Raw genomic sequence first — 455,180 nt, 5'->3', positions numbered from 1 at the left:
TTGGCAAAAAAAAAGCTCAAAGTTTTTTCAGCAATGAGAGAGAATAGTAAAGAGAAACCCAAACATGACTGATTATATGAAATGGAAAATGAGGTGTTGTTTTCATTTTAATCTGAGCACAACTGCATATATCCAGAAATCTAAAGTCAGGTAGTAAGGATGTGATAAGATCCTCCTGAGTGCAAAGCTAAACACTTTCAGATGGGAATTCATTTATCCCACCAAACACAAACACGGGGTCAGTACTCCTGCCAGCACAACCAAGTTTCTTTCCATTGCTTTACTTAGTCTTTGTCTTTGAATATCTGAATGTTCTAGCTCTCCATCAAATTCTTTAAATCACACTAAGGATTTTTGTTTTACATGGACTACATTCAACTTTGATATTGAAAGCTGTTACAAATGATGAAAAGTTTGCAGTGAAAAATAAACTCACAGATTAAGAAAATATATGTTCACTAAAATTATAAGATTTTTAATGCAGAAAATGGTAAAGAATTTGGAGACCGAGCTGCCTATTTCTAGGGAGCACTTCTCTTCACCTGTTAAATCTTCATAGTTTTTCCAGTGGCCGTAATTATGGAATTGGTGAACAATGTCTTATATTATCAAGGAAGCCTTAGATTCACTATGATCCAAGAAATTATTGAAATTGACCCTTTTATACAATACACAAATGTCTTTACAAAATGACTCTCATTTCTGAAAGTCCACAGTGCATGCGTTTTCTAAAACCCCGGTAGGACCAGGCTTAAAAGTCCTTTTTTTCTGGTACATGTCATTAAGCCTATTTTTGAAAACAATAATAATTAATTTTGTATTACATTATTTTTCCCTCAAGCCTTTCAGTATTTAGGCTCTCAAAGCATGCACCAGTTCAATTATTTTCCTGATCAGGAGAATAAGTTCCATGTTCTCGGTTAGTTACACCTATCTTGAACCCCATTATGAGCTCGCCACATGCCCTCCTCTCATGTTCACTGTGTGTACCCCATTAAGAACATGTTGAGCTGATAATGAGGATACCTATTTTATAAGTCATCACAAAAGTTTGATACAATTAAAAAATATGGGCTCAGTAAATTTTAAAAGGTAACATGTGATACTGGCTTTCGAGGTTCTTTTGTCATCTAGTGAAGCTTTCAGAACTTTCAGTTTAGACATTTAAAAGAGCTGTATCCATTAAGCACTTTAATAATCATATAACCTGCCATTACTGAATACTTTGTTAGAACATGGAAGAACATTTTCCAGCAAACAAAAATATATTTATTACATGTACAGCACATATTTGCATGAGAAAGAAAACATTAGCCAAAACATTTTTCTATATGCTTTACTGGTTTCTTGTTCGTGCGCATTAAAGTATTTAATTGCAAAGAGTGCACCAAGGTGTATACATTTAAACTAGACAACCTTTCAGCCTTTTCTGTAGTAGTGTTAACAATTTGGTCATTTAACTACTTTAAGATATTTACATTTTATGGCAGGTAGCTGTAACAGTATTTACATATATTTCCTAATCAACAAGATTACCATCTTCTTTCAACTTTTTAAAAGTTACTTGTTTAAAGGCCTCTCAAAACCTTGTTTCTAGTCTTCCGTGTCATGCTGATAAAGAAAGAGGCCCATTCAATGTCTGTGCACCAAACCAATCTACCGTTTACCATCAAATGTCCATGCCTGTTTTGCTTTGCATTCTTATTCAAAAGCTAACAATCTTGGAAAGGGTATAATGTATATTTTCTTGATGGATATATTGAAATGTTTACTTTAATTTGGCATATTGTTTCTCCTTCCTTTTGTAATAAGTTTATCTTCTCCAAATGAATAATAGATATGCATCTTTCTTTTTTTAAAGCTTTAGAATTTATTGTATAAATGATACTAAAATCCAGATATATACTAAGTGAAAAGTTTTATTTTTGCCAAGCACACCAAGCACCTTTGGAAAGTACATATTCCACAAATACTTTGTTTTTAATTAATTTCATTTACAAATAGCAAATTATTATAAGCAGGAGAAATAAGTCTTAAACTGTTTCAAAGCTGTTTTAACTAGTAGTATAAATCATGTCTTAGAATCATGTAATGTCAGTCAGCAAGCATGTAAAAATGTAGACTCATGTGACAATGTGGAAATGTAGTCCAGGAAAAAAAAGAATGCAGTTTGTCAAACCTGATGTTAATTCTCAAGGCTATAATGTGACTCCAACATTTAATCAAAAATGTTATCTTGTTTACTCCAGTATTTAAAACAACACTTAGAAATGTTTATAAATGACTGATGGTTCTCTTATCTTTATACAGTTCTATTGGAAAGAAGATTGAAATTGTTAACAATTTAAACTGATAGTCTTTCCTAATAAGAGAGTCTTAATTTTGTGACAATATAAGTCATTACATTTAGTCCTGAATGAAGTGATTTTTTTAAATGTGAAACAAATTTTGAGATAATTATTTGTTCCCTTTAAATAATTTATTTACTTCAAATATTATTGTTCTTGTTTGCAAAATATATTTTTGGAATGTTAACCTCTTTTCATACCTGCATACTTGAACTTGTCTTTTATGTGGGGGCCTTAAAATTCATAATAGGAAAGGGTGGCAGTGAAAGGGAGAGAGAAAAGGAAATTATGCCAAAAGATTGTTTGCAAATTTAAACTCTTTTTAATGAACATATCACAAAATGTTATTGAGACCCAGGATGTCAGTTAAGGAAGTTTGTAGGCAACCTTAATTTGCATGCCGGTGTATTTTCCTAGTTTACAATTTTATTTTGGTATTTGCTAAAAAATAAAACAATGTAATACTAGTACCACTATAGAAATTGCCCTATATATTGATATTTATACTACCTCTTCTCTAGAGAAGACAATCTGTCTTTAAAGGGAAAAACACTTGTCAATAAGTAGTGATCAAATGTATCACTATTACTGCTAACCTTGCTGCAAACTAAATGCATAAAGTGTTAAAATATGCCTTCTCTTTAGATTTTAAACTGTTTCCAAATGCTCTTGTCACCCTTTCATTTCTTCCTTGTTAGTGAAGTTTTCTTTGAGTGGAGTCAGTTTATCACGAGGAAAGTTATTTTAACAATAAGTCATCATAGGGAACAAAACAAACTGCAAGGGGATTGCCTTTGTGTGTGACTTGTTATAACATCTAGCTCTAAGTATAAAAGATAGTGGGTCCAAAACTTGATGTTTAAGTATAGCTGGTTTGCAAATTCAAATTTTGTTGATCGTTGACTTCTGCTATCGACACCCAGAGTATGACTTAGCTGTTTACTGGGTAAGGATATACATTATCTTGGAAACCCATGTAATTGGAACAAACTTCATATTGATGTTTCAAATAAATGCTTATGTACTCCTTTTTCCTTTCATATTTTTTGCCTTTGTCTTTCATGGACAATGTTGCATGTTGTTTTTTTAAATAATATAAATCTCATCCTTGAATGACTATATGAATGAAAACTTTACAGGAAATTATGTAATAAAATCTGTTTCATTAATTTCTCATACCTTTTAATACTGTTACTAAGTTACTCAAGCTGTGTCTGTGGGGCAGAGAATAGTTCTCTTTTAATGATCCTCATGATCGAACCAGTCAATACAAATAGCTGTTTAACAAACAGTAAAGATAACTTTTTCCTTGTTGACTTATGCAGTCAAGTCAGTCAAATTAATAAAATTGGTTTATATGAGCAGACAGAGCTACAGCATTCAAAAATTATTTTTTAAAGGTTTCTTCTTTTATTAAAATGGTCTTTCTCAAATGAAGTACATCCTCTGATAGCAACTATCTCTACTTGTGGATGATTTAATCCCAAATGCTTCATGTTATTGGGGTATATTATGAGAAGACTAGAATGTATCTCATCAGATAATCTTAACTAAGGGCTGTAACTCCCACTTGTTATGAAAAACATATGAATAAGAGTGAATATCGATGAGTTCTGGGGAGTCGTAGTTACATATAAAACTTTTTTTGATGTATAAAATATTTGCAGAAAGATGGTAGGAAATGTTGCTAATGTATTTAGGGTGATTTGGGTAATACACTGATACTTCCTCATTTGAAAATTATAAGGAGTTAAAATGAGAACTAAGAACCAAAAGTAGCTGGCCTCTCGCTTTTCAATATTCTGTAAGTGTTCTTGGTTATGTGTTGAACACAAGTTTTTCAACAAATCACTATGTCTATGTTTATGTAGGGGCCCCTCTTGCCCTACCTGCATGCCACTTTCACACACTTTTAACTGAAATCAGTGTGAATTCTGTATGCATAAGGTATGTATTAAAGATATGGGATCATTAATGCTATATTGTTGCTACTATTTTTCATATGCCTTACAATATTTTCTGGGATGTTATTAAAATGAAAGCATTTTATTGCCAAAATAAATCTATGTTGTTACTTCTAATCTGCATTAGCAGTAGAAAAATAATGTAGCAAAAACATATATTGTACAGTACAAAATTATAAAATATATATATATTTTGCCAATAATATGAAATTAGATTGAGGAGAAAGAAGCACATTTGTTATAGCACAAACTTACAACAAAATCCACTGTTAAATTTGGCAGTCATATTTTTTAAAAGTGTATAGACTTAGTTCTAAGTTTTATCAGATTTATTTCATCTACCATCTTTTCAACTTGCTGCTTGATACTTTTCCAGCAATTTATTTCATAGCCTTGCAATCTGTGGGTGTAATTTTTAAAATTTTATTTTGTTATAAGTCTCATACTATACTTTCTGTCCTTATTTCTTCTCCTTCAGTAGCAACTACAAAAAGTTACAGTAAGTGAGCTTGTAGGGCTCCTCTGAATTTTGGACATATTCAAAATTTTTTATATTTTTCACAGCCTCAAGTCAGAGTGATCAATAAAGATGTCCCAACCAAAAAATATTAGTTAGGGATTCTTTAACTGGCTTTGTAGTGACTATTATTTTGAAACATTATTTAAAGCCATTAGCTATGTTTTTGAAGGGAATGGCTGGAGGGAATAAAAAATATATAAACTTATTAATATAAAACATACTAAAAATAAATATGGCAAAATGACGTAAAAATATTTTTCCTATTCTTCAGAGGGCTGTCAATATCCCAGGCTATTGCTATATCTCCAGTGACAAAGTGGGGAAAAAATTGCCTTTATCAGATATTTTTTTTCTTTCCTTAAATTTGAGTTATTTAAAAAATTTATCCCTTTTTATTTTTCTTAAATATGGGTATGTGTAGCATTTTACAAGGCATGCTGGGTAAAATATACTATGCAAATGTGTACAGTGTTGCATGTTTTGTTCTTCCTCTGCTTTAGTGGCTTTAAAGAAAAAAATGTGTTGTTATTTTTGTGAACAGAAACATTTAACAAAGAAAATGCAGAGTGCATGCATATAGTATCCTAATTTCTATGGATTTGTTTTATGGAATTTAAATGTGTATAAAACAACTGCATTAATTTTTTCTTTTGTATAATAAATGAGAAAACACTGAAACCAGCGTTACACCTCTCCTTTATATTATTCTAGAGAGATATTGAAGAAATACTAGAAATCAATGGTATATTCTTGTATCTCTTAGAGTAAAAAAAAAGAAGTCTAAATATTTACCCTTAAAAAATTCAGTTAATGACTTCTGAATATTCTAAGTGTTAGGAGTGATCACAGAAGTACTGTATTAGAGTTTGTAAATTAATCACCCACATGAAATAGAATATATTAATATAAATGTGTGAAGTAGGATTGAATACAATATAAAAATATTAGATAAACCTTATTGTTCTCAAGATACCCCTAAGTGATTACTTTAGTGTAGCACTTAGAAGTTTCCAAAGCTATTTTGTACCTGTAAGAATTCTGTGGATGGGATATAGCTCATGACTTGACATTTTGTGTACTCAGAATTAGGTGTCGATGCTATGAGTTAACTGGAATTTCACTTATCTCTCACTGCACTGTACAAGAAGTTCAAAAGAAATAATGTACTATGTTGATTATTATCATTGCATTAGAATGATAGTGATTTATTAGAACCAAATTATTTCACAAACATTTTCACACTTAATCCATCTGACTGCCCTGGAAAGTAGGCAGGGCATGGATTATTAGAACCAACTACAAATGGGGAAACCAAAGCTCATGGGAACTTTTCTCTCTAAAGTACTTTTCTTTAAAAATACATATATTAAATGTTTTAAAGCTAGCTAGTCATCTGAAGCATAGACAACAATACCTGGAATACAATAAATGTTCACTGAATGAATGGTGCCTCCGTTACTGGAAAGGTATATAAGGCTGCCCCAAATATCAAAGCAATTCAATCAACAACTTGAAACTCTCAGCTGGAAGAATTACAGTAGCTCACTATCACTGCATCCACCGGCCATATGCCTGAAGCCATCTCTTGTCATCAGCACATTTCCATTAATATAGCAGATTGTGAAGAGAAACATATTGTTTGTCCCTTAATATAAGATGCAGATGATCTTAGTGGTTAGAGGACTGACTAAACCTTGCCTGGGTTCAAAGCCCATATCCAGCAATAACTAACTATGAGCTTGAAGCAATCACTTAACATCCCCATGCCTGAATCTGTTCCTGTAGAGTGATTTGTCTTTCGGTTATAGGTCACATATCCTGTTTCCTTGCATGTCTGTAATTTTTTTATTGGATTTAGGACATTGTAAATTTTACATGGTTGATGACTTGATCTTGTGTTCCTTTAAAGAATGTTGGACTTGTTTTGGCAGGCAATTGTGGATTTGTTTGGCACTTTCAAGGTTTGTTTTTAAGCTCCTTTGGGACTGAGCTTATTCTAGGGTAGGGCTTATTCTTAGGCTTAGTTAGCTCCTCTTCTGAAGTCTCTGGATGTCTATGAGTTCTCATCACTCTTGCTGAAGGGAACTCAAATGATTCCTGGCCCTTTGTAACCTCTGGGAATTACTTATTTTACAGCTCCCTGATACTTGTTTTTTCCTCAGAAATTGTTCTTGGCCAGCCTCCTGGGGTTTCCAACTACACAAATACAGGTTGATAGGCAGCCAAAGGCTCAACGGCTCCTTGTGCAGGTTTCTAGAGCTTTTCTCTGTATAGCTTCTTCCTTTCAGTTACTCTGCTTCACAAATTCTAGCCACCTTGGTCTCTGGGAATGCTGATCTATATCTCCAACTCTAGAAGAATGTCAGATTCTTATTTGGGTTCCCACTCTCTCTGTAGGTGGCTGGGCATTGCTTCCAGGCAGAAAGTCCAAGCAATAGTAAGACACATCTGGTTTGTTTCTCGTTTGTAAGGGAGCATAGTCCTGTGCTATGTGTTTTCCAGTATTTGAAAACAACTGTTTCCTATATTTTGTCCAGTTTTCTATTTGTTAATGTTAGGAAAGTAAATCCAGACCATCCTACTCTCTCATGCCTGCAAGCAGAAATCTCTCCAATGATATTTTGCACATCACTATAATTATGAACAAATTAGTCTTTAAAAGGTCTCAGAAAGAGTCTGTTTTCACAAATAGTTTCACACTATTCAACAAAGATTCCTAATTACTTCTATAATAGTTCCAAATTTGTATTTCACCTATGCATCACATAGTTGGACAAGATTATAAAATTCACTTTTTCTTTTTTTGAGAGACTTTTGGAAAATAATCTGGGAGAACATCTTCTTAATGTAGACTATAAAATATGATGTCCTAACTTCACAAGTTAATATGGCTATGAGATCCATTTAATAAGTTGACAGATGTGTGGGAGTTTGCAAAATGTCTCAGAGTTCCATTACCTACAGTGTGTGAGAATGGAAATATTAGAGTTAACGCAACTTGGTTATGCAAACAATATAGTTTTTCTTAACAGCCTACAGAGTACTTTTTTAAGTAAATCCAGATGTAATAATCCACAAACTAATATGAATTACTACAATGATTTTCTTTCTCTTCTCTTATGACTTTTCTAAACTGGTTTTTTGCCATAGCACGGTGGCACCTGCCTGTAGTCCAAGTTACTTAGGAGGCTGGGGCTGGAGGACCTCTTGAGCCCAAGATTCTGGGCTGTAGTGCGCTATGCCAATCGGGTGTCCTCACTAAGTTCGGCATCAATAGGGTGACCTCCTGGGAGCAGGGGACTACCAGGTTGTCTACGGAGGAGTGAACTGGCCCAGGGCGAAAACAGACAGGATCAAAATTCTGGTGCTGATCAGTAGCGGGATCTGGCCTGTGAATAGCCACTGCAATCCAGCCTGGGCAACATAGTGAGACCCCATCTCTTAAAAATACAAAATTAAAAAAAATAAAAATTAAAAAATAAAAATAAACTTTGGCTTTTTAACCATAAGTCCCAAGAGAAGTCAAAGAAATTACTTTTCTGTATATTGAGATAAGATGGTGTATGGCTAGAAGTGTGGTGAAAAGGTGTAGTTTATCGTCGATATTACAACTCCCTCACTTCTTTCTCTCTTCCTTTTTACCAAAGTTAAGGAAGATAGACGGGGATGGAGCTGTTTCTGGTTTCTTTGTGGAGGAAAAGTAAACAACTCCTCCAGTTTCTTTTCCCACATCTTGCCTCTAATAAGAGTCAGAACTAATTATCATAGTCATCAGATGACCGAGAATCAAAGGCCTCAGAGATCAATCCTCTGCTTTCATGTATGTGAAAATTGAGGCCTGGAGAGGTTAGAGGACTTGCTCAGCTAAAAAATAACACATGGAACAAGAACCCTGATATCAAATTACCTAATGATTCACTTATACTGTAGTTTTCAACCAGATAGCCCACAGTACAGGGTTGACTAAACACAATGGAACACTTTTATAGCATGGGCCACAGCTGTTCAAGGTAAGAAGACTGGAAGAGCAGAAAGAATATTTGACCAGCTATTTCACATGAACTAGACTCTTGGAGTAATGGGAGTTAGACGTGGGACCATATTGCAGAGAACAATGAGCTCTGCCAAAGGTATCTGGACTCTCCTGCTCAGACAGCTTTAGTGGCCACTAACAGGGGAATTACCTGATCAAAATCATTGCTTTGGGCAAGATTGATCTGCAAGTGGAAGGAGACTGTAGAGAGAAGAGCTGTGAGGTACAAAGAGAGCCATAAACTCGTGAATGCCTATGTAAGGTCATTGAATCAGCACCTGGGTGTTAGGGGGCAAGAGGCTTAAATGAGAAAGATCTTAAGCTTCCCTCAAAGACCCTTCTGGAACATCATGTCGTCGAGGGTCAGGACGTGGGACTTTTGGTGTACTGCCTGTGAAGGGTTGGGGATGGGCACTGGGCACTCAACTAATTACATGTATGGCTCTATGGAGGAAATTCAAGGAAAAAGTAAAAACTCGGTGGGGGGGAGGACAGTTTTTCTTAACCTTGGGGTCCTTGCAACAGCAAGCAGTCAAGAGCCATCTGCTCCAACTCAGCCCGCAAAGCCTCAAACCCGGTGTATAGAATGGCCGCCTTCAGGTCTCTCCATTGGGCAGATAGACGAGAGCCAGCAAGGAGCCCTTTCCCAGGCTCCGCCCCTCCGGTCGCGCGCCTGCGCACTCCGTCACGTCCGCCCCACCCCTTCACCTCCCCCTCCCGCGTGGTCGCCGCCACCGCAGCTGCCGGAGAGGAGCTGGGGGAGGACGGTGGCCCGCGAGGCTCGTCGCAGACTACGCGGCGGCGATGTCCGCGAGCCAGGCGAGTGCCGCGGCGGCAGCGGCGGGGCCTCGCGCGCGGCAGGGCGGCCTGGGCTTCGGCCTCCCTCCGGTTCCCTGGAAGCGGGCCGGCAGCCAGCGCGGGAGCAGCAGCAGCAGAGGCGGAGGCTCCGGCGCGTCTCTCTCCCCTTCAGCCTGAGCCAGGGGAGGCCAGGCGGCCCGGCTGACTGGAGAGGGGTCCGCTGCCCGAGAATGGGAATTCTCTTCACCAGGATATGGAGACTGTTCAATCACCAGGGTGAGGGGCTCGGGCCGCGGGCGTACGGGTGGGGGAGCGGGCCAGCCCTGGCCGGGGGGGGGGGGGGGGGGGGGGTGTCTCGGAATACTTCCGGAATGTGGGCGGCGCGGTCTCGGCGCGGGGCGCGGGCCCGGGACCGTTCAGTCCCCAGTCCCGAGCTTGGGGATGGTTCCCGACTCGCAGCACTTTGCCTTAGGGGACCTTACTAAGAAGCCTGTTCCTCAGTACACCCATTGCTCTGATTTCGATTGGGAGTGGAGAAGGTTTCTTGCCCCGAGTCCGACGTCCCTGAGATGCGCGGCCTGGCCTATGTTTCAGCCCTTTTTTCCGCCACCAGTTGGGTTTGGACACCACAGAGAAATGCTGGGGTCTTCTGAGATGAAGGTTGTAGGTGATGGCCTTAGCTGCACTACCGAGCGACCAAGGGGTGCAGAATGTGGAAAACGTGAGGAATCGCCCTTGAGTTGTCCAGCACACCTCTGGTTTATGAGCCTTCCTTACATCCCCACCCCTCTAGGGGAGTGGTGGGGGATTCTGCCTCCTGAATAGTGTTGGGCTTCTCTCCATTTGCCTTATTTTATCTGTGTTTAAGGTTAAGCTTAAGGTAGTTTTCCTAATTGTGTGGATTAATTAGAGTGGTTTTTTTTGCTTTTTTTTTTTCCTCTCTGAGTTAAAAATGTTAAAGTGGTTCATTTAAAAACCATACCATATGAAAAATTTGTTAACCGTAGGAAACTAGCAATTACTAAGTATGGAGTGTATTATCATATAGGGACGCTTAAGCTCATCTAATCTCAAACATTGCTTTGAAATGCATATCGGATTTGTTAAAATTGGATACAGAATGAGTGTGTAAAACTGGGGAAAGGATACAATTTTAACAAAAGACGCTGTAGTTATTAAGATACAATGTGGTGGTGTATTTTTGTTTCTTTTTAACTCAAGTTGGGTGATTCATCATTCCTGCTGTCAATAACTTAGTTTGTGAGTTTGTGTTTTTCTCCTGTGTAAGCAGGTGGTGGTGTTACGTTCCAAAGGTTTCCAGTAAAGACAAATGAATGGTGGCCTCTATTATGTACACCCAGTACCCCCACCTCCTCCTTCATGATCAAGCTGCTCTTGTAAGAAGGTAATGAGAAGGGAGCAGAACTGGAACTTGTTAAGAGCAGTATATTACAAATGATTTTTCATAAAGTGGAGAAAACCAGTTCTAATCAATACTGTTTGACTGGCAGTTTGTGTTGGGAGAGAGAAAATGAGAACCAGTCACTTAACCTTTCTGGGTCTAGGTGTTCTTAATGAGAACACCAAAGATCTGTAGAGCTGACACAGCTTCAAACTTAATCTTTAGGTTTCAAGTATTAAAACTTACATTGCTGTAAGACTGGTGGTGCTTATAGTAGACAAAATCTATTCTAGTTTTAACATCCATAATTTTGTATTATTTTTAGCAAAGCTAGTGTTTCAACTCTGCTATGAGGTTTAGAAAGACTTTGCTTGTTTTTTGTTTGTTTGTTTGTTTTGTTTTTTTGTGACCGGTAAGGGGATTGTAACCCTTGGCGTGGTGTCGCCCGCACAGCACTCAGCCAGTGAGCTCACCGGCCATCCCTATACAGGATCCGAACCTGTGGCCTTGGCGCTCCCAGCACCGCACACTCCCGAGTGAGCCACGGGATCGGCCCAGACTTTGCTTGTTAATTGAGCTCAAGTACTGCCAGAAAAGTAGATATCTCCACTTTCTATTTTGAGTCAATGATAAAATTATTTGTTTCTGTAAGTTAAGAATGAATTAGAGCTTTGCCAACATCTGCTTGCCAGTAGTAAATGATAAGGACATGGGCATTGATGGCACTACAAAATGCTAATTAGTAGTGTTCTTCAATTTTTGTTCTCTGGTAATTTTTGACTGGACATTTATTTCAGTGTTGGGAAATTAATAAGAGGAATTAAGTCAGATTCTAGAAAGTTAGATGTCAGTGTTGTGAAAATGTCAATAAAGTATTTCTGTTCTGCTAAGTGATGTGATTGTCTTATCTGTGGGGTCACTTTTCAAAATATTCAATCTAATGCCAGGTACTTGTTGGTCTTCTTGGTTAACTTGGATATATTTTGGATGCTTTATTTTAACTACACAAGATTCAGAACACAATTCCTATATTCTTTTCACGGAAACTCTTGGAAAAAAGGTATGGGAGGATTACAGAATTTGCTAGCTGATCAAACTTAAACTATGCCATCTCTCTTTTCTGAAACTCCTTTAGAACAGCCTTTTCATTTAAAACTTAGATTGAGAGCACAGTGAAAGCTAATTGCATACTGCTCAAACTAGAAAAACCAGGGGTGAGATTGAATAGAGTACAAACTTTATCCTAGATACTGTCATTTATATCATCTTTAAAAAAAACATGTTTCAACAGTCCTTTGAAGTAGTAATTTCCCCTGAACAGAGGAAACTGAGACTCAAATGAGTGATTTTACCAGGCCATACTGGTATATGTCAGAGCCAGGCAGGTTAAAACACGGGAAGAATCTACTTATTATTGATATTCTTAAGAGATTGACATCATTTTTTTCTTAGGATTTTTCTACCTGTTAACTTTTTCTAAGTAACTAAATTGTAAGTCTTTATAACTTTGTGACCTTGAAGAGTTGCCATTAGTGACTTTTTGCATAGAAGGGTTTGTGATCATTGGTTTATTTGTTTATTAAATACTTGTTGAGCACCTCTTTGGGCCAGGAACTGTTCCAGGTGATGGGAATAAGGCAGGGAACAAAACAGACAAGTCCCCCTGCCTTCTTGGAGCTTTCATTGTAATGTAGGGAGACAAAGTAAACTCGCTCCATCTCTACAGAAGTTAACATTTACTGCTTGTGCAAGTTTAAGTTGTAGATATTTCGCACAGGTTGATATACTTTTCACAACAACCCTTCAAGATAGATGTTATTCTCTGCATTTTAGAGGGGCAAAGATATTAGGTAGCTCGCTTAAATGCAATTAAAAGTGATAGACCCAGAATTTTAACCAAGATTGTCTAGTGTCATAGTTGGTGCTCTTAAACAACAACAACAATTTTCTTTGTATAAGAAGGATTCATGTTAAAGGAGGAACTGTCTAATACTGAGGAGAATTGTGAAAAAGCTGTGGAATTTCCCCATTGATAGCCTTTTATTGCTCTTCTGATTGATTAGACATGGAATTATAAGTTATGAATGAATGCTGGGGAAGCTGCCCATGATGTAGGAAACTGGCACCAAGGGAGCTACTTCTGCTTCTGTTTTTGTTTTGTTTTTTATTGTAAGGGAGTTCAAACATGTGTAGAAGTATACATATGAAAGCTGAGTAACCAAGGGGTGGACTGTGCCAGCTATTAAAGTATTGCCGGGCCGACCCCATGGCTCACTCGGGAGAGTGTGGCGCTGAGAGCGCAGCGGTGCTCCTGCCGTGGGTTCGGATCCTATATAGGGATGGCCGGTTCGCTCACTGGCTGAGCACGGTCACCAAAAAAAAAAAAAAAATAGTATTGCCTCCCAGCTTCAAATAAACCTTTTTGCATGCTCTGGAAATGGAGCTGGATTCTTTAAGTATTTTTCTTTTGCCAGGTAGCACAATGTTAAGCTTTGTTAATAAGACAGTACTGGAGGGACACCACAGGAGGAAAGGATTTTTCTTGGTACTGTGTACCCTCTTGACAGGCTCTCCTTGCAGCACAAGCACCTCCAGTGCCTGGCTTTTGCACTGCATAGTGATCAGCAGCAGCTTCCTCTAGATCGCCTCTCAGTCGGTTTCATAATGGAGAGCCTCCACTGAAATCTTTGCAATGAAGAGTTTTCCACAGCAGCCTAGAGGGAGAATTTCTAGCAAGTCACACTGGCACCTCACCTCAGCTACTTCTCCGCCTTTCAGTGTGCCTTCTGAAAAGGTCTGCATCTCAGTCCCAAGGTGGTGGGAGGAGCTCTATCTTGGCCCTAGGGGTAGTGGAAGCTCCTTATATTTGTCATTCCTATAATCTTTTAAGTTCTTTCATTTCTTATTAGCCAATCTCTCATTATTCTAATCCCCTGTAATAGTTATTTTCTTTATATTAAACTTTCTATGTTCAAGTTAGTCTATGGTTTCTGTCTCCTGAATGTATTTCTAATTTTGCCATGTGTAGTCATTGCTTTTTCTTGAACAACCTCGTAGTACAAAAGAAAAGTTTGGTTTTGTGATATTTTGAAATATAGTATATGTTTGTTTTTTGTTTCTATTCCTTTCCTGGCATACAACTCCTAAAATCCTTAGAATCTCCAAGGTGCTGTCTTTCTGTATGCTAATGAGTTGACTGATGGCTGGCAGCTACTAGGTAGCTTCAAGATGGGAGCTGGTAACTGGAACCAGCAAGGCAGAATTAGAGAGTTGGGGACTTTCAGCCCAAACAGCAGTCTGAAGGTTAAGTTGATCCCCAATGGCCAATGACTTAATTATCATGCCTGTGTAGTAAAGCTTCCATAAAAAGCTAAAAATTGGGTTCGGGAAGCTTCTGGAGAGCTGAACACATCAAGTTCCTGAAGGGTGATTTGCCTAGGGAGGGCATGGAAACTCCATGCACCTTCTTCCACACCTCGTCCTATCCATCTTTTCATCTGTATCCTTTGTAATAAACCGGTAATCGCAAGTGTTTCTTTGAGCCACTCAAGCAAATTAATTGAGCCTAAAGAGGGAGGAGGGGGTTGTGGGAACCTTGATTTATATAGCTGATTGGTCAGAAGTTTCAGAGGCCTGGGCTTGTGACTGGCATCTGAAGTGGGGGGACAGTCATGGAAACTGAGCTCTCAATCTGTGGGATCTGACAACTGTCTCCACGTAGATTGCATCAGTATTGAATTGAGTTGAAGGACACCCAGCTGGTGTTTGCTGAAGATTTGCTTGCTTGCTGGTGTGACATTGGTCACAGAAATCTGTCTTCTGTGTTGTTTGTTTTGTGAGAGTGCTGTGGGAAAAATTGAGAATATTTTTCCCTCAGGTTTTTTTCCTGAAAGTTTATTACTATTGCTATGAAAAGCAAGTTTATTTTGAAACTTTGTTTTTTATTGATGATACTTTTAAGTTTTGAAAATTGAATTTTTAATAATATAAGTAACTTGATCAGATATCTCCCTCAACCTTTTTGTCTTCCAGATCTGACTTATTTATTCATTTATTGAAAAATACTTCATTAAACACATGCTTTGTTTCAGGCTGTGTTATGAACTGAGAGGACTTTAGTGAACATGATACATAGATTTTTTTGCTCTGAGAGACACAGAATTGATAGGGCATAGTGATAGTTTGGATATAAGGTGAGAATGAAGAATCAGGATGACTCCCAATTTATTAGCCTTGGTGTTTGTGTTTTCTGACTTTGTATGATTCACAGAGTGAGAAAGTCTCCAGAACTTCAATTCCTTTTTTTTTTTTTTGCGTGTTTTGCTGACTGGTAGTTGGAGGGATATATATTAACTTTCAGAAACTGGCAGTGAGTGGAACTGGTAGGCTGCCTGAGTTATGTCAAAAGGAAATGAAGGAGAAGGGAAACAAAAACAGTAAGTATTTTCATGACAGAACCATGAAGTATTGATTGGTAAACTAAAGCCTAAATGATAACTCAGTATTCCATCAAAGCATTATAACAGACTTTCTGAGTAAGTGCAGGAATGCTGTGACATAGATATTCTAAAACAAGAATTATACTAAGTAGTAAACTTGTGATGATTCACATGTATCAAAGAACTGTAGTAGCTGAAAGTTGTTTAATTACATTTTTCCTCAATAACATTATCTCTTAGTATGCATATTATATTTTTGGTTCTGTGGAGTATTTGTTTTGATGTACATTGTAACAGTTTTTGGCTACAGATTTATATGTATAGAACGCTGTTCTACCTTGTTAATGAGAAGGAACAGACTAAGGTGGTGAAAGAGGCTAAGGATGTTCAAAGGAAATTGATTTAGTATTGTAAAGTGTTTGTGAATAATCTAACCCTATCATTGGTAATAAATAGTTTGTCACCATCGAGTTGGACCTTTACCTTTGAGCCCATTACACAGTCATCTTAATCTTATAGTTCTGTTGTGAACTACATGCTATATCTTAGATTTAGGAAGCTGTTACAAACGGTCATTGGTGCTTTATTGTAAAAACACAACAAAACTCAAATAGAGACAAGTCTTGGGAGGGAGCAAGATAGGAGTTGGTGATTAGTGTGGCTCATAAGTGTTAGGACATGGTAAGGAGGTGAAGATCCTCTGGATCATAGTTTCTTCATTGCAATGGCCCTCTTAAGACATTCCAGACTGCTCCACAGAGCATGTGGCTTTTGGAGATTTTCCAGGTCTTGCATGCGTTTGATTGCAGTTTCTTTCTTCCTTTTTTAAAAATGTATTTTAACCATTTAGGGGAAAAAAAAAATCACCTCATGTTCAAATATATTAGCTTGCGTTCTTTCTATTGATTGACTTTAGAAATCTGCTTTATGTCTTAAGAGTTTGGATATGTTTTCATATTTATGCATTTGTAGGTGACATAGGAATTCATTGAATTTGTAAAATTAGATAGGCAGAAGAGAGAGGTTGTCTCCAGTATAGAGAATGGTGCAAGCAAAGTTAAATGATTGGAAAGTCCATGACACATTCTGGAGACTGAGTATAGACTAGTGTGTCTAAATTTTAGTAGACAGTTCAAGAAAGGAATTGGGGGTAGGGGTGGGATTTGGCTTAAGACTTTAACCATTCTTTGCCATATTCATTCTTTTTCATTGTGTTTTATCTAATCATCTTACCTCCATTCATTTATCTACTTATCTTTCAACAGAGGCAGAAGGATATGGGGCCTCCAAGGTTTCAGACTTTGGGTATTTTCCCTCCTCTTGTCCTTTGATCTTTCCTGTTCTACCCTATCAACTAACTCTAACCTTAGACATGCTAGGACTTCCAGTCATTTGTAGGGCAACACTGGGTTTCTTTCCCTGCCTAGATTCCATGGCTAGCTGCTTTATTATTTTCTTATCACCATCTCTGACTCTTTTCTCCGTTATTTTCTGCCATGCCAGACATATGGATTCTCACCCTGTATCATCCACCATACCTTTTCTCCCCAGTGTGCTTTATTTCTAGGCACTACTGAAGAAAGGTTTAGAATAGTTTAAGTCTTTATCCATCACAGGTTATGTTATCTAATTTTAGCTTATTGATTCTCTAGTTTATTCTGTACGGTGGCTGTAAAAGATGTGTCTTAAAGCTTTTAACCCCATCATTTACTAAGCAGGCACTAACTTTTGTTATGGGAAGATGAAGTAGATGCTGGTGTACTCAGTCCTCCTGGTATGAACCTCTTCAGCCATCTGCTTTATCTCAGTGTATGTCTGCATGTTAGTGTACAGAAGTTTTGTTCACAGCAGTTTTACCTTGCTTATAGCATGTTCAGCTTGTGGCCAGGTATTTCTTTAGTATTTTTTGCCTAATTAGTTCTTTCTAATAAAAGTGTCCGAAAAGCACTAGGTTTGGAATCAGGAAATGAATCATAGAGGCATAGCTAAAGTAAGGAGACCACTTTAAAAAAACACCTTAACCAAAACCATATTATGGTTTTTACCTTTGGAAGCTATCATTTTAGGAGGCAGGGGAGTTTTTCCACTGATATGTGCTATTAGTACTCAACATATCTTTTGAAACTCCTTTTAGGATTTCTTTGTACATCAATTTTTAAATCATTCTATTTAGGGATCATAATCTCATTTAACAACAAAAAGATAGCACTCATTTTATACACCTTACCTATGACCAAGATGATACCAAGTGACTCCCCTCCTTCTTTAAAATCAAGTTCATCTACAGAGGTTAAGATTTGCCACCATTCGGGATGTTCAAAATGGTGTACATCAGGGTCTGAAAGCAGTTACCAAAGAAGAGTAGCAAAATACTTTGAAAAATGGTAGCATCGTTAGAGTAAGTGTTTAACTTTAAGTGATTAAGGACCTTGTAAGAAAATAAGAGACAGTATTTGGTAGTCTCCTGTATTTGGTAGTCTTTTTATACAGTATTTATATGCACACATATTTTTAGTCATTTTTTATCGTTATTATAGATTTTTGTATACATTTTTATTATTTACTTTTCAACTTGTACTATTATTAGGGTACCATTTCTTTTATTGGTCAGAGCAATTGTATTTTCTTCATCAGTATTGGCATGTCTGTCTAAATTTTGTCCTGTAGCTAATACATAGAGAGGGCTACAAAATGTATTCCTGGAACTTAGAAATAAGCTGACATTTTGAGAATACTGTGACTAAAAATTGGTATGTAAGTGAGAAGCTAAAAATTTTCATCCAAGTCACAGATCATTTGGTTGTATTAAAGTGTTTATAGGTGATTATATTAACATATCCATTCTCCAGTTCTATTATCAAAAGGGGAATGTTTAATTTTAAGATATAGAAAAATGTAGAGTTAGAGAGACAGAATTACTATGCTTTTTTAAAACTTCCCAGGTGGAAAGTTACCCTGTCCCAAGGACTCAGTTGTCTGGCCCTGATGCAGGCATGGCCCTACTGTAAAGACGGATCCATTGGTCATCACAGCCTATAACACTTCCTTTGTTGGGATTCCGTGTTCCCCAAGTAATCTGATTTTAATTCAGTCACCTTATATACTTTTCCTCAAGCCCTTGTGAGGCAGTTTTAAACATTTGGTCTTGTATGGTGCTCATTTGGCATTCTTGTTTATATGTTAATCACTTTGGTGAGTTGCCCTCTTTGAGTCCTGTCTTCTCTGGGATAGTAGCAGGATTTGAGAATGTGGACCTAGGAGACTATGGGCCATAAATTGTAATTACCAAAGGAGTGTCAACTGTTGAGGCATTGTCATGGTCATTCAACTGACTTTCCCTTAACATGCCCTCTACATATTAGTAACCCTTCACTTTCAATAGGTATCATCTTTGTTTTTCAGCATTTTCTCAGTTCCTTCATCTCTAAATGAAATAGACTGGGCCCTGAGTCTTAAAAATGATTCTTAAGAACCTGAATGAGGGGAAGGTGGTCATATCACTTTGGGACCCTAGTAGTTTGAAGCTGCCTGCTCTTCAGATAAATAGTTGACTGGATAAAATGGATTGGATTAAAAATTTCTTTTTACTTGATCTTTCTATTTTTCTGTTATAGGAGGTACTTATACTACATTAGGAATGCCCCTCTATGGTAAATGGCAACTATTTAGAAAACATATACCATTTGAATTGTAAAGATCTCTTTACTCTGAGGTGTTATAATCTTCAACATTTATTATTAATATAATGAATATTAATTCATTCAACATTTATTGAGTATCTACCTTATGCGAGGAAGAGTTGTAGTAACTAGGACTATAAACATGCTTAATATGTGTTCTATACAATCAAAGGTGCCTTATTAAGCTGAGATTAGTATATGTGGAAATAATTAGGATAAGTGTTGTATTAGAGGTTTTGGGTTAAAGCAAGAGAAAATGATTCTTCATGGAAAACTAGACCTTAAAAGACTAGTAGGACTTCCTTAAATGGAGAATTAGAGAGGATAATTCCAGCATAAAGAGAAACCGTGAATAGAGGTAGAGAAATGTTTGCTGTGAACATATGTGAAGTTTATATAGGGAGAGTGGCTGGAATAAGTCAAGATGCTTCTTGACTTAACAATGGTGTTATGTCCTGATAAACCCATCGTAAGTTGAAAATATCATAAGTTGAACGTGCATTTAATACACCTAACCTACCAACCATTATAGCTTAGCCTAGCCTACCTAAAACATGCTCAAAATACTTACATTAGCCTGCAGTTGGGCTGTATCATCTGGCAACACAGTATGCTGTGGAATATCAGTTATTTACCCTTGTGATTGCATGGTTGACTGGGAGCTGCAGCTCACTGCTACTGCCCAGCATTTCGAGAACGTATTGTACCACTTTCTACCGGATGTGTATCATTTACACATCACCATAGTAAGGTTGAAAAATTGTAGGCCACACCAGGGACCATCTGTAGATATCTGGTGATAGTGAGAGATAAAGCTGAAGCCTAGTCAGTTGTGACTGGCTTAATTTACAAAGCCGAGAACTTGTACCTTGTCTTCCTGTCAAAATGGAGAGACATAATTTAAATAAGAGAGTGGCATTATCAGCTCTGTAGTGCAGAAAAATTACTCTGGAACCAGTGGGAAGATGGATTAGAGATAGACCACTTAGGGAAGTTTTTAAAGTAAGAGATGAGGAGGACTTCAACTAGGACAGTGGGGAGGAGGCAGGTTCAGGATATAATTTGAGATGGAATCAACAGAACTTGGTAACAAAGTAGGTGTTAGGGTTGAGGGAAAGACTTACTAAATGTAGAAACTGACTAATGTAAAAAAAGACTGAATTAATGGTAGGATTAATATGCTAATTAGATAACAGAAGTTGAAATAGGTTTGAATATTGGATTTTGGCTATGGTAAATGGCACTGTGTCTATCCACTAGATTGGTGCTTAGGAGAGATTTGGGAACATAGATTAGGAACTGTCTCTCTTGATGCTAGGCACTAGTGTGTGCTATCTTAATTGTTTACACAACTGTGAAAGATAGGTAGTATTTAACACTGGAGAAACTTAGTGTCAGAGAAGTAAGTCTTTTGCCCAAAGTCACATAATCCCATAAATTTTCCCACACTGTTTCCATTATCTATTGCTGTTTAACAAATCATTCCTTAATTTTGTGTCTTAAAGCAGTGATTTATTATTACTTTTCATGGTTCTGTGAGTTGCTTGAGCTCAGTTGGAAAGTTCTAGCTTGAGTACTCTCATGTGGTTGCAGTCAGATGGCTGCTGGAACTAGAGTCATCTGCAGATTCAGCCATGCTGCATATCTAAGATGGTTTCTTTATTTGTGTCTTGGCATCTCAGTTGGAATGGCTGGAAGAGCTGGGATGGCTGGTCTTCTCTGTCCACGGAGTCTCACTACATGATCAGCCCGGCCTTTCTCACTCAGCTACACAGCAGTTTTGGACTTGTTACACAGCATCTGGCTTAGCCCACGGGAAGTTGTCCAAGACAGCCAGGCAGCAACTGCACAGTTTTTAATGATCTCCTTTCAAAAATCATGCCCCATCACTTCTGCTGCATTCCGTTGGTTAAAAGTGAGTCACAGGGCCAGCCGAGATTCAAGAGAAGGGAACTGCACAAAGGCATGACTATCCAGAAGACATCTTTGGAGGCTAGCTTCTTCCACACACTGTGCTGTCTTTGGGAATTGTTTTTAGACAGCCTGGAAATGGATGGGTGCCAAGGGTACCTTGCTAAAATTGAAGATGGCACGAGAAGACATCCTGGGGAACATGAATGTTTGAAGGAAAGTCCAAGGAGGAGGAGTCAGTGAAAAAAAATGAACATCAAGAGACAGAAAGAAAATGTGGAGAAAATGATGCCACAAAAGCCCAGGGAGGAGGGAGTCACTGCCATGATAGGCATAGGTCCTTAGATTTGTCTGTCATGTTACAATGGCCCTATGATTTAAATGTATTCATATAGCTTATAATTACCCATTTAAAACACTGTCCTTTGTTTTTCTTTCCTATTTCCCCACTCCACATATGCATACCCAGTTGATGCCTAAAATTCCAGTTAGAACTTCCAAAACTTAATCCATTGTGAAGCTTTTATATCTTAAGTCATTTGTAAATTGTTACGATTACGTTGGAGATACTTTACTGAGAGTAGGCTTCCGCTGGAGTAAAAAGAATGTAGTGCTTCTGGCTTCCTAGTAAGGAGGTTAGAAAGATAAGAGGTCTCTTTAGAATCAGGGGTGGAGAAGGTGAGCTGAATGGCATACTTCCGCTGGTCTTGCTAGAACGTTCTTTTGAGTTCCAAGAAGGTATAAAGTGCCATGCATTGAATTATACCATCGATAGGGAGAAGGGTTAATGGAGTTTGGATGTGTTGTACCTGCCAAAACTCATATGGAAATTTGATCCCCAATGTGGCAGTGTTGGAAACTGATTGAGTCATGGGGGCGGATCCCTCATGAATGGATTAATGCTCTCCCTGGGGGAGGAGGGGTAATGAGTGAGTACTCGCTCTATTAGTTCTCGCGAGAGCTGATTGTTTAAAAAGACCCTGGCACCTCTCTCTTTCTCTTGCTTCCTCTCTCTTGCTTCCTCTCTCGCCCTGTGATCTGCTTGTAACCGCCAGCTGCCTGCCGCTTTCCGCCATGAGTAGAAGCAGCCTGAGGCCCGTGCCAGATGCAGCTATCCCAGAATCGTAAGCCAAATAAACCTCTTTCCTTTATAAATCACTCAGTCTCAGGTATTTCTGTTATAGCAACACAAAACAGACTAAAACAGAAAATTGGTACCGAGGAGTGGGATGTTGTATACAGATACTTGAAAATGTGGATGCAGCTTTGGTACTGGGTAATGGGCAAAGGTTGGAGGAGTTTGGAGAACTTAGAAGAAGAGAAAAAGACGAGGGAAAGTTTGGAATGTCTTAGAGACTTATGTGGTGGCGAGCAGAATGCTGATAGAAATGTGGACAGTAAAGGCCATGTGGATAATGAGGTCTCAGATAGGAATGAGGAACTTATTGGGAACTGGACCAAAGATAACCCTTGCTACACCATAGCAAGGAACCTGGCTGCATTGTGTCCATGCCCTTGGACTTTATGGAAGTTGGAACTTAAGAATTGTGAACCAGAGCATTTGGCCAAAGAAATTTCTAAGCAGCAAAGCATTAAGGAAGCTGCATGGTTGCTTTTAAGAACCTACTCTGAGTTATGGCGGCAAAATCATGATGTAAAGCCAGAATTTAAAAGGGAATCAGAGCGTAGAGACTTGGAAAATTTGCAGCCTGGCCATGCAGTAAAGGCGAACAATGCAAGGGTGAAGCAGATAAACTGGTTGCTAAAGACATTATCTTGACAGTGAGGCAGCCAGATACTAATAGTGGAAAAAATGAGAGGAAAACCCTGCAGGCATTTCAGAAGTCTGGAAGGATGCCCCACCCATCACAGACCCTGAGGCCTAGAAGGACTGAGTTATCCTGGAGGACATACCTGGGACGCAGCTGCCCTCGGGATCCTGCTCCCTGCATCCCAGCTGCTCTGGCTGGAGTGGCCCCAAGTGTGGTTCATGCAGTAGCCCTTGAGAGTAGAGGCCCGAAACCTCAGTGGCAGCCATGTTGCGTTAAGTCTGCAGGCAGGCAGGACGTGAGAGCAGTGGAGGTGTGGCAGCCTCCACCCAGAGTCCAGAGGATGTATGGAAAAGCCTGGGGGCCCAGGCAGAGACCTGCTGCAGGGGCGGAGCCACTGCAGAGGCCATCTACAGACCAATGCCAAGCAGGAAAGTGGGGTCAGAGCCCCCACAGAGAGCCCCCACAGGGAAATGTCTAGTAGAGCCAATGCAGCAGGGCTGCCGCCAGGACCCCAGAACTTCGGGGCCACTGGTAACGTGCAATGCAGGCCTGGAAAAGTCACAGGCACCAGCGTGGCCTACTGGGCTGCGCCTGGCAGAGCTTTGGGAACAAGGCTGCCTGATGCTTTGGGGGCCCAGATGCCCAGTTGTGCCCAGGATGCAGGACTTGGAGTCAAAGAACATTATTTTGGAGCTTTAAGATGTAATGTCTACCCTGCTAGGTTTCGGGCTTGTTTGGGGCATGTTTTTCCTTTCTTCGGGCCTATTCCTCCCTTTTGGAATGGAAACGTGTACCCAGTGTCTGTTCCACCATTGTATCTTGGCAGTAGATAAATTTGGTTTTCGCAGGTTCACAGCTGGAGGGACTTTTTCTTTTGGTCTCAGAGGAGACTTTGGACTTTTAAGTTGGTGCTGGAACAAGCTTAGACTTTTGGAACTGTTGGGATGGAATGATTGTATTTTGTATGTAAGAGGAACATGAGTTTGGGGGGGCCAGGGGTGGAATGATGGAGTTTGGATGTGTTGTCCCCTCCAAAACTCATGCGGAAATTTGATCCCCAATGTGGCAGTGTTGGAAACTGATTGAGTCATGGGGGCAGATCCCTTATGAATGAATTACTGCTTTCCCTGGGGGAGGGGGAGTAATGAGTGAGTTCTCACTCTATTAGTTCTCACGAGAGCTGATTGTTTAAAAAGACCCTGGCACCTTCTCCCTCTCTCTTGCTCCCTCTCTTGCCATGTGATCTGCTTGTACCTGCCCAGCTGAGGGAACAACAGTGAGAGCAGACAGCGGCCGCTGCCTGGAGTGAATGCTTCCTCTCTGAAAACTTTATTCATTCTGCAACAGGGTGTGGCTCCAAAGACACTGGCATTGTTTCACCGTAATCTATTCACTTGGGGTTTGTTTTAATCAGGTAGGGTAAGACACGCAGACACAGAAATGACCATCATGAAGGAAGTCTGTAGTGAAGGGCTTCCATTGGGGTGTGTCTCTGGGGGCACATCTGCCATTCCCCAGAGCAGGGAACTAGGTGGAGACTTGGTTGGGCAAAGGAGCCGTAGATGGCACTTGGAGGACTGCGGAAAGCAGCTCTGGTGGAGGAGTGACGGCATGGAGGACTTTCCGCCATGAGTAGAAGCAGCCTGAGGCCCTTGCCAGGTGCAGCTGTCCCAGAATTGTAAGCCAAATAAACCTCTTTCCTTTATAAATTACCCAGTCTCAGGTATTTCTATTATAGCAACACAAAACGGACTAAAACAAGGGTGCAATAGGAAATCTTTTTTTTTTTTTGTCTGTAATTAATAGACCACTGGTGTTTTCTTTCTTTCAGAGCACAAAGTTATCATTGTTGGGCTGGACAATGCAGGGAAAACTACCATTCTTTACCAATTGTAAGTATTAACTACCTTAAAAAATTTACTTTTTTGTAGAAAATTTACTTTTTTGTTGTTTCTAGTTACTTTTTCTTCCTGTGTGGATACTTGATCAATGAAAGCAATGAAAAATTATATAGAACCTAATTTACTGTGTAAGGAAGCAGGTTGACAATAAACCAGGAGCCAAATTTAAGCAACTGTTTGTAGAGAGTAGAAATTTATATGAGATTGAGCATGTTGCTCACTTGTTTTGCATTAAAGCTCTTTTGCTTGTAGTAAGTAGGAAAAAATATATTTGTATAGTTTCCTGGAACGATCTGGAATATTCCAGACAATCTACTACCTAGTTCCAGCTCTGTTTAAACCTCAGCTTGTTTATGTTATGAGCTACTGGAAAGAGAATATTTGGATATCAAATATAAATAAGGCCATGATGATTTGTCCCTTGATTGAAAATTGTTCAATCAGACGACTTAGATTTCTTGATAATTATAATATATGTGAATTTTTTCCCCCCAGTTCTATGAATGAAGTTGTACATACATCCCCTACAATAGGAAGTAATGTCGAAGAGATAGTGATAAACAATACACGTTTCCTAATGTGGGATATTGGTGGCCAAGAATCTCTTCGTTCTTCCTGGAACACTTACTATACTAACACAGAGGTAATGTTTCTTAATATACTAAAATGTCTGTGAACAGGATGCTTGGGGAATACCTAAATTTGAACCCTTATAGTTAATCTTTTTGAAATATCACAGTATGTTAATATATGTAGAGTTTAAGCATAGTAGAAATTTTAATTCCCTGTTTCAGTGTCATTGTTCTGTATATCTACTATCATTGAACCTCTGTGGGGAGAATTGGTGGTTGATTAGTCTGATTGTATATTGATCCCAGAACTTAAGTAGTTGTTTTTATGACTTCCATCTCACAGTATGCACTTTCATTTCTCTGTTACTATTTATGTTCGGATGAGCAAGAGAAATCCTAGTTATATGAGAGGGCTCTGGTGGTTTAAATCCAAACCAAAGTTTTACTGTGAATTTTCTTTTATGCAACATAATTGCGCATTAAAGAGTTTTTTTTTTTTAATTATGAAGCATTTTAGACAAAATCATGTTTTTGTTTACACATTACTTTCCAAGAAATAATTTAAGACCTGTTGCATTTGAGCACTTTATGGTATAGACCTGCAAACTGGAAGGCTGTGACAATTGTTTTTGTAGTGTTGATTATATGTTAATAAAACATACTCTAAATGTATGTAAAACTGACTTATAAGTAATTAACACACTAGTAAGTGTCTCTAATGACCTGATTCCCCAGCATTCCATTGAGCATTTAATGATGTTTTTTGGAAAAGAAATGGTATATATAGTTATAAATGTATAAAGGTATATAGGGTACCCTTGGTATAAAATACATGCCAACAACATGGAAATTAGCAGCTTTATTAAAATACTTTGGAATAGAACATGTATTACAGTAACAAAGCCACCTATCAGTAAACTATCAGGTGAAAGAAAAGGTAAAGTAGCAATTCTTTTATCCATCTTCCTTATGGTTGATGAAATCAGAAGACTAGAAAAGACCCTGAAAATCACAGTGGTTTATTTGTAAATTAAAATCCAGTTCTAAAAAATAGTGTGTGTTAACAGTAGGCAGTCAGAATTAACTTGGGCATCATAAATGCCGTCATAAAGTAAGTTAAATCTGCATTTGCTCCAGTTTCCCATTTGCTTTTTGGTACTCGTGGTGTTGAGGAGGAGGTGCAGTGGAGCCTATTCCCATTCAGAGTCTTTGCAAGTGCTTCCTTGCATCTTCTTCTTTTTTTTTTTCCCCACTAAACAAATACATTTTTATTATTGCTACAGTTTACATATTTAATTCTAGAAAAGCCACATTGGAAGAGTCAGGCTTTCCAAAATCTTCCAAAGCCCCCTCTCCACCAGGTCAAATGGATGTGATCTCCTCTTCCCTTGAACTCTTACAGTACATAATAAGTATTTTGTTAGGTATTTATACACTCAGGAAGCACTAACTGAGTGTCGAGCACAGGCCAGGCACTGTTGTAGGCCCTTTCATATATCTCCCTGTTTGAAGTAGATGCTTCCTTACATTTTCTGATACCAGTCTCTTCATCAGTTGAGGAAAGTTGTGCTTGCAGGAAGCAGATGCTGTTTGTATAAGAAAGAGTGCTTGTTTTTAGATGTAGATTCATTCTTTCAATTTGTTGATTTTTAAAGAAATTGATTTCTTTAGCTGTCACATTATTCTCACACACATGCCCTTTTAGTCAAATTGATGTTAATAAATAATACCTGTCTGGAAGTAACTTAAATTTAGGACCATAATGTATTTTTTTCTTATTGATTTATAGTGCAGATGGATGTAGACCCATTAGCTTTCGAGATACTAATTTAGAAAACAAATGTGTTATATATTGGTTCGAATGTTAGTATCATATTCTCTTTTCTCTTAAAAATTAGTAAATACATTTCAGTTAGAAATGGATCTAACTCACATGTCTTGAGGCTTCACAATGTATAGTAGGTATCTTTGGTTTTCCAACAATACCATAAAATTCTAATTTCTTGATATTAGTAGCGTGTAAATCAAATAAGCTCTTTAGAAATTTTGCAGAATCAAATTATGTAATCACTAATAATTTTTTTGGTAATTATTTTAGTTTGTAATAGTTGTGGTGGACAGTACAGACAGAGAGAGGATTTCTGTAACTAGAGAAGAACTCTATAAAATGTTAGCGCATGAGGTAAGTAGTCTTTTTTACATTAGACATGGAGGGTGGGTATTACATTTGTTCTTTCTAGTTTCTCATGAGCAAAGATTTTAGGAAGCCTAAAATCTTCAAAGCAAGATTTTACAAAGCAAAGTGGTTTTGTAAACTGATGTTCCTCATTTTCATTGTGGTGATCAGGGCCAACAAAGTGCACCTTTCCCTGTTTTGAATTCTAATTCTGGCAGCTGTGTTAAACCTCCTGGGATTTAAAAAAGTACATCTTGCCATTGGGCATTCATTTACCAAGTTCGTTTCTAGTTTGGAATACATAAAAGAGGCAGAAGACTAAAGACTTTTTTTCTTTTTATCTTTGTATTTTGTAAAAATGGAGCATTCTTCAGTTTATTCCAAAGGGTTGTTTTATGAAGATTTTGGAAAAAGTAAAATAGATACAAATGTTATTTGTCTCTTGGCTCTATTTTTTCACTCTATTGGTAAAGGTAGCTTCCTTATTTGATTTTTACTCTAATTGGCTAATATATGAAATACATGAAGAGCCCAGTAGAAGGGTTCAGTCTTTAAATAAGTAGCTGGGGATGTTAACTTGGGCAGGTCACCTAACCATATCTGTTATTGATGAGTACACTGAGACCTAGCAAGGTTATGTGACTTGACCAGCTTTTTAAGAGCCAGGATTTGAACTTAGGTATTCCCATTTAGATTCTTTGGTAGGGGAAGGAAAAAAGACATAAACAAGATCTAGCTGGAAAGAGAAAGGAGACTGAGTGCAGAGATTACCAGAGAAGAAAAAGTATAGATGAAGTTGGGAGCTAGAGTAAGCCACTCAATAGGGTCAAGAAGAGCCAAATAGGCAGAGTTCTGGAGAGAGACAAATAGATCAAAGACTAAGAATGTGTAAATGAGAAATAAATTTAGATATAATGTTAGTTGGATGTTTCATATATACTACATTAACCAGCAAAATCTCATCATTATCATCAGTGATAATGATTCTTTATACGTATAACAAAATACAAAATTATGAAAAGTTTTATAATAATTCTCAAAGCTTTATCTTAAATGAATTGTAAAACTTTGAAGCTCATTAATTTAAAAATAGTTACAAACACCAAAATATGAAATTTTATTCAGAGTGATTCAATTTCTAGAAATTATCTTCACAGATGAAGTTTTGAGAAACAAATTGACAACTATATGTGGTATGTAGAAGATGGTAAATGTCTTGCATTTGCTGTTATTCATTTCCTTGACTAAACTAAAATACATTTTAGGCTCTTTCAGAACAGAAAACTGTAATATGTAGCATAAAATATTTCAAAGTTTTTAAAATTGCTTATGTACACAAAAGATCAGCATTGTCCACCTTATACTTTAACCTCTTAAGTCAAGTTGATGAATAACCTTAATCCAATGTATCTATTTTCTGGTGTTATGATAATGCATAATTGGTTTTTGAGGTTATATAATAAAAAACAAAGTAAGATTTTCTTTCCTCTCTTCCTAAATATTTTAAAATAGGTAAAACAGCTGTTTTTAAAAAAAATCAATAGCCCCCCCTAAAAAGTTTCAGCCTTTGAGATCTAGAAATTGTTTTCAATTTTTTTTTTTCTGGGACCTTTCAGTAAATGGCTTTGTTTCTTGTATTTTCCAGTTTTCAGTCCAGGGTTTTCTCCAAAAAGTTTCATCACTAAGAGTGATGAATACAAATTAATTATAAATAAAAAGCGTGTCCTAATTTGTGCCAAGTATTTATGTTAGAAATTGATTCTTTGAACATGCCAGCATTAGCAATCTTGACCTATATAAAAGACTTTAACACACAGGAGCAAAAGATTGAAACCTAGAAGATAGGAAGATGGGAATTAAATCCCATCGAAAGTCTATCTACTCAGTGACTTAGCCACATATCAGCTATTGATAATAGTTCCATTTTCTGTTTAGGATAAGAGAAAAAAATACCTATATCCTTTATAATGAGTGTATATATATATATATATACAAGCTATAGTCTATTTCTTCAATTCTTTTGCCTTTGGCAGGTGAACCGAACTATAGTTGAAACTAGTTGAACATGAAATGTTAAAACTGTTAACATTCTAGCAGTATTCTTCTCTGACCATGCTATTCAGGTAACTGTATTTTTAACTGGTAACATTAATAGCTGCCACCCTGCAGAGGGCACTGTAACTAAAAGTCAGTCTTGATTGTTATATAAAACATTTTGCATAATTCCTTCCAACCAAATAAGAAATTTACTTTTTATATTTTTTGTTTATATCAGGAAGAATTAAAGAAGTCATCAAAACTATATTCTAGCAAGAGTAAAATAATACAGAGCAATGTCAGTTTGTACCTACTGAAGACTTTATTTCTTCAAATACATATACACATTATTGACCAAAATATCCCACTAAAATCCCTAAGAAGAAGAAAGATGGCATTCAACACAGTTGAGAAAACTTGTAAGCATAGCACCAAAACCTTAGTTTTGTTAGCATCTCTTAATATATATAGGCAGAATTTGATGAGAATTTAATTCACTAATTGAGTGCATCCTTTATGAATTCTTGGCTGAGGATCTATGAATGGACTTTAGGGTATCTATCAACACCCTAAAATTGTACATAAACTTAAAAAAATTTTTTTGGTGTATGTACATATGTGCATTTTTTATGGGGAAAAGATTAGTAACTTTGAATAGATTATCAAGGAAGTCTCTGTTTTTAAAAAGTTGGGGTAGTGGTTTGTGGAGAGGGGCAGAAAGAGACCAAGAACCTTTTGCCTGTTTTGTGAGTAAAACATTATACCAGTCATTTGGGGTATGCACAATTATTATATTTGGAAAAAGGTTAGTATAGTGGGTGTCTTGCTCAGATTAGATACTCAATAAATGTTAGTTATGAGGAACAAATTGAGAGAGTTTAAAGAACTTGCCTCAGAGCCATAGCATGGAAGTGGCAGAACTTAACTACCCAGTTGGAGAAATTTGTTAAGTTTAATGCCAATCCAGGATGGCCTTATTATATATTCAAATCTAAGAAATCTTCATGGACAAAGATAGAGGAATTAGGTCTCAGAGGATAAATAGGATTGGTTTAGGACAGCGTCTCTCAACTGAGAATTAAGCCCTAAGGCCTTAAGGCATACATTGTATATAATGAATTCATTTATTTCCTGTGCAACTAGAAGGTACTAGCTATGTATGTTGTTGGGAGACTTGCAGTGTACTTACTCAAATCATTTTCTGTAGAGCTTAATTCTCTCGTGGAACCCTGCTTGTGAAAGGCTTGTTTAGGAAGTTGAAAATAATGGAATGTATGAAGGAGAAATGACTTGAACAACATAGAAATGGGAATGCCCAAAACTATTTAGAGAGCAGTAAATACCTTGCTTATTAAAGCAGAGTATTTATATAGCGAATGATGTAAGGCAGAAAAGTATAGGTAGGGTAGAATTTTGGAGAGCTCTTGAGAGCCAGGCTAAAGGGTAGTTCTTAGCAGCCATTTAAACCTGCTTTTAGAATAGAGGTGTGGTGCATATATATTATATTTGAAGATGTCACTGGTAAATATAACCATAGGACCATTAAAAAAAACCCCATGGAAATCCATACAAGTAGATAATTATTTAAAATGTGCTCAGTGTTAAGTTTAGCCTGTGAGCTGTGAGATGCTTTTATGTCAAATCATTGAGAAATTCTAGGTTACTAAAATTATGAAAAATATTCTAAGTGGGAAAATATATGGAAAAATCTACTCATATTTAGTTTTGTTTGCTTTCATAGGACCTAAGGAAAGCTGGATTGTTGATTTTTGCTAATAAACAAGATGTTAAAGAATGCATGACTGTAGCAGAAATCTCCCAGTTTCTGAAACTCACATCTATTAAAGATCACCAGTGGCATATCCAGGCATGCTGTGCTCTTACTGGCGAGGGGTAAGAAGTCTTCCTCTTGGATAACATGTATTTAGCCTAGAAACATGTGTCTCTTCTTAAGATTTTAAGGCTTCTTCAATATTTAAGGCTACCATGTACAAAACATTGTAAGGGAGAAATGTAGGACATAATTCATGTCTACAATCAGAGACTTTTTAGGATGGTTCTGTAAATAGTAAAACATACAACATGAACATAATACACATAAACCTGCTAAACTAATACGTATACACATATAGATGATACAGTTGGTTTAGGAGTTCAGAGAAATGGGGAGTCATTGAGAGCTGGAGATGTCAGGAAGTACTTTTTACAATGGTGATAGGACTTAAGAACTAATACTTGCCAAGCATGTTCTGTGTCTGGAGTGCTTTCCATGCAGTGTCTCATTTAATCCTCATAACAATCCTACAGTGTCTCATTTAATCCTCATAACAATCCTACAGACTGATGGTTTCTAACTTACATTTACACATAAAGAAGCTGAAATAAAAGGGGATCTATCTGCATGTGATACTAGTTTGGGGATACCTTCTGTTGCCACCAGGGTTGTCAAGAGGGTGTTATTACACTTAAAAAAAAAAAAAAAAAAAGTTAAAATTGGTAGAACTGGAGAGAGTATGGCTTGAGGATCATTGGTTCTGTAATGAGAGATGTTGGAAGAGAGGTGGGGGCCCACAGTAGAATTTTGCCCTGGTTTAGTGCCCAGAGATGAAAGGATTTGAAGAATGAGATGGTGGTCAGCATTGTCAAATGTAAGGTCAAGGACTAGGAGGATGGAGAGGGTGTCATTGAATTTAACAATAAATGAATAAGTTCAATCAAGCAGTTGGTCAGAGCAGATTCTGTGTATTGGGAAAGTGGGCATGGGGTAAATGTAGTTCAAAGAGGAAGTGGATTTTAGGAAACGAAGATAGCAGCTATAAACTCTTGAGTGTGGCAAGAAAAGGAACAAGAGATAAAATATGTTGGAAATAGGAATAAAAAGCAAAAAGGAGGAGCAAGCTAAAGTAAAGTTTCTGTTGTTTTTTCTAAAATATAGTAGATCTGCATATATTTAAAAGCAGAGCAAAAAGAATTAAATTAGAGATGAAGGATTCTAAATAGAGGTCCTAAATTTGGGGTTGAGGTTCTTGAGATTTTTAGGAAAGAGTACAAGCTTGGGGTATAGATAGATGAATCAGCTGAAGTGGGAGAAATTCTTTTTCCTTCAAGACCTTGATGTAGGGTGAACCAGCGTAATGAAATTGAATCTTCAGTTATTGAAACTGAATCTTAGTGAAATGGAAGACACTGTTAAAAGACATTTGGAAAAGCATACTTAGAACCTTAAAAAAAAAATTCGCTCACTAAAAAAATCACAGATAATACCAATTGTTCATATATATTAATTTAAATAAAATATGTTATATATTTTTTGTCAAATACTTTAATACTATATAAATCTCTATCAGGCAAAAACACTGATTATAATTAAATCTGGCAATAAAGACAAGTCATCTAGGATTGAAATAAGATTTAATTTGTATACTTTGGCAATTGAGTAATTGTTTAAAAATGTATTATTATTTATTATAGATATGAACTCATTTTTATTTTAAAAAGGGAAAAAGTAGTTTCTTTTTTTTTTAATTTGGGTACAAAGCTGACCGTCACCCCTCGTGCCCTGCCCAGTTTCATTTTTAAAAGAGGAAAGCAATAGATAATGGTGTCTTCAAATTTTGGTTCATGTGGTCTTTCCTCTGTAACATGGGAAGAATTCTGTTGTGTTGTGAAGATTAATTAGGATAATGGATGTTAAGTGCTTAGTATAGTTTCTAGTTTGCTATTAGATAACTACTGTCCATTTAGCAGTTCAAAGTTAAATCATCTGTTCTCTTATTTTTAAAAAGTATTTTGTACTATTTCCTATCAGTCATTTTAAAGTAAGGAATCTAGCTACAGGAGAAAAGTATGGGCCAGCACCCCAAAACAACCATTTACTTACCTCATTGCCATCTTTTTTTCTATTTTTGTCATCCTTTACATTAGACTCATACTTAACACAAAAATCTGAGTTCTGTTTTTTTTTTTCTTTACTTAATATTGTAGTATAGTTTTTCATATCTAAAAAAACTCAATGTAGATACTTCATAAGAGCCCTTCATTTTGTTATAAAGTGATATGTACAACCATTTTCTTCTTGCTAAATATTTAGTCTTACTGCAATGAACATTTCTTTCTATATATTGGATTCATCGATTACTGGTGTTAGTGATGTGAGATTTTTATTGCCTTCAAATTCTTTTATGGATGGATATAACGTACATATTATGTATATACTTTAAAAACTCAACTATATATTAGTTTAATACCTTGCTATTATTACTTTATTATATCATGAGCATTTTATCATATCATAAAATAGTTTTTGAAAGTTTTTAATATTTTATCATAATTTTTTAATTTATCCATAATTTGTTAATTTATCTCTAGAAATTTAAATTATACTTTTTTCTATTAAAAGTGCTTTAATGAACAGTCTTATGTAAATCTGCTTATCTCTTTAGGGTACATTTCTAGAAATAACATAAAAAATACAGAATATTGATATTTTAAATATTTTTGATATATAGTGCCATATTATTTTCTGTGGACATTCATTGTATAATTATTGAGCTCTTTTTATGTGTCAGGCAGTATTTTAGGCACTAGAGATATAACCAAACCCAAACAGCATGGATATACTATGTTTGAATGTGGCTTCACTGCCTCAGCTACAGCATTGAATATTATTGATTTTTTAATCTTTGTTTAGGTAAATGAAAAATACTGTCTTTTTAAAATGGCTAGTAATAGCTGTTTAGTTCAGAATTTAATCAAATGATTTTGTTTTCTTCATAGATTGTGCCAGGGACTTGAATGGATGATGTCACGACTTAAGATTAGATGATCTCTACTGACCTCTTCTTGTAGACTGTATAAACGAAGTGCTGGACTTTACCTGAAAGCTGCAAAAATTCATGGTTCAGATATATTTATAATAAACTGATTTAAACTTTTTCTATAAGAAGAAAAATTAAGACCACTTATTTGAAAACAAAGATGAAGTCTCACCTTCCAATTTGCTTTCTCATTAGTTTCCTCCAAAGTAAGTTATTAAAGCTGTGATTGACATTTTTCTCATAATTAATCCTCTCAGGACATTGTGTAGCCTGTGCTAAGTACAAAGGAAGAGGAAGACATCTTGAACTTTAAGAGCTTTATTATCAGTATACCCCCTCCCTAATTGAATGTTGTTCTTTTGTTTAGTCAAAACACCAGTCAGCACAGATGCTCGGTTTCCAACATTTTAAAATGTAATGTTACTTATGAAAAGTATTTTGCATAAGGTTATGTATGTATTGTGTATATACCTCAATTTCAAGTTAATGGCGTTGATTTGTGTTCTAAAGAAAAGCAAATAACACAAAAATTAATAATATCCTGGTTATAACCATAATGAGATATATACTGGCTTTGGTGTTAAGTGCCATTTTGTACTTTTCCTTTATGTTCTCTATGGTACTAACCGACCCCCAAAATCATTGAGCTCCTCTTAAAAAAAAAAGAAAAGAAAAAGGAAAAACTTTATATTGTGTACCTATTTTTTTGTTGATCAGTCACACACAAAAACATGTAATTCAACTGAGTGGAATATCTGTCAGATTCTTAGCTTAATATTACTAATGGACAGAATTGCACAGTAAGCTATTATCAGATTATACCTTTTGTTGGTCCTTAGGCCATCTAAATTACTGAATAAATTGTTAATCCATTAATCAGTCATAAATTGTGATTAAAATTATCAAGCATGAATTGAAAACTGTTGTGTGAAACATGTCTACCCAGAGAAGTAACACTCTATAAATACTATTAAATAATTTAGCTACAGTCTTTTTAAGTATTAAATCATATGTCAAGCAGTTAAAGTAAATTTGAGAGTAAAAGTAAGGCATATTTTCCAAGCAACATCGATAATTTCTTAATTTGCAAATTTCTTGTTTTAGTGGGAATTGGAATAGTTTGACATTTTTTGTTTCTGTAAATTTTCTTGTATCTTCTTCCACTACATAAATGCATTGTTTGATAACTATAAAGTACAAATGCTTTTGAATGCTTTTAAGAATTGGGTTTAAAAATTTATTGACATGATATATTATTTGTACTGAGAATTAACTTTACCCAAAATACCTTTTATGTTTGCTTAGGGTATTTTTTTTCCTTATCTGAAAGTTGAAGGTATTTCTGTTATAACTGTAAACAGACATTCTAAATGTGTTAAAACGTATTCTTGCGTACTCTATTTGTATATTTTTCATGCCCTGAAAATCTGAAGGTTAATCCAAATTGGCATGTATTAGAATGTTCAAGAAAAAAAAAGCTATCTTCAATACCAGCCTTTTAAATTTCATGAAGATTTTGGCGAGGAATAATAGTACAAGTTATAATCATTGATAGCACTTTGAAAGTTCTTTTCTATAAAATATAAAACACTAAATATCTAAATCCAGGTCAGGCATTGGAGATCAGTGTTTATCATTAGATGTTTTGTGTTTTATACTTACATTGTTCAAAATGCAATTATAACATTTAATATTTGTCAACATGCTTTTCCAAAAGTAAATCCTAACTAAGTTTTGTTCGTATGTTCTCATACTTTTTCAGATCACTATAAGGAATTACTTATTGTATATCAAAAATTCCCTTAAAAACCCAAATCTATTTTGTAACTTCATCAGAGACAAATATTCTTTAAAGCATCTCAGCAAATTCACACGATTTGTGCTTTTTATTTTTTGACTTGAATAATCACGTGCTTAGTCCTTTGGACTGCTGCCATATCAGTTCAACATACCAGCAAATTTCCTTGTCATCAAGGTGTTGGCTAAAATTTATTCTTAATTGAATGTTTAAAGCATGCACTGCATTGTTAAACTTGGTTTAGTGTAGTAGGTTATTGACATGACATCATGAGAATGCATGAAATCTTATACTGTATTTACAAAACATGATTTTGTTGTTTTTTACCCTTCTAGGCTAAGCATTAAAAATAAGGCAGTACCTGTTCTTGTAAATAAAAACAAAATTACAACTGGGGAAAAAAGATTTAAATTCACGTATGAAAATATCAAAATCATTTTAACAGTATTACTTCCAAATAAGATGGAAAGCCTCATGAATCGTCATATTGGCAATTTATATGTAGTTTAAGTGGAATTGAGCAAAGTGCAATGCTTTTGGATTTTTAATATTGCTACTTTTGGGTGTATACAAACATCTCATTTAGGGTCATTGTGCTTAGTTTTGAAAAGAACAAAGTTTCATACCTCCATACATGTGGCTGGATTGAAACATTCTGTTTTTAATACTAATTTTGAAAGTCATATAACTTCTCTTGATATCTTGGTAAAAGTAACCATGTGCTATAAGCATTTAAATATGTGTTTAATTTTGTCATAAAAGCATTTATAAAGTATATCTTACACATTATGTTGAGGGTTCTTGTTTGAAATTTACAGTTCTTTTTATCTTCCCAGCACATCTTGGCCCTTGTGATGGGCAAAGAATACAGTGAAGGCAGATGGGTTTGGGGTAATGGAGAGAGAGGGTAGGGAATTCATTTTCTTACATGACATTTTGCCTTAAGAATAAAAAAATGCTTTAGCACTGCTGGATGGCATTTTTCATGCACGTAGTGAAAGTGATTTCAGAACTGTAGCATGAAAGAGGAAAGAAGAGTTTCTGCTTTCTGGCCTTTAAGAAGTGCCTAGTAAGTAGTTACAGTGAGTCAGAGAAATGCAGGAAGTTGAGGAAAGGCATGAAGTCCCTGAGATGTTGTTTTCCTTTTTGTCTGAGTATGTAGGATTAAGATGCCTAGAAATGGAACTCTATTGTCCCTTCTCTTACAGGCACTTTACATTTCTTGCTGTGACTACAGCAACCACATACAGTACAGACAACCTCAAAATCTGTTTATATTAGTGTAAATAGAAAAACTTTAGACAACTTTCCAGTTTTCTCTGCAGGTATTTTTGGGAATGGGTCTGTCGTATACTTTGTATATAGGGGGTAGCAGCACACCATAGACTATCCACAAACACTGTGGTTGTCTTCTCTCAATTACCCAGTTGTATCTTGCCATCAGTCCCTTTTTCAAGGCTGAGTAGAGACAAGGTTTCTTCACATGACTTAACATTGACCCCTCCTACTCTCCAAATATAACCTGTAACTTGCTTTAGGGCTGACTTTCTCATAACTCAGCTATCCCATGCTCTCATGTATCTTCATTCACCATCAGTGAAGATACGTTTATCTCGGTCCTGGAAGTATTCTAAACTTTACATATAACCATTGTTCCCCAAACCACTAGTTTTCTGAGTAGCTTCTTTAGTTCCTTGCTATTCTCCTGCCACTGGCTTGATTCACTGATTTGAACTTTACTCATTTGAGTGCATTGTCAGAGTTGTTAAGTCCAGCGAAAGACTGGCAGTGTATACAGCATATAGATGCCAGTAGTAGAATTATTTAAATTATGCTGAATTTAGCATTTTAGTTAGTTTAACTTCATATGCTGAGAAGTAAATTCAGAAAGATAATAGAAATATCTAGACTCTTCCAGTTCCTTGAGCTACTACTTAGGCATGGAGGGGATTAAGTTATATGTGTATTATCTTCCTATTACTCAGAATAGTTACATTTTGGAGAATACCAGTTAAAACAGTTTGAGTTGGAAAAAGATGCCAAATCACAGCTATATGTAGTGTTTAACCTAAAGGCATCCTTAAAACCATTCCTCAAATTCCATTTTTTTCCTCATGTTTACTTAAAGAACAAAGATAAACATTACATGTTGTTTTAGTCCGTTTTGTGTTGCTATAACAGAACACCCGACACTGGGTAATTTATAAAGAACAGAGGTTTATTTGGCTTACAGTTCTGGGACAGCTGCATCTGGCGTGGGACTCAAGCTGCTGCTATTCAAGGCAGAAATGGCAGACAGCCAGCGGGTGCAAGCAGATCACATGGTGAGAGGAAGCAAGAGAGAGAGAGAGGGGAGGTGCCAGGGTCTTTTGAACAACCAGCTCTTGCGGAAACTAATAGAGCAAGAACCCTCTTCTCCCCAACCCCCAGGAGAGCATTAATCCATTCGTGAGGGATCCTCCCTTGTGACTCAGTTTCCAACACTGCAACATTAGGTATCAAATTTCTACATGAGTTCTGGGAGGACAATACATCCAAACTCCATCAGATGTCTAAAGGAATTAATAGAGGCCTACTGTACAAAATAAACCTGTTGAAATGGTCTTTAAAAGACATCAAAAATAATCATTATGTGTTGACTATAGATCCAAATACAACACACAAAATATGTCTTTAAAGCTTCCCTTATAAGTCAGGTACAGAAAGAGAAATACCACGTTCTCACTTATTTGTGGGAGCTAATAATAAATACACAAGCAAATGGGGGGGCAGGAAGAAGACAACAATCACAGCTTCTTGAAGTTGTTAAGACAAGCAAACAGATATGATGTTGATGGTGGGGGTAGGGAAAATTCAGTAAAAGGACACAAAAATCAACCACATTGTATATTGATAAAATTAAATTTTTTAAAAAAAATCCACTTATGCAAAAGTAAAACTTCTATATCATGCGCCATCAAAGACTATACGATAGATTATTTTAAGACCGTGATAGTGGAGTAAAGGAAAGGAAAGCCAGAATTTAGAACTTCAGATGCTAAAAAGTGACTGCTTCTATTTAACTCTGAAATCATGTGGAATTGTGAAGAAATGTGACAGGATACAGTTGGATTAGTTATGCAATATTTATTACCAATTGTCTACTCCATGTGTATTGTTCTAAAAACTAAAATTTAAATCTTTATGGTATTGCCTGCTAGATATGCTGTTCTTTGGTAGAAAATTCCTATAGTCTGTACTCAAGAAGTGCCTAAAATTGATTTGTGTTGATTTTTAAGTCCATCTAATAAATTATATGTGTTTTCTATGGTATTGTATGTGCTTGTCTTACTGATGACACAGCCCTGAGGGTTTCTAAGACAAAATTTGTGTATTATTTGAATACACAGCCTTGAAATTGAATACCAACCTAACCCTCAGCAAACCATAGGGTAAAGAAGCATGAGCAAAACCATTCTTTCTTTTTCGTAATACAAATATTTCATGGCCCTGCATAATGCAGACACTAGAAAATTGAGCTCTATTCCTGTTTTTTAAAACAGTTTTAATAGAAAATTATACTGTATATTTGAAAACCGTAGTAAAAGTGTTGCTTGCATAAGAGTAGCCTTTTAAATTCTCATAGTTAGTGGTTAGTAATTTTCAATGTCCTGTCATTTAGATCTTGAGTTATTTAATTTGTGTGTATGTATGTGCCCAAATCCCTCCTTTTTGTTTAGATTCTATCAAAATATTTGATAGAATCTTATCACATTTCCCATATATTGTTACACTTTTAATTGACCATAGAGTGTGACTATAAATTCTCAAGGCAAAATTCTTGACTGTATTTTCAGTGGTGTACAGTTACATTGTGTTCATAATATAAATCATCTTGCATAGGAAGTGAGATGTGTATATGATTTTAAATTATTCTAAAGTATACTATCCCTTTCCCCCAAACTTCTTACATTGATGATATATACAGAATCCTCTAATTATTTTTGCTTGAAACAAATCCTTTAGGAGTAGCCTTTTACTATATTATGTCCCTCTATGGTTCAATGAGACAAGATGATACCTGCAAAGCACTTTTAAAGATATTTCTTAGGTTAATGTTCATGATACAGCATTGAGGAGGCAGCTATGTCTAATGAGGGCTCTTTTGATTGCTAGAGATGAGAAAATGTATACTAATCATTTTAATTTGCATAAAGTGATTTTACTAATCATGTTAATTTTAAATATGACAAATTCTTCTTGTAGGTATTAATCTTTCTTGTTTATCATATTTTCCTAGAGAAGCCTAGATAAAAATGTGTTCCAACTGGTCTTTTTGTATAAAACCCCCCCTCCCAAAATGAGGAGCTCTATGCATATTGGCAAGCAAATTAGAAAACCTTTGGAAAATTTTTGGGATTGTTGTATTGGAATTTCCAATATGATAAAATGTTTTTCACTCAAACTTTGCATGCAGAAAGGGGCAGAAATTTTGTCTTTTCTCTTTATGAACTTGTGTTTCTCTGTATGATAGGAAAATTTCACACACAAGGAATATTCTAAGTGAGGATCTTAGAGCACTTAGGTGCTTTCTTATTTCATCAGTGCAGCTATGTTAGGCATCTAGGGAAATAATGCTCCAGGGACTTCTTGATAGGACAGCTTCATGGATGGCTAGGGGATATTTATGTTTGTGCTGAGGAAGCAGGGAGTAGACAGATTGAAGTGGGGACCCTTCCATTGATAAAGCAGTGCAATTAGCTGATTAACAGATGTGCTACTTCATTATATCTGTAACAGTGTTCTTGTGTCCATAATTGACTGAATGTCAAGCATCAGAAATACATGGCATTGGTCAGGTAACCAGTAGTAGGATCTTGTTGACTGTGAAGTGGGAGAATAATGTCAAGATAGTTTGGAGGAAAATGACAAATAAGATTTTGCTGGTGAATTTCCATGTTTAATATGTACATTTACCTTTTTAAAACAAGTTGCATGTTAACTTGGTATAAAGTATTGTCTCTGCTTTATGCTTTAAGTAAAATGGAAAGAAAAAAAAGACGAGTTAAATTGTTACTCTATTATGTACTATTACATATGCCTTTTCTTTTAGAAAAGGTTAATTATAATTATTATTTACACCTCTATGTTGTCAGTGTTTTTATTCTGGTTTGTTCTCTAAATGCGTGCAGTTTCATTGGTTGTAGGACTGGGATCTACCATGGCAATTGGAAAGATATGATGGCATTCTTTAAAGAACAGAAAGATTGTCCTACTCCTCTCTAGGAACCTTTTCTGGAACTTAGTTAATGAATAGAGAGCGTTTCATCTTTTACTTTTGAATGTTAGAATTGGAAATGAGCCTGATAAGTAGTGACCAGTTTGCATGATTGATTTTTTTCAAAATGTGAGGGAAGTCCAGTCAGTCCAGGCAGCTTCATGAATGGCTGGGGGATATTTATGTTTGTGCTGAGGAAGGCAGGAACAACTGTAATAATGTATGTACTATTAAACACTATTAAAGTGAACATTCATGAGTATAGTTGATAGTAAACAGAAGAAAAAAGGAAAAAGTGGGGAGAGAGGAGTCACCCCCAGGCACATGCTTACTTGAATATTATCTTTCTCCTCTCCACTAGAATGTAAGCTTCAGGAGGGCAGCAACCATGGGTGTTGTGTTTACCAATTTATCTCTCTCAGTGCTGAACTCAGTGCTCAGTTTGTAACAAGTCTTTAATTTATGTGTTGATGAATGAATGAACTATCAATATTTTTGAGGATTTTTTCTAGTTCTTTTGCCCCCATAAGTAGGTTTTTTTTTAAACCTATGCAGTTGTAACATAGTGCATCATTTAATCTTATTTAATTTGTATCTCCATTCTTACTTAATTCTGCCTGATATCAAAAGGATTCAAGATGACTATATCTTTTTTTCTTTAGTTCTTGTACTAGATACAGGACTTATTTCCTTAAAAAATGGCCTAAATGCATCATGCAGTGGCAAATAAATACATACAAATTTTATTTATTTGAAATCTGTGTGGCCCTACACCTAGGAATGTCAGTAACATACCAGTGTTTGCTGTAAGCATCTGTAGACATTAAAATACTAAATGGTACAACAACTGTTTTGGAAAAAAAGCTGTGTCATCTTATTGATCTTTTATGCCCTTTTTTTTTTTTTTTCCAGTTTTCACATCTGGGAATATCCCCTTTTTGCTAGTAAATAGCTTTTGTCCCATGAAATGAATGAGATTTTCACAATGTTAAAATAGCATCTCACAGTCCTTGTGAATGTGTTCATTATGTTAAGTACCACCATTTTGGGATTCCATGAGTTGGGATACATAGGTGACCATTTATTCGCCTCAATACATCTTACATTTTAGCAGATTATTCTGTATCAAAGTGTGTGTTCACTTAAAATTCTTTTTGAAACAGTTCCAATGTATTTAGATCTCCAAATAATATTCTACTATATTTACTAGATTGTCTTGTTAGAAGGGCCATTGCAATGTACATCTACCACATAAGGTTTTTTTTTAAAAAATGTTCTCATAGTTTGGATTATTTCCTTTGGCTAGAATCCCAGAAGTGAAGCTATTGGATTAAATGATAGGATAGGATTTGAGAGTTCCTATTATTTCATATTTTCATTCACAGCTTTTTTAAAAAAATCCTTTTCAATTTAATAGAAGGACAAGCATGTTGTCTTATTTTGCACTTATTTGGTTATTGAGACAATTTTTACATGTATTAATTTCCTTTTAATTATTCTTTTGCTTTGTTTATCTGGTGTTTTTCTTGTGAATAAATTGTTTTTAAAATAGTGAATATATTAGCCCTTTGTCATGTTTTTGCAGATTTCTTCCTAGTATGCCCCTTAGATTTTTATAATTATCTTTTAGCATATAAAATATTTATTAACATAAAAGGGTAAGAAATATATGATTTCTTTGAGTGAAATCCAGAAAAGAGACACAGTAAGCCAAAATTAAAATCGTCCATTGTCCCACCATTCTACGAAAACCAGTGATCAACACTTTGTTTGGAGCAAAGCAAAAGAGCAATTTTAGGTTTTTTTGGTTGGTTGTATCTTATCTCTTGAGTTTATGTTTTTTTAAAATCTCTGTAGTTTTTCCACAATATGCTATAAACATCTTTTACTTATAAAACATTTTAATGGATGTATTATATTTGCTATTTAGATATGTGATAATTTATTTAACCAGTCTTTTGGTTATGTACATTAAATTGCTTCTTATTTCTCACCATCAACAGTACTGCAATTAACATTTGAATTTTTTTAAATTATAGAATGAATTCTTACAAGTCAAATAACTTTGTCAAAGTGTATGAATTTTTAAAGGGCTTTGGTAGCCTGTCGCCGAATCGTCTTTCCCCAAATTTTCCCCACATCCTGGTCAATTTGTCACTCATATGCATGACCATCTTTATATTAAGACACTTTATTAAGATTTGTTCACAGGTCACCACCACGCTATCCAAACATTTTCAGGTCGTGCTGCAAGTTCACCAGTCCCCCCAGCGCAGGGCAGTGCAGAGCTTTGCTCTACCCACATGGTTTCTGTGATCTTTAGCCTTTCATCTCTTGTGTAAGGTTTACTTGTTAATCCACTTGTAATATGTACAGACTATGCTAATCATTAACTTCTTTTTGGAAGGATAGAAGGGAAAAACCCCAAAAAGAATCTCAGCTGACTTTTTTTTAATGTTGGGGAAGAATAATCTCCAGTACCTTTTGTCTTCTAATGTACATGATCAGTCTTCTGCCTCTGGTGCTTTCCTGCCAGTGTGTCAGCCTACAGATGTCAGCCCTAAATGCCAGTCCTTTTACTTTTCTATTGAAGCCTTTTTGTTTGATAGGAAGTTTCCATCTGTTTTAATAGTATAAATTATATTTTTTCCCAAGGGTGACTGAAATTCTCATTTCATTATTTATTGTAAGAAAATTGCACTGGACAAACAAGTTTTTTAGTTGCAGGAGCATATCTTTTTTTATTTCAAGCAATAGCTGTTTCATTCTTCTAAATCTTAGTCAATCTTTGGGTGAAAAGTGATACCTCACTTTTATGTTTACATTTCTTTGGTTACTACTTGAGTTTGAACATCTTTGTAGATTTTTGATCATTTTTATTACTTGTTTAAATTTTCTATTTCCTTTGCATTTTTTCTACTGGCTTTGTAAAAGGTTCTTTTAAAGAATATTAATTTTTTGCCATTCATCATTAATCTTTTGACTTTTCTTACGGTATCTTTTCAGTTAATCTCAGAAATACGTAAAGTTTTAGTTAGTTGGGCATATCAGTCGTTGGACGTATCAGTCAGTCTCTATGGTTTGTGCCTCTTGTTCAAAATTGTTGTGATGGAGAAGTTGGAAAGTAACGTAGTTAATGGTTATAAGTTATTTTTTCTGTATCTTTAGTGGATGACAGTGACTTTGTTTCTTTTTCCCCAATGAACTTTTTTTTTTTTTTTTTTGGTGGCTGGTCGGTAAGGGGATCCAAACCCTTGATTGACGTTGGTGTTATGAACACCATGCTCTAATCAAGCGAGCTAACCGGCCAGCCCATTGAGCTAAATGGCCAGCTCCCTATAAATTTTTTTAGAGCTAATATGGTAGGATCAATAATGAGGATATGATTGAATTTTCAACCTTTTAAGTGTTTAAGGTTTTGCCTTTTTTTCAGGGCTCTAGTTAAGCCATACCTTGAATACAGTTCAAAGGTAAAAGTAAGTGTTGGAAGTCCTGTGTTCATTCATTCAAAAAATGTATTCAGTAATTTATCCATCCATTAATGTTCAGCATATTAAGGTAATAGTTAAATTATACAATGAAATATATTGCCATTAATTTTTTTTTCACAAGAAATTTTAATAACATGGGGAAATGATTGACGATTGTGACACATTAAATGGGAAAAAAAAGGGCATGGACTTGTACATCTAGTATGATCTCAATTATGTTTGAAAGAAAAAGCATAGAAAAAAGATAGGAAATCTTCCCATCTTTTAAAATCATAATTTCATTAGGGGTTATTGTAGGCAACAGCATTATGGTTAATATATTAATGATTCTTTATGCTTTTGTGTATCCCAAATATTCTATATTGAGTGCATTACAGTGATAATTAGAAAACATTGCTGGATCATGTTTGTTTATTTTTAAAGAATCATATTAATGGAGATGGGAAGGGAAAGAATACAAAAAATTGTTGATTTATAAGAAATGAGATGCTACTCTCAGTTTAGAGATCAAAACAATCAGTAAAAATTAATTCACTGGTGCAATGCCATTTGCAACTTCCAGAGCAAGGTTGAATGATTTTGACAGGATTCTCAATAATTATATCTCAATTATTGCAGATATAAAGAGATTAAATACCTTTTAGCTTATTACTTGACATTTTACTGCTTTTGAAGGATTCTTGAGCATAGGTAATCTCCATTTAGATGATTATTTTTAAAAGATACAAGCAAAATGTAGTGAGAGGGAAAAAGAAGTATTATTTTCAGTGGAGGATTCAAACAGCCAAGCAGGATGGTATAGTAAACCAAACACTGGACTGGAAGACAACCTGGGTTATAACCTTAGGTTTACCAGTAGTGTATCCATAGCTTTGTGTGAATTTTCAATGTTTTAAGACCTCAGCTTCATCATTTTTCAAAACCTTTTTAGTAATGGAATCTTTTTTTCATAAGTGGTATATATTTACTTGGTGAGAACAAGGGCATTCTGATGAATACAAAATTTTTATAATTAGATATGAACATACATCTACAGTCATATCAATCTCTGTACCTGATTTTATGTGTTTTATTTTAGGTGGTTTGCTGGGGTTTTTTTGTGGGTTTTTTTGGTGAGGTAGGTTCTTTTTGTCTATGTAGTATTGACATAAAAAGCTCACAGATAAGTAGCTGCAAAGGACAACAGCCTTTTAAAAATGTTTTAACTGCTGTTTTCAGGATACTCTTCAGCTAACCTGATCTTTTGTCTTATAAGTGTAGTACATAGATGCTAATAATATCTAACATTTGGTTGCACTTGTTATAAATACCAAAGTTAGACAAAAAGCACCAACAATTTAAGATGAAGTAGATCAGGTGTACTGGAGGCTGTATAAAGGGAGACAGTGATAAAGCAAGATTCAAAAAGGCTTTAAAAGCTAAATTGATTTAGTGATAGTGGTAGTAGTCATTGGAGAGCCCTTGAAGGTTTGGGGGCTGAGGAGGGATGGTTTTAAAGCAAGCCTCTTAAAATGAAGGTTTAGGTGGCAACTATTTAAAGATGGCTTGAAAAGAGAAGAGCCTGGAGATGATATCATATAGAGACTATGATAATAGCCCTGATGAAAGAAAAAATGAAGGCCTGAAACAGGTCGGGGCAGTGAGAGCAGAAGGAAATGAATACAAGATCATTATGTGGGTAAAATGACAGAATTTGGCATCCAATGAAATGTGGGTCAGGTGACCTTATATTACCCCAAATGGGATACATTTAAGAGTCGAAGAGAGCACTATTAATAATTACTTCAGCATATCAAAACATTGCATTGTGCCCCATAAATGTATGCAACTATAATTTATCAATTAGAAATAAAAAAAATGTTTTTAAAACAACCTGCTAAAAAGAAAAGGATAAGAAGAAAAAAATTACTCTGGATCCGGTCTGTGGATTAGTTGTGGTAACTAGATAGGAGGAGCAAGAGAGAGAAAGGAGGTGCAAAGCAGTTTTAAGCTTGCTACCTGGAAGAATGATGGCAAGATGAAAATAAATAACAGAGAAGGAGCAGGTTTAAGAGGCAGGCTGATGTGAAATAATTTATATTGTTAATTATGAAGTGTGTTTTGAATGACCGCAGTGTTATCCAGAAATGGCACTAAGCAAGATATCATCTTTAGATAGGTGACAACAGTTTGCAGTGACGGCAATGGAGGAAAAAGGTTGTCATCTCAAGGAACAGTTGTTAATTCTGTCACCATCAAATGAGCTTAGCAACAAAATGTGACCAGCATTTGTGAATAAGGAAGCTTTTCTTGCTGATTGACAATATTTAAATTGGACCATTGTTTTAATGTTATTAATGACCTTTATAGTTAAATTAACTCATAGTCATGTGAATGAATTTAGTGAAGATTATGTATTGCTAATAGAAAAAAAAAAAAAAAAAAAAAAGCAAGGCATCTTTAAGTTACCACATTGGTATAATGATCAATACTTCTGCCTACTTTTTGTCTCAGTTACACAAATCTTTTGAAAATGATACTGTTATGTAAATCCAATTAAGAAACTAAACTGGTTCTGTAATCTATAACAACATGCTCTTGAACAACCAATGGGACAATGAAGAAATTAAAAGGGAAATTTAAAAATATCTTAAAACAAATAAAAATGGAAACACAACACACCCAAAGTAGAGGGATACAGCAAAAACAGGTCTAAGAGGAAAGTTTATAGCAATAAATGCCTACATCAAAAAAAGAAGAAATGTCTCAAATAAACAACCTAATGTTACACCTCAAGGAACCAGAAAAAGAAGAAACTAAGCCCAAAGTTAGCAGAAGGAAGGAAGTAATAAAGAGCAGAGCAGAAATAGAGAATAGAAAAACAATACCAAAGATCAATGAAAGTAAAAGTTGTTTTTTTGAAAAAATAAACAAAATTGATAAAACCTTTAGCTAAGCTCAGAAAAAGAGGAGACCAAATAAATCAGAAATGGAAGAGGAGACATTACAACGAATACCACAGAAATACTAAGGAATGTAAGAGACTATTATAAATATACACCAATGAATTAGATAACCTAGAAGAAATGGATAAATTCCTAGACACATACAACCTACCAAGACTGAATCAAGAAGAAACAGAAAATCTGAACAGACCAATAATGAGTAAGGAGATCGAACCAGTAATAGAAAGTCTCCCATCAAAGAAAAGCTCAGGACATGATGGCTTCACAGCTGAATTCTACCAAACGGTTAAAGAATTAATACCAGTACTTTCAAACTCTTTAGAAAACCAACATTATCCTGATACCAAAGCCAGACAAGGACATTACAAGAAAAGAAAATTACAGGCCAATATCCTTGATGAACATAGATGCAAAAATCCTCAACAAAATACTAACAAACTGAATTCAACACATTAAAAGGATCATCCACCATGATCAAGGGGGATTTATCCCTAGGATGCAAAGATGGTTCAACATACACAGATCAGTAAATCTGATACATCACATTAACAGAATGAAGGACAAAAAATAGACGACCATCTCATTAGATGCAGAAAAAGCATTTGACAAAATTTGGCATCCTTTTATAAAAACTTACACCAAATTAGGTATAGAAAGAATGTACCTCAACACATTAAAGGCCATATATGAGAAGCCCACAGCTAACATTATACTCAGTTAGAAACTGAAAGCCTTTCTTTAAGATCTGGAGCAAGACAGGGATGCCCACTCTTGCCACTCTCATTCAACATATTATTGGAAATCCCTGCCAGAGTAATTAGGCAAGAGAAAGAAATAAAAGACATTCAAACAGGGAAGGAAGAAGTGAAATTGTCTATGTCTGTTGATAACAAGATCTTATCATTCAGAAAACTACAGACTCCACCAAAAAACTGTTAGAACTGATAAATGAATACAATAAAGTTGCAAGGATACAAAATCAACACACACAAAAATCAATAGCATTTTTATGCACTAACAATAAACTATTTGAAAAAGAAATCAAGAGAACAACTTCATTTATGATAGCTACAAAAAATTAAATAATTAGGAAAAAAGTTAACCAAGGAGATGAAAGATCTGGACACTGAAAACTACAAAATGTCTATGAAAGAAATTGAAGATGACACAAACAAATGGGAAGATATCCTGTATTCATGGATAGCAAGAATTAATATTGTTAAAATGTCTATACTACTCAAAGTGATCTACATTCAATACAATCTTATCAAAATTCTAATGTCATTTTTTATAGAAATAGAAAAAACAATCCTAAAATTCACATGGAACCACAAAAAACCCTGAATAACCAAGGCAATCATAAGCACACTACCTGATGCCAAACTATGCTACAAAGCTATAGTAATTAAAACAGCACAGAACCAGCAAAAAAAAAAAAAAAAAAAAAAAAAAAAAAGATCAACCAATGGAACACAATAGAGAGCCCAGGAATGAACCCACACATGTATGGTCAATTTATTTTTGACCAATGTGCCAAGAATATGCAATGGGAAAAGGATAGTCTCTTCAATAAGTGGTGTTGGGAAAACTGGATATCCACATGCAGAGGAATAAAATTGCACCTTTATGGCACACCCTATAAAAAAAACAACTCAAAATGGATTAAAGACTTAAATGTAAGACCAGAGACTGTAAAGCTACTAGAAGAGAACATTGGGGAAGGCTAACATGACATTGGCCTGGGCAATGATTCTTTTGCTTTTGACCCAAAAAGAACAGATAAATAGACAAATGAGACTACATCAAACTAAAATGCAAAAAATAGACAAGACTACATCAAGCTAAGAAACTTCCACACAGCAAAGTAAAGAACAATATACAGAGACAACCTACAGATTGGAAGAAAACATTTGCAAGCCATACATCCAACAAGGGGTTAATATAAAGAAGCTCAAACAACTCAATAGAAAATGATGACAACAAAACAATTAAAAAACGTGCATGGAACCTGAATAGACATTTCTCAAAAGAAGACATACAAATGATGAACAGATATGTGAAAAAATACTCAACATTGCTAATCATTAAGGAAATACAAATTAAAACCATAATGTGTTATCATCTCATACCCGTAAAAATGTTATCAAAAAGATGAAAGAGAAGTGCTGGCGAGGATGTGGAGAAAAGGGACACCTTGCACACTCTTGCTGGGAATGTAGATTAGTACAGTCATTATGGAAAACTGTAGGGAAGTTCCTCAAAAAATTAAAAATAGAATTTTATATGATCCAGCAATCTCACTACTGGATAGTTACCCAAAAGATTTGAAATCAGTTTGTTAGAGAGATGTCTGCACTCCCATGTTCATTGCAGCATGATAGTCAAGTTATGGAATCAACTTGTGTCCATCAACAGATGAATGGATAAAGAAAATGTGGTTTATATGCATAGCAGACTACTATTCAGTCTTTAAAATGAAAGAAATTCATTTGTGACATGGATGGAACTGGAGAACATTATGCTAAGTAAAATAAGCCAGGTGCAGAAAGACAAATACCACATGATCTCACTTATATGTAGTATCTAAAACAATTGAACTCACAGAAGAGGAGAGTAGAATGGTGGTTACTCACTTATAAACAATTGCACTCATAGAAGGAGAGAGTAGGCTGGGGGTTGGGTGGAATGGGGAGATGATGCTCTAAGGGTACAAAATCTCAAGACAGGAGGAATGTCTTTTTAGTTCTATTGCACCACCAGTGAATATAGTTAATAATAGAGTATTGTGCATTTCAAAATAGAAAATTTCTCATGTTCTCACCACAAAAAATGTTAAATATTTGAGCAAGATGGTAGAATAGACAGTCCCCAGTGTCACTCTCTCCCACAAATCAACCAATTTACAACTGTAAAAGAGCAACAACAGCCAAGCCGGGTTCGCTAGAGCTCAGGGGAAGAGGAGGAGAGACCTACGAAGTGTATGAAGTTGGGAGAAGCCACAATGAGAGAAAAAACCATTCCAACCATTTCGTGCCACGGCTGCTTTAACGCTGGAGCTGCTGAGCACACAGAGCAGGAGCCAGCAAAAGTTGCAGCCGTGCCCTTTGGTTGAAGTTGCTTGGAGGCGGCAGGAGAGAAGAGGGCCTTGGTGACCCCCAGGCCAGCAAGACCACTAATAGGGTTCCCGTGGACCCACATAGGAACAAGGAGCCACAACAACTGAAAAGAAGCCACTCAGAGGCCAGTGAGACATTGCAAGGAACCGATGCATGGCCCATCCCATGGGAAGTGTTTACAGCACGGGCAGTAGGGGAACACTGGGGCACAGCAAGAGCAGCTGACTAGCACCCCAATCGGTGAAGGACCACTCAGAGGAGACTGGTCAGGAATATAGAATTGCATGGGGTGCAGATTGATGAAAAGACTCAGACCTACATAACACAGGTACACTAGATTTCGCTATACCCGGAAGTACTTATAAGGTCAACCATTAAAACCTGAGCTGCACAAAAAGCCTTCCCTACGGAATCATCAGCAAAGCAGCAATTTAGCTAAACCACACAGCTCAAGTACTGGTCCCCACAAGAAGTTCTCCCATTTTAGAAGTAAGCAACAGACAAAAATTATTTCCAGCCCAGGCACACCGCCAGCGCCTCAAGGCCCACCTGGGGACCCGAGGTATGGAGCGGGGGACTGGGCCCCCCCTACCACAACAAGGCACACCACCAGCACCAAGGAGCATGCCAAAACTGTCACCTCCATGTGGGTGGCCCAACACAGCCACCACAATAACCACAGCTGCTGTGAAAGCAGCTAGATGCCACAACCACCACACAGATGGTCCACCAGCCACTGGAGTGCATTCACACAGGGAGAATCACCAGCAGAGACCAAAGAAAAGACAAGGATGTCTCTCGCCACAAAGCTCATTCCCAAGTGACAGAAGAAGCATCTGCTCTATAATAATATTGGGGGACCTGAACACACCTCTCAGCATTGGACAGATCATCTAGACAACAAATCAACAGAGTAACCATTACTCTTTCAGGAGAAAAGAAATCTCGGGTAATTAGAGGGAGGATGGGGGAGGGAGAGGGGGGATAGGGAGAGATTGGTCAAGGGACATAAAGAATAAGTATAGTCTGTAACAATAAATATGCTAGAAATACCGATTGGGTCGACATATGTCAATGTTGAACCCCCAAAATATCTGTAATCAATTATGTTTCAATAAAAATTTTAAAAACAAAACAAACAAAAAATGTTGAGAATTTGAGATGATGGATATGTTAACTACCTTGACCTAATTATTCCACATTGTATTTGTAAATCATAACATCACTTCATATCCCATAAATTTATACAATTATAAATTGTCAACTTACAATGAAAAAGAATTTAGAGGTCTTTGGAAGAGTATGTAGAAGTTTAAAGTTTAGATACCATTACTCAGTGCTACCAAGATTATAGCATATTGAAAAGTATTTAATTTTTTTAAAAGTCTTCCTCCAAAAAAAAAAAAAAAGTTATTTTAATCCCATTAAGAAATTAAACTGGTTCTATAATCGAAGCATATAATTGTGACTCTATTCATTTTTAATTTTTATCGTGAAATAATATTGTAAAATAAGGGCTTTGCCTTAGTTTTGTTTTGTTACTTGGTTACATTTGATGTAATAATACCAAAGCAAGTGGTGGGGAAGAATGATTAGCAGTAAAGCTTTCTAAGTTCCTCAGAAATGGCAGGAATTGGTTGAGTCAAATTGACCTATAATGGAGTGACTATTCCCAGGAATTTACTAATCCTTATTCCTTCCTCTGGAAGGAATTTTAACGATCTTTATGCCATAAAGAATGCTTTACATAAAGAATGCTTCTGTTTTAAATATATTACAAAGATATGCCTACAGATAGGAAACTGAAGAATTATAAAATGTGTTTACCTGATACTTCTTAAGGAAGCTAACTGTAAATAGTACCAAGAAAAGTCATAAGCCTGAAATTATTTCAGTCATAAGCCTGAAACTGTTTAAATCCAGTGATGCATAATACCATAAAAAAGACACCATATGAATACCCAAGACACTTTCTTTCAGCAAGCTACTTAATATCCTTGGACCTTACTTTCTTTATATAACTAGATATATATATATATCAGAGCTCTTAACACAAGCCTGATGTAGTTTGGACTCACAATAAATAGTAGTTTTGCTAATTGTCTTTTTAAGAATTCCTGGAAAATTGAATATTGGTCGTTAAATAATATTTAATAATAATTATAATAATGTATAATATAATAATATAATATATAATATTATAATATATATTATATTATAATATATATTATAATAATTAATAATACTTAATTTAATAATAATTAAATGTGTCCTAAGCACATTCTCTTTCTCAGTCCCATGTCTTGATCCAGTCTGTTCCCTCCACCTAGAATGCTTTTTCCTTACTTTTTTCTCATGGCGATCTTTGATATGTCCTTGAAGACTTTAGGAGTCTTCCGTCACTTTGGGAGGCCTGGCCTGATAATTCAGCACATCCTTCTCTGTTGCCATATTGCAGGATTTTTGTTTGTTTTTCAGTAGGTTGTTCTAGACTGCACACCTCTGGAGGACCGCAGTTCTGTTCAGTTCTGTATCCCCACTACTTGTATTGCACACATTTGGTGTCTCAATGAATACATTTGTGGAATGTAAGCTTTCAGGGTTTTGCCATTTTTGCTTATATTTAGCATAAAATTATTATGAAGTGATATAAGTACTTTGGGCCTGGAATTTTCTTGTTACTACATATACTTTTTTGCTCAAAATTTTATTTATTTATTTATTTATTTATTTATTTTTAATTTTATTTTGTCAATATACATTGTGGCTGATTATTGCTCCCCATCACCAAAACCTCCCTCCCTTCTCCCTCCCCCCTCCCCCCCAACAATGTCCTTTCTGTTTGCTTGTCGTATCAACTTCAAATAATTGTGGTTGTTATATCTTCTCCCCCCCCCCAGGTTTTTGTGTGTGTGTGTGTGTGTGAATTTATATATTAATTTTTAGCTCCCACCAATAAGTGAGAACATGTGGTATTTCTCTTTCTGTGCCGACTTGTTTCACTTAATATAATTCTCTCAAGGTCCATCCATGTTGTTGCAAATGGCAGTATTTCATTCGTTTTTATAGCTGAGTAGTATTCCATTGTGTAGATGTACCACATTTTCCGTATCCACTCATCTGATGATGGGCATTTGGGCTGGTTCCAACTCTTGGCTATTGTAAAGAGTGCTGCGATGAACATTGGGGAACAGGTATACCTTCGACTTGATGATTTCCATTCCTCTGGGTATATTCCCAGCAGTGGGATAGCTGGGTCGTATGGTAGATCTATCTGCAATTGTTTGAGGAACCTCCATACCATTTTCCATAGAGGCTGCACCATTTTGCAGTTCCACCAACAATGTATGAGAGTTCCTTTTTCTCCGCAACCTCGCCAGCATTTATCGTTCATAGTCTTTTGGATTTTAGCCATCCTAACTGGGGTTAGATGGTATCTCAGTGTGGTTTTGATTTGCATTTCCCGGATGCTGAGTGATGTTGAGCCTTTTTTCATATGTCTGTTGGCCATTTGTATATCTTCCTTAGAGAAATGCCCACTTAGTTCTTTTGCCCATTTTTTAATTGGGTTGCTTGTTTTCTTCTTGTAAAGTTGTTTGAGTTCCTTATATATTCTGGATATTAATCCTTTGTCATTTGCAAATATTTTCTCCCACTCTGTTGGTTGTCTTTTAACTCTTTTAATTGTTTCTTTTGCTGTGCAGAAGCTTTTTAGTTTGATATAATCCCATTTGTTTATTTTTCCTTTGGTTGCCCGTGCTTTTGGGGTCGTATTCATGAAGTCTGTGTCCAGTCCTATTTCCTGAAGTGTTTCTCCTATGTTTTCTTTAAGAAGTTTTATTGTTTCAGGGTGTATATTTAAATCCTTAATCCATTTTGAGTTGATTTTAGTATACGGTGAGAGGTATGGATCTAGTTTCATTCTCCTGCATATGGATATCCAGTTATCCCAGCACCATTTGCTGAAGAGGCAGTCCCTTCGCCAGTGAATAGGCTTGGTGCCTTTGTCAAAGATCAGATGGCAGTAAGTGTGTGGGTTGATTTCTGGATTCTCTATTCTATTCCATTGGTCAGTGTGTCTGTTTTTATGCCAGTACCATACTGTTTTGGTTATTATAGCTTTGTAGTATAGCTTAAAGTCAGGTAGTGTTATGCCTCCAGCTTTATTTTTTTTGCTCAGCATTGCTTTGGCTATGCGTGGTCTTTTATTGTTCCATATAAATGTCTGAATAGTTTTTTCCATTTCTGAGAAAAATGTCTTTGGAATTTTGATGGGGATTGCATTGAATTTGTATATCACTTTGGGTAGTATGGACATTTTCACTATGTTGATTCTTCCAATCCAAGTTGCTCAAATATTTTTGAAATTACTTGGTTCTTGGTTAGGAAATGGGTCTGCGTGTCTGCTGAAGTGTTTCCCATTTGTTGCCATCTCTATAATAGAGCCATAAGTTTCAAATTGATTTTCCTGTATCATCTTCAGTCTCACAGTTCTGGGAGGTATGCAGAGTAAGAATTAAGTTCTACATTTAATAAAAGAAAAAAATTAAGACACAGAAATTGACATGTACTCAGCTGTATAGCTAACCAGTGACAAACTGGACCCCCTAGTTCAATGCTCTGTATGCTATATTTATGCTGTTTTTTAAAAATTAATTTTAATTAAAGTCAATTAACTTAATTTTTAAAAATCTAACCGGTTCTAAATCTATCTTAAATTGATCAACATTACAAGTGTTAGTTTTTCTTGTATGCAGTTTCTATTTTAGAAGAAACAATTTGACTAGTGGCAAAAACAATTGAGTTATGAGGGTGCTCTACCTTAGATTAAAGTAGATGTCAACTTTAAGCTCAACAGTTTAATTAAAATTAAATTTAACCAATTGAAATGAACTGGATTTAATTAAATTTTTACATTTAAAAAATTTATTAATGTGTCTACACAGTTTTTGAAAGTAGAAAAAATGACAAAGATGGGAAAAATTGATTTGCTAAAGATAAAAAGAAATAAATTTTAAATGTTTAATGGTCTTATTGTACATTTAATGGTGTTAATGTTTTGTCTTCATCTTAACAAAACTTTTATTAAATGGTATCTCTGAGAAACTGGTGGGGTTTTTTTAGGAAAATGAAAAATCTTTTTTCAAATCATAACCTCACTTTCTTGATTTTTTACATGGTAAATGAGAGCCAAATTAAAATTATTTATACTTTAATGAACTTCTTTGCTAATATTTACCAGATGAGGACCTCACTTTAATAAAAGATGTGACATAAATTTATACAGCATTTTTCATGGTGGGGACATGGATCTCAAGTATTTTATTTTTATATTATTACATCATTATTTCACAAAGTTATTTGATTCACACAAATCATTTTCTATCCCTTAAAATGAATTTGAGCCCATCCACGTAAAAGAAAAATTCGTATGTGAATAAAGGTCAGAAAGAAATAACACCAAATGGTTAACAGTGGCCTTCTCTAGGGAATGGGATTGTGGGGCTGCAAAGACTAACTTTTATACCAGGTATAAAAATTACTTATTTATAACTATTAAATTATTTTATTTTTATTTAATAATTATTAGACTACATTATTACAGTTAGCATCAAATTAATAATAATTAAAGAGTATATTCTAATTTTGTTATTAAAGTTGGAACAGAAAAGTACAAGAAATATAAATATGTATAATGAATACAAACATAAATAATAAATATATTTATTTTAGATTTCCACTTAGTATCAAAATTGATTATAATTAATATGCTCTTTGAATACTAGAAATCAAGTGAATAATTAAACACTAGTAATAAATGTATTAAAATTAAAACAACTTTTACTTTAAAAGCAGATTCAAGTATTTCATGCTAAACTTTCTTTTGATTTTAAGTTGCCAACCGATAGAGTGCAAAAGCAATAACTTTCTGAACACTATTGCTATAATTTGGTTCCTCCTATGTGAAAAGGAGCCAAATGTTATGATTGTGGTCTTACTCAAGGACAGTGCTGATGATATCATTTCCATAGACAGTACAATTCTGCAGCTGGCTCTGTCAGTCTAAGAAGAGAGCTCACTTAAAAAAGGCTATGAAGTAATTTGAAATTCGGGGGCAGCATTTAAAAGGAAATGAGCTGGAAGTCTACTCATTAAAGTCAAAGGAATAATGATTTTTTTTTTCCTTTTAATATTTTTGTTTCTTCAAAGTGTAACTCTACCAGCTTGCATGCCCAAATTGGAAACTGAGGAAAAGGTGAGTGTGTTAAAATTTTACTTTTTGGAAAAGTTCTTTGGAGGTTGATCTCTTAGGGAAAAAATTATCTAGGTGTCTGGAATTTAAACCTACGCTGCTAATTTATTTAAGACATTTTTTAAAAAATGTATTTCCAAGGTGTTAGTTGTCTGTTTCATCACAGTGTAAGGCTGTCAAGCATATAGGTGCTTGAACTCCCATGGCATTAAAGCAAAGAGTCAGAATTCCCAAATTCCCACCCTCCTCCTTGGCTCAAAAGAAACACGAATGAAATGTGGAGCATTCAGTGGACCAATAACTTGGGCAAAAATCAGTAAGCGCATAACCACTTTTCTTAGGACAATATTTTAGCTACTAGTGATTTTTTGATACTGTATATATCTCCTCACCCGCCCACCTTTTCTGGTGTCTGGAAATGTGTCCTTTGGCTGCCTATACACATTAACAAAATTTTATTTACGGCAAAATAAAATTCAACAGATACCTGAGTACCTACTAGGTCTTAGAAACTGTGCTAGGGATCAGGGATGTAGAGAATGAAACCTCCTGTGTTCCCAGGTTGCTTAATCCAGTGGGGCAGATCTACGAACAAATAGTTCATATGATGTTAGAAACATAACAGATGTAAGTATTTCTGCTTCTAGTAATAAAATTTCTGACCTGAGTACTTGTGGAATGGCCCAAAGACTGTAAGAAATCAATGAATACCATGGCATCTCTCCCTTTTACTAGGTATCAGAAGCAAGCTTGGTTCTTTTATTGGGATTTTTTTTTTTTTTTCTTATTTGTGCTGACTGACCCCTGTATTGTGGGCATTCCTTGTGGCATGCCACCACTCTTTGCTACTCCAAGTCATTCAGTCTTGATCTTTCGGTCTTTATTTAGGCCCATGTAACCTAGAGACTCAGGCTGCCCGTGTGATTGTTCAGATGATGTCTGAAATGTGATGTGTATGTCAGAAAGTGCATTCATCTCCCCGACTGTCCCCCCACCTTCTGCCTCCTTTTTTCAGTTTCTCAGATTTTAGTAGCACTGATCTTCTCCTGGTCCTGCAAAATAAAAATCCCCTCAAATAGAATGCCCTCTCCATTTTTTAATTTCCCTCCCTCTCTCCTTTCTTTCCACCTTTCTTTCAAACTTCAAACAAACTTTTGGAATGTTCTCCTGGTTTAAACTCATGAAACTCCAAGCAGAAGATTCTGGGAGGAGTTCAAGAGAAGTTTGAGAGAATTATAAGGTAGAAAACTCTTGCTTCTAAATAAGAATCTGGGCCACGATAATCTGAAACTGCACTTTTCAAAAGTTCCTTCATTAGACCCAAGGGATAGTTTTAGGAAAGGGAAAAATCTCAAAGTTAGAGAGCAAACTTTGACACAGTTGCTTATAGGATGTGATATGAGGAGCATCTCTGAGAGGATTTTCTCTGCAAAGTGCCTCCCCACAGCCCCTCACCAACCCCAGGAACTTTCCAAAGTGCTTGTTATTAAGTTGTCATTCTTTTGGTTAGAGTACAATAGAAATGTCCTTGCTACGATGTGGTGGATGCACTGATAACTGAATAACAGACAGGAATCTCATCTCTCTCTTTTGTGTGTGTATTTTTTAATCGACAAAAATTGTATATATTTATGGTGAATAACATGAAGTTTTGAAATATGTATATACTGTGGAATAGCTAAATTGAGCTAATTAACATAGGCGTTACCTCACATAGTTATAATTTTTTTGTGATAAGAACACAAAATCTACTGTCGGTGATTTTCAGCTGTACAACGCATTATTAACTATAGTCACTGTGTTGTGTTCTAGATCTTTCGAACTTATTTCTCCTAAATGAAAGTTGGTACGCTTTGACCGACATCTCTCCAACCCTCCCCACCCCAGTCCCTAGTAGCCACCATCCTACTATCTGCTCCTATGAGTTCAACTTTTTAAGAGTCTACACATAAGTGAGATCATGCGGTATTAGTTTTTCTGTATGTCTCTTATTTCAGTTAGCATAATGTCCTCCAGGTTCATCCATGTTGTGGCAAATGACAGGATTTCCTTCTTTTTTAGCTGAATAGTAGGGAATCCCATCTTATGCAGTGTCTCCCGAAGCACCTAACTCAGCACACAGTAGGTGCTTCTCCTCACTTACATGGGGCTATTGTAACACTTAAATGGACTCCTCAGGTCTCCTGCACATTCCTGTCGCCATCCCCAGCAGACAACTTTGTTTCATAATTTAAAGAAACAACAAAGGCTATGGGGTATGAACTCCTTGATTTTCCTGCCCTTTTATCTTTCTCTGCCATTTTCTGGGAATTTGTTCTCTCTTGTCACTGAGGCTGATTCAAGTCTCCTTCGCAACTGTACTCTTGGTTCCATTTCTTCTTGCATTAACTCCTTAATTATTTGCTTCCTTCTTTCCAAAACATTTTATTGAGCACCTACTATGTGTGTGCCACTGTGCTTGATGCTGGGAATGTATTCATCACCGTTAAGATGGACAAGGTGGAGCTTCCATTCTAATGAAAAGAATCCTTACTGGTGTTTCTATCTTTTTCCTCTAAAGTGGCTTCATCTCTACAATCTAAAACCACATCTGATTCTCTCCCCTATTAAAAAAAAAGAAAAAAAATTTAGAGTCTCTTGACCTTGTCCCCCTTTCTTTATTCACTTCCCTTCGCTTGTCAGCCATACTCGATGAGAAAACATTACAATGTCTTTGAAACTTGAGCTAACACCAACTATTTTTAAAGAAACTTGATCCATACCTTGCACCCTATACAAAAATAAACTTAAAATGGAATATCGACCTAACTATAAAACTTTTAAGAAATCATAGAAGAAAATCTTTGACCTTGGTATAGGCAAAGGTTTGTTAGATACTGTATTAGTCTGTTTTTGTTGCTTACAACAACAGAAAAAATACACTGAACTGGATGATTTATAAAGAAAAATGAAATTTGTTGCTTACAGTTCTGAGGCTTAGAAGTCCAAAGTCCATCTGGTGGTGGCGACAGTGACCCAGGGGTCTCACATTGCAAGATGGTGGAAGCAGAGAGAGCAGAAAGAGCAAAAGGCAGACTCTCCTCTTTTAAAGCCCTCAGAACCACACCCCTGACCACCATTTTTAATCCATTCACTACTGCATGGTCTTACAGTCCAATCATCTTTTCAAGGCTCCACCTTTCAAGTACCATAAGAGGATTTCCCATCCTCTTAACAGTCACAATAGGGGCCAAGTTTCTAATACATAAAACTTGAGGGACACAATTCAAGCTTCAGGGAGTTTTGGGGGACATAATTCAATCCACTACAGATATATTACCAAAATACAAGCCATTTTGATAAATTGGACTTCATCAAAATTAAGTCCTTTTTCTCTTTGAAAGATACTGATTTGAAAATGAAAAGATTAGCCATACATTGGGACAAATGATATTTGCAGATGTTATAAAGAATTTGTATCCAGAATAATAAGAACTCAAAACTCAACAAAAAAATAAATAACTCAATTAAAAAATAGGCAAAAGATCTGAACAGACATTTTACCAAAGTAGACATACAGATGACAAGTGAGCATGTGAAAAGATGCTCAGCAGCACTAGTCATTAGGGAAATGCATTTAGAACCACAAGGAGATAACCACTATAGATTCACTAGAATTGCTAAAATTAAAAAGACTGACTAAAACAAGTTTTGTGAGGATGAGGAGAAATTAGACTCTCATACACTGCTGGTGCGTATGTAAAATAGTAAAACAACTTTGGGGAAAAGTTTAGCAGCTTCTAAAAAAGGTCCACCGATGCCTATCATACGACTCAGCTGTTTTACTACTAGATACTTACCCAAGTGAAAAAAATTAGCCAACACAAAGCCTTGGACACAAGTGTTTCTAGCAGCTTTATTTGTAATAGTCCAAAATTGGAAAAATCCAAATGTCCCTTAGCAGATGCATGCATAAACCAATTGTGTTATATTAATGCAATGGAATACTACTCAGCCATAAAAAGGAAAAAACTATTGATACACACAACATGCATGGATATCAAACTTATGATGCTGAATGTAAGCCAGGCAAAAAATAATTGCATACTGAATTATTCCATTTATATAAAACTCTAGAAAATGCCAAGTAATCTATAGTGACAGAAAGCAGATTAGTGGTTGCCTGGGGATAGGGGACTGGGGAGGTATGGGAGGTGAAATTACAAAGGGGCGTGAGAAAACGTTTTTGGATAATGGATATGTTCATTATTTTTATTGTGATGACAGTTTCATGACTGTATGCATATGTCAAAATGTACCAAATGATATCCTTAAATATGTGCAATTTATTTTATGTTATTTATGCCTCAACAAAGATATTTGTTTTTTAGAAGGCTACATAATGTTCGATTCCATTAATATGACATTCTTGCAAAGAAAAAACTATAGGGACAGGAACCATATCAGTAACTGTCAGGATATAGGGGTAATAGGAGGGGATTACCACAGTGTGACATGGGAAACATTTTGGGGATGATGGAACTGTTCTACATTTTGACTGTAGTGGCTACGTGACTATGTTTGTCAAAATTAATAGGACTGTACACTAAAGAGGATAAATTTCATTGTATATAAGATATAGCCCAATTTTAAAAATAGAAAAAATAATCAAATAATCCTATGAAAGCCAGAGGTGTTTTTATTTGTTTTTATTAAATTTCCACACAACAGTACATATATAATATCAAATATGCTTTTATTTATAAATCAGATTTATTACTTATATATTTAAAACCAAAATACATTTACAAACCAAATTTTAAAAGCTGCAAATTTAACACCATTCAAATAAGCAACCTTCATTTAATAAGATGGACAATATTATTTTGCTGAAAATAAAACGTGGGTGGTTACAGAGCCTTTCTCCAACACATTCCACCTTTCCATCCCCAATTCCTAGCACAGAGTGCAACTCTCTCTCAAGTCCTATATCCCCTCCTGGATGGTCCTTCTCTTCTTCTAACTCTTCCCCTTCTCCTTGATCCTCAGTGCCACCCTCTAACCTCCAAGTTTCCAGCTCCAATTGTGTCTCAGCCTCAGACGTCAGTCTCCAGTCATTTTCTGCTACACATAGGTCTCCTGCTAGATAAGGAGAAAAGGGGAGCTTCTGATCCTAAAACTGGAAAAGGAGGAAAAGAGAGGATAGTGGACACAAATCCTTCTCCTCATGCTGAGAATGTGTCTCTGTCACAGCACAGAACGACTCCTTCTGTTACTTTAGCCTTGGAGGTGCCAGGCTGGAGAGGGATGGGAGGGGAAGAAAGTGCCTCCCTGCCAAGCCTATTGTCCCTTTCTAGGCTCTGAACCACGTGAAGACAGGGGCAGTTTCACTGTATCCTCAGTGACTCGCAGTACCTGGCATATGTCAGCTAATCAATGAATGAATAAAAGAGTAAATGAGCAAATCAATCAAATTCATTCAATTATGATGAACTGAATAAATACTCAAGATTAAATGGTGCAACCAAATACAACTTAATGTTTTTCTTAATGAATTTATCAGTAGGTGTGACAGTAGCCTCTGGTTCATGCACCTACTCTCTATAACATCCAATTGATTTTTGTCTTTTCTAGATGTCCTGTTTTCTGGAAGAGGCTTTGGGGACCAATTTTCACACAGATTTCTGTCCAGCTTATCTTAGTAAAATGCTTTAGAAGTTCATATGTTTTTAAAATAAAACATTATAGGCTCTATAATCCAGGGCAAATTGGGAAATTTCTGAGACTCGATTTCTTCAGCAATAAAGTGGGGATACTAATAGCAACAACTTCACAGAGTTGATGTGAGGATTGAATGTCAGGACATGTGAGGATTGAATGTACAGGGTGTGACACAAAGTCATGGTGAATGCAGCCTCTTCTTCCTCCTCCTCTGTCTCCTTTTTCTGCTCCTCATTCTTACTACTACTGTCACCATCACAGCCTTGGCTGTATTCTTGCTTTCTATTTCCCCTCTAGATGCTGGTATATAGCCTTGCCTAGCTGGGGGAAGTATTCTGAATAAATTTGAGAGACTTACCAGCTTCCACCAAACAGAGAATTGTCTTTAAAGAAAACAACAATAACAACCTTATTTTCAAGAGGAAAAGTGGCACTATATTAGAATGCATTTTTGGCCATACAATTTCTACAGAATTTATTCCTGAATCTCTAGTCTAGGGGAAAAGTGACTTTCTAAAAGGAAGAGGGGTAGGCTGTGGTGCTGTGAGGAGATAACAATGACCTTGCCCTTGGGCCCGGCTCTGCAGGGGAGGTGGTGTAGGCTGGTGGCACGAGTCCAGGGTTTTAGCTGGGTTAGGTTTTTATCCTTCTGTTGATGTTCTTGTTGTATGATTTGGAGTCCATTCTGCCACCTCTCTTAGCTCCACATTTCTTCTTCACAAGTGGGAATAATGACACTGACTTCATATGAGGATTAAATGAGGTCATACAGGTATAGAGGAAAGAAAAATGCTATTTAGAAACCTCATGTCAGATGATTCCTCATGAAAGGGCCTCCACAAATGAAAATGTATCCTTGTGTTGATGGGCCATCTACTTCTGGAAGGCAAAGCCACAGCCCCATCTGGACGGGAGAGGCCGAGATGTAGTGGGGCAGTTCAACTAACTTGCTCTGAGTAATAAGTATGGTGACTTTTTGAGATTCTCCTTGAAACTCAAGAAAAGGAATTTGGGCCCTGGAACTAGAGGAAAAGAAAAAATGAGGGAACAAGGCTAGAGTGATCTTTTTTTTTTTTTTTTTTTTTTTTGTCGTTTTTTCGTGACCGGCACTCAGCCAGTGAGTGCACGGGTCATTCCTATATAGGATCCGAACCCGCGGCGGGAGCGGCACTGCGCTCCCAGCGCAGCACTCTACCGAGTGCGCCACGGGCTCGGCCCTAGAGTGATCTTTAACAACAGTCATATCAGATAATAAAGTAGAGGTGGTTTTGTCTTTGATGCTCTGGTTTAGTGCCTGGACGCTAGTGGACACTCAATAGATATTTGAAGGATCAGTGAACCAACACGTGTCCAGAGCAATGCTGTCCAATGGAAATATGATGTGAGCCATGTATACAGTTTTAAATTGTCTAGTACCTACATTAAAATGTGTACAAAGAAAACAGTAAAACTAAATTTAATAATTTATTTTATTTACCCAGCATAGCTAAGATGTTATCACTGGGACATATAACCAATACAAAAATTATTGAGATATTTTACATTTTTTGTACTGTCTTCAAAATCGTTGTGTATTTTACATTTAGAGCACATCTCAGTTTGAATTAGCCACATTTCAAGTGTTTAATAGCCACATGTGGTTAATGTCTCCTGCACTGGACAGTGCAGGTCTGGAGTATACTGGTGTTCAATATATGGTACCTGTTAGAAATAACAATGCAGAACTTCAGAGGAAGAAAGTTTTATTTTGAGAGCTGTGGGGAAGAGCTGCAGCCAGTGGTCAAGTCGGCAGGGTAACTATGAGGCTTCATTCACCTGCTGACATCTGGAATATCAGGGAGACCTCAAGTGCCCCCAGTAAATGAGTAAGGTCACTGGGCTGGGAGTAGGGTGGACATATATGCAAAAGCCCATGCCATTCAGACACCACAGAGAGAGTGGAGAGCAGAGGACACCAAGGGAGCAACAGGCTTGTTGCATGGGTGGGAGGTGACAGTGGGCAGCCGGCTTTGCAGGAAGGCCTGTGCTCACAGAGGTTCTCAAAATGGAATCCAGCCAACACCACCGGAGATCTCACAGAAACGTAGTGTTCCTGGGATTTGTTGGTGGCACAGTATGTCTTAGTCTGTTTGTGCTGCTATAACAAAACACCACAGACTGGGTAATTTATGAACAATAGAAATGTATTTCTCACAGTCCTGGAGGGTGGGTAGTCCAAGATCATGGTGCTGCAGGTTTGGTGTCTGGGTGAGGGCCTGGTCCCTTAATGGGCTCTAGTAAGAGCCCTAATCCCACCCATGAGGGCTCTACCCTCACGACCAAATGACCTCCTAAAGCCCCATCTCTCAACACTATCACATTGGTAATTAAGTTTCAACATATGAATTTTGGGGGACACATTCAGACCATTGCAGTATGTAATGCAGATTCTTCTTTCTTCCTGTAAAGTTTCCTTCAGCTAACTTATGGCCATTGGGGATGTTGGAACTAGCTAACTAGACTGTCTACTAAAATGAGTTTGCCCCAGGTTTCTGGGTAGGAAATTGTCTCCTAAGAATTGACTTTTAGAAGTGAGCCACTCACTAGATAATATTCACCATCAAATCCAGGCTCAGTGCTTGGGAGAAGAATCCATGATGCATATTTAAAACTTAATTTTAATGCCACAAGAATGAAATTGTCATACAAGGAAATAAGCTACTTACTCTGGTATCCAAAGCAAGAGCTGCCTCCTGCCCACATTTGACTAATGTTATGTTTCATCACTCTGTGCCATTATCTCTTGTCACAAAGAGTTCCTGAATCAGAGGGACAAAAGGGCAATTAGTGCCAAGTCATCAAGACCTCTTCTTTGCTCTTACAGATCAATCTGAGTGGTGGATTCTGATTCATTCTGCACAGAGTTCCCAAAGGTGTCAGTGGGGATTTGAATGCAGGAAAGAGTTTCAAACATTTAAGGGAGGATTCTGCACTGTAGATCTGAGAACCCAGCCCACAGTTCAGAGTGAACAATCTTAACATTTTGACTTCTCCAGAAAATGAAGGAACCCCTGCTCCAAGATTCAAAGAATATCTGCCAGTAATATTTTCTTGGACACCCATGATTTACAAAAGATCTTGTCATATTGGTGAGAGATTTCCAAGGTGGGTGAGGGAGGTCAGACTTTCACGGGGCTGTTTGCCCAGCACTAAGAACACTGCTAACTTACTAAAATATCAGCTGCTGTTTGACAACACACAGAGGCACACCATGAAAGCACAACTGTTCCTTTCAGACTGTATTAATAGAAAAATCTAGTAAACAAAAAAGATTAGTACAAGAATGTTCCATCGAGTAGATCCAATTTCTCTAAGGAAATGTTAATCCCTACTCACTACAGGCTTTCACATTAAAAAAGTGAGTCATCACTGTATCACTGATTATTTTAAGAGATTTTGTAGAGGTTAATGGATGTTAGAGAAAAATGCATCTGCCTTTTTCGTTTCATTTCCCCCTTTCATATATTTGTAAAGATTATTACAGATATATTCTTGATGAGATAAAACTTTAAAATATATTTAAAGATGCTTATGCGCCCCTCTCCGATTTCATTCTGCTCTTTCTTCTCTAAAATTAAACTACATTATTATGTTTCAGTTTCATGCATGTTTTCTACTTGCTGTGTATGTATGTATCCATAGATAAAGTATACGGCATTGACTTTGCATATTTTAAATTTTAAATGAATGATAATGAGGGCTAATAGTTTGTGTTCCTGAAGAAATTTCTATGAATATATAAGCATACATATATATTTTACATTAATAAGCTCTTATTATATACACTTTTCCATACCTTGTGTTTTTCATTTATTATATCCTAGACATCTTTTTATCTTCACCCATGTAGATCTACCTTACCCATTTTAACAGCCGTACATATTCCATGTCAGATGTATATTAATCCCCAACTTCTTATTGATGGGCATTTAAGTGGCTTACTTTCCTCTGTGGCAATCATTCCTCTATTACAAATATTGCTGAAGATATGTCAGTGCACTCATAAAAGTATATCTAGGAACTAAACTGCTAGAAATGGTGTTGTTAGGTCAAAGGGTGTGTTCAATGTATATTATGGAAGGCATAATTATATCGTGTGTTATGGTTAAAAAGTGTGACTATCCGTTTCTCCATATTCTGAGTATGATCAAATGACTTAACATTGGCCAAGCCTTGATGGAAAATGGCATTGTACTGTTTGAATTTGCATTTCTTTAATTATGTCTGAGATAAAAACCCTTTTCATTTGTTTATTGGCACTCTCTTTTTTTTTCCCCCTTTGAATTGTCTATTCATAGTCTTTTCTCTCTTTTTTTTTGTATAGAGTTTCTTTTCCAAATTGCTATATAATTGTTTTTGTATATGAGGGAAGTTAACCACATTCTCATATGTGTTGCAAATTTTTCATTAAAAAAAAATTTTTTTTTTATTTTTGGCCACAAAACAAGTCTTAATATATTTAAAAAGACTAAGATCATAGAAAATATGTTCTCTGGCCAAAATAACAGAAGGATATTTAGAAAATTCACAAATGTGTAGAAATTAAACAATACTCTCCTAAATAAACAATGGGTAAAAAGAAATATGACACGGAAATTAGAGAGCACTTTGAGATAAAAATCAAAGCACAACCTATCAAAATGTATAGCATGCAGGGCCCATGCAGTGCTTAGAGGAAAATTTATACTTGTACACACCTATACTAAAAATAAGAAAAATCAGTAATGTAAACTCCTAAGTTAAGAAAATAGAAAAAGAAGAGCAAACTAAACCAAAAGCAAATATAAGTAGGAAATAACAAACATTACAACAGAAATATGTGAAATAGGGAATTAAAAAACAATAGAGAAAATCAACAAAATCAAAAGTTGATTCTTTAAAAAGATCAACAAAATTTATAAACCTTTATCTAGACTGACAAGTAAAAAAGAGAGAAGCCTGAAATTACTAAAGTCAGACATAAAGCAGGGGCACGGTAGAGCAGTTGCTTCGTCTACTATGCTGAGTAGGCTTTAAGAGAGAGACGTCCTCTTCTTTTTCTGGTCTCTGCTGGTGACTGTCCTCATGTCACTTCAGTAGGGTGTCTGCTGGGCTGCCTGCATGGCTGCTGTGGCTACTGTTGTGGCATTGGGCTGCTTTTGCCACAGCCATGGCTGTGGCGGTGGCAGTAGTGCGACACCCACGTGGAAGCGGTGTTTTTGGTGTGCTCCTTGCCTGCTTCTGGGTGGGGGATATTGCTCTTGGCTCCAGCCTAGGACCCTGGGTGTGCCCAGATTGGCAACATTTAGAAGTAGTTTCAGAAGCTGGGAAGTCCACAGTCCAAGGGGAGCATCTGGTGAGAGGCTTGTTGGTGGTAGCTCTACAGCAACGCAGGGTATCACATGGTGTAGGGATTAAGTGAGAGCTGTATTCGAATTTTTCTACCAGTTTATTTTCTATTGACTTTGTTTACAGTATTTTTAATGCAAAATTTATGTAGTAAATTCAACAGTCTTTATGATTTCTGGGTTGTATCTTATGTAAGAAGGTATTGCTTCTCTCAAGAATATCTCCTAATATCTTTAAAGTTTCATTATGCTGCACTCACATCTTTGCTTCATCTGGAATTAATTTTCATGTAAGAAACAAGATAGAAATCTAACTTACTTTTTCCCCAGTAGCACCATTTATTGAATAATCCATCCTTCTTGCCCTGATGAGAAATGCTGCTTTTATCATTTCTGTTTTATCTTCTATTCTGATCCAATTATCTTCTGAGTCATCCTACAGTATTACAAACTTAAATTTCTTTAGTTTAGTAGTATGGTTTAATGTCTCATATGGCTAGTTTCTTCAGATTTGTATTTTTTTAGAGAGTAGCTAAAACTTTCAAATAGTGGTAGAGTTCAAAGGAGGACTGACTCTCACTGGAGCCAGCACTAGCCAGCCCCGGTGTACCGCAGAATAGAGTATTGTTGTGCTGTGAAAGACGTCCATAGACCACGCAGGGAATACAAAGGAAAGGATAGTCACTTCCATCTGGGGAAGGAAGGTGGTAGAAGTTTCATGAAAAGAATTTCTGGTGTCTGAAGGTTTTCTAGAAAGACCTGGGATGTAACCCTCTTTTATAGCAAATAGGGCTTTCAAATTTTGCCTATTCTTGGACAAGACAGTCGAGAAGTCTGTATTTAGAAGTATAGGCCTCACGTCCTCAATAACGAGATGACTAACAGTTCCCCAGGTGATCCTGAGGTGCTGCTGGGGACTGAACTGTGGAAACTCTTCTGCTGTGAAAGCCTTAGAGGGCTCCTCATAAGTTCCAAGACTGCAGAATTTGATTCTTATGTTTCTTCCTTCCTCTAGCCTGAGTCCTTACCACTAAACAATTATGGAACTGAACCAGGGCATTGCTAATAAATCTGCCTCACAAAATTGGGGAATGTCAGATCCTGGAATGGTTCGAGCAGGCCCTAAAAAATTATCTACCAGGAATGTTGTGTGGAGGACAGGGAGATTGGTCTGGAAGATAGTAGAGTTTCTTCCGCTTTCCAATAAACTCCGTGGTACTATGAAGAGTCAGGATGGAGTCATTTTTTAGAGGTTTTTAGAATGAACATTTTTGAGTCCCCGCAGTATCCTGTAGTTAATTGTATTTGTTGTAGGGGAGTTTCTGACTTGGCTGAGATTTAAGCCCGTGTGGCCCTGTGGAAACAAAAGAGGTTGGAGACACAGCTCAGGGGCTGTGGCCAACGCTACCTCCTTCACGCCCCCTCTGCCTCTTCAAGGTACCAGTACCCTCCCTGGTCTAGATGGGGAACAAGGAATAAGTTTGTGTGGCATCCCCCAAGGGCTATCATGGGGTCACCTGTTGATCAGCCAGAATGAAGTGTGTCCCTCTTCCCAGCACACCTCGTGCAGTGTCTTTTCTAGCTTACTCTTGAAGATGGACACATTCTCTTTTCTGTTTACACCATAAGCACTCAATAAATAGTATACATTTGTAGTCGTAATAATCCACGGTTGCCTCAAGACACAAGCAAACCCTTGAGTAAAACCAGCAATCGTGGACTCCAAACAACTGTCACATCTCAGGCACCTCAGAGCAAGGCTGCTGTTTGGTAGCCCGTGACCTTTCGGAGCAAGCCGGCTCCTTGGTGTGACTGGGGGCGGGGGGGGGACCAACAGCTTTCCCAGAGTGCACAGGGGCAGCAGTGGACAGCTGTGTTTGCTGAACTGTTTGATGTCACCTCTCTATTTAGTCCCTGGACTAGAACTGAGAAGACAAAACACAAAACAATGTCAAGTTTAAATGTAAACACGATAAGCTTGTTGGCTTAGGTACTGGGAATGCTCCACAGTGTCCAGGCTGTAGGCAGGGAAGGCAGGCTAAGCCAAGATTTGGGGTCCCCATTTCTCAGTCAAGGCCTTCAGAGTCTGGATTAGTTCAACATGTAATTTCCTCAGGCCTAGCCTTGCTCAGTTGCAGAGTTTGTGTCTGCAGAGAAGAATGTAACAGAATGTTTTAATAGAGTGATTAGTTGTCTCAGATATCTTCAGAGAAGGAAAAAAAGATCATTTAATACCGTGATGTGGTGTAAAGGTGAGGAACCTGGTACATATCTGGAGTTCTGGTTCTACCTTGGCCAAGATATTTTATCTCTAGGCCCAGTTTATCTCAGTTTGCCCATCTGTGTAAAGGAGGGATAAGACTTCATTACATGGTCCCTAAAGCCTTTTCCAGCCTCTGATTCTAAGAGCTTCAGTAATCTTTGCAAAGTTAAACACAGACCAAAAACGACCCAGGAGACCCTGACTTCATCCACAAATAGGGCATATAAACATTTTTTAATGTCCTCTGTGAAGTTTATATAAATTTTGTCACTCCCTAAATCTCTGCATTCCTTTGAGATTAGCTAACAGAACCTTGGACTGTTTGACTTTGGAAGAGGGTTAGGGAGATGGTGCAGTTTCATGATTCTACTCACAGGAGCAGAGGGAGTTTGACAAGCTGAAAAAATTACTCAAAGTAATTTTTAAACTTTTAAACTCTGAGTCCAGCTCTTGTCTATCACTGTCATTGATAACAAAACGAAATATACTCATATGTAGAGTATCCACAATAAGTGAGGAATTTACTGTGCCAGAAACTTGGTTAAAAACAAAATCGGTCCTAGCTTGACAGGCTCATGCTGTCATTTTGGAGGTAAATTTTCAACAAGGTAAACATAGAAGGAGTGGCATTTCCTGGAAAATGAGATCATGATGCTCTGTGGAGGCAGAGAGCCCCGCCAGCCTCCAAGGAGGCCTCCGAGTAGTGAAGGGAGCTGGATGTGTTGCAAGCCTGGACCATGATTAGCAAGGCCACAGAAGTGCCACGTCGGGAGACAATGAGCAGATGAGTCTCTCTGTAGGACAGGGCAGAAGAAAGTGAGTGGACAGTAGATTCAACCGAGAGGGGGTTTGAAGTTTTGGCAGACTCTGCTGGTTGCCTACCCCGAGATTGTTTCATCTCTTCTTCATTAGTAACTCAACCCTGATTTTTAGCTGAGCTTCTTACTGCTCAGAATTAAACATGACATTTCCTAACCTCCCTTGCAGGTAAATGTGACTAACTGGCCAAATTCTAGCCAGTGAGATGTAGGCAGATGTTCTGGGGACTCTGGGAAGGTGCACGTCTATGTTCCCCTTTTCTTCCTGCTACTTGGAATGCAGATGGGGTGGCTGGAGTTCTAGCAGCCGTCTTGGACTGGGAGGTGATTTGAGAATGGGTACCACATGTTGAAGTTTATAGAGAAGAAAAGGAGGAGCCTGGGTCATTAATAATGCTTAGAAGTAGCTTGAGGCTGCTTGTCTCCAGACTTGTTTTACATGAGAGAGAATTTTAAGACAAAGTAATTTAGTATATTTCTGTTATATGAGTCCTATCTGAAGAAGAACCAGATTGTGATAGGTCTGGAATTCCAGGATAAATGGTTTGTATCGACTCCTTTAGAGACTAGGAAACCCTACAACTTTTAAATTAACATATCAATTATATTTGGGGCATCTATTGTATGTCAGACACTGTGATAAGATGCTGGAGAGACATTAAGCTAACTTTCTGAAGCCCACAATATAGAGATGCTTTTGTGACTCCTCTAAATAAGTACAAGCCCCCTCTATGTAGTAAGATATCCATTTTACTTTGGCTCATCATATACCATTAGAAAAACAGCCTTGATTTTGTATTCACTGCTCAAGAGCACCTAGAATATACCTAGTTCATGAGAGTGTTTGGCTGAGGGCGGGGTGGGGTAAGGGCTGGAACATTTTAAGGAGGAACTTAATATCTCTAATGCTAACTTAAAAAACAGACTGGGAGCAAATATAACAACACTCCTCATATTCCTCCCACCCTACATACCCTAAGCTCCAAATCGTAGGTAGGCCTGCTGCCCCAAAGTGCTAGAAAGCAGGCTCTCAGGGGAGGCCAATGCTGCTAGTCTATCAGCCACACTCTTGAGTAGCAAGAACAGGAAATGTTACCTATCTGAGGAAGTGTTTTTACTCAGCTTCTCATGAACCCTATGCCAGCAAGGATGACATCTCAGGCATGAGGAAAACATCAATGATCATGAAATGTTTGTGCTAGAATACTAAGAATGTGGTGATCTCCTTATATTCAGAAGAACTCTCTTTACAGTAGTAATTTCTAGTAAAGATCATAAAAAAGATAATTCTGATGACATTAATAATAATAATGGTAACTAACTTTTTTGCTGAGTATTTACCACGTGTCAGGCATCTTGAGAAGTACATTAGAGGCATTATTCAATTCAATGCTAACTAACTCTGTGCAGTAGGTACTAGTCTAATCTCCATATCTCACATGAGGGAATTGAGGCTCAGAGAAGCTAAGCAGCTTTCCCAAGGTCACACAGCAGGCTCACAATAGCAACGGCAAATATTTCCCTGCTCCCTGAAGAAGGTTAGCAAGTCTTCCCTTTTACCTCCAGACAGGTGCAAGCTGAGTCAAGGTATGAGCAGGGAGTTTGAGGCCAATGAAAGGATTTATCTGGCTATTTCAGAAAGCAGGAGATGAATTTTAACTCCTGGATGTGGGGGACATTTTGAGAGTACCCTACAAGCATACTACCTGCAGTGATGTGCTTTTTAAATATATCACCAGGAGAGAGATAAAATATGAGAAATATATGTAAGTTATCTTCAGAAGACAAATGTGAACTCCCTGTTTACAAGTTTATCTTCTTTCTTAAAAATTCAAAGTGAGTACCTTTGGAATATGGAGATAAAAGTTGTCCTCAGGAACCATGAGTCATAGTGACTTTAGGAAATGATGATTCAGCAAAATGATTCAATGCCAGATGATAATAAGTGAGCTATTTCAAGATGCCTTAGAGTTTTAGAGTTGCAAGGACCATGGGGGAGGCCGAGGTCACCCAGCATTCCTAATCAGAGGCTGTGCAGGCATCTGTGGACCCTGTGAGCTTCAGAACCACTGCTTCACCAAGCAGCCGCCCCTTTTCAGGCCGCCCTATTTCATTAGCAAGTCTCTATTTTGACATCTCTGTAACTCCCCTTGCCCTCCTTGAGCCTCATTTTGCCCTTTGGAGCTGCTCAGATTTTGTCTAATCCGTCCTCTATGTAACACTAACATATGACCCTGTTTCCAAGTTCCGACTTCGAGTTTGCCTACTTCCCACCAAAAAATAAAACTCTGTGCGTGTGTGAATGTGTGCGTGAACGTGTGTGTGTCTGTGCACATGCGCTAGAGAAAGGAAGGGGAAGAGACAGAGTAGACAACTACTCAAGGACTAGCTCATTACTTCTGGTGCCTGAACATGCATGCTAAGGGCTAGCAGGGCTTGTCAATTTTAAAGGTGGTTTTGCCCAGTCATCTCTAGCTGGGAGCACCTGACTGTTCTGGCTCATGCCTGTGAGTTAATGCACGAGGCAAGGTTAGACGTACTTCTGGGAAGGTGAGTGCCTTTGGGTTTATCTTGGTCCATGGAAGACTGAGAGAGGATGAGTGTGCAGATGAGCTATCCTTCCAGAAAGTACCCCCGACGCCCACATGCTCCTCTCAATCCTAAACTCTGAATCAAAGGTAGGGCTGCTGCCCCCAAAATGATGAGGAACAATGGACTGGCTCGTTAAGAATCCCAGAGGCATCCACCTGTGACGGGGACCCCCACAGGGAGACCTGGAGCCTGGTGCAGCAGTCTAATGCAGGGGCCTAGTGGTGCATTTAGGTGAAAGGCCTCTGGTGTCAGCACCGTGGCTAACGGGTTGAGCTACTTTGCGAAAGTTTCTTCCCTTCTCTGCTTCTCTGATGCCCAGTGTCTTCATCTGTCAAGTGTGGGTGGAAACCCTTGCCTTGCGGGCTTAAGCACTTGACCTTTACTCAGTAGCTCTTAACTTCCTTTCTTTCTTGCCTCAAACTTTGAATGTTGAGGCAGGAAACTCCCTACTGAATATAATTTACTTGAGATTTCCTTTGTGGTTCATTAGAAGCAAAAGAAGGTAAGAGGGAGAGAGGGAAAGAGAGAGAGAGAACCAGAAGAGGGTGGGGCAGTAGGGTGAACACGAGTCTGGGAGAGTCAGGAGCCCTGGACCTGCAGCCCTCGCTTCTGCTGCTAACTGGCCGTGTGGCCTTGGGGAAGCCAAGGCCCCATCTCTGGGCCTCATTTTCCTCATTTCTAAAATGAACACTATAAATAGGAAATAATTTCAAGTATATTATGCTACTCAAAACTTCTGATGCTTGTTCTCACTCATTCAAGTTCATTGCATACCTTAAGGACATGAGGAAGGGAGCCCAGGGAGTGTTTGGGGGAAGAACGTTCTGGGCAGGAGGCATAGCAAGAAGACCATGGTCATTGGAGGAGTGGGAGTCTGGAGGGGCAGGAAGATGGTGGGGGGGTTGAGATTTCATTCCAAGTGTGAGGGCTTTGTTTTTGTTTCAGTTTTCAGAGCTTTGTTTCAGCCTGTGTAGAAATCGCTTCTGCCATCTCCGCCCCCACTCTAGGGGTATGATGGCTTTACCACTGGAAGGTGGGAGACAGGAGGGTGAGGTGGAGAGGAGGCAGGAGGCGGGGTGTGAGCCGCGTGGTCAGACTCCTTGCAGAACATTGAAGTCGATGACAGAAGAAAGGGAACTGGAAAGGGAGCGCATTCCAGTTTATCTTGAATTTTCAAACTCTGAATTCACTATTTAGAATGAGGAGATCAACCTCTTTCCTCCCACCTTTCTTTTTTTCCCTTGTGTTTTCTCCTGGAGTTAGAACACAGAGAACTAATGTCAATGCCTATGATTTGTCTCTCAGCTTACTCTTAAAATATTTGCAAAGCTGCATAATTGTGTTGTTCAGAAATTGTTCCCGTATTATCTTCCAAAGCCATTGTTTCATTACAAGCTTTTGAAAGCAAAGAAGAAAAAGCTATTCTCTGCTGGTCCAAGTTTCTCCCAAGGTGGTGGTGGTGTGGTGTGGGCAGCTTGGGCTGGTGCAAGTGGATGTCTGCTTTCCAGAAGGGGCATGGGCTGGTTCCAGTGCCCAAAACAAATAAAAGGAGTAATAAAATAAAATAATAAGGAAATAAAGAGCAAGGCTGGGGCTGGAGTAATGAATCTAAAGCAAAGGGCAAACATGAGTGATCAGCATTGCTCAGTTACTTCCCAGACCCTGGATCAGCTGTCAGTCAGCCTTTCTTTACCTAAACTTGGACCAAGTTGAAAGCCTCGAATTGGCTGGCTTGAATTATGTCTCTTCTCTCTGCTCACCTCCCCTGGAAGCCTAGAGAGGAGGGATAGCCCCAGAGGGTGGGGAGCAGGAGGGAGGAGAAAGACATGGGTGGAGTGATGCTCATTCCCAAATTAGCCCCCTTGTATTCTAGACTTGGACTTGAATTTACTCTCTGCAAGTAATGGTGGCCCTCTGGCCATTCTGCCAAGGCCAGTGCCCCATCCTCTGAAGTAATACCTTTTTCAAGATTCATCACTGTGGACCATACTGCACGTGATGCCACTCCCTGACCCCAAACTTTCCAAAAGCATAATAAGGACCGGCAGGATTTGACCCCGATGGTATCCCTAGCTGTCTCCTGCTGATCTCTTATCTCTTGCTGGAAAAATGCTTTGATGTGTGGCAGAGTCATTCACACTGGTCTACCCATTGTCTCCAGCACAAGCTTGATTCACATGCCTGTGGATATCACCAGCATTGATGATATCTCCTGGTTGTGTGTGTATGAGAGTATGTGTGCACATGTGTGCGTTTGCATGCTAATAATAGCTTAATAATAGCACTGCTTTTATTTGATTTTTGAAAATTGCAAAATAGTCATGACTGCAAGGTCAGGAACCCACCCAGCCAGCAAGGAGAGGGAATCTTGAGAACTTCAGCCCTGCAGATTTCCCTGGTGCTCAGGGAGGTGGCTGCCATGGTGCCCTGCAGTTTCAGCCTGACTAGCACAGAGAGGAGATGCTGCCCAGGACGTGCTGGGAATGGGTCTCAAAGGGGGACTTCACTTGAGCTGGTGGTGATGGCAACTGCAACATGTGGACCCGGATCTCATAACTCCCACACAGCCCCAGGGCCCTCTGTGGCTTTAGCCACATGCAGTGGAAGAGGTGTTTGATCGCTTGTGTGTTCGGTTTGCCTGTTTACACAAGGCAGCTAAAGGTCATGGGGAGACCTCAAGACCTCTGACTTCTCTTCACCTGGTTTCCCGTTTCTTCCCCAGGAGGCATAGCATAGCCCATGCTGTGTGAAATACTCATGAGGCAGTGTCAAGCGGAAGGTCACCACCTGTAGGCCATTCCCACAGCTTTTGTTGACTAGGTCTTTTTGGTCTGACCTGCATCCATAAGCAGTGACATCATTTAGCATCTGTTAATCCAAAATTCACCAAACCATATTTATTCTGAATCTTTTGGATCATTGGATCATTTAATACCTATTTAATGAGTGCCTGCTCAGTAAAAAAAAAAAAAAAAAAAAATCAAATTCCTCCTTGCTGTTCAAGGGAAAAAACCCAGCATGTAAAAAGGGGATTGGGGGCCAGGGGATGGAAGAGTTCTGCAGTGAGCTTCCACTGGGTAATAACCCCAAAGAAGTCCTTACAACCACCAGGGCCTCAAAGACCATGAACAGAAAACCTCTGGGTAAAAGTATTTTTAAATGTAAAAAAAAAAAAAAGTGTTAATCTCAGGTCAGTATCAAAAGCTGATTTTAAGTAATATGCCCTCAATTTAAACCATAGTCTGGTTACTCTTTTGGCAAGCTACTGAAATTCACACTGCTTGGCCAGACTGTCCTTCAGAGAAAGGAAGGACCCAGAGTAATCAAGTGTTGAATCTAAAACACTTGTGTCTGCAAGTGTGTACATCTGGATGGGTCAGAGTTCACTAGATTTTTTGGCATCATATTATTCAAACCATACCAGGTAGTAGCGACTCTGTCCCTTGAACTTGAGGCATCTCTACTATAATGTGGTGAGTTTAGAAGTGGCAGGAAGCATTTTTCTTTCTGATGACAGATTTGAGGACTAGCTGCCCCGAGAACTTGGATTTTCTGCATCTTTTCTTGGGCAATATGGGAAACAGATGGTGAGCACAGTCAGTCTCGTTCCCATCTGATCCTCTGGGCAACTGTCTGCAGTTGACTAGATGATTCCAACGTTCAAGTCACGATGGTTCTCTGTTAGAAATAACTCAATTTGCATCTAAGGATAAATAAGAAAATACAACTTTTTCTAGTGACCATAAGTTGGGTATCTTTGAAGTTACGCATTTTGAAGAATTTTAAATGTCCAATACTTCTGAAAACACATAAACTCTGAATAGGTTTTTGTTTTACCCTTCCTTATCCTTTTGTTATTTATGTCACCTTTCTATAACTGGCATGTTTAATGATTACATGATAATTTTCAGTCAAAAGTTTTCATATACAGTAATTATTACATTAGCCTGATTGTAAAGGTCATAACATATCAAATAGATGGTGTTGAAACCAATATCAGAAATTTGTACACATACCCTCACTCACATGGATATATGTGTGTATGTGTGCGTGCATGTGTTTGTAGTGTATAGAGAGCGAGAAACAGTGAATTACAACTTTTATCACATAAGTGTGCACGTAACATTGCAGTGATACTCATTTTTAATTCCAAGCAGTTGTTCCCCAGGCAAATCAGTAAGGCAAGTCAATTGTCTATAACCTACCTTTAAAAAGACCCAAAAGGCCAAGTGTGTAGCCCAAGGCTACTCAGAGGTAAGGGGGAGAGGCCGGGGCTGTGTGGCTAGCTCAGTGTCCAGGTCCCATGATGTCCTCTAGGTCCCTTTGCTGCTGGCCTTGTTTCTCACACTGGCACCTCTGCATCCCTATTAGTTTGGAAAGTAGTTCAATATTCAAGGGCTAAAGGCTGGAGGTGGACAAGCAGCCAAGGTGAGTCCCAGAGGCTGAGATCCATTCATTTGTGCAAACGTGCATTTATTGAGCAGCTACTGCACGCTGAGTTACATAATACGATGCAGAGGACCCTGTTCTAACAGATGCCTGGACCATCTAACACAGGCTGTGAAAATAAAGGGAAAATGTAGCCCTGTTTATTAGTTCCTAGGGCTGCTGTAACAAAGTACCACAAACTGGGTGGCTTTCAACAACAGAAATTTGTTGTCTCGCAGTTCTGAAGGCCAGAAGTCTGAAATCAAGGAGTTGGCAGAGCCAGGCTCCCTCTGAAACCCGTAGGGGAGAATGTTCTCTTGTCTCTTCCAGTTTCTGGTGTTTGCTGGCAACCCTTGGCATTCCTGGGTTTGTAGATGTGTCACTCTGAGCTCTGCCTCTGTTGTCACATGGCTGTCTTCCCCTGTGTGTCTCTGTCTCTTCATGTGACATTCTCCTCTGTGTCTCTCCTCTTTTTACAAGGACACCAGTCATGTTGGACTAAGGGCCCGCCCTACTCCAGTGTGACCTCATCTTAACGAATTACATCTTCAAGGACCCTATTTCCAAATGAGGTCACATTCTGAGATCCTGGGGGTTAAGACTTCAACATATCTTTTTGGCTGACACAAGTCAACCCAAAACACCCTGAGGTCCAATTTGTAAAACTAACAAAGTTTCAGGAGACTCAGTTCCTGACCTGCTCCCTTTCTTCTTTGAAGTTTCCTGATCTACTAAAAAACAAATTATTAAAAAATACTGTAGTGGCATTATAAACGTTGTGGGACACTTTAAATCAACAAATTAATTTATAACACAAAAATAGAGTGCAATACAATTATGTTATTCACAAGGTAATTACAGAATTTACTTTAAAAATATTGATTTAGAATGTAATCTTGGAAGTGGGATCCATGTTTTACATTACCAGATGAACGGTGATTTGTTTTAATCCCATCTGTTTATCTGGGTCAGAGATTGTGTACCTCATTAGTTATAACTTCACTCACCTACACTTGAAGCCCTTTGTGACAATGCAGCTGGGCCGAGGGACCCGGGCTCCCCAAGGATGGCCCTGGCCCCAATTGGAAAGAAGCCATTTTTTATTGAAATGTGCCCAGTTCCTTCCCTTCGACCAGCTGAGCCAACACACGCTGCCTTTACTCTGGCTGAGCTCCTGCTCTCTCCTCTGCATCCTGCCTGCTCTTTGCCTGAGGGTGGACATGCCACTGTTCAGCCCGCAGGTGGCTGCTATTTGCAGTGGTGAGCTCCGCAGACAACACTGTGCTTACCCCAGGCCTTAAGCCTGTTTGCTCTTGTCCAGTGACCCAAAGAGGGCTCAGGGCTCAGAACAATTTTCTCAGTGCTGCGAGTGTTCTCTCGAGGCACTGAGATGGCTCCTATGATACATACTCCACAGTTTGGTGGAGAGGGATTGCTTTGCCTGACCCCATTGCTACTGCCTCAGAGAAATGATGATAATGACCAACATTGATTGGGCACTTACTGTATATAAGGCACTGTTCTAAGATTTTTATATGAGTTCTCTCATTTAATCTGCACAAAACTTTATGAGGCAAGTAGAATCATCATCCTCACTTTACAGAACTCAAGGAAGCAGGCGGTTTATTTGCCCACAGTCACATTGCTAGTGTCTGTGCACAGTCAGGCACTCTGACCTCAAGGACAAGAGCCTTCACCACTCTGGCCCTGTCTTAGTCTGTTTGAGCTGCTATGACAAAATACCATGGACTGGGTGGCTTATAAACAACAGAAACATTTCTCATGGTTCTGGAGGCTAGGATGTCCAAGATCAAGGCATAGGCAGATTTGATGTCAGCTGAGGGCCTTCTTCCTGGCTCACAGAAAGCCATATTTTCAATTAACCTCACATGGTGGAAGGGGCAAGGGACCTCTCTCAGGCCTCTTTTATAAGGGCATTAACCCCATTCCTAAATAACCTCCCAGAGGCCACGGGGGACATAAACGTTCAGATCATAGCAGGCCCCTATGGAGAACCATTTCTGGAGGACAATGACTGGGCAGATGGATGAGCAGACAACAGAGCAGTAGATTGATCCCTGTGCAGTGAGCTTAACTGGCCTGCTCAAGGATATGTCAGGCCCTTTGGATAGTGTCACATACACATAGTCACAGACATGCTTGGGAGGCAGTAGCACACAGGGGCTGAGTTTGGACTCCTGAGTGACACTATCTGAGTCTGAACCCCAGCTCCATCCCTTCCAAGTTGTAAGCCTTGGGCAAGTTTTTTCCACCTCTGTGTGCTTCAGTTTTTTTCTTATGGAAAAAATGAGAATGATCATATCTTACTTTTGGGATGTTAAGAGGATTAAATAAAATGCATGTTAAGCTCTTAGATTAGTGCCTCACCAAAAAAAAAAAAAAAAAAAAAATAGTGCTCTTTAAATGTTGGCTAGTATAATTATTACAATTATTTAACAACAGTACTTTACTTTTGTCTTATCTGCCAAAGCATTCAAAGCTTGTTGTAAAAGTTTTGTGATTTGAGCCTTAACCAGTCTGACAGCAAATAATTATCTCTAATTTACATAGGAAAAATTCATCTCAAGGAATTTAGGCACATAAGAAATCTCAGAGCCAGGAATGGTCAGTGCAGAAGGAGCTGGAATCCAGCTGGCCTTAGGCTCGAAGGGTAAGACGTACCCCGAGGAATACTGTTAAAAAAAGAGGATAATTTACCTTCGGCCCCTCTCTTCTTCCCTGCAGCAGCCTGAATGGCTTTTGGCTATGATCCCCTCCAAGATTTGACCCAAGGGTTGTTCTTCACATGCCTATTTCCTGTTTAAGGAGGGGCACTGGAGGGGCCTTAAGACCCTAAGGCATGAACTTGTGATAGAGATATTTCAGGCACTCCTTGAAGCACTAGAGGGACTTAACACATTTGCATTTTAGAGAGATAACTCCAGCAGCTGATGGGGAATAGATTGGAGGCCTGGATTCAGGGAGACCAGTTGGGAGGCTGTGCTGATAATTCAAGTGAGAACTCTTGACTGGTCTGAATTAAAACAGTGGCAGTGGAGGAGAAGAAAAGAGGCTGCTGTGAGAGATTTACGAAGTAGCCAAACAGCGCTGAGAGTTTATATTGACTGAATAATTGGAAGATGATGGGGAGCTGGGGTTGGGGATTTTTACAGACAGATTGGGGGTGATGGGAAATACTTCTTAGAGCAGTGGTTCTCAAACTTCGGCCTGCATCAGAATCACTTGTTAATATAGTGATTGCTGGGCCCCTAACCAAGAGTACTGATTCAACAGGGTGGGGCGGGGCCTGAGAATTTGCATTTCTAACAAGTTCCCAGGTGATCCTGGGACCACACTTTGAGAACCACTATCATAGAGAATAGTGTAGTTATATTTTGATGTAGCTTCAAGGAAGGATTTAGACATGGATTGGCTGAGAAGATGGAGGAAGGCATTTTAGGTGGGCCGAACGGCACAGATAAGGCATCCATAAGAGATGTGACCTTCCCATTTAAGTGGCCTCTTGAGGGCTGGAGAGTGGTGGAGATGAGGCTCTTCCAGTCATGTCCTTTCGGGTTATTATCTGTTTCTGAGAACTTCCCTTGCTCCTGTAGTCTTAGTGTGGGCTCTTCCAGATGCAGACACTGAGAGGATTCAAGTGAAAATACTTTATTTAAGAGGTGCAGGCCACTCCAGGAAAGAAAGGCTAAACAGGAAAGAGAAGGTTGATTATTAAGCCACAGGGAAACTGGGATCAGTGCAAAGCACACACCTTGTAATTATCCTAACCGAGGTTGGGGTATTTATACATTAACTCTTGAGAGTCATTATTGAGTACCATATCTGGTGATAGAAGTGTGTTAATTTTTTGACACTTCTGGTCTGCAGCTTGACCAGCAATATAGCTTCCCTTACTCCTGGGGAAAGAGCCGCAGGCACAGAGACGCAGATGGTGGCTTTAGAAATGGTGGGAATATAGTCAAAGGTCCAAAGGAGAGACTGTATGTAAGTAAAGCACCATCCAGGGTAACCTCTGGCTAAAAGCCAGTAGTGGTCCCTGGAAAGGCTCCTGGTTTGGCCCTTTAGGTGGCCATCAGCAAAGCAACAACAGGCCTTGTTCGTTCCCATTTTGTGCACCTAGAGAAAGAGAAAGCCAATAAGGTGAGTTTAGGTGGGGTAGGGAGGATTCCTTCTAGTATTCTAAGGATGCCTGGCATTTAGCCTCTGGAAATAGTGCATTTCAGAGTTAATCTTCCTTACATGGGGGACTATTTTTTGCCTAATCCAAGAAGCAGAAGTAAGTTCCAAATTGCTAATGGGGTCCTGGATTTTGATTGGGATTTTCACTTGAGAGCACATTCCTAGTTTATTCTCTCATAGTTCCTCACTATTACTCCTCACTGTAAATACCATGACTTGGGTTTTTCTTTAAATACTCTTCGTCAGTTTGGGCTGCTATACCAAGACACTGTAGACCAGGTGGCTTAAACAACAGAAATGTATTTCTCACAGTTCTAGAGGCTGCGAAGTCCAAGATGAAGTTGCTGACAGATTTGGTGTCTGGTGAGGACCAACTTCCTGGTTTCCTTCTCCTATCCTCACATGGCAGAGAAAACAAGCTTTAGTCTTTTTCTTCTTATAAAAAGACTAACCCATCATGGAGGCTCCACCCTCATAAACTCATCTAAACCTGATTACCTTTCAAAGGCCCCACCTCCTTATATCATCCCATTGGGGGCTAGAGTTTCAATATATAAATTTGTGGGTGGGGGTGGGGGGTGGAAGGGGACATGTGCAGTCCATAACAAATTGTCTTCCCTGAAAGTCATATTTTCCTGGGCATCTAAATTAGATTTGCATTTTACTTTTGGTTTCCCCTATTCTCTGCAGCCCCGGATTCATTTTTAGGTCAGTTGGAATGATATTCCTTTTGCCACTAGTTAGAGTTAAGCAAAATGACAGAGGAACCAAATGTTTCTGCTACTTGTTAAGCTCCTGGGATGATTGAATGAGGCACACCTGCAACTAATCGAGAGCTGTACTAATCACATTAAAAGGTCTTTTACTGCTTTTCATAAAAAGCAAAAGGAAACAGAAATAGGAACTTTTTAGGTAAAAAGTCATTATTAGCCCCAGTGGCTCCTGGTATAGCTCTAAGGTTCCCTGAAATTCCTCTTGGATATGTCCTGTCTGGAGAAATTGACCCATGAGTACTGGTCAGCTTTAAACATGTTTTTAAAAATAAAAATTAGGACCATTATTCATATTTGTTAAATACAGTAAAATCTATGGCATGGCTTTGTGACGTAATATAATATAATGTAATGGTTTTAAAATAGTGTAAAAAGTTTTTTTTCTTGGTGGTCAAATTGGTCTTGTTTGGAAGTTACTAAGTGTCAATCTTCAGCCGTAAATTCATCCTGAGACCCAAGATATGGAACATCTATTTATGGAGGATTAGCTGTGGTGTCTGTCACTCAGCAGCCCAAGGGGCACTGGAGAGGTCAAGTTCTAAAGTGAACCTCACCCATGGGAAGATATTTCATGAAATGGCAGAGCTGAAACGGTTATACAGTGCACTCATTTTACAGATGAGGAAAATGAGTCCCAAAGCAGAGGAATGATTTCCAGGAGGAACACATTTAGTTGTAAATTAATTGGCATGTAGGTCACACATGGGGAGGTAGGTAATCTGAGCCTCTCTTCCCAGCCCTGGGTGCCAGTTCTGTTCAGCACCAGCACCAAGGATTTGGGTTTAGACCAGGGCAGCTCTGCAGTTACCACTCTGGACAAGTGTTAAGGTAGGGAGTCACAAAGCATATGCCACAGGACAGAATGAACTGTTGTTACTTAAAGATACTGTTCTGTAGTCATGTACTTTTCAGACATGCAATGTGAAACAAAGCCAGTAGGGTTCTCATACTTTGAGGCTCTGCTTTTGGAGCCATTACAATTGAATGTACCTGGAAATCTCACAGAAGAGTTAAAACGTGCAGCCTTTCCCACACTTGCTAGCAATGGAACCCTTTTCTCATGGACCAACTTGTGGGGCTAATGATTCTCAACAACTCATACTGGGAAAGGCCAGTCCCAATTCCCTTGTCTACTTATGAGGAAAGGAAGCAAAAGAGAAGTGTTATGCAACCAGGCTTCCATTTTGGAAAAAGCTATTCACAAGTCCCAGATCATGCCCGCTCTGGGCAGCTGTCTATCGAAATGATATTTCCAGGGATGGACCAAGTGAGGCTTCGGTTTGGGTCTGAGATGACCTGTACCATCTTTGCCCTCCTTTAAGTATATCTTAGGTCACTGGGGATGATAGAACTGACCCAGTTTCTCAGTGACCTCCAAACTACTTATATTCGATGGGTCAGCCAGACTGCATAGTTCATGATGAACTGGATTTCAGGAATAGACCAGCACTCCAGAGATTTTTCCAAGACTAAAATAGATCTGGGAATCAATGGGACAATTGGTGCTCACTGTTTACCTGCCCATATTTGTTGTTGGCAAACTCTCAACTTCAGATGCCATATGATTGATCATGAAAAGTTATTGTTGACAAACTTTCTTCTCTTCACTTTCTTTCTTGGAAAACAACCTGTTCTGGTCCCAGATACTTTCAGTAACAGTAACGGAAAGATGAGGTAGATATTAGTTCGAACTCTGACAAGTGAGTTAGGCATTTCTGGACTGCTCTCATTACCTCACAAAGAGCAATAAGAAATATTTAACCAATTTTTTTAAAAAAGAAAAAAAATTTAATAAATTATTGTTCAAGGATGGCTTAGGTTGACTAGTCTAACATATAAATGATCTCATAAAATGCCACCTCTTCCACACAGCCTTTTCCTACTAACTAGAAGTAATGTGACAGCTTCCTCCTCCAAGACCAGCTCAGATGAAAACTAATGAACATGAAAATATATATTCAATTTAAAAAATTATCATCTGAGGGCTGGCCTGTGGCTCACTTGGGAGAGTGTGGTGCTGATAACACCAAGGCCACGGGTTCGGATCCTATAGAGGGATGGCCGGTTAGCTCACTGGCTGAGCGTGATGCTGACAACAGCAAGCCAAGGGTTAAGATCCCCTTACTGGTCATCTTTAAAAAAAAAAAAAATTATCATCTGACCTAGAGGCACCTCTTATGTTGCAAATTCTGCCTCTATGTTCATATTTGTATATACATGTATACCTAGACATATATAATATGTAATTTTCAAACACTAGGACTTATTTTGAACAACAGCATAAGGACTTATATTTTCTTTTCTTTTCTTTTCTTTTTTTTTTTTTTGTCTTTTTCGTGACCGGCACTCAGCCAGTGAGTGCACCGGCCATTCCTATATAGGATCCAAACCTGCGGCGGGAGTGTCGCCGTGCTCCCAGCGCCGCACTCTCCCGAGTGCGCCACGGGCTCGGCCCAAAACTTATATTTTTCAAACTCATATTTGGGAAGTAATTTTCCTGGAAATAAAATATACACACATATGCACACACATATAATTTGTGTGCGAGGGGCAAGGGTTGGAGGTACTGCCTATGCAGTTAGTTCACAAGCCACACCAGAGAATGGGCTTTGCTATTTTGTCTTTATGTCTCATATTGGAAACTCCTTAGAAGTCAGAATTTAAGACTGATATTTTAAAAATATCCATCTTTTGCAAAGTCTTGTTGGAGATAGGCAGTAAGCTGTCATAAATTCTGATAATTTACTCTGTGGTAACTGAATGACTATGGATAATGGGAGCAATTTTGGGCTTGGCTGTGGAGAGGGGGAAGAGTAGAAGTAAAACAGAGAGCACTTGACTGCTTTGATTTCAATGCAAAGATCAAGACGTACTACTTCAAAGTCAGAACTCTCCAAACAATAAACTTGATAAAAGAGCTCACTTGAAAGGTAAACCTATGTTCAAGTCTCATAAGAAATCAGGGACAGAGAAAAGGAACCTAGACATGGGTCAGAAGGTAATTTATTATTTTTAAACCTCTCCTTTCTCTTCCACTTATATGTATTTTTCGTGGGGCCTGATTGTAGGGAACATCAGTAGGAGGAGGTAGGAGCATTCAGATGGATGAGTAGGCAACATTGGTGAAACTCACTGTGTTCAGCATGGATTTTGAAAAGCAGATAACACTTTGGGTTTGATAACTTGAGAAAGCTCTTTTTAATGTTAATATAAATTTGCATTTATACCTATGTTCCTGTTATGTTATTGAATCTGCATATTTCACAATTGAATGTTTAATTACATACTGTATAATATGTTTTTGATGTATTTAGACTTTGCTAATACTTTATTGACATTGTGTAGAAGAGAATAGCAATATGACAATGTCAGAACATAACATTTTCCACTGCTCAGCTGGGCATTCAGGGTCCTTCATGGTCTTTCATTGCTTCTGGTATACCTTGTACTTAATCTAAAACAGCCTAATCTTCATTCCACAGTGTGCCACACACCTCCCCACCTCTATGCTATTGCTCATACTGTCCACTGGTGTTGGAATGCTCCTCCCCCTGTCATTTCTAGTTCTCAACATCCTACCCAAAATTCGCTTAAAATGCTAGCTCTGTGCTTTTGATTCAAGATGGCTGACATTCATAAAAATGTTTGACATTTATTAAATGTTTGACCTTTCTCAAAATCCATATGAACTTTACAAAAAAGTTAATAACAGTAAATGAAAAATCAAAAATCTTGATAAATAGTATCTACTAGAAAATCTACACAAAATCTCATTCACAATGAAATAAACACTTTAAAATTCCTAGGAATACACTTACACTATTTAACCTGTAGTATCTATATAAAGAAAACTATAAAACTTTGCTGATGGGAAGATTACATTGTAAAAGTATCAATTCTTGCAAATCAAATTTATAAATTCAATGCAGTTATTTTTAAAATCCAAAGATAATTTTTTGGAACTTGATAAGCTAAGTACTTCTGAAAGAACAAAATATAAAAATAGGCACACGAATTTTAGAAGAAAGAGGGCTGCTTTCACTACAGATATCAAAGCATACTGAAAACTTACAGTCACTAAAACAGTGTGATAATGACTTAAGAACAGTAAAGCAGATTAACTGAGGAAAGAGACTATATTATTTAGAGAAATTGATAAGATGGTTCTAAAATTTATATGCAATATCCAAGACAGGAATAGCCAAAACTTTCTTGAAGATAAAGAATAAGAGGGGAGCACTTGCTCTTCTAGAAATCAAGACATACCATAAAGCTACGGAATTAAAACAGTGCAGCATTGGTGCAGGGATAGACAAACAAACCAGTGGATAGGATAGGGAGCCCAGAAAGAACTCATGCATATGCAAACAAGACTGATAGTGGAGGAGGATTTTCATCCAGTAGAGAAACAAGGGAATTCTTAATAAAAGGTGCTGGGACAATTTGCTATCCATATGCAAAAAATAAAATAAAATAAAAAATAAAAAAATAAATCTCTTCTTTATACCATATAAGAAATAATTTCCAGGGAGATTAAGGACTTAAATGTAAAAGGGAAATTCTAAAGCTTTTAGAAGAGTATATAGGAAACATAGTTTCATTACCTAGGGGCACAAAGGATTTTTTTTTATTGAAAGCACTAGTCACAAGGGAGAAGACTGATGAAATTGACTATGTGAAAATTAAGAACTCCTATTCTTCAAATGTCAGTATGAAAATAATGAAAAGAAAAGCCAATGAGAGGGAAAAGATATTTGCAACACAGATGATCATCAAAGGATTAGTATCCAGAATAAGGAAGGCCTATATGATCAAAAAGTCAACAGCTCAGAAAATGGACAAGAGACATGAACAGACACTTCTCAAACACCACCACCAACAACAATATACCCAAATGGCTAATAAAGATGGGAGAAGGAGTTTGAACTCACTAGTAGTCATGGAAATGCAAATTAAAACCACAAGATTATACTATCACACACCCATCAGACAGACAAACTTTGGAAAGTCTAATCTTAAGTGGTGGCCAGGTAAGAAGCATGCATAACTGATTAGAATGTAAATCAATAGGAACACTGAAAAATAGGTGACATTATTTAGTAAAATTGAAGATAAGCGTACTCTATAACCTGTAATTTCTACTTTTACTTGCATACCCTGGGGATTTGTCTATGAATACCTGAAGGGGATCAGAGCATGCCACCCCCAAATATATGACTTTGGCATATTGACTATTTTGAAGTGAAGGTAGTTGAGAAGAAGCAGATGCAGAAAGAGCTCTCCAACCAACCCTTTTCTGCCTAAAGGCAGAGCACAAATTTATCATAAAAAAGATGTCCTCCCTGTACCAGGAAGAGAACATTTTTATCACCAGAGATGAAAGAGTCAATGCTAAGACAAATCTGTATAAACAAACATACTAAAATAATTTTTATCTTCCATTAGTTTCCCCCATATGTTTCCTAGTGAATTCCTCACAATTTACCACCCCTAGCCCAAACCCCTCCTTCCTTTGTCTTGTCATATTTTCACATTTATTGTTCTTTGTTAAGATGATACCTAAGCTGTCAGGCCTATCTGCTACTTTGGTTTTCATTTCTTACATATGAAGTCCTTCATGCACATGTAAGAATATTGACATTAAATATAATTTCTATATTTTTCTCCTGTTAATCCATTTGTTTTCAGTTTAATTCTCAAGCCAAGCCACAGAACCTAAGGTAAGGGAGAAGATTTTCCTCTCCTCCACACCAGAATATTTGTCCAAGAATGTTCAGTGCATCTTCGTTCTTGACAACAGTTGGAAATACTCAATTTTCTTTCAATAGCAGAATGGGTGAATAGAAGTATAGTCATACAGTAGAATATTGTAAAAATCAACAAACATGATAAAAGTAAAAAATTAAATTACAAAAACTGTGTGTAGCATGATTCCATTATATGAAACTTAAAAACAGAAAAACTAAACCACATTGTTTAGGAATGCATACATATGTGGTAAAAATTAAAGCAAGGAAATTATTACTATGAAGGTTGGGATAGAGATGGCCTTTCCATGTTTGGTTGTTGGTTACATGGGTGCTCACTTTACCACCACTGGCTAAACTGTACATCTAAATTTTATATACTTTGCTGTGTGTTACATTTCACAATAAAAGCGAAATTAAATAAAGTCAAAGATAAAAACAAACAAAAAAAATCCCCGAAAGTAAAAGGAAAACAAAACAAACAAGAAACACAGCAGAGAATCCAGAAACAGACGTGCTCATACATATTAATTCATGTTAATGTGATAAAAGTGGCATTTCAAATTAAATTCTCTTAATAAATGGTGTTGAAAGCAAAAGAAGGAGATTGACAGACTTGACTCCTAATAAATTTTAAACATCTCTATGGTCACAGACACCACAAAAAACTTAGGTAACATATTCACAGCACACACAAGAGACAAATGGTTATATCCCTAGTATACAAGTATTAAGATTGCCTAGAAATCATTGTAAGGGTGGAGATACGGTCAGGCAGCGCACAAAATAAAAAACACAAATGGTCAATAAATGTAAGAGAAAATAACCAACTTTATTAGTAATCGCTGAGTAAAAATAGAAAAAATATGTAGGAAAATTAAAATGATTACAATATAATTATTTGTATAATTATATATTAAAATTACTAAATTATAAAATAATTTAAAAATGTAAAAATTAAGGAAATCAGTAAAAGCTAAGCTCCTTCTAGCTTTACCATGCTTAGTGTATGACTTATGTCCTCATAGTCTCAAGAGGGCTCCTCTGCCCCACACATTACATCTGTATTCCAGGAATAGAGAAGGGAAGAATGGCAAAAGCACAATAGTCCAGGCCAGCTGAGTCTGACCCTGCTCATCAGTAAAATAATAGCTATCCCAGAAGCCTTATTCCCTAGAATTACACTTAAATCTTATTGGCAAAACCATGTCATAGGTTACTCCTAACTCTTAGAGAATCTGAAGAGTATAGTTTTTAAATGGGCATATTTCTGTGCCACACTAAATTGTGGTTCTGTTAATAGGAAGGGGGACATATATATTGCTTACACAACTAGTAATGCCTGCTGCATGAGGGAAGCACCTAGAACATTGCCTTTTACCTTGCATATACTCGATAAATATTAGTTAAATGAATGGGACTTTTCATATAATAATCTACATAACTTTTTTTGCTTGCAATTTTTATAATGAGCATGTATTGCCTTTATATTTAAATTGAATGCATATTTATATTTGGAATCCTGAAGCATTTTGTAGTGCCAGAAAGTAAAGAAGTGCTTACACACACACACACACACACACACACACACACACACACACACACACACACACACACACACACACACACACACACACACACACACACACACACACACACACACACACACACACACACACACAGTGATGGGGGTATGTCAAAGGAGCCCAGGAGCCAACTGAAAGAGCTTCCACTGGTCAAAGCTGGAACTATTTGAGTAACAAAATAAATAAGTAATGGTTTATAACCTAAAGTATAAAATAAATATCCGTTAGTCCATACTGATATAAATAAATGATTAAATAAATTAACAAATTATGGAGAAGGGAAAAATTCCCCATGCTGAAGAATTCCAAATAATTTATGTAGTTACTCCACCCTCAAGGAGGGGGAGCACAACTCCCCACTCTAGGTTTGGGCTGTGCATAGTGACTTTCTTCCAGTGTCTGGTATGGAAAGGAGGGAAAAGAGTTACTTTACAGAAACCTGAGAAACACTACAGCCAGGTGGTCAAGGCCAAAAACAATCATACATCATGGTGATAGCATGTACACTTGATATGTTGTGAAGAAAATGTCACTTTACCTCTGTGGTCTTCCTCCCAATAACTCATAAGCCCAGTCTTTTCACAAGGAAAAACGTAAGACAGATTCCAATAATGTGGCATTCTACAAAATACTTGACTAGTACTCCTCAAAAATGACAAGGTCATCAAAAAATAAGCAAAGGCTGAGAAATGGCCACAGCTAAGGAGACATGACAACTTAATGTCAGGTTTTATCCTGGGCGAGATCTTAGGACAGAGGAAGGATGTTAAGCAAAATCTAAGCTCTAAACAATCTATGCACATTGGTTAATAACAATGTGTCAATACTAGCTCGTTAGTTATAACAAATGTATCCTACTAACCTAAGGTGCAATGACGGGGAAAACAGAGTGCAAAGTTTATGAGAACTTTCTGTACTGTCTTCTCCATTTTCTCTGTAAATCTAAAGCTGTCCTAAAAAGTAAAGTTTATTAAAATAAACCCCAAATTCTTGTAAATACTTTTAATCTCTTTCCCACTGAGGACTGAACAAAGAATATATTAGTTATCAATTGCTACATAACCAATTACCACAAACTTAGCAGTTTAAAACAACACACATTTATTGTCTCACAGTTTCTGAGTAACAGGAGTTTGGGTGTGCCTTAGCCCAGCCCCCTTTAGGGTCTCACAAAGCTACAATGAAGTTGTTGATGAGGCTGTGTTCTCATATGGAGGCTTGACTGGGGACGAATCTCCTTCCCAGCTTATTCTAGTTGTCAGCAGGACCATTTCCTTGCGGCTGTAGGACTGAGGGCTCAGCTTCTTGCTGGCTTCTTCCAGAGGCTGCCCTCAGCTCCTAGAGACCTACAGCAGTTCCTTGCCATCTGGGCTTTCTGCCATGGCCATTTACTTCATCAAGCCAGCAAGGAGAGTCTTAGAACAAGTCTGCCAGCCAGACAGAGTCTTGTATCATGAAATGTAATCACAGGTAGGTCAAATCAACAAGTTTGTCGTATTCTACTGGTTAGAAGCACCTCACAGGTCCCACCCACACTCAAGGGGAGGGGATTGCACAAAAGTGTGATCACCAAGAGGCAGGGCTCATCATGAGACCACCTTACAGTCTTTCTGCCACAAATGGTTTATTTATCTAATTCACACCTGTAATCACATAATGCACCAGAAGGAGAAGGGAACAATGTATTGCTGGCCACATCCAGCTCCCTGGCTCACAAGTACCAGGTCCCACACTCCAGCATCCACTGAGAGCTCGAAAATAACCAGGGTGTCTTTGGGTGAGGATCTGGCCCCAGTACCAGAGACCTAGGTCTGTGTATATGTCCTACTTTGGTGGAAAAAAAAGTTGGAAAAAAAAAACAAAAAACTGAGGCTAATCATAATAGCCCCAAACTGGAATCTACCTCAACAGACACTATGCAGCTATGAGAACGATTGGACTAAAACTATACGGAGTAATGAGGATGAATCTCACAAGCATTGCTGAGTGAAAGAAGAGCAGGAAAAGTACATAAAATATAGTTAAACTTACATCAATTTCAATAACAGACAACATTAGCCTATGGTATTAAAAGTCAGGTCATCTTTACTCTTAGTGGAAATAGAGACTGGGAAGGAACACAGGTAGGCCTTCTAGGAAGCTGTCAATGTTCAGTTTACTGATCTGGGTGCTGGTTACATAGGTATGATACTTGTGAAAATTCAATGAAACATAGACTTAGAATTGGCTCACTCTGTTCTACGTGTAACTTTTCAATGCAAAATTTTAAAAGATCCACTTCACTAAGTAAAGACGACAAGTTTGACATATGTATTTACTTTACCTTTTTCCTTAAAACCCCTCTAAAACGTCAACAATTGGACTTTTTGGCAAAAATCAAAAGACCAAAAGAACAGGAAGAAAGACCACAGCCATAATATTTTGGAAGGTGAAACACAGAATGATGAGCATAACCTGATTTGGCAGAGCTGAGAAAATCGAGTCCTAATCTGATACTGAGAAGCAAACTGAGTTACTCCACAGATCACCAAAAGATGAAGCCGTGTAGCATCAGGTACATCTGGAAGTGGGAGAGTGGGGGGTGGACCCAAAACAGGAGGATTGGTTAAAAGGCTGTTTCAGATGTAGCTAGATTCCCAGGTCCCCTTTGCACTCTGCAGAGCCAGTGAATGTCTGCTCCTCCATATAGCAGAAGATGGCAGGTGTATTAGCTGGGTAAGGTGAGAGGGAAGGTCTGTGAACTGGGAGATTTCAGGCACAGTTGAGGCCACCATCTCTGCACAGAAAATGAGAGGGTAAATGGCATGTTTACATACTGGATGCTGGCACCCCTGCAACCTCCGCCAGCCCTTTTTCTCTACTATTGGCAACAAGTTCTCTTCAGACCGGGCCGGGAGTCTTTCTCTGGGAGAATCCAAGTAGCCCAAGAGAAAACACCTAGACATTCTGATACAAGGAATCCTCTGGGGAAGCAGCCCGGGCTGATTATACTATGATGAATCTCAGCTTCAAGAAGCCCCACTCAGACTCAGAGCACCTGGTCCAATGAGCTTTTCACTGAACATGACTCCACTGAGAACACAGTACCAGGGATCATCAGATGACTGAGTGGGTCTAATGTACTAGAAAACACAAACGGAGTGGGGGGAACATACTGGAAGCAGGGAACGTGTAATGAGAAGAACACTTTAAAAACACCCCATCATTAATATCCTCAAAGACATTAGAGAAGATGTTGGATATAAGAAAAGGATCCTTCAAAAAAGGAACATTCAGATAACACAAACAGTGCAGAAGTGTGATAGCAGAAAAGAACACTCAAAAGAAGGGTTGGAGGATAAAGTTGAGACACTCTTCTAGGAAGAACAAAAATCCAAAGAGATTTTAAAATGAGAGGAAACATGAGGAATATCAGAGAACTGATCCTGAAGAAAAATAAGAATTTCAGAAAGAACAGAAGAGAGGAGATCACGAAAATAATTCAAGACAACTTCCCAGGCTGATGCATATGAATTTCCAGATTGAAACGGACCACCGGGTGCCATGAGCAGCGGGTGAAAATAGAGCCACCCCGAGTTCCGGAGATGGAGAGAGCTGACAGGCGTGCAATGAGGTGGGACGGCCACTCACACGTGAAGCAGCTGGTGGCCTTCAGACTTCTCACTAGCAGCACGGAGGTTAGACAGTGATGGGACAGTGAAGTGACTTCAAAATCATCACGGAACGTGAATCTACATCCAGCCAAATGTCAATCAAGTGTGAAGATAAAGGCGTTCTCAGACATATCAGATGTTACAATTTTCCCTCTTACGTACCTTTTCTCAGGAAACTGCTGGAGGGTGTTTTCCATCAAAACAAGAAAGTTAATCCAGCAAGAGGCAGACACAGGATCCAGGAAACCCAAGGTCTTATTCAGAAGAGAGAAGAGGGGGATCCCCAGAATGCAGTGAAGGAGGATCAAGATGAGAGCAGAGCACCAGCGACAGAGGGAACTAGTCCAGATGGAACAAAAGCTCCCTGAGGGATTTAAGAAGATGAAAGAGGTGGAATTATAGAACGCTACCTGATGCTGCTGCAAATACGGAGAGCGGGTGTACACAGCAAGTCTGAGGTCGCGATGAGTGTCTAGAACTGCACTACTCAACACCACGGCCACCAGCCACATATGGATATTTAAGTTTAAATTAAATAAAAAATTTAAAAATTCAGTTCTGCAGTCACAGGAACCACATCTTGAATGTTTATAGCCACATGAGGCTAGTGGCTGCCTTGCTGGACGGTGCTGGTATAGAACATTTCCACCATTTCAGACAAGTTCTCTTGGACGCTGCATGTCTAGAAAAGTTAAGCCAAGTGAGAAAATAAAAGAGATAGAGAAAAATAACAACTCCCAGAAAAACAAACCCTTACGCAGGAAAAGAAAAATAATTATAATGTATAGGGTTCAGCTGTGAATAGCACTTTGCTAATCACAAACATGTAAACATTCCACTCTGAATTACATATATACAATTTTATTGGGAGGGTACTGGGTGGAAGGTGAGGCTTGTGTCTGGTGAGGGTGGGGGTTTTTATGAAAGAGCATGTAAGCCTCATTTTCCTGGGTGGGAACTTAATAGATGATGCCTACATGACTGAAAAATCAGGAAAGAGCAACCTGATTGCATTTTGTTAAATGTATAGAGGTACATAACAAAAGATTCAGCTGAAAGAGTCAAAGTGATGTCTCTGGGGAAGGGAAAAAGGAACAGTGGAAACGGGTACTGATTTAATACGAAGCCCTGTAAAACTACTTGCTTCTTAAACTATGTGCATATATAATTTGATCAAAATAATTACTGAAATTAAAGAAATTACAACAAAAACTCTGTTAGAATACCATCTCTTCTGGTCCCCAGTCCCAATACTCTATATTTTTTGATATTTAGGAAAGCATCATCTGAAGTTCTGCTATTGGCACCTAACTCTATCCTGCTTTGTTCTGTAGTCAGTTATAAGGACTTCTTAGTCAAATACTTATTTATTCATAAATTCCTAGACAAACTACTGTCTGATTTCAGAATCTTTATGATATTTTGGTATTTCAGTTTAATACAGAGTAAAGAGTGAAGACTTCAATATAATGTAAAAAATGGTAATAATAATAAAAAATAATAATAGCTAACATTTGTTAAGCACTTACTATGTATAAGAAATATGATAAGAACTTACCAATAATCCAGACCATAGGTAGACCAGGGAAATAGAGCTGCCTAATTACAGATTAGCATCTGCAGAGTTTAGTAAGGAGGTGACAGTGTTTTCTTTAGAGTGATTAGGGGGGAAATGTAAGCTGCTCATATGTGCACTTGCCCTCATGTAACTGTGATTGGAACACGACCAGCTCTCTGGTGACCCTCTCACTTCTGGTGCGCTTTGCAAATTATTAGGGCAAACTTCAGCAGGCCTATTTAGCTGGGCTTTGGGGCTTTCTCTTAGGATGGATTGATCTCAAGAGGTCTAATCCAAGGTGTTTTCATCTGGACTCATCCCTGGCCCCTCACTTTTTAGACCTTGTTCCTGGGATACACACTTTACTATAAGTGGATTTGGGGATTCCGCTCATCTGGAGTCCCTCTTTCTACTGCCAGTGTTTTCAAAAGTAACATATGAAGAGTGTCTTAGTCCATTGGGTCTGTTATAACAGAAATACCATAAACTGGGTGGCTTATAAAAAACAAAAATTTACTTTTCGCAGTTCTGAAGACTGGAAGTCCAAGATCAGAGTGCCAGTATAGTTGGGTTCTGGTGAGTACCCTCTTCTGGGTTGCAGATCACCACCTTCTCCTTGTAACCTCACATGGTGGAAAGAGGGCAAGGCAGCTCCCTGGGGCCTTTTTTATAAGGGCACTGATGCCATTCATGAGGGCTCCACTATTATGACCTAATCACCTTCCAAAGGCCCTACCTCCTAATACATCACATTGGGGAACAGGATTTCAACATATGAATTTTGGAAGAACACAAGCATTCAGACCACAACAGAAGAGTGACTATTTTCCCATCAGATTGTACAGATTTTACAAGGCTGATAACCCCTAAAGCTATCGAGATGTGTGCACACAGGAATTTATTCTCTGTTGGTGAAATGTAAATTAGTGCAACTATTTTGGATGGCAACCTAATAATATCTAGCAATTTTAAAAATGTGCATATGAATAGATCCTGTGCCTCAGTAACTCTACTTCTAGAAATTTACCTTACAAGTATATTTCATGCAAGTATGCAAAGATAATGCATACAGAAACTTACTGTGTGATTTGTTTTGTGTTGTTTTGTTCTATTTTGCAATAGCAAAAAACTTGAAACAACCTAAATGTCCATGAATAAAGTAATCGTTAAACAAATTACAGTAGTCTTCCCTCTTCCATGGTAGATATTTTCCAGTGGATGCCTGAAATCAAGGATAGTACCAAATCCTATGTGTACTGTTTTTTCTATAAATCATTAGGCACAATTAAAAAATTAGGCACAATACTAATAAAATAGAACAATTGCAATAATATGCCAGTATCGCTATTCTTGCTCTTTGGGACCACTATTAAATAGAATAAGGAACACAAACTCTGTGATACCATGACAATGGATCTGATGACTGAGAGGGCTGCTAACTGACCACTGAGCAGGTAGCACCTACAGTGTGTACATGTTGGACAAAGGAATGATTCACTCACTGGATGGAACAGAGCCGGATGTTTTGAGATTTCATCTTGCTACTCAAAACAGCCCACATTTAAAACCTATGAATTATTTCTGGAATTTTCTATCTAACATTTTCAGACTGAGGGTAACTGAAACCACAGAAAGAGAAACTTCAGATAAAGGGGGACTACTGTATACTATATACATTCAATAGAATTATTTGTAGAAATTAGAGTAGGATGTATCTATGTGAAGTTTCATAAAAGATACCCATTACATATTGTCAAATACACAAATTTACGTCAATATCTGAAACCTGATACTGACTACCTTTAAGAAGGTCTACCTTTAAGAAGGTCTACGTTTATTTTATCTTTACATAGTTTTGTGCTATATGTTTTTTTTAATGGGCCTCTATTATTGTTTAATAACTTTTAAAGCATGTAATGAATAGTCAGTCACAATTCTTCTAGTTTGCAACTACCAAATGAATGACCTCATATTACACACATATCCCTTGGTCATAAGACCTGTGAGAACATACAAGATGAACAAGTATAATTAGTTAAGATGATACAACGATGTTAAATTTTATTTACCACCATATGAGTCATGGAAAGGGGAGAGGTACATATGTTTAAAATATGAAAGTACTTCCTAACATTTGATTTTAAAAGAACTATTACAATACGTTTAGTCTCAAATCCATATCAAGATGTGAGTGGTCTACAGGGCTTTTGCCTCAATACAAATCAATTCTCTACCCTGCAAGAGCTTGTGATTTCTGTCACTGTGTGTAAGGACATAGAGACATACGGACAGAATCAGATTTTGAATTAAAAATAATAGTTCAGGAGCAAAGGAAGTGCAAGCATGAGGGATATCTGGCAAGTTTTTAGAAAATTGTTAGATAATTTTGACAAAGAAAATGTCTTATGCTCTGACTTGCCTAATAACTGTTTTCTCCCAGTTATTAACTGATTTCCATTTTATCTGTTCTTGCTGTTCAGAAATTGAGTCTTTCTGTGCCTGCATTCACACTTTACTTGCAGGAGCCAGGAGTCATCTGAGTTAATAGGAAGTCAGTAACCCAGTTACATATGAGAGAGGTGCTGTATCCCCTGCAGCTAGCCTTACCTAGGGAGGGAGAAGATAATGCATATGGTGTTGGCATGCACCCCCACCCCCATGCTCCCCTGCTGAACACTCCCCCCTCCCGGTTAGTAACAGAAATAGGATGGGGCCTAATCTCTCTAATTATACCCTATAGATATCTTATCTAGTATCACCATCAAACATTTTCACCTATAACTTCATTCATCACATTTTTAAAAGTTGCTTTTGCCAACTTGATGTTTTCTGCATGTTATTCCTCAGTTTCTCTACATGAACGCCAGTAACTTACCTGTAGCTCACCTGCTGAGCCTTATGAGGGTGGGTATGTTTACATCCATGTAGCCTGGACAAATGACGTGAAGAAAGCAGCTATGGAAATGTCAAAGCCTCTCAAAGTCATGCTTACGTTTTCCTAAATTTTTTTGGCATGAATATGGTATTGAATGAGGCTACAGTAAATGAGAAATTAAACCTAAATTTGAACCCCAAAGGCTGGAAGTTAGGTAAAATTCCATTACATTGGAATAGTTCTAAGCAAGCAATTTGTTACCCTTTATCCTTTAGTGGAATTGATGAACAGGTGGTTTTCAGAAGATCACTCAGTATATTTAGCTTCTGAAATTTGAGCAACCCAAGATCTGATTGGCTGTTCTTGCCACATGATAATTCGGAGCCCAGGCACCACGCTGGCTCTTGCCTGGGGTTCTCAGGAGGGGAGAGTTGAGAGAGGCTTTGCTGCTGACGAAATTTATTTGATAAATTGAAGGTAAGGCCAGTTTATAGTTTTTTCTGTAATATTCTTTCAGGAGATGTTCCACAGCTTTCCTTGAAGTGTTTTTCAAAGTTTTGGGTCATAACTGGGGAAATTAGTGACAGAAATGTGGCTAGGACAGTCTGTAACCCTATTGCCCTGCTAAGGCCCTGCTAATGCCTGACATGTAGAGTGTGCAATTAGAGTCACGTCCTGTACTAACCAGTGTATTGCTTGATTGAGTTGGAGCTCTTGTCTAACAATTCTTTTTTTCATTCTTTCCCTTCAATTTTTTCCCTAAATATATTGGTATGAAAAAGGATCTATGTTCTCCGTTCCTATATTTATCCTGTTTTACTGGGCTTCATTCGCTCAGAAGGAGTGGCAGTTTCGCTAGCTTAACAAAACCAGCCACTGCGGGGTATTGGTTTACATGGCAAACATCTTTGGGCAAAGGGACAGCTGCTCCAAGTCATCATCAACTTGCATCAAGAGTCGCACTCTCTGGCATCAAAGTGAAAGGGCCCGAGAGATACTTTCATTTGTTCCTGAATTAGAAGCTTAGTCCAAGGACCTACAATCGTATATGTGCTTCAACCAATGCTTTCAAACGTTGTTATTTTTCAGGTTTGAAAGAGAGCTACAGAAACGACAGGAAAAACCCGTAACAGCCAATGGTGTTCGGGAAGAAAATAACCCCATTGCCTTGAGGTATCTATTTTTCTTTTAAAATCTATACACAGATTTCTTTTTATGTGTTCTAATTTGAAGCATAAGATGTACTCATACAGCATGTTTAGAGCAGTAAAGAGAACTAAGTCAGCCCTCTTAGAATTTTGGTGCTGTGGGGAAAATTCCAACTTCTTCTGAAAGCCAAGCTGGCCTTCCTTTCACTAAAATTTTTGCTTGAAAATGTTTTTTTTTTCTCCAAATGTTTGGAAATTTAAATTCTCTGTTCCTTGAGTCCGAACTCCCTCACTCCCCTAACCTTAATTTACTTTTACAACTTTAACTAAATTGATCATGTGGATGTAGCAATAGCCAACCCATTGCTGAGTGAATAAGGAAAAAGAAATTTAAAGTTCCACTGCTTAGACCTGTACTTTAAATGTCTTCTCTTCCTTAGCCTGCAAAAATACATGAATATGTAGAATACATTAGTTTTAAATTCCGTTTTTGTAATAAGATGATTTCTGTCCTGGGGATACAGTCTAACGTATTTTTATTTGTATGGAATATGAAAAGTTTGTAGGTGCCACTACTACTCTGGGAAAATGGCAGATGACGAAGAATATGAGGAAGTGGTGGAGGTAAGATTTAAAAAAAAACAAACCTCTGACAGCAAAGTATTTTATGTAGTGACAATCAAAGCCGTGTAGGTGAATTAATCATTCGAAAAATACAATGTCTATTATAACCTCACAAAGAGTCATCATTAAAGCACAAGAAAGGGATATTTTATGTTCAGTTTCACTATAATTATGTGGGATTGAAAACTGAAAGAAAATATCACTGTTTCCCACTTTTTCTTTTCTTTAAACTCTCAAAAACACAAAGTGTGGGGTGAAGGAGGGTTTGAATTTGTCTTCTGAAACTATTTTCTTCCCCAAACTTGGTGATCAAAGGAACAGGGGCCATGAGGAGAAAGTTCTGAAAACTGAACTCTGTTTCTTGGTGTCTACATAGCAATAGAGCAGTAGAACAGTCTCCTTACTCTTTGCTTCAACTAGTCTATTATCTGAAGGGCAATGTGGGCTAAATATTCAGAATATCAGAATAATCATAAATTTGAGATTATACACATATATGAGATTTTACATGTATGTGTATGTGCATGCATTCACACAGACACACACACACATATAAATAAACTAATGAAGGTCAAGAGCCACAGTTGGAGCCACTTTCCCATCAACTCCATTATATTTATGAAGTGAACAAGACTAGCTTTTGCTTTTGAATTTTGAATTAGAACAAGGACCGTAGTGTGTATCTTAAAAAATTTCCTCCTGATTATTGGTGGGCATCTGACACATTTTACAAAGTTGTTAATTGCTTGTTTTATATTTATTTTACATCACTTTGTTTTTATCATATTATGGTTTTTTCTCACCAGCTCTTGCCTTTACCTTCACATCCTAGAAATAAAATCTAAAGGTTTGGGATATAATCCATATAAATGCAGCTCCATGAATCTGAAAGTGCTTAATAATTACCAATGAATGATGATGATCTAAACGTATGAAAACCTCCAGGTGTCTGAGGCTTTGAAAAATCTGTGCTTTTTACTAAGACTGAAATTAACTATAAGACCTACCCAGAACCAAATTTAGCTGAAATTGCCAAAATTTGTCTTTGGAAAATTATTTTAGTAACCAGTCTATATTTAGATGAAGAAAATTCTATTTTATTCTACAAATAAAATTGCTTTATTACTGAAGGACATGGAACAAAACAATGAATCTCATACAATATAACATTCAACCTCTTTGGCTTAAATGCCAATGGCCATATCTTCAGTGTTCCACGTTATCACTTGTGTGCATTTTACTTATGTTCCTCAGAGTCAGAATCATCACTATCAAACTCTAACATAATTATAAATTTAATTGTCTTCCCTATGATAATACTAGGAACACTTTTTAGCCTCCAACTTAAATATCCTTTGTCTTTCTTAAGATAATAGCATTCATTTGTCCCAGAAATTGTCCGTGGTGCTAGAGCTGATTGATTTAACTAGATGTCATAAAAATACAGGAGGCTATTTTTAGGCATCCCATCCTTGCCATTTTGTTCCCATTACTGCTCCGGGTCTGACTAGCAAGGGCTAAGCTAATAGACCGCTTGCCACGGAGTATTGAACCAAGGTCTCTTTGACCTCAAAAAAGATCATGAGAATGGGATGGTGGCAGATCCAAGAAAATGGTCAGGGAAGAGTTCAGAAAACAGAGAGGAAGTAGCTTTAAAAATATATCTCCTAGGAATCTTGGACATCTGAAATAAGACTTTACTGTCACTCTCTACTCAAACTTAAACTTGGAAAGAAAGAGAAAGCAGCAAGGATGTACTATCTAATTAGTGGTACAGCTCTAAAAAAAAGTGAGACTTGGCATACAAGTTAATGCCAACCATTTGGATAATGTTGCCTTTTTTATAAGTCTATTTTTAAGATATATTTACCAATGGTGAGAGCCCAGCAAAGGTAAAATGGGATGGTTTCCAAAGAGCTGCTTTTACTTGGGTGCTAAGAAGATCCGAAGTAGTTGTTAATCATTCATTTCAGCTTAATACTTCTTTTCAAGTCACTGATGCTTTGTGTGACCAGAGAAAGGCTCCATGTGGCATCAGCAGCAAACAATATTTCCTCAAATGTCCAAGTGGTATTTCTCATGTGTTGAAATCACAAGAGTGAAAGAGCAGTCTGTCCTGCAAGGGTTTGTGATTTCTGTTTTTATGTGTAAGGACATTCAGACTGAATTAGATTTTAAATTTCGACAATAGCACAAGAGCAAAGAAGACACAGGAGTGAGGGACGTTAGGCAAGTTTTATCCACTTGTTACTGCGGGTGAAATAGAGCAGGTGGTCTATTGATGAAGGTTAAATGATTTGAAGGGAGGCCTCGGCACCAAGGACAGAAGAAAGGCTATGGAGCGAATTTTGCATACCAGCGTTCTTCTTTTCCCCCCTTGTATATATTTTGTTGTCAGAGATAAGAAAAATGAAGCATAAAATGTTGTACATTTTGGTGATGGAGAAATGAGCCAAATGTTTTGTTTTTACCCCTTTCCTTGTGTGCCTTGGCCTAAAGAAGCCTTTCCTTCTGCTCACCCAGCGCTGGGGGAGGCCAGGGCAGGATTCCACTCTCCTTACGCAGCTGAAACAAAATGTCAGCCAGTTCCTATCTGCGTCTATTTATTGCTGGTGAGGTCAGAAGTAGCACAAAAGTAGACTCGGCTTCAGATCCAAGCTGCAGTCACCTTGGAGCCATCAGTGGCAAACTGCAGCCTCACTTTTCCACATTTGGTGATGAGGGATTTCCTTCTTTTTCCTTCCTCCATTGGCATTTACGAGGGTTCATCTCAGCGCCCTGTTTAGGACCATCGCGCTACTGTAAAGGACTCCCCCGTCCCTCCAGAAAACACTGACCACTTACTAATCAGGGCCCTTAAGAATAACTGAGATGTGAATGTGCTTCTGGATCTTATTATTTCCATAATACAATCCATTTTTAAAAATGGGGTTTCTGTTGTGTTTTATTGTTAGTAAACAGTGGGTTTTATCACAGTCCTCCCTGCCCAACCCACACACTCAGGATCTCGTTATTGTATTCTTTTCTCAGCAAATTCTATCTTGGGTGCCAGAAGAAAAACATTTGACTTGTCTCAGTAAAATAGCTGCCCGTGATAAAAAACCAGCCTCAGACACCCTTCTCGTCTTGCTGCATCTCTCTGTCCAGTCTGATGGCATCACATCAGCTCTGGCTTTCCTGAAGTTTCACAAGGGAAAAAATGGGTCCCCAAATATGAACAGGCTTCCTCACCTAGTCCCTTCCCACAGACGTTCCAAACCAGCTGAGCCAGTGAGGTAACCTAAGCGGTTCAGCTAGGGCAGAGGAGACGTCATGTCTGCTTCTGTTCTCATGAGGATGCCTTTGTGTTCTATTTCTAGTACTACACGGAGGAGACGATTTATGAAGAGGTGCCAGGAGAGGTAAGGCCTAGCCCACAACTGCATGAACAGCATTCTCACTAGCTCAGGAAGGGCCTTCTCCTCTGTCAGCTCCCAGGGCCACAAAGATGGCTAAAGGGATTATCTGAGGGAGGATCACTCCCCTACATGTGCCCTGAGCTGGTGGTAAAAGAATAAACATTACCTGTCTGACAGATCATTTCACTGTTATTGCTATTCAACATATTCAAGATGGTAGGAGATGGTTTCCCCCACTGCTCACGTGGTGTTTTTGTGTAGATGACGCTACACAAATTAGAGTGATGTTGGTGGCTATCATTGTTCTCTGACTACAGCAAGAGGGATGGCCTTGTCTTGTGATTGGAACTGGATCAGCAGTTTCATTATGCAGAATTGTGAAGTGTAGGATACTATCTCTGCCACCATGGGTGGGGCCTCCAAGGCTTTGTTGCTTGATGATGCAATAAAATGCTGCTCAGATTTTAGCACATTAGGAATTCTGAGAAAGTCATTCCCATAAATATTCCAAGTTAGAACTTTTTTTTTTTTTCACAGTGAAATACCTCTGTCATGCTTCATTTTCTGCATGGAGCTGCTTCTCTTTGAGCATGACAAACAGTGATATAGATGGCTAACCCCGAAGCCTGCTCAGAGAGCCTGTGACTGCATGAAAACTAACATCTGTCGATGCTGTCAACTGGTTAATTTCTCATGGTCCACCATGCGTTAGTAATAAGTACAGAAAGCAACCTGTTAGCAATGATCTGACAACACTAAGGGGAGTTTTCATAGATATACAATTTCCTTATTAAATTTCTCTTTTCATAATTATTGCTGGAACTCTTCCTTTGGTTGAGGAAATGATACTGTGAGATGGATTGAAGACTTGGCTACTTATCTTTTTTTCTTACATACTATATTTTTAACCTTGGTTTAGACCCAAACTTTGAGTCTTATTTTCTTCCACTACTGCCTATTGTAAGAAATGGTAATTTCCCACCTACTAGATAGATAAGACAGTTGTGAGGATAATTACCCCATTATGTTGTCATCATTAGTCTTGTCCACCTAAGCATCTATTAGTGTGAATGGCATTCCAGTTCACATTAATTAACTGACTAAGCCAAGAGAATGTTAATCACTTATAATATTGATGTGATTCATTTTTTAAGTTTCTTTTTAAAAGTTTATTCTTTTTCTCACACTAGGGTAGAAAATGCCTAAATGCCTGCAGATCAGGCAACTGATTTTTTCTTAGTCACTCGAGAGTTAATATTAAAGTCATGCATTTGAGTTTTCATTGTCTTAGCCTTTCATTCTACAATCTCAAGTTTGCTTTTGCCTTACCCAGACAATGTAAGAAGATTTTCAAATGTCTGAGAGTATTTTATATTTGATTTTTATCCTAGCTCGAAGTATTTGAGTGTCTTTCGGCAAATGCAATTGTAAGGCAATGTTGCAAATTCATAAGAAGTAGCGTTTTTACTCCACACGATCTCTTAACAATCAGCATTCAGATTTATTTATGTAACATAATGTGCCTTCCTATGGATATAGCATTGGTTTCTTGCTTTGGCCTGTTTCAGGTATGAAGAAATAACACCAGGAATGTAAATCTGACTTGAAATTAGAATACTATGTAACAACATCATGGGACCACAGTTTTCACTTTCATAACAATGTTGAACTGCATGTCTAATTTTCAGACAATAACAGAAATCTATGAAACTACGACAACAAGGACAACATCTGACTATGAGCAACCAGAAACTTACAAACCAGCATTGGCACAGCCAGTACTGGAAAAGCCAGTGGAGAGGAAGAAGGTCATTCGGAAAAAAGTGGACTCTTCAAAGTTCATGACCCCCTACATTGAACACAGTCAGAAAATGCAGAATATTTTTAGCCCTGTAAGTTTCAAACAACTTTTGCTAGCCTGCTTTTATCCTTGAGAAATTACTGATCTCAACCAACTCTGTTTTGTATGCTGGCTGAATTTTGTTTTCCAACCTTGTATGAAACAAAAACTTATTTGCAGAAATATAAGCTCTCCTCTTGTGACTCTTGAATTTTCCTTTCATGTAATTTATTTGCACCATTGTAGCATCATGAAAAGTATCCTTATTGAAATTATTTCAATAAGGCCAATTATAAAGCACTTATTGATATTTAATCACTCTTAGTTAGCTAAGCTAGAATAATGAAATCATAAATACAGAATTGAGGTCAGTTCGTGGAACTAAATAACATATATTTAAACTATGAGTAGAATAGCCTCTTAAGTAGACTAGCTAACAGTATGTAAAAACATCTCTAAGAGGTGAAGAACATGTAGTTTAGAAAACCAAGGTCCGACTGAGAACTCATTTGAAATCAAGTATCAGAATGTTCTACTGTACGCCAGAACAGTGGTTTTTAACCATGGCTGCACACTGGAATCCCCTGGAAGCTTTAAAACTACTGATGCTCTGGCCACTCTAGTTTATTTGGTCTGGGGTTGCAGTCTGTGCATGATTTTTAAAGGCTGCCCAGGTGATTCCAATGTGTAGCCCAGCTTGAGAGTCACTGCTCCCAATAGTCGCTGGTCCTTAAGTTACCATGGACAGTTCTCTAAGTTACACTAATTAGCAGCAGATTTAGCCCCATTTCAGTGGATCTAATTTGTTGATTGTCCCTGATGGGCTGAGATTTCATGAGATGGCTTGATTGCACATCCTCTGGAGGCTTGAAAAAATGAAATATAACTCAGGGGTACATTGGATTATATAGGACTAAAGTCTGTCAAAAGCATCTGTGTGGTGAACCAATAAATAATCACTTTTGGTTAAATGTTAACTCCTGGAGACTATTTGGTAAATTTCTAGTTCAGATCCTTGAATGATTCAAGACTTAGTTTTCTGAAAACAGGATTCTCTTGCCTCTTTTATCACTGCAGTATTAAGCAAAGATAAAATTTTTTGGTCAATTTATTGCCATAAAATCTCATTAATTCAGAAGCTATGAACCTAGAATTTCTGATATTCTGAGTAGAATGTTGGCAAAGGTCTATAATATTTTTAAAGTGGTTAGTAACTAAATCAATAGCATAATTTAGATTGTTGACTACTCTCCTCAAAAGTACTTTTGAAGCATTAATAATGATAAATTATGCACATTATTATTAATGTAAGAATTCATTGTGTATTTAGCAGAAATAATAAAATTACATTTCTTTACAAAATACTCCATAATTCAGACTTCCCATTAATTCAGCTGATGTTTCAGCTATCCAAACCACTGAGGTTTAGTTGCAACTCCTGAATTGAATGTTTTTGCATTATATTAGCAATCAAATCTTTTCAAACTTATCTCAATTTCTATGTTTATTTTCCAAAATTATCGAGGCTCAGTCTTTTTATTCCTGTATTCATACAGAAAAAAAAAAATTTGAAAGAATCATTTTAGGGCATTTCTAAAACAATAGTCTGTAATAAATTTCTACCGTCTCCAGGATTTGACTATGTTTAGGAAGAGCAATTAACAAATCTATTTTAGTTTTTGCTGAGAGTCAGGGTAGAGGACAAAAAGAAAGTGCTTATAATTGATAATTATTATAACTTTGAGGATTTTTTTTTTCAATCAGATGGAGTTGAGTGCATTGCCTGAAATTTCTGTTGCTGTCTTGTTAGGTTTCAGGCTAATATCTGATATTCTTTCCAGAATAAATACAAGGAGAAGTTTGAGAAAGCAAAAGGAAAGCCATACGCCAGCACAACCGATACCCCAGAACTTCGCAGAATTAAGAAAGTACAAGATCAACTCAGTGAGGTGGGCTGCATTGCTAAAATAAAGGAGAGAGACATTTCAAAAATATGCTTTACCACTGGGGATTGAGGGCCCTGAATATGTATAGAGAGAATAAGAAGTCCAATTACTGTGAGCTAGTCCAGAAATCTAGAGAAAGCATTGGCCATAGGTTATGTTGGTGTAAATGTGAACCCAAAGACTTCTAAAAACTTGATTTAGCAATTTAGCTACAGAAGAGACTATGAGATGGAAGCTCCAACTCACTGTGGTCCTCTACATTGCAGCACAGTGAGCCCAAGAAGCAGAAGGTTAGAAATTCAGCCAGGACAGCAGACAAGCAGTAAATGCAGGTGCTCTGTGGATCTTTGAAGATCAAGGTTTTCTAGCTAAAATGCAGAAACTGTACTTTGTGGTGCAGACATGGAGTCATTGGGTTAACGTTCTTTGGTTATAAGATATTCTTTAATAAGCTTGCATGTTCTTGCCTGTCATGAACTCTAATTGTGCGTTATTTCTTCAGGTGAAGTATCGAATGGATGGCGATGTTGCTAAAACTATCTGTCACGTAGATGAAAAAGCAAAGGATATTGAACATGCAAAGAAAGTGTCACAGCAAGTCAGCAAGGTAGGGCCATGGCATGGATGGCCGAGAGACTAAACAGCATCTGCATGACCTCTGGCTTGTCTTAGAGGAGAAAACTGGACAGGCCCGATCCTACTCTTGTATCCCCTGGACAGTGTGTACTCAATGCCCACATGCATCAGGAAGGTTGCACAGATTACTGCAGTGGCCCATAGGAACTATGGGTGGATTGGGGAGCCCATGATCTGCCCAAAGAGAAAGCTGCAACTCAGGTCCAGATGGTTGCTGCACAGAATGTAGTCCCAGTGCCACCAGAGTCTCTTATTTTTTTTTTAAAGAAGTTGGGGAGCTGAATTTTTGTGAGAAATTTCCAAATTTCAAATGTAGGCAACTAATTAAAAACATTTTAAAATACCATGCTAGTCAAAAGAAACATGTCTGCCAGCCAAATTGAGTCAATGACTGATAGGTTGTGACCTTTGAAATGAATCTATAGAAAATTAAAATCATGATTTAGTTCAAAAATTAGAATTTTCAAGCAAAAGCTTACTAATGTAGGAAAAGTATTATAGGATATGGACATAGTCAATGTTTTCCTAGTAACACACCGTCCACCTTTGTGAGATGACACCTCCCCCAACTCTCCCTTTATTATTTAAATCCTCATGCCCTGTGGTGAGACAACAAACCATAGGTCCTCTGCTTTTTCTGTCTAGGTTTTGTACAAGCAGAACTGGGAAGACACCAAGGATAAGTACCTGCTTCCTCCTGATGCCCCTGAGCTTGTCCAAGCCATTAAGAACACAGCCATGTTCAGTAAGGTAAGGCCTCTGCTCCATCGCCACTTCTATCTTCCTGCCACATACTTTAGAACAACACCTGGCAAGCTCTTAATTATCAAGAATACAGTTCCCCAATCTTTTTGTGAGTAGTCTTGAGACATGCGGGACTACAAGGGTGGGGCTCGGCAAGAAGGAACAGAGAGGAAAGCTGTTGGGCAGCGTGGAGGAGAGAGTCCCTTGGGACCCTGAACAACCTGGGGGGAATGCATATCGGAAGACTGAAGATCCCCGTAAGAACCAGTTGAGAGATCCACAAAGTAGTATTTCAAATTTTTTCTGTAGACCTGTGCTACACTTTGGATATCCCTGGATATCACTCTTACTAGAGGTTCATTGACAGAAAATATGGGAAATGTTTCCTGGTTCCTTACACTTGTGTTAGCACTTGCTGCAGGGGCAGGTAAAGCCACAGAGAGGAAAAGCAACAAAATCAGGCACGTTGGTCCCTCTGAAAATAAGACTTATCAGGAGAAGCAGGACGAGCTGTTAATGAAAATGACTTGGGTTGGATGGAAAGGGGGAGGTCATCTGTGAATTTCTTTTACCTTTGCTCTCAACTTGACCTTGGTTGTGTATGCCATTGGTGGATGAATTCAAAATTATGTATTTTATGTAAATGCGGTTTCCCTTTCTCATTACTATTCACTCTTTTCTGATTTAGAAACTGTACACTGAAGACTGGGATGCAGACAAAAGTTTGTTTTACCCATATCACGATAGCCCGGAACTGAGGAGGGTTGCCCAAGCTCAGAAAGCTCTCAGCGATGTAAGTGAAGTGCAGTCAGCACCACCTGGCAGTGCAGAGTCAGGGGACCTTGAACTAAGCCTCTGTCCACATGTTTATTGCAAGTCTTCTTTAAAAAAGACTAACTGCCATTATTACAGAGAAGTACAGCTAGAACAATGATAATTTATGATGTCTAATTTAAATTAAATATCGTTTATACTTCATATTAGATATAATTTAGTTCAATCCCTTCTTAAAGGTGATGAACCTGAGTCTAAGGTCACATAGGCAGCTGGTGATAGAGCCCAGACTTGTGATCTTAGCACAGTGTTCTTCCCACTAGAGTGTGAATCCTTCTTTCCCCTTGGCTCTGGCTGAAGTTGTTCTGTGACAAGGGAGTGTCATTTAAAAAACATCTATTGGAGTCACAGCCACCTTCCCAAATCTATTAAGTAAACAATATTATTCAAGGGCTTTGCTTTGCCATCCTAATCCTCAAGTCTGAATTGTGGCATCTTCCTTTTTCTGCACGGGGGAGTTGACTGGTGTACTTGTTGAAACATGCTCTGATACCGCAAAAGCTCTTGCCATGGGTGTACATAGAGGATATTTCAGAGTTTTCAAGAATCAACAATCTCACTGGCCAGAATTTTAGTGTCCTAGACCTTGAGAACTGTATAGTAGAGGAACCTAAAAGGCCTAATGGAGTCCTTAGGGTTGAAGCCAGCAGCAGCAGCAGAGAGCCCCATTTAGGCCTAGCTCTTCCCCTTGCTTTGAGGTACTTTATTTCTTTCTCCCCTTGATTTGCTGGAGGCCATATTGAAAATCCAAAGACTACTGTTCCAGTTTTCAGCAAAGCACTGTATTATAAAATGACAAGTTATTTGACTTTTAATTGACAGCTATACCCCTGGAACCTCTTATACTCGTAGGGACTTAACAAGCCAGTTGAGACTTACTGGGATTTATTTCCAGTGGATCCTAGGGTCCCATCTTGCTCTGAACTGAAATTATGCATACTCTTGATGGTGTCTTCAACTTTCGAGGTCTAATTTTTATTCCCTCTCACTTAACATCCCCTGCAAGTTTAGTGGACATATGAGGTTACTTCAAAAAGTTCATGGAAAGATTTGTATTATCTTTTAATTATATTTTTCCATAAACTTTTTGAAGTAGCCTTATATTTTTATCTTACTTTCCATGTAATTGGTTAAAATATTGCACAGATATAATCTTTTCTTTCTATAGGGGTGGTTAGAAAATAAAGAAGGCATAAGAAATTTTGAAGCCTTCTGGTACATGGTACTGATTTTAGTGTATAGGTAACTCCTACTTGTCTTTCAAGATTTTTGGTTCTATGTCTAATGGATTCATAATATTGTTGTGTGGCCTCTATCAAGTGATCAATAGTTTTTATGAAAAGTTCATCACGCATGCATACCTGGCAGGATAGAAAAGTACTACAAGAAGTTTTTATCCTTCCCCCTGAGGATTTGTCACCATGTTGGTAAGATGAAAGTGCTATATATGACGCAATAAGATAAAATTTAAAAATGAAACAAAACAAGACACAACCCAACAGTGTAATACTTGCTATGAGAAAGACAGGACACACGTGGGTATTCAGAGAAAGCTGTGTGAAGGCAGTGATCCCGAGGGGGTGGGTCATGATGAAGAAGAAGGCATTTCAAGTTGAGGGAGCACTTGAATGCAGGGACAGAGGTGAAATGAGTCTAGAGTGTTAGGGGACAAAGCAAGTGAATGATATGGGTGTCTAGTCCATGAGAATGCTGGCAGCAGGACATTGAAAACCAGACAAAATACCTTTGACATGATACAACAGGCAGTAAGAGACACTGTCAGATTCTGGAGAGGAAAATAGTATAAAATAGAATTTGGAGGAATTTTGATAGCAATATGGTGGATTGGGACTAGAAAAAACTGGAAATCATAAGTTGTAGAAAACAATTTTAGTAAAATAGGTGGATGAGAGGGATGATTAGGGCAAAGGAGAGGAAGAAAGAAGTCTGAAGGTAATATGTATTAATAAGTGTTAATGACATTGGGTGTTGGAGAGCAAGGAGCCATAGATGAGTTTGTAACCATAGACGGGTCGTCTGGTTGAATAGGGTGCAGTTGGTAAAGCTGTATTAATGGAGACAGAAATAGAGTTGTGATAATGGAAGGAACATTCAGATCAAGGCATCCTATGGATAAATTAGAAATATAGTACCATTGCATAGTGTGATATCAGTATAGTGCTGATGTGAGAATAGTTCTGCTGTCTGAATACTGCTGATATCAGAACAGTTCCTATGTCAGTAGAGGGTGTGAAATTAGTTTCACTAATTAAGAAATTAGTAGAAATTAGTATTCGAGAGTCATCAGAGCACAAGTGATAGCTGAAGACATGAAAATGTATGAACCAGACAAAGGAGTGCACCGCCAAGGGCAGCATTTTGAAGGACACCACACAGAGCATCTGGAAAGAAGCCAGCGAAAGGATGAGGGAACAAACAGAGAAGTTGAAGGGGAACCAGGAAATTCCGTGACACGTAAGCCTAGGGAGAGGTTTCCAAGAAGACACTTAATCTCCCAATGTCTCTCTTTACCCATAAAATGGAGAGATGAGGATTACTGCCACACCACTCTAGTGCTATAGATTTTGAACAGTTAAAGCTTGCCACAGTTTTTGAGATATCACAGTAGAAGATGTAATGGAGGAGAATATACAATAATGAAGTAAAATCTTCCCCTTCTTCCTCAAAAAGACTTGGCAGTTAAGGCATAGCTTTTATTTTTACTGAAGACCAAGTATGCACTAAGTATCAGATTACTGACATGCCTATTAATACTGCTGTCGGCACCGTGGACTTCTACAGCTATTGGGCACGGAGCCCTGAGCAAGCTGCTAGTCACAGAACATACTACTGGATAGGCATGTAGATTTCTAGCTAAGGTCTTTCATCTAGAGGCTCCTTGTCCCTCTCCTGTACCCTCTTTCTGTGTCCCTCTTAACCCTACGTATCATGTTTTCCTTATTAACTAAGACAAAATACTTTGCAAACACTGAGAGTCTTTAAGCTGATCCAGAGTTCAGAGTTCTAACTAGACAGAGTTCTGAACAAGGTTCCTGACAATTTAGGATTTCTAGATCTGATTTCTCTGAAACTTCTTGACAGGGTGTCATACTTAATAAGCATTTCTCTTGTTTGCATGTTGCTTTCACCCTAGGGACTTAGCCAGCCATTGAAAATTCTCATTGCCCTATTCCTAAAATAAAGTCTGCATTTACTTAAAAACATTAAGTAGTAGAATTTATATAAATATATTTTTAAATCTGCTTTTTGTATTCCAATTGATTTAATGCTCATGAAAGCTTTCGTTATGGGCGCTATGTAGAAATTATTAGAATAAGACACAGTTAGGCTTGGTTAAAGCATGAAGATGATGGCGACCTTGGAATTATCCAACTCTTTTACTTTATAAATAAGAATACTGCCATGTGGAAGGAAAAACAATCTAGAGACATCTCACAGTTGTGTAGTGGAAGAGTTGGGAGGATGACTCTCCTCTTCAGATCTCCATGGCCTCAGTGTATAAAGCACACACTCAGAAATCAGTCATTGAACCTTTGCTCTGGTCAGGTACTATGCAGCCCACAAGGGTTCCCAGTGAAAGGACATGTCTTCTGCCATCCCAGAGATCACAGTCCACGGAGGGGCAGACATGTAAACAACCTGTTACAGTGTCATCTGATAACTCTTTTATAGGAGATAAGGGCCACGTCAAGTGAGGTCCCAGGAGAAGGTCATCACATCTGCCTCAGGAGTCAGGGAGGGCTCAGGAGGGGAAGTCACACTTGTCCCAAGACATGGAGAAGGAGCAGCAGTTTGCAGGCATGCACAGAGGGTGGAGTTGGGGCATTTCAGGAAAGGGGAACAGCATGAGGTCCTGAGGTATTTGATGGCTTTGTGTGTCTGGGGACCCATGAATAGTTCTACATTGTTGGAGGCAGAGTCAAGATTGGTAGGAGAAAAAGCCGGAAGAGTCAGTAATCAAGAAAGAAAGGAGAGCTAGAGTGCATGATTCATGGACATCATACCTATTTCATGGTAGTAGAAGATATATATGGGCTGAAAGAAAGGAGCTAAGGAAGAGGGAGATATTGAAGCTGTGGGAAAAAGCAGGGATGACCAATAGAGCCAGGTACAAAGGGCGACTGCAGGGAACAGCGCCCTGGGTGCAGGAGTCATGCAGTGCAAGGGATGTGCCTCCTCTGGGCCAGGGAAGGGGTGGGAGAGGCAAGGATGAGTACGGAGAAAGATAAAGGTGGCCTGTCCTTACTCTATAAAAGAGGAAGCTGAGAGTAAGATGGAGTTTACTGGAGACTTAAGCACAGTGTTGGGGTGTTGGACCAGCCACTGGGAGTAGGGACTGACCAGAGACACATAATGGGAAGATCAAGCTTCATTGAAGGCAAAGTGGTGATTGGATACCATAAAGTGACAGAGCATGGGCACAGAGCCCCAAGCAAGCTGTTGTTCACAGAACATACAACTGGGTAGGCCCGTAGCTTTCAAGCTAAGTATTTGTGTTCATAGGCTCCCTCTCCTGTATTTCCTTCCTGTGTCTTTCTCAACCCTGCTTACCATGTTATCATTGCCCAGTCCATAGAGGTGTGTGATTTTCTTCAGCACACTCGGCATCCTGGGTATAAGATCAGAGGCAGTATGTAGTGTAGTTGATCCAAAGCCGGGGGTTTGTTAAGTGGGTGTGATGACAAGAGGTTGGTAGTTGAGGATGCTGGTGAGAAGAATAATTGCAATTGCAAATCATGGCATGGAAATGACTGGAAGGAAACAGATCTAGAAACAAGAGTCTTGGAGAAGAGGGAAGACTCAAAGAAACAGAAATCACTAGCAATACTAAGAACAAAGGCATGTAACATCTAGAAGAATAAATTATGGTACCATGGTACACTAAAACTTAAGACTTCAAAGATAAAAACAATCTTTTTAAAAATGCCAACAAATGTAACATAGAAAACAGGATAATTTTCTATGGCTCATGAGCATCCTTGTCTTTTATTTTGTTAGATTGCCTACAAAAAGGGTTCTGCTGAACAGCATGCTCAGTTCACCACTCTGCCGGATCCTCCAGAGATAGAATTTGCCAAGAAAGTATCCAATCAAGTGAGCAAAGTAAGTAAACAGACCTGGGACACTGTCTCCCTTGAAAACTCTGATGAATAATTTCAGCCCTCAGAGAAAGTAACCAAAGGTGAACCTAAAGGCAAAACACAAACATTAAGAATTTTTTGCATGTGACCCCCAAAAACTCTACAGCAAAAGCAGTACATCCAGGACCATCATGAACTTTGTTAATAAACCTTTAGCCAGCTTGATGACTCAGTGATTAATAAATGTGAAAGTCACCTTTTGAGAACAGAATCCATGTTCTAATGTCACTTGATATTTTTTACCTATGGGAGTAATACTAATTAGAGTAACCAAGAACCAGTACCTTCCATGAGGATCTGGTTTAATTCAGTTTAGTTTTATGCCATCTGTCAGACTTGGAAACATAAGAAAGGATGATGGGTTTTGAGACATAGTCTGGTTGACAGCAGTGGGCAGTGTACCCCATAACTGTTAAGGCCTTAGCAGACAGCTCAGTCAGTCTATGTTTAGGCTAGCAAACTATCTCTGAGGAATGCAGCCCCAACAAGGAATGCAGAGAGACAGATGTTTAACTGATGAACAGGCTCATGCTAAATTCCTACTTTAAATCAGTTCCAATCAGGCCACTTTCTCCTGGGATACTGTTGCTTTTAATGGGTACTGCTGCTTTTAAATGCCTTTCTTTGCCCTCTGTGGAGCTGTGTCTCAGTTTGGTCCTCTGCTTGAATCTTGATTGAACCTCAAGATTTCTATATTGCTTATGTATTTTGGGGGGAAAATATTTCTCTAGTAGAGGAGAAGGAAAAAAGATATGAATATCAATGATGTTTTCTTACTGTCTGTTGTTGCAGGTAGAATCAGGGACTATTTAGATAACAGATCTAGTGAGTATAGTAAAATTTTACTAATAGGAATACCACCAATCTGAAATTTTGCCCAGGGCCAAGCAGAAATTAATTTTGGAACAGTGTAATAAAGATACAGCCTATTGAAAGTATTGATGTTGTAAATAAGATTGGAGAGAAAGACAATTTACTTTTTTGGAAGAAAAAGAAAAGGTGTTTTTAAGTAGTCATTTAGAAAGAAAAAGGAATCTATTTTGTTTTATTTTTAAATTTATTATCAGCATATTCATTCTTACAAATCATGATGTTTCTTTATGCATTTTGCCCGACCTATCACTTCCCAAGCCCGCCCGCCCCGCATCCCTCTCCAGCATCCTTAGGTTTGTTCTCTCCTTCTGAACGTTCAACGTATTGTTGTGGTCTTTTCTTTCTTTCTTTTCTTCTCCCTCCCTCTCTCTCTCCCTCCCTCCCTCCCTCCCTCCCTCCTTTCCTTCCTAGCAACCTGTTATGAGTGAGAACATGCTTTACTTTATTTGAGTAGGCAGTGTGGGTATTTGAAAGTGGCTTCTAAAAAGTAATTTGCAAACTCCTCTATAATCACTCGCCACCACTTAGGCTTGCTGGTTAGTTTAGAGCTGTGCTCTTCAGTAGTAGCCACTAGATAATGTGACTGCTGAGCATTTGAAAAGTGACTAGGACAAACTGAGTATATTATTCAGCTTGGGCTTCTATACCAAAATACTATACACTGGTATTTCCTGGCTAAACAACAGACATTTATTTCTCACAGTTCTGGAGGCTGGAAGTCCATGACCAAGGATTCATTTCTTGGTGAGGGCCCCTTCCTGGCATTCAGACAGCCACCTTCTCATTGTGTGCTCACACAGTGGAGACAGAGAGAGGGCTCTGTCTTTCCTCCTTTTCTTATAAGGACCATAATCCCATTATGGGGGTCCTACCTCATAACCTCATTTAAACCTAATTACTTCCCAAAGGCTCCACCTCCAAATAGCATCGCATTGGGGGGAAGGGCTTCAACATATGGATTTGGGGAGACACAAACATTATCCATAACATTGAGAGTCCTATATGGGAGAAACATGAACTGGATCTTGAGTACTTTCTATGAGAAAAAGAATGTAAAATAGCTCATTTATTATTTTTATATTGATTACATGTTGGAATGAAACTATTTTGGATCTACCGGGTTAAGTAAAATATATTATTAATTTTCCACCAGTTCCTTTTTTACATTTAAAAATATGGCTACTACAGTGGCTTGCATTTTATGTCTATTGGACTGCACCACTCAGTTGGATAGAGTGACAGTGTTGGGTACATTTAAAGTACTGCCAGACCTGGGTTTGCCTTAAAAGGAAAGGGAAGTGTGGCTGTGGATGAAGGTCACCCGATTTGGCTATGATGACATTATTCATCCTAGTCTTACCCAGATTTCCAAGTTCTTACTGACTATTGTGCATCCAAAATAATAATCATGCTGGGGGAAAATGCTTGTGATTGGTCCATCTAACAACAAACCATCCTACAAGAGAAGCATGGGGCTGTCAAGGGTGACTCATTGGTGGAACTCTCTTCCATTCTCTCTAAATCTTCCCCATTATTGAGCTGCTCTGACCCACGTCACAGTATCATCACACTCTCTTTTTCTCTGAAATAGGCAAAAACCTCTTCTATCTACTCACTCTTGTGCATTCAAACTCTTAGCATTTCCCTGTCAAATTATCTGTCCTAGATCTACCCTCTGTCTTAAACAGCTTCTAGTTCGGATGGTAACGCTCGTGCATCTGCACGGATTATATTAATGTTATGTTCCCTTCAGCAGCCTTCCTTACTGTACCTGTCAGAATCCATGCTCTCACTTTTGTCTTTTGCCAATGCTGTCAGCTACGTGCCAGCACCTCCTTCTGGCTCGGCTGCATTCTGTAACTCTAGCTGATGACAGGTAAACAGAGTCGCTCGTGTGAGCAGCATTCCAGGTGAGGAAACTGTGCACACGAGGACTAGCCGCAAGCGGGGTTCTGAATGCAACACTGGGAAGTCCATTTAGTTTTTTCTGTGCCTGACTTTCTGCTTCCTTCTGGATACAGAATAGAAAAAATACGAAATATCAGATTGAAATTTCTAGTTGACACCAGCTGGTACCTAGAATGTTTTTTTAAAAAACCCATTCAGTGACATATCGTTATACAGCATGAGGACGTCGGGCTCTGATCTTCTGAAACTGTGGAAAGTCTTCTATTATCTGGAATTAGGAAGGCTTCCATTGACTTCACCAGGAAAGATTTGATTGAGTCATGAAGGCATCCCTGGGCCTGCTGTGGGCAATAAAAATACCAGTTGAGACCCATTCCACCCCCTCTGAAAGGATCACTTTTCTTTGAATAGTGCCATCAGGAGTCCCTGTGTTTCGCTACTCTCTGTTTAGCTACTCACTGTAGTTTTCTTTTTTGTTGTATCTTTGTCTGGCTTTGGTTTCAGGGTGATACTGGCCTCATAGAATGAGTTTGGGAGAATGGCCCGTTTCTGTTTTCCTGAATAGTCTGAAGAGAATTGGTATTAAATCCTCTTTAAAGGTTTGGTAGAACTCAGCAGTAAAGCCATCCAGCCCTGGGCTTCCCTTTGTTGGGAGACTGCTGATTACTACTTCAATCTTGTTGCCTGTTATTGGTCTATTCAGGTTTTCTATTTCTTCTGGGTTCAGTCTTGGTAGTTTGTGTGTGTCCAGAAACGTATCCATTTCCTCCAGGTTTTTAAAAGTATTGGCATATTGTTGTTTATAATAGTCTCTAATGATTCTTTGTATTTCTGTGGTATCAGTTGTAATGTCTCCTTTTTCATTTCTGATTTTTGTTATTTGGGTCTTCTCTCTCTTTTTTTTTTTAGTCAGCCTAGCTAATGGTTTGTCAATTTTGATTATCTTTTCAAAAAACTGACTTTTTGATTCGTTGATCTTTTGTATTATTTTTTGGGTCTCTGTCTAATTTAGTTCTGCTCTGGTCTTAATTATTTCTTTCCATCTACTAATTTAGGGATTGGATTGTTTTTGTTTTTCTAGTTCTTTGAGGTGTAACATTAGGTCCTTTATTTGAAATATTTCTGTTCTTTTGATGTAAACGTTTATTGCAATAAACTTCCCTGTCAGTACTGCTTTTGCAGTATCCCATAGGTTTTGGTATGATGTATCTATTTTCATTAGTTTCAAGGAATTTTTTGATTTCCTATTTAATTTCTTCTTGGACTCATAGGTTTTAGGAGCATGTTGTTTAATTTCTATGTATTTGCATAGTTTCCAGAGTTTCACTTGTTATTAATTTGTAGTTTTAATCTGTTGTGGTCTGAAAAGATACTTGAAATGATTTCAATTTTTTAAATTTGTTGAGACTTGATTTGTGACCTAATATGTGGTCTATTCTGGAGAATGTTACATGCCTACACTCTTGTTTTGCATCTTGTTTTAATTATAACAAGACAAAACAACAGACATCTGTCTCTCACTGTGAGAATTAACCTACTATTCAATTTTCCTTAACAAACCTACATATATGATACCTATTTCTCAAAAACAGCCCAATGTTTAGATGTCATTAAGAATATCTGCTGCCTTCTCAACTTCAAGTTATATAACAAAGTTCTCTATATCTCAGTTTTGGGATGCATCAAACCCAATTATCCCTTCCCAATTTTAGAGTTTTCCTCCTTTTACAGCAAGCAGGGGGAAGGGCAGTATCTTACAAAAAAAATTATAGTCTGCGTAATCTTAACCTGAAGTATGTATTCATCAAGATCCTCTGAAGTTGTAAGTATAACAGGCATTTTATAGCTTTTTCAGATTCTTGGAAAGGTCTATTCCTGGAAAAGATAATAATTCTATAATCAGTCTTAGCAAATCCCAAACCAATTCTACTGACTTCAATTCTTTAAAATTTTAAGAGAGGAGGGTAGGTAAATTAATTGGTGGTATAATACAAATCTTATCTCAGCAAAGATTTCCGTTGAAGCATTGTTAAACACACACACATGCAATTTTCTTTTCTCCAGAGTTTCTTACTGTCGTTTATAATGATAATGATAATAATAGTGATTATTGCAATTATCAAACTCTACATTTCTTTAGTACTATGGAGTTTACAAAGCACTCTTTAATGTATAAAAGGTCTTCAACCAGTTCATGGAAGGATTCATGTTTTCTTTTAATTCAATCTTTCCATGAATTTTTTTGAAGTACCCTCATGTGATCTTATTTAATCTTCCCAGCAGCTCCTAGTGTAAATATTGTTGCCAGCACTTGTGGTTGAGAACTCTGAAGCTTGGAGAGGCTAAGTCTTACCTTTGGTAATGATGAAGTCAAGTCGTGGGCACCAAGTTTCTGAACCCTGGTCAAGGGTTCTAAAATCTACAGCTACGAAAACTGCTTTGCTATTGATTAGCATATGAACCTTTTGAGGAGAGAGGAAATAGGACATTTGAGAGAGGGCTGGGCTTCCTTTAACTAGATCTCATTGGCTCTGCATGTCACTCACCCTTACTACTTGTTCCATTGAAGGTATACCAGAAAGCCGCATTCTTTTTCCTTGAAGCACCCTACTCTAGAGAAGTTTAGGTGTGTGAACATCCTGAGACTCATTGGTTATGTCTGTTAACACATTTATATGAGCCATGGTGGAGAAATTCGTCTCACCCAGCTCTGGCCCATGTCTGGGGTTGGCTAGGTTAATTCTGATCCAAGAACACTTAGGCCAAGGTAGTTCAAAACCATGTATAATGGTTTCAGTTTAGTTTAGTGTAGTCAAACACACACTTATGAGGTAACTTCTGTGTAGTGCATTTTGTGTTAGATACTGAGGATATGAAAATGGAGAAGACACAATACCTCTTTTCAAGGAGCTCACAGCCTTGAATTCAGTTGAAGTGATGTTTGAGAGTAAGATGGGGCAGCAGTTCAATTTTTTAATTACTTTCTAGTTTTTATTACATTTCTTTAAGTCTAAACTAGGAGGTCTTATTCATTAGCCTGCAAGCTGAATTTTATTGTGATTGTTGCTTTCTGGATTACTAGGGGTTTGGGGAAATCTTAGAAATTAGCAGTTAAGTTCATTTAGCATGGTGATCTCGGGTTAATAGGTTTTATTGTAACTCTAACATATACATAGAGGATTACTCCTGACTTTCTCTGTTCTCAAACATCAGGGAACATCTGCAAGTTCTCATGAACTAAGTCCCAAACTCAGCAAGGGGAGGGAGAGTTAGTACCCCCTTTCTGTGTTCTCTCTCTATCCCCCCTCACCCAACTTTCTTGTTAGAAAAATGGACACTACACTGGAAGATTTCTCAAAGACATCTGTTAGGAACCTAAGAACAGCTCAGTCAAGAGATTTTTTAAAGTTAATCATTATTACTTAATTTGTTATCCTATTTGTCAATTCCTGGATTTTGCTTGTCTCATTTTCTTTTCTTTTTTCCTAGAAAAAATACAAAGAAGACTATGAAAAGAAAATCAAAGGCAAATGGAGTGAGACGCCTTGCTTTGAAATTGCAAATGCCAGAATGAACGCTAATAACATCAGCACAGTAAGCAGGGAGAGATGGCCCATGTCCTTGGTGGGGGGACCCTTTCCTTTATGACTTCTAGACACTTGCTGCATCTGAGGTGGTGCTGGAACATGTGAGGCCCCTTTTCTCAGGGACAGGACCTGGTGCAGAGTTCCTGTTAAGAAAGAAATTCTGACAAACTCTCTTTCCTTTTGAGAAATATTATTTTGGCCAAATTCCATTATTTATACCTCAGTTTTCTCAGGAAAAACATGGCAAGATCCTCTTACTGACCACAAAGTTCAGTTAGTACAAGTTAAAGGGACTCTTTTGAATTTATTCTTTGCCTGGGAAACCAAACTGTTTATTTATAAAATGGATTAATCTAGTTCTTCTCACTGGAAAACTTAAGTCTAATTATTCTTTTTCTTTTCTCTTAAGTTTTCTGCTCCTGGATTTTGAGAACTCTTTCTTGGTAGCCAAGAAAGGCCTTTCTAATTATTCTTTCAGCCTATTCTGATTGTTCCAAATCTGTTAAGTTGCTAATCATTTTCGCGATGGCGCCATGTTCTCTAAATATAATCTGACCTGCCTTAAGCAAGAGAAGTGTCGCTTTGGGTAACTTCTTAACATTCCAGGTGTCTTCCCATGTGAACCCATGCACAGTTTGTTTCCACAGCAGTACTCCAGCATGTTTAATGTCTTACAGAGGAAATACCAGGAAGATTTCGAGAACATGAAAGACCAGATCTACTTCATGCAGACTGAAACACCAGAGTATAAAGTGAATAAACAAGCTGGGGTGGCAGCTAGCAAGGTACAAAGGACTTGTCCCATTTATCTTGATGGTTTTAGTGTGGGTGAATTTCTTATAACTCTGGCTCTTGTAAATAATGAAAAACAAAGGGGTGAGGTACTTTGTGGAACTACCAGGGTTGAGACCAGTGGATCCAGGCATTTAAAGAAGAGTAGAATTGAAACATAAGAACAACAAAAGTACTTTGGAATTATAATAGGTGCTACTCAAAATTTTTAAAGATTTAGCCATGTACAAGCATTAACAACACCTAATTATCATCTTCAACATTTCATAAAGTAAAGGGCTTTTTGCTGTGCAGAAATAGAAAGACCGTAATATCAGATACAATTAGCACCTTACATGAAAATAGACATCCCACACTCAACATTATCATTATTTTTCTTATTTTCCCACTGACTGGTGAAAAGTCTGGTTACAGACAAGATACACAAATCTATGCATATCTTCATACGCTCTATAGAGTGACCTTCCTAAATAGTCTGACTCTTTGGCATTCTAAAGCAGGATGGTTACTAGAAAAATCATAAGCTTTGAAGCCATGCACACTTGGTTTTAATCCTGGCCTTTGCTCTGCCATCACTTAGAAGGTCATTAGAGTACCAGGTGCAAGACGCTGGTGTGTTGGACCATGAGGGAAGCAGCGCAGGTGATAAGTATGTTGAAAGTAGAGCCAACCTGATCTGCTGATGAATTGGATATAAGAGTGAGGTATGACAGAAAGGTTTTGGTCTAAACAGCTAGATGGGTAAGGTTTCCTTTTACCAAGATGGGGAAGACTGTGGAAGTAGCAGATAAATTTTTTTTTTTTTTGGAGGAGACACCAGAGCTCATCTTCAGACATTTAGATTTGACATGCCTTTTGGATATCCAAGTGGAAATGTCAAGTAGTCCGTTGATTATATGAGTCTGGACTTTCAGGGAAGAGATATGGGAAGGTTATATAACTTTAAGAGTCACCAAAATATAGAGGTATTTAATATTATGAGACTGAAGAGCATCAATGTAGTGAGTGTAGAAGAAAACCCAAGGACTCTGTGCTGAGGCCCTCCATGTGAACACATCAGCCAGATGAGGTAGGAGCAAAGTCAGGAGAGAGCAGTATCTTTGGGAGCAAGTGAAGGGGAAAGGGAGTGTCAACTGTGTCAAATGTTTCTGAAACGGATTTACCAGTGTGTGGTCTCTGGTGACTTCAACAAGAACAATTTGGTTGAATCTCCTTGGAGAAGGTTTGTGAGTGGATGAGAAGAGAGAAATTGAAGATATGAGTTTATTCAACTCTTTCAAAGGATTTTCCCAAAAAGAAAGGAAGAAATATGGGGGTAGTCGCTGATAAATAAGTGGCTGAGGAGGGATTTTTTAAGATAGAAGACAAAACCACCATGTTTCTATGCTGATGAAAAAAATCCAGTAGAGAGGGAAAATTTGTTGATGTTGGACAGGCGAACAACGGCTGGAGTGAGTTCCTTAACTGCGCGAAAGGGGAAGAGATCTGGTGCTTAAGAGGAGGAGATGGCTTTGCCACGAGCCCTGATAGTTCATCTGGGTAACAGGGGAGGAGGCTGCATACCCCAGATGCAGGTGGGGGGATAATAGGGTTCATGAATTCCCCTTCTGCTCACTTTCATTTTCAAGGAAATACATAGTTCTATAAGGTAGAGAGGTTATCTGGATCTTTCATTCCTGTCAGGTATCCCCTGTGATACTTACTCTGTGTAGGCTGTAGGATCGGTACATCTGTGTTCCAGTTGTGCATCTCCTGCCTCGGAACACCAAGCTGATTGGCTGTGTTTTCTGAGATTCTTAAATGTTGGTAAATTATCTAGGATTCCTTGAACTTCTATGGTTATATCATCTGAATAAATGGCTTACACTGGAGATCATGGTCAGAACCAGGATCAGTTTCTTGTTCTACTCTCTGTGGACATGCTTTTGGACCTTCTCCTGCCCCAGCAAACTTACTACTTCTGCCATAGCTGGAATTAAAGGTGAAAGTGGGAAGGGCAGAAGGAGAAGGTGAGGTTGCCATGATTCATCTCACCCCAGCTCCTTTCTCCCCTCCTACTCATACGTTAAAAGTGTGCCTGCTCAACACACAGCCACAGGTGAGGCATAAAAGGGTAGGTTGGGATGCTTCTAGCTTCCCTTCTTTAAAAATGTGTTGGCAGATAGGCAGCTGGGGGTGAAGAGCTGAGTGAAGGCTCTACAGCAGCCGGTGTCTGGGACATGATGTGCTGTCATTATTTGTGTATCTCTCTCTTTGAGGGCAGGAACCAGGTGTTATTTTTTCTTGTATTTGTCCCAGAGTCAGGCACATAATCAACATCCTATGGATATTTTTGAATGAATAAATGAATGGGAAGAAAAAGCATGCTGGAAATTTATGCAGTTTCTCTGCTGCTGTTATGGGTTACTATGAGTATTCTGTTTATAAAATGTCAAGCTGTCATTTTTCTAAAGAGAAAATTGCTTTGTAGAACTATGTCATAATATCCATAATAGAGATGAAGGCAAAAATAACCCGTAGAGTTTTTTTATCACTTTATTTCACTCTTACAGGTAAAATACAAAGAAGACTATGAAAAGAATAAAGGGAAAGCAGATTATAATGTACTTCCTGCATCCGAGAACCCACTGCTCAGGCAGCTGAAGGCAGCAGGAGATGCCCTGAGTGATGTAAGCATATTCTTGTCAAAAAGTGGTTTTCAAACCTTAGCTGCGAGAGAGATGAAATTTTTCCTCTTCTCTAACGACTAAATGCATATATAACTTTGCAAAGACTTTAAGGTCATAGAGTAGCAGTTTCATTGGGACTACCTCGCCACAGGAAGACACACATGCCTCTGAGCATGACATGGCTTTATTTTTGTAACTTGCGGATTTAGTTCAATGGGCAGGAAAATCCTCATTTGCTTAGAATCTCTAGGTACCTGGGCCTCCATATGGACAAAGAGGACATTGCAGATGTGTTTTGACTTTGATGGAGGCAAGAGGAGACTTTCAAAGCTAGATCTTGGCCCCAGAAACCATTACTTGAAGAAAACAGAACTTAAAAAATGGCTCCCTAAGCCTTCATAGGAATTTCTACTTTTGGGATTGCTAAGGGCCTGACTAAGCCATTAGATTTAAAATAGATTAGATAAATCAGACTGGGCTGGCATTAAAGGACTAACAGCCCAAGATCATTTGAACTACATATATGTAAGGAGAGAGAGAGTGGGAGAATAAGTATGTGATCATTTGAGTTTTCCCCTTGTGGTTAGGTTTGTATTAAGCTTTACCAGTACTTAAGGATTTGATGTAGCTCTCTGTGTGGGTTAGTTATCTTTTCTTTGTCCCTGGAATTAAGTCATTCAGTAGGAAGCGTCTGCATGTGATTGGGGAAGGGGTGGGATGAAGTGGCAGGTGACAGAGTGTCAACAGATCTGTCTAAATAACTCTGCTGGAAGATCAGTGCAAAGCACTTCTGCTTCCTAACATCTTTATCAAATATGTAAAGTCTCAGGTTCAAACCCACTTTGTTGATAAAGACAGGGATATAAAAACATTAGAAACGAATAGCATCAGTTACATTTTTAATACTCCAAATGTAAAAGTGACAGTAATCAGTTTTGTCAGTTGTGAATTTAAAACCAATAAATGTTTGTTGTTTTCATTCAAGCCAAAGATAAATCCTAGCAGAGGAGAGGCGATAGTAATAACTGATAGTATGAGTTCTCATACACACCTTGCTTTTAAGGCTAATTTTATGTATAATAAGAGATTTTTCCTTGGTTTGAGGAGAAAGAGAGATTGTATATTTCTCAACCTATATTAACTTTTTCATGAAGGTTTGTTTTAAAAAAAAAAAAAATCTTACTGTTGCTCAAAACTTTCATGTTGCACCATCAGTGAAGAGAGTGTATGTGAGTAGAGAGACAGACAGGGCAGCAATTCAGAGACATACAAGAATCTCACAAGTACGGGCTTGGTCAGAGGCAGCATACTGGTTTCTTAAATTTTTGAAAATGTTAAAAACTTAGGCTTTACAGTAATTGCTAATAGAAAAGGCTTATGATTCATTACATCCCACATTTGATCGTCAGTTTTTAAGACAGTTGACAGGTGATATCTTTTCTTCTTCTTTTGTTTAGTTTTGGAAAATACGAGTGTTATAATCAGTGTGGGAGTGACAGGAATCTATTTTAACTTTTTTTCTTCTCTGGCAGAAACTGTACAAGGAAAACTATGAAAAGACAAAGGCAAAGAGCGTAAATTACTGTGAAACCCCCAAATTTAAGCTTGATACGGTTCTGCAGAACTTCAGTAGTGATGTAAGCAATCCTACCATCACTCCCTCTGTTAAAAAAACCCCAAAACCTATTGTTTTGCCAGTTAATAAATGAAATGTGTTCTGTCTTTCAGACTAAATATAAAGATTCCTACTTAAAGAATATTTTGGGACATTATGTAGGCAGCTTTGAGGATCCATATCATACACACTGCATGAAAGTCGCAGCTGAAAACAGTGATGTAAGTTCTGAGACAATTGTTTGACTTTCCAAATAACACATTTTTGAGGCATGAATAAAATGGTTGCATCCTTATGTCTGATTTCTTCTTCTCATAGAAAAACTACAAAGCAGAATATGAAGAAGACAGAGGCAAAGGCTTCTTCCCCCAGACCATAACTCAAGAATATGAAGCAATCAAGAAACTAAATCAGTGTAAAGATGTAAGCCTGTAGTATAAACTTTGAATGTTACAAGAATGGTCAAGACATATTTAATATTTTGCACTTTCATAAATAAATGCAAGGAAGGAAACAGTAAGAAAAAATATATTTTGTAGTAGATATAGTATTTTTCCCTGTTGGCATCCTCGCATTTCAAGAGATAATTCTTGTTCATTTTCCCAAAAAAGTTATCAGGAGTCTGAAGATGGGAGAGTTTAGTTATAAAAGCAATAAATGTTTTATTAATTACAAATTTTTTTCTTTGGGGGCAATGAGGTTCTACTGGATTTGACAGGTGATAATGTTGAAACCAAATTCTTTTGCTCTCCTGCAGCACACCTACAAAGTCCATCCGGAAAAGACAAAATTCACTCAAGTTACCGACTCTCCTGTTCTGTTGCAAGCCCAAGTCAATTCCAAACAACTGAGCGATGTAAGTTCCTCTACATATCCAAGAAATCCAATTATGAGAGATTTCATAACACTGTGCATAAAATCCAATGACGCGTCACATTTATAAAAAAGGCTATGTAGGTTTTTTAGCAAGTTTAACTTGTATATATTTGTAATCACCTAAAATATCTTCTGATTTGGTTGCCTTGCATCTTCTTGGGCAGAAGACACTTAAAGTGAAATGACTTTGTGAAGCAAACTAAAGTAGCTAAAAGCACTAGAAAGAACATGAGTTCTAGAGTCAGAACCTGGTAACTGCGCAACCTTTCTATGCCTCACATTTCTCTTGGATAACTTGTGGCTGTTTTGAAGATTTAATGAAGGGAAATATGTGTGTAGCACACACCCTCGCCCAGAGCAGGGATGCAGCACACGGGTTTCTCTCTCCTAGTTAAGTTTCTGGAAAATGGAGTCTTTGAGACAAGTTTTATCATATGAGCTTTAAGTATGGATTTCCAAACTTGTGTTGAACTAAAAAATAAAAATAAAAGTAACTTCAGTAGATTTATGGCTATAAATGAAGGCTTCGATGAGAATATCAACAGCCATGATGTATGTGAGGGGACACATAAGCAGATTTGCTAAAAAAGGTTCTACAAGGAGTGAGCATTGACAATGAGAAGGAAAGGCTGGGTTCCTCTCAGAAGCCAAAGGGCCATTTGTGATATGCATGGAGGGGAATGTATATGAAAGAGCCGCCTCATTCCGTTAGAGTCCTCCCATGGTGGCCGATGTGATAACAGCTGTCAAGTGACCAGCACATAGGTTCAATAAAGCAGGGTGACCTACCCAAGCTCTAGATGTCTCTTTTGATCTTGACAATGTTGCCAGTTACTTTACAAAGTGTACCACATAAAAGTGTTTGTAGTTTGGAACAATTCTTCTTGAGTACTAATTGGTTCTCTCTCTCTCTCATTCTCTCTTTCTCAGCTAAATTACAAAGCAAAACATGAAAGTGAAAAGTTCAAGTGCCATATACCCCCTGATACTCCTGCCTTTATCCAGCACAAAGTCAATGCCTACAACCTGAGTGATGTGAGTTCCTTACACACTATGCCATGTGATATACTGACAACCTGTGCTTTTATTTTTTAATTGCTTCATTGCAATTCAATGAATATTTTGATGCTAAAGATGGGGAAAACAGTTAACATTTATATCATGTTCCTGTGTCTCTGCCAATGTAACTTCGAATTTACCTTATAAAATGTGTGTAGCAATCTTGCAAGTAGCTTTGTACAATGAGACAATCTTAACATATTTTAACCAACCTTCAAAATGCCACCACTCATGTGGCTTAATTGCAAATCTTAATGTTAGACCTTTTAGCCATATATTCATTTATATTGTACTATAATTCATTTTCTTTCAGGACATGATTTTTTTAGATACAATTTTATATCAATGATTTTCCATGCTTATAATGTCCATATTTCACACAAATGATACTTATTTCTATATGTAAAATAGCTTGCACTAATGAAGATACAGAGTATTAAAGGGCAGAAGGTCAAGTATAGATTGCTCTCTTTCATTTTACAAACAATTTTAAAGAAGGGGGGATCTTGGTTCATTCAACAATTCTATAAATGAGTACTAAGATTATCCAAGATCAATAAGCATTGTAATGATTCATGAAAGAACTTTGCAGAAGACTTATAGATTAAATGAAAACAATGCCTTTATATCAGAAAAAGTAAGTTAGCTGTAGGATATTTGTGCCATTCTATAAAATATTCATTGTTAAGAATCAAATATTAGTATGATAACTAGAATTGAGTTAATTTGATGGAGGATTCTAATAGAGAGTATAGAAGCCTGATCTTGGAGAATTAGAAGCTCCAGTTTGAAGACAATTATCTAAGATATGCATGATTTCCTGTACAACAAAAAGAATTTGTTTATTGTATATTAGAACAAGGCATTTGGTTACCCTTTAGACTTTAAATGTAATGACATACATGTCACTTTTGCATTTTCTTTGCTGACACTTTCCCATGCAGAATGCTTATAAGCAAGACTGGGAGAAGAGCAAAGCTAAGAAGTTTAACATCAAAGTGGACGCCATTCCCCTGCTGGCAGCCAAAGCCAACAGCAAGAACACTAGTGACGTGAGTACAGCCTGGGGGCCGCACAGGGCAGCCTCAGGGATGCTTCCTGGTGAGTGGGGTCTGGCATGTGTGATGTTTTTTGCAGGTGATATACAAGAAAGACTATGAAAAGAGCAAAGGGAAAATGATTGGAGCCCTCAGCATTAATGACGATCCCAAGATGCTGCACTCCTTGAAGACGGCCAAAAACCAGAGTGACGTGAGTGTCATTGTAAATCACCCTCATTTTCAGATGTGGCCACAGTTACTATTTAATACAACCTTGGATGGGATGTTAGCCTAACTGAACTCCTAGATTCAGGATGGCGAATCAAACACAAAAGCCCATTTGGTAAAGGAAGATGAACTTCCTCATTCCTGCTGATGTCTCTGTACTTTGAGATGCCAGTGAATATTGTCATTTCCTTAATCTCCTTAATGCCCTCTGTTTTATTAAGAGAAAATGCACTAACAATATCTTTTTTTGTTTTTCCTAGAAGTATGTATAAATATATGTATATATGCATGTATGTATGAATTTAATGCTCTGAACTAATTAAGGAAGTTTACAAAAATACAGAGAAAAATAAAAAGCAAGAAAAAACTCCATTTAAAGACAAATAAAGTAGGAAAAACAAGATGAAGCATATACTATAAAGCAAAATATTTTAAGAATTTTATAAATATTCATCTCATTTTTAAGGACATTAAGAAACTTATTAAAAATAAAATAAAACTCTCTACAAAAATTGCTTTTCTAATTCCTAGCAAAAATGAAATACACCTTCTCACTCCATATAATTTACAAGTATTTATTGAGTATATTTTTGGATTTCTATATGAGAGAATTAAAAGAGAATGTGAAGAAATCTATGAAACATGCAATAAAACAGAAAAACCATCTTTTCATGTATTATTGCTATAAAGAAAATGTTAGGACTTAATCATAAAAGGCAACTTCTGCAGATGCTATGAAATGTGTTTTCACCAAATGTTGAACTGAATACTTTTCTAGGACTGTACCTAAGTATCGAAGGTCCACCTTATACATTCTTTTGCACCAACTCTTTGAAAAATTCGTTTTTCTTCAAACAACATTCAAATGGAAAGAATTATTTTAAGACAAAAACCTGCTTAAATAGCAGCATTGGTGTGCTCTAATTTAAGAGTTTAAGAAATGTTAGGACAAGTAATGGAAACATATTTATGGTTATTAGCAGATGATATTATACAAGACTTGAACCTCTACCATATTTATTCTGCTTTTCTGCTTTGTGAAAAATAGATGCTGAGAAAATACAAATTTTGCCCCTCTGGTTAAAGTATAGCAACGAGAAATAAATGGCTTTTATTCCATGAGATATATTTGTCTGTTTTCTTTGTTTTATTTTCTTTTTCCTTTGACAGAGATTATATAAAGAAAACTATGAAAAGACAAAGGCAAAAAGCATGAATTACTGCGAGACCCCTAAATATCAACTTGATACTCAGCTGAAGAACTTCAGCGAGGTTCGAAAGGCCACGGTTACCTCTGGGTTTGGAGGGCTTTTGTACTGTTGGACAAATAACTGCTAACTTGAATTACATATGTTTTCTTTTTCAGGCTAAATATAAAGACTTATATGTAAAGAACATCTTGGGACATTATGTAGGCAGCTTTGAGGACCCATATCATACACACTGCATGAAAGTCACAGCTCAAAACAGTGACGTAAGTTTGAAGACAGTGTTCATGCCTCACAGTGACCTTGTTGGAAAGCAACAATAATGATCTATTTTTGTTCTTTCTCATTATAGAAAAGTTACAAAGCAGAATATGAAGAAGATAAAGGGAAATGCTATTTCCCTCAGACAATAACGCAAGAATATGAAGCAATCAAGAAGCTAGACCAGTGTAAAGATGTAAGTCAGCTGCCCTGAATTCTCAAAATTGGGTTTGGAATTCTTGTGACATCTAGTGGTAAATTCAGGAGTTTAAATGCTAACATCTAGTGGTTAGCAGGAGATATTAAATTTTAAATTTGGTTTTGGGGTAGAATTGTAGAACACAAAAATTAGAATGAAGAGGTCTATAAATACAAAATAATTTCAGGTTTTATTAATCTTCATTTCCATTAGTTTATATATACATCAATTCAGGGCAAAAGGAGGACATGCAGGTTTGTGAGACATAGTTGTTCATCATTCAACCAATTTACATGAGGGGCTAGCATGTGCCAGGTGCTGTCTTTGGTGTGGAAAGAACAGGGAGCCAAGTGGACTGCCTGTCGAGGATCTTCCATTGGAGTGGAAGAGACAGACAATAAACAAAGGAAGAGAGGACAGAAACAAGAAAGACATCCGGAAATGATAAGAAATCTTATACAGGAAGACAATACAGAATTAAAATAGAATGATATGAGAGAGAGGGACTGGATGGGCACCTTAGGTTGGGTTGTCAAGGAAGGTCTAAGAGAGAAATGTCCAGCCATGCCAAGATCAGGGGCGGAGCAGCAGGAAGAGCAGCCTAAGGAGGGATCAAGCTCGGCATTTAAGGAATTGAAAGGATGAGGTAGATGAAATGTCCTGGGGAAGGGAACAGTAGTAAGAGGTGAAATGGTAGGAGATTAAGAAGGGCTCATAAGCCAAGGCACAGTTTAAATTGAATACCACTGTAAACCTTTAGCAGGGAAGATTAATCTGGTTTCTGAGTTGCAGCAGGCAGACCAGAGGCAACCTCAGGGGAACAGAAGAGAAAGGAGGTGGGGAAGGAAGGTCGGGGGGTGAAGAGAGAGAGATGGGGGTCAGGGGAGGAGAGAGAGAGAGAGAATATATCAGTCAAATTTTCAGGAACAAAACAAACTCTGTATTTGGATGGAAACTTTTTACATGTTAGTGTGTATATAAATAAACAAGAATGTAAAGATACATTATGAAATTTCATCTTCTTTCCTAGCATACCTACAAAGTTCATCCAGATAAGACCAAATTCACAGCAGTTACTGATACTCCTGTACTATTGCAAGCCCAGCTCAACACAAAACACCTTAGTGATGTAAGTGCCTTATTTATGCAAGTGTAGGTGACCCAGAGTGCTTTGTTTATTTAAAATGTCAACACTTACCTGTTTAATTCTCATGGACTTGTCTACCATCCTAATAATGTCATTTTCAAGATTTGTTTAATAAAATGCAAATGAAACTGCTAGATTGAATTGTAGCCTGGAGAAAATAGTGTTAGACAATAATAAAAATAACAAATATTTCTTTAATAATTTACTGATTTTTATTGGGAAAATCTTGCTTATTCTTAAGAATCTGTCACATTCACACTAAAACTTCATTCCAACTTAAATAAGCAATGACAACAAAAGCATCCATTTGGGTAGGTAACAAGGCAAGCATTTCCTATTCTTGAGTTTGCTAGTAAAGACTTTATAAAAAGGAAGAGCTCACCCTAACAAGAAAGAAATCAAACCATGATAAGAAAGCTAATATAGAATGATGCTACAGAATTAAAATGAGATGACATCAGAGAGAGTGATGGGATGGGCACTTCGGATTGGGTGGTCTAGGAAAGTGTAAGGCAGGGATGGTTTGACCATGCCAAGATCAGGGGAAGAGCAGCAGTGCTTCTCAAACATTCCTGTTCATGCGATCACCTGGTGATTCTGTTAAATGGAGATTCTGATTTAGCAGATCTGGGGGGATCCAACATTCTGACTTTCTAATAAGCTCCTAGGTGATACCCATGTTGTGACTAGTAGATCACACTTTGAGTAGCAAAGTGCTAACTAACACAGCTAAGTCCTAAAGAGTAGCACATCTTTCTCAAGATAGAAAAATGAAAGACAGTTTGTCCTACTAAAAAATGTGTTTTAGGGGCCGAGCCCGTGGCGCACTTGGTAGAGTGCTGCGCTGGCAGCGCGGCGACGCTCCCACCGCGGGTTCGGATCCTATATAGGACTGACCGGTGCACTCACTGGCTGAGTGCCGGTCACAAAAAAACGACAAAAAAAAAAAAAAAATGTGTTTTAGTAATACCAGTGAGCTCATATGCAGCTCATAGTAGAGAGTAATGGCATCTGTATAACCAAAAAGTCACATCAGTTCATATGTAACTTTTCCCAATATTTTAATATTTTGTGTCACATATGGGGAACAACTGCAACTTGAGGTGGTGGGCATGGTGATAGCATTGATCTGATCATCACCCCTTGGGCACAGGTGCTGATGGTCAGCTCTGTGCCCCATGAATATATATAACAAATAAAATTTAAAAAGTGTCATGTTCCAATACAGAACAGTTGAACATTAACAACACTGACCCAGCTGAACTCGACAAACTGTTGAGGAATGCAGTGCTGTACGCGGTGTCCAGTCACCAATGCTCTTCTTGTTGGCCCAGTTAGGCCATGGTTTCTGTCTTAGAGATGCTTATTACACAGTCCTCAATCTTGTGCATTTTGCCTTTAGCTCCAAAATTCAACAGCCTCATTCCTTCTTTATGCTCCTTTCCTTCCACCTAACATCACCTTTTAAAATTTTTAAATAAATTCCTACGCTTAATATTTTTAATAAGAATTTACGTACTTTTTAATTGTACCAGTATTTTATTTAGAATTATTATTGTTTTTGTTAGTGCTCTGATTACAGCATTTTATAAGTTTGGGGTTTTCATGCCCTCCAGGCACAGCCTAGCAGTGTAGATCACATAAATACAGTATAATAACATTTACAATATGGCAACCCAAAGTCTGGTTATACTACAGTCCCTAAAACAGGGAGTGAGAGTTCAGATCTTTTTTTTTTTTTTTTTTTTTTTTGTCTTTTTCGTGACCGGCACTCAGCCAGTGAGTGCACCGGCCAGTCCTATACAGGATACGAACCCGCGGCCGTAGCGTCGCCACGCTCTCTGGGGTGCGCCACGCTCTCTGGGGTGCGCCACGCTCTCTGGAGTGCGCCACGGGCTTGGCCCGAGAGTTCAGATCTTGTGCTAGACTTTGACTGGATTATCTTTTTGAGGTATTTTTCTAAAAAGGGCACTAAATGCCTTAGCTACATATACTGTCCTACATCAGTTCAAGGAATTTTCTACTCTGAACTTTTTGTATATCCTCTATTGTCTTTCAGTTGAATTACAAAGCAAAACATGAAGGTGAGAAGTTCAAGTGCAATGTACCAGCAGATGCTCCACAGTTTATCCAACACAGAGTCAATGCCTATAATCTGAGTGATGTAAGTACAAAGCCACAGAAACCTATGTTGGGTATGCATGGAAAGAGGAATGTTGTAAGTATTTATAAAGATGGGATTAAGAGTTATGCAAGCAAACAACTACTGAAGTTGTTACCAGAGTGTATGTGGAGCTTCTAAGGCCCACATGCTCTTAAGATTTTTATTTAGCCTGTCAGGTGTCAGTTTTCACAGTTTCTGTTACTGTCAGAGCATTCTCTCAATTACCTCTCTGCTAAACCCTAGAATTTTACAATATATCTCCTGTGTAAATGTCACATTTTATCTTCTACAAGTGGATGTCATTTTATGTTATCTTTTATACCTCAGGATTGCAAAGTCTTTAGAGAGTTCACAGAACATTAAAGAGTATATTATACTTATTTAGTGGGAGGGAGAAAAAAACTGAATGATAGGTAAATTAATAGTTATACAACCATTTGGTAAATATAGTATTTATCAATGAAATGTCTATATATACATATTCTCAATCTGCTTTTTAGCTTTCCTCTATTAATCTATTGTATGTTCTCTATTCAATGTTGTTCTTATAATTCCTTTGCTGACACTTTCCTGTTCAGAATGCTTATAAGCAAGATTGGGAGAAGAGCAAAGCTAAGAAGTTTAACATCAAAGTGGACGCCATTCCTCTGCTGGCAGCCAAAGCCAACAGCAAGAACACTAGTGATGTGAGTACGGCCTGGGGGCTGCACAGGGCAGTCTCAGGGATGCTTCCTGGTGAGTGCAGTCTGGCATGTATGATGTTTTTTGCAGGTGATGTACAAGAAAGACTATGAAAAGAGCAAAGGGAAAATGATTGGAGCCCTCAGCATTAATGACGATCCCAAGATGCTGCACTCCTTGAAGACGGCCAAAAACCAGAGTGACGTGAGTGTCATAAATGTCTTGTTTTCAAGATGGCTTCCATATTAACATACCCAAGGATAGTAGCCCATAAAAGGATTTTATACCCATGATATTCACATTCGCATTCTCACATTCACAACAAACTCTGGGGAGATCTTTAGAAGTAGAATGATTCCCCAGATTCTTGCACCTCTCATGTTTGAAGAGAGAAATTACTAATTTGTACTTCATGTCCATTTCCCTTTGAAAAATGTTTGTGTTAATATTTAATAGACTATCAATAGCAGTTATCAAAACCTTTTAGAAAGATCACTAAGTGTTTTGTATTTTCTTCTAATTGAAAAATAACTTTTTTTGGAAGAAAACATGAGTCACAAATAAAAAATCTTAGTATATCTATCATTGCTCTTTATTGGCTTTAGTAATTAGTATTAGCCTAGGTCCAAGAAAAATACTCCATTGATTATAGGCTGCTTTGAGAATCCAATAAAATATTTGGAAACCTTTATCTAGAAAAAGAAACTTTTTAAAAATACTTTTTGCCTGAATTTCAGGGAACTCATGGATTCCCTAAGTCTTGTCTACGGCCCATATATTATTTTACAGTTAAAATTTTTGCTGTAGAGAGACAAACATCTACTATTGCAAATTAGAGTATATACTGTGTTTTAAAATTATTTAGAGAATCTCTTCAGAGTTATCAGAATGTTCAACATAACTTGCAAATATTAATTTTTCATGATGAAAGAGAAAGGTGTTTGTATCACTTAACTTAATTTTAACCATGTGCTCATATAATGATCTATGCATACCTTCTTTAACTCATTTTACACTTACTGTATAATCACAGAGCACTTTAAAACATCCAATTCAGTAATTTTCTTATAACTTCACACTGAATTGTGTCAGTATACAGTGCTCATGTATATAATACTATCTTGTTCACTAGTTTCTTATCTCTTCTCAACTCAAGAAGGTTCTAGGTCCTGGTTAATAGCACATGTATCTATCTCTTTTGTTTTTCCTTCCATCACAGAACCCATGAGAACACTAGGCACATAATAAGTGTTCAATATTTGTTCATTGATTGATCTGGCTGATCAAAAGAGATAGTGAATGAGTCATGCTCACAAAATATCCAGGCAAAATGCTAACCCGCAGGTACAGAACATGTGTAGCTTTTTAAAAAGAATCTTTAAAGCCATTTGGATCTTTGACAACATTTTATATGTGCTGGTATGTGTGAGCTGGTGAGAACATGAACAAGAGTTAAAACAATATAGTAAAAAGCAATTCCACACACCAACTGCTGTTCCAACATTGCTTTATCAGTTTATTCCTAATAAAGACAAATCATATTTTTCAATGTCCTTTCATACCATCAGAAAGCTTCCACATTTTATTGGCATACACCAGGTCTAGATTTTATAATTCAGTGAGAGACTTGTTCAGTGAAAGTGACGACCCACAAAATACGAGAAGAAAGATCAAGTTCCCTAAGAAAGCTAAAGGTCAGATCATTTGTGAAATTAATTGCTGCAGAAGATTTATTATGCACGTCTGTACTTGCTAACTTGGGTCACTGTCTTTAGCATGTATGTGATTATTGAAAGATACAATGAGTTTAGAATTTTCCTAAAGGCAGTGGGTCAGAATTTTTCTGTCAAGGTAATTGGTGAGTGGATATGACGAAGCTGGGGATTTGACCTAATTAGCATCCTGGCTAACCACTCCAGAAAATCAGCCAATGAAGCTGCCTCCTGAGGCCCATCCAGGACATTTGGTTTATGAGCACACTGTACATAAGGGCCAAGGTTACTTTAACGGCTCAGTTTTACAAAATTTTCTCCTTTGGGTTCTCCTAACTGCTGCAATCTGAAGCTCCTCTTAAATTGTTATGAGAATTAAACTTGGTATGAGAAAAACCTTTGGGATTCTCAGTGGGACTTATCTACTGTCAAGAGAAGAATAAAGTAGAAAAACTTGTAACTATCCATTTAAAAATGGCTATAAAGCCAAGACATTAAGTCTACAGCTCTATTTATAAAGTAGTCATTTTATAAAATCAGAGGTATAAAATGATTGTCATGTGATTTTCATTAATTAAAAAATGCTTCTTCATTGGAAAACTCTTCAAAGGTTAGATTACACTAATAAAAATAACACTCGCCGGTGGTCCTTGAGGAACCCTGCCTTAAGATAAAATAATTCCTGACTGAAGCAGAAGCTGTGGCCTCTTCCCACTACCTGCTGCAGCTCTTTGACAGCTGCTCTTTGATCCAAAAAGAAATTTGAGAAGATCTGTCCACGTGTGATTTTCTGGGGGGTTTCAGCGATGTGTAACATAAGAATAAATTTGGGGGCAAAAGAACTACTCATGTTTGGATCTGTTTCTCTAACTTGCATTTATTGTTTAGGAGAGATCTCTGGGCTTTTCTGGAAATCCATTGAGGATTTGTGGTAATCTGGAATTTTCTATTCATAGCGTGAATATCGAAAAGACTATGAAAAGTCAAAAACGATCTATACAGCACCTCTTGATATGCTCCAAGTCACTCAAGCTAAGAAATCTCAGGCCATTGCCAGTGACGTGGACTATAAGCACCTCTTACATGATTATAGCTACCCACCCGATAGCGTCAATGTGGACCTTGCCAAGAAGGCTTATGCACTACAGAGTGATGTGAGTAACCAGGTTTTCTCTGTTCCCTATTTGGAAGGTGGAAACTGAAAAGGAATTCTAAATTGAGTAATGTTTTTGGCACTTGTCAGAGGTATCTGCATTGTCCTCTGTATGTAAGCAAGTATATAGTGGGAAAATACCTCTGTGGTTTTGTGAGAGCACACCCTTCAGGGTCAGGGAGACCCGGGTCTGGCATGCACTCCCTCACTGTTTCCCTTTGGGAAAGTCATCAACCTTGTGGAATCTACAATCCTCCTCTGTAAAGTTGTAATAAAACAAAAAATTTGTTTTGAGGATTTAAGTGCATGCAAAATACTTAGCGTGGTGTCAGGCCCTGGCAAATTCTCAATAAACATTCGCTGTTGTTATCATCACCATTACCATAATCATCACATTCATCATTATCAATAATTTTTTACATAGATTGCTATTTTGTCTGAAAAACAAATATCTTAAATTATTTGCAGCATTAAGTATTAAAATAACTGGGTTTTTTTCTGCAGATCAAAACTTCTTTGGGGCTGGCTGGTTCCCTCAGTTGGTTAGAGCGTGGTGCTGATAATACCAAGTTCCAGGATTCAATCCCTGTACCAACCAGCTGCCAAAATACAAAAAAAAAACAAAACCAAAAAAACCCCAAACTTCTTTAGGCAAATTAATTTGTCTGAGCTACACAATTGAATACTTTATCCTAACAATTATATATTTTTAAATGTGGTAAAAATACACATAATGTAAAATTTACCATCTTTACCATTTTTAAGTGAACAGTTCAGTAGGGTTAAGTATATTCACATCGTTGTGTGACCAATTTCCAGAACTTTGTCATCTTGCAGAACTGAAACTCTGTATTCATTAAATAATAACTTCCCGTGTCCTTCTTTCCCTCACCTATGGCACCCACCATTTTACTTTCTGTTTCTATGAGTTTGACTACTCTTGATATCTCGCATATGTAGAATCAGTATTTGTTTTTTTGTGAATGGCTTATTTGATTTAGCCTAATGTCCTCAAAGCTCATCCACATTTTGGCTCATGTCAGAATTTCCTTCCCTGTTAAGATTAAATAATATTTCACTGTACTCATATACCACATTTTGTTTACCCACTCATCTGCTGGTAGACATTTATATTGCTTCCACTTTTTAGCCATTGTGATTAATGCTGCTATGAACATGGGTATGTGAATGTCTCTTCAAGATCCTGCTTTCAATTCTTTTGGGTATACACTCAGAAGTTGAATTGTTGGGTCACTCAATCATTTTTAATTTTTTGAGGAACTGACATCACATTTCCATACTGGCTGCACAATTTTACCTTCCCACCACTAACAATTCTATTGTATGCATTGTTATGTTTTTATTTGTTTAATTTTGCTATGTTTCTTTATCCCAAATAGATTGTAAGTCTCTCAAGGGCAGGAACCAAATGATTTCTTGATTTTTCATTCCAGTTAAAAGGCCCACACTAAAAAAACAACAACTTGAATTTTATATCTAGAATGTAAGTTTCAGGTGCTATACCACCTAAGGCCAGACAGCAAGGGTAAAGTAACTGTTCCCAAAATAAGACCAATTTCAAATAATAACTGCTCCCTTAAGCAAATTATTTTAAAATGTTTTATTAGCCAACATAGAAACACTTTTAAGTTGACCAGTACACATGGAGGGCAATGTGTGCAAACACAAGTAACTACTACCAAGTCTCATCTAACTAGAACACAAGCAAAATTATTCACCTGCCATGTGGCCTTCAGTCCTAATTTGGCCACGGAAACATAATACTTATCGGGTTCCAGGGAGCAAACATCTCACATTTGATTATCTAAATTTAACAATTTTATTTATTCTTTGAAATATAGCTTTGAATTGAGCATTTTCCAGATTGGAATTAGAGTTCCACATATTCCCATTCATTTGGAAATGAGGAGAAAATGGAATATATGCCAGTTAGAAGAAAACAAAAACCCAAGGGCTATTAAAATCTCTCACCGAAGAAACGTTTAAAATAACCTTAATGTATGGAGTAAGAAAGCTGGTCAGAAATCTTACAGATATCATTTTGGGTAAAACATTAATGATTTTATGTAATAAGGACGACACTGAGCAAAGAAATATAATCTTTCTCTTGGCATTTTAGGTCGAATACAAAGCTGACTACAACAGCTGGATGAAAGGTTGTGGCTGGGTGCCTTTTGGGTCCTTAGAAATGGAGAAGGCGAAGCGAGCTTCAGACATCCTTAACGAGGTAAATCCATCGGGCTTGGCCAAGAGAGATTTGTGAATGTGTTGTGTTAAAATTCTCAGAACCATGGGAAGGGTTTCCTTTACTGCTTTATTCTCTAGTCACTATGGCTGAGGAAAAAAATGTTACAACATGCACGAATTATCCATGTAGACAAGCATAAACCTTTTTATTACCAAAATCATTTATGTTAGCCATTCATGATGGAAATGATTTTTAACAACTTATCAAGATATAATTTGCATACCATGAAATTCACCCGAGTGGACACATTGAAAAGTCTTAATAAATTTATATCATTGTGCAGTCATCACCACAATTATATTTTTAAATGCTGCTAGCACCCTAAAAATTTCCTTAAAAGTATACTTGCTCCCATCTTCAGCCCCAGGCATCCACTGATCTGCTTTCTGTCTCTAAAGTTTTACCTTTCCTAGAAATTTCTTTTGTGTCCAGCTTCTTTCACTTCACATGTTTTGGAAGTTCATCCATGTTTCTGCATGTGCTTGTAATTCATTTCTTTTTATTGAGTAGTACTCCGTTTTATAGACATACCACATTTTGATGATCTCTTACCGGTTGGTGGACATGTGGATTATTTCCAATTTTTGGTGATTATGAATAATGCAGCTATTATAGAAATCGTCTTTGAAGAATTATATTCCCTGTCATATTCTGGATGACTTTGAAGTAGTATATAAATTATTCAGTCTAAGAAAAAACGGTGATGCTCCTGAGGCTGGTAAAGCAGCAAAGTTATCTGTCCCTCCTCTGTCAACAGCTTAAAATTCTCACACTTGTCAGGTGAATATATCGTCAAGGAGGGTAGACTATATAAAGGACAGAGGTGCTGAGGATGGGTTGTCTCCCACACTCAAGTTTTTGTTCTTCTTGTTGTTTAGTGCTTCAGTTTGTTTTTGGTAAAAACTATTTTGTCTACTCAGAGATGTTTCAGAAAAAGTCCTGGGTTGATCATTTTCAGAAGTCTGAAGTTGAAAGAGTAATGTTACTATACACGCAAAAATAGGATGTATAATATGCACAAAAGAAGAGGACTGGGACAATAAATAGAGAAAAGTGTAGAAAGAAGGGTAGCTAGAAGTTGCCAACTCCCAACTGGGACACCCTCCCAGTGTCCCCTCTCCTGTGCTTCTTCAGCACTTTAGCGATAACCTATGTACTAACCACATTAAGGCCTGCAAAGCAAAAGATCTATCTCTCATTAATAGTCCCTTGCTGTTGCTCTCGTTCCTCAATTCCTCCTCCCTCAAATGGAGTAAAGGGAATTTCTTTACTCCAGTTGCTGATAAAGGGACAGAAAAAAATGAGATTCCTGAGAACTTGTTAGTGTCATGCAAAGACATTCCAAATATCCTTGCTTGCTTTTCTGTTCATCCTTTAGAAAACTCTTCAATGTTTCTTGATTCTGCTTAGCTGAGAACATCTTCTTTCACATCATAAGCAAGAAATGAACAGGGTAGTGTGTCTGGTTCCTGAGAGTGGTATTGGTCTGTCTTGTTCTGAGCCATCCAAAATTCAACTGATTTTTTAAACATTGACTTTTGTATTGTATTTATTTTTTCTCCAAGCCAATAAAAAATCTAGTATTTTTGCATTTTAAAATTAGGAAAAATCTTACTTGTCCCTCCAAAATAAGTTTCAAAGATTTTGATATATTAACCTTCTTTAAAAAAATATAATTGTTTTTCTCATTTTGATTTGACAAACAGAAAAAATATCGCCAACATCCAGACACACTCAAGTTTACTTCAATCGAAGATGCTCCGATTATAGTACAGTCTAAAATTAACCAGGCCCAGAGGAGTGATGTAAGTGTTAACCCTATCTGTATTTTAATAAATGTTAACTAATAAGAATATATTTGTATTTCAAATGTACTAGTTATTATGAAATCTAAAGACCCTCAGTTACACGAACAATTGTATAATTCCCCAGCTGTTATTAATAAAGCATACCTAATTCATATCTTTGCAGTAATGTATGTTGTGCCAACTGTCCATTTAGCCATTTGATATCTCTTTCTAAGGAAAAGACAAGAGAGATTTCTCTTAATGACAAGAAAAACTACAATCCTATTTCTAGGAAAGACCAGAAAGAATGAATATAGGCACTACCTCAAATGGAAAATTTAAGTCAGAGCTAAGATAAAAATCATATATAGTTAAAATCACCCCTAAGTACCTTAATTACCCACGAAGTATAATACAGGTGGTCGGTGTATTCCATCCTATTAGCCTTTCCTGTGCTCAAGAAAGTGTTTGCAGGTTAACATTTTCATTGGGACACCTCCCTGGGCTGATTTCCGCAAAATGCCCCTACCTAGGTCCAGAGGTTCCTAGTGCATGCTGAGGGATCTTTGCCCAGACAACCAGCACCAGCACAAGACTCTGTGCAACTGCATATGTGACCATGAAGACCTACAGATATTTGCAGTCAAATATGGGGACGGCACAGAGAGTGTCTTTCCCAAAACCACCTCTGTGAAATATGATCCACCTGAAATTATTTTCCTGTGCCTTTAAACATTTGTCTCCACTTTATTTATATTTGTTTATGCATTTTTTTTTCTCTTCCAGATTGCTTACAAAGCCAAAGGAGAGGAAATTCTTCACAAGTACAACCTGCCCGCGGACCTGCCCCAGTTCCTGCAGGCTAAAGTGAATGCCTACAATATCAGTGAGGTGCGTGTAGGGGACTCAGAGGCTGATGTGCATGTCCAGCCTTTTCTAATGTGGCCTCTGAATTATATTCAAATGACATTTCTTTTTCAGAATATGTACAAAGCGGACTTGAAAGACTTGAGCAAGAAGGGATATGACCTGAGAACTGATGCGATTCCCATCAAAGCTGCCAAAGCCGCCAGGCAGGCAGCCAGTGATGTAAGTCCAGCCGAGGACGCATGTGTGCAACTAGAAAATGTGGGCAGGTGGACTTGGGGTCTGACAGCTACCCAAAAGTCACCAGGTCTGCTGTCCCCGAATGGGAGCAAGTCTGGTTGGAAACTATGCAGAAAAGAAAGTTCCCTAAACAAATCTGAATTTTCTGGAGGGGGAAAGGTTTGTATAACCTTCTACTGATCAGCTACAATCAAGTCCCCTAATTTAAAATTCTCATCTGTATTTCTGCACAAATTCTGGTTACTTCTCGTTTGGAAATAAAGAAGTGACTTCCCATTTAAGTTATAATCGCCTCCTAATGGTGAAATTTATCTCAAAACTTTCTTAATTTATGTGATTTCCCTCTTTCCCTTTCTTCTCTCTTTTTCCTTTATTACTTCTACAGACTGGTGACTTGGTCTTGAGTTTCACAGCCTCTAATAATCAGTCATTAAGTTCCATTAAAGTTAAGAATTTTATTTCTTATCCTACTCTACTTTAGCCCAGATGTGAATGAAGTCACTTTGCTCTTTGAGATTTAAATAAAATTATCTCACCCGCCCCCCACCCCCTGCAATTGTCCTATAGGAACAGGAATCTCCTCCCTGGGATTTCCGCAAACACTCTGAGGTTTCTCTTTTTCTGACCACCTCTGGATTCGGGTTTGGTGTGGCTGAGCTCACCTGGGCTCCGTTCCAGGATCTACTTCTCTTTCTTCTCTGCACGACCCTGAGATGGAACACAGCCTTTTCCTGTTGGTTTTCCTGAAAATCCCAAGCACAATTTTATGGATTGTTTGAAATGAGGTTTCCATTACACCTATGTAAATGTTATGATTGAATAACAAATATCTGTCCTAAAAAGCCCTTCCGCTCAGAGTTTCTCACTGACCCCCTTCTCTATGCATGCTCTCCTGCAGACACCCCCCTTACCACAAACCTTCCCTCACATCTCTGCTTCTCAGTTTCCCCAAATCCTCTGCAGGTCTCCCCATGGAAGCTCAACCCTCTCACCTTATTATTCAGAGCCAGTTAGTGTTTACCCACTACCGGCTCTGGATCTCCCTCTGAATACACAAGGACTCATTAAAATTCTGCTACTACTACTTAAATTCTACAACTAATCAAATAGCCAGCTGCCTGGGGCTCTAGCAGCACAATATAATTGGTAGAGATTGTGAAATATTTATCTTTTCACTTTTCTCTATCCATGTCTAAGTGGAAAGAACAATGTAGAGATTTAGTTTGTTATATGAGTTACAAAAATGCTCCCACCCCAACCTCTCTCAGGTGGGAAGAAGAAGCTACAGACAATCAAATGGGCTCTAGATAACATTTTTATTTTGCCAGGCTACATTTCCAAGTATATTCACATGAATAGCTAATTGTTTGGGTATTGATGTACAGTAATTTCTGGGAAGCTCGATTACTTCAAATTACGGCTTCATTGTTCAGTGAAATTTTCAGAACTACATTTAAAGTATGGCCACTTTTGTTTCCAATAGGTTAATTACAAAAAAGATTATGAAAAAGCTAAAGGGAAAATGGTTGGCTTCCAAAGTCTCCAAGATGATCCTAAACTAGTTCATTATATGCATGTGGCCAAGATGCAGTCGGACCGGGAGTATAAAAAAGACTATGAGAAGGCAAAGACCAAATACAATACACCCCATGACATGTTCAATGTCGTGGCAGCCAAGAAAGCTCAGGATGTTGTCAGCAATGTCAACTATAAGCATCCTCTCCATCACTACACCTACCTGCCTGATGCCATGGACCTGGAGTTGTCTAAAAACATGATGCACATACGGAGTGATGTAAGTGATGTTGACTCCACAAGAAAACCCCCCTTTAGGTTCAGAGCCTGTCATCAGAGAAACCACCACCTGGGACCTCACTCCTCTTTTCTCCCATCGCTGTAGAATGCTTACAAGGAAGACTACAACACCTGGATGAAAGGCATTGGCTGGATACCTATCGGTAGCCTTGAAGTAGAAAAAGTTAAAAAGGCGGGAGATGCCCTGAATGAAAAGAAATACAGGCAACATCCAGACACACTCAAATTTACCAGCATCGTGGACTCCCCGGTTATGGTCCAGGCAAAACAGAACACGAAGCAAATCAGTGATGTGAGTACAGCAAAAGAGAGAGGGCAGAGGATAGGGAGGGAAGATTTTTTAAAAAATAAACATCAGCTCGACATTTTTATTCTTTTGGGCCAATATCTTTTCATTTTTAATTTATTATTTTGTTTATTTAATATAAAAATAAAATTATAACTATCTTTAGTTTGGGCACTAACATTTTCTTTTTCTTCTATCTTGCTTTTTGCCTGCTTTTAAAAAATGTTTCGTTTTGAACTGCCTTTGAAATACTGTGCTATTGGATAAATTTGATGAGGTGCAAAAAATTCTATTCTAGTACCACACCCACACCCACCCACCCAACTACCCCCCCACAGAATTTAAATTTCATTCTCAGACGCTTTATTGTGGCAAATTCATTGTATCCAATTCTATGTTAAATTGCTCATAGTTGCTCCCCATATGTAAAACAATACAGGAAAATAATGCATGTGAATATAAGTTTTTGCTTCTCAGAATTCAGCATACACAATTATTATAGAGACTTTCTAACTTATGTCTTGGTGAAGATTAGTATTGTTTGCCTACCTGTCCATGAGCAGGGTAGATGCTCTGGCTAAAGTCAAAATTTCTAAAGGAAAGTTTGGTGTATAGAACAGTTAAGGAGACATCAAAAGTATTTGCTTGTTAATTCATTTAATGAATGTTTTTGAACACTTGCCATGTGCTAGGCACTGTATTACATGCTGATGGATAAAGATGAAATAGATGGGGATTGGTGGGATGTAGGGATTAATAAGAATATAGAACAAGAGCATAAGACAAAGACATGGATACAAACAGAGCATAGTCATACAGAGAGATGAACACTGCAGGACAGGAATGTTAAGTACGAGGGAAGTGGGTAACTGCCTACCAGAGTTGCCCTGGCAAATTAGGGAAGGGTGCATTCCTGGCAAAAGGAACAATATAAAAGTGGTCAAGAAGGGATGAAGGAAAGGACAGTGAAGGGCTCAGGGTTGTAACCCGTCATTGAGGATCATGTATGCTAGTTTGTAGAGTCTGGACAATATGGGGTAGGTAACAAGAGATGTTGAAAATTTTTAATCCATAGAGTTGCAGTACCCGGTCTGTTTTAAAAGATAACTGCCAAAAAGTGCCGAGACTTTGGAGAGGGGAGAAACTGTGGGCAAAAAGATGAAGTAGAAGTCTGTTACGGAAACCCAGGAGAGGCTTAGTTAGACTTCAACTAAGGCAGTAGCAATGGGAAAGAAGATGTTTGTAAGGTAGAACTCATGAGATCCTGTGACTACTAAGATACTGTTCCCAAAGGCAGTGAGAAACTGAAGATAACTCTTGGGTTCCTAGAAAAAATTATTTAGTATTTGGGGATTAATTTAGACATCAGCTGTTTCAGAGTTTACTTGTGGTACATACACACCAGTGTACAAATGATATTCTACATAGACATGTCTGGGAAACGGGGGTATATATGACCAACGACAGTAAAGAGATTAGAAATCTACTTGTGATTCTGGTTTTATTTTAGTTTTAGGAATATGCAATTTATTTCTTTTTTATTACCCAGAGGAGGATACAATAAGATGTATGCATCATATACTTTGATGTCTTTCAGTGAAAATTGTATATAATAACTTTAAAATAACAATATGAAGTCGTAAGCCTTTTGAGTATACGGGATTTGTGTGTAAGCATATTCATATTATGAGGAAATTATTATGTGCTTTTACTGATACAATTGTAATTGGAAAGATTTTTAGCAGAAATGGAAGATTCATTCTAGCTACTATTTTCTCTCTAAGGATAAAAAACCAAAAACTAAACCCCCCGAAAACTAAGCAAACTTTAAGAGCTACTAACTGCACTGGCAGAGTAAACTTACCTGGCTTTGGTGAATCCTATTATTCATGTTAGCGTTTCACATTTGAATTTACTTTCCATTCCTCTCTGGCAGTCAAAGATTTTTGTATCCTTAAGGATTTTTTTCTCCATATGTGTTAATAGACAGAGTTGTTGGGTCTTCCTAAAGATAACATGATGCTTAGTTTAAAAAAAAAAAATAGTAAAACACCTCTGATGATTTTTAATAATAGAAATAGTGCGGGGAGGGGGAAGTGCTAGGAATAACTCCTTTAAGCATGCAATTAATGGATTTTTCTTTTTGCGCTATAAGTGATGCATTTTATTTTTGTGACTGTGTTTTGAAGATCTTATACAAAGCGAAAGGAGAAGATGTGAAACATAAGTACACTATGAGTCCTGACCTTCCTCAGTTTCTCCAAGCCAAGTGCAATGCTTACAATATAAGTGATGTAAGTAGGGTCTTTGAAGGGGTGTGAAATTCAGACCTGACAATAAATAACATAATTTTGGGGGTAGGATGGTGCCTTGACAATTATTTAGGTCAATTTCCCACATAGGCCCCACATAGCATCCCATGATGACGCTCTTCACCCCCTGAGTTGGCCCTTTCAAATGTAGGACAACACTAAAGCTTGCAACATTCTTCTTTATATAGGGCCCACAATCTATTCCCCTAAAACTTCTACTTAGTTTTCCTAGTTTTGCACATGGGAGAGGTTATTATCCTCCGTAAAAATAAATGAAATCTTTAGTTTTCCTAGTTTTGCACATGGGAGAGGTTATTATCCTCCGTAAAAATAAATGAAATCTTTTTTTTTTTTTTTTTTTTTTTTTTTACAAAACCCCTAAAATTTCTAAAGCTGACCATCAGGGCTTCTCTTGGCCTTCTTTTCATAAGACTGAATAACTTCATTTTCTATACTTGGTCCTCACATACCATGGTTTCCAGAACCTTATTATTGTCCTCTGGATCCACTCCAGTTTTTTGATAACCTTCTTCAATATATGCCAAAACCGGAGATGGGTGAATAATTAGTGAAGAATCCAATGGTTTCACTCTACACACAAAGTGTGACCCTTTGCTAATGTGACTTCCTAAAACAGTATGTGCTATGGGGGATTCCTTTGACTTATATCTGGAAAAGAATAAAACAATCCTGGCACTGAGGAATCACTTTAGCTGATTAACACACGCTGTGCTGACATCCTTTTTGCTTTGGCATCCAGGTCTGTTATAAACGGGATTGGCATGATTTAATAGCCAAGGGCAACAATGTGCTGGCCGACGCTATTCCCATCACTGCGGCCAAGTCATCGAGAAACATTGCCAGCGACGTAAGTACAAATTTTAGGTGAAATTTGAGTGATTTGCCTTTTAAGAAAGTAATCAGATGTGTGCTTGGTTAAATTGATGCCTTATTAAAAATAATATGTTGCATTAATGACATTCAAATTCTCCCCAAAATATTGTTTTGAAAACCTGTCACTTTTTCAACATTTTTGTGATTCTTTTCAGTTGACCCCACTTGGAGCTGTCATAACCTGACAGCAGCGTTCTCCCCTGCTTCATAGCCCAAATTACCTTCACTGAAAAAAAAAAAAAAAAAAGAACAAATTACCTTCACTGACACATTTCCCTGACAGCCCCATTTGTTTTCAGTGGGAACACCCTGACTGATGCTAACGTGTTAAATTCAAGTGACTGCCTGAATTACAAATGTATTAAGAAGATTGAAAAGATGTTATATAAAACATACGGATTTTATAAACCAAATGGAAAAAAGCCCACTTTTTTAGGATGCAATTTTGATCTGTGTAGATCAATGCCCCTTTCACATGTAATAGAAAAAGTATATGCTTACACTTCTTCCCATCTTTGAAATATAAAATTTTTAAAAAGCGCACATACGCTGCAGAATTCAGTGTCACACACTATCCCAGGGGATACAATCTTGGTTTGAGAAAAGAGAAGAAAGATACCAATCAGGTGTGCAGATTTCTTTGTAGGATGGTACTGAAAATGTCTTCCTCAAAGGTTTGTACACAGTGCACATCACCATGAAATGCATTTTTAGTTTAAGTAAAAGTGAAAGTCTAAAGTATAACTTTATCCTTTTTTTTTTTTAGCATTTGCACAGTACTTTTTCTAACGTGCTTAAAAGTTACTTGATAATCCTTTCACCTGCTAGCCTTTATTTATGAATGCTTAAACTGCAGGAGACAAGTGCCTGCAGCATTTAGGTGGATTTGAATTCTCTTATATAAAAACTGAGGTTTTGACCTATTACACGGTAGCTCAATCTATATCCCAATTGTTGATCCCAGCAGTGATAGACTTTGGATAGCAGGACTTTTTTGATTAGGTTTTTACTGATGGGGAAAACCCCTAGCAGTTCCTGCTCTTACTGTAGCTCCTTAATTCATCTGCAGCTGCCTCAACAGTAAACTTGGAGAGTAGCTGCTAAGAAATGGGAGTGGTGAAAACCCAGCTACCTGCATAGCTATTACTCACATCCATGATGTGAAATAACATTGGATTAGGAAAATTCACATCTTTGTGAAACCAGGAGATATTGATCTTGTATTTGGAATGTGTCATGTTTATATTAAGTGTGAAAATTCAGTTGGTTTTAAATAAAGTTCACATGCAAATTATCTGTACAGTCGTAGCAAAGAAAAGAAACTGGTCTTGAATTCATCATGACACTCCCCGAAACCCCAGCAGTGTTTGAAATAAATGTTTTCACTCTGAGCTTTCTGGAAGGGGTGTGTGGTTTGAATTTCTTATACACCCTTCCAGAAAGTCACAATATTCTGAGCACGTTTACATGCATCTAATACTATGAGTGCCTAGGACTTTATTAACCAAATTCTGTCTCCACAGTATAAATACAAGGAAGCTTATGAGAAGTCAAAGGGAAAGCACGTGGGTTTCCGAAGCCTCCAGGATGATCCCAAGCTGGTGCACTATATGAACGTGGCAAAGCTGCAGTCAGATCGTGAATACAAAAAGAACTATGAGAACACCAAAACCAGCTACCATACCCCGGGGGATATGGTTAGCATTACAGCTGCAAAGATGGCTCAGGATGTTGCCACCAATGTCAACTACAAACAGCCTTTACATCATTACACATACCTGCCTGACGCTATGAGTCTCGAGCATACGAGGAATGTGAATCAAATTCAAAGTGATGTAAGTATGCATAGCATAACAGACCCAGAGATGTCTATACTTAAAGGATGATCATTTCTCTCTATTTTTTAGACTTTAGGCCACAGGAAGATACTTGAAAAATACATTTTAGAATAAACAAGCATTATTGAAGGACTACTGAAGGTGTGGTAGACATGCTATGTTTTTGCTGGCTTTCTGTACTTCTATTAGAATCATTGACATCCTTATTCACTATGGATGAAAGACAAAACCATATTCCACTAACTGTGTAGGCCACTTTGATTCTCAGCCAGAGGAAACAGGTGCTCCTGGTGGGGCTGCTTCAGTGGTGATAGATGCATAATGTGAAATAGAAGGATTCTCTATTCTTTTTGAATTTAGAGCAAAGTTTTTTTCTTCTTTTTTTTTTTAACTCAATGTCGTACTGTCATCCATGCAATCTATGTAATGAGTCATCTAAAATGAACCAGGAAGGCTTTGTGTTTGCAGCATGATTCATGGAGAGCTAGTTGCAAGGGAAGGTCTTTAACATTCAGGGCATTTCCTTCTGCAGGAGCCAGATTTCTGTAAGAATTGTCCTCTGCAAAGAGAAGAAATGGTATTCATTTATTGTTGCTCTATGAAAATATCTCTCCCTAACTGAGATCAGGAATAGCCTAGGTGGACAGTGCGGGTGAAATTCAAAGTTTTGGAGTCTTCGATGAAATTAAAAGGAAAGCCCAATTTATTGTCAAAAGAGACAAAAAAAAATTTTTAGCAGTACCCATGAAAGTATGTGACCTAGATTCTCTTCTGTATTGTATAATGCAGCCTAACAACAGAGCTGTGTTTTCTTATTACCAAATTCCAGGTAATAAGCTTTGTGACAGACAGAAATGAACGTGCTGAAAAGAGTTGCATAGAATTGCAGATCCTAGAAACATCCCTTGAGTATTTCCTGGGAAACCTCCTCATATGAGCTTCCTCTTTCACAGAATGTATATAAAGATGAGTATAACAGCTTCCTCAAGGGCATTGGTTGGATCCCTATTGGTTCTTTGGATGCTGAGAAGGCCAAGAAAGCAGGCGAAGCATTAAATGAGAGGAAGTATCGACAACACCCAGATACCATCAAGTTCACAAGCGTGCCTGATTCCATGGGCATGGTCTTGGCTCAGCACAACACGAAGCAGCTAAGTGATGTAAGTGGTTTCCCTTCCAAAGGGTCCGTCCATGAATAACCCCCGGTGACCAAACCACCCCACCATCCTTCTTAATTCAATACATGAGGGTGCATCTTTGTTAGCAAATAAACTGCTTTCAGAGGTGTAAGAGGAAAAGGTTTTACTTTTAAGCAACTTTGAACTTGAACATAGAGCAAACAGGAGGGGGAACGGGAATATTACAAATTTGCTTTATTTTCCAAATGCAGAGAGTTTGCGCTACTCATAAGCAGACCCCTATCCATTATACGTACGGAATGACGTTATTACTCTTATCACTGTGACTCTGAGTTGCAAGGATTCAGCCTAGCTCCACAGGGAAAGGCATAATCCTCTCACATGATAGCTCCATGTTCTGAGAGGCAGCCATAGAATAAGGTCTCTGGGGAGGAGGTGAGCAGTTTATTTGCAGAGTCATCCGGGGTCTCATTTCTGAGCCCAGGTCTATGTGGACTCTCATTTTTCCAGTCAGAGGCTAATTACGTGCTCAGTGCCTCAGAGCGTTTGGTCATTCCACAGTTCTGTTGTGGGTTTTATTTCTCAAGGTAGTCCCTGCCCCCATATTACTACAGATGTTTATTTTTTTAATTAATTAATTTTTTTTTTGTCATTTTTTCGTGACCGGCACTCAGTCAGTGAGGGCACCCGTCATTCCTATATAGGATCCGAACCCGCGGCGGGAGCGTCGCCGCGCTCCCAGCGCAGATGTTTAAGGTTTAATTCTATTTTAGTGGTAGTAACTGGTGTAGATTCTTTTGATTTCTTTTGTACTAAGCGAGGTGTCGCTTCTCATTGCATTTCTCCAATCATCTAGGAAAACCCTCGCCATATCAGTCTTTTCCCTCCTCATAAACACCATCAACATCTGCCTGGCTGCTCAAGCCAGAAACGTGGCAGTCACCATTTATACTTCCCTGGGTGGACCCCACATCCAGGATGTCTGCTGAGTCAGCTTCCTAGATGTCTCTCAGCCAGCAACTGCCACCAGCCCTAGTTCTGGCTTCCATATCTCTTCTTGGACAGCTGCCATCACCTGCTATCTAGACTCCCTGCCTGTGGTCACAAACAACCACCAGAGAGACTGCCTTACATCGAATCCCGTCTTTCTTATAGGGAAAACCTCTTAGGAACATCTCCTTGAACTTAAAATCTAAACTCATTAACTTGGCTGAAAAGACCCTCCACTCTATGGTCCTGCTCCCCGCTCTGTCCAATCCTCTTGCCCTCCTTCCCCGGGCACATTCCAGCCAGTGACTTGGGCTGCTTTCAGTACCTCAGGGTGGCCATTGCCATTTCTTGCCTCAGAGTCTTTACTGACCCCCCTTGCTTCTCTGCTACAGTATTCTGTTTACAACACATCACAGATTCTAGCTATAGTTTGTAGTTTACGTGTTTAACATCTGTCTCCTCTACTGGACTCCAAGCTCCAAGAGGACAGGTCCGTGTTTTTCACCACTTTAAACACAGACCCTACCGTCCTGCCTGGTGCGCAGTGCTGTCCAATAACTACTGGCTGAATGAGGACGTGAATATGTCCACCAGAGCGCCCTCCTTGTGGACTGTAGGCATTTGCCTTACATATGGAAACTGCAAATGCTAGCCTTACTTTTGAAAGGAGCGAGGGCTTGATACTCACATCACGGCAACTACTAACATTTGCACGCTGCCTCTTTTGTTTCCAGTTGAACTACAAGGTGGAGGGGGAGAAACTGAAGCACAAGTACACTATAGACCCCGAACTGCCTCAGTTTATTCAAGCCAAGGTCAACGCCTTCAACCTGAGTGACGTAAGTATCTGGCCTGGTGACAGCCTAACTGCTCATGTGGGCCTCTCCTTTCCAGTTCTGTGTACCTCCTGCACTGAGAATTTTAAGCGGACCAAACTGAGTGTGGGCCTTTCGAGTCCCAGGATTGGACCCTTATCATACAACGTGAGACTTGAGGCCACCATAAAATTTTGTGTAATGCAGACTTTTCCAAACTATGGGCTGTGACTGATTAGTGGGTTGTAAAATCAGTCTAGTAAGTTTTGTCTCAGTTTTTAAAAAACAGAACAAAATGAGATAGACAAGACTGGAAAAAAATATAGGAGTGCATATTCTGTAGTGAGGATAAGTATTGCTTTCTGCAACTTTTCTTTCAATTCTTTATTAAAACTTCCCAAAAAGTTTAATTCTCTTAAGAAACTCTGTTGTTGTTTTTTTTTTAAATATGTAACTAGCTCCTCTCTTGGGTGGCCTAGAAGTTTAAATCCACTACTATGAATTATTTCCTTTTTTTAATATGTTGGTAAATTCTAACTTAAAAAACATAATTAAACCTGAATAAAATTGTTCATTTCTTTTTTTTAAAATGAAGCATATTTAATTATACACATTTGTGGTATACAGAATTGAATATCAATCCTGATAATCAAATCAGGATAATTAGTTTACTCATCTTTACAAAATGTAATCATTCTTTGTGACCCTTAATCAATTTCTCACTACTTATTTGTTTCTCAAAAGATGGCTTAGTCATTCTTCCCAATGTTTTTAAGCTCTGTTTTGTCTCCAAGTATGCATTTTTTCATCATCATTTTATGCTTTGGTTCATTAAAATTTTTTTCCCTAATTTCATAAGTAATATTTAAGCAGTCACAGTAATTAAAGTTGAGTGGTTCTACATCCAAATTTTATATTTCAGTATCCATACCTTTCTATAATGAAATGCTTCATTACAAAATACTTTTTTCAAAAGTATTACATGCTTATTATAAAAAAAGAAAAATATAGAAAATTATTTAAAAAAACCAAAAATGTGTTAGCCCCATTCAAAGCATTATCTTTCCATTGCTTTGTTATGCAAACATACATATTTTTTAACCAGTTGAGATTATACTGTGTTACAATTTACTGATGTTTTTTAAAAGAATCTCATAGGTACATAAAATATGAACTAATAGCCCTAACCCTGTGAATTCTTTTAATAGAAATGGGTATATTATGAAATGTTTTATCAGAGGCCTTTGGCCTCCTGTTTCATTTTTCTTTTAATAAATAATAAAATAATTTTTCCTTCTTTGAAGGCTCATTATAAAGCAGACTGGAAGAAAACCCTTGCTAAGGGCTATGATTTGAGACCAGATGCCATTCCCATTGTTGCCGCAAAGAGTTCAAGGAATATTGCTAGTGATGTAAGTCTAATATGAAAGTAGTAAACTCTCTCTCTGTATATTTTAAAAATCTGTACATGATATATGAGACTATATGAACTATATGAGTAAGCAAATAAAGAAATTATAAAGTAAAAATATTTCCTAAAATCCTATGTCCCAGTGATTTTTTAATATTTAACGCAATACCATTGTTACAAAGAAGAAAAAAAATTTTTTTTAAACTATAAAATATTTGGGACTCTCTTTAGTATCATTGTTATAAACTTAAAAACCCCTTCTTATTTGGACTTTGTCAAGAAAAAGTGTCTTGGTATACTAAAATATCACTAAATCAAAAAAGTCTCTAAGTATTTTTTTAAAATATAGTGTTTTGGGGTTTTTTCTTGTTTATTTATTTATTTATTTATTTACATTCTAAAATGTTGTGGAGCAGTTGGGGGGAGGGGGAGAAAATAAGAGGGAAGGAAATTGGGTGGGAGGAGGAGGAAGGAGGAGGAGTGGGGTTGAGGCCTGTGGCACCCCCCTCATTCCTTCAGGGGAAACCAGGGGCTTCCAGCCATAGCTTGGTCATTGCTGGGCTGGGTGCAGATGTCAGGGGGGTGTGGCTGAAGCCCTCGGCCCCCCCTAAAAAATGCAATGTTTTAATTTTATAATTTCCACAAAGAAAATATCTAGTGAAATATGGAAAACCAGGAAGAATTATAGATTAAATAACAGAATTCTATGAATTCACTACTTTTTACAAATTAAGTTATATTTTCTATATAAATTGATATAATAAATGCCTTGATAGAGTAAAAACTCATTAACTTCAAGTTCAATACACAAATTTGTATTAGGCCTTTGCTGAAATATGCTCATGATTATGCAAAATCTTTATAAGGTAATGGAAATGAAAATACGATAACAAACTGTACATCAGTTGCTTAATAAACTTCTCAGGAACCTTTGAGCATATTCAAAGAATCTACTTACGAACAATCTAGATATAAACTACAAATGATTCCATTCTTAATTATCCCAGAGGAGGTCTCAAGACCACCCATTAAAACTATTTTCTTAGCTTTTATTTAAAACTACTCAGAAAAAAACCTTAGCTGTTACCTAGATTCAGAGGGAATTTGACCTTTGGTTAATTTGTTACATAAATTTGGTTTATATCAAACTTCTACCCTATCAAACTTGTGTCTGACCTTCTTTTTCAAATAGTGCAAATATAAGGAGGGTTATGAGAAAGCCAGAGGCAAGCAAATTGGATTTCTCAGTCTTCAAGATGATCCTAAACTGGTGCACTATATGAATGTGGCCAAAATGCAGTCTGATCGTGAGTACAAAAAGGGCTACGAAGCCAGCAAGACCAGGTACCACACACCTTTAGATATGTTCAGTGTGACCGCTGCAAAGAAATCGCAGGAGGCTGCTACCAATACCAACTACAGACAGCCCTACCACCACTACACTCTCCTGCCCGACGCCTTGAACGTGGAGCACTCCAGGAACGCCATGCAGATTCAGAGCGATGTACGTGCCCGTCGCAGGTGGTCACATAGTTATCCATTTCTAGTGGGTGGGAGCAAAGAACGGGAACTGCTCACTCCATCCTAAGCCTGAACTGGGAGTTTTAGGATTTCACTCATTTGAACTGTGTGTAGCTTTATTTTTCTTATTACATACATTTTTTAAAACTTTGAATGTTGGACCCAACATACAATGTATTAAGAGGCTCAAATGGGTGATATGTAATATGCCTTTCAGTGCAAAATCCTGTTAACTTTTTATTTCTTTTCCTCAAGAAAGATAATTTCTTCCAAAAGACCATAGAGAGTAAAAAGTGGGTTATTCTCCCCACCTGCACTTGTTTTTGAAAATGAGCAAATCATGTCGCCAAAGAAACCCATGCTGTGACTCTTTCTGAAATGTAAATTTCCTTTTCTGTTGTAAAGAATCTATACAAATCTGACTTCACCAACTGGATGAAAGGGATCGGCTGGGTCCCAATAGAATCCCTGGAGGTGGAGAAGGCAAAGAAAGCAGGGGAGATTCTCAGTGAGAAGAAGTATCGCCAGCACCCCGAGAAGCTGAAGTTCACATACGCCATGGACACAATGGAACAGGCACTTAACAAAAGTAACAAACTGAATATGGATAAGGTAAGAGCTCACCTGCTAACCTCAGCCAGAGAACCCTCATAGCATTCATGAGCCTGGAAGTGCCCTATAATCTTCAATGTTTTTATCTTTCCAATGTTCGTAGTGGTTGGGGGGGGGAGGAAGGTGGGGGACTCTATAGCTTTCATCACATCTAGAGAGCTCTCTCTTATATGGACCCTCAGGTCTTCTCTCAAGACCGTGTTAAGGATGCGACAGAACCACAAAACTCCACATAGTTATGAGGTCAGGGCAAGATGGCATTTGCTGCTTCAGTGGAAGGAGGTTCCCTTATTTGATGATATTTTTTTCTCATTGTGTATCCAGCTTCCTCAGCCCATCTTCTTGCTATTTCATCCATTTTCCAATATCGGATTTGATCTCTTTTACCGTGGAGATGTGTATCTCTTCCTCTTGCTAGCCTTATTGCAGACTCATCCTGCTGTAAAATCATGTACCTGACTTTCTTCTTGCAGAGGCTCTACACTGAAAAATGGAACAAAGACAAGACCACCATTCACGTCATGCCTGATACTCCAGATATTTTACTCTCCAGAGTAAACCAAATCACCATGAGTGATGTAAGTAGATTAATGACAGCAAAAGTGGGGGAAAGGTCGAAGGGAATTAATACTTATGGAATGTTTGTCTTCTTCACTCCAAACACTTTGAAATCAAGATCCCCATTCTAAACCAAATCACAAGATTCTCTTGTTTTCCTATTTCCTTGTTTAGAAACTGTACAAAGCTGGCTGGGAAGAAGAAAAGAAGAAAGGATATGACCTGCGGTCTGATGCCATCCCAATAAAGGCTGCAAAAGCCTCTAGAGACATTGCCAGCGATGTAAGTGCTTCTGCTGGGCCTTCTGAAGGCTGAGCAAGTAATAGTGGATGCGCCTAGCTTGTGTGTATTCGGCAGCTGTGGTCAGCTCCATTCAGTGTGGGTGGGAACGCCATCCCGTGTATCACACCACACATCTTTCATCGCCCAGTCCAAGTACCCTCTAATCATTATTTAATGTAAAAAGTGACCAAGTCTTGTTAAAATAAGTTGCTTTTAGAGTGCTCAAGTCATTTATAGACAATTCTAAATAAATGGAAGGATGCAATCTACATATTTTACCCTGGAGACCCATGGCCGGGCTCTTTCCTGAATGTAAGGATACACCATGAGAAATCATGCCTTCAGCCTTTCCTGTTGCTTAGACCGCTGAGTGGGAAAAGCTGATTTCTAAATCACCCTAAACCAACTTAGTTGCACATCTCTTTAATTCTGAGATCATTTGCTTTCCATGGACTCAAGTCTGAGAAGAAATTTGAAGTAAAAAGACCTTGCTACCTGCTTCTCATGAGCTCCTACCTGTCTAATTTTAGAATAGCTCTAAAACCTTTCACCTGCCACAAAGCTAATGGCACCTAGTGAATGCTGTTTTGTCCTCTTTCCTTCACCATTTCATCATGCCTTCTCTTCTGTCCACAGTACAAATACAAGCAAGGCTATGAACGAGCCAAAGGGAAACACATTGGCTTCCGGAGCCTGGAGGATGACCCCAAGTTGGTGCACTTCATGCAGGTGGCCAAGATGCAGTCAGACCGGGAATACAAGAAGGGATATGAGAAATCCAAGACATACTTCCACACCCCAGTGGACATGTTGAGTGTGGTGGCAGCCAAGAAGTCTCAGGAAGTGGCCACCAACACCAATTACAGGAATGTGATCCACTCCTACAACATGCTTCCTGATGCCATGAGCTTTGAATTGGCCAAAAATATGATGCAGATTCAAAGTGATGTATGTGAAAGCCGCAACATTTGCAGAGCATTTACTCTGGAAAATAAGCAAATCATGAATGACCATAAGTAATGAATGACATTTTGAAAATCCTGAAAGTCACGGGCAGTTTTCTAATGGGGTGTTTTGTTTGTTACCTTAGCTTGAATTTCTTTCTTTTAACAAAAGGGTATCAAGTCTAGAAACTAAAGTCTTATTTTCTACTATTGTTGCTGTGAGGATTACTGGATTCTGCACTTGATCTTAGCCAAAAGGCCGAGAAGCGATGGGGTTACTGGATTCTGAATTCAGCAATAGCAAATGAAATTTGGTTTTGTAAGAAATATATTGAAGGAAATATGCCTCAAAAAGAGGGTCAAAAATGGTTCCTGGTAGAGGAATAAGAGGGAAAGCGAGAAACCAGATAACTTGATAGCTCCAGCCCCTCTGTCCCAGCCAGCTTTTATTTCACTATGTCTAATTTTGCAATTGCCTGTCTTACTAACTTATGAAACACGGATGACATGATGGCTGAGGTAGCTTTTGGAATGATTATAGAAAATACAGAGAGGGTATAGAGTCAAGAATTTAGAATAGGCCATTTGCTGGCCAGAGGAAGTGAATTTAATTTACAAACCAAAAGCAGACCTCACCAAGCCTCTTGAGGAATGTAAAAGCTGAGCTATTAATTGCCAAGGGGGTACGTAAGTGCCCAGATGAAAGCAACTATGGTACATTCCTAGAGAGAAATGTCAGAGGAAGGAAAGAAAATGACATTTGCACAAAGTAGGTTCTGGCATACCTGAAGGAACTGTAACAGTGGTGGGTAATCAAAGACTTATAGTGAAGGAGAGAAATGGGGTTTCCATATGTCTGTCATCTATTAACCAAGATAACTTGGGGATTTCTTTAAGAAAAGTCAGCATAGTCACCTTTCTCACGTGGCAGATAATAGTCACAAGGCAGGTTAATCTATTTGGCATTTCTTTGTGCTTTTTCTTTATGAAAGCATCAAGAAAAACAAATCACAAAGATATTCCTGTTTGTTTTTAATTTCTCATGAAAGGAAATGTAAAAAAGGTAAAAGTTTAGGGATAAAAATGGTTGAATTTCAGTGTACTATATTGGTTGAACACTGAGGTGGGAGTTATGGAATATTAAACGCACATTCATGGTTCTTGGGAAGTTTTGATTTCTTCCCGTTTTTGAGTTTTTCTTCTTTTGCAGAATCAGTACAAAGCTGACTATGCTGACTTCATGAAGGGCATTGGATGGCTCCCTCTGGGCTCCCTGGAAGCTGAGAAAAACAAGAAAGCCATGGAGATTATTAGCGAAAAGAAGTACCGCCAGCACCCAGACACTTTGAAGTATTCCACACTGATGGACTCTATGAACATGGTTTTGGCCCAGAATAATGCCAAAATTCTGAATGAAGTAAGTGATTTAATAATGTAGTGTTTCATGTGCATCAGAGAAAATTCGGGTATATCTTACATTTATTCTACAGCTTTTGCTAACACAGTTATAGAGCATCATACTTGAGCTCTACTTTACCTTGAAAAAGGGTCTTGTAGTTAAAAAAATATATGTATTAAAATTATTCATAATTAGTGGCCCCCCAAATGTTTAACGAACCATCCTATCACACTGACATAAAATAGAGTCCCTTTTTTCAAATACACATTTTCAAAATGAGTTCCATTTACCTAAGATGAGGTTGAATAGAAGTTCACGATGCTGAATCAGCAGATTGCCTGATAACAGCTGGCTGTTGTAGCCTACCCTGGCTACTTCCCAGCTGCTTTGATGCGATCAAGGACAACTCCTAGATTATATAGCTGTAGCAGCATTCCAAACCAGGACCTTCTCTGAGCAATCATGAGAGCAATTGTTCTTCACCAGTATTTCCTGGCATCATTAATTATTCTAATCTTTAGAAAAGCCTTACTGTATTTTCACATATATTTACCATAAGTTGATATCAAGACCAATAAGAACATCAACCTTGGATACATGTTTTTAAAGTTAGAAATAAAATAAGTGCAACTGCACTGGTTATATCGTGTGGATCACAATTTTAAAAATGCCTTTGATTAACAAAAAAGGAAAAAATTATGTAGACTTTAACATTAAGCAGTTACAGAAAGTAATAACTAGGAAGCTGGAGCTGTGTTACGCCAAGCCCCAGAGTAAATCTCCTGGAGTCTTCAGAAAATGCACTGATTTGTGCTGAAGACCAACCTCCTTGAAAAGGACTTGCCTAAAAGACAAGGCACAAATCTCAGTGCCCCTTTTAAGATTTAGAATCAAAACTATCATGAAGATATATTTATTTTTAAAATATTAAATTAGTTAGATACTTCCTTTTTTTTTCAATGTTAGTGATTAATATTCAGGATAATGACGTAAAGATGAGAATCATAGAAATTGCAAATGTTGATACTGAGAGGTATCTTGGTGATCATCAAGTTGAATCCCCTCACTGCAGAGTTAAGGGAAGTGTGGTTCAGAGAGGCAAAGTACCTTCCCTAAGGACACATGACTGGGTCTGGGTCAACGTCTAGGTCTGGCAGAACAGAGATTCTGAGGACTAGCTATTGCTCTTTCCACTAGAATCATGCTGTCCAATAATATAGCTACTAGCCATATGTGGTGATTTGTATTTAAATTAATTAAATTAAATAATATTAATAATTTAGTTTCTCATTCACATTAGCCATATTTCAAGTACCCAATAGCCCTATGTGGCTAGGGGCTGCCATATTGGATTGTGCAGAACATTTCCATCATTGCCCATAAGCGAAATTTCTGCCCATTGCATAAATTTCTATTGGATAGTGCTGGTCTAAAACAGGGGTCAGACAACTACTGTCTTTGTAAATAAAGTTTTATTGTAACACAGCCACAGCCATTTATTTGCATATTGTCTGTGGCTGCTTTTGTACTACAACAGCAGAGTTGAGTAGTTAATGACAGAGATTGTGTGGCCCACAAAACCTAAAATATTTAATATCTGGTCCTTTAGGGAAAACTCCTGGTCTAGAAGAAAGTTAATTTGTTTTAATTAAGCCCAATTAAAACAAACAAAAAAATACTTTCACCTATCGGATTTGCGAAGATTGAAAAGTTGCATTACACATGGTATCAGCAAGGGAGTTTATGTTAATGCAAACTTCTAACCAGCCGTTGTTAATATTTGTTAAAATTTAAAATCTAGGTGTTTATTATTCTATAGGAATCCTTATATATGTACACAAAGGTATACATACATACAGATATACAATAATATTTTTTGCAGGTTAGGGTTTCTGAAAGGAGCTGAGATGGAATTTGAGGAATAGGGTATTTTTTAGGTATCCATGGAGGGAGGACTGGACAGAAGGAGAAGTTGAATTGTGATGCAGGCCTGACATAGCCTCAAACAGTCCTATGTTGCTGCAAATGGGAGAATTTCATTCATTTTTATGGCAGAGTAGTACTCCATGGTGTATATATACCACATTTTCCTGACCACAATGGTGTGGTGGACTTGCAGAGGGAGAGAACATACCTAGGGATACAAAGTGGAGTGGGGAAAGGGGGATGGGGATAATTGGGGGGATAATTGGGTGGGGGACACGGGGTATAATCACAATTTGTGGTAATAGGCATGCTACCAGTATGGATCTGGCCGTCACATCTTAGGCATGAGTGGTGACAATTTGCTTTGTACCTCATGAATATTCATAACCAATATGAATAAATAAATAAATAAGATAAAAAACACTGGGAAAAACTGAACTTCAATCTTTTCTTCTCACCATACACAAACATTTGCTTAAAATGGATCATAGACAAAAACATAAAAGCTAAAGATAAAAAAATTCTAGAGGAAGACTTTGAAGAAAAATCTTTGTGACCTTGGGGTAGGCCTAAATTCCTTAAAAAAAAAACAAACAAAAAAACCCCCCAGTCCTATGGAGGGCTCTCCTGTGTCACCTGTCACAAGTGTCCTGTACTGGGCTGAAATGCACAGGCCTTTGTACCCGCACTTTGATGAGTCATTAGATGTGACCATCTGGGAAGGGCTTGCTGTTGGGTGAGACAGCTGACCACTGGAGGCTCTCCGCCAAAAGTTGGGGCAACAGGTCCTTCCTTGAATGGGTATCTGGATGGCACATCTCCATGACAACCACAAATATCATGGCAATATTGCTTGTAATAGAAAAAGACTAGAAACTACAAATTAAATATCCATCAATAGAGAATTGTTAAATCGCTTGAATCACTTCCTCATGCAATACCATGCAGCTCCTTAAATGAAGTAAATTATTTTAAAAAGGTTTCAGGATGGTTAACTTATATTATTAAGTAAAAAAACAAGATGTCAAACATGGTGTATCACATGACCTCATTTATATTTTTAAAAAGAAATGTACATGAATTTTAGTATGCATAGAAAGTTTTAGGAAAGAGATGCTATCTCCAGCTGTAAGATAGGGGGATAGGGCACTTTTACTTCCCATCTTATATTCTCTCCACTGTATTATTTAAATGAGCACCTTTCCCATTAAAAAAAATTTTTTTAAAGCCTACCTAATAAGAACACATAAAATATTGATATATATATATATATGTACACACACAAAGATACATATGTACTATGTGAACTCCTTTTAAGATTTTAAGCACTAAGTTACACTTTTTTCCCCCAGCACCTCTACAAACAAGCATGGGAGGCTGACAAGACCAAAGTCCACATCATGCCTGACATCCCTGAGATTATCTTGGCAAAGGCAAATGCGATTAATATGAGTGACGTAAGTATAATTCTCCCTGTTACCATCTTTTTTCTAGCCAATTTGAACCAGTAAAAATTTAACGTCTGTCCCATCTAGGAGAGGGAATGTTTTAAAAATAATAGTGGAAATCTGCAAATGAGAATCTTTCTCTTTCTAATCTTACTTTGCTAAGAGTTGGAGTAGGCTTATTGACGGGAGATGGGCCAGGTAGTTAGGAATTTGAAGGATGATGGGATTTTGTTCTAGGACAGGCACCTCTTATCAAACTAAGAGTTTTGGCAGGAAGAGAAGGGCTTGGGGGCCAGGAGAAGAGAAAAAGGAAGCAAGAGTCCCAGGACCACATTCTTAGAGAGCCTCTCCACCAGCTCCTGAGATGCTCCTCAAGAAGGGGTTAAATGGGAAGGGAGATGAGTATTTTTAAGAATTAGGGGCAAGCCTCATAACAGGGAATGCGCAACACTTGTTAGAAAATGCACTGATGTTTTATTTTATTTTTGTCCTTATCCTAACCATATGTGCTGGGAAATCTCTAACTCTACCAGTTTTTTCTTTTCTTTGTGTGAATTCCACAGAGATTTGGAATTGCTGACTTTTTTTGAATTGGAGAATCCACATATTTATATAAATAAAAGTCAATTGTAAAACAGCACTAAGTTTTCTTTGGATGTAAGAATATGGCTGTTTTGTAGTTTTCCTTTAACTCTTGTTTGATAAAATGCATCCGTAAGAGTCTACCGGATTTCACGTCTTTAAAGAATATTTGCAACCTAATAGAGACCAGTAACTTTTAGTTGTTCTGGTGGCTTCTTGGAAATGTTTGAGTTTGTAATAGATTTTTTTTTTCAGACACAGTTATGTTACTTGTGAGAACATTCAGCCACTGAACCACCAATGAAGCATTCTGCTCAAAAATAAAAACGATGCCACTGTGTCAGTCTTCTCAAATAAATCCAGGCTTTCCTATTTAGAAAGAAAAACAAACATACTATTCCCTTTGCCTCTCTTTACAGAAACTCTACAAACTTTCTCTGGAAGAGTCTAAAAAGAAAGGCTATGATCTCAGAACTGATGCCATTCCCATACAAGCTGCCAAGGCTTCAAGAGACATTGCAAGTGATGTAAGTCCCAAGGGAAGCACTCACCTGGCTGGGGGTTTCTGATCAACCAGATAATAAGGGCTGAGTTCTGGACACACTGAGTGGATAAGATATGAAAAAAAAGTGTGCCTGCTAACAATAGTCTCACTCTGTTCTGTGGATGCTTCTGAGCCTTGCTTTTGTGTTCTGTCTGGTACTTCTGAAAAAACAGAATGCAAACTGCATTATGACTCTCATAGACATGAGCTCCCTGATTCATGAGATCTAGGTGAACTTACTTTGAATTCTGTCACCAAGGCTGTGGCCTGTAGAAAGCCAGGTTTCCTTGGTGAAAGGCTGGTGTTACCCTTGCCTCCTACTTCTGAGGATCTGCCTTCCCAACAAATGTCTCATGTGGTGGTATGCTGGGATGCTGATCGTTTGGGCTCAGGACAGCTGATTATTAAGTAATCAGGAATTTTTCAGACCAGTTGTTAAATGATTAATAGCTTGACATCAGCCAGGGATGGAGTATTGACACCACAGATACTGGCGAAGACTACAAATGAGGGCTCTTCCTCCCCCTGACCCCGCCGAGAGCTGGTGTACCAGCACACCACTGTCATAACACACCACCTACATGAAACTCAGTTCTTTCATTTGGTTGTTTCCACAAGAAACCCCCTCACAGGGAGCATGGAATGACTGAGGGTAGTGGGAGAAGCACATTCCAGAGCACTCTTTCCTTGGCCACCCCCAGCTGTACGTTCTGTCTCCTCTTCCATCTCTGTTCTCATCTCCCCACCCATGCACCTTCTCCCACGCCCTCTTATTGTCCTGAGAACTCCAGATTCTTCTTCCTCTATTACACGGCAGTAACCTGGCTCTCCCGGCTCCTACTCACGAATGTGCACACTCAGCCACACAAGGGGACAAGCAGAAGAAGTAGTTTTCCATGTATCAGGGTCCCCCCTCTTCAGAAGTTGGGGGGGTGTAAAATTTTTTCCCCATGAGGCCAGTTTAGAGAGTCTTAAAAGAAAAGGAGCTCTAGAATTATAAAGTTACTCTGAAATTATGCTGTGTACCTAACAACTGAACCTATCCTCATCAGTAAATGACTGGTTGGCTGATTTCTCAAGTGGCATTACCCTGCTTGAGCCATTCTGCATTTTTCTCTCAGTTTCTGTGTTCTTATTACCTACTCAAGGCCTCTTTCACACTCACAGTAGAGTATGTGCTTAAGTAGGTGTGGTGCATCATCACAAGATCTGGGTTCTAATCCGTAGTGACCTTAGCAAGTCACTCACCTCTCTGAGTCTCAGTTTACTCATCTATAAAATGGGGCAGTAATAAGACATTTGCTCTCTACCTCACAAGATTTAGTCATGAGTATCAAGTTACACAGATAAAGGTGGAAAACATGTTTTGTGAACTGTAGGGCTCTCTACAAGTATCGTTTTTATGACAAACAGAATATTGACACTAGAATGATTTTTAGTCAAGGGAATTACTCTGTAAACATATTAATATTTTCTCCACAGTATAAATACAAGTACAATTATGAAAAGCAGAAGGGAAGAATGGTTGGTTTCCGCAGTCTTGAGGATGATCCCAAGTTAGTTCATTCCATGCAAGTGGCTAAGATGCAATCTGATCGGGAGTACAAGAAAAACTATGAGAAGACAAAGACCAGCTACCACACCCCTGCCGACATGCTCAGTGTCACAGCCGCCAAGGATGCCCAAGCCAACATCACCAACACTAACTACAAACACCTGATTCACAAGTACATCCTCCTTCCAGATGCAATGAACATTGAGCTGAGCAGGAACATGGGACACATACAGAGCGATGTAAGCCTCTCCTCTTTCTGGGTGATGGTCAGGCTCCTAGCATGGGAAGGGAGGTCACAGTCTTATGTGCCATGCTTTTGTGTCTAAATTGATAAGGTAAAGTAGAATTTGCTTCTTCTCTGTATAGAACGAATATAAGCAGGACTACAATGAATGGTACAAAGGGCTTGGCTGGAGTCCAGCTGGTTCCCTGGAAGTTGAAAAGGCCAAGAAAGCAACTGAGTATGCCAGTGATCAGAAATACCGCCAGCACCCTAGCAACTTCCAGTTTAAGAAGCTGACTGATTCCATGGACATGGTGCTTGCCAAGCAGAATGCTCTTACCATGAACAAGGTAGAGAGAACACTTGCCCTTCCACACAGCTCCCAAGAGAGGAAAGGCTAGCAGGCCCGGGTTCTTGCCTGGGAAATTTAATTCAGGTTTACCACTCCTAGGCAGTGGTAAATGTTTCCAGAGCATTCTTCTATGCCATTTCCTTCTGCCACCTCTTATTTGTTCTTCCTTCACCCTTCTAGTTGAGTTAGAAATTACTTATATTTTTAATTGTTATGTCTTACATACTTCCAATCCGTTATAGAAGACACAAAATATTTTAAAGATTATTTTTTTGAAATCTGAGTTTGTTTTTAGGGTTTTTTTCTGAATCACATGCTACTTTTGTTACTATTTACTGCTTCAAAATGAATGCATTCAAGTACTCTGCGTCTATATTTTCTTTCCTATTTGTCTTAAACAGTTGTTCAAATTTCAAATGTCTTTTTTCCCCATTTCCTAGCATTTATACACCATTGATTGGAATAAAGATAAGACCAAGGTTCATGTGATGCCTGATACACCAGATATTTTACAAGCCAAGCAGAATCAAACACTATATAGTCAGGTAAAGTTGCATAAAATTTGCTTTTAAGTTTAGTCTTGAAAGATATTAAACTTATAAAATGGTATAATAAATAACTGATGTAAATGCTGAAGCAATGGAAGTGAATGACTCAGACAGGTTAGTCTAGGGATGTCCCAAAATGTAGTGGTAAAGCAACAGCTTCAACTACAACTGTCCACTCCAACAGAACTGCATCTGTTTTGTTTATCTCTGTGCTCATTGTGCCTGGTACAAAGTAAGAAATCATTAAACAATTGTTGAAAGAAAAAATTTTATAAAACAAAAAGAATTGCTTCCGACTGGTATGAGTTTTTAATTTTCCATTTATAAGTTATATGAGATTGGGCAAATCACCTACCTGTCAAAACCTCAGTTTCCTCATTTCCAAAATTTGGGCCATATGATATTGAATTGCCTTTGATGTTGAATTGCCATGAAGACCAATTCCATGTAAGGCTCTCAGCACCATGCCTGGCATGTAGAAAGTACTGGATGACTCAGCTATTCTTACTATTACCCAGCTTTAACACACATAGATTCATTCAATGAATTTGACTCAGAAAGGTTAATTCACTTACTGCAATTTACAAAAGGCATTTTATCATCTATTACTTTTATTAGATAATTAAAATTCTGTGACCTGATTTTTTGTTACCAATTATGTTAATATCTGTATTCAAAATAGTGAGACCAGACTGTACTTAACAGCAGAGAGAAAGGTATCTGATATACCTGATATGATCATATTGATTCTAAACAGTAAAGGTCATGCTCAAATATACCACCAGGGAATCTCAGAGACAGAAAAAATGAAGCCAGATCATGTGACATTATCAGTGCCTTTTCTACTCCAATAAACATCCTGTTTGGGCTTTATGCATATCTTTAAAGATAAGGTAGACGATGTTAGAATCTCATATTCACTCTCAAGATAATCTTTTACTTAATAATTTGTTGAGATTTTTAATATAGAGAGAGCAATGCTAAAGGATTTCTTTAATTTTCAGAAATTCTATAAACTTGGTTGGGAAGAAGCTTTGAAGAAAGGCTATGATCTCCCAGTTGATGCAATTTCTGTACAGCAGGCCAAAGCCTCAACAGAGATTGCCAGTGATGTAAGTACTAGTCTGACTTCCGTAAGGATAAATTTTTATCTGAACCAGGTAACTTAATGTGGGTAACTATTTTTATAGATAAGCTTTACCTTTCAAAAGGTAATGTTGTACCCTTTATCCTCTCCTACTCTTCGTTGATCCAGAACTTACTCTTCTTTCTTATTGTTCAAATGGTTGAAAGGGGCTTTCTGAATAAAGGTTGGACCAGAGGGACCTCTCAGATCCATTGCACTAAGGTGCTCTGTTTTGAGATGTTACAAACAAACTAGAGATTTCAGTTTTTCCCTACTTTGCCTGAAAATAATTTTCCTGTTTTCCACTTGTCTATTTTAGACAAATTCAAAGGGCTAGATAATAAATCAACCTCAACAACCTTATGTTGATAGGTTTTACATGCACATACTTAAAAATTAGCTGGCACTTATTTTTATTTAGCCCATCCTTACACTCACATAATTATAATAAATCAGCTTGAGGCATAGAAAATCCTGGAAGGCTCAGGAATTTAGGTTTAAAATCCAGAGGGTTTAAGTCCACTTTCTGCTGAGTATCAGGTCCAAAGTTCATAGAAAAAGGATACTTGCTTTCCAAAAGATAGCTTTTACTTATGATCAGAAAGGGTAGTAAATCTGAGGAACAAACTAGATATAGTCCCCATTGGTTGATTAAATCTTTACAAATATTTTACTTAACTTTCTGCATATAGACGAACATGTAATTTTGCTAATCCCCAAAATTAACCACCAAAAAATCCAGAGAATCTTGGTTATAGAGAATCAATTACCAGAATTTCACAGGGAAGCACAACCTCTTAATCAAAATCTTTAAAACAAAACAAAGATTTGGTTCAAAATGCAGGTTGTAGTACAAAGTGAAGAAAAAAAAGAATAAAGACAGACTCTAAATAAATAAATTCTATTATAAGGGAAGATTCTATCCAATTCAATTAGTTTGTGGCACTCCAGATAATGCTATAAAATTAATTAGATGATTATTATTACTCACTTTCCAGCTTAGAGGTCAATACTTCATTAAAATGAATTGATGTGATATTGAACCTAAAGCAATAATGATGCTTGAATGTTCCCCAGAGAGTAAACTCTTTTTTCGTTTAATGTCATATGGTAAAGATATTTAAGAATTGTAGAAATAGCATCAATAATTTGCTAACAGCCCAACACTTAATAGTACCTAGTTTCTTTTCATGTGAACTTATTAGTTAGAACCTTTAGAAATCTTACTCTAAAATTAAATGTAAGTGGACTTTCCCATCATTGTAGAGATTGTATCTCTTCTCAGTTTCAAGTGGTTGTTTCTATAAAATTTCAGAAAATTAGAGCTATATTTTATGAGTACTTAATTTAGTAAATTAGAATCATAGACTTTAGAGTTAGAAGATAACATAAAGTTTATTTAATCCAGTCTCCTGCTCGACTTCCTACCTTCTATCTCCAACATTCTGTGGATACTTACACATGTAAGAATTTTGGTGTCCTTCAGGGCAGTTCATTTCCCTGCTGGAGCATCTCCAATTGTCATTACATACTTCTTTATTTCAATCTGATTATTTTACCAGCCAGCTCTAGGTTTCTGTTCTAGAACACCACAAAGTAGCTTATTTACTCTTCCACTTCATATCTCTTCAAACATTTCAAGTTTCTTATTTGTTCTCCTCTGAATTTAGTTTCATAAATTCTTCAGTCTTCTGATCATTCTGTTGTGATTTATCCTGTTTTTTCAAAACTCCTCTCAGAACAGAGTACCTTGAAATTTAATGGTTTTGTTTTTTTTTTCTTGATACAGGAAGTCAGGCCAGAGTAAATAAGCTTTTGACTTGTCTTTATCTGTGCCCCAAACAGAATATATGCCACTATTTTTTATAAGCAATTTTGTAGAACGCTCTGTTGAGGTTCCAATCAACTTAAACCCCTGAGTGTTTTTGTATACTTAACCATGGAGCTGGGTATCCCGAGAGAGTAAAATCTACTTCTGTGAGGTGTAATAAGTATTCAGCATCTAATATCAAGTAATTTATATTGTTACATTCATCATTATTATCACTGTTATTGTCACCACATACTAATTTAATTCTTCCTAATTAAATCTAAATACTAGGTTCTACTTTTACTCTTTTAAATTTATATAGTTCATTTTGATACATTTGGTGATATGTTGAGCTGTTGTGGAATTTTCTTTTTAATCTAACATAGTTAGCTGTTTTTAGCCACCTGCACATGCAAGAATGTGGATCCCACACAGGACAAAGTTATGTGACACAACCATACGGCAAACCCCTGAAAATCCTGCTATTTAATATATTAATCTACACTGTTGAGTTTGTTCACCAAGTCATATATCTGCCTATTTTTTCTTCCATTCAGCTCATATTTTTTTCATGAGGATATCACAGTAGCTTTATTAAATGCTACCCTAAAGTTAGCATGCACAATGTCTAGCACAACCAAGCATATATTTTTGCCTCTAGTTGGAATTAATTTCTCATAATCTCTCTTGATACTCAACTATATCTCTATGGAAGCCTCCACTTAAACAAAGCAAACTGAGCTCAACTTGGCCTTTGTTTATGTTAGTAAAAGAACTGTGCTTCTTCTGATTTCAGTTTAAATACAAACAAGGCTACCAAAAGCAACTTGGCCACCATATTGGATTCCGGAGTGTACAAGATGACCCAAAGCTTGTGTTGTCCATGAATGTAGCCAAAATGCAGAGTGAAAGAGAATATAAGAAGGACTTCGAGAAGTGGAAAACCAAGTTCAGCAGCCCAGTGGACATGTTGGGAGTGGTACTGGCTAAGAAATGTCAGGCTTTGGTTAGTGATGTGGACTACAAGAACTATTTACATCAATGGACATGTCTGCCTGATCAGAATGATGTTATTCATGCCAAAAAAGCTTATGAACTACAAAGTGAGGTCAGTTTCTATTAAATCCAATAGTTTATATATTACTTCATGTTTTTGGTTCTGTTTTGTTTTCAGCAGCTGGTCGGTACAGGGATCTGAACCCTTGACCTTGGTATTATAACTCCACGCTCTGAAGAATGGAGCTAACTAGCCAGCCCTACTACTGCATATTTCATATGAGTAGCCATTTAGTTTCAAAGAAGCAGAAACTAGAAAGTTGAATTAGTATTGAAAATCTAAAACACATCTATTTGCAATGCATAGAATCACTTGAGTCAAGGGTCCCAGTGAAGATGGAATTTTGATGGTTTGTATTGTCTTTTTGCAGAATATTTATAAGTCTGACCTTGAGTGGCTGAAAGGGATAGGATGGAGTCCTCTTGGTTCTTTGGAGGCAGAAAAGAACAAGCGGTCTTCAGAAATCATCAGTGAGAAGAAATATCGTCAGCCTCCAGACAAAAACAAGTTCACCAGCATTCCCGATGCCATGGACATAGTTCTGGCAAAGACAAATGCCAAAAATAGGAGTGATGTGAGTAACTCTTTGAAAATAAATAAAATGATTATAGTGCCTGCTACCTGGTAGTTGCTTTATAGCATTTGCTTAATAAATGAGTAGTATTGCAAAACATTGCATCACACAGCACAACATAATGTTTTGTATTGGGTTTCTTTCTTTAATTAGCAACCACCCTACAATGAATCCTGTAAAAATGGGTTAGTATTGATTTTTGTCACCCGAAGGTTATTATTTATCTTAGTTAACCAGAATGTAATGTGAAAATAAGTGAACATACTTTTTTTTTTTCTTTGAAACTTGAGTGCATTGAAGGCCAGATTTTTTGTTGGGGTAGAGTGTATGAGGGGGAAGGATTCTGAGTACCTTACACAGGCATAGTGAGCATGTTACAGAGAGTATATTTTCTGCCAAATGATTACAATGCATTTAGTTTTGTTGAATCAAGATAAATTAATAATTCTATGTCATAGTAAATAAGTATATATTCCATCTTGAATTTATTTTCTCCTCCAGCACTGACACTAGTGTCTGACACATAATAGGTGCTCCATAAATATTTATTGAATAAAACAAATGAAAGAGATCAGAGTAGAGCAGAGAAGATAAAGATTAATCATTATTACTCAGCTAAAAGCCTAACCCTGAACATTATAGAAAGTTTAAGTATGTGCACTGAAATTCTGGAAGGGGTAAGATAGTTTAAATAGATAATAATAACCATCTGAGTCTTAGGAGGATCTAAATATATATACATATATACATACACTCAATATATAATCTGCTATATATTTCACACATATAGTATATGTTTTTATGTAATATGTACATAAGTTCATAATCAGATTAGAATAGCATTCATAAATTGTAGCTCCTCTTTCTGGCCAACACCTCATAGACTTTTTGCAATTTTGATTTCCAAAACTTATAGTAAATGCTGACCTGTCAGCTTTATTATGAATGTATAAATACTCATTTATTCCTTTTTTGTTTTTATGATGGCAGTTTGAATCCAACAAACTGATGAATAAAGCAACAAATTTATGCAAAATATTTTCCCCTTTTTGGAATCCAAGTTTCTTTTCTCTCCATAAAACAGGAGAGAAAAAGCTCTGAACTCATAAGGCAACCAAGAGAGAATGCCGGATCATAAAATTTATCAACATAAATGTTCCAGGACAGAACTCCCCAGCGATGTGCCCGAGTTACAGAAAGGCTGAAATACTGATCCTCTCAGTCCTCAGGACAGCCAGGCAGAGCCTGGGCCAGCTGGGGTCCTTGAGCTGCTGTCTCACCTCTTGAATAGACCTTTGCATCTATCTCAGTATTAACTATATTAGCATTTTCTTTGTGTTCCATGGGATGAAAGTGGCACACGCCATTGAAAAAATGGTCTAGCTTAGTGCTTCTTAACCAGGGACAGTTTTGTCCCACAGGGAATATTTGGCAACATCTAGAAACATTTTTGGTTGGCACAACTTGGGGGTGGCTTGCTACTGGCATCTAGTGGGTAGAAGCCCGGGATGCTACTAAACATCTCACAATGCACAGGACAGCTCCCCACAGCAAAGAATCATCCAGTATGTGTTGCCAACAGTGCGGAGTTTGAGAAACTCTGATCTTACTTAATCAGAAAGGTTAGTACAGAACTGGGATAAATGTGCGTGGAAATTAACAAACCTTGCTTTGTTTTGGCCCTGATGGTCTTAATTGGCATCTCTGGGTTATGTACACTTCAGTAAGCATGTTCAGGAAGCAGAAAAGTGCAGCCCCACAACTCCACATACCTCACATTCTATGCCTTAAGGGAAATTGACAAATTCCAAGAAGCTAATGAGACTTTAAAATTTTTTATGTTGAAATAATTTCAGACATACAGAAAAGTTGCAAAAATACTAAAAATTTTATATATGTGTAGTGTATATAAATAGATGTGTGTGTGTGTATGGATATGTGTGTGTATATATATATATATATATACATATGTCTTCACCCAGTTTTCCCAAATGTTAACATCTTACCACATTTGCTTTCTTTCTCTCTTTCATCTCCCTCTCTTTTTTTCTCATATATGTAAGTTGCTTCATTATGCCCCTCTACCCCTAAATATTTCAGTATACATTTCCTAAAAATAAAAACATTACCTTACATAACCACAGTGCAACTACCAAAATCATGAAATTAATGTTGACACAATACTAATCTACAGAATTTATTCAGTTTTACCACCAGTATCCTTCATAGCAAAAGAAAAAATTTCCCTGCTCCTGGATCCACACTAAGACCACACATTGCATTTACTTCCCATGTCTTTAGTCTCCTTTATTCTGAACTGGTTTCTGACTATTTCTTTGTCTTCCAAGTCCTTGACACTTGTGAAGAGTCTAGGCCAGTTATTTTGCAGAATCTCCCTCAATTTGGGTTTTCTGGTGTGTCCTCATGATTAGATGCAGGTTTTGTCTTTTCAGCAAGAGATCATACATTGTGTCCTTCTCCATACCTTGTATCAGGAGGCACAAGATATCAATTTGTCCCATTACTGATCATTTTAACTTTGATCACTTGATTAAAGTGGTATTGCCGCCATGTTCCTCCAATGTCAAGTTACCACTGTATCCTTTGTAGTTGATAAGCAACATGTGGGGAGATTTTTTGACAGTGTGTAAATATCTTGTTTTTCATCAGACTTTTACACCCTACTTTTAGTAAATCAATAATATTTTTGTTTGGGTCCCCTTGTCTTCTGTTGGTGACAGACATAAGGTTGTCTCTGGGACATCCAAGAGAATTTGACAAATTCACAAACAAAATCCTTTTGGGAATCTAGTCCTCTAATATAATTATGAAGAATAACTACAAATAATAACCTACATAGGAAATGAGACTCCCTAATTTCTAGGCATACTTTGAATAAGTCATGTTTTGGGAAGGTGAAGCCTACCTCCCAGTTAAATACTAAGGGGGAATTTTACACCCCAGAAGATGGAGAACTCTGTTCCATTTGATAGTACTGGCAAAGGTTCTAATTATTGAAAGAATGATCTGTAACTATGAAAAGGTGATGCTGGGCTGGCCAGTTAGCTCAGTTGGTTAGAGTGCAGTGTAATCCCAAGGTCACAGGTTTGGATCCCCTTACCAGCCAGCCGTCAAAGGAAAAAAAAAAAAGTTAAAAAGGGTGATACACAGTCCATATTTTGAAAGGCAATTATGTCCTAGATAAGTCAAGAAATACTGCGTCTATTTTTTGCTTATGTTGTCTGCTTATGTTATCACTTATCATGTTTAATTCAGATGAATTCAGTAATTCTGTTTGAAGTCAACTATGTCATTCACTAATATAACAATACCACTGAAAAAAAATCCTATTTCTCATTTTAGAGACTTTATAGAGAAGCTTGGGACAAGGACAAGACTCAAATCCATATCATGCCTGATACACCTGACATTATTCTGGCTAAAGCAAACTTAATCAATATAAGTGATGTAAGTTTCCAAATATAGCATGTGTCTTCAGAAAGCTCATTTTTATTGCTTCTAAGTCAGTGAAGATGTTTGAAAATTCTTTTGAATCTCTGAATCATTTTAATTAATAAACTACATGTGATTTAGATACTTTATTTAGAGGCTTTTGGATTAGACATCAAAATGTTGGCCCTCCCTATCTCAGGCAGAATTGGGAGTCTGTATTCTCTGTTCCATATGGTCCATTATTACACATATCATCATAATGTAATGGTTTATTTCACTCTTTCCTATGTGAACAGGTGCTTCTTGAAGCAGAGAATTCTTATTGGATCTGCAGTTCTTACCTAGTATCATGCCTGACACACTGTAAATACTCAATGAAATTTTGAATGAGTGAGCATAAGAAATCTATGTGGGAGAATTTCATTTTATTTTTTTTTGTCATTATAGCATAATCTACTGAAATTTATGGATGTAAAAATTAATATTTTAAAAACAAATTCTAAACTCTAATAGAATAACTTTAACAATAAAGAATGTATTAGAGTAATGCCACAAAGGTCTAAAATATAAACACAAGTCCAAGATCAACAGGAGTGTTAAACAAGCAGGTTTCTGGATAAAAGTGCACTTAATCATATTCTCAATTATTTAATTATGCCACAAATCTAAACAAATTATTTCACTTAAGCTTTTTAAATTCAACATTTAAACTTTCTTCAAAAATTCTTAAATTTTTTAAATTATGAGGGACTCTGTATCTTACCTACTGATGTGGATTCTACTTTGGACATCCTATGTTGTGAGAAAGACGCTATCTCACAATGCATTAGCTGCATGGAAGAGATATCCTCTTAAGCATGATTTTCCTCCTCTAGAGTAGTAGATGGAAAGGCATTGCTCTTTTCTAACAAAAACTTCTAATGAAACCCTCAGCATTAATTGGAAAATAGCACTTAAATAATTTTTCATTTTATTTCCCTATTGACACTCCTGCCTGATTCTCGTAAGTATTTAGAAAGAGCTGACATTCAATTTTGTTGATCTAAGTAATTAAAGAGCTTTAAAGTTCATTAGCAATCAATGGGCATAATTTCCAATTACAGTTGAGTATGCTAGAGCATAGAAACTACTCTCATGGACTCAAAATATTTAGCACATTGGATTCATTATTCTTCAGCTGTTTAAAAAGAGCAGTTTTTCTCAAAGTGATCTTCGTTTCTTAACAGAAACTCTACCGAATGGGTTATGAGGAGCTGAAGAAAAAAGGTTACGATCTTCCTGTTGATGCCATACCAATTAAAGCAGCAAAAGCCTCCAGGGAAATAGCCAGTGAGGTGAGACTTCATCCCCTGTTGATACTAATTTGATTGCAGTTTACCTCTTCAAAGCAGTCTCAATTTAATCTAAAATTGCATGATATCTTCCGAGGGGTAACAAACTGAAACAGAGTGAAACGACCCCAGACATGGGGTGTAGGATGAGGATGAGATCAAGGATGCATTTATTATGTATCGAATTTGTAGCCAAATTTAGCCTTTAATCTTTTCTATCAAAAAATTGAGATCTGTGACTTTCTAGGCTTGGTAAAATATTTAGAGTTAATGTTCTTTCTAATTTGCCACAAAGATGGCAACATAAGTGAATTTTTAAAAGAATGATACACATTTTTTTTCTTTAGTACAAGTACAAAGAAGGCTTTCGCAAGCAACTTGGCCACCACATTGGAGCCCGGGACATTAAGGACGACCCCAAGATGATGTGGTCCATGCATGTGGCCAAGATCCAGAGTGACAGAGAATACAAGAAGGACTTTGAGAAATGGAAGACCAAGTTCAGCAGCCCAGTGGACATGCTGGGGGTGGTGCTGGCCAAGAAGTGCCAGACCTTAGTCAGTGACATAGACTACAAGAACTACCTGCACCAGTGGACGTGTCTGCCCGACCAGAGTGACGTCATCCACGCTCGGCAGGCCTATGACCTCCAGAGCGACGTGAGTCTAAGGTTTTCCTTTGGCCAACAAAATACTGTATCTGCTTTCCTAAGTATCAAAGTTCCCCTAAAGTGAGGGGAATTGAGTTTACACAACTGAGTTTTCCTTCCCTGGATTAAGGCCAAGCTCTATCCAGTCACCCACACATCTGGAGGCACCATTATTCCACAAAGACAGAACCAGCAAAGCCCCCATTGCTTTGGTGGAAGCCTCTAGACTGTTGATCTAGGCAATTGAAGAATTGATCCATTTTCTATAAGCTTCTGTTTAAAATGTTTTTGAAAATATGCTTCTGCTCCACGTATTGTTGATTTATAATCTATACAAAATTTTAAAATTAACCAAGAATTCAAACATTAAAATATATAACATATATTATTATAAACTTCCATTTCTTCAGAGGTATATGCTTACATTTAGGGATTTGTCACTTGCAATTTCAGAATTTGTACAAGGCTGATCTTCAGTGGCTAAGAGGCATTGGCTGGATGCCCAGTGGGTCTCTTGAGGACGAGAAGAACAAAAGAGCAACCCAGATTTTGAGTGACCACATTTACCGTCAGCACCCAGATAATTTCAAGTTTTCCAGCCTTATGGACTCCATACCAATGGTTCTGGCAAAAAACAATGCTATTACCATGAACCATGTAAGTCTTTTCTTTGCTTCAGGGAGGTATTAATTTTTTTTTTTGTTTGAGCAAACACTGAGATCTTTTTCTATAAAAGAAATTTCATGTTCTGTTCTTTTACTTGATATTAAGGTAATTTTTAAGTAAGAGTTAAGCTTCTTACTGACATGAGACGTGTAGACTTGAAAGTGTCACAAATACCAACTCATAGAGTCTCTTTATTCTCATTAAGAATCAGGCTATTTGCATGTTTATTCATTACTGGTCTGTTCTAGCCATGTCTTTTTGTTTGTTTTAGCGCCTCTATACAGAAGCTTGGGATAAAGATAAAACCAGTGTCCACATTATGCCAGACACCCCTGAGGTTTTACTAGCTAAACAAAACAAAATAAATTACAGTGAGGTAAGCATTATACTCATAGTGCATGATATATTTTCCCGACAACGTATTTTATAAATCAAATTTATGATTGTTGATGTCTCTTTCAGAAACTATATAAACTTGGTCTAGAAGAAGCCAAGAAGAAAGGCTATGATATGCGGTTAGATGCTATTCCTATCCAGGCAGCCAAGGCCTCCAGAGATATTGCAAGTGAAGTAAGTCCAGCTGAAATGTTCTTGGCTTTGGCTCTGGCTCAAAGATTTCTTTCTCCCTCCTGGATTTATAGTAAAGCAAGTAAACTATGAAGTTGAAGCTGTTGCTAACAGTTTATTTTTTCCGTAAATAATTTAAAATAATGGGAATACAATTCTCAACACAAAGGTTAAATTCTAGCTATGCTTGTGTCAGTAGCAACATGTATTTCAAAATATGTTTATTTTCTGCTGAATAAAAGCCCTGGATGTGTGTCTATACCTGAGATAACATTTTTTTGGCTTTTTTACATGACATATTTCTTATACACAATTCAGTTCATTGTAAGATTCCTTCAAAACCCAACCAACAGACTGAGTGAATAGGATACATTATTCAAAGTCCAACTATCCATGTGGACCATATATTTGTCTCCGCATCCAGTGATTGGCTGCAGATATTTATTTTCTTTAAAAGGTGGATTTGCTCACATTTCTGTACATCTTTACCCTTCTATTTATTTTATCCATGAAGTCAAAAAATATATTTTTTCCTTTATTTCCAAAATATGGGAAGTAATAATCATAATTTAAAACAAATGCCCAACAACCAGAAAAGGCTTAAATGTATTAATATATACCCATATAATGAAATACCTGCTGCCATTAAAAATCATGTTTACATGATTACATTGTATGATGTTGAATATACTAATTATTCTGATTTGAGCATCGTGTATTGCACACAGGTATTGATATTCAACTCTGTACCCCACAGATATGTTCAATCAACTATGTTACAATTAAAAAAATCATGTTTATAAAGAATATTTAATGACACAAAAAAATGCTCACATGATAACTGAGTGAGCAGGCATAAACCCTTATGCAGTATAACTCCTATTCTAGTTTTATTCTCTCTCTTTCACACACATATGTACTACAAAAAGTTATCTCTGAGTGGTAGAATCATGTGTTAATATTTGCTACCTTTTTTTGATATATATACATTTCATTTATTTTCTAAATGGTTTACAAGATGCAGGTATTATGTATTATTTATATATTCAGAGGGAAATCATTATTTTTTAATGAATAGGAAAATTTAGGTGTAGTAAATTGCTTTTTACTAAAAGTTAAAACAGCTGATTAACAGTCTTTTTCTTCTTCTAGTTCAAGTATAAAGAAGGCTATCGAAAGCAGCTTGGCCACCACATTGGGGCCCGAGCTATCCGTGATGATCCCAAGATGATGTGGTCCATGCACGTGGCCAAGATCCAAAGTGACAGAGAGTACAAGAAGGACTTTGAGAAATGGAAGACCAAGTTCAGCAGCCCAGTGGACATGCTGGGGGTGGTGCTGGCCAAGAAGTGCCAGACCTTGGTCAGCGACATAGACTACAAGAACTACCTGCACGAGTGGACGTGTCTGCCCGACCAGAGTGACGTCATCCATGCTCGGCAGGCCTATGACCTCCAGAGTGACGTGAGTACTGAGCGCTGTGATGACACGGAAAGGTGGAGAATAAGTGAATTAACACCCTTTGTAGAAGGTAGCAATAGGTGGCACTAGCCTCACCAGCCCCCACAAGGGGGAAGTAGCTGCCTTCCTTCTTCATGAATTTTTTTTTTTTTTTTTTTTGTCTTTTCCGTGGCCGGCACTCAGCCAGTGAGTGCACCGGCCATTCCTATATAGGATCCGAACCCACGGCCGGGCGGGAGCGTCGCTGCGCTCCCAGCGCCGCGCCCTCCAGAGTGCGCCACAGGCTCGGCCTCTTCTTCATGAATGTCAATTTTTTAAGCCTCCAGACTAAATTGGAATATTGTCTAACACCCTGCCTGACCACCAAACTATATTTTCAAGATGTTTTTACTTGGTTTCATATTGTTTAGATGAAAATGCATTCCCAATGCAGGGATAAATGTTTATTGACTATGTGTGTCAACAGAATATTTACAAGTCAGATCTCCAATGGCTGAGAGGCATTGGCTGGGTGCCCATTGGCTCTTTGGAAGTGGAAAAATGCAAAAAGGCAACTGAAATTTTGAGTGATAAAATCTACCGCGAGCCTCCAGACAAATTCAAATTTACCAGTGTGACTGATTCTCTGGAACAAGTGTTGGCCAAAAATAATGCCATCACTATGAACAAGGTAAGGCTTCAAAATTCAGAGAACCAGGGTGGGACTCCTGAATTTGGGTCAAAGAAAAGGCAGAATCATTGAGAAAAGAAAGGAATACTCATAGAGCACTGAGCAACAAAAGACATCTATGTGTCTGCCTATATCTATCTATCTATCTACCTATCTGTCTGTGCACCATCTATCTGATATAGGTCATTTATATTTTAATATTTACTTTGGTTATATTTTGATAAAATGGCATATTTGTGTGAAAGAATAATCTTTGTGTAAAAGATAGTTATTCTCACTTTCCTTTTAATTAATGTACATTTCAGATTATCAGAAGGCACTTACACATATCTGTTCCACTGTGAACTGATTACTTGAAGATGTGTATAAAATACATAATATGTTTACGATGCATTACTTTTTCCTTTTTTGTTTATAATGCTCTTGTGGCACTGAAATTTCTATTAATTATACACTGAATTTTTTTCCTGATGAATTTATATATATTTTTTGATAGCGTTTATACACAGAAGCCTGGGACAAAGACAAGACCCAGATCCACATAATGCCAGACACACCAGAAATTATGTTGGCAAGAATGAACAAAATCAACTATAGTGAGGTGAGAGAGATGCTAATTCGTTGACATTTGCATGCTGTCTCTTGTTTCAATTGATCTATTCCGTGGTGACGTTGTACTAAATGAGGAAGTGTACATATTAGCAAGCCCATTTCCTTTTCACTTTTGGTGAACATAGGGCCACATGCACCCATTTCAGAATCACAGGTGCTAAAGCAAAGAGGTCGTCCTCCCTTCCAGTAGAACAGTCCTCGTCCAACAGGTCATTGTCCTGCCTTTGTTTAAGGGTTCCCAGTGAAAAGGAGCTCATTATCTCATTAATCAGTCCACTTGTTCTGGAAAATTCCATTAGAAAGTGCTTCTGATGTACTGAGTCACAACATTTATCTCTGCAAATCCACACAATCTTCTGAAGCTATGCAGAACAATACTGTGCCCACCCACCCCGCCCATGGAGATGGAGATAGCACCAGGTGCCATCCCTGTCCCCCACCCCCCATTCTCTTTCTAATCCAAACACCCCAAGTTTCTGAACACTCATTACTTGACTCCCTGGTAAAATATGGCTCTCAGAACTGAACAAAATACTGCGAGTGAGGAATAACCAGTGTAGAATACAGTTAACTATCAATTTCCTCTTCTGGACATTTGGCCTCCTTTTCTGCACCCTGTGCTTCCAGGGTACACTGGTGGCTGTGTCACTGCTGGTGCACACAAACCTAGGGATCAGCTTAAACTCTAAGCCATTTTATGTGGGCTAAAGCTAGGTTTCCTCTATCCTGCATTTAAGCATTTGGTAATTTATCTCGATATAAAGATTGACATTTATCTCTATGCAATTTCTTCTTAGATTGAGCCCATGGGTTTAAATCTGTGGAGATGTTTGTGAATCTAAGATTCTTTCAGCTGATACATTAGTTATTTCTCCTAGCTTTGTGCCACTAGCAAGGAAAATATTGTTTCTTTGACAGCACAGATCAACAATATATTACTCTTCTCCAGAATATAACTTTGAGAATTCAGATAGAATTGCTAACATCATGAGTAATTTCATTTTGGGGGTACAGACTGTAATTTTAGTGCTTATATAACTAGCTCTTAATTGTCACCCAGAACTAAAAACATCAAGTCCTACTCTAAAATCAGAAAGGATTGAATTTTTAGCTAAACCTATAGCATAGGCCCTCTATTGTTGCAGGAAAGCATGCACTGTATGTGCAGGAATTTCAGTAAACAAAAGAGCCCCTGTTACGATCCACTCGGCATTTCTGGAATTCTCAACTCTCTGTCTTTGCTGGAAAAGCTCAGAGGTGCTATAGTGCTGCTGATAGTTCTGTGAGGCCCTGGTGCCCTTCCTCCTTTCCCCCAAGGGCCCCCTACTCCACCCACCTGGGCGACGACGCACCCAGGGATACCCCCCGCCTGTGTTAAAAAGAAGAGAATGTTGTGTTAGTTTTCTGTTTTATGTAGAATTAAGCACCAACCTCTTTTATATATATATATATATATTGCATCCTGGTGAGGGAAAGTAATTATTACTATGTAGGGTTTCAGAATTTATGCATAAAGTTGTATCTTATAATATCAAACTAATTAACTTTCAGTTTAGCATCCCAAACATGAAGGTAAAGGTAGACGTGGTGAGCTGTAACACAAGGAACTTTCGTTTTGAGCTTAAACATTCTGGATATAAAACCCATCTGATCACCAGTCCTAGCCCATGAGTAAATTGTGAAGGCCAAGAGAGTGTCTTTTAACATAAAGGGTTCAGCACATATATGTGTAAATACATACTTTTGGCTTTTTTAAACAGAGATCTCAAGCTTCTTTTGAAAAAGCCAGAAGTTCTGACTTACATTCCCAAGTGCCAACAATTGTAGCAACAATTCCTACCTTTCACCTTCATGTCATTAGCGTGGCCCCTAGGGAACCTGAACAGATCCCTGATATATGGTCTATGTAGCTGTGATGTTTGTAACAGGGATGAATGAAAAGAGCCAAAATGTCTATCAGCAATGCATTGCTAAGATAAATTATGTTGCATCTCAACCATGGAGAGAAACAAAAATGTTTTGATCATCTACTACGTGACATTGAGCTAGGTGCTTTATAAATATTGCACTTTTAATTTCCACAAAAATTCTCATTAGGTAGATATTAGTACTAAATGTCAGTTTACAGATGAGGGAACAGGTTATACAGATGCCCAGAGTCACATAGTTGATAAGTGGCAGTGACTAGATTTGAACCCCAGCTTGGGCTCCAGAGCTTCAGCTATGCATCATTGAAAAAACAGAGATGAGCCCCTGGTAAGCACTTGCTGCTGGGCTGGGTTCTGGGCCCTGAGCTGCAGATACAAAGAGCTACTTACTGACATGGAAAGACTTCCATCATCTAGCAAGTGGAAATGAGTTTGTAAAACTATGTGCACTATATTGTAAGCACCATCTTCTTATCTCAGAGTCAGGTGCTCACAGTCCAACTCCAGACTCTTCAGTCTCCTGCCGCTTCTTCCTGGGGCCTTACCCCACTTCCTTCAACACCCCGTGCTTTTACTCCCCCATGCCTTGGTTGATGGGATTCCCTGTACCCTTGACTGCCATCTTAGTCTATTGAAACCCTACTCATCACTCAAAGTTCAACTCAAAGGTATCTGCAAGAATTTCCGTGATTCTCAATTCAGAATTCATTACTCCTTCCTGGAGCTCTTGATCAATAATGTGGTTAGACTTTTCAGCAGTTGGTTCCACACGTTTTCAGTCTTCCCATAAGTTCTCCCTGAAACCTTAAAGCTGAGAGAGGTCTCGACCTCACTTTTGATTCCCAAGTAAGTACCCAGCACAGTTACAGATACAGAATCAGCGCAGAAAAATTGTGAATCGAATTCATTGCCATGATCAATAGTTAATCAAGTCTTTCACTTCTATCCACATTTTACCACCTTAGGCTCATCAGTTTCAGCTTAATTTTTCCAGTGATTTTCAAACCTGATTCATTGTTTTAACTTAAAAATTTAAAACAACATATAATATGTATGGATAGTTAATTCAATATAAGTTTCAAAGTAAAAAATAGAGGTGCAGTGTTCTCCACAGGTATCATTTGCTAAGTCTTAACTTCAGCAAACATGCAGAAGGCTTAGAACTATTCTGACTTAAGCACTATTCTGACGTCAGCACTATACTGACTTCAGCACTATTCTGCTGTACTACAGGCTCTATCTGTGGAAAACTCAGTGAATTATTTCAGTCGTCTGTCAGGTTTTGGATATAGATGTCAACATCTATCTAATTTTTTTCCCCCAAATTTAGAGTCTGTATAAACTCGCCAACGAAGAAGCAAAGAAGAAAGGCTATGACTTGCGGAGTGATGCCATCCCCATTGTGGCGGCCAAGGCCTCCAGGGACATCATCAGTGACGTGAGTCATCAGTTCCGTTCTGAGCATGGGATCAATCTGCTGTGGCATTTTCACTGAATTAAATCTTTAAAAAGAATTTTCCTGAACCCTTGAAAATATATCCCGATGTACTTGTGTGGGATTTTTCAGAAACCTAGTTTTGGGGGAAATAAAAAATTTGATGTTTTTAAGAGAGGTTTGTAACCCCTAGGACACAGCATCTTCAGTGAAAACTGGTCCACCATGGAGAGAAAGACCACTTATGTGTAAACTGTTACAGGGCAGCTGCTGGCTTGGAGATGCTTATATAAAAATAATCACTGTGCTTATAGAAAAGCTTATAGAAGCATAATTCATAAACTTATGTTCTCCTAGTGAGAATCAGGGCCTGGCTTTATGTAGCATTTTAATATGAAATACTAAAAAGTGGTGGGGCTGGCCAGTTAGTTCAGTTGGTTAGTGTGATGCTGATAACACCAAGGTCAAGGGTTCTATTGCTGTACTGGCCAGATGCCAAAAAAAAAAACCCCAAACAAAAGCCACATAATTATAATATGACATATATTATAATTCACCTTGCAAGATTATGAAAAGAAGGCAGTTGATCAGTACTAGAAGTGGCTACTGGCCCAAGCTCACACCCTTACCAATAGTTCCTGGCTGTGTAGCCCATACCTCCCAGCGTGAAGCCATCATCCTTTCCCAGTGCCCCAGGGATTCTTGAAGAATAGGCCACTGCTCTAAAAATCAACGTCCATCTCTTCTCACCAGGAAACTAAAAAAAATCAAAGCTTACTATTCAGGAATTTGGTAATACACTGTTTCTTATATTGGGAATATCATGCTAGTGACTCACTTTATTTTATATGTGTTGGACCCTTCCAGCAAATGGACTTATGCCAATAATAGTAAATAATGAAATAATACTCCTAATAACTGAGAATTATTGAGAACTCTGCTAAAAGCTTTACCTGCATTACCTCTCTTACTCTTCATAATTTCCCTAGAATGTTGATATTGTCATTATCCCCATTTTGTGTAGTGTTTAAGAAACTTACCTAAAATCAAACTCTTAGTGGGTGATGAAGTTGAGACTCCACACAACCATGTTCCTTTCCACTGTACCGTATGGCGTCCCGCGGATTCATCTGTACTTTTTCACTCAGTCATCTTTGAGACTAGAAGCATGCATTTTGGACAACTGGCTCAGATTCCAGGATAAAATCATTAAACATGGAATAATAAAAACATTGTTGACCCATGCAAGACTAGAACCCATCACCTTATTGGGAGAATGCTCTAACCAGTTGGGTTGCTACATCAACTTAACTAGTATAATCAGTTTTCAAAATGTTGATAAAAATTGGCCACTACCACTGAATGCATGACTCCAATATGAAATGAATTCTCCTCTGTTGCTACTACAGGTCATTTCTGACCTAGAGTAATTCATGCTTTCAAGAACCAGTCACTCATTTTGCTGTTTATTAAACACAACACACCACCAAGGGCATTCCTTTCCCAACATGCTTTTAATGCGTAAGATCCAATTCTCTGGATTTCCTGGTTCAAATGGCCCCGTCCTGACTTCCACAATTGAACTCTCCCCACCATGTGAGCTTCCTGGCTCCAGAATTATTCTATATTATCAATCTATAAGTGATTTGGGGTATACACTACAATTACATGAATTTCATTTATTTTACTACCTCTATAGGCTTCCAGGATAAAGGTCAGGATACTGGCTTGAGTTCATGTTTATTAGCAAAAGTCAGTTGAACTATGATTTAAGCAAGATGATTTTGTACACGTAGCCTCTAACGGTTTGCAATAAAAGCCTAATTTGTACATTTTCATTTCAGTATAAATACAAAGATGGTTACCGCAAGCAGCTTGGCCACCACATTGGAGCCCGGGACATTAAGGACGACCCCAAGATGATGTGGTCCATGCACGTGGCCAAGATCCAGAGTGACAGAGAGTACAAGAAGGACTTTGAGAAGTGGAAAACCAAGTTCAGCAGCCCAGTGGACATGCTGGGGGTGGTGCTGGCCAAGAAGTGCCAGACCTTAGTCAGTGACATAGACTACAAGAACTACCTGCACGAGTGGACGTGTCTGCCCGACCAGAGCGATGTCATCCACGCTCGGCAGGCCTATGACCTCCAGAGTGACGTGAGTATAGCATCCATAGCAGAGCTGTGTGTAGAAATAATTTAAACTATGCGAAAGTTATTCTTTGTATACAATCCATTGACCTACTTAAGCTAAGATTTATTGAATCACAGTATAATTTTATTGCTTCATTATGAAACATTAATAGGTTTCATAAGAGAGTGAAGTGTACAAGGTGGACTTAGTCTTATAAAAACAAAACTGGATTAAGTAATGTTAGAATTTAGGGTCCACCAGAGGGAGACATTTTCTTTTATTCTATTAGGGGAGAAAGAATGCATTTTTATTTAAAAAAGAAATTACTCTGGAATTTGTTTTGGGTTTCCCTGGAAAACAAATAAGGTTATAATTATTAGGATGCTAATCCCTGCTACAAGGCCAAATGTTTTTCTTATGAAATAAAAGAAGTCGCTGTGTCTGTAAGCTAAGTGTCGTTTCACTGACACCTCCTTCTCTTAGCGTGGCTCTCTCTTTATGGAGGGTCACATGGTAATGACAGAACCTAGCATCTATTGGAAGCAGACTATCTATTCTCAAATGTGGGTGTGATAAGCACATTTCCTGCACTGTATAGTATGTAAACATTAGAAGAAATTACTAAGCATTAGAGGGCTTTAAAGAATAAAATGAATTCATAATAATTATATATTAATTGAGTGTTTCTAGAAATGGTACAACCCACCTGAGAAAGCTCCCACATCTGTTCTGTAGCTTTCAACATACAGAGCCCTGTGTTTTGCAGTTCTCTCCAAAAAGAAAGATTTTGCCTGCATATGAAAGGTTGTTAAAAAGGGCTGATGTCACCCATGGAATGAGAACACTGACAGACTGCCTGCCATCTGTCTGTTTGTTGGGTGCCTTCTCTAAATTTCTCCCTCACCCTGTGATGTGGCCTCAATAATGTGGGTAGCATTTGAAAGTTAAAAAGCACTCCAGAGGTATAAAATGTCATTGTTTTCATTGTTGCTATTGATATTTAGGGGGCAGTAACTAGTCAGCCCAGGACAAATTCCAATAGTCTTTCTGTCTGGATCGCAAAATACCAGTTCTTATTTTCTACTTAATTGCTGTTACACGTGAAATCCTTCCAATGAGCTGAGCAAAAGAGCAACACCATTGTTGTGGAGTAGTTATGAATACCTAATGGGTACATAGAAATTTTTAGCCAAAAAGTAATGATTTAAAATAAAGTGAGAAGTAAAGATATGGCAAGATTATTCGAGAAAGGAGTCCATGCTTCCATTCTGAGAACTTGATGGGGAAGGGCATGGTCATTTATTGGCCTGAATCTCGCACAGTGTTACTACTGTGCTGTCGAAGGTCTACCTTGGGGCTTCAGAGGTTCAGCATTATTATTACATTTTAACTTCTCTCTCTCTCTTTTTTTTTTTAACAAGCATTGCAGATATTTTGAAATATAAGAAAAGATACAAAGAAGGCAATAATAATCCAACATAATCTAACCACTAAAAAAGTCTACTCCTATTCATATCATTTATCCACCCACATTGTTTCATGTTATTTTTTCAATTAATATTACATTAATGACATTTCTTCATGTTATCAGTATTTTAGAAAATGAGGCTCTTAATAGCTGCACAGTGTTTCATTTGGCTAGGCCTAAGATTGGCTGATTGAATGATCAGTCATGCTGGACATGTGTGTGGTTTACCTCTCTCTGGGTTGGTTTCTTTTCCTGTGCACACGGGCGGGCATCATAGTTGTAGTAACACTCACTGAACCAACTGACAGAACATGTTAGGATCACTCCTCTCCTAACAACCTAACATACTAACTTTTTATTATGGCTAGGAGACATAAGTCCTCTTTTAGTCTGCCTGACACAATGAGCTTGTTTTCTATGAAAAGAAAATAGAACCGCACTTTATTATTGGTTCCATTTGCATCTGTACCCTAAATCTTTTGGTCTTGATGAATAGTTTCTGCCTTTTTTCTCTTCTTAGAATATTTACAAGTCAGATCTCCAGTGGCTGAGAGGCATTGGCTGGGTCCCCATCGGGTCTGTGGATGTGGTCAAGTGCAAGAGAGCTGCAGAGATACTGAGTGATAACATCTACCGCCAGCCTCCAGACAAGCTGAAGTTTACGAGTGTGCCGGATTCCCTGGAACAGGTGCTGGCCAAGAACAACGCCATCACCATGAACAAGGTGAGCGCCAGCTGCCTCAAGCTTTTCCAAGATGCCGAAACATATTACATTTTAATGACCTGTGGAGTTTAAAATTACCCATGAAGTTGCAGGGTCACTAAATTTACCTTTTAAATTACATTCTTGAAATCCTTTAAATAATTTCTATTATTTCTAGTTTTAACCTTGATAGCTAGCAGTAAGACCCAAACTTCCAGTGGAATACCTTATATCCAAGTCTGGCTTATTTTTCCTGATTAGGTCAATAATAACCCTGTTCTAATTTGACTTTCTGCAATTCCTATTTTAAAAAGGTTTTTGATCAAAATCGTGTCTTCTTTTATAGCGTTTATACACAGAGGCTTGGGACAAAGACAAGACTCAAATTCATATAATGCCTGATACGCCCGAGATCATGCTGGCAAGGCAGAACAAAATCAACTACAGTGAGGTAGGGGCAGAGTCCTGCAGTGCTACGCTTATTTTGTTGCTGTGTGTTTTTCTGCACTTAGTTTTGTGGAGATTCTCAGGCTTCAGCCATCATTAATGCATGTGGCTCTTTCATATGAACATTCAGCTGGTCTAACCTTTCATCGCTAGGCTGAATATTATGTTTTATAGGATTCCACGGGGAAACTGAAGTGACATTGTCTTTTCTGTTTACAGCCATTCTCAGCAGGACTGAGTAGTATTTTTGGCATATCCAAGGGGTAGAATTATCATATAAAATTCTGGCCCATTATTTATACTAAAATATTATTTGTTGTTTATCTGAAATTCAAGTTCAACTGGGTGAGCTATATTTTTACTTGCTAAATCTGGCACCCCTACCAAGGAGGCCTCTAATAATGTGTACCTCTTCCCCACCTAGGTCCTGAGTAGGAGAGAGAAATAAAACAAAGGAACAGAAACAGAGGTCAAAAATCTCACTTTTTTTTTTTACTATAGGACACATTTGTATGAGGGCTGGATGAGCCTGCTAACTGAGTTTCAGAATTAGGTTTTCCTACCCAGGTGATCTACTCACCCCCCTCAGAGGGAAGACCCTGCTTAGAGCACAGAGAAACTGAGGCAGACACTAGGCTTGCTCCTAGAGGAACAAGGGGACAGCTGAGCTAAGTGCGCCCACCAATTCCATCCCTGCCAGTTAGATATATCAGTAAATAGCTGTATCTGTACGGAGCAGAGAGAGAGAAGGGGCAGAGGAAGGCTAGAGTTCAAATCACTGAACTTCTTTTATAAAAAGAAAACCTCAGGCATGGGAAGAAGTGTTCTCCATTAACAGCACTGATTATTGATTTTTTAATTTGATTTTTTATAGATGCATGTTTTACTAAAATAATAAAACCAAAATTTAGAATCTTAAAGTTGAGATTATAGTCAAGTTACCTATGTTTTAAGTTATACTTAAATTTTTCTGATTTGTTCTTTAAACATTATGAAATATTATGTGATTGTCATAAAAATTTTAAGTAATAAAGAAAATAATAAAAGTATATATTTATATATAAATGAATAATCTCAAGCATATTGTTCTGCCTTTCTTTTTCATTTAGCAGTATTTATGAATTGATGCTTTGTCCCTCAATCTTTATTACAAGATTATATTAATCTATGTTGATATGCATGTTATATTAATCTGCAAATGATATGTATTAATCTATGATGATATGTATGATAGATTAATATATCAATCTATGTTAACACCCACTGATATGTCTCATTTGTTTCTAATGCTATATAGTATTTTTTGTAGAAAATATAATTTACTTGCTTTTCACTATTGTCAGAAACTTAGATTGTTCAAGTTATATAGTATATGTCACTTAATAATCTCCAAATTGTTGCTGTCAAACCTTTTTCTTTAAATCTTTGACTTTCTACAGAGTCTGTATAAACTTGCCAATGAAGAAGCAAAAAAGAAAGGCTATGACTTGCGAATCGATGCCATCCCCATCGTGGCAGCCAAGGCCTCCAGGGACATCGCCAGTGACGTGAGTATCAACACCCCAGATATTTATGTGGATGGATTGGGCGGGCAGGCAGGATCATTATTACAATAGGAAAGTGCATCTGGGTGCCAGTTAGAGCACATTGGCTGACTTGTTTTTCTAAATCAAAGAAATATTTTTCATTTGAAAAAACTCATATTTTTAACTCCAAAAGGCTTTAACATCCAGGTTCCATGGGGGAGAGGGTGTTCTAAACTTCAGTATAAAATTAAATCTGCATCTACAATTTTTCATATCTACAATTATGGGAAATTTATCTCCACATTTTGAAGACATAGCCCTCATAGAAAAAAGAAAATGCCAGAAGAGTTTTTAAAAAATGATTTGGTTACATGTATTGGTTCAACGTCAGATAAAGAGCTGGTACAGACTGGTCTAGGAAAATTCCCCATTCCCCATTCTGTGTGTTATTTTGAAATGTAAACAGAAAAACAAAAACAACCAAAACCAACAAAATGGTGAATTTGATTTCTCTTTCTGCGGTCCCTGAAAGAAGTGGGACCTTAGATGGAGAATTCAGACTTCTGTAAATATACATTAGGATTTGTGTGATGTTGTGGCCCAAATTAGAGACAAAATATCCAGAACCAGCCCTTATCACCACCACAACACAATGCTGTCTCGTAGGTGGACTGTGCATTTTCTCACTTCAGGAATTTCAGACAAACGTCAGCCATACTTGATCTCCAACAGGGAAGGGCATGTGGGACGGAGACACGACTCAGTCCATTGCAGGGAGTCAGGTGACTCAGCAAAAGTCGGCAGAACCAGATTTGGGATGGGTATTGGGTGGCTTGGGTGGGGAAATAAATGGTATCTGTGGACTCAGCAATAGCATTCTCAAAATCCTATGTAAGACTTCCAGGATAGTGGTTTCACGGGCCCAGGATGAAAAAAGAGCAGTATACAGTACCGATTGTTCTTCTGAAAAGTGTTTCTGCCTTAATTTCCGGGGACTTATGTCTGAAAACCATAGGACTATGTAATTTGGCCTGTCTTGTTAGGAGACTATTGCCATGAAGTCTAATTAGAGCTTAGGATGAGGAGATAAGTTGATATTCAGATGATTCCATTTTTCTGCGAGAATTAGCAATTTTAAAATAAGGAAGTTTTAAATTAATAAGATTCTTAACTCTTTCTATTCATTTTTATTTTTGAAACGACCACTTTCATTTCAGTATAAATACAAAGATGGTTACCGCAAGCAGCTTGGCCACCACATTGGAGCCCGGGACATTAAGGACGACCCCAAGATGATGTGGTCCATGCATGCAGCCAAGATTCAGAGTGACAGGGAGTACAAGAAGGACTTTGAGAAGTGGAAAACCAAGTTCAGCAGCCCAGTGGACATGCTGGGGGTGGTGCAGGCCAAGAAGTGTCAGATCCTAGTTAGTGACATAGACTATAAGAACTACCTGCACGAGTGGACGTGCCTGCCTGACCAGAGTGACGTCATCCACGCTCGGCAGGCCTATGACCTCCAGAGCGACGTGAGTACTGAGATCCATGGTAACCACACTCATGATAGTAATACATAGGAACACATGGACAATGGTCTAGGATCAGACAGAATCGTCAGAGGGGATGACATTTCTTCTCTCTGTTCCTTATTTTTTATGCCCCTTTGCCCCGTACTATTTTTAAAAGAGGGAATGAAATACCATGAGACTATGTCTAAATTAGCCTTCATATTTTATAAGAGGTAGACCTGAAATTTGACTATCCAAGTTTTACAATCTTTTTTTTTGAAATCAAGTGTCTTAACAACTTCAGTAATACTTGCTTTTGTGTTTGATCTCACCAGAATATTTACAAGTCAGATCTCCAGTGGCTGAGAGGCATTGGCTGGGTCCCCATTGGGTCTGTGGACGTGGTCAAGTGCAAGAGAGCTGCAGAGATACTGAGTGATAACATTTACCGCCAACCTCCAGACAAGCTGAAGTTTACTAGTGTGCCAGATACCTTGGAACAGGTGCTGGCCAAGAATAACGCCATCACCATGAACAAGGTAAGCCCCAATTTGGGAAAAAATGAAACAAGGCTGTATGTCATTTAGAAGACCTATGATTAATTAAGTTGGTCTTTGTATTAATTCATTTCTGTTGCTTATAACTGAATACCTGAAATTGAGTAGGATATAAAGAAACAGTATTTATTGCTTACAGTTTCAGAGCCTGGGAAGTCCAAAGTCCATGGAATACATCTGGTGAGGGCCTTGTTCTTGCTTCTGGTGACTGCAGCAATGCAGGGTATCACATGTCGAATGGTTTGAGTAAGAGAGAGCTAACCTGCTCACTTGATCTCCTTATGAAGCCATCAGAACCACGCCCATTACTCCATGAATGGATCAATCCATTCACCAAAGCACAGTTCTCAGAATCTAATCACCTCTGAAAAGGCCCTATTTTTCGATTACCATAACAGAATTTCCCACCCTTTTAATGTTATTACAAAGGGGATTAAATTTCAATGAGTTTTGGGGAGACATTCAATACATAGCATTATTTTTTGTTTTATCCAATTAAATCACTATCCAATGCATAATTATTTGGTTGAGTTCTCCTTCAGTGACATAAGTATTCCAAAAATATATGGGGGAACTTCTGTTTTGATGTTTCTTGTGAAGTAGCCAGAGTTAAGAATAGGACAGCTGTTTGGGATTCAAATTATTTGAAGTCAGAGAGTTACACATGGTTTGGTATCAAGGTTTCTTTCTTGCTGGATATATATGTAGGTAAGCACAGAAAGAACAAGTAAGATGCAAATCTCTATAACATTTATCAAAAATAAATCTGGAGAATGGTGTATCCAGGCCTATTGTTAGTAAACAAGCCATGGCAAACAAACAAAACCATGGGAAGGATTTGTTAACATAGCCGCAGTACAGATACGGATGTATATATATGCTTGGGAAATACTTGCTTTTAATTTAATTGGAGTGGGGGTGACCCAGTAACCAAACACACACACACAAATACATATTTTATATTTTTTATATATTTGTGTGTATATTCTTATATATATATATATTTTTTTATATTTTGGTATATGTTTATATTTAGTTACAATAAATATCCAGTAATATCAGAGTGGTTGAAAAGAGTATTAACACACAGCACAAAGTGTAGCTAGCAAGGAAGCTGGCTGACAATTTTGTCATGATCTCTTAATTAGGAAGTCCTGGTTATGACAAACTTTGTTTTTCTAAGTTATTAACTTTTTTGTCTTTCACAGCGATTATACACAGAAGCCTGGGATAAAGAGAAAACTCAAGTCCATATTATGCCTGACACACCTGAAATTATGTTAGCAAGACAAAATAAAATAAACTATAGTGAGGTAAGACCACTTGTTTTATTTCCTTGATCTGACCACATTGATTTTTGCTGTTGTAGAAATGTCATAATTATGCATTTAATTCTCATGTGGGCTTAGTTAGCTTAGTTTTGTTTTTTTATGCCCATTAGCCTACCTTAAATGTATACATCACTGTATTCAAAAATTGGTAAAAAGAAAAATAAACACAAAAATGTCTCCACATCAGGAGGAAAAAGAAAACCCTCAAAGTCAACTACTAATGACTGAAACATATTATACTTTTAATTAAAAAGTTATTGCTACTTTTCACATTAGTACTTGCTTCAAAATTTGTTCTGAAGTTTGTTTTCTTCAGTTACCTCATCTGTAGAATGCCTATCTTGAACAATTTTTGTGTTGACTGAGTGAGGTAAACTGTATAACATGCCCAGTGCAGAGCCTGGTGCAAAATAGTTGCTTCATAAACTTTAATTTCTTATTTTTACACTCAAGTCACCATAAAAATTAGATGTATTTAATATGCTCAAAATAATTTGAGGTTTATCTACAGGAACTGAAAGGAGAATTCTTCAATTCACCCATTTCAAAACTGCTCAAGGACAATAAAAAACATTCTTTTATCTCCAGACTCACTAAACTTTCCACCACATATCTTTGTAGTCCAGAAATACCGCTACATAAATAGCTTCTGTTCAATTGCTCTTGCCAAAGTCAAACATTTATATGGTTGATTCAAGAAGAATACTGATTTCTTACATGTTTATGTATCTTCATTAATAACAATGACAAAAAGAGGACAAACTTTTCTTCATTTGGAAAACTGGAAAATTTAAGTACTCATTTTTAAGATGATCAAATTTATTATTTTACCCATATTAATTACTTTTGCCTATGATAATGTAGCCTGAAAGAGGAGGCATACTTATATCAAATAACCATGACAAGTAAAATGAGGAGGATATGATTTTGCTTTTTCCAGCATTATAAAACAGACCCAAGGATAAGCCTGATCGTAAATTTTTATTGGCCTTGACTTCAGTCACTTTTGAATAAGCAATTTTCTCTTGGCCACAGAGCTTCTCTGTTGGATTAGCTTCTCCTGAGAGGCTTGTCTTACCCAAGGCAGATGAAGTTAGTTTCTTTCCCAGATTTTAATGAAGCTCTTAAGCCTCTCCCTTTTGTTTACGTTAGGTGAGTTGAAGTAGATTTTTCTTTTAAACTGTTGACAGGAAATTGGGCTGTTTTTTAATTCTAAAATTTTCAGCTGGATTTACTTTCCTTAAAATTGCATGAACATGTTAATACTCTGAATACTGTCTTCTGATGATTAGATTTCAGAATGGCATACTTGAATTTCTTCTCAAGCCATTACCTACAGAAACTTTATTCTATACTTCACTTCAAAACAAATACATCTTATTTTATTTTCTTTAAAATTTTCGTTTACCTATTCTAGTTCTCTTGGTTAAGTATCTTACCCAACAAGCTTTAAAATGTAGCCTTGAGGGTATCTAAAAGCATTCTTCTCTTTGAAGCATCTTTTAAAAATGTTGCATCTTTTTTAAATGTTGAAAGAATTAAGGAAATCTAATTGGCCAGAAGCCATGAAATGATTCAAGCACATTCTTCTCACTTATACTATAAGGAAAAATTTGAGCATTTATTCTTCAAATGAAAAATATAATAGATGAAATATTTGACTCTCTAATTACAAAAGAAACATTTCTAGAAATATTTAAGAAAAACAAATTCTCTGGATTCAACTCAAAGATATTAAATTTATTCTTATTTTTACATTAGCTTTTCCTTGTAAAATCAAATCTTGAAAAGAATGTAAATTGTCACATCTTAATAATTCACATTATATACATACAATAATGTCCCTCTAGGATTCTTAAGTCATTCAAAATCAAGTGCCTCTGCATCATATTTAAAATCTAGATACTATTCCAGCATTCTTCATTCAATCTAATTTGAGAGTGGGGCACAATAATGAATAAATAGTTTTTATTATTTCTGCCACATTTTTAAAAGATTTTTTTTACACTTAAGATTTTTCTTTACACAGACACTGTGATAAGTACACTGGACAATATGAAGTAAAAAAATATATAAAGCCCTAAAGAATTGTAGATCGCTGATGTTTTTCCCTTTAAATTACAGTGATTTCTAAATCCTTTTCTAGAACTACTTACTGGTACTATGTTTTATCCAACACAATAAATCTTTTAATGGAGGAAAGGGGGAAACTGATATTAAAGCTTAAATTATTCAATTGCAGGCTGATTTAAGGGACACATCTCTGCATTTGGGTATAGAGATGAGCTGCCTTCAAATCTCAGCTATTCTTGAGGTTGCACAAAAGTTTTCCAAGGGATATGCTGACATGGATGATTTGAAGCAAATCAGTTAACATAGCTTTATTATTTATTTATTTATTTATTTATTTTTTCTTAGGGATAAATATTTATTTTATTTATTTATTTATTTTTGGCTGCTAGCCAGTACAGTGGTCAAACCCTGGACCTTGGTGTTACCGGCACCACGCTCTAACCAGCTGAGCTAAATGGCCAGCCTCTAGGGACAAATTTTATTTTAACTACTGTATATGCTGTCTTCTAAATTACCTGCCTGAGAATGCCTCTGCAATTTAAGTGGTGCTCCATTTCTTTCAAGTCACTCTTCTTTGTTTTAAAACAAGAAAGGCCCAGTTTCAAGGTGAGAAAAGAAACTAGGTGACTAAATGCCACCCATAGTGTTGAATTGAATTCTGAATAGAAAATCAACATTATTATAAAGAACAGTATTGAGACAGTTGATGAAATTCAACTGTTTACTTCATGTTAGGCAGCAAAAGATAATAGTGTTGGACAGTAATACTGTATCAGGATTAAATTTCCTGAATTTGATAAACATATTGTGGTTATGTAAAAATGTCTTTATTCCTAGGAGATACATATTGAAGCATTTAGGGGAGAAGGTCATGTTGTCTACAATCTTCTCTCGATCGGTTCAATTGAAAATTATAAAAAGAAAGAAAAAAGAATGCACACACACACACACACACACAGATAGATAAAGCAAATATGGCAAAAAGGTTGATAAATTGAGTAGTTGAATATTCATTGTACTGTTGTTGCAACTTTTCTGTAAGTTTGGAATTTTTAAAAATAAGGAAAATATGCATTTAAAATATTAAAGCATACATTAAAATATTTGACTAACTACAACTATATACAGATTTTATTTTTAAAAAAAGAAGAAAAAGAAAAAAGGCATACCTGCCCCAGTAGTTACTGTGATACATGCCTGAGAGTATTAAATCAAAACAAAACTCTGCCAAATAGATAATTTAATTTATTAGTGCCCATCAAGATCTTTTTCAATCAAGACACCATGAGCTCTTATAGGTCACAAAAATCTCATTAAGAGATCCATTAAATTTATACTTTTATGTTTAAAAATTGCTTATCAAAATGTACATTTTGTTTTGATTTATTGAATACCAATATTATTTAAAATTTATTTTGTTTTAAGAGGTGTATTAGTCCGTTTCTGTTTGTAACAAAATACCTGAAATTGGGTCATTTATAAAGAAATAAAATTTATTGCTTACAGTTCAGAGACTGTCCAAAGTCCAGGGAAAACATCTGGTGGGGCCTTGTTCTTGGTGGTGACTCTACAACGACAGAGGGTACCACATGGCAAAATGGCTGAGCCCAAGAGGGAGCTAACCCTTCACTCACTCTCCTTTTAAAGCCATCAGAACCACACCCATCATTCTGTGAATGGATCAATCCATTCACCAAGACACAGTCCTCACAACTTAATCAGCTTCTAAAGGCCCCACCTTTCAATTACCATAATAAGATTTCCCATCGTCTTAGTACTGTCACAGTGGGGATTAAGTTTCAATGAGCTTTGGGGGGTCATTCAGTTTCCAGCAAAGAGGATACAGAATTGGTCAAAATTTTTGTAAGCGGCTCACAAAAAAAGTCTAAAGACTATTGGTATAGAGGATTTGTTTAATGATGGAGCACCTGTGTTTTGCTTTCTGTGTGTATCTGTCCTGCCACAGAAACTGAGCAGTGTTGATGTTTTCTCAATTCACAGAAAAAAACGAATTATATCAATTTTGTGTTTTTAACTCCTAATCTAAACACATTTGAGAACTATTTATATAATGTATAAAATCTATAAGGATTTGTGCAGAGAATTTGTGATGTGAAACTTGCTGAATATGAAATTTCCATTTCAAGAAATAGCTTGAATAAATAGAGAGTAAGAGAAAGAGTTCCTTTCTAAAGTTAAGGCTGAACATGCCAGTGCACTGTTACATCCAATAGTAGTTCTCCTTTGACAAAATACATTTTGAGAGTGAAAGTGAGTTCTGAATCTAAAAGCTACTACATGTTTCCTCAGAATATCTATCGCCAGGCCATGGAAGAAGCCAAGAAAGAAGGCTATGACTTGAGAAGTGACGCCATTCCCATTGTGGCTGCCAAGGCCTCCCGGGATATTGCCAGTGATGTAAGAGATGATCAAGTCCTAACATTTGTTACCATCAGGCCAGCCACCTACATGGGGAATCACATTATTGGAATACAGCTGGAACTCTTTCTAACCATAATCCACCTTAATCTCCTTTATTGCATAGGCAAATAAATTGAGGCTTGAGACAGCAGATAGCTTGCCCAAGTTCACAAGCAACATAGAAGCAAAGCCTAGAATATAACGTAGTTCCTTTAACTTATCTTTTGGTCTTTACTTGATAGGAGCACCTTGACTAAAGTTAGATGGACATATAATGAGCCACTCATAAAACCTCATGAGCTCTCCTTAAGATACACTCAAGGCAAAATACCAGGAAAGAAGCAGGCTTAACTGAGTTCTTTCCCATCACTTGAATAAGGATATAGGATAGCAAAAAAAGCTAAAAATCTCCTTGCTATGGGGTCCACAGAATCAATATTTCTTTACCCTAAAAATGAAGACATCAGATTCCTAGAGATCTTAAATATTAATCCAAGAGTAGAAAAATCATCCTTTTTTTTGTAGGTTTAAAGAAATTTTTAATTGTGGTGGGAAAAGAATATAAAATTTACTATCTTGACATTTGTAAGTGTACAGTTCAGTAATGTTAAGTATATTCACGTTGTTCTGCAACAGAGCTACAAAATTTTTCATCTTGCAAAGCTGAAACTCTGTACCCGTTAAACAACAGAAATTGTCCAATTTTAAACTACCCCTTCCAGATTATTTGTGAGTAGAAAATAATTTCCCAGAATGCCCTAGAAAAAAAATTTAATGAACCATGTAAACACATGCCCCGCATGTGTTCTGAGATGGGCTAACCCATGTGATGGACATTTGAGACACTGTCATGGTTTATCCCTATAATTGGGCTCACCCTTTAAATGTTCACTTTTTATCACTTTTTGCCAATATACAGTTCTCTAGCACATATAAAAGAATCGTTGTGGAGTTATTCTGTGGAGATGTGCCAGTGAACACAACACCCTCTTCTTTGGGAGTATAAACATGCCCCAGTGTGTAACCTCACGGCAGCACATTTGATGAAACTTCCCTGCTGTCTCAAGGATTTCATAGAAAAACCTCATCACAGAAAGAACAGGGACCAGCCCTTGGTGTCTCCTCCTTATTTACTGTGTCCTTTCTTGCAGTACAAATACAAAGAAGCTTATCGTAAGCAGTTGGGTCACCACATTGGTGCCCGAGCAGTACATGATGACCCCAAGATTATGTGGTCCCTTCACATTGCCAAAGTGCAGAGTGACCGCGAGTACAAGAAAGAATTTGAGAAATACAAGACAAGGTACAGCAGCCCAGTGGACATGCTTGGTATTGTTTTGGCCAAGAAATGTCAGACCTTGGTCAGTGATGTGGACTATAAACATTTTCTGCATGACTGGATCTGCCTACCTGACCAGAATGATGTCATTCAGGCACGGAAAGCTTATGACCTCCAAAGTGACGTGAGTATCCCTGATGCGGGCTCCGCACGTTAAAAGCAGATTTGAAACATGTCCGTGGGTTCTGACTAGTGCAAATGGACTGAAATTTGTTGGTATATTTCAAACAATATGCAATTGAATGTCTGAAAGGTGTTCCTCGTTGGAAGCACTATAATTTGTTTTACAGTATGTTTTCTTCCCCCAAAGTTATATGTAAAAGAGGAAATAAAGTAAATATTTTCAATTTTATACAAGCATATATATTCCTAGTGATTTGGGCTTTCTTTGTCTGAATTGGATAAAACTTAGTCCTCAAAAATATACCACTACCAATTTTTGGCTAAGGAAGTAGAAATGTGTGTGTGTCAGTGGAGGAGAGTGGAGGAAGTGGTAAGAAAAGTATACCGGGATAAGTTATTTTAACAAACATTCATGTTTTATATTTAGTGACAGGAAAATGCTAAGGCATTCTTGTCTTTTTCAAAACCAACCATCTAATCCTTATTAATATTTACCATGTCCTATTGAGAGTATAGTAAAATAATAATTAGGGAAATATCTAATGTATTGTCTTTACAAAACCACATTTTTTTTTCCAGACTTGATATTTTGTGATTTTTGAAGATGGAAATGAAGGCAAGAGTATCTGTGATTGTAATACTCACATGCCATTGGTCTGAATGTGTAGTTTTACTTAGAGCTATAAGAGCACATTTTCCAAGGCTAAAGAAGCACTGCTTCTGTGTAACAATCTTGTAATGCTCTCAAGGGCAGGAGCATGTCTTTTACTTAAAACAAAACAAAACAAAACAACAAAAAACTTTCATCATTCCTGGTGCAATCCTCTGTACCAAAAAATTCTCAGAAAAAAAATATGTCAGAGCTCAATAATGTCTGTAAGTGGGTGATTATGCTGGGAGCTTTATCTGCTTATCAGTGCTTTTGAATTTCTCTAGTATGGCCAATTTTGTGACTATGAGTCTAAACCACTAATTAATAAATGTATTTTTTATCTGTTGATGTGCAGAATTTGTATAAGTCAGACCGTGAATGGATGAAAGGCATTGGCTGGGTTCCAATTGGTTCAGTGGAAGTTGTTAAAGCCAAGAGGGCCACAGAGATACTGAGTGATAGTATCTACCGCCAGCGTCCAGACGCACTCAAATTCACCAGTATAACTGACACTCCAGAGCAAGTGCTGGCAAAGAGCAATGCATTAAACATGAGTAAGGTGAGTTTTCAATTTTCACTGTTAAAACAAGGTAAAAATTCTGACATATTAGTACATTTTAAAGATTACTATACGATTTATGATATCTTTAATGGGATTTTTCTACTGTAGTACCATAGTTACTTCAAAATATGAAACTGATGTTAAAAATACTATGCGCAGTAATTATTTCGTAATTCTTTCCTAGACATATTATAAATAGTGCAACCCAGTTATACTTTTCAGAACTGTTAAATTCCTTAACAATTAAAGAATTAAATTATCTAAAGAATTTTAATAAGAAAAAAAGATAAGAATTTATGTAGTTTTAATAATTTTATTTCTACTTTGTATACAAGAGATATGATTGGCACATAATCAAAAAAAAAGTCTCTGAATGCCAAAATAACTTTTCTCATCTCTCTTTTTAACAGCGTTTATATACTGAAGCCTGGGACAATGACAAGAAAACAGTTCATGTCATGCCTGATACACCAGAAATCATGTTAGCCAAACTCAACCAAAGAAACTACAGTGATGTAAGTAAACCATTGCTCGCGTAGTGAGCAGAAAGGCAGCAATGAATGATTATAACTGTTTTTCAGTGAAATGTTTTGACTGTTCTATTATTATACATACTCCAGACTGACACTGTCAGTAAAAGAGATGGTTCCCCTTGATTCAGTTTTGGGCTATGTGCTGAGTCCACAAAGTAAACCAGCTTTTTATTAACTATCAGGGAATGGAATGCTTACAGAGAAATCTCCCAGTAGGAATTCTACTTTTAGAACCTTCCCCTACAGGTCAGTGTGGATATCGGGCATTGTTTTATTTAACAGCTATTTAGTAAGCAGGCACTAGTTTGGAACTCAGTAAGTTATTATGCCCTGTATTATTTTGCTGCTTCAATATGCTCTAGTTATCATTTAATGTTATTCGCCAGCATTTTTCCAAGCATCTCTGTTAGGACCAACATTTTCATAAAAGCAATTATCCCAAAACCCAGGTCCACAGATTGATGATGGTCTGAGATGACAGTCCACAGCAAAAAGAGAAAAAATAAGGACAATGCATTGAGTTTTTATAAACCCAAATATATCCAATTTTTAGATACTCTCCCAATTCTTCCCCCTTCTTTAGCACTAAGAACCAGCCAGCCACCAAAAAAAAAAAAAAAAAGGAAGATGTCCTTTTTAAAATTTTATGATGGCCATAGTATATAGTTGTTTTTTACACATGCTTGTTTGGTGAAATAAAATTTTGGCAATCAAATGCTGATTTCCAAAAAAAAAAAATTCTGAAATTTACAAGTCAATAACATCCCAAAGTTTAGAACATGTGCCTTGAGCAGCTATGAAGCAAAGTTATCTATAAACCCACCCTAAAACTTGACTTTATTACTTGTTTCTGTAGTTTAAATGAGGACAGAGAAAATGTAATAATAAACAGCTTCTTTTTTATGAAATGATCAATGAATAATATCTTTCTTCTGTACAGAAACTCTATAAACTTGCTTTGGAAGAGTCCCGGAAGGAGGGCTATGACTTACGTTTGGATGCCATCCCAATCCAAGCAGCCAAGGCTTCAAGAGATATTGCTAGTGATGTAAGTTGATGTTTTGGGAAGAGGCATTTCTTACTCAAACATGTTGGCAGATATTAGCTTTTAGAGTTTTTCTTACCAGAAATTTAGTTGTCCCTGTAAGTCTCAATTCCCTTTAGTGATTCTCCATATACAAAGTTGGAAATGGAAAAAAGAAAAGAAAAGCACAGAGAACTATGTTCATTATACCTGTTAATCAGTCAAAGATAGGGACGTATTATTTTTTAAAAATAAGTGTTTCATGGACACCAAAAATGGGGTGATATTTTTGAACCTCAAAAATTGAGCAACAGTTGATGCAGATGTTTGTGAAATTAAAGAGATTTACACCACATGTAAATCAGCCAATATAAATGTGAACTCTTTCCTACTACTTGTATCCATTCAGTCTGGCATTAAAAGAAGACCAGCTGGTGGATACATTTTAGAGTTTTGTCTCATCCTTTGTAACTATCAGTGAGGTTCTCCTAAGAAGCCCCTAATTGGACACAGGAACAGACTGTGAGGTAAGCAAAGCTTTTTCTCAGCACCCACTTGCCACTTCTCTCTACTCCTACTTTTCCTATGAGAAACACCTCCTGAGGGGGTCCAGTGTCCTCATTCAGTCCCAAGCCTCCTTAGGACCCAAATCCAGACATTCCTTCTCTAGGAAGGCCCCATGCCTTAGAATTATGCTTCATTCCTTCTATTATCAAAACCTTTTCTAGTTAAGCTGACAAAGCCAATACCACGATTATCTCATGGTAAAATGGACTGCACTGTGTTCATTCTTGAATTTTATTTATTTATTTTTGGCAGCTGGCTGGTATGGGGAACAGAACCCTTGATCTCGGAATTACAAGGCTGTACTCTAACCAACTGAGCTAATCCGCCAGCCCCTATTCTTGAATATCAAAAGTAGATAGAGTTTCTCATGGTGAAAGTTCAAGAACATTGACAGGCTAATAAGGGAGATGCTTCCTGGTGACACATAAACTCTATCTAAATGTAACACATATCCAGGACCAGGGAATTCATTATAAATTCTAACTAAAAATTTTTTTTCTAAGGTATTCTTAACGTCAAACATTTTTAGAAAAATAACCATGTGGGTGCCCCATTACATTGTACAAAACATTTACCTTTACCTGTTAAGGAATCAAATGTAAACTAGGTAATGTAGTTTAGAAAATGGAGAAAATGTTAGGAATGAGAAGTTGTGCATTTTAGGCTCACCCCTGCCACCTACTTGTCAAATGGCCTTGGACAAATCACTTAACCCCTCTAGGCTTTAGGTTCCTACTTTATAAAATGAGGTTGATAATATTCACCTTTTCCCCCTCACAATAGTGGTAGGGAAAATAAAAAGAATGTGTGTGAATCTATGAAATGTGGTGTATGTATGTTCTTATCATTAGACTCATATCCCTTTTCTTTCTTCAGTACAAGTACAAGGAAGGCTACCGCAAGCAGCTTGGCCACCACATTGGGGCCCGGAACATTCAGGACGACCCCAAGATGATGTGGTCCATCCATGCAGCCAAGATCCAGAGTGACAGAGAGTACAAGAAGGACTTTGAGAAGTGGAAGACCAAGTTCAGCAGCCCCGTGGACATGCTGGCGGTGGTGCAGGCCAAGCAGTGTCAGATCCTAGTCAGTGATGTAGACTACAAGCATCCCCTACATGAATGGACCTGCCTGCCCGATCAGAATGACGTCATTCAGGCTCGGAAGGCCTATGACCTGCAGAGTGATGTGAGTGGTCTCATATTCTTCAGCCACATGTTTAAAAAGTTTAGAAAAGGGTTCTAACTTTTTTGTGTCATGCATTGTTTTGGCAGTCTAATGAAACCTGTGGACAGCGTCTCATGATAATGTTATAAAATGCATAAAATAAAACATATACATTAGTTTTAAAAGAAACCAATCATATCAAAATGTCATTATCAAAATATTAAACCAAATCTGTGATGAAGTGATATCTATATGCTTTTTTATTAACACATTAAATGGAAAGATCTAGTAGTGAGTATAATAACTACAGGTACTTTAATTTCAAAGAAGTGATGAACATAAATATTTCCAGATGTGTGCAATAAAAATATTTGTGATTTCTACTGCTAACAGTCACGTGTAATGTCAATACTACTGTAAAACGTTACCTATATATAATTGAATAAAATGCTATATTTCAGCTAGAAGTTAATGAAAATAAGGGTGTTATATGTTTTTCTAAGTTCATTGATGCCAGGTTAAGAATTTCTGGTTTAAAGCAACCTAATTTTCCAGATGAATTGATGACATTATCATTTTCTTGACAACTTATTGGAAGTATCTACTATAACTTGTGAATGGAAGCTTAGGAATGAATTACACATATTGAGACAATTTTCCTAAGAAACTGAAAACAACAACTTCCCAGAAATATGTTAGGGGCTTTTGTTGTTGGCCAGTAGATTGTTTGGAGATTCAAATACTACCTCATTGATATTTAGCTCCTGGTTTGAATCAAGCTCTGACTAAATTGTCACTTTTGGAAGAATAAAAGTAGTGGCACGGTTAAAAAGTTTCCCCAAAAGCCATAAAAACTAAAAGAGTTGTTGATCTTAGGAATGAGAAAAATTCTCCTTCAGCCAATTTTTTACATTCAAAGAAGAAAAATGAAAGGATTAAAAAAAATTTTTTTTGGCAGATGGACAGTATAGGGATCCAATCCCTTGACCTTGGTGTTAGAAGGCTACTCTCTAACCAACTAAGCTAACCAGCCAAAATGTCTTTTTTTTTTTTACTTGAATTCTAAGACAAGAAAGGGGACCGAGAATAAGATAAATGAGTAAAAAAAAATGTACTCTTTGACTTAGTAGCATGTACATAGAATCATATGACAAAAGATGCCATCTTGTTGTCCCAGGGAAACACATAATGCAATATGTGGTCAACCAGCAATGTCCATTCCTTCTTTATATCACACGACTGACTGTGAAGGCCACTGCCCAGTGAGATAGGAACCAACTGTATTCTAACAGAGTATCATTCCTACAAAAGGAATCAGAGGATAAACACTTTGTTTCAGGAAGCAGGCAGTAATTTCCCTAAAGTCTTCTATTACTGAAATTGCATATTATTAAAGAGATTTTATGGGTCTTTAAAACAGCAACTATTGGCTACCTTCATGAACAAGGGCATTTAACTAGCCATTCTAAACCAAAGAAAGGCAATCCTGTGTGTCATCCCAGAAATTTACACAAATAAGATTCAGAATTATACATTAGCTGCATGTGTAAAATCAAAATCAGGCACCAGGTTGTCTAGTGATGTCTACAAATATTGGACATTATTTTATTTTCAGGCTATTTACAAGGCTGATCTTGAGTGGCTGAGAGGCATTGGATGGGTTCCTATTGATTCTATAGAGGTCAAGAAGGTGAAGAGAGCTGGAGAAATCCTGAGTGAGAGAAAGTACCGCCAGCCTGCAGACCAGCTCAAATTCACATGTATTACAGACACCCCAGAAATTGTTCTGGCAAAGAATAATGCCCTGACAATGAGCAAGGTGAGTCTCCAGCTGTTTCCTGTTGCCAGAGTCATACCTTGCATGGACTTGGCTCATAAAGTAGGAAATGCCCTAAAGGGTCCCCAGAGAAAGGAAATGGAATGGGCCTGATTCTCATGCAGGCCCTCAACAGAGTATCTGCTTGAATTCTGGTTGGCCCTGTATGCCCTTCTCAACACTGTACCCCTAATTCTATGTATGCATGTAGAAGCACGGCCCGTGATGATTGCCCTAGAGTAATGCACACACCCTTCTGAGCAGTTACCAGGAGACATCACAAATGTATTACCTTTCCCTGCACATTCTCCTAGGCAGAGCAGACTTAGACCACTGGCATTTCTTTGTCTATGTGGTAAGGAATATAAGCCATTCAATGTTCCATTCAAAGGCAGTGCCAGTGCTCCAATTAGTTGCTTGGTTTAATCTTCCACCTGAAGTTGTAGAAATCTGCTTTTGAAAGTGAGCTGCTACTCTGCTTTCAGTTTTATTACACAAGCAAGATAGATGATCATTTCTTTCCACCAGAGTTCTATCAATCTGCTTATTCTTTATCCAGTGGGTAGGCACTTAATATGCATATCTTAGATTGAATTGAACTTACCTGAATTCTCCCACATCTGCTAGAACATCTTCCAATCATTTAGGTAGTAGGACTGAGTGATCAGTGCACAATGTAAAATCAACTCTCAGCAAACTCCAGAGTTTGAGGTACAGAATTCCAGAAATTCTATTTTACAACACATCCATCAATAGCAACCACAATGATAATAATAGGAAAACACTAAAAATTGCTCAGGCATTTTACGTATGTTATGGCTAATCTTCAGAATACTCAATAAAAAATATAAAATTATCCCGTTCTCAGAAATGAGGAATGTGAGGAGTTATGCACCTTTTTCAAGATCATACAGCTTGGAAATAGTGGAGTTGTGTTTGAACTTGGGATTAACTCTCAAGTCCAAAGATTTCTACTATATCATAGTCTATACCTGAACTCCATCTTTGGAGATCCGATGAGTAAGCTTGTTATTCACTGGATGAAAAGAATTAATAACTGGGACCATTGTATCACTTCATATTAGTTATGAAACCATAATATAGCTGGTCAAATATTGCCAAGTTTTACTCTTCTCACAATTCTTTTGTTTCCCTCACCTTCAAATAGCTTTAAAAAGGACCTATTTTATGTTAAATGTGAATTAAATTTGATAGTAACTGTAATATTACTGGCTTTAACAAAAGGTTTTATACCCTGCCCCTCTGTAGCACTTATATACAGAAGCTTGGGATGCCGACAAAACCTCCATTCATGTGATGCCAGACACCCCAGAAATCATCCTGGCCAAGAGCAATTCTGCCAACATCAGCCAAGTAAGGGATTTTCAATTGTTGTTTAAGCCTTAGTAGAAGTCATTAAAATGCTTTTCCACCTTAATGATTTCTTTTCTGTAATTGACCTGTTAACTTTCTAAAACAATTTTATTTTCTATTGTGTATTATCCTCTGACTAGAAACTTTACACCAAAGGATGGGATGAATCAAAGATGAAGGACTATGATCTGAGAGCAGATGCTATTCCCATCAAAAGTGCCAAGGCCTCCAGGGATATCGCCAGTGACGTGAGTACCTTCCATCTGAGTCCCCTTGGTCTCTGCAATGCTGAGCAACCCATAATGTGGCTGGTGGAACACATTTCTAATTGCTTCCACATGTGTTCTCCCATTCCTGCTTTCTAGCCTCCAAGACCTTTCCCTTGATTGTCACAGAGAAGAAAAATACATTTTGGAATTGGAGTTAGAGCTGCTGCATGAAAAGTTTCTACCAATAAAGATATATGATTACACTATGGTTATTTGTATGACTGTGTAAAACATTAGTTTTAAATTGTTCAGAGATGCAAGAATATTTGTAATATGAAATCCTTGCTCATAATTGTCAGCGTGAGTTGATGCTAAAATCGGATATCTAAACTTGTATTTCTGGCATTTTAGTACAAATACAAGGAAGCATATGAGAAACAAAAAGGCCATCACATTGGAGCCCAGAGTGTTGAAGATGATCCCAAGATTATGTGTGCCATACATGCAGGGAAGATTCAAAGTGAAAGGGAATACAAGAAGGAATTCCAGAAGTGGAAGACCAAGTTCACTAGTCCAGTGGACATGCTAGGCATCTTGCTGGCTAAGAAATGTCAGACTCTGGTCAGTGACATTGATTATCGCAATTACCTGCATCACTGGACATGCTTACCTGATCAAAATGACGTTATCCAAGCAAGGAAGGCCTATGAATTGCAGAGTGATGTACGTAACATGAACTTTGGAGAAGGGGAATGGGAGGACATAGATTTGCTAATTGTCCAGTCAGTGCCTCTGTGGACAGACCCATAGGTTGCACACTGCACAAATTTAGAGAAGCACCACTGACCATGCACAAAATCTATATATAGGAGTTATGATATGGGAAGCAAAAAATAGAGATAAAGAGTCCTCCTGAAGTCATATCCTTTATTCCTGGACTAGATTCCAAACTATTTTCCTAATGTCATTTGTAATTTCTGACAATGAAAATATATTTCAGACAGATATAAATCATCTGAATGTCTTTAAAATAAGTGCCACTATTATTCTAGACCAAAACACTGACCAGCATTTCCTTGGGTCAGTTTTTACAGGATTAAAATAGCGTGAGAATCAACAAAAGTTCTCTTTTAAAAATTTTCAATTATATAATTTTTTGAGATATCAAATAATTATATTATGGAATTCATCTTTATTACTATTTATTATTATTAGCCATGGTTAGTATAAATAATGATGCTTTTACAAATTATGTGTGTCATCAATATTAGAAACACTGAATCATGTAAGGTCTCAGGTCTTACTTTTTTGGAAGCACCATCTCCTGTGCTTATCGTCCCCTCAACCCCAGGTACTTAATTTTTCGACTAAGAGGTAGTATGTCTAGCATTCAGAATAACATTTTTGTCTAACATCTTTGTAGAATGTGTATAAAGCAGACCTTGAATGGCTGCGTGGCATTGGCTGGATGCCAGAAGGCTCTGTAGAAATGACCAGAGTGAAGAATGCTCAAGACCTCCTGAATGATAGACTGTATAGAATGCGCCCAGAAGCTTTGAAATTCACTTCCATCGTTGACACTCCAGAAGTTGTCCTTGCAAAAGCCAATTCTCTGCAAATAAGTGAGGTAAGAACCATCCTTTCTACCCAACTTTCTTTTTCCTGAATTCTGCTTTCAGATGATGCCAACCCAAACTGAGCAAGTAGACTGTTCCTCTTCAAAGAATTTTGGTGATAGCTACTCTAAAGCTCTCTTGACTAGTTTAGTGAAGGTACACACAAGGTAGAACGCTGACAAACACCAACATGTCTTTCCGCTACCACACGTACATATTTTGAAGCACTAAAATAAAAAATGTCATTCCATTTAAGTTCAGGGAAAGAAATATTTATTTAGCTTCTATTAAATACTAAGCATGTAGCATAATGCTCCATAATAAGTAATATAACATTGTATTAGTGAGAATTGTATTAGAGAGAATTCTCTTGAGAAACAGAACCAAAAGGATGTCTGTGTGTATATAAGGAGAGAGAGAGAGATTTATTTTAAGGAATTGGCTCTGAGATCGTGCAGGCTGACAAGTCCAAAATCTGCAGGCTGGAGACCTAGGGGAAGGTTGTAGTTCAAGCCCAAAGGCAGACTATTGGCAGAATTTCTTCTTGCCTGGGAGGCTTTCAATTGGATGAGGCCTACCTGCATTAAGGAAAGTAATCCGCTTTACTCAAAGTCTACTGATATAAAGGTTAATTTCATCTGAAAAATACCTTCACAGAAACATCCAGAATAATGTCAGACCAAATATCTGGGTACTGTTGTCTAGCCTAGTTGACACATAAAATTAACTGTTAGAAATACATAAAAATATTTTTTCATATTAAATAGTTGCTAAGGGTTAATGTTTCAGATATCTCTTCTATATTTCCCTTCTCTCCACAGAAACTGTATCAAGAAGCCTGGAACAGAGATAAAGCCAACGTCAGCATGCCTTCAGATACTCCGGCCTTGCTGCAGGCCCAGATCAATGCCTTGCAAATCAGCAATGTAAGAGGCATAAATGCCGAGCCTTTATGGGGCAATATCTGTCAGCTTATGGAGTGTGTTGGAATGGACAAATTACCTTAGAATGTTTGTGGCTTTGGTGCTTGACATCTTCTCTTTAGCTACCATTCCCATTGCAACATGAATGGAAACTCTCCTTTCAGTGTTAGCTTAGATACGTGGCAGGGTGTCTAGCCTGCGGGAGTTGGGATACCCGAATCCTACTGGTGTCTTCGCTGACTCTCAACAGTCTCTATTGTCTTTTTAGATATTTTTGTTGATCTGGGGCTTTTGACATTTCAAAGCCATAAGAAAGCCAAAAGACAATTTTAAATTATATTCAACCAGCAGGATATTTATGATATGTATATCACATCCCTTTAGCAAAAACCTCTGAAAAGTCAAAGAGCAGAATTAGGAAAAAATCTTATCAGGTCTTATCAAGTACCTTGATGAAGGTTCTCTGGCTTCACCATTGATTCTTATTTTCCATGTACTGTGTAGTGGGGTATTTTCAAATGCATACCATATTGTGGTGAATGCAAATATTCAAATATTAATAGAGGAAGATTTTTAGCTTTAAGTTTTTAATCAAAAGTATCCTGTATTCCACAAAGAAAACAGCCAACAATGAAAAGAACTCAGAAAGGAATGCTATTTTCTTATGCTGCCTTCGTTACATTACCTTATGATTTATGTTGTAACTACTTCCAGTATATTCACTTATTTGCAATTCTTGTAAACAAACCTATTTTCCCTTGATAGAAACTCTATCAAAAAGACTGGAATGAGGCCAAGCAGAAAGTCTATGACATCAGAGCAGATGCCATTGAAATCACACACGCCAAAGCCTCCAGAGAGATTGCCAGTGAGGTACAATTCTTTCTATTTCCTTGTGGGTTTTCTCCTCTATAAAACAAATAGGGAGACTGTTTTTTCACGAATTTTGTTTTTTCCTTAAATACAAACAATTGCATTTTGTCTTGTGCTAAAGGCTTTCTCTATTTAAAAATATTAAAATGGGATGTAAAACATTAAGATTGGCATCTGTGAGGTATACGTGTAAATAACTTTTATGTTGTTTCTAGGTAAAAACAAAATATCATGAAAAATCTATCCAAAATTCTTGGGAAAAATGTCATTTTATCCCCCAAATATTACTGACATTCTTCACAAATATAAATCATAGATGATAGTTTCATAAAAGACTTAAGATTGAAATCATATTTTATGTACAAGATTTTATGCTGGAGGCTTACGTGGAATCCTCCTAGTAACCTTATGAAGATCATTTAACACTAATTTTAAAACTTACCAATAGTCAAATTATTATCTTACCAAGTCCACCCCAACCTGCAGCTCCAAACTTTTAAGCCACCTTATTCCCTTTCTCCAGTTTCTTCTCTCTCTCTCTCTCTTTTTTTTTTTTTTAATCTTGTGTATCCGGCTGTTTTCTCCTTCTGAGTCCTCGTTTTTACCTCTAATAACCATAGCCAGTCCACAGTCTCTGCCTTATTCCTGGTTTTCTCTCTCCCTTCTCTCCAAACTTTCCAATGTTATCCAAACATGGGAAAGAAACAGAAATCATCTTACGCTAGTCCTAAGACACTCATCAGATGGAAACTCTTGTCCATAGATCTTTAGTTGTCATCTTCTGACTCAAGCCAACAACCTTGCTTTCCATTCCTGAAACATGTGTCTTCCTTGCCTGCCTCCAAAACCACACACATGACCTTTCCCTACCTGAGGTACCTTCAGAACTCTTGGGAGACCAGCTGACTTAATGCTTCACTTGCCAGGCAACCTTGGTGATGGCAGTTACCCTCATGGCCCCTTATTTTCCCCATCTGAAATATATGATAATAATAGTATCTACCTCTTAGAGACGTATGAGGGTTAACTTGATTATAATTGTCACTATTCAACTATTTCTGACTGAAAATCTCAGCAGTTTTATATAGATCAACCTAACACATTTGAAGTATTCATAATGGTGTCTGGCTTATAGTGATTGCTCAGTAAATGTTAGCTATTTATTATTACTATTAGTATTAGTCTTATTCTTGTTTATCACACTATTTCCCTCCTGATTTACTCATGTCCTCTGTGAAACCACCAAAAATAGTCCTATCTAACTTTTTTTAAATGAGCTGAAATATATAACAACTACCAATATTGAGCCAATTTACATTAAGGCTGAGAAAATGTTCTACAATTATTTTAAGAAAAATCCTCTTATTACATTATTTTCATTTGTCTTTTTATCTGATTTTCTCACAACTTTAGTACAAATACAAAGAAGGTTATCGTAAGCAACTAGGCCACCACGTGGGTTTCCGCACTCTACAAGATGACCCCAAATTGGTGTGGTCTATACATGCTGCCAAAATCCAGAGTGACAGAGAATACAAGAAAGCTTATGAGAAGTCTAAAGGAATTTATAATACACCATTGGACATGATGTCAATTGTTCAAGCGAAGAAATGCCAGGTCCTGGTCAGCGACATTGATTATCGCAATTATTTGCACCAGTGGATATGCCTGCCAGATCAGAATGATGTGATCCAGGCTAAGAAAGCCTACGAACTGCAGAGCGATGTGCGTATACTATCGCCAGATCCGCGCAGATGTGTGTTTGTGTGTTTAATCACAGTGTATTCCCCAGAGGCATAATTTACATGGTAAACGTAACAGAACCTAACATAATCTGTACTATAAATGGTGGTAGCATTTTTTCAAACATTTTCTATCTTACCGAGGAATTCTTCTATGGTAGCAAGACCTTATTTACCAAGATGAGAATCAGTTTCATGTTTATGTAATTAGGTAGAAAATTTCAGTGCCAGCTCTTCTGACCCAATACTTATGCACAATAAGATATCTAAATTTCAGAAATAGATGTAAGCATAAGGAAATGTTGGATTTCAAGTTTATCTGACACAGAGAAAGAGAGAGAGAGAGAGAGAGATGGATATAGATGTAGGGATGTATGCATGTATCTAAGGATCTCTCTTTCTAATTTCCTACAGATGTTACTCCCAACAGTACATAAAAGGTAGGCTGGTGATTGTAAAAGCTCAACCTAGCATAAAAACAAGTGTGTGCTATTGCTATCTGTTATTCTCTCAAGTGCCACATGTGAGTCCTGCTCCAATTCCTGCAGGATGCTGTGAGCTTCTCCCAGAGACGTGTGCCAGAGATATAACACCTGAATATCAACATTTTATGTTGATCCTTGAGCTTCGTGGGATTGGCCACGCAGTTGATTTAAATGAGGTGGTGTGTGGTTTACAGGCATCAAACTCTCATGGGCAAATTTGACTCTTCCCCATTGTGTGTTCCTCTCCATGTAGAACTTATACAAATCAGACCTGGAATGGTTGAAGGGTATCGGATGGTTGCCAGAAGGTTCTGTGGAAGTGATGAGAGTGAAGAATGCCCAGAATCTCTTGAATGAAAGGTTGTATCGTATAAGGCCTGAGGCCCTCAAATTTACCAGCATTGTTGATACCCCAGAAGTAGTCCGGGCGAAGATCAATGCTGTACAGATCAGTGAGGTAAGTTGGGCTGATGACGTTTCCAGACAAATTGAAGAAATCTCAATCAAGGAAAATTCTAAATGTGAACTTTAAACTGCTAATATCAGCATTAGGATCTTGAAGACGCATATATCTGGATTTATCTTCATATAGTCAATAAATTAGCAATCTCTGTATTTCACTTGCTTTGATAAGTTTTTGGTTAATACAAGTGCGGTGGGCATCTCTATGTTCCACAGCCTCTCTTACACACTCTGACCGTATTTTGAGATCCAGACTATAATACAGGCTCACTACTTAATACCATAATCACAAAACTGCTCTCTTTTTGTTGCTATTTGGTCATGAACTAGGTTAAGTCCAGGGGAGTAACCCCAATATTAGGCATCATGACAGTTATTTGGGCCAAGAAAATCAGGTCCTGATCAGCAATGGGGACTATCACAGTTACCTGTGATGTGGACTTACTTGATGTACAGTTAGATGTGAATAAATAAAAACAAATAATTTTACTACCATATTTCAGACTCATTTTCAATTTGTGTTGTATCAACCATAAATGTATTCTTGTTGAAGTCACTGTTGGCCACTTTTAAATAAAATCCAAGTAAAGACAAAATGTGATGTAAATTGATATGAGAGAACATCCAAAGAGAACTTTGAATTTTACTTATAATTTTATTCATCTAGTAAGATTTATTTACTGATCAACCTCCATTGTTTGTCATTTTTTACCAGCCATTGTATCGCGATGCCTGGGAAAAGGAGAAGGCCAACGTGACTATCCCAGTTGACACTCCACTGATGCTGCAGTCCAAAATCAATGCTCTACAGATCAGCGATGTAAGCCACTACACGTTCACCTGCTTTACACTGTGTGCTCTGCCTAACCAAATCTTCGGGCAATAAACTCCAGAGAGAGTTTGGCAAAAGGCATTTTCCTACTATTCCTTTTATTTCTAGTCTTTAAGCTAAAGATAAGTAGCTCTGTGGGTCTGTATGAGTGTTTATAACACACAGATGTGTGTCTCTATATTTGTTGGAAGGAAAAATGGAATGGTTTCTCTAAAAAACACTGCATAAAACTTAAAGATACATGTAGAGAACTACCATTGCTTTTTCTTTTTAAAAGTCAAATAATATATATATTTCTTTCTGATTTATACACCACCTACTCTTGCCAGGATTTCTTCAAAAAACATTATCGGGAGAGAGCTTTACTAAATGCCATTAAAAATCTAGTGGAACTCAAGTTCCATATGAAACCAGTCTATTTTATACATCATTTTATATTTTTTTGGTGGCTCACCGGTACATGGATCTGAACCCTTGTCCCTGGTGTTATCAGCACCACACTCTACCCAGTGAGCAAACCGGCCAGCCCTTATAAATCTTAACGAGATCAATGTTCAGTGTAACTGGTAATATCTATTTTTGAAGACATCAGTCATGCTGACTCGGTAGCCCCCTCTTCAGAGTGACTGTGGCATTGCAATCTCCATTTGCAGAAACACTATCAGCAAGCTTGGGAAGACGTCAAGATGACTGGTTATGACCTGCGAGCAGATGCCATTGGAATCCAGCATGCCAAGGCTTCCAGGGATATTGCCAGTGATGTAAGAGCTTCTCCTTGCCCAGCCTTAACAAACACTAACTAGTAGACACACAGGGAGTTTAACTTAATTCCCCAGGAATTATATTTAAATAGAATGCAGGTCATTGTTATTAGTATGTTGTTTTAAAAGCCCAAATTCAAGAATATTTCTTACAACAATTTCAGAATCCTCTTGCATCTGTGCTTGGCTCTGCAATTCTTATGTTTCAGCACATTTTCTTTTCAATATTGTCTCGATATTGGTTAATTCACAAGCACTTAGAGATTTAATAGGTACAGAGAATTCTGTTGTTACTCAAAGTGTGGCATGCATACTACTGGTGGTTCCTGTGAATATTTTATGCAGTATGTGGACGAATATTTTTAAAAATAGTTACATGCTGGTTTTAGTGAGTGCTAGAAAAATACTGATTTTTCTCCATTTGGTTAGGGTCATAAGTTTTAAAATAAAATTTTAAAATAAGTATACAATTTAAAAATAAATTTATTTAAACAAAGAATTAATTTTATTTAAGTTAATATGAAGTACAGATGGTATCTATTTCTGGCAAAATATCTGAAAGGTGCCAGACAATGACAGATGTTTAGGAAACACTATACAAGGCTAAATTGGGAGAAAATCCAGAGGCACAGTTCTTCCTTAAAGGTTCTCACAATGCTTTCGTGCACATAGACACAGAAGACAAACCAGTGTATCAAGAAGTGTAAAATTTATAATACGAATTTAAAGAAAAATAATGTCTCCCAAAAAGGTAATCTAAGGGAGATAGAGTTATTCTGAGTAGCTCTCTAGAAAAAGGGAGTTTGGAAAAACTACTCTTCTTCTTCTGTCCATATCTACTAGTATCTGTACAAAACTGCTTATGAGAAACAGAAAGGCCATTATATTGGATGTCGCAGTGCCAAGGAAGACCCTAAACTGGTTTGGGCAGCAAATGTGCTGAAGATGCAAAATGACAGACTATATAAAAAGGGCTACAACGACCACAAGGCCAAAATCTCCATCCCGCCAGACATGGTATCTATCAACGCCGCCAAAGAAGGCCAGGCATTAGCCAGCAACGTGGACTATCGCCAGTACCTGCACCAGTGGTCTTGCTTTCCCGACCAGAATGATGTGATCCAAGCCAGGAAAGCCTACGACCTTCAGAGCGACGTAAGTGTGTCCCCCAAGAAGAAAGCCTTCCACGGCTTTGCCTGGTGACTCCTTCCAATGCTCTGGAAGGCACAACTCTCCCTATATAGGCATTTCAGTTTATGACTTGCCTACTTTACTGCCAGGTTTATCTGGAAAGTTTTCATTTTCATAATTAAAAGTGCTACCAGAATTTCTTCATAGATTTGTTAGCATGTACAGTGTTTGTGGTTCCTTCAACATAAGAATATCTATGGTCCTTCAATTATGTATTGAAGAAGGACAGGGCTGTCTTCCTTAAAATTTGAAAAGTTAGGAGCATACTCCGAACTACTTGTTTCCTTTAACTTGGTGTTTTTCACAATATGGTTTTTCATTAACTTACCTAAGGCATTTTTAGATTTACTCATATTTTCTGCCCATTCAAGCTTTTAGAAACAATGGGTTCCATAAGGCTATTTATTTCTTGCACAGAATGAATAACTTCTTTCAATGATCTGAACTTGGTCCCCTTACTCTTGAAGAGATTCTTTTTTTATAATGAGAGTTTGTTACAGGAAGTATGCTCATCACTTACAAAGAATAGCCAAGTGGTGGATTTGGGACAGTTTCTAGAGAAATGTGGTAGTGTATTGAGGCATGCATATCAATCGAATTCATTAGTATATTCAGGCATGTATATGAATCAAATTCTTACAGAATGACGAAGGGAAACTTCAGAATCTGTATGTAATCCTCTTTGAGAGTCCCTTCTACTGAATTTTGTGTATCCATCATACTTTAATCAGTAAACCACATAATGTCATTAAGGTAGAGATTTTATAACATTTTCTACTCCTCTTACTAACTTTTTAGTCTGATATTTGCATCCTGTTACCCAGCTATTAAAATACCATTACTGAGCAAAACAAAGGCCTCTTATAAAATTAATAACCAGTGTTTAACATAGAGCAATTTCATCTGCTTAACCATTTACCAATATGGAGGGGAGCAGGTTTAGATAACAGAAAACATGCAAATCCCAATTAAAAGGGAGGAGCTATTTTAGGAAAAGAAAACTCAATTGAGACCAAAATTGTGGAACTAGTGATTGAATTTTTAATTATCCTTTTAAAACTACTTATTAAACATACCCTGTGCCAGGCATCATAAAGACATAATGGTGAATAAAGAAGAAGAAAAAACAAGACATAGCTCCTGACTTCAGGGAGTTCACATTGATAACAGACAAATAAATGTTAGTTAGAGAATATCATTAAAAAATGGGATGGCTGAGAAAGAAGAGTGATCTGTGGTGCTATGAAGAGAGGTCAGGAAAGCTCCTCTGAGCAAGGGTTGATTCGGAGGGGGTGTGAAGGGAGAGCAGGAGAGGCTCTGGGGGAGGACACGGGGGCCTTCCTGCAGCACGGCCAGCCTACGCACAGGGGCCATGCAAGCCGCAAGCCGAAAGGTGGCCAGTGCGGTCAGAACACACGGGGCAAATGGAAGCTTGGGCAACGTCAGGCTGGAGGAACAGGTGGGGACTGGTGCCAGACCATCCCCCGCCTTCTGCTCCATGTTAAGGATCTTCATCTTTCTCCTAAGACCAATGGGAAGCCATAGGCCAGGGGGAATGCTGTGATATCAGATTTGAATTATGAATTTTGCAAACATCATTCTCGCTGCTGTGCAGAGAACTTACCAGCAAGCCCTCATTATTGCTTGAAAGTCCACACAGGCTAGTATGCTGATTGGCTGAATAGTATTCAAAGATATCCCCCCCACACACCCCAATGGAGAGCTGCTTCCACATCATTCTGCCTTTCAGCCTGCCCGTGGGCTCCCCAGCACAGGCCCCTGCCACAGAAAACAAAACAACACCAGACACTGCTGAGCATATGAGAAATTATGTCTCTTTTTATTACTGCTTGTGGAAGATACAATATAGAAACTTTTACTTTACCACCAAAACAACAATAACAACAGCAAACCCTGCTTCTACATAACTTTGTTTTTTCCCCAGGCCATCTACAAGGCTGACTTGGAGTGGCTGCGTGGCATTGGCTGGATGCCTGAAGGGTCTCCTGAAGTACTGAGAGTCAAAAATGCCCAGGAGATCCTGAGCGACAGCATCTATCGGACACCTGTGGTGAAACTGAAGTACACAAGCATTGTTGACACACCTGACGTTGTCCTTGCTAAATCAAATGCTGAAAATATCAGTATTGTAAGTCACTTTTTCTCTCTATTAAAATTAAATTAGTGCTATAAACAAATAATAAATAATCAGTAATCTATTTCTAGGATGATAATAATATTGATGACAAAAATTTTAATAAGTACTGTTGAAGGTATCGTTTTGGTTTTGCTTATTAATTTAAACAAAAAGTATTAATAAAAGGCATTAACACAGATTTCATATCAAATTTGAGAAACTTATGTAAAAAGAGTCTAGACATCTTTGCCTTAATATGAAAAGAGTTTGGATCAGATCCAAAAGAAAAGTTTTAAGTTGTGCGCTGGCACTTACAAAATTACAAATTGTGAAATAATTTTGTTATTATTGATTCTTTCCATAGCCAAAGTACAGAGAAGTTTGGGACAAGGATAAAACTTCAGTCCACATAATGCCAGATACTCCAGAAATTAATCTCGCTAGAGCAAACGCTCTTAATGTGAGCAATGTAAGTACCGCCACAGACTCTGATTTGTTTGGAAAGTGACCCAGCTGGTACTGTAATATGACCGTGAAACTCTTCATGGCCAAGGGAGAAGGGATTGACTGGGTGGGGGTGGGCAAGACTCCTGCCTTCAGCCCTTGACCAGGAGTGAGCAGAGGAGCAGATCCCCAGCTCTTGAGTCACTGGGCAGGGCCAGTTACTGGTGTGCCAGTGTCAACATGACAAAAAGAAGACAGGAATAAGGACAAAGAAGACAAGAGTGGAATGAAGAGATGCACAAACCAAGAAAGGAGAAGTAGTGACAGATTCAGATTAACTCAAAATAATTATGAGAATTCTTAGCAAATATATACAAACTAACTTTAAAACCTGGATCTATAGGAAAGTATAAATTAGCAAAATTTACCCCAGAAAAAAATAGAAAACATATAGCAAGAAATTAAGAAGATTATTAAATACTTTCCTTCCTCCTCTCAAATGCCAGACCCCATCCCAATGATTTCACAGCGGAAGGAGAATTATTTCAGAACTTCAAGAAATAAACAAACTACCATGGAGTCTAATAAAAGAAAGAAAGCCATCACAATTACCAAAACTTGTCAAAGATAGCTCCACAAATGAAAACTGTAGACTAATAACAATGGGGAAAGCCTTAAATAAAATACTGACAAATCAAATTCAGCAATACATTCAAATGAAATGATGCAAATAACTGGGGCTTATGCAGAAAGGCCCAGAGGGTTCTGTAATCAGAAATCTAATAATGGAATAATACAGTAAAAAAAAAAAAAAGAAAAGCTATACTCCTGTTATTAGGTTTGAAAAGGCATGTGACAAAATCCAATACTCCTTATTTTTTGAAATAAAATCTTAGTAAAATAATAAATGAGTATTTTCCTGACCTGGCTAAAAAATAAACCTCACATCAAACACCAGATCATTCTCACTAAGGAAGCTCCTCATTTAAGTCAGGATTAAAATAACAACGTTCACAGACATCCCATTATTTAACATTTGCTGGAAGTGCTACCTAAGTGAGTAAGCTTCTCACGGATGCTAATATAATTGCCTTAGAGATAAATATTGGAAAGAAAAAGGCAAAATTTTCATTATTGAAGAAAAATTATTTTAAGCCTGGAAAAGGCAAGAGAATCAACTGAAAAAGATGTATTAGTTCATATAGGAGATTTTAGTTACATGGCTGGCTACACAGTTCCAGGAAGTTCAGGAAAGGTGCCTCCTTCATGGATCAGAGAGGCTGCTTGTGTGCAGAATAAGTATGACCTTAGACGAAGGAGACTACTTTAGTACAAGTAGCCATGGTTTGGAACTTTGTATTCTTTCAGAAGAATAATAAATCTTTATGAGAGAAGGTGCCTGCCAAACAGAGATTCCTCACCATATGCCAAACTGCTCTGTCAATTCTACTGTAATGAGCTGCTTGGGGACTAATTTTTCCAATTTTGGGGAAAAAATACAATTTTAGGGCACTGATTTTTTTTTTTAAGACCAGAATCAATATCATAGTGCAGTACATTCTGCTGCATAGACTCCTCTTCATTCGATCCACAGGCACCTTTGGCAGGAGAACTCTGGAAAGTTCCATATGCTCTCTTCTGCATCATAAATTTCTCAGCTGAAAATATCAGAAACCTACCACTGATATCATGATATGAGCAAGACTAATACTCAAAACTATGCTAAAAGTAAAGTTATTAACTTTAGATATTTAGGTATCAATGAGAATGGCTTCCATTTTGGAAGAAATCAAACATCTCATTTGAATGCTAAGTAAAATGTGCAGACATTTTCTTTACTCATGGTATTGCCCTCACTATAAACTTGATAAAATCTGCTATTCAGATCAAAACTATAAACTTGATCAAAACTGCTTCCATTATTTAGAAAGCACAACTTTTGCAAAATATTTTTATGTGATATTTATGGGTGACAGAAAATTCAGGTTAAATTGACTCATTTAAATTTCACACTAACCACATAAGAGAGATTTTGTTCTTTTGTTTTTATCAGATGTGGAACTTGAGACTTTCAAAAGTTAAGGAATTTGCCCCAAATTAGTTCTCAGTTAGTAAGTGAAGAAGTTAGTTCTTAAGCCCAATTTTTTTTTTTAGTTAAATGAAAAAATATATTTGACCACATAAATGAACCAAAAACTATTGCATAAGAAAAATAGTGTAGCGATATATGTAATAAAATAAGAGGAAAAAATAGCATAATGACATGCTTGCATTAAATATTCTCTAGTATAATACACTTAAATATGGAGAATACTTTTTCTTCTGCACAGAAAATAAGTCAATTGTTAAAATAGGGCAACCCAAAATTCATACAAATCTTGAATGAAAATTCATAGAAAACTTGTCCATGTTTACAAGGACAAAATTTATCTGAACAATCATTTTTCAGATTTGCAAAAGCTATAAAACTGTCAATAATTGAAATTCACTTCTTTCTGTACTATTGAAACTTCCACACTGATTAGCATGATTGCTGAGTTACACCCTTAAATTGCCGTTATTTCTGAGTCTTTCTGCCATTGTCAATACCTTGTGTGTCCATTAAAATATGAACATATATTTAAATACATTTTTTAAACATCTGTAAATCAGTCGCTATTTTACTTAACTTTTAAAATTAAAAAAAGAAAACAGCTGTTGCATCCAATTGTGCTTCAGCAGAAGATCTAGTTTTCCACAATAATATGCACCATCAATCATATAGGAAGATCTAAGAGAAAACAGAACTGAGGCTATTAGAGGTGGGAAAGGGGGAGAGGGTGGGTGGATTAGCAAGAAACTGGTAAAGGGCCACAAAAACAATAACATTGTGTAATGTTGAATATACTAATTATCCTGATTTGAGCATCACATATTGTAGACAGGTATTGATATTGAATGCTGTGCCCCCCAGATATGTACAATCTACTATGTTTCAATTAAAAAACAAAAAACAAAACAAAAACCAAGAAGATCTAAAAATCAGTATTGGAAGAAAAAAAAACCCTACAAATGTAAAAAGTTTATAATTCTGGAGATTACAAAGTTGAATTGAATTAAAGAAATAAATGCATTGAATTGTTGAATTAAAGAAAGTCAATATTCACCCATTAATGTCTAAACTTATCCCAAAGCTACCAATACACCAATACAAGAAAAAAAAAAGCTAGAACCTTTTGCATTACCCATGAGATTATAAACCATGAACAACTACAATAAGGCTGTGATTCAAATTAGAAAGAAAAAATTCTGGTCAACTGCAGATCTTGGCACTCTGGACACTATGTCATATTGCACTACCGTACAATGGTGCATGGGCTGATTCTCCCCTATTTTCTTTCCTTTAACTAGTTTTAAGTTCTGGGATTTCAAACTGTATCCCTGTGATATTTACCTCCTTTTCAGAAACTTTACCGCGAGGGCTGGGATGAGATGAAGATGAGCTGTGATGTGCGCCTGGACGCCATCCCCATCCAGGCTGCCAAGGCCTCCAGGGAGATTGCAAGTGATGTAAGTGCGGCCTTTTTAACTTCTCAGTTAATGTAAGCAAATGCCCTCAAGTGCAAGGGGACGTGCTGTGATCCATCTGCTTTGTTTTCCCATCTCCAGTACAAATACAAGCTGGACCACGAGAAGCAGAAGGGACACTATGTGGGCACCCTCACAGCCAGGGATGACAACAAGATCCGGTGGGCCCTCATTGCTGGCAAGATCCAGAATGAAAGAGAGTATCGGCTGCACTGGGCCAAATGGAAGACCAAGTTCCAGAGCCCTGTGGATATGCTTTCTATCTTGCATGCTAAAAACTGCCAGACCCTGGTCAGCGACATTGATTATCGCAATTACCTACACCAGTGGATATGCCTACCTGACCAGAACGATGTGATTCAGGCCAAGAAAGCCTACGAACTGCAGAGTGATGTGCGTATACTGTCACCAGACTCTGGGCATATGTGTTTGTGTTTTTAATCACAGTGTATTCCCCAGAGGCATTATTCACATGGTAAACTTAGTAGAACCTAACATAATCTGTATTACTAATGGTGGTAGTGTTTTTTCAAACATTTTCTATCTCATCGACGATTTCTTCTTCTGGTAGCAAGACCTTATTTACCAAGATGAGAATTATTTTCATATTTTACGTAATTAGGTAGAAAATTTAAGTGCCAGCTCTTCTGATCCATTACTTATGCATGATAAGATATCTAAATTTCAGAAATAGATGTAAGCATAAGGAAATGTTGGATTTCAAGTTTATCTGACACACACAGAGAGAGAGAGAGAGAGATGGATATAGATGTAGGTATGTATGCATGTATCTAAGGATCTTTTTTTCTAAATTCCTACAGATGTTAATCGCAACAGTACATAAAAAGTAGACTGGTGATTGTAAAAGCTCAACTTAGCATAAAAACAAGTGTGTGCTATTGCTATCTGTTATTCTATCAAGTGCCACATGTGAGTCCTGCTCCAATTCCTGCAGGATGCTGTGAGCTTCTCCCAGAGACGTGTGCCAGAGATATAACACCTGAATATCAACATTTTATGTTGATCCTTGAGCTTCGTGGGATTGGCCACGCAGTTGATTTAAATGAGGTGGTGTGTGGTTTACAGGCATCAAACTCTCATGGGCAAATTTGACTCTTCCCCATTGTGTGTTCCTCTCCATGTAGAACTTGTACAAATCAGACCTGGAATGGTTGAAGGGTATCGGATGGTTGCCAGAAGGTTCTGTGGAAGTGATGAGAGTGAAGAATGCCCAGAATCTCTTGAATGAAAGGTTGTATCGTATAAGGCCTGAGGCCCTCAAATTTACCAGCATTGTTGATACCCCAGAAGTAGTCCGGGCGAAGATCAATGCTGTACAGATCAGTGAGGTAAGTTGGGCTGATGACGTTTCCAGACAAATTGAAGAAATCTCAATCAAGAAAAATTCTAAATGTGAACTTTAAACTGCTAATATCAGCATTAGGATCTTGAAGACGCATATATCTGGATTTATCTTCATATAGTCAATAAATTAGCAATCTCTGTATTTCACTTGCTTTGATAAGTTTTTGGTTAATACAAGTGCGGTGGGCATCTCTATGTTCCACAGCCTCTCTTACACACTCTGACCGTATTTTGAGATCCAGACTATAATACAGGCTCACTACTTAATACCATAATCACAAAACTACTCTCTTTTTGTTGCTATTTGGTCATGAACTAGGTTAAGTCCAGGGGAGTAACCCCAATATTAGGCATCATGACAGTTATTTGGGCCAAGAAAATCAGGTCCTGATCAGCAATGGGGGCTATCACAGTTACCTGTGATGTGGACTTACTTGATGTACAGTTAGATGTGAATAAATGAAAACAAATAATTTTACTACCATATTTCTGACTCATTTTCAATTTGTGTTGTATCACCCATAAATGTATTCTTGTTGAAGTCACTGTTGGCCACTTTTAAATAAAATCCAAGTGAAGACAAAATGTGATGTAAATTGATATGAGAGAACATCCAAAGAGAACTTTGAATTTTACTTGTAATTTTATTCATCTAGTAAGATTTATTTACTGATCAACCTCCATTGTTTGTCATTTTTTACCAGCCATTGTATCGCGATGCCTGGGAAAAGGAGAAGGCCAATGTGACTATCCCAGTCGACACTCCACTGATGCTGCAGTCCAAAATCAATGCTCTACAGATCAGCGATGTAAGCCACTACACGTTCACCTGCTTTACACTGTGTGCTCTGCCTAACCAAATCTTCTGGCAATAAACTCCAGGCAAAAGGCATTTTCCTACTATTCCTTTTATTTCTAGTCTTTAAGCTAAAGATAAGTACCTCTGTGGGTCTGTGTGAGTGTTTATAACACACAGATGTGTGTCTCTATATTTGTTGGAAGGAAAAATGCAATGGTTTCTCTAAAAAACACTGCATAAAACTTAAAGATACATGTAGAGAACTACCATTGCTTTTTCTTTTTAAAAGTCAAATAATATATATATTTCTTTCTGATTTATACACCACCTACTCTTGCCAGGATTTCTTCAAAAACCATTATCAGGAGAGCTTTACTAAATGCCATTAAAAATCTAGTGGAACTCAAGTTCCATATGAAACCAGTCTATTTTATACATCATTTTATATTTTTTGGGTGGCTCGCCGGTACATGGATCTGAACCCTTGTCCCTGGTGTTATCAGCACCACACTCTACCCAGTGAGCAAACCGGCCAGCCCTTATAAATCTTAACGAGATCAATGTTCAGTGTAACTGGTAATATCTATTTTTGAAGACATCAGTCGTGCTGACTCGGTAGCCCCCTCTTCAGAGTGACTGTGGCATTGCAATCTCCATTTGCAGAAACACTATCAGCAAGCTTGGGAAGACGTCAAGATGACTGGTTATGACCTGCGAGCAGATGCCATTGGAATCCAGCATGCCAAGGCTTCCAGGGATATTGCCAGTGATGTAAGAGCTTCTCCTTGCCCAGCCTTAACAAACACTAACTAGTAGACACACAGGGAGTTTAACTTAATTCCCCAGGAATTATATTTAAATAGAATGCAGGTCATTGTTATTAGTATGTTGTTTTAAAAGCCCAAATTCAAAAACATTTCTTACAACAATTTCAGAATCCTCTTGCATCTGTGCTCGGCTCTGCAGTTCTTATGTTTCAGCACATTTTCTTTTCGATATTGTCTCAATATCGGTTAATTCACAAGCACTTAGAGATTTAATAGGTACAGAGAATTCTGTTGTTACTCAAAGTGTGGCATGCATACTACTGGTGGTTCCTGTGAATATTTTATGCAGTATGTGGACAAATATTTTAAAAAATAGTTACATGCTGGTTTTAATGAGTGCTAGAAAAGTACTGATTTTTCTCCATTTAGTTAGGGTCATAAGTTTTAAAATAAAATTTTAAAATAAGTTTACAATTTAAAAATAAATTTATTTAAACAAAGAATTAATTTTATTTAAGTTAATATGAAGTGCAGATGGTACCTATTTGTGGCAAAATATCTGAAGGTGCCAGGCAATGACAGATGTTTAGGAAACACTACACAAGGCTAAATTGGGAGAAAATCCAAAAGCACAGTACTTGCCTTAAAGGTTCTCACAATGCTTTCGTGCACATAGACATAGAAGACAAACCAGTGTATCAAGAAGTATAAAACTTATAATAGAGTTATTCTGAGTAGCTCTCTAGAAAAAAGGAGTTTGGAAAAACTACTCTTCTTCTTCTGTCCATATCTACTAGTATCTGTACAAAACTGCTTATGAGAAACAGAAAGGCCATTACATTGGATGTCGCAGTGCCAAGGAAGACCCTAAACTGGTTTGGGCAGCAAATGTGCTGAAGATGCAAAATGACAGGCTATATAAAAAGGGCTACAACGACCACAAGGCCAAAATCTCCATCCCACCAGACATGGTATCTATCAACGCCGCCAAAGAAGGCCAGGCATTAGCCAGCAACGTGGACTATCGCCAGTACCTGCACCAGTGGTCTTGCTTTCCCGACCAGAATGATGTGATCCAAGCCAGGAAAGCCTACGACCTTCAGAGCGACGTAAGTGTGTCCCCCAAGAAGAAAGCCTTCCACGGCTTTGCCTGGTGATTCCTTCCAATGCTCTGGAAGGCACAACTCTCCCTATATAGGCATTTCAGTTTATGACTTGCCTACTTTACTGCCAGGTTTATCTGGAAAGTTTTCATTTTCATAATTAAAAGTGCTACCAGAATTTCTTCATAGATTTGTTAGCATGTACAGTGTTTGTGGTTCCTTCAACATAAGAATATCCATGGTCCTTCAATTATGTATTGAAGAAGGACAGGGCTGTCTTCTTAAATTTGAAAAGTTAGGAGCATGCTCCGAGCTACTTGTTTCCATTAACTTGGTATTTTTCACAATATGGCGTTTCATTAACTTACCTAAGGCATTTTTAGATTTACTCATATTTTCTGCCCATTCAAGCTTTTAGAAAGAATGGGTTCCATAAGGTTATTTATTTCTTGCACAGAATGAATAACTTCTTTCAATGATCTGAACTTGGTCCCCTTACTCTTGAAGAGATTCTTTTTTTATAATGAGAGTTTGTTACAGGAAGTATGCTCATCACTCACAATGAATTGCCAAGTGGTGGATTTGGGACAGTTTCTAGAGAAATGTGGTAGTGTATTGAGGCATGCATATCAATCGAATTCATTAGTGTATTCAGGCATGTATATGAATCAAATTCTTATAGAATGAGGAAGGGAAACTTCAGAATCTGTATGTAATCCCCTTTGAGAGTCCCTTCTTCTGAATTTTGTGTATCCATCATACTTTAATCAGTAAACCACATAATGTCATTAAGGTAGAGATTTTATAACATTTTCTACTCCTCTTACTAACTTTTTAGTCTGATTTTGCATCCTGTTGCCTAGCTATTAAAATACCATTACTGAGCAAAACAAAGGCCTCTTATAAAATTAATAACCGGTGTTTAACACAGAGCAATTTCATCTGCTTAACCATTTACCGATATGGAGGGGAGCAGGTTTAGATAACAGAGAACATGCAAATCCCAATTAAAAGGGAGGTGCTATTTTAGGAAAAGAAAACTCAATTGAGACCAAAATTGTGGAACTAGTGATTGAATTTTTAATTATCCTTTTAAAACTACTTATTAAACATACCCTGTGCCAGGCATCATAAAGACATAATGGTGAATAAAGAAGAAGAAAAAACAAGACATAACTCTTAACTTCAGGGAGTTCACATTGATAACAGAGAAATAAATGTTAGTTAGAGAATATCACTAAAAAATGGGATGGCTGAGAAAGAAGAGTGATCTGTGGTGCTATGAAGAGAGGTCAGGAAAGCTCCTCTGAGCAAGGGTTGATTCGGAGGGGGTGTGAAGGGAGAGTAGGAGAGGCTCTGGGGGAGGACACGGGGGCCTTCCTGCAGCACGGCCAGCCTACGCACAGGGGCCATGCAAGCCGCAAGCCGAAAGGTGGCCAGTGCGGTCAGAACACACGGGGCAAATGGAAGCTTGGGCAACGTGAGGCTGGAGGAACAGGTGGGGACTGGTGCCAGACCATCCCCCGCCTTCTGCTCCACGTTAAGGATCTTCATTTTTCTCCTAAGACCAATGGGAAGCCATAGGCCAGGGGGAATGCTGTGATATCAGATTTGAATTATGAATTTGGCAAACATCATTCTCGCTGCTGTGCAGAGAACTTACCAGCAAGCCCTCATTATTGCTTGTAAGTCTACACAGGCTAGTATGCTGATTGACTGAATAGTATTCAAAGATATCCCACACACACACCCCAATGGAGAGCTGTTTCCACATCATTCTGCCTTTCAGCCTGCCCGTGGGCTCCCCAGCACAGGCCCCTGCCACAGAAAACAAAACAACACCAGACACTGCTGAGCATATGAGAAATTATGTCAGGCCAATGCTCTCTTTTTATTACTGCTTTTGGAAGACAAAATATAAAAACTTTTACTTTACCACCAAAACAACAATAACAACAGCAAACCCTGCTTCTACATAACTTTGTTTTTTCCCCAGGCCATCTACAAGGCTGACTTGGAGTGGCTGCGTGGCATTGGCTGGATGCCTGAAGGGTCTCCTGAAGTACTGAGAGTCAAAAATGCCCAGGAGATCCTGAGCGACAGCATCTATCGGACACCTGTGGTGAAACTGAAGTACACAAGCATTGTTGACACACCTGACGTTGTCCTTGCTAAATCAAATGCTGAAAATATCAGTATTGTAAGTCACTTTTTCTCTCTATTAAAATTAAATTAGTGCTATAAACAAATAATAAATAATCTGGTAATCTATTTCTAGGATGATAATAATATTGATGACAAAAATTTTAATAAGTACTGTTGAAGGTATCGTTTTGGTTTTGCTTATTAATTTAAACAAAAAGTATTAATAAAAGGCATTAACACAGATTTCATATCAAATTTGAGAAACTTATGTAAAAAGAGTCTAGACATCTTTGCTTTAATATGAAAAGAGTTTGGATCAGATCCAAAAGAAAAGTTTTAAGTTGTGCACTGGCACTTACAAAATTACAAATTGTGAAATAATTTTGTTATTATTGATTCTTTCCATAGCCAAAGTACAGAGAAGTTTGGGACAAGGATAAAACTTCAGTCCACATAATGCCAGATACTCCAGAAATTAATCTCGCTAGAGCAAACGCTCTTAATGTGAGCAATGTAAGTACAGCCATAGACTCTGATTTGTTTGGAAAGTGACCCAACCGGTACTATAATATGACCGTGAAACTCTTCATGGCCAAGGGAGAAGGGATTGGCTGGGTGGGGGTGGGCAAGACTCCTGCCTTCAGCCCTTGACCAGGAGTGAGCAGAGGAGCAGATCCCCAGCTCTTGAGTCACTGGGCAGGGCCAGTTACTGGTGCGCCAATGTCAACATGACAAAAAGAAGACAGGAATAAGGACAAAGAAGACAAGAGTGGAATGAAGAGATGCACAAACCAAGAAAGGAGAAGTAATGACAGATTCAGATTAACTCAAAATAATTATGAGAATTCTTTGCAAATATATACAAACTAACTTTAAAATCTGGATTTATAGGGGATTTTCTAGGAAAGTATAAATTAGCAAAATTTACCCCAGAAAAAAATAGAAAACATATAGCAAGAAATTAAGAAGATTATTAAATACTTTCCTTCCTCCTCTCAAATGCCAGACCCCATCCCAATGATTTCACAGGGGAAGGAGAATTGTTTCAGAACTTCAAGAAATAAACAAACTACCATGGAGTCTAATAAAAGAAAGAAAGCCATGACAATTACCAAAACTTGTCAAAGATAGCTCCACAAATGAAAACTGTAGACTAATAACAACGGGGAAAGCCTTAAATAAAATACTGACAAATCAAATTCAGCAATACATTCAAATGAAATGATGCAAATAACTGGGGCTTATGCAGGAAGGCCCAGAGGGTTCTGTAATCAGAAATCTAGTAATGGAATAGTACAGAAAAAAAAAAAAACCCTATACCTCTGTTATTAGGTTTGAAAAGGCATGTGACAAAATCCAATACTCCTTATTTTTTGAAATAAAATCTTAGTAAAACAATGAGTATTTTCCTGACCTGGCTAAAACATAAACCTCAAATCAAACACCAGCTCATTCTCACTAAGGAAGCTCCTCATTTAAGTCAGGATTAAAATAACAACGTTCACAGACATCCCATTATTTAACATTTGCTGGAAGTGCTACCTAAGTGAGTAAGCTTCTCACGGATGCTAATATAATTGCATAAGAGATAAATATTGGAAAGAAAAAGGCAAAATTATCATTATTGAAGAAAAAATTATTTTAAGCCTGGAAAAGGCAAGAGAATCAACTGAAAAAAGATGTATTAGTTCATATAGGAGATTTTAGTTACATGGCTGGCTACACAGTTCCAGGAAGTTCAGGAAAGGTGCCTCCTTCATGGATCAGAGAGGCTGCTTGTGTGCAGAATAAGTATGACCTTAGACGAAGGAGACTACTTTAGTACAAGTAGCCATGGTTTGGAACTTTGTATTCTTTCAGAAGAATAATAAATCTTTATGAGAGAAGGTGCCTGCCAAACAGAGATTCCTCAGCATATGCCAAACTGCTCTGTCAATTCTACTGTAATGAGCTGCTTGGGGACTAATTTTTCCAATTTTGGGGAAAAAATACAATTTTAGGGTGCTGATTTTTTTTTTTTAAGACCAGAATCAATATCATAGTGCAGTACATTCTGCTGCATGGACTCCTCTTCATTCGATCCACAGGCATCTTTGGCAGGAGAACTCTGGAAAGTTCCATATGCTCTCTTCTGCATGATAAATTTCTCAGCTGAAAATATCAGAAACCTACCACTGATATCATGATATGAGCAAGACTAGTATTCAAAACTATGCTAAAAGTAAAGTTATTAACTGTAGATATTTAGGCATCAATGAGAATGGCTTGCATTTTGGAAGAAATCAAACATCTCATTTGAACGCTAACCAACATGTGCAGACATTTTCTTTACTCATGGTATCGCCCTCACTATAAACTTGATAAAATCTGCTATTCAAAACTGCTTCCATTATTTAGAAAGCACAACTTTTGCAAAATATTTTTATGTGGTTTTTATGGGTGACAGAAAATTCAGGTTAAATTGACTCATTTAATCTTCACACTAACCACATGAGAGGGATTTTGTTCTTTTGTTTTTATCAGATGCGGAAGTTGAGACTTTCAAAAGTTAAGGAATTTGCCCCTAATTAGTTCTCAGTTAGTAAGTGAAGAAGTTAGTTCTTAAGCCCAATTTTTTTTTTTTTAGTTAAATGAAAAAATATATTTGACCACATAAATGAACCAAAAAATATTGCATAAGAAAAATAGTGTAGCGATATATATATATAATAAAATAAGAAAAAAATAGCATAACGACATGCTTGCATTAAATATTCTCTAGTATAATACACTTAAATATGGAGAATACTTTTTCTTCTGCACAGAAAATAAGTCAATTCTTAAAATAGGGCCACCCAAAATTCATACAAATCTTGAATGAAAATTCATAGAAAACTTGTCCATGTTTACAAGGACAAAATTTATCTGAACAATCATTTTTCAGATTTGCAAAAGCTATAAAACTGTCAATAATTGAAATTCACTTCTTTCTGTACTATAGAAACTTCCACACTGATTAGCATGATTGCTGAGTTACACCCTTAAATTGCTGTTATTTCTGAGTCTTTCTGCCATTGTCAATACCTTGTGTGTCCATTAAAATATGAACATATATTTAAATACATTTTTTAAACATCTGTAAATCAGTCGCTATTTTACTTAACTTTTAAAATTAAAAAAAAAAGAAAACAGCTGTTGCATCCAATTGTGCTTCAGCAGAAGATCTAGTTTTCCACAATAATATGCACCATCAATCATATAGGAAGATCTAAGAGAAAACAGAACCGAGGCTATTAGAGGTGGGAAAGGGGGAGAGGGTGGGTGGATTAGCAAGAAACTGGTAAAGGGCCACAAAAACAATAACATTGTGTAATGTTGAATATACTAATTATCCTGATTTGAGCATCACATATTGTAGACAGGTATTGATATTGAATGCTGTGCCCCCCAGATATGTACAATCTACTATGATTCAATTAAAAAACAAAAAAACAAAACAAAAACCAAGAAGATCTAAAGATCAGTATTGGAAATAAAAAACCCTACAGATGTAAAAAGTTTATAATTCTGGAGATTACAAAGTTGAATTGAATTAAAGAAATAAATGCATTGAATTGTTGAATTAAAGAAAGTCAATATTCACCCATTAATGTCTAAACTTATCCCAAAGCTACCAATACACCAATACAAGAAAAAAAAAGCTAGAACCTTTTGCATTACCCATGAGATTATAAACCATGAACAACTACGACAAGGCTATGATTCAAATTAGAAAGAAAAAATTCTGGTCAACTGCAGATCTTGGCACTCTGGACAATATTTCGTATTGCATTACAGTACAATGGTGCATGGGATGATTCTCCCCTATTTTCTTTCCTTTAACTAGTTTTAAGTTCTGGGATTTCAAACTGTATCCCTGTGATATTTACCTCCTTTTCAGAAACTTTACCGCGAGGGCTGGGATGAGATGAAGATGAGCTGTGATGTGCGCCTGGACGCCATCCCCATCCAGGCTGCCAAGGCCTCCAGGGAGATTGCAAGTGATGTAAGTGCGGCCTTTTTAACTTCTCAGTTAATGTAAGCAAATGCCCTCAAGTGCAAGGGGACGTGCTGTGATCCATCTGCTTTGTTTTCCCATCTCCAGTACAAATACAAGCTGGACCACGAGAAGCAGAAGGGACACTATGTGGGCACCCTCACAGCCAGGGATGACAACAAGATCCGGTGGGCCCTCATTGCTGGCAAGATCCAGAATGAAAGAGAGTATCGGCTGCACTGGGCCAAATGGAAGACCAAGTTCCAGAGCCCTGTGGATATGCTTTCTATCTTGCATGCTAAAAACTGCCAGACCCTGGTCAGCGACATTGATTATCGCAATTACCTACACCAGTGGATATGCCTACCTGACCAGAACGATGTGATTCAGGCCAAGAAAGCCTACGAACTGCAGAGCGATGTGAGTGAGCTACACATTAGGTTGGGCTCTGCTGTCATTTTGCCATGACTCCCAGACAATTTATGACATTAAACCCTTGTGTCATCATTCCACATTTTTATATAGCAAAGAATTTGATATTAGTTAGACCTTATAGTATGGCATCAAAATCACCAAAGCCAGGAAGGATCCAGACCTTGTATTAAAAAATAAATCGTAGCATGAACACAGTTTCTAACTGTATCATGTTAAAGAAAACTACTGTGAAAATATTATTTGTATAAAATTTAAATAGCTGTCAAGGTTCATATGAAATAAAATATTGGCAGTCCATGGGCAGGATATAGGCACAGACATCCTTTATTTCACAGACACACTGTTTAGAAATTTTGAATTAAGTTGCCAAGATTTCAGAAAATGTTGGTGTACAAATCCAGGATTTCCCTTTTCTGTTCAAATTCAGAGGATGCAGCTGTGTATGGGTACTACCCCTAGGCAACAATAACCTGAGGCTAAGACTCTTTACATAGAAAATATATCTTCCAGTTTGTCACGTTACCTGGCTTCCTAATTAATTTTCTTGCATTACCTGCCTGGCTGCTTGAGTATATCATCCTTGGCTTATATAGTGTTTAAGTTGTGTTTCTTCATCTTATGAATGGATGGGCTAAATAGGGCCATGTGACCCAGGTTGCTGAATTCTATTTGGGCTTGTTTTCACAGGCAATTTACAAAGCTGACTTGGAATGGTTACGTGGGATTGGGTGGATGCCAAATGATTCTGTTTCCGTCAACCATGCCAAACATGCTGCAGATATCTTCAGTGAGGTATTCCATGATTTTACCCTGCTAATCTGTACATTACCCAAGAGACTGAACAAAAATACACAAGCCAAAATACAATCATCTCATAACATTTTTAACCATTTTAATTGCTGTAATTTAAGCCAGACATTTTTTCGAAATAACTCTGTACTGTCCCTATCACAGTATGAGATCACATCCATAATATAATATGCAAAGCACCCATTTATCCTTGGGATTATATAAAGAAAATTTCTTTTGTCAGCAATAGCAATGCACTTGGGAGAAGTTTGTCCAGCTGGAAAAATGTATTGAGAGTTATGATACACATAATGATATATTACATAACTTGGGGAGCTGAGCAAACTTGCTGCTTTCAAATCTGTGGGACGTATAGAAAGCCAATACATTGTTGAAAAAATAAAATGCTGAAAAGAAAGCCAAATTGCCAAGAAGATGCCACTCAACTATGGCATTCTGTGCTTCCAGTAGAGAAGTGTATCTATCTCAGCTCACACAAGACCAGGAATTACAACTATCTAAAGGATATTTTATTTCCTATAGAAAAAATATCGCACAAAAATAGAAACTCTCAACTTTACTCCTGTGGATGACAGAGTTGATTATGTGACAGCTAAACAAAGTGGTGAGATCCTCAATGATGTAAGTATATGATTGTTCTAAAATCGCACAATTGTGCAGATATTATTTCCAAAGCTTTTCTCCCTACTTACACTCAGCATGCAATCATTGTCTGAGATGCAGATTTTAGTCACTGAAAATTTGATGTCAGCTACTGAATTACAAAATGTCTTAAGAAAATGACTTGAGTATGTTTATTAAAAACTCATTTCCTAGCAAAAACTAATCTTAATAACCGAAATAGATGTTATGCTATTTATTTTCTTTGTATGACTGGTATGAATGTTCTTATATTTCAATACAAAAATATAAATTTTAATTGCAGAAACTACTTCAGAAGCTGATGATGGTGTTAGATAAACACAAGTCTATGCCTTGTTTTACTTTTTAAAATTCAGAAATATATGAGTTAAAATGACAAAAAAAAGAAATTTTGATACTAGCAATTGCTTGGACAACATGATATTTTTTTAACATCACGTAACTTTCCTCCTTACCTCTCACTTTTAGATTAAATACAGGAAAGATTGGAATGCCACTAAATCAAAGTACACCCTCACAGAAACTCCCCTACTGCACACTGCCCAGGAGGCTGCCCGGATACTGGACCAGGTATACTCTAGGAGATTTATGCACCCAACTTAATCTTACCTTCTGACTTCTCATTTTAACCCTTCGTTGTGGCTCTCTGTGTCTTAGTACCTCTACAAGGAAGGATGGGAGAAGCAAAAAGCCACAGGTTACATTTTGCCCCCGGATGCCGTGCCATTTGTCCACGCCCATCACTCTGGTGATGTTCAGAGCGAGGTAATGTATTCTGATATGAGTGCACTTTGCAAAAGCTGGACCTTGCCCAGAAGAGATTCCAGCTTTGCCTAAGGCATAGGTAGTACCTTAGAGGTGTTCCTTTTTAGCTTGGCAGACCTGGCTGGGCGTGGTGATGGTTGGAGTACCTGCTTCCTTTTTGGCCCTTTTCCCATGGGTTTTCCCCTTCTTCTTTTTGTTTCTTGGCTTCTTTAAAAGCTATTATGTGAGTTCTTTACTTTATCTTGTATTTGCTGCCCTCTCTAAAATCTCTAGACCTTAAAATAAAAAATATTGCCAGAATCAGAGAACAAGTAGATAGGTTTTTTTTTCTTTCTATTTTTAAGTGGCTATTTCTTCATATTTATTTTTGCTCTCAGGGTAGGGGGGCTAAATTTGTGGATGTTTCCTAGCAGGTAGTCAAGCTCCCTTTGCCTTGTGTGCTTGTCAAAGCTGATGGACTCTGTATTCTTCTTCCCACCAGCTGAAATACAAAGCTGAATATGTAAAGCAAAAAGGTCACTATGTTGGTGTCCCAACAATGAGAGATGATCCTCACCTGGTTTGGTTTGAGCATGCAGGCCAGATTCAGAATGACAGACTATACAAAGAGAACTATCACAAAACGAAGGCCAAAATCAACATACCTGGTGATACCGTGTCAGTCTTGGCTGCCAAGCAAGGGCAGTCCCTTGTCAGTGATATTGATTACCGTAATTACCTGCACGAATGGATTTGTCATCCTGACCAAAATGATGTTATTCAGGCAAAGAAGGCCTATAACCTACAGAGTGATGTAAGTGATTTTTGTTTCTTCATTATGTAGAAATGCATGGTACACTCTGAGAATGACAAGCAGTATCCAGAACCATCAGTCTTTGAAATGTTGGGCCAGAAACATTTAGTTTGTTTCCAGAAGGGAATTGAGGGTGGGTATGAAGTAAAGAAAAATCAGGAGCAGTGATTGATTGATAGCTTTGCCTACTTTCAAAGCCAGCTTTTTAAAAATCTGCTGTTTTTGTACCATTTCTGCCTTCAGCAACTCCTCACATTTGCATGGAAAATTTTCAGTTGATTTAAAATAATAATTGGTTTGGGCGGGAACTGAGATTGAGTTTGGGTTTTGACAGTATTGGATGATACTATAGACAAGGACCTAGAAATGTCCTGTTCCTGCTTTACCAAGCATCTCATTCCTCAAGGCATTTATGATGGAGTTTCGTGCAAGGAATCAAAGCAAAAGAGAAACAAAGTACTGATTAAGCTGCATGAGGGCCCAGAATCCATCAGGCAGAGCTTAGGTAAAGCTGGGTAGAGAATATGACATTGACCGCCTTGCATGGAAGCCTGAATCAAGATCTGTATCTGCCACCAGCCATCCATAGGTGCAGAATAGTAACATGATGCATCGACTTAGCTGTTCAGGTGCACAGGGGACCTAACCCTACCTGAGTCTTCTCATCATTACCAAAATCGAAACAGGAAGTCAAAGATCATTTGCAGCATAGCTGCTGAACTTGAACATCCCATCTCACTGGTTGCTGCAGCAGAATGACTATTGTTGAAGTTTAATCAGATTAGAAACTCCTTTTCATTGATGGGGGGTAGGCTGGGAAAATCCAGGAGCTAGGTGTGGGGAGGGCAGAGATAGGATTGGCCAGGCTGGAGGAGACGCCTCTCCCTTCACTACAAATACATGAGCATTTACTTGTGTAATTTCCTTCATTTGGTCTAAATGCCCCACACACTTCTACATAACTAAATGTGCCAAGTTCATCTAAGAGTACAAACTCCTTAGTGAACCTTTTCTTTCAGCCACAGCTGAAAGTAACAGTTCCTCGCCTTACTCCCATAGCACGTGAACAGTCTCACTATCACAGCATTTAACCTTTCTACTTTGTAAATGACTTCTCTCAACTCCTAGACTCCTTCTTTATACTTATCCCTCATGCACAAAAACAGACTCAAGAAATATTGCTCAGGTGAAACCATGAGACAACAGCTACAAGAGAGAAATCCTTTAAAAGCTTCTGAAAAAATAGTTTGTAATCTGCTGTGTGTAATCCTGTGCCTGAATCATTTATACCTCCATCATATCTCTCTTCCTGCTCTTAGATTGTCTACAAATCTGACCTGGAGTGGCTCCGAGGCATTGGCTGGATCCCTCTGGATTCTGTGGACCATGTGAGGGTTACCAGGAACCAGGATATGGTGAATCAGGTACACAAAGCCTGTTCTCCTTCTAACTGAATACCTTCCCTCCTTACCTGCCATCTGGGGGTAGGTACCCTGTAGGAGTAAACTTGTCTTAATCATTGCTATCTTTTTGCAGATAAAGTATAAGAAAGATGCTCTTGACAACTATCCTAACTTTACAAGTGTGGTGGATCCTCCAGAGATTGTTTTGGCCAAGATTAACTCAGTCAATCAAAGTGATGTAAGTTGGCTGAAGTACATAGACTGAGATTAGTTGTCCGTCACTGAATGAATTATCCTAACTCTATATAATTGTTGGTAAGAAACTAGGAGGGGGTAAATTATAAGGTCATCTTTGAAGGAGAATGTCTTAAAAGTCACTAGTAGGTGGTATACTGTACCTAATTTTTATATGTCTATTTTCTTGTCCAAATTATTTTATTATATTAGCTAAAATAGACTGAAATTGAACCAGTTGGTTAGTTTTAATCTCTAAATGTAGACTGATTATTTTGTTGTTAGGTAGATCCTATGAAAATTTAAATATACATTTATAGTAATCAAAATGTTTTGTTTCATTTTGCTTTCTCTCCTTAGGTAAAATATAAAGAAACATTTAATAAAGCCAAGGGCAAGTATACGTTTTCCCCAGATACACCACACATCTCACACTCCAAAGACATGGGAAAACTCTACAGTACTGTAAGTTCCATTTTATGTAATAACAACTCAGTTCCTAATTTTAAGCTATTTAAATCAGTATTCCTATTATTAGCTGATTTTGTGAACAGCTGAACTCATAAGGTGACCTATTATTTTCACTGCATTTAGTCCTGTTTATTAGAAGTAGCATATTGTTCAAGGAGAGTAGGATTTCTTCAGCTGTATTTTTTGAGCTCCTGTGAGGGAGCAAAGCACTGTAGGAGGCACTCGGGGGCTAAAGCTCAATGAGACAAGCCAGTCAGGAGCTCATACAGGTGAGAGGAACAGACATGTAAGTAAATAGACAAAAATGTGACAAATGCTGAACGGGCTCTGGGTGCACATGGGACTGAGCAACTACCAACAGAGGAAAGGGAGGAAAGACAGGTCCCCCTTTAGAAATTATGCACAAGCATCTTCAACCAACAAATGGAAGACTTGCCCTCCAAAATTTAATTCAGCTAATTTAAAGGAGGATGTGTGTGTGCGCACGTACCCAATGGGAATCTATCTTTAGTGATTTTCTTCCTGGATGCAAACTTGTCATTTTACTAGAATGGTAAATATAGTTAAGTGCTGTTACAAAATGCCTCAGAGTCTGTATATGTAATTTGCAGTAAACTAAGTGTCTGCCCTGTTCTGGGTAAGCACACTTACAGGTGTAAATCAAGATTTAAGCCTTGCCTTGAAAATAAATATTTTACCTTAATTTTACCAATTGTTTTAGTGGTATCCGAAAGCAGGGTGAGTGCAAACTTTTGTTGACACACATTTCTTTGTCCTAGATACTGTACAAGGGGGCGTGGGAGGGAACCAAGGCCTATGGCTACACCCTGGATGAGCGCTATATTCCCATTGTTGGAGCCAAGCATGCTGATCTGGTGAACAGTGAGGTCAGTGCAACCTTTTACTCTCCTAGGTTTGGGAGCATTTATTGGGGAGCAAGGGGTTGGTTAGAAAATTCCAATGATTCTCAATGTTGAACCCATTTTACAGCTTAAATACAAAGAGACATATGAGAAGCAGAAAGGTCACTACCTGGCTGGAAAAGTGATCAGTGAGTTCCCTGGCGTGGTTCACTGTCTGGATTTCCAAAAGATGAGGAGTGCGGTAAGCAAACATTCACTTTAGCACAGGATTTGTACACCTTAAGGGTGCTCTTGCATCTGCCTATTTATAAGTTGCCCTTCGATTCAAGATTGGCTGAGGGATGGAGTGGTGTGGAATGAGTCACACTTGAGATGTGCAACACCCCTGCCAGGTAGCCTGTAGACCGTGATGGCTACTGTGCCCCCCCTTGCTCTACCATGGGGGCTCTGCATCGGGGAAAAGGAGAAAGCAATGAGGGCACTGTTTACCCTGTGTTACAAAAGGATGAGAAATTTTAAAAGAAGGTAATATATTCAAGTATCATGTTTTTAACCTTAGTGTATTTTAGAGGTACTGATCTATATTGGAAATAAGACTCTAAAAGAGATTGATCTGAATAATTTACCTTTTACTTCCTTTCTAATTTTCATCTTTAAAAAACATTCTCCTTTAGTTGAACTACAGAAAAAATTATGAGGACACCAAAGCAAATGTTCATATTCCCAACGATATGATGAATCACGTGCTGGCTAAACACTGCCAATACATCCTCAGTGACCTGGAGTATCAACACTACTTTCACCAGTGGACATCTCTTCCGGAAGAACCCAATGTTTTACGTGTCCGACATGCCCAGGAGATCTTAAGTGATGTATGCTGTCCTTTCTGCAGCTGACTTAGTTACAGGCCTCACCTGCCTTGACCCCCCATCTTCCGCTTGTCCCTGAATTCATAAACCCTGTTGCTTTTCAACTCAAAGTAGCACCAGTAACCACTTTTGGTGTAAGAATCACCTCTGAGTCATAGCACATGTATGTTAAATATTTAATCTGTTTAACGCTAGACTAAGACTTAGGTATTACTCTCCTGCTATGCTTCTTCATGCCAGGGAATGAAAGACCTTCCAGCTGGTGAGAGGCCCACTCTATGTCCTCTAAGCACTAAGCACAGCCAAGAACTGATAGGAAATTATAAAAATGCTTAACTGTGAGTTCAGAATACCTGTCACCTTTCATTGTTCTTTCTTTATTGCAGAATGTGTATAAAGATGACTTGAATTGGTTGAAAGGCATTGGTTGCTATGTTTGGGATACACCCCAGATCCTCCATGCCAAGAAATCATATGACCTCCAGAGTCAGGTGAGCCAATAGGCCATCAGAATCCATGGTGGTATCAGTGGGCTGATGACCAGGCTGTTTCTATGCTCAGGCAGAGAAAGCTGCTCTAACAGTGCGCAATCTAACAGAACAAACCCCAATGCTCCCCACCCCAATCAACCCTCCCCTGGTGGCCTGCTCTGGTGCTGGACCTTCTCAGTGTAAGTCTCTCCTGTGGTTCAAGGCAGTGCACACTCACAACAGAAAGTTATCTGGGAGATGTTTCATAGTGAACTACTCTCAAGCGTCTGTACCTTAGTTGATCTGGTTAACTTGTAGAGAGTAGGCTGCAAAAGATAGGTTTTGAAGGGAAAAATAAATATCCAGAGTATTTCCCTGCACATGGCTCGGGTCTGACAGGGAAAGTCTAAAGGATTGTTGAAATTGTGGGAATGCAGCCAAGGATGGGGCACAGGCATGGAAAAAGCAACAAAATGGAGAAGCGGATGTGGTAAAGTTCCAGCGCCCACCCTCAGTCAGGAGAAACTATTGGTTTGGCAGTCACACCAAGTCTGCGGGGCCGTCAAACATCAGCCTCTTTGTTAGGATTACAGCAGAAACCCAGGAACAAATAAAGGCCATCTAAGTCGGTACAAACAGCTAAAGCTGGTGACAGACCTGTGTTTTACCACTTTCGGTGACTTTTGTTTTTCTTCACAGCTACAATACACAGCAGCAGGTAAAGAAAACCTACAGAACTATAATCTGGTCATGGATACGCCTCTTTACGTGACTGCTCTTCAAAGTGGCATCAATGCCAGTGAGGTGTGTTTTGCTTGTTCTTCTCTTCCAGGGACGAGCCATTTCTTGTCTTTACATATTTCCAAACAGAAGTGGATAACCCATTCTTTTTTTTGCCTGCAGGTGAAATATAAAGAAAATTATCATCAGATCAAGGACAAATACACAACAGTTCTAGAAACAGTGGATTATGACAGAACCAAGAATCTGAAGAATCTTTATAGCAGTGTGAGTTGAGTTTTTTCCCTCTTATACAAGAGAACTTCAAAAAGTTCATGGGCAGATTCCTATTATCTTTTCATTCTGTTTTTCCATGAATTTTTTGAAGTACCCTCACATGTGAGCCACCTTCTCCCCCTTCAGAGATAAAAAGAAAATAAATCAGATAGGCACCCTACCCCCAAAGGTTTTTCCAGTTTTTTTTCTCCTGGACCTTCAAATCCCTACCTTATCTCATAAAATCCTTATATGTACAATTAAATAAGCCCCAGATTGAAGAGAACAACTGGGGGATGGTAGGGAGTGTCTGAGAAGGACAAAAGCAGAGGAAAAACCTGCTACTTGGAAGCTAACCAGCATGCATTTTCCCATATTCACAAAACTATTTTTAAACCCCTCCAGAACCTGTACAAGGAGGCCTGGGACAAAGTGAAAGCCACTAGCTACATCCTGCCTTCCAGCACCTTGTCCCTGACACACGCCAAGAACCAAAAGCATCTGGCCAGCTATGTAAGTCAAGTACAAACAGGACAGCCTTCTCACCACCTCCCTTCCCCTGCTCACCACTCTGTCACCCCCTTAAAACCCCCTCCTTCCCACCTGGGAAAAGAAGTTTGGTAGATAGAATTTGCAAAGCCCAGCAGAGGCTTTTTCTTTTAGCCATGAAAAAAGTGATAGAAACAGGATTCTTAGCAAATTGTTTTGGGAACAAGGTGGGATATAGAAATATTAATCCTTTCAAAGAATTTCAACCTTAGTTTAAAAAAAAAGTTTTTTAAAAAAGGGTAACTTTGAGTGCTATCTTATTCAAAGCTGAGGAATAAGTTAGATGTAAGAAGTTGGAATTTTTTTGTTCCAGAAAATTCTGATGGAGATTTTTGTTGGTTTCCAGTCAATGAAGGGCTTTGCTAGATTTCTGATATGAATACTCCCATCCCCCATTTTTTACTGAGATGTGGGTCTCTGAGTTGTGAGAGAATTGTTATTTTATTTGCATATGCTAGGAGATTGTATCTTAGTCTCTGCCTTGTCACCTAGTTCCTATAACCATAGAACATTAGTTAATAGGCAACACGGCTTGAGAACTAAAAGTTTTCCCATGGAAACTGATAGCACTGTATTTTTGAAAACATTTTTTTCTAAGATTTGAGAATTGTGCCTCTTAAGCATCAGGCTTTTCAGGTATTGAAAACAAAGAGATTCCTCAGCCCAGTTTTCATCTTTCACTTGTGCTAGTAAGAAAAACAAAGCCACAATCACAAAGAGATTATTTAAAAATTACATAATCTTTAAGATGAGATGGTTGTAGTAGCAGTAAAAACACTAGTATTCGTAAGTTTTAAAAACCTTCATGAAAATTTTATAGTGCTCTACAGTTTAAAAGTACTTTGATTTAGACTCTGATTTAAGCCTCACCATCACCCTGTGGCAGGTGCTAGTGCTGTATCACTCTGTGCAGATGGGGAAACGAACTCAGAGAAGTGGTGTCCCCAAGTTGGCTGCATCTTAATGGGTCCTTCCCATTAAGTCTCAAACTCTTTCAACGTATGAATCCATTACTCTCTAAAACTACGTTTCTTTCTTTCTACATTTTCTCTACAGACCAAATATCGGGAAGAATATGAAAAGTTCAAAGCTCTTTATACTTTACCAAAAAGCGTTGAGGACGATCCGAACACAGCACGTTGCCTCCGAGTTGGCAAGCTTAACATCGATGTAAGTCATCCTAAAGTCCTTACTTCAAATTGAAGCCAAGTAAAATAGCCACATGTTATGAATCAGAACATTTTCTATTAAACAGTGCATATGGCACTGATGATGCATATGTAAAAAAGCTAAGCATTATTTCAGTCCATGCTGCTTTTTTTTTTTTTTTTAAAGTTCCCTAGTATTAATCTGTAGAAAGCTTTAGAAAATTCTAGTTCCCACCTTGCCCCCAGCTGCCGGCAGGAAGTTGGTTACCCTGACTTCTCTGGTGTGCAAAGCAGATACATATCACTGTGATGCCTTTACACAATTTCCCACATAACTGCCATGTAATTTTAACCGCACAGCGCCTGTACAGATCAGTTTATGAAAAGAACAAGATGAAAATCCACATCATGCCTGACATGGTGGAGATGGTGACTGCCAAGGATTCTCAGAAGAAAGTCAGTGAGATCGACTACCGCCTGCACCTCCACGAGTGGATCTGCCACCCCGACTTGCAAGTCAACAGTCACGTCAGGAAAGTGACAGATCAGATCAGCGACGTAAGCCCACTTCTTATGAAGGTCCCCCACCCTGAAAAGAAGCAGCCCCACCTCTTTGTTCACCTCTGCGCTGTTTCGCTATTGCTTTCCTGTATATCCAGGGGTCGCACTTTGTTTCGGAGCTGTTCCTGGAAGCAGGGCTCTGTGTGCCCATGTTTCCATGGAAACCTCAGCCTCATTGTAAATGCCTTTTGCTTTTCATTTCCTGAAGTCATCTGGGTCCAGAGTGTGGCTGTGTTCATAGTGTTGAAGTTACAGTCAAATGTTTCTTTCTTTCTTTTTTTTTCTTTTTTTAAATGACCGGTAAGGGGATCTTAACCCTTGACTTGGTGTTGTCAGCACCACGCTCACCCAGTGAGCAAACCAGCCATCCCTATATGGGATCCGAACCCGTGGCCTTGGTGTTATCAGCACCGCACTCTCCCGAGTGAGCCGCAGGCCGGCCCCCAAATGTTTCTTTCTGATCCCCTCCTTCTGTTGGAATCCTCTAGATTGTGTACAAGGATGACCTCAACTGGCTGAAAGGTATTGGTTGCTACGTCTGGGACACTCCTGAAATTCTCCATGCCAAACATGCTTATGATCTGCGCAACGATGTGAGTTTTGCCTTGTTTTGTTTGTTCTTCAGCATATTTCCACCTTTGCATAGTCTAGAGTTAAGGGGAGAATATGTAAAATAGGGACATTGTCACAGACCAACTGTGGAATAAGTCATGTTGAGGACAGTTGAGCTGGGGAAAGATGCTAAGCACAGAGCAGCCATTTCTCAGGTATGTGTATGGCATTCCTATTAAACAAGGGGCAGTCCAGCTGTGCCATTGTCCCCTGGTAGAGAAGGGACCACTAGCTTTTCTCTCTGCCTTTTGGACTATTTGGAGAATATTAATGAGCACATAATTCTCACTAAAGGAAAATCTCTCATTAGGAGTTAGTAATGCTTAGGCCAGATCTATTTGTCGAGAGAATTTGCCAGGCAAATTAAAAACTGTAATGAGGATTTCAATAAGAAAGCTTAAACTTTCCTAGAAGAGTAGTTGTCAAGCCTCCTAGAAGACTCTTAGAAGCCCCATTTGACTATAAGAATTGGTTACACTGATTTTTATAAAATGCAAATGCATTCTGGTTTGTTGAATAAGTGCTGATGAATATAAATTCCATGAATTAAAAACAATCAGATCATCTGTGAAAACCAGCACTTTCTAGTATAATGGTCCAACACAGGTTTATTTTCTTCGTCTTGGCAGATCAAGTACAAAGCTCACGCACAGAAAACGAAGAATGACTACAAGTTGGTCACAGATACACCAGTCTACGTCCAGGCTGTCAAAAGCGGGAAACAGCTAAGTGACGTAAGCGCTCGCTGGGGAAGCTACCATGGACAGTAATAAAGACGGGGGCCACCACTCAAGTGGAATTGACAAAGACTGGGCAGTTCCAGGCCTTTTCTGGGAAACCAGAGCTGATGTCTTAGTACTTCAGATGCTGCTCTCGTTTCCTAATACCTGATGTGTTCAAGTAGTTTGCTAGAATGGAGTTGTAAGTGATCTGAGTCTGTGGAATAGTTTGTGTTTTAGAGTTTTCAAGTTAGCTTTTTGTAACCTTATGTCATGAGCAACACTTTATGTCTCACTGTCTAGGACTGCTAATAAATTTGTGGCAGACTAATGGGAAAGTATATGTAAAGACTCACTATATTGCCTCACACAGAGTAGTCACCAACGTGCTCTTTTTTTGTTAATGCCACAGGTTGCTAAGTATTAGCTTTTGCCAGTGAGTTAGATCACTGAGACCTATTATTTTGGAACTTCTAGTAGTAAAATGCCCACTCTTCCTCCTCTTATGCCTGAACTAACTCTTCCACTTATTTCTCAGTGTGGGTGTCCACCCCCTGGCTCTGATCCTATTAGGCAAGACACAGTAATATATCAGATAGGGTTTCCAGGCAAAGGGAAGCAGGCCACCTATTCTTTTTTCTTTTAAAAGAGGGACTTGGGTCTCCATTTACTTTGCGTCTTTCCAACAATGCTGCTGCAGTCTGAATCGATCCACTCCACTTCTCTCTCATGCAGGCTGTCTATCACTATGACTATGTGCACAGTGTCAGGGGCAAAGTGGCTCCAACTACGAAAACCGTGGATCTGGACCGGGCCCTTCATGCATACAAGCTCCAGAGCGAGGTGAGCAGTGAGAAATGGAGAGTTCCTGGCAGAAATCCAGGCCATTGGCCTCTGTAGAAGCAGCCTTGGCTTGGGCACCAATTGGCCTCACTTGGTAAAATATTTTTTATTCACATAAATTGGAAAAATGAAAACAGAGAGCAGCCTGTCTTCCCTCTCAGCTGGCAGGATACTTCTATCAAGCCATCAAATTATCAATAAATGAGCATTTTTGGAGTAGTATTTACAAGTTACAAGCAAGAGAGCCAATATACCTTCTCTGCTTTCAAAAGCTTAAGGTCAAGATGATAAAGACACAATTAATCATAAAAGACTATAAACAATAAGAGATAAAGCTAAAAATTAATGCTGGAATTCAGAAGAGAAATAGCGGGGACCCCACCCAAAAATTTAATCTCCCTATTCTGTGTTACCCCATGGTGCTACTTTGGTCTCAACTTTTAATGCTACTTTCTTTCCATCTTGAATATTGAAAATAATTTGGTTTTCAATATTTTAAACACTATTCTTAATTCCTGAGAGACATAGTATTTAAGGTCACAGACAGAAACTCCTCCCGCCATAAATATGTGCTTCCCGACCTCTTTATAGCCTGATGTCAAGACCTTGGGGCGGGGGCGGTAAAAGATGTGCCTGATAATTATGACTGTCTCAGGCATTGGTGATAGTTTGACTATCATCTAAGAGTGGGGTTAAAAACAGAGGTGGCCTTGGCTGCCCATCTTCTCTGCTTTTCCCAAACTTTTGCTGGATTCCATGCAATCAACTGGGAATATGTTCAAAGCATAGAAGTATTACTTTCTATGAGCCATTTCACTCATTGTTCTCTTTTTTAAAACAGTGAGTTAAAAGTAATCTGATGCATTTTATGCTTCTAAGAACTTAGTTAGTTTCTTGGTGAAATCAATTCAGTGAGCAGAAGTGTATTAACTCTCTGATCAAAAACCTGTCGTGAGCTGTAGGTGATTTGTCTAATCAGATCAGTAATTTGATGCTAGAAGTCATTTAACTCGCTCCTCCTCTTTCTGGCAGAATCTATACAAAACCAGCCTGCGCACCCTGCCAACTGGATATAGGCTTCCAGTTGATACCCCTCACTTCAAACACAGCAAGGACATCCGATACATGAGCAGTTATGTGAGTGATCTCCTCCTCTTTGAGATGGGGTCTGAAGTTGGGGTGGGAGGGAACTAATATTAATTGCTAGCTTATTCTCACCCTCCAGTCACATCCTATAGGTTCAACGTGATATAATGATGGGAGAGGGGGAAGGAGACAGCACATCTTCCAGGAGTGCTATGAAATTGGCTGCTCCCATTCAGCAGCCTAGTGGTTTAGGACAGGATGTTTGTGGGAGCCTTGGCTCAGGGCCCATGGCTGCCCTGGTGCCTCTACTTCTGCTGGCCTTTGCACAGAGGCATCCTGAACTATCCCAAGCTATTCATTGGAAATGCAACTTCACACACGCACTGCTGACATGTAACGACAGTATTGTCATCCTTCTGCCATGTTTCATTGCAGATGTAACATCACTGTGTTCTTTTGAGAAGGAAGGACTTCTTGCGTAACTGCTGGCTCTGATACTTAATTCACTAGTTATCCTCTGTGCCCCGTTCATAAAACGCTAGAGGGGTAGATAAGCTCTCCCTACCTGTAGCTTGCTCAGGTGTTGTCTCTCATACTATCCTTCTCCACTTTTTTAAAGTACCAGATTGGGACTTGGTGCATTTAGCCCATGAGCAAGGCCTAGAGGAGTTTTGGACATCCCAGTGGCTCTGGCCTGCAGACCATACTCAAACCAGCTACTGGCTGAAGAATAAGCTCTCACTTCCATGCTGCCTTTCAGAGTCCTGGGGATCAAACCTGCTGGCCAGGCAGGGCTCAATGGCCTATGGCATAATAATATGTTTCCAAAGCAAAAAGTCATGGGTTTAATAATCCAATATGTCATTTAAAAAATTAATCTGTAAAGCAATTCTTCAGTCTTAAAAATATGCTCTTGTTCTTTCTTTGTCTTTCCTAATTTCCTAGCCATATTGGGGCTAAAAAATGCATTTTTTTTTTTTTTGCATTTTGTGTACCTGCCTGCAAACAGATTTCACCTAAGCAAGGTTGAATTTTCTTTCTTTCCAGACCTGGCTTTATTACCCAACAAATTTTTTCAAGACTTGGATTAGTAGTGAAATCCTGACATTTACTTTTCCGTATACTTAAAGCTTAGAGAATAATTTTCTGATAAGGTGACATCTCTTTTCTATTTGAGAAATGTGATGCTACTCTTTGTTTGCTCGTCATTGACTGCATTCTGACTTTGCTTCTGCAGTTCAAGTACAAAGAAGTCTATGAACACATCAAGGCAAATGGGTATACACTGGGCCCCAATGACGTTCCGTTTGTCCACGTCCGAAGAGCCAACAATGTTACCAGTGAGGTACTGTAGATGCTGATTCTCTGAGGGAATATTGAGTTTCAAAGATCATGGCTTTGTTTAAAATGCATTAAGAATTAATAGTATCTCAACTGTAAATGTACATATTAGCGAAGAATAAGAGCGTCCTTTTTTGTCACCATTTTGATACTGGTATCCCTTGGCAGTGTTTTTCTGCATTCGGTAATGCCATGGCAGAAACTCAGTTCCATAGATTATGATGCAAAAATTTTCTAAAGAAATAATTTCTTCTTTTGATATCTGTATTCAAAAATCTTTAATAAGTTTGCATTTTAGTCTGACTCATGACCCTGGTTTTCTACGTCAACTATTGGTTTGTATATCTGATTCTACTATACAACCATCTGATAGAAAGTGGAAGACTTTGTGCTCAGAATTCTTCACCTAAAGGAATAAAATAAGTATCATTTTCTCTTTTTTTTCCTAATTTCAGTCATTTTCTATATTCCTGATATTTCCTCTCCTGGCTCTGTATGTAAAATATTTGATTGTCGATTAGTCAGTAGATGCCCTTATCATCCTACACTAAACTCCTGGAATGGTTTTCCTCCAATGTAGAGACTGTATCGAGAATTGTACCACAAACTAAAAGACAAGATTCATACAACTCCCGACACACCTGAAATCCGCCAAGTCAAGAAGACACAAGAGGCTGTCAGTGAGGTGGGTGTTCTTAGGAGAGAGGACATGCTGTGGAACCCAGGGATGACTTCAGCTGTTTGGTCTTTCATGCATGTTTTTCTGGGTATTTTTTTCTTTAGTTGATCTACAAATCAGATTTCTTCAAGATGCAGGGCCACATGATCTCCTTACCATACACACCCCAAGTGATCCACTGCCGCTACGTAGGAGACATCACCAGTGACGTAAGCAATTCATAGGGGTTTTTCTGGAGGAATCTTACCAAGGGGCAGGCTTGCTTTCAGCATTTCAGACAGTAGTGGTCTTTGAGCAGCCTTTCCCTTTAGTAATTCTAAACAACTTGGAAGTGAAATAGTGTAGAAGTCTACTTAGGGAAACAGTAAGAAGAAGACCATTTGGGAAACAGCATTGCCACCGTTCTTGAGTATTCAGTGACCACCATTGCACATTCAATGCTGAATGGCTTGTGTCCCAGGTCATGTTTAGTATCTTCCTTCTGCTCATCTCTACTCCCACCCCCTTCAGCAACTTCCTGCTTCCATTTTTTATTCTGCTTGGAATGTTTCCTCCTCCTAAAAGGCCAGTCCATTCAATCTGTGCTTTACTCCCATCAATATAAAATAAATTAATAGCAATGTGCTCTGCTCAGCTCAGGGTTAGAGACTTAAATGAAAAAAACCTAGAATTTATTTGAGTGCAAGCAAACTAAGAGCTCAGGGTGGATGTGTTGAACCAAAATAAAAGATACATCAGTAAAAAAGTGTCACTACTCTGTCTTTTTTGTTCCTAATTTACATTTGCTCTTGACCAGCTGTATTTCTTTGTCTGCCTCACAGCTTAAATACAAAGAGGACTTACGGCTCCTGAGGGGATTTGGCTGCTTTCTGTATGACACTCCTGACATGGTCCGCTCCCGGCACCTGCGGAAGCTCTGGGTGAGTTGCACATCTTCGCAGCACAGAGCTACCCCCACACAGCTGCCTGTGACCCAGCACCAGCCTCCAGCAGCTGGGCAGAGAGAATCTTAGCCTCTGCATCACCTTTTAAGGGAAAATTTACCATTAACCCACTTGAGCGGGTCATGGCCTACTTAAGATAATCTGTGTTGCTCCTATATGAGGTGATGACACTTGTTTTTGTTTCTGTCTGGGAAGAAACCCAGGACATGTGGAGGACCCACTCAGTTTGCACATGTTAGCCATTTGACAGTGTGACATGCAATCCCTTAAGTGATTGATCAACTTGTATTCCTGTTGTTGTTTTTTTAAGTCTAATTACCTGTACACTGATCATGCAAGGAAGATGCGAGACAAGTACAAGGTGGTGCTTGACACTCCAGAATACAGAAAAGTGCAGGAACTGAAGACACACCTGAGTGAGGTAAGGCAGCTTTACCTGGCACTCCAAGTGAACCAAATTGACCAGTACAAACTGAATTACTCAAAAAGGTTCTAGTTCCTCTAGTGGTCATTATTCAGGCAACTATAGCAGGTAAAAGATTTTCCCTCTTCCCTTAATGGTGCAGAGGGAAGGGCGGGGGATGGGGGGGAGGGTAGGAGAAATTGGTAAATGGCCAAAAAAAAATTATATTTTATAATGATAAAATTAAAAAAAATATTTTTAAATATTTTAATCTGCTCACCTCTAAAATACAAGTCCAATAATTAAAAAAAAAAAAAAAAAAAAAGGTTCATTCAGGTTAGTCTTAAGATGGGGAAAAAAAACAGATAAAGACTCATGAGTGCTATGCTAATAACAATCTTGCATTTGATGAGAACACCATTGTATAATTATTTCTCAGCAGGATAGAGATGAGCGTTAAGATCTGATTAGATCTGAGCGTTAGGAAAATCTCTCTCTTAGACGTGTGAAAAACCCATGAGCCATGTGGAGCGGTCTGATGGAGGAGTTGGGAAGGTGGCTGAGGAGGCTCTGAAGGACTTGTAGAAAATTAACAAGGCGGAAGGCTGAACGAGGGCAGTGGCAGTGAGAAAGGAGTAGAAGTTCGAGATTTCAGGAATATCACAAAGTTAGGAGGCCAGGATTTATGACCATTTTGGTGTAGGAATGAGGGAGAAGGAATCTATAATGACTCCCCAAGTTTCTGGCTTGGGTGACTGGGAGATCAAGGGGTCATTTAGCAAAATAGAGAAAATAGGAGAAGAAACAGATGGGGCTGGAGACATAATATAAAGAATTACACACTGAACATGATAAATCACCCAAATCCAGAAAGCCATTGGAAATTTAGGTCTGGGGCTCAGGAGAGACACTGGATATATAGACTTGGAAGTCATCGATCTCAAAGTGGTGGTTGAGGACATGGGTACAGTCAAGGGCATCCAAGGAGAATGTGCAGGATGAAAGAGGCCAACCCTTGACTGCTAATAGCCTCCTTTGGGGGAGGGCAGAACCATAGAGAGAGGCTGAAGAATGCCTAGAAAGATAGGAGAGAATGGTGGAATGGAAGGAGGGAAGAGAGTTCTCAGAAATGAAACAGCTGAGCAGTTGCAGGTGCTACTAGAGAGGCATTCTCGTATCTAGCAATCATTAAGTTCATGGCCATCTTAATAAGAGTGACTACATCAGCGTGGTTGAGTGGGAGCCAAACTACGATCTTGAGAAATTAATCAAAAGAGAGGAAAAGAAGAAACACATAGGCAGCTTGGCTGAGAAAGGAAAGAAGGAGGCCATTGGCTAGAGGTTGAAGAAGGCTTCATGAAGGGAGGGACTTGAGTCTGCAGATAAGGGAGAAGACTGGAGAAACAGAAAAGACTGAAACATGGGGGAGAAGGGGATAACCGCCAGAACGGGGTTCCAGAAGGGACGTGTGGGGATGGGACTAAAAACGTGGCAGGAGGCTTGAACCTTGGACAGGCTAGGAAATGTCTCTTCTTTTGATACAAGGGAAAGAAAAGAAAAGAAGGGCTCCGGAGGTAAATAAATGATTGGTTTATTGGGAAGAAACTGAGATTGTTGCACTGGGAGGACCCCTGCCTTTTCTATGAGTAAGCAATAAAGGTATCTGCAGAGAATAAAACATGTCAATAAAGAAGGAATGATGCTGATGACTTGCTTTATGTCTAGCTGGTGTACAGAGCTGCAGGCAAGAAGCAGAAGTCAATTTTCACTTCAGTTCCTGATACTCCTGATCTTTTAAGAGCCAAGCGAGGGCAGAAGCTTCAGAGTCAGGTGAGATCATTTGCTAATGAAGATTCATAAACCTGCAATGCTGGCATCACAGGGGGCGGTAATGTGTGCCTGACCTCTCCTGGTCACTAGCAGACTCTCATACTTGGCTGTCCTTGCTGCAGCCTCATGCCCATAGACACTGCACTTCAAAAGCAGTTTTCTTTCGTACCATTTCACATGAGCAAGGGATGCCACATCTTTTCTAATCTCTATACAACTTTTGTCATTGGGTGAGTGGTTTGTGAACTTCAAGTAGTGAAAACGATTGCTTGATCATTCCATAGAATCTATTGTCCACAGATAAATGAAGTCACATTTCACACATTCAGGCAAAAATGGGGATCTATTATAAAAATGGGGAAAATATGTTGAGGGATCTATCAGAATCCTCTCACTCTTCTGTTGGCGTTCTTTATCACATGGCTTTAAACTGGACCATACACAGCAGTAGGAATATTAGATAACTGCAACATTTATATGTGTTTTCAAATGTGAGACACAGTGAAAAACAAATTAACAGAAATACATATGACAAATAAACAAACAAGCAAACAAACAAACCCAGGGCAACAAACACCACCCTCCCATTGAAGGGTTAGAAATGAAGGAAGAGGACTGAATATTAAATACCAAATGCTTTATCTCTGTAACACCTCACCCTATTCTCTTATTATTCAGTATCTGTATGTTGAACTTGCCACCAAAGAGAGACCCCATCATCATGCTGGAAATCAGACCAAAGCCCTGAAGCATGCTAAAGACGTGAAGGACATGGTCAGTGAGGTAAGATGGGAATTTGGCACTGAGGCACTGGGTTGAAGGAAAAATAAAGACTTCATTGAAACCTTCACCTGCTACCCTAATCAGAGAGCTCATTACTATAAATTGCACTCAGCTTCATCAAACACAGAAGGAAAGCTTTTCTCTTGAAGAGTGTGATATGTTGTGTCCCTCCACTAGATCTGTGACGTGGTTGTGAATTAGAAGGGATGAGAATGATTGAACTTCAGTTTGTCTCCTCTCTCTTCTATTTTCACTTCTTAGACAAAGTACAAGATTCAATATGAAAAGATGAAGGACAAGTACACCCCGGTTCCAGACACGCCAATCCTCATCAGAGCCAAGAAGGCCTACTGGAACGCCAGTGATGTATGCATCCTTTCCTTCTTCCTTCTGTTGTGACAGGGAGAGCTGAGGTTGAAGTAGCTAAGATCATAAGATACTTCAGTCATATCCATAGTTCAAAGTTATGGCCCACACATCAGGAAAAAAACCCCACAAACATTAAAAATAAAAATAAAAAACCCAACAGGCCCAGACACTAGCAGCCAGGCCAAGGAGGTAAAAACAGTGCTGGCAAATGCTAGAAGCCTATTCCTCTCAATTCTCTCTTGAGCAAAAACATGACCCTTTCTTGTAATTCTTTAGCAGCGTTTCCCAGGACTACTTGACAGTTAATTTATTTACCATAAAATCATGGTCTTGGAGTCAGCCAGACATGGATTGAAGTCCTAACACTGTCACTTGCCTGTTGTATGACTCTATGTAATTTGCCGATTTTTTCTGAGTCTCTTTTATTATACATGGAACGAGGATAAGAATCGTGATAGTTAAATAAGACTAAACAAGATGCTACACATAGTGTTCCTAGCACGCTGCTGGGCTCTTAGTTGACAGTCAGAGAGTGTTTGTTCCTTTCCTATCTTAATTGCCTAAATATAGATCATGGGAATGACACATGACTCCGTAGTTAGAATTAAGAGGGACAGACTTATATTTCCCATATCATGTGATCAAGGACAAGACTGTCTTCTAACAGTAATGAGAAAATCTGCTATTGATATGAAATTAGTCCAATCAGGCTAGATGGCCAGTCCTTACCAGTTTTTTGTCTCAGAGCCCAGCCACGAATTCACTATACCCATCACCAGAACAAAAACCCCTAGCGGACTGGACATGTTGGGACTTCAACCAAGCTGAAAGCTCATGCCAGCCCAGCCCCATCACCCTTCAAGTTCACAACATAGCTCTAGGATTTCAAGGCATCTTAATTAAGGCCATTGCAATTATCCCTAAGCAGAAATGTGAGGGGTGAGGCCGGCCCCGTGGCTCACTCGGGAGAGTGCGACGCTGCTAGCTGAGCGTGATGCGGATGACACCAAGCCAGGGGTTATGATCCCCTTACTGGTCAAAAAAAAAAAAAAAAAAAGAAATGTGAGCGGTGCAGCAAACTGGAAGAACATCTCAGTTCCATAATTTTGTCAGAAATTTTCATTTGGAGCAGAAAGGAGCCGACTAGTTGGAAAAAGGCCATGCCAGTTAGTACTTAAAATATAAGCTAAGAAAATCATATTCTGCCCTCAAATATCTATCCTCTAGGATATTTTGTCTTCTTTTACATCCCCTATCTTGATCACTTCAAGGTTACTGTTGAGTATTAATTTGAACCAAGCTTAATTTGCATCTTACAGGGGTGGCTGCTCACTGAAATCGGCCCCTGGGCCTCAGTATGCCCCCAAACAGCTTCAACCCTAGGGCTTTACTGGTACCAGTTCTGATAATCTTAGTCTTTAAAATAGTCCAGAGTAACAGGAGCGGTATCTGTCATTAAATTCAGTTTATACACCATGGCTATCCCCACAAATAGAGCTAAGCTATTTTATTGGATTATCCAGCTAAAAACAAAGTTACAAAGTCAAAGACAAGGCATCTTTCATTAGGTGTTTGCTCAGCTACCCAAAAAGAAAAGGCCTGGTCGAGGTTGAAAACAGACTGCTCAGAAAAGCACCCTTTAGGTTAAAGTCAGAGCTGTTTTGTCTTGAAATATTAGAAAGATAAAGACTACAATGAAATTAAATTCCGGGACTGCTCAGTGGAGAAGGCATTTGAATACCAGGAGTTAGAAGTTAAATCTTTCTTCCTTTTCCATGTACGTTAGTATGTGCTGGGCTCAACAAGGTTATATTTGGGTTTTTTTTCTCCTCCAAATGAGCTTTTGGTTTTATCTGTTTTGTATTTAAATAAACTTTTTATTTTAAGTAGTTTCATATTTATAGAAAAGTGGCAAAAGTAGTATAGAGAGTTCCCACTTACTTACACCCAGTTTCCCCTGTTGTCACAGCTTACATTACCATTGTACATCTGTCACAACCAATGAACCAAGACAGTACATAATTATTAACTAATAATAATGTTTGGATTTCATTCATTTTTCCAGACATCCTTTTTCTCTTCTGGTATCTGAAATGACCTTTTAAATTTTTTCATGGAAAAACGTGAGAGAAGACTCAAGACAGTTCAAGTTTAAAGGAGGTCAACTATTTAACTTAGCAGTTTTTGTGATCCATGTGCTTTTTATCTTTCTAGCTACGCTACAAAGAAACATTTCAAAAGACCAAAGGGAGGTACCACACTGTGAAGGATGCTCTGGACATTGTTTATCATCGCAAAGTCACAGATGACGTCAGTAAAGTATGTCCCTAGATATTTCTACTTGTGTTGGCCTCTATAAACCACCATAATTTTTTTTTCAAGCAACCTCCCTTTTTTCAAACTTTCCAGAGAGAAGTAGACATTTTTATATTAACTTTGGGTAAGACTTTATAGCTGTTTTCATGTTTTATGACAGGTGAAATACAAGGAGAACTACATGAGCCAGCTGGGAATCTGGAGGTCCATTCCCGATCGGCCGGAGCACTTCCACCACCGGGCAGTCACTGACGCAGTTAGTGATGTGAGTGTGGACACCTTCTATTTCCACATATACCTTCATATTTCCATATCAGCTACAAAGTCAAACATTTCATGAAAACTGATGAACTGTCTCAGTTGGTTAGAGAGCCACCTTGTAACACCAAGGTCAAGGGTTCAGATCCCTGGACTGGCCAGCCACCCCTCCCTGCCAAAAAGAAAACTGATGAAACACCTGGCTGGACTTTAGTTCTCGTGCATGGATGTTTAAATCATAAAACTCAATTGCTAAACGAGTGAACTTCAACGTGAAAGAGGGAAAAATATATTCAAATTTATAAACCTAGTTTTTCTTCTAAGTGTGTGATCTACTACATGACTGGAAGGGATATACTTCATCTAGGAAATAGCCTGTTTTTGATCCATTGAAGAGACAACTTCATGAAGCAATTAAGACACGGAACAGTGCTCATTTAGAGAGAAATTTCAGCTCTCTATATGAAAATGTAGCTGCCAAGCTAATGATTTACTTTCTAGAAAAGTATGCCTATTAAATTTGAAGTGCTTTAATAAGGATTAAAAATAGCATTTTCTGTATACTATAAAATAATACAACATAAAATGAACAGAAATCAGTATTACTGGAAACTTCTTTTAAATAATTGTTTTAATACTTTATTATTCCATACACTTCAGGGGTCAAAGATTCTATTTGTGCCACTTGTATAAATGCTAACTTACTGCCACTTGGAGACAGGCTGTTAAAACTCTTCGATGATATTCTTCTTCTCCCAGGTAAAATATAAACAAGACTTGACCTGGCTTAAAGGCATTGGTTGCTATGCCTATGATACCCCTGACTTCACTCTGGCTGAAAAGAACAAGACCCTCTACAGCAAGGTATATCTACTAAAGGAGAATGGCCACATCCATTCAACATATACCCATATCCATGGAGAGGATTAGCACTGAGGAAATAACCATTCATATTTCCACCCCCATCCTCACTTCTAGACCTTATGGCAGGAGTACATACCGAATTGGTCACTCTCCACTCTCCTTAGGAATTTCTTTAATACTAACCTCATTGCCATAGTCATTTATTTGAATTTGATGAAAAGTCATCTCAGTACAACTCCTCATGCTTCTTCCAGAATTCCCTCCTTATTAATATGTCTCCGTGTGATTTATCTGGTTAGAGCTGATATGGTAGAACACATAAAGTGGGGTTATTCTAATTTACAAGCAATATGTGACTTGAGGCAAATCACTTAGTTTTTACAGCCTCATTTTCCTATTTACTAAATAAAGCAGTTGAATTTTCTTCCTTCTAGCTCTAAAATGGGAGTGGGAAAACTTTTTGTGAAAAGTGCCAGGTAGTAAATATTTTGGACTTTGCGGGCCACATTCATTCTAGCATGTATTCTTCTTTGTTTGTTACAGCCCCTTAAAATTGTAAAAACCATTCTTAACTTATGGAGCTGTTTAAATACAGGCAGTGGGCTACATGGGTCATACTTAGCCTACTCCTACTCTAAAAGATTACGGTTATCTGATTAATTCCTAGAACACTATATTCAAATTAATGGACTAAAAACTGCCTTTAAGTGGACATGAAAATACCTTCAAAGTAAAATAATAACCATAATATATAGAAACAAAGAAGATATTGGCTTAGATTTTTGCCCAATATGGAAAATAGATCTATTTGACATCCATTCAATGAAAGTGTTTTTAGTATGTATTTTTGGGCTACCAGGTAGTCCAGGCAAGTCTTCATTGTCTTGGGAGACAGAATAAACACTCAGTAAATAATTGTTAGCTCTATGAATGAATTATCACAATTATATGATAAGATAAATAGCATGTCTCATTCTTAAGATAACCACAGCCTGCTATCAAGTTACCATGTTCTATTTTCTCTAGTACAAATATAAAGAGGTATTTGAAAGGACGAAGTCAGATTTCAACTATGTCGCTGACTGTCCAATCAATAGGCACTTCAAGTACGCAACTCAATTGATGAATGAGGTATGTATGAACTGATTCAATTCAGCCTACTCAGTTCTCTTACTATTGCATAATTTGATTAAAACCCAGTACTAGAATGTCAGTAAAGCCATCCTAAGTATTCATTTAAAATAAAGATTTGGAAAAGACTTTATAATGTCACCACCCAAAGGGCTCTACCAAAACCATAAATAAAAGCAAATGAAGGGAACTTTTAGAGTGGCGTGAGGGTTCTAGAGCCATCAGCACCTCCGTTTGCACTAACACAGGAAAGCACAGCCCTGTGGGTGAGAACAGCAAGGAGGTAATGGACTTCAGTGACTATCGGCTGAACTCACTTAAACATAATATGGTGCAGAGTGGGGCGACCCAGATGTTCAAGGTTAATTCAGTACCCCCTACTAAGGCACCAAAATGGCAATGGTTAGAAGAGACACCCCTAAGGGAATAGTTTGTGATTCATGCATCAAGTATAATGCCACTGTTATTCTCATGGACATTGCTGCACAGAAGTATCCACCTGCACGCCAAATTTCCCTTTATATTCTACCTAGTCTTTCCTATAACCATCTTTGCAATAATTTAAATTTAGCTCAAGAGGCCTAAAATAAGCAAGATATAACTGTACTTATGTTTGGATGGTTTTATAATTAAAACTGTATTTAATTTTCTATTTTCAGATTTTCCTGATTTATATGTTCAAACATAATGTTAGAAAATTAGTAAAAATCAAAAAATGAAATTGTAGCCAATGACATATTTATTTAAATGTATGGCTTTTTTATTGTTTGTTTTTGTTGTTCTTTAATTTGATTTAGTTCATTTTCAGTAGATTTCCAGGCTGAACAACTCTGAAGAATTACTGTCAGTGGTCTCCTAGGAGGATAGTTAATAAATAAAATATATTTTATTTCTATTTTTCTATTTCACAAGGGATTTCCAGATCTCTCTTATAATCAAAAAGTTAATTAGCATTAGAAGACTATTACAAATTTTCCATAAATGTTTTAGCATCAGTTACTTGTGGATTCTGACAGTCTTAGATAGTAAACCTGTAGCTTATCAGTATTTTAAATATGTTAAATATGCCATAAAACCTAACATTGTTAATGGCATAATATGTAAAAATGGAAAACATGTAGGCACAAGGTACTCCAATTTTGGTGTCATAAATCAGATCTCTCCCAAGCTCCAGCCTTCTCCAGGTGATCTTCCTTCACCTGACTCCTTGCCTCTCTGTTTTTATTGCCCTGAGTACTTTGGGAGCCCACTTCTAGAAGTGACATATTTCTAGCTCTCTGGAGTGTTTACCATGGGACATTTCTGTGTAGCCTTGAAGTTGTACTCTTGCTATAATTTGATATGATGTTTGAGCAGAAAAAATACAGAGCTGATTATGAGCAGCGGAAAGATAAATACCACCTGGTAGTCGATGAGCCTAGACATCTGCTGGCTAAGATCGCAGGCGACCAAATCAGTCAGGTACTGTGATGTGCTGGCCAGACGGCCCAGGAAGGACTGTGCTCCCGGTTTCTCATGAGATGTCGTCCCGTCTGCTGCAAGGATGTCATAGGTTTTGCCTATGATATTGAACTGTTTTGTTTCAAAGTATCTGTCTAGCCACCCAAAGAGCCCATGAGCTATTTGAGTGTGCCAGTCCATGCTCTGTGTCCTCACTTGTGCTGTGGTGAAGATGAAAAGAGAAGCTGGGTCCTCCTGTGCTTTAGTCTTCTGGAGAACCCATTTGTAAACTGCAAATTGAGTTGCAAAAACAAATGAACAAAAATTGATGGAAAAAAAAAAGACAGAACTTTGTACGGTATTTTTCTTTTCCAATGATGTCTTCTTCTTGATTAAGCAATTTTGACGGTAACATAAGTGAGACTAGCAATATCATTCTCCACTCACAAGGACTGTGGGTGCTCAGCTGCAAGCATTGCAGTCATTCTGCTTGACATTATAATGTGTTTGGCGTCTTCACCCACACGTATATGTGAGTACATAAAGTATGTAAGCCTACATCTCTTCACTCAGAGGTGACTGGGATATAGAGCCATGTTCTCTTCTGTCTTCTTAAGTCTCTTTTGTGCTTCACTGCTCTTTGCATGGACAGAGAAAATATAAATCTAGAGCCAAGATACTTCTGCAACAAGGATGTAATGAAATTCTGCGTCCAGATATGTTGATGGCTCTCTACAATACACACATGTGGAGCCAGGTAATGTCTGATGGGATGTGGAGAAGGAGGTTTAGAAGGCCTGGGTGCATTCCCTTTTATGCATTCATTGATTTCCTCTTCCTGCCCCTGCTGCCCATGCTGGTTTCACATGACAAAGCTGCATAAATATTCATTCCTTGTAAATGAACTCTGAATGTGGCCAAGTGTGATAATGAGACAGCCGTCATCTGTAGGTCATCTGACGCTTTTGGAACTCCTAATAAGATTAACCGAGACTCCTTCAAACATCATTTCCAAATTGGTATAACATTAATTTATACTTTTTAGTATTTGCCTCAGATAAATAGTTTCCTTGGAGACAGGATATAGTAAATTTGGCAGCATTTAAAAGGTCTGAATATTTCATGTTTTCATCTAATTTTTGCATTGTTCAATTATCACTGCAACTATAGCACTTGGGAGAGATGAGTATTACCATGCAGCTCTTTGAATGTTATACATATTCATGGCACCTCTTCAGTTTGATGCTGAATTGCTAGGTTATTTCCAGCACATCTGTGCTCAGACACACTTGTTAAAAGTGTCACTGATAACATTGCCTTCCTACAAGGCCAGCTGAAGCACACCCTACCACCTTCCCATCACATGCTGAAAGGTAAATTTGGAGCAGCGATCAACAGTGATCATTGGTTAAGTACCAGACGCAATGGTAATAAGATGCCGTTTTCCCAGACAAAGTTTTTAATCAATCTTTTGCATTAGCAACTTGTTTTATCATTTTAATTTGCCATCAAATCAACATGTGAAATGAAGAGGATGAGTTCTCCCCATAAACATCCCATTTGCCTGAACTTTCTCCTTTGTCCGGATATGATTGATCATGATCATCAAAAAGTAGTGCATGAAATTTCGTTGCGCTCTCTGTATCTGTCCCGCTCTCTGTATCTGTCCCGCTTGAAACAGCTTATGTGCATGACAAAAAATTGTGACTTGGAAATTACAAAAATGAATGCATTTTTTAAAAATGATAAATACTTCAAACCATATACATGCATTTTTAATTTTACATCTGTTTCATCTTTGATATGGAAAAATACCTTAAGAGATCATATGTATTTGATACAGTATGTTGTGAGCAAAATATTGCTTGTCAGAGACCAGAGAACAAGATTCTGGTCCTGCTCTGAGATTCACTCATATGTGCCCTGGGCTCAGTCTTGTAACTTTCTGGGGCTTCAGTTTCTATATGTATAAAACATATTGAAAATTATTATTATTATTATTATTATTATTATTATTATTATTATTATTATTATTATTATTATTATTATTATTATTATCTGCTCACTCCATTACACTATTGCAATCAAATATAAATTTTATTAAACATTTGCAGTTAGGATTTAAAGAAAGCTACCACGACACCATCTCCTACTCTGGTGTTTCACCAGAGTGAAAACAGGAAAATTACAGTCCTTAAAGCCCTTTATTCTACTACTTAAAGTTAACTCATTCTTCTCTTCTGCAATTTAGATCAAGTACAGGGAAAACTATGAAAAATTAAAGGACAAATTTACCTCAGTTGTGGACACTCCCGAACACCTGCGTACTACGAAAGTCAACAAACAAATCAGTGACGTAAGTACAAGAAACCCCAAGTAGATTCTTGAATTCGGGGCATTTGCAGATGTCGAGGGCCATCTTAGATGGTCACGATGGCTGGGAGACATGTCCTGCTATGCATAGGACCCTTTTTGCACCATAAGGAATTGTTCCAACCAAACTGGTAGACATGCCACTTGAGAAACACTGAGGCCTTAGCAGAGACTATAAAAGCACCTGATGAATTCATAGAATGCTCTTTCCTTTATATTCACTCAGAAAAACCACTCAAGATTTGCACTTACATTTTTACATTGTAAATTGAATGTACATAGCATTGTGTCTTTCTGTCTCTTAATCCCCTTCAGATACTTTATAAATTGGAATACAACAAAGCCAAACCCAGAGGCTACACCACAATCCATGACACGCCCATGTTGCTGCATGTCCGCAAGGTTAAAGATGAAGTCAGCGATGTAAGTACCAGAAAGGCTTATCCGTCCCCTCACCGTGGCCTCTCTCTAATGTGATATATCAAACCCTGCTCCAGTTGTCTTTTCCTGTGTAACAACCATCCTAAAATTCAGTGGCTTGCTGATAACACCAGGGTCCAGGGTTCAATCCCCGTATCAGCCAGCAAAACAAACAACTTAGTGGCTTAAAATAACAATCATCTATGTTGCTCATGACACCGTGAACTGCCTGGGTGACTGGGCACAGATGAGTAGTTCTACTCCATGTGCTGCTGACAGACATCTGAGACTCAGCTGGGCCAGAACATCTGAGATGCCCCACTCACTAGGCTGGCAGCTGATGATGGCTGTGGGCTGGAAGCTTGGCTGTTGTATGCATAGGAACCCTTCCATGCGGCTTCTCCACATGTCATGGATATCTCACAGCTTAGTGGCTGGGTTGGAAGGGGAAGCTCCCAAGTCAATTAAGGGATACTCCTAGAATAGACACAGCATCATTTTTGTCATCTTTTACACACTCAGATCCAAGGGGTGAGGAGATACACGCTCCCTCTGGATGAACAAATGGCAAGGTCACATGGCAGAAAAGCATGCGGCATGGGGGACACTGCTGAGGCATTCTGAAAGATGCAATGTGCCATAAATGCTATCAATACCCTATAAACTTTATCTTGCCTAAGAGGAATGAACTAGCTGTTATATTCCAATACTCCGAATTTGAGGAATTCATTGGTGGATGAATAAATATATTCACACTGTTGACTTTGAGTCAGCATAAAAAAATATTGAATACATTCAGTGCACTGCTTAAGGCAGAAATGTGTAAAGCTTTTAGAAGTGTGAAAAAATTTTAAAATGAGTTTTGGCACACAAACATGAACACCAGGTGTCTATAAACATCTATCAGGTAGATCTCTTATATGTAACAGCCCATTCCCTAACACTGCAGAAAAATGAAGCATTTCTACATTCATTTTCCCAAACTTTCTGATTGTAAGAATGTCCTGGGGTATTAATGAAAAATATAAATTTCTAGGTCTTTTCCCTAAAGATACTGATGAGTAAATTAGTGAAGTCTATGGTGAGGCCCAGACAATTGTTATTCTTGTGATTAGTTTAGTAAACCCTCCTATGGTTCCCTTAGAACAATTTGCTTTGGTCTTAATAACATTAAAACCTAGGATCCTTCCCCAACAATTAGTGAGAAGACCCAGATTGGATTCCAGGACCCTGAAATTTAAGAGGAGCAAGAGTGGGTAAATCTAGAGGTCCCAAGCCCAGCATGGAGAGACTACCTGTTGGTCTGCAGAAGCTAAGCCACCTGCCCCTCCCTCCCATCCAAACCCACACATACCAAAACTTACTGGAGATAGTTCTAGCAATGACAGTGGTGATGACTGCATCCATCGATTCATCCATTCATCAAATATTTATTAAGTTTCTATGTGCCTGACACTAGGAATGAGATGATAAATGATACACAGTCTTTGCCACTGAGGAGTTCTGCCTAATGGAAAGACGAAGCAGATAGATCATAATCATGACATGACATGATAACAGCTAAAACTGTGGGAGCATATAAGGGGAGCAAGACTAATTCTATCTGGGTGAGGTGGTGGGGGAAGGCTTCTCTCCTACCAGCAGTTTTTAAGATGTTCTGAACTCGGGATGTTCTGATTTAGGGAAGGGAAAATATTAGTAGTCTTCTGTAAAAATTAACCTTGTCACTTTTTCCTCCCACAGCTTAAGTACAAAGAAGTTTACCAAAGAAATAAATCTAACTGCACCATTAAGCCAGATGCTGTTCATATCAAAGCAGCCAAGGACGCCTACAAAGTCAACACCAACGTAAGTTCCAGAAACTTCCCTAAGCCTGATGAGGGATTTCTCAGCTTCTGTGGGACACATGGCCTCTCTTAACATCTCTTCAGATGATTGAGCTCTAGTGAGTTCAGGTCAAGAGTTAGGCCCCAGGAGCATGAGTAATAATGCTGAAATCGAAAGGCTGTCTTTGATCCTACCACAGGAGCCTCTGGAAGAGCAGGGCTGGCCTCGCCCCTTGCTGCAGGTGCTACACCCTCAGCCTTCGTGGCAAGTGGCTGAGAAACAGGACATCTAATTCTGAGATGAAGGTTGCATTTTGGAAAGTGTCTCAGCATGTGTCATTCTCTTGCCCTGTGCTCCCCCCCTGCCCCAAACTCTAGGCCTGCTTGTTCTGAAGGACAAAACATTTGAACTGCTTGGTGCCCTTGGGAGTTGGCCTAGACTTCCCTTCCACTCAGATACTCCCTTGTCGACCTCTTTTACCTGCCTGTAATCCTGCCAACTGGGCCAATTGCAGAGCTAGGGCTGGGTCTGGAGCTCACAGACCCCTCAAGCCCACTGTCCAGACTGGGTCATGAACCTTTCACATGCCAGGCTGGGTCCCCAGACCCCTCACATGCCAGGTTGGGTCACCAGACTCCTCACACACCAGGCTGGGTCACCAGACCCCTCACACACAGGTCTATGAGCTAGGTAACTGGCAAACAGGTCCTTGGAAGCTATAGATTGGAGAGCATGGCCTCACACAGTGGGTGCCCAAGGCAGTCAATGCCAGCCAAGGTGGCAGTGCTGCCCATGCACACTCACTCCACCCACACACAACTTATTACAAAGAATGTGCTGCACCACCCCCAACCAGATGGGCAGGTGAGGGGGCCTGATTAAATTATTCTATTTTCCCAATATCCCCGCACTGACTCATTTCTTTGGGTGGGATATCTTAAAGCCTCAACCACAATTTTGTACATTTAAATGATCACTGACTTTTAAAAATATGTAAATAGTTCAGTGAAACCATTATCACCAAACTAGTGCTCACTGGTGTAAGAGAGAACATATGTTTATTAGGGTCAGCAAGCTGAGATGCCTGTAGGAGCTGGCAGGTAACTTGCGGGTGTCCTGAGGATGCATTCAGGGATGGGTAGAGGGATAGAGGAATAGATGTGCGATGAAGCAAATACAGTCAAATGGATATTGCAGAATCCAGGGGGAGGTTGTATGGATATTCTCTGCAATATTCTTTCGACGTTTTTATATGTTTCAAATTGTTCACAGTAAAATGGAAAAACACTCCTCAAACAGTAGACATAAAAGCATGTGCATTGTATTGTGTATAGATTATACCCCAGTAAAAAAAAAGAGAGAGAAAGAATGAGAAAAGAAATGTGCCTGCTAGTGTGGGCCCCTCCCAAGGACAGTCCAATTAAATTACATCTGTTTCTGTGGCTCAAATGTGACTTGGTGCAGCCAGTTCTTCAGCCCTGGTGAAAGTCTAACAAGCACACAAGCACTCTGAAGCCAGACTGCCCAGGTTTGAATCCCAGCTCCCCATTTATTAGCTGTCTCACCTAGGGCAGGTTTACTTAACCCTTCTAGGCAGTTCCTCAGCTGTCTATTTCCTGCAGTCGTCATGAAGATTAAATGAGTTAATTTCATGCAACTTTATAATTTATTTGCTTTATATTTTATAAAGCACTTAGAAAAGTGCCTGGCATGAAATAAATACCTTAAGTGTTTGATAATATTTTTAAAAATAAGCTTCAATTTAGTTAAAAATTAAAAGTACTTGACTCTGAAGGTGATTCGGCTGGACTGAAAGAGTTAGATTGTAGAATCGTTTTACCTTGAGGCCTTTTAAAACCCTAGCCCCTATTTTGGGACCAAAAGGTCCTAACAGATGACCTCTGAGTGGCCGACTAGCTACATAAATTATACAGGAATTTTAATTGGGGCTTTCTCTTGCATTAGGAACTGTGATTTCTGGTATGTTAAAATGCAAAAGTCCCTCTGTGCTATGTGGGCGTTTGGGGATTCAGCCTACTGAATGATGCGATGTCTTTCTATCTTGTTAAAAACAGCTGGACTACAAGAAGCAGTATGAAGCCAACAAAGCCCACTGGAAGTGGATCCCTGACCGACCGGACTTCATCCAGGCCGCCAAGTCATCCCTGCAGCAAAGTGATGTAAGATATGAGAGACTTGCAGACAGACCACTGTAACTGCGTGGCGCAAATGAGAAATCAAACAAATCAGGATTCACAGCAACCTCTGCTGTGGTGTTAGCCCTGGCTCATTTGAGATTCATGGAGCCGGAGGGTCGAGGGAGTGAAAGGCAAGCTCAGGCAACAAAATAGCCCCGGAGCCTCTTCTCTTCCTGCTGGTCCCAGACACAAATGACAGGGTCCTGACTGCAGCTGGGGAGAGTCTGCAGGGAGAGTGGGGCTGTAAGGGCTTGGTCCTGGCAGCTGGGCTGGAGAGGAACTCAGCAAGCAGTGAGGGGCCAGGAAGCCCTCCCTGCATTCTGGTGGCAAGTCCTAATGGTGTCCTCAAGAGGACTCCCCATGGGTTTAATCAAATGCCCTCCTATGCTGCTGACCCTTTCCCTCTTCCTCTGCCTTTCTTCTGTGACAGTTTGAATATAAGCTGGATCGAGAATTCCTCAAGGGTTGCAAGCTTTCTGTCACTGATGATAAAGACATGGTGCTGGCCCTCAGGAATTCTTTAATAGAAAGTGAGGTAAGTATTCAGTCCCTTCTACAATGCCCAACCTCACCCAGGGCCATGTGTGGTACAGTCCTCAGGGACACCCAGAAAAGGACAGAGGAGGGCTGCTTCTGTAAGAGCTCAGGTGTGGGATCTGAAATGTGGCCCTACCCTCGATGCATCCCGGTGACATGGTTAAAGAGGTGGCAGCAGTGCCAAGGCCATAAGTCCAGAGGACATTCCTGATTTACACTGCACCACCAGAGTTCACATAGCAGGGACTAGGAATCTGAAGGCCTGGTTAGATTCTATATAAAACCTAACCATTTGTTTTTGGTGGAATCATACTCTTCCTATACTCTTTTTCATCTATAAAAAAGAAATAATAGTGCCTCTCAGAGTTTAAAGGAGGGTCAGATAGCATTTGAAAAGGCTTCAAACTAAAGTCTATCTGTGTAAAGATTCATCACGAGATCCACTTTGATTGTTATTAAAACATCAACTTGCAAGGAAAAACTCCTTTTGAATATTTCGTAAGATTTCCAAACATCAAATCTTTTATTGAGTCTTGTGTTCCTAGTTTGTCAATGATGCTGTTCTCCCGGCTATATTCTAGTGATTTGGAGGTTTAATAAAAATACACAGGATACCCAGAAGAGATAGAGAAATGCTTTTTTTTTCACCCCTGCAGCTGAAATACAAAGAGAAACATGTCAAGGAAAGAGGAACCTGCTGTGCAGTGCCTGACACTCCTCAGATCCTCCTGGCGAAGACTGTCAGCAATCTGGTGTCCGAGGTAACCCCCCAGCAGCCCACATGCTCTGCTTCCATGCGGTAATGCCACAGGCAGATGCCTTAACAAGCTCTGTGGATTCCCCCAGAACAAGTACAAGGACTACGTGAAGAAACGCTTGGCCCAGGGCTCATACACAACACTGCCAGAGACCCGGGACACTGTCCATGTCAAGGAAGTGACCAAGCATGTCAGTGATGTAAGTGACCAGCCACAGGTCTCTTAGCAGCAGCAATTCCACTTTACCTTAGAATCCAGTAAAAGACTATAAGCTGCCTTTTTGCTTACAAATGTTTTCCTTTATGTAGCCTTCTCTCTTACCATCAACACCTGTATATGAATCTTAGACTCTTGTTTAAAAAAGGACCCAATATTTATTGGCTGTCCAATTCTGGCAATTATGGCAGATGTGGGTTTTGCTACAGGACATGTTATCTAACAATGTAAGATGTTACTAACCTAGTTAAAATTGGGAGGAAGCGTTGCTGACTAAGAGTGGTCTCTTCTATCACTAAACTGTGAAACAATTTTGGAGAGGTGAAATCACCCCTCTGTGCCTCAGTAATGTCTGCCTGCTATATCTTTATCAATAATGCATAGCACAGAAATGACAGGGAGGAATTAGAATATGAGCCAGAGATCGAAGTCCCAGACTGATGCCAAAATTTTCCTGGAGATCTTCTCACGGTTCTTCAAGTAAACTGATTCTGTTCCCAGATTTCTCTGCTCACATAAGTAATTCTGGCTCTGTTTAGACAAATTACAAGAAGAAGTTTGTCAAGGAGAAAGGAAAATCCGACTACTCCATCATGCTGGAGCCACCAGAAGTGAAACATGCTATGGAAGTGGCCAAGAAACAGAGTGATGTAAGTGTCCCCTCTAAACACTCTTGGGGCCCATTTCAGGCAGTGGATCCCAAACTGGTGCTTGCTCTTGTTCTAGGGTGTGGTCACCCTAATTTCTTTTATCTGGTAGTTTAAAAACTGTCATGGTAGGAATTGGTTTGTTTTTCAATAAAAAAAGTTGCTTGTACTTAAGGAGAACTTTTGGAAAGATAGCCTCTCAAGTGAGTAAAAGTTTTCTTCCCCAAATAAAGGTTGCTTATAGAAAAGATGCCAAAGAAAACCTGCATTACACCACAGTGGCTGATCGGCCAGACATCAAGAAAGCCACGCAGGCAGCCAAACAGGCCAGTGAGGTAAGGGTATAGTTAAAACATCCCCAGTCCCCAAAGGCACTGCCAAGCAGTACAAGGCACTCATCACCTCGAATCTGTTGGCCATCTTGGTTTTCTGTGATTCAGGTGGAGTACAGAGCCAAGCACCGCAAGGAAGGCAGCCATGGGCTAAGCATGCTGGGTCGCCCAGACATCGAAATGGCCAAGAAGGCAGCCAGACTGAGCAGCCAGGTAATGCAGATGGGCAGGCAGCAGCTCTACTGTGAGGAGATTCTACACACCTTGCAGAAGTGATTCCCAGAATGAACATGCAGTATTAACAACCAAAGAGATACTATAATAGCACTACAGAGCTTTGAAAAGTTGTAACAAGTGTGCCCAGGACCATCTCTTGTTTCCCTATAACCTGTCTAGACCTTTCTAGTTCTCCACTTTCCTTTTAAGGGTATGTGTCTGGGTCTCTGTGTGCTTAATTATCTTCACATGACAAAACTTCAGTTTGTAAGGTTCTATTGGAACCGCTCTCCAGGCAGTAAGAGTTACATCCTGAGAGTCTGATTTATACTTGAGTCACCTTTGGGAGACTTGTTAACATGCAAGAGTCATGAAATTCTAACTTCCAGAACCCAACCAGGTGAAAGAAACTTTATTCTTTCATTCAACATACATATATTGAATGCCTGGGCTGGGAACTAGTAATGAGCAGATGTTGGTGGATAAATAATTACAATTTGGTGTGACAAGTGCTTGATCAAGGCATGGACAGGATGAGGGAGAATGCCTCATTCTAGCAGATTTCATGTTATTGAGAAGAAGATGGACTCAGAAATGTGTTGCCCAACCAGATTACTGCATGACCTAATTTCCCTTGTTAGACCAATTATCTAGAATCTCCTTAAGTTATGACAGGTTTTCAGACTTTAGCTCAGAGACCCCTCCCCACCCCCGATCTACCACCAGATCTTTTAGAGAGTAAGTTTGGTCCCAGAGGACTTTAGCTCAAGAACATCTTATTTCTCCTCCAATTTAGAGATCCTATATTCTTGTTCATTGTTTGTTATCACAAGTGTTTGTTAGAAGAAATAGGTTTGGGATACATTTGGATGTTGTATGTTACTGACTTTCAGCAATACCAAACATGGGATTCCAATCTTTTGGAAGATACAAAATAGTAATGCCAAATGACAAAACAAGTCGGAATTACAAAAAGGCAAGAGGTTCAAATGACTGCTGACAAGCAAATATAATTTTTTAAAAGTTTTTTGATTTAAATCCCTATGCAATATTTTTACTGTACACTATTGGAACTGCATAAGCATTTAATACCAAGATATGAGATTGCCCACAAAAACAATGGAATCTCTAAGAGTCATGAAATATAACAAGAACCTATTAATGTAAAAAAATGTTAATATGTTTTTAAATGTCCAAGGTCATATTATTATCAAGTTAAAAACAAAGAAATGACTTTGATATTGCAATTTGGAAAATTTTACTGTTTTTAAAAATCCACAGACTTCTATTTCTGATCCTAAATAAATCTTATGGTGTGGTGAATGGGGCCAACCTGTCCTTTTATGAGCCCAGCCTCCTTGGGTCACTTCCCGTGAAAGGCTTGCCTCAGGATCAACATCTTCACGGGGAGCTCCCAAGGGTGCTTCTGCTGTGCTGGGCTCTCCCCGTTCTGGCTTTGCTGTCTTGCTGCGTATTCTAGGCGGAATACCTCAAAGGCCAAAGGAGAGAGCACGGGCATGGCACCGCGTCTTATGACACCCCTGTGATGAGGCATCTTAAAAAAATGAACGTACCCATCAGTGATGTAAGACCGACATCAGCAAGCCAATCTCTCTCTCTTGTTCTCATCTGCCTTCTTGGCCTTGGTCAGGGGACTGACCAAGCTGCACTCTTTTCTGTTGATTTTGTGTTGGAACATGTAGAATGCTGTGGAAATTCGTTGGAGGGCATACTTTTGCACAGACCCCTCTTTTCCTGCATGGAACTTTCCCTCTGGAACATACCACTCGGAATAGGAAGGTAGGCTAAATATGGAGATGGCCTTCCGATATCAGGTTGCTGATGCTGGTCCAACTGAAAGATGAAATGAAAATAAATTGAGAATCTCATCTCCAAACACACAAAGCAAACCTCTGCTTCTTCGGAAGTTATTTACCACTGTTGATATTTAATACATTTAAGACTGATATTTAATTTCACCTCTCAGTTCAGGCACACTATGAATCAACAGAATAAAGTTTTAATAGTTTTCTAAATCTTGGGACTGTTCTTTGGTCTTTAGAAGCAACAGCATACAGGTTAATTCCTTGAAAAAGATCTAAACAATTAGATGTTAGACCTTTAAATATAGTTAAACTCTGGAAAGAATAATTAATTCAAAATCGTTTTCATACACTACATGCACAATAGGCCTAACACCTGAGCCTGGAGGGATTATAAAGCACCGGGGCTGCCATTTGCTGATGCATAGCATTGCACAATTGCATCTTGCCTTCCACAGTCCACAAGAAACAGGAGGCTTTACCATTCCATGATGCCACATGTGTGTAGTGTTACTACTTTGCTGCCTGCTCCAACACCATTCTAAAAATTCCTGGAGTCCTGAATCTGAGGCATGTCCTTATCTTTCAAAATGTAGTAGTTCTTGAGAAGATGCAGTTGAAAGGAAGGCCAGAAGTGCTGATCTCAGATTCGTACTAGTAGCTGTGCGAGGCTGCATTTGCTGGGGCCTTCTGCGGGGAGAGGAGGCGTGACTTTTTTCAATTAAAAAGTTGCAAATTTAAGTTAACTTGAACTAAACAGAAGAAAAAGAAACTGAAGTGGAACCAATGGAATTACTGCTCTTCCCATAAATATTTCTTCAGAAATGAGTTATTTGCTACAAGATAGAGGACTTTTAGTGTACTTCTAAAAGAAGTGGATTTTATTTTCATCTGAGATGGGCCTTCGCTTCTTTTCTTCCCCACTGTGACTTTGTGCTTCTGGTTTACTTTGCTTTTCTGTGTTTCACAGCTTTTGGGAACGTCCCTTGTCCTATTGGTTTCTACATCCCTTAGGAAAAGTTGCCCTTTGGTCCAGACACCAGCTCACCACCTCTGACTTTCCTTAGCAGGCTTTTCTTTGTTTTGAGAGTGTATTTATTCCAGAGAAGAGCCCATGTAGCAAATTGTATACGTTTTTTTTTTTTTTTCTGTCTTCTTGTGTTCTACATCCATCTCTTGTGTCGGTTGTCTGCCTGCACCACACTGTACTGCTCGTGCTTATTTTTTCTCTGCATTTCCACTGTAGACTTACTGAAAATAAATGAGTGTCAGCATTGGGAGTGCACTCTCTCTGATGTGGCAGATGCACTGCATTTAGCATTTGAGTGGTCTCATTTTGTGCCTGCTCGGCCGGATAAGAAGTGAAATACAGTGATGAAGCGTGAGGGCTACTGGTGTTAAATGTCCATAGAGTGAACTATCTGGGTGACAGGATTCTGGGATACTAACTGGGGATGAGTCAGTCTTTCATCTTACAAATAAGTGAAACTCTAAATTTCCCTGAGAGTCAAATATTGCCCTTTCAGTTGGCTAACATCTAGAAGTAGCTCATTTGTCATTCTTTCTAGAGTGACTAACTAGTGGAATTCTACTCCTGGACTTAATCTTACAATATTATTGACAAAGGGGTCAGTCTGTCTTTCAACTAGGAAATGTTTCTATTACTTGCAGTTATTCTGTTGAATTCTCCTATAAATAAATCATCTTCTTTAGATATTTTACCTAGGCATAATGACTGTCTCTTCTTTTCATTCAATCAAATCACATTTATTGAGCAACTATTAGTGCCAGGCATTGTGCTTAGTTTTAAAATTGAAGTTATATAGTCCTCTGCATATCCTCACTTTTATGTATCCTAAAAGTATATTTAATGTTACTTTTCTCATTATTCTGAAGTATATCACTTTTTTCTTACTTATAATCTGAAATCATACTTGAAGCCATTAACTCCCAAACTCTCTGTTCTTTTTCTACTGAAAAGTTAAACCATTTTTGGCCAAGTTTAAAAATTTTAAATGATAGAGTGAAAGCACTATTTTAAAATAACAACAAATTCTCTTAATTTAACAGATTTCTTACTTCTCAACCTTCTTGATCATTTACAACCCCTCTTTGAAATCCTTAGAGTACACCTAAAATATTTTTGGTTTTGCTAGTTAGGAGAGCAAAATGCTCCAAATCACACACATTAGATCACTTCTCTGAATTTAGCCTGAAGCCTTTTCCACTTATTTCTCTTTTGGATTAGAAAGAGGTTATTATTTTTCATACCTATGGATAATATGTGAATGAGCAAGGCCAATACTACATCACTTGATCTTAATACTTGATTATCTGCTGTCTCAACAAATTATTAATTATAAATAGTGCCCCCTCGTACTCTTAGAAATGTCCCAGTTTGAGTAATAAATTATTTGATCACTTTATGTTTTATGCATATTCTTTGGCATTTATGTTTCCACCATTCCTTATACCCAAATAACTGTCCAGGAATAATTCAGATGTTTGCATTTGCTGTTAGGTTAAATACCGAGAAAATTTTGACAAAGAGAAGGGCAAGACGCCAAAATTCAATCCAAAAGACAGCCAGCTCTACAAAACCATGAAAGATGCTAATAATCTCGCAAGTGAGGTATGTGTTTTTTTAATTGTGGTAAAATATATAGCACATATTTGACATTTTAACCATTTTTAAGTGTACGATTTAGTAGCATTAGTTGTATTTACAATGTTGTCTAACTACCACCACTATCTGGTTCCAACACTTTTTCATCACTCCTGACAGAAACTCTAGAACCATTAGGCAATAAATTCCCATTATCTCCTTTCCCCACCCCCTGGTAACCTTTAATCTATTCTCAGTCTGTATGAATTTGCCTATTTTAGAGATTTTATATAAATTGAATGATACAATATGTATCCTTTTGTGTGTGGCTTATTTCACTTAGCATAATATTTTCAGGGTTTGTCCATGTTGTAGCAGGTATCAGAACTTCATTCCTTTTTATGGCGGAATAAAATTCCATTGTATGTATTTACCATGATTGGTTTATCCATTCATTGGCTGATGAACATTTGGGTTGTTTCCACCTTTGGGCTACTGTGGATGAGATACGGTTTTTCATCACCATCTCCAGCATTTGCTTTACAATGGGATATCTTAGTGTGATTTCCATTAGTGCTGTTTTCCGTTTTATATTTATGGGATTTCCTTTTCCCCCCTTTAACCTGTAGGTTAAATATAAGGCTGACCTGAAGAAACTTCACAAACCTGTGACTGACATGAAGGAGTCTCTGATAATGAATCACGTCCTGAGCACAAGCCAACTGGCCAGTTCTGTAAGCTTAACTATTTGTTCTTGAAACAGCTGTTTCACCCATTTGCAATTAAATTCCTCCTCTGAGCTCACATGCATCTCTCTGCTACTGATACACTAGATTTATCACAAAACTCTTCTCTTGAGTGTATTCTTCCAAATTACAGCACAATCTACCAAATCTCCACTGACTATAACACCTCTCCGAATGTAGAAATGCTTCTATTTTTAGAATATTTAAACTTTTTTTTCAATTAACCATTCCCTTTCTTCTTTCTAAGGACATAGAACTACCGTCTGAAGTAGTTTCTTTCACTTTTAACCCTTCACTTATAATGTCATATAACCTAAGTGTTTACTTCTGGCAGTAACTAACAATACTTCATCTTTTACAAATTTTTCTTAAGCCTCCATTTAATGTTTGCTAAATGTTTGGTCTTGACAAAAAAATTGCTGCTGTGCAAATGTCCTATCTGAAGAGAAAAAATAGGAATGCTGAAGCTTTCCCGCCAACGTGCCTTCTTTGCCCCCTCCCCTCAGTACCAGTACAAGAAGAACTATGAAAGGAGCAAAGGCCACTACCACACTATACCCGATAATCTGGAGCAGCTGCACCTCAAAGAGGCCACAGAATTACAGAGCATAGTAAGTTGATCAAGACTGACTTCCCCACCCCTGCAACGTGCACATTCATCTACAATGTAAAAAAATATCATGCATTCCCCCCAGGATAGGAGTTATGCTTTTAATGGCCATTGTTTAAGAAAATGCACAAAGATATGAGCATTATTGAAGCCTCAGGAGTCTTGCATAAGGGGCTTTGAATATTTTGAAACCAAATTTTATGTTACGATAATTATAACAACATCTACATTTAATGGAGAAATATACACGTGTACTTCAAAATGTTCATGGGAAGATTCGTATTATCTTTTGATCCTATTTTTCCACAAACTTTCTAAAGTACACTCATACAAGCAAAATGTGTCATTCAGGTCACTGACAGGGGCTGGGAGGATAAAGATTGTGTTACAAGGGGGACAGACCCCTCACAGTAATCTCCATGTGCCCCATGGGTCTGTCTCCCACTTTAGAAAACACTACAATGGATGACTTCATAGTCTTAAGAGGATTTTAAGCAGAGAAGTGATATGATCAGATCTAACTTTGAAGGAGTATCTGGGTATTTAAGAAAATGATTAATTTGTAAAATAATCGAAGATGTTCAGAGGAAAGAACTTGCTATCACATGACCTCCTATATCACAAATTCAGAGTTATGTACGTCTCTTATTGGGCATTAACCAAGAGAGCTAAATTACTAGATATGTCCTTTTGTCCTCTTTAAAGCAGCATGTGTCCCCAGGCCTCTATTCTAATGTCTTGTTAGAACCAAGAGAGCTGAGATTGAGCATTATCATTAAGGACTGTGTGAACAAAGGCCTGTCGTTCCATTTCTCCTCTGAGAAATACTAATATTTATATGACTTCCCCCATTCCTAATCACATGTTATGAAGAGGAGTAAATTGTATTTGTAAAATAGCCTTCGGGGTCTTTTAAGAATGTTAGGCTTATTAATAAGTCAGTGAACATGTAACCTTGTTTTCATTTTTATGCCAAGTTATATTGGCTGCATTAGATATATGACCAGTTATGGCCCAGAGAGAGTTGTGTACTTATAAATAAAGCTGTAAGTGTTATCTATTCAATCAAGACCCCAGGTTTCTGGTAAAAGTTCTTATGAAAGAAAAACTGGAGATTTTTTATCAGAAATATTGACTAATACTATTGTTAATGTGTTTGCAGCTACATATCACACCTTGGCCAGCCTTATCTGTGAGCAATTGTCCCCATGCACTTCTTTGCATTTCTCTCAGCTGATTCTGTCTTCTTGAATCCAAATCCTAATTATGCCTTACAGACAGTAATGGTAATTCCCCCCCACGCAGGCAAACACAACAGGAAACTGTTCTGAATAGCAATGAGATGCCACCCAACTGTACAGACTGTACCAATTAAAAAGAACCATCCTTAAACTGGTCTCTGCATAGGCATAGGAATTGACCAGAAGTGAGATATCTAACAAGACTTTTCATCACTAGGTGAAATACAAAGAAAAGTATGAGAAGGAACGAGGAAAGCCCATGTTGGACTTTGAAACACCAACGTACATCACTGCCAAAGAGTCGCAGCAGATGCAGAGCGGGGTAAGTCCTACAAAGACACACCACAATAAGAGAAACTGGGTATGTGGGCGAGGGGAGAGTATGGGAACTATTTGTGTTTTCTGCTCAATTTCTCTGTAAAACAAAAACTGTCATAAAAAAAATTACACACAAAAATGAAAAAAAAAGACACAGTGAAACAAAGATACCATCAAGCTAATGGACATGAGCTCTGCCCGTACATATATCCAGTCTCCTGTTATCCAAAAGTGATAGATGATGGAACTTTTTAACATGTAATCACTGGAATATTTTCTATCCCAGAAATCCTATGGTTCAACTGTTTCAAAAAATTGTTCTCAGTAGTAGATATTTACCATATATGTTTTATTTCAATGGCCATTTTCATAAAATTAGAATACTGTAAACTACTCCTGATACTGGAACAAATTATGCAATTACTAAATATAATCTGAATTTTTTTTCTTTGATGAATGAAAAGTTCCCTCCACACAGACACACCTTTGGCTTTGGGATGCTCTACTTTTAGTAGGATGCCACAAGCCAAACAAAAGGGGCTCAGTGATCAAGGTGTTCATCAGGACCCCAGAAAATCAGAACTTAAGGTGCCATATTTTCTATTCTAGAATTGTAAGCAGAGGTGTTTTAAAAAATTTGTTTTTTATTTTTAACCAAAAGTGAAGAATGGAGTCTTATTTTGAATCTTAGAATGTCTCTTTTCATTGGGAAACAGGCTTATTTAGAATTTGCGTTTGCCTCTCCTCCATGGGGCATATCTTCAACTATAAAAATAAATTGTTTTTAATAAAAGTAGAGGTTTGTGGAGCTTTCTGGTGTATAGAAAGCTAGATCATCGAAGTAGAAAATAGTTTCAAACAATTGGTGAATCTGAGTTAAGGATTTATGGGAGTTCCTTGTAGTACTCTTGCAACTTTTCTATAAATTTAAAATTCAACTAAAATTAAAAAGTTATAAAATGGAGTTCCAATATCTATTCCAAGTCTCTCTGTGAGACAGCCTAGTCCAGGGGTTGGAGGGGAAGAGGAGCATAGGAAGATGAGGGGGTGGCCCTTTCTGTCAACCGTGGACAAAGCCACAAGATTTCTCTGTGCCTTGTTCACCTGATCTATCAGTGATTAAAAAAAAATAGGTCATGATAATGAAAAAGGCCAAGTTTGCATTCAGTGCCCTCAGGCTCTCCTTCCTCTGAGATTTTTATTTTCCCCTTGAGTCACTTATTTCTAGTTCTCAAAATCTTTTGTCATCTTGAAAACAATGTGGGAAGGCTCCAGGAGAGACAGTGGATTCCGAGTCTTGATGAGGCGTCCACCCTTCTCTCTGGCAGAGGGTCAGCTCCAGTCACAACGTCAGACAGATGAGTGAGGGGCCCATCAGAGTTTCTCAACCTCTGAGCTTCCTTGGGGCCATTTGCTCTAGACAAAATATTTCCAGAACAATCAGACGTGTTTCGAATATGTGATCATTAGCAGAACTATGATTGAGTTGAGACGGCACATAAGAAGAAAATGTTGTAATTTTTTTCTTCCTAGGATTGAGAATAAATTGCAACAAAGATTGTTTTTTAACTTGTCTTTTCTTCCTACTCATATTAGAAAGAATATAGGAAAGATTATGAAGAGTCCATTAAAGGCAGAAACCTGACTGGCCTGGAGATCACGCCAGCTTTGTTACATGTCAAATATGCAACCAAAATAGCAAGCGAGGTAGTGCCCACTTGGTCTTTTCTTTCCCTCTTGATTCAAATAATTGCACTAATGACACTCATCCATGTGTTTCTTCTGCCATTTTCATCACCACCTAACTGTGGGTTTCAAGCTGGGTTCACATGTGTTTGGTACTACCATCTAATTTATTCCCCACGTTAATTCTTCTGATTTTTTAATTGGATACCTAATAAAATGTGCTTACCTTAGCATTCTATTAATTTCTAGTTTTTTATATGATATTTAATATTAACTGATGAAGCTTGTCCATGCCTTTAATCATATCTTTATTTACTAAACTGTGAGCTGTTTAAAAGTTGGAAGTGTTTTTTGTTTTTTGGTTTCTTGGCTCTTCACCTAAGAGAAACAATCCAACCTTTCTTCTCTTTGTTTTTGCTTTCATTTTGTGATATAGAAAGAGTACAGGAAAGATCTGGAGGAAAGCATTCGTGGAAAGGGTCTCACTGAAATGGAAGATACACCTGACATGCTAAGAGCAAAGAACGCCACTCAGATCCTCAATGAGGTGGGCCCACCACGGACTGCATGCACATAATTAATAGAGCATCTTCCCCTACCTAGCCAAGTTGCACACATGCACACAAAACAAAAACAGAGAAGAGACAAAAAGAGAGTTTTTGATTTTCAAATTCCATATCCAACATGATTATTGGGCATTAAATAAATTATATCTCAATTTCTGATGAGTGGATATTGTAACAGTATGTTTCTGTGGTGGTATCCGAACCTGTTTTTTAATCTAATATTATTTGATTTAACCTCAGTACACTCAGTTTAAATAAAAACGCCACACTGGAGTGATGTGCACCTAAGTTTAAACCTACTTATGTACCAAACCAAATTTAAAATTTACTTATCTCTATAAGTAGAGAATGCTAAAAGTATTCAAAAGGAGGCCATATATTGACTCATATTGACATGTGTACATGTGTAGAATAGTTTCGTACAGTGGGCTTTTGCAGATCCCACTCTATCCCACCATGTGGTACAGTGAAGGTGACTAGCAAGAGACACTCTGTGACAACTGTGGTGGCATGTTGTGCAGATTTATATTCACTCTTTATGTTTATTACCTAGCAGTGGAAGTTAACTTTTTTTTTCTTTTAATGCTACTATAGAAAGAATATAAGCGAGACCTGGAGCTGGAAGTCAAAGGAAGAGGGCTGAATGCCATGGCCAATGAAACTCCAGATTTTCTGAGGGCCAGGAATGCTACTGATATTGCAAGTCAGGTCAGTGTTACTTTCCATGTCAATCTTTTTAAAAAGTAGTTGTGATTATAAGGACACAGTGCTGTCCCTCTGTCATCTTTCCTGTTGGTCAATGACAGTCAAATGCATACAGTGGCATTCTTGAACATCCACCCACTGGAATCCATTCCAATGAAAGGGTCATGGACCCTTTGCTAGGCTTGCTTCTGTCTGCCTTGTGAGTCTACAGCCATAAGGGACAGAGGCTGGAGAACCAAATAGCTGCTTGGAGCTGGGGCAGACTCCTAACATCCTGGCTTTCTTTCTTAGTCAATCCACTCCCCATACAGCACCCAGATTTCCTTGCTTAGAATATTTGGGGAGTCCTTTCTTTCCCTCCTTTCAATGCCTAAATTTAAAACAGAGTTTTTAGGCATCCTACCTTGTGTAATGCTAATTGGAGTGGGTCTTTTGCTCACTTGTCATTCTCCCAGTTCTATGTAATCAATCTCTGCCTTACTGTTGATTATCTCCCTCCTTACCCATGCCCTACCCTACACCCAACCAAATAGTAAGTCTTTCAACAGCTAGGACCTCTTTTCTGAATCTCACTCTTTAGCATAAAGCTATAAACACCATAGGAAGAATGTCAAGTGAACGAGTCCCTCTTAATCAAAGCAATTGAACAAATGAAGTGCACATCGTAAACACTTGTCCCACTGTTGGCTGTCCTTTTACAGATTAAATATAAGCAATCAGCAGAAATGGAAAAAGCCAATTTCACTTCTGTGGTTGATACTCCAGAGATCATTCATGCCCAACAAGTCAAGAACCTTTCAAGTCAGGTAAGGACATTCATCAGAGTGGCACTAATAGACCCCAGTCATGAAGAACACAAGTCCTCCCATGAACACCTAAGGAGATTCTTTCAAATCACAATTTTGCCCAATAAAAAAGAAAAGATTCACCTGTGATACAGGTTTGAGTCAGAGTTGAGGTTTCTGTGTCAGATTTAAAATACAGTATAAGAGGGAATTTTAAGGTACTAAAGAACTCTTACACAGTACAAACGATAATTAATGAATCAATACTGTAACATGTAAAGGCTCATAATCTGTGAGCAAATCTAGAAGAAACATAGTAGACAACCCACATTAGGATTATTAATCTCTAACTTGTTTGAGTAGCCCCACATTACAGTTCTTGCTTATCTTCTGATCAGTGAGCTCCAAAGCAGTAGTTACCTGACCTAGCTTTGCTTTATAAACACTTGGGAATGGAGATTCCCTGCTCCCACCCTGGAATTCTGAAGCTAGCAAATCTGAGGTAGGCTCTGGAAATGTTTTTGTTTGTTTGTTTTTAATCTTCACAGATGATCTTTTAATGACCAATCAGGTTGGAAAATCATGGATTTAAACTCTTTATTAGCATTACACAATTTTATGTCATAAAGTTAGATATGAAAAATATACTTATCGCTAGAGAGTAGTTTAATTAGGAAACAGATATATTCATATGGGAGAAATGAACCTTTTATTTGGGAGTGACAGGGAAGAATAATTAACTTGTTTTTAATTACCAACATTACATGGGCCCCAGACTATAATGTTGTATTCACTGGGGAAGCCAGGAAGTCCATCATTCTTTGGGCTATGAGAGGTCCACCAGTTGTATTACCTTCTGCCTTTTGGCATTGCTAGTCTTTAAGGAAAACTTCAGCATGCAGGCCTGACTCACTCTGTTCATGTGTGTTCTTCTGGAATTCTCTTTGGCTAGTTCCTCAGAGTTTAAAATATGGCCAGGCAGGTTACTTCTTCCACAGTTCAGATCGGTATTTACCCTTGAGTGATGGATTGGTGCTGGTGTTTTTCACAAAACTCCTTTTCAATTTCCAGTGGAGCATCTGTATTTTATAATTCTAAACCTCATACTGGGGGGTTAGTGCAAGCAGTGTGAACTGACTCAAATTCAGGAAACTGTACTGAACACTTCTTAATGCCAGGGAAGTCCAGGTCCTTTCCTCCCAGAATATCTCCAAATGCTGTGTGCAAATCTTGGCTCTAAATGGCTTTCCGTTAGATGAACAAAATCTAGGCCAAAATCTTTTATTGCCTAAAATTGGTTTGTTGTTGTCTTTGGGAAGATTAAAATTTTCAACACTTATTAATGTGATTCATATTTAATATAATTTAGATAGAGATAGATAGAAAGAATAGCTTTGTCCCTATTACAAAAATGGCTAGTTTCTTTTCCTCATCCCTATACACCTGAACTTCCCAGAAAAGAGGAAGAAACTGGAGCTAAATAAAGCTGTAGAGAAAAGTGAAAGGACATAATGGCAAGTGATGAAAGAAAGACAAGGCTCTAAGGCAGAGTAAGAGTTCTGCTGCAGAGAGCAGGGAGCTGACTGCAGAAGTGTCCAGGAGAAGAGCAGCCCCCTGTGAACAAGTCTGTCTGACCAAAGGCTGGGGCTGAGCAGGGAAGCCCAAGGAAGAGCAATGGCTGGTGTAGAGCAGTCTTTGGCTGACGGGTTGGCCACAGTGGTGGCCCCAGGTCTATCTGTTTACTAGGCCAGTTTCTGCAGCACCAAGCCATTTTCTGGAAGCGCCTTTTGGGCCTGCTCAGTCCTGCAACCAGGAGCCCCCACCGCACCACTCATGGCTTAGTGATCCTTTTCACTAGCGAATGCCAGCTTTCAGGAGGCCGCGTTCTCAGCTCTTAATCCTCCTGCTTCTCTCTGCCTCCCGGTTGAATAGTCTCCTTCATGTGGACCAGCCAGCAAGGGCCCTTCTCTGCCAGCTCTGCCATGACAGTGGGTCTTATTAAATGCCAGGCTCAGTCCTGGCAAAAGGAGGCGTGGTGCTCACTGACCAAGAGGGCTCTGCTTTCTAACTCTCAACATCCTTGGCAGTCAAGAAAATACAAAGAACTTCTCCTCTGCTGAGCCAGAAGAGCTATTTTAGGTCCCATTGGCCTAAATCCCTGTGGTGTTTACCTTCCTTATTTCTTGGAATCTATTCCCAGAAAAAGTACAAGGAAGATGCTGAGAAATCCATGTCATATTATGAGACCGTTTTGGACACCCCAGAGATGCAGAGAGTCCGGGAGAACCAAAAGAACTTCAGCCTTGTAAGTTTTATTGACTTTCAGACACAGCCCACAGGGATCTGGGCAGGCTGAGGAGGATGTCTCAAGGCACACGCTCAGGTGGCCCACCCCTGCAATGGGACTATTGAGCTCTACAGCTCCATCCATGCCCCCAGAAATGTATGTCAATTTTTCTCTGAGCTCGCCTTACATTTCAATCCCCAAATCACAGCATGAAAGACCCATCTGATACTTTGTTGGTGGTGTAGGGGAGAAAAAGTATTATCTTTTCCTCACCCATCACAAGGTTCTTGGTTGGCACCCCTATAACAAAAGACCGATTAACAAGAGAAAAATATAAATTATATTAAATAAGTTCTACATGACATGGGAGCCTTCAGAAATGAAGACCCAAAGAAACAAGGAGATCTGTGTATTATTATGGACAGTCATGCAGAAGTATGACTAGACAAAGAGGGTATGAGCTAATGTAATCAACTGGGAGAATTTAGAGAGGCCTGGGTGTTCAGATTCTTCTTGGCATCTCTGTGTCTTAGGCTCCCTTGGGGTATAGGGAGGACCTCTCTGGAATAAGGGTCTTATGATCTACTGTAGAAGAAGGTCAGAGAGTTCTTTGACTGCCTGTTTGAGGGGAAAACAGTGGGAGAAAGTCAGAGAGACCCTCCTACTTCTGCTGTTTTCTCAAATGCTGAAGTGCCATATTTTGGGGTAGTGTGCCCAGAACCCATCGGTGGCTTCCCATCACTGAATAAGAACTATCACCATCTTCCATGAGTGGTGACATCTGTCTTTTTCAAAGTTAAATCTAGGCAAGGGATACTTTTTTTAAGAACTCTAGTTTTACACAAGTTTTAAAAAATTAGTTTCTCCACAAGATTCTTATCAGATAATCTCCCTTGGGCTATCAAACCATGATTATTGTGGCAGAGACTTTTTTTTTTTAAATACAGGATTTTAACTTTCTTTGCACAATATAGGACAATTTTCTAAAAGTCAAAACAATGCTGAAATCTTAACAAGATGTTTACTCTTTCTTCATAGCTCCAATACCAGTGTGACCTTAAAAACAGCAAAGGAAAAATTACAGTTGTTCAAGACACGCCAGAAATACTGCGTGTTAAAGAAAATCAAAAGAATTTCAGCTCGGTATACTTACTATTTATTTTCCATTTAATGCTAACCCAATAATCCATTCTCTTTTTAAAAAATATACTAGCCTCACATTGATACAGACAATTCATATCTAACTTCTCCACTTAATCCTAGTGGTTATTTGTTAAAATTCCCCATATTTTGCTCCAAAATTATCACTCCAGAGGTAATTTGAAATAACTTAAATATGCTAACAAAGCAGCTTTTCTTTCCTTTTAATTTTTTTAATACCAAAGTGGTAACATGTGTTTTCTTGCTCCAGGAAGATGGATTTTTTTTTGACATTGCAGTTTTTTTTGTAACGCCTCCCCAAAATAACCGACTGACTTTGAATTTCTTTAATGGATTTTGTGTTTCATATAGAAGGGTTTTGTTGTTGTTGCTAATCAACATTTTCTGATTTTTCTCATCCTGTATTAAAATAGCACGATAATCTTAAAAGAATCTCAAGATCTGGAAAGTGATTCATGTTGTATATGGTTTGAGTCACTGACACTGACATGGGAGATGTCAGACACGATCCTCCAGCGCTTGCCTGGGAACGTTGTCTAGTGTCTTTTGTTTTCACAGAAGCCATGTGTCCTAGTCTTTCTCCAGGAATTGCTGGGTTTTCCTTTCTCCCATGTAACACTGCCCTGCCTCTGAATGCCCAGGTTTTATATAAAGAGGATGTCTCACCAGGAACGGTGATTGGGAAGACACCTGAGATGACAAGAGTGAAGGAGACACAGGACCACATTAGCTCGGTAAAGACATGGTGGCCTCACCTTCAATATTTTCTGCCTCCCTTTGACAATTGACAGTGACCTCCGAGCTGCACTCAAAAACACTGTCACCAAAAGTAGCTTACATTGCTACAGTAGGTGGCTGTGTAACACCTCAGGGTATGTGCCAGTGGTTAGAGCCATCTCATTCAGGGTAGTGCCATGGCAGTTTTCATGAGAGAGAGTTAGATATGGAAAACAGAGAGGCTTGTGAGAGAGTGGAACATGATAGAGTCAAAGAATCAACCTTCCTGGATACACATATGTGCAAATATCTGCCCTAGACAAATGATCTGTTGGGTATTCAAACACTGGGGTATGCAGGAAAGCTAAGGGGCTATGGTCTAAATAGGGACCCCAACCTTGCCCCCAGAGATGAGAAGGAGACCAAGTGTCCCTGTCCTCGGAATTGTTCTCCTCTGATCCAATATCAGCATGTGGTCCCCTTCACACTAAGTATAGAGCTTGTGTTGTTTAAATTGTGACTGTAGAAATTGTGGGTTGCTAATCAGACACACGTATGTGTTAGGAAGAATAGCTGTCCGGCATGTAGTAATACCTTTCTTTTCCCATGTTTATATCTGCAGGTGAAGTATAAGGAAGCAATTGGACAGGGAACTCCAATCCCCGACCTGCCTGAAGTGAAACGTGTCAAGGAGACCCAGAAACACATTAGCTCGGTAGTGGCCCATACTCTCAGCATGTGCTTGTGTGACTGTCCACCTCCCGATCGCTACGCTAGCTCTATCTCATTCCTTCTTCCTCCTACCAATGGCTTCCCATACCTTAGAGATGTTGTGAATTCTCCCTCGATCCTGAGGGGGGCGCAGCAGTTTGGAAAAGTAGATAAGAAATCTCTGTCTTCACATAATCAAGGAGCAGAAGGGACTTGGCTTCTTAAGTGATCATCATGCCTTCAGTTCCCAAAGTAAAATATTCTGACAGTAGTAATAGGTTATTGGGATGATCTCAAGTTATTTAACCAAACGTACATACATATACACATAAAAGTAATATAAGATAATTTTGTATTGCATAGATATATGAATGATAGGATTCCCCAGCATCCAGGAAGACCCTAGGTAGACAGACCTATGAAGTCTCTGCAGCCTTCTTCCGACTCTCTCAAGATTTCTTGCCCCGTGTTTTCTGCTCTCTCTGTCTTGTAAATGCAATACATGGTTAAGGTGCTGGCTGTCATCTACCCACATGGTATATTCTTTATTAAACCTGTTCTGTAACAGGAATTTCAGGTACCTGTGCACAGTGTGGGTGGGTGGGGGAGAATGTCCCCCACACCTGAGATATCAGGTTAGCATGTTTCTCATGACCTCTGTCAAGCAAGCCCCGCCTCTGCACCCTGCACCCCCTTCCCATCCATAAGCGGATTCTAAGCAGTTGCTGGCTACCAGCAAGAGATATGTGAAGTTTGGGGAATAGTTTATGGCCAATAAAAGGTGGGGAGAGATACCCCTGGTGACTGGATGACTGAACTCTCATTTGATTTCCATTAGAAGGTACATGGTATTTCTCTTGCAGCTAGTTTGTATTATTTCGATCTCATTCTCTTTTCACTCTCTCCTTATGCTCTGGTTTCCTTGTGGTACAAACTTCATTTAGAGTTTTGTGTCGACTAATCAGAGAAAACTAGCCCATGGCTTGTTGCCACTTTGGATTGCAACTTTTTGCTTTTTTCTTATTTTGTTTTGTTCTGTTATTCACATGATCAGTTCAGCTGCCTTGCTGGGTAAAGGGAAAACACAACTTTGTTACCAAAGACAGTAGATTTTCAAAGACTCCTACATTTCCTAGTGAAACAAAGCTATGCTGCCAGCTTGTCACTGATTTTAGGAATTAATCCATGACACATTCCCAAGGTTTTTGGTGTTGCTCCCCACCCCATGCACTAAGTACACCATAGAACCCATCCATTTAAAAAGAATTCATTCCTTTAGGCTGAAAATTCTTTACATTAGGAGGGAAGGAGTCAACAGCTCAGAAAGTGGAGGTTGCTTAGTCTTTTCATTAAAAAGACTGTATCCTTTGATATTGCCCTTCAAAAAAATGGACTTCTCTGCTCAAAAAACACTAGTTTACTTGATCCAGCAATCAGTAAGAATTTCAGAGAAAGATACTCTTCCTGAAAAATAAACAGATGGTCTCCGCATATCAAGGATACCTACAGACTAGGAGCCTGCTAGGAATTTTCATTAGAAAATAACATTCCTTCAGGCTTATTGAGAATTTTGTTTTATTTTTTTTTTTACCGGTAAGGGGATCGTCACCCTTGGCTTGGTGTCGTCGGCACCACGCTCAGCAGTGAGCATACCCGCCATCCCTATGTAGGATCCGAACCCGTGGCCTTGGCACTATAGGCACCGCACTCTCCTGAGTGAGCCACAGGGCCGGCCCAAGAATTTTCTGTTTTATCATATGATTAGAAAATTTAAAACCAAGCCATCTATTTATTAAGTACAAATCTACTGCATACCTACTATTTTCAAGGCACACTTAGATGCAATGAAATAGAGTTTTCTTATTTGTAAATGTATTACTATTAATGCATTTTAGGAACATACTGAGTGTTGGTTATAGAAAATGCATAACCCCTTCTCCTCACCCCAAAGAGTAAACCTGGACCCTCAAAAAAGGGGGAAAAAATGCATAATTTAGTATCCAGTTTCAAGGTAGTAAAATTACTACTTTTGAAAAGAGAAAGAGAACGTAAATATTTATGAAATTTCTTTTCCTCCTGTTCCTTGAGTGTTATATTTGAAAGCTAGATTGTTTTCATGAGTTGTCACCAAATAGCCTACGTATAGCTGCAATCTGAAGGATTCATGTTCATTTTACCTTTTGGGGTATTCTAATTATTTTCTACAGGTTATGTACAAAGAAAACTTGGGAACAGGCATTCCAACCACTGTCACTCCAGAGATTGAGAGAGTCAAACGCAATCAAGAGAACTTTAGCTCGGTATTTACAAATATATCAAATAAGAAACTCTTTCCCATGAAAAGATTTACCAAAATAACCCATCATCCTTTTTTCAAAAGTAACATCTTAACAATTTTGTGTGTCTGTGTGTGTGTATTATTACCTGACCAAAACCATCTCGACTTAATACAAAATGACTCATTTTTCTGATTGTACTTTTAACATTTTCAGCAACTGACTAGTGTGAATCTGAAATACTGTAAATAGAATTAACACAAGATTCTTCATCATTATACTCATATCCTGTAACTTGATGCTTCCTGTTGTACTTTTTCTTACCTAGAATTAGCATAGTAGAGATCATCCTTAAAATGTGAAGTGAAAGCATTATCGTTACTAAATATTACTTACTAAAATACTCCCTCACGCGCACCCTTTGCCCCAGATATCCTCCCTTCCTCAATCTTTGTGCTTGTTTTGAATGTCTTCTGGGTACTTTCTTGTATCTCACAGGTTTTGTACAAAGAAAATTTGGGGAAAGGAACCCCAACACCTGTCACTCCAGAGATGGAGAGAGTCAAACGCAATCAAGAGAACTTTAGCTCGGTATTTCCTAGGGGGCAAAAGAAAAAAAATCCTTTAATTCTTATTTAAAATAATAACAAATTACAAATGTAAAATTACTAAATTCATGTAATGAACATAATAATGCCAAATATTACCTCAGTTTTCAACCCAAATCTAATCTAGTATTTACTTTAGTTCTGGTGTGAAATTTTAACTGCATTTTCTCTAAAACATAGATATTTATCACTTTCCTTAAAAACCTGTAATACTCAGTGTTTCCTCCCTCCAATCCTCCTCTAATAACAATAGGTATTTCTAACTGGTGTGACACAAGTCAGAAGTAAAAACCTAACACCTCTTCAAAAGGACAATGTTCATTAGAATCTTTTATTTGTATTTATCATGGCTCTGTCTGATGTATCCTTTGTGTCTGCAGCTTTTCTTAAAAGAATGTGATACCTAAACATTTTCATTCAAAGACACAGCAATTCAGCGTAACTCAGAAATACAAATTTACTTGTCTCAGCTGTTTTTTTGTGTATCTTGCAAGATATAAATGAGCTTTTCTTTGGAATATTTTCAGGATCACTGAGAGCTAGTATTTATTTAGCTTTTAATATTTATTAATATTTCTTTCATTCCCCCAAACCTTTCTCTCTCTTTCTCGCTTTCTTTTGGTTCCCTAATTTAGTTTTACCAACAACTCATTGTATGTATTTGATAAGGCCTAATCCTCTGTCTTTGAGAGAAGGCCTACGTAAGCCAAGCCACCCTTGTCCACTGCCTGGCAGCTGTGTATATACTGATGCCACTTAGAGACGGACTGTGTGTGACCAAATGTCCAAACGTGATCTGTAGTCGTTCTATTTCTTAAAATTATTTAGGCCTATTTAACTTCATTGTAAAAAAACAAAACAAAAAATACTTTTAGAGACTTTTTTGAGGTTCATCTACCTAAAAGATGGGTGCAGGCTGATGTGATTGTCGGTTTTGTGCACACAGATATTGTACAAAGAGAACTTGAGCAAGGGGACCCCCATACCTGTGACTCCTGAGATGGAACGAGTCAAACGCAATCAAGAAAACTTTAGCTCGGTATTTGGGAGAAAGCTCCTTTAACCCCATATTAAAATAATAATTTCTGTAAAACAAAACTTCTCACACTTAGTCCCTTTACAATAATCAATTTAACAAATTATTATTTTTTTAAATCTCACCAACCAAATTCTACCATTTTCCAGATCTTATACTCACCATTTGATGCTAATGTTTTATACTTTCTGTAACAGTCCCTTAAAACTTTTAATTGGTTCCTCTCCTTTCCTTTTCACTTTTAGGTGACTGCTGGGACTTTTGAATTTAATTGAGTTCCAAACAAACAAACAAAAAAAACAACAACAAAAAAACCCAATACTGAAACTCTTATTTATATGGAACTCTTTTTATCTGTTGTTTCTGGGTTTGAGTTGCAAGAAAGAAAACTGGACACAAGGCCACATGTAGAAATAGTGGTTCATGTTTGGGAACAGGGGTCACCTTAACATAGATCCTATCCAGATAAACAGTAGTCCTGAGAAAGAAAATTGCTCAATATTAAAACCAAAAGCAATCTTGTTTTGATACTTGTCCTAAACTAGCTATTTTTGAATAGAAATCCAGGCCTTCTGATTTTTTTTTTTTTTTGAGTTTGTATTTAATGTTATTTTCTCTTTCATTAATATCATTGTTGCTGAAAAGTCTGTGAAACTTCCAAATGAGGATTTTAGCTAAGTTCACTTATGCCTGAGATGGAGAATCAAATGTCATCAGGAAAATTTAGCTGGATCTTTTTTTTTTGAAAGGTGGTTAATCCAAAATGCTTTGTCAGTTTAAATATTTTCTAAAAGTTTGATACTTGCACATAATTAGATCAGTAACTTTCTTCAGTCCCACTGTCTTTTTGTTCTGTCTCCAATTACTATTCACTAACAACCTTTCAATTTTGTTTTCAATGTAAGTTAATACATCTTTCGGAATGTTATATGCACTGTTTTCCCTGTGGGTTTACTATTATCACCATTCCTTTTATTGAAATGCTTGGATCAATTTTCAAAATTATTTTTTAATTGTTTTCTTCTATATTAGAGTATTTTATTGTTTGTATCTCTTTGAAACCTTAATGATCCTGATGGTCCTGAACAAACTTTTTGTTTTTTAAAGTAACTGTTTGTGTTAACTTTTACACATGTTGCATTTAGGCAAAATTGTCCAGTGGTACATAGGCTTTTAGACTCTGAGAAATAAACAATACCATATATGAAAACATTGACTTCTAGACTTGACCATCTCTACAACCTGAACTTACTCAACACAGACCAACTTTGCCATATTGCATAGATGTGGTCTGGGGTTTTAAATATCTGTTATACTGTAGGACAAATGTTCTGTGTAGGGAAAATAAATATTTGCTAATCTAATTCAAAAGACAACATTTCTATTTTTTGTACACTGAGCATTTTAGTGCTCATATGAAATTATATATAATTATATATTATATAATTACATATAATTATATATTATATAATTATATATATATATATATTCCCCCCCCCCTTAATTCCTGACACAGGAAATAAACATTTATATGTTAGTTAGAGTAAAAAGATTAACATCAAATACACTGGCACTTTGGCTAAGGAAATAATAAACATGTCTCACCCAGATCTGTGCCTGAACAGAGGTCGACTTTGTGAATTTGTCTTTCCTGCTTGACGTCTGTAGTTTTTTACTAGGTTCCCTAAAAGACAGACCAAAGGGCTGTTTTGACTGCTCTTGTTTTTTCTGGATGCTTTCTTGTGTCATACAGGTGTGGTATAAAGAAAACCTCGGAAAAGGGATTCCGATCCCCATCACTCCAGAGATGGAGAGAGTCAAACACAATCAAGAAAACTTTAGTTCGGTATTTAAAATAAAATTTTTAAAAATCCCTTTAACTATTTTTAAAATGTTATTAAAAGATTAATGGCTAGATTTTAAAAATCTAATCAATTTATCCCAATAAAAAAAATTGACCTGTCTTGTTCCCAACTTAATGCTTACATTCCCTGTGAATCAGTTTCCCCATTTTGGTTAAACATTAATAATCATTTGACTTAATAAAAAAGAAGTCTTCAGTATTATATTTTAGCTTTTAAAAATGTAACATTTTCAGCATCTAAACATTCACATTTATCCTGCTTTGGCAAATTTGATCCAAATATAAAGATTCAAAAAATTTATTTTGTGAAGATCCAACTGTTGGCCTCATTTCCTGTTCTAACCTTTTCTGTCTCGACTGGTGTTTGTACAGATATTTTGAAGTTTCTTTTTTTAGCATCTTGTCATTGCTCTCCATGTGCCTTAAAAATAATTCCTCCCAGTATGTTCACCCAAACTAAAAATTAAATACTTTGGCTTCTTTTGAAAGTCGACAAGAGTTGTGTGTATGTAGCTTCATATATACAATGTTTGATGAACCCAAATATCCTTATGTGATTTATTAACAGCATTTTCAAACCACAAGTAATTTCCTTGGTTTGCTTCTTTCTCTTGTCTGTTTTTTCTCTCCTGATAACAAGCTGGGGAAGACTAATTGCTTCCTTTCATGATGCTCTTCTTTGCTCAGTGCTGCAGAGATTAGTTCAAACAGCAAACATAAAACTTTTTTTTTTCATATTTCTTAGATTTTGCTGCTCTTCCCTGCATTCCTTTGCTTTAAGGATGTCTTTAGGCTTATACAGGTTGAATCTGAAAGCTTCTGGTATTTCCCTTCCTCTAACTCATTCTCTTCCTCCTTCCTCTCCCCCCCTCCCAAGTGCTCCAAAAGAGGGGGAAAGTGATTGATTGCTCTTTTTGTTCTGGATGCTTTCTTATTATACAGGTGCTATACAAAGAAAACCTGGGGACAGGAATTCCAATCCCCATCACTCCTGAGATGCAGAGAGTCAAACACAATCAAGAGAACCTTAGCTCGGTATTTTTGGAAAGAAAAGGGAAAAAAGATGCCACTTAATCTCGGAATTAGACTGATACTTAACATTTATTCTTCTTTTTAAACCCACTTCCCTTCCTTTGCTTCTAATGTATCTTACTTAGCAAAAGGACATACTTTCTCACTTCTGTAATACAGTTAACTTTGATTTTTTTACTTCATCTGATATTTTAAAAAAATTTTTTTAAATAAGAATAATGAATCTTTTAGTTTGTGTGGATAACAACAACATTGAGTTCTAACAATCTCATATCCCCATGTGATTGTTTAGGAGGCGCCATGCTCATAGAAATGAAAACAGTAACATGGGTAACTCTGACAGCCTTCCCCCAGCAGCTGCAGTACTCGCTGCCCTAGAGGGTGCGGAATGCCCATCCCAATAATGGCTTCCATTAAAGCAATGTGTGGCATCTTGTCAGCTTATAACTCCTGGCTCCTTGGACCACAATGTTATTTCATAACAAGAAAGTTGACCTCACCTTAAAACCTCACAGCAAATGAAATGTGACTTATGGTTGTTTTTCTGGATGCTTTCTTGTCGCACAGGTGTTATACAAAGAAAACATGGGCAAGGGAACCCCTTTACCTGTCACTCCAGAGATGGAGAGAGTCAAACACAATCAAGAAAATATTAGCTCGGTACTTTGGCAAGAAAAATAAACTACTTCTTTAATGACTTAAAAAACTACTATGATTTAAATAATACATATTAATCCAACTTTTTAAAGACAACTCAAATTTTGTGAATTTCTTTACCACATTTATCCTTCTTTCCTAAAGGGCTGCTCCTAGCCTTAACCCCATAATAACAAGATTGCTTTAATCCATAATTTAAAGTTCTAATATGAAGAGGTAACAGATTTTTCTATAAAACATCCTTTTGCTCATTTCTCCCCAAAACTTATTCTCTATCCATACCCTTAAGGTCTCTTTGTTTTACATACTGGTGAAAATTGGGATGGGGATGACTGGGGTGGTATAGCAGGTACAATGGGGCTCTTTCTTGTGATTTCCTTGTGATTTTGCGTTGGTGACTTCAGGTTCTAATTTATCCTTTCAGATTTGGACAAAGAGACCTTGAGAAAATTATCCCCTGATCTTCTCCTTCAAAGATAATAAGATAAATTATGATCCAGGAGTGTTTTTAAGTTCATTGTCAATTAAAAAGAAAAGTGTCACCAGAATGGCTTTGTTTTACCAATTTTAGATTTTTTTGTTGTTGTTCTTTTGTCTTATCATGTTCTTTAACTGCTAATTTCAGCAAACCAATTCCTGCAAGCTTTTGCTCTATGATATTAAATATATTTATAAGTTACCAGGGGATTGGGGTTTGTGGGACTTTAGCTTTCAGTAGTGAACACCCTTGTGGCCCTCAACATTTACAGTCTTTGGGTTTCTCCAGTACTGGAGCACAGTGCTTCTAAAATATCAGCATGCACTGCAGTCACCTGGAGGGTTTGTTAAACTGGATTGCTGGGTCTTGCCCCCAGTTTCTCATTCTGTAGGTCTAGTACGGGGCCAGAGAATTTGCATTCCTAACAAGTTCTCAGGTGATACTGACCCTGCTATCCAGGGACCCCACTTTGAGAACCACTACTTTAACAGAATTCTTCCTCTTGAATGCCATTTCCTAAATCTTCTGTTTCCAAGAATGACACTTGGGAGACATCAAGGTTAAGGATTTATTATGATGTGTTAGTATATTTCCTATTGATTTATCATGACGCAATTGCCAAAATCATTTTTCTTCACTGATAAGTTTGATGTTGTATTAAACTAAAGCAAGAGGCAGAGCACAGAGAATAGCAAGAAAAAACAGGTAGGCGAAACCCTCTGCTTTGTCAGAGGGCCTACAGTTGTACTGATACGTCTGTGAGACTTTAAGTGCTGCATAAAGGTCCAGTAACCTGCGGCTATGCTTGTTGTGATTCAAGCCCATGCCTGTAACTCCTGTTTAGATGATCTGTCAGGGGCTTGACATTCAAAGACTAGTGATAAAATGATGGTGGCCTCTCATCCCTTTTGGGAACACTGCAGCTCTCTCTTACAGTCTGCAAGGATTTCAGGACAGGGTCCTACTTTGGAAATGTGTCTTGCTGTAACTACACTCAACTTCCTTTGGAAACATACTGCTTTCTACCTAACATTATTGCCCAAATGATTTGGTACCCTGAGCCTTAGCAAAAGTTATCTGTTCTGTTTCCTCTTTTGGTAACTGTAATTCTTTTTTTTCTTTTTGGATCCACTGGACTCGCTAGGTTTTGTACAAAGAAAATGTGGGGAAAGGCACCCCAACCCCTGTCACTCCAGAGATGCAGAGAGTCAAACGCAATCAAGAAAACATTAGCTCGGTATTGTCTTGAGAAACCAAAGTGCTTTTAATTTTGCAAAGTAACCCGTGCAGTTTGGCCTGCTCCTAACCCATCCCAGGTTGAAAACAAATGCCAGTTATATTTAAATCTCCTCTAGATATCATGCTACATTTACCATTGCTGTTAACTATCTATTTTCATTTTGTTTATATTTTTTCTTGGAGGCTGGCCAGTAAGGGAATCCAAACTCTTGATTTTGGTATTATCAGCACCATGCTCTAACCAAGTGAGCTAACTGGTCAGCCCTCATTAAGTATTTTAAATGCTTTCTTTTTGAGAGCTGTTCTCACTAATAGTAATAGATTAAACATAGCTTCCCCTCTCCTCCCCCAATTGCATTATATCTAATAGTGAATATTACCTCCTTGTGACTTTTGGGTACCGCTTTGTACCTCGCAGGTGCTATACAAAGAGAACCTGGGGAAAGCAACCCCCACACCCGTTACTCCTGAGATGGAAAGAGTCAAACGCAATCAAGAAAACTTTAGCTCGGTATTTCAGAAAGGAAAAACAAATTGTCAAAATTTTAACAAGACTGGCAAACATGGTTATACCACTAATCTATCTTACACTGTTTCTAAAACTTTTCAGATTTCTCTTTGTTCATTTAAAAACAACAAACTAGTCCCATCGGCTCACACTGATTTTAGTTCTTTCTTAATCTTTTGCTTTCTACCATAACATTTTAATGGCTTTCTCTTCCTGAGGTGTTTCTTACAGTGTGATATAATTCACCCATAATACCAGCTACATGATTATTTTCATTCTTTTGGGGGTGGGGCAGTGGCTGGCTGGTAAGGGGATCTGAACCCTTGACTTTGGTGTTAGCAACACTGTGCTCTAACCAACTGAGTAAGCAGCCAGCCTGCATTAACTATTTTTTAAGCTTTCTTCTTGAGAGCTGTCCCCACTAATAGTAATAGATTAAACATAGCCCCCCTTCCTTTCCCCTAATTGCACTATATTTAATAGTGAATATTTCCTCTTTGTGACTTTTGGGTACCACTTTGTACCTCGCAGGTGCTATACAAAGAGAACCTGGGGAAAGCGACCCCCACACCCTTTACTCCTGAGATGGAAAGAGTCAAACGCAATCAAGAAAACTTTAGCTCGGTATTTCAGAAAGGAAAAACGAATTGTTAAAATTTTAACAAGACTGGAAAATATGGTTATACCACTAATTTATCTCACAATGTTTCCACAATTTTTTTGTATCTTATAAGATTTCTCCTTGTCCATTTAAAAGAAGTAACCCAATCCCACCAGCTCACACTGATTTTACTTCTTAATCTTTTGCTTTCTACCGTAGCATTTTAATTGTTTCTCTTCCTGAGGTGTTTCTTACAGTGTGATATGATTGAGCCATAGCACCAGCTACATGATGATTTTCATTCTTTTTCTTTTCTTTTCTTTTTTTGGTGGCTGGCTGGTAAGGGGATCCGAACCCTTGACTTTGGTGTTATCAACACTGAGCTCTATAACCAACTGAGCTAACCAGCCAGTTCTCACTAACTTTTTTTAAAGCCTTATTCATGAGAGCTGTTCTCACTAATAGTAACAGATTAAATACAGTGTTTTCCCTCTTCCAATTGCATCATATTTAATAGTGAATGTTGCCTCCTTGTGACTTTCGGGTACCACTTTGTACCTCGCAGGTGCTATACAAAGAGAACCTGGGGAAAGCGACCCCCACACCCTTTACTCCTGAGATGGAAAGAGTCAAACGCAATCAAGAAAACTTTAGCTCGGTATTTCAGAAAGGAAAAACAAATCGTTAAAATTTTAACAAGACTGGCAAACATGGTTATACCACTAATTTATCTTACATTGTTTCTAAAACTTTTGTGTATCTTTTAAGATTTCTCCTCATTCATTTAAAAGAAATAAACCAATCCCATCAGCTCACGCAGACTTTACTTCTTAATCTTTTGTTTTCTACCATAACATTTTAATGGCCCACTCTTCCTGAAGTGTTTCTTACAGTGTGATATAATTGATCCATAAACCAACTACATGATGATTTTCATTCTTTTTTTTTTTTTTTTTTCTTCTTGGTGGCTGGCTTTAAGAGGATCTGAACCCTTGACTTTGGTGTTATCAACACTAAGCTCTATAATCAACTGAGCTAACCAGCCAGCCCTCATTAACTATTTTAAAAGCTTTCTTTTTGAGAGCTGTTCTCACTAATAGTAATAGATTAAACATAGTGTCTCTCCCCCTACCCCCAATTGCATTATATTTAATAGTGAATGTTGCCTCCTTGTGACTTTTGGGTACCACTTTGTACCTCGCAGGTGCTATACAAAGAGAACCTGGGGAAAGCGACCCCCACACCCTTTACTCCTGAGATGGAAAGAGTCAAACGCAATCAAGAAAACTTTAGCTCGGTATTTCAGAAAGGAAAAACAAATCGTTAAAATTTTAACAAGGCTGGCAAACATGGTTATACTACTAATTTATCTCACAGTGTTTCCAAAATTTTTGTGTATCTTTTAAAATTTGTCATTGTACATTTAAAAACAACAAAACAATCCCACCAACTCACATTGATTTTAGTTCTTTCTTAATCTTTTGCTTTCTACCATAACATTTTAATGGCTTCCTCTTCCTGAGGTGTTTTTTATAGTGTGATATAATTAAGCCATAACACCAAGCTATGTGATGATTTTCAGAACTGGTTTTCTGCTCTTTGATGTCTGGCTGCTCTTTTGGCTCCCCTAGGTACTGTACAAAGAGAATATGAGAAAAGCAACTCCAACACCTGTTACTCCAGAGATGGAGAGAGCTAAGCGCAACCAAGAAAACATTAGCTCGGTATTTTCTAGGACTAAAAAGGAGTCATGCAACAACGTGGAAAATAACATGTTAACATCATAAAAATGTGCCTTTGTCATTCAACTGAAAAACACACTAAAATTTAAAAAGAGAGAAGTGTAACATCTTGGAACATAACAATTTAACACCATAAAAACATGCACTTTCTCATTCAACTTAAAATTTACACTAAACTTAACACAATTGTGCTTTTAAATTCCAAATGATCATACTAAAAGTAACAAGTTAATTGCACATGTTTTCTCTCCCCTTTTTCTTTACTCTGAGATAGTTTTACGTAACCAACAATAACAAATTGACTTTCTAACATTCCCAATCTTCTGCTCTCCCTTATTTTTAAGGTACCTTATGAAATGGGTTATACTCTGAAATGGATGCCTACTTTGGCCTTGATATTTTGGGTTTTTAGTGTGTGGAGGATTTTGATGTCTTTATTAGCATACTGGTTTATAAAATCTGGACATAGCCTAAGAAAAATCATCACTTGTTTTAAAAGATAGTTCTTTCAAATTCCCTTCAGTACCAAAGTTAGTGCCAAATGCTATTGAATATGCTGGTGCTGGTGGTACAATTCCTAGCAAATTGAAGAATGTACTTTCTTCTTTTTCTTTCCAAAATCATACTGTGCCCTTTCTCCTTTGAAACTGAAAATTTCATTTTCAAAGTCAAAACAAGTCCTTCCTTTTTTGCTGCAAGCCCCACCTGTCCTCATGCTACCCTGTTCCCTTGTTAGTCACTTAGTCACTTGGCTCGCCTGGTCCTTCCACAGACTCAATCTTCCCTCAGCAGCCCCTTTCACCTACAGAATGACAGCAGCATGTCCCATGCTCATTCATGGTCTCTCCGATCAGGTTCTTTATTCGGATAGCTTCCGGAAGCAAATACAAGGCAAAGCCGCTTATGTGTTGGACACCCCAGAGATGCGTCGGGTGAGGGAAACCCAACGGCACATCTCAACGGTGAGTCAGGAATTCTTTAGGATTGGTTGGAATCCTGTTGGAACGTGTGAAAGGGAAGTGGTCACACCTTATATGTCCATAAAGCAAATTCATGACATTTCAGGTGAAATATCACGAAGACTTCGAGAAACACAAGGGTTGCTTCACACCAGTGGTGACGGATCCTATTACTGAACGAGTAAAGAAGAACACACAGGACTTCAGTGACATTAACTACCGAGGTATTCAGAGGAAAGTGGTAGAAATGGAACAAAAACGGAATGACCAGGATCAGGAGACTATTACAGGTAATTGAGCCCTGGGGGTGGGGTGGGGTGGGTAATCAACTTTAAGGGGAGTAGAACACAAAAGTGACATTATCTACATCAAATCAAAGTATAAACGACCTCAATCTGTTTTCATTAAGTATGAAAGAAAGTCCCTATTATCTCACAGTTTGCAGAGCTGACATCTTTCTACGTGATCTTTGTTCTCCTCTGAGGAGAAGACATGACCAGAACCTAAGCTGAAAAAGTGATTCATACTCCTGTGACCATTTAAATTGATGTCTTGGTGTTCAAGTTATTGGAGTCCAGGAACACCTGTTCTGATCATTGGTCTCCCTTTCAGGTTTACGTGTCTGGCGTACCAATCCTGGTTCAGTTTTTGACTATGACCCTGCAGAAGACAACATTCAATCTCGCAGCTTACACATGATTAATGGTATGTTATGCTGCAAAAGGTGTATGACATAAATATGACCGTGTAGTGTGCTGGAGTCAGTGACTTTTAGGCTCTGAAGTTCCTTCCCTCCAGGGTTTTCAATTTTCTGAGTTGCCGATTTTGCATATAAACACCTCACTGACTAACATATTTTCTACACAAGTTCAAGTTAGGAAAAGATTCTGTTTCACCACCTCAGTGCAAGTCTCCTTCAGGCCCCAGTATTATTATTTCTATTTTTTTTTTTTTTGTCTCCTAAAGAAGAAAAAAGTAGTAAACCTTTCTATTGGAGAAATAATAACAATAAAATACATAGACAAAAGGAAAAACATGAATTTGACCTTTAGGAACTTTCTGAGCTCTCTTATGTCAAGGAAAATTATTCATTCAACAAAACAGGCTGTTCTGTTCATGATAAAAAGTAGAATAAAATGAGGGTACTTCAAAAAGTTCATGGAGGGCCGAGCCCGTGGCGCACTCGGGAGAGTGCGGCGCTGGGAGCGCGGCAACACTCCCGCCGCAGGTTCGGATCCTATATAGGAATGGCCGGTGCACTCACTGGCTGAGTGCCGGTCACGAAAAAGACAAAAAAAAAAAAAAAAAAAAAAAGTTCATGGAAAAATAGAATTAAAAGATAATGCGAAATTTTCCATGAAATTTTTGAAGTACCCTTGTATGTAGTGCCAACCCTCAAAGAATTTATGCTCTAGTCTAGTGGTAAAGGCAGAGGAGTAAATCCACAGTTACACCTTGACACATGTGATTGTAAAGGTCTGCCTACGGTATTGTGGGAATATAGAGAGAGTACCTAAATTAATTTGGAAGTTAGGAAGGTCTTTCTAGAGAAGTTGAAGATGGAATATAAATGTGAATATTACTATCTATTCATTTTGGTGAGCCAGGAAAATGGGCAGGGTGGAGGGAAGGAATAGTAGTTGACACTCTTGGATCTGAAACCTGGCTGTACCACTCGACTGTTACGTGACCTTGGCCATTTATTTAGGTTCTCATATATAAAATAGAGAAGACAACCCATAAAGCAGTAGAGTTGTGAGGGTATACTCCAGGGAAAATTACTTAAAACCATGCTTGGTAAAAAATAACATCTGAGATCGTATTACTGTTAGCCACTCCTACCACAGAAGTTTCAACTTGGCTACATCTCTCTTAATCACATCTCTCCCAGTCCAAGCTCAGCGCCGGGGCCGGGAGCAGTCGCGATCCGCCAGCGCGCTGAGCATCAGTGGGGGCGAGGAGAAGTCTGAGCATTCAGAAGCTGCCGACCACCACCTCTCCACCTACAGTGACGGGGGTGTCTTCTCTGCGACCTCACCAGGTACAAGCTGTGGCATTGACTTTGACAGTCATGGCTGGCCAGCTCATGGATGGTTACTGTAAGAGATGTTTTGAGTAAAAATCAATAAATAAATCTTGATTCCTCTAATGAGAAAAAACTAGAATTAGTGGAGGGTTACATGAAGTTAGATGTTTCATTTTCTTTAATTTTATTAGATCCTCCCTTCTTGGAAATCATTCTTTTTAAGTTGGGGAAAAACACAACACAGCTCAGCTGCTAAAAACAGATTAAATGATGTGTAGCTATGTTTTCTCCTTATAAACTATTTTTTTTTCCTTTTCAGCTTACAAACATGCAAAAACCATAGTGCTTCCACAACAACGATCATCTTCAGTTGCCACCCAACAGACAACGGTATCTTCTATCCCTTCTCATCCATCTACTGCTGGAGTAAGTAAATAATAAAGAACTTACTCAAATCATTCTATTTTTTCATATGTGCAAAAACGATTATAGGTATTTTCATCTTTTTTTTTTTCAACCAAACCTTATATTATATATAATGCTCTTTTACTACATGTCAGTAATATCAGAAAACCAAATCTGAATTAATGAAAAAGCATTATGCAATGATTAAACAAAGAAACAAACAAACAACTAGAGCAAAGCATCAGTTTTGGCTCACTGACTTCACCCACTATCTTAAACTAAACATTCGGTACTTGGGATTATTCTTTAAGAATACATAATATACATATGCATATGACATATCTTAGATCTCCTCTATTAATATATATATATTAATAAATATTAAACTATATATTAAATAATGTTCACAATTCATCGGGCTACTTTAAAACTCTTAATTTAGGACTGGCCAGTTAGCTCAGTTGGTTGGAGAGTGGTGTTATAACACCAAGGGCAAGGGTTCAGATCCCCATACTAGCCAGCTGTAAAAAATAAAACTCTTAGTTTAAAATTCTGACCCCATTCATAATGTCACAAAAACATAAAGCTTTATGACTGAAATGAACAATATTTGTATTAAGACAACTATCCTTACCAAGGACATAAAAGAAGATCTAAATAACTATTGAGATATTATATTTCAGGAAGGGAATATTGTAACTTTGTCATTTCTCCTGAAATAAATCAATAAATTTGACAGTTCCAATCAAAATCCCAAAAGCATATTTTATTTTATTTTTTTAAAAAGATGACCGGTAAGCGGATCTTAACCCTTGACTTGGCGTTGTCAGCACCACGCTCTCCCAAGTGAGCTAACCAGCCATCCCTATATAGGGATCCGAACCCGTGGCCTGGTGTTATCAGCACCACACTCTCCCAAGTGAGCCACGGGCCAGCCCTCTCAATAGCATATTTTAAAAATGTGTATGATAATTCTAAAATTTATTTGAAGGAGTAAAGATGCAATAATAAACAAGCAAATTTTGAAAATGATGAAAGAAAAAACCATAAAAGAGCGAAACACACTACAAGATTATTATAATTAAATAGGGATTTGGTATGGTAATAGACAGAAAAATAAATGAAGTTCAGAAATGGACCCTAAAAGAATTACAGATCAGCAGGAAAGGGATGAGTTATTTAATTATTTGATCTTGGGATAACTAGTTATATATTTAGTAATAATAATAATAATAAAATTAGATACCCACCTCAAAGTCTACTTAAATTGTAGCTGTACCAAAGATTGAAATGTAAGAACCAAAATTTTAAAAGTATTGCAGAAAAATAGAGACTACTTTTATAATATTGTGGAAAGACTTCCTAAGCAAGTTCCAAGACCCAAAAGTGTAAAGGAAAAAAGACTGACCGATTTGACTATAGGATTTTAAATATTTCTATAACAAAAAGAAACATGTCAGACTGGGAGCAAATATTTACAGCATACATAACATAAACATTAGTATCTAAAAAGCATAAAGTATCTAAAATTCAATGACAAATTATTCCCCTCCCCTCAAAATAAGAAAGACCTGGAAGAGTATGAATAGACAATTTATGGAAAAAATAAAAATGTCCAACAAAAAGAGTGCTCACCATGACTAGTAACCAAGACTATGCAAGTGAAAACAATAGTAAAATATCATATTCAAACATTAGAGTATCAAATGCTTTTAAAAATTTTAAACACATTTCGACCTAACACTTCCAATTTAAAGCTCTTTCTTCAGAGATTATTTGCCCAAAGATAAACACTAGGATTGTAGTGTTAGAAAACAGTGACAACTAAGTGTCCATAAAAATGGAAATGCTAAATTATTTGTGCTATTAACAAAATGTGGAATTCTCTCCAGTGGTCAAAAAGAGTAAGATCTATATTTATATGGAAAGACTTCTATGCTATATTAAATGAAAATAATAAGCCAGAGTATTACAGTTTTTTCCCACTTATTCAGGGGAAAGGAGAAATCTATTTGTGAATATGACTATCTGTGTGTATGTTTCAGAATGCAAAATATATAGAGAGAGAGATTACATCCCAAATTACTAACCAGTGGCTGCTCCTAGAAAGAAACTTTGGGTATTTTCACGTATTATTTATACCTCCAAAGTGTTAAAGTTTTTTAAAGAACTTTGTGTTGAATAGCCTCTCAGAACTTTTACTACTGGTATGCTCCAAAATTGCCAAAGTGAGAGATGACATGCAATATTGCTAGGGTTTTTAAAATTCTTCTCTAGAGTTGACTCCCTGAAAAAATAAATAAATAAAATTCTTCTCCAAAACAGAAGATTAACCTCCCCAAAAGGGAGAGAAAGGCCACAGTCACATATAAAATTAGCACATTCTCTTTTTTCTCTTTGGGTATACACACACACAGTTTTGTGGATATACAATTAACATAGTATTAAGTTCATAATTTAAAGTATACAACTCAATGATTTTTAGTTCATTTAAAAAGTTGTTCAATCATTACCATAATCTAATTTTAGGATATTTTCATTACCATAAAAGAAAAAAAAAAAGAACAAACCTTGTACCTGTTAGCATTCACTGTCCATCCCCATCCTCTCTCTTCCAGCTCCATCCAATCCTAGGCATCCACTGATGCACTTTTTTTTTTCTTTTGGCTGCTAGTGGGTATGGGGATCTGAACCCTCAACCTTGGTGTTATCAGCACTGTGTTCTGATCAAGTGAACTAACTGGCCAGCCCCCACTGATCTATCTGTACAGATTTGCCTATTTGGAACATTTCATATAAGTGAAATCACATAATATGTGGACTTTAGTGCATGCCTTCTTTCACTTAACATTTTGAGGTTTATCCATGTTGTATCATATATCAGTACTTCATTCTTTTTACTACCAAATAATAGTTCATTGTATGGATGTACCACATTTTGTTTATTCATTCATTGGTTGGTGAGCATTTGGGTTGTTCCCACTTTTGGGATATTATGAATAACACTGTTATAAACATGCATATACAAATTAGTGTGCAGACATATATTTTCATTCCTTTCGGGTGTATACCTAGTGGAGGAACTGCTGGGTCATATGGTAATTCCATATTTAACACGTGATAACTGCCAAACTGTTTTCCAAAGTGGCTACATCATTTACATTTCCACCAGTAGTTCATAAGGGTTCCAATTTCTCCACATCCTAATACCTGCTATATGTCTTTTTGATTATCATCATTCTAGTGTGTGTGAAGTGGTGTCTCATTGTGGTTTTGATTTGCATTTCCCTAATGACTGAGACGTTGAGCATCTTCTGTGCTTATTGACTGGCTATTTGTCCGTCTTTGGAGAAATGCCTATTTCATATCCTTTGTCTTTTTATGTGTGTGTTGAGTTGTAGGAGTTCTTTATATGTATCCTGGACGTTAATCTCTTTATCAGATACATGATTTGCAATTTTTTTTTTTTTTTTTTTTTACTTTCTTGGTGGTGGTTGCACATATTTAAGTTGGAATATGTGAAATAAGTCATGAGAGAACTCATGATTGTTTGGGTTTGTTATTGCAAATCCAATAAATAAAATTTTTCCTTTTTTCCATCTCCTTAAATAGAAAATCTTCCGTGCCATGTATGACTACATGGCTGCTGATGCAGATGAGGTGTCCTTCAAAGATGGAGATGCTATTGTAAATGTTCAAGCTATTGATGAAGGTTGGATGTACGGTACTGTGCAGAGGACTGGCAGGACTGGCATGCTCCCAGCCAACTACGTTGAAGCTATTTAGGCACTTCAAAGCATCACAACTGTATGCACGACCTACAAATCCTGCAGTCAATATTTCAGTTTAGACTCTCCACTATTATTCAAGTTCTCAAGCTGCCTAACGGTTTTTCTGTGTCTATATGATTTATGGTAGTACTGCCCCTTGTTTCTATATGAACCCAAATAATTCTCCAGTAAAACAAATGTTGGTATCACTAATCTGTCCAGTTACTGAACTAGATTTACATTTTCATTATTTTCTGAACTTGCACATAAAACTTGAGACACTAAGCCTATAAGTTCTCTATTTTAAAAACTGCCACTATCAAATTTTCCTTTGGATTTAAAACAATTTCAATATTAGGATAGACATTTTAAAAGCTTCTCTAATGTTATATTATTGCTGTATCAACCCAGAGTCTTTCTCCATAAAAAATATTTAACATTATTTCTTTTCTAAAACAGGGATTCTGAACATGCCAAACACATTAAAGGAAAAATGGCAGAGATATTCATCTTTTCCTTACTTACTGAATGCTAATGCTTGTATTTCTAATCCAGATATGAAGTTATAAAGCTGATAGTCAATATAAACTGGTGATAATTGGTAGCTAATAAAATTGATAATTCTGCAACAAATGCATTGATGGAATGAGCATTCTTTATTTTTTATGGCTTTAAGATCTACCAATAAAAAATTAAATAAAGCAAACTCCTCACACTAGACTTGACTACAAAAACTATCTACATTAAAAAAAAATTGTGCTGTTAAAAATGCACAAGAGTAGACATTCTCAAAACTCTTATCCATACTTGTGTTCAGCAAGCTTCCCTTAATTTTAGAAACAGCCCTCGGGGAAAAAAGAAAAAAGGAAAAAAAAAAAAGAAAAGAAAAGGCAGGCCTGTTAGCCCAGTTGGTTAGAGTGTGGAGTTATAACATCAGAGTCAAGGGTTTGGGTACCTGTACTAGCCAGCCACCAAAAAAATTTTAAAAATAAAAACATAAACAGCCCTGGATCCAATCCTAGTCTCAGGAGATCTTTCCCATTTGTATCCAGTGGGGCAGTATGTGGAAAAGGTGGCTAAAGGGGTAAAGGTGGAGAGACAACCAGTAATGGCATCATGCTTAAGTTCACAGACCACCCTTCCTAAAAAAGCAAAGATCTGTCCCTGTAACCTCAGAGCTGTAGCAATGTTGTGGTCTCAATTTTCTTAAAAGTGTGTCTCTGAGAATAACAGGGAGTGCTCTAGCAAAGAGAGTGCACATACTTGCAAAATGATCAGGGAGTACATCTGTATGCCAGGCTAAATGCTAGATGCTGAAGTTCAGATGATGAACATACAGTTCCAAGAAAAGACAGACCACTGTTTACATAAAAAACCATTTACCTAACAAGTTAGAAGTGAAAAGGAATGAACCTGAGTGTTGTAGGAAACTGCCAGTTGGTGATGGGCCGGTGTCCCAACACATTATGGAGTCATTGCTGTCGCCTCTGTGGGGCTGCTCTTCTGCCTGCCCCAAGTCTACAATCCCCAGGGCCTGACGATCCTGTCCATGTAGAGGAAGGATTCCTGAAGTCTTAGAGAAAAGCTTTTGTGCCCTCTGGTGGGACTTACCCCCTCATATTCATCATTTTAATTTATACAGTGACCACCTTGGAAGCAAATGCCTCTTGTATTATTCTGTATGTAGTCCATACCTGAGTGTTGTAAATGAGTTCTTTGCATAAATGAAACAAGTCTGTTTTGATCTTCAAAAACAGAACAAAATAGACCATTCCTAAGCATCCCAGTGGTGAGAGAGATTACCACGCTCCCACTTCCAAATCTTCAATCTTCGCTTAAACTGGGTGAAAATCCAAATTAAGCTGGGCAACAATCCCATCATGCGGCTCCCCCCGCCCCTCCGCCCAAATGTTGTGAACACCTAAAAAATATGCTTTCTCAGTTACAATGGACTGGTTTAGCTTTAAATTCCCTATTTACTTAATAGGCCTGCCAAAATACACTTTGCAGTTGCAATTACAAGGAAAACACAAATTTTAATTCTAGACTTTTTCTAAAGCTTGAAGTGTTCAACATATATACACATCATCTTCCATCTTCCTGTCTATATCCACCACCCAGCCTTAAAAATTATCAACTCCTGGTTAATCTTGTTTCCTCTCCACCCCACCAATCAATGCCCTCCTTCCATTACCTTAAGTGAATCCTGTTAGTCATATTTTAGTGTGTATCTCAAAAAGGACTCTTAATTAACACACCTTAACAACTGGCAATCTATGTTAGTCTTCAAATCTTCCTGTTTTCTTCCAGCCATCAATGATACTGGGAAAGTCCTCTGTACGTAATCTCTACTATCAGACTCAGGACTACAAGGCTACAAAGGCCTCAGTGACCATCAAAAGGGAGCAATTACATCCGTATATTACACCTGAGCCAAAACTCACTCCTAAATGTTATGGGTTCTATCATGTCCCCCAAAACTCTTATTTAAGTCCTAAGCCCCCAGTGCCTCTTCTGAATGTGACCTTATTTTGAAACAAGGTTGTTGCAGATATTGGCCAAGATGAGGTCATTAGGGTGTGCCCTAATCCAATAGACTTGGTGTCCTTATTAAAGGGTAACTTTGGACAAACACACATGTACATGAGGAGAAAGCTATGTGAAAAAGTGGAGATTAGGGTGATGCTTCTATATGCCAGAAATGTCAAAAACTGCCAGCAAATCACCAGAAAGCTAGGGGAGAAGCATGGAACAGATTCTTCCTCACTGACCTTAGGTGCCAATGCTGCTGACTTTTAGCATCGAGAGCAATGAATGAATTTGTTGTCACTCAGTTTGCAGCACTTGGTTGCAGCAGCCCTAGTAAACAAACACAGTCCCGTTCAACATTACTGATTATCTAAAACTATGGATTTAGAAGACTGTGGAACCCATAAAACTGAGTAAGTCAGAGAACTCTATGGTTATAAAGCAGATCATATGGGAGTAGGGCAAAGAATATGAATGTTCATGCATTGGTGGTGAAGGAAAACAAAGTTCACTTTATGTTGGTATTTGGATAACGCTATTCTTACTTCATGTCTCATTAAAACAAACGACAAAATAGAACAAACAAAAGCAATTATCAGAATTTAGTTTTTATAGTTTTATTTCAGGTAAAAGTGCATTTCTTAAAAAATGTTTCAATAAAAGTCAACTCCATGATTCATGAAAGGTTTTATTTTGGATCAATGTAAGATTCTCCCTCCCTCAACAAAGTCATAATGAACCAGAAATGCTAACCTTTTCAGTGTAGGTCTGCTGCTTTAAACATTGTATAAAACATTACACAATCAAAACTGAGAGCAGCCCTACTTCCTATCTGCCAGCGCAATTAACTGAGAAACGAACAGGTACATCTGTTAAGTTTTTGACATAAATCATTTGAAAGATTTATCAAATATAAATACTTTGTGAGTGTAAAACTAAACTAAGCTGTCTTAAGAGGTTACCAAGTGATGGGGACAAAAATATCACAGGGTTAATAAATGACTGATTTGGTTCCTATCAGTCTTTTTCTAAGTACCTATCAGTCAGGTCTATCCAAAGGAGGTAGTGTTAAGATACAATGAAAGCAATAAGTAACTAACCAATAAGGAAAGCAAACCCCTATGCCCCAATTTACTTCACAGGTGTGATTTAACCTATTAGTGCCAGATGCCTTTCGTGCAGACCATTAAGGTCCCTTGATATCATGGCTAACACATAATTACAGTTTAAGTAGAAGAAAAAATGTGTACTTAAATAGTACTAGTATCTCTTAATACGTGTATCTGAGCAATAGCAAAAGACAAATGAAATCAGGGCAACCCATTTTATAAAAAATCTAAATAGGGTTAACAGAAATTAAGGAATCAAGACTCCATTCTGTCAGCGAGAAGCAAATAACCAAATTGACTACACGCCAGGTATGAACAAAACTATCCTCTGTAACAAGAATCGACACTCTGGAAAAGGCCAGAAAGTACGTATTTCAGGCGTTGCAGGTAATCCAGTCTCTGTCAGACTACTCAACTCAGCCACTATAGCAGGAAAGCAGCCAAAGACAATACTAGTTAACTGAGCATGGCTGTGTTCCAGTAACACTTTCTTTCTGGATACTGAAACTTTAATTTTATATATGTGTCACAAAATAAAATGTAAAAACTAGTCAGCTTATGAGTACAAAACAACGGGTGTCAGGCTACAATTTGCAGATTCCCTGCTATATAGAAATTTACTAGTTAAGACTGCCATCCTTCAATTTCTATACTCAAAAAACTGATTCTGCTTCTAATTCCATTTTCTTTTAGAAAACTCTCATTCTATAAAAATAAATTGTTTAAACACGTTAACTATTCAATTATGTATCAAAAGTTATTACACTATATTCCATTTTCAGTCCCATAACAATATTTTGGAGGTAGACTTCCTGGTTATACATTGTTTATCCATTTAAGAAACAAACAAAAAAAATGTCTTCTGAAAATTATTTGCTTACTATGTTGGGGGGACAAATTAATAATGTGTATTAAATAATCACTTGAAATTTGTGCACACCAATTATAGTACTGTGTTATATATAGACTAGCTCTCAAGGACCACTGGCTGCAAGCTATAGTATACAGGACTGCTTGTCCCTATACTAAATGAACTAATTGCATTATTATTATATCATTATTAAAATTTCAGCTCTATCTGCCTGTTTTCATTTTATCACTTCTCAGTGCATCAATTTCTATCAGCATATAATCTTAATGTCTAGTAAGGTTTTATCCACAATTACAAATCAGTACACTGTGGCCAAAAATAATTTTCCCTCTGCTACAAGCAGAATACAAAGTTGCAAAGACTTTTTTCTGCCCTGTGACATCAAAAACCGAAAATATTGGGGCCGGCCCATGGCTCACTCGGGAGAGTGTGGTGCTGATAACACCAAGGCCATGGGTTCGGATCCCATATAGGGATGGCTGGTTAGCTCACTGGGTGAGCTTGGTGCTGACAACACCAAGTCAAGGGTTAAGATCCCCTTACTGGTCATCTTTAAAAACAAAAAAAAATCCGAAAATATTACCTTCAGTTTTATAGTCTCAGATAAGAGGGGTTATCTTTCATTCTAAAGGTATTTTTCAGGGGAGAAAGCATTTACAGCTGAGCATGTCATGTTTGATTTTAACTGTTCTTTGGAGAGAGAAAGGAGTAGTATATAAAGAAAAAATGGTTAAGAACACTTGGTAAAGTTTAACATTGTATTAAACTGAGTAAACTCACAATTCTGTTAGACTACTATACCACAAATATCTACCGATCTCCAAACTGGAATGACTCAGATTTTAATGGATACTTTCAAAAGCAATATAAAAAGCATGGCACATAACAGACATATTCTTAACTGGGCCATCTGAAACCATGAAACTCAATTTATTTTACAGATCAAGCAATCAATAAATTTTGAAAAACCAATTTAAAAACCCATTACTTAACTGTTGGCTACATTTTCTTTAGTGCTTTGAACGAAGGCAGTTCCCACAAACAGTATTTAAATATGTGAGGGAATTCTAAGACCTTAACAGAATCCCAAGAAAAACTCACTTTTAGAGAATCAAATTATTCAACTGTACCACTTTAATTTTCAACCATGTAACATAACAGTACATTAAGTCACCAGAGGTCTTCAATAAATTGACAGGCCATACCTATCAGATATGACTTCATCATTATGGCATTACTAACTTCACTGCCAAATTAATCTTAAGAGGACTGTCTGTTTTCCATGTTTATTAATAATGAAGACCCATAATAGAACAAAAGATATTTAGAGACTATTTTTAAAATTTGAAAATCTACTTTTATATTAACGAGAGCATAATCCACACTCATGAGAAAATACTGTCTAATCTGCTTTATTAATAAGGTTCTTTATAACATGAAATCCTTAAGCTAAGTCTACTTATTTTTTTAAAAAATGTCTTCCATATTTTAAAAAGGCTCCAAGAGGCAAAATTCTATGCTTAACTTTTAAAAAATTTTTTGAGCTGTTAGTTTGAAGAGTTCAAGACCAGTCTGCAACCCATTCATAAACCTGAAAAAGTTGTAAAAGTCTAGCTTATCTTTTGTGGCAATAATTTTAAGTATTAAATCTGCTTCAGTTATCTAATTCACAGCCTGAAGCCTCTTAGTGCTATCTACGGGTGCAGTCCATAGACATCAGCATCTGTATGGATCACCTAGTAGTTTGTCAGAAATGCAGACTCTCAGTTTCCATGCAGACCTCCTTGAATCAAATCTGCATTTTTACGTGCACATTCAAATTTGAGAAGCACTGTGTTGAAAAATCAAAGCTTCACTAATGTTTGTGTACCAAGTATTAAGACCTTTCTAATGGCTTAGGAATAAAATAGACATGGGTGGTGGTAATGAGTGAACAAAATCTCCTCCCCCCTACTCAAATCTTAGCCAACAATCACTATTTTATAGTCTCCTAACCTAGCTGACAAATTACCTCCCTGAAAACCAATTATGAAGAATATGAGATAAAACCTAGGCTTTTCTCTCTAAATTAAAGTCAAAGTCAAAGCTGTAAGGAATGGCATTAAGAGAAAATATTAAGTCATTTATACTTTCTCTAAAATTTCAACTAAGTCAGCATTTTAAATAGCACTTATTTTTAATTATTCTCATTTCTTTACCTTAAAAAACACAACTGTACTTACATATTCACACCCCCACCCATTTCTCCCAATTTTGTTTCTTTCCCTCCCACTCACTGACATTTATCTAATTCTTAAATATGTAACAGAACCCCTATCTTCAAGCTATAGAAAAAAAAGAATCCAGGGACACTATCAGAAACCATCACACTTTTAACATTCAGATCTAAATATTATTTTTGACTGCATTATTTAACCTGACTCCTCCTATACTGTTTGGAATTAGAGTAAAGCTCTTTATCATTCAACAATGGCTAACAAGATCAAATGGCAGAGCATCTTTAATAACAGGCTCACTGAAATACTGAAAATTTAAATTCACTATGAAATCCAAAATAGATTTCATAGATATGAAAATTACACTCCATTCCTGCATGCCACTATATCTTTTCAAAAATGCATAAAATAAACCACATTTGAGTGTTCTTATTAATATTTGTCATTTGTTTTATTAAACATTAGAAAAGATTTGAAAAAATGGACTCCATTTTAGTAGTGAAACAATACAGTGGAACTGATTAAGGAATATGAAAAGCTTGCTGCTATTCAGCAATCATTCGAGAAAAAAACATGCAGAAAATTTTAAGGCAACAATATAGAAAATAATTGTTTATAGTCATAGCAATGATGAAGATTTAGCAAGCTGGTTTTTGCCCCCTAAATAATATTTTTAAATAAAACCTTGTTAACTACAATGTTTTTAAAACTAATACCTGTGTTTGTATCAAATTGTGATTTAAGTAAATCACTTAAATTTTGGTCACATCTTGTACTATGAGGTTCAGCTTCTCAAGAACTTCATTCAACCAGCAAAGTTTAGTTCACACAATGTTAAGGCATATAATCATGAAATGAGCTAATTTAGACTCTGAACTATGTTAAAGTATCCCGCTTCCCCTCCCCCAAACACACACACACACACACACACACACCCCTTTTTACTCACACCCGGTTAACTAAAAACTCACGTGCCTCTTTACCATTAAATATAATTTGGGAAATGACTGACAATGTAAACCACAATTATAGTTGTTTTTAAAAATTAGTATTTTTCATTAGTTATTTCTTCAAGCTACAACCTTAGTTCAATGATACCAGAATTCTTTATAAAACCATCCTTGGTATATGAATATCGTACTTAGACACAAAAACATATGTAATGATGATGGATTTATAATTATGACACAAAAAGACACCAACTTGCAGAGGAGCTTGCTGGAGGGCCCCTGTTGAATATGGGAAAGCTAGCCAGACATTAAAAACTTCTACAACTTGCAATATAAATGTGTGGCCTTCCAAGTAGGGGTTAGGTTCTGAATAAAGTGTGGAAATTAAGATCATCCAACTCATTCTATTCAGGGAATGAGTGAGATATATTCTCAGTTAAAAAGATGAAACAAATATGGGAGGTGAGATACTAACACTAGTGGTAAAATTTACAAATATAATTACAAACACCCTATTTTTTAAAACTAGGCAAAACATACATATATAAAAAAGAGCAGTTTCAAATTTCTTCCAAGTTAGCTTTTAGATATAAATTTTTTTAAAAAGCAGATAAACTCTAGCTTTCTTATAGTCCAACTTGAATGAAAATATTCAAATTAACTCCATTAAGAAAAAACGTAATGAGGCACACTTTCTAGTGGCTGATACCCTCTTCTAAACCAAAAGAAAAAAGAGGTAAGGATATGAATAGCAAAGTTGTTGTGTAACGTTTTCTCATTTCTATAAATTTACTCATTCTGGATACTTTTAGAAAATACACTCATGTTTTAACTAAAACTATTAACTAAATACAAAACTATTTGTTGTTTTATTTGTAGATACAGAATCCTACAAATACCTGCAGCAAGCCCATGAAGCATTTCTATTGTCCATACTGGTATCTCAGTATTTAATATATACAAAATAAGTTTCTATTAAACAAACCCAAGGTATTCACAAGAAGCTGCAAAAAATTTCATGCAATTAACGAAGACTGAAATTTATAAATTAAGAACGTCATCTATACATAATATACAGTCATGCACTTAAAAATGAATACTATGTCTCAACAGTACATTTTCACAGGCAGACACTGCTGCACAAATATTTGCTAATGCAAATGAACAGAATCTTAGTATATTCTGCATTAATATTTTAACCCCCAAAGTTGAAACTTTTGGTATTGTTTTCGAAAGTTGTCCAAAGTTAACATCTGCAAGAAGTTTCAATTCTTTCACATCTCATTTAAGATGTTTTGCCCAGAATAAACTTCCTAAACCCCAGGCACAACAAATATGAATTGAAAACAAAAACCAAAAAAACAAGTATAAACACCTTTATCAGTTCAGCAAAAATTCAAATAAAAATTTTCAATTTTACTGAAAGTACATGTTTGATCAGAATACAAGAGTGTAAGAAAGTGTAAAATAAAAATGTATGTTTCTGTTTCTAGTTTTTGCTTTCACATCTCAGTAAAATTAATTATATTTCTTGAAAAACTATGCATAGCAGCCAAGAAAATATAAGTGGGGAAAAAAAATCTTACATAATGAACTTACAAAATTGAACTTACACAATAATTATCCTTCTGGGTTGGAAATGTTACCAACTTTGTAAACAGTCTTTTCTTTGAAATTGTGCTATATTTCAGAACTTGTTTATCAAGAAATCCAGTGATGTTTAAAAAAATCTTCAGTTTTCTCTTAAAATACTAAACAGAATTTTCATGGGCTGATGACTTCCAACGAGATTGTAGATTTTTTATGATACAGTTTGTCATACTACCAAGTTTCTCATGCATTTCAAATAGCTGGCTTCCTGAATAATTATGGAGATCTTCTGAATCCATTTGAAGAGCAAGAGCACTAATCTGTGCCACAAGATTTTTAGATGATGGAATTTCTAAACCAATAGGATCAATCAAATCTAGAAAAAAAAGTACAATTAAATCTATACCAGATACAAATTTTTTATATCTCCTTTTAAGTTAATAAAAAGTTTAAGTGCCCAGGTTTCAAAATTAAAGAGCAGGCTGAATGCCCCTGACTCTTCATGGGAACAAGAAAATCTACCAGTTTATTATTCTATGCTACTAAAGAAATGGTGAGACTACTTCATTTTGTTTACATAACTGGAAGAGAAGGCACAGTTTATATCTTTATTTGAGACCTTGATGGACCAGAAGTTGATGATTAGAGAATAACAATTAGATATGGAAATCAAATAAGTTATTTTTTTCATGCACTTGGCATCAAGCACACACACAAAAAGCTTGGTCAAATTAAATAAAAACTAAAATCCTAACAAAATATTTTTTCAAGAAAGTCAGCTGATCTTCTAAATAAAATTGTCCCAAGTTGCTAAAATATACCTGAGGCAAGTCTTTCTTCATCAGGAGAGAGAGATTTATTTTCTATTCCATTTATTGTTTTTTCAGAAATATCAAAAACTGGAATCTCTTCTAGTCCACGAGACTTCACCTAGATTATACATTCAGCGCAGTTAAAAATCCAACAAACTGAAATTTACTTTTAATAGGAACAATAGTACAAACACTGGAAAAGAACATTTTGTGTGGATCATATGTTCCACAGCTCATCACAATTAACTTAGCTAATATTGCTAAGAAACTATGTTCTATTAACTACACACAAAAAATAGCATGATATTGTAAATTCCTAACCCTTATGGACAGGGCTAGGAATTTGCAATATTTCATAATGTATTACTCAAGAAATGTAACCACAGTAGCTAAGAAAATTACATTATGCTTTCCATGTTCAGGAATACGGGAAAAGAAAATCTACAACAGTGATTTCAAAGCTTAAATAATATATGGATTTCCTTTTAAAAAGAATACAATTTTCATAGTTGTTCCCAGGGCCTATGAATCACTGATTGAGAGAATACCACTTTTAGAAAGCTGGAGTTGCCATATGACTCAGCAATTCCACACCTAGGTATATACACAATACATCCACAAAAAAACCTGTATGTTTAATGTTCACAGCAGTATTACTCTTAACAAGAAAAGGTGAAGACAATTCAAGTGTCCACCAACTGAGGAGTGGACAAAGCAAACGTGGTACTATCCACACAATGTAAAATTATTCACCCTTAAAAAGGAAGGAAATTCTGATACATGCCAATATAGATAAACCTTGAAAACATTATGCTAAGTGAAAGAAACCAGTTACAAAAGACCACAGATTGTATGATCCCACTTTTATGAAATGCCCAAAATAGGCAAATCTATAGAGGAAAAGTAAATCAGTGGTTGCCTAAAGCTGGGGGGTGGAAATGAGGAGTAAAAGCTAATAGGGTCAGGGTTTCTTCATGGGGTAATGAAAAATGTTCCAAAATTAGATCATGGGGATGACAGTATAACTCTGTAAATACATTAAAAATTATTTAATTGTATACTTTGGGCGGGTAAATTTTATAATATGTGAATTGTTATCTTAAATAGAGCAGGAATCTTCAGTAGCTGACAAACCCCAGTTTGAGAAATCCTAATGCACAACACTGCTTTTCACCCTTAACATGCTCTATTTTTCATTTACTCACTATTCCTAAAAATGTCAATGGGTAGAGGGTCCCGAATGGGTTTTAGGAGAGTCTGTGAATCCTTCTGACATTATATACAAAATTTTATGTATATTTTTATGAGGAGAAGAATCTTGAAAAATGTCCATGACCTAAAATGCATATATGCAACAAGAAAAATAAGTCACAAATGTGCTAGACATCAAAATCAAAATTCTGTGACTTACAAATTTGCAAGGTTTTTGCAGATGTTTAAATCTCAACATCTAGGTTTTAGGAACAACAGCCACAAAATCAAATCACCAGTTGGTGGAAATAAAAGAGAGAAAGGTTTAGAAAAAAATTCAAAGAATAGAAGATAATTTAAAAACAAACCTAGTGCATTACATAAAAACAGTGCACAGTTATAACATGATCTTTTAAATTACTCTTGACTAGGGGGAGAAGGCACCATAAAATGGGCTTTTAATCAAAATAGTTTAAAATTTTTCTGTAGCTGTATTGCTACATCATTTATTACTACACGATTTATATCTAACATCTAAGTTTTTACCTGCTGCTCATGATATATTCGGAGAGCCTTCTTTACATTGGACACTTTTGGAGAACGGATAGGAAGAGTTTTTATTTCAGATGCTGTAAGAGTACTCAAATCACCAATTGTTTTTATATTCTTGGCTCTAATGAGTTGTCCCAGGCCTCTTGCCCTGAACAGAAGAGAAAGAAGAACATAATTACACAGTTGCACTTATTTGCTATTTGAGAAGGCTTATCCAGTTGAATTTCCTCATTTAAGCTCAATAACAGTTTATTTATACAGGCCCATCTAGCCCACAGTGAGGACAGGCATATGCATATTTAATTTAAAATAAAATTTTAATCTGATGTGTATGTCTGGCTTAAACAATAGCACTGGAAACAAAATAAGCCTGGTGTGTGCTTCGTGCTTTACACACACATGGCTCTCTTTAACAGAGATGATTCTTAGATTACCTTAAGCACATGCAACTGCTGTCTAATTGTTGCATTACATACACAGGTACAATAGAAAGACAAAACTTGTTATGCTACCACGCCCAGCTTAATCTGTAGCTCAGGCTCCTCTTCTGGTTCTTTTTACCTCTCCTAACCTATACCCCCTTTAATGTTCCTTTTCCCCAGCTTCTTTAATCAGAAATGGACTCAGTATATGTCAGATACACATCACTGAATTATTAAATTCCTTGGAGAAGGTTAAGAACACTTCATCTCCTATTGAGGATTATGCCAAGACAGGGCAAACTAACAATTCAATTAAAGAGAAATTATCTCGAGGCATCACACACTACCTGAAACAATCCTCTTAACCAAGATTAAGTAATCTGGAACTGTCTACCCACAAGCATTTAAGTTTTCAAAGCTCACATCAAGAAAACAAACTTTTAATCCAAAAAACAAAAACATCTCATGAGTAAGTTTTACGTTATGTGAGCCTCACTTTCCCTATACGTGACTTATTAACTGTGTGATTCTGGTGGATTAATCTTTCATCTTATGAGGTGGAAATGATATTCATGTTCCTCATAGCATTTATATTAGGGTTAAATAAGATAATGCATATAAAAGGTTCAGCATACCACCTGGAAAACACTGATTCTGCACACACTGTCTTACTATATTAGGATAGACTGTCTGGCCTACCTTCCATACTGCGTTTTTATTTATTTCTAAAATAAAATGTGTGTCTACTGGGCATATACACACAAAAATGAAATCAATATATGAAAAAGACACCTGCACTTCCATGTTCATCCCAACGCTATTCACAATAATAACTAAGAGGTGGAATCAACCTAAATGTCCATCAATGGATGAATGGATTAAAAAAAACCTGGTAGATATACACAACGGAACACTATTCAACTATAAAAATAAATGGTATCATTTGCAGCAACATGGATTGAACTGGAAACCATCATGTTAAGTGAAGTAAGCCAGGCAAAAAAAGACAAATACCATATAATGTCACTCATACGTGGAATCTTTAAAAAAAAAAAAGTGGTTATCATAGAAGCAGAGAGTAGAATGGTTACCAGAGGCTGGGAGAGGAAAGGGGGTTGGCAGGGTAAGAGAAGGGGTGAACTAACAGGTCCAAAACTATGCTATCTACCCTAAGTGAATCACTGTGCTGTATACACATGTATTGAAACAACACACTATACCCCACAAGTATAAACAAAATTTAAATATATATATATAAAATATAATGTGTGAGGGAAGACTGCATGGCAACCAATTCTAAATATAAGAACTCTGACCATTCACATACTCCTCTTAAATAAGTGGCATCTTAGAACAAAAGCCAGAAGCCTAAAAACCACTTACCACATGTTTGATGTAATTTGAGGTAAAATGATGTCAACTGGTGCCACACAGTTCACCAAAGCTGGGTAAACACTTTCTGTTGGGCATGGCATGGATTCTTTGGCCATTTCTGAAATCTTGGAATAAATTTCAAAAGCCATTAAATAGAGGTCACCTGACTGAAAATGAAAATATAAAGTTACATGAAAACTAAAGCACTTCTTACTAAACACTTCTTTGAGCTCTTAAATTTAGGGCTACGTGATCCTGGGGACAGAATTCCTTTGGTTGAGGTGGTATTATGCTAGATAGAAGGAGAGAAAAAAAACACCACTCAGAACCCTAGTTTACTATAATTTTACAATTTAATTTTCACAACTTAGAGAGCAATCATTTCTTTAAAAATTTCAGAAAATATAAAAGAAATTACTACCTTAATCAATTATTTGTTGGATCATCGTTGCCTCTTACCATCTCTTCTCTTCATGTCTGCTTACCATGTAGCAGAGAAAAGAACAGCATATCCAAACCAAAAAAGTTTTGTTTTTTAAATAGTTGATTCTAAGATGAATAATGCACATACAATTCTGTGTATGTATATATATGTGGTTTGTGTGTGTGTATGTGTGGCTGGACATTGGTGCTACCAGCACCACACACTAACTAACTGAGCTAACCAGCCAGCCCCATGTATGTGTATTTTAAAGTCTATAGTTTACCTTAGATTGTGCAGTAGGAGAAGTTTTAACACTTTTCAATATGGAAGAATTACTTGAAGAACAGGACCTAACAATAGAGCATCGCCTATCGATGTCATCTGCCAATCCTGCTTGGTATATTGGATCTGCAAAGGACACACGGCGAACCTGAAAACACAGGTCAAGTTCTTATTTAACAAAATAAAGTTTTAAAAAATGACACCATAAATTCTCATTATGAGGTTATACAAAAATAAAATATGGGTTTAGAAGTTTAATCTATTTTCACTGGAAGCCAACTACACAATTGTTTTTCTTCCTAGTGACTGTTTTCACAGATAATACTACTCAATGCCACAATTCATTCTAATGAAGTATATAATCTACCTCTGCATAATATAACAACACAGATTATGAAATAGGGACAGCAGAAGAAACTTAACAAAACTGCATGTAGCAGCTAAAACTGTATAATCTGATTCTAATAATTTTATGGACTTACTAAACAGACTAGAAAGAACAAGGTAAGAGGTACAGAAGTAACTGGCCTCTGATATGTCTTCCTAATCTCTGTACTAAACTCATTGACGTTACTATCAACACACCTTTTCAGCAACTGGGTAGCAACTTTTGTCTTTCTTAGCCCCAGCTTGAAAGTAATTTTGGCCTCTCCTAAACTCCTGCAGTATGTTCACTCATTCAGCTATTTGATGTAAATATGCAATAGAGCACTCATATATATATATATATATCTGCCACAGAAAATGACCATATGTTGCCTTGTTGCCTCAATAAAGCCTGAGCTACTACCAAACAAAAAAGAACTAGTTAATGTGTATTAACAATCTAAAGTATACTGAAGAAAGACATCAATCCCAATGTACTCTATTTTCATAAACTATCCAAGAACTTCTATGGCCTATTAAATTTAAGATATTTAAAAACAAAAAACAAAACCCCAAAAGCAAATACCCTCAAAACAAGAATACTGAAGAGTTGTTAAGTCTTCCTAAATTAATTAATCTCTAAATTCTCAGCAGAATTTTTAATATATCTTGGAAAGTTGATAAGTCATAAGAGTAAGAAGAATAGAAATTAGGGGATATTTTCAAAATGTGCTTGCTAAAGGCAAAAATCAAGGTGTCATGTTTATATACACATGCTTGTACATATATGAACATGAATTCTACAGTAAATAGATTCAATTTCAAAATTAAGTTAAGGAACGACAACATCACACCTTTCAGAATACCTATTTTGTTAAGTAGAGAAGTTGAGCTATGTAAGAATATCTTACTTTTCCTCTTATTTTATTCATTTGTTCAACAAACTACGTATAAGGTACAGGGCCAGAAGCTAAAGCAGATACACAGATAATCCATGCTTCCTAAGCTAAAGGAGTTATAATTTCCTGTGGTAGGCAGGAATATAAATAACATCCAGAAACTGATGAAGGTTCAGCCTGGAGACTTTTTTCTTCTTTTTAATTAGACAAGGTCTGGAAATAAAGAGTTTATATAAACACTGAGGTGAAACAGACAGCATAATGTCCCAGCACACAGTAAAGAAAAACCTACTTTATCAATGGCCATAGCATCACCTAAGTTCCGAAATGTTTCCTAATATGATATTACGGTATAAGGAACAGAAAAGATCATCCCCAAGAGGGAGTCTTACCCACTTTGCCAAAGGTGAACACCATATGCATAGTTGCATAAAGATCTTTAGTTAGGTGTCATGAAATGAAGGAATATCTAAAGGGCTTCAGTCTCCATCTCTCAACACCTTTACTTCTACCTGCCCTCTCACTAGCAACCACGGTAAATAATCAAAATGAGTGGTCACACAATCCTAATATTTTGTCATTTACTAGGTGTCACTGTATAGCTATAATATTCTAAACAAATATTGGACCCCTTAATATTCAGCCTCATTCCCCCTACCTTGTTAACAGGTGATAAGATCTCATCTTCTTGGGGTCTTTTTAGTCCTCTCTTTAAAATGCTAGTGGATGGAGAAGCCAAAGGAGACCAGACACAGCGTGTCCGCATGCCACCAGGACTTTCATTTACTGACACAAGTGAAGGATCAAGTTCCCTTAATTTTTGCGGAGATACATCGTTGTCTTCTGTTATCAGTTCAGAGACAGCTGTTCCACATGTCAAAGACTGCAATGGTTCCTCTACTTTCTCTGAAGTATGGTGATCCCCCTGTAGTAAAACATTACCATTTCCCACTACCATTTGATCATCATCTAATTTTATTTCTTTAAATCGATTAAGTTCAGTATTTGTTTCAGTTCTATTAGAGTCAATCTTTCCTTCTTCAGTGCTTGTTTCTAATGTGTCAGGAACAAAGTTGTCAATTTCTGCATTCAATCTTTTTGTTTCAGCTTCTTGAGGCTTGGAAGTTTCCTTATCTCCATCCTCCACTTTACAGATGTGGTCAGTTTCAGCATTCACCTCACCTATCACTGCTTCTTCACAATTTTCCATTTCAGCACTCCTTTCTTCAGATGAGCCTGGATCAGATTCATCACTTTCTCTACCTAATTCCCCAGATGCTGTTTGTTCAATTTGAGCATTCACTTCTACAGGTGTGATAGTAGGACGAATATCTGAATTAATTTCCTCAGCTGCTGCTTCTGCAGCATTCAGTCCTTCAGCTGTGTCTACTACAGAATCACCACTTTTTTCATCATTTTCCTCTTTTGCTGCTTCTTCAGAAATATCACTTTTGGCACTCTCTTGTTCAGAGAAGCTACCTTCAGATATATCGCTTCCTACATCCAATTCCATAGCTTCTACTTCCTCTGGATTGGCTTCTATTACTTTACATGCATTTCCTTCAACATTAACTACATTCTCTAGACTTAGTCCCTTTTCTGAAGCTTCTGGTTTCTCTTCTTTGGTCTCCAAGGAACATTCCTGTGAAATATCTTTGGTATCACCTAAACACGGGCTAACAGTTTTAAATTTTTTATTACATGGCTCTTGGCTTTCAAGAGATACCACTTCACTAGAGCCCGTATTACAAGTTTCCTCTTTAAAATTTACTATTTCAGAAGGAAAAGATTCTTGAACGGATTTTTCTTTCAACTCAGTTTCAGACACAATTAAGGGATTGTTACTATTATCACTGTCCTCCCTGAGACCCAAATGAAAATTCATACTATAATGCTCATCTAAAAACTTTACTTCAGAATAGACATTAGCTTTAGAAGTTTCTGATACAGTTACAGGTATTTGCACATCTGTCTTTTTTGTTTCACTAATTGTTAGGTTGTAATTTTCTGTTTTCTTTAACCCAATAAATGATTTTTCCTGAAGTTGTGAGCTTTCCCCACAGCAATCACAACCTTTAGATCTCCTTACCCTTCTACTTCTCTTGTGTTGACATTCAAGTGTTTGGAGAGATTTTTCAGAGAGCAAAGAAATGTCTGATGTCTCTGTTTTTGAGGATTCTCCTACACTATTATCACTAGAATCTCGCTTATGTAATCTCCTGTTGGCATTTCTAGTCCTTAAATTTGATTCTGGCACAGGTGGACTTGTAAAGGAATGTTTTGCACATTTACTAGTTTTACTTTTTCCCTCACATATATTTGGTGCATCTTCAGAAACTTGCAACAAATCTGAAGATGCTGTAGGATCCTGAAGTATTACAGTACTATTTTCATCTTTTTTTTCACAGCTCTGAGATTTTACATCTACGTCTACTTCACAACTTGCTTTATAATCAGTTGTCTGATTCTCACCTTTTATACATTCCTGTTTTACCATTTTCTCTTCTAGATCTTCAATGCCACCACTGTCATTGCTTTTGTTTTTCCATTTTCCAGATCTTTTCTTTCTATAACCTTCTTCTTTTGCCTCAGAACTGTCAGATTCTGAGTTTTCAATGCTGGAGAGCAAACCTTGAGATGCTCTTCTTGTTTGATACCGTGTTCGTCCCCTTATTGGTTTCTTAGAGGATTTGTCTGGAATGTCCTGTGTACCATCTCCCTCAGATTTAGTATTCTCAAGGTCTGGCTTTCTTTTATTTTGGTCAATTTCAGCACTAGCACTGGTTTCTCCAAAAGTCTCCTCATGTAAATTATTTGCTTTCTCAATCGAATTTTCCTGCACAGTTTGTTCAGAATTCAGTTTTTGCTTAGGTAACATATCATCTTTTATATGTAATGGACTCTTCTGAAGAGGTTTTTCTTCTTCCTTACGTCTTTCCTTTTTTTGATGATTTTCTTTATCTTGGTTATCAGCAGTAGACTCTGCTATTTCTGAACGTCGCCTTGAAGACCGTCTAAGGGTTTTTTGATTTGGAGTTATCTGAACCTGACTGTCCTCATTTTCCACTTGATCTGCTGATACTGCTGCTGGAGGTGTGTTTTCTTTGGATTCCAAATTAATTCTTACATTTTTCTCTTCAACAGTATCATTTTCCAGTAACACAGCATTTTCTATTGTTGGTTTAAGCTTTGTATCTTCATGCTCCATCATAGATTCAGAAAGAGGAACCTGATTATCTGACGCACATTCTGTTTGATTTAGCAAGCCAGGTGAGTGATTTTCTGAGGCTACCAGGTCTTCAACAGATTCCTGAGTATTTTTCTCCTGTTCAGATCTTGTTAAGGGTTTAGACCTTTTATTTCCTGCTTGTTCAGCTTTACCTGATCTCCGGCCTGATCTCTTAATTCCATTCACTACTTTTTCAGACTCAGATTTTGAAAGAGCCACTTCTCTTTTCTTTGCTTTTGCTGGCATTTCTGTTTTGTTCATGCTTCCCTGTTTATTTTTCACTATAACAGTTGATGACATGTTATTCAAAGGAGATGGGCTAAAAGGCCTATTTTCTGAACCATCGAACTTCTCCAGGGTAATAAACGTTTGCCTTCGACGTGTAGGCTGTGGGGGAGTTCCAGAAATAGTGGCATTAGAAACTGAGCTACTGCTCACAACAAAAGAATTTTCTGCACTAGACGCACATTCAGTTGAAGTTTTCTTTGATGAAATTAAAGTTTTTCCGACATCACTATTACTGCTTGGTATTTCTGGATTGGTTTCATCAGGAGAACACTCATTATTTGAAAGGGAAGCTTTTTCAAGATGTTCATCCATATCACAGTTTTCCATGACACTCTTCGTTTGCTCCTCCTGCACAGAAACATACATACATACATATATATATAAAAACCAGCAAACAAGTTTGACCTTCTAAGGAAATTTTAGCCTGCAACTTTAATAATTCAAAAGACTTTCAACATATTGCAAATACTTCAAAGGTAGTGGTAGATGCCTGTTAATTTGTGTCCCTCATTGAAAAGCCAAATACATTTATTTTTAACACATCTTCCCCCCACCCCCAATTCTGCTAGTGTCTGAGTGGGAGTCAAGAGGAGAATGTAAAACAAATCCTAAACTTAATAAAATGAAGACCTATAGACAACCTGTCAACTTTGAGCTGTTTAAGTGACTCTGAAAGAGTGATTCTAAAAGCCCAGAAATGTGAAATACCAAATATACCTTAATCATAATCTTGGAATCTTCCTTTGGGTTTTCAGTTAAAGTAGGAATTTCCCTGAAATAAGTAAGCGTATAAATTAAAATATTGTTTTTAATTACTTAAAAATCAGAAAACCAGTTATAAAAGTTTGATGGATTCCATACTTACATAGATTCTTCCTGACTATACTGAGAAAACAGGGTATCTTGTGAAACATCCAGATTATTATACATGGCAGGAATATCGCACCTGAAAAATGTTTTATGTAAGTAATTTCAAAAATCTGATGATATTCTTACAATTAGAAATTAATCTTAAAATTCTACCACCAAGTTGTCTTTAATGCACAATATAAAAACTGGGCTTTCCATGAAACTATCTTCCCCTCCCAACCTACCTCAGTAAAGGAACTCAGTTTAGAAACATTTGGTACATTACCAGGTAGCTTTTATACATTATGAAATGCAGTTATGGACAGTATACTTTTTGTCATTAAAATTTACTATAGTATTATAGTTCTAAACCCCAAGTTGCAGTTTGCTGCATAAAATGTAAGCATGAATGCAGAATGCCCAACTCAAAATCAAAGGCCTACAAACCGCTTTGTTTTGAGTACTTCTTTTTGATGTTCAGTTAATATTCTCTCCTTTGCTTCTTTTTCTTCTGGAGGTATAAATACAAAGTCAGTAGATTTTTCCTCTTCCAAAAGCATTTCACTTTTTACTTTTGTAGATGAAGATTCAAGATTCAGCTGCAGAATTTTAAAAAGTGTACATTTTAGTTTCCAAATTATTTTCTAACATGTCTTCCAATGTCTCTTCTAATACCATGATATGGTTTTACAACAGTGATTATGACGACATTTGAAACTTAAGCCCATACAATACTCATGATCAATAACAAATTAGTATAATGTCCCTCACTTTCTGTCTTTAAAAATATTGAGAAAATAGAAACTATTAGACCTCTTTAAAAAGCAGGCACGCCTGTGCTTAACTACAAAACATGGGTAAATTCATTTTTCAAGCCAACACATAGAAATTAACTGGTTTGGCAAGAAGAGAGTGTACCTGTAGCACTCAAGTTGAAGCATGAACTAGTCAAGTTAAGTAAAAGTTGCCAATACCCTATACAACTGTAACTTTGGTAGTAAATGTTACATCTTTATAAATTTTCATTGTAAGCATTGTTTTCGTTCTATTTTTAGTTTCAACAGATAGGTGTTGGGGTTATTCTTTACCAATAACATTTTTCTTTCATTTCACCAGGGCCGTGATCTCAAGATTCTAGAATAACGGTAATTGGAGATCACGGAATAGAGAACTACTGTTGTCTAAAATTTGGTTAACTGGTAACTAGCATAATAATTAGTTTTAGATTTGAGGTTAAAAGAGATGTCTTACCTAGGCATTATTTCTCTCTTTCTAGTCAAAATATTAAGTTCTAAAGTTATAATAGTTCGAAGCAAAAGTTCTAAAAGTTCTAAAGTTCTAAGTTTCTTGTGCTACCCACATTAGTCACTCATACCTAGTCTCGTTCCACCACAAGGGAGCTGCTGCCAGAGTACTTACACCTTTACTAAAAAGGCATCACCACCCAACGCTTCTAGACTTACATGCTATACTAGTAAGTAGTCTTTCTAGACCAAATCCCAGCTTTGCTCTGTGATCCCATCTTTCATTTAGACTTTCACAGCTTTATCTTCCAATTAAAAATTTTATGTCCTAAAGACACCACATACTTTATTTAAAAAATTCTATTAACTACACTTTTGAAAACATACTTTGGCTGATGGTTTCATATTTTCTTTTTTATCCTTTGTCTGTGCCAAAAGGGAATCTCTTTTTCCACTTGATTTTCTTTCCATGCCACTTATCTTCACATTTAATTGTGAATTTTCTATCTGTTTTATTAAAAATAAAACAATTTCATTAAGCACAAATGTACTATGTTGCTTCTCCCTTTTCACATTTTGAAAGTTTCAGTCTAATAAACACTCATTTCGAACATCAAATTTCTTCTCATTATTCAAGTCTATTAAAATCAAAGAAAGCGACACTAATTTAGTAACAGCCAATGGTTTTGATGTCTCTAAATTTCACAGTAATTGTTTTGTACCCTTAATTTTATGAATTCTGAAAAAAAGACATACAACATAAAAACTGCAAAGTGAATCAAATTTTTGGAGTCAAATATGCCACCTATTACTGGAAATATTTGTAAGAGAAGAAGCCATAAACTTTAAATCTTAAGGTTAAAAGGTTAAAAATGTATGACAGAGAATATTAAAGCACCAAGGAAGACTTTTTTACATGTCAAATTATACTGAACAAATTTTAATAAGTCTATATGGCTACATGGTGAGAATTCTAATTTAGAAATTAAAAAAAACAAGAGTACTTAATAACATTTTTTCTCTTACATATTCTAAACAAAAAATATATACTGATTTGAGGATAATGTATTGCACACAGGTACTGATAGTCAATGCTGTGCCCTACAGATATGTACAATCAATTATGTTCCAGTTAAAAGTAAATCAATTAAAAAAAAAAATGAAAGGACTCTTGAAGGTCCCGACAAAAATAAAAAAGCATACCCTACCTGTTGCTGAATAGGAAAATTTTCAGTTTGCTATGCAAAACGGTAGTAATAGTATTTAAAAAAAAAATTAAAAAAGAAAGAAAAGACAAGAAAGGAAGAAAGGAAAAAAATATTTTCTGAAGTTGCTCCACATCATGGATGCATAATACTCATACTTTTACTCCTCTAAACTTCCTAGATCTTCAGATAGTAATCATGTATCATTAGCCAAAGTAACCACAGTCCTAATGAGTGATGTGATAGCAAAGATGTGTTTATCTGATAGAAGGAATGGGAAATTCGATGGAAACAAATGAAGAGTAGCTCTTCCTTAGACGTGGACTAGTAACTACTATTTCTAATTTTTCCAAAGCAATACTTAACCATGTATTTTAACAATTACAAACTTATTTTTTTTTTTTTTTTTTTTTTTTTTTGTCATTTTTTCGTGACCGGCACTCAGCTAGTGAGTGCACCAGTCATTCCTATATAGGATCCGAACCCACGGCGGGAAGCGTTGCCGCGCTCCCAGCGCAGCACTCTATCGAGTGCGCCACGGGCTTGGCCCAACAATTACAAACTTTTAAAAACAGTACGAGATATGAGTTCAAAAAAGATAATTAATGAACAAAAATCAGAGATTATATTTACATGAGAATCTTTAGTGAGATTTTCTGCCCTTAACTCACAAAAGAATTTCAGGCCAAACAACCAACTATATGCAAAAATCCTGTTACGGAACTCTCTTCTGTTCAGGTTCTACTTGTTTATCACTTACAATAAACAAACTACCCAAGCATCATTCAAAAGTTGAAATAACAAAATACCCCAACTTACTGCATCTGAATATGGTCCACTGGATTCCTCCGTCATTTCAACATTTTCCAAACCAGGCAAAAGCAGCAGAGATTTTTGTTTGGCTTGCCTTAGTATTGGTCTTTAAAAAAGTACATCAACATATGTACATTCAGTCAAGAAGTACTGATGAGCAATGATATGTTAACAAGAATACTTTATAATTTTAAAGCAGCAAAATGTATATGGCTTAAAGACTATTTCTTACTTTACTATACATATATAAAACTGAGGAGAAATTAGACAATTTAAAATTTTTTTTCTATACTTTTCAGAATTTCCAACTTTCTTCTTTAAAAGCTTTTCAGAATTTCCAAATTTTTATCACAAAAAATTTCAAACAGAAATAGAACATTACATTAAGTACTTACATTTAGCTTTTTAACCAATTTCCTGCCCTTCTTTCTTTTAAGGATAAATTTAAATTGATTTTATCGATTCCCAAAATCAAGGTTGCTCGAAGGACCCCCAAAAAAGGTCAAATAAGTTTAATAATCACCATGCACTCTAAATAATAGTACTTCAACTAAGGAATCCTTTGCAACAATTTTCCATAAGAAAAGTTTACGTTAAAGCCAAATATCAATTTACATGACCACAATGGGATAGTTAGTTGGATAAAAGTTTTACTGTTAGCATACTTTAACTCTTCAGGATAAATCAACTTCGTCACTTTAGCAAATGTGGCATTCCAGAACTGAGCACTCTGTTTTCGAATCTGTTTATTCTTGTGCAGAAATATTATGCATAATAGTGGGGAGAGTTGTTCAAGAAGTTCACTGTCATAAGTTCCAGTGCAGTTGAAGTGCAGACAAGCAATAATTTCGCCTAGCAGCTTTTCTAACTAAGAAAAAGGAAAAAATAAAAACAAAGAATATACTAAAACATCGACTCACAGAACATGTTGCTATTTCAACTTTTAAAATTCGAATGATTTTAAACAAACCCAGTCATTGCCTTAAATACATGAGGGTACTTCAAAAAGTTCATAGAAAGATTCATATTATTTTTGAAATCTATTTTCTACAAACTTTCTGAAGTCCCTTTATATAATCCTCTTTATAAGTGACAAATTATTGGGTAAATGTGCTTTGATTATTTATATTACAGCTTTATTTTGAGCTTATTTTCCATTAATAGTAAAAAATTGTCTTTACATAATTTAGAATAGTAATTAAGAGTTCCCTACATAAGTTTCACCGGGAAAACTTTGGCACCAATTGCCCTACTTAAAGAGTTGAGATGGAAGTTGATGAATTATATGAATTTAAATTAATATTATTAAATCTTAAAACAAAAAAACAAAAAAACTTGTGAATGTGTCCATATCATGTTCCTAAATGTCCATTTAAAATGAAGAATAACAACCTCTTCAAAATCAAGCAGAATTGTGTTTAAGACAATTATATATTTTTACCTTGTTGTTCAGACAACTATACACTTTAGGAGCTTCATTGAGTCTGGAAAGAAAAACATATAAAACACACCATTTATACTTTAGGAAGTTAACACTGTATTATTTATCAAACTAAACCTAAAACTGAGGTAACACAGCCATAAATATAGGAGATATACATGTAGTGATATAAAAAGATGCCCCGACTTAACAAAGAAAAAAAAAATCAAATTGCCACGTACTAATAAAACAAGCCCATCTTTCAAAAATGAATCACAGACAACATCTAGAAGAGAGTCAAAGTAGTCACAGTAGTTAACTTGTTTCTGAACCTTTTTTTAAGCATGAAATATTTCTGATGCAATAATGACTGAAAAATTTGCAAAGAAAAGTTCACAGATATAGGGGTTATATTTTGCATGTTAGAATTTTGTTCCTAAAAATTTTCTCTATGAATTTAATTTATAAAAGATAATCTGTATTAAGAATAAGCCATACAAGTTTAAAACACACAATGCTGATAAATCCTTTTTAAAGTGCTTTAATAAGTATGTTTTTTGGGATTTTTTCAGGTTTTAATGCACTGCTTACTTCGACTCAAATGTAAAGGGTAACACATATAATTAAGTCAAATTTTTGGAGGGTAATTCAGAAACTGAAATGAGCATATCCTTTGAACCAGTATTTTCACTTAAAAAATCCTATTCTACAGAAATGGTGGCAAATGTGGACAGTGATTTATGTACAAATAATAATGTTTAGCTGTTTGAGGGAAAAAGCTAGAAAAACATACGTCCACCAATCAGAAATTGGGTAAAAAGTTTAAAGAAATCCTACAGAGACATTAAAATAAGATTCTCATGTGTACGGTGCAAGATACACATAACACACAGTTGTCCCTCGGTATCTGTGAGGGATTGGTTCCAGGACCCCCTGCTGATACTAAAATCTGTGGATGCCAAGCCCTTGATATAAAGTGGCATAGTATTTGCATTATAATCTACACACATCCTCCCATATACTTTAAAATCACTTTTAGATTACTTACAATATCTAACACAACATAAATGCTATGTACATAGTGGTTATACTGTCTTTTTGGCATTTGTATTATTATTTTTCCCCGAATATTTTTCATCTGTGGTTGGTTGAATCCACAGATGCAGAGCCAATGAATACAGACACCTGATGTATTGAGTGCACACCTTATACTTAATTGTGGAGTAGCATGTCAAGCATGCTTTCGTATCCATCATGCATTTAAAAGGGCAAGCAGAATAACATACAAAATGAAAGGACTTCCAATTTCTACCCATACTTCTATAGTATCTGAACTGTCTTTTAAATAACAGCATACTTAGGCCAGCCCGTGGCTCACTTGGTAGAGTGCGGTGCTGATAACACCAAGGCCACAGGTTCGGATCCTATATAGGGATGGCCGGTTTGCTCACTGGCTGAGCGTGGTGCTGACAACACCAAGCCAAGGGTTGAGATCCCCTTACCGGTCATCTTTTTAAAAAAAAATAATAAATAAATAAATAAATAAATAACAGCATACTTTAATATAATACCCTCTCCATTACTGTCAAGATTAGCATCCATAACAACAAAGCTGATAGGAAAACAAAAGTTGCTACCTACATTTAAATTGCATACAGTGAATTCAAAGCTAGTAATTCCAAAATACTTACTTTGAGTTTTCATAAAATAATGCCAGAGGTCTTGTTAAAGTCGCAAATATTTTTCGAATCATAGAGGGCAAAGAAATATGTCCAAGAATATTGGAAAGAATGCTGATGATTGAGTTGCCGATAGCGAAGAGAGTATCAGAATGTACTTCCTTGAAGCTCAAAGTGTGGAAAGAATAGATTGCTCTCCCAATAAGTTTAAATAAAGAAGCCAATTTTCCTAGGGGCTCCTTCTTCTTTTTGGACCAATCTGTAGGTCTCTGTGGTGGTGCTAAGATAAAATTGAATTGATTAAAAACTCAAGTACTTTGAAAATAGTGTCACTGTCCACCTTTACAATTTATATCTCATATTTGAATGCTAGATATGCCAGATATATGTGCTTTTGTATATCGATAATGCAAATATACTTTAAAATGATAAACCACTAATGCATAAATATCACTAGAACATTATCTTTACAAATGAGAATCAGAAACAAAGGAAAACTACTTGGCAAATCCAGAATAAGAATCCCAGAGAAGTGAGTCTATTTTCTCTAAGGAATTGGATAATGCATTTTGAATTTTTACATTTCTCAAAATTTCAATAACTAATTTGTAAAAAGAGTACTAAATTATATTAGATAGGTTCCAATGTTAAATTGTAAAAGTTACTTTTTATTTTTTAATTTTTTTTTCGTTTTTTTCGTGACCAGCACTCAACCAGTGAGTGCACCGGTCATTCCTATATGGGATCCGAACCCACGGCAGGAGCATCATCACGTTCCCAGCGCCGTACTCTACCTAGTAAGCCACGGGCTCGGCCCTAAAAGCTACTTTTTAAAAGTAAGAAAAAATTTCCATTAGAAATTACTATTCCCTGGCTCTTCTACAGTACGCTGATCCCTACAAATAACACTGAACAATTCAGAGATCTAAATCCTGAGAAAGAATGCAGGAAAAGTCTACTACCTATTTCCTAGATTCAAAGAAAAAGATATGTCTTAAAAGCACTAACTTTCCTTTGTATCCTTCCTTTGATCACATCTCTCCAGATACCTATGTACAGGAATAAACTCACATTTCTAGTGCTCAGAAAAATCAACCCATTCCAAAATTAACTGTTTCTCTCAAGCAATCCATTCTTTTAAGGTAAGCAATACCAGATTTAAGAGAAAACTCTAATTTAGCACTTGTTAATTAAAAATTAATGTCATGATGAAATGAAAAACAGCATTCCTAGTAAAAAAGGAAGACAAACTTCCTCCCTAGAATCGGTTTCTGAGACATGAATGTACACTGAAAACAATACCCAGAATTTTTTGGACAGGACAATGAGGCTGAGATGACAGCCCATGTATCAGGAGACTCATTACATACAAGTAACTGATCAAATTGTAAATACATAGAAAGTAATGGGCAACCAGGTTTCTCACTGTTAAAGATGCTGAGTACAAACACAGAAAGGGGCAGGACTAGAATTAAACCATGTGATATTAGGTGGTATCCAGAAGTGTATTTAATAAAACATGTAATAGTGGTATAATCACATACATGCCTATTTCCCAGCTTTGCCAGCTTAGAGGATCCAGAAACAATGACAACTTGTAACAACGAATAGATCTTGGTTCTAACTGCCATTCTCAACTAAAAGGAATAATTCCTTAGTGAAACGGTTGATTCCAGATTGTAGGAAAGTATAAGGTGAGGCTAGATATCTTATGCCAAGGTTCTCAAAGAATAACGGAGACGTGTCAAAAGGTCATAGGAGCCAATGTGAAGTGGATCCTAGTGCCTACACCTGGGACATCTTGGGCATTAAAATAAGTAATAATAAATAGTCCATACTGGGCCGGCCCGTGGCTCACTCGGGAGAGTGCGGTGCTGATAACACCAAGGCCCCGGGTTCGGATCCCATATACAGATGGCCGGTTCGCTCACTGGCTGAGCGTGGTGCTGACAACACCAAGTCAAGGGTTAAGATCCCCTTACCGGTCATCTTTAAAAAAAAAAAAAAAAAAAAAAAAGTCCATACTGATTAAAATAAACAGGGAACATGGGAACCTGTACTTTACATTAGGATGTTATCTGTATCTGGAAGTGACTACTGCCTAGTAGTGTTCAATAAATAATTGTAGAATAATTATGGAAATAAAATGGGACAACTAATTTAAAAAAAGAAACGGCTTTTAGAATGTAATTGACAAGAGAGATGAACATCTTGATACAACTAATTTAATGTAAATTAAGTGAAACAATGAACTGTCATTTCAGGAATCATGTGTTTCAGGTTTGCTGAGGGACAGAATGGTTACATCGTCTCAAAGTGTCTGGCACAAAACACTTATTAATTATAGGTATTTAGTAATTCACACTTTACAGTGGAAGGCCTGGCAGATATTACTTCCATCAAACAGTAAACATTAACATCACCAGTAACAGGACATAATGAACTGAGTAAGAATCACAGCATTATTTCTGCAGCATTCCTGCAAAGAAATGAATGAAATCTGATTCTAATCTTGCAAAAATCTCAGATTGAGGGACTTTTAAAAAGGTAACACTGCCAGAGTGCTTCATTTTTGAAAGACACAAAAGACAAGACTGAAAAACTGTTCCAGGATGTCAACTGCAACATACATTCAACTGGGTGGGGGGGTGGGGGGTGGGGAGTCAGGGAGAATAAATAAAACGTATGTATCAGAGAGAGGGGATGATAAGACAAAAGCAATCAACTGTTAACTGAGGAATCTGAGTTAACGATATGAGGTTTCTGTGTATAATTTTTGCAGTGTTCTCTAAATCTGAAATTGTGACAAAATAAGTCACCAAAAAATCCCAAGGTGATCCTGATACACAACCCTTAACTTCCTTTTAGCTAGCCCTAATTTCCTTTTAGCTAGCCCTAATTTAGTTTCCTTTCCTCCTCTACTTCTGCTGTCAAGTTTAGAAATCTCCCCATTCCATAAATTTAAACAGCAGGAGGACCTCTGGCTCTGTTCTAGATAGACATAGAGTGAGAAAAAAAAAAAAAAGTCATTTATAATTGTGGGTTTACAGATCATGGGTAGATTGGCAATTGAGTTAAAATCTAATTTTCCAGAAGTACCAACATAGGTAAAATTATGTCAACATAGCTCAATCATTTAGGCTCTATGAAACTTCAGAGGCTTATAAAATAATCTCTGACTTTTTTGTTACACAACCTTTTAATAATCACAGTAGTCAAAGATAATTCCTTTTTTTTTTTTTTTGGCAGCTGGCTGGTTCTGGGATCCTTGTGTTACAACACCACACTCTAACCAACTGAGCTAACCAGCCAGGCTTGATAATTCTATTTTTATGACACTCTGAGGTAATCAGATAAGGTCCTGCACAGCCCAAGTAGGAAAGCTGATATCTGTATGTCAAGTACATCTATAACCTATTTCTATAGCATTCGGGCTGGGATGCTCTGACCTATAATATACTTTAGGCACTTAATATGTTACTCGATATATCACTATTTAGTAAAAAGTGAAAAACTAAAAAAGATTCTAAAAATGTGCTTAAATATGTTTTAGAAATCTTTACACTAATTCATCAATGACAGATCTTATTAGTGGAAAACTAAGTATGTTCCTAACCTTTAAACAGAAAAAAATAAGTATATCTCAACATCAACTAACATTTTTTATTAATGGCAAGTTATCACTTCCTACATGGTGTGAATATATATTTTGTATTTTACTTCAAAGAATCAATTGGCAGATAAAAATAGCTCAGGTATTTACTACAAAATAATTTAGAATAAACCAAGGCATAAGATTTTGAAAATCAGACTTATGACTCCAATGTTCAACTTTAACTAAAATAGCAAAAACTGACTTAAAATTTTAGAATAATTTTAAATTTCCTGTAAAACAATAACCAATCAACTGATCTCATGATTTTCTTTTCAGTTTTAATGTCAATTCAACTATTATTTCAAATCAGGCTTTCAAAGAACATTTTCAAGAATGTCCAAGTTACTTTTCCAGATAATCCCTCAAACTAGATGGAATGAGTACAGTCATTTTGTATTAGGCAATCTTTAATTAGGATATCTATGTCATAAAAAGGAATAAAGACTTTGTGTATGTGAGAGAGAGACAGACAGAGAGGGAGGGAAAGAGGGAGAGGGAACATGCATGCAAGCTCCCAGCATAATAACTGACATGGATATACAAGACCAAGTCAGTAAAATGAAGGAAAAGAGGCCGAGCCTGTGGCGCACTGGGGAGAATGCGGCGACGCTCCCGCCGCAGGTTCGGATCCTATATAGGAATGGCCGGTGCACTCACTGGCTGAGTACCGATCACAAAAAAGACCAAAAAAAAAAAAAAGAAGGAAAAACCATTAGGATTTTCCCTAACAACAGTTCAGTAGTGTTTATGAATACCAGATGAACAAATAAAGGCAAAGAAAATACTTACATTTAACTCTGGGCTGATATTTAATATCATATGGTGAGAAGTCGATGCAATCAACCATTATAGTAATAATATGAATGACCCTGTCCAAGAACAACAAATTCTAGGGAAGAACAGTAAGTACCATAATTAGAAATGTTCAACTACTGGCATAGTATTCAACAACAGCAAGCAACAAAAAAAAAACATAAGATTTGTACTCCCACATATACCATATAACACACACGCCATAGCTTATACTATATAAGGTACAATAAAGTATATGGTTATAAATATTGATCATTTAACGGCCATGCATCAAATACTATACTTTCTCAACATTTAGGAAAAATAACTCAACTTTAAGAAGCCCATAAAACTCATCATAGCAACCAGTAAGTTGAGAATGGATGTGCTAGGCTCATAATTAGATTCTTAATCAAATTCTTCTTGAAAATTACAAAAGTAAAAGTGTTCAGTAGACTCAGTGGAAACAGAACATAAAATGAAAAACTTGCTGAGCTCCTTCATAGCATTTCCTTCTCCTCCCCTAATCCAACTGAAATAAAAACAAATTCATAGACACATCAAATATTATCAGGGAATTTTTAAAGGGAGGTGGGGTAGGTGGGAGGAGACTGAAGAACAAAGGAATCCCAGGCCTACAAGTCAAAAAGAACACCTAAAACACATTGAGCTTTGCTAGTAGAACCTGAATAACAGAAGACATAGTGAAGGTTTTGTGGAAAGGTCTGATGTCTATAAAAAAGTCGAACATTTAATTAAAAGACTGCTGAAATTAAAGATCTATAAAACATCTTTAGTTTCCATTACCTTCCATTTGTCCAATTTACTGGACTAATTCACATGCCTGCACCAAAGACAGACTCCTTCACAGGATGCCAGGGATAGAGGACAAAGGCAGTGCCCCACTTACCCTATGAAAACTACATGGAAGTTTGGATGACAAGCTACATGCTGAAAAAAGATGTTAAGTTCCAGGTGCTTCCTCCATGCTCACAATTACAAGGTAAAGGATCCCTGTAACTACAATTTGCCATCAAAGCCAGAAAAACAGGGGTTCTCTCTTGGGTTAGGGAATACATTCCAGCTACCAAATTGTTCAGTATTAACCTTTATTGACAAATATGCATAATCATGAATCAGGAGAACGAGCACCATGAAGGAGGTGTGTAAATGCCAACAAAACGAATCTATGAGGAAACAGCCAATACTAAAAACAGAAGATATTTTCAGAGTTAAGAGGGAAGTCATACCCATTTAAAAACATTAAATGTAAAATCAAAACAAGTTTAAAACACCTCAACATTTAAACTGCAATGGAAGGGCCGGCCCTGTGGCGCACTTGGGAGAGTGTGGCGCTGGGAATGTAGCAGCACTCCCGCCGCGGGTTCGGATCCTATAAGGGGATGGCCTGTGCGCTCACTGGCTGAGCGCCGTGCAGCCGGTCACAAAAAAGACAAATAAATAAATAAATAAATCAACTGCAATGGAATGGACACAGCTAGAAATACCAAGCTCCCAGAAAACAGTACCAACTGAAAGAAAAAACATAAACAAGTGTAGAGAAACAAAGGGTAAGGGACATGGAAGATAAACCCAAAAGGTCTAAAAACCACCTAAAACAGTCCTTAGAAATAGAAAAACTGAGCACCACTAAAGCAAGGCAGTTTTTTGAAGCTAAACCACAGCTCTTTAGCTCAAAAGGGTTCACTAAGTACTTAAACACACACTAGTGGAATGTCTGAACTCCAGGGACAAGAGAATAATCCTAAAACTTTGTAGAACAAAACAACAGGTTATCTTTAAAAAAAAAAAAAAAAAAAGATTAGTATCAAACTATGTTTTGCAATAGTAAAAACTGTTAACAATTGGACAATAACTTTAATTCACAATTCTGTGTTATAGAAAGACATCCCATGTTCATGGATTGGAAGAATTAATTTGAGGGTGGGGGGTGACTGGCTGGTAAGGGCCAATAAGAACCCTTGACTTTGGTGTTATCAGCACCTCACTCTAACCAAGTAAGCTAATAATCAGCCAGTCCAGAAGAATTAATATTGTTAAAATGTCCATACTACCAAGAGTGATGTACAGATTCAATGCAATCCCTATCAAAATCCCAATGGCATGTTGTACAGAAAAACATAAAACAATTATAAAATTCATACGAAAACTTGAATAGCCAAAGCAATAATGAACAAGAATAACAAAGTGGGAGCAATCACACTTTGTGACTTCAAAATACAATACAAAGCTATAGTAATCGAAACAGTGTAGAACTGGCATTAAAACAGACATACAGACCAATAGAACAGAGAATAGAGAGCACAGAAATAAATCCACACATACACGCACAACTGATCTTCAACAAGGGTACCAAGAATACACAACAGGAAATAAACAGCCAGTCTCTTCAATAAATGGTGCTGGGAAAACTAGATATAAACATGCAAATGAATTAAATTGGACCCACATCTTACATATACCATTCACAAAAATTACCTCAAAATGAATTAAAGACTTAAATGCATACGCAGAATTGTAAAACTACTAACAGAAAACATAGGGGAAGTTCTTGACATTACTTTGGCAATGATTTCTTGGATATGACAACAAAAGCACAGGGAAAAAAAAACAGGATTCCATCAAACTAAAAAGCTTCTGCACAGCAAAGGAAACAATCAAGAGAATGAAGAGACAACCTATGAAATGGTAGACTATATCTGCAAACTATACATGCTAAGGGGTTAATATCCAAAATATATAAGGAACTCAAACTACTCAATAGTAAGAAAGGTGTTGATATCCAAAAATAGTAAGGAGCTCAACTCAGTAGTAAGAAAACAGATAACTAGATTTAAAAATGGGCAAAGGACCTGGATAGATATTGTTCACAAGACACGCAAATAGCCAACAGGTATATGAAAATGTGCTCGACAACACTAAGCATCAGGGAAATGCAAATTAAAATCACAATGAGGTTATCACCTCACAGCTGTTAGGATCGCTATTATTAAAAAGACAAGATAAGAAGCATTGACCATGATGTGGAGAAAAGAGAGCCTCTATATACTGCTATTGGGAATGTACATTGGTATAACACTACGGAAAACAGTACTGAAGTTCCTAAAAACTTTAAAAAAGAACTACCATATTATCCAGCAATCCCATTTCTCATATATACACAAAGCAATGAAATCAGGATCTTAAAGAGATATCTGCTATCCCATGTTCATTGCAGCATTATTCACAATAGTCAAGAAGTGGAACCAAACTAAATGTCTGTCAGACAAATGCATAAAGAAAATATAGTATATACATACAATGGAGCATTATTCAGCCTTCAAAGAGAAGGAAATTCTACAACTTGAAACAACATGGATGAACCTAAAGGACATTATTCTAAATGAAATAAGCCAGACATAAAACACTAAATATGTGACATCACTTAATATGAGGAATCTAAAATAGTCAAACTCAGAGAAGCAGAGAGTGGAACTGCAATTGCCAGGGGCTTAGGGAAGGGGGAAAATGGGTGGTATTAGCCAAAGTTTCACTTACGTGAGATGAGCAAGTTCTAAAGATCTACTGTATAGTAGTATAATGTCTATAAACAATACCATACACTTAAATTTTGTTAAGAGGACAGATGTTAAGTGCTCTAATCACAAATAATAATAAATAAAGACGGTGTGAGAAAAGTCGTAGATATGTTTATAGCACAGACTGTCGTATAGTATAGTTATACATGTATAACTATACTATATACATGTGCAGCTTTTTGTGTGTCAATCATATTGCAATAAAGTGGTTTAAAAAATTCTGAGATATAAATTTGCTGGAACCTAAATTCCATAACTAACCAAATGATGATTTAAGTATCAAACGAGGAGATGGCAGTGATATATCTAAAAGATTGCTGACAATTGTTTCTTTTTCTCTTAAAGAATAAAATGTGGTGAAGCAAAACAAGGATAAAAAAGACATAAAAAAACAAAGCTGAGCACCAAAACCAATGGTTAATATGTGACATAAAACATTCAAATAAATATAGATATATATAGATTTTGTCACTAACATCTTCAATTTTTGAAAAAAATACTTATTTTTCAGGCTTTATGATACTCTGTATAATAGTGTAAAAACTACAATTAAAAGTCAAAATTTTCAACAAAACCTGTAAGGTGGCACAGCGGGTAAAAATTTGTGAATAGTGAAAATCACACCAAGGTCTTTGTTTGCTGGAGTAGAATGTTATGGATATTAATTTCAAATTTGACAAGAAAAATATAAATTTTAAGAGTAGTATCTGAAAGAAACAATATAAAATATCAAAAACACTAGAGAGCCTTAGATTATAAAAACTGGTGACATTAAATAGAAAAACAAAAAGACAAAATGTTAAAGAACACATTCTATTTCTTACTATGTAACCAAGAGTTAAATACACTTATTTTAACAAAGAGTTAAATACACTTATTTTAACAAAGAGTTAAATACACTTATTAAAACAGACTGTCATATTTACTTATATGCCACATAAGACCCAGAAAGGTTCAAATAAATTGATAAATACAATAAAGCCATACAATGGAATGATATACAGCAATGAACATGCAAAACACAATATGGATCAATCTTTCAACCATAACACAAAAGCCAAACGACACAGAGTATGATATTCGTGTAAAATTCAAAAAAGGGGCAAAGCTAAACAAATGTAATGGTATGCGTATGGAAAAAAGAAAAGGAAGAAACAGAAATGATGATTAAAAGTCACGATGGTAATTCTCTTTAGGGAGAAGAGGATGTTGTGATTTAAAACACACTGGGGGCTTCTGAGGTACTGACAACGCTCTATTGTGCTGACTTTGGATGGTGGTGACTACACAAGTATTTTATTAAATTTATTGAACTTCACCACTTAATTCAATTTTACATGGCTCAGTAAGTTCTTAAAAGACAGATCTTATGAATTTTCAAAAAGGTATGATATTAATTTCAAGCTGGTTAAAATTTAAGAAAAAGGCAGTAATGAGAGACACATTACCATGAAGACATTATTATGAGCCTCTAACAGTCATGAACCTCTAGTGTATGACAATACAGTATCGAATTATTTAATAAACATATTAAGATACATAAAATTCACAATGAGGAAGATACTTTATCACAACTGTCTAAAACAATTATAAAACTACCATAGTTATAAACAAGGATAAATTCCAAAATTTGAAGTCACAGACCCTCCTCTCTGATATAGTACAACAAAACCAAAAATTAATGATTAAATAGACACACATATCCATAAACTACCCTCTTAAATTAAAAAGCCCCCTTCTAAACTACCTGGTGCTACAAAAATAAAAATAAAAAATAAAAATAGTCTATATGATTACTGATACCAATAATAAAAATATGAGGATACTTCAAAAAGTTCGTGGAAAAATAGGCTTAAAATGCAAATCTTTCTGTGAACTTTCTGAAGTACCCTTATAGTCTTAGATGTGTATATTTGAAAAGATGAAAAAGTTAAGGTTTTAGACTTAAGGTAGAAAAGCAATAACCTAGAAAATAGAAACAAAAACATTTAATATATGTAAGTACAGTCATGAACTGCATAAGTATGTTTCAGTCAACAAGGAATAGCATATACAATGGTCATCCCATAAGATTATAATGACTATAACACATAGCTGTACGATTTAGATTTGCGGAAGTACATTCTATCATGTTCGTGAAACAACAAAATGGCCTGACCCATTTTCTCAGAATGTATCCCTGTCTTTAAGCAATGCAGGAATGCATTTAAAGTGGTAAAAAACACAGGAAAAGTTATAACAGTTTGTAAAACATGCTAAGAGGCTAGTATTGCCATAATAAAAAATTGGATGAGAGTTCCAATCTCACTAATAAAGATTTTTGCAGAAAACTTAAAAACACTAATTCTATGATGTTTTAAAAGAATAGCACTGTGAACAAGAAAATTGGTCCAATACTCATACAAGGAAATATGTTAGCAATAGCTTTTGTTTTCTGGGGATTGGGGGGACAGCTGGCCAGTACAGGGATCAGAATTGTTATAACACCATGCTCTAACCAACTGAGCTAACTGGCCAGCCCTAGCAAGAGCTTTTACATACTTCGGCAACAACCAAGTATGGGGGAAGAGGAGACCTTTTATTTAGCTAATAATAGCTAAACAATAGCTTAAAAACAATAATCAAGCAAATTAGGTTAACTTTAAAAGACTTACATAAACACAAATAACCTTGGAAGGAAAGACTTGATACTTTAAAGATGTAAATTCTTATCCGAATTAATTTGTGAATTCAATGTAATTAATGCCAAGCAATATCTCAAGAGAATATTTTGTAAAGTTTGACAGACTACAAATTTCTTCTGGAAAAGAACAAAGATACAACCTTAACCAAGACAATTTTTAAAAGGAGAGAACTGAGGGTCAACCTTCTCCCTACCAGTTATAAAAACATTTAAGTTACTTATTCAGTGTCTATGTACTAGACAGATGCCAAGGATACCATCGAGACAATGTCTCTAATCTTAAAGTATGGAAATAAACAATTTTGAGATAAGTGCCAAAAGAAATAAGTTACTATGACAGAAACTAACAAGCCTAAATAGATAAGATCCCTTGGAGAAGGAAGCAGAAGCTTCATGGGCAATTGCAAGGAGCTCAGATTTTTATTCCAAATGCAACAGAAAACTACAGGAGTATTTCAAAAAGAGTGACAAGATGTCATTTACATTTTTAAAGTCACCCTGACAAATATTGCATCCAAATACAATAATCAGAATTTTGCTAATATTTAAAAGTAGCAGATATGTATAAATGTATTAAAAACACAGAAAAGATGAATATCTATTGGTAGTCGTTGTCAATGGTGAGAAAAGATGTATGAAAGTGAACTTACATTTTGCTTTGCACAATAGAAAACTGTTGTTTAAAATATTTTACAATGGGCTGGCCCGTGGCTCACTCGGGAGAGTGCGGTGCTGATAACACCAAGGCCCCGGGTTCGGATCCCATATATGGATGGCCTGTTCGCTCACTGGCTGAGTGTGGTGCTGACAACACCAAGTCAAGGGTTAAGATCCCCTTACCGGTCATCTTTTAAAAAAAATTAATAAATAAATAAAATAAAATAAAATAAAATATTTTACAATAAGGATTTAACAAGCTGGCCAGTTCGCTCAGTTAGATAGGGAGCAGTATGATAACACCAAGGTCAAGGATTAAGATCCCTGTACCAGCCAGTCACAAAAAAACCCAAACCAAACCAAAACCAAAACAAAAAAGAACTTAATAAAATATAAATTTACTTTATTACTCATTCAGATCTGAGTCAGATATTAAAATGTAGGAAAACAAGCACAACAATTCTCATTTCACTAATTGCATAGAGAGCTGGCTGGTTAGCTCAGTTGGTTCTTAAGAGCATGGTGCTCATAACACCAAGGTCCGGGGTTTGATCCCTGCATGGGCCAGATACAAGAAAAAAAATATGTAGAAAAACAATGTATTGTGTGAAAACAATTATCAAGATTATGTGCATAAGTAACTTAAAACCCAAACACTCTTAAAAGAATGCCAAATAATGGTATAGCCATGTTACAGAGTATTACACTGCAGTTGAAAAGAACAGAGCAATATGGACTGACTTCCAAAGGAGCAGAGACAATGTTTTGTAAAAAGTTACATAAGTTATTTCAGAATAAATATAGAACACTGTATCCATATGCATATGTAAGTATCAATATGTAAACTACATGTATAAATACAAAGAAAGGTCTACTATAGAATGATACAGGTCAAATTGCTTACAGTAGTTGCCTTTTTTATTGAGGGAGGAAGAAGTAAAAAGGGACTTATATTTTTAGGACTATAAACTTCCAAAGGGATTCATTTTATACATCTAACAGGCAAATATGAGAAAGTGAGGTCTAGGACAGCAAGGGCCTTGTACTGTTAAATTTAGAATGCCACAGCACAAGGATGTACACAGCAGAGTAGTAAAAGAGCTTCACTGTTAATGGTCCTGAAGGCACAAAATTGTTTCGCAAAACTATACTTATTTTCAATATTAACTTAGTCACTTAAACAATAGAAATATTAGAAAATGATAGTTTTCAAATGTTGTCTTCATTTACTTAAAAAGAATCCTTTAAATACAAAAAGGTCAGTATCAGGACAAACTCACTGAAAGGCTTTCATCTTCCAAACAGGACATTATCTTCGAAGAAAGTTCCTCACAGCACAAATTCTCTTCCGCTGTTGCCACCAAAGCAGCACAGCGAGCAAATGCTTTATATAATTCTGACCAAGTCCTAAGTAGGGTCTTCATGGTGTCCTAACAATAACAATAAAAAAGAAATTTTATAATTGTGTACTTATGTATCAAATGACTGATAGAATCAATACATCTTTAACATTTAAAAAAAACACTGAAACATTTAATGTGGCACAGAGAAGAGAATAGGGTAATAACCTTACCCCCACCCCCAATAGAGTTCTAACTGAAGAGATGTAATAATGCTGCAATACCAGCAATTAAAGCTCAAAAAGAACTTCTTCCATCTTTCACTACTTTCCTTTCCCCAAAGCTAATAAAGTTGTAAGGAAATCTTATTTGAGGAAAAATTACTGTAGGAGCTCACTATAAAGGTGAAATGGCAATATTTTCAGAAAAGTACAAATTCTTCACACATAAAAACTTGACATTGCCTTACCACTGGAAATTTCTGTACTGAAAAAATATGGTTTACTGGTATAGTCAATGCACCATAGATAGCACTAAAATTATGTTCTAAGGCATCACCTTGATTCACTTCATTGGTCTGAAATAAGAAAAATAATGAAGTTAGACAAATTACCATCTAATTCTAAGCAGTAACACAGCTTACTATATGCAGTGGGTAGAACTGTATCCCCCAATGATGAGATATTCAAGAGATATTAAACTTCTAACCCCTGGTACCTGTGAATGTGACCTATCTGGAAATAAGGTCTTTGAAGACATAATCAAGTCAAGATGAGGCCATATTGGATTAGTATGGGCCCAAATCCAATGAATGGTGACCTTGTAAAAGGAAAACTTGAAAAGACACAGAAAAGACACAGGGAAGAATATCACGTGAAGATGAAGGCAGAGATTTAAGTGATGTGGCTACAAGCCAAATAAGGTCAAGGATTGCTAGTAACCACTAGAAACTAAGAGGCAAGGAGCAGATTCTCCATAGCTCCAGAACCAATACTACCAACACCTTGATTTTGGATTTCTGTCCTCCAGAACTGTGAAATAAATTCTTGTTGGCTTAAGCCACCAGTTTGTGGTAATTTGTTAATAGCAAGCCTGGGGAAGTCATGCACTATGTTTAGATCTTAAAAAAAGAATCCCAGAAGCAACTCCAAAATCTTTTCTATACATTCACAATATTCAAAAAAGGACTTATAAAAAGGGTCTCTGTGAGAAGCTACTTAGGAATGTAAACTATTTTTCTTCCACAAGAGTATGTTTAATAGTGGGCTAGCCTGAGTAGCCACAATAAAGGTTACTTTACTTTGGAGTCTTCATTTCACTTGTGAGTTACAGCGAAATCAGCCCAGAATATTTTAGTTTAAATAAAGACTGATAAAGCAGCTCACAAATCATGAATAGTGACAGAAGTTGTGCTCCATGCCCTGCCACTATCACCACTTTTAAGTATTTAAATGTAAGGATTAGTTAACTCTCAACAGATTCCTGACTTAGAGAAATGCTATATGGCTTTGAGGTACTCACCAACATGGGCTGACTATGGGAGTATATAGCCTAGTCAAGATGAACATTATTATTCCCTATTAGTATGACTACTCAAAGAACCCAAGTATAAAAATTTATGTGTCAATGCCTGCTTGGTCAGCTCAGCTGGTTATCTGCATGATGCTGATAACACCAAGGTCCACAGTTCAACCTTTGATACTGGCTGGCCAGGAAAAAAGAATTTAAATGCATCAAATGTGAGCTTTCTAGTTTTATAATTATTATTGGAGGAAAAAATGAAGCCAATTAGTCTCCACTAAGCTATACTTTCTTTATCTACTGATCAAGACAAGAAAGCAATAAAAAGAAATCAACCCAAGGAGTAGAAAATTTACCAATTCCACAAGAAAAAATATTGTTTTCTATTCAAGTTCAAACTTTTATTCATTTCCCCATGTGCTCTAAAATGGAAAAAAAGGTAAAATATTCTGTAAATCTGGGGGAAAATATGTAGCAGACGCATATCATACCTTATTAATCAATTCAGTTAGTGGGGTGACTATAATACTCCACATTCTCCAGAGATGCTCCTTGTTTTCCAGTTGCTTTGCATTCTGATTAATAACATTTAAAACAGAGTCACTGAAAGCTAGAGGTGAAGTTGGACCAGAAAGAACACAGCCTACAAGTGTTTCCAGATTGAGAAAAAACCTGAAGACAAATTATAAACAATGCATTAATCTGTACCTTTTACAGAAATACTTTAATTGCATGTTAACAAAATTCTAAAAATAAGAACTGACAAGGAAACAAAAAATGAATTCTAAGTCTTATTTTGAATCTAACTTTTTAAAAAATTTATGAAATAGTATATAAATAAAGAGAAGTGCCATCATTACATAACCTTCCCAAGATAAACAACGTAGTTTCAGGTTATTTAAAATACCAACTTACTTTTCATCTGCTACACCACATTCCAAGAAATTACTGTTGAAAATTAACTGAATTAAGAACAAAGCCGGAGTTCCCTGAAAAAGAATGAATCTTTTCAGTTACAAAAAAAAGTGCACTTGTTTACTACAGTCAGTTATATGAGAAATGATTATTTTAGCTTGAGAAATTTAACTTCATTTTTGACAGTGGCCGATACAGGGATGAGACCTTGGACCTCAGAATTATCACCACCATGCTCTAACCCACTGTGCTAACTTGCCAGCCTCAAGAAATTTACCTTTTGACATTACTTAGGATATGACAAAAATGATAGCTAATGTAAACTATACACAAAAATCAAGCTCCTCATATTCTAATCATAGCTTTTCCACCAACGTGAGAAATCAAGATATAACACGAAGGTCCAGGGTTCAATCCCTCTACTGGCTAGCTGCCAAAAAAAAATTAAAAAATAAAAAGAACATTAGCTCAAAGCTTGCTGGACCATAACTATATCCTGCAAATACTAAGTACTTTTCACATTACTAAGATAAAGTTCCTAAGCTTCCAAAATTTGTAAGAGTAACCAGCACAATCATTACAAACGTGTAGGAAAACTTCCCTTCAGAAGCCCTTTGTTTTTCACACTTCATGAATTTGTGTCATCCTTGTGCAGAGGCCATGCTAATCTTTTCTGTATAGTTCCAATTTTAGCACATGTGCAGCCAATTCGAGCACAAAGCCCTTTATTTAGTCCAGGAGAATGTTTTCATTACTCACACAGTACCATATTTAATTCTTTTTATTAATCTATTATTTTGTCTATCAGTTTTTCTTTTAACTTGGTCAAAATGTACAAATCCAATACTCTCAGAATTTTACTATCTAAGTGTCACTTTTTTTTTTCTTAAAGAAACTTCATAAAATTTTTTTGGCCAATCTTTATCATATCATTACATTTAAGATACTTGCATTAAGAATATCCATATGAGCAACCTGATATGCTGGTGAACCTAATACTTTCTGAGGAAGTCCTTTAATTGTAATTTCCGTGAGAACCTATGAAAGATAAAAGGTTTTACAGTAAATTAGCCATAAATATATTACTTTACGTAGTACAAGTCTGCTGGTGTTAACTACATTTTTAACAACTTATTATAAGTAATGTTCATTCATTAATGTAAATACATTCTCACTAGTTCAAAAAGATCAAATATATTCATTCATTTATACAAATACATTCAAATTAATTTAAAAAGCTCAAACACAGAAATATAGAAAGTAAAATGACAAAGTCCTTTGTCTCCAGAAATCATCAATGCTTTCAGTTTAGAGTCTATTTTCCCAGACCTTCTAAATTTCCATATAATACATATACAGAGAAACATAACTTTATGGGCTGGCTGTTATATATACATTCTTCTAAACCATTAACATTATATTGTGTGTAAATCACTAATGATATTAAACTTTGCTACTAACCTTCATTTTACCTTGTCACGAAATTTTCACATCAACATATAGATACTGCTATAAAAATGTCTATTATTTATTCAACCATTTTTCGATTAATGGACCTTGGGGCTATTTCTATATTTTTATACTTCTAAAAGAAATTCTGCAATTAATTATATACTCACTAGTGCCCAAAGCGCACATTTCAAAAGACTGCTAACTAAAATCTGACTAAGACTATCGAATTTCTCTGCATAAATATTACTATACTACTATGAACATGCACTACATAAATGTCATAATAGTATGACTAAGAGTGTTAGTGATACAGACCTTAGTGAAAATAGCATTTATTTTGTGCCTGGCCCATAGTGCTTTGTACGTATCAACTCATTTAATCATTAACTGCTACTACATTCCCTCTTTACAAAAGAGGTCATGCGAGGCTAAGAGAGTAAATAAATTGTCCAAAATCACTCAGCTAATAAAGAGTTGGGCTGCGTACCAGCCAGCCACCAAAAAAAAAAATAAACTTATACATATAAATATAAAAAAAAGTTGGGCCAAGACTCATCCTAGTCTGCGCCAGAGATCTTGCCATTAACCATTATGCTACACTGCCATAAAACAATTCTCACAGTACATAAAGGTTATACTCAGAAAGAATTTAAATAGGGTATTGTTTGTTCCATCTGCAGTTTATTTACGAAAGCTGACTATTATAAAAATTATATACCCAATTCAGTTTTCCTCCTCTACTAAAAATGTCTAAAAATGTGTTTAATACCAAAGTCATTACCTTGGTTAAAGAGAGTTAACTAAACAATGTACCAGCTAACAATTAGTGACACTCAGCCATCTTGTTATAAAATTAGTGGACTTTTGGGTTCCTTCAGTTCAAGTTTCAGGTTCTTTACCCCATTTTCTCTGTATGGCTGATTATTTTTCTTATCAAATGAAGATTTTTATAGTTGCTTTATAGTCACTTACTGTATTAGAAAGGTTTCAAATGGCTCTAAAGTCAATAGGACAGCATTTATTTATTATAACAGGACTAACTTGCTAATAAATAGTTGACATAAAAAGTCCTCCAAACCTAGTATGTACAAATATCTTCAACCTAAAATTCAATTTCAGCATGAGTTTTAAAGTCCAATGTAGGGGCCGGGCCGTGGCTCACTCGGGTGAGTGCGGTGCTGATAAAGTCCAATGTACAAGGGCCGGCCCGTGGCTCACTCGGGAGAGTGCGGTGCTGATAACACCAAGGCCCCAGGTTCGGATCCCATATAGGGATGGCCGGTTCGCTCACTGGCTGAGCATGGTGCTGACAACACCAAGTCAAGGGTTAAGATCCCCTTACCGGTCATCTTTAAAAAAAAAAAAAAAAAAAAAAGTCCAATGTACAAGTATTGTTCTTACCAGTGTTTTTGATACAGGAAATACTTCTGACTTCACTATGCTTTCCAAAGATTTCAGTATGAGGGTCAAAACTTCAGAACCTGGTCTCTCTCTTTTGTTACCTATCAAACAGCAAAGGTAAGGGTGTAGTTCTAAGCATTAAGTATTTTTAAAAGTGAATGTATATACTTAGAGAACTACAAAAAAATTAAATTTTCACTCAAAGATAAGAGATTGTTTAAAGTATGCTTGGGGGAAAAAAAACAACAAAGTATGCTAGGAAGCTATAATACTACAAAAAATAATTTTAAAATAAATTTTATAAAAAAAATTTAAAGCCAAACAATTCAGTGGTGCTATAAAAATCATTTGATCAGTATAATCGGTGCTTACCTGATTCAGTAACTGACTTCACCAAGCTAATTAGCTCCTTCCAGATAGCGCTGACAACAGCATCTGCCAAACAAAATAAACTTAAGTATTTTTAGTGAAGTACATGACTACAAAAGTTATCTCCTTTCTAATACTACAAAAATAACAAATTGAGCAATATTTAATAACTTAAAACTATTTCTTGTAATATTCAACCTTGTGATAAGTTTACGAAACACTACCCATCTCATTTTTGTTTCAAGAAATTAAATGGGTTTTTTAAAAGGACTATATAACATGTTAACATAATTGTTTAATTAAGGGTAACTGCTCTATCTTTTTTCTATCATCTGAATTTTCTATATTGAATACCCATCACTTTTGAGACAACAAAAAACAAAGATTCAGAAGGATACCTGACAACCAATAGAAAAAAGTTTTGTATTCATTTTCCAACCAGTTACACACCAAACTATTTGAGTTTTGAAATTTCTTTTCCTCATAATTTAATAGGCTATAGAATAACACAGGAGTTTGGATACAGATGCTGGAGCCACACAGATCCTGGGCATGAATCACAGCTCCCACTTACTATGTGACTTTGTACAAAGTTATTTACTTCTCTGTACAACCCAGTTTCCACATTTGTAAAATGGACTAACACAGAAGATTGCTTCAAGAATTAAATGAATCAATACATGTAAAGCTCTTGGGCCATATAAATATTTGCTACATTATCTTTTTTTTAAACACAGGTTTGAAAAAATAATAAAAAAATTTCTCCTAAATATTTACCAGAAGCATCTTTTCCAACTGCAACAAAGCTATCATGAACAGCAGTGATAAGCGTATTTGCATGTTTGGAAAAAAAAGAAGAGCTGCTGATTAACGGATGTTCCAGTGGCTCTAAAATGGGAATAAAAGAATTAGACAAAAGATATATGAAATAAATTTCTCAATATAAAATTTTAAATGGTCTAAATAAATGTTTTCTATTAAGAAGATTTATACTTATTACATACATAATTACTGAATTTTTTGGCCCTGGGAGAAACAACACCTCTCCTCACCCCAACGCACCTCACCCTAACACATTGAGTTCTGGATTGTTTCAATAATTATTTTTAAAACAATTAAATACCTAAGCTGAGTACTATTTTGTTTTGCTTAGCAAAACTCAAGACTTCTGGACCCAACAAAAAATGAAGCAACATCTCAAGTCCCAAAAGTTGAATGGAAGGGATTGTGCCCATTCCACCTAAACTCGAACTCAAATTCATCCGGGGAGTTACAGGGGCTCCATATGGAGAAGCACCTTTAAAAAAAAAAAAAAAGAAAGAAAGAAAGGGTAAGTCACGTAAGCTTATTTTATATTAGCTACCCAAATGCATATATTTTATTTCATTTCAATAAAATGTACCTTTAAAAATAAACATAGTTTAAATTTCTAAGGCATTAATACATACACTGAAATATTAATATGCAGGTCTTTCTGTAACTTATATGTAAAAATTTAAGCCTTAGAATAGCTAACATAAAACAGTAATAAATAGCACATACAAGTACTGTCTTTCAGTAGTATATATAATAAATCACATTTCTTATATCTGCTAAGATCTGTTGTTTTTAATAATAGCTCTAAGATTCTATTTCTGAAACAAACGCAGAATTTCATGTTAGTCATTTGGAGCTGTTTGTAATGCACCTCATGTAATATAGTAGAAAAACATCTTTTCCAATCACAACAATGCACTTAAAACAGTAAACAGTATCATAAAGAAAATAAGAAATTGATTTATTGATAAGGAACCCAGAAATTATGAAGTGCTCCATTTCATGTGAAAAACACTGAGTATAACTTTCATTGGAAGGCTTTTTTTAAAAAGCCTTTAAAAAAAAAAAAAAACACAAGAATGTCTACCTCTTACCTTTGTGTATAGGAGTCATAGGACTTAAACCTTGAGAAGTAGCCACACGAGATGAACTGCCTTGAGGAGAAGCATTAGATTCAAGGCTTATTGTGCTCTGAATCAGAGGCACACAAACCTATTAGGGTGAAAAAAGGAAAAATTTCTATCTGTAAACTGCATGATTTTGCCATATTTTTAAAAAGCCTCATATAATATAGTTAAATTTCTTTAAAAAGCAATCTTAATTCTTCTGACATATTAAACTTTATCAGTTGTTTCCATGCACAGGCTAAAAAATGAAATTTGGGAAAATGAAAAGTTTTATTACAACTATATTTGCCCTAAATGTGTATTATCTGTATATTTCAGTTCTAAATCCCAGACAAAAAATTATACATATAAACAACTTTTGCAAAATAATGCCTAAGTTTTACACACTATTAGTAGACTCACTTAACTTTTAAAAACAACACTCTAGAAAATATGAACTAAGGCCGAGCCCGTGGCGCACTTGGGAGAGTGCGGCGCTGGGAGCGCAGCGACGCTCCCGCCGCGGGTTCGGATCCTGTATAGGAATGGCCGGTGCACTCACTGGCTGAGTACCAGTCACGAAAAAGACAAAAAAAAAAAAAAAAAAAGAAAATATGAACTAAGACAACTTAAAGCTCATTTCTAAAATCGTTCCAGTACCAGTCACATCTAGTCAGTGAATAAATTATCCCAATTAATGTGCTGGACAACTGGATGTGTTGGACAACTGGATAATACTAGCCTATGAGATCCTTATAATGATAGTATTTGAAAAACTCATTATAATCCCAATTACATATTACTACCAAAGCCCATCTTCAATTATTTCAAGTTATATCAAGTTTAAAAGCCTCAATATATCAAAACATAAAAACTTACTACAAATGGCACAAGTTCATTACTTTTAAATCCCCCTTTCCAAGAATGCACTCCCTGCTGTGCATTTATACAGAAAGCAGGACTACAGATTACAGGTCCACAAATAAAATGTACCCCAAAATCCAAGATAAGCAATAAAGAAATGAAAAAAAATAAGTTATCAGATCTACCTCTTTTCATTTAACTGTTAAAAAAAAAAAACAATTCAAAAACCAAGGGTAGAATTGCAAAAAAAATTTAGATTAAACTTTATATCTAAATGCCAATAAGGATATCAAAACCCAAAGGAATCTGTAAAATCATCTGTAACAACAACAAACAGATAATGGAATTAAGTGATTAGTTATCACTACGTAGCCTGTAAAAAGAAATAAAAATTGATCCAACTTCATGTCTACCCAGTGTAACACCTGATTTCTATTTCACTGATGTTGATTTTACTCTCAATTATATTCTAAACCTTTCAGAAAAAAGTTCCTTTTTAAAATCATAATGCTACTAGGGTAAGAAGAGGTATCTGAGTGTTTGCTGACTGAAAAGGCTTTGGGAGCTCCATTTCAGGCAATTGGTGAATATCCTTTGAAGGTAATAAACTCAAGTTCTGTGACAGGAGCAAAAAAGATCTTTTATATATTGTAGTCTGTTAATCCATAACACAAAAATAACACTAAAAGATTAAACTGGTAAGAATTTAAGAACACATTAATAAAAAAACACAAAGTGCTATAGTCAACACTTGTTACATTACCTGTTCAAAATTAGCAGGAAGATGAGGTCCAAGTCTCATCAGTAAATACCACCAGACTTCTAGCTTTGTTAATGCTAGAGTTTCTGTCCTCACATGAATGGAACTCAAAGGCTGCATTAACAACTTGAGTCTTTTTGCACTACACAGTATATCTTAAAAGAAAATAAACAGTTCAGATTTAAGAGCTAAAGAATAAATTTTAAGAATGAAAAATGCAATAATATCCCCTTTTACAAGAGACTAGATTAAAAAATTAAAAAATAAATCACCAGGCTGTTTGTTCTTACTCTACTAAAACTTTCACTTTGACAAACTAGACCAAAAACACTTAAATAAGGCAATAATATATACAAAAAAGTAATAATTTTTAGATACTATGAACAAGGGGTGAATTTCTCATCGGGGATATCTGGCAAGGTCTTCAATATTTTTGGTTACTACTGGGGGGATGCTACTGGCATCTAGCAGAGACCAGGGATACTGCTAAACTTCCTGCAACACACAGGACAGTCCTCAACAAAATATCCAGCACAAAATGTCAAAATATTGAGATAACACTGTCCTAGCTGCTTTAGCTTTATTACCCCCATTTACCCAAAGAAACGGGGGCGTATTTTTACATTGTGTTAAAAAAAGGCTATAATTCAACAAATCAATTAGTAATTTATTCCAACACACATCACTACTGTTGGGGCCACTGATTATATTTTGAAAGTCTAAATAGATTCGTTTAGATTCAGGTCTATCCTAACTCAATGATGATCAGATTGTTAAAATTCAGCTGAAAACAAAATCCAATTCTTTAAACAAAACACTTACGCCAGATGTGGTGTAACATTTGAGTAGGACTGGGGATACATAAAATTAAGACATACTCTGTGCTCAAGTAACTTGTCAAAAAGACTTGAAAAAGAATTTGAAACATCAGTCAAGCCATGTATTTGGTGGAATGGCATTCATCAATGTTTCTTACAACCACTCTGTCATTTAGCTATTTCAATTAACACTTCTATCAAAAAAAAAAAAAAAAAAAAAAAAATGTCAGTTCACTGTGGTAACAAGTTCTCCAGGCCAGGAAACTTCCTTTTCTGAACTCCTATTCTATACATGAGAGGGACTCCACAATAATATCCGTACAGTAGGTGAGATTACTGTCATGCAATAAACCAGTTTCCTTTATTATAAAATCTGATTTTACTCAGAACAGTGATGGGTGCCCAATTTTTTACTACTTTTTCTACTTCTTAAAAATTTTTTTTACTACTTTTTCTACTACTTTCTGCCATTTAGCCATTCTACCCAATGTGATTTAAATAGAAGCATATGTGAGATTCTTGGAAGGCTCTTTATAGGGTTCTTTCCAGCTGACTTGAGTGGTTCTTTCTGCTCTTCTGCCTTCCCACCTTCTTGTAGTCTGCATCTAGACATATAGAGGATGACAGAATAGCAAGACAGACGTCTAATTCCTTGATGACTTCCTCGATCCATAATACCAGTCATGGACTCTCTAGCTCCAAACTTATTCCAACTACCATAGCATTTCATTTTCTTAAGTCAGTATTTTATGCTTTTATACGCAACCATACATAATTCCAACAGATTTTAGTCCCAAATACTGCCTCATACCACTGGGTTTATAGAATATGCCAAAATACCTGCCAGTTCATAAACCAAAAAATATGAGTGATATTTCAAATAAAATTTGTGCCCCCAAATGTACTTTTACCAGTATTTTTAATAAGTCATTACAGATGACTCTTGAACAATGCAGGGGTTAGGGGAAACAACCCCACCGCACAGCCAGAAAAAAAACTACACGTAACTTTTGATTTCCCCCAAATTAACTACTAATACCCTACTGTTGACTGGAAGCATTCCTGATAATGTAAAGTCGATTAACACATTTTCTGTATGCTATATGTATTATATACTGTATTCTTACAATAAAATGAGAGAAAAGAAAACTACTAAGAAAACCATAAAGAAGATAAAACCATGAGTTCACTTTTTATTGCTAAAACACAATTTCCTGGAGAACAGGGAAGGCAACAAACCAGAGACAGAGTGAGAAACCCAACCTGGCAAAACCCTGCGAGTGACCCTTGGCCCAGCTCTGTTCGGGGGGCGGATGCCCACGAGGCTCCCGCCTGCACCACCAGGCCATTCACCGCCCTGGTGCTGCCTCCATTTTCCCAGGTGCGGGCAGCTCCGCCCGGCTCGGCCATCACTGAGCCTTCCCACTTGCTTGGCCCGACGCGGGGCTTTCCGGAGCCTGCGGGCCGACCTCCCCTCCCACTCCCTCTGCGGTTCTCTGGTGGGGCTGGTGGCAGGGGGCGTCCCCGGCCAGTGTCGGGAGGGCAAGGAAGTATGGGCGGGCCGACTGTCACTCCACCACACCCTGGACTCCGGCCCCCGGTAAACTTCCTGTTACTGGGAGGCAGATACCATCTCTGCGGCCACCAGTTTGGAAAAAAGCCTAACGAATTTTTGGTTGGGAATAGTGTGGTAGGAGAGTTCCCAGGTCCGCTTGAACCTGCCGGAGAGCTGGCAGGTTCGGTCTATGCCGGGGGGGATACAATGGTGAACAAGACCCGAGAAAGATCTACACAGTGCTACAAAGGCACCCAGAGAGACTGGTCATCTGCGCCTAGCAGAAACCTGGTAGACTTCCTGGGCGAGGCGGTGCCGAGCAGGGTCTTGAAGGCCCAGCTGATAGACGAGGGGTGCAGAAGACACGCCCCAGCCCAGCACAGTGCGCACAGAGTGGGGAGACGTGCGGCCAGGGAGGTGGAGACTAGACAGAAACCACACACCCTGTGGGGTCGCCACTGCATGATCTAACAGCCTGGGCCAGAGCACACGGAACGGGGAGAAGTCCTGCACAGGAAGTGAAAGCTCAACAGAGATCACACACCCTGTGGTACGTGATCCACCAGCCCAGCAGAGTCCAAGCTGACCAGAAAGGTGGCTCCCCGGAGAAGCCCAAGACCCGAGGCAACCACACACACAAGGCACTAGAGGCCAACTGAGCAGTCACGGAGGGAGCCATACAAAATTGGCAACCACAGCAATATCCTAGTTAGTCATTAGTCTCAAACCGGTGGACTGTGAAACCCCCTGCCACAATGAATAAACACCAAAAAAAGATACCAGAAATACAAAAAATCAAGAAAGTACACCACCAAAAGTTAATAAATCTCAAACTCTAGATCCTATAGAACAAGAAGCCCTTGAAATGACTGACAAGGAATTTCGAGTGATAATTCTAAGGAAACTGAATGAGATACAAGAAAACTCAGCTAGACATCATGATGAAATGAGGAATAGTATACAGGATCTGAAAGAGGAAATGTACGATGAAATCAATGTCCTGAAAAAAAATGTAGCAGAACTTGCTGAACTGAAGAAGTTATTCAGCGAAATAAAAAACACAACGGAGAGTTTAACCAGCAGGCTTGTCGAAGTTGAAGAGAGAACCTCTGAACTTGAAGATGGGCTGTTTGAAATAACACAAGCAGACAAAAAGAAAGAAAAAAGAATCAAGGACATTGAAGAAAATCTGAGAGAGATATCAGACAACCTTAAGCGATCAAATATCCGAGTCATGGGTATTCCAGAAGGGGAGGAAAATGGAGATTCTATTGAAAACATATTCAACAAAATAGTGGCAGAAAACTTCCCAGGTATAGGAAAAATCACAGATCTCCAGATCCAGGAAGCTCAACGATCTCCAAATGTATTCAACCCAAAAAGACCTTCTCCAAGACATGTCATAGTCAAATTGGCAAAACTCAGAGACAAAGAGAGAATCTTAAAAGCTGCAAGAGAGAAGCGTCAAATCACCTATAAGGGAGCCCCAATCAGGTTAACATCAGACTTTTCATCACAAACCCTAAAAGCTAGAAAGGAATGGGATGATATTTTCAAAATACTAAAAGACAAAGATTGCCAGCCAAGAATACTCTACCCTGCAAGGCTATCCTTCCGAAATGAGGGGCAAATAGTATATTTCTCAGACAAACAAAAACTGCGGGAGTTCACTACCACACGACCACCCTTACAAGAAATCCTCAAGGGAGTACTGGGTTTGGTTCCTGAAAAATAACTACCACTGCCATAAAAATCCAAGAAAAATCTAAACCCACTAGTATAATAAAAATGGCATTCATGAAGAGAAAACAAGCTAACAAAAACACTATCTACAACCTAAGGAACCAACAAACAAAGAAACCAAACAGCAAATCAGAAAGCAAGGAACAAAAGACACCTAAGACAACCAAACAACCAATAAAATGCTAGGAATAAATCAACACTTTTCAATAACAACTCTTAATGTAAAAGGCTTAAATTCCCCAATTAAAAGACACAGACTGGCTGACTGGATCAAAAAGGAGGACCCAACTATATGCTGCCTACAAGAGACCCACCTCACCCATAAAGATTCACACAGACTAAGAGTGAAAGGATGGAAAAAGATTTACCATGCAAACAGAAAAGAAAAACAAGCTGGAGTAGCTATTCTTATATCTGACATAGTAGACTTTAAACTAAAAACCATAAAAAGAGACAATGAGGGACACTACTTAATGATAAAAGGACTGATCCATCAAGAAGACATAACAATCATAAATATGTACGCACCCAATGTTGGAGCAGCCAGATTTATAAAACAAACGCTATTAGACCTAAAGAAGGAAATAGACACCTATACCATAATAGCAGGGGACCTGAACACTCCACTGTCAATATTAGACAGATCATCTAGGCAAAGAATCAGTAGAGAAACACAAGATCTAAACAAGACTCTAGACCAATTGGAATTGGCAGATATCTACAGAACATTCCACCCAACAACCTCAGAATATTCATTCTTCTCAGCAGCACATGGATCATTCTCCAGGATAGATCACATATTAGGTCACAAATCAAGTCTCAATAAATTCAAAAAAATTGCAATTATCCCATGTATCTTCTCAGACCACAATGGATTAAAACTAGAAATTAATAACAAACGAAACTCTGGAAACTATACAAACACATAGAAATTAAACAGCATTCTACTTAATGACATATGGGTCCAAGAAGAAATCAAGGAGGAAATCAAAAAATGTATTGAAACTAATGAAAACAATGATACATCATACCAAAACCTGTGGGATACTGCAAAAGCAGTATTGAGGGGAAAATTTATTGCATTAAACGCTCACTTCAGAAGAATAGAAAGATGGCAAGTGAATAACCTAACACTTCACCTTATAGAACTAGAAAAACAAGAACAATCCAAACCTAAAGTTAGCAGACGGAAAGAAATCATTAAGATCAGAGCAGAACTGAATGAAATTGAAAACCAAAAAACAATTCAAAAGATCAACGAATCAAAAAGTTGGTTTTTGAAAAGATAAATAAAATTGACAAACCATTAGCATGGCTAACAAAAAAAAGAAGAGAGAAGACTCAAATAACAAAAATTAGAAATGAAAAAGGCGATATTACAACTGATTCATCTGAAATACAAGGAATCATTCGAGACTACTATATACAACTATACGCCAACAAATTTGAAAATCTGGAGGAAATGGATAAATTTCTGGACACACACAAGCTCCCAAAACTGAACCGTGAAGACGTAGAAAATTTGAACAGACCAATAACAATAAAGGAGATTGAAGCTGTTATCAGAAGGCTCCCCACAAAGAAAAGCCCAGGACCAGATGGATTCACAGCAGAATTTTACCAAACATTCAAAGAGGAACTGACACCAATTCTCTACAAACTATTCCAAAAGATTGAAATGGACGCAAATCTCCCAAACTCATTCTATGAAGCAAACATCATCCTGATACCAAAACCAGGTAAAGATATAACCAAAAAAGAAAACTACAGGCCAATATCCTTGACGAATATAGATGCAAAAATCCTCACTAAAATACTAGCGAACAGAATACAGCAACACATACGTAAAATTATTCATCATGATCAAGAGGGATTCATCCCAGGGATGTAAGGTTGGTTCAACATATGCAAATCAATAAATGTGATACACCATATTAATAAAGTCAAACACAAGGACCATATGATCATCTCTATAGATGCTGAAAAAGCATTTGATAAAGTTCAGCACTCATTCTTGACAAAGACCCTGTATAAGTTAGGTATAGAGGGAAAGTATCTCAACATAATAAAGGCATATATGCCAAACCCACAGCCAATATCATCCTGAATGGGGAAAAGCTGAAAGTTTTTCCTTTAAGAACAGGAACTAGACAAGGATGCCCACTCTCACCACTCCTATTCAACATAGTGTTGGAAGTACTAGCCAGAGCAATCAGAGAAGAGAAGGAAATAAAGGGCATCCAGATTGGAAAAGATTAAGTCAAACTGTCCCTGTTTGCAGATGACATGATCCTATATATCGAACAGCCTAAAACCTCTACAAAAAAACTGTTGGAATTGATAAATGATTTCAGCACAGTAGCAGGATACAAAATCAACACACAAAAATCAGTAGCATTTCTTTTTTTTTTTTTTTTTTTTGTCGTTTTTCCGTGACCGGCACTCAGCCAGTGAGTGCACCGGTCAGTCCTATATAGGATCCGAACCCGCGGCGGGAGCGTCGCCGTGCTCCCAGCGCAGCACTCTACCAAGTGCGCCACGGGCTCGGCCCCAAATCAGTAGCATTTCTTTTCTCCAACAGTGAACATGCAGAACGAGAAATCAAGAAAGCCTGCCCATTCACAATAGCCACCAAAAAAATAAAATACTTAGGAATTGAGTTAACCGAGGAGGTGAAAAATCTCTATAATGAGAACTACAAACCACTGCTGAGAGAAATTAGAGAGGATACAAGAAGATGGAAAGATATCCCATGCTCTTGGATTGGAAGAATCAACATAGTGAAAATGTCCATACTACCCAAAGTGATATACAAATTCAATGCAATCCCCATCAAAATTCCAAAGACATTTTTCTCAGAAATGGAAAAAACTATTCAGACATTTATATGGAACAATAAAAGACCACGCACAGCCAAAGCAATGCTCAGCAAAAAAAATAAAGCTGGAGGCATAACACTACCTGACTTTAAGCTATACTACAAAGCTATAATAACCAAAACAGTATGGTACTGGCATAAAAACAGACACTGACCAATGGAATAGAATAGAGAATCCAGAAATCAACCCACACACTTACTGCCATCTGATCTTTGACAAAGGCACCAAGCCTATTCACTGGCGAAGGGACTGCCTCTTCAGCAAATGGTGCTGGGATAACTGGATATCCATATGCAGGAGAATGAAACTAGACCCATACCTCTCACCACATACTAAAATCAACTCAAAATGGATTAAGGATTTAAATATACACCCTGAAACAATAAAACTTCTTAAAGAAAACATAGGGGAAACACTTCAGGAAATAGGACTGGGCACAGACTTCATGAATACGACCCCAAAAGCACGGGCAACCAAAGGAAAAATAAACAAATGGGATTATATCAAACTAAAAAGCTTCTGCACAGCAAAAGAAACAATTAAAAGAGTTAAAAGACAACCAACAGAGTGGGAGAAAATATTTGCAAAATATACATCTGACAAAGGATTAATATCCAGAATATATAAGGAACTCAAACAACTTTACAAGAAGAAAACAAGCAACCCAATTAAAAAATGGGCAAAAGAGCTAAGTAGGCATTTCTCTAAGGAAGATATACAAATGGCCAACAGACATATGAAAAAATGCTCAACATCACTCAGCATCCGGGAAATGCAAATCAAAACCACACTGAGATACCATCTAACCCCAGTTAGGATGGCTAAAATCCAAAAGACTATGAACGATAAATGCTGGCGAGGCTGTGGAGAAAAAGGAACTCTCATACATTGTTGGTGGGACTGCAAAATGGTGCAGCCTCTATGGAAAATGGTATGGAGGTTCCTCAAACAATTGCAGATAGATCTACCATACGACCCAGCTATCCCACTGTTGGGAATATACCCAGAGGAATGGAAATCATCAAGATGAAGGTATACCTGTTCCCCAATGTTCATTGCAGCACTCTTTACAACAGGCAAGAGTTGGAACCAGCCCAAATGTCCATCATCGGATGATTGGGTACGGAAAATGTGGTACATCTACACAATGGAATACTACTCAGCTATAAAAACGAATGAAATACTGCCATTTGCAACAACATGGATGGACCTTGACAGAATTATATTAAGTGAAACAAGTCAGGCACAGAAAGAGAAATACCACATGTTCTCACTTATTGGTGGGAGCTAAAAATTAATGTATAAATTCACACACACACACACACACACACACACACACACACACACACACACGGGGGGGAGGGGAAGATATAACAACCACATTTGAAGTTGATACGACAAGCAAACAGAAAGGACATTGTTTGGGGGGGGGAGGGAGAAGGGAGGGAGGTTTTGGTGATGGGGAGCAATAATCAGCCACAATGTATATCGACAAAATAAAATTTAAAAAATAAATAAATAAATAAATAAATAATAAAACACAATTTCTTGGAGGGAACTGCTCGCACGAAGATGGAATCACGTGGCATTTTAAAATGTATAGTTGCAACACTTGAGCTCACCTTAATAGCAACAGGAGGTGGCTATGAAATTACAGTAGTACAGTACGTACTAGTTAATTTTACGCAGTAATGATTTAATACTGCATCTTTGTTTACATTTCTCTGAACTGTAAATGGCACCACGTGCAGTCTGTGTTGGTGTGCCTAAGTTTTGACAAGTTTTAACTTTTTATAATAGATTTGTGTATATTTGATGGTAATAGATAAGACTAGTAAAATCTACATATATTTTATGCATTCATAACATACCTAACTATTTCTTAATTTTCATTATTTCTGGGCTATAGGGTTTGTTTTTCCAAATTGTTGCAAATCTCAAAAAAAATTTCCAATACATTTATTGGAAACAATCCATGTATAAGTGGACCCTTTTATTTCAAACCAGTGCTGTTCAAGGATGAACTGTATAGTTAATGCAAATAATCACCTTATAAAACACATTAAAAAGGGGGAGAAAATAGATTAATGGTCTTTGGGATTTTTTTTTTCTTTTCTTTTTCTTGGCAGCTGGCCAGCCAATACGGGGACTGAATCCTTGAACCCTGAACCTTGATGTTACTAGCACCACGCTCTAACCAACTAAACTAACTGGCCAGCCTTATTAATTAATGGTCTTTGCCAGGAAAAAATATAATATGAAATTAAAATTACTTAGATGATCTTGTAAGCATAATGTATTGATTAAATCTACCCAGTTGTTAAGTACATACTAACTTACTTTTGAGCTAAACACTCTTCATCATAAATACATATCAAACAACTTCACTGGATAATAGGAGGATATGGTTAAGGTAATTAAAATGAATCACTTTCATATATTAGTGTTAACCCCCTATTAGGTACTTTTCTAGAGATCTTGGAAAAAAAAAAAAAAAAGTTACCAGCACTGATATTATTATTCCTTGCTAATCACAATTATTTACTATTATCTACTGGCTATGTGACCTGGGGTAAATTACTTAAATCTCCCTAAACTAAGTAATAATACTTAAATCTCAGGTCTATTGTGATTAAATAAAATGTGCATAAAGAACTCAACTTTGTGCTTACAACATACAAGGTACTTCAAAAAATTTGTGGAAAATTGAACTAAAAGACAGTATGAATCTTTACATGAAATTTTTGAGGACCTACTGTGCACAGTAAGAAAGCCACAAATGATATTTTTCACTGTTTAGCTTTTTTAGACAACTTAAGACAAATTTTATATTTGTGATTTTCAATGTCTAGCCTTTGAATTCTATCTAGCTACAAATTTATTCCTGCTCCCTTAAAATAAAATTCAGTGATAACTAAGTTTCAATATAAAGTCTAAAGAATCAGAAAAACTTCATTTTTTATCTAAGTAAAATGAATTCATAGAAAATCAAACGTTTTAAATTATTTATTTACCTGGATTTAAAGCAAAATTATCTATTAAACTCTTCCAAGCAATGAAAGCTATTTTTTTAATCATGGGTGCTCCACTACGAAACCCCAGTTCTTCCAGCTGTAATAGAGAATTGATGAAACTCCCACTTCGATGCAAGGTCTAAAAAATGGAAAAAATCATAGTTATTTAAATGTATGAAATGAAATATAGGCACTATTATCATTCATTTATCTATTCATTCACTGAATATATGCTCTTGGAAGTTCATAAGGAGATAAAAGGCAAACTGCCAACAAAATGTAAAAAGATGTGTTAAGCGTTTTAAGATAGGTAAAAGTCTTAGGAATTTAAATATAAGAAAAAAATGAATTCTGTATATACATTCAAAATTCAAGAACACAAAACATAATAATGCTCAATGAAGTAGATTATGCATTAACACAGAACTCTTCTAAAAGATTAGAGAAAATTTAGTAGGTAGATAAATCCCTAATTTTATCAAGGTAATACCAAGGAAAATATGTATCTATATGAAAAAAATCTAATCAATATTAGAGAAAAAACAACCCTGAAATTAATAAAACAACTTTTTCAAACAGCCTGAAATAGAAAAGGAAAATTGGTTAAGGAAAGATATAATTTTATAAATGAGAAAGAAATGTAGAAAATGGAAATATCTCTTAATGATAAAAATGAGATGAAAATCAGGAAAACTGGACCACTTCTAAAATACTTCCAAATATTATATATATTCAAATGGAGATAATATCAAACGAAAAGGAAAATAAAGTGCAAATGGATAAATGATATCAAACGAAAAGGAAAATAAAGTGCAAATGGATAAATGATAAAAAATGCATAACAAAATTACATAAACCTTAACAGTCCTAAGCGGCTATAAACCACATATAAGCTTAATAGTGTAAACAGTAACAACAACAAAATAACTGGCTTAGCAAATCACAAAGAATTCACAAGAAAACTACTAGAGCTAATGAATTCAACAAGGTTGCACAGAACAAGATCAACACATGAAAAGCAGCTGTGTTTCTACACACCAGCAATGAACAACCTGAAAAGGAAATTAGAAAAGCAATTCTATTTATATATATATAGTACCTAAAAGAATTAAATACTCAGGAATACATCTAGCCAAAGTGGTGAAAGATCTGTATGATGAAAACTACAAAGCATTGCTGAAAGAAATTAAAGATCTAAACAAATGGAAAAACAGCCACGTTCATGGATATGGAAGACTTAACACTGTTAAAATGTCAACTATGCAACACAATCTACAGATTCAATGCAATCCCTACCAAGATTCCAAATAGCCTTTTTTTTTTCACAGATATAGAAAAGTTGATCCTCAAAGTCATATGGAATTGCCAAGAGCCTCATATAGCCAAAACAACCTTGAAAAAGAATAAAATTGGAGGACTCACACTTATTGACTTCCAAACTTACTACAGAACTACAATAATTAACACGTATGGTAATGAATAGAATATTGAGCCCAGAAATAAATCCCATACCTATGTCCAAATGACTTGACAAGGGTGCTACAACCATTCAACAGGAAAACAGTCTCTTTAACAAATGGTTCTGGGAAAACTGAACAACCACAAGAAAAAGAAGGTAGATGTTTACCTTACACCATATCCAAAATTTAACTCAAAATGGTTCAAAAATCTAAACTCAAGAACTATAAAACTCTTAAAAATATATTGTACTTTATCAAAATCAAAACTTTTACGGCCGGACCATGGCTCACTTGGGAGAGTGTGATGCTGATAACACCAAGGCCACGGGCTCAGATCCCTACATAGGGATGGCTGGTTAACTCACTTGGGAGAGCGTGATGTTGACAAACCAAGTCAAAGGTTAAGATCCCCTTACCAGTCATCTTTTTATTAAAAAAAAGAAAAAGAAAAAGAAAAGAAAAGAAATCAAAACTTTTGTGCAAAGGATACCATCACGAAAACAAAAAGGTAACCTACAGAATGGAATATTTGTAAATTAAAACCACTTTGAGATCCCACTTCACATCCACTATAATGGCTATGATCAAAAAAGTGGGAAATAAAGGGAGATAGGAAGGATCCCGAGAAATTGGAACCCTAGTATGTTACTGGTGGGAACGTAAAATGGTGCAGCTTCTGTTGAAAAAATTTGGTGATTTCTCAAAAGTTAAGCATAGAATTACCATATGACCCAGCATTCCACTTTTAGGTATATATCCAAAAAACTGAAAGCTGGGACTCCAACAGGTCTTTATATACCAATATTTACAGCAGCATTATTCACAACTGCCAAAAACCCAAATTTCTATCAACAGATGAACAGATAAACAGAATGTGGCATATACATACAATGGAGTATTTTTTTTTTTTTTTTTTTTTTTAAAAGATGACCGGTAAGGGGATCTCAACCCTTGGCTTGGTGTTGTCAGCACCACGCTCAGCCAGTGAGCGAACCGGCCATCCCCATATAGGATCCGAACCCCTGGCCCTGGCGTTATCAGCACCACACTCTCCCAAGTGAGCCACAGGCCGGCCCTATTCATTCCTAAGAAAGGAATTAAATTTTAATATCTGCTACAACATGGATGAATTCTGAAAACATGATTAATGAAATATGTCAAAGGATGGTAAATTTTTTATGACTCCACTAATATGAGGTACCTAGAATAAGCAAATTAATAAAGACAGAAAGTAGAATAGAGATTACTAGGAGCTGGGGGGTAAGAAGAGTAGGAGTTATTGCTTAATGCGTACAGTTTTTTGTTGGGGGTAATGAAAATGTTTTGGGTATAAATAGTGATGTTTACACAATATTGTGAATGTACTTAATGCCACTGAACTATACACTTAGGAATGGTTAAACCACTTATGTTTATTTACCGCATAAAAAAGTACAACCCACCCTAAAAAAACTGGCTTAGATAATGACTTAACATACATACAATTGATTCTAATTACTTTCTATAGTTAAGTTCTATGGTTGCCTCAAACACTAAATTAGCAAATACTGAGCCATCGCTCCTATGGGAAATACAGGGTTAAGTTTGAGTCTCTGGTCATAATGCTTTTGTCAGCTGTTCAACATATAACCTTGCTTTATGTTTTTTAAAAATGCCTTATTTTATATTGTTGATTCCCTAACATTAAACTAATGGCCAACAAATGCCTAAACAAAGCTTATTTAACATACATTTTTCTCCATAGGTCACATCACAGCCTTTCTACACTTAGAAACACTAACTAGACAGCACTTAACCCTACACTTGGGGGACATTTTAAGCAGTGGAATCACCAAGAAAAGCCCCAAAAATATGAAAAACGTGGCACTAAATGGACCACGAAAAGAACGCTTGTTTAAAGTACGAGAGCTAAAAACAAAAAGGCTAAGTGTAACACTGCTTAAACTCAGCTCGGAACATCTGTTGGGGACTCAAATTCTCTGCCATTCTGGGTGTCTACAAATGACAGCAAAAGCAACACAAGTACTGATTTCAGGTTTACAAATAAATTTTAGTGAGCAGGCAAATTTGCAAACCAGGCATGTATGAACAATAAGGATCAACTGTACTAAGGAAGAGTAAAGAAACGAAAGACTCCAGGTGCTGGCTGGTTAGCTCATTTGGTTACAGCATGGTGCTGATAACGTCAAGGTTCAGAGCTCTATCTCTGTACCAGCCAGACACCCTCACCCCCCCCCCCAAAAGAAAGGGTCTGGAGTGTAAAAATTGTGGAGCATTAACTGTGTCACTTACCTTTCCAAGAAGTTTGACAAACAAAGGCCATAATTTCAAGACATAAGTCTCATTTTTACTCATAAATAGCTTTTGGAGTTCCGAGATCAATTTCTGCAAACAAAAGCAAAAATACTTACCAAAAAAATATCCAGTATCGAAGAAATAATTTTCAAAAACTGATTCTCTCAGCCAAAATCCAAAACACTCCACCCCCCGCCAACATCCAAAGACAAACTCTAAAGCATTATAGCAAATCTAAAAGTTTTACAATGAATATTCAAACAAACAACTAGATTCTACCATCAACATTTTACTGTTTGTCTTATCACATATCTGGCCACCCTACCATCCAGCTTATTTTTTCTATCAATATACTTTTCTCTAAAAATTTGGGCATGCACATCATTAACTAGAGTTCAAATGATAACATATTAAACTTTGCACACTATTAAAACCATAAATTATTAATAGCTTCATAGACAACAGACACCTGAGAAAATTTTAGTTCAAATTTATAAAGAATTTTATATATGCTATTAAAAGTGAGTGAATTTATCAGAATGAAACAATTCACAAAGATATTGAAGTTACTTTATTACATGCTAAACATTACCAAGAGGCCTCCTGAATTTTAAAAAATAAACGAAATCCCAGGTTTTAGAATCTGGAAGGCTCCCCTACTGCCTGGATTACTGCAGTACCCTCTAGCTGGTCTCTCTGTTCCTACTCAACCACCTACCCTACAGTCTACTCTCAACACAGCCAGAGTGATCCTTTGAAACCCAAGTTAATACATCACTCCTAGGCTCAAAACCTTCAAGGACGGATTTTCATATAACTCAGAGCAAAAACCAAGGTCCTTTGTGATTTGGTCCTCTGTTCCTCTGACATCACCTCCCACTCCTCTCATCCACATTCACTCCACTGCTGTCACACTGCCCACAGTGTTCCCTCAACACCAAGCAGGTACACAAACCATAAGAGGAAGGCCTTTTGCTCTCACTGGTTCTCCTGCCTGGAATGAGCTTATCTCACATCATTCACATGGCTAACTCTAGTACTGCTTTCAAATCACTGTTCAAATGTCCTTTTCTTTTACCTTCTCTGACCACCTCACCATTCCTCTCTGACGGCACTCTCTATCCAGTCCCTGCTTTTCTCTATAGCACGCGTCACTTAGTACACTATAAACTTTCTTTCTCCACTAGAAACTAAGCTCCAAAAGCCCCTTTTGTTCACTATACTAACAATGCCTAACAATGCACTGCACAGAACAGTTGCCCGATCAATGTTACAAGAATAAAGCCTGGAAAACTTAAAATCTGAGGCAAGTAACAACTAGAAAATTGTACAAACCAGATAAGTTTGTGCATTAAATTTATATCTATTTGGATAACACAGTTAATGCTCTCCTCCCTTTTTCAGAAATACAATCTCTTTCTATTCACCATTCATTGGGGATGGGGTAAAATGCCTAGATGGTAGTAACAATAAAAGGACAGATTTCTTTACTGTTATGTATGAGCAATATACCTACACTAATTTAAGCAACTCTTTATGTTTTAATTCAAAGCTAAACTCCAGATCATAGTGCAATTATACCAATGAGTCCAGAAAGTATTTTAAACTTAGTGCGGAACTTTCTAATGCAATATCCAGAAAATCCTTACATGAATACTTACAGTAGTCATAAGTTGCTCTGTAATAGATGCTATTTCTTGTTGTTTCTGAAGCAACAATGGCATTCCCATCTCTAGAGCAGTCGCTCCCCGCAAATGTACCTTCTGTGCTGAATGAACCACTAAAGGTATGACTAGTTTTGCCCACCTCACTGACTCTTCTCCCATCTGAATTGGGGTTTGCTCAATTAGCCTATATTAGAGATATCAAAAAATAAATTAGCTTGACCTCACTTTTTAAGCATAACCTACCAGAAAAATAAGGAACACACATAAATACACACGGTATAACCAATCTGTCACAGAATACTATATATACATAAACATATATATACATGAGAAGTCTAATTTTTGCTTGCTAATTTTGTACATTTCTTTATTGTTTTTATTTTTAAATATGGAGGACACCTTATCTCAACTTCAGACCAAAAAAAATTTTAAATACAGCTGTCTCTAGGTATCCGTTGTGGACTGGTTTCAGGACCTCCCAAGATACCAAAATCTGCAGATGCTCAAGTTCCTAGTATAAAATGGCACAGTATTTGCATATAATCTACATGCATTCTCCCGTATGCTTTAAATTATCTCTCGATTACTTATTATACCTAATACAAGGCAAATGCTATGTAAACAGCAGTTATACCCTACTGCTTAGGGAATAATGACAAGAAAAACAACTTTGTACATGTTTAGTACCGATGCAATTTTTGGGGGGGGAATTATTTTTAGTCCACGGTTGGTTGAATCTGCAGATGCACAACAAAGGGCCAAATGTACTAATTCATTATACTATTAAATTCAACAATCTTATAGAAGACAGCCAGAGAACTGTGATAAAATCTGAGTATCCATCACAGCATCAGAATATAAGGAGTTAAAGAAAATAGCTCAATGACCAAAGAAAATTTTAAAGAATGAAAAACAAGGGAAAACAGAAATCATGTCAGAGTTTTAAAGCATTAGCATGTCTGTTAAAGAGCAAGGATGAGAAGAGGGATATTTCTGTTCCTTGAAACACACTATGACTGCCTTCCTAAAAATCCCATCCCCTATATCCCACTTATGAGTATTACACTATTTTTTAAACCCTTGCAAAAGCATTAACAGATAATTTTTTAAACCAAAATTGTGTTATTGGCAGGACCATAACCAGTACTTAACTTTTAAGACTATCTCAATAACAATAAGCAAATGTATTAACTTATACACATCTACATCATCTTCTTCCTGTTACCTTTTTTTCTTGAGTCTTTCAGTCTACAAGACATTCCCTTCTTTCAATGTCTATCTCATTTAAATCCCAAAAGTCCACTCCTTGAAGTAAATTCTAAATTTACTGAAATGATTCTTCCAAACTGCAGAGCATCCAAATGCATACCTTATGATAACATTTATTGCTTCAAAATCAACAATGGCAGAATGCATCTCTCCTTTATTAAATACTATTTCTAATGAATCAATTATACTGGACACCTAAAAGACAGAACACAAATCAAAATTAACACAAATCAAATAAGCCTGAATTCTTTTTATTAGCATATAGTTAAGAAGACAAATATAAAACTATACTCACCACTTTGCCAACAACTTCAGTGGGAAACGTCTGCTTCGATATAACCCAGAGTGCCCTGGTACGTACATTTTTGTCTGAACTCTTAACAATATCATTCAGTTTTGAAAGCAGTTCTTGAATATTTGCCTCTGAAAAACAAGCAGTTTAATTTTAATTATGTGAAATAGTTTACACCCCCCCCCCTTTTTTTTTTCTAAAGATGACTGGTAAAGGGATCTTAACCCTTGACTTGGCATTGTCAGCACCACGCTCAGCTAGTGAGCGAACCGGCCATCCCTATATGGGATCCGAACCGGGGCCTTGGTGTTATCAGCACCACACTCTCCCGAGTGAGCCACGGGCCAGCCCTAGTTTACACCCTTTAAAATCTCAAATTAGGGGCCGGCCCGTGGCTCACTCGGGAGAGTGCGGTGCTGATAACACCAAGGCCGTGGGTTCAGATCCTATATAGGGATGGCCGGTTGGCTCACTGGCTGAGTGAGGTGTTGACAACACCAAGCCAAGGGTTGAGATCCCCTTACCGGTCATCTTTTAAAAAAAAATAAAATCTCAAATTAAAAGTAGACAAAAAGAAACATACTCTTCAAAAACTTAAATGTACATCCAGAGAGAAGTATCAGAGAACCACTGATGAAATGAAACTTCTTCCCCAAACACAAATTTCAGATCAGAGGGGAAAGCATATTCAGAGAAAAATACCTAGTAGACTCCAAACCAGATATTCTGTGCAACTGAAATAACTGTATTATGGTCAACACTGGGACCAAAAAACAAAAACAAATAAAAAAAAGTATAGGTATCACCAACAGATTTGAATATACAAGAAAATTTTTGTCAACAATGTTATAAATTCTCAATCTCTGCTCCAAAAAGAACTCCTATGTTAGACTGCTAACACTTAAAGAACTTTTCCCTCAGAACAAAACATGTTAACCACTTTCTGACATCCATATATATTCTATTCCTAATTTCCCCTCTTTAAACATCACCTCGAGTTTCCCTTACAATGGCAAACTACTAACTACAAAGCAACAAACAGTTCAGACTACTTGAAAACATGGAAAGCATCAGGTTCCATGCTTTCATTACCATCTTTAGTTCCAAATAATCCCACATTTACAACTATGTAAAAGAACTTTACAATTCAGCATGTTCTTTAGTGCATATGCCTAAATGAAAGTTTCCATTTTTATAGCCATTATGTATAAATAACCTTATTTTTTATTTTTATTGTTCCTCTCCATGGATATCTTTAGTAAAAGAGGAAAGATTTACATGATCTGAACAGAAACCAGAGTAAATTTTTTCTTAAGAACCAACTTTTATTGCCTACATGGTGTTTCACAATTTTGGGGGGGTGGAGAGGGTGGCTGGCTCATATGGGGGTTCAAGCCCAACTTGACCTTGGTGTTATAACTTTTTTTTTTTCCAACGTACACGTTCCTGTGATACAATTTGTTGTTTCAATACATGCTCACAGGGCTGGCTAGTTAGCTCAATTCAGTAGAGCACAGCTTTATAACCCCTAGGTCATGGGTTCAGATCCCAGGAGTGGCCAACTACCCAAAACAAACAAAACACCCCCATGCATATTATGTATAAAGATCTGTATAATGATCTAATCAGAAGAGTTAGCATATCTATCACCTAAACATGTATCATTTCCAGTCTTATTTTTTAGAGAAAATTTTATAGTATCAAAGTTAAAGCTATATCAAGATGATAATAATCCAAACATTATTTCTTTCTTAAAAGCAAATTCTGAACTACGAGTAATGAAACTAATCCAGAGGTAACAGTACTTTTAACAGCATCCAATTATTTATACGAGTATTTATAAACTCTAAAAAACATTAATAGTCATAACAAATTTATCTACCTGATAATCCTGAGGTAATTTTCGGATTATATAAGCAAAACCCCAAGGCCTGTAGAGCAGCACTACTCAGCTCTGAGTTTTGACTGGAAATGTGGGTCTACAAAAACAAAATCATATTTATTACAAATAAGTACAATTATAAATCAATAATTTTGCTCTAGACAGCAAAAGTTGATTACAAAACAAGCAAATTCATTACATTTTAATCTAACCTATCAACAAATCTTTGTAAGTAGGTTAAAAAGGAGTAAGATCAGGAGGCATATACACACACAGCTGGCAAATAAAGACAGAGATCAACTAAATAAAAGAACATTTTTATTAACAGATATAAGACATCTCTACATATGTGAAAGCAATGAAAAATTATGAAAGATGCTGAAGACATTAGACAGGAAATAAAGAATAGGAGTAAGGCCCTTCAAATGCAAAAGCCGACATAGTAGCTTCAAAATGGAGTGACACCTCTTCCACAAAGACTGGGAGAACAAAGGGGTTGAAATGTAACATTTACTATATATCTAATAGTGCTAGGAACTTTGAGCATTATCTCAATCTTAAAGTAAAAAAAAAAAATTTAAATCCCTACTTTATAGATAAAAAAGTTTTAATCAATCACTTTAGTCAATCAGAATTGAAAGCCCAACCCACACTACATATGTAAAAGCTATAAAAGCCCAAATATGTCAATTTGAGTCTCAATATATCCCTCAAGTTTACAGGAAACACTATGTCCCTCTTCATTTTAGCATTTCCTACTCCAAAGTGATTTATCTTCAAAATACCCCATATCTCTCTAAATCAAATATCCAAGGAATCCCCAACTTAGTGTTATTCTTGACCAGGAAGAATAGCAAGTGTTAGTTAAATATATGAGCAGACATAATCAATCAAACAAAAAAAAACCCCAAAAAACTAAACCCTAGGGTGTAACAGATACAACAGCAACCAGTTCAGACTAAGTAAGGCTTTTAAGAGCTATAAGTCTACCTCCAGGATAACTAGCACACATCTGTGATCAACTTTTATTGAACATTATTTGTTTGAATGTGTTCCTTAACATTTTTCGTCTTATCTTCAAGAATGTTGTGGATTCCTAAACAGCAACATAGAAACATGCTCTATTTTACCTAGTGTAGTTCCTGTTGTGAAGGAATTCAATTATTCTTTCATTGTTTAATTCACTTGGAAAGCTTGTGTTGTCTGTCCTATTATCAATGTTCCATGAGTTTCCAAATAATTCATCAGGCATTTTAACTACAAACCTTATTTACAAACCGTGCAACTTGCCTCAAAAATGCATGCAGTAGAGTTCCTGATCCTATATGCTCTCAGATATATCACATATGTATTACATATATAAAGGTGCATGTCTTCACATCAAATACACTGCTGGAGGGCTGGCCGATTAGCTCAGTTTGATAGAGCACAGCCTTATAACACCAAGGTCACAGATTTGTATCCCCATAACAGCCAGCCACCAAAAAAATAAATAAATAAATAAATAAAATAAAATTTAAAAAACCCATATATACATTGCTGGAAAGTGGAATATAATAATGAGAAATAATGGGATAATAAACAATATATGCCATTAGTAGTATTTAAGTAATTACCACATAATTAAGTCCCTGCTTACATGAACAAAAAATGTTGATGACTAGGACAGCAATTCTTAGGGTAGACAGTATCTCAAATGCTTTAACATTTAGCCACAAATCATGGTAAAATGTACAAATGTTTTGATAGAATACTTGTTTAAAAGCACAAAAACAGTATAAAAATATGAACTTAAAGGGATGCTAGAGATTTGGTTCAACCCTTCATTCTAAAAAGAAGGAAATTAAAAAGTTATGTGTTAGAGAAGGTCACAGAGCCCCTCAGTAGTCAAGTTAGCACATAGGTCCTTAGTTTGATATCACACTAAACCACCTCCCTGTAAACAAGCAAAAACAATAACCACAATAACGGTTTCCTAACCAGGAATGAGTGGCAAAAATTGAGGGTGAGTGAAGATTTAAAAAAAAAAAAAAAAAAAAAAGGATGCTATCTAGAGAGTAGGCCAAAAATAATTACAATTTTCTTTTTTTTACTTTTAATTATAATTTTAGAATCACTTATTTAGAAGTACATTCCCAAAAGGAAAGAAAACATTAAATAATCTCTGATCACTGCTTTCAAGTTAAAAGAACAAGTGACCTTGGGTGACTTTAGACAAATTAAACCAATCTCATCATCTACAAAGTGGGGATTGAAGAGTAATCTTATGGAGGTATGGAGAATTAAGTGAGAGAAAGCTGTAAGGTAGAGTACCTGGTGAAGTGTAAGTAACCAATAAATAGTATTATAATAATCCAGTCAATATTATTGTTGTTGTTTTATTTTAGATTCAAAGTTTTTATGAATCAGATGGTAAAATTTCTTAAAACCACCCAAAGGAACAACTATTTCATAAACAGATACATACCTTTAAAACCTTGTACAGCTGAGGAAGTTTCTTCTCAATTTCTATAATTATTTCTTTTCCTTCTTCTCCAGTCATTCGACTTAAAAAGCAGAAAGAATACAAGTTCAAGCAAATGGAAAAAACAAAAAAGTCCTGTACTAACTCCCTAAAATACCTGCATAACCTTTAAAAAGATTACTTTAGAACTCTTGCAAATGAACTGAATCAGTCCTTAAGATACTTAAAGATATACAGACTATATACTGCAACACAGACCAGAAATAAGTGCAAAAAAGACCCAAGAATAACTTTTTGCATCCACAGTGTATGCAAGTTTTGACAGTTTCACTATGTGAAGACAGGACAGGGATCTCCATCCCTAGTTACAAATTTATTAACAATTTGCCAAACCTTTATAAAGGGTTTAGTAAATTTCTATAAAAATATCTTGAGGCATTTCGCAATTAAAATTACAATCTGGTTATTGCTCTACTAAAAAATCAATTCTGGGTTGCCACGTTTTCCCAATACACTGAAAACCACTCCTCCAGGGACTTCCAACCAAAACTTTAAGCCCTCGCTTGCAATACACACGTGCAGGCTCCTTCGTTCCTAACACCTTAAGAACTGCAGCAGCACCCGCGAACGTCACTTAGCATGCCCCCGCCACCCCCGCACCTGGTCCACGACCCCTGTCGTCCTCACATCTGCCAGACTTTTAGAGTTCAGTAACGCAGCGCACCCCACCCAACCATCTTCTTCCTCCCCAAGCCTCAGCACAGCGCCCTCCTACCCCTACTCCATCAGGCCTCACCTGGTCAGAGTTAGGTAAGCGTCAGTCTGCTCTCCATGGGAGGCAGAAGGGTCTTCCAAAGTCTCCAACAGCGGCACGAGGGGGCTCTGACCCAGGGCCATCATGTCGGCCACCCTGAGGCCCGCACCGAAAAAGAAAACCCAGTGACCGATGGAAACAGCCCCGCGGCGGCCCAGCGAGACTCGGGCTCCGCACCCGCACTCCCGCCCCCGGCCTTCCGCCCCGCCGCACCTACACCCCGGGCCTTCGGCGCACAAACCCAAGCGCTAACCTTGTCTGGCGCCCGGCCACACGCACCCGGGCCCACGCCGCGCAGGGGCCTGGGCCCGCTCCCGCCAACCACTTTCCCGGGCAGCTTTCAACAGAGGGAGGAGACCGGAGCAGGGGCGGGAGAAGCCGGGAGAGCAAGGCGTCTCGCCGCGAGGGGGCGGAGGACGCGCCAGACTGCGGGGCCCTAGCGCCTACCAGCGTCACCCGGATATTTTTTCCAGCGTACGAAGATCAGGACGGGGTCCTCTCCGCCGCTGCCCCTCGGCACCAAGACGCTGCCAGAGTTCGGCTTTCCTGGCTCGGGCTGTTTAATCACGCTTGCGCCCCGCTCCTTCCTAGTCCAAGATGGCGGCAGGGGCGGGCCCAGGAGCGCGCGGGAGTAGGACAGGCCTGGCGGGAGAGGCTCGAGCCAATCCAACAGGCAGCAGCGCGCCGCAGTCGTCGATCGCCTCCTTTTCCAGCCCTGCTGCCCCGCCCCGCCCCTCAGGTCACCTTCAGGTGGGGGTGTTTTGCCTAAGGCGAGGGACGTGAAATTCAAAATGTGTGTGAATTGCCCAAACACACCAGACTAAATTTAGTGGGCATTTTAGACTAAGTTTTCAAACTTCAGGCACAGTGCGTGTTGAAGGATTCGCAGCAGATCATTCAGCAAAAGGAGATCACGTACTGAGAGGTTTAAGACTAACACTGCATCTCAAGCAGGTCTGGATTCCAGTACTGGTTCTGTGTGACATTAGCAAATTAATTAACCTTTCTAAGCCTCAGTTTCCTCTCTGTGAAATAGGGCTAAAAATACTACCTACATAGGTGAAGTGAAGTGAGAAAAGGCAGGAGAGGCCAGTGGTTCTCAAGTTTTAAGCGTGCATAACAATGGCCTGAAAATATTCATTATTAAACTGCAGATTTCTGGTCCCCGCCCTTTGACATTGTGATTCAGCAGACTTAGAGGCTCCCAAGGATCTGCATTCTTCTGTTAGGCCTCAGGTGTTGAAGGGTGGGAGGTGGCCAGTGCTTCAAATTTGGAGAAACTACAGTAAATCCTTAATGAAAGTCAGTCCTCTTTATTAATATTTCTCTCTTTTCATAAGCCTCGGATTGCCCTCCAGAGCACAAAGGATTGTATCGACTTTAAACCAGCACCTTAGGCACCTAAGACCCAGCAGCAACCAAACTTTCTACTCTGCCATCATGGGTTTCAGGCCCCGTTTTGAGCCTCCACCCTCACACAGTACACCCATCAGCTCTAGAAACTGGGGCTGCTTTTTTCTCTTCTCTGTGTCATCTGTACTTAGCAAAATGTCTGCCAAACCAGGCACTCAGTAGGTACTATGTTTCTTAAACGAAGAAATGAAGGAAGTGAGAGAGAGAGGAGAGACATACAAGGACATGTGAGCCAAGCTGTGGAAAATAAAGGCTTAAAAAATTGTGGAGGGGTGGCCAGTTAGCTTAATTGGTTAGGGTGTGCTGCTGATAATACCAAGGTCAAGGGTTTGGATTCCTGTACCGGCCAGCTGCCAAAGAAAACAAAAACAAAACCACAACAGTATAGTAAAGAGTTGTGTCTGGGTGAAATGCAGAAACACTACGGAAGTAAAGACAGAAAAGTTAGTGTAGCCTTCTTCAACCTACGGAGGGAAATTTGCTCCTCACTTCTGGGCTATGGGAAGTCAGCAGAGATACTTAGGAAGGAAAAGAAGCTATTAGACAATGAAAGAAATATATGGACAGGTTTGCAACATTTAGATTTCAGTATAATAGAACTGTCATGTTGGAAAGTAAGAGGGTCTTGACACCCTACTTTTCTGCTGGCTATGAGATTAGTGGAAAGAACATTGATTTTGTCTTAAGTCACTTACCTTCACCCCGTCATTATGTCCCTTGCCCTGCTTATTCTTCTTTCTAACATTTATCACTACCTGATATTATATGTCTGTTTTTTATTGTCTGCTTCTACCTATTAGAATGTAGATTCCATGAGGATAGGGATTTTACTTTATTCATTAAATGTTCCTGCCTCCATGCTATAGCTCTGTTAAAATGAGTATCTCAATAATTTATTATTGTTTGGTTATATATCTGCAGTGGTAGAGTCAAGGGTTAGCTTGAAGGGAATTAGTTCCTTGCCTAATCTCAGTCAGTGCCCCTCCCTGTTCTTTGGTATTATCTCAGTCTGATATAAAATGCTAAGAGATTACTGAGTCAAAACAAATCCCATTCCCCACCCAGACCCCTCTCTACTCACCCTTTTCAACCCATGAACTTCTCTTTTATAGAAATTCTGGAGCCACCATCATGGATCTGCTCCCACCAGACAATAAATTCATAGTACCTGGCACTCAATAAATACAGTTTGTCACTTGGGAGAGTGTGGTGCTGGTAACACCAAGGTCAGGGGTTCAGATTCCCATACTGGCCAGTGGCCAATAAATAAATAAATAAAGCTTGAATTAATCTGTTCATTTATTAATTCATCCATCCATTCAACTAATATACAATTTCTATCTTTGCTTCTACAAATCCTGTATCTCCTCTTCTCCCCAGAAAATCTTCCCTTTCAGGATGAAGAGCCTTACACCCTCAATCCAATATTCCTTTCTAACTTCCCCATTCCTGTCTTTAACCACACATTACTCAGCAAGTATGAAGCCATTTTTATATCTATATCTTATATTTTATATCATTTTATATCATATCTATAAATGACTCCTTTCTCCTACTTGTCCCCAGTCTTCCTAATGATTCTTCCTACCCAATAATTCTTAGGTCTGTCTACCCAATATCTATCTTGTATTCCAATTTATGGCCAAAATATATCTAAATACATCATTTCAGGATTGTAACATTGCTTTTTTAAAAAACTGCTTTTTATTGAGTGCTATATGTAATAAATGCATTTTCTCATTCATTCCTCAAAATAGTTCTAAGTTGAAGAAGTACTTTACAGGATTTACAAATAAACAACGTAAAGCTTAAAGAGTAAGGTAGAGAAGAACTTCAATCCAGTCATGTGTAACTCTAAAACTAACCTACTTTACTTTCATTCATTAACATGTAATGAGCTTTACCCTGCACAAGGCACTGTGGTAATAGTTTTCATGGCTGATTTACTCTTGATCCTTGTAAGAAATGTAGAGTCCTATGGGAGCTCATTATTTAAGGGACTCCTATAGTAATTCATTTAGTAAAATGAAGTATCCATCTGTAATTCAAATCAGTAGATGGAGGTTCAAATACTGGCTCTGATACTATGACTTGAGATTCTCCAGAAAAATACCTAATTTCACCATATCTTTTTTGCTTTGTTTGTTGGCAGCTGACCAGTATGGGGAGCTGAACCTTTGACTTCGGTGTTACAAGCACCATGCTCTAACCAAGTGGGCTGATTGTCCAGCCCCCAAACTTCACCATGTTTTCATTAATAAAATCAGAAGAATAACACCTACATCGAAGTTCAGTAAATGGTAATTGTTCCTAGAACAAATCTTGGCACATAGTAGGTATTCAATAAGCATTTATTAAGTCAATGCATGAATAAATTATATTAATTGAAAATCCTATAATTTTTTCTAAAATATATAAATTAGTTTAATTCATGTCATTTAAAAACTATGCAGTATTATATAGAACTAAACTCAAAACTGATTAAAGACTTAAATGTAAGACCTGAAACTGTAAAACTATTAGAAGAAAACATAGAGGAAAACTTCTTGACATTGGTCTGGGCAATGATTTTTTTGGATTTGACCACAAAAGCACAGGCAACAAATGCACAAATAGAAAAATGGGATTACATCTGTAAAAGAAAATGAAGTAATTGAGGCTAAGATTAAGTCAGGAGATTGCAAGACGTTTGCACTCACACCTGCTAAAGATCAAACCACAGGATGTTTCAATAGACTTAGCTAACTAACAACTGGAGTCAGTATCTGCTGGCCATCCACATCTTTCAGCTGAAAGTACCCTAACTGACTAACCAATCCAAACAAGTCTGCAATTTAGGATTTTTGCCCAAAGAACTGCCTCCAAGAACAACCTTTTGTGGAAATCCGCTATAAAACACCTTTCCTGTACTTGCCATTCAGAATGTTATTCAGGGCTGTCCCGATTTGGTATACCTGAATTGCAATTCTTTATTTCCCAAATAAATGCTACTTGTTTTTTATTTCTGTGTTAATCTTTTTCTAGTTAACACATCAAACTAAAAGCTTCTGCACAGCAAAAATAAATAAATAAAGAGTGAAGCGGCAACCATGAATTGGGAGAAAATATTTACAAACCATACATCTGATAAGGGGTTAATATCCAAAATATATAAGGAACTCAAACAACTCAATAGTAAGAAAACAAATAACCAGATTTAAAAGGGACCCAAATATGGGCCGGCCCGTGGCTCACTCGGTAGAGTGCGGTGCTGATAACACCAAGGCCCCGGGTTCGGATCCCATATACGGATGGCCGGTTTGCTCACTGGCTGAGTGTGGTGCTGACAACACCAAGTCAAGGGTTAAGATCCCCTTACCGGTCATCTTTTAAAAAAAAAAAAAAAATTAAAAAAAATAATAATAATAAAATAAAATAAAAGGGACCCCAATAGACATTTCTCAAAAGATATAAAAATTGACAAGAAGGGCCGAGCCCGTGGCGCAGTTGGTAGAGTGCTGCGCTGGCAGCGCGGCGACGCTCCCGCCGCGGGTTCGGATCCTATATAGGACGGACCGGTGCACTCACTGGCTGAGTGCCGGTCACGAAAAAAAAAAAAAAAAAAACGACAAAAAAAAAAAATTGACAAGAAATATGTGAAAAAATGCTCAACATTAGGGAATTGAAAATTAAAATTACAATGAGATTACTTCACACCGTTCAGAATGACCAAAAAGACAAGAGATAACAACTGTTAGCAAGGATGTGGAGAAAAGGGAATTGTTTGATACCGTTGGTGGGAATGTAAAGTAGTACAGCCATTATGGAAAACTGTTAGGAGGTTCCTCAAAAGCCTAAGAACAGAATTACATTATGATCCTGCAATCCCACTGTAGTGGATTGAATTATGTCTCCCCCAAACTCATTGCAGCTTGAATTGTATTCCCCAAGTTTTAGGTATTAGAAACTTTGCCCCTACTGTGACTGTTAAGAGGGTGGGAAATCCAATTATGGTAATTGAAAGGTGGAACTTTGAAGAGGTGATTGGATTGTAGGACCATGCAGTAGTGAATGGATTAAAAATGGTGGTCAGGGGAGTGGTTCTGAGGGCTTTGAAAGAAGGGGAGAGTCTGTCTTTCTCTCTGCTCTGTCTGCTTCCACCATCTTGCAATGTGAGACCCCTGGGTCACTGTCACCACCACCAGGTGGACTTTGTACTTCCCAGCCTCAGAAACTATAAGCAATAAATGTCATTTTTCTTTATAAATCACTTAGTTTCAAGTATTTTGGTATAAGCAACACAAACAGACTAATATAGAAAACTGGTAGCGGAGAAGTTGGGTGTTGCTTGTAACAGATACTTGAAAATGTGGAAATGGCTTTGGAACTGGGTGTTGAGGAGGGGTTGGAGGAGTTTGGAGAACTCAGAAGAAGACAAAAAGAGGAGGTAACGTTTGGAATGTCTTAGAGACTGGTTACGTGGTAGTAAGCAGAATGCTGATAGAAATATAGACTGTAAAGACCATTCTAAGGAGGTCTCAGAAATAAGGAGTTTATTGGAAACTGGGGCAAAGATCACCTTGCTATCACCTGGCAAGGAACTTGGCTGTGTTGTGTCCATGCCCTAGGACACTGTGGAAGTTGAAACTTGGGAGTAGTGAACCAGAGTATTTGGTGGAAGAAATTTCTAAGCAGCAAAGCATTAAGGAAGCTGCATGGTTACTTGCAACAGTGTATGCTGAGTTATGTCAGCAAAGGCATAACATAAAGCTAGAATTTAAAAGGGAAGCAGAGTGTAAAGATTTGGAAAATTTGCAGCCTGGCCATGTGGTACAGAAGCAGAGAGCATTTTCAGAAGGAAAATTCAGTGGTACTAAGAAGATTAACACAAAAGTATGGGATTATCAGGAGAAGGGGAAGAGGGCTCTGAAGGCATTGGAGAAGCCTCTGGGACCAACCCTTCCATTTCAGGCCCAAAGGCCTAGGGTGGCAGAATGGTCTTGGGGAACAGGCCTGAGGTGCCCTCCATGGGCTCGATGCCCACAGCCACCTCGAGAAGCTGCTTCCAGCACCCCTGTTGCTTTGGCTGCTCCAGTAATGGCTACCTTGGCCCCCAGGTGTGGCTGGAGATACAGCTTTGGAAGATACAAACTGGAAGCCTCGGCAACATCCATGTGGTGTTAGGTCTGCAGGCTCTCAGAATGCCAGAGCTAGGAAGGCTTGGGAGCATCCACCCAGATTTCAAAGGATGTATGGAAAAGTCTGGGGACCCAGGAAGAGATCTGTTGCAGGGGCGGAGTCACTGCGGACAGCCTTCACTAGAGTAATGCCGAGCAGAAATGTGGGGTCAGAGTTGCAGCAGAGAAGCTCTATCAGCACCACATCTAGTGGAGCCCTGAGAGCGGGACTGCCATGGAGACCCCAGATCTGTGGAGCTACCAGTGTGCAACGCCAGCCTGTGAGAACTAAAGCATCAGCTGAGACCAGGAAAGCCATAGGAGTGGAGCTGCCAGAGGACTTAGGGACCCAACCCCCCACCCCAGCATGCAGAGGACATTGAACATGGAGTCAAGGTACATGATTTGCCAGATTTGAGATTTAATGCCTGCCCTGCTGGGTTTCAGACTTGTTTGGGACCTGTTACACCTTTCTTTTGGCCTATTTCTCCCTTTTGGAATGGGAATACATACCCTATGTTTGTTACACAATTGTATCTTGGAAGTAGATAACTTGTATTGATTTCACAGATGAGATTTCGAACTTTGGAGTTGAAACAAGTTAAGGCTTTGGGGATGAAATGAATACATTTGAATGTGAAAAGGACATGAGTTTTAGGGGGCCAGAGGTAGAATGTAGTGGATTGAATTATGTCTCTCCAAAACTCATTGAAGCTTGAATTGTATTGCCAAGTTTTAGGTATTAGAAACTCAGCCCCGGGGCCGGCCCGTGGCTCACTCGGGAGAGTGTGGTGCTGAGAACACCAAGGCCCCGGGTTCGGATCCCATATACGGATGGCCGGTTCGCTCACTGGCTGAGCGTGGTGCTCACAACACCAAGTCAAGGGTTAAGATCCCCTTACCGGTCATCTTTAAAAAAAAAAAAAAAAAAAAAAAAAAGAAACTCAGCCCCTACTGTGACTGTTAAGAGGGTGGGAAATCCTATTTTGGGAATTGAAAGGTGGAACTTTGAAGAGGTGATTGGATTGTAGGACCATGCAGTAGTGAATGGATTAAAAATGGTGGTCAGGGGAGTGGTTCTGAGGGCTTTGAAAGAAGGGGAGAGTCTGTCTTTCTCTCTGCTCTGTCTGCTTCCACCATCTTGCAATGTGAGACCCCTGGGTCACTGTCACCACCACCAGGTGGACTTTGTACTTCCCAGCCTCAGAAACTATAAGCAATAAATGTCATTTTTCTTCATAAATCACTCAGTTTCAGGTATTTTGTTCTAAACAACAAAAATGGACTAATACACCCACTTACAGGCATTTACCCAAAAGATTTGAAGTCAGGATTTTGAAAAGATGTCTGTACTCCCATTGTCATTGCAGCACTAATCACAACAGCCAAGTTATGGAATCAACCTAAATGTTCATCAGCAGAGGAATGGACAAAGAAAATGTGGTATACTGTATATACAGAATGGAATATTATTCGGCCTTTAAAAAAAAAGTGGGAGAATGACCTTTGTGATACCATGGATGGAGTTAGAGAACATTATGCTAAGTGAAATAAGGCAGGCTCAGAAAGACAAATACCTCATGTTCTCATTCACATGTGGAATCTAAAACAATGGAACTTATGGAAGAAGAGAGTACAATGATGGTTACTAGAGGTAGGGGGGTGGGGGAATGGGGGGTTGATAGTCAAAGGGTAAAAAGTCTCTGGCAGGAAGTGTAAGATTTTTTTTTTTTAGAACTATTGTACAGTATGATGAATACAGTTAATAATAGTATATTGCACACGTCAGAATTGCTAGAGTAAATTTCAAATGCTCTCACCACAGAAAAGGTAAGTATTTGAGATGATAGATATCTTAACTAGCTTGATTCAATTATTCCACATTGTATTTATAAATTATAACATCACTTTGTACCCCATAAATATATAAAATTATAATTTGTCAATTTACAATAAATTTTTTTTTTTTTTTTTTTTTTTTTTAAAAAGATGACCGGTAAGGGGATCTCAACCCTTGGCTTGGTGTTGTCAGCACCACGCTCAGCCACTGAGCAAACCGGCCATCCCTATATAGGATCCGAACCCGTGGCCTTGGTGTTATCAGCACCGCACTCTACCAAGTGAGCCACGGGCCGGCCTTACAATAAAATTTTTTAAAAAACCTCACACACAAATAGCACACTGCTGACAAAGGCTGCACTGTAGCAGTTTGGGAGAATTTTATTTTGTATGCTATGATTTATGTAGAATGGGAAAAATATCTTTTCAATCCTGTGGTATGATATAAATTTGTGTTCTGTTCATTTTTTCCTTTTCTAGTTGACAATCCATCAACAATATTCATGTGTTGCTCACAGTAGGTGAAGTGTTTTTTGAGTAATAAGTAACAAATAAAAAAATTGTAAACAGGTCTTGAGAGACATATGAAACATTATCCAACAAGATAACTATTTTACATACTTTGAGGTCTTTTTTTTAGCTTTTTAGTTTTAACCCTGTGTAGCTAAACAAAAATTTCATCTATTGTTGAAAAAAAGTCAAGTAATAGGTGAAATTTTTTAAAGATTATTTCATGCCATCACTAGTTCATAGACAATAAATATACACAGCTAATAACATGCCTTACGACTAGCATGAAATTTGCTACTCTTAACTTTCATACCTACTTCACAATGTTATCAAGTTGTATTAATTAACTTTAACCCTTTAACAGGCAAAAGGCCTTATCTGGACAAATAGTTTCAGCCTTTCCATTGAGCTGGGGAGAGAGTCTTTACCATTTCTGACCAAATTACTTTTTTTTAGCTGAGAAAATTGAGCCCCTTCAAGTTCAAATAAAAAATTAGAGGCAACATAGTTTAACAGCTAAACCTGGAGCTCACTGATAAAGTTTGAATCCTGGCTCTACACTCATTAGCTATGTGACTAATGTGTGACTCTGGCAAGTTACTCGACCTCTTGTGCCTCAGTTTCCTTATCTGTAAAGTGGAGGTAATTGCACTAACCTCATAGGCTTATGAGGAATGTGTAAGTGATACATGGAAATTGCTTAGAACAGTGAATAGATAGATATGTGCTTAAGATACTCAGAAAATGGTAGCCATGGAAACGTTGGTTTCTCTGGTTCAAATAAAAAAAATTCTAAACCATGAATGCTTCCCCCAAAAGAAGCACTTTTTCATTGAAATGGATTTCCTAGCCCACTTTAAAAATATGAGACTATAGCCATTCAGTAATAATTTAATGTTATGTTTCTCAAAATGTGATTCTAGGATCATTGCCTCATTATCACAGGGGAGCTTCTTTACATAAAAATATCTGGACCTTAGCTCAGTTGTTCAGAGAACAGTGTTATTATAATACCAAGGTCAAGCATTTGGATCCCCGTTCCAGCCTGTCCCCCCCCCCAAAAAAAAAAAATATATATATATATGGAACATACTTCTCAGACCTACTTGACCAGATTTCTAGGGCAAGCCCATTAATCTACATTATTGATATGTACCCTAAATTATTGTTATCAGCACCAGAGTTTGAGATTTCTACCATGTTCCAGGAACAAATTTTCTGTAACTTTTATAGGATAGCTCAACTATTAATTTTATTTGAAACTGGAATATAAGTATCTATTTGTGAAAGAACCCACTTATGTATGACAGAAATTCCCTCCTTATATCTAAAACATATTCATCCAGAGAGAACAAAAATCTTTTAGAAGATCAAGAGCTACAAAAATTATTGAAATTGACAACCTTGAGGAGCCAAAAAGGAAAGTGACTCTTGTTAGGCTTCAGGACTTCTGGAGAAAGAACATAATCACAAATTTTAGAAAATGAATTCAGGCCCAGATGAGTGTAGGCACCCGCATGGCCAACCCTTGACCTGATATAGCAGCTGCAGGCCTTCCCAGGCCTGTCCGACCCCCCAGAGGGGCCCATGCCAACCAAGCCAGTGCCCAGGTAAGCACAGGCTCCAGTGTGGCTGACACCCAACTCAATGCAGCAGCTGCAGGCCTGCCCAGGTCCACCTGAGCCCCAGAGGGGTATGCATACTGACTGAGCATGAACTGAGGCAGCCCACTGCATGCTCAACTGCATTGATTCAAGAATCACCAGCAGAGCCTACAAATAGAGGAGGTAGTCTTTCTTCTCATAGCCCACTTCAGAGTAATAGAAGAAACAAGTGTCCTACTAGATGAACAAACATCAATGAAAAAATACCAGAACTACAAATAAACAAGAAGATATGATGCCACCAAAGAAATATGGCAATTCTCAAGTGCCAGACTCCATAAAGCAGGAAAACCTTGATATGTCCAAAAAGGAATTCTGAGTACTGATCTTAAGAAAACTCAGAGATAAGAGAAGAATCAATTACAGAATACAATGAATAAGAAAAAATACACAGGATATGAAGGAGGAAATTTACAAAGAGATTAATGCCTTAAAAAAGAATGTAACAGGGCCGGCCCGTGGCTCACTCGGGAGAGTGTGGTGCTGATAACACCAAGGCCATGGGTTCGGATCCCATATAGGGATGGCTGGTTGGCTCACTGGGTGAGCATGGTGCTGACAACACCAAGCCAAGGGTTGAGATCCCCTTACCGGTCATCTTTAAAAAAAAAAAAAAAAGAATGTAACAGAACTCCTAAAAATGAAAGATTCACTCAATGAAATATAAAACAGAACAGAAGGCTTGAGCAGGCTATAGCAAGCAGAAGGAATTTCAGACCATGAAGATGGTCTTTTTGAAATAACATCGGCAAGGGCTGGCCCGTGGCTCACTTGGGAGAGTGTGGTGCTTATAACACCAAGGCCACGGTTTCGGATCCCTATATAGGGATGGCCTGTTTGCTCACTTGGGAGAGCGTAGTGATGACAACATCAAGTCAAGTGTTAAGATCCCCTTACCGGTCATTTAAAAAAAAAAAGAAAAGAAAAGAAATAACCTAGGCAGACACAAAAAAGGAAAAACAATTTAAACAAGGAGAAAAGAATTTTAGAAAATTTAATAATGATAGCAGGCAACCCCAAGCACACAAACATCTGAATCGCAGGTATTCCAAAAGGGGAGGAGAAAGAAATAGGCATTGAAAACCTATTCAAGGAAGTAATAGCAGAAAACTTCCCAAGGATAGTGAGAGATGCAAAATTCGGATCCAGGAAGCCCAAAGATCACCAAGCAGATGCAATCCAAAAAGATCCTTTCTGATGGAGTTTGGATGTGCTGTCCCCTCCAAAACTCATGTGGAATTTTGATCCCCAGTGTGGTAGTGTTGGAAACTGATTGAGTCATGGGGGCAGATCTCTCATGAATGGATTAATACTGTCCCTGGAGGAGGGGGGCATAAATGAGTGAGTTCTTGCTCTATTAGTACCCACAAGAGCTTGTTGTTTAAAAGACCCTGCCACCTCCTCTCTCTTGCTTCTCTCTCTTGCTTCCTCTCTCACCATGTGATCTGCTTGTACCCACTGGTTGCCTGCCACTTCTCCACCTTGAGTAGAAGCAGCCTGAGGCCCATGCCAGCTGCAGCTGTCCCAGAATCATAAGCCAAATAAACCTCTTTTCTTTATAAATTACCCAGTCTCAAGTATTTCTGTTATAGCAACACAAAATGGACTAAAACACTTTCCAAGACACATTATAGTCAAACTGGCAATACCCAAAGACAAAGAGAGAATTCTAAAAGCAACTAGAGAAAAGTGTCAAGTCACCTATAAGAGAGCCCCCATCAGACTAATAGCAGACTTCTCAAATGAAACCTTGCAGGCCAGAAGAAAATGGGATAATATACTCAAAATACTAAAAGAAAAAAAAATAGCCAGCCATGAATGTATACCCAGCAAGGTTATCCTTCAGAAATGAGGCAGATAAGGGGCCAGCCTGTGGCTCACTTGGGAGAGTGTGGTGCTGATAACACCAAGGCTCCAGGTTCGGATCCCTATATAGGGATGGTTGATTAGCTCACTTGGGAGAGCGTGGTGCTGACAACACCAAGTCAAGGGTTAAGATCCCCTTACCAGTCATCTTTAAAAAAAAAAAAAGGAAGAAATGAGGCAGATATAGTGTATTTCCCAAACAAAAATTATGGAAGTTCACAACCATGCAACCAGTCCTGCAAGAAATTCTCAAAGGAGTCCTGCATCCAGAGTCAGAAAAAAATCACTATCACGGATTTACAAGAAAGAGTGAAACCCACCATTAAAACCAAAATGCAACCCTAAATGTAAATGGATTAAACTCCCCATTCAAAAGACACAGTGACTGATTATATCGAGAAGCTAGACCCAACTATATGCTGTCTTCAAGAGACCCACCTCACCTATAAAGACACGTACAGACGTACAGACTAAAAGTGATGGGGTAGAAAAAAATATACCCTGCAAATGGAAACCAAAAATGAGCAGGAGTAGCTATTCTTATATTGGACAAAATAGACTTCAAACCAAAATCCATAAAAAGAGATAAAGAAGGCCATTATATAATGATAAAGGGATCTATCCACTTAGAAGACAAAACATTCTTAAATATGTATGCACCCAACACTGGAGCACCCCGATATGTAAAGCAACCACTCTTAGACCTAAAAAAGAGATAGACCCTAACGCAATAGTAGTGGGTGACCTGAACCCTCTATCAGCATTGGACAGATCTTCTAGGTGACAAATCAATGAGGAAACACAGGATTTAACCTATACCTTAGACCAGTTGGACCTGGCAAATATCTACAGAACATTTCATCCAACAACTAGAGAATACACAGTCTTCTCATCAGCATATGTAACGTTCTCCAGAATAGACCACATACTAGGTCACAAAACAAGTCTCAGCAAATTTAAAAAAAAAAAAAAAAGAAATCATTCCTAGTATCTTTTCTGACTACAGTGGACTAAAACTGGAAATCAATAACAAGCAAAATTCTGGAAACTATTCAAGTGCATGGAAACTGAACAACAGACTCCTGAATGATGTACGGGTCCAAGAAGAAATTAGAAAGGAAATCAAAAAATTTCTTGAAACTAGCAAAAGTAAAGATACATCATACCAAAACCAGTGGGATACTTCAAAAGCAGTACTAAGAGGGAAGTTTATTGTAATAAATGCTTACATCAAAAGAATGGAAAGACTTCAAATAAATGACCTAACACTACACCTCAAAGAACTATAAAAAACAACAGCAATCCAATCCTAAAAATATTAGATGGAAAGAAATAAATAAGATCAGGGTAGAATTAAATGAAATAGACACCCCAAAAATGATACAAAAGATCAATGGGTCAAAAAGTTGGTTTTGTGAGAAGATAAATAAAATAGACAAACCATTAGCTAGGTTAACAAAAAAATTAAGAGAGAAGACTCAAATAACAAAAATCAGAAATGACAAGGGAGACATTACAACTGATTCCACAGAAATATGAAGAATCATTAGAGATTATTATAAACAACTGTACACCAACAAATATGAAAACCTGGAGGAAATGGATAAATTTCTGGATACATACAAACTACCAAGACTGAACCAAGAAGAAATAGATAACCTGAATAGACCAATAACAAGCAAGGAGATTGAAGCAGTAATTAGCATCTTCCAACTAAGAAAACCCCAAGACTAGATGGCTTTACAAGTGAATTCTATCAATTCTTTCAAGAATACCACTTCTTTTCAATCTTTTCCAAAAAGTGAAATAGAAGCCATTCTCCCAAACTCATTCTATGAGGCCAGCATCATCCTATTACCAAAACCAGATAAAGATATAACAAAAAAAGAAAATTACAGGCCAATATCCTTGATGAATATAGATGCAAAAATTCTCAACAAAATATCAACAACAAGAATACAACAACACATCAAAAGAATTATACACCATGATCGAGTGGGATTCATCCCAGGAATGCAAGGTTGGTTCAGCACACACAAGTCAATAAATGTGATACACCACATCAACAAAACCAGGGACAAAAACCATATGATTATCTCAATAGATGCAGAAAAAGCATTTGACAAAATTCAGCATCCTTCATGATACAGATTCTCAGAAAAATAGGTGTAGAAGGAAATTATCTCAACACAGTAAAAGATGTTTACTACAAACCAATCGCCAATGTCATCCTGATAAGAACAGGAACAAGACAAGGTTGCCCACTCTCACCACTTCTATTTAACATAGTATTGGAAATATTAGCCAGAGCAATCAGGCAAGAGAAAGAAATAAAAGGCATCAAGACTGGAGAGGATGAAATCAAATTGTCCTTGTTTGCAGATGACATTATCTTATAAATAGAAAAACCTAAAGACTCAACTGAAAAACTCTTAGAGCTGATTAACAATTTCAGTAATGTTGCAGGGTACAAAATTGGCACTCACAAATCAGTAGCATTCTTATACTCCAGAAAAGAACAAGCAGGAAAAAAAAAATCAAGAAAGCAAGCCCATTTACAAGTCACCAAAAAAATAAAATACCTAGGAATAATTAAACCAAGGAGGCCAAAGATCTCTACAATGAGAACTACAAAACACTACTGAAAGAAACTAAACTAAACAAAAAGGTGGAAAGACATACCATGCTCTTGGATGGGAAGAATTAATATAATGAAAATGTCCATTCTACCCAAAGCAATCTACAGATTCATTATAATCCCCATCAAAATACCAATGACAGTCTTCACAGAAATTTTAAAAAGCAATTCCAACATTCATATGGGATGACAAAGGACCTCGAATAGCCAAAGCAATCCTGAGGGAAAAAATAAAACTGGAGGCATAACACTACCCAATTTCAAATTACATTACAAAGCTATTGTAACCAAAACAGCATGGTACTGGCATGAAATTCTGCCATTTGCAGCCACATGGATGAGTCTAGAGAAAACTATGTTAAGTGAAATAAGGCAGAAAAGGAAAGAGAAATACTGCATGTTCTCACTTATACTTGGGATCTAAGAAAGAAGGAGAGAGAGAGAGAAAGAGAAAGAGAGAGAGAAAGGAAAACAATTCATTGAAATTTCAAAAGGAGAGAATAAACCTAAGGTTACTAGAGATGGGGGAGGAAGGAAGGGGGTTTGGGAAGGGATAGATCAGGGATTGGGCATAAAGAAAAATCATGATTTGTAATAATGAATATGCTAATAATAATAATAAATAAAATTCCTCTTCTACAAGAAAAAAATAAAGTAAAATAAATTGTATACTCAAAAAAAAGAATATGAATCTGGTTTGAATTTATCATCAGGGCTACTCATGGGCAGGATTAAACACTCTATTGTTTTTGATTGCTGGGTTAAGACAATTTTTCTTAAACTGCCTATTCTAGTAAACTAATATAACTGAAAATTTTATGTATTTATTTATTTATTTATGCAGCTGGCTGGTACAGGGAATTAAAATTCTCTAAGTATACTATGGAAAAAAATGAATTTTGACCTAGATTCATAAGGCTGGTTATTTGCTGTTATATGATACCTGTGGAAATATAATTTGGAACAACTTGCATATTTATCAAAATTACAAATTCCCGGGCCGGCCCGTGGCTCACTCGGGAGAGTGCGGTGTTGAGAACACCAAGGCCCCGGGTTCGGATCCCATATAGGGATGGCCGGTTAGCTCGCTGGCTGAGCGTGGTGCTGACAACACCAAGTCAAGGGTTAAGATCCCCTTACCGGTCATCTTTAAAAAAAAAAAAAAAAGAATGTAACAGAACTCCTAAAAATGAAAGATTCACTCAATGAAATATAAAACAGAACAGAAGGCTTGAGCAGGCTATAGCAAGCAGAAGGAATTTCAGACCATGAAGATGGTCTTTTTGAAATAACATCGGCAAGGGCTGGCCCGTGGCTCACTTGGGAGAGTGTGGTGCTTATAACACCAAGGCCACGGTTTCGGATCCCTATATAGGGATGGCCTGTTTGCTCACTTGGGAGAGCGTAGTGATGACAACATCAAGTCAAGTGTTAAGATCCCCTTACCGGTCATTTAAAAAAAAAAAGAAAAGAAAAGAAATAACCTAGGCAGACACAAAAAAGGAAAAACAATTTAAACAAGGAGAAAAGAATTTTAGAAAATTTAATAATGATAGCAGGCAACCCCAAGCACACAAACATCTGAATCGCAGGTATTCCAAAAGGGGAGGAGAAAGAAATAGGCATTGAAAACCTATTCAAGGAAGTAATAGCAGAAAACTTCCCAAGGATAGTGAGAGATGCAAAATTCGGATCCAGGAAGCCCAAAGATCACCAAGCAGATGCAATCCAAAAAGATCCTTTCTGATGGAGTTTGGATGTGCTGTCCCCTCCAAAACTCATGTGGAATTTTGATCCCCAGTGTGGTAGTGTTGGAAACTGATTGAGTCATGGGGGCAGATCTCTCATGAATGGATTAATACTGTCCCTGGAGGAGGGGGGCATAAATGAGTGAGTTCTTGCTCTATTAGTACCCACAAGAGCTTGTTGTTTAAAAGACCCTGCCACCTCCTCTCTCTTGCTTCTCTCTCTTGCTTCCTCTCTCACCATGTGATCTGCTTGTACCCACTGGTTGCCTGCCACTTCTCCACCTTGAGTAGAAGCAGCCTGAGGCCCATGCCAGCTGCAGCTGTCCCAGAATCATAAGCCAAATAAACCTCTTTTCTTTATAAATTACCCAGTCTCAAGTATTTCTGTTATAGCAACACAAAATGGACTAAAACACTTTCCAAGACACATTATAGTCAAACTGGCAATACCCAAAGACAAAGAGAGAATTCTAAAAGCAACTAGAGAAAAGTGTCAAGTCACCTATAAGAGAGCCCCCATCAGACTAATAGCAGACTTCTCAAATGAAACCTTGCAGGCCAGAAGAAAATGGGATAATATACTCAAAATACTAAAAGAAAAAAAAATAGCCAGCCATGAATGTATACCCAGCAAGGTTATCCTTCAGAAATGAGGCAGATAAGGGGCCAGCCTGTGGCTCACTTGGGAGAGTGTGGTGCTGATAACACCAAGGCTCCAGGTTCGGATCCCTATATAGGGATGGTTGATTAGCTCACTTGGGAGAGCGTGGTGCTGACAACACCAAGTCAAGGGTTAAGATCCCCTTACCAGTCATCTTTAAAAAAAAAAAAAGGAAGAAATGAGGCAGATATAGTGTATTTCCCAAACAAAAATTATGGAAGTTCACAACCATGCAACCAGTCCTGCAAGAAATTCTCAAAGGAGTCCTGCATCCAGAGTCAGAAAAAAATCACTATCACGGATTTACAAGAAAGAGTGAAACCCACCATTAAAACCAAAATGCAACCCTAAATGTAAATGGATTAAACTCCCCATTCAAAAGACACAGTGACTGATTATATCGAGAAGCTAGACCCAACTATATGCTGTCTTCAAGAGACCCACCTCACCTATAAAGACACGTACAGACGTACAGACTAAAAGTGATGGGGTAGAAAAAAATATACCCTGCAAATGGAAACCAAAAATGAGCAGGAGTAGCTATTCTTATATTGGACAAAATAGACTTCAAACCAAAATCCATAAAAAGAGATAAAGAAGGCCATTATATAATGATAAAGGGATCTATCCACTTAGAAGACAAAACATTCTTAAATATGTATGCACCCAACACTGGAGCACCCCGATATGTAAAGCAACCACTCTTAGACCTAAAAAAGAGATAGACCCTAACGCAATAGTAGTGGGTGACCTGAACCCTCTATCAGCATTGGACAGATCTTCTAGGTGACAAATCAATGAGGAAACACAGGATTTAACCTATACCTTAGACCAGTTGGACCTGGCAAATATCTACAGAACATTTCATCCAACAACTAGAGAATACACAGTCTTCTCATCAGCATATGTAACGTTCTCCAGAATAGACCACATACTAGGTCACAAAACAAGTCTCAGCAAATTTAAAAAAAAAAAAAAAGAAATCATTCCTAGTATCTTTTCTGACTACAGTGGACTAAAACTGGAAATCAATAACAAGCAAAATTCTGGAAACTATTCAAGTGCATGGAAACTGAACAACAGACTCCTGAATGATGTACGGGTCCAAGAAGAAATTAGAAAGGAAATCAAAAAATTTCTTGAAACTAGCAAAAGTAAAGATACATCATACCAAAACCAGTGGGATACTTCAAAAGCAGTACTAAGAGGGAAGTTTATTGTAATAAATGCTTACATCAAAAGAATGGAAAGACTTCAAATAAATGACCTAACACTACACCTCAAAGAACTATAAAAAACAACAGCAATCCAATCCTAAAAATATTAGATGGAAAGAAATAAATAAGATCAGGGTAGAATTAAATGAAATAGACACCCCAAAAATGATACAAAAGATCAATGGGTCAAAAAGTTGGTTTTGTGAGAAGATAAATAAAATAGACAAACCATTAGCTAGGTTAACAAAAAAATTAAGAGAGAAGACTCAAATAACAAAAATCAGAAATGACAAGGGAGACATTACAACTGATTCCACAGAAATATGAAGAATCATTAGAGATTATTATAAACAACTGTACACCAACAAATATGAAAACCTGGAGGAAATGGATAAATTTCTGGATACATACAAACTACCAAGACTGAACCAAGAAGAAATAGATAACCTGAATAGACCAATAACAAGCAAGGAGATTGAAGCAGTAATTAGCATCTTCCAACTAAGAAAACCCCAAGACTAGATGGCTTTACAAGTGAATTCTATCAATTCTTTCAAGAATACCACTTCTTTTCAATCTTTTCCAAAAAGTGAAATAGAAGCCATTCTCCCAAACTCATTCTATGAGGCCAGCATCATCCTATTACCAAAACCAGATAAAGATATAACAAAAAAAGAAAATTACAGGCCAATATCCTTGATGAATATAGATGCAAAAATTCTCAACAAAATATCAACAACAAGAATACAACAACACATCAAAAGAATTATACACCATGATCGAGTGGGATTCATCCCAGGAATGCAAGGTTGGTTCAGCACACACAAGTCAATAAATGTGATACACCACATCAACAAAACCAGGGACAAAAACCATATGATTATCTCAATAGATGCAGGAAAAGCATTTGACAAAATTCAGCATCCTTCATGATACAGATTCTCAGAAAAATAGGTGTAGAAGGAAATTATCTCAACACAGTAAAAGATGTTTACTACAAACCAATCGCCAATGTCATCCTGATAAGAACAGGAACAAGACAAGGTTGCCCACTCTCACCACTTCTATTTAACATAGTATTGGAAATATTAGCCAGAGCAATCAGGCAAGAGAAAGAAATAAAAGGCATCAAGACTGGAGAGGATGAAATCAAATTGTCCTTGTTTGCAGATGACATTATCTTATAAATAGAAAAACCTAAAGACTCAACTGAAAAACTCTTAGAGCTGATTAACAATTTCAGTAATGTTGCAGGGTACAAAATTGGCACTCACAAATCAGTAGCATTCTTATACTCCAGAAAAGAACAAGCAGGAAAAAAAAAATCAAGAAAGCAAGCCCATTTACAAGTCACCAAAAAAATAAAATACCTAGGAATAATTAAACCAAGGAGGCCAAAGATCTCTACAATGAGAACTACAAAACACTACTGAAAGAAACTAAACTAAACAAAAAGGTGGAAAGACATACCATGCTCTTGGATGGGAAGAATTAATATAATGAAAATGTCCATTCTACCCAAAGCAATCTACAGATTCATTATAATCCCCATCAAAATACCAATGACAGTCTTCACAGAAATTTTAAAAAGCAATTCCAACATTCATATGGGATGACAAAGGACCTCGAATAGCCAAAGCAATCCTGAGGGAAAAAATAAAACTGGAGGCATAACACTACCCAATTTCAAATTACATTACAAAGCTATTGTAACCAAAACAGCATGGTACTGGCATGAAATTCTGCCATTTGCAGCCACATGGATGAGTCTAGAGAAAACTATGTTAAGTGAAATAAGGCAGAAAAGGAAAGAGAAATACTGCATGTTCTCACTTATACTTGGGATCTAAGAAAGAAGGAGAGAGAGAGAGAAAGAGAAAGAGAGAGAGAAAGGAAAACAATTCATTGAAATTTCAAAAGGAGAGAATAAACCTAAGGTTACTAGAGATGGGGGAGGAAGGAAGGGGGTTTGGGAAGGGATAGATCAGGGATTGGGCATAAAGAAAAATCATGATTTGTAATAATGAATATGCTAATAATAATAATAAATAAAATTCCTCTTCTACAAGAAAAAAATAAAGTAAAATAAATTGTATACTCAAAAAAAAGAATATGAATCTGGTTTGAATTTATCATCAGGGCTACTCATGGGCAGGATTAAACACTCTATTGTTTTTGATTGCTGGGTTAAGACAATTTTTCTTAAACTGCCTATTCTAGTAAACTAATATAACTGAAAATTTTATGTATTTATTTATTTATTTATGCAGCTGGCTGGTACAGGGAATTAAAATTCTCTAAGTATACTATGGAAAAAAATGAATTTTGACCTAGATTCATAAGGCTGGTTATTTGCTGTTATATGATACCTGTGGAAATATAATTTGGAACAACTTGCATATTTATCAAAATTACAAATTCCCGGGCCGGCCCGTGGCTCACTCGGGAGAGTGCGGTGTTGAGAACACCAAGGCCCCGGGTTCGGATCCCATATAGGGATGGCCGGTTAGCTCGCTGGCTGAGCGTGGTGCTGACAACACCAAGTCAAGGGTTAAGATCCCCTTACCGGTCATCTTTAAAAAAAAAAAAAAAAAAAATTACCAATTCCCAAAGTCTTTGATGTAAAAATTTCACTTCTAGGGTATCATTCTAAAAATATACACATTCATGTACAAAATAAAACATTCAGTTCACCGCAGAATTGTTTGTAATATGAAAAGATTAGAAACAACCAATGAGGACACATTAAATAGATGATAGAACATCTATATTGCATAATACTATGCAGCTATTTACTGTCTGTGTTAGTATACAGTGATATCCAAAATATATTCAATGGGAAAAAAATTTCACTAAAAGAAGCCAGACATCTTTAGAGAGATGTTTTATTCTAGTGCTGGGTCTGAGGAAGTTTAAGAGCCTCGAAAATCTTTTTGTGCCAAAAAGTAAACAAGTGTTATAAAATCATGGGAATATGTTGTAATGACTCAGGGGCCAGCTTGAAAGGCTACCATGGACTGAATCTAGAACAATGGCTTGTAAACATTGAGAAAAGAATCTATGAGCCCATACTGAAACAAAAAATATTAATAAAGGTAAGAGAAAGAATAACAGAGTTAGAAGTTGCTTTGTTGCAACTATGATAGTAATAATCATCCGTAAGTGCTAAAACCATTGAGTGAAAGTTTAGTGGAGAGCAGTCTCAAATTATTCCCCCATACGATACTTATCGATTAAGAAGGATAGATGGTAATTTTACAGTGGAGTTACTTAATGAAAACCACCTAAACTGGTACAAACTGGTATCACTGTGATTTCCTGACGTGATTCACTGAGGAAACAACATCACTTCTATGGTATTCCTGCCAAAAATTCGTAACTATTCTATCCACGAGGAAAGAATCAGGAAAATCCATAATAACAGACATTCTGTAAAAACAAAGCAAAAAAACAAAAACAAAAACACAAGTCAAACAAAACAACTGGCCTATTCTCTTCAAATGATAATGCCATGAAAGACAAAGGAGAACAGAGGAACTACTCCAGAATAAAGGACACTCAGCAGACATGACAACTAAGTTTGGCGTGTCATTGTGGATCAGAAACAATAAATATTGTTTAAAGGAGTAGTGAAGGGGTCGGCCCGTGGCTCACTCGGGAGAGTGCGGTGTTGAGAACACCAAGGCCCCGGGTTCGGATCCCATATAGGGATGGCCAGTTAGTTTGCTGGCTGAGTGTGGTGCTGACAACACCAAGTCAAGGGTTAAGATCCCCTTACCCGTCATCTTTAAAAAAAAAAAAAAAAAAAGGAGTAGTGAAATTTGAAAACCTTCTGTAAATTTTCTGCATTTAATAATTGCACTGTTGCTATGTAAGAAAATCAGAATAAGAATGTCTCACAAACTTAGGAAAGATTGATTGTTCTCTGCCCATAGGGCCAAGTAGCAACCAGAACCAGTTTTAAACCCATTTAATTGATAAACACACTCAACTCAGCTAAAAGCTGTCACAAGCTAACCAATCAGCATCAGCCTCTCACTTCTGAAAGTCAATCAATCAGGGATGAACTCACTCCAAAAAAGACACCTCAGAATACCAGCCAATCAAATAGTCTTCCTGGAGATATCAAGCTTTTAAGGACCATGCCAACCACTTATGCCTCTGTAAATCTGCCCCTCTCGGAACTCCATGCTTCCCCCCAGCACTAGGAGTCCAGCTGTCTGCTCTGCTCTGACCAGCATAGCTCTCCATTACTGTAGTAAGCAAATTCTGCTTTGTCTTTTTATTTCAGATACTGAGTAGTTGTGTCATTATCCTTTGGTACTTCTAGAGGTTCCACCAACATCATTTGAAAACTCTCAGCTGGAAGCATTCCAGGTAACCCTTGGATCAACTGGTGCACTTACTGGGCCCCTTACATCCAAATTTCATTGGTCCACCATTGGTCCACAAGATCAGCTGCCAGATGGATGAATCAGTCTCAATAACCATCTGAGCTCTATTTTTATTGGATTCTCTTTACTGTGTTTATTCTTTTATGTTAGGATTTGTAACCAAGTAGACGTTTGCAAGGTCTTTAGGCTTAGATCTCTGTACTAAGTAATTAGACCTTTTAGTCTGAAGAAGCACCATTTGGTAATTATATCCAGGAGTATAATAAGGTTATTAGATCTTTTGCTCTGGAGATATACCACTTGCAAATATGTTTCCCATTAACCTGCTTATTCTGCAGCTTGCTATGCTTTTGTTTTGTTAGAAATTTAAAAATAATTTATTCAATTAAAAACAATAATGAACCCATTATATGTTAACATAAATACTACATTTTATTTTATTTTATTTTTATTATTATTTTTTTTTTGTCTTTTTCGTGACCGGCACTCAGCCAGTGAGTGCACCGGCCATTCCTATATAGGATCCGAACCCGCGGCGGGAGCGTCGCCGCGCTGCTAGCGCAGCACGCTACCGAGTGCGCCACGGGCTCGGCCCAAAATACTACATTTTAATGAAAACAGCATTTTATGAAAAAATTAGAAGAGTAGCTTGTGCTTTGCTATTTTGTCTGGCTAAATAGAAGACAGCTGAGTTTTCACAGCAGCTTCTAACTTTAATTTATTGTGCTGTGTTTTTTTGTTGAAGGATATGAAGAAAACCCAGCATGTGATGACACATGCATGTAGTTGGAAGAGGGAGAAGTTTTTATTTATTTTTATTTTATTTTATTTATTTTTTTTAAAAGATGACCAGTAAGGGGATCTCAACCCTTGGCTTGGTGTTGTCAGCACCACGCTCAGCCAATGAGCAAACCGACCATCTCTATATAGGATCCGAACCCGTGGCCTTGGTGTTACCAGCACCGCACTCTACCGAGTGAGCCACGGGCCGGCCTGAGGGAGAAGTTTTTAAATAGGTTTTTCAGATAATTGTGGATATTCTTTCTTGGTATAACACTAGGACTTAACAAAGCAATCATTTTTTAAAGATTATTTGCAATATGGAATCTGAAATCACATCAATGAACTTTTCATACTCTGTTACTTTAAAATAGATTGGTCTTCTTGGATTTTGAGTGGATCTTTTATCCATGTATGTTGGTTTTTGGGGGTTTTTTATTTTATTTTATTTTATTTGACAGTTGCCAGGTATGAAGATCTGAACCCTCCACCTTGGTGTTATAATACCACACTCTAACCAACCGAGCTAGCCAGCTTTCCCATGCATGATTTTGTCATTATGCATTAATCATTGGAAAAATATTAATTCACTATGTTATGTTGACACATTTCATTATACATTACGAAATAACACATTCATTAATATCACTACCAATTTCATCAGAGATATCTATCAGTATATACCTAGTAGTGGAATTTTTGGTTCATTAGGGCATGAGAATGTTCAACCTTATAAGACTATGATAACTTGTTTTCCGAAATGGTGTTCCCAATTTACAATCTCAAGCAATTTTATGAGATCTCATCGATCTACATGTTTTCAAACATGATAGTTTTAATTTGAACCAGTCACATTGGTGTAAGATAGTAGCTCACTGCAGTTTTGATCCTGATAATAAAAGTGAGCATTTCTTCATATTTATTCTCCTATGTAAAATAAATGCCATGCCTTTCATTCCTCCCTTTTTTCTAATAGTTTAATCGAGATATAATTCATATTCTATACAAGTTACCCACTTAAAGTGTACAGTTCAGTGGTTTTTAGTATATTCACAATTTGTGCAACCCTCACTACAATTGATTTTAGAACACTTTGTCACCCCAAAAAGAAATTCTTACTTATGATATGAGAAAAAAAGAAAAAAAAATTGTATTCAAGTAAAAATGACATGCCAGTTTAAAAAAAAATAATAGACAAGACAAATTTGAATGTATACAGTAAATTGTAAAAGACTTGAGGAGGTATTAACTCTATTTACCCTGGTTTAACAGAACCACCCAGGTAGTGAAAGTCTCTGACAATGTAATGTCCCAATTAGAACTGATATTTTGAGATCATTATCAGAAGAATATTCTCTATTTTATGTGATAAAACATTGTACAGAAAACAGTTAGCATAACAGACCTGAATTGCTATCCTTGGAAAGGCCTATTTGCAAGGTTGACCCTTGGCTGGCATCTGGGAACTTAAATTTTGGGAGGGTTCCCAACATTAACTGGTTGGAATGGCTCATTGTGCCTAAACTATGTGTACAAGCAAAATGGTTTTTGCTGAACACTTCCTTTTCCTTCTAGGAGTCTGGAATTTGGGTACATGCCAGGCAGGGGGTGCCTAAATGCTTAGACCCCAATAGGAACCTTGGGCACTGAGTCTCTAGTGAGCTTCCCTGGTTGGCAACATTTCACACATTGACACAATTCATTGCTGGGTGAATTAAGCATGTCCTATGAGACTCCAGTAAGAAGAAACCTTGGAAGCTTGTGCCTGGTTTCCCTTGGACTATGCTCAGGTGCCTTTTCCTTTATTGAATTTGCTCTATATCATCTATACCCCTTATCCATGCATATAACTATATGCTGAGTCCTGTAGTCCTCCTAGAGAATCAACATACCTGGGGTGGTCTTGGGGACCTCTAGCCCAAACATCTACAGATATAATAGGTAAGAGCTACTTTCAGACAAAAATATACTGCAGGTCCTATACATGATCAGATTATAGCTCATTTAGATATGAGAATGCATATACTCTGTATGATTCAAGAAATTACCAAAAAAAAAAAAAAAAAAAAAAGCTAGGATTCCAGAATTTCTATAGATGAAGACTGTACATGTGGGTGGATTAACTTGGAGCACAGCCCATAAGATTACAGATTGATGTTTTTTATTAATTAAGTAAATCTTTTTATTTGTATAAACATAAAAAATGTTAGACCATGCTCTAGGGATTTTAACTCATTAAAAAACCATCAGGGCTGGCCCATGGCTCACTTGGAAGAGTGTGGTGCTGATAACACAAAGGCCACAGGTTCATGGGGATGCCAGGTTAGTTCACTTGGAAGAGCATGGTGCTGACAACACCAAGTCAAGGAAGATCCCCTTACTGGTCATCTTTTGAAAAAAAATAAAAAATCTCTTACAACAGTAAGCAATGAATTCAACTTTATTTTTTTGTGTCAGATGTTCAGTGTTGTTTTTATCATTTGATGAGTATGACCCTATTCTTAAAAGGACACACATGAAATATTTAGAGTAAAATGTGATGTTTGCAACTTAATCTCAAATATTTCAGAAATGTTAATTTATATGAGTGAGAGAGAAAGATAAACCAAATGTGGCAAAATATTAATATTTCATTACTAATGCTAGGTTAAAGTTTATTATAGTAGGCTGTAAATTTTCTGTAACTTTGAACTATTTTTCAAAATTAAAATTAAAAACAAGAGGGATGATGTCAGCAAGATGGAGGAATAGGAAACCCCAGGCTCTGTTCCCTACTAGGGACACCATCTTAACAATATAGAGACCAAATTGCCTTGTGAAAATTCCAGAAAGCAATTAAGAGGTTGTAGCACCTTGGGAAAAAACTCCCAACTCCTCCTTGTGAGGGAAAGAGAAGAGTGGAATGAGCATCCAACGTTTTGGCTTTTCAGGGGGTTACCCAAGTGTATTGTTTTTGTCTTGCTTGACTCAGAGCACTGACAGGAGCAGTGTTATACCTTGGATGCCAGGTTGAGGGTCTCTGAGAACAAAGGCAAGTGCTATGGCTTGTTACAGCAGACACTGATGTACCACAGACAGACACAAGGGGGAACAAGAGATTATAGGCTCCTGAGAAGAAAAGGCATCAAATCTCTTAAACTGGGAAATTACACACAAGCTCAGAGAAAACACATTCACAGAAAAGGTTTGAGAGGTCCGTAGAATCTCTAGCCAGACTAGTGAAGATCTTCCCCTGTACAAAGACTAGGAAAGGTGGCTGTTTTTTCAAATGTCCAACTCTCAACAAATGAACAAAGAAAGAGAGAAACATGGCTTAATCAAAGGAACAAGAACAGCAAACAGAATTTTGAAAAAAAGGCTGAAATATAAAGGACTTTACACCTTGATTTCAAAACTTATTATAAAGCTACAGTAATCAAGAGAGTGTGGTATTGGTATGAAAATAGACTTTAGATGAATGGAATAGAATACAGTCCAGAAGTAGACCTGCACATGTACGGTCAACTGAATTTCCGCAGACAGCTATGCAAATCAGTGGAGGAAAGTATAGTTTAAAAAAAAAAAAAAAGTAATGCTGGAACAATTGGATATTCACATGCAAAAACAAAAACAAAAACACATAAACTTGACCCTTAACTTACACCTTATACAAAGTTAACTCACAGTGGTTCATAGACTTAAATATATCCTATGAAATTTCTAGAAGAAATAGGAAAATCTTAGTAACTTTGTAGTGGACAAATATTTCTTAAATAGGCTTAAAAAGCAAAATCTATGAAAAGAAAAGTGATAAATTGGACTTGATCAAAATTTAAAACTTTTGCTCTTCAAAAGATACTGTTAAGAAAATGAAAGAACAAGCCACAGACTGATAGAAAATTTTTACAAAAACCTTCATTCATCAGAGGATTTGTATCCAGAGTAAAGAACTCTTACAACTCAATAATTTAAAAAAAACAAGCAATAAAATGTAAAAACAGGCAAGAGATTTGAATAGACAGTTCACCAAAAAACATATATGGATGGCAAATAAGCACACGAAGAGATCTTCAACATCATTAGTCACTAGGGATACGCAAATTAACACCACTAGACATTCACTAGAATGGCTAAAATTAAAAAGACCTAGCACACCAAGATTTTTTTTTTTTTCAAAGATGACCGGTAAGGGGATCTTAGCCCTTGATTTGGTGTTGTCAGCACCACGCTCTCCCAAGTGAGCTAACCAGCCATCCCTATATAGGGATCCAAACCCATGGCCTTGGTGTTATCAGCACCACACTCTCCCAAGTGAGCCACAGGTCGGCCCCCCAAGTTTTGATAAGGACAAAAACCAGTTAGAATTTTTTTCTTTTAGAAAAGCCTGCAGCATGCTGTATTTTCAGATAGTCTCCCATCTAAGTACTAACCAGTCCTGACCATGCTTAGCTTCTGAGGTCAGATGAGATTGGGCACATTCAGTCAGGGTGGTAAACTAAAAAAAATTTTTTTTTTCTCACCACTATACAAATGAGGATTTTTTTTTTAACTCACTGGCTTGCTTTTAATTAGTTTAACCTTTAAGCTTTTAAAGGTATAATCAACGAGGTAAGGGTGCTGGGGCATATTTCCCAACATTTCTTGAATAAAATTTTAGATTATTCTTTGGAGTAAAACAGGCTCTTCACTGTTTTCCCAAGTTGCAAAAATTCGCTATCCATCTTTCCCCCCTGTATTCCTCTATTCAATCTTAGCTGCCACAATCAGATAGAAAGCATGAGGACTTTTTTCTTGCATCTATAGAATTTTTATACATTGCTGGTGGGAATACAAAATGGTAAAGACATTTTAGGAAACAGTTGGCAGATTCTTAAAAAGTTAACTCTAAGTTTATTATACAGCCCTGTAATTTTCATTAAGTATTTACCTAAGAGACATGAAAATATCTGTCCACACAAAGATTTGTACATGAATGTTTGGGACAGTTGTACTCATATTGCATTTATGTAGACAGTCTTTTGAAGGGTATTCAAGTCACTGGAAATAATGGCTCCTGGGGAGGAGCAATGGGTAGATGTAGAACTGGGATAGGAGGAGGAATTTTTATACTTCACCATCTGTAAATTGTAAGTTTTATAAGTATGAGCACATAAACTAGCCAAAAATTAAATTAAATTGAAAGCAAAAATAAATAAAAAGACAAATCTTAGTTGAATGGATGAAGAGTTATGTAGGCAGGTGAACAACTGTGCTAAACATACTGCTGTTTAGGCAGAGAGCATGTGTTGCTTTTGCCCCACAGCACTAAAATTTGAAGTAGAATGCCAAGGTTTGTCTAGTGTTGCATTGTCTTCCACAGCACTTTAAACTGCCCCCCTATAAATTGAAAAAAAAAATACTCATCACTTTAATCATTTTTACCTTTTACCTTGCTCTTTCTGGTTTTGTAAGAAACCACTCAGATGGAATTGTGTTTTAAAAATGGTTAAAATGGTAAATCTTATGTATCTTTTACTACAACTAAAAAAAAAAGAAACAACTGAGGTACTGGAATGATTTTTCTGGTACTTCTGCCTACAATATGTGAATAAACTGTTGATGGTGTATAATTGTCAGGTATTTAAATGTGTTAGTAATGTGGAAAAGGTTGATTTCAAATGCAACCAATCTTCTAGACCCAGGCTTCTGAGTTTAGCCAGCGATACCTGCCTGTGTGTGTCCCTTGCCAACAATTGATTCTGTGTGTAATACTTAAAAGCACTATGCTATCTTATATTTCCAAATTGCCTTTGGGGCAGAGACTATGTCTTCTGCATCCTGAATAAACTCTTATAAAGAGTTTGTGGGATTTTATTGGGAAATGTTTTGAGAGCCTTTGAAAGAGAACGTTTAGCAGCCTTGTCCAAGAACATTCTCGTCATTTTAGATTAAAAAGAAACAAACAAAAATTTAAGTTGGAAAAAAATAGGCAATTTTGTTATGCCTAATGTTACTCCTAATGAACCAATGTTTTCTTAAAATTGCCATGTCTTAGGCATCTATTCAAAGTGTATACCTTAATATTTTAAGCAAATCTTTACTACTCTAGTTCAAATATGGTTAATTTCTTCCAAAAATGATAGCACAAGACATAATTGTAATTGCTGCAGTTAACATTAAGTGTTCCTAGCCTCAGATAGCTTCCCTTTGATCAATTGTTTCCTTTTACCCTTGAACTTACCATTTCTGAACAGCACATTATTGATAGAGCTACCACTTAAAACATTTGAATGAATTTATTCAGTAGACTCTGTGAACAGATGGCATTTTCATTTTCGGAAATCCAAATACCCTGAATGCCTACATATTTGAAATGGTGCATCTGTGGAATAAAGTTTTGAAATATGCTATATAGTCCTCTAAGAATATAGCTTTAGGGTAAGAAATATAAACTTTTCAAAATATGAGGGTACTTCAAAAAGTTTGTGGGAAAATGAAATTAAAAGATAATATGACTCCTTCCATAAACTTTTTGAAGACCCCTTGTATTCAAGAGAATGCAACATAGTACTGTATTTATTTCAATAATTTTTGGACGTATATATCACACCAGTATTCAGTTACCTTGCCTCTCAGCTCTAAATCCTCCCTTTATTGAGTGCTCTGTGAAAATGGAGATGAGCCCTTTAAAATTTCTCCTTTACCAGCTTGCACAATGTTAAGCTTTGTCATAGAGGGCACTGCAGAGACAAGGGAGGGGCTTTCCTTCCTTGTTTTATTGTTCTTGCTCAGCAAGTTCCTGCAGTGTACATAGCTTCTTTAGCACCGGCAGCCAGCAGCTTCCCTGGGCATCCACCTCAGATGATTTAGTAATGAAGGGTCTTCTGTGGATGTGAAGAAAAATTTTAAAAAATTATGGGCAAGGAAATGAAAAAGTATTAGATGTAGGTAGGAAAACATACAACCAGAGAAATGTTATACTGGCCTTAAATAATATTCACCTAAGTTAATTTCTCTGAGTTTTAGCTGTCTTCTCTTTATGGCTTCTTCTTGTTCATGCTTTGTTATCTAGAATTATATTTAATTCCTCAAAGTTTGTCTGCATGAAATTGACTATGAAGAGGTATGTGAAATCAACTAGTAAGAGGTACTTTCTATCACTGCCATAAAAGATTACAACACACTTGGTGGCTTAAAGCAACATAAATTTATTGTCTTACATTTCTGTAGCTCAAAAGTTTGACACGGGTTGTCCTGGGCTAAAATCAGGGTGTTCGCTGAGCTATGTTCCTTTCTGAGGCTCTAGGGGAGATTGTTCCTGTGCCTTTTCCAGCTTCCAGAGGCAACCCACATTCCTTGGTTCATGGCCTCGTTCGTCTATATTTGAAGCAAGCAGCATAGCATTTCTCTGACCCTGCATCTGTTGTCACATCTCTTTCCCTGACTCTTCTTATGCTTCCTTCACACACTTTGAAGGAGCATTTTTGGATAATCCAGGATTGCTCCCTATTTTAAGGCACTTAAACACATCTGCAAAGTTGATATTGCCCTGTTAGGTAACATATGCACAGGTTTCAGGGATTAGGACTGAGACATTTTAGAAGGATGGAGCATTATTCTGCCCACCACAAAAGGTAGTGTTTAAGATCCCATTGTCTGACTATTACCTCCCATCTCTCCAGTACATTCCCTCTCATACTCTAATTCAACAATCCTTTGAGCCCTTATGGGACATTCACTTCATCAATTCCAACACTTTTTCAGTTCCTCATTTCTTTGATGTCCTCCTTTCCCTCCGTATCAAACTGAATTCCATGGGTTACCATTACAATGCCTCTTTTATGTACACCTTGTACTCCCTTGCCCCTCTTTATCGTACTCACTTGGCAAAGCCTCAATGCTGATTAACCCAACTCTCCTGCTAGTCTGTCTTTGTCCTTATGTAGCTGATCGTGGCTGGAGGAAAATGCAGCCTTGCTGACCAGTCTCCCATTCAAGTCCATGACCACGAATTTCAAATGGGCCCTTAATGTTGCCTGTTAATCACATGCTACTGTCCTACTCCATTCACTTTTCCGCTTTCCTAGAAGACTCTTTTGTGCCTTCTCTCTTCCCAATCCTCTTACATCTGCTTTTCCATCCTCACTCTTGGATTGTGACTTGACTCTTTCTTCACTGAGAAATGCAAAGCATGGAGAGGGCCCCGCAGATTCCCACGCCTATCTCCACACCTGTCAGCTTGGGTCCTCACACTCTGCCTTCCTCCTACGGGGTCTGTGGACTGAATCCAGGGGGTTGTGATCTTACAGGTGGGAATGTGTCTCTATTTCCAATAACTTTTATCTGCAATCTAGCATTTCCTTTGACTATGAATGTAGTAAAAAATGCAATAGCATTGCTGGTACCTATGGTTTGGCTGCTGTAGACCTCACAAAAATATGAAACAATGTTTTTAGATATCATGGAACATGATGCACATGTATCACTACTTTGAAATTATGGTAGTTATTAGACCCACCACTAGATCTTATGTATAGCATTAATAAAGAAACACATGCATTAATATATCACAGATTTGATTTTTAAAATGATTTAATAACGGGCTGAGCCTGTGGCACACTCGGTAGCGTGCTGCGCTAGCAGCGCGGTGACGCTCCCGCCGCCGGTTCGGATCCTATATAGGAATGACCAGTGCACTCCCTGGCTGAGCGCCGGTCACGAAAAAATAATAAAATAAAATAAAATGATTTAATAACTGTGTTTCAATATAACACAGTTATATATATATATATATAACTAGTTATATATAATATAATTAATAATATATATAATATAACTAATAATATAATTAGTTGTCTTTGTACTCCTATGTATTTTATGCATTTGAAAAGATTATTCTGAGAAGCTTCCAGAGATTTTACCCATCAAAAGATTTATGGTACAGGGCCGACCCTGTGGCGCACTCAGGAGAGTGCGGCGCTGGGAGCGCAGCGGTGCTCCTGCCACGGGTTCGGATCCTATATAAGGATGGCCGGTGCGCCTGTCACAAAAAGACAAAAAAAAAAAAAAAAAAGATTTATGGTACAGATGAAGGTTAAGAATTCCTTCTGCAGATAACTGTCTGTCTTCCTGTCTAAAGCTAGTACCTCTATTTGCACACTAGATACCTTCTCCTGTCACCCACTGTGCCAAATGTCCTCCTTTTTCCCCTCCAGATCTATTTCCTCCCTTCTGCTCTCTGCTCTGGGCCCTGGAGCTGACCTCTGTGGATAGTACAAACCCATCAACCAAGTTTCCTTGTATTCTGACTTCTGCTTGGGCTCACACGATGGGAGTCACCAGCAGGACACAGAAGGGTAGAGGAGGGAGAGGTTGGGCTATTTATCCTCAATCCCTTTGCAGAACCTGGGGTTGCCAGAAGCTCTGCTCCAGCTTTGGTTGGGCAACCCTTTCCTATTGCTAAATCTCCCTGTCTGGATTCATATAACTGCCCCTGATTTTGCTCCTTCACCTCTTACTGTGATGAGTACCACACAATTCACCACCCCATGGGAGCTTTCCTTAAGTCAGCCCACACCTCTGTAATAATCTCTTCAGTCTTTTGGTGTGCTTTCTGCTCCTTGCCATGACCCTCACTACTACACGGACTCAAGGAAATGGCCCCAGCAGCTCTCCTCGCTCGAAGTTCATTCCCATCAAGAAAGCCTTCTCTCAGCCCACTTGCCCTGACAGTACCATTTTCTTGATAGCCAAACCCACTGTCTCCAATTCTTCTCCTCTAATTCACTCTACCACACACTTCAGTCAGGCTTTTGCCTCCTCTACCCCACGGAAACTGCCCGTCAAAGTCATCGATGATCTTCAAGGGGTTAATAATTTAATATGCAACACTAATCTGTTTCTAACATGTAGTTTACTAATTTATCATGTATATTAATTATTGTCTCTCTCCTAGAACATAAGCTCCTCAAGCCTAGGGATTTTTGTTCATTTAGTTCTTTGGTGTTTCTTAAGTGCCTAAAATAGTGCTTGGCACATACATTTTCACTGAATTTAATCATTGCCCCTCAATATACACAGTAATAACAGCTGCTTTTTCCCTCTAAAAAGGTGAAGTGATTAAACAAAAATGTATAGATGAATCAATATCAAATCTTATAAAGAGAATATTCATTCTGTTAAATAAAACTTATAGGAAGCCACTGATTTGGACTGAGCTGCTGTACAACACCCAACAAACCAAACCAAATGTAGTCACTCATTCTAAAGTTCTATGTCAAAGCCAAAACTAGGTTAGACCTTCCAAGAAATCAGGAGAGACAGAGATAATAGCCAAACCCTCGAACAGGCCAGTTGAAGTTGGCATGATAAGGAAGTCCACTCTGCTTTAACATTTACAAGGAAAGTAATTTTGAAACTTTATTGCAGCAATATTTTTTGAAACGATCTAAAATTCCAACAATAGAGACAAGCTTAAATAAAGTATGGAACAATCATACCATGGAATAGTTTACAGTTGTTCAAAATCAAGTATTATGTAGAACATGCAATGACTTGGGAAAATGCTTAAGCTATAAAGCTCAAGGTTAAAAAAACCGAGGAATAAAACCGTACATAGAGCAGGATTCCAAAATTTCAAATACAAATACATATATACATATACCACAAATAAAAAAATGATTGAAAGAAAAATATATAAAAATGTTAACACTTGTTATTTCTGTGTACTAGGATTATGAGAGATTTTATTTTCTCATTTAAAGTTTTCTGAACTTTCCAATTTTCCCAAAATTAGGTATTACTTTCACATTTAGAAAAATAAATAAATGTTAACAATAATAATATAAAAGTGAGATCCAGAAGTTCCAGAAGAAGTTAACATGAACATTATATATTCTGATCATCCTTTCTTTGCTTTATAAATGACTGAATCTTCCAGCTAAAAAGTTTTTATTTCCAGTAGAAGTGGTGCTTGAATTTTTTCCTTGACTGGATTTAGATACAGGATCCACTGCAACATACATGATTTGGAAACCTCCTGCTGTCACCGAAGCATCACTCAGAAACTTCAAGGTCATAACATTTCCTGTGGGGGAGGGACATGCAAAAGAAAAAAGATGTCACTCTCCTTTGGCTGACAATTCAAAGACTCATCATTCTTATAGAGGAATTCATGAACAAGACTCCCAGAATTCAGAGGTGGATTCTCAAGCTGTGGTATCATTGCCAAGTGGAACATGATAAGGGACTTTCATATTTCTCCTCTGGCCCTCCAATCTGTCCTATAGGAAATTTTGTCTATTCCGTTTTAAAAGGTACTCTTTGTAGAAGGGACATTTGCAGAATTACAGGAGAATCGCAGGCAGTTCAAACCAGTGAGGATTTTACTAAATGACGTCAGGACAACAAACTTTAAATTTCTAAGAAACAAAGCTGGATTCCTAATTTACACAGAGTACCTAAATATATTTTACCTGTATATAAAAACCAAAATGTGTTAAAAAGAAAAAGAAAAACTTTATTATACAGAATAAAATATAGAAATGTTCAGGAGGGAAAGGCCTTCTTAATCGAGATCCCAAATACAGAATTGATTAGAACAGCAACAACAAAAAAAATCCCATACCAAAACAACTTATACATATATATTAAATGCTAAGATTTTGCTTTCATCTACTAACTCATTTAATCCTCACAGCAACAGTATGAGGTGGATACTCTGAAAATATTCATTTTACAGATATGAAACTGAGGCACAGATAGACTAAGTATCTTGCCCAAAGTCACAGAGCTAAATTGTCTCTGTCTGAGCCCAGGCAGCCTGGCTTCAAAGTTCATGCTATGCCTCTCATAGTGTACTTTTCTCATACTTGGAAGATTTGCCTAAATATAAAAAAACCATTTTTGCATTGTAAAAGAAACCAAAGTTAAAGAACAAGAGACAGACAGAGAAAATAGGGGTAATATCTCTAATATACAAAGAGATGCTAGAAACAAAAAAGAAAAAGACAAAAGCTCCAAAGAATATGCAAAAAACATAAATTGATAGGCAATTCATAGATGTTCAAAGAGCCAATGAACATATGAAAAATGTTAAAAAAAACACTACAAAGAAATTCATATCATTCAACAGTGATGCTTTTTACTCTTCTACTCTGAGAGAATTCAGAGAATACACAGCTGGTTAAAATGGAAATTGGCACTGTAGGGCTTGTACTAAATTGTCAGCATCTATCAATGTCTAAAATGCACATCACCCATGACACCTAAATTTTACTCCTAGGAATATACTTAATTAAAAAATAAAGTAGCACTACCAAGTAAAGATAGAGGTTTAAAAATATTCATCAATCCAGTGCATAACACTGGCAAAAAAAAAAAAAAAAAAAAGTCAGAAAAACCATCTTCAGGAAGTTAAATATTGTACATGACAAATTATAGTATATCCATACAATGACCGATTAGGCAGTCATTAAAAAGAATTAGAATGATCTAAATGTTGTGCTCTGATGTGAAAATATGTCTATAGTATCCATGTATGTAATGTTTGTATAACAGGAAAACATCTGGAAGGATGGTCACTACACAATTATCAAATGCCTTTCCGGGACAGAGATAAGGAGTGGGCACATTCTTACTTTTATACCTTTTATTAACGTGGTGGGATTATGGGTAGTTTTTTGTTTATTTATTTTCTATTTTTGTTTATTAACATAAATATATTGGGTTGAGTAAGACATTTTAAAGAAGAAAACCAGATCGAAATCTTAACAGTATTATGTTTGACTGATATGATTCTATATTAAACTTATCTTTTGTCTTCTTTTTTCCTATTTCTTTATTTTGTATCAATTTCCTCTACCTGCTGTTTTGATACATCTTTGGCTTTCTTGTATAACTATAAATTTTGTTTTGTTTTGTTTTGTTTTGTTTAGCAGCTGGCAGGAAATGGGATCAGAAAACTTGACCTTGGTGTTACAACACTGCACTCTAACCAACTGAGTGAAACAGCCAATTCTATAGTATTCTTTTTTGTTTGTTAATTTGATTTGCTGTAAATGATAAATTGTGTGGTTTTTTCTTGTTTTGTTTTTGTTTCTTGAAGCTGTGCCAAAAAACACCCAGAACATTGAAAATGTCAAATTTCTGACTTCATTTTGCCTCCTGCTGTTTTTTTTAATAGAATTCTCCTTGCCCAACTACTTCCTAGAAGTCTTCTTCTAACTTTCTGTTAACATAAAATATGTAAACAAGAAAACAATAAGAGATAAGGAAAAGGTTTAACAGAATGCAATTCCTAGGGAGGTTGCAACAGAGTAATGAATTAGTAAGGTCTAAGTATTAATCATTCAAGGACTGGGCAGGAAGTTCCATCTCTTGTAGTGAAAGAAGTGTTTTCCAAGCTAGCCGCAGTAACGCCATTCCGCAAGGCACAGAAAAATACCCTAGTAAAAAAAAAAAAAAAAAAAAAAAAAAAATTCAACAGCAGTTTCCAGGGCGCCCTTCAGCTGTTTCAAGAACTCCCACATGACCCGCGCTTTTTCCCTGGCCTTGTTTAAACCGACCAATTACTTTGCTTCTCGCTTCTGTACCCGCGCTTTTTCCCTGGCCTTGTTTAAACCGACCAATTACCTTGCTTCTCGCTTCTGTACCCGCGCTTTTTGCTATAAAACAAGCTCAAAAACTCTACTCGGCGCGCCAGTCTACCGAGAGACTGAGCCGCCCGGGTACCCGTGTGTTCAATAAAACCTCTTGCTAATTGCATCCGGAGCCGTGGTCTCGTTGTTCCTTGGGAGGGTCTCTCCTGACTGATTGATTGCCCAAATCAGGCGTCTCTCATTTGGGGGCTCGTCCGGGATCAGACCCCCACCCAAGGACCACCGACCCACCAACGGGAGGTAAGCTGGCCAGCGATCACTCCGTGTCTCGTTTCTGTGTCTGACTCCGTAACTCTGACTGTCCCTCTGAGTGCGCGCATTTTGGTTTCAGTTTGTTCCGGGCTGATCGCTCTGGGAGCGACGTGTGAGTAGCGAACAGACGTGTTCGGGGGCTCACCGCCCGGTAATCCTGGGAGACGTCCCAGGATCAGGGGAGGACCAGGGACGCCTGGTGGACCCCTCAGGAGAGGATCATTATGTTCTGATCCCACTGCCGCGTCTAGAGAGGCGCGCTCTGCCATCTGACTCCTTCTTTTGTCTCTACGCTACTCGATCTCGCCGCCGTTTCTGGTTTCTTTTTGTTTTGTTCCTGATAGGCCTCTGTGTCGTGGTCCCTCTCTTCGAAATGGGACAAAATAACTCTACCCCTCTCTCCCTCACTCTAGATCACTGGAGGGACGTGAGAGCAAGGGCTCACAATCTGTCCGTGGAAATCAGAAAGGGAAAATGGCGGACCTTTTGTTCCTCCGAGTGGCCCACGTTCGGTGTCGGGTGGCCGCCGGAAGGAACTTTTAATGTCTCTGTCATTTCCGCAGTTAAAAGGATTGTCTTTCAGGAAATCGGGGGACACCCGGACCAAGTTCCATATATCGTGGTGTGGCAAGACCTCGCCCAGAGTCCCCCACCATGGATGCCGCCCTCTGTCAAGGTCGCTGTCGTCTCCAGTCCAGAGAGGCCATCCGCTCCTCCCCGACCCCCCATCTACCCGGCAACCGACGACTCGCTCCTTCTCTCTGAGCCCCCGCCCTATCCGGCAGCCCTGCCACCTCCTCTGGCCCCTCAGGCGGTCGGACCGGCGCCGGTCCAGGCGCCCGATATTTCCGATCCTGAGGGACCAGCCGCGGGGACCAGGAGTCGCCGTGCCCGCAGTCCGGCAGACGACTCGGGTCCTGACTCCACTGTGATTTTACCCCTCCGAGCCATAGGACCCCCAGCCGAGCCCAACGGCCTAGTCCCTCTGCAATATTGGCCTTTCTCTTCAGCAGATCTTTATAATTGGAAATCTAATCATCCTTCTTTTTCTGAAAATCCAGCAGGACTCACGGGGCTCCTTGAGTCTCTTATGTTTTCTCATCAGCCCACCTGGGACGATTGCCAACAGCTCCTACAGATTCTCTTCACCACGGAGGAACGAGAAAGGATTCTCCTTGAGGCCCGCAAGAATGTCCAGGGGGATAACGGGGCCCCTACTCAACTCGACAACCTCATTAATGAGGCCTTCCCCCTCAATCGACCTCAGTGGGACTACAACACAGCCGCAGGTAGGGAGCGTCTCCTGGTCTACCGCCGGACTCTAGTGGCAGGTCTCAAAGGGGCAGCTCGGCGCCCCACCAATTTGGCTAAGGTAAGAGAGGTCTTACAAGGACCGGCAGAACCCCCTTCGGTTTTCTTAGAACGCCTAATGGAGGCCTATAGGAGATACACTCCGTTTGAGCCCTCTTCTGAGGGGCAGCAGGCTGCAGTTACCATGGCCTTCATCGGACAGTCAGCCCCAGATATTAGAAAAAAGTTACAGAGGCTAGAGGGGCTCCAAGATTATTCCTTGCAAGATTTAGTGAAGGAAGCAGAAAAGGTGTACCACAAAAGGGAGACAGAAGAAGAAAGAGAAGAAAGAGAAAAAAAAGAGGCAGAAGAGAGAGAAAGGCGGCGCGATAAGCGCCAAGAAAAAAACTTGACTAGGATTTTGGCCGCAATGGTAAGTGAAAAAGGTTTTAGAGATAGGCAGACAGGGAATCTGAGCAACCAGGCAAGAAAGACACCTAGGGATAAAAGATCTCCTCTGGACAAAGACCAGTGCGCATACTGTAAAGAAAAGGGTCACTGGGCAAGAGAATGTCCCCGAAAGAAAAACGTCAGAGAAGCCAAAGTTCTGTCCCTAGATGACTAGGGGAGTCAAGGTTCGGACCCCCTCCCCGAACCCAGGATAACGCTGACTGTGGAGGGGACTCCCATTGAGTTCCTGGTCGATACCGGGGCTGAACATTCAGTTTTGACCCAACCCCTGGGAAGGGTAGGGTCCAGACGGACAGTCGTACAAGGAGCAACAGGGAGCAAAGTCTACCCCTGGACCACAAAGAGACTTTTAAAGGCTGGATATAAACAGGTGACCCACTCCTTTCTGGTCATACCCGAGTGCCCCGCCCCTTTGTTGGGTAGGGACCTCTTAACCAAACTAAAGGCCCAGATCCAGTTTTCTGCTGAGGGCCCACAAGTAACATGGGAAGACCGCCCTACACTGTGCCTGACCCTGAACCTAGAAGAAGAATACCGGCTACATGAAAAGCCAGGTCCCTCCTCTATCGACCCATCCTGGCTCCAACTTTTTCCCACTGTATGGGCAGAGAGGGCAGGCATGGGACTGGCCAATCAAGTCCCACCAGTGGTAGTGGAACTAAGATCAGGTGCCTCACCGGTGGCTGTTCGACAATATCCAATGAGCAAGGAAGCCCGGGAAGGTATCAGACCCCACATCCAGAGGTTCTTAGACCTAGGGGTCTTGGTGCCCTGTCAATCGCCCTGGAATACCCCTCTACTACCTGTAAAAAAGCCAGGGACCAATGACTATCGGCCAGTCCAAGACCTGAGAGAAATTAATAAAAGGGTACAGGATATTCATCCCACCGTCCCAAACCCTTACAGCCTTCTGAGTTCCCTTCCGCCCAGCCACACTTGGTATTCAGTCTTAGATCTCAAGGATGCCTTTTTCTGCCTCAAGCTACACCCCAGCAGCCAGCCGCTGTTCGCGTTCGAGTGGAAAGACCCAGAAAAAGGTAACACAGGTCAGTTGACCTGGACACGGCTGCCCCAAGGGTTCAAGAACTCTCCCACTCTCTTCGACGAGGCCCTCCACCGAGATTTGGCCCCCTTTAGGGCCCTCAACCCTCAGGTAGTGCTACTCCAATATGTAGACGACCTCTTGGTGGCAGCCCCCACATATAGAGACTGCAAAGAAGGGACACAGAAGCTCCTACAGGAATTGAGTAAATTAGGGTACCGGGTATCGGCTAAAAAGGCCCAGCTCTGCCAAAGAGAGGTCACCTATCTGGGGTACCTACTCAAGGGGGGAAAAAGATGGCTGACCCCGGCCCGAAAGGCTACTGTTATGAAAATCCCCGCTCCCACGACCCCCAGACAGGTCCGTGAATTTCTGGGCACTGCAGGATTCTGCAGGCTCTGGATCCCTGGGTTTGCTTCCCTAGCTGCACCCCTGTATCCCTTAACAAAGGAAAGCATCCCTTTTACCTGGACTGAGGAACATCAGAAAGCTTTTGACCACATAAAAAAAGCCTTGCTGTCAGCCCCCGCTTTGGCCCTCCCAGACCTCACCAAACCATTTACTCTATACGTAGATGAGAGAGCCGGTGTGGCCCGGGGAGTGCTTACTCAGACTTTAGGACCCTGGCGGCGGCCAGTAGCTTACCTATCAAAAAAATTGGATCCGGTGGCTAGCGGGTGGCCAACCTGCCTGAAAGCGGTTGCAGCCGTGGCACTCCTTCTCAAGGATGCTGATAAGTTAACCTTGGGACAGAATGTGACTGTGATTGCTCCCCATAGCCTCGAAAGCATTGTGCGGCAGCCCCCCGACCGGTGGATGACCAATGCCAGGATGACTCATTACCAGAGCCTGCTGCTAAATGAAAGGATATCGTTTGCACCCCCTGCCATCCTGAACCCAGCTACCCTCCTACCAGTCGAATCGGAAGCCACCCCAGTACACAGGTGCTCAGAGATCCTCGCCGAAGAAACTGGAACTCGACGAGACCTGAAGGACCAGCCATTGCCCGGGGTGCCAGCCTGGTATACGGACGGTAGCAGTTTCATCGCGGAGGGTAAGCGGAGAGCAGGGGCCGCCATCGTAGATGGCAAGCGGACGGTGTGGACAAGCAGCCTGCCGGAAGGTACGTCAGCCCAGAAGGCCGAACTAGTGGCTTTGACGCAGGCATTACGCCTGGCCGAAGGAAAAAACATCAACATCTACACCGACAGCAGGTATGCTTTTGCCACTGCTCACATTCATGGGGCAATATATAAACAGAGGGGGTTGCTCACTTCTGCGGGAAAAGACATTAAAAACAAGGAAGAAATTTTGGCCCTGCTAGAGGCCATTCACCTCCCTAAGCGGGTCGCCATTATCCACTGCCCCGGCCACCAGAGGGGAAATGACCCTGTGGCCACCGGGAACCGGAGGGCCGACGAGGCTGCAAAACAAGCCGCCCTGTCGACCAGAGTGCTGGCAGAAACTACAAAACCTCAAGAGCTAATCGAACCCGCCCAGGTTAAGGCCGAGCCAAGAGAGCTCACCCCTGACCGGGGGAAAGAATTTATTCAGCGGTTGCATCAGTTGACACACTTAGGACCAGAAAAGCTTCTCCAATTAGTAAACCGCACCAGCCTCCTCATCCCGAACCTCCAGTCTGTAGTTCGCGAGGTCACCAGTCGGTGTCAGGCTTGTGTCATGACTAATGCGGTCCCAACCTACCGAGAGATCGGAAAGAGACAACGAGGAGATCGACCCGGCGTGTACTGGGAGGTAGACTTCACAGAGGTAAAGCCTGGCCGGTATGGAAACAGGTATCTGCTGGTATTCATAGACACTTTTTCCGGATGGGTAGAAGCTTTTCCTACCAAAACTGAAACGGCCCTGACCGTCTGCAAAAAGATATTAGAGGAAATTCTACCCCGCTTCGGGATCCCTAAGGTACTCGGGTCAGACAATGGCCCAGCCTTTGTTGCTCAGATAAGTCAGGGACTGGCCACTCAACTGGGGATAAATTGGAAGTTACACTGTGCGTATAGACCCCAGAGCTCAGGTCAGGTAGAAAGAATGAACAGGACAATCAAAGAGACCTTAACCAAATTAGCCTTAGAGACCGGTGGAAAAGACTGGGTGGCCCTCCTTCCCTTAGCGCTGCTCAGAGCCAGGAATACCCCTGGCCAGTTTGGTCTAACTCCTTATGAAATTCTCTATGGGGGACCGCCCCCCATACTCGAGTCTGGAGGGACATTGGGTCCCAATGATAATTTTCTCCCTGTCTTATTTACTCATTTAAAGGCTTTAGAAGTTGTGAGGACCCAGATCTGGGACCAGATCAAGGAGGTGTACAAGCCCGGTACCGTGACAATCCCCCACCCGTTCCAGGTCGGAGACCGAGTGCTTGTCAGACGCCACCGACCCAGCAGCCTTGAGCCTCGGTGGAAAGGCCCGTACCTGGTGTTGCTGACCACCCCGACCGCAGTAAAAGTCGACGGTATCGCTGCCTGGGTCCATGCTTCTCACCTCAAGCCTGCACCACCCTCGGCACCAGATGAGTCTTGGGAGCTGGAAAAGACTGATCATCCTCTTAAGCTGCGTTTTCGGCGGCGGCAGAACGAGTTGGAGTGAAAACCCTCACCAGCCTGTGACCCTCACCTGGCAGGTACTGTCCCAAACTGGGAACGTTGTCTGGAAGACAGAGAAAGTCCAGCCCCCTTGGACTTGGTGGCCCATTCTTACACCTGATGTATGTGCCCTGGCGGCCGGTCTTGAGTCCTGGGATATCCCAGAAACCGATGTATCAACCTCTAAGAGAGTCAGACCCCCTGACTCAAACTATGAGAACGCTTATAGACAGATCACCTGGGGAGCCATAGGATGCAGCTACCCTAAGGCTAGGACCAGAATGGCAAGTTCCACCTTCTACGTGTGTCCCCGGGATGGCCGGTCCCTTTCAGAAGCTAGAAGGTGTGGAGGGCTAGAATCCCTGTATTGTAAAGAATGGGGTTGTGAAACCACGGGGACTGTTTATTGGCAACCTACGTCCTCCTGGGACCTCATAACTGTAAAATGGAATGACACAGAGCGATCATGGGGTGCCCTACTGGCAACCTGTGAAAAAACCGGCTGGTGTAACCCCCTTAGAATAAATTTCACAAAACAAGGACGGCAATCCAAAGAGTGGATAATAGGAAAAACCTGGGGATTGGGATTCTATGTGTCTGGATATCCAGGCGTACAGTTGACCATTCGGTTAGAGATCACCAGCAAGCCAGCTGAGACAGTGGGCCCCAACTCCGTCCTTGCGAAACAAGGACCCCCTAACAAAAACCCCCCTTCCCCAACGAGGGAAGCGCCGCCCATCTCTCAACCCTCGGCGGCTCCTAGCCAAGTCCCCACGGTACTGGAGGGAAGTGTTGTCCTGAACACCCTGTCTCCCACCACGGGCGACAGACTCTTTGGCCTTGTGAGGGGGGCCTTCCTAGCCTTAAATGCTACCGACCCAGACGCCACGAAGTCTTGCTGGCTCTGTTTGGCCTTGGGTCCCCCTTATTATGAAGGAGTTGCCTCCTTAGGAGGGGCCTTCACTTATACCTCCAACTATACCCAGTGCCGCTGGGAGAGCCAAGGAAAGCTTACCCTCACTGAGGTCTCAGGACACGGGTCGTGCATAGGAAAGGTGCCCTCTACCCATCAGCATCTTTGCAATCAGACCCTACCCATCAACTCCTCCACGGAACATCAGTACCTGCTCCCCACCAACCATAGCTGGTGGGCCTGCAGCACCGGCCTCACCCCCTGCCTCTCCACCTCAGTTTTTAATCAGTCTAAAGATTTCTGTATCCTGATCCAGCTGGTCCCTCGCATCTATTACCATTCTGAAGAAACTTTGTTGCAGGCCTATGACGATCCTCACCCCAGGGTTAAAAGAGAGCCTGTCTCACTTACCCTAGCTGTTCTTCTGGGGTTGGGGGTCGCAGCAGGTATAGGTACTGGCGCATCCGCCCTAGTTAAAGGGCCCATAGACCTCCAACAAGGCCTAGCCAGCCTCCAGACCGCCATGGATACTGACCTCCGGGTCCTCCAGGACTCAATCAGCAAGCTGGAGGACTCGCTGACTTCCCTATCGGAGGTAGTACTCCAAAATAGAAGAGGCCTTGACCTACTGTTTCTGAGAGAAGGAGGCCTCTGCGCGGCCCTAAGAGAAGAGTGCTGTTTTTATGTAGACCACTCAGGTGTGGTGCGAGACTCCATGAGAAAACTCAAAGAGAGACTAGATAAAAGACAGTTGGAGCGCCAGAAAAACCAAAACTGGTATGAAGGGTGGTTCAATAACTCCCCTTGGTTCACTACCCTCCTATCAACCATCGCCGGGCCCCTATTGCTCCTCCTTCTGTTGTTCACCCTCGGGCCCTGCATCATCAATAGGTTAGTCCAGTTCATCAATGACAGGGTAAGTGCAGTAAAAATTCTGGTCCTTAGACAAAAATATCAGACCCTAGACAACGAAGACAACCTCTAAATTCGCTCTAAGATTAGAGCTTCCCACAAGAGAAATGGGGGAATGAAAGAAGTGTTTTCCAAGCTAGCCGCAGTAACGCCATTCCGCAAGGCACAGAAAAATACCCTAGTAAAAAAAAAAAAAAAAAAAAAAAAAAAATTCAACAGCAGTTTCCAGGGCGCCCTTCAGCTGTTTCAAGAACTCCCACATGACCCGCGCTTTTTCCCTGGCCTTGTTTAAACCGACCAATTACTTTGCTTCTCGCTTCTGTACCCGCGCTTTTTCCCTGGCCTTGTTTAAACCGACCAATTACCTTGCTTCTCGCTTCTGTACCCGCGCTTTTTGCTATAAAACAAGCTCAAAAACTCTACTCGGCGCGCCAGTCTACCGAGAGACTGAGCCGCCCGGGTACCCGTGTGTTCAATAAAACCTCTTGCTAATTGCATCCGGAGCCGTGGTCTCGTTGTTCCTTGGGAGGGTCTCTCCTGACTGATTGATTGCCCAAATCAGGCGTCTCTCAGTAGAAACAATGAATAAATAAGAATTGAGTGCACTGCAAGGCTGTGGTGTGGGAGTAATTAACTAATAGTATCTGAGTTTAAGGACTCAATGTAGCTTGGTTGTTTTTAGTTGCAGAAGTACTGCGATAATTTTATGACTTGGAAGCAAAATAGAGCACGTAAGAATTCACCAACTGCTGGTGCTGGTCATGGAATAAAACAAAAAAATGAAGACATCTAGGAAAATAAAGGTTTTTAGCCAGAAAAGAGCAGTTTGGGATAAATTAAAGAGTGGTATTGCCTATTGAGATAAATTTCTGCTACTCTTAGGACATTTCTTGGGGTATATTTCTTGGAACAAAGTCACACAAAATAAATTGAGAGGAGGAGGGGATTTGGAAACCATTGCCCGGTAGTAGCTAGTCTTTTGAGACTTACTATGCATAATTAGCATATTAAAAGTTCCCTGCCTCCTTCCAATAAAGAAACCTTTTTAACAATGTTTAACTCGATGTTTCCCAAATGTATTTGACCTTGGAGCCCTTTTCTCATGTAACACCCACTTATTTAAAACATCTCACAGAACTGTGTTCGTAAGAACACTTTCTGGGGAATGCTGTACAAAGATAAAAATGTAATAAAATACGATGTAAAATTTTTTTAGTGAAAAATATTGTTAACAACTTTATAAATTACTTTAGCCCTTTATCAATGGAAAATTTCAGCTGTTTTATTACCACATTTTATGGAAATCATATACTACACCACAGTATTTATGGATTTGCAGAGCTGGGATTATCTCAGACTGCATTTCCTGCAAATGATAAGTCTATACATTTTTCGTAAAAGGAGTTGGATTAAGTTGTTAAGTATAAATAAACATTTCTTTGCATTTTACAAGGTAACAAGGTACATCTGGCCTTAGTTCTCTCAAGTTTAAAGTTAATAATAATTACTATCTTCACTATCAGAGACACTGTGAAAAAACAAATCATAATTCTGCTCCTTAATTTAAAGCATTACCTGTACTAAAGAAATCTTCTGGAAGCTCATCTCCACAGTATCTGAAAGGGAATTTTTAGAGAAGAGAGGTCACATGAATGAATATTATACAGCTATTGAAGCAGCTCTTACTAATAATTAAAATAATTTCCCCTAAGTAATGGCTCATTTTTCTATAATTTACAAATTTATTGTTATTTTTTTACTTGGATTTGCAAAGGAGAAGAGGGGTTGAAACAAAGTTTGTTGTTTGAAATAAACTTCCCACAATATTAAAGAGATTTTTAAGAAAAGATTTGTGGCATTTCCTACTTTGTGTACCTACAAAACTGTTTATGCAGTAGATAATTTGAATCTACTTGGAAAAATTTAAAATTTGTTTCTGATTAATTTTATACAGCTCTCTTTACAGTTAAAGAAGAATGGGTGTATGGTTGTTGGTATTAATATTTTGAATTCTAGGATAGAATGATTTAAATGTGAAAAAGTTATGTTGGACCTTGTAGACATAAAAGGGTTTGATTCTTATCTGAATCATGACTTGAAAGGAAATCCCTTGCACATTATATAAAAAGATAAATGTTTTGTAAACTTCTAAAAATGTAATTTATTCCAAAGGAGGTAAAAGGCTATCATAAAGGTAAATTATATAATGTAAATCTAATAAATTACAAATTAGTCTCTTGAAAACCTAAAAATGGTAGTTTATGATTTTATTTAGGGCTGTAATTAATTTCTGACATTAGGTTTAGAATAAACAAGTCATTTTAATTTCCAAGGTATGTGGTCTGGTCTTTCAAAAAATACCTCATTCTTAATTCCCTTAACCCTACTTTCATTTTCATGTCTTCTTTAAACTACTTAAAAAAACTATTTTTTTCCATGGTGATAGTCTGTCAGCCAAAGAACAAAACAAAACAAAAAACACTTTCCGTCTAAAAACTGTTGTTCATTTATGCAAGAAATACCTTTGTTTTTCTTTGTGTTGTAGTTATACATATTTGAAAGTCAACAGAAAAAGTTGAGTCTGTCATTTTTAATGGTCTCCACTCCTATTTTCTTTCATTTAAAATTACTATTATGTATAATAGAGAATTGGTAGTTGACAATCTACTGATAATTGATAGTCTAAAATATGGGTTATTAAGCAGGGGCCTGAATATATAAAACATCTAATTGTACACTCTTTAATTTTGCAATTTTTTGTAAGGTACTCAAAATTTAAACTATGTTAAAGATTTGGGGTGGGAACAGAAAAAAACTCTGTCCCAGCATGTTGAAAACCAAGAGAAAAATATGAGGAAGGGAGCACTTGTTTTTTAAGGCAAAGAAAGCTATTTTTAAAAAGATAAGTCATTGTACATTTAGCTAAACTGTATGAGAGGAGGGGCTATACTTTGCTTATTTACCATACATACATAGTACTTATTACAATGCTTTGTACAAAGAAGAAAGGCAACAATGACTACATTTATTATCATTTTTAGGGGGTTGACAGAATTTAGAACACTTAAAAACCCCAACAAAATTTTCAATTTACATATCTCTTTATAAATCAATTTACATATCTATTGCTAGTCATCTTGAGGATTTTATAAATAATGAGTTCTTAAAACTTAATAATCAAAAGACAGCTATCACTATTTTAATAATAAGTACATGTGGCAGCCTGCTAAGAGAAATCTTTGTTGAAAAAGGATAACATGTTGCAGGAGAGTTTAGAAATATTGGAAAATCCGTATTGTAGGGACAGTGGAGGGAAAATTTAACACAAAACAAAATATTGGACTTTCATTTAACTTCATGTATGGGGAAACAACACATACCTTCCCACAAAGCCATGGACATCATCATAACTGTCATATATTTCAACATAGTCGGACAAACAACCTGGGTCATCTTCAAGATCAAAGTTCAAAAAACGCAGGTGAATACGCTGACCATACTTAAGTCTAATATGCCAATAGCAGATTTGATTATCATCATACTCATTTGGGAAGCCAGGAGATTTAAAAATTCGCTTTGGTTCTGTAAAAACACCACCACATTCCTTTGCTAAAATGGAAAAAAAAAAAAAAAGAAAAAGAAAAGAAAAGAAAAAAGGAAGAAAAAAGAATGCATTAAGAAGAAAAATCCCTATTTAAAAATGGTATTCACTTCTTAGCCATCTATTTATGACTTTTTATAAAATAAAATAATGGCTTAATATACACATCTGTAGTATATTATGTATGCTCATAGCTAAAGAATAAACAGATTTTTTCATCAATGGTTTCTAAATTCTCTAATATAAATTGGGACTAAGTACAGAGAAAAAATAGTAATTTAATTAATTGTGCATCTGTTTACATCTTTTAAGGCACAAAATGTATAAGTCTTTTGTGTATGCTTCTATGTATTTTGACAAATACATATACACCCAAGTTACCGATGGCCCAATCAAGTTGATAGGGATTTTGTCCTGTGGTATCACCACTGTGTCTTCAGGGACTCAAACACTTAAATTCTGTTTGCAAAATCACCAATTAAAAGCAATAATTTATAATCATTCTGTACTTCCTATACTGGTTTTAAACTAACAACCTAATCCTAATATTTCAAGGTTTGGTGGAGATATTTATGTTTGTTTCTTCCAAGTCATTCGTCATTTTATAGATTTCAGTATGTTGTAACCTATCCTAAGAAAAATAAACAAAACAAACAAAAACCTCTGCCAAGCTGGCTGGTTAACTCATACACCAATGTCCAGGATTTGATCCAGCCAAAAAAAACCCACCTCTGCTAGAACTAGTGATTTGCAATTTGCAATATGACTCAGAGGGAAAGCTGTGAAGCAACACTGGTCCCCGTTAATTCTAATTCTGTATCAGGTAAGTGTTTAGTGTCTACAAAAAAGGTAGAACCTGGATACTCAAAAACAACCTGTGTGGTGGTGATGATGATTCTGGATATTTGAAGATATTTTTTATTGTATCAATTATTATTATTATTATTATTATGTTTTTTGGTGGCTGGCCAATATGGGGATCCGAACCCTTGCCCTTGGTATCATTACACTGCACTCTAACCAACAGAGCTAACTGGCAGCTCTATTGTATCAATTAGAACCTTCTTCCAGGAATATTCTCTTTTAAGATACTTATTTTAAAAAAAATGTGTTAGAGTCCTTAATGCCATAGAAATTAAGGAAGCTTATTTATTCAAGGCCGAACAGGATCTTAGAAAGGCTGGGGAGCAAGAAAAGAAGGTGAATGATATAGTTGAGCTCTGTGACCACTGTACACCTCATTTCCTTCATTGGTAAAATAATGTAACCATGACTCTCCTGTTACCTACTGTACATGGTTATTCTGAGGATAAAATATAAAAGATAACTTAAGGATATTACGCAAATATAGGTTAATACTGTATAATGAAATATTATATAATACCTAGTTTGCATGTATACACAAGCATATGCATTGCCAGCTTTTGGGGTGACTGGCTTGTCCCATAGCATCTTATTTTTGTTGTATATAACATTAGGGAAAAAATTCAAATATTGAACTAATCTGATTGCCTATTTAGCTATATCTATTCAGTTCTGTATTTTATGTTTCATATTGCATCGTCTATTGCTTCTTTCTTTCTTTTTTTCTTTTTAAAAGATGACCGGTAAGGGGATCTTAACCCTTGACTTGGTGTTGTCAGCACCACACTCTCCCAAGTGAGCCATGGGCCAGCCCTGTCTATTGCTTATTTAGAATATGACAGATTCTCAAAGCTGACTGGGCCTCTGAGGACTGTTAATTGGTTAAAAAATATTCATACATTAAAGGCAATCAACATCATGTTATACATTCAGAACTTGAAATGAGCAAGTTTACTTCTAAACATGAGTAAGTTTATTTCTAAACAATTCTTTTTTTTTTTTTTAAGATAACTGGTAAGGAGATCTTAACCCTTGGCTTAGTATTGTCAGCACCATGCTCTCCCAAGTGAGCCATGGGCTGGCCCTTCTAAACAATTCTTGATAACTCTATTTCTTATTTCATTCAGCTATAACTTGGTGATATTGATAATTAATAATCATTGCTTTATTTTTTTGATACTTTTATGATTTTTTTTATTCCAATTTTCTTTCAGTAAACTGTTCTAGTGCTGTTCAAGCAGTCCAAGGTCTCCAAGTTAACCACAACCTCAGCATATCACTGAATGTAAGAGCAAGCTAAATACACTAAGAATTGGGTAAGAGCAAGTCTCCCAGGATTCTGTGCACAGGGTCAAAACTATTCAGCCACTATGAGAAAAGACAGCAGCTTACAAGAATTTATGAGAAGGCATTCTTATAAAAGGGCAATGGAATACTATAGGGACACTTTCGTTAGTCCTTCCTCATTTACTCTAGACTTTGACCTATGGAAATGATTGAATAGGAGCTCAGAGATCCTCAAGTTTATAAATCAAAAGAAGAATCAGAGAATATATTTGAAAAGAAAAGTTACTCTTGAAAGTAAAAAATGAGTTGCCTACATAAATATATTGAAGAAAAAGTAAGAGAGGGGGCTGGCCAGTTAGCTCAGTTGGTTAGAGTGCAGTGTTACAACACCATGGTCAAAACCCTACTGGCCAGCTTTCAAAAAAAAATAGAGTAAGAGAGGGAGGAAAGGGAAATATACTATTAATGTAACTAAATATAGGACTACATATAGTATAGTATAGGACTAAAGAAACTTAAAGCCTGTCAAAGTGATTTAAAAGTTACAGTCTTATATAAACACACTGTAAGTGCATTTTGTCTCAATTGTGACAAGGTGAGAGCTCTAGGCAAAATCCTTCCTTCTTGGAACACATATAACTTTGAAATATAGGTTAGTTACAGACATAATAAACTGTTCTCCAATTATTAATATCATTAAATAAATTTTATAATAATATGCTATTATAACTTCATTATAACTCTCCTACTGGGTTACAAAATTTCTTGTAAGGCAGATCCAAATGGGATATAATATGAGGCTGTTTATGATCATAAATGATGGAAAGACTTTGTAACACATTACAACACTTTGTAACATTGTCCTGGGAAAAATATATTCCAGAACAACAGTCTATTCTTTCTCCAAGAACATGAACAAAGAATAATTCTTTATAGTAATTATAATGAGTTAATTTTGTCATTAAATATTTCCTAGTTGCAAGCAACCATGGGGAAAATACAAATAAAAATATACTATACAATAATAATTTGTATATACAGTACATAATTGTTAAACAACAGAATGAGGGTTGCTTAGTTTGGAAGTCTAAGCATTCATGCACGAAAATAAATCGGGGGAAGAAGTTGTTTATTTTGTCTCCTTTTTCCCATTCTGTCAAAAGGATAATTTTGAACAGTTAACATTTGTAGCATTACTTTATTGTTTTAACTAATTAACTATAACAAATTTATAACCTGTTTTTATTTGTTTGTTTTTTTTTTGTTTTCTCTTTGTGACCAGGACAACTCCTGGCACAGAAAAGACCTGGATTTCCTATCCCACCCACCTACTAGTTGTTGGGTAATTTAATTATTGGTCTGATTTTGGGTAAGTTACTTAACAACTCTGTTTTTTTTTTTTTTTTTTTTTTTAAGATGACCGGTAAGGGGATCTTAATCCTTGACTTGGTGTTGTCAGCACCAGGCTCTCCCGAGTGAGCCACCGGCCGGCCCTACTTAACAACTCTGTAAGTTTCAGTTTTCTGATTCCTAAAATAGGTATAACAACAGCTCGTTGTAGAGTTGTGGATATTAAGTGAAGATTAAGGAACATAACAGTGTCTAGCACAGTACATATATATACACTCTATGAATGATATTTTTGTTAATAATTATTACCAAATTGGATTATTTATAGAAGAAGCTATTTATTTTTAACAGCCTCTTACTAGCATGTAACTGTTTTTGCAAAACATAAAATTATTTTTAACAAACCATGTGGGTTGTAGCAATAGGCATCCCATTTTTCACTCCTATTGAGACGGATTCCATAGTCAATGATACCAGTTTTTCCAAATCCACAGTTGGGCCCTGGCTTCACAATGGGGTACCCAACTCTGCCCTTGGCCATCCATCCAGCAGCACAAACATGAAACCCTGCAAGAGGAAGAAAGGTTATGTACTTAACTGGTAAACTCCCTCCGGTGAGCACAGGTTATCTTAAAGATGGCCACTTCCAGCAGTAAGCTTCTCAACTGCCCACATCCAGTTCATTCAAAAGGAGAAAAGACTGTTTTCTTAAAAACTAAAAAAAAGTTCGAACAAACATAAAATATAACTTCTGACTTTTACTAGAAAATTACACCTTAAAAAAAAAAAGATGCAGATGGAATAGAAATCATAATGCTGTGGATATGACATAATGAAGCTCAGAGCTGGCCTCTTTTCAGAATGGCCTATCTAGTGCCATGAGATAATTTCTGAAATTATCATCAATTCTCCAAAAATGTTTTCAAGTGGTGATTTAATTTTTATTTCAGAATCAGTTAAGGGCTGAGCCCGTGGCGCACTCGGTAGCGTGCTGCGCTAGCAGCGCGGCGACGCTCCCGCCGCGGGTTCGGATCCTATATAGGAATGACCGGTGCACTCCCTGGCTGAGCGCCGGTCACGAAAAAAAAAAAAAAAGAATCAGTTAAGATATTAGTAATACTTAAAGATATTCGAATAAGGGTAAATTCATAAATTTCAAACAAAGGCTCAATTCTATTTCCCTTGCTCAGCTTTGGAGGCTAGTTATCTGCCATGTTGACCAAGAGAGGTTTTACTAGAGGTGTAGGGCAGCTAAATAAAAACTATGGTCTTTTTATCTGTAATTCCAGTTACTTTGCCGCACAGAGCTCTGTGATTATACATGAACGGTTGTCTGGGAGACTTTGGGCATTTGAGAGAATACCTTTATTTTTGTCTTGGGTAATGTATACTAATAGCATAGCTTTAAGAGGCATTTTCCTGTCAGCAAAGGACTTCTGTATGGAGGTGGCCCATTCTCCTAAAAGTTCAGGAGAGATGGTAGCAGCCCATTTTTGTATAAAGATATAAGTAGCACCAGTTAATTGCTGGAGTTTTCACAAGATCTTTGGCCGTCATCTTCCCAGTTTCTTTCCCCTGCCATTTTACAACCTGCTTATACTCCTTTTCCTCATAGCTTTTGATTCTGATGTACAAATGCATGCTCCCACTTAACGTAAAAAAAAAAAAAAAGTTACTAAATTCAGTATTTCTCTTACCAAGTAAATTACCTTATAAGACTCAACATAGTAACATCATTTAAGAGTCGAGGAAACCCATACTCAGAAGTCAAAAAGAGGTAGCACAATATTAAAAATGAATAGCAAAGGTATTAAAATTAATGAATAATTCAGATGATATTGAGAGAATGCGGTCTTAATTTTTCTTTTGACTTTTATTAGCTGACACTGGGCTTTGACTCCAAATAAGTTGCTAGTACTAGAAACTTCAACCAGCTCTAGGCAAAGGGATGGGAGAACCCGGAGAGCAGAGATATCCTGGGGGCTTAGAGAACTATTGGAAGAGGCTGGAGAGAGAAGTCTTGTTAAGGGTTCTAAAAAGGGTTTTGTTTTGTTTTATTTTCTCCCAAGGGTGAAAAAGAGAAAAAAATCATTAAGTCAGTTACCAATTTTTCTGGCTGCCTCTAGCTGCTTGTAGGTGGCGAGCTGGCCGCCTTCAAATTCACACACTGCCTTAGCATCTGCATAGGTGAGTTGGTACTTGCCAGACCGTGCTTCTCTGTGGTACACGCCTGCTGCTTGTTCTGTGAAATCACAAAATATCATAAATGCAATTTTCCATTCTTGTGGAACAAGGGAAATTTTGTGGCCTCAGCTGGAAGATTACATTAGCTATTGTTCCAGTCAAAGGGCTTTCTGGGTCAGCTATCTTGGGTAGCTAAGTTTTCACTGTTAGAAAGCTTAGGGAAAAAATATGAATAAGGGGAATTTCAGGGGGAATTTGGAGGGGTAGAGGGAAACTTAAGGCTAAATTATGTTTCTGACCTGATAGCCTGACAAAAAGCTTGTAATACACCATTGTATATCTACACTATACATAGGTGAGAAAGTTTGGTTTTTCTGTTGGCTTTAAGTCATATGAAAACTTGTAAAGGTAAGCAATAGGGGGGGGAAAGAGGTGAAAGTAAAAGAAACCAGTGCAAATGAATCCATTATGTAGGCTCACAATGATGGAAAAAAATAAGCCAAAATATCCATTTGAGGGAAAATGACTAATGCAATATAATTAAGAATTTAGTAAACAAATCAAGAACTGAGGAAAGGTCTGAAGGGATCCAAAGCAAACAAATTCTGTATTCAGGAAAAGAAAACAGATTCAAACACAGAAGAGAGAAAACTGGGCACACCTAACTACCAGTTAGTTTCTAAATTCCTTATCTGGTTTGTCTGTGTTGTTCCCAATATATTTTAGGAAGCGTTAAGTCAGACATGGGTTGTCTTCCAATAAGATTGCTGTTTAAATGGATTGTTTTGAGTTTGGAGTGCTTTCTGCCATAGAAACAATATGAAAAAATTCCCAGGACAATAGGCATAACATCTGCTCTAATGTTAGCTCTAATAGTCCTATGTAGTCTGCCAGGTTATGGTTAAGTCTTTGTACCCTGACCTGTACAATCAGCCACCATTAAGACCACTTCCAATGATAACACACATTCCTTGTCTTGCAGCAAGAGGTGAATCCACTGGTATTAGAAATATAGTTCCTTGTTCTCTTTCCTGAATTGAAGTTGACACTGCCACGGTTCAATGTGAGGCAGTGCTTGGTGTTTTCCCTGTTTTTCTGGACTCTTGCTCTTATGTTACATGGTAAAGGCCCATCGTTTACACAGAGTGCCTTAGTCAATCTGATGCTCACAGGTCAGAGAATGCCAGGAACACCAAATCATAACCAGTCAAGTTGTTTTTTTCCCCCTCTGAAAATCATGGGCTTCCCAGGTGTCCTTCATATGGTAAAGCCTCATTAAACATTCACTAGTTTCCAATTTCATTATTTTAAGCCTATACCATGAGGTATTTTGCTAGGCACTGTGGATCAAGTCCTGTACTCAGGGAACTTGGACATTAGTGGACAATATAAGTGTCTTTATCTTGAAATAGAGGAACTAAGGCTTTTGGCTTGTTCAACTTACATATTGTAATAGATTGTTGTGAATTTTTTAAAATGTTAAAATTGTATTTATTCTCTAGGAATATAGACTAAAAGGTCTTTATCTGAAAAAAATTTGTAAGAATTATTTTAATGTATGCCAAGTTTTCTCAAACTGATTTTCTTGGTATTTTACTCCAAACTAGAAATATGATGTTTGAAGAAAAAAAATTAACAGAGACATTAAAAAAAATAATTTTAAGTTTTCTTCCCACCAGTTTTTTTTAAACTTTTGGTACCTGCTGTTACTTTCCTAGTATATGATGGTAACTGAAACAGCAAAAATTTATATATAATTTTCAAATTAATTTATTAAATATTAACATTCCAGATTGTTCCTCAAAGAGCACCAAACTTACCGGAATCCTGCTTTAGGAGCAAATTGAGAACTCTTGGTGTATGTACTTGACAATTTTAAACAAGACATTTATTTTAAAGTATTCCTCAATTCAGAATTTTAAGCTATTAAGATGGACCTTTGTACAATGAATTTTAATTTTGAAAGTTTTACCTTTCAGAAGAAACAATATTTTATTAACTTTCTTAGTCAATAGTCATTTACTTATTAAAACCGAAAATTTGTTTCACCAATAAATTTTGTTTTTTCTTTTAGCAATTGGTGACAGTAGAATGTTGGGCTCTGGTTTCCTACTGCTAGTTCTACCATGGAGTTTTATAACCTGGCATAGACCACTGCCTGAGCCTCAGTTTCCTCATCTATCAAATGGAAAGAAAGCACTTCTGGGACCTAGTAGGAACTCGAGTTATGTCATTTTTCCTTTCCCTGTTTGTTCAGATTCAATACAATGACTGAAAAGAATTGCTTATCTGTGCCTGTAAACTGATTGAAATCTCTTATCCTTAGTGTAATTGTTTTGTTTTTGTTTATTTTTAAAGTACTATTTAAGGAATTAGAAGGTACAAGAGTTAAAATAAGCCTCAGGGATCCCTTCAACCTTCTCATTTTGCCAGTTCAGAACCATTAACCTAGAGAATTTAAAGTGTTCTGTTCTTGATAGTTCCTAGTGGATTCCTGCCTTCTAATCCAACTCTCTTTCCTCCCTAAATAGCTTCTAATATTATATTGACCCAACCAACTGTAAACAATGTGCACTAGGCTGACTGCTCAATAATTTGCCCCAGATTGAAGCAATTTGCTATTATCTCTAGGCTCAAATTTGTAGCATACTATTAATATTTGGGTTGCTCCTCCTTACCTCTAGTGCAGAACTTCTATTGTCCAAACTTATATTTTTATAATATACAACATCACTTAGGAAAAAAACCCTCCAACTGCCAAAACAAAGAAATAGAAAAACAAAACAAAACCCTCCAAATCACTTGATGATTAGAGAGTTTGATAGCATTTTAAAGTTTATCCATATGGGTTTAATTCCTACTGGCTTTATGATATTTTTTTCATTTCTGACAAATATGTATATATTTTCTAAATTTGATTGTGTGCAATGAAAATAAACAAAGAGATCTGCTAATTCCTCTACTAAATTCCAGAACCCATCCTGGCCAAATGGATCACACTGAAACTAGTTCACTGGCTCAAGCTGAAAAGAAGAGGCGGCAAGACTGTGCATTACAAACTGGGCTTTTTAATGAAACCCGTATGGTTGCAGTTACAGTATTACCAGATAGCAACATGCCGAAAGGGAAAATATTCTACAACCATGTGCTCCTTGGTAAGCATAAAACCAAGATCTAGGTTAATTTGCTTTCTCTTAATTTCTACATTCTGTGCAGGAATCCATTTTTCCCCCGAGCAATTCAAAAAAGATTTTCACTATTAAACACAATAAAGAGCATAAAGCAATATCAATTTGTATCTTGAAAATTAAAGAATTGATGGGTATGCCCTTAGTGTGAATCTGGCCCTCACATCATGGGCAGGAGTGGTGACAATTAGCTTCGTATCTCATGAATATTCTTAATAAATTTTTTAAAAAAGAAAATTAAAGCATTGTTTAGAGTACTATAGGGGTGTTTGGGATTTTTTATATTTTGCCTTTTTTGGTCTACAGTTTATCTTTACTGTGTGGCCTATGTAATTTCTTACCTTGAACAAAACAAAACAACAAAAGAAACTTTCCTTGTCTAACAGAAGGGTTAAAAAGTATTTATATGGATAGCACAATCAAAAAAAACCAAGTGGTAAGAATGCATTCAGAAATACAAACCTTTTTCATTTTTTCGCAAGCTGGCTTTGTCAAAACAGTTGGAAAATATTTGGGAAAACTAAGATATATACTATACTTCAGAATACATAGAGTGATCATTATAAAATTTTTGTATATTTCAATTTACCTGTTATGATTCTGAAATCTGACTGCAAATGATTGGAAATAAAAACAAAACAATATACTGGTGTTTTTAGTTTGTTAAAGAAATACTCACCATATGACCACATTTGCTTTGAAAATATTTTAAATATATTTTCATATTGAATATAAATATCAGCCTCTGTTTTCTACTGAACAATTCACTTTATAAAAAGCTATTTTTTAAATTTCAGAAGGCAAGAACACTTTTTAAAAATGATATATACATTCCAATGGCTATTTTCTATAAGCATTTTCTTTGAAAATATCAGATTTGAACAGAACAGAAAAATTTACTATTTCCATTCACTTCTCCGTGATTTCAAAGAATTAACATTCCCAACAAAAAGCTCATGAGTGAGTTTCTTACCAAGCCATATGGAGTTATGAAAAATTCCATTCTGGAATCCCCATCCTTGAGCCTCTTCCCACAGCAAGACAAATAAGTAAATTAAGATGATCATAACGTCAGTTGTAGAGAAGTAACAGCCTGTCAGGAGCTGCTCACGATAAATTCTCAGAGCAGCCAGCTGAAATGTGACTGAAACATCTGGTTTCCACATCTTTTAAATAGTTTTTTTCAACTGTGAGGTCAGCGAGTAGTCTCCAATGGCATTTTCTGTTGTGAAGTTACACAATTAACTCAGTGTCTGAAGCAAATTCTCTGACTCATTTGCATTGGCAACCAAAACTAAGGATATAGAATGACCATCTACATTTTGAAATTCACTTACTCATAAAGGCGTTCATTTATTGTGTCAGTCAAAAAAACTTTTCTGCTAGGAAGTTTGTGTAACTTGGTGCAGATTCAGCAGTGATTGAAAGAAAGCCAAACTTCAGTAAGAATTTTAAGAGAAAGCCTGAATATCTTATTTGCAGTAAGTCAATTATGTGGTCTGGAGCTTGCGGTTAAGCACTAATCTTTAACTTGACCCTGGTAATGTTACATGAGTTTTTCCTATACATTGCCAAGCTTATAGAGAAAATTTAAAACAAAAAGTGTACACAATTTGACAAATCCTAAGCCTTCTCCAGTGATGTAGGACTTCCTTACTGTCTGTCTGCATTTGTCCTGGGCTGGGGTCTGTTGCAGTCTTTGGTTTGTTGTGGTCAATGTGTAAATAAATACATTAGTTTCCAGAAAAATAGTTCAATTTCAGAGCCTTAGGTCATTCCAGCAGCTTCGAGGTACCCTATTATAACACAAATTTCCCTGGCCACACATTCTTGATGTGTTGGAAGAAAGGTGGGTAGACAGTAATAAAGTTAACAAAAATACGGCCCTAGCTTCCTTGGACCACTCTAACTTTGAGGAGGAGGATTGAAATAATAGGTAAGAATTACCATAGTCAAGTCATCAGGCCTTCAAATATCCTGAACTTCCTCTCCTTTTGTGTAGAGTCTTTGGTTAACAATGCCACTGATGCCAAAGGCATTTCCTGTTGTTGATTGATAGCTATTTACTGGCAGCTTTTGCTTCTCTTTCTTAATGGCTATTCTTTGCTACTTAACTTCTCTACTCTTGCTGCCAAAGTGCTTCCCATTTGCTCCTATTCCAGCACTAATTTCTCCCATGCCATATGAGTCCCTCCAGTGATTTTGGAATTCTTTGAAAAAGCCAACTTTCTGGACATGCTCTGATCTGAAGTTAGCCTTGAATCCCTTGGGCATCTGTGCGTCAGACATCATCCATGCACGGGCCTCATCTTTCCTTGAAAGAGCAGTTGTGGGGATGTAGGCTAAGGCTATACAATTTATCGAACACTCACTAAGATGTGCATAAAGTTACTAGACTTCAAAATCTCTATTTTGGGCCTGTGGCAAATAAGAGATGAGGGAACCGTATCTAACATCACTGGTAGGGTTAGTGAGTTTAAGTTTGGTGCTAATTAGAAGGATATAGTCCAGACCAAGGGCGTGTGACTATGAAGACAGGCATGGTCAGAAAGAACAGGATGAATAGATAGTTGGAAGGAACAAACCATGACATTCTCTGGGAAGTGGAATTATATGAGTATTTTATGTTTGTGGTTTAGGCAATAAATATAACTTTACTTACGAAATGCTACAGCAGAACCACCAGATCCTTCCCCATTCTTGTTCTGGTCACGTTCTCTGGCCGTGCCCTCTCTGCATCTCTCTCAAGCACCTAATTTCCCTCTAGTTCTCATTTATCAAAAAAACTCTCAGGAGAGGGTTTGCAATTAATATTTACTTAGGCCAAATAACTAACAACAGATAACCTTCCGTGTTCATTTGCATTTTAATGAAGCTCCAAGTGTAGCAGGGTGTGAGTGTTCAACTTGTTATAACATAAAAATTTAATGAGTTGCTTTGATGGATTAACCCAATCTAGAGTGGGGGATTTCTTTCCCCTCTCCCACCTCCCATGCAGAATACAAATATTTCCCCTTACCTCTGTGAGATGTTTGAAAACCTTTTCCTCTCTAACATCGAGGAAATAGAAAACAATGCCTAATGATGTGGGCTCTGATTTGAAGAAAATGGGTAGACAGAAGGGATGTTCAATTCTATTGTGGAAGAAAAGAGGAAATGGGGTTCTTAACATGGAAAAGATACAGTGGGAAATCCAAGAACGGACAAGAGAAAGAGAAGAAAAGAGAGCATAGCAAAGGAAGTGTTGCCTATCAACTTATTTTGGAACTTGCCAAAGAAGCACTTCCTGCCCACCCCCAGTACACACCACCCAGGATGTATCTTGTGAGAAGATGGGAGAAGATATACTAATGAAAGTTCTCTTCAGAAGATAGAGGATTGGCCTTCCCTCCCCGAATCTCTTTCTCTGCAGGTTAAGGTGTGCAGTGGCTCCTTTAGCACTTGCCATCACTGGCTGCAAACCCAGCAAGACTGTACTTTTTGCAGAGGCGGCTTCTCTTTTGGTTGCTTTTCCATAAGGTTTCAATACCCATAAGCCTAAGCAGCTATGAGACTCCTGAGGTCATGGTGGGGAGAACTCCCCATCTGAATCAGGGTAGGGTTGCTCTGATCAAGTTTAAGATAGCCTAAGCTGGCACAGTGATTTAGTGATATCACTGTTCTACTTTAGTGCCTCATTTTTTTAGTTTAAAGTTTATATCACTAAATCACTGTGCCAGCTTAGAAATTGAGAGGAGGTATCCTTTTGACATGATCAGTCTCAGCTGACAGGGAAAAAGGATGGAGAAGTGTCAGGTGGAGAAAGAGAGGAAAGGGAAACAGGCTGTAAGGGATCACATGTCTGACTACTTAAAAAAGATCGTATAGCAAAACATTGTGGGAAAATGCAATGCTTTGACATACAGTATGAAAAACATAAATTATATCCTTTATTAATTAATTATATTGTAACCTTGGAAAGAGAAGGAAAAAGCAAGATGAGATGAGATAAAAGAGTGGAGCTCAGTGAATGACAAAATATGTCAATAGAGGACATCTCTAACACTGCCAGTAAGGACATAAAATTACATAAAAATACAGGAATGCTCCACCCACTGTAGGATCACCACATGGACTAGTATGGAAATAAAGGAAAGCTCTTGAGTATTATTTAAAATGATTGAAGAAAAATTATGTGTGACGTAGAAGAAGGTTAAAGAAATTAAATACGTGGCTTTCCATTCCTTCATTCAATAGTGAGTGTAAACTTTTACAGGGCCAGTAAGCCAGAGAGAACCTAAAAAGAACAATGGGAAATCTATGGAAAAGTGAAAAATGTAATTATTTTATATCAAAAAGTTTTTAGACAGTGAATATGAGCCTATGCATAATACTGAATGAAATAATGTAGTTTCAAATTTACGATAAACAGATGTCAGAAGGATCTGAAACTGACATTGGAGTCCCATAGTTATGTGATGTGACAGTCATTAGTAAGATTCACCGAATACTTTCCACTTTCCACCTTCCAGCAACATGGTACCATTGTACTCCCTGGACCTTTGTGGTTTAGTGAGATTTTGTGACTATTTTCGGCCAATGAGATGTGAGGAGCAATTGTGCAGTCATTTTAGAGAACAGGATTAGATTATCAATGCTCTGGAACTCTTCCCCTCTGGCATGGAAACGTTTATGATGGTGGCTGTCCCATCACCCTGGATCCTTGATTGATCCCTAGATGTTATGTAGCACGAACGAACTATAAACTGTGTTGTTCTAAGCCATTGAGATTTTAGGGTTGTTCATTACGGTTAGCATAACACAATCTATCCTCATTTGTAGGAAAAAATGAGCGTCTGTGGGTATTAAAGGAAAGGGTGATTTCAAAATTCTGGAGTTCTTAGGGACATTCAGATGCAGAAGTTAAGATGAGGAGGAGAAAGTGAAAGAGGAGGAGATAAAAACAAAGTAAAGGAGAAAATGATTAATGAACTTATATCCTCCTTGCCTACCCCGAATCTCCTTATAACACACAGCCCCTCAATCTATTTATGGTTTACCCTTCCAAATTTATTAACCGGTACTCGCCACACGCATTTATTCCAATCAGACTGCTCCCTATCCCTCGATAAGTCTTGAAAACTTCTGCCTCCTGTTTCCTGCCTCTAGTCTTCCCTTACTCTAGTCAGAGAGTCATAGAACTCAGGGTTAGGAAGTTATAAATCAACTGCTTCAATTTCTGCCTGCATTGTGAATCCCTGCTGTGCAGCCCTTACTTATTTTACCTGAAATCCTTTTAGTTAAATTTTGACTCGTTTTTGTTATTGAGACCCACAGAGTAATTCTTACCCACGTCCACTTTCAGGAAAAATTACTATGATCTATGAGGCCTGAAACAAAGAAACAAGCACATTTATATTTGAAAACAAATTTAAAATATGCTCACTTAAAATTTACCTTTTATGGTTCAGATCCCTGTACTGGTTAGCTGCCAAAAAATCAAAAAACAAACAAATGAAAATTTGCCTTTTAAATATTTTTGTAAAGTAGATTCTGGTTCAAAGTGATTCTATCTTGATAAAGGAAAAATACATGTGAATATAGGCAAAAGGAAAGTCCAGAAGGCTATACATATACTAATGCCAAATATCTTTGCATGGTTGGGTTATACTTTCATGGTTGGGTGCTTTCTAATTTCTTCTTTTTGTTTTTTTGTAGTTTATAAATTTTTGTTCAATAAATGTCATTTTATAATAGACATCTATCATTTGTGTAATAACCAAAAAAAGTTATGATTCATGTGTGTGTATATATATATATATATAGATATATATTTGGCAGCTGGTTGGTATGGGGATCTTCACCTGTGACCTTGGCGTTATGAGGCTGCACTCTGACCACTGAACCAACTGGCCAGCCAATATACATATATTTAAAGGCATTGTCTTTTTTTTAAAGATGACTGGTAAGGAGATCTTAACCCTTGACTTGGTGTTTTCAGCGCCACGCTCTCCCAAGTGAGCCAGGGGCTGGCCCCGAAAGGCATTGTCTTAATTGACATAACAATGAGACTGCTAAAAAATATTAGTAAATCATGACCAGAACAGATTATTAAAATTTTACAAACTCCTAAGAAGATTGAGTATTATGTGTCTGACTAGGTAAATGGTAGCGATAAGATTAGCAGTCTTCTCAAAGAAAAAGAGATTAGTCATTATTGGATCAAAGCTAAGTGATAATTCATAAATGCTTACTTTGGGATAACTCTCCAGGGCACTTGATATATTTTGACCTTACCCTCCACCCAGACATTTAATTTTTCACAAAAGTTTACTAAGGGCATAGTTTATGTTGAGGATTATTCTGCATACTATGTGGGGATATAAAGATTAAAAAAAAATAGGATCTCAAAGAATTCACTCTTTCCTATTTGGAAAATTATTGGGTTGGCTTGATTCTTCACTTGGAAGTTTTGGAAACAGGTTTATTTAAACGCAATGCTACATACTCCTCATTCTACATCCTCTAATGCAGTGAAAGAATGATCTGCCAAGTAGATTTTTGGTCTTATCATCTTTGGTACTGATAGTACTGGCAAGTGTAGCTGCTGTCTGTTGCCACCAGGACTGGTTACTGTGTCCATTAAGTATTAGGCATAATTAGAGAGGGTGGGGGCATCCTTCTTCAAAGAAATGATCTATATCATCAGAAACAGGCTCCCTCTAGAGATAACTTCCTCCCTCTGCGCCTTGATGTTCTGCCCAATGGCTATGGGCAAGATCTTTGCATCTTCTTCCATTCATTGTCTCTTATTTTAGTACAGCAGGTGAGGCTAAGGGAAGGAGAGGAATCAAGCTATCTCCTAGATCTTCCACCTGTTAGCAAGCATCACTACTGAGAGAAGTCCTAGGTTTTATTCTTGATTCCTCTTATCCTCTCACCAATCCCATCTAATTCATTTCCATGTCCTGTGGCCTCTACTTCTAAAATGTTGGCAGAGATGGCTGGATGATTACCAAACCAGGTTTTCTTTTTACCTGGGCATAATCTCAGGCTCTATTTCTCTGCTTCCTTTGCTGTTTTCTGCAGCCATGTGGCTAGGTTCCAGCTATTACAATGTGAGTTAATGTGAAATCTAACATGTTCCGAACGGGCCCATAGAAATCTCCCACAGTTGAATTCTCATTGTCATTTGATGACTAAATGAGGAGGACTTTTGAGGCCCTAGAATGGAGTGAAATCAAATGATAGAAAAAGCCTCATTTTCTATGTGACCAGAGACATGAAAGCATACCAACCAGAAACACCAAACAGAATTCTACAGTGTTAAACCACTGAGATTAGGATTTACTGTTACTTTAACTGATAAAATGCCATAATTGGTTTTGTCTCTTTCTGTCTCTATGGTCCCACCCTAGTTCAAGACACCATACTCTCTTGATTAGACTATTACCGTAGCTTCCTATCTCCTGCCTTCTACTCTTGGTTCCTATAAGTCATTCTCTGCATAGCATCCTAAATGCTCTTTTAAATGCATGAATGAGACTTTGTAACTTTTCTGCTTAAAAACCCTTTAAGTTTTCCTGTAGCACTAAAAATAACATCAGTCTCCTTAATTTCCAAAATCCCCCATGTTCTGGCTCTACTTCTGCAACCTCACCCACCCTACTCTGACTTGAACATACCAAGCTTGTTCCCATGATAGGGATTTTGCAGTAACTGTTTCCTTTTTCTGGAATGATCTTTCCCTTTATCTTCTTTCCTGTACTCAATCTCAGCTTAATTAACATTTCCTCAGTGAGGCCTTTGATACCCAACCTAAAGTAGCCTTCAATCACTTATATTGTAGGACCTCATTTCCTTAAATGTTAAGTTTATGAGGTGTAATTTATATCCAGTAAGAGTAACCCTTTATGAGGTATACCGTTCAAGGAATTCTGACAAACACATGAAGTTATGTAACTACCACCACCACAATCAAGATGTAGAGCATTTCCATCACTCTGACAAACACATGAAGTTATGTAACTACCACCACCACAATCAAGATGTAGAGCATTTCCATCACCCTAAAAATTTCCCTAAATATCACCCTATTTTTTTTTTTTTTTTTAAAAGATGACCGGTAAGGGGATCTTAACCCTTGACTTGGTGTTGTCAGCACCACGCTCAGCCAGTGAGCGAACCGGCCATCCGTATATGGGATCCGAACCCGGGGCCTTGGTGTTATCAGCACCGCACTCTCCCGAGTGAGCCACGGGCCGGCCCCAATATCACCCTGTTTTAAATCTCTGCACTAAATTTACAAAAATGTAATATTCTTGCTTGTTTATGTATTCATGTATATTTTCATTTACTTTGTGAATTATCTGTCATCTTCTACTAGAATATAGGTCCATGAAAGCAGAGACCTTATCTCCTGGTTAAACCTCTGAATTCAGAGTGCCAAGAATAGTACCTGGTACATCATAGAGTCTCAACAAATATCTGCTGAAGGAAGGAGGGAGGAAAGGAAAGAAGGAAGAAATGTTGTCTCTACACTGTTAATTGCTTCTTTCTCTGTGCAGAAGCTTCTTAGTCTGACACAATCCCGTGTAGATATACACAATGGACTACTACACAGCCTTAAAAAAAGAAGAAAATTCTGTCTTTGTGACAACATGGATGGAACCGGAGGACATAATGGTAAGTGAAATAAACAGGCACAGGAAGACATACTATACGATCTCACTTACATGTAAGATCTAAAAAAGTTGATCTTATAGAAACAGAGTAGAAAGATGGTTACCAGAGGCTGGACAGGAGAGGGAGAAATGGGGAAAGGGAAGATGTCGATCAAAGTGTGCAAAATCTCAGACTGGAGGAATAAGTTTTAGTGACCTAATGCACTGCATCGTGGGACAACAGTTAACAATAATGTATTGTATATTTCCAAATTGCTTAAAAAATTTTTTTTAGCGTTTTCACCACAAAAAAATGACAAGTTGGTGAGGTGATTGATATGTTAATTAGCTTGATTAAATCTTTCTATAATGTATACATAGATCAAATATCACATTGTACCCCATAAATATACACAATTATTGTTTATTAATTAAAAAGAAATAAATAAAATAAAGTAATTAAAATATCATTAAAAATTAAATTAATCTAGAATTTTTTTAAAAAAATCAACACAATTTATTAGATTTAATATATAATTTGAGACCTGGGAGAGAGCTTGGGTAGCCTCTTTCTGACACCTTCATTTTACAAACGTAGAAATGGAAGCCCAGAGAAATTAAACTGGCTAGTCAAGGCCATATTTATCAGAATCTGGAGTAAGACCCAAGTCTGCTAATTCCTGTTCGTAAATCAACATGTTATCTCCTGGAGAGGGGAAATGGGGTGTTTTCTGGGAGCCTATGTACCTATTTAATTCTCCATCACTGCACAGCTAACTCTCAGAGATACTGATGTCCTTAGGATCAAGGGGGAGGCTGGCACATAAGTCACTGCTGTGGTACCCTTGAAAAGGAAGATGACATTGCAAAATATTGGGATGAAACATAGTAGCTAACAGTGATAAGCGCATTCTTTAAACATAGTAGCTAACAGTGATAAATGCATTCTTTAAACAAAGAATTATCTTTAACCGTGTTTATCTTGGTTAGATAATCTTGCCAGGGCCGAAATGTTCCAAGTAAAGGTAAACACATATGTGGAGGTTCAGAAATGACTCTGTTGGAGAATAGCAAGTTCTTCAGCACAGCTGGGGAAAAGGGGGCATGGTAGGAGGCAGGGGGAAGTGGTAGGAGATGAAGCCTGAGGGAGGCACCAGCCAAGCCTTCTTTGCTAAATTAAGGAGTCTAAATTTTATCCTGAAAGCTTGAGAACACTTCTTAATGGCCGAGAAACTTTCTAGAGCATGCTTCTTTCCTTAATTACCTCAACCTTTAAGACTTTTCAGAAGACCTCTCATTCATGAACTTCTCTGACACCTTGGACATTAAATGCATTTATCTATTTACTTACTTACTTACTTATTAATTTATTTATGAGATTTAAGGGCTCCAGTCTATTTTGAAGGAAGAGACTTTTTAACCCAGTGGCGAAGTATGTGTATGAGGGTACTTTGAAAAGTTCATGGAATAATAGAATTGAAAGATAATGTGAATCTTTCCATGAACTTTTTGAAGACACCTTGTATAGTTTTATATTCAGTATACCTTGCCATCAGGTGCTATTGGGAGAATAAATAAATAAAAATAAATATACACAAGCACACACACATAAATATTCTTAAAATAATTATTTATTTATCCATGCTTCAATAGCACCTGATGCATACCATTAGATTTAAAAATCTTCTTAGAAACAGATTGCAGCCCTTAACTGTTTTCTGTATAGAAATTCCAGAACTACCATGAAAGACAAAAAATTTAAAAAATACATTTATAAAAGGACTAAAACTAGAAAAAAAAAATGCTGTCCTCAAACAGAAATTTTGAAAATTCCAAAAAGAACCATATGTAATTGACTAAGTACAGAAAAATATAAAAGCAGGAAAGTACTTCTATGGAAGGTGGGAGTGATTCCAGGATTGCTCTGAATACATAGCAATAGCTAGAAGGAATAGGAGGGATCTCTCCAGCAATCATTGGGGAAGCATCCAGAAGGGTCAATCAGGCTAGCCCCGTCCTGGCAAGTGAAAGAGAGCAGAACTGTGTCTTCCTAGTGAGAGCAGTACTTGGCTCAGGAAAAGGAGAGTATCGCGAATGACTGTTTGTCCTCAGAAGGGAGGAGACACTGATGTTTCCAGGAAATGAGCTAGTGTAACATTCCATCAGGTAGCAGATTCTGCTCCTTCCTGACAATAACTGAAGCAGACTCTGTTGAACAGAAGCAGAATTCTGAGGTAAGTGAAAACGAGATCTGGAAGACACATATGAACTGAAAACCAAACATCACCAACCATTAAAGGAAAGTCAAAACCATGAAAGGGAAGCACCGAATTCAACTGACAGAATTATCACTTGAGGAAGCTGAATTTATAGAGCAAGAGAGAAGAGTGATTGAAACCATGAAACAAGAACAGATTATTGTGAAAGGGAACCAATGAATGATAATGGCAATATAATCATTGAAATTAAAACTCAATAGATGAGCTGAACAGCTGAATGAATACAACTGAAGACTGAATAAAACCTGGTGTTGAAAAGATGAATAAACCCAGAACGTAATGCAAAGGCAGAAAGATAAAAAAGTATGATAGAAACGTTGAGACATGACCTATTGCTCCATAGTTTTTACTTTGATGTAGGCAGATCCTAAAACAATGAGGTCAAATATATTCTCATATGTTTGCTGATCATTTTGTATTTCTAGCTCTGGAACTTCTTTTTCATGGTAGGTTGAGCCACTAAAACTGGTCAAGTTTTCAGAATCGGCAAGAATGATGACTCAGGTTTGGCAGAGGTTACCTTTGCACAAGATCGAGAACACAATGTTGCAGATATCCTCCCTTCAAGTGCATCTCATATTTGTCACAGAAACTTGCCTAAGGTGGGGTGACCTCTGCTGCCTTTGAGAATGTAGAAATCCTTCAAGTCAGGAGATCCCAGAACTGTGGGCCTTTTATTCCTTTTTGGCTTGGAGAGGGAGAAATGAAAGTCAGGAATGTCAGCACTCAAAACTCTACCTTATGATCATAAAAGGGATTTCCAGTGTCACAATGATGTACTTGCATGTTTCATTTATGCTGTGCCATTGGGTCCACTAAGTTTCAGTGCTGGAGGCTTGCACATTGCTTCTCATATAAACTTTACCTGTATTTTCACCAGATGCTGACATTTGCCATTTCTAAATATACTGCATAACATCTATATTTCCCTTCCTTCTACCAGGAAAAAAATCTATTCATTGTTCAAAATTTTGCTCTGTCTCCCCTCATAAAACTTTCCTTAAATGTCCTAGGAGAATGAATTTCTCTCAACTTTCTTTTCTTTTCATTTTAAAATTAATTAATTAATTAATTATTATTATTATTTTACATTCTAAGATATTGTTGCAGAGCAGTGGGAGGGAGAAGAAGGAGGGAAGTAGGGGGATGTAGGTTAGGGGTGGGGCTAGCCCACGGCCGACTTCTTCTCTGGCCTGGTTGCTGAGGGTGGGGGTGTGTGGCTGAAGCCTACAGGTCCCTTCCTTCTGGCTTTGTAGCCTGGGGAGCTTCTGCTGCAGATTGGTCATTGCTGGGTTGGATGCAGTCATTGGGGGGTGAGGCTGATGCCCTCAGTCCCCATCACCCTGGCCCAGGGAACTGGGGGGCTTCCAACAGCAGATTAGTCGTCACTAGGCTGGATGTGGACGTGTGGGGGGAGTATGGCTGAAGACCTCAGTACCCCCACCCTGGCTCAGGAGCTTGGTTGTTACTGGGCTGGATGCAGATATTGTGGGGTGTGGCTGAGGGCATTGGCCCTCCCCACCACAGCTTGGGAGCCTGGGGGGCTTCCGGCTCTTCTAGGTTTTATGGGTGTTCTTTGGTGGTGTTAGTTCTTTACTGGTTAATATCAGAACTGGTTTTTTTGTGCTTTCTTTCAGTTCTGTGTTGTATTGTTAGCTACACCCACCACTTAAACTCTGCATTGGAACTAATTTGTTGTCCTTTGCTTACTTCTAAAATGGGGGAACTTCTGGTGGGGACCAGTACTTGAGCCGTGTGGTTGAGCTAAATTGCTGCTTTGCTGCTGATTCTCTTGGGAAGTATTTTTGTGCAGCTCAGGTTTCTAACTGCTGACCTTTTAAGCACTCGTGGGTCTTGTGAGGTCTGATACACCTGGGTTATGTGGAAACTCTGGTCTGGGCCTGAGTCTTTTCAGCAAACTGAATCCCCTGCAGTTCTATATTCCTGACCTGTCTACACTGAGAGGGCCTGTGCTGATTGGAGAGCAGATCAGCTGTCCATGCTGTGCCCCTATGTTCCCCAGGTGGGACAGTCTCACCCAACCACCTCAGTTGAAACACTTCCCATGGGGTGGGCCATGCACTGGTCCCTTACAATGACTCGCTGGCCTTTGAGTGGCTCCTTTTTTCAGTTGTCTGTGGCACCTTCCTCTTATGTGGGTCCATGGGAACCCTGTCAATGGTCTTGCTGGGCTGGGGGCCACCAAGGCCTTCTTCTCCCCTTCAGTCTCCAAGCAACTTCACACAAAGGGCACAGCTGAGGTTTCAGCCAGTTCTTACTCGGTGTGCTTACTAGGGCCAGCCTTGAAATAGCCGGGGCTTGAAATGGTCAGAATGGTCCCTTCTTTCTCTCATTGCAGCTTCTCATGCCTTCATGCAGTCTGTGGGTCTCTCTTCCTCTTCTCTTGAGCTCTGGGAGCCCCAGCTTGGCAGTTGTTGCTTTTTAAAAGCTATAAATTGGTTGGTTGTGGGAGATGGTAATGCTGGGGTCTGTCTATTCCACCATCTTGATTCTCTGTCCTTTCTCAGACTTTCTTAAGAAGAATTCATGCTTATGATAATATTTTCTGAATCAAAAATGAGTTAAGGATGTATCATCGACACATGGAAAGATTTGTTCAACAAATGAACAAATGTATTCTATGAAAACAGCCCTGTTCTGGAGAAGCCCTCTGACAAACATGGCAGTTATTCCCTTGAATTCACAGGTGTGGCTTGAAAAACAGCACCTCTACCCCGAGAAGCATGCTAATCACCATAATAATGATAATTTGTTAGAGGGAAGTAGTATGGGACTAGGAGGAACACAGATTTGAGTTCAGATGAATTAGCTTTGTGACCCTGAGCGTGTCAACTCTATCTCACTGAACTCCACTACACTGGTCTGTAAAAATTGGGTAAATATATCCTTTGCAGTGTTCCTGTGTGATTTAAGTGAGTTAACATATGAAAAGGGCTTGCAGTATCTGACACATAACAGGCACTCAATGAATTCCTTTGGCACCTTATAGTGCATTTTTCAAAGAAGTCCTCATCAAATATTTAATTGGATTATCATAATCCAGATAATATTCTGAATTTTGGAAAATTAGATATGAATACACTACAACTAGTCCCCAAATATTTCATTTGTATGTTAGAATGAAACATGAATCCATTTTAAAAAAAAGGATATTCCATTTAAATTGTCATAATGCTCATTTCTCTTCCCCCTACTGCAAGAGCAGGGTTAATGGCAGCAGGATTGCAAACCAATTGGCAGTTGAATAGCTTTCAATACAGTCTCTCTGTCTCTGCCTATCTGTCTCTCTTGTGAGAAATGCCCTCACCCGTCCAATTCCAAAGGATAGACATGGAGACATGAGGTACAGGGAAGGGAGACTTTAATGGTGGTCTTGCAAGATCGTGTGTCTGATGAACCAGGCACACCCAAAATGGTTATTATTCCCTAGTGCACAAGTCTCTCCCGCAGTTCCTCATTGGCTGAGTACTATGGGATGGACAACCTTCTCAAGCTTCGCCTAAGTTTTATCACTTCCTTATAAGGCATTTATCGTCCTCTTCCCTCTGGAAGAAAGGGGTGGGCTCAGGACAAGCCTGTGAAGCAGGCGTGCCAGAAGTCCTGAGGAGAAAAAGAAGAACCAGGAAGTAAAGAGAACAAGGTGACGAGCCACCATTTTGAGAAGTCACCCTAAGGAAAGTGCACTTTCAGAGGTTATCACACCACAAGTTAGTCAAGCAACCCTTGTGAAGCTATTCTTGAAAATGAATCACTTAGGCTATTTTCGCATGTCTCTCTCACACACAGAGGTTGCTTGAGGAAATAAAGAGAAGAAAAACATTCCAAGACATGTTAACGCATTTAGGATTTCCCAAGTGGAATTTCTTCTCTTCCTTTCCCTTCTTGGTTTTGTCCCTCACAGCATGTCAGAGAAAACATGCAGAGCAGAGGGTGAGGGCACTCTGTACTCTGAGTGCTGTCCAGTCCACCTCTCTGTCCGGGGACTTCCCAAATAAGAAGAGATGGGAAGATGGAAAAAGAGACTTTTGAGGGAGGAGAAAAAGTTACTCCAAGCCAGGGAAGAGGAAGAGGAAGACTCAGAATGTAGGCAGTCATCTGCTGCTCTTCTTTTTCTTTGTTAACAACAATTACTGCCAATGACCTGCAGCATTCAAATCTCGCTGTTTTGTTTTTTATTATACATCCCAAATTCTAAAAATGGCAAACATTATTTCTTTATTAAATTGAATTTTTCTCAAAGTGTCAATATAATTAATTTTTTTTGGTGGGGGGAGCTGGCTGGTATGGGGAATCTAAACCCTTGATCCTGGTGTTATCAGCACCACACTCTCCCAAGTGAGCTAACCAGCCAGCCAATATAATTAATTTTTATGAAAAGAAATTTAATTATTTTATTCTTGAAATATTAAATATAATTATAAGTATGGTGTAGCATCTAAGGCCACTTGCCACTGACTATCTTATGGCCATTCTTTCTGTCCTCTCTTAACTGGCTGCCCTTTTGTGTGGGACAAATTCCTCTGTAACTTCCTAAATATTTGTCTCTATGTCAGACTGTTTTTAAAAAATTTAATTTTATTAATTTCTTTTTTGCATTCTATGATGTTGTTGCAGAGCATTTGGGATGGGAGAGGGAGAAGGGAAAAGGGGAGGAAATATGATGGAAGAAGGAGGAAGGAGGAGGGGCAGTGTTGAGGCTTGTGGCACCCCCCACATTCCCACAGGGGAGACCAGGGTCTTCCAGAGGTGGCTTGGTCATTGCCAGGCTGGGTACAGATGTCAGGGGTGTGTGGCAAAAGCATTTGCTTCCAGCACCCCAGCTCGGGAACCTGGGGCCCTTCTTGCTGTGTCTTGGTGGTTGCTGCTGGGCTGGTTACTCGTCAGTAGGGGCATGACTGAGGCCCTCAGCCCCCCACCACCTCAGCTCAGGAGAGCCTGGGACACTTCCTGCAGCAGCTCAGTTGTTGTCACTGGGGTGGTTGGGCATGTCAGGGGTGTGTGGCTGAGGCCCTCTTCCCCACCCTTGGGACTGGTTGCAGGTATCAGGGGACATGGCTGATCCCCCTGGCCCTCTCTGCCTAATGACTTGGTAGCCCAGGGGACTTCTGGTCCTTCTAGGTGTTAACAGGTGTTCTTTGGTGACATGAGACCTCCACTAGTTACTATCAAACTTTGTACTTTGTTTTTTCTTTCAGTTCTGTGTTGGATTATTTGCTGTTCCCACCACTTAAACTCTGTGCTGGAACTAATATGTTGTCCTTTGCTCACTTCTAAAATGGGGTAACTTCCTGTGGAGTCCAGTACTTGAGCTTTGTGGTTGAGCTAAATTTCTGCTTTGCTGCTGATTCCCTGGGGAAGGCTTTTTGTGCAGCTCAGATTTTAATGGTTGGCTTTACAGGTACTTCCAGATCTAGTGAAATGCTGTGCACCTGGGTTGTGTAGAAACACTGGTCTGGGCCTGAGTCTTTACATCAAACTGTACCCCATGCAATACTATATTCCTGACCAGTCTCCTCTGAGTGGTCCTGTGCTGATTGAAGGGCATATCAGCTATCCTTGCTGTGCCCAAGTGTTCTTCTGGTGGGCCCGTCTCCCCCACTGCCCCTGCTCCAAACACTTCCCATGGGATGGGTCGTGCTCGGGGCCCTTATGATGACTCACTGGCCTCTGATTGGCTCTTTTTTTTCAGTTGTTATGGATTCTTGCTCTTATGCGGGTCCATGGGAACCCTATTAGTGGTCTTGATGGCCTGGCGGCCACCAAGACCCTCTCCTCTACTGCCACCTCCAATCAACTTCATCTGAAGGACACAACTGCGGCTTTTGTCAGCTCATGCTCTGTGTGCTCAGCAGCTCTAGCCTGGAAGCAGCTGGGATTTGAAATGGTCTGAGCAGTTTTTTCTTTCTCTCATCTTGGCTTCTCCCACCTTCATGAACTCTGTAGGTCTCTCCTCCTCTTCCTCTGAGCTCTAGCGGCCCCAGCTTGGCTGTCATTGCTTTTTTATAGTTCTAAGTTGGTTAATTTGTGGGAGAGAGTGACTCTGGAGACCGTCTATTCTGCCACCTTGACTGGAAGTCCTAGACTAGTTTTATGTTTTTTTTTTCCAGACTGGGATTTTTTGGTGGTTCAGGGAAGGAGTGCTACAGATGAACATTGCTTAGCTTTTTTCTACAATATGATTTTTAAAAGTATCTCCTAACTAAAAAGGAGATGCTTTTCTCTTGTTCATTGTCCATTGGTTTCAAATGATGACACTGTTTCCAGACACTATCTCCCAACTCTCCAGCCACATCAAATTCTCACTGTTGTACAAAAATGCCCTGCCTTTCTATGCCTCTATGTTTTGTGTAGTAATGTGTAATTCAGGAACAGTGTGACTACACCTGAAATTTTTCTCTCTGCCAGGTGAACTTTTACTACATTTCCAAAATCCTATCCAAGTACCATCTCCTTTGTGAAGTGCTCTTTGATTCTCTTGGGCAATTAATCACTTGAATCATTTTCTCCTCTGTGTTCCCATAGCATATGGGACATGTCTCTACTATGCACAGTATAATATCTTTCTGCACATCTGTCTCCCCCACACAGGCTATGATGAGTTTGAATGTTTTAAGGACTTTCTTTTTTTTTTGGCAGCTGGCACAGCAATTGGAACACTTGACCTTAGTGTTATAACACTGCGCTCTTACCAACTGAGTGAACTGGCCAGCCTGTTTTAAGGACTTTTTTTTTTCTTTTTTTTTTTTTAAAAGATGACCGGTAAGGGGATCTCAACCCTTGGCTTGGTGTTGTCAGCACCACGCTCAGCCAGTGAGCACACTGGCCATCCCTACATAGGATCCGAACCCGTGGCCTTGGTGTTATCAGCACCGCACTCTACTGAGTGAGCCATGGGCCGGCCTCTGTTTTAAGGACTTTTAATATATAATGACAACTTGCCTTCTAGCTGAGTACCATTTTCCTTCCACTCCAACAACTACATAACATAATTTAAAAAGTATTTACTAATTTAGTAAACCAAAATTGGCATCTCATTGTCATTTTAATTTATATCACTTTGGATTACTTTTGAGATGAAACATCGAACAGTCTATTTTGTATAGTAATGGGTATTTGTGTTTTGTGCTAATCACATTGTCTAATCATATTTTGAAATCGGTCCAATTCTATCATTTTATTATAACGTGCCCCACCCACAACAACCTATTACCCCATCCTGCTGAGCACCTCTGATGATCATGGTGCTTATTTTTCACAACATTGTGCTGTGGTGATCTGACTGCGTTATTTCATGGGAAGATACTATTGAGGTCACAACACGTTCCTGGGAAATGGTAGTGATAAGCCGTTTCCTAATACTTATGTCCACCCAGTCACACTGCTGAATTACACATCACTCCTAGTAAGTCCAATAAAAAATTTATTCCAAATGACATATTGCTAATAAATCTGGAGAAAATTTGAAAAGTGTCTGGGAGTCAGTGGAAAATTGTTTTTTACACTAATAAAATTTTACAGTACATTTTATATGTTTGTGTTCAAGAATCTTATTAGGGATAGAGGAAAGGGATTTAGAAAACAGAAAGTTCATGATTGCTTCATTTCATGTGAATGTTAATAGTTCCCTGTTAATAACAATATGATGAAACTAACATCATCAATAAAAATAACAATAGCTAAGATAAACTGAATGTTTAAAAGATGACAGACATTATTCTAAAGGCTTTACATAATTTAACAGATTTAGTCCTTATAACTTTCTCTCCATCCTGCTTTATTTCCTAGGAGGCTGAGGTTTATAGACCTTGTCATCGGGGTCACTTTCTGTCTGACATTCAGGAGTATATATGGCCAATGGGAGGCACTGGCATGAGATTGGAGGGAGGCAGGAGGGGGTGAGGTTGGGGTGTTCATCTCCTGGCCTCCTTTTTTCCGTGGCTGAGTCCGTTATCTGAATCCTCTACTGAAGCACAGAGCCCTTGTCTTGGGCCCCTGCATACAACTCCCGTCTGGCTGCTGATATGTCTTCCTCCCTTCCTGCCCGGGACTGGTCATGGTGCTCTGCCCAAACCTGTACAGCTGGTCCCTTTATTTCCTATCCTCTGTCACTCTCCTGGAGTGCACCATCTCTTTCCTGCCAGGATCCTGGCTCATATGATCTATTGATAGTTTGGCTGAATGTAGAATTCTCTGTTAGAAACAATTCTCCTGAGAATTTTAATGACATTACTTTATTGCTGCTTCTAGCTTTCAGTGCTACTGTTGAGAAGTCTGACATTTTGATTCCTGAATTTCTTTCTTGACAACCCTAAAGTCTTAAAATGTTTTCCTTTTGCTCCTGGTGTTCTGAAATTTCACACAGTTGTGTCTTTGTGAAAGGCTTTTTCTAGCTTTGTGTTGGACAGTGGGTTCTTAAAATCTGGACGTTTATACCCTTGAGTACTTGGGAATTTTTCTTGATTATTTTGCTGCTGATTTCCTCCTTTCTTTCCTGAGTTCTCTCTTTCCAGCTTTCACATTCCCTACATGTTATAGTTGGAACTTAAAGTCTTACCTTCTAGTTTTTCTGATGTTTTCTCCTTTATTTTATACTTTGCCTATTTATTTACTTTCTGAGACATTTAGCTAACTTTATCATCTAATGCTTCTATGAGTTTTTCATATCTGCCATCATTTCTTGTTTTAATTTCCAAGACCTCTTTTCTGCTTCCTGAATATATCATTTTAAAAGCAGATATTTATATTTCATGGGTGTATTATCTCCTTTTAATTATATAAGGATATAGGTTATGTTGGTTTTTAAAGTTTTCTTCTCTCTGTTTAATCTCTGTTTCCTCCAAATTCCTTTTGTTCATTTGTTTTCATCACTGTTTTTCATATTAAACAGTGTTTTGTTTTAGTGGTCTCCTCTACCTTTTGAAAAATCTACCAAACATGTATTCTCAGGAGAAGGTAGTAGCCATCTTGCCTTGACAGATTCAGGGGACATATGACCTAGGATCATCCTATTGGACACTCTCTCCTGCTCTTTGTCATGCAAGGGATACAAGGTAGTGGGAACAGATGGAGGCCAGATTTATTACAGAGGCAAAGGCCTTGTCCTGTTGAGTGACCATTGCGCAGGTTTCTGTTGTTTGGCCTGGTCACATGGTCCTCCCTGAGATTATTCCTGTTCCTCAAGCCTGCCCCTCTGGCCTCTCATTAATTCAGTCAGCCCTGACGACCTTCTAACAAATTTCCCATTTTCTTAAGATAGCCAGCCAGGTTTCAGTTGCTTGCAAACAAAATCCCTGATTGACTAACACTGCACCCATAGGAAGGCAATTTGCAAGTGTCACAGGAGGCAGGGTGCCTGGGAGGCCATGATGAAGAGATGCAAGTCCATCAGGTCTTCAGAAAATAAAATTAAAATGCTTGCGCCAACAGGAATAGATTAACAGCCCTCTCTGCCTACTACAACAATGGTGGACTTTTACAGTCTCCCCTGCTTTTACAATCTAAGAGGAGGTCAAAGGCCCACTTCTTTGCCTCTGAAATCTCATGTTTGTTTTGCCAGAGCCAAAGGGAATGACTCACTAATGAGAACCAGATTTGCCTTTGTTTAGAAAGGAGTTGTTTAATAATATTTGGGAGTAAACCCTGAAAAAGAACCCACATTTAAGAGTCCAATAAATTAGGTGGGAAATGCAGTTGTTTTTTGGGCTACCAATATTATATCATTTCTACATACCAGTTAAATCAAATAAGTTCAATTTGAATTATGGCCTAATAATAAGAGTTACTTGATATTGGTGGCAATCAAATCTGCAAAACATGCCTACACATCTTAAAATATTATGGTACTAAATTAATATATGCAACAATCTTATTGTAAAAATAATTTCAAATAGCATAGAAATATATAAACTAAAACCTGAAAGACCTCTTCTCTAATCCTCACTTTCTCCAGTTTCTCTCGCTTTCTACACCCAATCACATTCTCTCCCCGCTGATAACCTCTGTTAACAGTTAGATGTGTGTGTTCTTCCAGACCTGGCCATGACTTTTTATTTCTACATATCTATACACACATTTGTAGATTTGCACTTATTATACATGTTACTTTGTGACATGCTTTTTTATTTATCTAATATAGCTTGGAGATGTTTTCATGTCAATACGTATAGACCTTCTTTATTTTTAAAAGACTACACAGTATTATATAATATGGCCTAAACACAATTAACTTGGTGATTCCCATATTTCTGAACTTAGCTTTTTTCTTCAGGTATTTACCTCTGTTTTCCTATTATAGCATGCTCACAGGGCTATTTCTTAACTTTTCATTTTATTTATTTATTTATTTATTTTTTATTTTTAAAATTTTTTTTTATTTTTTAAAAAAGATGACCAGTAAGGGGATCTGAACCCTTGCCTTGGTGTTGTCAGCACCACGCTCTCCCAAGTGAGCCAACCGGCCATCCCTATATAGGATCCGAACCCACGGCCTTGGTGTTATCAGCACCGCACTCTCCTGAGTGAGCCACGGGCCGGACCTTAACTTTTCATTTTAGATGTTATCCATTGATTTTCTACTAAGGAAGGTGAAGATTTAGCTCTCTCATCTCCTACTCTCTCTACACTTCTTTACTCCTGTCCTCCCAATATAGCTAAATCAGAAACAAACATATATTAAATGCTTACATTATTATGACTATGCAAATATTATTCTCACCAGAGCCAGGTAGGGTACTATGATTAAATATTCATCTTGCACAAGTCTTTGCTTTTCTCTGGAGGTAATAACTGCCATTTTTTTTTATTTGCTTAGTTTTCTGTGTACTGATTATTAATTCAGCTCCAAACTTCCTGCAGAAATATAAAACTGCTTTCAATCTAGGCAAACATATTAATTAAACTATCATTTGAAATGTTCTTGGAGACATCCCTACCAAAGCCCTCTATTCCCTTGATCTAATTAGCACAGCTGTTCTCAAGACCTCCTAGGAATTCCCTCTCCTTTTGAAGACTGTTAACTGGATCTTATGTATTTTTCTTTCATGATTTGCCTCCTCATTTTAGTGGAATATATTTGCCAGTAGCTTCCTGAGAAAAGGGACATGGGAGGTTAATTTTTGAGAACTTACCTCTTAAAATGTCTTTATTAAAACTTGATTGATAATGTTCATGCAATACAATTCTATATTGTTAATCATTTTTTCTCAAAATCGTGAAGGCATTATTCCAGTATAGTCTAATTTCATTGAAAAGACTATTGTCATTATAGTCCTTAATATTTTTACATGACCTAATTTTTTCCCTCTCCCTGGAAGCTTTTAGAATCTTTTCCTTGTCCCTGGTGTTCTGAAATTTGTCAGTGGCAAGCCCTGATATTCTTTTTTATTCATTGTGTTAGGTCCTTTGAACCTGGAAACTCATGTTCTTCATTCCAGGAAAATTTTTTTTCCATTTTACTTTTTTGATACTTTCTTCCTTTAAATTTTCTTTATTTTTGTGAAACCCCTATTATTTGTATACTGGAC

The 455,180-nt window shown here is 37.7% G+C and overlaps 4 protein-coding genes, 1 long non-coding RNA gene, 2 other non-coding genes and 1 pseudogene across 24 annotated transcripts; 2 read left to right on the top strand and 6 right to left on the bottom strand.

The window, feature by feature from the left end:
• Window positions 1-9,583: 9,583 nt before the first annotated feature.
• ARL5A (ADP ribosylation factor like GTPase 5A) lies at window positions 9,584-35,630 on the top strand. Its single transcript, XM_063091933.1, has 6 exons — window positions 9,584-9,939; window positions 24,699-24,759; window positions 25,264-25,411; window positions 27,439-27,522; window positions 31,295-31,446; window positions 34,330-35,630. Exons 1-6 carry the CDS (start codon window positions 9,894-9,896, stop codon window positions 34,376-34,378), a joined length of 540 nt encoding a protein of 179 aa, XP_062948003.1. The 5' UTR covers window positions 9,584-9,893; the 3' UTR covers window positions 34,379-35,630.
• A 46,456-nt stretch (window positions 35,631-82,086) lies between these two features.
• On the bottom strand, window positions 82,087-99,064 carry LOC134379039 (uncharacterized). The gene is made up of 3 exons (XR_010023705.1): window positions 98,790-99,064; window positions 94,519-94,720; window positions 82,087-82,534 (listed from the first exon to the last, which is right to left on the bottom strand). It is a non-coding gene; the product is annotated as an uncharacterized LOC134379039 (long non-coding RNA).
• A 120-nt stretch (window positions 99,065-99,184) lies between these two features.
• On the top strand, window positions 99,185-305,494 carry NEB (nebulin). Of its 14 annotated transcripts, XM_063098296.1 has the most exons (176): window positions 99,185-99,266; window positions 99,879-99,962; window positions 100,497-100,561; window positions 103,921-103,962; window positions 105,648-105,851; window positions 107,641-107,748; window positions 108,248-108,352; window positions 109,027-109,131; window positions 109,814-109,918; window positions 114,979-115,083; window positions 121,392-121,496; window positions 122,167-122,274; window positions 124,834-124,950; window positions 126,483-126,587; window positions 126,679-126,786; window positions 126,884-126,988; window positions 127,323-127,421; window positions 128,372-128,476; window positions 129,445-129,552; window positions 129,638-129,751; window positions 130,939-131,040; window positions 131,135-131,242; window positions 131,329-131,433; window positions 132,467-132,565; window positions 134,643-134,747; window positions 135,326-135,433; window positions 135,519-135,632; window positions 138,097-138,294; window positions 140,434-140,541; window positions 142,269-142,367; window positions 143,136-143,240; window positions 143,331-143,438; window positions 144,940-145,251; window positions 145,357-145,563; window positions 147,747-147,851; window positions 148,630-148,737; window positions 150,287-150,598; window positions 151,555-151,761; window positions 153,465-153,569; window positions 154,850-154,957; window positions 156,149-156,460; window positions 156,883-157,089; window positions 157,563-157,667; window positions 157,822-157,929; window positions 158,566-158,877; window positions 160,084-160,290; window positions 163,551-163,655; window positions 164,648-164,755; window positions 166,255-166,566; window positions 166,694-166,900; window positions 167,343-167,447; window positions 168,455-168,562; window positions 171,183-171,494; window positions 171,814-172,017; window positions 175,381-175,485; window positions 176,697-176,804; window positions 177,149-177,460; window positions 177,904-178,107; window positions 178,388-178,492; window positions 178,579-178,686; window positions 179,836-180,147; window positions 180,611-180,814; window positions 181,311-181,415; window positions 184,685-184,792; window positions 186,634-186,945; window positions 188,910-189,113; window positions 189,439-189,543; window positions 190,979-191,086; window positions 192,283-192,594; window positions 192,909-193,112; window positions 194,339-194,443; window positions 198,845-198,952; window positions 200,107-200,418; window positions 201,425-201,628; window positions 202,042-202,146; window positions 203,105-203,212; window positions 204,632-204,943; window positions 206,538-206,741; window positions 208,008-208,112; window positions 208,253-208,360; window positions 208,733-209,044; window positions 209,745-209,948; window positions 210,759-210,863; window positions 211,626-211,733; window positions 213,147-213,458; window positions 214,214-214,417; window positions 215,138-215,242; window positions 215,908-216,015; window positions 216,859-217,170; window positions 219,152-219,355; window positions 219,708-219,812; window positions 223,232-223,336; window positions 223,436-223,747; window positions 224,500-224,703; window positions 225,424-225,528; window positions 226,182-226,289; window positions 227,083-227,394; window positions 229,385-229,588; window positions 229,942-230,046; window positions 233,453-233,557; window positions 233,657-233,968; window positions 234,671-234,775; window positions 235,316-235,414; window positions 235,904-236,005; window positions 236,093-236,200; window positions 236,682-236,993; window positions 238,313-238,417; window positions 238,530-238,634; window positions 238,991-239,095; window positions 239,881-239,988; window positions 240,092-240,205; window positions 240,639-240,836; window positions 241,220-241,324; window positions 242,003-242,107; window positions 242,207-242,311; window positions 242,705-242,812; window positions 243,905-244,018; window positions 244,357-244,554; window positions 245,046-245,150; window positions 245,799-245,903; window positions 246,624-246,731; window positions 247,764-247,868; window positions 249,055-249,162; window positions 249,739-249,843; window positions 249,942-250,046; window positions 250,659-250,757; window positions 251,092-251,202; window positions 252,910-253,014; window positions 253,693-253,797; window positions 254,059-254,163; window positions 256,381-256,485; window positions 256,643-256,747; window positions 257,500-257,604; window positions 258,631-258,735; window positions 260,092-260,196; window positions 260,828-260,932; window positions 262,427-262,531; window positions 262,864-262,971; window positions 264,712-264,816; window positions 266,871-266,975; window positions 267,424-267,528; window positions 268,187-268,291; window positions 268,377-268,487; window positions 269,044-269,154; window positions 269,385-269,486; window positions 269,592-269,696; window positions 274,044-274,154; window positions 274,757-274,861; window positions 275,380-275,484; window positions 276,942-277,046; window positions 278,639-278,749; window positions 279,165-279,275; window positions 279,889-280,002; window positions 280,701-280,805; window positions 282,985-283,089; window positions 284,110-284,214; window positions 284,874-284,966; window positions 285,572-285,664; window positions 287,868-287,960; window positions 288,435-288,527; window positions 289,491-289,583; window positions 291,334-291,426; window positions 292,387-292,479; window positions 293,044-293,136; window positions 294,756-294,848; window positions 295,269-295,361; window positions 295,890-295,982; window positions 296,525-296,617; window positions 297,164-297,256; window positions 297,591-297,683; window positions 298,556-298,663; window positions 298,767-298,950; window positions 299,273-299,365; window positions 300,552-300,701; window positions 301,006-301,112; window positions 304,704-305,494. In XM_063098296.1, the coding sequence occupies exons 3-176, from the start codon at window positions 100,526-100,528 to the stop codon at window positions 304,875-304,877; spliced, it is 24,306 nt and encodes an 8,101-aa protein (XP_062954366.1). In that variant the 5' UTR covers window positions 99,185-99,266; window positions 99,879-99,962; window positions 100,497-100,525; the 3' UTR covers window positions 304,878-305,494. The 14 variants fall into 14 exon arrangements, with proteins under 14 accessions (XP_062954366.1, XP_062954307.1, XP_062954304.1 ...); XM_063098237.1 differs by lacking the exon at window positions 260,092-260,196; XM_063098234.1 differs by lacking the exon at window positions 260,828-260,932.
• Window positions 305,495-314,017: 8,523 nt separating this feature from the next.
• RIF1 (replication timing regulatory factor 1) lies at window positions 314,018-375,798 on the bottom strand. 4 transcript variants are annotated; one of them, XM_063099590.1, is made up of 36 exons: window positions 375,705-375,798; window positions 375,240-375,353; window positions 374,447-374,525; window positions 371,980-372,076; window positions 370,101-370,228; window positions 369,906-370,000; window positions 368,531-368,720; window positions 366,867-366,959; window positions 363,115-363,253; window positions 353,109-353,260; window positions 351,470-351,587; window positions 350,683-350,856; window positions 350,337-350,447; window positions 349,563-349,625; window positions 349,191-349,291; window positions 347,289-347,375; window positions 346,338-346,411; window positions 345,914-346,094; window positions 344,371-344,478; window positions 343,842-343,991; window positions 335,620-335,719; window positions 331,188-331,455; window positions 329,518-329,560; window positions 328,742-328,944; window positions 328,083-328,182; window positions 326,446-326,565; window positions 325,262-325,413; window positions 324,831-324,911; window positions 324,683-324,737; window positions 321,107-324,313; window positions 319,185-319,331; window positions 318,692-318,769; window positions 318,487-318,602; window positions 316,676-316,829; window positions 314,948-315,056; window positions 314,018-314,502 (listed from the first exon to the last, which is right to left on the bottom strand). In XM_063099590.1, exons 2-36 carry the CDS (start codon window positions 375,341-375,343, stop codon window positions 314,288-314,290), a joined length of 7,392 nt encoding a protein of 2,463 aa, XP_062955660.1. In that variant the 5' UTR covers window positions 375,344-375,353; window positions 375,705-375,798; the 3' UTR covers window positions 314,018-314,287. The 4 variants fall into 4 exon arrangements, with proteins under 4 accessions (XP_062955660.1, XP_062955669.1, XP_062955674.1 ...); XM_063099599.1 differs by lacking the exon at window positions 375,705-375,798 and adding an exon at window positions 375,511-375,585; XM_063099604.1 differs by lacking the exon at window positions 318,692-318,769 and having other exon boundaries at window positions 318,487-318,644.
• Window positions 346,950-347,054, bottom strand: LOC134365345 (U6 spliceosomal RNA). Its single transcript, XR_010022053.1, has one exon. It is a non-coding gene; the product is annotated as a U6 spliceosomal RNA (small nuclear RNA).
• LOC134365017 (U5 spliceosomal RNA) lies at window positions 371,294-371,400 on the bottom strand (annotated as a pseudogene).
• A 34,035-nt stretch (window positions 375,799-409,833) lies between the features above and the next one.
• On the bottom strand, window positions 409,834-433,836 carry TNFAIP6 (TNF alpha induced protein 6). Of its 2 annotated transcripts, XM_063115167.1 has the most exons (6): window positions 433,690-433,836; window positions 429,449-429,586; window positions 427,750-427,911; window positions 423,623-423,851; window positions 421,818-421,858; window positions 409,834-410,187 (listed from the first exon to the last, which is right to left on the bottom strand). In XM_063115167.1, the coding sequence occupies exons 1-6, from the start codon at window positions 433,781-433,783 to the stop codon at window positions 410,018-410,020; spliced, it is 834 nt and encodes a 277-aa protein (XP_062971237.1). In that variant the 5' UTR covers window positions 433,784-433,836; the 3' UTR covers window positions 409,834-410,017. The 2 variants fall into 2 exon arrangements, with proteins under 2 accessions (XP_062971237.1, XP_062971244.1); XM_063115174.1 differs by lacking the exon at window positions 429,449-429,586.
• Window positions 433,837-454,044: 20,208 nt separating this feature from the next.
• On the bottom strand, window positions 454,045-454,117 carry TRNAV-GAC (transfer RNA valine (anticodon GAC)). Its single transcript has one exon. It is a non-coding gene; the product is annotated as a tRNA-Val (tRNA).
• Window positions 454,118-455,180: the final 1,063 nt, after the last annotated feature.

This window comes from Cynocephalus volans, chromosome 1 (assembly GCF_027409185.1).
Source record: "Cynocephalus volans isolate mCynVol1 chromosome 1, mCynVol1.pri, whole genome shotgun sequence".
Lineage (NCBI taxonomy): Eukaryota > Metazoa > Chordata > Mammalia > Dermoptera > Cynocephalidae > Cynocephalus > Cynocephalus volans.
This window is presented reverse-complemented; position numbering and strand designations above follow the sequence as displayed.

What these genes read in the sequence shown, in the direction of transcription:
- ARL5A (XM_063091933.1), top strand. Translation starts at nt 9,894, where the DNA reads ATGGGAATTCTCTTCACCAGGATATGGAGACTGTTCAATCACCAGG. An exon ending in GAGACTGTTCAATCACCAGG is followed by an intron (nt 9,940 to 24,698) that starts GTGAGGGGCTCG and finishes TCTTTCTTTCAG; the next exon opens with AGCACAAAGTTATCATTGTT. An exon ending in ACTACCATTCTTTACCAATT is followed by an intron (nt 24,760 to 25,263) that starts GTAAGTATTAAC and finishes TTTTCCCCCCAG; the next exon opens with TTCTATGAATGAAGTTGTAC.
- NEB (XM_063098296.1), top strand. Translation starts at nt 100,526, where the DNA reads ATGGCAGATGACGAAGAATATGAGGAAGTGGTGGAG. An exon ending in CCAGAGATATTGCAAGTGAA is followed by an intron (nt 178,687 to 179,835) that starts GTAAGTCCAGCT and finishes TTCTTCTTCTAG; the next exon opens with TTCAAGTATAAAGAAGGCTA. An exon ending in ACCAAGAAAACATTAGCTCG is followed by an intron (nt 297,684 to 298,555) that starts GTATTTTCTAGG and finishes CTCTCCGATCAG; the next exon opens with GTTCTTTATTCGGATAGCTT.
- RIF1 (XM_063099590.1), bottom strand. Translation starts at nt 375,343, where the DNA reads ATGATGGCCCTGGGTCAGAGCCCCCTCGTGCCGCTGTTGGAGACTTTG. An exon ending in TTATTTTATGAAAACTCAAA is followed by an intron (nt 329,561 to 331,187) that starts GTAAGTATTTTG and finishes TTTTCTTTCCAG; the next exon opens with ACTCAATGAAGCTCCTAAAG. An exon ending in GAATATATCATGAGCAGCAG is followed by an intron (nt 315,057 to 316,675) that starts GTAAAAACTTAG and finishes TGTATAATCTAG; the next exon opens with GTGAAGTCTCGTGGACTAGA.
- TNFAIP6 (XM_063115167.1), bottom strand. Translation starts at nt 433,783, where the DNA reads ATGATCATCTTAATTTACTTATTTGTCTTGCTGTGGGAAGAGGCTCAA. An exon ending in GTCCATGGCTTTGTGGGAAG is followed by an intron (nt 421,859 to 423,622) that starts GTATGTGTTGTT and finishes ATTCCCTTTCAG; the next exon opens with ATACTGTGGAGATGAGCTTC. An exon ending in AGAAGATTTCTTTAGTACAG is followed by an intron (nt 410,188 to 421,817) that starts GTAATGCTTTAA and finishes CCTCCCCCACAG; the next exon opens with GAAATGTTATGACCTTGAAG.